Genomic DNA, 572,218 nt, shown 5'->3' on the forward strand with positions numbered 1-572,218 from the left:
AGCCTATAATTTGCAGAAACATTTATTAACCTGGAGCACATTATGCTAAGTGAAATAAGTCAGAGAAAGATAAATACTGTATGGTATCACTTATATGTAAAGTTAAAAAAACTCATGGAAACAGAATTGAAAAGTGGGGTCGTGAGCTGGGAATGTGTGAAATAAGTGGAGGTTGGTTAAAGGGTACAGACTTTGAGGTATAAGATGAATGAGGTCTGAGGTTCTAATGCATAACATGGTGACTATAACTGATAACACTGTATTGAATAATTGAAATTTGCTAAGAGGGTAATACTTAAATGTTCTCACACACGACGAGGGTGAATATGTGAGGTGACGGATGTGTTAATTAACTGGATGGGAGGAATCTTTTCACAGTGTGTATGTATATCATATCATCACATTGTATACTTTTATACACAATTTATACACAATTTTATTTCTCAGTTATATCTCAACAAAGCTGGGGGGGAAAAAACCAACAAACACTTTCTGGAGCCTTTTACTGTGATGGTGACAGTGGGCTAGAGAGAACCTGGGAGCACATTCTGTATGAAGCTTTCCTTGCAGGTCCCTGAAATTAAAACCAAATTAAACTTTCATCACTACATGTGATGGTATATTATGTTTGTCTAATGAGCCCTTATATTTTCTCTTACTTTCCCATTGTTTTCAGCTGTACGATATCTGAGGCAGGAGACTGTGTGAGAACAGAGATTTCTCTCAGTGACCAAAGGTACGTGGCCTAAATGAATCGTGACAAAACACTGCCTGGCATCTTCCCAGGTGTCACACGTATGTGAGAAGAGGGGTGAGGAAGAGGTAAGTATTGGGTAAGGACTGTGGAAGGTTACCTATTTGCTACTGCATGTTTTTATACTCTGGTGAAAATGTACAATTACATGGCATGCTGATTTAAATTCATTTTAACACTAGATATAAAATTCTCAGAAGAAAGATTATCAGCCTGCCTATTTACTAAAAATCAGGCAAGCTGTGTCTGAAAATGTTTAATGAAAATAGACTCTTTGGGGGAAACCATGCTGAACTATCGTTGCTTAAGGGCCTGTGTGCAGGTTCCTGTTATTGGCAGGGCACTCACTCCATCAGCGTGAGTGACATCCTTCTCTCCTCTGGCCTTCCGCTCCACTGGCTCGTGGCCATTACCATTCTCAAGGTTAAACTATGAATAAGAGTGCTGTTAGTTGGAAGGCTGAGAGTGTGAGAATCTTTCCCTTTTGGTCCTAATTCTGAATAACGTTCACTAGCAATTCAAGCCTGTCTTTTTACCCATAAAACCAGTGTGTTGCTCATGCTTTGTTCTTTATACTTGCTGAGCCTCCGTTTCCTTGTCTATTAAGTGGAGAATACAGATTTCAGAGTTTCTTTCCAGCTCTGGTCTCCTGTGGTGTCTATGATCTGACAACCCTGAGAAGAGGACGAAAGTAGTTCATCAGTGGGGAACCTCATCTTAAGTAGCAAAAGAGTTTCTGGAAAAAAAAAAAAAAGTGTGTAGAAAATTGAATTTTAAACATGCCAAAAAAATGGTTTTTGAAGGAAATTTTTAGTGACCTGCTTTGGAAAGTTCTTTTCTCCAACTTCACCTAATTTGACATGTTTTGATAGCTTGTCTTAAAACAACCACTTATCTATTGTTTTCTTTCTATAAAATATAAACTTGTTTTACCATATGCTTGTTAAATGGTAAAAGCATCAATAAAGTCCTCAATCTCTATGGTGCTGTGTGGAAATCATCTGAAGAGACTTAAATATATAGTACTTGCCTCTGGGAGAGTGTCTGATATATCAGTTGTGTGTATAGATGAAGGACAAAAGACAAGTGAAATAATGATATTTTATTTGAGTACAAGGAATAACAAATATCTCAAGTGATATACTGAGTGAATTTTTATTCAGTGGATGGAAGAAGACATCATTTTCTGTAGTAAATTAAAGAGCACAGGTTGTAGTAAATTAAAGACATCTTCTGTAGTAAATTAAAGAGCACAGAATTTATGAACCCCCAAAGGGAAAGAGAGATGCCCCATTGATTTGGGGAGAAGACGACGAGCATGTGACGACATCTGGAAGACTTGAAAATATAAGCTTAACTCATTCTGAAAATCCAGTTTTCTTTACTGTGGTAGGTGGGATAGTGCCCCCCAAAGATGTCTATACCTTATCCCTGGAATCTGTCACTATGTTACTCTGCATGGCAAAAGGGACTTTTGCAGCTGTGATTAAGGTTGGGGAGGTGAACCTGGTCTAATTATATTAGTCCTTTAAATCAGAGAGCCTTTCCTAGAGATGTAATCTCTAAATCTCTAAAAAAGGATCAAGGAAATGGGGTGTCACTGGCTTTGAAAATGGAGGAAGAGACTGTGAGCTAAGGAGCGCTGGCAGCCTCTAGAAGGTAGAAGAGTTGACAAAACAGATTCTCCCCCAGGAACCTCCAGAAAAGAATGAAGCTTTGGTCACGCCTTGATTTCAGTTGAGATGTGTACCAGACTTCTGAACTACAGAACTGTAAGATAATAAATTTGTTGTTTTAAGCAACTAAATTTGGAGTGATTTGTTACAGCAGCAATAGAAAAACAATATACTTAAATTCATATCCATGTAAATAAAAACTCTGACATTTGAATGTCAAATGACTTTACAAAAAAAAAATCAAGATTTCAGCCTCAAAATCTCTTATATTATGCGCCAACAAGGAAGCGTTTATGTCTTGCAATGTTGAAACCAGATCAAAATAAAAATGGGGTGCTTTAATATCTCTGACCACCTGTGTGGTCTTTCCTTGGCCCAAGCAGGCTGATCCTTTTTTGATGTACACCAGGCTTTCTTTTGGGGATGGTGGCTCTTTGCCTTTTATCATTAACATGCCTTAAAAGCCTTTCGATTTGTACCTTGCCATTTGAATTATTTTTGTTAAGTGTTTCAAGATTTTTACAGAGAGTATAATATTCTAATCTTTTTCTCAAGAATTCTTGCTTTAACTTATGCTTATTATTATTTGAATGTACTTTGAATGAACTGAATTTGCTGGGTCTTTGTTCTTTCTCTTAATGTTTAGATGCTCTTGGCCTTGAATATTGAGACAAGATCTACCCATTTCATTTGAACACATTGTGTATAATTTGACATGCAAATAACTTGTTGTAGTGATTCCCAGGTATAGAGGCCTCCAGGCAAATATTTTTTGCAGATCCCTTCTCCACTATCTAAAGACTTGGCCTTTAGTCTCTTTCATCCAAAGAAGTAGAGCCAACCTGAGCAGTTTAGAGTAGACTCAACCGAGGGCCACACCTTTGTCCTGCTTAGTCCAGAGGTGAGGGAAATTCCAAAGCAATGGATTCATGCGAAACGATGGTGCCTCCCTTGGTGTAAAAGAGGAAAGAAAGGAAACTGTTTGTCCCAGCCTGTATCGGTTGAAAGCTGGAAGCATGGAAAACATTCAAAGACCTTAGAATTCCATCTCTATAATCTACCCAGCCTGCCCACTTCAGCCACAGCTGTTTTTGTTTAGTCTGAATACTGTTTGTATCCCCCCAGAATTCAAGTGTTGAAATCTTAATGCCCATTGTAATGGTCTTAGGAGGTGGGACAGGTGATTAGGTGATCAGGGTGGAGCCCTCATGAACGGGATTAGTGCTGTTATGAGAGAGACCCCATAGAGCTTGCTTAGCACCTTAATTAGTGAAAACACAGAAGTCTTGACCTGAAGAGGACCCAGTCATGCTGCCATCCTGATCTGGGTCTTCCGACATCCAGAACTTTGAGAAGTAAATTTCTGGTTTTTGTAAGCCATCTACCCTGTGGTGTTTTGCTATAGCAGCCTCAGTGGATTAAGACATCGCATTAACTCACTTAAAAAAAAATGTGATTCATAGGCTACAGAGAAGTCTCATGGAAGGCCTGAGAATGCTGAACAACTAGTTCTTAGGAAGAGCGGGCCCTGGGGTAGCACGAACAAGCTCAGCCCTCAGCTCATGGACTTTCTAGTACTTTATCACTTTCTTTCTCTTGATCTTCCAACAGTCTGAGGTTCTCAGCATCCCAGTACAAATTTCTAGAAGAAGAATATGATTGCCTCTCACCTACTCCCACCATCATGGTCCCTGGGACAACCATCTTGCTTGGGAGAATCACATGGAATAAGCATGGCTATCAGGACTGGCCTTTATCAGGGGACAAGACTGGGAATAACTCCTAGAGTAGGTGCTTTGGTGGAGCAGGCCTGTCTGGCCCACCAATTCGTATGTCCCACTCCCACTGCTCCTCTTTATACCCTCTACATTTTAGCCTCTTGCCCCTCAATTGGTATATCATTTTTTGCATTGTTTTCCTGTTTTGTTACTTTTTTTAGAATACAACTTCAGATTTTCTCTTTAGCAGTTTGTTACTCCAATTAGGAGGCATTCTGGCCAATGTTTATCTTGGAGGCTATTACCAACACACTGGGTCCATTTCTTGTCTTGCCTTACTACCATCAGGAGCTATAAGGCGCAGGAGACATTTGATTCCTACGTTTCTTGTAGCAACAGCTCCTCTGGTCTATAGGTTATGACCCTATTTTGCATCTTAGAATGATCATTCTGGCTGCCGTATGATGAATGTAAGCTCTAAGGGAACAGGAGACAAAGTAGCATAACCATCCTAGATGCTATTATAGTGGTCCAGGGGAGAGATGGGTGTGTCTTGGACTAGGATGGAGAAGTGGAGGCTATGAAAAGTGATCAAATGTGGCGTGTATTAAAGTCAGTACTACTTGCTGTGGACTGGATGTGGAGGGTGAAAGAGGGAAGAGTAACTCCAAGTGTTTTGTGGTATTTGAGTAAATGTTGATGCCATTTACTTAGCCAATGAATACTTGGGAAGAAATAAGTTTAGGGAAAATGGGAAGGAATCATCAGTTGAGCTCTTGACCTACATAATTACTCTTTTCTTGAAACATTTTCTTCTTCTGGCTTTGAGAAACATCTCTTGCCTTTTCTGCCATGTCCACCACTCATTCCATTTCTTTTTTAGATCCTCCTCTTCCCAATCCACAAAGACTGTAATAATGTAAGGATGCTTATTTTTTTTTCTGCCTAGGTGATTCTTCATCTAAGCGTTTCAATACTATGTGTGTTTGATTTCTAGATTTATGTCTCCAGGCCAAACATCTCTAACTGTAGAAGCATATAAATAACTTCCTCACCATGTCACCTGGGGTATCTAATAAGCATCTCAGACTCTTGACTTAACTTTTTGGGCAAAGATGGGAATTTCTCAGAACTTCAGATATTCTATGGTGGGCCTTTTTGTCTTTTTCAGACTGTGTCTTTAGGTTATACCTGGAGCTTTTCTAAATTTCTTAGACTTTTAGTGATATGAACTCACTGGCTAGGGCTTTTTTTGGCCATAATATGCCAGATTTGGTCCATCCAAGAAATGCTATTGGAGAGCTTTTTTAGGGGTTTCTTATCCAAAGCTATCCTATAACTAGACTTCTGAAAGTATATTCAGGGAGAGGTAAAATGTTTTATGACATGCTCTAGTAATACCTTCACTATGCTCATTGGAGTTGATAATAGATATTTGATAATTTCACCGAATATCCAGGTTTGGATCCCTACTGGATTTTCTCTCTCATTTATTTACTTTAAAATTGAATGAAGTATTGTCAATATATGAATCCCAGGAAGCAGGATGACTGGTGAGAAGTGTTTGTTTAATAATTTGATAATTTGTCTTCATTGTAGATAGGCCATACTGAATTTTATAAGGTTTTAAGTTCAAAATAGATTTCAAAATATGATTCTTAATAGGCACCCTGTGTTCCAATGTGGTGAGAGAGAAGGGCATAGACTTTGGAAGTCAGATATTCCTCAGTTCAGATTCCAGCTCTACCACTTACTAGTTGTGTGAACTTGGGTGAGTGGTTCAATTTCTGTAAGTATCGGTTTTCTCTTCCTTATTAAGGAGTTAATAACTGCTTTTGCAATGAGAATTAGGTCAGTTTGTGTTTGTTAACAGGCTAACACACTGCTCTGGAGGCTGCAGTGGTCTGTCATGGGAGGTTTCCAGCCAAAGGTATTAATTAAGATTCATTAGGCTAGTCAAAATGGGTTGTCTGTTTTGCTTCCATCTTCAGTCTCTTGCATCTCCATTAGTCTCATAGTCATAGCCATGGCTGTGACTCTAATTTTGTTTACTTGCCCTCTACATAGATCTGCCAGTTTCACCCCTGCATAAAGTTTGCCGTGCCTTTTTGGCATGCCCACCTGGTGTCCTTACTCCCTGGTCCTCCCACTCATCCTACATGCTTGCTTCTCGAATCTGCATCCGTAGTCTGCTATTCTTGCTCCTGTTGCTCACTTGCCGACATCTTCTTTATCTGTCTTGACACTCACCTGTTCTGATGCTCTCCGCTCTTGAACCTGAGCTCTGTATCTGTTCTCCCTCTTGACCTCTACCCACCCCCTGCTAGCCTCCTCCATTCACTCAGCAGACCGAGTCATGAATATTTACCAAATTATGTAAGAAAAAAAAGAGTTAATTTTCCCTTCCTAAAAGAGATTTTAACCAAGCTCTGTTTTTGCTATTGCTATGAAGGCCTTTAATATCGGTGCTTGCCTGCATTTTGGTAAAATAACCTATTGTGAGATAAATGGAAAATTCTCTAATGTATAATTAGAGTATATTATAAAATTACATATACTCATGGAACACTGGGACAGCAGGGAGCAATTAGCATGCAAAATACAACCTGAAGTTACAAATAATAATAATTACATATAGGAGTATTTAATTTTTCATGTCTTATAAAATACAGCAAGGAAACTAAATCTGAAGCCAAAGTCTTGTGTCTGGAAGGAGTTATGTCAACTTAAATAAACATCAGTCTTCAGTGAGTGAGATTAATCAAAAGGCCAGATCAGTGGACACTTCTGCGGACTAAATGATATTTTCTGACCTTAAGAACATCATTTCTGTCTACTGAAGGACTATATCAAAATCAGGTTTGTGGGTAATTTGAGGGTGTAGTTCAGACTATGTCCAACATTTTACTGGGAATTTCATGTGTATTCTGGCTCGGAGAAGAAAAGAAAAAGCCATGTTTTTGTAACTCAAAAATTGTTTTTCTGAATTCTATAATATATACTCAGGTTTAATTGGACTTAATGGTTCTCATGGAACAAGGGCATTTGACCATTTAAATTTGAGTAGTGGGAGTCCACATGGTAAACAGAATATGCACCATTATAAAGTAAACCCTTTTTATTTATAGTGATCCAGCAAAATCTGAGTGTCTTTGTGTATGTCACTAACGGACTTGGAAAATCAGGTGCGGAAAGCTCAAGAATAACCTTCCCAAAGAAAGCTATGGCCCAATGTGGATATTAAACCTTAGTGTTTAAAAGTAAAAAAACTTTTAAATGTTTGCAGAAGATTTTCTTAAGCAATTCTGGACTCTTCATACGGTCTGGAAAACAAGGCAAAAACTTGGCTTCTTATGGGTGCTTGACATAATGTGAAAAGTGTTATTTTGTTTTCCCTATAGGGGTAAAAAGATAATAGGACAGTCCTAGGTTCTCAAAATAGATTTTTATCTAGATAAGGTACAGAAACACATTCCTCTTTATTCAGTTCTCAATCACTCCAGAAGAGGTGGCCTGATTTTTGCTTTGTTGTGATATTAAAAGTGACCAGTTTAGGGTAAAATATTAGAAGTCATGGCTTTTTTTAAAATCTTATTGCATCATTAAAACATCAGTCCTTGAATGGAAAATGATAATTCACATCTTATTCAGAAGTTTCTGATTCCTGGAATTCTTAATAAAAATTCCATAGCTTCCGGAAACAAGTTTCAATGTCTATAATTTATGCTATTAAGTTGCTCTTATAACTTATGTAAGTAAACATAGGGAAACCTCTTTTTCTAAAAGCTTCCAAAAAATGGTAGGCAAAACATTCAAAGATACCAGTCATTTTGTGTCGTGGTTGAAGTATTCAGGGGATTTCCATATTGATCTAGACCAATAGTGTCAAAGTGTACCCCTCTCCCCTACCAACAGTATTGGCATCACCTGGGAGGGGCGGGGTAAGAGTTGTTAGAAATGCAAATTCTCTACCCCTCTCCCAGATATGCTGAATCAGAAACTCTTCAAGTTTGTCTTCAGGAAACCAGCAATCTGTATTTTAACAAGCCCTCCTGGTGATTCCACTGCATGCTAAAGTTTGAATAATAGATCAGTGTGTTCATTCATTCATTCATTCATTCATTCATTCAAAATAGCTATTACCACCAAATATGTATCATATAGTATTCTAAATTGCTACAAAGGAATGGGAGGCAAGGAAAGTGATAGGAAAAAAGGGAAGTCAAGGTTGCATATGTGGATCACCTTTGGAGACTTGTCAAAAATGCCTAGATTTCACCTCATACCCCAGGGGACCACCACCTTCCTTGTATTAGTCATGCCTCCATCCAAGGAATAAGGGCAGGCAGAAAGGTGAAAGCTTTCCTAACATCTGAAGAAAGGACAAAATATTGATGAAAGAGCCCTTCTCTGTAGGCAGAGGCTGTGCTCAGAGCAAGAAGAGTATTTCCACACTAGAGGCACCATTTGGTGGCAAGTCTGTTTACTACATTTGCAGGAAGGGACAGGAAACATACAGAGATAATAGGACTTCTAAGGAATGGGTGTGTTTCCAGGCATCACTCAGCTCAGAATATATTTTATACAGTAGATATTTATAAAACTCTTCCTGTCATTGAGGTACAAAGCACAGGGCTCTGGCAGAGCGTGTGTGGAATTTTAAAAGAGGAACTTAAGTTCCAGCCAAATTGGACCATCATTTTTTCCTGAACATTTCCCACCTCCTCCCATTTCCTAGGCTTTGATCAACCTCTTTCTGCCATCTGGAATGCCTCCACCTCATTTCTACTTCTCAAAATCCCATGAATTCACTAAGGCATACTTAAAAAATCCAGTTAAAAATACCAGCCTGATATCCCTCTGCCCCTCAGTGTAATACAATGTCTCCTTCCTTCAGCTTCTCCACAGTACTTGGTGTGCACCTCTGTGTTGTGGGCCCCATGTTCACACTGTCTTATGCAGAAATGTACGTGGTTTCCTATCAATGAATCTAACTTATCATCCACCCCCATCAGCTACAGCTTTTACCACTTCAAGTATACTCATTCACTAGTCAAGTCGGAATTTCAATTCGGTCAGTTTAGGTTCATGCCTCCTACCAGCGTTGGTGTTCCCTTATAAGTATCTCCCTTTTCCTTTCCAGCCTCTGGAAAGGAAGCTCAGGGGCCTCATGACATGGGGGAGGCAGGTGTGCCTCGTTGGTCTTCTCTGACATCTTGCTGTGTCTGTTCGGGAGGTATCTCTGGCTGGAGTTGCTCATCTGTGCTCTTGGTATGTCAGTGTCTTCCAGCCATCTTCTCTCTCAACAATACTCCCACTGGGGTGGCTGTCCCTATAGTCCCTGGCCTTTTGGCCTCTGCTAAGAGTCCCCCATCTCCCTGATGCAGCATTCTCAGGTGGGCTCAAGGACTCTTCTTCACACACTGAGGTTCTTCATTTTCAGATACCTTCCAAGCCCCTCTGAAAGGACTCCAGAGATTTTTCTGAGTTATTTTCTAGAGTAGAGGGTGGGGTTTATCTCAGACTCTCTCAGCCTATACACAACTTGCTACTAATTCTACTCCAGGGGCTCAGGATGGCCCAGGTCACTCAGTAAGGAGTGAACTGGGTCACTCTCCTCCAAGAGTCCCTTCAGGAAGTGACACTCAAGCACCCTGCACCCTGGGATTATCAGCCTGCCTGTTTCTGCATCCTCCCTCCCCACCCAAGGCTTTCAGCCCCAGTACCCAAGATGGAAGCGTCTCAGCTCTCTGGCTCCTCCCTCCCTTTCCTCAGTTTCCTCCTCCAGCCTCAGGATGGGCTTTCCTCAAATCCTTCTTCTTTTCCCTACCATCTCCCTATTCCACGTTTACAGCTAAAACTCTACAGTCTAGTCTTCTGTGCTTGGCCAGTTGGTGTTTCAAAGCACATCTTTGAGATTTCTGAGAAAATCCTTTGCCTTTCATGTGTCTAGCTCTTGTATTTGAAAGCTAGGGGTTTTCATGTCCATTGTAAACCCTCTAAATTAAAAAAAAAGAAAGTCAGTGTGGCTGTGACTTTATTCTAGGCAGATCCACCTTCTCCCTAAAAATGATGAGCAGTTCATCCTCGGTGTGTGGAGAGCCCCAGGGTGGAACATTTCATTGGGAATGAAAAATAGAGATAATGAAAAACACATGAAAAATATTTTTCTGCTACACCTCTTTTGGTTTATCACATTCTGCCTTTTATCATAGTACATATCTTCTTGGTTTCACATACCTCTCTCACTTTTCTCTCACTGAGACAGTCAGCTTGAGGTAAGGGTGGGGCCAAAGCCGTATTCATCTCTAGATGCTCCTCAGCAGCTAATGGGGTACTATCTTCAGAAGTATTTCTTGCATTGTATTAATTCTCAATATTTTATTAACATTTTCTCCTATAAAATAGTCATTTATTACTGAAAAAAATTTCCCTTGCCTGTGTCATCTTTTTGAGTTGTTTATTTAAATCCTGAGTAGAAAATAAAATTCAGGAATTTACCTGTGATTCCTTGAAGCTTACATGGCCTTTATTTATAGTGATGATACTAAAAACCACCGCCTGATACTGCTTAAAAAAAAAAGACACCAGTACTCATTAGCATTGCCTAATTAAAGGAGTGCTCAAATCTGATTCTTACAGCCGTTAACCACCTCTGTGAGTTCTTGCTCTTGCTCCCCTTCTCCTTCACCATTCCTTCCCCTTTCCCCTTGTTCCCCTTCCTCCCTCCCCTGCTAGTTCTTTCTCTTGCCTGAATGTGCGTTTTGAAGGCAGGCATATAGACCCAGAGGAGGTCCTTAGCACATTGGCGTGTGAAGAATGGGTCTAGGCAGTTAACGATGATGGGGAAGGCCAGCTGGCTTGTTCATTTTGGTTCTCATATGTCCCAACTTGTAATGAAACCAACAGGAACCTTGATTCTTGTCCCTGAAATCTGCAAGATGAAAAGAATATTAGCAAGTGTTTTTGGTTTAGCGCTCTAAAAACAACAGGCTTGTATTATTCAAACTAATAAAAATTTGTGGGCACAAAAGGAATATCTGCCTATCCATAGTGTTAATATAGATAGATAATACCTGTCTACAGTATTTGTTGTCATTTCATAGATCAAGATTTGCATCTTTAGGTCTCACAATTATTTCAATAATCAGAATATGAAACCTGCATGTATGAGTCAGTCTTAGAGCTGACTTGAGCAGGAAGGGAGTTTATTGGAAGGATAGTGGGTCATGGAGAGAATTACAGGAGTCTGGAGCACCTGGCTCGGGCTCCATGTCCACGAGGCCCTCGCCACCAGAGCTGCAGAGTGTTAGGTGCTGCACTTAGGTCTCCAGCCTGGACCCGGCCGGCATCATCATCATGCTGCTGATACTGCTGCTGCCAGGGGACCTGATCTTGCCGCCACAGCTACCAGGGCAGAAGTGAGCTTTCCCTCCCTCCCAGGATCCTTGTTGCTTTCTGTTGCTAGCGGGAGCAGAGTGTCTGATTTGGTCAGGTGCTGCCACCCTGGTTGCAAGGTTGGCGTGGGAAAGTGAGAATCTGACAGGCTGAGCCTGGGTAGTGGGAGAGCTCTGCCTCCCAACAGGACTGCAAGGAGAGAACATTTTCAGACAAATGAAGAGTGGAAGGAGGTTCAGATGAATGGCAGCCAAATAAGGAAAGATGTGGACTTGATTGCAGGTAGAAGAATCGGCGGGGGTGGGGGGGCAAGGATGGAAGCCCATTTGCAACAGTTAGGCTCTTGCTTACCTAGGGGAAGATCTCTGTGCTTTTTTTTTTGGAATATAACATCAAAAATGTTGTGAAGGAATAAGCTGCTTGATAAAGTTTGGTATCTATCTCACTAAATACTAAGTATTTTTATTTCCTTATTATTTTCCTTTTTTTTTTTTCCTTCAGTGTTCTATAAAGAAAACTTTGGGGAAAAAATAGAAAAAGAAGACTTTGGGTTGAAAGCCTCCAGTCTTATATGTAGATAATAGTTTCTCTTAGCATAATCTCCTTCAGCATTTTGGCTTTATATGCTATCTCAGTGTCTCTCTCTCTCTCTCTTATCTAATGGAGATAATATATAAAGCCCAGATTGTTGAACGAACTGCCAGAGAGCAAAAGAACTGCTTCCTTTTTGCTTTCTTGCCATAGCTTTTCTGACTTTCTATGTCTTAGGCACATAACAAAGGAAATAAGTCATTTAGGTGAGAATTCATGTTGAGAAATATAATAAATATAACAGGCTGTTTCTAATTGGAGAAGAATGATTTTCTATTCTCACTTAAACAAGAATCTCCCTATACTGAGACTACTGATGCGCTCTCAGTTAGAGGATGGCATGTAAAAGGAACAGTGTCTCTGACCATTTCTCCTCTCACAAGTCACTGCAAAAAAAGAATGGTAACAGCAGCAAAATTACAGGTGTTCAGCTTTATCTTTGATCCAGCCAGGAAATATCTGAAACTCCAAACTATAGTATATGAAGATGGAAAGTGGACATGCGGCTGTTCAACCATTTAGCAGGTTAAAGCTAGGTTGAATCTAAAGGGGTGTATGTGGCGTTGGGGGAGGTTATCAGTGAGAAGCTGGGTGATTTACCCTGCCAAATTCCAGGAACTCTTAGAAATAGAAAACACCAGGTACCACACAGAATGGAAGAGTCAGAAGGCTGAAAACAAGAGGTCTGTTTGTTTAAGGAGCAACTGGACCCCAGTTCCCACTTTCATTCTGAGGAATTAGGTGACTGTGCTTCCTGTATCCCAATAAGAGTTGAGAGATCCATGTCTTGGAGAAATTTCAGAAATAGTTTTTGGAATTGCAGATACCAGGCACAGAAGAGGGCAGTGATTTGATTCTGGATGGAAAACAGGAGCTACAAGAAACTCTTCATTTATAATAAAGAGGCCTCTATAGCCTTCTTTCGTCACCTCACTTGAGAATACCAGCAGCCAGACTCCTATCCCAGGGAAGGGATTAAAGGATTCTTCTAGGAAACTCAGAAACTGACCGGACCTACAAATGAAGATATTTTGGTGGTGTCTCAAGGGAAGAGCTAGATCCCCACTTGATTGCCCTACAGTGAGGTTCACTAGTTGTCAAGCCCTGCCCATAGAGCAACATTTCTGATCAGCGTTTTAATGTCTCGTTTTTAACTATGAACATATGACCGGACATTTAAAGAAAGCCTCCAGCATGAACCACACCCCCCTGCCCTGCAGTTAAGAAACTTAGAGGTAACAGAAGCAATGCAGGGAATTGAAAAAAAAAAAAAAAAAAACTATAAATTAACTTTAGTTAGTATCTTTAATGAAATAAAAATGTAAAGCTATAGAACAAGTATAGTCAGAGTAAAGAGCACTTGAAAATTCAAAATGATACTTGAAATTAGAAAGTGCTCATCATGATTTGGAAGATAAAATCAAGGAAAGCTCCCAGGAAGAAAAAACTAACGACATGAACAGGAAGGGAGAAAAGCTAAGACACTTAGAGAGGCTTAATCTAGGAGGGCCAAGGAGTTTCATAAAGAGAAAACCTAGACAGTGATGGAGAGGACATTTTCAAAGTAATAAAAGAAAAATTTCCTTGGATATGAGTCTCCAGATTAAAAGGGTCCACCATGTAGCAAGCACAATGAATGAAAACTCTACTCCTATTGAGCCCATCATTGTGAAGTTTTAGAACAGGGGTAGAGATATAATTCTTAAAGCTTCCAGAGAGAAAACACAGACACGAAGGATTATGAATTAGAGTGTTATCAGATCTCTCACAACACTGCAAACTAGAAGAAAATCTTCAGAATTCTGGGGGGAAGATATTCCCTCCTTACTTGCAGATTCATTATCTGTTTTTTGGGGTTTTTTTTTTGGTTTTTTTGTTTTGTTTTCAGTTTCATCAATTCTTGACCCAGTTAAACTGTCATTTAAGTGTGAAGATAGAATAAAATTATCTCAGATATACAAAGCCACACCAAATAATTTACTATCCAGGGCCGCCTGGCTGGCTCAGTTAGTTAAGCATCCGACTCTTGGTTTTGGCTCAGGTCAAGGTCTCAGGCTGGCTGGTGAGATTGGCCAGTGTGGGACTCCGTGGTCAGTGCAGAGTCCGCTTGAGATTCTTTCCCCCTCTTCCTCTCCCTCTGCTCCCCCCCCCCACCCACTGTGCTCACACACATGCACATTCTCTCTCTCTCTCAAAAAAAAAAAATTTACTATCCATGCACCATTGTAGCTATCAGCATGAGAGTTATACACACGTATAGTGGGCAGTTTAGCTGTGGGTGGGTCACTCACGTGCTGTCTGTTGGGAGGAGCCGCACAGAGGAGCTGGTTCTACAGTTGTGATCTCCTGGTAGGTGGTAGCAGGAGAGTTATGGGGAAGACAGTTGCTGGGCAGAATAAGGAAACCTGGGGTCCTTATGTACACAATGAGCACGTATTAAAAGTTCAACTTATATTTGTTAATAAAAGTATACTGATATGAAGATGGATGATGTTGTAATGGGTAAAAACCCAGGATATGGCCATTAAGAAACTTAGCTGAATTGAAGAAACCTTTTGAAACTATCACTCTGGGCTCTGCAAAAATTTGATAATCTCAGATTCCTTAGAAAGAAGTTGATATCTAGAAGAGTGATGCTGGTAGTGAATTGGCAAAGAGAATTGATTGTATATAGATTATGAAATAAAAGAAGGAACAGAAAGGAGAATCCTATAAAGAAGGGGTTGACAAATGTTTGTAAAGTGTTGGCAAAGTGTTTGTAAATATTTTAGGCTTTTCGGGCCACATGGCCTTTGTTCCTTTGTCGCAACTACTCAATTCTGCTATTATAGGGCAGAAGAGCCATAGATGATACATAAATGAATGAGCATGGCTGTGTTTCAACAAATACTTCTATTTTTACATATAAGAATCATTCATAGTTCACAGGCGGCATAAAAACAGGTGGCAGTGTTTACCAGCCTGTGCTCTAAACTATCGAAGATCAAGACTTTATTTTCAAGCAGTATAAAACCAATGACAAGGCTTCAACATTTGCCTAATCCCCTCCACAGAGGGTACCAAGTAATCCAAAACGGAAATGCATATTCCTTCCCAAGTGTTTGGAGCAACGAGGGCATTAGGTGGAGAATGCTAGGGCTAAGTAGGGAAAATCATGACAGTAAACAGTTTTTATCAAAAAAAGCAGAAAAGGCACGGGGACTTTGCTGTTAAAGTGGCTAAGCACAAAGCAGTTGGTAGTCATATTTTTGGAAGATGCTGGTCACTGTAAGAAAAAATAGAGTGAATTGGTTCTCTCATATTTATTAAAGGGATAGAATTTGAGTCAAGCCAAATAGAAAACCAAGAGGGTAAAATGAATTGTCTGGTTGTATCTAGGTGTTCATATTTCTTTAAATTTTGCTTCAAATCATTTACCAATTTATGATGAAACCACTATGACTGTCTATAACTGTTCATTGCAAGTAAAGAACACAACATGGAGAGTCAAGAGATGTGAATTTGAGTCCCAGCTCTAGCAATTAGCTGTATGTGTTTGGCAAGTAACTTAACCTTTCCAAATCTCTGTTCTGTTTCTTCTTTTTAAGGATTTAGTGTTTGACTATATAATCTGTGAAGTAACTTCTTGATCTAAAATTCTATGTCTGAATATATTTAAAATGTTCGGCCTTGGGGCGCCTGGGTGGCACAGCGGTTAAGCGTCTGTCTTCGGCTCAGGGCGTGATCCCAGCATTGTGGAATCGAGCCCCACATCAGGCTCCTCCGCTATGAGCCTGCTTCTTCCTCTCCCGCTCCCCCTGCTTGTGTTCCCTCTTTCGCTGGCTGTCTCTATCTCTGTCAAATAAATAAATAAAATCTTAAAAAAAAAATAAAAATAAAATGTTCGGCCTAAAGTACATACAAAATAGTATGCTCCCTTTTGTTTAAGAATGTTTTGGGGATATGAATATATTAAAAATGGAAAGACAAAAAGTGAAAAAACAAAGGGGTCACAGAGGGAAGAGACAGAATAGAGGTAAAGGAGAAAGAAACTAGACTTCTCCAGTTCAACTTTAGTTTATAGATTTGGATTTGGAACCATGCAAATATTTCATGTAATTCTAAAGTAAAATAGTAGAAAAGCATTCTCATAATTGAAAGGAAATGAACCTGTTTATAGAGTGGTGGCATAATGGAGATGAATTCAAGTAACTATAACACTCAGTAATTTGATCATGCATCCTAGTAGAATGTATCATCCTAAGGACAAAAAGAACTTAAAAATTTTTAAACGATTTTCAGTAAGTGTATTAATGGTGGTAATTTTGGTATTTTTATTCTGAGTCTGATATGCATATATTGTGTATATAGTATGGTGTTATTGAGAAATGAGATTTTTGGCATAGGAGAAAAGAGCTAAAATTATCATACTTGTGAGATTAAGTACAAATATATAGATCAGAATTGAATTGAAGAGAATAGTATAAAATCAGGATATATTCTATTTTGAAGAACATATATGTTTTCCCTATCTGTGTTCCTGAAAAAGTCTAGAAGCAGCCACCCACCCAGTAGCATACTAAATACATCAAAGCACACCTTGCTGTCTCAGCAGAATCAGACCTTGGAGTTTAGGTTTATATAGTCTCCTAGTTCCCCTGTGTGTGGATGGGATCTCAGAGTGGCTGAGAGTCTGGCTGAAGAGTTATCCAGATGGAGCTTCCATATCGAGGTGAACTGAATCATTAACGGCAGTGGAATGACCCTTAGACAGGGGACTAATGGAAATCATGTCTAGACTTAGAGGTGACGTACTAGTGAGAGCCAACGTGGCGTTGATCAGCCTGTGCTCTAAACTATCATAGAGCTTTGGCTTAGCTGAAAGCAAACAGAGCATGAGAGTGCCAGGCCCTGACATTTGCAACAGAAAACAGAATGCCAAGGGAGGCTAGACTAGGCCAAACTCCCTCAGCAGCCTCTATAGCCAGCTCCTAGCGAAGTATTTAGGCAGGGGACCAGGTCTCCCTCCCCGACTAAGGCCACGAGGTGATCTGAGCCACACTCCTTTCCCCACACCCAGACATTATTTGGGAGCAGAGGAGGCAAGAGCTCTCAAATGTTGTTCATTTTCCTGATTTATATAAGCCAAGTCTGAGTTCCTTATGGACACATTTTAAATTGTTGGATTGAGATTATTGAGTGGGACCAAACAATTTGTTCACTGTCTGCAACTCAGTGAATGGTGCTGATTAACAAGACCAGATCAATTATAGATAAAATAATAGGCCTATTTTTTTCTCTTTTACAAATCTGAATTATAAGGTAATTTTCCTCTCACCGAACACTTTATTAAGACAGTCATTAACAATTTTCTTCTTTTGAAAAAAACAATCATTTACCAGTTGACTACTGTCTCCTTAAATAAAACAGTGTTTATCTTACCAGCTAACTGAAAAGGGTGCTCACTCTCTCACGCACACAGACATATGCAGACACACATACTTTTAAGCGTATGGTTTCTCTGAGTCTATGTAGTAATATGCCACAGTAGGATGGGTCCAGGGACCTCTTCTCAAGGAGTTGCAAAGTTAAATGCTCACAGGGACCCAGACAGGTGAGAATGGAAATGATGAAATCCCACTGGGTGGGATTCTGGCACCCTGGGGAGCCCCTGCCCTGCCTGTGGGAAGGAGGTCAATGCTCTGCTCTGGGGTTGACAGATGTTATAAGACAGTTGGAAGTCTAAACTTCTAACTGAAACCTGTTTTTTAATGTTGGCACCTGAATAAAACAAAAACCCTACTATGAGAGCCAGACATCCCAAATCTGCTGGTTGGATTTAACTCAAGGACATCTGGTTTACAACCTCGAATCTAGTCCAGGCAGGCACTTAGCACATAGGAAACTGTGGCTCAGAGAGCCTGTGACTTACCCAATTGTTCAGTCATATTTTAACTGCCTTAAAGGTTGTATTGTTTCTGAAAAAAATTTTAGTTATTTGCAATAGGGAATATGTAAAATGGCTCAAAATTCAAAAGGGACGTGAGGTATAAAAGAATGTTATTATTTTTTAAAGATTTTATTTATTTGAGAGGGAGAAAGAGCCCAAGCATGAGTGGGGGGAGGGGCAGAGGGAGAGACAGACTCCCTGCTAAGCGGGGAGCCCAACACAGGGCTTGATCTCAGGACCCTGGGATCATGACCTGAGCTGAAGGCAGACACTTAACCGACTGAGCCACCCAGGCACCCCCATAAAAGATTATTTAAGGCCCTAGGTTAGCAACCAGTGTTAACAGTTGCTTTTATGCTTTTCCAGAGATATTTTATTTATTTTATTTTTATTTTTTTTATTTTTTTTAAAGATTTTATTTATTTATTTGATAAGAGATAGAGACAGCCAGCGAGAGAGGGAACACAGGCAGGGGGAGTGGGAGAGGAAGAAGCAGGCTCATAGCGGAAGAGCCTGATGTGGGGCTCAATCCCATAACGCCGGGATCACGCCCTGAGCCGAAGGCAGACACTTAACCGCTGTGCCACCCAGGCGCCCCTCCAGAGATATTTTATGCAACTCACCTATGCTACTGTGTTTTTATAAACAATATCTTTATTAGCAATTGCTATGATCCTTTTTGTAGAAAATCAAAAAGAATCTACAGGTAATTTATTAGAAATAATGGAGTTGAACATGGTGGATGGATATAAGGTGTTTTTTTTTTCTTTTTAACACAAAAGTCAACTGCATTTTTTTACACCAGCGACAAATACCTAGAAAATATCTGAAAAGTATCAGAAAATATCAAATAAGTACACAGGAATAAATCTCATAAAAGACAAAATCTCTTTGGAAAACTATAAAATGATATATACATTTAATATACACTCAAAACTATAAAGCAGACGTTACCTGAAGACCTGAATGAATGGGGGAAGAAACTATGGGTAAGAAGTATTTGAAGAGATATCAGTTCTCCTCCAGTGGATCCATAGATTCACAGCACTTCCAATCAAAATCTGAATAGATTCTTTTCATGGGTCATGGTATGCTGATTCTCTTACACATTTTCAGGCAAATTCATCAGCATTTTTGGTGATTTCGGTGAAGTATTCTTAATGAGCAAAACTAACCTCTGTTTGCTTTTTCCTCTTTACATGTTTCTGATGTATATGTTTACAGTGTGTACTCATCTCATATCTAGGTTTGAGCGTCTGGCTAAATAATAAAGGCCCTGGGACCCTTATGTTTGGACAAAGGGTCCTTTAATTCTAAAGATTTATTTATTTTGAGAGCAAGAGCTTGCACGAGTGGGGGGAGGGGCAGAGGGAGAGAATCTCAAGCAGACACCCTGCTGAGTGCAGAGCCCATTGCTCTATCCCCACGACCCTGAGATCATGACCTGAGCCAATATCAGGAATCAGATGCTCAACTGACTGAGCCACCAGCTACCCCAAGGATTCTTTACTTCTATCCCATTTTGTCTATCCACAATTACCAACCCAGGACAATGCAAATTAAAATGTGGACAGCTGTATTCCCTCTTCCATGCTTCTCGGAAATCCTCTTGGTCTGTGTGTGGCGTCATCAATCTCCACATGTCAGCATTTTGGGTAGGATCCATCCTACTTCTCTGGGGTGGATATAACAATGCATTATGCAAGGAATTGTTGCTGCTGTTGTATTGTTTTATTTTCTTCCTATTCTGTTTACAAATGTGGGTAAAAATTGTGGTCATGCATATTTGGAGGCATGTAAATCTCAGGTAGGTTTTTCTGTCTACCTTGGACGGGAGTGGTGGCTCCAGAAAAACAGCCTCAAGTGTAACAGTTGCAATACTGCCAAGACAAGGGCTAGGTGAGTGGGCTCAGGACTAGCAGGAGGAAGTGAGAATAAAGCCCTTGCTGGATAGTGGGACCCACAGATGCCTAGTTACGTTGTATTTTCATATAAAAATAAAGAATTTCAAAAACCAAAGTATATTTTTTAAAAAAAGTTTATTTGAGTATATTTGACACATAATGTTACATTAGTTTCAGATGTATAACATAGTGATTCAACTTTTCCATACATTATGCTGTGCTCACAAGTATAGCTACCATTTGTCATCGTAACGCTATCACAATATCATTAACTGTATGATACGGATTATATAGACATGCCTTTTATTCCTATGTTTTGCCTTTTATTCCTGTGATTTATTCATCCCATCACTGGAACCCTGTATCTCCCACTCCCCTTCACCCATTTTGCCCATTCCCCCTCGCCTCTGCCCTCTGGAACCACCAGTCTGTTCTCTGTAGTTATACGTCTGATTCTGCTTTTTGTTTGTTTGTTCATTTGAAAAACCAAAGTCTCATGTTTCTTACCATGAAGTCTTCTAAAATTTTAAGTAATACTACAAATCAAATATGTGAAGAAGCTATGCTCTCACTGCTATCTTATCTATAAAGAAAATTGATTTGTGACTTACAGGTTCATTAGTAAGTGGACCTCGTTTTTTAAATAAAAGTTACTTTTCTAAGTGTAAAAAATACTGGTTGCCAAGTACTGTGAACACTATGATCTTATGGAAAACATCCTTTAAATTTATAAGCGTAAAGATATAGAAGGATACCAAAAAATACCTTTCGAGGATGGTGGAATTGGTGAGGAGTGTTAGGGAGACTATTTTTTCTTTATATCTTTATCATATGCTCTGTTAAAATGGGTACGCTTTGGAGTATGCTGTGGGGTGGCTCGGTTGAGCATCTGCCTTCAGCTCAGGTCATGATCCCAGAGTCCTGGTCTCGAGCCCCACCACTGGTTTCCCTGCTTGGTGGGAGCCTGCTTCTCCTCTCTCTCTGCCACTCCCCCTGTTTGTGCTCTCTCTGTCTCAAATAAATAATTAAAAAAAATGAGTATGCTTTACATATATAAACAAAAAGGTAATTTCAAATGAGATACCCTTTCCCCAACATTTTATTATAAACCTTTTCAGGCATATATCAAGGCTGAAAGAATTTTATAATAAACGTTTGTATACCTGGCTTCAATCCATCTTATTTTTTGATGCATTTCAGAATAATTGTGGATATCAGTATACTGCCCTCCTTACTACTTAAGCATGTATATCATTGATTGGAATTCTACATTTGTTTATAGTTTTTTTGCAATGACTTAAATCATAAAAGTAGTACATATCTATTGTAGAAAATTGGAAATTGCAAATAAAAAATTTACTATTTTATCAATTAGTATTTATTTGTATCAGGTATTGTGCTATGTACTTTACTAGCATCCTTGCATTTAATCCTTTCCCAAACCCTAAGAAGTAGCATTATCCCCATTTTACAGATAAGGAATCTAAAGCAAGTCGTCACAGTTCCCACAGTGGCAGAGTTAGACTATGCACCAAATGTGTCTCCAACCCTCCCCCTTAACTACATGCTCCTCTGCTAGTCTTGACTCTGTCCCACGGAACTGCAGAGTAACTACTACCGACTCCTCTTCCGGCATTTTTCTAGATGTCTGTGTTTCCACAACCACAAAAATAGGATTCTGTCTTGTGTGTTGTTTTATAATTCTCTTTTCTCCATGTTTGCAAATCTCTTCCTCCAGCTTCTTATTCATGGCTACAGAGCATTCTGCTGAGTAACTAAGCCCTATTTTATCACTACATTATTGTTGAATACTTTCCCAGGTTTTATTACCAACTGTGAAAATATAAATCTCTATGAATACTACTAATTACATCCTTTGGGTCCCAAGTAGAATTGGTGGGTCAGAGATTATGTGGTTTTTAGTTTCAATACAAATTTCCAAATTGTATTTGGGAAATGTTTTTTTATCAATCTACTCCCACCAGTAGTGTATATTTGACCAGCAGGTTTTTCCACTTGCTAGCCAACACTGACACTGCATATACAACTTAAAAAATCCTTTCTGGTTAGATAAACAAAAACATTTATGCTTTGTTTGGCATACCTTTGATTATTAATGAGGTTGAACCTATTTTCCCATATTTATTCATCATTTAGTTTTTTCCTTTCAGGTACTGAATGCTTACTTATTCATGTTCACACAGTTCATTTTTAAATTACTGTTTTGAAGGATTTCCACCCATTTCATGTTAAAGCCCATATTATCACTGAAATTTTATTTTTGGTGCTGAGTCTAGTTTTTGAGAAGCGCAGTAAGGGCAGCCACACTTGGAGTACCTCAGTGACAGCAGAAAGGTTTACGTGTTCCTCTTTATGACAAGATAAATCTCTGTGAGATTGCCATGAAGGAAGGAAGGATTTTAGAATTCATTTGTACAGAGCTTCCCATCTGACACAAGTGGCCTTGGGAGATTTGCCTGGGCAAACCACAAGGACAGACGGTTGGCTAATTTAGTAGCTGGCGTTGAAGCCGTGGGTGTGCCCTTCAGGGAGCAGAGGACAGCTCAACTGAGAAGGTGGACCACCCTAGTGAGGAAAGGGAGACTGTCTCTGGGCAAAGAAAGCAGGGTGGGTAACTTTAGAGAAACAGAGTGAGCTGGTGGTTTACCTTCACTTTTCTCTGATTAATAATCCTCACCTCTTCTGCCTGCCCTGCTTTACTGTGAGGAAGATGAAAAGCGTGCATTCTGTTAGGCCCGAAGTCCTGTTTCCTCACTGGGGGGGAGACATGGTGGCTCCCATCTATGTTAGCTCTCAGAGGATGGCTGAGAGATTGTCTTCAGCCTGTCATAGTTAGTAAATATATTTGGTTAAAATTCACTTATAGTTTCAACCGTGCTCCTTCTCCATGGGAGCATGGTAATAAAATGCAAGTTATAGGAGAAAAAAGATCAAAAGAAGCTACTTGGAATCATATCAATATTACTTGAAAATGTTAATACTCGTGTATTACATGTGATGATATTTTTAATCCTTGCTGGTTTTCTTTATATTCCATAATGGGTACATTTACATATATAATGGAAATACCAATAAATTAAATTTAAAATTTCTCCACCTGGGTGAGAATCTGCTCTAGCAACTAAGTTAGGTTCAAGAAACAGGAAATCCTGTTCGTAAATGTCCCTTCCAACAAAAGTTACAGCTTGTGAGTATGGGTTCTTTTGTGTTAGTATATCGATAATTTAAACTTTAATAGAAAAGGCAGCAGTTCAGTAGCAATAATAATTTAAACCCAGCACCCATATTCCAGATCCCTCAAATCCTTATGTGGACAATGTGACTGGCAGCGTGTGCATTTCTTGGGGACTGGAGTGCCAAAGGAGTCCATGCTGAAATCTGTTACATTTCCTCTCATCTTATGTGGCCCTTTTGCTTAGAGATTTAAATTTAATCTCAGTGAGTGTGGGTTTCCTTTTTCTGCTCGTTCCACAAAAAGACTCTAGAAGGAGAGGTTACCAAAGGAAACTTGCATAATGTGATGTCATTATTTCCCCTCACCACGGGTCCTGGGAGGGATGGCACGCAAGGTGAAATTTAAAGCCAGTCCCTCCACTGAGATGGATGGTATCCAAGCAGAGAGGGCCAAAGTGTAGAAGGTGCTTGAAGTGGGCACGGAAAAGTTCTTGAAAACTGGAAAAGGATACCATTGTATCTTTTGTTGGCTTGAAATTCTTGGCATGTTAATTAGTCTATAAAAAGGGCCTTGTCAATGTCAAAAGGCAAGTTCTAAAAGCCTCAGGCTTTTAAACTTGAAGTAGTACAGTGAAGGACGGACCTCACACAGAATGTTCACAATGTATTGCAGAAAGTGACAAAAATTGATTAATTACTTATATTAAAACTAATTTGCAGTGATGGCATTAACATTGTGAAGCCAGCTATTTCTTTCAGTGTGTGGCTTGTGGCTGGGAGCCTATCTTCCTTCTTTGTTCATTTCTTAAAGCAACCATCTTTCATTTTCCCTCTTTTTTGGTAATTGTTTTTTCCAAGGACTGAAGAAATATCTGATGTTCACTTATCTAATCAAAATTTCCTTCTTGATAGAGGTTCTTGGAGAATTCAGTAGCAAAAAAAAAAAAATGGGTTCTATGTTTGAAGTCTGGAATTACTAATAAGAGGAAAGATAACAATTGATGATAGGACTTCCTTTCCTGGGCAGGATGTTTGCAGCAGTTCTATTAAGCAGAACATATTAAGGACATTACCTCATATCAATCCCTCACTGCCTCCCTGCAAATTTTAATCAACGAATTCTACTTAAGAAAAGTCTTCTTGGCACTATATCGGTTACCAGTAAGTGTTCTGTTACCAAAAGTTATCTTTCATACATCTATAAATGATACAGATGCTCAAACTCAAATATTTAAAGTATGTGAAGTACTTTTCATAGTGTCTTACCTGTAATAAATGCTCAATTAAAAGTAGTGAGTACTTTCCTATCTTGACGGAGACATTTCTGTTCTGTCCCTGGTGGGAGTGATGAAGAGTGAGGAACTGCCTTCTCTCATGTGCTCCAGCTGTCTGGGGCAGCAGGGCCCTCTGGATGGATAGTATGAGGAGCTGAGGACTCTTTATTGCACTCGTTCCTTTTTTGTGGTCCACTGGCCAAAACTTGCTGTATTCCATTGAGCAGAATTTTCCAAATGTGTTCTGTGGAACAACGGTCCCAAAGGAGGCTCCATGAAAAAAATGATTATGTGTTCAGCTGAGTTTGGGAAGCACAAGAGGAAGAATGTTAAGTAAGTTTAGTATTTTCTACTTCAGCTTGAGAGCTAATGATTAGGCATGTTTAACTGGTGTTGATAAATCATAATGGTAAGTCTGTCTTAGCATCAGCTTTTAAATGGTTGTAATGCAGTGAATCCTTCTGTATGAGGTATTTGCCTCCTGGTCTCAACCAGACTCCGTCCCACTGGGGCAGTCTTTCCCTCCCCACCGACCATTGTAACCTCCACAGACTCCAAGGTTTATAAAGCCAACTGGACAAAACGGACACTGTCATAACTCTGGTATGCCTCTGCTGGCATGGTAAAACACTCTGAATTTTAAATTTAACCCATGGCACAGCATTAGTGATGAGATTTTAGTTTCTTCTCCAAGAAGCTTTTCAAGTACAGATTTCTCAATGAGAACAGCCTGGTGAGGAGGGAGGTAGTCTTTCATGATAACCTGGAGTCAGGCTATGGACTCTGACTGTTTGCTTGTAGACTTGCCATAGATTATATATTTGATCTTGGGCAATTAAGTTTTGTGTGCATTAGTTTCTTCATCTATAAAATGGGAATAATAGTGAGGCTTACTTCATGGGGTTGTTGTAGAGGTTAAATGAGAAAGTACTTACAGAACAGTCACTGGGACATGAGTGGTAACAAGTAAGTAGAAATCACCATCATCATCATTACTTGCTCAGAAGTTGAGGTTGGAGTTAGCATTCACCTGATCCTGCTTTTATGTGTGTATCTACAATTGGATCTTTCTAGTCCCTTTTAGAGGGCATGGTTACATTCAATAGCCATATGAGACGTAGTCTACACTTAAGCAACTGAATCCTGAGGAATTGATGTTAAAATGATAGCTTGCCAGAGTTGGAAAAGACTGCAAAAGTGACCGGGTCCAGCTCTCATTTCATAGGTGAAGATGCTTAGGTCCAGACTAGTGAGGAGACTTTTCCAAGCCCCACACTTTGCTCCAGGTAGAGTTGACAAGAGAACTTGGCTTCCTGATCCCAGGTCTCCTGCTCTCCTTTCTCCATACCGCCCTAGTCCTGGAGACCTCAGCATGTGTGCGATAGTGACGTTAGTTATTTTGTTTTGTGCTTGAATTTGTGGATTGTCTCATAGTTGAAGTTGACATTGCTGGAGCGTAAAGAAGCAATATTAAAGCAGAAGAAAGGAGACATGTTGAAAGAGACATGGGTTTTAGAGCCAGAGAGTTCTGTGTGTCAGTCCTGGTATATGGCTGTGTAGCTTTGAGGGGAATTAGTGAACTTCTGTGACTTTTACTTCCCTCATGTGTTTGGGGATGATAATATTTGCTTTTCAGAATTATTTAGAGGATTAAATGAGCAAATATATAAAACTGATTTGAATGTTTTGGTTACTAAATAGATGGCAGTTATCATTCAAATTTATTGCTAATGAGAGTTTTAATAGATGATGTCATGGCCAGAAACAGCTCCCTGAGAATAATAGAGTTAGAAGTAATATGTGAGGCTTACTTAATCCCTTTCTTTTGAAATGGAGTAAATATAGTCCAGGGGTAAGTGGCTGTGTACGAAAGTGAATAAAATGGTATAAGTGTTGATTTTGGGGAAAAAAAAAAACTTGAGGAAATTTTATGTGGTTAGTAATTGGAAACATTTTAAAAAATTACATGGCTATTCTGTGGAATAAAATTCAAAGTTAATAGACATTTTTAAGAAAAAGCACAATACTTGAAATACATTTTAGTTTTGCAGACTTTAGTAGACTTCCCTAAATTATACTGCTAGCCTCCTATTCCACCACCCACCCCAAATTCCAGAGTGCTCACTTTCCATGGCTGTTGGGGATATTTTGATGGGAAAGTTTGAGAAGCATTGAATTAACCTGTGCTTTCAATGCTAGGTTATAAATCTAATCACCTAGTTAAACTGAGATGAGTTGCCAAGTTCCTTTAACAAATGGTGTGGAGGTGATGCTTGGAGGGTGGTGACAGTGAAATCATGTTGGCTCTCAGGGACCTGTCTGGTCCCATACATCTGCCTTGCTAATCTCTTATTCTCACTTCTGAGAATGTCCAGTCCTTATTTTTTGAGTTCCATTTGAGATGGGATGTATTATTTTTGCCTGATGATCATCTGTCCTTCCTTTTGCTGATAATAGCTCCTGATTTTTTTCACCCTCTCCTGACTCAGTCCGTGAGTGATGGATGAAACTGCTGGGCCAGGATGGCCATGCAATACCAGTCCGACCATGAACTTACTCCTTCCTTCTCTGGCTTCTATGGTGCTTTCTTTTCCCCCACCCCCACACCCTCGAACTTGAAACTGCAAGCTTGTAAGCCTGGAGTTGTCTAATGCTCTGCCAATGAGGAAAGCTACATAGAGATACACAACTTAAGTCCTTTCTTTTGTCTTTGCCTAAAATTGTAGAAGTTGAGTTTTCTGTTACTTGTATCATTTTGCATTGGTATGTATCCTTGGCTTATCCACTCTAATCAATTATCAGAATTACCTGCCTATCTTTATCTTGAAGGTTAATCATTTATTCTTTCATACATTTATTTTCTCATTTATACTTAACAATCATAGAATAGCTACTGTGGCAGATACTGATAGTGTATGCCCAATATCTTTCCTTTCTCTTCTTTGTTAACAGAACTGTGATTTTATTCAGACCAGTGATGTACCATCTGAAACCATGGGTCATGATTAGTCTAAAGTTATAAATTACTCACACTAATCCTGTTACACACCAATCCTATCTGCTTTCTCAGTCTCCTTTGTAGCTAGTGTTGGTCACGTGACCCAGTTCTGGCAAATGAGGTCTCCCTGGAAGTTTGCTGATGGATTTCTGGAAAATTTTGCTTTCCTAATTAAAGAGTACATAGACAACTGGCACAATCCTTGTGCTCCTCCTTCCTGTGGCTGTGGTATTTTGAGCTGCAATCATCACCTTGCAACCATGAGGCCACAAGTATGGGGGAAAGGCTTGGAGAATTACAGAGAAGCCAAGCTTTAAGTGGTTGAGCTGATGAATCCCCACCAATTGTCACTTCCCTCAAGATTTGTCATGTAAGAATTACAGATCTCTATTCTTTTTAAGTCTCTGCCATCTTTCTGTTACTTGAAGTGGAAAGTATTCCTACCAGATACACCTAGGTATGAAAAAATTGGGTAATGGGCTGAATGCTGGAGATACACAGATGTAAAAAGACATGTCCTATTTCAAGAACTATTCAATTACTGTAGTATGTGAGGTTATTGCTACAGTGGAGATATACAGAAGGGGTGGTGCCTAAAATACCTGAGCTTTGAGTTAACTCTTAAATAGGAATGACGTTTTCAAGTGGACCCAGGCATGGAATTGGGAGGCTAGAACAGTTCATGAGAATTGGAACAGAATGTACAAAGGTACTTAGCTAATTCAGGATCTATAAGCAGTTATAAGTTGCAAAATGTGGGGAAAAAATCAGTAGCAGGAGATAGTCTGTAGAAGTAGGCTCCAGATTTTAAGGGCCCTTACTTTCCATGCAAAGGAACTTAACCTAACATGTGAGTCAGTAGATCAGCCCCTGGGTGAATCACCAACGGGTTTTAAGAGTACAGTTTCCCAGGCTCTAACCTAGATCTGCATTGCAATCTATGTGTATACATCCTGGGAATCTGTGTTTTTGAAAACTTTCACAGATGATAGTGGTTAAGAATTACTGATATAGGTGATAAAGAGATAGTGAAAAATTTTGATCAGGGCCTTTAGAAGATCAGATCTGCCTTTTAAAAAGATCCAGTTGTGTACCTGGCATATTTGAACACAGAGTGCCTCATTTTTTAAAAAAACACATCTTTCTCTATATGACAAAGTAGTTTTCAATAATAGCAATGTCAATATGTTTTGGTACTTTGTTTTTCAAAACTTAAGTATCTAAAAAGAGTAAATTCCAGTTTTGAAGATTCAAATCTAATAAAATATTTTGAATATGATAAAATTTTCATGTACTAAACACTTTTTTGCACTCTTTTCATTGTTTGAAATGTTAAACACAAAACATCAATTGTCACAGAATGACAAAACTGAAGTAACACAAGTTCTTTTTATTCATCTTTATAGTCACTGTGCTATCATTGTGAATCTGTTATAGACAGTCCTTGCTTTGCATGGTTCTGATGGACATGAATTTCAGTTACCACAACTTAGTTAAGTAACACCAGTCCCTCAACATCAAGGTTCAAATTTCAGTTACTAGTTTATTAACTGTGAATAATTGTACAAAGTTCAAACTCACACTGGTAGATTTTTGGTCCACAAGTCACTATGTAAATAACAGATACGCAGTATGGTCAATAACCAATTAAGGCACTTCCTTAAAAATCTTTGGTGATTGATCACTGTGCATCTGTTGGTCAGTTTATGCACAGACAGTGAAGTGTAAAGTTGTGTTACGTCCTTGTTGCCCAGTGATAATCCATATGACATTTTACAAAAATGAATAACAGAAAGGGGAAATTGACTATCAAATGTGAAAGTGCAACAAAGAAACAAAAGTGATAATACTAAAAGTGAAACTCAAATCTAAGTTGAACAGAGTTATGGAAGAAGAAGCTGACCATGTGAATGTTGACACTGTCTCATTTGAGACTCTAGTTATGCAGCCAAAGAAACTCCATGAAGGTGAATTTACTGATGTTAATGAGGCAAGTGGCTGTAATGAAAAATATAAAGATGTCCCTGAGGAAGTGATGCCAGCAAAAACTTCACATTAAAGGAACTCCTAGAGATATTTCATGACATTAGAAAAACAAAGGATAGAATATTGGAAGCTTATCCAAACTTAGAAAGGAGTATGACAATTTGTCAAAGCATAGAACAAATGCTCCTTCCATATGATAAATTCTAGAACAAGGAGAAGGCAAGCACCATTCAGACTACTCTTGATAAGTTTTTTTTTTTTAACAAAGAAAGAAAACACCTTTAATTCACAATGTTTCTAATGTTTTGAATTATAGTATACTAAATAAATATAAACTTTACTACTTTCTCATTTCACTGTTCATTTATAATGCATTTTTTTAATGTTTCAACAAAAAAGTTTAAGTCATAAAGGAATCTTACATTTTCCATTGATTTTGATGATTGTCTTGCAGTGATCATGAAGATTTCTGCATGTGTAGTCATTTTTAGTCCCACAATGCCTTGCAAAGCAAGGACTGCCTGTATTCGAGAATGTGTGTTAGTATGGGGTTGGAGATACAAACCGCTCCCGAAGTGAGTTGAACAGTACTGAATCTTGACAGACTTACTCACTGGATAAACACAGGGTGCTAACTGTGTAATTGGGAGTTCTCTGAACTGATTTCCATGTAAAAGATGTTTTATTAAAGGATATGCAACTAAAAATGTGCTAATTTGAAGCTCATGTATATAATATTAAAAAGTAGTCATCACAACAATTGTTTAGAACTTAGAGTGAGAAAAGATTTTTTTGGTGGGAGGAATAGTTTGTCACTGACATTGTTTAGACTCACTGACTCATATTTGAAAACAGACTGAGTTTTTGTCAGTTTTATTATCGTTTTAAACTCTCAACAGACTTGTCCACCTTATTGCCTGCACTCAGGGAGACCATTCCTACTACCCTGTCAGTGGTCCGGCACTGGAAGCACTACTGGAGAAGCAGTGCAGGGGGTGGGAGAGTAGAAGACAGAGAGAGAGAACTGAAAGCCATTTTGCAGAGAAGCTGATGGAGAGGACTTGAGCTAGAGGAGGCACGTTGGAAATGGACTTATGTTAGGCTCTTGGTTTGTGTAGTGATAATCAAGTTTAATTCCTGCCTGAGATGGCCGCTGCCTCTCACAGTTGCTGCCACAATTCATCTCTATCAGATCCATCCCTCCGTAGTTGGCATTGCTGATTACTTTTGGGCTTTCCTAGAACTTACCTGCAAACTTGCTAATTGTCCTTCAGCTTGTCACTAGGCTTCCAGCTCTCCCTGTATCTGCATCTGACCTTGTGTGACTTAGCCATGCCCTCAGTTGGGCTTGGTGGTCTAAACAGTCTAACCTGTTACTAGAATTGTTAAATGAAATAAAATTTTTAGCCAAATAGATTCTAGAATTTCTTTATTGATAACATCTTTTAGAATTTACTAACTTTTAAAGTCAGGAATTTGCCCCCACCCCTGCCCTATTTTCCTGAAGTGACTATCCCTATTTCCCTTCAACATCATCATTCTCTAACATTCTAAGTTTGTTTCGTTCTTTAGGCTGGAGACCTATGTATTTACCTTAATGTATATCTGAATGTCTTGAAAAAAGTTCAATAACGACAAAACCTGGAGTTATAATAACATAGTTGCCAGAAGTGACAAATCGATGGCCTGAAGGCCAAATTCATCCTCCAGCTGCATTTAATTTGGCACAATTAAATCATATTAATTGGTTACTAGTACTTAAAAGTTGAGATCGTCTGCACAAAAATAAGGCTTTTCTTCTTTGTCTTAAATGTTTTCATTAACACTGGGTCTGTATTCTTATAAGGTAATAGTTAATTGGTACAAAGTAGGGGCTACCACTTTTAGGGTATTCTAAACTTGATTTCTGCTTTTATGAGACCTACTTGACCCTAGTAGACATTTGAATTTGTAAGTCATGATTTAGAATTTAGAGGCTACATTATTATCAAAGGACACATTAGTCAAAACTGTTTTCTTCAGAATAAATAATCAAACTGTTGACTGTTCCCCAAAAGACCACCTAATAAATTTAACTTTGATCAACATGATTTTTTAGGTGCTTTTTTTTTTTTTTTTTTTTCATTTTTCAGCTCCCATACATAAAGATGGGGTCAATTTTGCTCGGTCTTGGAGAATGAAAATGCAAGAGGGGTGCTTCTTCCCACTGATGCAGATAGGTATAAATTAAGTATTGTAAAAGAGGTGCAGATTTCCTAAACAGTGACCACACTGTGCGCTAGTCCAGTCTACCATGGCATAATATCTAGCAGGGGATCTGTGAATATTTGCTTCCATGTCCGTCCGAGGTCTTTTCCAACTCCACTTCTCATTGCCACTCAAGAACACCCAATGATTTAAACCACTCAGGCATGTGCTTTCTAAAGTGAAAAACAAAGTCCGCACATGCATAAATCTGCCAAACTTACTATACAGCCAGTTTACCTAACCAAACAGACTGCTTAGTTTTTCCCTCTAAAATACCTGCTGTCACCACAGATGGGTGTTCTTTAAGAACAAAAGATGTGCACTTGCGTTATGTTTTCATAATTAGAAGGTCTATTGCATTGGTTGTCCTAGAACAGAACAACTTTAATTCAGAGCTCCTTATTTTAGGAAACCAATTGAAACTTGCTTTCACATTTGAAGAAAATTAAGCTTTTCTTTTAGAATAGTTTTTGATTTACAGGAAAGTTACAAAGATAGTACTGAGAGTACTCCTCACAAATTTCCCCTATTATTAACATTTTACATTACTATGGAACATTTGTCATAACTAAGGAACCAGCATTGGTGTATTACAATGCACTGAAGTCTACATTTTATTTGAATTTTAACTAGTTTTTCCTTAATGTCCTTTTTTTCTTTTTTTTTTCTGCTCTAGGATCCCATTACCACAAAAAAACACATTACATTAGTTATCATGTCTCTTTAGGCTGTTTTTGGTTGTGACAGTTTCTCAGATTTTTTTTGTTTTTCATGACTTGGACAATTTTGAGGAGTACTGGTTGGATATTTTATAGAAGTCCCTCAATTTAGGGTTTTCTGATGTTTTCTCCTAGTCAGCCTGGGGTTATGAGATTTTAGAAACAATACCACAGAGGCAAGTGCCCTTCTCATCACATTATATCACATCAAGGGCACAGGCTATCAATATTACTTGTTAATGATGATGTTAAGCTTGATCACCTGGTTTACCTAGTGTTTAGCAGCATTCTCAACTGTAAATTTACAGCCCTCCCCCACTCTGCTTCCTTATTTGAAAGCATGTTAGTAAGTACAGTCCACACTCAAGGTGTGAGGAGTTAAAACCTTATTTCCTTGAGGGGGTAGTATCTACATAAATTATTTGGAATTATTCTGCATTGAAGATTTTTCACTGCTCTCCATTTATTTATTCAGTAATTTGTGTAAGTAAAGGCTCACAAATATGCATTTTATACTGTGGGTTATAATTCACTACTACCTTATTTACTTTGTTGCTTAAATTATTTCAGCTTTGGCCTTTGAGAACACTTTCAGTTTGGCTCATCTGTCCCTGTGATGTGCCCCCATCATTTTGTTTATTGAGGACTTCCTTACTTTCTTGCATTGCAAGATTCTCTAGGCTTATCTTTTATATTCCCTGTCCAAGTCCTAGAAGCAGTCATTTCTCCAAGGAGCGCTGGTTTCTTTTATTAGAGAATGGTATTAGAAACCAAGATCTGGGCATTGGATGTGCTCGTTGCTCCTGGAATGTCATTGTTTCTAGGCCCTCTTAATGCGCAGAGCTAGGACATGTGTAAAAGCATTTCTGTATCTATCCGTATGTATTTTAAACTAAACATAAATTCAAACTGATGTTTCTGACTCTAACCCAGCACCACATGGTTCGTTCTGCCTCTACTTTGTTTATTGGCAATGTCTCAGTAGTGAGAAACCTAGATCCTACCACCCATCATACATTTACTCATTTGTGCAATTCCAGTATAAGATTTTCTTCTATCTGTAGTCTCTACATATCACGGGTTCATGAGAGAACGTGGGGCCCAAACTCAGGTAGGAAAACCTGTTATTTTAGTTCTTTCTAAATAACTATGTAGGCAGTAAAGCACAGTTGGCCACACTGCAAAATAAATTTCTCCGCATGTTTTCTTAATCCATTGAAATAGATAAGTATGCATTAGCAGATAACATATCTGTGCATACGGGGGATACTATTGATGCTAATTAGGGGTATCAGGTCTAGAGGATTTTTGAAGGTATGTGATTGAACAGGTAAATAGAGTTTAGTCATTCAACATATCAGAGGTAGAAACTTTGTTTTTGGTATACAACAGAAACCCCGGGGAAGCTTTAGCTATACTCATTACTTGGTTGCAAAAAAAGATTTCTCATACAAGGATATTTTGTAAAGTTGTACAAATGAAATTTTACCCTTCGGGAGTAACAGAAACCAAGGTGAGTGATATTTAGGGAATTAAATTATAAAATGAGATAACAGAAGTTTGGGGTGTAGTGAACTATTGCATTAGGAGTTGTTTGAATGCAGAAACAACTTAATGTATTTCTGGAGTAAAATAAATTTCTAGTTTTCCTGAAAAAAAAATGCTAATGCAAACATATAAAAATTTCCCATATCATTAGATGGAGGCAAGTAAAATAATGATTGTACTTCTGGGAAGGCCTGCAGTACTTTTGGAAGAATTGATCATGTTCTCCAGAAAGAGCCTTGTTCTGGGTGCTGTAATTGTACCAGAGATGGAATGTGAAGCTACTTTTATTACAGAGAGATGGAGGACTAATACATAAGGAAACCATTGAAAAAGACCAAAGAAGACCTCTGAAGTCCACAATCAATATAAAATTTGGATACAACATGGAGTATGAAGTGGGACTATGACAGTAGGAGATAATTCTATAAAACTTTCATTAAAAATGTAGCTCATGGCCTATTACTGTAATTACTGAACCTTTCATCCAAGTCAATATCCAGCTCTAGCTGGTGATCCATATTGGGAAGTTTCAGTGGCAATGTTAACTTTCAAGAGGGGTCTTATAGGTATCTCTAGTTCTTTCTGTGTCCCCACCCCCCTTAGGTCAACAACACTGATTTCTGCTGGGGACACATCTCCTGTCTAGTTCTTGTCATCTCACATTATTTAAGGGGGGAAGAGGTACATAAAAACCCTAACATTGCTGCAGAAAGGCTTAGAGAAGGAAACTCTGCCTGGGCTTATTAAATAAATCAGATATAAGTATATGAAGTGGATTAAAGGGAGAAGCTAGGGAATCATGTTGGGAAATTTAGAAAGGTTTTGTTTGTGGTACGTTCTTGAAACATTTGATATACTATTCAAACCTATTCCATTCCTTGATATGGAGCATTTAATGGAACAAACAGCCTTCACTGGTTACATTAGTTTGGATAACCAAGAACTGACTGACCAGATGAATCTGGTGCAATTGTTTGAGTTGGTGCAATTCTCACAATGAATGATTGTGTCTATTACTGATGGTACACTCATCACCTTGGGAAGCACAAAAATATTACAAAAATAAAAATACTGGTGTGCCCTTTCCAGATATTAAAAACTAAATCTTTTACAAGGTATGGTTCATCTTTGTTAAAAAAAAGAGAAGATTAAAAAAGTATTCCTTATTGATGTGCCATGAATCTGTCAAATTGGGTAAGTACAAAAATAGATTTTATCTTTTTATCCTCAGTAGTGAAATCTCTGTTTTATGGTTCTAAGTCAAGAAAATGATGTTCTATATTATATCCATACTAAATACTTTCAAAATATGATGTTTGTGTAATAATTTACCTTTGATAAAATATTTGCACAACCATTATTTCAACTGAAGTTACCAACCATGACAAATGTCAGACTTAAAAAAATATTTTCTTGGAAATTCTGAAAGAAAATGATTCTTTTAAATGTTCTATTAATATTTAATCCATTAAGATATCATATCTTTTAATCCCAATGTATGTTATACTGTTATAGTTTCAGTTTTAAGGTAAAGATAAAGTTTTAATGACATAAAAACTTAACACTACAATGAATCCCATCATAGGATATTTTCATTTAAAAAAACCCTCTCTTTTTTCATTTTAATTTCATCCAGTTTGATTCGACCATTTCTAAACATGTACCCATTATGTGGAGGGTGCTATGTTGTGGGCTGGAAGAGATATCATGAATAAAACCACTTCCTGCTCCTTAGAACTAATGATCACATATTAGGTAGAAGCAGTTCATGAGGAGTTTAGCTCTCTGCTGTGGGGAGTGTGGGAGAGTCAAGACAAGTACAAAAGAAACTGTGATGCTAGAGAAAGAAAAGCAATGTGCTATGGGAATTCAAAGAAAGAACATAGAGCCCTGACTTGGGAAGACTGGGGAATGTTTCCCAGAGGTAGTGAGTAAGACATGAGCTTTGAAGAATATACAGAATTTAAAGACGTGAAGAAGCTTAAACATAGTTGTGGTCAGAAACAAAAAGTATTTGAGTTCAGGGTGTCTCAATGAGTTGAACTTTCTTTTTTGCCAAAGATATCTGTAAATTATCATTTTATCAGTAAATGACATAGATATTAAAAGCTTTATGATCTGGGTTATCTCAAAATTTTCTCAGAAAATTCTAGTCCAGAGAAGTTAAGTGCCAGTTCAGAAACTGTGGGGCCTTGTTGAAAGGATCAGATTAGAGCCATCTGCTTATTTCCAGGCCAGTGCGAACCCCAGTTCACTTACAAAACAAAACAAAACAATGACACAAATGTCGATGACTTGTGGAGGTTTCTTTTCATTACTTGGGATGTTAATATAAAGAAAAAAATCAAATGACTTTTTTTGGTAATGGGAGATGGCATCTGAGACTTTTTTCTACACTCTGTATATTGGTTTGCTAGGGATACCGTAATAAAAATACCACAGACTAAGTGGCTTAAATAAAGGAAATTTATTTTCTTACAATTCTAGAGCCTGGAAGTCTGAGATCAAGGTGTTGGCAGGGTGGGTTTCTCCTGAGGCCTCTCTCCTTGACTACGGATGGCTGTCTTCCCGGTCCCCCCGCGGCCTTGAATCTGTGCGTGTGCATCCCTGGTGCCTCTGTCTTTTCATATACGAGCACCAGACATGGATTAGGATTTACTCATATGATCTCATTTGACCATAATTACTTCTCTGTTTTTTATTAAATTTTTTTAGAGAGGGAGAGAAAGACGGTGGGGGCGGCAGGGAGGAGGAGAGGGAGAGGGAGAGAGAATCTTAAGCAGGCTCCATACCCAGCTCAGAGCCAGACTCAGGCCTTGATCTCACAACTCTGAGATCACGACCTGAGCCGAAAGCAAGAGTTGGACAGTTAACTGACTGAGCCACCCAGGAGCCCCCATAATTACTTCTGTAAAGGCGCTGTCTCCAAATACAGTTAGATTCTGAGGTAGTATTGGAGATTGGAAGTTCAGCGTATGAATGTGGAGAGACAAAATTGAGCCCATAACACTATGTCACAGTCTTAACTAAATGGCAGAAAATAATAGACGCCATATCTACCAGGCAGGCACTAAACGTATGTTATCTCATTTAATCCTCACAATAAACAGGCCCAATTACCATGATCATTTTCATTCTGAGGAAAATGATTCTAAGAGAGGTTAAATGATGTGGCTAGTACTACATATGGGGAAAATGCTGGAATCAACGCTCAAACATAGCATGTTGAGCTGTGGATCTTCCACTGCCACCTGGAACAGAGGCGTAACAGCCCCTGGTGGGGAATGAGGGCCTGAGGTCCCTCTAATCCCTTTAAAACTACTTTTCCCTTTTCTCTAAGATAAAGTTTTTGGGACACACATTTAGGGTATATTTCCTCTGATATTTGCTCCATATCCTTTTTAGAAAGATAAGGATAGATAATTTCTTCCCTTAGAAAAAGATGAAACACTGAAACTAATATGACACTGTATGTTAACTAGCTGGCATTTAAATTAAAAAAAAGATGAAACACCAAGTATGTGCTTATTAATATATGGGGAAGTGTTATGTTAGCAACTCCTATTAGTTTATTATTCTGGAGAGGTCATTTTATAGGCTGGCACCTGCAGTCTTGCTCTCAGCTGTCTGAGGGGTTCCAAGGCCTTGGGATCATTGCCCTCTCCCACCAATGACAGCTGTCAGGCAAGTTGCTCTCTCTTGGCTGACCCCTGTTATCGCTCCTTTACTGAGGACACTTGGGGTCATTTCTCCTGTATAGAGGTAGGTAGACACTACCCTCTGGTCTTGTAAGAGGTGAGTGTTCCCGAAGGCTGAATGTAAAAAGATTTTTGCCAAAGCAATTCTGTGGAGAATGAAATTTTCATTTGCACACAAAAATGGAGAAAAGCAAAATGGAGACTTCCAGAATAAGGTTTCAAATGTACAGACAGGTGTCTTGATAAAGACAGGCAATTCTCTCAGCATACTGCTCCTGTTTTATTTTTAATTATAGTGAGTTACAAGGTTAGTCCTGCTCTTTGGTTGCACTTTAATTATTCTCCCAATGTTGTCTTTCTGTGTTATGATCCCGTTAAGAGGCAGGAGGAAGTAGACATTTAATTAACCAGATGTCACTCAATAAATCTTAAGTGTTATTCTTTGTATCAGAAAATCAAACGCAAACCACTAAAAAAGGGCCTGATTTTTAAACATTAATTTGGCATAGTTAGGGTTTTTATGGTAATGACACTCTTGAAAGTAACATTGAGAAAGTCTTTTAAAATGTGGGGTAGAAAAGAATTTCTTTTTTTTTTTTTTTAAGATTTTATTTATTTATTTGACAGAGACAGCCAGCGAGAGAGGGAACAGAAGCAGGGGGAGTGGGAGAGGGAGAAGCAGGCTCCTAGCGGAGGAGCCTGATGTGGGGCTCGATCCCAGAACGCCGGGATCACGCCCTGAGCCGAAGGCAGACGCTTAACCGCTGTGCCACCCAGGCGCCCCCAGAAAAGAATTTCTTATGTGACCAGTACCATTAATGACTCACCATGTTCTCTGTCTTTTTATATGTTTATCTATTGGTTTATTGGCTGTAGTTTGTTTCTGAATTGTCCTTTTCTTCAAGTAAAGGAGGATGATTCCAGAGGAAGATTCAACAGGGCGGAAAGTTGAAGGTGGCAGGCACTTTAGATTTCATCAATAGCCATTCCCCTTCGAAAACAAAATTCTGATTTTGCTCACCCTCCTCCTAGGTGTACCTCCTTCAAGGATGGTGGGCTCTTTTCCAACCAAGGAGATAACTTATGATTCATCTAAGCCAATTGTAGTGGTCTCATTTTCTTTCATAAATAATTGGGTTTAAATGTATGCATACAACAAAGCCCCGCCAGTGAGACATGAAGGGAAATCTATGCAGCACTTCTGAGAAGGTTTTTTTTCCCCCTCACTGTTAAAAAGAGACCAAAAAAGATGTGTTTAACACCTCACAGAATACTCGAAACTGAGCCAGACATCTTGAGCTGAGGAGGGGTGGAGGTCAACCTAAGAAAACAGTATGCTGGAGATACGGGTGGCATAGCAGAAAATGGAAGGAAACTACTTAATAAGTTTTTGCTACTTAATTTTTTTCTTTTAATAGACTTTATTTTTTAGAGCAGTTTCAGGTTCACAGCAAAATTGAGCCGAAGTTACGGCGATTTCCCATAACCCCAGATCCCTACACATGCGTAGTCTTCCCCGTTGTCAACATCCCCCACCAGAGTGGTACATTTGTTACAACTGATAATGACATCATTATCACCCAAGGTCGAGAGTTTACATTGGGGTTCACTCTTTGTGTTGTGCCTTCTGTGGGTTTGGAAAAATGGATAATGACGTGTATTCACAACCAGTATAGTCTCATACAGAGTAGTTTCACGCCCTAAAGATTCTCTGTGCTCTGCTTATTCAGCCCTTCCTCCCCACTAACCCCTAGAAACCCCTGTTAGTTTCACTTGCTCCATAGTTTTGCCTTTCCCAGAATGTCATGTAGTTGGACTTGTGCAGTAGGTAGCTTTTTCAGATTGACTCCTTTCATTTACTAATACGCATTTCAGGTTCCTCTCTGTCTTTTCATGGCTTGATAGCTCGTTTCTTTTTAGTGCTGAATAATATTCCATTGTCTGCATGTACCACAGTTTATCCATTCACATACTGACGGATATCTTGGTTGCTTCAAAATTTGGCAATTATAAATAAAACTGCTATAAACATCTGTGAGCAGGGCTTTATAGGGACGTAAGTTTTCACCTCCTTTGGATAAATGCTAAGTAGCACAGTTACTGGATTGTATGGTAAGAGTGGGTTTGGTTTTATAAGAAACTGTCTTCCAAAGTGACAATACCATTTTGCATTCCCACCACCAGAGAGAGAAGTTTCTGTTGCTCTGTATCCTCGTTAGCATTTGGTAATGTCAGTGTTTTGGATTTTGGACGTTCTAACAGGTATGTAGCCCTTGTTTTTAAGAAACATACACTGAAGTATTTTCAGGCAGAGAGGCATGGCAATATAGTCTTACATAGCTCAGAAAAAATTGTGAGCACATACTAGACACTCACAAAGTAGTAGATATTAATAGTGATCTCTCTACTTTTTCCTAGCTTCACCCCCCCCACCTCTTTTTCCTAATCTTCAACTTCTCTCTTTCTGTTTTATATCCAAAATAGCAGGAGGAGGTTTTTTTTGTTTGTTTGTTTGTTTGTTTTTATGGCCAGCGTTGATGGGAGGAAGTAAAAGAAACACATTTTAATTTCTTATAACTCTGACCATAAGTTCTGGATCAACAGTGTTCAAACTTGGCTGCAAGTTGGAATCATTCAAAGAGTTTTAAATAAATACTGATGCCTAGAGATTATTTAATTGGGTTGGGGTCTTGTCGGGATATTTAAAAGTTCTCCATGTTTTTACAAAGTGCAGTAAAATTTGAAAGCCACTACCCTAGAGTGATCTGATGATTTACAAATGCAAAGAAGACAATTTGACAAGGAAAAAAGTTTGTCAAAAATAAATCTGGATTTATTAAACATCTAAGTCTGAGATCAAATAAACCTGTAGAGACAGGTATCACTTGTGGTTTTTTTTAGCAAAGCAAGCTTTCTTCAGAGGAGCACAAAGTGATTCTTAACAAAAGGCCTCGTGATCGCAATCACTAGAAGAAACCCTTAAAAAAACTTTTAAATATTCAGATCCCACTCCATGCCTTCCTAATCATAACCTCTAGAAGAAAAGCCTGAGTAAATGTTTGTTTTAAAACAAAACAAAACAAAAACACAACCCTCAAGCAATTGTGCTGATCAGTGAGGGGGTGGGAATTATGGGGATTGTATACACTTTAAACTTCAGTGAGCCTGTAGCCATTTCGTTGACTTTCAAAGTATGTGTCTATTCAGATTAATGTATATTTATTGAGTATCAGCCATATAGTAGCTTCTATGAGGTAGGGTTTCTTAATCCAGGCTAATGAATTCCTTTGGAGATCCAGCTTGAAAGGCTATAGGAAACACCTCGAGAGCTAATAAAATGAAGTTCTGGGCTTGACCACTAGAGATACAGATTTTGTAGTTCTGAGAGGGGCCCTGGAATCATTATTTTATTTTATTTTATTATTATTCTTTTTTAAATATTAATTTATGAGCGAGAAAGCAAGTGCCTTCACGTGAGTGGGGGGAGGGGCAGAGGGAGAGAGTCTTCAAGCAGACTCCCTGCTGGGTGGGGAACCTGACCCGCAGGTCTGGATCCCTTGACCCATGAGATCAGGACTTGAGCCAAAACTGAGAGTTGGATGCTCAACTGATTGAGCCATCCAGGCGCCCCAGGAATCGTTATTTTAATGTTTAGGTTGATTTTGAAGCACGTTTCAAGGATCAACTTAAAAAAAATTCTTCCTTGGGGGAATCAGAGATCCACCTCAAGGGGTCTTACAGTTTTCAGTTGTATGCAAAATTGTGTGTGTGTGTGTGTGTGTACATTTTTCTGGGGTGGGAGGCCTTACTGGTGTATCAGATTTTCAAAAGGGCCAGTAACTCTCTACCTAGGATAGAAAATTTGAGTAAGGTACAGAAAGGAGTTATTATCTAATAGGGAAATAAAAGATAGCATAAGCCATGTTCTGAATATAGTCATTGATATAAAGTAAGTATGGGGAGCTGACAAGAGAATAAGATTAGTTCAGTACTGAATATATGACGGGTAGCATATGGTGCTTTCCATACATTATATCATTCTCACAATAACCCAATATGTCAGGATTTGTTATCCCTGTTTTACAGATATGGTTAAGTAATTGGTTCAAGGTCAGCATTCAGGTTTGTTTCACTCTAGTACAGTTCTCAAAGTTTGGCCACAGGCCCCTGGGGTTCCCCAAGATCTTTTCAGGGGGTCTGTGTGGTTAAAATTATTTTAAAATAATCCTAAAATTGTATTGCTTCTTTCACTGTATCGCTTGTAATATTGGAACAAAAGCAATGGCAGATAAAAACGCTGGTGTAGAAATCAAGACAGTGGCTCCCAGTTGTGCTGGAAGTCATCATATTCCTTAATTTGCACACACAATAAAACAAAATGCTAGTTTCACCTAGGAATGTCCTTGGCTAAGCAGTCAAAATTATTTTATCAAATCTTGATCCTTGCATACATGTATTTTTAATATCCTGTGTGATGAAATGGGAGTTTCTGTGGAATATTGGAGTACAGTGGTCATCTTAGGAAAAATATTTGCACAGTTGTTTTTGTTGCGAGCTAAGTTAGCAGGTTTTTTTTTCATGGCACTATGATTTTACCAGAAGGAATGACTGATAGGCAAACTGATTATTCAGACATGGGTATTTGGTAGACATTTTCTCAAATTCAATTAAGTAAGCCTATCCCTCAAACAAAACAATTTGACAGTGTTTGTTGCCAATGATAAGACTCAAATTTTCTAGTGAAAATTGGAATTTTGGAAAACTTTTCATGAGTTTGACAGTTTTTCAGTAGTTGAAGCCTTTTGTGATAAGATTGGCGGTGATATTAATGTGGTTTTTAAAAATATTATGGAGTTGAATATTTGGAAATTCTATATAACTCAACGAATCAGTAGTTTTCAAATGATGAATGCATAATGTTAAAAAATCATGCACAGGTAAACAGATTTATTCTAGGTGCAAAATAGAACAAAAATTTAACAGTATGAAAAATTCGTTAATAGTGTTTCAGATTCCACATTGAAACTAACATTTAAGAAACTTTTACCCTTTGAAAGATTTGGTAGAGCATCAAAAAAAAAAAATCCACAATATCTGAAAAGGCTATCAAAATACTCCTCCCTTTTCCACCTTCATATCATGTGAAGCTAGCTTTTCTTTAGATGTTTCAGTCAAACAATCATTGCAATATATTAACTGCAAAAGCAGATATGAGAATCCAGCTGTCTGTCTTCTATTAAACCGAACATGAAAGAGATTTGTAAGATGTAAAGCAATGCCAATCTATTAATGATTTGGGAGGGAATAGTTATTTTTCACAAAAAAATGTGTTACTTATGCCAACATGTAATAAGTTTATTATTGTTAGCTTTAATGAATTGGCATTTAAACATTTTTAGTTTTAATTTCTAATATGAGAAATATTAATAAGTATCATTAATTTAAACAAAACGTCTTTGAGGTCTTTATTAAGTTTTAAGACTGTAATGGGATTCTGGGACTGTACTGCTCTATCAGCATTCAGTTGGGAAAAGCAAGAAAAATTTCCTGACATTGGATGGGGTCTTCATCAGTTGGCTGGGAATTTAGCAATTGACGATTGGGGCTAGTGTATGAAGACATTCCAGGCAGAGGGATCAATGTGAGTAGAAGCCCAGAGGTGCGGAAGTTGGAAGATAATTTAAGAAACAATAGAAAATCCATTTCATTTTGCCAAGTATTTGCAGAGTGCCTTTTGTATGGCAGGTTTATGCCCTGTATACAGTGCTGGGGAATAAGACACAGTCTCTACATTCAGCTCACAATTCCTACTGGAGCACTGGATTTTGAGTGGGAAAGCAGTCCAGGATACACACGACTTGACCTCAACATTATTTTCCTAGGAGCTTTCTTTTTAAAACAGCAACAGCAATTGGCTTCATTTCATAATAATTCCTCCTTTATTATTCAATGCAATAACTTATATTTAATTATCTGTAATGCTCTTGGATTCAATTATCTAAGCAATCTTTACGACTATTCTTACTTTTTCTTCATGGGCACCTTTTTCTTTATGCAGCCAGTTTTACACAGAAGCAGGTGAAATCTTTTAGCTGATATATGAGCAAGTTATGTCCATTAAAATTAATGGGAGCTGAATATGTGCACCGAGGGAAGGATATACTTCAAAAAGTCAATTTACACAATGTTCTTTGTTACGTTCTCCTTGTAGGATTTCTATTTCAATTATACTTAATGAATTGTATTAGATGCCCCTGTCTCTAAGGTTAGTGACATCAAATATGCTTCTAGTTCTATTCATGTCTTAGGCTGTGCAAAGCAATCTTTAGACATGGAATTAACCTCACTGCCTGTGATGTTTAGACAAACTTAATGGTTTCTAGTATAGTTCAATGCCAAAGTCTCCACAGCAAGAGAATATGATTAAGAGACTAATAAAGGGGGGATAACAGATCACTTGTTAAACACATGCCTTGGAGAGATAACAAATGCCACGTTATTCATTAGAAGAACATTCCTGGTAGGAAAAATAAACAAAACCATCACACAAATGCAGGGACTTCCAGGGGAGGAAATGGACCTTTTCTCCCAGGGATCCTTTTGTTTGTCAATAAACCTGGGTTTCATTGAAGATTGTTCATCCTCGTACTAATAAACCACATTCTCCAAGAAACTCCGGAACAATGTATTTATTATCTACTTATTGGCTTCTGGATATAAACTGACCCTCTGCTGACCTGGCTGTTTCAGCCTTTCTAATTGGCTCAAGAACTGCCTGGGGCTTTTACTCACAGGAACCAATGAATCTGGTCATCCTTTGTTGTTATTTTAAATCATCTTTCCTAACATCTTCCAAAGGAATACCTCATAAATCCCTCAGCTCTCCATGGGCATCACGGACATTACTATTGCAGGAACGTTTTTTTCTTTCCTTGCCATCCTGCTTCTGGTGGCTTTAATAGGTTCTTAGCTCTAATGTAAGATTTCACATCAGGAAGCATTCCTTGGATTAGCTTTTGTGATTTTCACATTTGCTTGTGAGGAAAGAGGTGGGGGAAAATTATAGGAGTGGTCGAAACAACTTTTCTTGCTGTTACTCAATGATTTTGCTCTTAACATTTCCTGCTGCCAAAACTCTTTTTTTCTTTTGAGTGCCTACAAGCTGGGACTATGCAAGGAACTTTATTTGTAGGGTTCTCTCATTTACAACTCTTTGAGGAAAGTACTATAACTAATGTCTTTTCCTTTTTAAAGACAAAGAAATTGAGACTGGGAGAAACTAACAAACTGGCATGAAACTGCACAGAGTTTGAATGCAAATGGATTGGCACCCAGCTTGAGCTTTTAATGACTTCACACTTTGCTGTATTGTGGGGCAAAGGAGGATTAAATCAACACTAAACAGGTTTGTGTGTTTGTCGTGACTTGCTGTCCATGACCACCCTCTAACAAAGCCTCTGTTCTCATCAGCTTTGCTTCCCACCCGTTCATTGTAGAAGCTGATATGATTACACATTTATCCACATGTGTATGTATATATCTATATATCTATCCTATCCTCTATTCAGGAATTTGCCTCAAATCCCTTTTGAAAGTAGATTCAATATAAATAACAAATAATAGTTGATGAGGAGTGACATGAAAACATCCAGTTTTCTAAGTATCCTTTGCATGATTACTTTTCAGAGGAGAAGGCTTATTTTTACCTCTTCAAACTTCTGCGGGGCTTATGGCTCAGGATATGACATCAGCCAGACCTCAGTTGTAATTGTGGTTCTGCCCTAACTGGCTATATGATATCGGCAGGTAACCTAACCTTTTTGAACCTTAATGATCTCACCTGAGAAACAAGGTTAATCTTGGTGCTCACAGCATGGTTGCAGGGACACTGTGTTGAACCTTCATGTAGCGTTATTACAAAGTATGCACTTTGTGAATGTGCTATTTTATTATCAGTTTTCGCTTTTCACCATCATGAATCAATCATTCTAGTTTTTGAAAAAGGTCACCATGCCTTCATTCATTCACCTAGCATATGCAGTAGCAATCATTAACACTTAATCACGCTCCTTAAAGAGCTTTGGGTTTAGTGACCAACTGAATACATATACTTTATTATCAGTGAAATTAGATTTAAAAGATTGACTTTGCACTCAGTGACATTTTGGTTCTGCACGCTTATTTTGACATATAAAGAGCATCCTGAGCCAAAAGATAAAAGCCAAGATTATGTCTTATAAGTAACGCTATTTCTTTTGCTTGTTTGTTTGAACAGTCTCTCTTGTTAAGAAGGCATTTGGCTTCAGAGGGTCTGCTGGCTGACGGGTGCTGCTCTAGACCCAGAATATGGGTGCCTTTGGTCCCTATAAGAAGTACTGACAGGCTACACCGGCAGATTCTAAGTGCAGAGCAGTGTTTGCTTATACTCCGGTTTCCTTTCCTTTGCTTTTAACTTGTTTGCCCCCACTCTCTGTCCAAGACTCCTCATAGAGACTACAGGTTTCCCAGGAAAATTTACTTTAAATCTTTTTTTTTTTTTTTTTTTTTGTTAAGTAATCTCTTCGCCCAATGTGGGGTTGAACTCATGACCCCAAGATCAGGAGTTGCATGATCTACCAACTGAGCCAGCCAGGTGCCCCCGGAAAAAAATTTATTTTAGTACTTAATTTTATTTTTGTGCTATAACTTCCCTTTCCTGACCTCTGACAAGGAGCTCTTGATCTCCTTTATTTGTTGGTACCAGTGTTTCTGAGGATGTGCTCTTTTCAGTCATTATGGAAATTGGTTCACAGGGAATGGCTCCAAACCGTCTAGAATGTGTCTCAAACATTGCAGGGAACAGAACCAGCATCTAAACTGGGTGCTGAGGTATTGCGTGGACGGAAGGGAGAGCTTAGTTTTAAGTTGAAGCTTTATGATTGTAACTAAAGTATTTTGGGGAGAACATATAAATCAATAGGCTTTGGCACAGTGGCTTTCCAGTAATGACAGATATGGAGGTAAAGGAAAGGTACATTTAACCATATCATATGGTCTCAAAGTATTAGGATGAAGAAAAGAGACAACAAAGGAAGTAGAATCTATTCGCAGTGTCAATGTCAACTGAAAGATATGCTAAACTGTAAAAAGAATCTGTAATGCAATGCGATGGGGACTTACTAGTATAAACACTCTGCCTATTTTTTTTTTAAACAAATCCATTCAAAATCTTCTGAGTAAATAAATCTCAGATTGAACGTACACAGAAGAGTCTGGCATCAAAAGAAAATTCCATGATAAGGACAGTTAATGGTGTGATTTCTTTCCAGTTCAACCAGCAATGTTTCCTTAAGGACTGCTCTCTCTAGATTGAGTTCCTCACAGATAAGTGCAGTTGGAATTATTTGGTTCGTCAGTCAGTAAAAAATTCACACCAAAAATTGGGAATGGTTTTCTCTTATTCTAGGAAACCAAAGTATTTGATAAAACAATACCATTTTAAGCATTTATTTCATTTAGATTTGGGGGCCATTGTGATAGTGGAAATGAAGAATGGACAGATCAGTTCAGAGTACATGAAAATACTGTTTACGCAGCACAGCTGCAGTGATAACATCTGTGCTAAAGCCAGTCTGGTGGCTTTATTTTTATGTTGCAATTATAGCATGAGGTAAAATTGAAAGCTACCAGTATGTCTCCTCACCCAGGTATTGGATGCACACGAATGCACTCGTACTTGGGTCGTAAATTGGGGAAGTGCTTGCTGTGCTTTACCAAAGCATGCTTTCCGAATCGGGGGGTCCTCTCAGCCATAGATTTTTGGTGACCAGTGAGATCCACTACCGCTGTGACTCTTGCGTGGATTTGGGGCTCTCAGTCTTCCATCTGCTGCTTTCTGCCACGTTCTGAATCACAGTCTCTCACGTTTGTGGTTTGGTTCTTCGTTAGTCCTGCAGTCAGTTATTAATGTTCATCATCATCATCATCTCATCATCATCATTATTATTTTAACCACCTCCCTGCAACCACTGCTGAGAAGCTGGGTCTGAGATCCATATAAGACAACAGCATGTTTTCATGTTGTCGCTTTTTAGAGGTTTAATTAAAAACTAAAGACTTTTAAGCTTAGTTTGGTCTGTTCACATAATCTTTTGGTCTTTGGCATGCAATCCTGAAAATAAAAGCATTCTAGCTATTTTTAATTCATAGGTTTTTACTTATTTGAATTGTAGATTTATGATCTTATCAAATGCTTGTTACATTTCTTTAAACTTGGAGATTCTGAAAGCTTTTCTGCATTACGAAGTGGAATCTCCCTGCCACCTACACACACACACACACACACACACACACACACACACACATTGTGAGGGTTGCTTTTTTTCTCTCAGATGGACACCCTTGAAAAGTTTTAATAATAATAGGATGTAAAATATGGCGATTTACTTTACACACAAACTTCATGAGACTGTATCTATTTTGTAAAGTGGGAAAAATTAGTTTTACAGTCAGGCCCGCGACTCACATTTGCAGGAGCAAACAGATGAAATCCAGATTCAGCTGGGAGAAAACGGCCCTTTTTCTACTTGGTCCATCCAGAGAGGTGATCTTTCTCTAACTCCTACAAATGACATGGCAGAGGCTAGTGCCGCACTGAGTAATATGCATTTAAAAGCAATTTAGAATTGTTTTTGGAAAAAGTAAAATTTAACTCTTATTTATCTTTTTAAACAAATCCAACAGTGGAGTCATGGCCAAGTAAGACAACCATGCTGCAAAGTCTTTTTTATATTTCTGGGAGCATCAAAATGTGTATGCGTTTGTGTGCGTGTGTGTGTGCATTTACACACACACACAGAGAACTAATTTTCAATATAGCGTGGCCCTATATTTAATGAATCATTATACTGATATCCCAGAAGCTTGAAGGTAGTAACATTTCTGCTGTACATTCATACTGGAAAAAATTGATTATAGAAATCATTATGTAGCTATAAATACTCATTGAGTTTAGAAAATATTTTTTCTAGAAAAAATTGCTAATGTCAGAATAATGGTAACCAAATTTGTTTACTCATAGCCCAGAATCATGGTATTTGCTATATGAGTTTGCATAGTCTATTCTCTGTTTTGATCAGAGACAATAGCCAGTAAACAATTGACAGGGAATTCTAGAAATCACTTTTCAGACTGTGTTATGCCTAGAGTCACCATAAAATTTATCTTCTAAACCTGGGTACTTTTGAGAATGAAAGGGGGGGACTATATTGGAACAGATGTTAACCAGAATGATCCCAGCAAGTTGGCATCCATGAAGACCTCGGTTATAGAGCACAGAATAATCTGAATTAATTCTGTGGGCTCTAGGATATTGTAGTATCTCATACATCTCTTAATTTTTTAAACGCACACTAGGCACTTTACGATGTTCAACTTCTTGACATTGGAGTGTGTACAGTTATGAGTCAATGACAGTTTCTGGCCTCAAGGAGCTTACAGTCAAATAAGAGGTAAAAGATGGGTAGGTACAGCCTGGTTCATCTCCTTTAAGAAATTGCTTCTGGGCTGGTAAAATGTGAGCAGGCACACAGTCAGAGAAATGTAGAATTCCCAGCCCACAGTGCTAACCTCCAGGGTGCAGGAGCATAGGGGCCTGCGCCTCTCTCCTCACTGTGTTCTCGTGACTACCTTTGTTCTCCCCTCTGGGCTCACCTCAGGCAGGCCTTTCGATTTCTCTTAGTTGCTCCCCTTAATACCACTTCCTGGCTTTGCTTCCACCTTCCTCTGCCTAGCTTACTGATCTCTTCCTTCTCTCCTGTTCCTTCCCCTGGCTCTATAGGATGGGAGCTCCTCCGGCTCTCTCCTCCAATTCTTCTGGAAAAATGGCAGCTTACTATATGTTTTATGGATTTCTTTTTAGCATTTATAGCATGGATTAATTTTATTTGCATATGTACATTGATTTGTTAGTGTGTGGGAGATTGTTTATTAGTCAATTTTCTCTTCAATAATATATTTAAGATTCTCAAACCACAGCTGCAACTCATTTTGAGTTTTATTACGTATTGTAATTTTACTTTAAAATTGCACCATGCATGTAGAGTTGTCTCCTATTTTAACTTATTTTTATGTTGTCTCTCCCTGACAAAACTAGTGATTCTTTTTATTGTATTCTGTCCAACAGAGCAGGAAAAAAATAATAAAACAAACCAATTAAAAAGGAGATAAGTTTTAAACTTCTCACAGAGATAATAATGCTTTGCCTACTGAATAATATTCCTCAAATCTATTTCCATGAGATCCTTTTAATATTACATAATCATAATTTATTTAGTAGCGTAGAGCGTGTGGAAGACAATGATTATAATTAAGGGAAAGGAAGCTAATTGCAGAAAGTCCAATGTGAAATCTAGTGATGTCTGACTATATTGCCCCAAGGGAAGCAGATATTTAGCCATTATCTCTGGTATGACCAATACAGCCAAACTGGGTAATTTAGGGCCTAAATAAAGATCCCTCAGAACATCTCCAGAGGGCCCATTCATGAATTTGATTCAATTCTGAGTTTGGAATTTCAACAAGGAGAGCAAAATTCATATTTAGGAAAATATGAAGCCTTCAATATTGAACAACAATCAGTTCTTCCCTGTTTCTTATATGCCTAGCAATATAACCTACAGGGTTGTAGCAGCAAATGAAATAGATCCCTTCCCTGTTCTTAAGGCTTTTAGTGTAGTGGAGAATAAGACATTGAATATGAAATTACAAATATGGTGAATGTTTCCAGGGACAAGCACATGGATGCATAGAAGTTACGTAGCTGAATCATAGGCTGTTAGACACGCAGATTTGGTAGGGGCATTTTGACTACTCAGTGCAAGTGCCAAATGAAATCATTTCTAAGGGGTGAGGATGTTTCAGCAGGTGGACCAAATGTGGACAGGAGGGCAGACGGCACACGCAAAGCAGAGAGAAGGACACACCGGAGCAGGGTCTGATGGGAGCATGGATTGAAGTTATATTTTGACTGCCCTTGAAAATCTGGTCAAAGAGTTAGTGCTTCAACTGGCAGATAATAGGGCCACTGAAGAGTTTCCTGTTTCTGTTTTTGTTTTTGGTTTTAGCAGAGAAACGGCAGCAAAAGTTCACTTACAGGAAAATTAATCTGGCAGTAGTATGTAGAGTGAATTGGAACAGGAGAAGAGTTTGGGAGGTTTTGCAGTTGTGCAGGGGAAAGGTAATGAGGTCGACCTAGTAGGGTGAGAGTGGGGCTGCAGAGGAGGGACATGAGGCAAGAGACATGGCAGACGAGGGAAAGCAGTGTAGTGGTTCCTGAAAAAATTAAAAATAAAATTACTGTATGATTCAGCAATTCCACTTCTGGGTATATACCCAAAAGAAATGTAAGCAGTCTCTCTGTTTTTCAAAGATTTAATTAATTTATTGGATAGAGAGAGGTGTGTGTGTGTTGTGGGGGAAGGAGCAGAGGGGGGGAGGGAGAGGGAGCAGGAAAGAATCTCAAGCAGACTCTGCGCTGAGCAGGCACCAGACACGGGCCTGGATCTCATGACCCTGAGATCATACTGGAGCCAAAGGCTTAACCAACTTAGCTACCCAGGCACCCCTTAAAGAGATATTTGTACATCCCTGTTCATAGCAGCACTATTGATAATGCACCAAACATGGAAGCAACTCAAGTGTCCATTGACAGACGAGTGGATAAACAAAATGTGATATATACATACAATGGAATATTTTTCAGCTTTAAAAAAAGGACATTTTGACACATGCTTTAATATGGACAAACCTTGAGAATATTATACTAAGTAAGCCCGTCAAAGAAAGACAAATACTGTATGATTCCACTTGAGAGAGATACCTCGAGAATAGTCAAAACCATAGAGACAGACAGTAGAATGGTAATTGCCAGGCAGTAGCAGGAGGGGGAATGGAGAGTTGATTGAAGGATTTAAAGCTTCAGTTTTGCAAGATAAAAAGAGTTTTGGAGATAGATTTGCAAAAAGTGTGTATGTACGTAACACTACTGAACTGTATACTTAAAAATGGCTAAGGCGGTAAGTTTTATGTACATTTTACCCCAATTTAAAAAAGAGAGAGACATGTAAATTACTATTTTAATTGAGAGATACTACTGAGATCTTGACTCTAGACACTATTTTCAAAAATCCATGTTAATGATAAGACTTTATTCCATTATTTCTCCATTTTGTTCTGGGAAGTGATTCACTGACTAGTTGCTACCTGGCCAGAATTAAATGTAGTTTCATCCTGTATTTGAAGACTGAGCTGTTTTATATAAACTCAACTTTGTTCTATAAAGTGCTGAATTGTTTACTCTTAAAAAAAAAAGCATATAGTGCTATGTGGAAAACACGGTAAAATTGAGTCACAAATAACATTTGTAATAGCAGGATATGAAGTATGACTTCATCCAATTAGAATTATAAACACCTTGTTTATGGAATTTATGAAAGTTTCAGATGTGTAACTAAATTTCTGAAAAATGAAAGTAGTCGTAACTTTATATAAGTTGTAAATCTCACTGACCCTAGAAATTATAATGAAAAATGTGTTTTAGATTTTAAACCATTGAACTTCCTAGTTGAGCAAGTTTTGGACAGTATCTCTTGGCTTCCAGCTGTGGGCTCTTGTTCTCTCATTCTGCCTCTGTTGAGTCCCTTGGTCCTAGTGATGGAGATAGCTAACATTTGTGCGTTCACTGGAATAGCACTTTTAATTTCCTCAAGAGCTTTTCTTTTGAATTCACAACTTGGCTAACTCTTGGGTTCAAAATGCTTAGCTTTTGGCTCATCTCTGTTTTCCTCACTAAGCTTAATCATTTCTAGGTTTTGATTTAAATTGAGAGAATGCAACTCTTCCTTTCTCTTGAACATTTAGAGGCCGTTGCAGAGTTCTTAATTGGCCTGATTTCAATATTGTTTTGACATACTTCCAACTTTTTACCTGGTGGTGCTTCTGGACCTTCGGGCTCGCAGAGTCTAAAATCAAACTCGTTCTCTGTCCCAGACCAGTTCTTCTTCCTGTCTTTTATTTCTGTAAAAGGTACCACCAAGCACCTGATATCTACCAAGCATTGTAGTAAGGACTTTACACACATTATGCCATTTAATTCCCTATTTTAGAGATGATGAAACTGAGGTTTAGGTCAAGGACCTGGTCTCAGGTCTGTCAACTTGGACATGGTAGAACAAGGATGTACAGATTGGCCACACAAACTTTTGCTTTTCTCAATTTTTGCAGCATTTACTGGAATTCAGTTGCTGATATATCACTGGCACAGGCTCTCCACAGGTTCCTCAGACATTTGAAATAATCCCTTTTTGGCCAAGCCCGAGGCACTCCCAGCCTGAGTCATTATGTCCAAGGCAGATTCTACCTGGTGACCTGACTTTTCGGTTGGATCCAGCAGACTTGTGAAAACACACATAGTGCTATAACAGAAAGAGTCTAGTTGTATCTTAAAGTGACTCAATATATATCTCCTTTCTCCTTTTATCCTTCTTTCCTATTTTCTGTTTTATAGAGGACACAGGTTTTTATTTCTGTTTTTTTTCCACCAAGGAACACTGTAATTTAATTCAGGGCAGTCCTTGCATTGATCCTCTCAAAAGGCACAGAGACCAGGCAAATGGCAACGTAGAACGTGGAATGGGTTATCTGAGAATCAGGTAAGAGGCAGTGGCTTCCATGTGATTTATCATCATGTTAATTAGACTTTGACTCCATCAGTCTGCCAAAGAAAGTTAGACTCCCCTGAGCAGAGGACACACACTTGATCTTAGAATGAGAAGGGTATATGAGTCATTCCTGTTATAAATCGATCTTGACAGGCAATGTCAGAAGCTCGGGGCCAATAAGTCAGTGTCACTTACCGAGTCCTAACCTGGCCACTGTATAATTACTCCTGGGCTTTTCCCCTTGAGTGCACCACTGTCTTCCTATTTGACAAGGTATTAATTACTGGACCTGGGAAGTTCAGTGTGTCTGATTTCACTCAATCACTCAAACTCATGTCAGTCTCTATGCATGTTGTAAGTAGGCATGGGGAATAAGGCTAGTGGAAAGTAGGGACTAACTTGATCTCCACAAGTCCCTCCAGGCAAACCTAATATATATATATACTTGGATGTCAGAAAATTATTAGTTCACGCCATTCTGTGTTTTCACTATAATTGTCACTGCTGTTATTGTCATCACTAGGAAATCTACCACATGCTAAAAAATGTGATTTTTGCTACATTCTTGGACCACCTGGAGTTTAATTTGTGAATTGGAAAAAAAATGATCTATGTAGGTTTTCCCCAATTTACAAAATGTATATTCTTGAACATTAAATGTAAGTTTTATATATGTGAAGATTCATCTTAAAATCATTTCTCTGTTTAACCATCTCTGGGCCTCATCTTTGCCTTGGGCAGAGTTAGACCCTTGGCTTTTGTGTTTGCATTACAGCCACAGTCTACCTCTTAATAATAATTCTTCTTCCTACATTTTTCCCTTTCCCCATTTCAAGCAAGAAGAGCTTTTTGGCTTTCTTAACTCAGGGATGGTTTATGTGTCTGAGCCAACAGCCAGTTTCCTGCAAAGATGCACACCTTCTGGGTTTTTGAAAAGCCTGAACCCATTGAGAAAGTATGCAAGGTATGTTGGAGGGCAACAACACCATTGAGGGCATTGGACCTTTGAGAAGCTACAAAAAAGAGGATGGATGAGTTCGTGGAATCTGAGCATAGGTCCCAGAGAGGACGGGGACTTGCATTCTGCTCTGCAGCAGCCCCTGAGGAGGTGGCATGATTTAGAGGGCAGGACTGGGCCTGAACCTTGCCAGGAGTTTCCCAGCCTTGTCAAAGATGCCTGTTTGCCACACAGGTGCAGAAGCAGTAGAGAGCTGGATCTGAAGGGACCATGCAGACTACAATGTATTGCTGCGAAGGTAGCACTAGAGTAGGCTGCAGACCAACGACTGCAGGGGTTTCCTGGCGCTTTGACCCCATGGAAGATCCCAGGTCTTTGCTGGCCCTGCTGGCTTACTCCCAACAGCAGTTTTGGATACTGCCCTCTGTTTACCAGTATAAAGTAACCAAAACTTTCACAGCAGAGCTGACCACCTTAATAAAAATGTAATTCTGCTTTCCTACAAAGCAGTAACAAGAACTTTACCCTCTGCTTTTAAACTCTCTGTCAGGCCCCTGGTCTAATGTATTCTTTTTCCTAACCTACTTTGCAAAGTTATCCAAGCCCACTCCATCCAAACACAAGTATTGGTTCTCTGGGGACCTTGGGACTCCTGATACTAAGCAGTAACCCTGGTGACTCTGGCCCTTTCACTGACTTTAGTTACTATGCCCAGCTAGTGCCTCACCGAATGAAATGGGTAAGTTACTGGGAATGAAGTAGAGAACCTGGCCTTTGCAGTAGGCAAATGATTTGAGGAAGGAAGTCTAGAGAGGCCAGAATGGACCCTAGGTCAGACTCATCAAAAAGAACTACAGCGAAGCAAGCAGAGACATACAGAACTGAAGCTTACGTAAGTCGAGGAAGGTGTGGGGTCTGCGTTGGAAGGTGTCTATCTACTTCTGGGGAACTCTCTGCAGAATAGAAGGCGAAGAATGTATTGTCAGTTATCTGCTTTCATTAGGCTTAGCAAGCTCCTGAGTATACAGGATTGAACAGATAAATAATAGTCACAGTGAACTTTAATAAACTTATTTTAGAACCTTTAGGAGTCCCCAGGCAGGCTGACTGGTCCTGTTGCTGACAGTAGAGACCAATGTCACATTTACTGTGTAGTTCATCTACATGGTGGTGTGGTACTCGTTTAATTTCCCTTATGTCCTGAATTAGTTCCTCTGTCTCCTCTGGCTTCGTCTTCCTAAATCATAAATGCCTAGAGGTTAGGCACCATATCTCTTTAATTAGCTTTGTAAAATGCCTAGCACAACTCTCCACACAGGAAATTATTAAATGTGCTTGGATAATGAGCCAATGTTTGAAAAGTGGAAAAGGGCTCTGAGTCACTTAAAATAAAGATCATATTTCACATGATGCTTCTTACCCTCTTTTTGGGACTCTTTAGAGGAAGTATGGGGATATCACTGGGGACACATGGGGAAATGGTGTTTATCTCTGTGGATGAGAACTGAGGTCCCCATGTGGTTGCCTTGTTAGGTGCCAGGAGTGCTTGATTCCAGTGCCTCTGAGCATCTCCATCCCATGCCATCTATCTTCTCTCAGGAGACGCAGGGCAGCTGGCACTGAGAAATATTTGTAATAGATGTGAGCCTGGCCACAGGGAAATGAAACATGTGGATGAAATGGCTTGCTTTGTTCATTTGCTCAGGATAGGGACCAACCAGACCAAACCAAATAAAAACCCCAAAGCCTTGTTGGCTCAAAGAATGGCTTAAATTATCAAAGTTTTAAGGAACAAGAATCAGTAATGAAAGAAAATCTAAATTTCTCTGGATTTGTCTGGCCAAATTTTGGACATCCTTTGTCCTTGAATGGTAAAGGATTGTGAATGTATTCGTGACAGAAAAACTGAGAAACAATTGGACCAGAGAGGATAGGCTATTGTTGACTCTGACAATGGGATGCGGCATTGAGCTCACACAGTGGTGAGAGCCTCAGAGCTAATGAGGTCAGTGGTCCAGGAATTTAAAAGAAAAAAAAATTTTTTTTGAAAAGGCTTGAAATGTTTGCCAATAATAGTTCTGGAGCCATTATCACAAGCTGTCATGTCCACAGGCCCTATTTCAATAACTGCTTTAAGTGTCCAGCTTGTTAGATATCACACACTTGAAGGCTTTCCTTGGCAGATATTTACTGAAGGAGACAGCTAGTAAAAACTTCAACAGGCTTCTTAAACTATTCAATGAAGACTTTGGAGAAGGGCCTAGAGACAAGAGACGGTTAGTATAGAAAAGAACAAATCTCTGAGAGTGTTGTCTCATTTGATTAATTACCTCAGGTTTAAACTGGAGGAGGAAGATTTAAAGGGCAGCACTTGGAGTGATGGATGTCTGGTAACTTGGTTTTAACAGCCCACCAGCAATCTAGGAAACCGAGCACTTCAGGCAGAGTTTGCCATCGGGGTGTTGGTTCCCAGCCCTTTGCTTATCTCTCTCTATCCAGTGACTCCAGGTCTCACTGGTGCCCTGTGTCTTCACCTGTCAGCCTTCAAAGCAGATGGCACCTCTGTGTCTCTGGCCTCACTCTCTTTCTGAGTCTCTGTCACATATATTAGATTATTCACTGGATGTTTCCACTTGGAGACTAAAATTTGGCCCTTATAAACCTAACTCACCACTTTCCATGAAAGACTGCTTGTCTCTCCTAACTTCTCCTGTTTCTGAAGGACATCTTTCCCCTTTTATTTTTTCTGTACCACCAAAAAGAAATCCTAAGATCACTACTGCCTTCTTCCTCTCCCCAACTTCTCCGTAAGTAATCACTCATTAGAACTAGCTAACTCTTTCTCCCAATATCCTTTCCCACAGGGCATTTTCGGCCCTTTTCTTGGCAGATGTGGGTTGTTTCACCCATCTCTGCACTGTTCCTGTTTGTGGTTTCAATCTTCCACAAGAATGTGATTTCTATTACTGAAGACTTTCACACCTACCAATTCACGTGATCTTCATAATCATGGTTATGAGAACAAAGAAACTGAAGGTCACATCAAGGTCACAGCTATGCAGTGGTAGACTAAGTCATCTCACTCTAAATCCAAGAGTCTCTTTCCATGTCATGTAATTTTGGAGTCTGGTCAGTGCCTTTAATGTATCTCCAGCCCTGCCCCTCTCTAGGCAGTAATAACAGATGGACTATACACTTAAGTTGTGACTGACTCTTGAGTCTCAGAGGATTCTCCAGGACTCACCGCTTTACTCATCTCTTTCTCTCTCTCTCTCTCTTTTTAATAGACTTTTTAAGAGCAGATTTAGATTTATAGCAAAATGGAGTGGAGGTTACACAGTTTCCATCTACCTCTTTCTCCCTCACACATATAACCTCCCCAACCATCAACATCCAGCACCGAAGAGCTACATTTGTTATAATCCATGAACCAACACTGACATATTATTGAATCACCCAAAGTCCATAGTTTACCTTAGGATTCACTCTTGGTGTTATACTTCTGTGGGTCTTGACAAATGTGTAATGACATGTAGGGGCCATTGTAGTATCATACAGAAATAGCTTACTGACTTAAAGATCCTCTGTGTTCTACCTATTTATCCCTGTCTCCTCACCAATCCCTGGCAACAACTAGATCTTTTTACTGTCTCCATAGTTTTGTCTTTTCCAGAATGTCATATAGTTGAAATCATACCATATGTAGACTTCTCAGATTGACTTCTTTTACTTAGTAATATGCATTTAAGTTTCTTCCATGTCTTGTCATGGCTTAATATTAGCTCATTTCTTTTTGGTATTGAATTATATTCCATTGTATGGATGTACCACAGTTTATTCATTCAGCTACTAAAGTACATCTTGGTTGCTTCCAAGTTTTTGCAGTGAGGAATAAAGCTGCTATAAACACTCATGGGCAGGTTTTTGTGTAGACATCAGTTTTCAGCTCATTAGGGTGTATACCAAGGAGCACAACTGCTGTATCATATGCTAAGAGTGTGTTTAGTTTTGTAAGAAATTGCCACATTGTTCTTCAACTGGCTGTACCATTTTGCATCCCCACCAGCAGCCCATGAGAGTATGTGTCTCTCCACATCCTCATCAACATTTGATGCTGACAGTGTTTTGAATTTTAGCCATTCTAATAGGTATATAGTGGCATCTCACTATGGCTTTAATTTGCAATTCCCTAATGATGTATGATGCTGAGGATCTTTGAAAGTGCTTATTTGCCGTCTGTATGTCTGCTTTGGTGAGGTGTCTATTGGTATCTTTAGCCCATTTAAAAAATCAAGTTGTTCATTTTCTTATTGTTGAATTTTAAGAGTTCTTTATATACTTTGGATAACAGACTTTTATCAAATGTCTTTTTCTCCCAGTTTGTGGCTTATCTTTTCGTTCTCTTGACGGTGTCTCTTGCATAACAGAACTTTTACAGAAGTCCAGCTTATTAATTGTTTCTTTTGTAAATCATGCCTTTGGTATTATATCTAAAAAGTCATTGCTATCAGCATTTTCTCCTATGTTATCCAGGAGTTTTATAGTTTTGCATTTCACATTTAGGTCTATGATTCATTTTGAGTTAATTTTTGTGAAGGGTGTAAGATCTGCATCTAGATTAATTTTTTTGTTTTGTTTTGTTTTTTCACGTGGAAACCCAGTTGTTCCAGCACTGTTTGTTGAAAAAGACTGTCCTTTCTCCATTGAATTGCTTTTTGCTCCTCTGTCAAAGATCAGTTACCTATATTTTCTGGGTCTGTTTCTGGACTCTATACTCTGATTTATTGATCTATTTTGTCTTTTCTTTCACCAATACCACATTGTCTTGATTATGGTAGCTTTATGGTAAGTCTTGAAATCAGGTAATGGCAGTCCTCTGATTTTGTTCTTCTTGAATATTGCGTTGGCTATTCTGAATCTTTTGCCTCTCCATATAAACTTGAGAATAGTTTGTTGATACCCACGAAATCATCTGCTAGGATTTTGATGGAGGGTATATTGAATCTGTAGATCAAAAAGAACTGATGTCTTAATATTGAATCTTTCTGTCCATAAACATGGGATACCTCTCCATTTGTTTAGTTCTCTGGTTCCTTTTATCAGAGTTTTGTAGTTTTTCTCATATTGAACTTGTACACATTTTGTTAGATTTATACTGAAGTATTTCATTTTTTGAGGTGCTAATATAAATAGTATTTTGTTTTTAATTGCAAATTCCAATTGTTCATTTGTTAGTATTAGGAAAGCAGTTGACTTTTACATATGAATCTTGCATCATGTAACCTTGCTATAATCACTTATGAATTCCAGGATGGTGTTTTTGTTGTTGTTGATTCTTTCAGATTTTCTGCAAAGAGAAACTTTATCTATGAATACAGGTTTTTTTAATGTTTTTTTTATTATGTTAGTCACCATACAGTACATCCCTGGTTTCTGATGTAAAGTTCGATGATGCATTAGTTGCATATAACACCCAGTGCACCATGCAATACGTGCCCTCCTTACTACCCATCACCCGTCTATCCCATTCCCCCACCCTCCTCCCCTCTGAAGCCCTCAGTTTGTTTCTCAGAGTCCATAGTCTGTCAGAGTCCATAGTCTCTCATGCTTCATTCCTCCTTCTGATTACCCCCCCTTTCTTTATCCCTTTCTTCCCCTACTGATCTTCTTAGTTCTTATGTTCCATAGATGAGAGAAATCATATGATAATTGTCTTTCTCTGCTTGACTTATTTCACTTAGCATTATCTCCTCCAGTGCTGTTCATGTTGCAGCAAATGTTGAGAACTCGTTCTTTCTGATACCTGAATAATATTCCATTGTATATATGAACCACAACTTCTTAATCCAGTCATCTGTTGAAGGGCATCTCGGTTCCTTCCACGATTTGGCTATTGTGGACAACGCTGCTATGAACATTGGGGTGCATATGGCCCTTCTCTTCACTACGTCTGTATCTTTGGGGTAAATACCCAGTAGTGCAATGGCTGGGTCATAGGGTAGCTCAATTTTTAACTTTTTAAGGGACCTCCACACTGTTTTCCAGAGTGGCTGTACCAACTTGCATTCCCACCAACAATGTAGGAGGGATCCCCTTTCTCCACATCCTCTCCAGCAATTGTTGTTTCTTGCCTTGTCAATTTTTGCCATTCTGACTGGCGTAAGGTGGTATCTTAGTGTGGTTTTGATTTGAATTTCCCTGATGGCTAATAATTTTGAACATTTTTTCATGTGTCTGTTAGCCATCTGTATGTCTTCATTGGAAAAGTGTCTGTTCATATCTTCTGCCCATTTTATGATTTGTTTATTTGTTTCTTGCGTATTGAGTTTGAGAAGTTCTTTGTAGATCTTGGATACCAGTCTTTTATCTGTAGCATCATTTGCAAATATCTTCTCCCATTCCGTGGGCTGCCTCTTAGTTTTTTTGACTGTTTCCTTGGCTGTGCAGAAGCTTTTTATCTTGATGAACTCCCCCAAGTTCAATTTATCTTTTGTTTCTCTTGCCTTTGGGGATGTGTCATGAAAAAGGTTGCTTTGCCGATGTTGTAGAGGTTGCTGCCTATGTTCTCCTCTAGGATTTTGATGGATTCCTGTCTCACATCAAGGTCTTTCATCCATTCGGAGTTTATTTTTGTATATGGTGTGAGAGAGTGGTCAAGTTTCATTCTTTTGCATGTAGCTGTCCAATTTTCCCAGCACCATTTATTGAAGAGACTGTCTTTTTCCCACCGGATGTTTTTTCCTGCTTTATCAAAGATTAGTTGCCCAAAGAGCCGAGGGTCCATTTCTGGGCTCTCTATTCTGTTCCATTGGTCTATGTGTCTGTTTTGTGCCAGTACCATGCTGTCTTTGTGATCACAGCTTTGTAGTACAGCTCGAAATCTGGCATTGTGATGCCCCCAGCTTTGTTTTTCCTTTTCAACAGTTCCTTGGCGATTCGGGGCCTTTTCTGGTTCCATACAAATTTAAGGACTATTTGTCCCAGTTCTTTGAAAAATGTCCTCGGTATTTTGATCGGGATAGCATTGAAAGTGTAAATTGCTCTGGGTAGCATGGACATTTTAACTATGTTAATTCTTCCGATCCATGAGCATGGATCTTTTTGTGTCTTCCTCAGTGTCTTTCAAGAGTGATTTATAGTTTCTAGGGTATAGATCCTTTACGTCTCTGGTTAAGTTAATTCCAAGGTAACGTATGGTTTTTGGTGCTATCGTAAATGGGATGGATTCCCTAATTTCTCTTTCTTCAGTCTCATTATTCTTGTATAGAAATGCAACTAATTTCTGAGCATTGATCTTGTATCCTGCCACATTACTGAATTGCTCTATAACTTCTAATAGTTTGGGAGTGGATTCTTTTGGGTTTTCCATATAGAGTATCATGTCGTCTGCGAAGAGAGACAGTTTGACTTCTTTTTTGCTGATTTGAATACATTTATCCCTTTTTGTTGTCTGATTGCTGTTACAAGGACTTCTAGTACTATGTTGAATAATAGTGGCGAGAGTGGGCATCCTTGTCGTGTTCCTGATCTTAAGGGAAAGGCTTTCAGCTTTTCCCCATTGAGAATGATATTTGCTGTAGGCTTTTCATAGATGGTTTTTATGAGATTGAGGAATGTACCCTTTATCCCTACACTCTGAAGGGTTTTAATCAGGAAAGGATGCTGTATTTTGTCAAATGCTTTTTCTGCATCTATTGAGAGAATTATAGGATTTTTGAATTTTTTTTTTCTGGATAAAATCTCAGACACTGATAGAATTGCGAAAGTTGAACCACCCTTGCATCCCAGGGATGAATCCCACTTGGTCATGATGGATAATTCTTTTAATGTACTGTTGGATTCTATTAGCCAGGATCTTGTTGAGGATTTCGGCGTCCATATTCATTAGGGAAATCAGTCTGTAATTCTCCTTTTTGATGGGATCTTTGCCTGGTTTGGGGATCAAGGTAATATTGGCCTCACAGAATGAGTTTGGTAGCTTTTCTTCTGTTTCTACTTTTTGAAATAGCTTTAGGGTAATAGGTATTATTTCTTCTTTGAATGTTTGGTAGAATTCCCCAGGAAAACCGTCCGGGCCTGGAGTTTTGTGTTTTGGAAGGTTGTTTATCACTGACTCAATCTTTTCATAATTAATTGGCCTGTTTAAAAAATCAATTTCTTCCTGTTTCAGTCTTGGTAGTTTATAGGTTTCCAGGAAGGCCTCCATCTCTTCCAGATTGCTTAATTTATTGGCATAAAGCTGTTGATAAAAGTCTCTAATAATCCTTCTAATTTCATTGGTGTTGGTTGTGACCTCTCCTTTTTCATTCATGATTTTATTAATTTGGGTCCTTTCTCTATTCTTTTGGATAAGTCTTGCTGGTGGTCTGTCAATTTTATTAATTCTCTCAAAGAACTAGCTTCTAGTTCTGTTGATCTGCTCTACTGTACTCCTGGTTTCTAATTCATTGATTTTTGTTCTAATCTTGGTCAACTGCTTCCTTGTGCGTGGATTAGGCCTGTCCCTCTGTTGCTGTTCCAGCTTCTTGAGGTGAGAATATAAAAACTGCATTTTAGATTTTTCTATTCTTTTGAGTGAGGCTTAGATGGCTATGTATTTCCCCGTTAGGACTGCCTTTGCAGTATCCCATAGGTTTTGGACCGTTGTGTTTTCATTCTCGTTGGTCTCCATAAATTGTTTAAGTTGATTTTTGATTTCCTGGTTTATCGAGTCATTCCTGAGCAGGATGGTTCTTAGTCTCCAAGTGTTCGAGTTTCTTCCAAATTTTTCCTTGTGGTTGAGTTCCACTTTCAAAGCGTTGTGGTCTGAGAATATGCAGGGAATAATTTCAGTCATTTAGTATCGGTAGAGACCTGTTTTGTGTCCCAGAACATGGTCTATTCTTTAGAATGTTCCATGGGCATTAGAATAGAATGAGTATTCTTTGGTTCTGGAGTGTAGTGTTCTATATATATCTATGAGGTCCAGCTCGTCGAGTATGGCATTCAAAGCCCTTGTTTCTTTGTCGATTTTTTGCATGGGTGTTCCATCTATTTCTGATAGTGGAATGTTGAGGTCCCCTACTATTAATGTATTTTTATCTATATGTCTCTTTATTCTGGTTAAGAGTTGGCTTGTGTATCTTGCTGCTCCCCTGTTGGGGGCATATATATTTATAATTGTCATATCAACTTGCTGGATACATCCTTTAAGAATAATATAGTGGCCTTCTGTGTCTCTAACTATAGTCTTTAGTTTAAAATCCAATCTGTCTGATATGAGAATTGCTACCCCAGCTTTCTTTTGAGGTCCATTGGCGTGAAAGATGGTATTCCATCCCTTTACTTTCAGTCTGAATGTATCTTTATGTTCAAAATGAGTCTCTTGTAGACAACAAATGGATGGGTCATGTCTTTTTATCCAGTCTGCAACCCTGTGGCGTTTTATGGGAGCATATAGGCCATTTACATTGAGACTGAATATTGAGAGATATGATTTTAATGATGCCATGTTGCCAGTAAAGTCTTTGTTTCTATCGATTGTGACTTTCTGTTCTGTATCACTCTTGGGGCCTTTTTACCTTTATAGAACCCCCCCTTAATATCTCCTGTAGGGCTGGTTTCATGGTTACGAAATTGGTCAGTGACTGGCGATTCTGGAAGGTCTTTATTTCTCCATCAATTCTGAATGACAGCCTTGCTGGATAAAGGATCCTTGGCTGCATGTTTTTCTCTGAAAGAGCTTTAAAAATGGTCCCCCAACCCTTTCTCTCATTCCAGGTCTGTGTACACAGGTCTGACGTAATTCTGATACATTTGCCTTGGTACGTGAGAAATTTCTTTGCCCTGGCCGCTTTCAATACTGTATTCTCGGATCTAATATTTGCGAAATGCACTATGATGTGACGTGGTGATGATGTGATGTGGTGTAGGTTTGTCGTGGTTGAGCTTGGGAGGGGTCCTCTCTGCGTCTTGGACACAAATGTTTGTTTCCCTTTCTAGATTAGGGAAATTTTCAGCTACAGTTTGTTGAAATATCTCTTCTAGACCTCTGTTTTTCTCCACCCCCTCAGGGATGCCGATGATTCTGACATTGGAACGTTTCATTGAGTCCGTAATCTCCCGTAACCTACATTCTTGAGCATGGATTTTTTTGAGTCCAGATTCTATTTTAGCTTTCTCTTCTACTAACCCATCCTCCAGTTCGCTGATACATTCCTCTGCCTCATTCACCCTGGCTGTCAGAGCCTCTAGTTTTTTTTTGGTTTTTTTTTTTTAAGATTTTTTTTTTTTAATGTGACAGAGAAACAGCCAGTGAGAGAGGGAACACAGCAGGGGAGTGGGAGAGGAAGAATCAGGCTCATAGCGGAGGAGCCTGATGTGGGGCTGGATCCCATAACGCCGGGATCACGCCCTGAGCCGAAGGCAGACGCTTAACTACTGCTCTACCCAGGTGCCCCCAGAGCCTCTAGTTTTGAATGCATTTGGCTCATAGAATTTTTAATTTCTGCCAGATTTGCTCTCATTTCCACCCTTAGAGATTCTATATTCTTATTAACATTCTCATTAATACTTTTTTCAAGTCTACACATCATCTTGACCATTGTTACTCTGAATTGCATTTCTGATAATTTGGTTATATCCATATCCATTAGTTCTGTGGCAGAGGCCACAGACTCATTGTCTTTTCTTTGCTGGGGGGGACTTCTCCTTCTCGTCATTCTGATGAGGAGAGGTTGCGGGGTTGTCCCGAGCCCAAATTATTGACCGGGACTCAGGCCGTGCGCCCTTGTTTTATAGGGATCTTAGGGATACGGGCTTCTTGATTTTTCAGCCTGCCTTCTGGGGGAGGGGCCTGCCGCGCAGATACTCAGGCAACCCTGTTTGGGTAGAGTCTCTGTGTCCCCTGCGTGGGGGGATGGGGATGGGCACACTGTGAGCCGGTATTTCCAGGCTTTTGTTCTCTGGCAGCTTTCCTTGGCAGTTTGCTGTGCTGCTTCTGAGAGTCAGAGCAGCAGCGGCCGAATCTCAGCCTCTGTCTCAGAACAGAGGGATCGCGGACTGTTCCCCACTGATGTTCTGGCCACTTTAACTGTTTCTGTTGGTGCTGCTCAACCTTGCAGCGTCCCGGGATGTGCGCCCCACGCCTGGTGTCCCAGCCCTCGCTTCCAGGGCTGGCGCGTCTCTGTCCTTTGTGTTTCTAACACCGCCAAACGCCAGCCGCCCCCGCGCACTTCCCGGAGCAGCTCCCGGTCTCAGTTGGTTCCAGTGAGCGCACTGGAGCTCAGTTTCAGTCTGGTGGCGCGCGTTCCAGGGCTCACGGTCTCAGTCTGCTCTCTCGGGGGTGCCAGTCCCCGAGTCCGCCCGCTCCCCTGTGCAGGTGGCTACCGCTTCCCGGCGCCCGAACATAGCGGCTCCCTCCCCCTTCCATTTATCTTCTGATATCTCTGTGCAGTTTCACGGCTCCCTGCTTCGGACCTCAATCCTCAGCGCTGGAGATGTTCATTTGTAGAGATGAAGTTGTATCTTCCTGCATCTCAGGCTGATTCCGTGAATGTTCAGGCTGGTCTGGTACCTATCCAGCTCGACTCAGGGGACCAGCTGAAAAAGGGGTCCCGTACTCCTCCGCCATCTTAACTCTCCTATGAATACAGTTTTATTTCTTCCTTCCCAATCTGTATACCTTTTGTTGCATTAGCTAAGACTTCCAGTTTGATGTTTAAAAGTAGTGGTGAGAAGAGATTTCTTTTCTTTTCTGATATTAGCTGGAAAACCTCTAGTATTAAGTCTGATGTTTGTTTTTGGTTTTTTTGTAGGTTTTTTTTTTTTTATCAAGTTTAGAGAATTCCCTTCTATCCTAATTTGCTGAGAATTTTTATTTTATCCTGAATAGGTGTTGGATTTTGTCAAATACTTTTTCTGTGATATAGTTGGATATAGGTTTTTCTTCCTTAGCTGGTTAATGTAATGGATTACATTAATTGATTTTCAAATTTCGAACCAGACTTGCACGCTTGGAATAAATCTTACTTGATTATGGTGTATATATTTTTAAATATATTTTTGAATTTCATTTGCTAATTTTTTGTTGAGGAATTTGCATCTGTGTTTATGACGGATATTGGCTTATGGTTGTCTTGTAATGTCTTTGTGTTGTTTTGGAATTAGAGTAATGCTAGCCTTATAGAAAAAGTTATGAAGAATTACCTCTACTTCTATCTTTTGGGAGAGATTTTAGAGAATACTAGATTCTGCTAGTATAATTTTTTTTTGCTTTAATATTTAGTAGAATTCACTAGTGAACCTACCTGAGTCTGGTGTTTCCTGTTTTAGAAGGTTATCAATAACTGATTCAATATCTTTAATAGATACAGGCCTATTCAGATTGTCTGTGTCTTCCTGTGTGAGTTTTGACAGATTGTGTCTTTCAAAGAATTGCTCCATTTCATCTAGGTTATCAAATTTGTGGGCATAGTGTTGTTCATTATATTCCTTTATTATCCTTTTAATGTTAATGGAATCTGTAGTGATGTCCTCTCTTTTATTTCTGATATTCGTAATTAGTGTCTTCTCTCTTTTTTCCCTTTCATTAGCCTGGCCAGAAGCCTATCACTTTTATTGGTCTTTTCAAAGATCCAGCTTTGGTTTTGTTGATTTTCTCTGTTGGTTTTCTTTTTTTCAATTTATTGATTTCTTCTCTATTTTTTTATTATTTCTTTTCTTCTGCTTACTTTGGATTTAATTTGTCTTTTTTTACTTATGTCCTAAGTTGGCAGCTTGGAGTATTGATTTTAGAACTCCCTTCTTTTTTTAAATATGCATTCAATGCTATAAATCTCCCTCTAAGTACTGCTTTCACTGTATTCCACAAGATTCAGTAAGTTATATTTTCATTTTCATTTACTTCAGAATATGTTTTTAAGTTTCTCTTTAGATTTCTTCTTTGATGTATGTGTTATGTGGAAATGTGTTGTTTAATCTCGAGGCATTTGGGGATTTTCTAGCCTTTTTTTGTTGTTGTTAGCAATTTCTAGTTTAATTCCACTCTGGTGTGAGAAAATATACTGTACGGTTTTTCTTTTTAAAAATTCGTTAAGGTGTATTTTATAGCTTTAAATGTGGTCTGTCTGAGTGTTCCATGTAAGCTTGAAAAGAATGTGTGTCCTGCTGTTGTTAGTGGTGTGTTCTCTAGATGCCAGTTAGATCTAGTTGATTGATGAGGCTCGTGAGTTCAGCTGTGTATTTACTGATTTTCTGCCTGCTGGATCTGTCCATTACTGTTAGATTGGTGTTGAAATCTCCAACTATAATAGTGGATTTACCTGTGGGTTTTCTGTTTGTTTGTTTTTTGTAGTTCTATCAGTTTTTGCCTCATATCTCCTCATCGTTTTTGCTCAGACATGTCTAGTTTGCCTCTCCATGCCCCTTTAGTTTGACAGCATGACCCGACCAAATGTTCTGCTTATCTTAGTTTCACAGTTCCACCTAAGATTCTCCTAGCCCCGCTTTCATGTACTGTGGCCAAGGCAAGTTCAAACCTGATGCCCAGACTCAATCCACTTTCCTCAAATCTTACCTATTGGGAAGGGACAAGTAGCTATGCTACTTGAATTAATTCCTCATTACAGCATGCCAAACTTTTGTAAGGAAATCATGTGGTACTGTATATCGGTCTCAACATGTTTGTCTAACAATAAAAAAACAAAACAAAACATAGGGGTAGGTGTTCTCTGTTCATTGGTCTCTGCACAGTGCCAAGAGTATGTTTGACACTGTATGTTTGGGAGTTGAATGAGCACGTTAGTTATAGCTTGAGGAAGAGATTTTGTGGTCTAAATTTTAGTTTGAAAAAACAGGCAACAAGAATGAAGATTTTTTAAAAAGAAGAGGAAAAGGGAAGAAAACAGTTCTCTGGAATCACAACTACTCACTAAAGAAGAAAGAATATATCAATGTATAATCTGACAATAGTACTATATTTAGAGTTATGAAATCTAGACATGACTTCTGACTCCATCATCTTGGACAATTTACTTATCTTCTCTAAGCTTTAAATAATACCTCATGGAATCATCGTGAGGATGCAATGAGACATGATGCTTTACAAATGCTATTAAATATTTCCATGAAATCTTTATTAAGAGTGAGAGTACAATAACATCAAATATCAGTTCACAGATAACTGTTTGAAAAATACTGTTTGAGCATGTGCATACAAAACAGAAGAGCCTCTGACACACAGTCACCTTTTCATTTCTGTTTAGAGAAGAGGTGAATCCTGATTTCACTGTTTTACTTGGCTTACATAAAAAAGTTCCACATTGTGTTACTAGTTTGTAGAATTTGAGATTACTGCTTAATGGATGTTTACAAAGACACGTTTTTATTTTTGTACCATAAGTTCATGCTATTGGGCTTACACCATCTGTCTAGTATAAGCTCACTTCAATTCTCACCCAAAAATATGTTTCTAATTAGTGAATATATAATGGAGGCATTGAAAAATCTTTTCTTTCATCATGAAGAAGTGAGGCCTGAAATCATTTGTTGGTTTCATGTGTGCCTTTTGTTTGTTTGTTTATTTAAGATTTATTGCCAAATGGAGATTTTATTCCCTATAATGCTTCAGCTGAACTAATATTTTCCAAAACAGAATTTCTGAAATATCATTTTATATAGTGTATATGGGCTTTCTTAAAGTATAACTGATTTTAAGGAGGTCCTCATCCAGAACCTGAAACTCTGCTTAATTTCTATTAAAAATGTTTTAAAAACAAGTTCAACTGAGGCCTCAGTGAGGAGGACACTTCTAATTCCTGTCTTTTCCCCACATGGGAAACCACTAATTCATGGCTTCCAACCCAAGCTTTGTCTTCCCCAGACAACTCTAGCCATGAACGAATCTTAACCATGCAGTCATGTCCACACCTAGTGGGGTTGTGAGTTTGTCCTGTGGCTATAGACCTATACCGGTAGTGAGCCTTAGAGAGCTATTCTGACTCATTTGTGTGACGGAACTTTGGCTTCTGTCCTTGAGTAGCACCTAATTCTTCACCATCCTCAGCCCAAGCCCACTTGGGAGGCTCTTGATACCCTGCCAAGCTCTAGCCCTTCCACTTTTCTGCAATAGAGTCTTGCTTCCTGCACATCTCAATCCACTAATCAAAGAACAGCTGTGATTCAGAACTCACTTAAATCCGTAGCTACTATCAAGATTCCTTTTAAGTGTACCAACCATGTTGGATATTCTTAGATATTTCATCTCATTGCTTGACCCCTGAAACTCAATACTCCAGCCATACTAAGCTTCCTTTAGTTCTTCTAAGGCTTTAGGCTCTCTTTGGTGTCTGAGTATATTCCTTTGTAGGGAACAGTTTCTTTCTCCTACTCTCCAAGCATTTACAACCCTAAATGATTCTACAGGTCTTCCAAGACTTTCCAGTTTGGGTTAGGTATTTTTCTATGTTTTTTCATTATATTTTGCACTTACCCTAGCATTATTATTCCACATTATAATTACCTGTTTACTTATCTGTTACCTTAGTCCCCGGATTTTAAGGGATCTTGTCTATCATGTTCACAGTTGGATTCCCATGCTTAGCATATATTAAGGCTGGCATATATTAAGTATTTGATGAAAACCTTTTGATTGAATAAATGCTTGTTCCAAGTGTGAATTTGCCATGATCCTACAACTGAATATCCAGCTGTCCTTGAAAAAAAACAGTTCTGTAAACCCTCATTTACTTCTCCTTGACCTTGTCTTATCTAGGCCCAAATCGTCCTTTTACCAGTCCGAAATACTGGAATTTTGACGTAGTCTTAAGACCTTGCTGATTGGGGCTGAAGGAGGTGTGTGAGAATGTCAAACTTGATTCATAGTGTCTCTCCTATGTCCTATGATTCTTCTGAAACTCTTCCCCTTCAACTCTTCTTTAAGGAGTTGCGCAATCATACCTTTATGCTGATGCAGACCTTTCTGGAAGCCATCATTCCCTTGCTCCTCAGCTATGCCAAAAGTAGTAGTTTGCACTAATAGTAGAACCAAGGGAAAGAAGACTCTTCCCCTACCTCCCCTGCCCTTAGATGAACTTTCTTTTCTCCAGCAGGAGGGGATCACAGACTCACAAGTGCTTCTGGGTCTCCTGGATGGGTATCTGTGCATGGATGTGTTCCTGGGTCTTTTCTACACTCTTCATACATGTTTGGTTGAAACAGATAGGTGGGTGAGACTAAAATGATAAGGGTGTAGTGAACCTCAGTCAGATTTTATGATTCAGAGAGTATCCAGTTTTCCAAATTTTAATTTGTCTCCTTCCATGATAATCCAGCTAGTGTAGGGGCCTGGACTTGTGACCTATGGACTGAGCCTAGCTTTCAGACGGTTTGGTTTTGTTTGCATAGTGTTGGCCTGAATAGTGTTCCTTAAAACTGCGCATTAGTTATTAGTTCCTCAAAATGAAATAATACATAAAAAATTTGGATTTCTGGCTTCTCTTGGAAAAAATGAAAAGAATGGGGCCTGATTTCAGACATAATAACAATTATCTTGAGCTGGGTAGGGCTACCCTCTTTAAAGGAGCCTGTACTTTCTGGTTCACTACAGTCCTTATCACTCCCTATTCTTGTCCCCATGTCCAGACCTGGACAGTATTTATGTCACCTTTTGGTTCCTTACAGCCACTTGAGTTTATGATTCCTAGTCCAGAGATCCAAAATCATCTAGTTTCTAACTTACTACACAAGGTGCATGAGCATGATGTTGCTCTGAAGACTACATCTAGTCTACTTCCCCTCTTACTGTACATGCAAAAGACGATGGACTAAGAATACTTAATTTCCCATAAGAAGCCTGGATTATGCATGAAGAGAAGTAATACTAACTTTAAGCGTGCTTAAACATGATGGATCTACCTGGTGGCATATAAGGAACCATTAAAGATGATTTTTGGAAGATTTTTAAGGCAAAGGAAAATAATCATTATATGTTAAATAGGATAATGCAGACTATATCACTACATATGGTATAACTCTAATTTTACAATAAAAGGGAATATATATATGTATATAGATACATATATATATATACACACACACACACATACACACACACATATCTCAAGTCTGAAAGGAAGGAAATGTATTGACAAATAAAAGTGGTAATCTCTGGCTAGTGGGATTGTAAATTTTTAGTTTCTTAGGGCTTTTTAAAATGCATTCTTGATATTTTAAATTTTCTTTTGACTATCTATTGCCTTTATAATAAGACGTAATTTAAAAAAATAAAATAGCATTATTTTAGCAATCCAAGTGTGCCATTTCAATAAAATTTAATATGGAGCTAGAGATTTTTGGTCTCTTGAGTCTCTCAAATTACCCATTGTGTGTGTGTGTGTGTGTATTTATGTGTGTGTGCACGTGTGTGCGTCTTTTTGTAAACAACATTGAAGGAAATATGGACCCCATTAATGGGAGCCTGAGGGACAGCTGGAGGTTGGCTGGAAGAAAATAGGTACTAATCACTTCCACTGCTGGGTGCCTTACTTCATAATGCTCCCTGTTCCCATATTCCTGGACTTGTAAGAAACGAGCACAGAAGGAAGTCAAAGAACTGACATCAAGATACAGAAGACATTAGGAATAGATGAACTCACAGAAGCAAAAGGTTGAGAACAGAAATTGAGACTAAAGTGTAAAAAAGAGAAAGAAAAAAAAGGACAAATAAAGGATATTTAAAACCTTGAGATATAGATGATTGAACAAAATACAGTTAAAATAAAAACAAGGAAAAAACCCTACAAGCTTAGAAATTAAAAGGGTTAAATAGAGAGGCAAAACATAAAAGGAAAAAATGGATAAAGGGTCAGGAATAAAACAAATATAACTGTAAAAGAATTAAAGTAACTACAATGATGGAATTTAAAGAGCAAAAGAAACTTAAAAAAAAAAAACCCTAAAACTTTGAAAGGGTACAATAAAAGATTACAAAGGCATAAAAATAATAAATAAAAAATTTAAATGATTTAAAAGAGATAAAATGATAAAATCAAGAAGCTTAAAAATTAAAAGAAGGTATAAGACAATTCAGAAGAAACATGTCATAATTAGAACTATAATAGCCAGCTTATATTAGAAGCTTACCAGGTGTCCGGGACTTCACATTAATTCGTGTAATCCTTTCACTCACTCTGTGAGATCAGTGCCATTATCTTACTCCTGCCCTGAAGCAAGAAGAAAGCAAGGCACCCAGGCAAGAGGCTCCCCTGCAGGGGCTGGCTGGGAAGGGGTGGCCCCCGGGCTTGAACTCTTCACCTGGCTCCAGATCTAGGAGTCTTCTTGACCACATGACCATACATACTATGATTTAGTTTAGATGAAATGGTGATCTTAGAGATAAATGCTGCTAAAACAATATTCCCTCTGAAGTTGAAAAGTATTTAAAATAAATAAAATTCTGATGAAGAAAACGGAGGAGGAGAAACACAAAGACCAGGATGATAGAAGCAAAATCTACTGAACTGAAACCTCCTGGGGATGGGCATAGACACATGAGGGCAGAGGGCAGGATGTGGGTAATGTTCTGTACTTTCCCAAGAAGAGCATGCAGACTTGCACAATCTACACGGAATACACGCTTCCCTATCCCCAGGAGGTTCATGTATCCAACACTGGTCAGACAGCGATGTTAGCTCCTCAGACATTGTGAGGAAGGCTAACATAGAGCTATCTTTACTTATTTAAGGGGATAGAAGGTTTGGGAACATGTAGAAGAAAGTTATAAGAAAATCTCATATCTTTTCAGTTAAATCTTACACAGGGTTAAGATATTTGAGCCTATTGACTGTATACTTATCTTTAAAAAGATCTTGATTACTGTTTTTATTTTCTGAAGCATCTGTAGCAGATAAATGCTATAAATATAAGTCACTAACTCGCTGCAGTATGTTTATAGCACATTATTTTTTGAGGCTTCTCATTTAATGTACACCAAGTAGGTACAAGGGAAAGAAAGTAGTATAACCAAAAACAACTGGTGGGGGGGAGGATTTGATGACAATATCAAACTTTAAGTACTATTTTCAACAAAATTTTAAAAGTCAAATTCAGCTGGTTCCTGAGACTCAATACCTCACACATAGTAGGTATAAATAACTTAATGGAAAAGTACTATTTGTGGTAATGCAAACAGATATGGGAACTTTTATTGCAAAATCTAGGCAGAATCTCGAAGAAATTGCTTGTCAATCTGTTAGAATTCCTTGTTGCTAACCAAAAGCTTGACAAATTTTTTATAGGAAACATAGATTGATTTTATCTTTTGTTTCAGCAGTTGCTATTATGCTAAAATGCATATAGGACATTACTATTCTGACTGCCTTAAAGTTCAAAAGGTACCACAAAATACCATTGCAATCTACTTGGTCTTAAAGTGTAAAATAATAATACAAGATAGTGGAAATGAGGGGAAAGAGTGCTGAGCATTGGAGGTAGCTTTTCTTTGTAATGTTTACTTTTCTTTGAAATAAGGTAATATTAGACTTTCTGGTTAAAGATGTTGGAATAAAGATCTTTCTATCCCTATCTCCATGTAAAAACCAACTTCAAAAAAAGAGGAGGATGAGAAATAGCAAACTTTTTCTTGATGAGATTAGAAAATACTCCAAACTCTGGACTGAAAAATAAACACAAAACTGCTAAGTGCTGTGAACACTGGACCAGGGTAAGGATGTGTGTGTGCATGGTAGGTACAGGGGATGCCAAGAGATGAACTTCGTCTCTTCAGATCTCAAGCAAAGAGTGCAGAATGCAAGGTACTCATAATTGGCAGCCTACATAGCCTGAGGTACAGGGTTCAGTGTTCTGTGAGCCACAGAAGATTCCCTGAACTCTATTTAACTCCCAAGGTTAGAGAGGTAGGTGGGGGCTACATACCTAACTCAAGGTAGGATCTGACCCAGGATACCACATTACATTTAGTCATCATGTCTCCTTAGACTCCTACTGGCCGTGCCAGTTTCTTGGATTTTCCTTGTTTTTGATTACCTTGACATATTTGAAGAGTTCTGGTTAGATATTTTGTACAATGTTCCTCAGTTGAGAGTTGTCTGATATTTTTCTTATGATTAGACTGAAGTTGTAGATTTTAAGGAAGAAGTGCCATTCTGATCATCATGTATCAAGGGTACATCAACATGGCTTATTACTGTTGATATTAACCTTGATCACCTGGCTGAGGTAATATTTGTCAGGTTTTTCCACTGTAAAATTACTCTTTTTCCTCCCTTTCCGTATTGTATTCTTCAGAAGGAAGTCACTATCTTAAAGAGTGATTGCCTCTCTCAGAGGGAAGAATATCTACACAGATTATTTGGAATTTTTCTGCATGGGAGACTTGTCTGTTCTCCATTCATTCATTCATTCATTCAGTCAGTCCATCAGTTTAAATCAGTATGGACTCATGACTATTTATACTTTAGGTTATGATTTAATACTATATTTTGTTTTAAAAATGTTTCATCATTGGAGCTCTTTCAGTTGGCTCGTGTGTCTTTTTGACATATCTCGTCATTATGTGTATATATATATATATATTTAAGATCTTATTTATTAGAGAGAGAGAGCATGAGCAGGGGGAGGTACAGAGAATCTCAAGCAGACTCCACACTGAGTGCAGAGTCGGACACGGGGCTGGATCACATGACCCTGAGATCATGCACCATCTGAGTGAAAATCAAGAGGCCGACGCCCAACTGACTGAACCACCCAGGCACCCCTTTAATTGTATATTAAGGTTCACTCTTTGTACTGTAAAATTTTATGGGTTTTGACAAATGCATGATGCCATGTGCTCACCATTAGAGTATCATACGGAACAGTTCTACCACCGTTAAAGAAAAATCCCCTGTGCTTTACATATTTAACCCTCTCTGTCAAGCCCCTGAACTCTTGTTGACCACTGATTTGTTTCCTATTTCTGTAGTTTAATGTCATATAATGGAATCATACAGTGTGTAGCCTTTTCAGAATGTTTTCTTTCATTTAGCAATATGCACTTAAGATATGCACCCATGTCTTCGCAGGGCTCAATATCTCTTTTATATTTTATCATTGAATAATATTCCATATTTTATCATGGAATAATTATACCACAGTTTGTTTATTCATTTACCTGTTGAAGGACATCTTGGTTGCATCCAGTTTTTGGCAGTTTGAGCAAAGCTGCTATGATCATTTACATATAGGTTTTTGAGTGGACTTAAGGTTTTAAATCAGATGGGAATGTGATTACCTAGGATACCTCGGGCTGTGATTGTTGTATTGTATGATAAGACTATTTTTACCTTTGTAAGAAACTGCCAAACTGTCTTCCTAAGTGGCTGTAACATTTTGCATTGCCACCAGCAATGAATGAGTTGCTCCAGTCCTCACCAGTAATTGGTATTGTTAATCTTTGGAATTTTAGCCATTCTCAGAGCTATGTAGTGGTATTTCATTGTTGTTTTAGTTTTCATTTCCCTAATGACGTGTGATTTTGAGCATCTTTTCATATGCTTATTTGCCATCTGTGTATCTTCTTTGGTGAGATATCTGTTCATATCTTTTGCTCAGTTTTTAATTGGGTAGTGTTTCTTTTTTCTTATCTTTTGGAAATTCTTTCCTTGTCCTCAGTTTGCTCTTTTTCTGGTATCTTATCTCTAACTGAGGAGATGCCAACCAGCCCTGATATTTGTATTCCAACTAGTGTAGGATTCCCTTGGCCCTCCTCACCATTCACCTGGGACTTGAAGGGATCTCTTTGACTCCTGTAGGGCATGCTACTAGTTATTTATCTGCTGGGCTGGAAAAGAACTTGTTTCTTTTGCCTGAATCTGTGATATGTAGAGAGATATTACTCTTGATAATTTGAATCCACCTGTATTTTTTCTTGGTCAGACCCCAGAATCCGTCATTCCCATGGCTCTTCCTGTCTTTTCTACTCCTTTTTCTTATGGCCAGCACACCCTAGGCGCAATTAATTCACCTGGCCTAATTTTTACTCCCAGATGCACTGAATGACTTAGACTTGTAGGCTATAAAACAGATGAACAAAGAAACTTACTGACGCATGGGATGGAAGATGTTTCATTGATTACTTTAGAAAACAGGTATCCCAGTAAGAGTGTGACTGCTAACTTCCACAAATACCCTGAATCTCCAAGGACAGTGATACAATGGAAGAAAGAGAAAAATTTCACTAACCATAACAGCTCCCATTATTAAGCTCTTAAAATGTGACTGGCACTTTGCTGAACAATATTGTAAATGTATTATGTCATTTGATTCTCATTGTAACCCTCTAAGATGGGAATAACTGTCTTCAATTTACAGATAAGGGAATATAAAACTTAGGGAAATTGCTGAGGACACACTGCTACTAAGTAGCAGAGCTGGGATTAAAACTGAGTACAACCAGACTCTGAAACCCATGTTCCCAACCAGTATTTTCTTCCTTTTTATTGGGCTCTGCTCTTCTGGGTCAGTTACACTTCACTCAGCGGGATTTCTCTTTGGAGTCTGGAAATGGTAGTTAATATTCATATTTCTGGTTCTGCAATAATTTTATATTTTAATTAAGGAATTTGTAGAATGAACTTTTAGTTGCTCAGGAGCTGCAATTTTTATCCATCTCTATAATTGACATTGGAAAAATGAACTTACAAAAAACAGATTTCAACTCCTAAATTACTATCCACATTTATGAATTACAAAGCACCTCACTGCTATGTTTCATTTCAATAAAGATACTGTAAATATTTTCAATCGATACATCACCTTTCATTTGAGAACTTTACTGTCTCTATGTCATTCATAAATCATCAAACCATTTTGGGAAGCAGGAGAATCACTTAATAAATGACCCTCATTAATTTGAAGTTGAATGTTGAATTCTCTGATATTTTCAAATCTTTCCATGTTTATTAATAGAAAAAACCCACAGTGATGTTCTAAATCAGGAATGAGGCTTAAATGTTGGTCCTTTTAAGTGGCTCCTCTTTTCTTCTATCTCATCTCCTATAACCATTAAATAAATATTCTTTGAAAAGTTAAAATCTGTGTGCTTAAATGTATCACTTGGATTTCTGGGACAGAGAGAGTGTTGACTTCAGCCAACATAGCATTTTATGTTATTCCTATTGTGATCATTTTAGTACAGGACTTGTCTTCTTATACCTGGATCATTGCAATAATCTTCTCACAGGTATGCCTATCTCTGCTGTCCTTTGCTCTCCTTCAAAACACATATATGTACATTATTGTGTTGTTAATTGTATTAATCACGTCTTGGGGGGGTTCTTTCATATTCTGAAAACAGGCCTAGTCTTACATCCCATGGAAACTGCCTATTATTTGAAGTCAAGACAGCCCTGGACTGGAATTCTGTCTGCTTCACTGATTAAACCTAAGCAAGTTCCAGCTAAGCTTTAGTTTCTTATTCTTTGAGGAAACTCTGAAAGGTTGCTGCAAAATTCAGTGAGATTTTTTAAAAAATCATTTTCATTTCCTTATCCACAACTGGCATCTACAGAATGTTACAGCTTTTTTTCCCAAACTGGCCATGCATTATGTAGCATTTTTCAAACAAGTTCTATCTTTTCCTGGTTCTATATATTCTATCATGTGTTTTCTCTGACTGGAATGCGTTACACTCCATATTTTCATCTGCTGAAGGTGTCTCTTCTTTCCTTGTCAAGCCTAGCTGCTGACATGGAAGACCTTCTTCTGATGGCTTAGTCCCATCATTTCCTAAGCTAAGATCCTAGACAGGGCAAGCCATAAAAGAACACACTCCCCATCTTAGGGGTATATGTGTCCTAACTTAACAGGCATTCAGGCCTATTAAGTCACAGACTTATCTGAATACCCACCATATTTGCATCCATCCAGTATGCAAAATTGGGATTCTGTGTCAGTTTTTTTATGGTGCTATAGTTGTTCCATGTTAGGAAATGTATCGTAGCCCTGGGCTCCAGTACTCTTGACTGGGATCCTGATGTGTCCTAATTCTTGATAGCTCCTGCTCTAGAGGAATATCACTCTCTCTAGTTGGGGTCTTAATCTGCAAAAATTGACCCACATACACTATCACACCTAACTTATCTAGGTATCTTCACTTGAGAGACTCATACTACAAACTACAGGAGTGGATCACAATCTGATATCTGCCATGCCTCTTTGGGCATTATAATTTTGACTTCTGGCTTCATAGGAACAAGCTTTACAGCTAAGTCAATTTTTTTTTTTCTGTCCAGGTATTCCTAATTATTCTCAGTCTGGACACTGAGACTTGAGATCCTAGCTTGCTTCATAGCTATTAGTCAGAAGCAGCTCGTCAATGAAGGCTAGCTCAGATGCTGCTTCTAGAACTTTCCCCCCTGCCACTATGACATTCATATATGACCCATGAGCTCCTTCATTCAACAAATATTTATTGAGTGTCTGTTATGGTGCCAGGCACTTAGGACTCAGCAGAGAAAAAAACCAAACCAAAATAAAACGAGAAAACACAAAACCTCTGTCTTCATAGAGTTTTTGTTTACATGACCTGTTGATTTTCAGGTTGCCTTTTATTAGTTATTTATAAATACTATAATACAAGAGCACGAGACAAATTATTTTGTCTAACCCCACCTATAGTGCGTTGAATGGTAGACCTACAAATGTATGTCCATGGTCTTTATTCCCAGAACCTATGAATGTGACCCTGTTGGGGAAAAAGAGTCTTTGCAGATGTACTTAAGTTAAAGATCTTGAAATGAGACCATCCTGGATTATCTGGATGGTCCCCTGATCCAATGAAAAGTATCTTTATAAGAGACAGAAGAGAAGACACAGACACAGAGAAGGAGATCGTGTGAAGATGGAAGCAAAGGTGGGAATGAGGCAGCCACAAGTCAAGAAAATACCTGGAGCCACCAGAGGTTCCTGGGAGAGGCAAGGAACGATTCTTTCTTACAGCCTTTGGAAGGAGTATAGCTCTGCTGACACCTTGATTTTGTATTTCTGGCCTTCTAAACTGTGATAGAATAATTTTTTTTTAATTTTATAATAATTTTTTATTATGTTAGTCACCATACAGTACATCCCTAGCTTTTGATGTAATGTTCCATGATTCATTACTTGCATATAACACCCTGTGCACCATGCAATATGTGCCCTCCTTAATACCCATCACCGGTCTATCCCAATCCTTCACCCCCTCCCCTCTGAAGCCCTCAGTTTGTTTCCCATAGTCCATAGTCTCTCATGGCTCATTCCCACTTCTGCTCACCACCCCCCCCTTCCTTCTTCCCTTTCTTCTCCTACCGATCTTCCTACTTCTTATGTTCCATAAATGAGTGAAACCATATGATAATTGTCTTTCTCTGCTTGACTTATTTCGCTTAGCATTATCTCCTCCAGTCCCATCCATGTTGCTGCAAATGTTGTGAAATCGTTCTTTTTGATGGCTGAGTAATATTCCATTGTATATATGGACTACAACTTCTTAATCCAGTCATCTTTTGAAGGGCATCTCGGCTCCTTCCACAATTTAGCTGTTGTGGACAATGCTGCTATGAACATTGGGGTGCATATGGCCCTTCTCTTCACTATGTTCGTGTCTTTGGTGTAAATACCCAGTAGTGCAATGGCTGGATCATAGGGTAGCTCTATTTTTGACTTTTTAAGGGACCTCCACACTGTTTTCCAAAGTGGCTGTACCAACTTGCATTCCCACCAACAGTGTAAGAGGGATCCCCTTTCTCCACATCCTCTCCAACATTTGTTGTTTCCTACCTTGTCAATTTTTGCCATTCTAACTGGTGAAAGGTGGTATCTCAGTGTGGTTTTGATTTGAATTTCCCTGATGGCTAATGATTTTGAACATTTTTTCATGTGTCTGTTAGCCATTTGTATGTCTTCATTGGAAAAGTGTCTGTTCATATCTTCTGCCCATTTTTTGATTTGATTATTTGTTTCCTCTGTATTGAGTTTGAGAAGTTCTTTGTAGATCTTGGATACCAGTCTTTTATCTGTAGTGTCATTTGCATAGATCTTCTCCCATTCCGTGGGCTGCCTCTTAGTTTTATTGACTGTTTCCTTGGCTGTGCAGAAGCTTTTTATCTTGATGAAGTCCCCCAAGTTCAATTTATCTTTTGTTTCCCTTGTCTTTGGAGATGTGTCATGAAAAAAGTTGCTGTGGCTGATGTCAAAGAGGTTGCAGCTTATGGTCTCCTCTAGGATTTTGATGGATTCCTGTCTCACATCAAGGTCTTTCATCCATTTGGAGTTTATCTTTGTGTATGGTGTGAGAGAGTGGTCAAGTTTCATTCTTTTGCATGTAGCTGTCCAATTTTCCCAGCACCATTGATTGAAGAGACTGTCTTTTTTCCACTGGATGTTTTTTCCTGCTTTGTCAAAGATTAGTTGCCCAAAGAGCCGAGGGTCCATTTCTGGGTTCTCTATTCTGTTCCATTGGTCTATGTGTCTGTTTTTGTGGCAGTACCATGCTGTCTCTGTGATCACAGCTTTGTAGTATAGCTTGAAATCCAGCAACGATGCCCCCAGCTTTGTTTTTCCTTTTCAACAATTCCTTGGTGATTCGGGGCCTTTTCTGGTTCCATACAAATTTAAGGACTGTTTGTTCCAGTTCTTTGAAAAATGTCATTGGTATTTTGATTGGGATGGCATTGAAAGTGTAGATTGCTCTGGGTAGCATAGACATTTTAACTATGTTTATTCTTCTGATCCAGGAGCATGGAATATTTTTCCATCTTTTTGTGTCTTCTTCAATGTCTTTCAACAGTGATTTGTAGTTTCTAGGGTATAGATCCTTTACGTCTCTGGTTAAGTTAATTCCAAGGTAACGTATGGTTTTTGGTGCTATTGTAAATGAAATAGATTCCCTAATTTCTCTTTCTTCAGTCTCATTGTTCATGGATAGAAATGCAACTGATTTCTGAGCATTGAACTTGTATCCCGCCACATTACTGAATTTCTCTATAACCTCTAGTAGTTTAGGGGTGGAGTCTTTTGGGTTTTCCATATAGAGTATCATGTCATCTGCGAAGAGAGACAGTTTAACTTCTTCTTTGCCGATTTGAATACATTTTATGCCTTTTTGTTGTCTGATTGCTGTTGCAAGGACTTCTAGTACTATGTTGAACAATAACAGCGAGAGTGGGCATCCTTGTCGTTTTCCTGATCTTAAGGGAAAGGCTTTCAGCTTTTCCCCATTGAGAATGATATTTGCTGTAGGCTTTTCATAGATGGTTTTTATGAGATTGAGGAATGTACCTTTTATCCCTACATTCTGAAGGTTTTAATCAGGAGAGGATGCTGTATTTTGTCAAATGCTTTTTCTGCATCAATTGAGAGGATCATATGGTTCCTGAGTCTTTTCTTGTTGATATGATGTATCACGCTGATCGATTTGCGAATGTTGAACCACGTCTGCATCCCAGGAATGAATCCCACTTGGTCATGATGGATAATCCTTTTAATGTACTATTGGATCCTATTAGCTAGGATCTTGTTGAGAATTTTGGCGTCCATATTCGTCAGGGATATCGGTCTGTAATTCTCCTTTTGTATGGGGTCTTTGCTTGGTTTGGGGATCAAGGTTATATTGGCCTCATAGAATGAGTTTGGTAGTTTTCCTTCTGTTTCTATTTTTTGAAACAGCTTCAGGAGAATAGGTATTATTTCTTCTTTGAATGTTTGGTAGAATTCCCCAGGGAATCCGTCAGGCCCTGGACTCTTGTTTTTGGGGAGGTTTTTGATCACTGCTTCAATTTCTTCATAATTAATCGGTCTGTTTAATCAATTTCTTCCTGTTTCAATCTTGGTAGTTTATAGGTTTCCAGGAAGGCATCCATTTCTTCCAGGTTGTTTAATTTATTGGCATAAAGCTGTTGATAAAAGTTTCTAATGATCCTTCCTATTTCATTGGTGTTGTTTGTGACCTCTCCCCTTTCATTCATAACTTTATTTTAATTTTTTAAAGATTTTATTTATTCATTTGACAGAGAGACAACCAGTGAGAGAGGGAACACAAGCAGGAGGAGTGGGAGAGAAAGAAGCAGGCTCCCAGTGGAAGAGCCTGACGTGGGGCTCGATCCCAGAACTCTAGGATCACGCCTTGAGCCGAAGGCAGACGCTTAACGACTGAGCCACCCAGGCACCCATCATTCATAATTTTATTAATTTGGATCCTTTCTCTATTCTTTTGAACAAGTCTGGCCAGTGGCTTATCGATCTTATTTATTCTTTCAAGGAACCAGCTTCTAGTTCTGTTGATCTGCTCTACTGTGCTCCTGGGTTCTAATTCATTGATCTCTGCTCTAATCTTGATCAACTGCTTTCTCTTGCGTGGGTTAGGCCTGTTCTTCTGTTCCAGCTCCAGCTTCTTGAGGTGAGAATATAAAAACTGCATTTTAGCTTTTTCTGTTCTTTTGAGTGAGGCTTGGATGGCTATGTATTTTCCCCTTAGGACCTCCTTTGCAGTGTCCCATAGGTTTTGGACCGAGGTGTTTTCATTTTCATTGGTCTCCAAAAATTGTTTAAACTGATTTTTAATTTCCTGGTTTACCCAATCATTCTTGAGCAGGATGGTTCATAGTTTCCAAGTGTTTGAGTTTCTTCCACATTTTTTCCTTGTGATTGCGTTCCAGTTTCAAAGCATTGTGGTCTGAGAATATGCAGGGAATAATCTCAGTCTTTTGGTATCGGTTGAGACCTGTTTTTGACCCAGTATATGGTCTATTCTGGAGAACGTTCCATGTGAATTCGAAAAGAAGGAGTATTCTGTTGTTCTGGGGTGTAGTGTTCTGTATATATCGATGAGGTCCATCTGGTCTAGTATGTCATTCAAAGCTCTTGTTTCTTTGTTCATTTTCTGCTTAGGTGATCTGTCTATTGCTGTTAGTGGAGTGTTGAGGTCCTCTACTATTAACGTATTATTATCTATATGTTTCTTTATTCTGGTTAAGAGTTGGCTTGTGTATCTAGCTGCTCTCCTGTTGGGGGGCTATATATTTATAATTGTCATATCCACTTGTTGGATACATCCTTTAAGAATAATATAGTGGCCTTCTGTGTCTCTAACTACAGTCTTTAGTTTAAAATCTAATCTGTCTGATATGAGAATTGCTACCTCAGCTTTCTTTTGAGGTCCATTGGCATGAAAAAAGGTTTTCCATCCCTTCACTTTCAGTCTGGATGTGTCTTTAGGTTCAAGATGAGTCTCTTGTAGACAGCAAATGGATGGGTCATATCTTATTATCCATTCTGCAACCCTGTGGCTTTTTATGGGAGTATTTAGGCCATTCACATTGAGAGTGATTATTGAGAGATATGATTTTAATGATGTCGTGTTGCCTGTGAAGTCTTTGTTTCTATAGATTGTAAATTTCTGTTCTGTATCACTCTTGGGGCCTTTTTCCTTTTATAGAACCCCCCTTAATATCTCTTGTAGGGCTGGTTTGGTGGTTACAAATTTGATCAGTTTCTGCCTATTCTGGAAGGTCCTTATCCCTCCATCAATTATGAATGACAGCCTTGCTGGATAAAGGATCCTTGGCTGCGTGTTCTTCTCGGATAGAGCTTTGAAAATACCCTGCCAACCCTTCCTCTCTTGCCAGGTCTGTGTAGATAGGTCTGATGTTATTCTGATATTTTTACCTCTGTATGTAAGGAATCTCTTTGCCCTGGCCGCTTTCAGTACTGTATCCTTGGATCTAATATTTGCGTGGATCCTTGGATCTAAACTATGACGTGATGTGGTGTAGGTTTGCCGTGAATGACCTTGGGAGGGGTCCTCTCTGCCTCTTGGACACAAATGCTTGTTTCCTTTGTCAGATTAGGGAAGTTTTCAGCTTCAATTCGTTCAAATATCTCTTCTAGACCTCACTCTTTCTCCACCCCCTTGGGGATGCCGATGATTCTGACATTGGAACGTTTCATTGAGTCAGTAATCTCCCGTAATCTACATTCTTGAGATTGGATTTTTTTGAGCCAGTTTTCTGTTTTAACTTTGTCTTCTACCATCCCATCCTCCAGTTCACTAATTCATTCTTCTGCCTCATTTACCCCGGTCATCAGAGCATCTAGTTTTGACTGCATTTGATTCATAGCATTTTTAATTTCTGCCAGATTCGCTCTCGTTTCTGCCCTTAGAGATTCTATATTCTCGTTAATATTTTTGTCAATATTTTTTCAAGTCTACACATCATCTTGACCATTGTTACTCTGAACTCCATTTCTGACAGTTTGGTTATATCCATATCCATCAATTCTGTGGCAGAGGCCACAGACTCATTATCTTTTCTTTGCTGGGCGGGATTTCTCTTCCTCCTCATTCTGATGAGGAGAGGTTGTGGGGTTGCCCAGAGCCCAAATTATTGACCAGGACCCAGGCAGTGTACACTTGTTTTATAGGAACCTTAGGGATGTAGGCTTCTTGATTTTTCAGCCTGCTTTCTGTGGGAGGGGCCTGCCACGCTGATATTCAGGCAGCCGTGTTTGTGTAGAGTCGCCCTGTCCCCTGCAATGGGGGACGGGGATGGGCACAATGTGAGCTGGTTTTTCCAGGCTTTTGTTCTCTGGCGGCTTTCCATGGCAGTTTTCTGTGACTCTTCTGAGAGTCAGAGCAGCAGTGGCCGTATCCTAACCTCTGTCTCAGAACAGAGAGATCGCAGTCCGCTCTGCACTGAGAGTCTTGGCCACTTTAACTCTGTTTCTGTTGGTGCTGCTAAAAAAACCCTGCAGCGTCCCGGGTTGTGCGCCCCACAGCCAGTGTCCCAGCCCTTGCTCGTCTCTGTCCTTTGTGTTTCTAACACCGCCAGCTGCCGCCGGTTCCCACGCGCTCCCGAGCTCTCTGTTTCAGTGTGGTTAACCCGCGCTCCGGAGCGCCGGTTTTCAGTCTAGTCACGCGCGCACTCCTGAGCTCCCGGTATCAGTCCAGTTCCAGTGAGCACTCCGGAGCTTCGGTTTTCAGTCTGGTCGCTCGCGCATTCCCAGGCTCACAGTCTCACTCTGCTTTCTCACGGGTGCCGGTCCTTAAGTCCAGCCTGCTCCCCATTGCAAGTGGCTACTGCTTCCCAGTGCCCAAGCAGGGCGGCTCCTTCCCCTTCTGTTTATCTTCTGATATCTGTGCGTGGATTCACGGCTCCCCGCTTCGTAGCTCAATACCCAGCACTGGAGATGTTCATTTGTAGAGATCCAGATATATCTTCCTGCGTCTCAGGCTGATTCCGTGGGTGTCAGGGTGGTCTGGTACAGCTCGATTCAGGGGACCTGCTGAAAAAGGGGCCCCCTACTCCTCCACCATCTTTTCCTCCCTTCTGTGATAGAATTAATTTCTACTGTTTTAAGCCCCCAAGTTTGTGATAATTTGTTACAAAAGCCACAGGAAACTGATGTATTGGCATACTTTGCAGTTGACCAGGGTTAGTTAAGATCTTAAGAATGTGTAAATACTGAAAAGATGATAGTCTCCCTTCTTCCATCCCTATGTTGCCACACACAATTTAAAATAAAATGAATTTAAAATAGTAAAACCCAAATACGCATACTGAAATTAAAATAGTTCCCTTTCAGCTTATAAAATTCTGGAGAGTTCATAAAGTATCATTTGTTCTTTTGTTTTGTTATTAACAGAACAGAAATAATGAGCCACCCTATAGGGTTATTGTGGGGATAAAGTGATACAACATGTGAAAATGCCTCACATGATGCCCATCACTTGGTAAATGAGCTTCTGTATATTTTAGGGTTGGTGATGCGGTAGTGGCAAGGGCATAATGAAGACTTGAGACATACTTTGATTTGTTTCTTGGCGCTCTCTGTTGATTCAGAGGTTCCAGATCTGTGCAGTAGAAACATGAGACACTTGTCCAGATAATTTGAATTAACAGAGCCCTACATTATTCTACCCTACAGCCAGCACTTGGTGCCTCTGAAAGCACTTCATTTTTGTACTGTGGTTTTTCCGCTCACCAGACAAGGTCATTGATGACTTTTTCGGATTCTAGGGCCATGAGGTAAGATGAAGTTGGTGTCACTCCCAAGAAACAGATGGTAATATGTTAATTAACTGGAATTAAAATAAAAACTTTAAAAAAAGAAACAGTAAAATAATTTTCCTTGAGAGGATTAGAGGAAAGTAAGCAAGAACTTTCTCCTTGAGATGTTTCTGGGTTTGTAAGTGGCTGATTGAGTGGCTATGAGCCATGCGTGGGCCTTAGCATTTCTTCCAAATGAGAGCAAAAATAACAGAATTTTGGGGGGAAATTTTTCACGCTGTCAATTATATCTTACCTCCTGGAGAGACTAACCAGATAAACTCCATTGACAATATGTAAAAGAAGCATTTAAGTGCCACTGTGTTGTCCCCAGAGCTTTAGTCACTCATAATACTTCCTCAAGACTATAAAAACATCTCCCAAAATTATTTTACCTTTTTGTTAATTAAAAGAATGCTTTGACCTTTCTCAAACAGCTGCTCCCTAGAAAATTCCTTTTACCTGAAGCCATACTTTACTCTGGTCTTCCAAACAACCTAATTTCTATGCAAACAGGTTTCCTCATACTCATTTGAAAGTTGGGAAAATAACAGGGTTTTTTTGAGCCACAAAGTTATTTTGTGGATTGACTTCCAATTGAATTAGATCAAACAGACTGGGACTCTGATCACTAACATGCATTCACATGTCTGCCTTATCCCTAGGCAAATGCTATACTTTTTTATGTACTCCAACAAATTCTTGGTGTTCCACTTTCTGTATTATAAGTTAAGCATGGGCTCAGTCTTAGTAGAACTTAGTAGCTAGTACAGTCAAGAAGTATACTTGTTATTTATAGCCAGTTTCTGTTCTGATTGGCTCGTGCTCATATTAGATAATTTGGAATATCACCTTTGTTAAACAGCCATACTTCAACACTGATATGTGGAATACGTGGTTATAGAAATACAGAAAGTATTTAGAAAGTACCACAATGTTTGGAAAACATTTCATTTCCTATAATGTGGTGAGTCAAATCTCAGTCTTTGGACGAATGGGAAAACTAATGGGCCATATTATGCTATATAACCATGTAAGTTTGTTTCTCCATTTAGTTCAAATGATAGTTATTGAGAGAGACAACCTGCCACAGGCCCTGAGCTTCCTTGCACATTCTTGGTGGATATACCAAGAATGCAAGGCTTTTACTACTCTTTAATAGAGCATTTATCAGAGTTGTGTTTGCAGCAAGGAATTTTGAGAGATGAGGTACCATCTTCACCAAAAGCAAGGCTGGCTTACATCTGCTTTCTACAAAAGTGGTGACTCCCCAAGCTTAGCATTTCTGTCCTCTAAATGCAACCCATTTTGTTTGCAGGCATCCATCATGAGCATTGCCCTCATGAAACTTGGGAGCATGGGGATCTGAAGCAAGTAACTGTGAAGCTCGCTGCCACTTTTGCTGTGAGTAATAGAGTTCTTTGTTTCCAACCCAGGGGTCTCATGCCTTTTGTCAGCATCCAAGAAATGCTCATTTGTTAGTAAGTACGGTAAAATTTCAAGACCCTACACCGTTCCTGGTACTTTGGAGATATTTCTATTTTTACCCATAAAATAAGTCCTGTAAGTTACGTTATTTTAGATAATTTGTGATCATGATCAGTATAGAATCTTGGGTTTTAGTTCTGCCTCTACTACTAAGTGAATGATCTTGAGTAAGTTTTTATTCCTCTGGGGCTCCTCTATAAAATGAGGGGGTTCAACTAGATCAGTGTTTTTCAAATACCATGTGGCCAGTCATTTCAAGGACCCTTTCATTAGCCCATGAGTGAGGCTGTTGGATACAGTTGGGGTCAGGGATATTGCTGTGTTGACTGGCCTTGGCCTCTACCTTCAGTAGGGCTGCCAGCTGTGCTGTGGTTGCTGTCCCTGGTCAGGGCCTTTCACATTTCCCTTAGCTACCATTTCCTTTGCTATTCTTCTCATACTTCCTAACTTTCTCATGTCCTGTTTCTCAGACAGAAAAATGCAGATAATCAGAATTTTTCCTCTCTGTATCTTGACCCACTGGCTGCTTTCTGGGTACTACTAAGGAAAGAAGAGAAGGCAGGTTTTCTACTCTCAAATTCCCTCTCCTACCTGCCATTGAATCAGTCTTTCCAAGGTTTGACTGCTGGCAAGGCACATAGCCCTGCCTCAGGGACTCTTGCTTTCCAAGACCATGGAATATCTGGCTAAACAAGGAGCAAGAAAAGCTGGCTCTTGCTAAGATGACCAGCTATCCTGATTTTCCTAGGACTGAGGGAGTTCTCAGAACATGAGACATTCATTTTTTTAAACCAGGATAGTCCTGGGCAAACCAGGATAGGTTGGTTGCCTTGCTAAACCTCTAGTTTCATACTTTATGGTATAAAGGTCATGAGGTCCTCAAAGATTAGGGTTTTTAAGTTCAAAAGTCAAGAATTGGACTTTTTCCTTGGATTTTCCTCTAATACCCATATCCCAAGGAAGAAAAAAGAAGAAAACTTAGTGGGGAATGTTGGCTAACATAAAAAGTATTATCCTCTTTAATAACTTACAGACTAACATGTTTTCATTATGATCTTTTTGTAATGAATTCCTAGGTATTAGGGCTAAAAATATTCATGAAAGTGCTTAAAGACCTGATATAGAAAAGAACAAAAACAGAAAGAGGGAGAATGTAGATCCACACAGTAAAAAGCAACTGTTAGGAAATAAAATTAAATATGAATAATAGTGGTTAATTCTGGGTTTTAATTTTATTTGAATATTTATACCTTTTTGTATTTTTAATATGTTTATAATAACCACATATTACTTTTGTAATTGGAAAACCTTCATTAAACAAAGCTTAAAAATGAGAAAGAAGAAAAGATATGTCAAGGTCAAAGTGTCAAAGACTGTGTCACAAAGTATTAGGATTCCATGCTAGAGACGATGGGAATCCATTGGTGAGTTTTAAGCAAGAAGGTAATTTACACGGGATTAGAGAATGTTAAAGATCAGATTTTCAAAGGATCCTGGTGATACATTGGGAGATAGTGCCCTGACTGGGGTATTTGGATGAAATAGAGGTCTTTTGCTTTCAAATTCAAAAATAGCAGAAGGGCAGACCTTCAGGCAGGTGACTTGAGATTGACTTGGGGCAGAGAACCCAGCTCAGTGCCTGCCAAATATTTTCACTTAGGTGAGCATTTCTTTCTCCCACGCAAGTGTGCTGCCCTTTTCTTCATCCAAATCATCTAAAGGTCAGCTAGAGCGCTTGTTGAATTTGTCAGTCTCCATTGCCTCTGAATCTCTGGTAATCTGTAGGTTTCTGTGTTGAGTCACCTTCTTTCTAAAGACAGAGTTTTTAGGAGTTGGAGTTCATGTAATTGGTTGTACTCATTTGTAGTGGCATGCTACTGTAGTGCAATGAGAAATTATGCAAATAAACATGGGATATTTCTTTTTCTTTGTCTTTCTGTCTTTCGCTATGTAAATATATTGGAGTTTGGGACTTTATGTGGTTCTATAACCATTTGCCAAAGGGAGAATTTGAGTAAAAAGAATGTAGAGGGACTTCATCAAAAAGTGTTCATAGCCACATTAATTATTATGACTCAGTACCATCATATGAAGGGAATTATGAATCAGGCTAAGAAGTGCTTCTTAGTTCTCTTCAGTTTCATTTAAGCATGGGATTTCAGGGATTTAAGGTATGTGCTAAGATAACATGCTCTTGGCAACTCTCTGAAACTGTGAATCACAAGGTTTTTCTGAGAGCGTCATTGGTTTCTATCTGTAGAGTTTAACACACATAACTGTATTGCATGGTTCTTTGCTGTTCTGCATTTTCAACATGCAGTGTCCAAAAGGAATTTCCCGTCTGCTGCTTGCATATCATGTTGTTGTCATCTTACTAAAACATAAAATGATTTAAGCTTCACAGCTGTTATTGTTTTCAATGGAGCAGCTGCCCAACACTTTCGGGGACAATGCCAGGTGCACAAGGAGGCTATCCATGCAAATTACAGTGAAAAGTTGAGCAATAATCTGGTGGATTTGATCATCACAGACAACCAGTCTAAATAATTCAGATGCAAATAATGCAAAGTTGTTTTCACTGGCCAGAGCGATGTAGCAAATTGCTTCAGCTCCTTCTCTTGATTTATGTGATTTTGGACTTAGCCTAAGTGATCAATTTAACCAAATTCACAAGAGGGTGAGGTGTGAACCCAAATGACAGTTTAGAAATTTACATTGGGAACCACAGTTCATGCTGGTAGATTCTCTCTTGATAGGAAGATCTATGTGTGAAATTAAGTACTATAATTAGTAATTATAATTATAAAAAAACAAATTAGAAATTTGTTTATAGTGACACCATGAGGAAGGACAATCAGTTATTTTAATCAACAGTGATCCCAGTTATGGAAATAAAACTGCCTAGTGATAGATCCAGGTTTCGAACCCAGAAAACATGACCACAGAGCCACCTAACTATTATAGCATGTTGTCTGGGTCATTTTTTCTTTATTAGTTTTAGTCTTCCTGAATTCTATTTTACACACTTTAATTTTTTAATTTAAATTCAACTAATTAACATATAGTGTATTATTAGCTTCAGAGGTAGAGTTCAGTGATTCATCAGTTGTATATAACACCCAGTGCTCATTACATCACATGCCCTCCTTAATGTCCATCCCCCAGTTGCCCCATCCCCCATCCCCCTCCCCTCCATATTTTGTTTTACACACTTTGATTGCCTTGAGTGTTTTATAAATCTGCATCCCAGATTTGTACATATTTATAAAATCCTGAATCATGTCTTCAAATGGCAATCTCATTCACTGGGCTTCTTCATGTTTCAATTCTCAGATATTAAGCTGTTTGTGAATTTTGGGGGTTCTTTACTTTGGGCCTGGGCACTAGAAACAGATGGAATGGGGGTTTCAGAGAACAATCAGGAGACTGCAGGCATTCAGTAGAAAGAGACATTATTATGGGCTAGGATATGAAAGAGCGGGCACATTCTGCAGGAGGAGAGCCCCAGACACCGTGACTAAATTAATTTGCCTTGGTGAAAAGTTAATGCTACAGAGACACCCAGATAAAGTTGGAAGTGCATGTTGGGGCCAGATTCTTAAATACCAGGATAGTAAGCATGGATGTTTTTTAGCAGGTACTGGGCACCCCTGAGAGCTTTGGTTTAGAGGAATGACATGATCAGTTTAGGACTTGACAAAAAAAAAAAAAAAATTTAACATCATTTCATAGAAGGGAGAGATAGAGAATAGAGCAGAGAGAACAGGGAGAAGGCTACAACAGTAGTCCAGATGGAGGTGAAACCGAAGTGGGCCCCAAGTAAGGTAATAAAGACTGTATTAGTTTCCTCTTGCTGCCGTAACAAATTGGCACAAATTTAATGGCTTAAGCCAACACAAATTTATTCTCTTACAGTACCGGAGGTCAGAAGTCTAAAATAAAAGTGCTTGCAAGGCTATATTTCTTCTGCAAACTTCAGGGAGAAATCTATTTCCTTGTCTTTTCCAGCTGCAAGAGCACATCTGATTCCTTCGCTCATGGCCTCTTCTTCCATCTTCAAAGCCTGTTGTTCCGACCTCTGCTTCCTTTGTTCCATATCCTCCTGCATCGGGTCTTCTTCCTTCCCTCTCATGAGGACCCCTGTGATTCTGTTGGGCCCACCTGTATAATCTGGGATCCTCTCCTCTTCTCAAGATCCTTATTTTAATCACATGTACAAAGTCTTTTATACCATGTAAAGTAATATTCACAGGTTCTGGGGATTGGGATATGGACATTTTGGCGGGGAAGCACATATACAGCCTACTACAGAGATATAAAAATACTCAAGTCTGGCTTCTGTCTCGCACTACTCCCCCTCAAAGACATTGAATTCCAAAAGAATATGATTACTTCTATCCAAACACACCTTCTTTTTTTGCTTTTTTCCTGCTTGTAATTCTGCTCTTTTCTTTGCCTAGAATATCTTTCCTCAATATTGGTGGCCTCAAATCCCAGCTCAGATGCTTGCATCTTCCAAGATCCTTTTGCTATCCACTTCATTCTCTCCCTTTCACCTGTGCATTGAGGAAACAATGCTCACTTTCCTTTATCTTACATTTGCATTTTTTATTGCTCTAATTTTTTAATGAAAACCTTTTATTTTGAAAGAATTTCAACCTTGCAAAAATAGTGTGAAGAATTCTATACACCATTCACCAGCTTCCCCAAATCTCGATAACTTAAGTAGTCATAGCATAATGATCAGAGCCAGAAAATTAGATTGATACACTACCATTAACTAATCCATACCCTTTTTTGAGATTCCAGCAATTATCCTACTATTGTCATTTATCTGGTCTTTTATCTGGCATGCTTCTTTAATTTTCTCCAGTTAGAGACTGTTCTCCAATCTGTTTTCGTGACCTTGAGATTTTGAAGAGCCTGAACAGATATTTTGTAGAATGCCTTTTGTTCTGGGTTTGTCTGACGTTTTCTCATGATTTAATTCAGGCTATATATTTATATATAGCAAGAATATCACAAAGGTAAATGGCCCTTCTCAGTGCCTCATTATCAAGAGGTAAATGAGACCATAAGTATGTTGCATTACTGGTGATGTTTAATCACTAGTTTAGAATGCTCTCTGATAGGTCTCCTATTACTCTTGATACATTTAGCTTTGTATTCTATATATTTTTGGCATAGCATTTTAAGACTGGAGAGGATCAAAGAAACGATTTGTCAATAACACCAAAAGCAACATCGTATCAGGTAATACACACTAAGAACTTATTATGTGCTGAGAACTACATACATCAGTTCACTTACTTCTCAAAATACCTCTATAAAGTAGACACTTTATCAACTCTGTTTTACCTTTTTAGAGAAGATATTCCTAACTGACCTTGGGATGAGGGAATATAACTTGCTCATTTTTTATGCCACATAGAGCCTAGCACAGTGCTTTGCATAAAATAAGGGGTCTGTAAATATTTGTTAAACTGACTTAAACTGAAATTAAATGGAAAACAGAGTGTTCAGATTATGTAATTAAATATATGTCAACAAAGGAGAAGTAATCACGGATAATTATGAAGTACTGAATTTAAGGAAGAGGAATACATAATGGTGATGATTTATTTTCAAACAGGCAAAGCTGAGAAAAAAGATGAAATTGCTGTTGTCCAGAGAGGGTTCAGAGAAAAGACTTGGTGAAAGAATCACATTTAGGGAGAATTGGCAGAAGACAATTCAGGAAAGGAGAAAGGGAGTTAAGTGTAAATAGGGTAAAGAAGCTAGATAGTATAGGGTGATAGCAAGCCGATTTTCAAAACTGGATTGAAAGAAAATTAAATGAGGGTATGCATGGGGGCATTATTAAATACCAGTGGATATTTGGTGGAAACTGTGAAAAATACACATTTTATAAAGTTGTTGAAGGTTCTTGTTTGTTTTATTCTAATATAGCCAACACAGTTATCTATAGTAATGGAAGAGAAAAATGTTAAGGTAAGGCAGAAGAGTGGGTAAACTCCAAACACTAGAATTGAGTATAAAGCACATCGTATATGATTTCTGAGGCAGCACATTTCCCTTCCAGTGTTTGCTAGATTTATATGAAGAATAGCTCTTATTTCTTAACACAAAACCTGAGTGGTTAAAGGGAAAGAGAACTGGCGTTTGAAAAGTGGTCACGTGTTTGTATTTGTGGGCTTATTATAAATATAAAAATGCTTCCCATTGTTCTAAATGTACACCCTTTCTGGCTTTATCTATCTTCCAATTTTATAACAAAGAGATCAGATCATTGGACCAGAACTCAGATCGGGTTCCTATTCTTAGCGTCACCACTAACTGTGTAGTGCAACAGGGAAACTTTCAGGCTCTGTGTGCCTTGGTTTTCTCACCTCGAAATGGAGAGATTGGCTAAATGATCCCAATTATGCCCTCTGGAACGAAAACACTATAGATGGTTCTATTGTTTGGGGGATGCTAGCTAAATAACTGGTTTGCATTTCATACAAATTTTATTTACTGAATGATTTGACATATGTAATTGCTTCCTTAAACGCAGGTTTTCTAGAGAAAATATGTAAGTGGAGAGATTCATTGCCAGAGCTACATAACATGGTAACTGTGGAATCAACAGTTACAAGAATAGCTTTTTATTTAAAACAAGCTTCGCATTTTCCATTTGTTTGGGATTTTCTTGGTAGTGTTCAGGATGGCCCTTGCCAATTAGTTCTCACTCCCGAGTTCCTGGATGAGCTGCTTCTGTGTGAGAGATTGGTCTTTAAAGCCCAAGGCAGCCGGGAAGAAGGATATTGAAGCTGGAGTGCCCAGCAATCTTTCAAAGGGGACAGATGGAGACGGGTAACTAAACACGGGAGGATCCTGACAAAGGAATGAAATTAATTTGGATGGAACCCCTGGAGATTAGATAGAGTTAAATAGTCTAACAGTAGGAGGCTTATTTTGCAGCCAGAAGTAGTTTTCTTCCGAAAGAAGAGTCTTTTACACTGGGAAACATTCTTTCTTCTTCCATGGCAATCTCTGTTTGGAGTCTTTATTCTTGCCTCCCCCTCCTCAATTTTGTCTTTCTCTGCTCCCGCCTTCATTCTCTCTCTTCCTTTCTTTTTAACACATCCTTTCATGATGAGATTAATTTGTTTACGCGGACAAGGGGGAGAATGAAAGTTTGCATACTGGTAGGAGCAGGCTTCCTTTCCCAGTGCACAGTGGCAGCTGAAAACATGGCACTCTCCTTTCTGCCTGGTGGAGGCTGTCAGCAACAAAAAAATGACATCTCATCTGAAAACAAAGGGAAGGCTTCAGATCTTTTAAAATTCTAACTAATCAAAATCCTGTTGAGGTGAGGATAGGGGAGTGTGTGTGTGTGTGTGTGTGTGTGTGTGTGTGTGTGTGTACACTGACCCACAGTCCTGAGGGACTGTCATGGGCAGTCTCTGCAGAGGAGTCAGACAGTAATAAGGCTCTGATGAGGACTGATGCCATGGTGATGGAGAGTGTGAGAAAGCACACAGGAGCTCTGTTGTTGCCAAGAGGTATCTTGAAGGAAGGGAGATAGCCTGAATGGAATATAATTCTCAAGTAGTGCCGTTTTGATACTGCCAAGTTCATATTCCCAGGAAGCGGGAGTCTGGAGTAGAAGTCTAAAAATCTCAATAGTCACTTAAGGTCTGTTCCTTATTGGTGTGTAGTCCTGAGCAAGCTACTTAAACTCTCTGAGTCTTGGTTTCCTAAAATGAAATTGGAATGATCATATTTCTTATGGGTTTTTTTTTTTTTTTTTTGGAAAGGCATAAAATAGATCATCTTTGTGCTGGTCTTAGAGAGCTGTGTGATATGAAATGCAACCTTGAGCATTAAATTGCCATCTGTAAAATGGGAATAATGACACTTAGAGGGTTTTGAAAGAATTTAATGAGATAACAGAGCCTGGTATAGGAAAATGCTTAATACTTGTTCATTCCCTTACTTTCCCTTGCGTGTTGGTTATCTTGGATATTTGGGATGTAACAACAACTTAGTTTGTATTACCGACCTTTGATACTAGTTTAAAACCATAGTTAAATGTTTGAACTTGCTGAAAAATCACATAACGCATTCTAAAGTAAAATGAAGAGTATTTAATGTGATTCGCTGTGTTTTATATTATCAGTCATTGATATAGCTAATTCAGAATTGACTTTATATGCACAGATGATTAGCAGAAAAAAAAGTATACAATTATATGATCTCATCAACTTTCATTATAACCAACTGGTGCCATATGGGCACTCACCAGTTAGAATAGACTGAAACAGGGGTTCGGAGGCACCCTCCTATGACATGCCAGACATTAATTCTTAAATTGCTGGATCCTATGGAGTTTTAAGGGTCTGGGGTAGAGTTTGGGGAAAACAGGAAGTCCTTGATGGGGTTTGGGACATGAATCTTTATTAACTATTATAAATAAAGTATTTTGAAATTTTAAAAAGTGGAGGACTGAACCCACGCAGACAGACTGAGTATCCCTGCTCATCCAGAACCCCACAATAATCTCATGTAAACAAATAAAAATATTCTAACACCACCCCTTTTTTCTCCAAACACCAACTCGCAACCAAATTATTATATTGATCGGCAAATTTCTGAATGGGGTTTCAAGTCACTGAAACTTATTCTTTCAGTAAGCCAACAGAATGGGGGCAAAACAGGGGAAATCCTTTTAGGTGGAATCTCAGAATACGTATGGAACACATGGCTTGGGCTAAAAAATATACATATACATACCCTTCTTTTGACACTTCTTTTGATACTCTTCCATTAACTAGGAATCAGTTTCTATAAGTAGTCCTGTGAAGTCTAAACCTATCAATCATTCCATTTTAGAAGGATTTATTTAGTTTGTTATGCTGAGAACCTGTGGACCCTCCTAGGAATTAGGATGTGTAGAGAGAAAAGAGATTATTTTGAAGGATGGTTTACTTTAGAAGTGGGTAGACATGGTGGTGCACTACATTCAGGCGTTTGGGTATTCATGAAGCACTCCTGAAGTTACTGGCTGCCTGAGAGTTATGAAAAAGAATTCCCAAGAAGTAGGAGGTATCAAGCCCTTCTCCCTGATGGCTGACCCTTTGTATACGTACTGTGCTTTGGGCATATGTAGCATCAAATGCTAACATGGGCTCTGGCATTAGAAGGAGACTGGTCAAATGCACATGACAGTTCTTGTGCTGGGCAGTGCTGTCTGCAAACACAGAAGAAGGAATGGAATTAAAAGATAGCCAAGTGTTATTTACCTCTAATTGCAAATGCAAGCATGCACTCCCCTGTGACATTCAATAAGCCATGAGCCTGTGTTCAGAGGAAGGTCACTTGAAGGGAAGGGAGCCTAAGAAAGAAAGAAGACAGAGTCACATAGAGCTCTAAGCATAGTTTCAGTGGGTATCTCTTGGAAGATAGTGAATAGCTAACTCATCAACACTAATTCTTGAACCAATGACTTGGTCTGCTTGGAGGGCAGGATCACATGAAGAAGAAAACTTGCTCAGCAAAAGAGAACTGCTAGGATTGTAGCTCAAGGCACACAATTTCCAGCTAAAGTCCTTAGGAAACATAGATACTACTTTAATTTTGCAACTGAAGTAAGCGGTCATGAACAATGTTTATAGTTTTAAAGTTTTATTATGCTATCTTCTTTCTTTATCCAGAATTCCTAAAAACAGAATATTCTGGTTAATGAAATTTTTTAAAGGAATTGCCTTTAGCGCTATATATAGATCAACAATTATTAAGAATTAAATATAATAAAATATACTTAATAGTCTAGTAGTTCCTTTGTGATTTAAGAAACTCTAGAAGAACTCATCCTTTCTAAAGTTCATGAAGGGCACCAAGTTTAGGATGTCAAATATGGTTCTTAATCTGATGTCACCATAAGAATATACTTGAGAAATTGGTTGAACTGATTTTTAAATGGTTTTAGCTAGAATTTTTTTTTTTTTAATTTCTCAAACCTCAAATGTAAAAACTGAATAAAAATAATGAAAATCAAATTATCTCCGTGTAAATATGCATTTATATAAAATGCATACATATCACTTTAACATCTATGCTGAATAAAGATGTTTTTTTTCCCCAGAATTTTCAGTTTTGAGCTTATTTGACCTAAAAATGGCTTTGAACATGATTTAAGATGCAGTATTTTCTGATTTCTTTTACTAGAGTAATATAAGAATAATCAATAAAGAAGAGTTTCTCAACAGAACTCAGAGTATATAATAAACTGACTTCTTTTTTTTTTAATCATTTTTTATTTTATTACGTTAGTCACCATACAGTACATCCCCGGTTTCCGATGTAAGGCTCGATGATTCATTACTTGCGTATAACACCCAATGCACCATGCAATACGTGCCCTCCTTACTACCCATCACCTGTCTATCCCATTCCCCCACCTCCCTCCCCTCTGAGGCCCTCAGTTTGTTTCTCATAGTCCATAGTCTCTCATGTTTCATTCCCCCTTCTGATTACACCCCCCTTTCTTTATCCCTTTCTTCCCCTACCGATCATCCTAGTTCTTATGTTCCATAGATGAGAGCAATCATATGATAGTTGTCTTTCTCTGCTTGACTTATTTCACTTAGCATTATCTCCTCCAGTGCCGTCCATGTTGCAGCAAATGTTGAGAACTCGTTCTTTCTGATAGCTGAGTAATATTCCATTGTATATATGGACCACAACTTCTTAATCCAGTCATCTGTTGAAGGGCATCTCAGCTCCTTCCACGATTTAGCTATTGTGGACAATGCTGCTGTGAACATTGGGTGAACATTGCTGTGAACATGGCCCTTCTCTTTACTACATCTGTATCTTTGGGCTAAATACCCAGTAGTGCAATGGCTGGATCATAGGGTAGCTCAATTTTTAACTTTTTAAGGGACCTCCACACTGTTTTCCAGAGTGGCTGTACCAACTTGCATTCCCACCAACAATGTAGGAGGGATCCCCTTTCTCCACATCCTCTCCAACAACTGTTGTTTCTTGCCTTGTCTATTTTTGCCATTCTAACTGGCGTAAGGTGGTATCTCAGTGTGGTTTTGATTTGAATTTCCTTGATGGCTAATGATTTTGAACATTTTTTCATGTGTCTGTTAGCCATTTGTATGTCTTCATTGGAAAAGTGTCTGTTCATATCTTCTGCCCATTTTTTATTTGTTTATTTGTTTCTCGTGTATTGAGTTTGAGAAGTTCTTTGTAGATCTTGGATACCAGTCCTTTATCTGTAGTGTCATTTGCAAATATCTTCTCCCATTCCATGGGCTGCCTCTTAGTTTTTCTGACTGTTTCCTTGGCCGTGCAGAAACTTTTAATCGTGATGAAGTCCCATAAATTCATTTTATCTTTTGTTTCTCTTGCCTTTGGGGATGTATCATGAAAAAGGTTGCTTTGGCCAATGTCGTAGAGGTTGCTGCCTATGTTCTCCTCTAGAATTTTGATGGATTCCTGTCTCACATCGAGGTCTTTCATGCATTTGGAGTTTATCTTTGTGTATGGTGTGAGAGAGTCGTCAAGTTTCATTCTTTTGCGTGTAGCTGTCCAATTTTCCCAGCACCATTTATTGAAGAGATTGTCTTTTTCCCACCGGATGTTTTTTCCTGCTTTATCAAATATTAGTTGCCCAAAGAGCCGAGGGTCCATTTCTGGGCTCTCTATTCTGTTCCATTGGTCTATGTGTCTGTTTTTGTGCCAGTACCATGCTGTCTTTGTGATCCCAGCTTTGTAGTACAGCTCGAAATCCGGCATTGTGATTCCCCCAGCTTTGTTTTTCCTTTTCAACAGTTCCTTGGAGATTCGGGGCCTTTTCTGGTTCCATACAAATTTAAGGGCTGTTTGTTCCAGTTCTTTGAAAAATGTCCTTGGTATTTTGATCGGGATAGCATTGAAAGTGTAGATTGCTCTGGGTAGCATGGACATTGTAACTATGTTAATTCTTCCGATCCATGAGCATGGAATATCTTTCCATCTTTTTATGTCTTCCTCAATGTCTTTCAAGAGTGATTTATAGTTTCTAGAATATAGGTCCTTTACGTCTCTGGTTAAGTTAATTCCAAGGTAACGTATGGTTTTTGGTGCTATTGTAAATGGGATGGATTCCCTAATTTCTCTTTCTTCGGTCTCATTATTCGTGTATAGAAATGCAACTGATTTCTGAGCATTGATTTTGTATCCCGCCACGTTACTGAATTGCTCTATAACTTCTAATAGTTTGGGAGTGGCTTCTTTTGGGTTTTCCATATAGAGTATCATGTCATCTGCGAAGAGAGACATTTTGACTTCTTCTTTGCCGATTTGAATACCTTTGATCCCTTTTTGTCATCTGATTGCTGTTGCAAGGACTTCTAGTACTATGTTGAATAATAGTGGCGAGAGTGGGCATCCTTGTCGAGTTCCTGATCTTAAGGGAAAGGCTTTCAGCTTTTCCCCATTGAGAATAATATTTGCAGTAGGCTTTTCATAGATGGCTTTTATGAGATTGAGAAATGTACCCTCTATTCCTACACTCTGAAGGGTTTTAATCAGGAAAGGATGCTGTGATACATCATATCAACAAGAAAAGACTCAGGAACCATATGATCCTCTCAATTGATGCCGAAAAAGCACTTGACAAAATAAACTGACTTCTAAGCATTCAATTAGTGTGACTATGTTTGCTTAGAAGAAACCTGCTTCCACATAAAAAGGTTATTTTTTAAATGGAGGTAAATTTGCATATAGTGAAATATATGGATCTTTAGTGTTACAGTTTGATGAATTTTGACATGTTTATACACCTCTGTAACTACCACTTTAATGAAGATATAGAACATTTTTCCCACTTGAGAAATTTCCCTTACGCGCTTTGCCAGTCAGTGCCTGCTACTTTCTCTATCTCCAAGGCAAGCGCTATTCTGATTCCTATCAACATAGATTAGCTTTCTGTATTCTAGTACTACATGTCTGGTAGATTAAAGATGACCACATATTCTTTGACACTTTTTCCATCAGGAGGTGGGATCTGTATCCCCTCATTTTAAATACAGGAGGACTCTATAAAAACTTAACTAATAGAAATGGTGGAAGTTGTGCTGTGCCGACTTTCAGGCCCATGCTTTATGAGATGGGCAGTTTCTGAATCTTGGGACACTCTGAGAACCCAGCTAGCATATTGTGAAGAAGTCCAAGTAGCCCATAGAAAAATCCGTATGGAAAGAGACTGAGGACCTTAAACAACAGCCCTGGCTGAGTTTCAATATCCAGCACCAATTTGCCAGCCATGTGAGTGAGCTATCTTGAAAGTGTGACCGTCCCGTTGGAGCTGCCCAGCTGACATTGTATGTACTGGAGATGGGATATTCACAATGATCTGTGCCCAAATTGCGGATCTGAGAGCAAAATATCTAATTTTAATTTCTTTAAACCATTAAGTTTTGGAATAGTCTATAACACAATAGATAACTAGAAAATTGCATAAATTGAATTCTACCATATGTACTTTTTAAAATATGACTTCTTTAACTCAAAAAATTTTTAAAGTTTTAAATTTTTAAAGATATATCCATTTCATTTTGGATATCCATTTATGCATTAGTATTTAGTTCCTTTTTATTGCTCAGTAGTATCCCATTAAATTACTATACAACAAATTGTTTATCCTTTGATGTTGAAGGTTATTTGGGTTGTTTCCAGTTTTTGCATCTTATGAATAATGTTTCTGTGAACACTCATATACAGTTTGTGTGTGGACCTATGTTTTCATATCTCTTGGGTAGATACCCAGGAATGGGATTAGAGTCAAATGGAGAGTATATGTTTAACCTTATAAGAAACTGCCAAATCTTTTTTCAAAGCCATTACATAATTTTATAGATCTATGAGCAGTGTATGAGAATTATTTCTCTACATACTTTGCTACATTCAGTATTGTCAGTCTTTTAAATTTTAACCATTCTGGTGGGTGTGTAGTGATACATTATTGTTCTTTTAATCTGCATTTTTTTTAAGTTTTTATTTAAATTCCAGTTAGTTAACATACAGGATTATATTGGTTTCAGATATACAATATAATAACTCAATTCTTCCATATATCACCTGGTACTCATCATGACAAGTGCACTCCTTAATCTCCATCACCTATTTAACCCATCCCTCCACACCCTCCTCTCTGGTAACCATTGCTCCCTATAATTAAGAATTAAGAGTCTGTTTCTTAGTTTTTCTCTCTCTTTTTTTTCCCCTTTGCCCTTTTGTTTCTTAAATTCTACGTAAGAGTGAAATCATATGGTCTTTGTCTTTCTTTGATTTATTTCACTTAGCATTATATTCTTTAGTGCCACTCATGTTATTGCAAATGGCAAGATTTCATTCTTTTTCCTGGCTGAATATATTCCATTGTGTGTGTGTATATATACCACATCTTCTTTATCCATTCATCAGTCAATGGACACTTGGGCTAACTTCTATATCTTGGTTATTGTACATAATACTGCTGTAAACATAGGGGTGCATGTATCCTTTTGAATTAGTGTTTTGTATTCTTTGGGTAAATACCCACTGGTGTGATTGCTGGATCATAAGATAGTTATGTTTTTAACTTTTAATGTTTTATTTTTTTTATTTTTATTTTTATTTTTATTTTTTTTTAAGATTTTATTTATTCATTCGACAGAGACAGAGACAGCCAGCGAGAGAGGGAACACAAGCAGGGGGAGTGGGAGAGGAAGAAGCAGGCTCATAGCAGAAGAGCCTGATGTGGGGCTCGATCCCATAACGCCGGGATCACACCCTGAGCCGAAGGCAGACGCTTAACCGCTGTGCCACCCAGGTGGCCCTTAACTTTTAATGTTTTAAATGCATTTTCTTAATGAGGAAAGATGCTGAGCACTTTTCTTTTTTTTTTTTTTAAAGATTTTATTTATTTATGTGACAGAGAGACAGCCAGCGAGAGAGGGAACACAGCAGGGGGAGTGGGAGAGGAAGAAGCAGGCTCACAGCGGAAGAGCCCGATGTGGGACTCGATCCCGGATCGCCAGGATCACGCCCTGAGCTGAAGGCAGACGCTTTTAACGACTGTGCCACCCAGGCGCCCCGCTGAGCACTTTTCTATGTGCTTATTGGCCATTTATATTCTTCATTTGAGAAGTATTGGTATAAATATTTTTCCTATTTTTAACTGGGTTGTTTGTCTTTTTATTATTGGTTTGTAGGAGTTATTTGTATATCCTGTTATGAGATTTTCATATATAGGTTTTGTGAATATATTCCCCTGCTTTGTGTCTTACCTACTCATTTTATTAATATGTCTTTTTAAAAGATTTTTTTTTTGTTTATTTGACAAAGAGATAGAGCCAGAGAGCACAAGAAGGGGGGATGGCAGAGGGAAAAGAAGAAGCAGGCTCCCCACTGAGCAGGGAGCCCTATGCGGGGCTCAATCCGAGGACCTTGGGATCATGACCTGAGCGAAGGCAGACACTTAACTGACTCATCCACTCAAGCACCCCTTATTAATGTCTTTGAGCAGAAAAGTTTTATTTCAATGCAGTCCAATTTATCATTTTTTTATGATTAGAGCTTTCTGTGTCTTGTCTAAGAAATTTATCCTACCCTAAGGCTATGAAGATATTCTATATTTTCTTTTAGAAGCTTCACAGTTTATATTTTAGGCCAATGATCCAATTTAAATTTTGTGTACACTGTGAGATAGTGGTGTTTCTTTTTTTTCCCAGCTAAATATGCAGTTGCTTCAGCACCATTAATTGAAAAGAATTTTTGTTATTCATTGGATTGTTTTAATGTCTCTGTGGAAGATTAATTACTTGTGTATGTTTTTGCCTCTTTTTAGACTCTCAATATATTTTGTTGATCTAATTTCCCTACCCTATATCTATACCACACTGTCTTGATTAATGTAGCTTTATAGCAAGTCTTGAAATCAGTAATATAAGTCCTCCAACTTTATTCTTTTTTTCAAGGTTGTTTTTGCTATTACATATATTTTTATATTTGCATACACATTTTAAAGGCAGCTTGTCAGTATCTAGGTAAAAAAAAAAAAGCTTTCATGCATTTTTATTGGGCTTGTGTTAAATCCATAGGTCAACATCTTAGCAATATGGTCTTCTAGTCCATGAACATGGTATAGCTCTCTATTTTTTCAGATATTTAATTTCTCTCGTTAACATTGTTTTCAGTGCAGAGGTTTTGAGAATCTTTCACTACATTTTTAATGATGTGATTTTAATTAATTATTCCAAAGTAGGTATTGAGCATCTGTGTTTCATGCACTGTTTTAGGTGCTTCGGACACAGGATCAGCAAATCCCTTGCTTTCATTCTAGAATGTAAGACATAAAACAAAAACAAATAAGCAATATAGTTTTACATGTTAATAAAGATTATAATGGAAATAATCCCCTGTAAGAATAGAGAGTAATGACTGGGTGCTTCTTCTTCTTTTTTTTTTTTTTTTTTAGAAAGGGAGAAAGAGGGTGGGAAGGGGCAGAGGGAGAGAGAGAATCTTAAGCAGGCTCTGTGCTCCATGCCCAGCACAAAGCCTGATGTGGGACTCCATCTTACAACCCTGAGATCATGACCTGAGCTGAAATCAAGAGTCTGATGCTTAACCAACTGAGCCACCCAGGTACTCCTGAATGGGTGCATTTTTGATGGAGTAGTCAGGAAGCATTTCTCTGAGAAAGTAACAATTCAACAGAGGGCTAAATGATGTTAAGGGGCAAGTCCTAGTGAAAATTTAAAGAGTCTTATAGGCAAAAGGTTCACAGGCAGAAATACACTTGGTGTATCTCACCAATAGCAAGATTTGCTGGTAATTTTGCAATGTGATTTTGAGATATCCTCATCTGATTGCTTCTATTTTCTCAAGGAGTAAGAATTGAGATAATCATTTGAGAAAGCATGCAATAGATGTTGAAGAGAGGAGAAATTGTACAATAGTTCTTTTGAGGAGTGAGAGAGCAATTATACAAGATAAATGTAGTAGTATTTTCTTGGGCATTTTGAAATCTGGATTATAAATTGAAAAGTAATGATTGTGAATTTTGCTGCAGCCAAATTCGTCTGTTAGAGAATGGATGTAGAGCTGGTATGGAGTTGTATTTCACTAGCACTGAAATTTTTTTTTTCCTTTTACTGGCAGGAGTGCCAGAGAAGGCACTCTTCTCTGGGGGAAGAGAGTGGAGAGTACATGCAATGAAATGATTGCAGTGATGTTTTATGGAATCCAAAGGGGAAGATGAGGGGAAGAGAGTGGAGAGTACATGCAATGAAATGATTGCAGTGATGTTTTATGGAATCCAAAGGGGAAGATGAGGGGAAGAGAGTGGAGAGTACATGGAATGAAATGATTGCAGTGATGTTTTATGGAATCCAAACTGAGAGAAGTGAGAATATAAAGGGAATAAGAGAATTTTAAAATGTGCCAATGGACTTGAGATCCAAACATTTTTGCGGTTAGGATATTAAAATACATGCATCCCTGGTTTTATAGCACTTCACTTTATCATACTTCACAGATACTGAATTTTTTTACAAGTTGAAGGTTTGTGTCAACCCTGCATTGAACAAGTCTAGTGCTATTTTTCCAATTGCTTTTGCTCACTTTGTGTCTGTTTGTCTCATTGTGGCAATTCTGCCAGTGTTTCAAACTTTTTCATTAGTATTATATTTGTTATAATTTGTAATCAGTGATCTTTGATGTTACTCTTGTAATTGTTTTGGGGGCACCATGAGCCATGCCTGTGTAAGATGGCAAAGTTAATCGATAAATGTTGTGTTTTGACTGCTCCACCAACCAGCCATTCCCCCGTCTTCCTATCTCCGTGGGCCTCCCCATTTCCTGAAACACAATGGAATTGAAATTCAACCGATTAATAACCCTTTAATGGCCTATAAGTATTCAAGTGAAAGGAAGAGTCACATGTCTCTCACTTTAAATCAAAAGCTAGAAATGATTAAGCTTAGTGAGAAAAGTATGTCAAAAGCTGAGATGGGCAAAAGCTAGACCTCTTGTGCCAAACAGTTATTCAAATTGTGAATGCAAAGGAAGAGTTCTTGAAGGAAAATAAAAGTGCTCCTCTAATGAACACAAGAAGGGTAAGAAAGTGAAACAGCCTTATTGCCGATATGTAGAAAGTTTTAATGGTCTGGATAGAAAATCAGACCAGCCTTAACATTTCCTTAAGCCAAAGCCTAATCCAGAGAAAGGCCCTAACTTTCTTTAGTTCTATGAAGGCTGAGAAGTGAGGAAACTACAGGAGAAGAGTTTGAAGGTAGCAGAGGTTGTTTCATGAAATGTAAGGAAAGAAGCTGCCTCTATGACATAAAAATGCAAGGTGAAGCAAGTGCTGATGTAGAAGCTACAGCAAGTTACCCAGAAGATCTAGCTACGATACTTCATGAAAGTGCCTATGCTAAACAACAGACTTGGATTTAGATGAAATAGCTTTATAGTCATAGAAGATGCCATCTAGGAATTTCATAGCAAAAGCTTTAAAAACAGGCTTACTCTCTTGTTAGGAGCTAATGAAACTGTTGACTTTGAGTTGAAGCCAGAACCCATTTACCATTCCAAAAATTCTAGGACCCTTATGAATGATGCTAAATGTACCCTGCCTATGCTCTATGAATAGAACAACAAAGCCTGAATAACAGCAATCTGTTTACAACATGGTTTACTGAATATTTTAAGCCCATTGTTGAGAACTGCTCAGAAAAAAGATTCCTTTCAAAAGGCTATTGCTCATTGACAATGTCTGATTACCCAAGAGCTCTGATGGAGATGTACAATGAGATTAATGTTTTCATTCCTGCTAACACAACATTCATTCTGAAGTCCCTGAATCAAGGAGTTATTTTGACTTTAAGTCTTACTGTTTAAGAAATACATTTCATATGGCTATAGCTGCCATAGATAATGATTCCTCTGATGGATCTGGGCAAAGTAAATTGAAAACCTTCTGAAAAGGATTCACCATTCTAGATGCCATTAAGAACATTCATGATTCCTGGGAAGAAGTCAAATATCAACATTAACAAAAGTTTGGAAAAAGTTTATTCTAACCCTCATGGGTGACTGTGAGGGGTACAGTACGGCAAGAGGAGGAAGTAAGTGCAGATGTGATGGGAATAGTAGGAGAATTAGAAGTGGAGTCTGAAGATGGGACTGAATTACTGAATTCTCATGATCAAATGAAGAGATGAGGAGTTACTTTTTTTTTTTTTTAAGATTTTATTTATTCATTTGACAGAGAGAGAGACAGCCAGCGAGAGGGAACACAGGCAGGCAAAGTGGGAGAGGAAGAAGCAGGCTCCCAATGGAGGAGCCCAATGTGGGGCTCGATCCTAGGACTCCGGGATCACGCCCTGAGCCGAAGGCAGACGCTTAACGACTGAGCCACCCAGGCGCCCCGATGAGGAGTTACTTCTTATGGATGAGCAAAGAGAGTCTTGAGATAGGATCTACTGGTGAAGGTGCTGTGAAGACTGTTGAGATGACAACAAAGGATTTAGAATATTACATAAACTTAGTTGATAGAGCAGTGGCAGGGTTTGAGAGAATTTAATTTTGAAAGTGTTCTACAGTAAGTAAAATGCTATCAAACAGCATCGCATGCTACAGAGAAATCATTCATGAAAGGAAGAGTCAGTTGATGCAGCAGACTTCATTGTTGACTTGTTCTAAGAAATTGCCATAGTTAACCCACCTTTAGCAGTCACCACCCTGATCAGTCAGCAGCCATCGACACTGAGGCAAGCCCCTCCATCAGCAAAAAGATTATGACTTGCTAAAAGCTCAGATGATGGCTAGCATTTTTTTTTAGCAATAAAGTATTTTTAAATTGAGGTTTGTACTTTGTTTTTTAGACATAATGCTATTAAACACTTAATAGACTATATATAGTATAAATATAATTTTTATATGGACTAGGATACCAAAAAATTCATTTGATTTGGCTTGCTGTGATATTCACTTAATTGTGGTAATCTGGAACTAAACTTGCAGTATCTCAAACTGTACATGATCTGGAAAGATAGAAAGTAGTAGAGTAAGCTGTTGAATAAAGATTTTGGAAGTGATGCAGTGAGTAATTGTTAATGAAAACTTCTGAGACATAACCTTGAGATTGGACTGCTTAAGTGGAAAGGACGAAAAAAAAATGTTGGAAATAAGGAAGTCAATGAATGAGAGGCCTGAGTGTTAAATGGATATCACCATGAATATAGAGCTCGCTAAGAATGACGACAGAAGTAATGGTGGAGAGTAATAGTGGAGTGGACAACAAATGAGAGGAGAGGGATCCAAAGGTTGGTGGTGCCTATAGCGTCACCATCTGTATCACTGTAGAATGATATCCTAGGATACAGTCTAATGGACTATGCTTCAAATATTTGAGGTTTTTTTATGGAAGGTGTGAAGAAAGGACATTTTCTACAAGCAGCAATGAAGATCAGAGACACTAACTTGATATCCAGGCCTGTGATGTCACATGGAATATGAGAGAAAAAAGCAGCCATTTGTGAGGAGGCAGGCAGCATATTCAGGGAGTAGCTAAATTTTTGTTAGATGAAAAAGTTGGAATTAATATCTCGGAGAGTTAGAAGCTCTAGAGGAGTGTTGGAAGATTGAGTTTCAGAGAGTACAGTGCAAAAGTTTGGAAGGTCAAAGATTTTGGATTAGGGAACAGACAGCTGTATCAAGTACTGTGTGGTTATGAGGACAGGCTGAGAATTTTGGACTTCAGGCAGTGCCTAAGAGGCATAACGAGTTTCCTTCAAGTACTCTCAAGGGCAAGGGTGTGGTCAGTTCTGATCATAGCTTCCTTCTCAGGATTAGTGTTTTGTGCCGTTTGTGCTAGTGAGACAGGTAGTGTCAAAGTTGAGAGAGGCACCGCTTGGCCGGGAACACTTGGAGCTCATATTTATGAGATGCTTGATGAATGAGGCAAAATCTCATGGACCTCATATACTTGTTGGTGGTTATAAAAATGAAATAAAATTGTAAGTTTGTATTGATGGATTTAAAAGCGATCTGTTACTTCTGAAAGAAGGAGAGGCTTGGGCATGCATGGACTTGAACTTGAGATACATTACTGCCCAGTTGTTAGGATGTGTTTGTCTTCTTTTTTAATTTGTCCAATTAATTAAATGCCATTGAAAATGATATAAAAGGTCAGGGCAGTAATCTTATAAAAAGACTGACACTTAACATGATATTTATATTATTATATATGTGAACATATTCACATGTATAGTTAATATAGCATATATATATATATATATATATATATTACATTATATCTTCACAAGAGCCAAACCTATTGTTTGCAGTATAATTTTTTTTTTAAGATTTTATTTATGTATTTGACAGAGAAAGAGACAGCCAGCGAGAGAGGGAACACAGCAGGGGGAGTGGGAGAGGAAGAAGCAGGCTCCCAGCAGAGGAGCCTGATGTGGGGCTCGATCCCAGAACGCCGGGATCACGCCCTGAGCCAAAGGAAGACACTTAATGACTGACACCCAGGCGCCCCTGCAGTATAATTTTTTATACCTCTGAAAAATTATAGTTGCCCACAAAGATTTTTAAAAGCATATTCTATGTGCTTATGTTTATTCAACATTTTAGAATCTGTTTCTTCAAATGTTTAAGGGTAGCTTAGTCCAAGAAACACCTTTCTTTTTTTTTTTTTTTAAAGATTTTTTAAATTTATTTGACAGAGATAGAGACAGCCAGCGAGAGAGGGAACACAAGCAGGGGGAGTGGGAGAGGAAGAAGCAGGCTTCCAGCAGAGGAGCCTGATGTAGGGCTCGATCCCACAACGCCGGGATCACGCCCTGAGCCGAAGGCAGACGCTTAACCGCTGTGCCACCCAGGCGCCCCAAGAAACACCTTTCTGATCCACTTTTACTCTTTAGTTTTCCTTTGTCAGCTTGAGAGATACAAAAATAAAAGGGAAAAATGTCTATGTTAAGACAGAAGAAAATCTGTATTTATTATTAGTGTTCTGTTCTGGGCTGGAAAATTGATGTATCTTATGCTTGGTAAATGAAAGAAAGTTTTTGTATATGATCACATCCTGGTAAGCACTTACTTCCCTATTTTCTTCTCTCCTGCTTCCTCCCTTAATGGGAGAGTTCTTCTATTCTTATAGCTTAGACTGTTATCTTTCCACAGCTGCCCTGCAAATTTAATTCTCTGCTCAAAATTCTCTGTGCTCCACAGCTCCTCTCTACCTGACACTCAGATGTATCAACTTAGATGTTTTTTTCCTCTTTGTAAGTTAAACATGGAAAAGACAAAAATAGAAGAGCTCATTAATCGATGTAAGAAAAACATGTCAGGCTGAGAGAATGAAGTTATGTTATAAGGGCAAGCACTGTTGATTTTTAGCAAGTTGACCCAAGATCATCCTTCATTAAATAGCTGTAATGTAGGTCACAGTTTGGATCATGCAAATATTATGAAATACTTATTTGACTTATAAATTTATTATTAATGAATGATAATATTAGTAATAAACTAGACTCAGCTGCTTCATTTGGCAATATAATACTAATAAACTCTATGTTCAGATAAATAGGAAAAAAAGCAATAAAAACAATTTGCCAAAGGGCCCATTTCCCACTTGATATGACAGTTTTCTTAATTTGTTTTCTATGCCTTTACTCATTTTCTCATTTATTGGAACAGTTTCTGATCCTGGAAGTAAACAAGGTTACATATAAAATTGTAATTAAATTTTTCCTCAAGTTCAGTCACCAAAGAGTTGGGTTTAGAGGCAAAGCAAATGTTCTAGTGCTATAGCAAGTAAGATGTTTTTCTTAATTTATTCAGAGGAATATAACAAATCCGACCAAGAAAATCTGAAATTGGGGAAAGAAGTGCAGTCTTACTAAAGTATGTCTCAGGTGAGTAAATATAGTAGAGGCTACATTTTCTTTTTAGTGGTGTCTAGAGTAATTTTTTTAGATATTAATTTGTTACGTTTTCTCTATATTTTTTTCTTTTCTTACTCAGTTCCTAAAGGTATCAAAGACTTTGTGTTCCTTTGCCTGTAGGAAGGATTGTGTCACAGAGTGGAAGGAAAAATTGCTTGTAGACTACAAAGCATGACATAGAGATAAACAAACAACATGGAGTTAGTTTGGATAGTGGGAATCTCAGTAATGACTGTAGTGGCGGGGAGACTGGAGGCATCTTCCCAATGCTTTTATTCTGATAAGACCCTAGGACTTTCATGGGGCATAGGTAGGGAAGTGCTCCAAGTATCTTGAGTTTAATTTTTCCACCAGTTTGGCAGGGTAGAAGTTGTAAATGGAATTCATTTAATTTATTTATTTGTTTGTTCTTTTTGTTATTTTAATTATGATTATTATTGATTTTTTTTTACCTGAAAACACCACATAGGACTAATTATTATCTTTGGTTTATGACATAGTGCCATCATTGCTTATTCATGGCCTTCATTTATTTTATTTATTTAATTTTATATATTCATTAACAATATGATGAAATTATATGAATAATTTTCCAATTCAAGAACTGGAATCTAATATACATCTATGTGCTGTCTCCAGTTCTGTTTGTCTGCCCTGGAATAGCCATTACTTTGAATTTTTTGTTTATCCTTGCCCTGCCTTAAAGAAAAAATATTATATGCATATATATATATATTTTAAAGATTTTATTTATTTATTTGATAAATAAATAAAGAGACAGCCAGCGAGAGAGGGAACACAAGCAGGGGGAGTGGGAGAGGAAGAAGCAGGCTCCTAGCGGAGGAGCCCGATGTGGGGCTCGATCCCAGAACGCTGGGACCATGCCCTGAGCCGAAGGCAGACGCTTAATGACTACTCCACCCAGGCGCCCCTATATGCATATATTTTTAAAATTTATTTAGTTTTGCTTCTTTTTGAATTTTACAAAGTGGGTATCATAATGTATGTATCTTCTGGGACTTTCTTCTTCCACACATCATTATCATAATAAGACTCATCCATGTGTTACATGTAGTTTGGTTCATTAATTTTCATTGATATTTAATATTTCTCTGATTATGCTGTAGTTTAGTCAAACTCCTGTCAATGCGCGTCTGGATTATTTCCAGATTTGTGCTATCAGTAATAGTGCTGCTGCTAGGTGTTTTGTGGCATACATTTGCTAAACTTCACCTGACTAAATACATAGGATGAAATCACTAATTTATTGGGTGTGCAAATATTCAACTGTAGAAATTAATGCTAAATTGTTTTCCAAAGCGATTATTCCAAGTTATATCCATTCAACAATGTGTGAGAGTCCATTGATCTAGAATCTCTGCAATACTTGGTATTGTCAATATTTTAGTATTTGCCCATTGAATGAGTGTAAAATAACTTTCCTCATCTTTTTTTTTTTTTCACATTTCCCTAAATACTAGTTAGATTGAGCCTGACTTGGTATACATTTTAGTAATACATGTTTTCTTCTCTGTAAAATCCTATTTAGGTCTCTTGCCCATTTTTCTTTTCTTTTTGTATTTTTATTATTGGCTTATAAAAGTTCTTATAAATAATATCACAACTTTAATCTTTTATTTCTTATTAAATATTTTTGCAGTAGCTTAAGAAATAATTTTCTACAGTAAGATCAGAAAGATATTCATCTATATTTCCTTTAAAAATTTTAAACTTTATTTCAACAACACATTACCTCTTCTGTTCAACAATTGTATAGGGTTTCTAACCAGTTCTATGGAAAAAGTAATTAATTAAAAGTCATAGATAGGAAAAGAGAAAAAAGGTCATTTTCAGATGATACAATTGTCTACTTGAAATCCCCCAGGTAATATTAATAATATTAATAAAATAATAATAATGATAATAGGGGAGTTGAGCAAGGTAGTTGAACATAAGATCAATACACAAAAACACTTGAATACACTTCTATTAACCAGAAACAGAGTAATAATAACTATAAAAGTTACCATTTATAATAATAATTAAAAACATAAAGTATAGTATTTGGGAATAAATCTAATGATAGATGTGTAAAACTACATCAAAAATAATGATGTACTCTATGGTGACTAACATAACATAGTTTTTTGTAAAACCTATATATAGAAAACTATAAAACATTTTTGAATAAATATTTTAAAAAATTTTTTTAATCATTGGAAGATGTCATAACACCTGAATTCTTCCTACACCGATTTATAGATTTAATGTAACTTCAGTCAAAATCCCAAAAGGATTCTTTGTGTAACTCAGTAAAGGTCTCCTCTTTCCAATTCTTCTGATTACCAGAGAATACCCTAAGTTAGGTATAATGTCTTTAATTCTTATAACCTTTAAAATAAAGAGGGGAGATGAGGGATGTTGGAGCGGCACTGAGGAAAGCAAGAGGCAGCAAATATTAAAACTGAATTCTGCATATGTGTCTTCACAGATCTTATGTGTAATCGATACTGTTGATTGACTACCACAACACCCATTCCATTTTTTTTTTTTTTTCACTTGCCTTCCTCCATTTTGGAAATGCTGAAGCTAAAAGCTTATTTTTTTCAGACTCCGTTTTCACTATAGACGACCCTGTGACTCCTTTCTGGCCAGTGAGCCATAAGTATTGAAGTCTGTCAGTGCTGCCTCTTCTGTTTCCTCCTTCCTGCTGCCTGGAACATAGAAGCCATCCCAGAACTGTATCAGTCGTTAGTAAGGATGACAGAACAGAAAAGCAAGCGTCCTGCTTCTTGGTGGCACTCTTGAGTTCTTATACACCCCCTAGACCTAGCTGCCTGCCTACCTACGACCTTTTGTTACATAAATCATTTGCTATTTAGTCACCATTTATTGGGCTTTCTCGTACTCACTATTGAATGCAATCCTAATCAACACTCTAGAAATAATACTTACCAATTCACATGTGTGTACCTGAATACCGTGATTATCATTCATTCATTCGAATGTGTGCAACTTCAGCATACCTCTCTCAGAATTTAAAAATTCTGGTAGACAAAATTAAATAGCAAAGATATAGAAGAATCGAATCATATAATTAATACATTTAATCTTATTGGTTTAAGTAGGCCTTTATATTCCTTAAGAAGATGATAATAATTTCTATGCATTTCTGGAAATTTCACAAAAACTGATCATGAATTTGACCACAAAATGTTAAATTTATTTATGGTATTTTCAGCTTTTTCTAGGTTACAAACTCTGGTCATAAATCTATCATATTTGAAATGAATAGTAAATAGATAATCAGAAATTCCACCTACTTAGAATCATACTTCTAGAAATACTATGTTGGGCCAGTGAGGAAATGAAAGAAAAAATGACATGTCATTTGGGAAGCAAAGAAAATGAGAATACTTCATCCCCAAATCTACAAAACACAGAAAAAGTTGCACTCGGGAGAAAATCAATAGTCTTAAATGTCCTCAATATTGAAGAGATATAGAAAATAAAGGAGCTAAGAATTCATCTTAAAAAATTAGAAAAACAGTACCAAAAGAAACCAAAAGAAAATAAAGGAAAATTTAAAAGGTGAACTGGATTTAATTAGGTAAAAAACCAAAATGTAAAGAAAAAAAATAAGTCTAAAATATGGTTTTTAGAAAAGACCAATAAAACAGATAAACCTGTTCATAGTAGAGAGAGAGTGCAAAATATATACAAGATTAGGAATGAGAAAGTAGACAGAAGTACAGACATAGAAGAGGTGTAAAAGAATTATAAAAACCTGCACATATATTTTCACAACAAATTTGGAGACCTGGAGGAGATGGATGATTTTCTAGCAAAAGATAAAATATCAAATTTGATCTAAAAAGATATAAGATCCTTGAAAAGACCAATTACCAAAGACAAGCTTGAAAAGGTGAATAAAGATGTACCATTCAGACAGACACCAAGGCTAGATGGGTTCTCAGCCAAGTTTTATCTAACCTTTACAGAATAAAGTTTAGTCCAGGTTATTTAAACTATTTCAAATCATAAAAGAAGCTAACAATCTTCCTACTTTATTTTATAAATCACACGAACTTAATAACAAAACTTGACCAATTACCAATGTAGTACCCAAAACAAAACTCATTTATCAGTCAATATATGCTAACACTCTAAATAAAATGTTGGTAAGTAGACTATATCAAAATAATAATACATTATTACTTAAGAGGTAGCTCGGATATCCAAAGGTGATTCAATATCAGTATAATTCATTATGACTTCAGTAAAAAGACCACGTGCTCATATAAACATTAGGTGTTAAAAAAGCATTTAATAAAGCAGTTTTTCCTAATAAAAACTCAGTAAACCTGGATAAAAAAACTAATTACATTTTTTTACCATATATTTACAATAAATACCATTCTAATCAGCGAAAAACTAAAATTTTCACTTAAATCAAGAAAAAAATATAATAGCTAACACTTTTATAGTTCCTACTATGTGGAAGGATGGTTCTAAGCACTTTACATATAATAATTTTCACAAAAATCATACGTGATATATATTATTATAATTTCCTAAAGATAGGAAAACTAAGACATAGAAAGGTTAAATGACTTGGCCAAGAACACAGAAACAGCAAGTGGCAAGCGTGTAATTCAGTTATGCATTAATGCTTAAAAAACCATGCTCTTAGCCTGATGCTGGATAGTCTCTATAATCAGAGATTCCCCTTATGATTGTTATTATCCAGCCTTTTTTTGAGTAGCAACTGTGGTACAATAAGAAAATGAAAGAAACAGTGTTGGAAGAGAAGAGATAAACAGATTTATTTTGCAGATTTATTCCTTGAAAACCAATGACCATCTGGTGAAGTACAACAAAAATTAGTAAGGAAATTTAGTAAGGTAGCTGGACAAAAGATAAATTGTTTTCCTCTATTCTTGCAATACAGACCTAGAAATAGAAATGGGGGGAAGTTCATCCATAATAGTTGCATACATGAACAAATATACATATACTCACAAAGAAAACCATTTTAAAAACTGGCAAAATTTGATAATAAAAGCACAAGACTTTTGGAAAGAAAACTATACTTTTATTAAAAGGCGTACAAAGAATATTTGGACGAACGGAAAAACATGTCAAATGGAAAGACTAGTTATTATTTAAAATCTAAATCCTCCAAAATTAATATGTAATTTAAATGAAATCCTGAGAACAAAATTTGGGGGGCATTAGATAAAATTATCTTAAAAGTGCAGACCAAAAAATAAATGCTTCAACATAGAAAGAAGGTGTGAAATGGATGAACAGTGATGGGGACATTTCATTACCAGATGTCTCACATACCATAATCAGTATAGGCATAGGGAGAGACAAATTGTTTGAAATCTCAAGATTGAGACTTGTATGAGAAGTTTATGTTTTATGAGTGGGGGTTCATTTAGTGGGAAAAGGATGGATTATTTCAAAAATGGTATTGACGCAATTGCCTATTAAACTGAAATGGAAAATATGGGGTTGTCTTTAGTTGTCCAGTGTGTAGCTTTTCAAGTGGCAGACCAAAAAGCCAGGCCACTGGCAACAGCTCAAGAGTTAATAAAAATATAACAAAGTTCATTAAAAGGGATACTGGCTCAAGCCATGAGAATTTGGAATTCTACTTACTCAGTGGAGCAACCAAGTCCATTTTTAGTTTGTGTAGCTGGTATTGAGGTTGAAAAGCCATGCAGCCCAGCAGACACTATTAGGTTTCAGCTTAGCCAAACTATTAGTCAACTAGGTTCAGGCACTTGGGTGAACCTCAGTGAACTGAAGGTGCCAATGAGCCAGCAATGTCCTTCAGGTGGTAAAGTAGGGGATAAAATTTCCCCCATAGGAACAGCTATCTTTTTTTTTTTTTTTTTTTTTTTTTTTTACGTAAAGCTGAGATGTTACTCAGGCCCTGCCAGTGTGTTCTTGAATATAAAATTTCCATGTGACAATCAAGGCTTGCTAGGCCCTTCTTGTGTTATTAATTGAGTCGTTCTCACCCCAAAATGAGACTCTTAGGCTGTGGAGAGTCACAAGGCCTCCATGGGTCAAGTGTTCAGTTTCAACAAGTCCTCAGTAGCAAACTAGCATGTTCCTAATAGGTATGTCAGGGAGGTGACAAATTTAAAAGTACCTTTGGGTGGTGACTGCCTCTCTTTACCAGAGGCTCAATTGAAAAAAAAAAAAATCATCAGTTACAGAAACTTGTAGCTCAAAAGGGTTATTTGGGATGTGGGGCTAAAGGTTGAGAGCCTCCCACAGCTTGCCAGCCAACTTTCAATGCAACCTGTTCATTTGGGCTCCCACCCCATGGATACTAATTTGTGAGTTAGCCGATATCAACTCCCAAGTGGAACGCCCTAGTGAGGCACACACTGTCTCTAATACCAAACGGTCATATAAGATGTTGATCTCCTTTTTGGTGGTTGGAGGCCAGAAACAGCAGTTTTTCCTTGACTGCCAAAGGGAATGAACATTGTGATTCCACCCGCATAGTCCTAAGAAACTTTACTCAGCAGACCCCTGAATTTCATCAGTGTTTATCAGCCACCCCTGCTGGCAGAAATGTGATAACATTGCCGTTAGAGTAGCTGAAACTGAGCCTTCTCATTTATCAACCAAAGGATATTATCTACACAGTGAAAGCTTTGGATAACAAAGGGTAGAGGCATTTGTCCTAATCCTGACTCACTGCTGGCAAATGGTAGGGGACTTTAGGTTATCATAAAGAGATTCCCAAGGAGAATATTGCGAATGTATGTTGAAGGACAGGCTACATGAATGTGAATTGATTTTGGTCCAAAGGTACCAGTGAACTAGAAAAGAAGGTGTTGTCAATGTCTAAGACATCTTACCAGTTTGCACAGTGGCTTCAGTTATAGTCACAATGTCTGTACAGCCAGTGCATTGGAACAACAGTTGAAATCCGTAAGTCTGAAGCTCCCATTAGCCTTTTTCACTGGCCATATAGGATTATTATTGTGAGATACTGCGGCTCTTACTACTCCTGCTATCTCTTAAGTCAAGCCTTTGAGGCTGTCATTTCCCTTTTCCCCTTGGGATGCTATACTGTTTCAGTTGGACCATGTGGGAAGGGACAGGGAAGTGATATGAAGAGAATTTATAGGTCTCATTATTACTTCTCTCCATGTGGCTCTTTGAAATTGGGAGATTTCCTTCTGGCCATTATGAGATAGGGAAGAACAGTGATATAACACCTCAACTCTTATTATATATTCAAGATATAGAAGAAATAGCAACAGTATGTTGAATTGGCCCAAAGTTCCCCAGGGTGTCATAAAATCTGTTCTTTCCCCACTGTGAACCCAGCTCAAACCCTGTTAGCTAAATCCAAGTGCCTTTTCCTCCCACAAGTCCAAGTAGGATAGTGACTTTGTTGTCTACAGCCAAGACAGCCATACAAGTTTGAATCCCTCCCACTCTGAAAGTCCCTAGCGTATTCAGATGATTGAATTTGGCCTTTGATTTGCCTTTGGTGACCAAGAGTCCTCAGCCTTACCCCTAATCATTTTTCTTACAACAACGGAGGTGGGGTAGAGGGGAAGAAAGGATCCAGGAGCACCTAGGAAGAGAGCTGTATGACTTTAAGACATACTTATGTTTGGTTTCAGGCAGTGTAGTCACTGCTAGCAACTCAACCAGACAAATTCCCAGTGTTTTCCCTCCCTACCACAACCTCCTCCACAGCCCCATGTTAAGCAGCAAGGTTATTATTTGCAACATTTGTCTATTTCTGCCTTGAGGACTCCTCGATTTAGCAGCCACGGCCATACTGTTTTTAGACTAGGGCTATGGGATTTGCATAATCTGGTGATTTGTGCTTGCCTCACACAAAATAATTAAAAAAAAAAAAAGGAAATCTGCTTTAGTCTGGGTCTCTTGCTGCACCATTATTATGCTATCATTTCTTAAGTTTTTGCCCAGTTTTAACATAAGAGCTGAGGGAGTTTTCCAGGGCAATGAGGCTGACAGTAAAAAATATATCTAGAGTCCTTTGGGTTAGTTTCTTATTCTCCATTGATTCACTTTCATCAGCATTGTAAATCCAACCTGGGCAGTAAGAGCCTGAATACTAGTCAGTGAGTCGGCTGTCGTTGCTCCTAAGAGTTTCTCTCTTTCAGAGAAATCTCTCTGTGAGGGTTAAAGATCACCCAAAGCCAGCCAAGACCCACTGCAAAAACTCTGAGACCATTTTCTACCATCTCTGAATAATCTACATTTGGGTTGAGAGCCTACAGAAGGAAGTAAGAAATAAGGTGTCCCAGCTGTTGACATTCTTTTTAAAAAATCATTAAGTACCCCACCCTCTTGTCTCCAAATGATCCAGGCAGAGCACTAACAATTAGATGGTTTCTGCCACAGTTTCCGTACATTTGCCTTCTCTCACACTCCACGTAGATGCTCAACTCTGTAACTGTTGGGATGGAACTTTCTGTAATTGTAATTCCAGGATGAATCTTAATACTAGTTGCCACAATGTGGAGGACTTAAGGTTGATAACCTGATTGTTAAGAAAGCATACCATCTGGATGAAGGTTCACAACAACCAAGGCACTTTTGGGCAACTTTGTTTTTAAAGTTTTTGTTTTAATTCCAGTTAGTTAACATCAGTGTTATATTAGTTTCAGGTGTACAATGTAGTGATTCAACAATTTCATACATCGCCTGGTGCTCATCATGCATGACAGGTGCACTCCTGAATCCTCATCACCTACTTAACCCATCCCCCACCCATATCTCCTCTGGTAACTATCAGTTCGTTCTCTCCAGTTAAGAGTCTTTCTTGGTTTGTCTGTCTGTCTGTCTCTCTTTCTCTCTTTTTTCCTGCTTTGCTTGCTTGTTTTGTATTTTAAATTCCACATATGAATGAGATCATATGATATTTGTCTTTCTCTGACTTATTTCACATAGCATTATACTCTCTAGCTCTATCTGTGTTGTTGTAAATGGCAATATTTTATTCCTTTTATAGCTTAATAATATTCCATTATATATATACCACATCTTCTTTATTCGTTAACTGATGGACACTTGGGCTACTTCCATATCTTAGCTATTGTAAATGATGCTTCTATAAACATCGGGGTGCATGTATCCCTTTGAACTAGTGTTTTTGTATTCTTTGGGTAAATATCCACTAGTGTGATTGCTGGGTCATAAGGTAGTTCTATTTTTAATTTTTTGAGGAACCTCTATACTGTTTTCCACAGTGGCTACACCAGTTTGCATTCCCACCAACAGTGCAAGAGGGCTCCTCTTTTGCCACATCTTCGCCAACACCTGTTGTTTCCTGTGTTGCTGATTTTAGCCATTCTGACAGGTGTGAGGTGATATCTCATTGTAGTTTTGGTTTGTATTTCCCTGATGGTAAGCGATGATGAGCATCTTTTCACGTGTCTTTTGGCCATCTGTATGTCGTCTTTGGAAAAATATCAGTGCATGTCTTCTGCTCATTTTTAAATTGGATTATTTGTTTTTTGAGTGTTGAGTTTATAAGTTCAGTATATAGTTTGGATACTAACCCTTTATTGGATACGTCATTTGCAAATATCTTCTCCCATTCAGTAGGCTGCCTTTTACTTTTGTTGATTGCTTCTTTTGCTGTTCAGAAGGTTTTTATTTTGATGTAGCTCCAATAATTTACTTTGCTTTTGTTTCCTTTACCTCAGGAGACCTATATGGAAAAAAAATTTCTACGGCCAATGTCAGATTACTGCCTGTGCTCTCTTTTAGGATTTTGATGGTTTCAGGTCTCACATCTAGGTCTTTAATCCATTTTGAATTTATTTTTGTGAATGGTGTAAGAAAGTGGTTCAGTTTCATTCTTTTGCATGTAGCTGTCCAGTTTTCCCAACACCATTTGTTGAAGAGACTGTCTTTTTACCATTGGATATTCTTTCCTGCTTTGTTGAAGATTAACTGACCATATAATTGTGGGTTTATTTCTGGGTTTTCTATTATGTTCCATTGATCTATGTGTCTGTTTTTGTGCCAGAACCATTCTGTCTTGATCACTGCAGCTTTGTAATATAACTTGAAGTCCAGAATCGTAATGCCTCCAGCTTTGCTTTTCTTTTTCAGGATTGCTTTGGCTATTCAGGCCCTTTTGTGGTTCCATACAAATTTAAGGATTGTTTGTTCTAGCTCTGAGGAAAATGCCGTCCGTATTTTGATAGGGATTGAATTAAATATGTAGATTGCTTTGGGTAATATGGACATTTTAACAATATTTGTTCTTCTAATGCATGATCATGGAATGTGTTTCTATTTCTTTGTGTCATCTTCAGTTTCTTTCATCAGCATTTTAAAGTTTTCAGAGTATAGGTCTTTCACCTCTTTGGTTACATTTATTCCTAGGTATCTTTTTGGTTTTGGTGGAATTATAAATGGGATTGTTTTCTTAATTTCTTTTTTTGCTGTTCCATTATTGATGTATAGAAATGCAACAGATTTCTGTACATGGATTTTTGTATCCTGTGACTTTCCTGAATTCATTTACCCATTCTAGTAGTTTTTTGATGGAGTCTTTTGGGTTTTCTGTATATAGTATCATGTCATCTGCAAATAGTGAAAGTTCTACTTCTTCCTTACTGATTTGGATGCCTTTTATTTCTTTTTGTTGTCTGATTGCTGTGGCTGGGACTTCCAGTACTATGTTGAATAAAAGTGGTGAGAGTGGGCATCCTTGCCTTGTTCCTGACCTTAGGATAAAAGTTCTCAGTATTTCCCCACTGGGGATGTTAGCTGTGGGTTCTTATATAGCCTTTATTAGGTTGAAGTATATTCCCTGTAAACCTACTTTGTTGAGGGTTTTTGTCATGAATGGATGTTGTACTTCGTCAGATGCTTTTTTTGCATCTGTTGAAATGATCATATGGTTCTTATCCTTTCTCTTATTGATGTGATGTGCCACATTGATTAATTCGCAAATATTGATCCACACTTACAACTCAGGAATAAATCCTACTTGATTGTGGTGAATGATTTTTAAAAACATGTTGTTGGATTTGGTCTGCTAGTATTTTGTTGAGGAATTTTGCATTTATGTTCATCAGAGATGTTGGCCTGTAGTTCTCTGTTTTTGTGGGGTCTTCATCTGGTTTTGGTATCAGGGTAATGCTGGTGTTGTAGAATAAATTTGGAGGTTTTCCTTCGCTTTCTATTTTTCGGAATAGTTTGAGAAGAATGGGTATTAACTCTTCTTTAAATGTTTGGTAGAATTTTCCTAGGAAGTCATGTGGTCCTGGACTTTTGTTTGTTGGGAGTGTTTGATTACTGATTCAGTTCCTTTGCTGGTAATCCATCTGTTCAAAATTCTATATCCTCCTGTTTCTGTTTTGGTAAGTTATATGTTTCTAGGAATTCATCCATTTTTTTAATTGTTCAATTTGTTGGCATATAGTTTTTTTATAATCTCTTATAATTGTATTTCTGTGGTGTTGGTTATTATTTCTCCTCTCTCATTTGTGATTTTATTTATTTGGGTCCTTTTTCTTTTTTTCTTGATAAATCTGGCTAGCAGTTTATCAATTTTATTGATTTTTTTTTTTTTTTCAAAAAACCATCTCCTGGTCTGTACTATCAGGGTTTTTTTAGTTTCTATATCATTTATTTCTGCTCTAATCTTTATTATTTCGTTTATTATGCTAGTTTTAGGTTTTGTTTGTTGTTCTTTTCCAGCTCCTTTAGGGGTAAGGTTAGGTTGTTTGAGATTTTTCATGCTTCTTGTTGTAGGCCTGTGTTGCTGTGAATTTCTATCTTAGACCTGCTTTTACTGCATCCCAAAGGTTTTGAAACATTGTGTTTTCATTTTCATTTGCTTCCATGTACTTTTTTATGACCTTTATTTCCTGGTTGACCTATTCATTGTTTAGTAGCATGTTATTTAACCTCAATGTCTTCGTGGTCTTTCCAGTTTTTTTCTTGTGGTTGACTTCTAGTTTCACAGCATTATTGCTAGAAAAGATGCATAGTATGGCTTCAGTCTTCTTTAATCTGTTGAGGCTTGCTTTGTAATATAACTTGAAGTCCAGAATCGTAATGCCTCCAGCTTTGCTTTTCTATTTTGGAGAGTATTTCATGTGAACTTGAAAAGAATGTGTCTTCTGTTGTTCTAGGATGATGGAATGTTCTGAATATATCTGTTAAATCCATCTGGTTCCAGTGTGTCATTCAAAGCCATTGTTTCCTTGTTGATTTTCTGTTTAGATGATCTGTCTGTTGATGTAAGTGGATGCTAATGTTCCCTACTGTTACTGTATTTTCATTGATTAGTTCCTTTATGTTTATTATTAACTGTTTTATGTATTTGGGTGCTCCCGTGTTGGGTGCATAAATATATACAATTGTTATATCTTCTTGTTGGATTGTCCCCTTTATTAGTATGTAGTGTCCCTGTTTGTCTGTTGTTACAGTCTCTGTTTTAAAATCTATTTTGTCTGCTGTAAGTATTGCTACTCTGGCTTTCCTTTGATATCCATTTGTATGATAAATGTTTCTCTGTCACCTCACTTTCAATCTGCAGGTGTCTGTAGGTCTAAAATGAGTTTCTTGTAAGGAGCATAAAGATTTTTTTTTTTTTAATCCATTCAGTCACCCTATGTATTTGATTGGAGTGTTTAGTCCATTTACATTCAAAGTAATTATTGATAGATACATATTTATTACTGTTTTATTACCTGTTTTGTGGTTGTTTCTGAATATTTTCTTTGATCCTTTCTTGTCTTTCTCTCTTTCGTGGTTTGCTGCTTTTCTTTAGTGATATATTTAGATTTCTTTCTCTTTATTCTTTGCATATTTACTAGTGGTTTTTGATTTGTCGTTAGCATAGATTGGTATATAACATCTTCTGCATATAGCAGTCTATACTAAGTTGATGGTTGTTTAAGTTTGACCCATTTTCTGCTCCCATCCTTCCCATGTTTTAGGTATATGGTATATGTTGTCATATTTTACATCTTTTAATTTTGTGAATTACTTGACTGATATTTTATGAAAATATTCATTTTTACTGCTTTTGTATTTCCTGCTTTTATATGGTCACGTTAAGTGTTTCCTTTCCACTCAGAGGCCCCTTTAATATTTATTGCAGGGCTGGTTTAGTGGTCATGAACTTCTTTAGTTTTTGTTTGTCTGGGAAACTGTTTCTCCTTCTGTTCTGAATGATAGCCTTGCTGGATAGAGTATTCTTGGCTGAAGATTTTTCCCATTCAGCAGGTTGAATATATCATGCTACTCCCTTTTGGTGTGGAAAGTTCTGCTGAAAAATCCCCTGGTAGTCTGATAGGGTTTCCCTTGTATGTTATTACTGTCTTTTGTCTTGCTGCTTTTGAGTTTTTTTCTTTATCACTATATTTTGTCTAAGAACTTAATTACAGTATGTCTTGGTGTGGATATGCTTTTGTTGATTGGTGTTGGGGTTCTCTGTGCCTTCTGGATCTGGATATCTGTTTCCATCCCCAGATTAGGAAAGTTTTTAGCTATTATTTCGTCAAATAAATTTTCTGGCACCTTTTATTTCTCTTCGTCTTTTGGGACTCCTATAATATGAATGTTATTACATTTGATGGAGTCACTGAGTTCCCTAAGTCTATTCTGATTTTATATAATTATTTTTTCTCTCTTTTGTTCACCTTGATTACTTTCCATTACTCTCTTTTCTAGGTCATTAATTCTTCCTCTGCTTCCAGCCTACTGTTCCTTGCATCAAGCATGTTTCTAATCTTGTTTATTGCCCTCTTCATGTCTGATTAGTTCTTTTTTTATCTCTGTGTGAGGGGTCTCACTGACATCTACTCTTTTCCCAAGTCAAATGAGTACCTTTATGATCATTTTTTTAAATACTCCATCAGGCAGGCATGTTACTTATATCTGTTTTGCTTAGATCTCTGGCTATGGCCTTTTTCCATTCTTTCATTTGGGACAAGTTTCTCTGTTTTCTCATTTTGTCTAAGTCTCTGTGCCTGTTTCTGTGTGTTAGGAAAGTCAGCTATGTCTCCTGTTCTTGAAGGTAATGACTTTATGAAGAAGAGGTCCCGTAGTGCTCTACCGTGTAGTGTCCCCTATTCCCCAGTGCCTAGCTCTTCAGAGACTATCTCCAGTGTATGCTGCGTGTGCTCACCTGTTGTGTCCTGGCCACTTTGTCCTTTAGGCCAGTTATCTGCAGAGGCCCTCTTTGCCTGTTGTAGGCAGTGTTTGGTACCTGACCTGAATGTGGCATGTTTTAACTATGTATGCTGTGGTCTGCTTGTGAAATGAAACTTGTCACCACCAGCACCGAAACTCCTGGGTCAGGAGACACTGTGTAGGCAGGGTTTTGTGCCTGTTTTCTGGGGGAAGGGGTCCACTGCACTGGGACTGAGGCAAATGTGACTGTGAAGAACAGTTCCACTGGAGTGTGGCGGGGGGTGGGGGGGAGTGCTTGGTGTAAGCAAGTTAGGTAGCAAGTATCTGCAATGCACTGGTTCCCGCAGGTGGCCCTGTGATTATGCTGAGGGGCAGGGGAGGGAAATGGCACCTGCCAGTTCCTTTATTCTGGGAGAGATCTCTCTATGAAGGGAGCTACCTCTGTGGGACATGCTCCAAGATGAGCAAAAAACCACCCTACTACGTGCCCGAAGTGCTCTTCAGATTGTCATTTCCACACTGTATGTCCACAGGGTGTTTGCCTTGCCTTTTCTCCAAGAGCAGCCCCAGTGCCTCTAGGCTGTTCCTCACATGTAGAACTCTAGACTTTAAGCCCCACTGGTTACAAGAACTCATGAAATTCATCCCCTCTCACTTTCCAAGCTAATTGCTATGGGGATTCATTTCCCCAGTGTGCTCCAGTGTGTGGTTAGTCTGTCTCACCCTTCTCCATGACCGCAGTTCCCTCCGCACCACAGTGACCACAATCTATTTCTCTCCCAAACTGTCTTCTTTGATGTGGCCTCTTCTCTACTTTTAGTTGGAGAGTTTGTTCGCCCAGTCTTCAGGTTAGTTTCTGGAGTATTTAGGATGAGTTGATAGTTATGTAGTTGTATTCATGAGATGAGGCAAGTCTAGGGGCCTCCTACTCTGCTGCCATCTTCCCTTCTGGGCAGCTATCCTTGAACTGATTTCCAGTACTTACTCTACAACCATCTCCTCAATTCTTCCTCATTAAGAGGTAATGAATTGGAGGACCATTTATTGCCCAGTTGACCAAATAAGTTACAGACTTCACTCAAATTCCTTTAATTGGCCCCCCAAATTCTCCCTCTTTTTCTTCTACAAATTCATGCCTCTATCAGCTATTCTTCTCACACCAACTAGCAAGAACTGTGACAAAGTCTGAAGTTTGACCTTATTTTCAAGCTCATATGTTGGCCTTCCAGTTTTATGAATGGTGCTAGAGGACACGAGCCTCCTGGGTCAGAGATGAAGGACAGTTTAGTATTTATAACAATAGTAATAGCCAGAATATTGACATTTTTGGCATTAATTCCCTGAGCCACAGTTCTCACATCTGATGCAAAGAGCCCCAGGTGAATCCTACACACACATGAGTTGTATTACAGGAGAGAAATCTTGATGTTAGAGGACCTGAATCTTTTATAATGGGCATAAATATGCCTGAATTTTGCTTCGAAGAGAGATACTATCTTCATCTTCTAATACTGTCCTCCGCTCTGGAGGGAGACATTATCCCTATCTTTCAAGGCTGTTCTCTATATAAATATCCTTGAAAATGTATTCTAGAACAAAAGATAGTCACTTGTCACTCTGAAGACATGCAATAATGTGGGATATCCATGGAGAATTGTTTCTGAACAATGAATTTATATTCTTTGCGAGAATGGAATGGAATTGAGGAAGATTAAAATTTTGTAGCATCTAAACCAGCTGGAACTTTAAAAAGGATCATAAATTTAGAGAACTCATTTGATGAAAACTGCTGTTATTGACAGAGAAGAGTCAATCGAAAGTGTCAACAATTTCAAATATGTAAACTGAATAAATTTTATGCATCTCGAAAATTGCAAAGCGATTTCATGAAAAAGAAATTCTAGAATATTGAATTTTTTTTTAGAAAAATACTAACATTACAGTAAGTATTTAGAATAGATATAGGTCAGACACTGGTTGATTATTCTTTTTTTTTTTTTTTTTTAAGATTTTATTCATTTGACAGAGAGAGAGACAGCCAGCGAGAGAGGGAACACAGGCAGGGGGAGTGGGAGAGGAAGAAGCAGGCTCCCAGTGGAGGACCCTGATGTGGGGCTCGATCCCAGGACTCCGGGATCAGGCCCTGAGCCAAAGGCAGACGCTTAACGACTGAGCCACCCAGGCGCCCCTGGTTGATTATTCTGTTTATATTATTTTTGAATATTCAGATTATCAATATAAAGAAGTTTTGAAAAATTGACTTTAAATATATATGTCTTTTTAATTCTCATAAAGAATTTTAGTTTTGGAAATAGCTTCTAAGTATAACTATAAATCTGCCAATTTTTAAATTTAAAAAACAATTTATTTTCAATAAATAAATGTTTTTCAGAGCAATGTATAATTTCAAATTTCTGGTCCCCTTTCAGTATCAAAAATATCCTGGCATGGTTGACAAATTGTCTGTTCATTGAAGAATTAATGAAAGTTACTTTGTGAGAGGAAGGAATTCTGAGTAATTGTAGGAGACTAATGGGCAGTGCAGAAGTTTTAAAAAGCTTCCGTGAGAAAGGTGAAAGTAATCTCATACAGTACATGCACAGAACAGTGCTGTTCAATTAATTTATGTTTTCACCAATCATTCAGAGAATCATTGAACTTTTAAGATAGAAGGAAATTTAAAATTCATTTATTTTAATGCTCAACTTAATGCAGTATCTTTTTAATCACCCTTTACAGATTTAATTTTTATTTTAAAAGCATTAATTATATTTTTAAATAATTTAGGGGACATGTGAAAAATAATATATCAGATATATTCAATATAAAAGTATTTTCTACTCATGGTGTTACTGTTCGATTGGAAGAATTAACTGTATTCTCTCTGAGGGTTGACTTTTCTTCTTTCAGCTGAGTATAGTTTTGTTTGACTCTCTTAATTTGAAAGCTGCTTTAGTTTGGGGCATTTTCTGCACCAGCAGTAACATCAGTTTCTTGATGTCTTCTTTATTTCCATAAATATTTCCTACTTTTGGTTGCTGTGTAATTTAGTCACAAAGACTAGTATGATGGGAATATAGCAAAGTTATTAAAAGCTGGGCTTCTGGGGCCCCTGAGTGGTACAATCAGTTGAGCAGCTGACTCTTAGTTTTGACTCACGTCTCAATCTAGTGGTCATGAGGTCAAGCCCCATGTTGAGCTCCAAGCTCAGCATGGAGTCTGCTTGAGATTCTCTCTGTCTCTCCCTCTCCCTGCTCTGCTCATGCTTTCTCTCTCTAAAATAAATAAATAAATCTTTAAAAAAAAATGGGTGCCTCAGTCAGTTGGGCATCCGACTCTTGATCTCTGCTCAAGTCGTGACCTCATTGTTGTGAGTTCAAGCCCCATGTTGGGCTGTGCCCTGGGTGGGGAGCCTACTTTAAATAAATAAATAAATAGATAGATAGATAGATAGATAGATAGATAGATAGATAGATAGATGAAAAAAATTATTTAAAAAAAAAGCTGGGTCTCTGGGATCATTAGAACCAAGTTTGCATTCCAGTTCTACCTCTTACAAGTCCTGTGACTTCAAGTTATTTGATCCTTGTAAGCCTCAACTACCTTTCCAGTAAAATGGGGATAATAATGACAATTCACTCACTGCATTGTTTTGAGGACTAAATGAGGTAGTCCAGTGCCTGGCAGCTGGTTAACATTCAATAAACATTGATGATGATGAGTATGATGACAATATTGACATATTACAAAAACCAGGAGTCTAAAAAAACTCAGTGTAATCCTAATAAAAAGAGGCCATTGGTATAAAAATCTAATTCTAACTTTGTTTCAGTTACTGATTTATGTATTGCCTCACATTTCATGAGATTATTCCAGAAGGGGTGCCTGATGATATCAGACATTAGGCTATTTTCTCACCTGAGAGAATCTATTATGTGGGAGAAGAGAATGACTGCTTTGAGTGGGAAAGGATGGTATTTAGAAGGATGGGCAGAATAAGTACATCCTTTGCTTGAGTGTGATTATTGCAGCCTGATGATTTTTGAAAGCACTTTGCAAAGCTGGGATAACTAATCTGAATCATAGCCCTATTAGTAAAGTCAATATTTTTATCCCCGTTTTATGGATAGAGGAACTGAGCCAAGACATGGTAAATGTCTTTGTCAAGGTTATGTAGAAAGTCAGGGGTAGAACTACACATTTATTTCAGAGTCTTGATTCCAAAGCCATAGGTTGTATAATTATGGCAATGTGCTAAACAACTGAAAACACACTCTATGTGGTGGCTGTTTCTAAAATAATAGAAATATCATCTTCACAATCTCCAGATCAAAGTCACACCTGTGCAATCATTCATTTCTAACATTATTATTTATGCTGGTGGTAGTTGAAGCATGAAAGAAAACATATTTGCAAAAAGAAACTACTAATTATATTGATTAAGCAGTCTTTGCAACATGGAACTGGAGCTAGGGAGAGAAGTACTGTAGAAGAAGGAGTTGACTTAATACATTTAACAAATGTATACGTGGTACATTTTAATGTTGAACTGAAATTCATGAAAAAAAAAATACTGGTGGGATTTCCCCCTGGCATAGTGGCAATTCTGAATCTCCTTCCCTTTCCGTAGCTCCAGCCCATCTGGGTCTGTATGGCTAAGAGAAGTAAAGAGTCAGCAAGCCAGAGTGAATTCAGCAGAAAACATAGTAATCCTTGTCCAGCAGAAAAGAGCTATTTATTTCTTCTGTAAAGCAGGGTGTGGATAGATACCTTAATTAGAAGCACATTTCGATGCAGGGAAGAGCTACATTTCCTTTCTCTATTTTGGTCCTCCGTCTTTTGCTGAAATGTGTGATCAGGCAGCTCCTGGGAACCATTTTAAATTGGCATAGATGGATCTTCCTTGGCTAAATTTAGTAGGATAGTCAGAATTTTAGTAGTCTGTCTCACCCACTCTAAGTTAATTTCCCATTTAGCATTTGTGCCTGCTCACTGGCTGTTGTTGATGGGGAAATGTATAGTTTTGCTTTCGAAGAGAAAAGAGGTGGGGATTGGGTGTAGTCAGCCCTGAAACAGTTCCTAGGCCAGGATTAGATATTATTTTCATCTTCTAGGGGAGATAAGCCAGGCATGTACAGACAAGTCTTCTACAAAAGGCCGGCTTGGAAAAGCCCTCCATAGAACATATCTGCTTCCAGTATTGCTATTTCAGAGAAGTTACCTTCCTAAATGTTTACACATTTTCCATTTGCTAAATTTGGTTGAAAAAATCATATTCCATTTGAATGGTGGATAAAACGAGGTCATCCTTGTGACATCTGATACAATAAAAAAAACAGTCTCATGTGGATTGCTTAAGAAAAAAAACCTGTCGTGCTTGGGGCTCCTTTCAAAAACTGCTTTTGTGCTAAACAGCAGTCCTATCAACAAGCCATGACCTACGATAGCAATTTGTAATGTACTTGGTCAGTAAATCTACTATGGCTCTTTGTGATCACACTGGAGTCCAAATGGTGTGCTGATCTTTTTTCTTATTAACCAGATGATTTCCCGAACGGGAAGCTGCCCCCATTCCAGCTCCATGATAAAGGCCCTGCATAGTCTGGTTCCCACCTCCCTCTTAGGGTTCATGTTCCGAAGACGTGTGTGCCGAGCTCTCTGCCTCAGCCCACCAGCTGGCACTTCATGAGCTAGCCACATCCGCCTTTGCTTGAGACGGGAAGGGGACTTTTCCCCTTCTCCTGGGAGAGTTCCTTCAGGTGGGCTCTGAGTTGCACCCTCATAGCCCTTGTTTTTACCCTTGCTCCTTTTTTTTTTTTTTAAATCTCTGTGTAATTATATCTTCTTTGGTAACAGTATTTGCTGAATCCCCTCTCCCTGCCCCCAGCTATAATCTCTTAAAGAGCAGAAAATATTATTGTATCCCTACCACTTAGTTCAGTGGCCAGCAGCAACAGAGAAGAAACTCAGTAAGCACTGGGTGAGTGAACGACTGAATAAATGAATTTTAGGAGAACTTTCTTCAAATCAAATGTCAGTAGAATGCAGAAGAGCCACCTACATCTGGAGCCAGGATTAGTGAGTGGCCTCACTGAGATAATGGCAAACAGAAGAGGCTAAAATGTTGAAGACACATTTCTCTAACCTCACAATTTTGCTTGAGGGCTCGCTCTGTTACCAAGTGCCCAGGTGCCTTGGGACAAGTTTACATCATTAGTGTCAGATTTTGAAGACCCTGATCTATAAAAGGACTGTTTCTGAAAACCCTGATCTATAAAAGGACTGTTTCTGTAGGAACTTCCCAGATAATGGAAGTGATTTTTTTTTCAGGAGTGCTTGATAAACTTAACTACAACCCAGAGTTAGAGAACTGAAAGAAGCCCCAAGAGAGAGTCACAGCAAATGGAAATAAGCTTGACGCTGCAGTGCGTCCATGAGGTTTGAATTGCAGGGTCATAGCGGGAAAGTGTGTAGGATGCCCATTCTGATCGACGGACCTAGGCGGCTTCCTTTTCCTTTGCTCTGCTCCATCTGTGTGATGATTGGGGTCAGGTCTGAGCAGTCATCTTTGGTCCCAAACCTCTCCAAACCAAGAAAGCAGCACAGTGGTGGTTGAGATCATATTCAGAAGATAGGTGAAGGTATGCAGTAGGAAGGAGATCTCTTTGGCAAACCACACAGTTCTCTTTGGTAGCTGCCTTTTTCAAGATGTCACCCTAAGAGGGCATGGGATTCACCTGTGTGCTTTTAAAACATTCAGATTTTTTTTTCCGGGCTCCCTTTTGAGAGACACCGGGAGGAGGTGGAGGGAAGCCCAGCAATGGCAGGGGGATCCGGGAAGGATCCCAGGGAGCATCCCGTCCCATCCTCCGCCAGCAGTGGGGAACGCGAGACCGCCCACTGGAGCTTCTCCCCACCCAGGGGACAGGAGCCATCAGGCCAGTGGGAAGGGGGGGCTCTGATGCAAAGACCCTTGAGGGTGCTCACTAGGGTACCACAAAGGGGGCAATGTGGACTGGGCTCAGTGGCCATAGGTGCCAGCATGCCACCCATGGGAACCAGGAGGGTCCAGGCGCTCCACAGTGGCCACCAGAGCAGTAGCCCACAGACCACGGAGGGCCCTGAGGACAGCACAAGCACCAGACCCTCCCCACAGACACCCTCAGAGAAGACGCCGGGACGAGACATGGGGCAGCTGCAGACACCGCTGTAGTTTGCACTATAACATGACCATTGACCTCACAGGGGCTGCTACCCCAAAACAAAAAGAAACCCGCCAGAGAGAATAAAGCTACTTGTTTTGATACAATAAATAAATAAATAAATAAATAAATAAATAAATAACATTCAGATTTGTGCCTGCCTAACCTCAGTGGAATCAGAATTTTCTATTGGTTGGGGTGGGGGAGTAGGGTGGGTGATTGGGGAGTTGTGTTAGTTTGCTCAGGCTGCAAAATACTCCAGCATGGCTTAAACCACAGAAATTTATACTCTCACAGTACTGGAGGATGGAAGTCCAAGAAGAAGGTGCTGGCAGGCTTGGTTTCTCTTGAGGTGTCTCTCTTTGGCTTACAGATGGCTGCCTTCTTGCTGCTTCTTCACCGGGTCATTCCTCTGTGCTTAGGTACTCCTGGTTTCCTTCTGTGTCCTAATTTCCTCTTATGAGGACATCAGTCAGGTTGGATTAGTGCTCACTCTAAGGACCTCGTTAATTGTTTACGTATTTGTCTTTTTTGCCAGCTAGTAAATTTCTTGAGACCAGGGGCCAACACTAGACCTTATTAAGCTTTGTTTCTCTAGAGTAGTGTCTGGCATAAAAGTTTTTCAGTTGAATGAATGATGAATTTATTTGGGAACTATTTTTATATTTGAGATTTGTCTGAAGAGGTACTTCCTTATCCCTTTACTAATCTCACTAAATTACATGTTTCAGTATTTTAAATTTCTGTCTATGAAGGTGAAATACATTTAACAGAAAACATTTTATTCCAATATTTAATATAATATGCTGTATTATATTTTTATTTTAAATATAAAATCTTAAATAGTAAACTAGTAAGATAAAAGCAAAGGAATAATCCCATTCTGGAAAACACAATATACTTGTATTAGTCATTTACCTTATTACCATGGGCTCAACAGAAATAAAGTGGCCCTCGAATGGGATGAGTCAGGTTTTCGAGGGAAAGGGTGCAGGGACCCCCCCCTTCCTTCCTCCCCTTTCACCACACACAAACACCACAGAGTGATTTGTCTCTAAAGAGAGGGCTGCTTCTGGAAAAAGGATCTCTTTCTTTGAAGAAAGCATCTATGACAAGTGTTATAGAGAAAAGCTGGTTACTGAGAATTTCCAGGGCATGAGCACATTCTTTGGCTGTGCTGCCACAAATAAGCAGGTCTTCATTTGGGACTAGGATTTTTTTTTAATTTCTTTGTGGGAGTTTCTCATTTTATTCGTTATAACAGCATTGAAGCTATATTTGGGCTTTTCATTTGCATGAAGTCAAATCCTTAAAAAGTTATATTTTGAAAGCGATTTTATATCTTCTTAAAACAATGCCTTTTTAAAAAATATTTCTGGTTTAAGGCTGAAATGTGAGCATTTGCTGGAGAGATAAAAATATTACAGAGAGCAAGCAGATGACTCAAAAGAACAGAGTTATAAAAAGAGTGTCTTAATAGTATAATATCTCACTAATGGGGTCTCCCATCATAACGAATTTTGATAATTCTGATAGAATTGAAACTGAAAATATCTTACGCGCTTCTATAGAAAACCACGATTTTTCTCTATTAAAGAGATAGCATAAATATGATACTTCAGAAAGAATACATAAAAACCCATTCGATGAACACACCATTTTCAAGTATCGTAGCACCACAAACCTGTGTATACATGACATAATAAACTGTTCCTTTTGCCTCTTTTATTCTTTCACCTCTTCATTATAAGTGGTGGTGAGTTCTTCCAGAAAAATAATGCCTTGAGAAGTGATGGGTATTGGCAAAAGCAGGGTCTTTTTTTGTCTTTCACATACCCTACTCTGAAGAATAAAGAATCCACGCTTGCTCTCCCAGAATGGATCCAGAAATCGTTTCCCATGGCTTTGATAACAATGAGCAGTAGCTGGGAGAAGCTGAGATTCTATGGGAAGACTGTGGGAAAATAGATTTTTGGGTATCCATCTGTGGATATGCTGAACAACCTGACAGGGATCTAGAGAGCACAGTAAAGGGATGCTGTGACTATCTTTTGGATTTGGGAATGTTTGGACCTGGCTGCTTGCAAGATTGTGTTCTTTCTGCCTGGGGATTTACTGGCATGCCTTTCCAGGTAACTGGTCATTTAGGCAGGACTGCATTTACCTCTTTCTTAAAGGTTTCATTTATTGCATAATTCTCTTTAAGCACCCATAAACAATAAAAATGTATTTCTTTAAACATATTTTAGGACTCAGACTTTTAATTATTTTTTACTGGCCTTTGTTCCAGTAAGCCCATCTCTTGACATCCTCTTGCTCTGATGTTTCCAAGCAGTTGGGTTCTCTAATTTTCCATATCTGGTTTCCTGCTCTGGTTCTGCTCTTAGATTGGGGTCAAGTTCCCCTCACAGTAGGGGGACCTTGTTTTACATTCTTCTTATAATCTCTAAAGAGTAGAATATAATACAGGAGCAAACAAGTGCTTAATAAAAATGTATTGCTTGTTTGGAGTTTTAAAATACTGATTGCGTAAATCAAACACGGTTCTTCTGATTTCAACTCAGTCTTTTCTTAGCTTCTCTTAAATCTCCACTTGACAGTTTTTTTTAAAAAGATGTGAATATTAAAGTCACCAGTTTCTTAAAAAAAAAAAAGACCCCCCCCTTTTCTGCCAGAAGCAGAGATGTTACAAACAGTAGTTCCCCAAGTCTTCTTACCCCATCACTCAGGAGATCCTTGTTTGTAAGCTAGTCTCAGGCTGAACTCTAGTTCTGTTCAATTGACTAAATACGGGACATATTTTGTGTTGGCTACAATTACTCAACAGTTTTTCATCCATTGTATGTTCTTGATGCAGATCACCCATCCTTCCCTCAACCCCCATCTGAGAATCTTCATAATCATTACCACACCCTGCCTGTCCCCCATCCATTTCTTACAGTACAGCTTTAGGAAATGGTGACTCTTATTTTAGAGAAGAAATAGGGAAGTTCTTTTTTTCTCTTCCATTCTCCATTCTTGGTGTTCCCACAGGGCTAGCCTGCCACTGGTAATCCAGCTTTCTAATGTGAATCCCCAGCAGTACCTTTCAGTCATATTCTTTCATCATCTGCCCTTGTCCTAATGAATTTACTTGAATATGTACACCATTGCTCTCCAGAGGAATATAATGGGCCCGCTTAAAAATAACCACTCTTTTCCCATGCTGTGCTAGCTCATTCTCAGTAAACACTCTACATTAGAAGAGACTTTTTACATTTGTGATGATGGAGGAAAGATCTGGCAAACACTGCATATTGGTTATTGTCAAGAAAAAACATGGAAGTTAAGTTAGATTGTTTTTCCTAGGTATTGAATTGAACCAAAAAAGTTAATAGTAAGATTACTAGGCTCTTAATGCCAATATTCTTAGGATTTTTTTGCGTGTGATAAATTTCTTGGCAGATTTATGTCATGAAATCACAGAATTTCAGAAATAGAAGTAAACTTATAAACCTCCTATCCAACCCCATCAATTTAGCTTGAGAAAGAGTTAACAAAAGAATAAAAGAATAAGTGATCGTAATATTATACTTTCACATTTTTTAAATTAAATGAACGTATAATTTTAGAATGTCAATTTATAGGAAGTTGCAAAGATAGTACAAAGAATTCCCAGATACCCAAACATAGTTTTCTCTATTATTTTCATCTTACATTGTTATGGTGCATTTGGAACAATTAATGTGACATTGCTATTTTTTCCTCAAGTCGATACCTCATTCAGATTACCTTAATTTTTATCCAGTGAATATCTTTTGTCTGTTCCAGCCAAAATACTACATTTCTTTTATTTTTTATTTTTATTTTTCTAAGATTTTATTTATTTATCTGAGAGAGAGAGAGAGAGAGAGAGAGCATGAGCAGGGGGAGGGCAGAGGGAGAAGCAGGCTCCCCACTGAGCAAGAAGCCCAATGCGGGACTCGATCCCAGGACCCTGAGATCATGACCTGAGCCAAAGGCAGACACTTAATTGACAGCCACCCCAGCATCTCGCTACATTACTTTTAGTTGTTAGGTATTTTTAGGCTCCTCCTGGCTGTGTCAGTTTCTCAGACTTTCCTTGTTTTTGACAGTTTTGAGGAAAACTGGTCAGGTATTAATTCTGTAGAATGCTCCTCAGTTGGGATTTGTCCGATTTTTTTTTTTTTTTGATTAGGCTGGAGTTTTGAGTTTTGGGGAAGACAAAGAGGTAAATTGCCATTTTTATGACATCATATTAAGAATATATACTATCAGCATGACTGTTGATGTTGACCTTGATCACCTGGCTCAGATAGTTTTTCATGTTTCTCCACTGTAGTTACTGGGTTTCCCTTGTTCCTTACTATTTTCTTTGTGGGGAAGTCACTATGCACCGTCCACAGTTAAGGAGTGGGAACCTATGCTATCCTTCTTTGACAGTGGAGTGTCTACCTAGATTATTTGGAATTTTTCTGCGTGGGAGATGTGTCTCTTCTCTTTCATTTGTTAATTTAATCACTTCTTTTTATCATTATGGACCTGTGGATATTTATTTTATACTGTGAGATAGAATCCAATACTTTATTTTGTTGGTTAAATTGTTCCAGCTCTGACCATTGGGAGCTCTTTCAATCAACTCCTATTTCTTTTGATGTAATTCACCATTGTGTGTTTTGTTTTGTTTTGTTTTTAAGCATTTCCTAACTTTCTGGCACTACTAGATATTGCCGTAGTTCATCTTGCATGTTTCCTGCTCCAGTCCTAGAACCAGTCATTTTCCCAAGTAATCTTGGCTCTTTTTATTGGAGGGTGGTATTAGAAGAGATCTGGATGCCAGTTTTGCTTGTTGTTATTGGAATATTGTTGCTTCTAGGCACTATCAGCTGGCAGAGCAAGGAAATATAAATATATATACCAACCCATGTGTTTACATATATCTGTAAATATTTCTATATGTCATCACTTGGGTCTATATTAAGCTAAACATAAGTTCGTATTGATGTCTCCCACTCTAGTCCATTACTGCATGGATCATTCTAGACTTCTCTCCTTGCTTGTGTGTAACCTCCCACTCCCATAGTGAGATACCCTGCTTTCATCATCTGCTATCCATTTATTTAATTATTTAGCTACATATATACCAGTTTTAGAGTTTTCAACATATATTCCTGTGTGAAACAATTTAACAACTATAGAGTAGCGCTTGGGCACAGTTCCTTCTGTCTTTAGTCTTAAAGACTTCCCTTATTTCCAGAATTATATAAGTAAGCATCTCTTATCCCTTCAGTGAGTTTCATACATTTTTAATACAGTTAGATTATTTTATCACAATCTGCATTCCATCCTGTGATCCTCTGACCTCTTAAATGATTTCTTTTTAATTTGCATATAATAAAATTCACTCTCCGTACTGTAAAATTTTGTGGGTTTTCATACTTTATGTTGTGTATCCACTATTATGGTATCACACAGAATAGTTTCATAGCCATAAAAAATCCCCTCTGCTTCACCTATTCAGCCCTTACCAAACCTTCTCCTTACCCTAAACTCTGAAAACTAGTGATCAATCATCTCTATAGTTTTGCCTTTTCCAGAACCTCATATAAATGGAATGATATAGATTGACCTTTTCAGACTGGCTTATTTTACTTAACAATGTATATTCAATATTCATCCATGTCTTTACATGGTTTGATAACTCATTCCTTTTTACTGCTGAATGATATTCCATTGTAGGGGTCTACCGCAGTTAATTTATCCATTCATTTATTGAGGAACACTCTATAGCTGCTTCCAGTTTGGGAGGATTATAATCATTCTTGTGGAGTCCAGTGTGTGTTAGAGTGAAGGAGTAGGCACTCTTCTCCATACAACCTTTTAACCCAGGTTGAGGAATAATCTGTCATCTTTAATGTGTAGCTCTCAAGTTTTCCCCGGTTGTTGACATCCAAACGGCAGGGGTAGGAAGGGGAAAGAAAGTAGAAGATTGTGCCATAGATTTTATGAGCAAAGTCTGAATGTAGTGTATACATCAATTCCACCAATATTTCTTTGGTTAGGATGGTTGAATGACCCTATTATCTGTGAAGGAGGCTGGACTATGTGCCTAGAAAGAAAAGGAAATGTGTTTGGTGAGCACAGCATTGTCTTTGCCTTAGTACTCCCATTTGGTTACCAAATATCTGTTTTACTTTTCTTTCTATACATAGCTGCACAACCCCAAGCTATGTAATCTACAGTCCTGTCCAGCTACCGCATCCACTCAAAGTCCAGGACCTCAGGCTGGTATGGGCGTTAGAGACATGACATTTCATGACGTGGTGACTTTCGAACTCTAAAGACAACATGCAATGATAAAGCAAGGGGAGGCTGGCCAATAGACACTTCCATTCTGCAAAGGGAAGAATGGAAGCTGCAGCAGTCACTGGTGCAGAGCAATGTGGTAATCCCATGGGGCTGGCCTTATGAAATTTTCCAGGTCCTCATTAGCCCCTGATTAAACTTGATTCTGCTTTCCAGTCGGTACCTCATGGCTCCTGGATCCATTCTCTAGGGAGTTCTTCCTTTTTATTCCTCTTCTTGGCCACATCTGAAAGGGACATTTGATAGGCCTTTGTTGGAAGCTGTAGAGCTCCCTGCATGTGGAAGATCGAAGATTCAAGGATTATTTTAAGTCCCAAAGAGTCAAAGACTTTCTAAATCCATGCTGTGGTTCCTTTGGTAATGAAATTCCCTTAAAAACTTTTGATCTATTTTCTTCCAGTCATTCCACAGGCCAGTAACCTCATAACAAATTCTTTACTAGGTATGATTTGCAAATTATTTTATTTCTTGGATTCCTTCTATCCTTCCCCGATCCTTTCTCTCTCAATTAAATGGTGAATATTTTGAGGCCATTAATCTGGAGAGGGAAGGCCACATTCTTAAGGTGATTTTGCTGTGGGACTGGGTTTTAAAGATTTCTTTGGCTCAAAGGCTGTTTTGATCTTAATCCTCAAATCTTAAATTGGGATAGAAAGGCAGTTGGCTTTTCCAATCCTGGCCAGATTTCTACACACTGGCCAGTTTTCACCTATGTACGTCATTTTTTCTTTTACTTTCATACCAAACCCAGCCAAGTTTATCAACACACACTAATCCGTTCATTCTTTCTAACTGTTTCCTACCAGAATGCCACTTCAGTAAGCAAATGATCTGTTTTCAGCAATATTGCAATTTTCCCAAATGTTTGGCCACAGTATAACACTGACTGCCATTCTTCTGGCATGTTTAGTTTCTTTGCTAATGCCATTTATTTTGTGTCACAGTAGCCTCTTGCAACAAAAGTATTAATTTCCAAATTAGGCAGGATAATTAACACTGCTGTTGGTGCTCAACAAGAATCCCAATGTAAAAATATCAGGGACTTAACCTATTAAAAGTATATTAATTGTTCTCATCACTCTAGTATGGGTCTTCCGGGGGATCTTTTTCTACATAGTCATTTAGAGAACTAGATTGACAGATGTATTTCCCATCTTCAACACATGGCTTACAAGATCATTTTGGGCATCAACATCCAGCAAACAGGTTGCTGGAGAGATCCCACTGCTTCCTGTATTTAACTGGCTAGAACTCACTTGTGCGATCTTAGTTAATTGCAAAGCAGGGTAAAAAATGTGGTCTAGCTATGGATCTGTGTGTCCAAGAGGATATTTCTGTTTCTAGGTTTGATTAACATACAGCACTGACTCTGCCACAATATCCTTGAGCTTCTGTCACCTTATCGGTGAAATGAAACCGTTGATAACCTATTTTATAGGGTGTTGTATGTGAATGCGGTAGTTTATATGGGCTACATTTGAAAAGTGGGAATACTCCTACTTGCCCCCTCCAACCTTCTCTTCCTCCCTTCCTCCCCACCCCCACCTTTCTTTACAAAAAGTAACTTCAATTGTGCCCTTCAAATTAGTGAAGTTAGCGCTTGGTGATCTTATTCTGTGTACCCTATGATCAATGACGTTAGATAGTAGCTGGTATTAACTCAATAGTCAAATTTGTTTTTGCCACTCTTTTGGTGTCTTTCTTCCTTTAGCTATACTTAATCCAAAAAACTTGTTAATTTTTATCAAACGGACTAGGCTTTATATACTGCAGCCTTCTGATATATGGGTATTAGAGATGAAGAAGGCCTTCATGGTCTTGTCTTAGAGCATTGGGTTTTTGTCCTCATCAAAAATCATTAGAGTCCTGGAATACAAATGGTCTATAATTGAATCACCAAGACTTTTATTAATTTATAACCCAAACACTGAGGATAATGATCATCCCCAGATCATCGCTCCAGATATGTCAGGCAGCTCCTGGTGATAGGCTGCAAGAAATTACTATCTTCTCCCAGGGTAGGTACCAACATGTCAAGCTCCTTAAACTAATACATCATGATAATCAGTGCTTTAAAAAAAACCCAGCAACACTGAGTGCTGCATAATGAAGACACAGAAACACTGGAAATTCTCGGCGATGCTTCACCCTAATTGTCACACAACTGAAAGCCTGGGATCCCCCAACAGCTAGCATCTGCTGCTATGGAAACCTTAATGTTCCATCATCTGAGAGATTAAAAATTGAGGCTATTAATGGACTTGACAGTAGTTTGCATGTTTCATTAGTAAAAAATGCCATTATTCTAGGGCTTACGGGAATTGGATTTTTGGGTGATGTGTTTTATTCTATATTAAAATGGTCCAGGCATAATTTGAATGGTATAACAAAAGAAAGGAAACAACTGAGGAGGAATTAGGACAGTTCGGTGAATCAATCCTTCCTCCTCTCCCTGATCTTCCCCTGCTGGCTGATTGTTTAACGGCACAGGTGAGGTTTGGAGGATGGGCAGGAAATGAGAGCGAAGCCAGTTTCAGCCTCCATTCAATTTCAGTGCAGGTTCTTTATGAATCCCAGGCTCTTTTGTTTGGGAGGCAGCATAATTAGTGCAGTGTTTGGAAAACCAAGGATTCCAATCCATTACTGAGTCAGAAAAGAAATTCAGGGAGTCTCAGCATTTATTAAAAGCAGAATGGAAAAGGATAAAAAAAATACTGAAAGGTATTCCCAATTGTTAGGATAAGTATTATCTGTAAAATTCTTTCTACCAGTTTACAGGATAGTAGTACTTTCTACTGTGAGTCATGGCCAAAAAAAGTTTGAAAAACATGGTTAGAGTGCATGATTAAGAGGCCAGGCTATGAAGCTTGGCTGTCTGAATTTGAATCTTGATTTTACCACCTGCTAGCTATACAAGCAAGTCATTTAACATCTCTGTGCATCTGTTTGCTTATCCATACTGCAGGCATGATAGTAGTTGAATCGGAAGGTTGCTGTAAAGAGGAAATAATTAAAACAATACGAAGTGCTTGGAATACATCTAGTGCAGAAAAAGTGCGCAAGTGAGAGTTAGCTATTGAAAAACGTCATTGATTACTTGGAGAAATTACATTTTTAGATCACTGAACATGTCTATCTTTTCGCATGTATATTTGTAAAATAAGGCCAATACTTGCCAGTTTAGAAAAGCATCGTTCTAAATTGTCCTTTTAAACCACACAGTACATCACATCACTTGCATTGCTCTTAATACCATTGTGCCGGTTTTATTCCTTTCCCTTGATACCAGAATCATAATGGGTTCTACTGCCTCATGGGGTCCTTAAAGAACTGTTGTGAAGACAAATGCAAATATTAAGGCTCTTTTTTTCTAGGAAACAAAAAAGTTTTTAGCCCAATTTCCCCTTAAAGGCTGCATCATATCTGAATGGACCACTAGGGTACTATTTAGTGCATCAAAACATTAATCCACTAAATGGTGCCTGAAAGGTTAATGCAGCTTCTGAAAATGACTGACCTGCTCCCAGAGGCCTGTCCTAGGAGAACAGGGTTCTCTAAGACAGACATGGGGCATTGTTCTGGAGAACCAGTCAGAGGAGAGCAACATAAAGTCCGGGAGACAGACACATGGACTCTGCTGGTAATGGCACCTTTGGGATCTGAGTCTAGGGGTTGCTTTATTTCCTAAAAGTAAAAGATGTCTAAATGGTTCCCAGCGTCCTCTTTTAACTGAGTGACACTTTGCTAAATGGAACTTACCTGGGATAGAGGTGTTATGAACACTGACAAATGATGATAGATTTCTGTGTTTGAAATTCTTTGCCTTTACCCGATCACTAGATGGGGGGAGTTAACTCAAAAGGACAATCACTTTCTAATTTCCACGGGTGTAGCGTAAGTACTGATCAGGGGATCTGGAGCTCAGAGAAACTGGAAGGGAGTTAGAAGGGGGTTTGTGATTATAAATTATTTCATTTCCTGAGCACTTACTAGATACCAGGCTCTACAGGGAATGCTTTATACACGGGAACTAATTGAATACCAACCGTGGCTCTGTAACGTAGGAATTATTTCTCCTATTTTCCAGATGAGGAAATTGAGGCTTTGAAAAACTATTGAATAATTTACCAAAAGTTAGAATGCTGGTACCTACCTAGCACTTGCATGTCAACGGCTGATGATAGAGCCTTCAATCCATTCATTTCCATGCTTCTTCACTCTCCATCACCTATCTACCTGTATCCTCACTTCTGTCCTAAGATTCTAGGCTACTTTTGAAGATTCACTGTCCTGCACAAGCCCTCACTCTTGCCCATGTCTCCTCTAATATATTCAGCTGGGGAAACTCCAACCCTGGTTAAACACAAACTTCTGCCTGTTCCAAGGTGGTCTTTGAGCAGCCCTCCATCATCCCACATATCCAGTTCTTCCAAATGATATATCTCGATCTTACTCCAGTATAGAACCAGAATTCGTCCCATTGTCTGGCTCTCCATTGCTGCCACCTGAGACTGAGCCACCATCACCTCTTGCCTAACTGCTGCCATAGGATTTAAATAACCCCCTTGCTTCCACTCATGCTCCCTACACTATACCCTGAACAGCAGCTAGAACAGTCTTTAAAAACATTATTCACCTCATGTCCTCCCTGTGCTTCAAGCCCTCCAGGGGTCTGCCATTGATTATTGGATAAAACCTAAGGCCCAACGTGATCAAACCCCTGTTGCTTTTGGACCTCAGTTTGAAACATGCTTCCAGCCTCATGATGCCCTAGCCTCATGAGCCTTCTTGTTCCTTGAACACTCTGCACTTCCTCCTGCCCCAGAGCCTTTGCAGCTGCTGTCTGCTGCATCCCACAGGCTCTTTTGTCAGTTCATTCCATACCTGGCTCCTTCTTGTCTCGGTTCAGATCTCACCTCCTCTGAGAAGCCCTCCCTGGATACTTGGTTTAAGGGGCTTTTCCTGTGGTAAAGAGAACAGAATGGCACAGAGAGCTAGTGGCTGAGATGAGGCCAGAGGACGTTTTCTCCTTCTGCTCCCACGTTCTCCCCACTATCTGGTGCTATCTCCAAAGTTTTGTTTTGTTTTGTTGGAAACATGAACAACCTGGTTCAAATCTTTCAAATTATCACTTTGATAAGAGATTATAAAATTTCAGGAGCACACAGGCCGAATTTCCTTCCTTGACTTCTTGGTATTGTTGCCTGGGCTGTTGACTGTGCACTGGAGGTCAGGCCTGCTCCCACGGGCAATGTGGTGGGTCGGCTGTACAAATTCATGTAAATACTGTTCCCAGTGCTGTGTAGGGAGGAGAAACTTGGTGCCCCACTGAGGCATCTGCAGTTTTTATATTCACAGGGTCAACTATTATGTCATAATGACCAACCATACACTTTATATGTACATAATAAAAAATGAATGCTACCTTTTATCAAGGGTCTGCTCTGTGCCAGGTGATTTTACCTATATTATCCCTAAGGTTCCAAGAAATGAAAAAAATCATGTTCAGGTTCCCCGTCTGAGTGACGCCAGAGCCTGTGTTCTTTCTGGAACATATGTTGCCTTTAAAATAATATATGTATTTGATGACTTCCCTTTAGGCATAATTTGCAATTAATGCTTTCCATCTCTCTGTCCCACTCCTTTCTCAGTCCTAGCATCCCTGACATAACTACCCCCACGGCTTTTCCCTGTTTCTTAGCTACTCAATATGTAAACCTCACAAATGTGTTACTTGATATGGCCCACTTTGAAGTATTAAGTGGTTGAGGGGAAAGGTGGGTTTTTAAAATTTCACTAGGGAAATGAAACTTAGTCACGTTGAGGAGGGACTTTGGCAAGAGGATGGGGGAGAAGGAGACTTAACGCTTGTCTCTCCATAAAGACCCTCAATAAATGTATGTGTCCCTACCACATCAGTGGCCACCTACTTCTACTTACATGCGAATTCTTTCCGAACCATCTACCCACATCCTTGTCTGAATCCAGCTGCACCTGAGCCTACAACTGTATTTCTCGTGTGAAAGTAACCAGCCCGATTAAGGATTAGCTCTGTATCTTACTTTCATTAACACAGATTCTAACCGGAAGAACTAACTGCTTCAGGCCTAATATCAGGACACAGTTTTGGTAATGTGTGTCTAGTAGCTGCTAGACATCTGAATGAATATTCTCCTCACATTGGTCCTCAGTGCTTTTTGAGTACAAAAAAAATATTTAAGAACTAGGTAGGAAAAGTTTGTGACTTGCCTTTTTTTCTGCTCCTGACTGCATAATGAGGCTGTGCTGCCTTGCCCCTGGTCTTGCTTTCCAAAGGCTGCTTTATGTATCTTTTGGGCGATAATCATTACCCCTTATCATTTTTCTTGGCATGGTTTTTATTTGCTGGGGAAGCTATTCGAAAGCTTACCCACCCTACTCAGTGACCCAGGTAGAGAGGAGGGTATTGACACCTCTGCAGGGCTCATTACCAAGACAGCAAACTGGAGGCATTGATTAGGAGCCTGGATGGAGTGGCGTTTTAGAATTCTATTGCAAACATTAGAGTCCTCTCATTTTAAAAATCCTTTTAAAAAATCCTCCATAGAAACTTCTAATAGACTCTGTGGTGGTGTTTGTTCCAAGGTAAACACGAAACTTTGCTGAAGCAAAATCAGCTACCAAGAAACCACAAAAAGTGGGCAGGAAAGAGAACCTTTACATTTGTATCTTCCAACTGGAGGTTGAATTAAATTACCTTGATGACCCTTCAATTCTGATTTGATCGTGGGTCTGAGTCAGTGTTAGTGTCTGTGCTGTTCACTTGCTGTCCCTCAGCCCCACGCCTGCCCTTCTCTGCTCAGTACTGCTGGGGGCAGTAGTCTGCCGGCTGCACTCCCTGGCCCCTTTCTGTCCGGGGCTTCCCATGGGAGGCACTGGTGGAAAACCAGAAGGCAGCAGGTACGGAGATTCTGCCTCGGGCACCAACTCCATGGCAGGGACTGACAGCTGCTGGTGGTTTCTGGGGATGGGAGAGACGATTGTGGGCTCCCCGGCATCACATCTGCAGGCGTCCAGTCCAGCCGACATGCCTCTTGGGCAGTTCTGGCCCCAGTCGTGGTGCTTTTCATCTTGGCCGCGGTGGCAACATCTCTAGCAGCAAGGCGGCAAGGGTGAGCCGGCAGGTGCCAGCCCCAGGCACATCACCGGCTTCCTGGTCTCCAGGTGTCCTGAATCCTTCCTTTTCCCCTCTGCTCACCCTGCCAACGCCTTTGTAGTCAGTTCCCTCCATCTGAAGTCCTCAGCGTGGTTTCTGTTTTTCTGATTGGATTCTGACTGATAGATTTATGAATAAATTACTTCAACACTTCTTACATTTGGTTTCTAGTTGTCATCTAATGGGGCTTTTATGTAAACATTTGTGGTAGAAAATTAAAATCATAGTAGTAAATGATAATAAAAATGGCTAACCTTTATCATTTACTATATGCTGGGTGCTGTTCTCAGCCCTTCAGATCTTATTTAATCCTCACAATGACTCTGTGAGATACATAATATTTTTATCCCCTTTGATCTTGAGGAACATAAAGGTCAGAAAGGTCAAGTAGATTGTCAGTGCCCACTACCACACAGCGGGGGGAGAGCCAGGATTTGACCTAGGGCCACCTGACTCTATAGCCTGAATTCTTAATCATTACGGAATATTGCCCCTGGCTGGTCTATGTTCTAACTCTATGTACTTACATATCGTAGACAATGAAGTCTTTGCTTAAACCACAGTCTTTTATGACAGGTTTTGCAAATGTGCACCTTGAAGTCACTTCAGACATTGGATAATTCTATAAGTAATGTAAAAAATGTAAATTCTAGACCCTTGTAGATTCTAAGCTCGTGTGGCCAGAATTGGTTACCTACCATGTTCATCACTTATCCCCGGCACCTGGCATAGTTTCGGTCACATCTGAAGCTCTAATATGTTTATACAATCAATGTTTATGTAATAAACAATAAATGATATAAAATAAATCACACATACCATATACAATAAATCAATAAATCAAAGCCTGCCTGGGCTTGAATGTAGTTAACTTCCCATAGCCAGACAACTTTTTTTTATTGCTAAAAATTTCCTTTTGGAAATAGGTAACAGGCAAAGAAGGATTTTTTGTTTTGTTTTGTTTTTTAAGAGTTTATTTATTATTTGACAGAGAGAGAGAGACAGCCAGCGAGAGAGAGAACAGAAGCAGGGGGAGTGGGAGAGGAAGAAGCAGGCTCCCAGCAGAGCAGGGAGCCTGACATGAGGCTTGATCCCAGGACCCTGGGATCACGTCCTGAGCCGAAGGCAGACACTTAACGAGTGAGCCACCCAGGTGCCCTGGCAAAGAAGGTTTTAAGTTCATTTTCTTAGCCAGAATATAACACAATCAAAACTCAGGAGGGTACATTTTCATAAAGGCAAAAATATGTCCCAAGAACATCAGGGATGAAAAATAGAAAATTACTTTATGATTAAATATTATAGTTAACAGTTTCTTCTAAACCCATAAGCAGTGTATAAACAAAGTAAGGAGATAAAATGATTCTAAGATGTAAGAGAAATCTGGCAGGTCTTTAGGGTTAGAGAAGAGGCAGTAAGAACAAACTTGACCCCTCTCTACTTCCTTGGGAAGGAAAGTGTACAACATTGAGAATGAACAGGTGCGACAAGGCTGGAGCCTTTGCAAGTTAGCTTCAGCAAGACCATGAAAAGACAGATGCGTTAGGGGAGTCACACACTGACACTACATTGGGAGGGAGATGAATGGGGTACATGTGGGACTCTAAACATGATGTCCTATTGAGCTGACATCCAACTTGAGCTGGTCAAGAATTCAGGCTCTATTCTGAGGACTTTGCCAACAAAAGGGTATGTGTAGGTCCTAAGTAAGGAATGTTTGTGCAGTAGGCTTCTGTGAAAAAAGTAGATAACATTATTTGATCTATGGATGGAGGTGGAGGGAATGTTTCAGATTACTGTATGAGCCTGGGTCCATCAAAATTGCAATCCAACATCATTAAATTGGAAGAAGTAGCTTATCAAATTTGGGTGAGTGGGATCAGTCTAGCCCAGATACAAGCAAAAAGAGGTGCAGTGTGTGTAGGGAAGGTAAAAACAATAACAAAACCATGAACGTTGATCTGCTCTGCTATTTATTGTCACTGTAAGCCTGCAAGTTTAAACACTCCCAGTGGAAAAATACTCTTCCCTGAAAAAATTTTTGCTAGCTTGAGATCTAAACGAGCATAGCAGTTACTGTTGTATTTTAAATATATAATGTATATAATACATATAATATGCTTCAAATTTGCTCTTTTTAAAAGACTTATTCCTCACTGAATATTGTGTTCTCCTTGTAAATTACTTTAGAGAACTGCCAGATGTGAAGTTGTCCCCCCCCCCCCCCACCCCGGCACATGAGACTCAGCTCCATGTATTTGTTTCAAGTTTGTAATGATTTAGAATCATTGGTGTTCCCATCTGCTGTAGTTCTTTTTTTTTTTTTATGGATTTTATTTATTTATTTGACAGAGAGACAGCGAGAGAGGGAACACAAGCAGGGGCAGAGGGAGAGGGAGAAGCAGGCTTCCTGCTGACCAGGGAGCCCAATGCGGGGCTCAATCCCAGGCCCCTGGGATCATGACCTGAGCCGAAGGCAGACGCTTAACGACTGAGCCACCCAGGTGCCCCCCATCCGCTGTAGTTTGTATCTTCACACATTCCTGTGTTTAAACTGTGGGTTTTAAAGAATAGTCATAAATACAACAAAACAGAACTTGAATTATTTCAATTCTGTTATTTTATGTGACTACTTGAAGTTTTTATTTGTGTTTAATATTTTTAAATTTGCAGAAGCTAAATCTCAAAAATAGAAACTGTAATGCTAATCATTCATGACAAACCAACGTAGATATGTTTTTCCTTTTTTTCCCCCAAAAATATCTTGAGTAAATTGAGATCACAAGAACACAATCCATTATTTTCTTCCTTTTTAGAACCGAATGTTCATCCATCCATCCATTTGTTCACTTCTAGTATGATTATGTTTAATAAGATGAATAAAGAAAAGAATTCAGTCTACATTTCTTGACATTATTTTTGTTTCATGTCATAGTTAATAGTGAAAATAATTTTGTCATATAGAGGAAAAAATGTTTTCTGTGCATCAAATGTGCTAGGGATGTCACTGGTTGGAAATCTATGAATTGCTGTTGAATGCGTGGCGGCCCTCTCCAAATTGTTATTGCAAATGAAGCCCATGAGACCCTGGGAAGAGAAATGCTATCAGTTATGTCCACCCCGTGCTTGTTAACTGACTCCTATGATAGGGAAGAAGAGTAGTGCTGGCCTGTGTTTTGAACCTTCTTCCATGTCTCATGAAATTCTTGATGATCTATCCACTTAAGACATTTTGGTGAATCCTTCTAGGTTTCCTTTATGATATGTAGCATTTCATTCAGAGAGACTTTCTTCAAATGGATATGATATGTGTTAGCAGTATGTTCCTTTTCATTCTCAGAACTAATGAGTTAAGGACAATTTGCTAAGGGTGTGCCGTCAGTGAAGATTTTTGAATTGGATACCATGTAGAAGCTAATAGTATACTTGTTAATTATCTACAGTTTCCATTGCTAGGAAGAAAATGCTAAAGTGCAATAAAGAAAAAAAGATTTCCTTTACTCAAGTAAACATTGGCATAGCAACCAATGGACTTCCTGTTTTCTTTCCCTTCAGGATTCATAGGCAAAAGTTTTCGTTTTGTGTTGCGGAATAAAGCAAAGGTAGTAAAAATGAATTTGTTGCATATGATTTAAAAAAAAAAAAACTGGAAAAATGTAGGCACATCGTATCTGATATCTGAGTTAGAATTTGGCAAGTACAGTGAGAATAAAGAGGTTTAATACAGAAATTAGGGCTTCCAGGAATATAGGGAGAGCTGAGTGGGTTCTTCTGGTCATGCTGATCTCCTTCTTGTACACGAGTGACATGGTCACATCTGTGGGTTCTGTAGTAAGTAATCAAATCCTTAGTGACCACAGGACTCAGACCTACTGCAGTCATCTCTTCAACAGGAGGACACAAGCACCACCAGGTTATCAGAATAATCTGGCCAACACCCTCCTCCCTGGATACTGTTTGGGTGGTCGCTGCCAAGACCTGACTCTGTGATTCTTCTTTTTCAAGATTTCATGGCTGACCAACACCTCTCTTAAGTGACACCATCTTTCCTCTAATGTGCAGTCATTAATCAAATGATCACCCTGTTGATTCTAGATTTTACCCCCAGTAAAACTGTGTGGGCCATTTTGCATTGATTTTATAATTTCACACTCAGAGGACAATCTTATAGTTATTATTTTCTGGCAATTTATTATTACCTACCAACTACAGTGACCATAGGGAAGTTTGCCGATCAACCAAGGGTTTTATGAATCTCTTCTCAGTGCACTCACTTCTGAATTTATAGACAAATACAAAGAATTGGAAAGGGTTCAGAGGGAAGCCATGAAGATGATTAATGAATATGAGAATGAAAATATGGAAAGATCAAAAGTACTGAGGAAGAGAAAGCTGAACATGAATTTAATAATAGTATCCAAAAACACTGGATTGTTAAACATAAGAGACCAAATTATTTTGCAACATAAAGGAATTAGGCTTGACAGAAAGAAGAACTTCCTTTTGGTGAGAAATGTGAACCATGAATGGCTACCAAAAAATAATTAAAATCTGCTCTGCAGAGTTTGAAAAATGATATATTTTCACTTTTTATAGACTGTAGTACTTTCTGAAGGCAGAGAAATGGGCTACATAACATTTCCATTTTTTTCCAGATCTGAGATACATGGGTTAACTTTCTCAGGAGTAGGGTAATGAATCCTTCCACAAGGATTGTGGAAGTGAACCAAGAACTAAGAACTTCAGGTGGTAACTCAAACTAAATTACAAAGAAATTCCTTTTTTTGTGCCCTGGTTTTAACTTCTTTTTAGCAAAACAACTCTCTGAGATACTGTTAGACCACCACATACTAACATGGGCATGTGCAAATTTGCATACGATGTCTAGGTATTCATGGACTCCCTACAGCCTATACAAGGAACCCTTTAAGGGTCAAGTTAATACATCCTTCTTCAGAGGAAATTTATTCTTTTTTTTTTTTTTTTTTTACTGGCTGCTTGTAGTTTATTTTCCACTTGGTGCAAGGCACAGGGTTACAGGGTGTCAGGAAGGCTTGCGTGTGGCTTGGCTAGTAAAGAGAGGGGTTCTCTTAACTTCCTTTTCGGTATGTTGCTATTTTGATATAAAAGAACCCAACTGCTGCTGCTTTTTTTTTTTAATTATGTTATGTTAGTCACCATACAGTACATCATTAGCTTTTGATGTAGTGTTCCGTCATTCATTGTTTGAGCGTATCACCCAGTGCTCCATGTAATACGTTCCCTCCTTAATACCCATCACCAGGTTAGCCCATCCCGCCACCCCCCCCTTCTCTAAAACCCTCAGTTTGTTTCCTGGACTCCATAGTCTCTCATGGTTCGTCTCCCCCTCTGTGTCCCCCGCTTCATTTTTCCATTCCTTCTCCTAATGATCTTCCTGCTATTCCTTATGTTCCACAAATAAGTGAGATCATATGATAATTGTCTTTCTCTGCTTGACTTATTTCACTTAACATAATCTCCTCCAGTTCCATCTATGTTGATGCAAATGTTGAGTAATCATCCTTTCTGATGGCTGAGTAATACTCCATTGTATATATGGACCACATTTTCTTTATCCATTCGTCTGTTGAAGGGCATCTTGGCTCCTTCCACAGTTTGGCTATTGTGGACAATGCTGTTGTGAACATTGGTATACAACCCAACTACTTCTGCTTGCTGCAGCCTGCCTAGTCTGCGGGAGGGGAGGGGAGAGGAGGGGAGGGCTTTCCTGGGCCTCCTAAACCCTGCTGGTGGCCACTCAGGACTGGGGCCTGGCATGGGCTTTGCCATGGCTTTCCTGGTAGCTTCCAGAGCCATGTCGCAGGTGATCGTGCGGCTGGAGGCCTGGGGAGATTCGGAGTGTTCTGGAGACTCCAACACTGTAGCCGTGAATGAGAGAATAGACTTGCCCCAAATGAAGTTCACCCACCAGGGACCTGGGTCAGCCCTGGGGAGACCTGGGTGCTGAGGGATGGCGTCCGCAGGGTACTCTGCACCTAGGCTGGGGCTCTTAGTGGAAGTGGAACCCAGCTGGTTCCAGTAATAGTCATGGGTGGCCACGAGCGAGCCGTGGGAGGGGATGGCTGCCAGGCTGCTGCTTGTGGGCTGGTGAAACCCTCGGTGGCAACCCCTTGCGGGCTTTGGTGCACAATCACAGGTGGTGGGGACCCTGATGCTAGGCCATGGAGCCCATTTACAGAAGAGACCACACAAGGCCACTCCTCGACCAAGGCATGGGCGGGGTCTAGAGGACATTTATTCTTACCTCAGATATGGCCAATCCCATTTTTATAGAAAATTCCTTCTGGAATATTCTTGGTATCATGAATTACCCTCACACCACAGACAATGTCTGACTTGCATACCTCTTTTCTTTCTCATCTTCTTCTCTTTTGTTCCCCTTCCTGTTCTTTTCTCTTAAGTGTCACACTTCCTTCCCTGGTCTTCTCCTTTGTTCCTTCCTTTCTATCAAGGTCTCTTAGTTGCCCCCAGGACATAAGGTAACAAAAAGTTAGACTATTAAAGCCCAGAATCTGATTAAAATTACATGTTAAACAAAGATCACTTAAGTCCACTCGCATGAGTTGGTCAAAGTCCTTAGTGTCACTCATACTTTATAGTTACCTGTGAAGGAAGAGCTGTTTGTAAGCACAGACTAGAATCCGGAAATGATTGTTGTGCTCCTGGGATTCTTCACTTAGAAAAATCTGAGAAGGGGGACCTGGCTGGCTTGGTGGGTGGAGCATGCAGCTCTTGATCTGGGTGGGGTTGGAGGTTCCAGCCCCACTTTGGGCATAGAGATTACTTAAAAATAAAATCTTAAAAGAGGAAAGTCACTTAGGGAAAGCAAATTTCTCAAACCTCTCCACTTAATTGGAATCAAATTCCCTTAGAACAGTTTGCATGAAAATCCAAGGGGAGATTAGGGTAACACTCACACTTTATCCCTAACGGTTTTTTTCCTGCCCTTTCCCAAGAATGAAATTATGTGAGAAATCATTTTGCCTCCTTATATTACTTTGCAGAATTTCCACTTCTGTGCAGCCCTTTCTCCTTTGCTGGTTTCTCTTTGAGGAGCTGTTATGGAAGCCATTTTCCTGTGGATCAAGGACAACACATTCATTTAATACTTAATCAGGGGTTTATTCATGAAACTCACCTTCCCCAATTTCATAGCATTCTAGTGCTTGTAGGCCAGAGATGTCCTCGAAGGGATTCAGTTTGAGGAAAATCGTGCCATAAGATAAACTCTCTGGAAATCTGAGTATTTATTTATATATGAGATCTAGAAGACGAAATAATACCAGTAGACATATTTGGAAGATTTTCTCCTACTTTTAACTTAAAAACATCACCAGAAAGAAGTAAAAAAATTTAAATTTTAATTTGAAGTCTTGACCAAGCTTCTGTTTTAAAGCTGAGAAACAAAGAAAAAATAAGCTATACTTTTCTTTTAAGCAGTGAGCTTGATTTACAAAGTAATCTTTTGTTGAATAGGTACTCAGATAATTTTAATCTAAAGATGGCAAAGTCAAGGGGATGGCATTTCTTTCTTTTTTTTTTTTTTTAAAGATTTTATTTATTTATTCGACAGAGATAGAGACAGCCAGCGAGAGAGAGAGAGAGAGAGAGAGAGAGGGAGAGAGAGAGAGAACACAAGCAGGGGGAGTGGGAGAGGATGAAGCAGGCTCATAGCAGAGGAGCCTGATGTGGGGCTCGATCCCACAACGCCGGGATCACACCCTGAGCCGAAGGCAGACGCTTAACCGCTATGCCACCCAGGCGCCCCCGGGGATGGCATTTCTTATTGCCAAATACTACATATTGAGATGCTGTACTACCTTTTTTAACTTATTTTACTTTTTTTAATTGAGGTATAATTGACGTATAACATTATATTAGTTTCAGGCATATAGCATAATGAATGACTGGATATTTGTACACATTGTGAAATGATTACGACAATAAGTCTACTTAACATTCATCACCATATAATCATATTACATTTTTAAAGTTAGCATCAGATTGATTAGGGCCTGACCTATTTCAGTTGTGAAGTATTTTCCATATCACCCCGTGTTATGGACAGCATGAATTCCATAGCTTGCTATATTCCCCTTCTAGGTTGGGCAACAGGGGAATCCAGAATTTACTATGTAGTTTCCCTTATCCCTATGCAGAACCTTGAGGCATTCATTTCTGTGAACTAACTCTTCTGGGCTTTTCTTTTTCTTCCTTTCACTTTGCTCTATTTCTCTATCTTTAGAAAAGAATCTCATTGTGTTAGTAGTAAGTCCAGAAACGACCTGAGATCTGTGTTGTGTTAAGATAGGGCATTAAATAAACAACACAGATAATTTTATGATGATATAATCTTGAAACTTAAAATTCAAGAGGAAATCAACACCTTTGAAAAATGAGTGAGTTGACAAGTTCTATTTCAGAAAATGTTTGTGATTCAAGTAAATTGGACCAACCCAAAGTTTCTGCATAGCTCACCACAATTAAACCCACAGCAATAAAAAGTATTTTTCCAAGTCCAGATTTATGTCATACCAACAGGTATGTTTGGCAGAACATCATCTGTAAGTAGTTATACAGGATTTGTAACAAAATTCCATGTTTTCCCATTTCTTAGGATTTTAGGTCTGAATGGTCTATAAAATAGGGAAACTATATAGTGGATCTTAAATATTTTTTCATGGATCTCGGTCATGGAAGAATTCTTTTTGGTAGCACTTAAGTTTCCCTGTTGCCATTTCAGGTGGAGCTCTCTAGTTTCTAGAGCCGCTGCTGTTTTTGTGGAAAGGGTGGATAATTCCCTGGAGAACACAGCGTGGAGTGGTTGAGTAGAGACGCTGGCTACACAGCTGTGGATGCAAGCTGTGGTACAGGGCACACCACAGTTTAGGAATGAGTTCACTTATTTGTTGTAAAAGAAGAATTTGGGAGGAGAGGGTACTTTTATTGAGCAAGGTATGCAGGATTCTTCCAACCATAGCATTTTTTTTTTCTGTTGTCAACATTTGGCTGCTATTTATGTATTTTTCTTGAGCTTAAACAATTTTCAACTTTGAATTTCTTCTCATAGCTTGGGAATCAAGGAAATGATTCTTTTCACAGTCACTTGACTTTTCTTTGGCAGATCCCATGGTATTCCAGAAAGTGACAAAGGAGAGGGAGCATGAAGAGTTGAAGGGAATCACCCAAGAGGTTGAAATGAGCAAAGAAACTGAGTTTCTTGTATTTATCCTTGGCCCCTGGGTGATGGGAGAACTTTTATTTCTTGAGAATCTAGCATTTTAAGGGATTCTTTAGATTATGGTTAAAGCAATTATAAGTTTGGAGCCTGGTTAAACTTTAAAAATAAGCCTTCTGCTAAAAGACATATAATCTTTTCCAGTTTCTGAAATCTTTTGGTAGAATCTTAGAAGTACTTTTTCCCATTATGTTCTGTCTTTTCCTTTAAAGAATACATTAAATGAACTGAGTTCTGGAAAATATAAGGTGCCAAGTAAGATCACAAAGAGAGGTAACCTAAGGTTCCGTCCAGATAAGAAAAATTAATAACTGTGTCCTGCCCTTTTCCTAAAGGATGCTGGGTGTCCACAGTTACTCTTGTTATGTACTGGCCATAAGACAGCAGAATGTAGGGAAATGAAGCAATAGCACAGTGGGTGGTGGGCTTGAAGAATATGATAGGAGGACTGCATTTGGGAGCTCTGACATTGGACAGATTTGAGGTTATTTTGGGAAGTTACTTCCCCTCTGTCTCCACTTTCCAATATGAAAACATGTCCTAATCTGTAAACAGCAGAATGATACCATTAAATGTAGTTAAATAAAATACTGTGTAAAAAGCGGAATTCACTCACGTTTTTTTTCCCTAATAATTACAATGGTTTCATATATTACGTTAAGATTCCTGATCTACTTGGAGTTTACTCTTTGTATGGAGTGAGGTATGGATCTAATTTTATCTTTTGCCAAATGACTACCATTTATTAAAAAGCCAATCTTTAAAAAATTTAAATAAAAACTCAGTCTTTGCCCCACTAATTCAAGATGCTCCTTTATCATATGTTAAACTTTCATATGTCTTTGGATCCATTTCTATTCTTTTTCTCTGGTCTCCTTTGTCTATTCATGTGCTCATACCATAATATTTAAGTCATTGAAGCTTTACCATAGGGTGTGCTTTAGGTAGAGATAGTTCCCCCTCACAGTTTTCTTTTTCAGTGCTTTCCTGATTACTTGTTTGTTTTTACATGAACTTTTAGTTATCAACTTGCCTAACTTCATAAAAAAGCTGGTTGGTATTTTATTGGGATTGTTGTAAATTTATCAGTTAACTTGGGAAGAGCTAATGTCTTTATAATGTTGAGTCATTCTATTCAAGAACAGGGGAGGTCTCTGCATTTGTTCTACTTTGGTGTCTATCAGAAGAATACCACTGATGTTTTAATCCAAAGAAGAGATTAATGATGAAAGATTCAGGGCCCAAGGAGTCACTAGGCACCACCATCAAACATGACATGATGATGATTGCCTCCTTCTCAGTATCCATTCAACTAATATGTAGTGAGCATTTACCTACTAGATGGTAGACTTTATGCTAGGTCCTGTGGATACAAAAGTAAAACAGCTGGTCCCTGCCCAGGAGGCACTCACAGTCTAGTGGGAGAGACTGGTTATTAAATTGAGGGTAGTGATTACTCTTCCTTTCTGAGGACAGCCCAGTCCTTTCACTGAGGAGAACTAGATTCAGTGTCCATGAGACATCAAAGAGGATGTTGAAATTGGTTGTATGAAACCTAGCTGGAAATTTGTTTCTCAATTTCATTTATGCATTCAATAACTTTCGTCTATAACTGCATCTTAGAAGATAATTTAAAAATCTCATTGTAGAGTATTGAAGCCCTTCTTGTTCATGCATGTATATCCAGTGAGATATCAAGTGGAATGTTGAAATTAGTTGACTCCAACAGCAGCTGGTACACAGCAAGCTTCTCTTCTCAAATCACTTTATTTTCCCATGGTCATTAATAATTTGCCTAAAAAGGAAACAAATCCTTAAAGACTTATATTACTCTCCCCCAGTTTTTCTACTAGTGCTTTCAATTTAACATTTGGCTAACACTTTTGGGGGGTAATGGCAACATTGGGTATTGTGTTTATACGCTTTTAACAAAATAGAGTTTCTCCTTCAGCTGAGCTAATAGTCCATTCGAAACTTTCTTACTGTGGCTCCTTCAAGATTAATTCAATCTTATTTTAACCCTATGGAGAATCAAGCAGAATCTTGTGTCAAGTGTGACCCTGTGGGAAATTAATTAACCCTTTCAGGATTGTCAGTATTCCTGGAAAAAAGACAATTTACTTTCTGAGCTGTTTCTGGCCAAATATCTAGAATGAAATTCTCAGTCATATTCTCTCATTAGGGAACAATTCTAGGTTTCAAAATGGAAATAAGATAATGATAACGTGGATGCGTGCTTCTAACTGCAGAATTAGAGGTAGCAATTGCTGATACTTGGGAAAGGGGATGTGGTGGGAGAAGGGAGGTAATCGTAGGCTTTTCAATTTTTTCTCACCTCAGCTTGAAAGTAAAAGGAGACATGTTCACTATAGCTTCTTTTTTTAAAGATTTTATTTATTTGAGAGAGAGAGAGAGAGAGAGAGAGAGCGGGCAAGAGTGGCGGGAAGGGGCAGAGGGAGAGAGAGCGCCCCGATCCCAGGACCCCAAGATCATGACCTGAGCCAAAGGCAGACACTCAACTGACTGAGCCACCCAGGCATCCCTCACTATAGCTTTTCAAAAAGCAAAGACTGTTTCTTTGGGGAAACCTAAAAGTCCAAGAGGGAAAGGGATAGAGGGTAGTCTGAGAAGACTTTGAGAAGGAGAAGCAGGCAGCTGCTGTTCAAACATAAGCTGAAAGTAATCTCACATGGCATTTGCTCAGGTAACTCCTAGAATTTTATTAGTGGGTTGTTTTCTTTTTCTTATTGATTTATCCCTCCTGTTTTCTGCACAGCACTGTAGTCACTCAGTTAAATCCATTAATTCCCCATCCTCCATACCTACCCCACTGGGAAGTCTCCAACCCCTTCCTCCACCCTCACCTGCACCTTTGCTCTATCGTGTCATTCTGCAGTGGTGCTGCGGGAGATTTACATGGGTTCGAAGGCTCGGTGGTTTATCACCATCCTCAGCGGCCTTCACGGCTGTTATATTTTGTTCTTATCCCCACTTGTCCAAGAACATGTTACATCCAGAGATCACCTAAAATCACTGGTCAAACCAATTAAGTTTTCTTCCAGTCTTTCTTCCATCAAATAAGAGCATTCCAAAATAATAGGCAGCACTTACATAATGACACAATTTATGATCAGAAAATTTCAAAAACGTAAGAAAGTGAGGCTACCATGCCAAAGATTCATTAACTATTGGCTGACAAGCTGGGAAATGTGAAATATGGAATGAAATAGGAATTTTCCCATTTAGTCTTCTTATAATTATATAAGATTAAAACATCTTTGATCTTTCTTCCTTTCTTGTCGTCTTGCTTATTCAGAGTGTTTGACAAGGTGCCAGCAGGAGAGGAAGGCATGCCACGGTAGCCTGCCAGCAATAACTGCTTTCCCTTTCACTCCTGCCAGTGTGGACAGAACATATCCCCACCCCCACCCCATGTGAATCTTCTAGTGAGAACAGGAATTTCTCACCACCATTTAGGGGCCTCTTGGCTGACCTAGAGGTAATGTTTAAGCGTCATCCAATGCAACCACAGCCATCAATGCACTTCATAGATGAATTTCTTCTGGTCCTTAGACTCCTTAGCCTCTCCACACCTGGTCACTTCCATTTCATTCCTTGTTAAGACTTGGCAGAATAAGTTATTAAAAGGAACATTTCCAGGGGTGCCTGGGTGGCACAGCAGTTAAGCATCTGCCTTCGGCTCAGGGCGTGATCCCGGCGTTATGGGATTGAGCCCCACATCAGGCTCCTCCGCTATGAGCCTGCTTCTTCCTCTCCCACTCCCCCTGCTTGTGTTCCCTCTCTCACTGGCTGTCTCTATCTCTGTCAAATAAATAAATAAAATCTTTAAAAAAAAAAGGAGCATTTCCAGATTTACTTGTTGTATCTCTGCTCCCTTCCCTGCAGTGGTTTCAGTTTTGTATTTTGAAAATGTCATGCAGAGAAAACAGAGGGATTATGTATAAACTGATTACATGAAATGCTAATGTTTAATATTGATTCCATCCCCTCCCCTGCAACCTTCACTTCCCCCAGAGATTCAGAGTTTGGGTTTTCATGTTGGACTAAAAAACAGAACTATGCAATAGTTATCGGTACTTACTGGTTCATTGTCTTCCGTGGATTTGGAAGTTACTACACCTTGAGTCTTAGAGCAAGCGTACTCTGATTTAATTATTGTAATTCAGGAAAAACCATGCTTCCAATTGACAGCACTGGCCACATACCCACACCAGTTCTAGCCCAGGGAGAGGTGGAAGGGAGAGAGCAGTTAGAAGGCAGGAGAGAGACCCCACTGTGAAACGAACACTTCGTTGCTAAGAGAAAAAAAATGACTTCAAATTTTTTCCTGACCCACTTTCTCTCCTACTGGGACTCCAATTATATTTGTGTGATATTATCTCACAGTTATAGATCTTCTGATTTAAAAACATTTTTTCCTTTTTATTTCAGTTTGGGTAATTTTTTTAAAAGATTTATTTATTTGAGAGAGAGAGAAAGTGAGTGGGGGAAGGGGCAGAGGGAGAGGGAGAGAGAGAATATCTCGAGCATACTTAGTGCTGAGGACAGAGCCCAACATGGGGCTCAATCTCATGACCTTGAGATCATGAACCTGAGATCATGACCTGAGCTGAAGCCAAAAGTCGGACCCTCAACCAACTGAGCCACCCAGGCATCCCTGGCTTGGGTAATTTTTTTTTTTTTAAAGATTTTATTTATTTATTTGACAGAGAGAGAGAGACAGCCAGCGAGAGAGGGAACATAGGCAGGGGCGTGGGAGAGGAAGAAGCAGGCTCCCAGCGGAGGAGCCTGATGTGGGGCTCAGTCCCAGGACTCTGGGATCATGCCCTGAGCCGAAGGCAGACGCTTAACGACTGAACCACCTAGGCATCTTGGCTTGGGTAATTTTTATTGACTTTTTTGAAATTCACTCATCCTTTTTTTTCTGCAATATCCAATCTCCTGTTAAGCCCATCCGATAAATTTTGACTTCAGATATTGCATTTTTAAGTTTTAGAATTTCTGTTTGGTTATTTTATAGTGTTTACATTTTTCAGAGAAAATTCCGTTTATTTACCCACAATACACATTTTCTTGTAAATTCTTTGACAAATCTGTAATAGTTGTTTTAAAGTTCCTGTCTACTAATTTCAGTAACTAGGTTATCTCTGAGTCTATTTCTATGTCATCCAAATTTTATCTTATCACATTTTTCTGCTTCCTCAGATTTTTGAGAGAGAGAGAGTGTGAGCGTGAGTGCAAATGTGACAAAGGAGGGAGATTTCCAAATATTGCGAATGAAAGAACATTGGAGCCTTTTGATCTTGAGCTGGGAGGGGTTGACTGAACTTTCAGATGTATTGGATTCACTTTTGGCCCTGAAGTCTGATTACTGTGTATGCCCAGGACCATGTGATTGCCTTTTGCTCACCAGCCCAATCATCCAAGAAAGGACTGGCTGTTTCCCCCTCACCCCACAAAGTCTTCCTATCTCTGACAGTTCACCTGGGGCCCTGGATCCAGGTATAGAAGCTGCTGCCATTCTCTGCTCACCTGTGATAGGCTCATTTCTCCCTGGAATATAGTTTATCAAGGCTTCTTCACTAGCCTCATAGAGAAGTTTCGTTTTTATTTTGTTTTGTTCTTTTCTTGTAGTTGCTATCAAAGCAAAGGTCTTGTGCATCCTTCTACATTCTAACTGGAAGCAGAAGTCTGAGCTACTTTAATTCAACATTTATATACCCTAGTAAAGGACACAGGACAGCGAGGAATATCTATAAATTCGCCAGAGAATTTCTATGGCATCAATGGCTTCTGTTACAAAATAGAAAAAAAGGTGGAAAGTGAAATTTCTTGAGAAGATGTCATTTATAATTATCTTTCCAAATGAAATGACAGAGAAATGCAGAGAAGGGGATGAATAAGCACCATATCATTAAGTGCTCCACATCACCAGATCAGAGAGTATAAAGAAACCACATGATTACAATCACAGTATTTTAGAGCTAGTAGAAAACCTTAGGTGGTCTAAAGTCCAGACTCCTTACTTATAGACAGCAGTATGTTTTGGGGTTCACTTGACAGATTGAATGTTTGTTTTGCTTTTTCCAATGTGTTGGACAACCTGTGACTAAACATCGGTATTTCTTGCCCAGACCTATAATGAAAGTCAGTCCTTCCTTCGTTATCACAGGAAGCATGTATCTTTTCCTGAGCTCTCAATTTGAAGTCTTTTTTTGTAAAACATCAAACTTAGACCTTATACCTTGGGGGAAATTTACACCATCTCTGCATAATGGAAAACAAGTTGTGGTAGGTGATGGTATCATCTTTTGACAAAAGGTAACAGCACAACTTAGTTTATCTGAGACAGGGCAGGGTGAAGGATCAAGGGCATTTTGTGATGCATATGAATCCTTCAAGGTATGTGGGATATAGAAAAATATGTTAATTAAGAATAGACTTCAAACCCTTTAATACTGACTCACGGGCTCAGTGACGAAAAATTAATGCTTTGGGCATGTAAAAACTGAAATTAGAACTCATAGGAGTTGAACTATTTATCCATAGTCTAAGGACTGATGTCTCTAATGATTCTTATCAGAATATAGTCAACTACTTTGTTTGGTTTTCAGTTTGAGCTGGGGCTCGTAACCTTGCTTTCTTAGGTAGTGTTTCTCAAAAGTTCTAGGAAAAGGTGCTTGAGAGTCATCTTTGTGTTCTAACAGATCGATAGTTATTTCCCAAGGGAATTTCATAGTGCCAAACAGCTTAAATAATTCAACCAGAAATAGCCAAAGGAGAAAAGAAAAAGTGTACCAGTTGGCTCAACATGGAATATAAGAGAAACAGAGAACTTGGGAGGTGTGTGTATCTTTAGGGAGGAAAAGAGTGAAGTTTATGGTTGATAGAAGAGCATGGTCTATGGTTGGTTACATCAACTGTGATATGGAAAATCATTCTTTCAGAAAATAATCTGTTTATTGAATATGGCCAGTGCATTCTTTGGAATTTATGGCACTACCATAAACCAAACAACTGTGCACATTCTTCCTTAGTCTCTCACAGAAAAGGTAATTTCATTATTTTAAGAACTTTTAAAAATAGAGATTAAACTCTGTTAGCTTTAGCATAGCTCCCAATGGAGATGATTTGGAAGAGACTTAAAAATAATTTTGATTGCTTCCTCTAACCATTTCCAAGGGTCTTAAAGGAACCTTCGTAGTTTGCTGACAAAGTGAATTAAGTGTAGAAATTTTGTTTTCAGACTGTGTTCTCTTATCTTGACTTGAGTTGTGGCTCCTTTTATTTGATTTTTTTGATTTTGCTTTATTTATGGTTACTATTTTAATTTTAAAAAGATAGTCTTACCTTCCCTTTTAGTGGTGAGTATTCCAGACAGCATTGCCATAAGGCAAAAGTGGGAAATGGGAAGATTTATGATGCTGCGATTTGTATTTCAGCATTTTGAGGCACACAAGGAAGAGGAAAAGTAGCCCCCACTTCTTCCTACTGCTGACTACCAGTGCCCTCTTTGATCAAACTCAGCCAGAAACCAGATGGTACCAAGGCCTTTGAAATGCAAAGTACAGGGGTCAACATCCCACCCTTACATCCCACCTGGGACAGAGCAGAGTGAGGGAACACAAAGAATGACTGAAAGAAACTATGCCCAGGATCAGCTCAGAGCCAAATTCGTAAGGGATCTTATCACTGAATGACAATATGGCATTCGTAGTAACATAAATATTGCTTAGCTGGCATCAACCAAGAGCTCTTGCTATATACTCACTTCACATCCACTATTCTGGGAGGGTTTATTTAAAATGGGAAGATTTATTTATAAACAAGGATTTTCCAGCAGGATTTAAAGAAAGATAATTAAAGATTAGTAGTCATCTTTGTTTTGCAATATGTATTTATTTTTTCACTGTTCAAAGTTTATTTAGAATTTTAGTTGGTGTGACACATGGATAGTTGGTTGCATTGTTTATGTATGGATCTTTCTTTTTACATTAAATGGCAATGTATACTATATTCTGATATATATTAGTGCACAGTACATGCAGTATTGAATTTATACATGGGATCGCAGCATATGATTGGTGAAAAAGCTGGACTGGGCATGATGAGTGAAGGAACCAGGAGTTCCGTGACACGCAGTAAACACACATCTGCTTTGACGGGCAGCCACAGCAGATGCTCTACTGGCAGCGGTGCTACTTCACGTTGACCAGCCTAGGACTGCACCAGGTAGGGATCATCCAGCGTCGGGATATAGCTGCGGGTGTTTGTGAACCGTTCCTGTCTGTAACTTTAGGAAACTGATATTTTCCCTAGGCTATTTCAGTATTACTCCTTGGGTAATAACAGATCAGGTAACAAGAACAACATACACAACCTCCAACTAAAATCCTGTCGTGGTCTAGTCGGTGAAGTGGCGCGCCGTTAGAAATCGTTAGAACTGCAACTCCCTGGGATCCCGCAAGGTGTAGGTGTGCTCTCCTTCAAACGGGCCTCTTCCTCAGGAGTCAGAGCCACCTTCACAGCATCTGAGATTCTACTCCATCCCAAGATGCAAGGAACGTTAAGGAAGACATCATCTTTTATTCCATAGAGACCCTTAACCAGGGTGGAAATTGGATGCACCTGCCTAAGAGTCTTCATTATACTTTCTGCCAAATCTGCCACACACAGTCCAATGGCCCACGACATGCAGCCTTTCAGCTGGCTCACCTTGTAAGCACTGGCAACCACCTGTTTGTGGAGCCCTCTCTTTATTCCTTATCTGCATCAGTGCCTAATTCAGGGTGCAGATTCTTCAAGGAGACACCAGCAACAGTGACTCCACTCCATACAGACACACTAGAGTCTCCATGCTCTCCGAGGACCCACCTACGAGGACAGCTCAATAGGCAAACTCCCAGCCTTTCCCCCAATAGGTAATGGAACCGGGCTGGATCCAGATTGCAACCACTTCCAATAACATGATTTTGGGGAAAGACACTTATCTTCCAAGCCACAAGGTCAAGATATCCACTGGACTGGAAACAACCAGCAACTTGCAGTTTGGGCTGTATTTTACAATGTTACGACATAGCCTTTTGCTATTGGCATAGTTTTTTTATTTTACTTCTACCACACTTTTGAGAGCCACATAAAAATTCATATATATTTATATAAAATTAAATATGAATATATTTTTAAATACATATAATTATAAAAAGTTTTTATATGTGCACACACATGTCAAGTCATATTAAATTGAAAGGCTATCCTATATGTCCATCTCCATGTAAAGGTCAGCCCGTGATACAAGTTCTGTTTAAGGCTATGACTAAGCTCCACTTTCTCCAGAGCACGACAGCCCAAAGAGAGCTTTTCTTGACCTTCTATTGACCTTCTTATCTAAACTACTCACCTGAGATTCATATATTGGTAGGTATATTGCCTTATATTGCTGTCTTATATCATTTTTAAGCTCTTGAACATTTGGATAGTCACACATTTTTTTCTCTAAGAAGGTTTTATGCTCACTAAACACTGTATCCTTTATACTTTTCCTCAGCCCCATGTATACTTTTGCCACAGAGTTGACCCTCATTAATCAGGGGAATGCCTGACCCTGCTAATTCACTGAATTTCTAGCTGGAACCCTCCTCAGAAAATCTGGGCTTTTAGAATTGCTAGTCTCCCAAATCCAGAAGAGTGTTATTCTCTAATAAAATATATAAGGATATTTTTAAAAATCAGAAAACAGTCAATGGGAGATAAACTCCCTGTTTTCAAGGCTGTCTGATAGAGTTGAAAGGGTAGTTCCCCTAAGAAATGCCCCATCCTCCTGAAATAACTCATCAGTTCCTCGGCTGGTGGATCATCCACCGTCACTGTCTCAGCAGCGTTAGCAGAAAGTTGCTTTTTGGCAGTCCCCCTGTTGGGCCCTAACAACCTGGCTCCCACTACAGTATTTAACTGAAAATCTGTAAAGTCTTCTTCATAAAATCAGAAGTGCAACCTAATACCTACTTTATTTTAGTTTACTTTATTGTACTACTTGGTGTTCTCCAGAGAAACAGAACCAATAGGATGTGTGTGTAGGTATGTGTGTAAATATACATCTATGTGTGCATATGTTTATGTATGAGATTCTAAGGAGTTGGCTCGTGTAATTTTGGAGACTAGCAGGTCCAAAATCTGCAGGGTGGGCTGGCAGGCTGGGGACACAGAGAAGAGCCTATGCTGCAGTTCAAATCCGCCATCTGCTACAGAGTTCTTCTCCTGCTCAGAGGAGTTAAATCTTTTGTTCTGAAGGTCAGGCCTTGAAATGAGTGCATGAGACCCACCCATTATGGAGGACAATCTGCTTTATTCAAAGTCCACCAATTTAAATGTAAATCTTATCCAAATCAATCTCTCAGAAGCATCTAGAATAATGTTTAACCAAATATCTGGGCACCATGGCCCAGCTACATTAACACATAAAATTTGCCATAGCATTTGGTTTATTATTTTATTTTAACCACAGATGCCTCAGCACTCCCTTGGCTGAATGTGACTTCTATCTGCCCGACAGCAGGGACCCCCTGCAGCTTATTCATCACTGTATCTACAATACCACTTCCATAGATGGATGGACACCAAAAATTGTCTCTGGCAAAGACTGTAATGTGACTTCAAACTCCAAGCTGCTTATTATCACAGCTGGGGCACATCAGCAAGACGGACAAAGCTGTCTTAATTTGGTCCAGCCTAACATGAACATCTTTAAATTCATCATTCCTAATATTGTAAAATACAGCCCAAACTAGTGTGTCTGTATGGAGTGGAGTCATTGTTGCTGGTGTCTCCTTGAAGAATCTGCACCCTGAATTAGGCACTGATGCAGATAAGGAATAAAGAGAGGGCTCCACAAACAGGTGGTTGCCAGTGCTTACAAGGTGAGCCAGCTGAAAGGCTGCATGTCGTGGGCCATTGGACTGTGTGTGGCAGATTTGGCAGAAAGTATAACGAAGACTCTTAGGCAGGTGCATCCAATTTCCACCCTGGTTAAGGGTCTCTATGGAATAAAAGATGATGTCTTCCTTAGCGTTCCTTGCATCTTGGGATGGAGTAGAATCTCAGATGCTGTGAAGGTGGCTCTGACTCCTGAGGAAGAGGCCCGTTTGAAGGAGAGCACACCTACACCTTGCGGGATCCCAGGGAGTTGCAGTTCTAACGATTTCTAACGGCGCGCCACCTCACCGACTAGACCACGACAGGATTTTAGTTGGAGGTTGTGTATGTTGTTGTTGTTACCTGATTTATTATTACTCAAGGAGTAATACTGAAATAGCCTAGGGAAAACATCAGTTTCCTAAAGTTACAGACAGGAACGGTTCACAAACACCCGCAGCTATATCCCGACGCTGGATGATCCCTACCTGGTGCAGTCCTAGGCTGGTCAACGTGAAGTAGCACTGCTGCCAGGAGAGCATCTGCTGTGGCTGCCCGTCAAAGCAGATGTGTGTTTACTGTGTGTCACGGAACTCCTGGTTCCTTCACTCATCATGCCCAGTCCAACTTTTTCACCAATCACATGCTGCGATCCCATGTATAATCCAGTATTTCATGTATTGTTTGTAACTGTTCTAAAGGATCTGATTTTGTGCACTATAGATATCAGGTGCCTCACTTGAAGGCCGTAAGGGTACGTACTGATGGATCATCCTAAAGATGTAATATGTAACAAGCAGGTTTCTACTTATGACACAGGCCAAATCATAGTACCCTACGTTGTCACAGGCGCAGGAAGTGTGTTTGTTACTTGATAAAAGAGACTCTACTTCCCTTAGCCTGCTGTAGCTTTTTGATACCTTTCTTCTTGCTCCTCTCCCTTGTCACCTGTCCTTTACACACACACATGCACCTCCTCCTTCCTTTTTTCCAAATATTTCTTTTCCTTAGTATTATCCCCAAATGTGGAATGGGAATAATGTTCATTCTAGGATTTGAACAGCTTCTTGTGAAATTCTCTTGTTCTCAGTGAGGACTGTCAGTTGATCTTTTTGCCTCTTGCCCTGTTCATACTCACAGGCTAGAGCATCACATCCAGACATGTGGTAGTCATGATGCTTGTGTAGCTATGAAAATGAACACTGGGGTTGGTACCCAAAACCTAAATGAAACAAAGCAATAGACCTACAAGTCGCTTAATGTGCCTTGTCCTTCTGCTTCCTTCTCTTTTGGCTAGCTTTTTCAGATCTGTATTTACAGATGGAGCCCAAATGTGCAGACCGGTGATTTTGCTCTTGAACAGGAAATAGATGGAAATATTTGCAAAGAAAAGATTCATAATTGTTGGACACTTTTTGAGTCTAATGATTTTGGAGAAAAATGCTTATGCTGTACTCTGTTATGTTTTCTTTTCCATGAAAATAGTGTAACTTGTAGGAAACTCAGACAGAAACAAGTTTGTTAATGAATATTTTTATCTATGGGGTGTCTACCTAGTTTTCTTGCTCTGAACACCAGAATCTTGACTAGACAAATGAGGTGTGACCTGCCCAGTTCTGATTTTTATCCAGAATACTGGTTCTTGATTTTTTTGGGTCACAGTTCTCTTTGAGGGTCTAAAGAAAATGATGGACCCATTACCTAGGAAAATTCACATATTGACATGAAATTTTGTGTAGATCTTTAGTCTTGATCCAAATATCCCTGCAAGTCTACCCATGTGGTTCCATCTAAGAGTCTTGATCTATGACAAGGGATTTTGCCTACTCCAGATTTTGGAAAGGATTAATTGGGAATAGCGGAACCCACTCATATTATGAAAAGAGCTATATATTTCACTAAATTATTAATCTATAGTGAATCTCAAGTGAATGACAGTGGTTTTGTCACAGACTACCTATTTCCTTCTCTAGGGGCTAGTCTCTGCCCTGGGGTAGCTCAGGTTCCATGGTCTCTCAAGCTATAACAGGACCTGCTACTCTTCTTCTGGAGCCAAACTGGGACATACACGTTTATAGTCAAGACCTACCTCACTCTTCACTTACGCACTTGTGCAAATTTCTCTTTAAGTACAAGCTCTCTCAACTGTATTGCTATGAAGTTCTTTTTCTCTCTTTAAAAATGCCTGCTACCAGTAAGTTCCCAAAGGACTTTTCTCTCTGTTTGCAGGAAGCTGCAGTTTACGACCTGTCTTTGTATTGAGTATATTCCATCACTCTTTGTTCTGTGCTCTTTGCTATCCTTAGGGGCTGGAAGAAGTTTTGCAACACCTTTTGGTTGAAAAAATGTCTTTGTAATTGAGGTTTGAGCTATAAGCAGATCCCTTGCCCCAAAAAGGCTAGAAACAGTAAGCCATTATACCTCCTGTGCCTCTCCCCCAACCACTGGCTGAAGTATCTAGGGTGTCCCCCATTACCTTGTTATGCTCAGTAAACAATGGCAGATTGAGTAGAGAATGTAAGCAGAAAGTAAACTCACTTTATTTCATAGTTATCCAGTCTTATCTCACAACTTTAATCCAGATACTTTTAAAAGTTTGCTTCAGACTGAAGTTTTAAAGCCATGTTTTATGTTGTGAAACATTTTGAATCCCATATCCAAGCAAATAAAATCAAAGGCGGCAAAAATTATTTCTAAGGCCTGTAAGTTTAAAGGCAGTTAATATATTCATTCATTCTTTAACCCAATAATTATATAATATATAGAGTAAATATGAAATAAGCCTTCTGCCTTCTCAAAAATTACTGAATGATAAAAATAAAGATTTCAGATAAGAGATCAATTATTAGCTTTGGATTAAATCTACATATATGACCTCGTGGAACCAAATATCAGTTTCAGCTTCTAGTGATTTAACAGTCTGCTCTTAGGAGCTGGTAGAAGCTGGCTCCAGCACATCCTATATCAAGTGTCTGTCTTACTGGGTTCTGTTTCATTGGTCTGTTTATCTGTTTCTATCAGAATTGACACAGATGGATAATAAATATTGGTGGGCTAAATCTTTCCATTTTATTCTTTTTGGGGAAGGGATGTTGGGTGTTTGTGGGGTTTTGTTTTCTTATAAAGAAGAGCTATTTAGAATCTATTGTTCAATTTAGATTCTGCTGAATCAATACTAACTCTGTTAGGAACTTGAAATGCAACCTCCTGCATGGAACTGGTCTTCTGGAAGGTAAAAGAAGAGCCGAAAGGAAAGAAGTAATCACTTTGCCTGAGAATATCTTAAATCTCTGCATTGCTCTTCTGATGACTTCTCTAGCCTCCACTGCTGGCAGTGGTTTGGGCTATAATGGCATGTTCCTTGACACTTTCAAAGAAGAAAAGGAGAAGTTCAGTTGAGGTTTATTTATTACATTTTAAAGGTTAAATTTCCACAGTAATTTCTGAAGTTGTGACTAGGGGATGGGAAGGAGGAATTAAGTTGGTATGAAATTTTGACTCATCTTTATAAGTAATATGTGAATGATAGTGGAAGATAGTTTCAAGTTAAAGTAATGATCCCTGACTTTCACAAAGGTCATTTCCCGGGTTACCTACATTTATTTTTTCTCTAAATGCCTGTAACCATCATACTACTCAGAGTTAGAAACATCTTTACCTAACAAAACTATGTTTTCTTTAGATTTCCTATATGTAATATAAACAGGAGTAGAGATTTTCCTCACAAAATATATGGAAATAAACATAAACTTTTTCAGTGCACTTTGTTAACATAAAGGTTTTGGTCATTTGGAGGGAAAAGCCATTAAATAAGGGAAAAGAGTCTTTTGAACAAGTGGTGTTGGGACAAGTAGATAGCCACTTGACAAAAAATGAATTTGAACTCCTACATCACACCATATGCAGATTAACCTAAAGTGGATCAAAGACTTAAATGTAAGAGCCAAAACTATAAATCTCTTACAATAAAACATGAGGTAAAACTTTGTGATCTTAGATGTGTCAATGGATCTTACTTACAACACCAAAAGAACAAATGACTAAAGAAAAACATAGATAAACTGGACTTCATCAAAATTGAAAAACTTTTGTGCTTCAAATGACACTATCGAGAAAGTGAAAAGACAACCTGAACAATGGGAGAAAATACTTATAAATCATATATCTGATAAGTCATATAAAGATTATATAAAGGCCTTTTACAACTCAATAATAAAAAGGCAATTAATTTGCCTTAAGAATGGTCAGATGACCTTCACAGACATTTCTCCAATGGAGATATACAAATGAATAGTAAACACAGAGAGAGGTGCTCAACATTATTAGTTATCATGGAAATGTAAATTAAAACCAAAATGAGATGCTATTTCACATCCATTATAACCTAAAAGTTAGAAAATAAGTCTTGGCCAGGATGAGGAGAAACTGAAACCCTCATGCAATAAAAAATGGGTGTAGCCATTTTGGAGAACAGTGTGACAATTCTTCAGAAAGTTAAACATAGAGTTACCATATGACCCAGCAATTCTGTTAGGCATATTTCAGAGAATTAAAAACATAAGGCCACACAAAAATTTGTACACAAATGTGTACAGCAACGTAATGCAATAGCCAAAAGGTGAGACCAGCCCAAATGTCCATAAACTAAAGAATGGACAAACAAAATGTGGTACATCTACACAACAGAATATTATTTGGCCATAATGAAGTACTAAAATGTGCTACAACATGAATGACTTTGAAAATATAGAAAAGAAGCTAGTCACGAAAGACCACAAAAAAGTCAATTTATATGAAATTTCCAGAATAGGCAAATTTATAGAGACAAACAGCATATTAGTAGTTGCTTAGGCCTGGGGGTGATAGGGAAATTAGAGAGTAATATCTAAAGGGTACAGAGTTTCTTTCCCAAGTGATAAAAATTTTCTAAAATTAATTGTGGAGATGATTACATAATTCTTTGAATATTCTAAACACCATTGAATTATGTGCTTTAAATGGTGAATTATAGGGGCGCCTGGGTGGCACAGCGGTTAAGCGTCTGCCTTCGGCTCAGAGCGTGATCCCGGCGGTCTGGGATCGAGCCCCACATCAGGCTCCTCCGTTATAAGCCTGCTTCTTCCTCTCCCACTCCCCCTGCTTGTGTTCCCTCTCTCACTGGCTGTCTCTATCTCTGTCAAATAAATAAATAAAATCTTTAAAAAATAAATAAATAAATAAATAAATGGTGAATTATATTGAATTATACAGCAACAAGAATGTTATAAAATAAAACAAAATCCAAAATACCCAGTGCAATCCTTAATTTTATGTGTCAACTTGCCTAGACCATGGTGCCCAGATATTTGGTCAAACACTAGTCAAAATGTTGCTGTTGAAGATATTTTGTAGATGATATTGACAAAAATAAGTAGTCTCTGAGTAAAGCAGATTACTTCCATATTGTGGGTGGGCCTCACCCAAACAATGGGGGGTCTTAAGAGAAAAAAAAGACTGATGTTTCCTAAGGGGGAGGGCCAGCAGACTCTCTTTGGACTCAAGCTGCCACATCAAATTCTTCCCTGAGTGTCTAGCCTCCTGCCCTCCCCTGCAGATTCTGGACTTGCCAACATCTACAATTACATAAAACAATTCCTTAAAATCAATCAATCAGTTAGTCTGTGTGTGTGTGTGTGTGTGTGTGTGTGTGTGTAGCTGTATATCTTCTTGTTTCTGTTTCTCTGGAGAACACTGGCAGTCCAACCAGAAACCATCAAAGTTATCTAATGCTTTATAAGGATGTATGTGTATGGCTATGACAGCACACTTTCATTTTGCTACTGTTATCTACTGTTACGCTGTTGGTCTCTATAGTCCTGATGTGGTACTTGCTGATAGGGGTCAGAAGTTACTCCTGCAGAGACTTATGACAACTAAGAAAAAAAAGTGTTAATTTTAAACTTGTTGAAAAAGGGGGCGCCTGGGTGGCACAGCGGTTAAGCGTCTGCCTTCGGCTCAGGGCGTGATCCCGGCGATCTGGGATCGAGCCCCACATCAGGCTCTTCTGCTATGAGCCTGCTTCTTCCTCTCCCACTCCCCCTGCTTGTGTTCCCTCTCTCGCTGGCTGTCTCTATCTCTGTCGAATAAATAAATAAAATCTTTAAAAAAAAAAAAAAAACTTGTTGAAAAAGGAAAAGTTAATTTAAATTCTGTCCCCAGTGCTTGTGGTACTTGGTAAAACTGGCACAACCTAAAGAGATTGGCAGTATACATGGGTATTATATATTTGGAAAGCAATATCAAAGGTGTATAAAAATGTTTATATCTTTTGACTCAATATTCCAAGTTCTAGGTGTTTGTTTTCAAAACTTATCTAGAAAATTAGAAAAACACTATGTACATATATATGTATATGTAATATATATATGTATATATATGAATATATATTGATCTATAATTAGTTATAAGATGTAGTTAGTTATATATATTATATATACTTCATTTTTTAGTTGTATGTTGAATCATGCCTCCCCAAATTCATATGTTGAAGTCCTAACCCCCTATAGCTCCGAATGTAACTATATTTGTAGATAAGGTCTTTAAAGAAGTAATTAAGTTAAAATGAGGTCTTTAGGGGCGCCTGGTGGCTCAGTCATTAAACATCTGCGTTCGGCTCAGGGCGTGATCCCGGCGTTCTGGGATCAAGCCCCACATCAGGCTCCTCCACTGGGAGCCTGCTTCTTCCTCTCCCACTCCCCCTGCTTGTGTTTCCTCTCTCACTGGTTGCCTCTCTCTCTGTCAAATAAATAAATAAATAAAATCTTTTAAAAAAAAAAGAATGAGGTCTTTAGGGTGGGCACTAATCCAGTATGACTGTTGTCCTTATAAGAAATGGAAATTTGGACACACACATGCACACACATACACACAGAAGAAAGACCACGTGTAGACAGAGAGAGAAGACGTCCATCTAGGAGTCTAGGAGAGAGTCCTTAGAAGAAATCAATTCTGCCAACACCTCGATCTTAAACTTCTAGCCTCCAGAACTGTGAGAAGATCAATTTCTGTTGTTTACGCAGTCTGGCACTTTGTTATGGCAGTGCTAGCAAACCAATACATGTTTAAATATGTATGTCTGTACAGATTAATTATAAAACTAAATAAAATCTAAGCAGTAGCAGAAAGATATTTAGATTTAAATGGATGTATCAGTATGTTGGGCTATCATATAGTCCTTAAAATGAAAATTAAGAGACTTTATTGAAAAGAAATTACAATAGGATATAAGCAAACAATAGAATACTATTCAGCAGTCAAAAAAAAAATAAAACAAAAACTGCATATATTCACATGCAGAATTCTTCAAAACGTAACATAATGATTTTTAAAAAACAATGATGTGATTTATCATTTGATACTGTTAATATAAATGGAAAAGCACGTTCATAGTGTTTATATTGCTCATGGATAGATATGCACTTCGATAAAGGTAGATAATATGTATTGGAAGAAAACACCTAAAGTGTATGAGCATGGGTGCCTGTGGGTGGAGTCTGGGACTGGGATCTACAAGGAAGGGAACTAGCCAAGAAAATAAATATCCTGAGATGCATGGATGAATTGTTGAAGGTAATGTGCCCAGAGGCAGAGGCAGCCATAGAGGCTTGATTGTATCAATCCAGCTCTGCCTCTGAAGTGCAACTGGAAACAAATAGATGGAAGTGAAAGACCAGAATGCAAAAAAGTCTGTTCTATAGTGAAACCTCTATCAAGGAATTTATAGGGCTGAACAAGAAATTAAATAACAGGAGTGTCTGGGTGGCTCAGTTGGTTAAGCATCTGCCTTTGGCTCAGGTAATGATCCCAGGGTCCTGGGATTGAGCCCCACATCGGGCTCCTTGCTCAATGGGGAGACTACTTCTCTCTCCCTCTCTCTCCCTTTGCTCCTCCCCACCACTCGTTCTCTCTGTCAAATAAGTAAAAAGAAAAAAGAAAAAAATTGAATAACAGAATAGATAAGTAATGGTGGTAACATGGAGGATAAGCTTAGTTCTTTATTTTTGTGTTGATGAGAGATTTTTTCCTTTGGTTATTATTTTGTCCTATAAATCAAATATCTGAAGCAAAATAAAAGAATGAAAAGTTGCCTTTAGTCCAAGATCCTCATTGTGGTGTTCTCTTCTTTCCAGAGGAAAAAATATCCTGGCTGTTGTCATCAATAAAACAAAATAGATATAATTCTCCAAAAATTCAAGGAAAAACTCTACGGACCTAAATTATGTGTGCAGTTGAAACGCAAAGCGAATTTGCCACTAGAGATAATGGCTTCAGCTGAGTTTTGTCTTTTTCATTCTGTTCTCCTTATGTTTTCTTGTTCGCAGTTCTCTCTCTCTCTCTCCCGCTCTCCCTCCAACAAATACGTACAATAAGCTTTTTGACTCCCTAGCTTCTCCTTGTACCCTGCTGTCAAATGTAGTAAACTGAACAAAGAAAAACCAATTTGATTCCGACTGCTCTGAGACCTTCAGTAGTCATCTCAGTCACTTGGGGAGAAGAGGAATCCTGCCCACAGATGCCAAGTCGCTCCTCTCCCACATTCACTGGGCAGTGTGCAGAGCTGCAATGCCAGCAGAATTCCGTGAGTGGGCTCTCTGTGCTTGAGAGAATCTAGAGGAGGAGATTACTTCCCGCGGAGGTGGCTGTTTCCTGTGTTCCGTTTTTTGAGATTAGATCAAATTTCAAGCCTTTTAATTATAGTCAGCTATGATTTTTTCCACCTTGAGGTGAAAAGCTTAAATGCCAGGCAGTGATTCTCAACTCCTGATGCACGTTACAATCACCTAGGATGTTTTCAAACATTGCTGGGTGTGCGTGCCAAACTCAGACCCCATGAATCAGTGTCTCTGGGGGTGGGTCACAGGGATTGGGAAATCAGATGTGCAGCCAGGGCCATGAACCACTCGGCTAGAATCCTCATTTATTCAGTGTAGCTCTTCTGTAATAAATAGAGTCAACGTGTTTAACGTTAGTGTCAGCCGTCTACTGTAACAGATGTCAGGAGGCTCTTATCTGTTTCTAATGAGACTGGCTTCTCTGTCAGCTTGGATATTGAAAAAGAGGAGCATAGTGATGGGATTCTTTCTTTTCAGAATGAGACCTTATTATTCTGTTGTTAATATGATTTAATATTGAAATGAATGAATTTACAGGCACAAGGCACTCTTTTAATTTATATTGCTAATCAGAAATATGTGAAAATCCCCCCCATACAAATAATTCCAAAAAATAAAGGTTAAAAATTAATGAGCCAAGCATCCATCCCAAGAAGTTAGAAAAGAGGAAAATAAAGCCAAGAAAATAGAAAGAAGGAAAAAAATAAATATGAGAACATAAATAAAATATAAAACAAATGTGATAGAGAGGATTCAACAAAACCAAAAGATGGTTCTTTAAAAATGCTAATATGAATTATAAGCCTCTTGTAAATCTTGTGAAGAAAACAGATTTCTGAGTCCAAGATGGGGCACAGAATCTATATATTTTTTTAAAGATTTTTATTTATTTATTTGACAGAGTTAGAGACAGCCAGCGAGAGAGGGAACACAAGCAGGGGGAGTGGGAGAGGAAGAAGCAGGCTCATAGCAGAGGAGCCCGATGTGGGGCTCGATCCCACAATGCCAGGATCACGCCCTGAGCTGAAGGCAGACGCTTAACCGCCGTGCCACCCAGGCGCCCCAAAATCTATATATTTTTAAGAAGGTCTGTGGCTTAACAGACACTTGAAAAGATGCTCAATATCACTCATCATCAGGGAAATACAAATCAAAACCACAATGAGATATCCCCTCACACCTGTCAGAATGGCTAAAATTAACAACACAGGAGACAACAGGTGTTGGGGAGGATGCAAAGAAAGGGGAACCCTCTTACACTGTTGGTGGAAATGCAAACTGGTACAGCCATTCTGGAAAACAGTATGGAGATTCCTCAGAAAGTTAAAAATAGAGCTACCCTATGACCCAGCAATTGCACTACTAAGTATTTACCCAAAGGGTATAAAAATACTGGTCTGAAGGACTACATGCACCTGGATGCTTATAGCAGCACTATCAGCAACAGCCAAACTATAGAAAGAGCCCAAACGTCCATCAACTGATAAATGGGTAAAGAAGAAGTGGTATCTATCTATCTATCCATCCATCCATCGGTCTATCATCTACCTACAATGGAATATTACTCAGCCACAAAAAAGAATGAAATCTTGCCATTTGCAATAATATAAACGGAGCTACAGAGTATAATGCTAAGGAAATAAGTCAGAGAAAGACAAATACCATATGATTTCACTCCTATGTGGAATTTAAGAAGAGAGGAAAAACAAGAAACAGACTCTTAACTATAGAGATCAAACTGAGGGTTGCCGGAAGGGAGGTGGGAGGGGGCGATGGGTTAGATGGGTGATGGTATTAAGGAGGGTACTTGTTGTGATGAGCACTGGGTGTTGTATGTAAGTGGTGGATCACTAAATTCTACACCTGAAACTAATATTACACTGTATATTAACTAAGTGGAATTTACATAAAAACTTGGAAAGAAAAAAAAGAAACTCTATAGCTTAACAATTTACATCATGTCAAAGACCAATAATAAAGTTGTGATTTATTTATCAACTTTTTGAAAGGTTAAGGTTCAAATAGACATATTTACGATAAAAAAAGATAAAGTCTAGGTGGTGATTATTTATTCTTCTGTGGTCCCTATTGTCTCTTATCCTTTTATTTAGGTTATTCTTACTCTAGGGACTTCACAGATTTGAAAGTGGAATGGGCCATTCTCCCAGATTTTATCAGCTGCTTTTCCGAAAAGGCTAAGTCCCTTAGAAGCCCTGGAACTGTCAGGCTCCCAGTCTTCTTAGAAGTGGTAAAATTTGAAAGTAGGTAAATTTTGAAAGCTGGCAAAATTTGCCTTGAGGACCATCTCTCTTCCTTAAAGTCTCCATCTCTCCTCCACATGGGCCCAGCCTCCAAGATGCTGCCTCCACCTGTTGAATACCTTCTTTTTACAGCACCCCAATCTGTACGGCTATATTCAAATAATTACTGGGGTTCTGGACCTCCTTTAATAATCCCATTTCTAGAAGGATCCAAATCTCAGCTTTTTGTGATAAGCTAATTTGTTTAAAATGCTAATAACCAAAATGATTTAAGTATTACTTCCTTGAGGCTGACAGTTACTCAACTTCTAGAGAAAAAGGTTGGTCTGAACGTATTGAAGGCTTTATTTGGATCTTGAAAAGAATAGTATTAAATGACCAATTTCATCTTTTTAGACACTCGTGGATACAGAATCTACTCAGAACTAAGGCTTAGAAAATGTTCTGTTTGCCATAATCAAAAATGACTGAAAGAAATCTAATGAAGTTTTAAAGAAACCATCTCAGTGGTTTTATGAATCAGAAATGTGTAATGATTTCCTTTTCCTCTTTAAAGTAAGCATCTGGGGGTTTATATAATCTTGGTCCATAAAAAAATCCCTAGTCTGATATTGTAAAATTATCATGACTTCAGTCTTTACCAAGAATGTGAAGTATTTACAAGTAGGACAAAAAATATTGTCCTAAGAAGGATTTGAAGTTATTGTAAGTGAATAAAACAGGAAGTCTTTGCAAAACTGCACATATTAGTGATAGCAATGGACTTACTCTCACACAAAATCACGCTGTTGCCTCCAGATGTTTGGGTCACCAAAAGTGACTTTTGATGGCCAGAGTAAATATACGTGCACATGATTATTTTCTCAGTTGTAAATAAGGGTTAAAATGCTAAAGTATACTTAATTAACACTTTCAGGTATTTTATTTATTACATTAAAAAGAAGATGAATAAGAGTCCTTGATTTCATGAATATGGAAATGGAGACACAGCAAGGCAAAGTGACTTTCCTATAGTCGCAAAGGAAGACAGTGGCACATTTCCAATATATTTGATCTGTCCCTTCTTGCTAGCCTACGGTTCATTTAACCAACTAACGCACAGCAAACTCTGGGATTTGCTCACATAATTTTTCTTTTTCAAAAAAGGTGTGAAAACACTCAAAGCGTTAAGGTTGGGCAGTGAAGCCAGATGTGGGCAGATGGCAGACTATGTGTGAACAGCCCTGACTCTTGCAGGGTCAGTAGAAGGCTGTGGGGCATTCATTTGACATTCTGTTCAAATCTGTAATCGCTCAAGGCACAGTAGGAGGGAAGAGCCTCTGGCTTTCCCAGGACAACCCAGGATAAGTGAAAATAGTGTTTGTGAAGGTCAGTGAAGGACATGGAAAGAGAAGATAGTTGGTCCTGATACTTGCATTCTCCACTTCCTGCTGTCAGTTAGCCCTTCACTTGCCCTTTGATCGTGATCAGGCATGTAGATTCACATGCAGACAAGGTCACATATACAAAGTTATTCACTGGAACATTCTTATAACGGGACAAAGGAAGCAAGCCTGCCGTCCATCAGTAAGGTTGTGGACAGATTTTGATTTATTCATTAATGGGAAATTTTAAGGTAGTTTAAAGTAAATTAATTAGATCTATAAGAATCATTAAGTCTTCAAAGTGTAATGTAGAAAAATAACATGAAATGGAAGTTGCTGGTATCTTTTGACACCATCTATGTTGCCCAGTTTTGGTTGTGCGATCCTAATCAAAGCAAGATAAAGATATTCCAAGAAAATCGGCATCATTGAAGTCTTTGATTTTATATTTTCTAGCATATCCTTTCATAGTAAAATAATCTATTACCGTTGTTTATTAGACTAATTGGTTTCTTTTCTACTGTATCTGTTAATAATACCGCTAACTCTGATAAATCCTATGTGCAGAATTCCCATGAAGGTGTGGCACTGGACTACATACCTTATATGTGTTTAGAAAGAAAATTTAAATATGAACCCATTATTATAAGGCACATTTTCCAATTAAACTTTTATGCTTTTAAATTAGTTTTTAATAAGCAATACATGTAAAGAATTCAAGCATCAAAGAATATAAAAGGACATACAGAAAAATTTGCCCTACCCCAGTCTTCTGTCTACTCGGTTTTCACCCCTCCAACAGGTAAAAACTGTTATTGTTTTGTGTTGTAATAGATTTTTAAGCCAATCGAAGAGATGTGTGATAGCTATGTAGTCCTACTGATTTGTTTATTAGGAAATTTATAGGAACATATTTATGGAGAAGCTGGTGTCTATAAATCAATATGGCAGTCTAAGAGGAGTAAAACCCATCTTCTTCCACTGCAGAGCCTATCCTCTAGGAAGGAAAATTGACAAATTCAGTTGTAATAAAAACCCCAGTATGATCAGTTTGGGGTTCATCCCATTGTCAGAATCCACAACAGATTAAAAGTTCTGATCTTTATTCTGAAAACATGGTCATAATAGCCATAACCAGTTGTATGAATAAAAGAACACAGAATTACATCTGATTTGTTAAAGAGAAGGCACATTTGCCATAACCTCAAATGATGGGTATGATATTGACATTGAGAGAAAGGCATTACCGACAGAAGAAACCACATTAGCAGACATCTAGGGGTAGGAGAGTATGGGCACACTTAAGGATTTATAGGTGACCTGTTTTGGTTGAAGGGTAGTATGTAGCTAGCTGAGATTTTGTTTATATTTTGGGAAATAATGAAAGGCAAGCCAGGAAAGTTTAATTTGGGAGCAGACTATGGGAGATCCCCAAGTCCTGAGGTAAGCGATTTGTGTTTAAATCCTCATGGATAGTGAAACTATTGAAAGTTTTGCACAGGCACATGGCATGATCAGGCCTGGACTCCAGAATGAGAAATGTACTGACAAAGAAAACTAGAATTGGAGAATGCAAAAACTGGATTCAAAAGAGATGAGTTAGGGGTAGGAGAACCATATGTTGGGTTGATTGTAGTTTACATGTATTTTTCTTGTATAATCATTAATAGTACACTATTTCAATCTCAAAAATATTTTGGTCTGTCTGATAAATTAATAGGCTCCCCTCTTCCCGCCTCCCCCGTAGAAGACTTTTACAACATCCTGGGCACATGAAAGTTGGAACTGGAACTTGGGAAGCATTTTCAAGATATGGGAGTTAATGTTTGTGATGCTTGGTAATGAGATATGGGGGTAGCAGAAGAGTCTTGTCAACAAACCAGTTTTAAGATTTTGAGTCCATTAAGTGAGAGGGAGATTTGTGGTACCATGATTTAAAATAGGGCAGTTAGGGGTAGAGCTAGTTTAGAGGTAATGTAAGAGACATTTTTGTTGGCCTATCCCAAGCTTTCCCTCACCTCCACTTCTTTCTCGTTAGAAGAGATCCAGATTTGACTAATTACTTTTTTGCTATATAACTATATTCTTAGGGGAAAGGAATCTAGATTAATCTAAGCTGATCATGGTAACTCATTGGCTTAGGAAGGTTCATGTGACCTACTTCTGGCCAAAGAGATGTTGCGGGGAGGGGGGGTCTAATGGGAGGTAACGTGTCTGGAAAAGATTTATCAGTTCCTATAAAGAAGCCTAAGGGAGAAATAGGGTCTCTATTCCTGCCTTCAGACATTGGTATGAAAAAAGCAGGATGCCTGAAGCTGCTGTAGTCATCTTGGGATCTGAAGTGTGTGCCTAGTGATGTGCTAAGACAGGCAGAATGGTAAGATAAAGGGATGCCATTGATACTACTGAGCCATTGAATTAATCACTTCTGGACCCTTTCTGCCTCAGGACTTCTTGTTAGATAAAGTGACAAATCCCCTGTTTAGAACATTTTGAATTGTGTCTTCTATTACTTATGTTTCTGAAATTCTCTTAAGTGATACAGAGGTAAGTGCAGGGATGGATTAAGGAAATCATAATGTGAGTTCTGATTAATATCTCAAGCTGAAGTAAACCCTTTATCATCTAAACTCCCAAAGCATTTCATCTGTACATCCCATCTGTCTCTTTTCCCTTTTAACCAATACTATAGCCATCAAAGTAGATGTCCTGTGTCTTCCATGAGATTGTAAACCCTTCTTCATGTTGTATCTTTGCAGCACAAAGACCAATGCTGATATATTGGAAGTGCTGAATAAGTAGGTCTTCAAGTAATTAATGAGTACATTGAGCAAAACTCAGTAAGGCGCTTGGAAGGTTGACTGCCCCAGATGTCAAAAATGTATGTGTTATTTAGGCAATATTAGAAAGTAGGCTTTTAGTCAGAGATGTTTGAGAAAAGGTTATATGTATATCTACCATTTTGTAGCCTGAACTGTCTGGATAATTTTGTCACAGAAATGTTTTCTCAGATTAATTGATCAAAATGTGTAAAAGTGTTTTAATAATTAGACATACTTTTCTGAAGAAGTATAAGAAACATGAGGCTTAACCTCAATAGAATGGGCACAACGGGCTTTAAAATCTACTTCACTAGAAATGATAAGGATAAATAACCTAATGTCTGTGAAGTCACTATGAGCCCTTTGGAAACTGCTATATGAATCAAATAGATTGTAAATACTAATGATCCGTATTTGCAGTCTGCCAGATTGTTAGCAGGGTCACACTGATGCCTACGTTCCAAGAATGGAATTTCTCTAATCCCAGAAAGTTAAAAACAACAACAACAACAACAAATCGAATGACAAATAATGATTATTGCTTCTCATAATTGTTATTTCTTAGCATAGTTGTTAATTACCACATTACCACAGAACTCTAACACTTCACATTATTTTGTCCTTGGAGGCAATTTCATGCTTACTAACACTTGAAGCTACTAACACTAACACTGGATGCAGCAGAAGTTTGGGTTTGTCAGATTATAAATCTGAAGACTGGTGGAGTTCCAAAAGAAGCAATCTAGTGGTAGCTTCCTGAAGTAGAGATTGATTTTTAGAGGTTTAAAGGGAGAGAGGTGAACTCGAAGATGATTATGGACCAAATGCAAAAAGAACCATAGATAACATGATTAATTCACTATCTAAATCAAAAATTGGTTTTACATTAAAAGGACTCAATAAAAATAACTGAAAATATATCATTTTTATAATATTTATACATTGGACAAAAATTTTATAGTGGAAGTATAAAATACTTGTATTTAAAACATTTTTGAAATACATTTTTCATGTATATACACACATGAATTATTTATACTTATAAAATTTTAATATATTTAGTTAATATTAAATTAATGTGAATTTATTTGTTATGACAACTGTTATATTATTAAATTTGTTTATTATTTTTATAAATTTAAAATCTATTTATAAATCAAATAAAAATATTAGCATCCATTACATCGGTATACATTTAATAAAAATTTCAAAATCCTTCTTTATATCAATCACCTCAACAGTAAAAATACAAAAGCAGGTAATAGTACTTATAATGTATTTATATAATTTCTCCAATTCTCATTAGTAACCATAGCATTTTCTGAAAAAAACATTTTTTCAATATAGTCCTTTTTTTTTTTTTTTAATCAAAATGCCTGAAATCTTCAGAGTTTCAAATCATGGTTAGTTGTATTTTCATTTGATTCATTTCTATAGACCATGATCTACCATGATCTTTTCAATAGAGAAAATACTGTTTCTTTAGGTGCTGATATAACTGGTAAATTCAGAGAGTATTCTGACAATGGAGGAGAATGCCAATTACATTTTTTTTACATTACATGTCAGAATATTTCCTCAAGAATTTATTGCCTCCATGTAGATTATCTTTCTTCAGCAGATATTTTTATAAGACAAAACTCATCAGTAAGCTGCCTCTACTCATTATTTGTATGGCTGTTTTGCCTAATTTAGATAGTACAATATCTTTAAGTTTTATTAATTTTATTTCATTCCAGGACAAAAATATAAATTTACATGATTAAAATATAAGTTACATCAAAAGTTTCTTTTTAAATCAAGGTATTCCAAAGTACAATTATGTAATTTCAAAATTATATCTTATACACTGTTAGAACTCTCTTGCTTTAATTTGTTCATTTCCTTTTTTTTTTTTTAAGATTTTATTTATTTATTCAACAGAGATAGAGACAGCCAGCAAGAGAGGAAACACAAGCAGTGGGAGTGGGAGAGGAAGAAGCAGGCTCATAGCGGAGGAGCCTGATGTGGGGCTCGATCCCATAACACCGGGATCACGCCCAGAGCCGAAGGCAGGTGCTTAACCGCTGTGCCACCCAGGCGCCCCAGTTCATTTCCTTTTTTGCTTTTCTAGGATGCATTAAAAAATTTCATATTTACAAACTTTTTATTAACTGAAATTTGCTAAAAACTTCAAGGTTAAACTTTATTCACTCCATTTGTTGATTATTTGACTAAAGATGTCTGATTTTGAACAAAATACAACACTAATTGATATAGAAGATTTGTTTTCAAAAGTCTAATATCATGGTAGAACATTAGGTTGACTTAAAAATCAGTGATTTAAAGGGTCAAACATTTTAAAAGTCCAGTTTTTGATGGGCAGCCAAAAGAGAAATTGCATATTACCATGCTAAATTTTTTCAACATCAGCTCTGAACCATGCCTCTACCAATTCCAAGTATATTTCTAATTTATACATCTCTTAATGTAGTAAAAATACTGTTTTTTTCCACGATGCCTTATTCATCAAATTTTATTTGTATTTTCACTACAAAAGCCATGAATTTTCCTTCAATAATGAACTTTTAAAATGATTTCACATTCACAGTAATGAGCTATATTTTATTTTTGACAGGATGAAACTATAAAATACTATAATTTCATGAATTAGATTAAAAAACATAAAATTATTAGTGAATTTAATTGATTTTCTGTTGAAGCTTTTGATGATACTGATATCATGCTGATATCATTTAACTATTTGCACTTCTTTTTCTATTACTGGAGCCAACATGTTAGCAATTTCATTTCTCACATGCACACAAAAACTTGGATATATGAGTGAAGCAGTTATTTGATATAAATGAAAAGTCATGCTTTATGAAGTCTTATGTAAACTTAACACCTGCAACTTTGTGTTAAGTCATTATCTTTGGGCACAGTATTTCTAAAGTCCTACTGATTTTTTGGTAGATACTGATGCTTTTTTATCATATTTGTGTTTTCTGGTTCTGAAATAGTCAGCATTGTCATTGGGACTCCAATGTTGTTAAGTGTTAGCGAGTATCTTGTGCAAGTTCTATATTCATCATAAGCATGAACTTTTTATCTTTAATTGTATTTTTTTATTTATTTGAGAGAGAGAGAGCACAAGCTGGGAGAGGAGCAGAGGGAGAGAGATAGAATCTTAGGTGAACTCTATGTTAATCACAGAGTTCAATGCAGGGTTGATCTCACTACCTTGATGTCATGACCTGAGCTGAAACCAAGAGTCAGAAGCTTAACTGACTGAGCCACCCAGGTGTCACAGTCATGAACTTTTTAAAAGTTCATTGCTTCTTCTTTTTCTTTTCTTTCTTTCTTTTTTTTTTTTTTTTGGTGTTTTCAAGTTTTTGTTTTTACACATTTTTTTGTATTAAAAAGAAAAGCATAATTACCAAAATTACAAAGGAATAAAGCAGGACTAGAATAATGAATGAATCACTTCAGCCTGGAAAGCAGATACTCTCAATAATATTAATGTTATAAAACAAGCTCATTCAAGTATTTTACTTTTTTTTTTGTCTTTTAAATGTGATATCCTAGCACATGGTAAAGATAATGTACTATGAGCATAAGGCAGAACCTTCTCCCCAAAGCCTGATGACAAGTTTTCCTCTCCAGTGAGAAATGGGCTATAAGTTCTGATCTTTTCTGCCTCTGCCATCAACATGGCTGAAGGAGAGGGTGGGGGCCAGTTCATTGCTTCTTAAACGATTTATTGCAAAAGAGAAAAGTGTTCCAAAAAATTAAATCAGTATTTGTAGAACTGCTTAGCTTCTGTTTTCTACACATATTTCATGCTTGCCTAATCTACTTTTGTCGAGCTTTGTGCATCTCAGAGTGGCCAGCAGAGTTAACAATATCAGATGCTTCTCTCTCTACCACTAGAGAACAGAATGAGGCAGGCGTCCCCAACTACTTTTATCTAAGCATACTTCAGTCTATCAGCAAGAGCTGTATGTGCTATCGTTTAAAGTAAGGTATGATAGATCAGTGTAATAATGGCCTCCAAAGAAGCATGCCTTTCTGTGTCTACGTTCTTCTGCAATGGAATGTTGTCACTCTTCCATCAAGAGATGGGATCTGTTTTTCCACTCTCTTAATCTGAGTTGACCTTATGTCTTGCTTTGACCAATAGAATGTATTAGAGGTGATGTTGAATGAATTCTGGAGCCTAAGCCTTAGCAGGAAGTCTTCCAGCTTCTACCTTGGAACTCTGAAACCATTATGCTATGAAGAAGTCCAGATCAGAAGCCACGTGGAGGAGGACCAAAGCACGCCAGCTGACAGCCAACACCAAGGCTGCAGACATATAAGTGAAGCCATTTTGGGTATTGCAACATATCCCAGTCACCAACTAAATGTAACCACACAAGTAAGCCCTGATGAGATTAGTAGAAGAGCCACCAGTCAGTCCATAGGATTATGAAAAATAATACATCATAGTTCATTATGGTTTATTATTTTTAGCCCCTCTATTTGGAGTGGTTTGGTATGTAGCAATAGATAGCTGACACAGAAGGTGTTAATTACATTCTATCTGGAAAGGGTCAGCCAAAGAAAGATGAATTGTCACTGGTCATCTTGCACATTTAACTACATGTTAAGTGTGAACTGTGATCACTACATGTGTGTTTTACATTGCTACTAGATGACACTGTATCAGAAACTGAAAGTACAAAATGGAGGTCTGTCAAACTCACCCTCGCTTATTTTAATGTCACTATTAATAATGCATCATTACAATTTTTTTACTGCATTCTGGACTAATAGTAAAGCAAATGAGATACTAAGATACCAGGCACAAACCATGACTATCCCAGGAGAATGGAACATCTGGTCATATTAGCCAAAGTCCAAAGTGAATTTCTGATCATCAGAGAATCAGGGTTCTACTAATTCTATGCAAAATCCAAATTGGAAGATCTTGAAAGTGCTCAAAATTCCATTTGTCCCAATCTGGACACACAGGAAATTTTCTTAACTCTTCCTTGACAAACTCACAGTTAAAATATAGCTCTGTGAGCTTTCACCTACGTGGTGAGAAAATAAGATATCAATTTTCTTAGTAGTAAATATATTTAGATTTTGTTTTTCATGAGATTGATGGTTTTTAAAACATATAGTGATATGTTCTCCCGATAAACCCCTCAGAGCCCTGGAATATCCATGAACTAAAAATTCTCCTGTCCCCACATTGAGAACTGTTTAAGGCATTTTGATAAACTCCTCACCACATTTTTGAAATCTTACTTTTCTTATGTGCTCTTTACTTGTCCTAGTGTGTTGTGCCAAAATGGAAAGTTAATTGATTTTTGAGTGGTGGAAGGAAAAGGGTAATATCCTAAAGCTGTTTATAATTCCATTTTCTCTAAGCATGTGATTTTTTTTGTATCTGTGCAGTAGCTGGCATTCAAAAAAACAGGGGTTTTGAAATCACTTCTACCTAGAAACAAGTGTTAAAAAAACAAAGGCAGTTTTTACAGTGTGCTGGCTAAGTACACAACACATAGTAGCATGCACATACAAGCCCACGTTCTTCAAATAAATATCTGTAGGGTAGTTAGTAGAGTCTTTCTCACTCAGGGCTGCCATCGATCTTTGGAAACCAGTTGGAACTGCTACTGTGGTGTGTGTCCAAAGTGAGTGTTTCTGATAAATGTAAGTCATCATCGGGAAGGCTAAGTGTAGCACCCAGCATATAATAGGATTATGCAGACGCATGCCCGCTCTGCCCGAGACTGCTGGAGCGAAGAAAACAGGCATGCCCAGCTTACAATGAGCCTCACCTACTCACAAAATGCTCCGTCAAGGTCTTCTTTTTTTTCCCCTGAAAGCACTACTTTTTAAACTTTTACTTTCCTGATTCTTTTTAGTATTGAATAATGTGAAAGTTTCTTTGTAATAATTCATTTGGTGAGTAACATTTATCACATAGGACTGCGTCAAAAGTTCTATATGGTGTAACTCCTGGGTTTCGCAATTTGAACTTTTTCTTACACTCTTATTAATCTAAATGTTCTTTAAATACCAAGTACACACACACCCAGTCTCACAGGGGAGAAAATTCCTGAATATCAAAAACTGATATCATTGTTGGAATTCAAAATCCTTCATGTTTCAGAATCCCTCATGTGACTGACTTAAATTCTTATACGGATTATAAAATTCAACTTAAATGGAACAAGGGAAAGGGGAGGGTAAAAGATAGGGCCTGGGGTTAACAACCCATGACTAGATCCAGTGGTTGAACTGAAAGAGATCATCGATTAGACAAAAATCCTCAGGGGGGGAATATATATGGGAATGAGTTTTTTAAGCCGAGAGAAAGAAGTGGTGTGATCACAATGATAATGACCCAGAGTGGGACAGTCACTCCTAGTTACTGACAGAATCAAGGGCAGCTTAGACCTTTCTCAGGAGAATGGTAGAAAATTCCTTTTTTTTTTTTCCCCCAAAGGAAACATGTTATTTCATCAACAGGTTACAAATACCACAAGCCACAGTCTATTAAATAGATTGTCTCTTGGTTCTCACTGAGTTCTAGTAGCAATGACTCTGTGTATCTGAACAAGCTGCAGTCCCTGGTGTGTGTCCACACTCAGGACGTGGAATCTGTGTTGTTTAGTTCGTGGTGCTGGTCGTCCTCAGCATCTACCGCAAGAGCAGGGTCCCAACAGCCTAGTGTTACACACAAACGGTTTTGAGTATTGGGCCATTTGAAATATTAAATTTTCGCTGTGCGTGAGCTCCCTCAGTTGCAGTGGCAATCACAATTATTGGTCAGGGCTTTACAACTTGTTTAGGCCACTATCTCATTTGTAGCCCCTGAACTACCCTCCAAAATATTGTGACTCCATTTTACACACACAGATGCCAGGCTCAAACTGGAAATACATGTTGTTATGCTTTGTACTAACAATGTCAATGATGCCTACCTACATCCCCTCCTAAAGAAAACTACCTCGTCCACTGTCCCTGCTGCTTGAGTGTCCACGTCCTGTGCTAGGAGATCCATTCCCTACTCCCATTCCAACACCCTCACCTTGGTCACACACAACTGCTTGGTCCTGACACACTTAACTGACCAAGGGACCTCCAGTGAATAGGCTTGCCAGCGAGCAGTGACACAATAAAATGCTTATCTCAGCCAGTCAGACTGTTACCCTTAGGAATCAGAGTTGGGAAACACAGAAAGAGTCACAGGAGCAGAAGCTGAAAAGTCATGATCATGGCCAGCTTCATGGCTAGGATCTGTGTAGTCATGCAGGACCCCAAGCTTAGAAAGGCTCCGCCTTTGGTTTAATGCTCTGCTGTTGCTCTCTTGAAATTCTTAATAATTTTTTAACAAGGGAACTTGTGTATTCATGTTGCACTGGACCCCACAAGTTACATAGCCAGTCCTGGACATGACATAGAAATTAGAGCAACAATCCTCACTTGGAAAAATGGATTCTAAGAGAAATACCATCAATCTGTGGGGGTGGAGGGGTCAGGTGGGAGGAGGCAAGTGAAAAATTTGAGAAGACATAACCAATCATGTCATTTGTTTTTATTTTATAAAAATATAACAGAACTATCATATTTATAATGCCACCTTCAGAAAACGAAACACAACCACACCCTTGTCATTGCTAGGTTACAAAGAAAATACAGAGATGGCCAACTAGAGTTTCCCCTCCCCTCATCCTGAGGGACATGTTTGAATTTCTGGGGTAAGTGTGAATGAGATGTTTATATTTATGAAAAGTTGGCATTGGCTTAAGGGGTGAAAACTGGAGTAGGGAGAAGTGGGCAGCCATGATGTGTCTGGGGAGAGTGAAAGGTACGGGAAGTGGACGTGTAGAACAGGGAAAGCTGGAAATGACGATGCTGCCCTGGGAATTCAGGCCTTTCCCACTCCTCTGTGTCATCAGAGCATACAGCCAGTCCAGCCCGCAGAGCTCCAGGATGTTCCCTGGCCCATCTGCTGCTCATTTATAAAGAAGAACAAAACCACTGTGCTTGGTGTTCAAAAGAAATATGGGGGGCGCCTGGGTGACTCAGTCGTTAAGCGTCTGCCTTTGGCTCAGGGCATGATCCCGGGGCCTGGGATCGAACCCCACATCGGGCTCCCTGCTTCTTCCTTTCCCACTGCCCCTCCCTCTCTCGCTGGCAGTCTCTCTCTCTCTGTCAAATAAATAAATAAAATCTTTAAAACAAAACAAAACAAAAAAAGGAATGTGGCCCCCTTTGTCAGATAAAGACAATTAGCAGCTTATTAGTTTTAAAAATAAAATAACTTTCTGTTAGGACCTAATCAATAATCAATGCAATCATAATGGTAATGCCTCAGCTTCCTCTTTTTATCTAGAGAGGTCCAGAAGCCCTTTCAAATCCTCTCTGTCTCCTCTCCTCAGCTCTAGGAACAGTTTTTTTTTTTTTTTTAAGATTTTATTTATTTGACAGAGACAGCCAGCGAGAGAGGGCACACAAGCAGGGGGAGTGGGAGAGGAAGAAGTAGGCTCCCAGCAGAGGAGCCTGATGTGGGGCTTGATCCCAGAACGCCGGGATCACGCCCTGAGCCAAAGGCAGACGCTTAAAGACTACGCCACCCAGGCACCCCCTAGGAACAGTTTTAAGAGAAAAGAGACTTTGCATGATTTGAGAAGAAAACTGTCTTTTGCAAAAGGGCCGTCCGTGATCATGACCACCTTCCAGCTCCTCTTAGTGACACCTTTAACATTAATTCTTAGGTCATCAGGAAAACAGCTTTTCACCTCTAAGTACAAAAATAGTCTCAGATTAAAGAGAAACAGTCATTAGGGCTTTCAGCCATTACAAGCAGTCTGTTAATGAGATAATTAAGAACTGCCTGAAAATATGGGGTATTTTTTCATTTCAAAATATGTGGGGCATTTTGCATTTGATTTAGATGCCAAGTGTCTGTGGGCACAGAGTACAACTTTGCATTCGTTTGGGAATCAGCACAGAATGAAAGTGTAATACAATATCAGCAAATTTCCCTTTTTTTGTTTGTTTCAGTTCTAAACATCCCCCTTTGTCCCTTTCACCACTCTGGAAAATTTCTATACAAAAAATATGGATTTTTTTCAATTGAAGTGACTTACGTGTTATTTTGAGAAACTTTTCAGAATTTCATGACACCTCTTGAAATAGCTAAAGACCCCTGGGGTGCCGCAAATTCAAGTAATGAAAGCATTAAAAATAGCAGAGAGAAGTCACCTGAAGCAATGAGGGATGAAATATTACTTTTTAACAGAATATATGTACACAGACACACACACACACCATCTGCAAATGCTCCCGTGCTCTCTGTGCCAAAAAGTTTATCTTTCCAGAATTTCAAAACCCTTTAACAGCATTCTCATTATATCGTACTGGTAATACTTTCTTTTACAGTATTAGGTTTCCTTTTTTTTTTTTTTCTTTTTTTTAGACTTCATTAATCCCCAGATCCTGGGAGGTAACAATAAGAGCGTCTGAAATTGCATAATAACGAAGAACCAAGGCAAAGAAAGGAAAGTTTGCTTTTTTGTCTGCCCATTTCAAAACTATAGCATTTTAACTCTACTTTTAAAAAGCCAGCATTTTATTTATTTATTTTAAAGATTTTATTTATTTATTTGACAGAGATAGAGACAGCCAGTGAGAGAGGGAACATAAGCAGGGGGAGTGGGAGAGGAAGAAACAGGCTCATAGTGGAGGAGCCTGATGTGGGGCTCGATCCCATAATGCCGGGATCACGCCCTGAGCAGAAGGCAGACGCTTAACCACTATGCCACCCAGGCGCCCCAAAAGCCAGCGTTTTAAGAAAGAAATGAGGGAAAGGTGGGGCACAGTAGCTCAAGTGGTTAAACCAATTGATATTTCTCAGTGATCTGATTTTTTAAGTTATTTTGCTGTTTTAAGGTCTTGCGCTGAGGGAGGGAGGATCTCTGTTTCTCATGGAGAAAAGTTAAGGTAGTTATTGAAACTTTGTCTTTAGCATTGAAATGAAGTCAGAAATAATCTAGATTAGTGGTTTTCAAATCATAGTTCCTGAACCAGCAGCATCGGTATTACCTGAGAATTTGTTAAAAATGTGAATTCTAGGGATCTTCTCCAGACCTACTGAATCAGAAACTCTGGGGGTGGGACCGCAAAATCAAAGCTTCACCAGGTCCTCTGTACTAGAGTTTGAGGACCACTCATCTAGACCATCTTTCCAGCCACTGAAGAATTCTCTCCCAGGGTAATTTGGACAGAAGCTCACCCATACATGGGATTAACATATATAAAGTGCCCCCATCGGTGTATAGACATTTAACCTATTGTAATGATAAGAATTACAGTTAAATATAAATAAACATCATCTCCTCCTCCTCCTCATCCACCCACTGCTTGCGTAATATCTCCATTGTCGGTCTCCTTAGCCATCGACACTCCATTCTTGTAGGATACATCCCACTGTTAGGAAGTTCTTTGAAGCTTAGTTAAAAATGGACCTCATTGTAGCAGTTACCCACAGACTCTGATTCTGCCTTCTTCAGTAAGCAAGATCGTGTTCTTTTGTCCTTTGCTGTGACTTTTCAAATGTTTGGACAGACGAAGCATATAATTTGAGAGACTGAGGCCATAAAGACCTCATCAGTTTTAAGACCCTTCCTTTTATATAAGAAAAATCTGAGGCCCAACACAGTTAAATGACTCAAAGCCGCTCTACGTGCTTAGCACTGTCTTTTATTCTCCAGACTAAAATTCCAAACTCCCTCAACCTTCTTCTAATGGACCCGATATGCAGGATTGTCACCCTTTCTTCACTGCTTTCTGAACCTGCCCCTCTTTGTCATTTTCTCTCTTAACAGGTGGTATCTAGACTCTCACGCAAAACTCAAAATTTGGTTTGACTATTAAAGAGTGCATTGGAAAAGTTTCTTTCCATGCTCTGGGGCTCTTTCTTCTTGTAGTGCTACGTTAAGATTGTATTTGCTTTTTATTTTTTTCCAGCATCCTTGAGACATAATTGACGAGCAAAAGTATGTAGATAAATAGGGTATACGATGAGAAGGCCAGCACCCCGTTCACCTTACAAATGTCATTCACATTCACAATGATTGATCTTCCAGATGCCAAGCAATTTAACAGTGTAATATCCTTGCATTTTCTTGTCTCCCGGTAGATCAAGTGGATTATGAAAGTCTCTGTTCAGTGCTTTGTTGAAATAAAGACATGCTGTGTTTTTGAGCATTTCTTGATAAACACATCTGTAAATTTATCAAAAATATTAATGAAACGAATTGGAGCAACTTACTTTTTTTAGTGGACCCATCTTTCTGGTTGTTCTTTTTATCATTCTCTTATAGACCTGTTCTATGAGTTTCCTGCAGGTTGATGTCAAGCCTACTGGTTGTAATTTCTGAGAATTTGCCATTTTTTTACCCTTTGAAAACAAGGGACATTTGCTCATCTCCAGTTTTCTGGAAACGTTTCCCATACTCCATGACTTCTCAGCTATGACCAACAGTGGCTCTGAGGCATAAGCTATTTAGTTAGGCTGCAGTATCATTTTTCTGGGCCTGAAAAATTTATTCAAAGATTTTACAGGGTCTTTTACTCTCCCCTTTTCTGTCTTGATTTTCAGTTTTCTCTTAATCATGTTTTGCCGTTTCTAATTTAGTAAAATATTCCATTTTCTGGAAAAGCTATCACAAAATAACCTAGTCATTCTTTCCATCATCTCTAAGCTTTATTCCACCTTACATGAAACATATGCAAAATGCTATTGCTGAGTGGTTAGGAGCTGAGGCCTGAGATCATACAAAGCAGGGTTTTGTTGAAGTCTTTGAGAAGCCTGTACACAGAACCAGCTGAGAACCAGAACTCCCCAAAAATGAGGCCTATGGGAATAAATATATCATCTGTATGATTGATAGAGCTGATACTGGAGAATTTGACATATCTGGTAGCTAGTGAGCTGGAGGTGCACCCCAGGATCTGACTGACCTTCCCAGTCAGTCTCAGGCAGCTGTGGACCACTGCAGACTTCCCCAAGGGGGCAAGACCTCACTCTAATTTGCATCAAGGCTAGAGTGTCTGAGAACATTGCAGGCAGAGGCCGCTGTCTCCTGAGAGTTGGAGGGAAGAAAAGGAGAAGGAGGAGGAGAAGGGAGCCAGGGGAAAGGGCTGGCTAGCACAGTTGCTCCTTCTAAGCCTACCAATTGGGTATTTGTCCCTCTTCCACTGCGGTGGAGTGGTGAGAGAGATGGAGAAGGGCCAGGATAAAAGGATGTTCCTCCAGATGGAAGGAGACATGAGTAAGGAATAAGGTCGGTCCCTCGCTGGTTTGAAATCTCTGTTCCACTGTTTAAAAGGTTTAGGATATCGCAGAAGCTACTTTACCTCCTTACACGTTAGTTTTCTCCTCTATAAAATGGAGGAAATGACAACATATACTTCATGGTCTGCACTACCTGGCATATATCAAGTGCTTTCAGCAACACTGTGTTTTCCTCAGTGCTCTTTTTTCCCTTGTCTCTGTTCTTTCATTCTTTGACTTCCCTGATGTTCATGCTATTGTTTATACTTGTCTTTGCTTTTCTTGATTCCCTCGTATTTGACTCTGGTCCTTGAAAGCCTGAGCTTGTCAGAGGGCTCTTTAGACAGCCCTGCTGGTTTGTCCTGATGGTCACCTCCTCCCCACCAGCTCTTGTTGGAATTGTTTGAATGTATAGTCAGAATTTCCTTGCTCATGATCTGTGATCTTCATGAGACATTTTTTTCCCTTGTGTCTCTGACTGTTGGCAGATACTTATTATTCCCAGGAATTTTTGAAGTCAAGCTTTTAAGTCAGTCGGACATGTATGTCCAGAAATGTCTAGCACTTCATTACATTTCTTTTGTGAATGCCCAGGTGACGTCATCCTTTTTCCCTGTTTCTCTCACTCCCATTTTGCCATCAAGTCCTTCTTCGTTGATCAGAATTTACTTCCTAGAGTTACTTCATGGCTTCTTTTACTTTATGACGTTTTGCTTGAGGGCCTAGAATTTAAATGAATAATTCTGGGTGGAAGTACTTTATCTGGGCTTGAGCTGTTTAAATGCCAAACATTTACTCATCTGTAGATTTTTATTATGCTTCTTTTTATCTTGTCAGCTACCATATTTCCTTTCTCATAATTTGTCTCCATACTCATTAATTACTTTAATGGCCTATTTTTTAAATAAATAAAGACTTGATATGTAAGAAGATCTGAATTTTCTGGCAAATAGGCTTAGTACTCCCCAAACAGTACAATGATTGATAGAAACTTTTAACAAGTTGAAAATCTCTTTTGTTCATATTTGTGAACATTTACGTTTTTCCTAAAGTGAATATCCTTAGAAGGAAACACCATTAGGAAAAGGGGGGAAAAACCCAACCTGTTCATTGTTAAGAAAAATGGGTGAGAATTTTTGTTCAAGCACAAAAAGCAATAATGCTCAAGTACATAGTATACTAAATTGATATTTGCATATCTTATTTTTATTGTTTTAAATAATCATTAAACTTATGGCAAAGACCACGTTATTTATTTAGGAGAAGTATGAGATTGCATAATGAAAGGACTATTGCTTTAATATGTGTGTAATGTCTAACACAGGTTAAAAGAAATTCCATACCTTACTCTGGTTGTTGCTAACCTTTTGGGGGATAATAGTCCATTGAAAATGATAACAGATTCTCTCCGCAGAAATATGTATGAAATTACACTTGAAACTTTTTATAAAATTCTAGTTTCCTCAAAAACCATTTGAGCATTTACTATGTGCCAGATACTTAGCCTGTGCATGTTGATTTTTATTATTTGAGAAGTTGATCTATTAATCTGTGGGATTCAGACTGTGTACAAAAAAGTAGCTGGTTAGAGCTATACTTCACATTTACATAATTATTTAATCTAAATAACAGGACACAGCTATTTGACAATAGACATGGGAATAATTAGAATGTCTAAATAGTTCAAATTTCTCAATATTACTTTAGGTTTTATTCCTTTTGTCAAACTACAAAAAGTTAACAGGTGGCAAGAATATTGGATGATTTAAAGATCTTAGCTCTTTATTAACTGTATATTCACTAAGTAATAAGAACTGATCAAAATTGAAATAGGCAGGCAGATTGCCACTATGCCTGGCCACCAGTAGATTTAGAAGGTGTTATGTCATAGCACATCTGTAAACTCCTCTCCTTGTCTTCCTTCCTGGCTCATTCCTCCACTCTTTTATCTATTAAAAAGTCTCCTGGGAAGTAATTCACTTGCTAGGTGGGGGGAGTCCATTTTGGGATTGTCTATTTATAGAAGTAACTCTGTGCTATTCTGATCCCTCAGCATCTTTTGAGAGTGATGAATGCTACATCAGAGCATGAGGGGTTAAAACAGGTCAGATCCCACAGGGCTGCCAAGTATTCAGAGCTTGCTGAGTAGGAGAGGGGAGAGCCAAGGGAAGGTGCCGTTCCTGACAGGGAACAAAGAGCCTGCCCTGCTCCTTCATTGAAGACAGTTACACCTGAGGCCTGAGAACATTGACGTGGGGTGGGTTGAAAGCTCAGTGTCTGTGCCAATTGGCAAATGTCTACATTAGGAAGTCCAATGTGCTAAGCACAGATATTAGCAGTGGCTATGACACCCAGTTACTCAGAAGTTCTATCACTTCCTCTGACATTAGCTAGTGATTTCATAATTAGACCCTCCCTTCCCTATCAGCTTCTTGGAGGGTAATATGTAATCTTGAGGCACTTAATGATGGAAAAGCATTCCTTGAGGTGACATCTTTTGGGCCAGTGGAATCATCAGTGTATTGGAACTTTGAGAAGTGATCAATTTGGTGTTGGTTGATGTTTCTTCTCTCCTGGTGGACAGAGACATCTTTGCTCAAAAGAAAGTCAGAAGATTTTCCCTTATTTCTGTCAATGCAAGACAAGTCATTGCCTTGGCATAAGGGCATATCAGGAGTTTGTGTGGTTCATAAAACCTTCCCCTTTTGGTAGTTCTTGGTTTATGAGCTTGTGAATGAGTAGGGGTTAAAGAATTTTGCAAAGATGTCAACTCCTTGGGAGAAGTGGGATGGAGACTATGACCACATACTTTTTGAGGTTCACCGTGATAAGATCCTATCTATTGTGCTAGAGTATTCCTGCCTAAGATTTGCTAGCAGGAGAGAACACAAGAGCCTCTTGGGGAATGCTTCAGGCAGTGAAGGGACTCTAGCATAATACACTTGCCCTGTGTTCTGGAGTGGAAGTTGGCCATCTAATTTTCCAACTGCAGAGGGCATGATACCATGGCAATGTGTTACTATTCCTCACTTGTCTGACTGTCTTAGTCCATTCGGGCTCTATAACAAAATACCATAGACTGGGTAGCTTATGAACAACAGAAACTTATTTCTAAACATTCTGGAGGCTGGGAAATCTAAGATCATGGTGCCAGCAGATCCAGTGTCTAATGAGACCCAGCTTCCTTTTTGATGGCTGTCTTCTCTGTGTAATCTTATATGGAGGAAGGGACAAGGGGTTTTTCTCAGGTCTCCTTGATAAGGGCACTAATCGCATTCATGAAGCTCTGCTCTCATGACCTAATCATCTCCCAAAGGCCTCACCTCCTAATACCATCACATTGGGTGTTAGGATTATGATGTGTGAAAGGGGGTGGGGTGTGGGGAATTCAGACCATAGCACTAGCAAATACTAAAAAGTGTATCATAGCACATTCTGTTGGCTAGGCTGTGGGAACACAGGTACTCTCACCCATTGCTGGTGGAAATGCAAGCCAGTATAACCCTTTAGAAGAGAATTTGGCAATATCTAATACAACTACATATTCTTTTATCTTTTTTGAGTCAGAGATATTATTTCTGTGAATTTTCCCTGAAGAGACACTTGAAACTTGGTAGAAAAATGGGTAAAAAACATAGTCAATTTGTGATATATATTTTTATACACACACACACACACACACACACACACACGGCCCTACAACATATGAAAAGATATTCATTCTTACTCATACTTAGAAAAAAAGCAGATTTTAAAATCACACAGAGATATCACCTATGACCCATCAGAGTGATAAAAACACATTTGGTTGGCATGATTATGAGAAAATAGGTATGCACATACATTTCTGGTAGAAATACAAATGGGTACAATCCTTTTGGAAGGAAATGTGGAAATATATAACAAAACTACACATAAATTTATCTTTTGACCCAGCAATCCCATGTCTAGGAATTTGCTCTTCGAATAAACCTCGCAGAATACAAAAACACTCTGCAACATTGTTTATAATGGCAAAAAAATTGAAACAACCAAAATGCTCATACATAGGAGAATGTTTAAACAAACTCAATGCACCCAAAAAATGGAGTGCTATGTAATTATGTAGCTATATAAAGAAAGAAAAAGGGAAATCTCTATGAAATGATATGGAGTAATTTCTAGAATATATTGTTGAGTGAAAGACTCAAAGTACCAAAGACTATAATGTGCTACTTTTTGTGTAATAAAAAGAAATGGGGGTAAGGATAACGCTTTGAAAAGAACTTTTTATGAAAATCTAACATTTGGAACCATGTTAATATTTCACATACTAAAAATAACAACAACAACAACAACAAGGAAGTCCATAGATGAGAGTGACCCCAAATAGAATAGAAACAGAAACAAATGATCTTACTGTATTTCAAATGAGTAACATACCACACTGAAGGCAAGAGGTAGTTAGAAGCTAGTTGCATTTCACTTTGAACCCATAATTTCTACCTAGGGAGAAGAGTAAAAAGGGTTAGTGTAACCTCTCCTGTTGGTAGGAAGAGTCCAGTCTGCAGAGCTTTGGGTCTAAGATGTTGATATACCTTTGTGGTCCACTCCCAAACACCAAGAGTAGCACATTTAAGCAGAAGGCTTGAAAGGAGAGCTAGAAATATCCAGTTATTGGAAGGGCAGTGAATTTATAGGGAAAAAAAGAAATGGCATCTGCCCTTTAGTTGGAGTCTATTTCTTTCTGTCCTCAAATACTGAAATTTCATCTCTTCACTATCAAGACATTGACAATATTGTCACAGTTGACACAGAAAGTGACAGTATCTCTAAATTTGGCAGATTATTAACGTGTTCTGAAATTGTCTTTCAGTTCTAATGTTCCAAGTTTACCATTCACATTTTCATATTTTATAGTGTTTATGGTAACTTCTAGTTACATCATCTGACTTTCAATGTTTTGAACCCATCTCAGAATGGTGATATTGTCTTCACATTTACTTTCAGTATTCTTCAATTTAGATTTATGAGTTTTAACAGTCACTAAAGATTACTTTTCCCCTCCTCTCTCCTTTTTGCTTGTGTATCTCCTCAGTTTAGCTGCTCTGTAAACACTTATTGTAAGCAAATTACGTGAATTTAAATCGATCCCTTGAAGAATCAATTTTAGTATTTAATAATTTTGTTAACCTTATCCCTAAATATTTTCCGGTTTCTGCTTTTTCTATTTAAGACATTACTTAACTGTGATTATCAAAAAGATATCAAGCTTGATTATGACTTGTTTGATTTGGGAGGATTAAAGCCACAGGAAGGAATCCATATCTATGTACGTATGAATCTATCATCTATCTTTCTCAGATAACACACAGAGATTAGAATGAATAAATACCATGAAGTCCTTGCCTATGAAATAGTTCTAGTCCAGTGAGGAGACATAAAAAAATACTGCTTGATGAGTGTCATAATAAGGGGAAGCATTAAGGGTGCTTTGGTAATACGTAAGAGAGTAAAAATAATAGCACGCACTTAATTACAAAGATTAAGTTCTTTGGATAGTCTTAGTAATTTTTTTGTCTTGGTTATATATAAACATAATGACATAATTATCTTGTGAAATTTGCATAGTCTACTGAAACATACTAACATCAAATCATAATTGCATCTGTGTCTTTTCCAAAGAAGAAGGGCTGCACTTCATAGATAAATATAAAGTAATCTTTAATATTACTTATATATGAGGCAGACAAGTATAAATGACCATGATGATTTTTAAAAAAATTTAATATAATGCAACTATATTCATGATGATTATATACAAAATAAAAGAGCAAATGCCCCTGCAAGGGAAAAATGCTTCTTTGACAGTATGAAAATTGAACATTTTTGAAGGGTCGATGACCTGAGATCAAGTTTATCAGAATGCCTTACCCTTGAATATCTTCTACAAAAGATGAGACTTTTTGTCCTTAAGCATTTCAAGCATTATTTTCTAAATATGGCTTCTTCAGAACGTTAATGTGCGATTCTCCTTTTCCATATTCCAATTCACCATAGGTACTGGTGTCCCAAGGAGTGAGATTGTTCTGTCATGCAAAGCATTTCAAACAGTGTTTGCACACATTTGGTACATGTGGCTATGCTGGTGTAGACATGTTTCTCTGTCTAGTCGGTACTGGGGACTCTTGTTTGTTAGAAGCTTTAGTCCCATAGCTAAATTGATAGACAATAGAAACATTAGCTGTAGCTCTGAAGGAAAGAATTAAGTTGTGAACCATTTATCTCAGGGCTACTAGATCATAATATTTAGTGACATAATATTCAACTTATAAAACAGTCTAATATTGCAATATTAGAAATATATATGAAAATCACTCTGCTTCTAGAGATGTTCAGGTACTCTCAACTGCTCAGAGGCAATGAGAACTAAACATTTTACAACAAATAAGACTATAAAATGTGGTAACTAATTTTCTTTAGGAAATGGTAGTGCCCAATGAGATCATGAGTTCCTGAAAACAAAGACTTAACCTTATCTGTTACTGCTGCACTTAAAGGAAGCTTGACATTAGACTGTGAGATCTTGGAGTTGTCAATTTCAGGACGTGTGGGAGACCTGGGGATCTGAAGCAATTGGCCTGTGTCTACATATCTAGTTCAGAGTGGGAAAGAGGGGCTCCCAGGTGGCTCAGTCAGTCGTCTGGCTCTTGATTTCAGTTCTCTGGTCATGAGCTCACAGTCATAGGATTGAACCTAGTTGGGGCTCCAGGCTCAGCATGGAATCTGCTTGAGTATCTCTCCCTCTGTCCCTCCCCCCTGCCTGTGTGCTCTTTTTCTCTGAAATAGATAGATAGGTCTTTAAAAGAGTCAGAAAAAGAAACTAGAGCTTTGGGTTCTGGCCTCCGAATATCATGAATTAGGATATTATTTCTCCTTTCCAGGAGCGAGAGATTTTTTTCCTCTTAAGGGATCTGAAATTGAGCTAAACTGGGAAAGCAATGCAAAGATTTACTTTAAGAAGAGGTTTTTCCGTTAAGATTGTGTATGAAAAATAGATTACTTAAACACTCTAAGATGCTTCGAATCTTCCCAGGCACCTAATATTTAATATTTGAATGTTAACCATCATGCAAACTCTTATATAGACTTAGTTTCCCGGAGTTTAAAGTGTGGTGGTGTGAGTTATTAAAAAGAAAATGAATCCTGGAGTTCAGGCAGTAAAAAACAGGGAGAGGAAAAGAATAAAATGTATGTGTGTGATTTAGGGTTTTTTTTTCCCCTGTCAACACAACACTGCTAAAGTAAAGCCCTTTAGAAAAAGAAAGGGACAGAGAGAGGGGAGAGAGAGAGAGAGAGAGAAGCATATCCAAATTAAGTAGCCCATCATTTTGAGAGATCCTTGAAAAGCCTTTACCAAAAAACATGTTTTAGGAATAGGGTCACACCTAAGTAAAGAGGAGGAATTTAATTATCAGTACCTGGTCAGGAACTCCTTGCTGTTCTAAACTAAAAATGAATGAAATGAAAGCAACTCATTGCAAGCTTATCTATTAGTAGTAATTATAAGTTTGCTTTCATGATTTTGCTTCTGAGGATATAAAGTTGGGAAGCTTTGACGTTTGACATCATTTCTAGTGGCGATCCATGCATTAAGGAAAAGGTTATTCTCATGTATATAAGCTATATTCAACTAGTTGTAACATTGGGTTTGGGCATTTTTTTCCCCTGATTACTATATCTTTCTATGGCAATTATTCTATTTTTACACAATTTTGCAAAAGTTTTAGGAAAAGTGAGTCAAATATTGTTACCTAAAATGTAGCTGTAATATACATGAGATAATGTGCAACATGGCTTACCTGAGCCTTTTTTAAATAATTTTTTAAAATTTCTCAGCACACTAATCATAAGGTAATATTGGCATTAAAATATTTAAATAGAGTATTGCATGGGATTTTAAATTTACTTCATCACATGACACATTTGATATGAAACTTGTCTTCTAGAGATTATATTGGGACAAGTGAAGTCTTTCCCAACCCTTTGGAATCTAGCTGGTAAGAATATTTATTTAATATGAATTTTAAAAGGTATTTTGGAAATAGGAATGTGAGTGGACTAATCTGAGTCCATTAAAAATGAGCAGACATATTAATATGAGTTCAAATTGTGTAATCACGGAAGAGCAGATGTTAGAAAAGTAACAGGATGTCATCCTTTTTACAGAAACAGTTTAGGCACAGGGCAGCATCAATCAAGTATAGAATTGACTTTTACTTAGAACACTTAATGTTAGTAGAAACCGTACTCTCAGAATAAAGGCCTTGGGTCTCCTGTGATGTGGCAAAACAATAGCCTGAGAGACAAAGTCATTGAGGGAATAGATTCACCAAAGACATGAAATAAGAATTCAAAGCAATGTTTTACTATAATATGTGAAAATGTGAAAAATATAAATAGGAAGGTTGATACAACTCAACTAATGCATGGCCCTAATGGAAAACAAGGCGTTGAGTATAGTTCATAATAAAGTTGTGCTCACTTTTGAAGGGTCTAAGTATTATGCTAAGTTCAAGTCATTTTATTATTGAATGCCTACCTTATTCAAGTTACTTGCTAAATGGTGTCCAAAGACCCTGATAGCCTAACTACAGGCTGCCCATGGGATCCTAGAGCTATGAAGGTGGGTCTCTAAATGCCTTTTATTCATCCATTTGCTCAGACAACATTTATAGATCCTACCATGCTAGGTAATACAAGGATGCAAAGTTGGATCAAATACATATTACTTAAAGAACTTACATTCTATTAAGGGATAAAAGCCTCCTACCCAAGTAACTTCATTAAGAGATAAAAGGAAATTGTCATTAGAGATGCACAAACACAGTGAAAGAATAGTTCAAAGAAGAGGTGGCTTTTATCTCAAGGTGTTGGAGAAGACCCTGTGAAAGGAATAACATTTGAGCTGTATCATCAAGAACACGTAGGATTTGATAATGTAGAAACAGAAGAAAATTCCAGGAGAAGAAAACAAGAGCAAAGGAAGTGAGAAATTACAAGTGTTTCATCAAATAGCTTTACCTGTGTACAAAAAATCCTGGGAAACAAGGGAAGAAGTACTAACAGAAATTTGAATCCATTTCTGTCTTATACTAAAAGGATGAATTGTTATTTGAAAAAATAAATTTTAAAAAGAAGTGTGGGCTCTCTGAAATGCAGTGTGGATGTTATTAATGCTAATGAGGAGGGAAAGCACCGTCTTTTTGGAGTCTGACAGACCTGGGTTTGGATCTCGGCTCAGCTTGTCAATAGTGTGTGAAGTGGGCGTATCCCTCAAAGCCTCTGAGATTCAGGGTTTTCATTTGTAAAGTAATACATTGCAGAGTCACTGTGAGCCTAGAGATGATGATATAATGTGCCTGGAACATAATTGATGTCGGAAAATGGTAGCTAATGACATAATTTTGTATCAATTAGGATCATTTTGATTACAAGTAAAGAAAGGAACTCAAACTGGTTTAAGCCAAAGTGACCTCTTTGGTGTATGTCACTGAAAAGTCTACGTGTATGGCTGAGTTTCTGGCAGTTACAGTCAGTGTTGTTATAGTCTGCATGTTTGTGTCTCCCCACATTCATATGTTGAAATCCTAGCCCCCAGTGTGATGGTGTTAGGGAACGGGGCATTTTGGAGGTGATCAGGTCATGGGGACGGGCCCTCATAAATGTGATTAGTGCTTTGTGAAAGATTAGTACCCCAGAAAGCTCCCTTGCCCCTGCTACCGTTTGAGAAACAGTGAGAAGACAGTGACTATGACCCAGGAAGTGGGCCCTCATCAGATGTTGAATTTGCCAGTGTCTTGGTCTTTGACTTCCCAGACCCCAGAACTGTAAGAAATAATGTTTATTGTTTAGGCTCCTCCATCTATGATATTTTGTTACAGCAGTCTGTACAGACAAAAACAAGTGTCATTATGGTACATGCTCTCCCTCTCTTTCCTCATCTTTCTCGGTTCCTTTCCCTTCTGTTGGCTCCTTTCTCATTTATGCCCTTCCCATGTGAAGGCAAAAATGGCATTGATGGCCTTAAAATGATAACCTCACAACTTAGCAATTCTGGCAGAGAAAGATCCCCCTTTCCCAACAGCTAATGTCAGTTTGCTAGTGTTGCTGCTCACTGGCCTAGCTTGGGTCCAAGTCCATCCTGGAACCTGTCACCGCAGCCAGCTTGCTGGGGTCATTTCAGTGGCCAGATCCTGGGTCACAGACCCCTGGCAGTGGAAATTTGGATCAGTCCTGAAACTTCATGGAATAAGAACTAGAAAGGAAAGTATATCAAAGAAGGTTTAGGCCAAAAAAGACATGCCCACTACAGGTAGTGACTCAGCCACTGACTTGCAGCTGAGTCACTGGCCTGTCATCTCTTCAATGGAATTTAAGCAGAGTGTAGAATTTCGACTGCCTTCAGATGCAACTAACATAAAACCTGGCTTAAATAATGAGGAAATGTATTACTTAATATCAGTGGAAAGTTTCCAAGTGGAAAGACCTCAGAGTTCTTTGATTTATTGGTTGAAAGATGTCACTGAAGGCCCAAGTTCCTTCATTTCTCTACTCTGCCATCTTGGTGAGGCTTTCTTCGTCAAGAGGCAAGATGGCTGCAGTTGTTCTAGGCCTCACATCAGACCAAGCAATGTCCAGAAGCGGAAGAGGAATTATCTCTTCTGTCTCTCTGTTAGATCCAAGGACATATTTCCTAGAATAAGCAGGCCCATCACCCCCCAGCCCACAGCAAACTTCTCTCACATCTCATCGGCCGGAACTTTGTTACACATGCATTTCTAAACCAATCCCTGACCTGGAGTAGGGTACTATGGAATGACAAAAATGGAATGACAATTGGGAAAGGCCCCTCCATGTGTACTACGCAAAGAAATGTGTATGAGAAATAAGTTTCAGAAGCTCAGTTGAGTATAACAAATATAATGGAAGAATGATTCTCAGAGATTTATGCTTGGAATCTGGATCTAGAAGTTGAAACTCTTTTGAATATTAAAAAAAAATAGATAAAAATAGACTCTGCCTCCCCAGCTACCACAGTGGCATGCATTATAGTGTAATTATGCCATCTAATGTGCTGATGAAACTGTGTGCCCAGCACCCCCTGAACTCTGTGCCACTCAGCAGACAGTTTGTGCCACTTATCTGAAGAACAGCCTAACACTGAGTAGCGATTACTCACACTAGAGAAAACTAAATCCCTGCATAACACAGAAGAGTCTCTTAGCTATTTATTTATTAAAAAAAATAAACATAAGACCAAAATTTATAGCATACATCGCAAAAATGGCACCACGGCTGCTAATACGTACTTGGGGGTAAATGGAACCACCGTCCTGTCCTCTCTAGAGAGGCAGACCTCCTGTGAGAGTGAATTGGATGGGAAGCACAGGACTCCCATTTATCTTGTCTGAAAATTAGGATTAGTGGACTTTCCATTAACTCTCCTGATGACAGCTTCTAATTTCCCCCGTGAATCTGTCTGTCTCGAATGGCTCATGTGCTATTTATCTTCACCTGCTTTTGTACCACATTTCTGAATTCATGAATTACAATTACTTTATTTGAATGGAGAGGGATTCTATGGAGAGTTAAATTCATAAAACCAACCTGGGGCCTCTTTTTTTCCTCAAAAAAGTACACTTTTTCATTTCAAAGAACTTTTTCCTTATTTTACCAGGGCTGGGGGCAACCAACTAGAAGTTGGTACATTCAGTTATTTAATTATTGGGCTTCCTAATTTCTTCTGAAGCATATTTTAATGTATGGGGTAAAATTAAACAATGTGCGTTTACTTTGCTCCATACTTGCTTGTCTGAAGTATTTGAAATGTAAATACTTTCACACAAGAGCATTGTAGATTTAATACGAGAGGAAATAATCTTTATCTCACTTTAATAAGCACTTATAGAATTCCCTACTATCTGCCGGGCACTGGAGGTGTAAAAATAAGGACAGTTTCTGGTACTTCAAAATCTTTACAATCCAGAGACAGAAAAGTACTCAGTTATAGAACTGTGTCATCTGTACTGTGAGAGCAGGAGGTCGCCATGGCGTGAGAAGCACAGTACGATAGTGCAGAGAAAGGGCACTAGCACAGTCCTTGAATGGTGCCTTCATCTGGGCTGCTATAACAAAATGCCGTAATCTGCTGGTTCATAAACAACAGAAACTTCTTTCTCACAGTTCTGGAAGCTGAGAAGTCCAGGATCAAAGCACTGGCAGACTCAGTGTCTGCTGAGAGCCTGCTTCCTGGTTCCTAGATAGCAGTCTTCTCACTGTGTCCTCACATGGTAGAAGGGGCAGGGGATCTCCCTGGCTCTGTTTTACAGGGACACCAGTCTTAATCACGTGGGCTCATTCTTATGAATGACCTAATCACCTCCCAAAGTCCTCACCTCCTAATACCATTACCTGGGCGGTTAGTAGTTCAACATATGGATTTTAGGGAGACCCAGACATTTGATCTATATAAACATTATCTGGGAAGCAAACCCAGGGATGGCAATACCTGAGTAGAGCATTTAGGTTAGTTTCCTGTGACTGCCATAGCAAAGTACCACAAACTAGATGGTTTACAATCACAGACATTTACTTTCTCAGATTTATTTTCTCAGAGTCCCTTTAGGGACTCTGTAGGCTATTGGTTATTGGCTGAATAGGTTACTGACTGATTAACCTGATTCTTTTGTGACAGGATCTTAAAATGGATGCTAGTGGATAATGTATTTACCCCTGTGAGGTGATGCAAGTATCTTTTAATAGTACTTTCTAGTCTGTTTCAGGGAGCTAAAAGAGATCTTATAATTAAATAAAAGGGGAGAAGACATTTTGCTAAAGAATTGCTATTGTGTTTCTTAAATCATTTCCTCTGCCAATCATTCCTCCCACCCCAGTACTCCTTAAAGAATCTGCCCCCATTGCCCTTACTAAGTGAGCAGCCGGCCCAATGGATGCCTGAGACAAGCTGAGCCAATTAGAGTCTCTCTTACAAGAATTTGGATTTGGGACTCAGGGGCTCTAGTGAGTCTGTAACAGCCTTAGAACAGGAAATGACACAAAGCTGAGTCCGGTAGCCAGGTTTGGCCTGTGCATCTCAAAACATGGGAAGCCAGTCTGTAGAGAGTAAAACAAAGTACAAGTGCTGACAGAACAAAGCTGAGAGTTATGGGATCCTAGAGAGATAAAGATCTTTTCCAGAGGTGGTTCCATTCTTTTGTGAGACCAGACTGTGTTTCTTGCCTTTAAGTCTTTAAATACACAGACACACACACAGACACACACACACACACACACACACACACACACACACACACACACACACACCTTTTTCTTAAGCTCACTGGAATGAGTTTCAGTCTCTTATGACCTAACAATCACTGACTGGACAATCCTTAACTTCCTTAACTGCCTGTGTCTGGAACTGGCTCTCAGTGGGCCCCCTAAATCCTAATCTCATCAGCCATGTCTCGGTTCTGTCTCTCCTCTTGTGGAATGTAGACCCTCCTCGAAGGCTGCCTAGAAGCTCTTTTCTTCACACCACATCCCTTCTCCACCATTGTGCAGAAATGTTAACTCACTTGGGAGAACGTTCTGCCTGACTCAGAAGCAAGACCTTTGCAGATAAATAAAGGTCTCCACAGGAGAACTGAACGTATTAGTATGTTAGTATTCGTATTATATTTTAGTTATTATAAGTATCATATGTACACTTCTATTTCTTCCAGAAAACAACCCTTTTTGTTGATAAAAAATGACTTCAAGGGCCTACATCAATGACTTTAGAGGGAATTATTGTCCTACTTTATACCTTCCTTGAATGAAGCTTGCAAGATTAATGGCATCCTTCAATGTTACTATATTGAAGTACATTTACTTTGTTTTGGCCTTCTGGAAATATGAGTCATGTCCTACAAACTTAAACTTAAAAGAAACATGTGAGGTGGTAAATACGCAGCATCTAACAGATAAGTAATTTATAAAGAGATTTGTGCATAGTTTTCAGGGCTTCTCACCTGAGACAAGAACATTTTGACGATGCAAAGAACAAAATTGAGTTCTCTCTGACGAGTTGGCTGTCTTCTGTCTTAGAACTGCAGTAGGGTGGTTAAAGTAAATTGTGGTTAAAATCTATCTGACAAAACTACATTTTATGCTGAGGAATCAGCGTGATTAAACTGTCATCCTGTGGAGAAGAGTTCAGGTCCAAAAAATCTCTTAATTTGTAGCGTATTGTTCACTCCCAGATTCTTTTTTCCCTTCTTGAACATTCTCTTCATTCACAACCCCAAAAGGCCAGTCCGATTCACTATAGCCTGTTCCTTGAGGGAGTCAGCAGAGGTTAGGCTGCATGCAATTGGACAACTCTTTTACATGCTCCCTCTCTCACCCCAGTTCCTTTGGCTAGTCCTTAAATAGTTGGATCTGTTCCCAATCCCTGGAGGGCTGGAGAAAGAGACAGCAGAGGAAGACATGTCCATTGACCTCAGTGGTTTCCCTTCCCTCCCAATCTGTAAGCCACTAGAGGAACTAAGGTAGATAGCTTTGAAGATCTAGAACTTCCTTAGGAAGCATCTGAGTGGCTCCACAATCTGTGATTGAACTGGAACCTTAGTGTCATGTCTATTCTAGTGATACTCTTTACTCTGACTCAGTCTGCCCGTGTCCTATGCCCGGTATACAAACAAAAGTAGAATGGGAATCAGCGAGGTTATTATCTCTTGTGCTCCTCCTATCTTTATTCCCAAGAATTAGCACATAGTGGCTTTCATTGGTGTTTGTTAGATTTGCGAATGGTTTTTCTATAGATTCATGACTGTGTTCATCCTCTTTTTCTCTGACTATTCTTAAATATGGCTGTCTTTCAGACTCCTCTGGTGGCATTCTCAGCTTGGTCATTCCTGCATGTCTTCCTGCTCTACCCATACCGAGTCCTCAACTACTCCCGTTCCCTCAGTTTAGCTACGGAGTCACTGCTGTAGCCATGGCCTCACTGAATCCCATCCAAGTGCAAAGAGATTCCTATAGCTGATTTCTCAAAAGGCTTTGGTTTCCAACCAGTTTAGTTCAGGGATAATTTCTTAAACTTTGGTTTAAGATAAAATCAGATCAGCCTTCAGGCTCAGGAGAATATGAGCAGATGGTTATTCAGTTCTTTTTCATGCTATATCTTCCATTCTGAGTATTCTGATGAAGTAACCGAGAGCAAAGGCAAGCCAGACAATGGAAAAGCATACAAAAAAAAAAAAAAAAACCACAAAAACCCTTAATCTTTCTAAGCTTTTTTTTGAAAAGTATACATCTTTGGGAAAATTGTAATAGGAGTTACCATGTATTGAGGTTACCATGTATTGAGGTCTTACCACATCCAGGCACAATGCTAAAACTTTTACTACAATATTCTCCCCTGTAATCTGCACAAAGCTTGATAAATTATGCACCTTTATCACTCCCCAGTTTTACAAATTTGAAAGCTTAGGCTCAGAGATTAAATAACTTACCCGAAGCCTGTCCAGCTACCTCGTGTAACTCCATGAGTACATTACCACTGGTGTAGGTGAGTGTCTATCCTATTCCGGGGATGCCATTCATATAGACTGTAATGTGCTTATGTTCCTGGAGGTGAACAAGGTAGCTGCCCTTTCCACAGCATTAAGGAGTAGAATCAGAGCTTGAACCCTAGGTCAGCTTGGCTTCAAAATCCAGGCTCGTCACCACTGAGCTATACTGAGATAAACATTTGGGTTTTAGAAATATGATCTATCCTTTTGTCGAGCAATTAGAGGGACAAATGGGATGTATTATATTACAGTTGCAGGTGTTAACCATTTTTTGTAAGACTCAATACAAAGTACCGTAGGTCTTTTGGAGCAGAGCCATTTCAGTCTTAATGGTAGTGGAAATATATTTGTGACCAAATTGGAGGCCAGAGAAGGTCAATAAATACATCAAAAAAGGGTTCTTAAGTGAATCTGGGCTTATAGTTGTTTAGGATATGTAAGGATGACACCTTTCTCCACCTTGGGAAAATAATGGCAATCGTATTCTATATCCATCAAGCATTTTACAGACTTTTTTTTTTTTTTAAAGCAATCTGTACGCCATGAAGCTTGATTGAACTCATGACCCCAAGATCAAGAGTTGCATGCTCTACTGACTGAGCCAACCAGGTGCCCCTATCCATTAAGCATTTTAAAAAGCTAATGTTTATAATGGAAAATCAGAAAGAATCTAAATGTCAAACAAGAGAATGACTTAATAAGCTACGATCTATCTACTCGATGGAATTGTTATTATCACCGTGTAAAAGATATCTGTATGAAAAAAACAGTGGAAGGGAATACACACACAAAAATGATAACAATCGTTGTATAAGGGTAGTGGCATTATTGTATGTGACTCAGTTTGCTGTTGTTTTTACTTCCCATTGGTTCTGTAGTATTTACATTTTTAAAAAAGAAAAGCAAAAATAATTTTAAGGCGTATTTTGCATATGAGAGAAATAAAATTGAACTTTAAACATTTGCTTCCCAGCCCAATTTTCCTCCAAAAACAAGAAAAAAAATCCAGTCAGAATTGTCCATTACCTAGAGTCGTCCCGTACTCTTGGAATTTAAACAATCTCGTCAGCATAATGGCCCGTTCTTCTAAAGATCACTGCCCTTGAAAGCACACCGTACACCATAAATTAGTGTAGTTTGTGAAATGGAGTAGAACCACGAGACAGTGCGTGCTGTCCTGAGCCTCCATTAGGGACAATATTGATAATTACTTTGTACACAATTTGTAATTTGATTTTCGAAACTGGTACTTCAGTCGATGTTTGTTTTTCATGCTCTTTCATTATACCCCCACTTTGCAAATACTGTATTCTGGAGTCACAGCCCATCATGTTCTAAAATGCACTGAATTGCCTAAATGGAGCGCACCTCATAACAAAGCTGACCATTTTTAAGACGCAATTGAAAGACAAAAGAAAATTCTGTCTTACTCTAGGATGATTGGCTTCAGTGCTGGACACCTGTGGTTTTCAATTAGGGATTTTTCAAACCCTGAGTCATGGAAGTAGTGAGCCCAGGGCAAAATGAATCCGTCTCAGCCCTCCGAGTAATGATACAGCAGCTCTCCTTTTTTTTCCTTTTTGGTTGCTTTCCATGAAAGTAAATACTATTGGTAAACAGTGGCCTCAGGGTCACAGGTAGAGGTGGGAGAGAGTATAAAGTAGAACGTTACAACAGGAGGTACAACTGTGGTTGAAATATCAATGCCATTTTCGCTCTTGCTGTCGTTACCGCCTCAGTGGGGCTGTCCTAAACTTGGATGGAGTGCAGGTGCAGGCAGACGTAAGACCTCAAGTCAGTGGCCTTACTTTAAGACCAGGCTCCCTCGCTTTCCAAGCATGTGACGTGGGGTATGCTACTCAACTCCTCATCTCTGTAAGAGAACTGTTGCTTCAAAGAAATGAAAGTGTGAAAGTAGTTTGTAAAGTACTGACTGTCCTTTCCCCGCCTGCACACTATTCTAGTACATAATGGCCTGTCTCAGTCTACTGTGCCTTTTTTAAGCAGTTTCCTCAGATTTTCTGTCTTGCTTTCATTCTTTCTGGCACTCAGACTTCTGGCTTTAGGTCCCTCTGGGTCTGAAATCCAATCATAGTCTCTTTGGTCCAGAGTTCACTTTCAACTTAGCTATTAGCTGTGCACACATCCCTGACTTAGGTGTCTACCTTGGCCCCTTCTCTTCCCGGCTCAGGCCTGGCCCAGGGATCTTTCTCCCCTCTTGCAGCCATTCTCATCCCACAAAGGGACATGTGGATAGTACCAATCACCAAGGAAGGTAGGGAATTCAAGAAGAGGTTTATAAGGAAAGAGGGCTGAAAAATATTCCAATATGGTTAGACCATATTGAATTGAAGATGCCTCTGGGCCCCCCAAACAGAGGTTTTTAGGGAGCTGTTGGAACTGGAAATACAGACTGGGAAGTCATAACCCTGTGAGGGAGAGTGTGTCAAATGAGAGGAATAAGAAAAGAGGGCAAGAGAGGTGCCACGTAAAGTAAGAACCAAAATATGTTCATTGCATTGACTCTGCTAGGTCATGAGTAACCGTAGCAAGAGCAATTTCCAGAAAGTAAGACAAATGCCGCTGTATTGCCGTGGGATCAATAAATTGGGGGAGGAACATGTCTTTAGTCAATCGCCTGCAGCTCTCTGTCGGTTTAATGTGCCAGCCAGTCATTGTGGCTGGGGCGGGAAACTGCATCGTGTTCTGTACAGAAAATGGAAGGGTGGTGGTGGCAGGACTTAGGGTATTTGGAAAAGCTCACCTCGAGATTTAAAGGAAATTCATGATACCTGCAATGTTTGTATCAAATTCTAAAGCATAGCAGACCTTTTGCATACAAGGTGGGGTTTTTTTGTAAATATTTGCAAGACTCAAAAAATTCAAATTAAGAAAAACTTTATGGAACTTTTCACTCTGGATTTATCAAAAAATAGGAAAATCCTAACTTTATGGTTTTTCTGAAAGCATGATGGTGTATGTGATTGTGTATGTGTATATAGGGGATGGTATAGGTGGGCAATGGAGACATGGAGAAGGTAAGTATAAGCACTTGCCAGCTCTTTTGAGTTCAGTAGGAATGCTAATTATGTGTCATTTCCAGAGGAGCAGGAAATGTATTGTATTCTTAACAGAGATGAGAACATGGAACAGAATCTGTGATATTACCTGAAAATATCTCTACCCAAGTTAGAGGGTTGGGTGAGCGTAACTCTGTCTCTGGGTAACCCATTAGTGAAGAGGAGGGTCCGCTGCTGCCTTTCCATTAGGAATTGGTCAACGAGGAAACCATGTCAGGGCTGTGAGCGGTGGTGTCTGATGTAAACTCAGGCAGCCAGTTCTGTCTTCTGTAGCTTGGTGCAGTTTTCCTTAGTCATCTCTCTTGGAAATCATCAAAACAGTGACACTGATTTATAATCTTTAGCAGTTCAGGAGATCCGCTTCCCACAGTTGGGAGTTTCTCACTAATTGAACAGAGAGAACTGAGGAGGTTGAAGGCAGAAGCTGTGTTCATTATTTAAAAAAAAAAATTCTAAAATCAAAATCGGTGATTCATTCTTTCTGGGACGCTGGGTATTCAGTATTGCAACGTTATATTTAGGGGTTCAGTGAGAATGATCCATTAAAATACTTCCTCTGTCATATGATTTCTCTCATCTATGGAACATAAGAACTAGGAAGATCAGTAGGGGAAGAAAGGGATAAAGAAAGGGGGGGTAATCAGAAGGGGGAATGAAGCATGACAGACTATGGACTATGAGAAACAAACTGAGGGCCTCAGAGGGGAGGGGGGTGGGGAAATGGGATAGACCGGTGATGGGTAGTAAGGAGGGCACGTATTGCATGGTGCACTGGGTGTTATACGGAACTAATGAATCATCGAACTTTACATCGGAAACCGGGGATGTACTGTATGGTGACTAACATAATATAATAAAAAAATCATTAAATAAAATAAAATACTTCCTCTGAGGGAAGTATAGCAAAAAAGTTTCCAGTTTTTTACAAAGTCCTGCCCAAGAAGGTTTATTAAACAAATATGCTTATTTACAAGGGACCAAAATAAATTCCTAAATACGTTGTATAGCAGAGGCATCATTAGTCTCTGTCCTGGCTCAGAGGCTCCAGAGTTGCTCCATCCAAACTCTTCTGTTGTTGTGTGCGGGTTCCCTGACTGTCCTCTCAGAGTACGGTCTTGTGAAGTCTAGGGACACAGACGAGCATCAGTCCTGGTTCACAGCCTCTGTAGAGGTGCTAGTGATGACACAGCAATGAAAGGGACAAGGTCCCTGGGCATAGATTGCTCATGCCTGCGAGGCCATGCTTGCAAGAATGAAGTGGTGCCAAAGATGATGACTCCCTCCCCATTTATGAGCCCCTCAGGGTTTCCTTTATGGCTTCATATGCCTTACATGGAGTGCAGGAGTCCCAGCAATGTGGCCCAAGAAGCTGCCTACCTAGAAGGTTCTCACAGCCTGTCCTCTAGGGCACTGCTGCTTTTCACGTCTCCTCTCCTCCCACCCGACGCCGGCAAAAGGAAATATTTTCTTGCCTGGAAGAAACCTTCCACTTCTTGTATGCTTTTAAAAAATATTTTGTCTATAGATACAAATCCCCTTTCCTTTAAGTCTTCTGCAAAAACAAACCCAGAGTCATAATCAATCAAAGCCAGTTCCCCTTTTCATAGAGGGCAAAGACAACTTAAACTTGAAACCCTTCAAAAGAGCAGTAAAAAAAAAGAAAGGAAAAACAAAACAGCTAATTGCCATATTAAAGCAGCTTGTTTATTTCCTGCCAATGTAGCAAAAATCTAATTTTTGTGTTTTGTCACAGCTGAGGTTGATGGGACGCCCAAATCAACAGATTATTTAAGAAAAAAAAAAAGACACATTACTGAAAAACGTGCCTAGACTGATTGGTTTTGTGCAAGCAAATGTGTGAGGTATGGATTCAGCATTTTCCCTTTACAGCTCACAGGCAGGCATTGTTCTGGCTTTCTTGATTCTGTGAATTTGAGTTAAAAGTCTCTCAACTCTGTGGTCTTTTTACATAAGATGTTAAAAGGTCAGATCTGGAGTTACTAAGTCTTCGTACACCTCTTTCATTCTCTGAGTCCAAAGGTTTGTGCAAGAAGGATCAAATACTATTTAGACTAAACATAAAATATGAGTGCTTGATGGAAAAGACCTCATTCTGGTGTCCCACCTGCTTTAATATTGATTCAATAGCAATATTAATCTTTAATATTTAAAAAGTCAACATTTGATTTTGATAGTAGGACCTGGAGCCCCGTGTGCTCTCTCTCATAAGTGTGTTCTGCTTCCAACTGACATGCTTTTTTTCATAGGTCAATTCACATGTTCCATTTTAGGCAGGCATCAAGGAAGAAAGAGATAACACATTTCACTTTCATTATGTCAAAAATTCTTATCAAGAGCGTTTTCACGTTACTGAGGAGAATAAACGGGATGCCATTTTTCAGAACTCGAGAGGACTGGATTTCCATCCTGAACACTCTTGCTGTTTGGCCCTAAGGAATATGTGTGATATCTTTATTGTATAAATGAGGAGATTGACCCTTATGGTGGTTCAATCATATGCCATAAGTCACACTTAATTTCAGGGCTGTGATTTGAATTCAGGTCTGTTCGATGAAAGTAAGAGAGAAAGAGGGAGAGCAAAAGATATACCTGTAATATCTGTATAGAGACACATAAATAAGTGTAGAAATAGATATAGACCTATATATATATCTGTGGTGGTTAAGTTTCTGTGCCAACTTAAAAGCGTGCTTTTGGTTGAGATTAACATTTGAATTGGTGAACTTTGAGTGAGGAGATTGCCCTTCCATAATGTAGGTGGGTCTCGTATAATCAGTTGATGGCCTAAATAGACCGAAAAGATCAGCTTCTCAGAGCAAAGGGAGTTCTCGAGGCAGACTGCCTTCAGTCTTATCTGCACCATGGCTCTCCTGGGCTTCAGGCATGTGGGCTCTTACTGCAGATTTGGACTTGCCTGCCTCCGTAATCACATGAGCCAAGTCTTTAAAATAAATATCTTTCCTATGATTGTCCAGGGATTGGTATTAAGGAATCTGGATGATGGGGACATGGACATTCACTGTACTATCCTTTTTTACTTTTGTATGTGTTTGAAGTTTCCCAAAATAAAAAGGGTTTGTTGTTGTTGTTATTTTTATTAGTCACCATTATGGGTGATGGTATTTTCCCCTTATACTTTTCTGTCTTTTCCAACTTTTTCACAATAATAGCTATTTGCTTTAACTAATGGGAAGAATACTTTTTGGCGAGGGATAAGATAAAAAATATGCCTAAAATATGTATATACACAAACATCCTATTGGTTCTGTTTCTCTGAAAAACCCTAATGCAACATCTGTCTAGCTAGCTAGCTAACTATATATTTATCAAAAGAGTGGAAAGTGGAAAATTGAGAGAGGTTTGACAGAGATGATTGTGCCATTGAGATTATGGGTCACCAGCCATGGGTATAGCTGCTCCAATGTGTGGAAGGAAAGGACCAATTAAAAAATGTATATTTTAATGGTATTCTTTCCTGAACACAGATGACTTTCAGTTTTGAACATAGTCCTTTGTATGATAAACTAGTTAGATTACTTTATATATTATATATGCATTTTATACCCAAACTTGCCAGATAGAAATGCGTGCACGTGCACATGCGTGCGTGGACGCGCATACACACACACACACACACAATCTTGGCCAAGAATACCCATCTGAATCTGTAGACTTGAAGATCATTGCTGACCTCTGTTATTTCTAGGGTGACATAGAATGAGCATGGCAGCTCAACCCAGGGAGAATTCCAATAGTAGACATTTCTTTACTGAAAACAGAGCCATGGCAGAAGGAACATTTTCTTATTTCACAACAAGTGGCATCTTTGTTCAAGTGGTGGGGAGGGCAAGATGCCTCCCGCTAAGAACTTGGGAGGTTATGTTGTGACGGCCCAGCTGGCTAGGCAAAACAGAGCATGGCAAACAACAAAAATACATTTCATCTCTTCTAGCTCAAGTGGCTTCTGCTCTAGGATGATACGAAAGGGACTCAATAAAAGGATATTAAAAGACTGAAAATGTCATGGTGACATTATCTTTTGGAAATACCAGACCATCAGTTAAAGTGCTGTTTCCCAATGGTACAGTTTGCAAGATTTGTTGCTGGAATTTGTGGGTTGCCTATTGCCGTTCGCAGAAGATGCTTCACTGACTGTTTTATGGGGAAAACTCACCCTGCCCCCAACACAGCAGGAATTGTATCTAATTGTACATTCTGTGCACATCCTAGCAAAATTTTTAGTGTTAGTAAATGGCAATAAATTGGGGACATGTGACAACTAATTGCATTTGGTTATAGAAATAAGTTTTAGAGTAAAAACACATGTGCCTAAAACTCCATGTTTCCTATGAAGAGTATCATTGATTTTTATAGGACTACAGAGCATACTTGAAGTAGCAAAGCTTTTTATTTCTTTCTTGGAGATTTATAAGGACTTCATCAATTGTGTAGATCCCCTAGCCACATCCAGAATGTAGAAATATACATTGCTTACCGGTATAAATGCCTTCCAGCAAATTCAGCTTTAGGGCTTATCCAGTTTTCCTTGGATGTCCTTAAAAAGTTCTTTAAAAGTTAGACATGATTTCCCAAAAGGACAAAGTCTTTTAACAATCTTATCTGCCAGCTCTTAGTGAAACCGTAAATAGCCCACTGGCATGGTAGATCATGGGGAGCTCTCAATATTTTGATGACAGATTATTAGCTCCAATTTAAGAACTCACATTTTCCTTATATTTTCCTCACTTTTACCTAATATCATCTATTTGTTCCTTCAGCTTAATTCATTTTATCCAATACCACAAATATTTTTTCTCATTACCATCATCAGCTTTATTGTCCTTATTTTCATGTCATTTTTTTTAAGATTTTATTTATTAATTTGACAGAGACAGCCAGTGAGAGAGGGAACACAAGCAGGAGGAGTGGGAGAGAAAGAAGCAAGCTCCCAGCGGAAGAGCCTGACGTGGGGCTCGATCCCAGAACTCCAGGATCAGCCCTGAGCCGAAGGCAGACGCTTAACGACTGAGCCACCCAGGTGCCCCTTTCATGTCATTTTTTATTCAATAAAGAGTTACTGGTAGACAAGCACAGTGGAAGAATGTATATCATTCCCAGGAACTTACATTCAATAGAGGAATTTTCAATCTCTAGGAATTTTAACTTCCAATTAATACTGAAATATGTATGTCACTTCACAGTTTATAAAACTTATTCATATAAATTATCTCTTTTAAGTTTTCAACAACTTACACAGTAGGTAGGTCAGACATTTTTATGTCTCTAACTCTCAGAGAAGTGAAGTGACTTGCCCATGTTCTTGATGGAGCATGCTGGTTCACATCTTGTGCTCTTTTCACTATACTACGCTATGTATAGCTGTGATGCTTAATTTTGTGTTGACTTGGCTGGGTCAAGGGATGCCCAGATCTAGCTAAATATTATTTTGGGGTGTGTCTTTGAGAGTGTTTCTAGGAGAGTTGAACATTTGAATTGGACTAAGTAAAACAGATGGCCCTCCCGAGCAGTGTAGGTGGGCATCATTCAATCCATTGAGGGCCTCAATAGAGCAAAAAGGCAGAGGAAGGTTGAAATAACTACCTGACTGGACTGAGACGTTGCTCTTCTCTTGCCCTCATCATTCTTGAATATTAGGCCTTCAGCCTTAGACTGACATCTAAAGCACTGGCTTTCCTGAGTCTCTAGCTTACAGATGGTAGATCATAGGATTTCTCAGCTTTCAGTCGTGTGAGTGAACAATTTACAATAAACCTCTTTTTAGATATGTATATTCTATTGGTTCTGTTTCTCTAGAGAACCCTGATACGCTAGCAAAGCCTTTTTTTTTTTTTAAAGATTTTATTTATTTATTTGACAGAGATAGAGACAGCCAGCGAGAGAGGGAACACAAGCAGGGGGAGTGGGAGAGGAAGAAGCAGGCTCATAGCAGAGGAGCCTGACATGGGGCTCGATCCCGTAACGCCGGGATCACGCCCTGAGCCAAAGGCAGACGCTTAACCGCTGTGCCACCCAGGCGCCCCTCTCAAAGCCTTTTTTTTTTTTAACAGAATTTCATATTTCTTTTTTGGTATGGTCTATGTCTAATAAAGCAGATATTCATATCACACATAACTGATAGGCGCTAGTCTATCTAAAATCTAGAAGTTCTTTTTTTTTCTTTCCCAGTCTTCTTTTGTTGTTGTTGTTGTTGTTGTTTTTGTTTTGTTCTGTTTTGTTTTATTATGTTAGTCACCATACGTACATCCTTAGTTTTTGATGTAATGTTCCGTGATTCATTATTTGCGTATAACACCCAGTGTTCCATGCAATATGCGCCCTCCTTAATACCCATCACCGGCCTATCCCAATCCCCCACCCCCACCCCCCGAAGCCCTCAGTTTGTTTCCCAGAGTCCATAGTCTCTCATGGTTCATTCCCCCTTCTGTTTACCTCCCCTTCATTCTTCCCTTCCTTCTCCTCTGATCTTCCTGCTATTTCTTATGTTCCATAAATGAGTGAAACCATATGGTAATTGTCTTTCTCTGCTTGACTTATTTCACTTAGCATAATCTTCTCCAGTCCCGTCCATGTTGCTGCAAATGTTGGGTAATCATTCTTTCTGATGGCTGAGTAATATTCCATTGTATATATGGACCACATCTTCTTAATCCAGTCGTCTGTTGAAGGGCATCTCGGCTCCTTCCACAATTTCACTATTGTGGACAATGCTGCTAGAAGTTCTTAACTATATGTCATGGCTCACTGTTACCTTCTAATTAGTTGAATTGGACCCAATGAAATTATAATGATAATAAAAGGGAACAGAGTCTAGGTTTTCTCTCATTATTTCAGCATTCTCTCTGTTGTGAAAAAAGAGATAAAGCTGGAGCAAAAAGAAAGAGAATTTCATAATAAACCTACCTAGGTATAGGATGAATGATAATATCTTCTCTCAATGTAGCAGAATACTATAGAACAAAATAAACATTGAGAACCATATTATATGATAATTCCATACTTACAATTCTTGTGTTTTAGAATGAAAATTATATACAGTTAATTCATTCTCTACTTGCTCAATGTAAAGAAAATTGAGGTTGTCTTAATAATACCCATTCTTCCTTTCCCAGATAGGCTACAATGAGTTTAAATGTAATTGATATCTTCACCCACCCTCCCCTGCAAAGATGGACTCTGATAACCCTATCCTATCAGAAAATGCATACCTTTGGTCAATGTGATTGATGAAGGATCGTCCAATTAACTGAAAGGTCAAGAATCTTACTTGATAGTTTGTGGAGAGAAGATTCTTACTTCTGCAGTTTCCCTGCTCCCTCATCCCACCACCCACAGTTGATACGAATGAGGAAGCATGAGAGACATTGGTGTAAGAAACCATATTAAAACCACGGAGGAAGCCAGCCTAAAGATGACGTCAACATGGAGCTGGGCAGATCTGAGCAAACTGCAAAAAAACAGGCCCAGAGTTTGGCTGGACTATGCCTGAAGTTCACCCTACCTCTGGACTTTTCTGTTCCTACATCAATAAAATTCTCTAATTATTTAAGCTTCTAATACAAATAGATATTCCTTGACTTATGATGGGGTTGCATCCATAGAAATCCATGGTAAATTGAAACAATTGTAAGTTGAAAATGCATTTAATACTACTAACCAACCAAACATCATAGCATCATAGCATAATTGCATCATAGCTTAGCCTAGCTTTCCTTAAACATGTTCAGAACACTTATATTAGTCTTCAGTTGGGCATGGTCATCTAATACAAAGACTATTGTGTAATAAAGTGTTAAATACCTCATGTAATTTATTGAATACTGAAAATGAAAAACAAAGGTACCTGGGTCTCAGTTGGTTAAGCATCTGACTCTTGATTTTAGATCAGGTCATGATCTCAGGGTCATGAAATCAAGCCCTGTGCTGGGCTCTATGCTCAGTGGGGAGTCTGCATGGGATTCTTTTCCTCTGCCCCTCCCTCTGCTCTTGCTCTCTCTCTCTCAAATAAATAAGTCTTAAAAAAAAAAAAGATATTACAAAACAGAATGGATGTATGGGTACAGAAAGGTTACCCTTTGATCATGCGGCTGACTGGGAACGGTGGCCACTGTCCAGCACCATGAGAGAGGGTCATACCACGTATCACTATCCCAGGAAGAGACCAAAATTCAAAATTGAAATACAATTTCTACTGAGTATGCATCACTGTCACACACACCATTGTAAGATCAAAAAATCACTAGTGGAGCCATCATAAGTCAGGGTCCACTTTTATTGGGTTTTGTTATTTGCAACCAATAGTATCGTATTGTATCACTGAAATAATTCATTCAGAATATGTAGCTAGGAATGAAGAATGCCAGAGCTGGATATCATTTATAAATTTTAACTCATCTAGGGCAAGATTAAGTATTCCTGTACATTCATTAAAAAAAATACGAACAATATAGATGTAGAAATTATTTATGGACTTTCAAAAGTGAACATTTCAAGAGGATTCTAACTAGGTTCAGCTTCCTTAAAAACCAAAAAGATTACCTCTAAGATAACAATATTCTACCCAGTAGGCGGCTTTCTTGCTCAGCATTAGCACATCAATCCCACTGAAAAATGAATGCTTTTAGGTCCATCTCAGTAGTCTAATCATTGTACAAATTGGTGTACTTATGAAGTGATTGATTTTCTGCCACCTTTGGGATAGTATTCTGTAATAGCTATTCCCAAACAAACGCCCTTGCACACAATGTTTATGTTTCTTATGAAGAGAGTCACTCATTAGGTTAAATAAGAATTACTATTTTCCTAAAACCTGTGATTATATGAAAATTGTTATCATGGGCGGGCCCTTGATTAAAAATTCAAGAAGGGTACCAATCACACAAGTAGATTATATTCAGGCTTGCTATACTAGTAACATAGAAATGAATCTAGTGAACTAAGGAAATCTAGGTTTAATCCAAAACCACCTTTTAGCTCAATGATGTCTCTATCAGTGAATATATTACAAACTGTGCTTTGATCACCTGGCAAGTTGCTAGGCCATTGTCTATCCAAAATATCTCTTTAGGGTGTGAATTAGGCAACTTTCAAGAAAAACATAATTCACATCACACCCTCTCCTCGCTTATCAGTCCTTAAGTGGACTTGCTCTGTGTACTACTCCTGCCTCTGTATCTTGAAGCGTTGGAGACATAAGAATAGAGACATCCTCTCGAAAAGAATTGTTTGGCTCTAACTATTCTTGATATTCTATCTGAAAAATACGTCTTACACTGCAAACCTAGGCAAGAATTTCTGAATGCAGATAATTTCCATCAGAATACATAAACTAGTCCGTCACAAATATTTTAACTGGGTCTAAACTAATGCATTAAATTTGGGATACTTGAGTCACATATATTCAAAGATAATATTCTCAAATACAGTTACATTTTATCTGTTTATAGGAAGTCAGGATTTCTGTCTGGTGAGATTTATGTTCTTTCCCATTATTGTATAGATTTGAAACTGACTTTAGATAAGTCTTAAACTTTTTGGGCTTCAATTTCTTCATCTGTAAAAGGTAACGTTTAGAATGATGATCACTAGGATTACTTTCAGTTTAAAATAACAAAGATAATAAGAATAGCATTAAGAGCAGAGTCTGCATCTCAATGATTCTACTAAATACAGTGGCAGAATATACAAAGACTGGTTTTCAGTCTTGCTGTCACCACAGTCAGCAGCTCTGTAATCACTAATAGGTTGAAATAGATTGATCATCTAAGATTTTACGTCTGGGTGGTTTAGGAGTTAACTCAGAACCCCAATGTCTTCCATCCTTCCTCAGAGACAGAAACAGCAAAGGGACGCCATTTCTCCTAATTACTCCTGGAACAGAAGGGCGTGTCCAGGACAATCCAATAAGTAAACCAAACAACAGGTTACATTCCTAATAGATCACTTTTGCTAAGGCTGTAGCTCTTTAGTTGGTGATGGCAGCTCTATCTAAGTGGTGGGGTTAAGGAAGAAAGCATTCCAGAAGGAGAAATGGAAACACATGTGTTGGGTCTATTTATAGCCTCTAGCATTGCCACCAAATTGAAACCATCCAGAGAGGGTTTTTTTTTTTTTCTTTTCTATTTTTTGGACTGAGGAATTATTTAGATTTCAGAGCAATTAAGTAGAAGCTTGACTTTGAAGCAGTAACAAAATCAAAACCAATACCAACTTTTGAATGAGTTGTTGAATTTCTTTTAACTGCAAAGCTTCAGTGCTCCTCCAGTGTGGAGGAGGAGGGAAAGAAGGGCTTGATTGTTTTAACTGCATGTGGCTTTCAAAGAGTCCTGGTTTTTTATACAATATTTATGTTCCTCTAAGTTTGTGCATATTGCTTGTTTAATGATTGTTCCACTATCTTTCTAAATAATACCATAAGAAAAGTCATCTCGTATCCTTACAGAGGAAAATTCAAGCATAGAATGCATAGTACAATAATTATCAGAAAACATTACACTGATTAACCATTAAAGATGGTGGGGTGACCACACACAATTGTGTCCTCTCTCTCTACAAACTTCATTAAAATGTCAGGAAGGGGGAAAGGTCTCTAGAAAGCTACAGTGATAAAAAGAATGGTAGGGGCGCCTGGGTGGCTCAGTCATTAGGCGTCTGCCTTTGGCTCAGGGCGTGGTCCCAGAGTCCTGAGATCGAGCCCCACATTGGGGTCCTCCACTGGGAGCCTGCTTCTTCCTCTCCCACTCCCCCTGCCTGTGTTCCCTCTCTCGCTGGCTGTCTCTCTCTGTCAAATAAATAAATAAAATCTTAAAAAAAAAAAAAAAGAATGGTAGAGTCACTGTCATTCATAAACCATGGATATCAATGGGTTTCTGGAGAACAAAAGAAGGAGTCATGGTTGCTGGTGAAACAGGGCAGAGGAAGCTGAAACCTTACCGAATGCAGAAGAAAAGGACGAGGAAGGAACAGTGTTTCCTTCCTCCAGAGGCTCAAGAATAGAGCTGGAGTGAGAGTGGAAGTGAGGCTTAGGACTGGATAATGGGGTCAATTTAAACTATGTATTTGGAACAATTGGACAAATCTTTCCAAAACAGGGATCACCTGTAAGTGGGAATTAAACTCCCAAGCAAAGACCGAATGCCTTTTATCTGGAGGAGCTGAATGTCTCTGGAAGCAGAGCGTGAGAGCATCCTGTAATGAGAGGGATGGTTCTGTCTGATCCACCCGAGCAGTGCCCACTGTCCACAAGCCAAATCAGTTGTTAGTGACTCATTCTTAAACATGAAGGATCAACTAAAACTCCGACATTTGGAAAAAGCCTCCAACGTGAACAACAGGGAAATTAAGCAAACAAGGTGGGGAAAGACAGAAACAAAAAGATCTCAGAGAAAATAAAGCCAGTTCATAGAACACAAAAGAAGTTTAAAAAAAGAAAGGGAAAGAAAACACTCTAATTAGCATCTTTTGAGATACATGAGAAGATATTGAATCCATAAAACTAAATCACCACACATAGAAGAGGAACAATTGGGAACAAGAAGGAGTTCTTGAGAATTAGAAATGAGATTGGCAAAATACTACATTCAATAAATAGCTTGAGAGATAATGTCTAGGAAATCTCCCATAATGCAGAACAAAACAAAAAAGAGACAGAATGTGAAAGAAAAGCTAAAAGTTCAAAGATCAATCGAGAAGGTCTAGAGAGGAAGAAATAATCAAAGAATAAATAGACAAAAATTTCCCAGAGTCAAGGACAACACGGGTGCCAGATTTAAAGGTCCCACTGATTTTTCAGCTCTTTAAATGGACAGACACCCACACCAAGGAACATAATTATAAATTTCATAAATTCTAGAATGAAGAGATGATCCCAAATATCTCTAGAGAGAAAGATCACTTTCAAAGAAGTGAAAATCAAAACAGCAGTGGACTTCCCAACAGCATTACTAGATGCTCAAGCTTTTGAGAAAGAAATTGTTTTCATCTTAAAATTCTATACTCAGCCACTCATGAAGCATTCTTTTTTTTAACACAGTCATGCAAGGACTCAAAACTCAACCTCCCACATACTCTTTCTTAGGAAGTTATTGGAAGACATGTCCAACAAAACAAGGACATAAACTTAGAAAAAGAAAAAAATAGAGTAGAGGAAAAAGTAAATGCAAGAAATGAAGTCCCAAGAAGACAACTGTGTATCAGGTGAACAGCATATCCAGTCCAATTTAGAGCAAGAGGAAAAAGGGCTCTGGCAACAAAAAACAGAGACTCAGGGCACCCTGTTATAATGCCTCACTTGAAAATCTGAACACATGAAAATGGTCAAATATGCAGGAGAGGAAAAGAACAGAGACCTCAGGAAAAGAAGCTGTATAAGAAAGTAAATGTAATCAAAGTACACTTCTTAGCCTTCCAATAAAAAATATATATATTATCAATTTCATTTAAAAGCTACGGTATGATTGTTTGGGGAGGATAGTAGTAGGAGACATGTGCATCTGTGTGTAGGAATCATACCCTCATCTGACACAATAAAGAAGTTAAGACATGATGTCCAAAATGTATAAATCAAGGAGCAGCCTGATAGCATATTATTTGGTAATTTGGAAATAACTACCAGGAGAAGCAAATAAAAGTTACAAGTGTGGGGGCGCATGGGTGGCTCAGTCGTTAAGCGTCTGCCTTTGGCTCAGAGCATGATCCCAGGGTCCTGGGATCGAGCCCCGCATCGGGCTCCCTTCTCTGCTGAGAGCCTGCTTCTTCCTCTCCCACTCCCCTGCTTGTGTTCCCTCTCTCGCTGGCTGTCTCTGTCAAATAAATAAATAAAATCTTAAAAAAAAAAAAAAAAGAGTTACAAGTGTTGCCCCTGGGAAGCTGAGTTGAGAAGTAAGGAGGGTATGGGACCTAAGATTATTTTGTCATTACAAGATTTTGAGGCTATTTGAATTTTTAGCTAGGTGTGTGTTACTAACACAAATTGAGAAGTTTATGAAAAGAAAAAAATGTTATATGTCAAATCAGCTGTTAGGAAGCCAGCATAGGTTTCTGTTTAAATTTGTTAGATGTCCCTGGTCCTAACAGTCAGAATAAGTAAGAATCAATGACAGGAGTGCCTAGGTGGCTCAGTCCGTTAAGCCTCCAACTCTCGATTTTAGCTCAGGTCATGATCTCAGGGTCATTGAATCAAGCCCCTCATCTAGCTCCATGCTCAGTGGGGAGTCTGCTTCAGATTCTGTCTCCCTCTCCCTCTGCCCCTTGCTCTCCCCTCTACCCCTCCCAGTTCATGCTCACATACGTTCTCTTTCTCTCTCCCAAATAAATCAAATCTTAAAAAAAAGAATCAATGACAAGTATACATGTTCAATTAAACAATTTCAATTCCTTGCCTACCATTCCATTCTTACGGGTTCATATATCTCTTTTGTTTACTTTTTGATTCAGATACTGATAAGTAGGAATTATGTGTTACATAATTATATATATATATATATATATATATATCTCACATAATCAAAAAACAAAATATACTTAATTGTATGAGAATTTGTTGAGGACTGTTTACCAGATGGGTCATTCTGTGCAACTTGTTCAAACTGAAAATTACGTAAGTGAATATTCTCAGGAATAAGTTTCAAAAAAAAAGAAGATCCTTTACCCTATTTATTTTGCATTGATTTTCGGAGATTTGTTGGTACATTTTATGTGACATTTTCCCCTCAGAACTGCTTTTTGTTTAAGCAAAGAAAAAAAAAAATAAAATGCAGAATAGTTTTTCCTAGATAGGAAAACAAGTTAGAGGTATGTGCCTATCACCTAACTTTGAGGTCAGTGTTGCCTTCTGGTTTTGATGAAGGTAGAATAAAATATGCAGCTATTATTTGAAATGAATTAAAATTCATATCATTGACATCTGTATTTGTGCTACTAACATCATTCAGCGTACCTCTGAAATGTAAAGAATGCCCATGGCAAACAGCCTCTGCGTGTTGGTTCTGTTCTTTCCTTGAAGAGTATTTTTATTAATGATAAAGATGGTATTTAACTCTTACTAGGTATGTGTACATTTCTTTCCATCTTGTTAGAGCTGGCTGCCCTGGCACAGTGCGGTTTGGTGGCTGAGCGCTCCGGGGTCCAACTTGCCTTTGAATCTTGGCCCAGGTACTTACCAGGTATGTGACTTTGGACAAGTTGCTTACTCCTCTAAGTTTCAGTTTCCTCCCTTCAAGTGGGGTTAATTAAAGCACTAACTGAAGAGTTGTGGAAAAGATTTAAAAGATAATACAAATAAAGTCGTTGGAAAGTGCCTGGAGCATAGAAAGTGTCAATAAATGATAGTTATTATTGTTGCTACAGACTTTCTGTAACATGGCATGGTTAAAAAACGAATGGACTAGACTTCAGAAATACTAGATTATCCCCAAGGTCTCTTCCAACTGTGGCATTCTACAGGGTATGATTAGGTCCTTAATACCATGATTTGCAAGATTATTGGGTATATTTTAGTAATACCAAATTTTAAAAAAATAGTTACTAAGGAGATATCATATTTATGTGTGAACACAGTAGATGAAGGAGAAAGGTGTAACTAGGAAAATGACTTTAAGAGTAAGATTATTGCTTATTCTTGGGGGAGCAAACAACTGTGATATAGGACTTAAGGCAAAGAAGGTAGAACAAGTCATCGAATCATTATTATTGGCTTCACACTTTCCTAAGAAAATCCAGGCATTTCACAAAGGTGTCTCCTTTGTATTTTAGCATCTCAGAATAAGATGTTGCAAATTTAATTCAGTTCAACAATATTGACTATGCCCAGCCGTTTAGTTTCGAGGTAGGTATGCTGCTGACCTGAAGTTTCCATTGTAGCTTGTTTAGGATCCAAAGGCACTCTTCGTTAGCTTCTTTATTAATACATTTAAATACTCCTTTGGCTTAATTAAGCTTCACATGGCTTTATTCTCCATTCAGCAGTATTTGTGTTCAGTAGATTTACCAGGCTTCCTTATAAATCTTCCCACAGCAGATGTTGAGATGCGTGTGGCATGGGGTGGGTGACTCAAGTTGTGGGTAACGGTCCATGCTTTTTGAATTTAGGAAAGCTGTGACTCTTGTTGCTACCACACCACTGTGGCCCTCTGTATACTTCTTTGTCTAAGCCACTAAGGAACACGGGAAGAGTCCCAGATGGACTCAGTCAGGTGTTCTTCTAAGGTGCACACCCCTGAGGTATTACATTTGAGAGGTAATATTGGTAGCAAAATATCATGAGTTAAAGACTCGTTAGGATTCACTCGACCCCTTCCTTCTATTGGCACTGCAGATCCCCCAAAGACTACCCCAGATGTGTCTTGGTACTAACCATCAAACTGACACTAATAAATGCAATTTAAGTAGATAACGCCAATTTCTCTCTCTAAACAGGCAAATTAAAGGGAGATCTAACTCCCTAGAACAGCACTAGAATAGGACTTTCTGTGATGGTGGGAATGTTCTGTATCTATGGTAGCCACTTGTTATTTGTGGATATTGAATACTTGAAATGTAGGTAGTGTAGTTGAGGAATTGTATTTTTAAATTTTATTTCAATTTAATTAAAAGCCCTAAAAAATCATTGTTTGCATGGATGCTTATACAAGAAGTATTATAAAAAGATATTTGGTCCCAAGGGAGAGGGATTAGGTTTACTATTAGGAAAATAAGTTAAAAAAAAAAAAAGAATTCTGCCTAGCCTTAGGGACTCTGAGCTGATTTTGTGGATGGCATGAAGGGAAGAACCTCCAGTTCTTTATTTTTGGTTGGTTTACTGAATGGAATTGAGAAAGTTCAACAGGTGCTCCTTATGAAGGCTTAGGGAAACCTACAGGTAGTTATAGACCATAGATCTATACCCATATTCACCTATTCTCATGTTTAGAAGTCATTTCCTTTTTTTTCTGAGTGCAATCTTGACAATAAAAATAAAAACATAGGTTGGTATTCCTGAAATTTCTTTAATTTTGCTTGAAATTTAGGAGAAAGCTTTATTTCAGAGCTTGAAGAAAATGTTTTTCTGACCATATTCCCCTCCCATTACAACATATTTATTGTACTATCTATTATTTCGCCCATTTCATTATCATCACTATAATTTTCACATTATGAATCATAAGACGTTTCATGTAATATGAGAGGAGAGCTGCTTTGGCGGGAAGGGTCTCTTGCTCATTGTTGTAGCCCCAGGCCTAGAACGACATCTGGCAAACGATAGGCACCCCATAGTATTTGTTGAATAAGTGAGCAAATTAAAGACAGTGTCTTCTTTTAAGTAGTGTTAGTTTCTGGCATCTTCTTGTTACTTTGATGTTACTGTTAGGGTGGGGAATGAGCAAACAACTAGACAAACATGAGCTTGGCTAGACAACTGAAAACTGATTCATTCTCTGTGACTTAATTCAGCCTAGGCTGTTTCTCAGGCATCAAGGTCTGGTTGTAGTTTGCTCAGAAATGTGTATGCTCATTGTGTGCAGAGGGGTTTTTATCTCAACTGGCATCTTCCCTTTTTGTTTAATGACTGGAAGCCAAACCACGTTAAAGACTGGAAGAAATTAGCAACTGTGTAACATCTGAAGGCAAAAGAGTTCGTATCTGGGGGAAATGAAAGAGTGAGTTCTGGAGTCGTTCCTTCTCCTTTACCGTCCCTGTTCATTGCTGGGGGTGCTCCTGTTAGTTAACAAGTGGAACTTACCAAGGGAGACCTTTTGCGTTACATGATTTCCACCATGTAGAACTCCGCAGCCGGAGGTATGATTAATGATCTTTCCATTTAGCTTTGGACAATGTTCCATTTGTCACTTGAAGCATTTTCAGTGGTTTTCCTCCAGAAGTTTATTCTGCAGATGGCCAATAAGATGTGTGACAGATTCGAAGAGAATGTTGCCGGCAGGAATTACCCAAATTATATCCACTGGGGACTGAACATAAGCTCATGTCTGCAAGGAATAGGGTTCTGGAGTGATCGGGCCTACTCGAGAGTCCCAAAAACCATGGAGAGAACTGAGAAAAGTACCAGTTGGTGGGAAAATACTTCCATTCTGCTGAGATTAAGTCTGACCTGATAGATTAGTCAGAACGTGAATAAAAGCTGGTTCTGTGTTGCAGCAGGTCTTAAAAAGGTAAGGGACAAGAGAGAAAAACATGGTCATAAAAAGCCAGTTCCCAAGCATAGTCATTATGCAGTTTTAGAATTATAACTCAATTATTGTTCCCTTTGCTATCCAAAGACAAAACCTTCAAGATTTGACGAATTTGAATGCCTTTAGGAAATTATGGTTTCTGAATTACTGTAGAAAGCACCAGCCGAAATTTTGTTTGCTATAAAAATGGGTGTGAGGCAGGGTTGCTCATAATGGTGTTTTCTCAGTTAAAATGTGTCTATCTTGGGGGCGCCTGGGTGGCACAGCGGTTGAGCATCTGCCTTCGGCTCAGGGCGTGATCCCGGCGTTACGGGATCGAGCCCCACGTCAGGCTCTCCACTATGAGCCTGCTTCTTCCTCTCCCACTCCCCCTGCTTGTGTTCCCTCTCTCGCTGGCTGTCTCTATCTCTGTCAAATAAATAAATAAAATCTTTTTAAAAAAATGTGTCTATCTTTTTCTGTTACTCATGTCTGATGTTTGGTTAACAAGTTCATTCTAGCCAACAATGGGCCCAACCTTATTACAATGGGTCTAGTCCTTAAGGTACTTTTACCTGCAGCATAACCCAAGAATCTTCATTTTTAAGTTTTATTATATTTTTGTTTTTAAAAATAATAACTGTAGAATAACACACTAGTAAGGCATACAATTCCTAAGCGTAGCGTTCAGTACATTTTACACATGTATTGCATTTCACATATCCCACAAATTTCCCTCATGCCCCTCCTGTTCACTACCCCTGCAAAGATAACCACTAGTCTGACTTCCTTCACGAAAGATTCATTTTGCTTACTCCCAAATCTGCATTTTAATAAGGACCCCAAGGGATTCTTCTGTACCTTAAAGTTTGAGAAACACCGATGAGGTCTGGAACAAAAAATGAAATAGACATCTCTGATTCAGGTCCTTCAAATAAAACAAAGCACAAAATCCATGTGTTTAGATTGATCTGTAGTGTGGTGATCACAAATCAATATTTTCAATTTCATCATGAAAGCTCTGCAAGGAAATAAAATAGAGCTTTGTGCCTGTGCTAATATTGATGTCAGATATCAGAGAGGTTCACCTGAAGCCAGGCCCCTACAAATTCCTATTATCATAAATAGACCATGATGCTTCCTGGACTCAGAGTGCAACTTCATTTGCATGGGCAGGAAATTCAGATTGAGGTCATGTTTTTTCCCTGTCAGCTGTGGTATATTTTCCTTACCCATTCTAAATCTGTCATTTTCAGTCTGATGTGTAAACTTTATGGTTTACTGTAATTTTAATATTGAATGCAATCTTACCAGGTTGTAGGAGGTGACAAACCTTTCAATGAATTCAAACAAAGCTATAAAGATAGGAACTCTCCACATCCACTCTTTATGGTTTACAAAATTTTATTTTTGGTTGAGTAAGGAAAATGATATTTCCTCATCTTTGGTCATCTTTCCCCTATTCCTTTAGCAATATCTTGTAAGACCCTATGATTCTTCAGAATATCGTCAGCAGTCCCTTTTGACTTTCTGGACCAACTTCTGATGACCTGCCTGCCTGATAATCTACTCATCTCCCCTCAGCTAGCAGTGGCTACTCAATGCATTTAGATCTGGAACTTCTGAGAGCATCACATCAAATCGATATTTTCTAATTAAATAGACATTCGAACAAGGCTACATTAAGTTTCTTTCATCTCTGATTGTGGGTTGCGATGGATCCAGCCACTTCCCAGAACATCTGAGGGGTGATGATGTTTGATAATGTTTGTCAATGTCTATAGGTGATTATCCAAATATTTTCATTACTTGTAGTTTCCATTACCATATTCTACAAAGAAGGTACAACTTCCATGGCTATCAGTGGTCCAGAGTTAAGAATATTCATCAAATCCTATCAAAGTTCACTCTCACTCTGACTGACTCCAACACAGTCTTTGCCATTCATGCAAATGCTGTAAGTTCAGAGCATGTCTGTACTGTCATAATGACGAGTGAAAATTTTGCACCAAAAATTTACATTTTATTCTTAACGAGTAAATCCTGTAAAGCAAAACTATGACTAACGAAGAGAGGAAATGAATAATGTTAATGTCCATATTACGTATTTATATGGGGTACCTGTATATCTATAGAAGTATTTCTGTTCACTTCTAAACAGCATTTTTCACATTGTGATGCATAAGGTGAAACTTGTTTTGTTGGGGGTTTGGGTTTTGTTATTTTTTTTTTAAGATTTTATTCATTTGAGAGAGAGAGAGAGAGCAGAGGAGCAGAGGGAGAGGGACAAGCAATCTCCACGCTGAGTGCAGAACCTGGCACGGAACTTGATCCACCGACCCTGAGCTCACGACCCCGAGCTCATAACCTGAGCTGAAATCACGAGTCACACGCTTAACCTACTGAGCCACCCAGGTGCCCCTTGTTTTGCTGTTAATTGCGCCAGCTTTTTTTTAGTAGCACTGGGCTAACATGAAGCAAGTTACTATGAGCACTTTCCTAGAAATGAAAATTGACTTTGTATTTTCCAATATAAAAATAATACAGATGCATTGTAAATTATAGACAACACAGAAAAGTAGAAATAAGAAAAAAACACTTGTACGCACTCATCCCTGGACAGTCATTACCATTGTGATATATTTCCTTGTGAGTTTTTTCTGACTGCGATTCTGACACGTTGTGATCACTTTGTAGTCTACTTATTTCATTTGCTATTTTATGATGCTCCCGGTTACTGAAACACTTCATCAACACAACTGTTAATAATTACATATTTTACTGTGTGAATATAATATAGTTTAATTTACCATTTGTCTAATGTTGACAATTAGCCTGCTTCAAATTTTTTACTGCTAGAAGTAAAACTATGATGAACATCTTTGTTCATAAGACCTTTATATTTCTGATTATTTCCTTTAGATGGATATTCTGAAGAATTAATGCAGGTCAAAGGGAATTATCTTTAGAGTATATACCATGCATTTTTGTCCCAAAGAATGACACCAAATAACGCATCTGTCAATAATGTGTCCTTTCTACTCTGCTATTGTTTCAACCCTTAAACCCAGCCTTAGCCAGCTCCTGTTTAGAACCGTAATACATAAAATGAGTTACACCCTCCTTAATGGCCAGGCTCATCTAGCAATGAAACTAGATGAAGAAAAAAAGGGAAGAAAAAATAAAGGGGGGAAGGAAGGATGGAAGGAAGGAAGGAAAGAATGAAAAGGAAAGAAGAATGGAAGAAGGAAGGAAGAAAAAAAGGGAAAAGGGAAGGAAAGGAACGAAGGAAAGCAGGAAAGGAAGAAAGGAAGGAAGAGAAAGAAAGAGGGAGGAAGGGAGGGAGGGGGAAAGCAGAGTGAAGTAAGGGAGGAAGACAGGCATATAGGAAGGCAGAACTTCTATGAAGGAGCCCGATCTGCAAAGTTTCCCCAGTCCAAAGGCTAGTCCTGCACACTAGGTAGTTCTTTACCTCCTTCTTCCGATTCATGACTAGAGACTTACTTATGCATATAGCGGGTTCCAAATTTCAAAATCCAAAGCTTGTGAAAATAGAAACAGACTTAAAATTAGCCCTCTTTCTCCTTTTTCCAGGCTCTATGAGTTTTCACACACATCTGTTTGACTCTCCAGTTTATTATTGTGACATAAATATTACCCCAAGTTCACAAATAAGAAAACAAACTCAGAGGCTTTAAGTGTCTTCTCCTGTGTCAGCTAGTGAATGGTAAGGCCAGGGTTCACGTCCAGGTTTTGTAACTCCAATTTTAATTGCTCCGAGTTTTCTATGGCTTCTTGATTTCAATTCGCTTATTTGATTTCTTGTGTCGGCATGGCCCTGGCACTCTTAGATTCTTGCCTGGGCTTTGCTTCTTTAGTCTGGGCTTCTTGCCTAGTTCCTTCAGATTGCCACTCCCCACATCTCAACCTGTCAATTTGCCAGCTTTGTGTTACTGAAATGTGTTCATTTAAGAAAACTTCCTTTTGGTGTGTTTTAGACAATGAGGAGACTTTATTAGAATATCTAGTGGAGATATTTCCCCTTACCTGTAACCACTGAATCCTTGTGCATTTAAAGGTCTGACCTGTTCCTCTGCCAGGAGTCTCCTGTGTGCCTCTACTACCATGCTTGGTACAGGAGAGCAGGTGTTCTTCCTGTAAATTCCCCACACTGGTCCAGTTGCTATCCCATTGTGGAAAAAACTCATTTTTTATCAACCTTATGTCTCATCTTCCTGGGAACATAAAATACCTTCCCATCTGACTGAGTTCTGGCCATTGAAATGTGAATGAAAGTCCTATGTGCTGTTTCCAGGCCTGGAAAAGTCTTGCATGTGCATTCAACTCTTCACACTCATTTCCCCCCACACTGGCTTGAAGCAGACCTTTGAAGGCACATGTGGAAGACGGCAGAGCTACAGACAAAAAGAACCTGGGTTCCTGAATCATTGCTTGAAAGAGAGCCAACTTCCAAAAAGGAAAATCCATTTAGGACTTTACATGAGCAAGGACTTCTTTCTTGTTTGTCCCATTATACATTTTGGGGTTTATATGTTTCACCAGTTAGCGGACTCCAGCTAGTATAGCCATGAACATCTTTGTAATTGCTAATTAAGGAGAACCTCGTTAGTGTTGTGGTTTGCCTATAGAGCAGAATTAAAGACTTTCATTTTTAAGTGGGAATTTTCAAAAGGAGTTTGTGTGTGTGAATGTGCATGTTTGCGTGTGTCAAATACTTTTGAGGAGCTAGGACTCTTACAGTTCCTTCAAGCTTTTAACCTGTAAAGCGAACCTCTGTTAACGATACTTTGCTTTTTTAAAAGGCATGTAGTCCCATTGCATTCACAGAATCTTATCCCAGGCTTAGAAGGGGACAGATCCTTGTGAGAGTGAAGTGTCATAACCCAGTCCACTGAGGCAGTGCTAGGACAATGGCAGGACTCTGCAAGGAAACCCACGTGATCATCTAGTAGGCGAGACCACTGGGCAGAATAGACCTACTCCCTCTTCCCATTTTAGCTATCAGCTGCAGAGTGTCATGAGTCCAACAGGCCATTCTTCAGGCTATCGAAGGTGTGATAAAGGGTTAATTAAGAGGCCTTGATCACTGAGGGTGTAAGAAGCAATGTTTAAATCCAGAAGATGAGAGGATTCAGAGCTCCCTTACCAGAGATAAGGAAGTGAGAAGGAGGAAGGACTTGTTCTGAGAGGAAGACTGGCTTCCACTTCGGTGGCGTTGATCCTGACACCAGCCAGCAGCCACTCTTGTTTCATTCAGTGACTAAGTATCCTCTTCTCTTCTCTCCACAGGCCCATCCATTCTGTTAGATGACCTAATTCCCTTATCTCTGCCTTTCATGTGTGTTTAGCACACTACCGAGTGATCTCACATGCATTTCTAAGTATTAACATCTTTTGGAGATGGCTTGCCAGAAACTGAAATTTTAAAAAAAGGGGGGGGGGAAGCAAAGGGAAAGAAGCCAGGTATAATTTATCCATATTTTATTTCATTCCATCCTGTTTTTTAAAGTTAAAAAATGCTAATCAAATATTGGTCTGGTTCTTGGGCTGAAGCATAGTCTGTCATGTGTTTTGGCTAGGCTGTGACAAGCTTGATAAACCAATTTCTAGTAAAGAGATTGAATCAGTAATCAAAGTCTCCAACAAACAAAAAATTCAGGACCAGACTGTCACTGGTGAATTGTACCAAACATTCAAAGAAGATTTAATACTTAAACTCTTCCAAAATATTGAAGAGGAGAGATTGCTTCCAAACTCATTTTACAAGGACAGCATTACTCTGATACCAAAATCAGACAAGGGTGAAAGAAAGAAAGAAAGAAAGAAAGAAAGAAAGAAAGAAAGAAAGAAAGAAAGAGCAAGCGGTGGGGGCAGACGGGTAGGGTGGGGTGGGGGAAAGGGAGGGAGGAAGGAAGAAAGAAGAGAAAGAAAACTATAGACCAATATCTTTGATGAACATAGATGCAAAAATCTTCAACAAATATTAGCAAACCACATTCAACAATACATTAAAAGAAGCGTACACCATGATCAAGTGGCATTTCTGGATTTATTTGTCTTACCAGTAGTCTGCCCTGCTGAGAACAACCATGAACATTTTTGCATAGCAGCATTGTGGATTAAAGAACACCTCACAGGTCAAAATTAACTATCAAGAGATATTCACCAAAGTAATCCCATCATCATATTAGCTGAGTTATGAGAAGAAAGAAACCCTCATGATTCTGGATAAATGAAAAATTCATTTAAAAAGTAATTTTAGTTTGCTAAATTGTTGCAGGTCTATATATTTGTGAGACATCCCAATTCTGAGCTTCTTATCTCTAGCAGCGTGTATCTTTGTTCCTCTTCAGTCAGCCTTTTCCTAGCGTCACATCCTGAACCACCATCTCCCAAAGCAGCTTAAATATCCCGCTGATTACAGCCCTCCTCATTCCAGAAATCGCATCCATTGCTGTGGATACATGTGATCTTTAAGCTCACTGAAGTTTCTGATGCTCTGACCCCCTCACCTTTCTTGCAGGTCATCATCCACTCCCCCACCCCAGCCCCTACCGCCTCCCTGTCTGAATTCCTTCTGATCCAGCCTAGACTTTATGCCACATCATTTCAAGAAATTTCTCATCAGAATCACTTCACTTTGTGCCATGCCTGCTAACTGAAGACCCTTCTCAGACCTATCATTTGCCTCTCTGCTCCTATCTAGACCCCTGAAGATGAGCACAGAACATCGTGCTGAAGATACGCTGCCTCTTCCCTCAGCTCACCTCCCCGGTCACTTGGATTAGCCCTCTTTCCCATCCCTTTCAGTGGCTGTCCCTAAAATCCATCACTCTCTCCAGGCATCATCTCCTCTCCCCAACCTCTTCTCCTTCAGCAGGTATTTCCTCACAGTTTATGGGGGGGGCTCTTTCTCACCCTCTTTTCCCACAAAAATATGCTTCTTGAGAACTGCGCCATCTTTTTCTCATGTCCTAAAGGAAGAAAACTGCTACCTAAGACCCCCAACTATCCCTTAGATCCTGTCAGCTCTCAGTTACTCAGGGTCTTTATGCTCTCAATTACCTCTTCTCTTTCCTGCATCATCAGCGTCCCCTCAGTATCATATAAATATGTTCACCTTTCTCCCATTTAATAGAGCCTACCTTTGACCTCTCCTTACTCTTTCCCTTCTCAAGTACCCTTCCCATAAGAGGTGTTTATACTTCCTGTCTCCACATCCCCTTTTGCATCCCTCAGCCTCTTGCAGTTTGCTGCTACTTCAACCACACTATTGAAATCACTCTTGCTAAAATCATTTCAATCACTTCCAGATGTCTAAATTTAAAGGCTAGGTTTTTATTCTCTTACTTGACCTCCCTGCAGTATTTGATGCTCTTGGTCAATTCCACCTCTCCAAGTGCTTTTTTCCTGGTTCTTGAATAACGTTCTCCCTATTCCTCCTCTAACCTCTCTAACCAGTCTTTCTCAGTCTGCCTCCTGGACTCTTCTTTCTAGCCATATCAAAAAAAATGTTTAAAAACAGATTGGCTGGCATCCCAGTGAATTTCTGGGCTGAGCTCAACATAGCAAGTCTCCGTCATGACAATTTCGTGTACGTTGTGGCTGCCAGCACGGGCCTGTGGGCTTTAACAGTCTATATACCATAATCATGGAGTTTGGTGGCAATGTCAGTTTACAGCAAGTCATATACGGTGCTATCAGTTGCCCTGAGGAGGAGGAAGGGGGCCTCACTGCTGTGCCAGAGAGCAATTAAATTTGGGAAGGTGTACACTTGCATACATCTCTGGAAATAAGCATTTGCTAGACGTGTGAATGGCCTGCATTTTCTTCAGCCATAAAGCATTGTGCACTTGCATCCGAGGCTGGTAAACTTTTGATTGGTGAGCAGGATACTTGCAAAGTTGGTGACTGGTTGCTCTGAGAAGCTGCAAGATCTGTGCTTCCACAGACTCCTCCGTACGACCCAGATGGCACACACACCCACCCAGCCCCGGGACTCCTAAAAGGAGAGACCATGTGACCAAAGCTGACATCTGTTCCTTTGTCATCACTCTCTGGCAAGTGACTTGCAAGGAGATGCCTTCTCAGGAGAGCTCTACGCTGCAGGGGCCTGTGACCTTCCTCCGTCTCTCTCAGCAGCTGTCGTCTCCGACTGTCTCTGGGAGAAGGCTCGAGATCATCTAATGCTGCTGGATGGCCAGGGCTTTGCAGGGTCAAGTGCAGAACTTGTGGTTGACTTTAACTGTTTGAAAGCTAAATTTGGGGGGGTCTGGCTCTGTGGGTAGAACATGCGGGGTCATGAGTTCAAGCCCCACGTTGGGTGTGGAGCCTACTTTAAAAAAATTTTTTTTAATTAAAAGCTGAATTTGTCTGACTCTGAACCTATATCAAGATAAGCTTTTGTCTTTGTTTCTATTCATTTTTAAAGAAGTGAAGACATAGAAAAAAAAACGCTGATAGGAGGGGTTTTTAGAAAATAAAGGTACTAAAAACTTAAAGAAATTTTCCCAAATTTTTAGAAACTTTATTATTTGTGATTCTGCTTCCTCAAGGGAAAATTATTTTTAAGTGACCTTCGAATAACCATTAATTGAACTGGAGAGCTAAGACTAAACCATAGGTATAGCTTGTATATAATTTATATGATAGGAGTGCGTAAGTGCAGAAAGTGCAGAAAGGCTTTGATGTCATCAGATAATGAGGGTGGAAGACAGACTGTGTGGGTTCACAACATGGCTTTGAAACTCGCCTGCTGGATGAGCTTGGACAAGTCACTTAATTTCTCCCCACCTGTTTACTCATCTGTAAAGTGGAGATAACGTCTGTGCCCAGGTGCACGGTCTCTGTGGCAGCTGCCCTGTCAGTACACGCAAGGTGCTCAGCACCGGGCCTGGCGCACAGTGTTCACTCAGTGAACGAGTGGTGTGCTCTTATTGTTACAGCTCTTGTTCATATCCTGACTTCTCCTGAAGCAAAAAGAAGTCAAAATCTAAAAATAATAATAATAAAAAAAATGAGTGTGTCATGTCGAACCTAAGGTAAAAATGGTCATAAAAACTCTTTTAAAAACTCTTTGAACAGAAATTTCTATTCACCTTGTATATTTATTTTTGTTACTCCGCTAACACACACCCCTTAGAGTGGCCAAACAGTTTTGAACTCTATATTATTCAATAAGCAAGAAAATGCCAGGAATCCAAATCTATCTAGATTAAATAAATGCATTCAGTGCCCTCTCAAAAATCCATATTCCCACAAAAAGGGATGAGAAAAGACAGCAAAATCGTATCTCAAATTTATTATTCCCATTAGTCCCTCCTGATTTTTTTTCTTTACTTCTTTCATTTTTGGTGTAAAGACAAAGGCCTTAGTCTCTCTAGTTGAATTCTAGAGCTTTAACAGTAACATATATCCTGACTGTGCACCTGCTGTGTGCCTGGCATTATTCAGGCCCTTTGGAGGGTCTCTGCTTCCATGAAGCTTAAAGTCGAATGTGGTTCTCAAAAACGGGATCTAAAATGCTATTTTGTCAGTTGTCAGTATTGTCTATGTTCATCTCTTAACACTGTATATTAAATTAAAATTGGCATCTTGAAGTTTAAATGACAGTAACATAAGAATTAAATGTCGGTCTCTTTGCATGTGTCTTCATTTATTTTTTTTTAAATGATCAAATGCCTACTCTGTGCTAGAAAATGTGAAATTTTAGTCCGGATAGTAATTATCTTTTTCACAGATGTTTCTTTTATGTAAAATTAGAAAGAATCCTGCTATCATTATAGATCTTATTGAACAGTTCCTATAAGTGGCTTTTTTTTTTTTTTTTGGTTTTGCTGGAATCTAAATGAATTATTTTAAAATCTGGGCCAGTGGAACATTAAAAAAAAAGTCCTAAATAATTTATACTTCGTATTTGTCAAGGTAAAACATTTCCACATAGGGTTTTTTTCAAGAAGAAAGCATATTTCACAATATGCATAACTGTTTCTTGACTTAAGTGGAATAAACTAAATATTGACAAATTCATCTCTAAGAAACCATTTACAAATACAATTAATAAAAGTCCCCTACTTCTAACATGTCTTTCTTAGTGTTACATGTACCACATGACAGACAAATATGTCATTAATAATCACAACTGTGTAATGTCACAGTCATCCAGGTGGGTACCCACTTCATTAAATTAACAAGTATTTATGGAATCTTCATAATGAGCTGGTAGGACAAGCTCTATCTTCTTTTAGTCTATACGATGGCAAAAGGGAGGTATTTTAAACATGGTGTATGATATAATAGCTAATATTTATTGATTGCTTACTTAATAAAGTACTTCCCTTGTATCAATTCATTTAATCTTCATAAGTCTTGCTGATGGATACTGTTATCCCCACTGTAAAGTTGAGGAAACCGAGGCACCGAGGATTAAGTAATGCACTGACAGTGACACAGACACACTCGGAAGAGACACAATAGGGTCTTGACTCCATAGTCTGGTTCAAGGTCCTGTTCTTGGCCCCCACGCCATATTCTCATATAGCAGTCTCCTTCCCGAAACAATTCGCTGCTGTCTTTTTCTATTTGCCAAAACATAAAAGTTTTTCTTCCATTTGTTTTTAATCCTAAGAAAAATGTTCAAAAGTATGACCTGCTTCTGTGTCTCCTATCAAGTAATAATGGTCCTGGTGTTCTGGACATTGATTTAGGTGCTTCTTTTTATCCCTAGGTTCTTTGAAAGCGCCTATCATTATAATGCCTATGCACTCAGACAAATATATGAGACATGCTTTAAAGAAGAGACATAAATTTCCCCTGGTCTCTATTACATTTTAATAGTGTGAAGAATAATGCAGTGGACAGATAATGGAGGAAGGCGAGGAATTGTGGGAGGAAGCTTCTTTAATGTTTTTTTTTTTTTTTTTTTTTGGCTGAATCACCAAATAAAAACTCAGACCTTGGCTACGCTGGGGTAGATTTCTGAATCTTGGACCAAAAAGACAGAGAAATGATGGTAACACTGTGGTGCAATAGTATAAACCCTGTGACATACATCTAATCTGTCAGATTTATAATTGAGGACTAGGCCAAATGTTAACGTGTTTTCATTAGGTTTTCCTGTACTTCCAATAATAACTGTCTTTGGATAAGACACACAGTGCATCTGCCTTATAATGAATTCCACAGTATAGAACAATCAGAGCTCTGCTAGAGAAAGAATCTAAGTTGTTTACATATCAGATATGACTGCATAAATTAGCCGTGAAACAAAAATGCTGTGTATAAAGATACTAGAAATACATCAGGATAAAACCTAACTCTACGTTCTCATGTTTTCACATTCTTTGGGGCATGAGTGACTTCCTTTCTGAGTTTATTTGCAAGTAAATCTTTTAGTTAATTTAACAATTTTAGTTTTATTGGGTTCTGTTTTCTTAAAGTTGGGAGTAGAATGGAGGCGTGGTCAGCCCCAAGTTCAGGCTCCGCCCCTGTGGGATAGGAGTCTTGGCCATTTGTCACTCTTGCTTACAGTTTGTCAGGCCTCAAGTCAGCAGCAGAGAGGTGAGAACTTGTCTCACAAGGCCCTGTCTTACAAACTCCTTCTGAAATTTTCATGCCAGTGGCAGCATGCCAAGGAGCAGCTGGTGCCCTGGGGAAAGGCAGGGAGCTCCCCATTTAGAAACAGCTCTGTGGATCACCCCCAAAAGCCATTCTTCCTGCAGCTGCCATGAAGGGCGTGGACCAAAAACAAGGAAATTGTTTAAATTCAGTGTTGGTTCCAAATGTAATTTTTGGTGACATAATTTTGAAAAAAGAAAATTATAAGTTTAGTTACTTAAAAGACAAGAAATTACAAAAGAAGTGCAATAATTTATATTACCAAAACACCTTTAACATTCAGAATTTAAAGTACTTTTCGTTCCTGAAATTAATATAGCTCCTATTGTCCAGAGAGATTTGTAGCCTAGTGGTTCTGGAATTTTTAATCTTATTTATGCCAAGTGAAATGCACAGTACCTGATACTTTTTAAAAATATAAAGCCTAACAACATATATTTGTGAGTACAATAATATTTACACAGAAATCTCTCACCTTATATTGCTCCAAAATATATGTAAGAAATAGTTAACTTGAATTAATAGTGTGCTTACAAAGACACTTCCTAAAGTGTCGATCTTTCACTCCTAAATCCACTTTCACCATTCTTACAAGGTACCTTGATTATAATTAGAATATTTTATTGTTATTTAATATTTATTTTCTTACAGCATTTGTGTTCAGCCTTTTTAAGTAACATTACATGATAATATCACATTATATTAATCTTCAAAGTGACTGCAAACAATCAGTGGTGATGGAGGTTAGTTCGTTTTATGCTGATTTCTTTTTGTTGCTGATGTTTGACTAAAAGCAACATATAATAAAAGAAGGCTAATAAGATATTGATCCTGAATAAATGATTCACCTTAGACATTGTTTTGTGGACATCTGTGTCTTCTCTTTCATTTCTATATTGAGCCGTCAGTCCTTACAGTACTGAGTTCACAAAAAGTCATTATTTACAACTTCTGTCCTATTACACTCTACCCATCATTACATCATACTGTTCAGTATCATAACTACTGTACTATGATATATTTCTATCTTCCTTAGTCTTATTTTTACCTAAGCTTTTTAGTTACTAAAAATTTAAAACCAGTATCTTTATTTCTGAAATCAAATCAGTGCAGTCATAATTATCCAGTTTCTATATTGTTATTTTTGAAATCTGTAGCCATATTCATTACTACAAAATAGTATTTTAATTTTTTTATTTTTAAAAAAAATGTATTTATTTTAAAGAGAGAGAGAGAGATGGAGGAGGGGCAGAGGGAGAGGGAAAGGGAGAGAATCTCAAGCAGATTCTCTGCCAAGCGTGGAGCCCAACGCCAGGCTCGATCTCAATCCTGAGATCATGATGTGAGCTGAAATCAGGAGTAGGGTGCTCAGTCAGCTGAGCCACCCAGGCACCCCTAAAAAATAGTATTTTAAAAGATACATAGCTCAATGCTGTTTCTCAGTGTCTGATCTGATAGCCTTTGATGTTCTTCTGTAGTTTATGTGAAAACCAAGAGAACAAGAGATACTGGTGTAAATTAAAGCAAGAATTGTGAGTCAGAGAACCAGAACTCTAATCCTGAGTTTGCCACCTAATAGCATTGTGACATTTAGAGAAATCCATTTTGTATCCATAAAACTGGAATAAGACATCCTGTCTCCTTGAGTTGTTTTGAGGCTTAATGAGCTATGGTTTATTAAGTGACCGGTACTATGCATGACCTCAAAGAGGTGGTCAATGCATGTTCCTTTTCTTTCCTTCATTTGAATCCCAGTTTCCTCATCTGTAAATCAGCAACAATAACACCTTGATAGTTCAGTGGGGTACTAGAGCTGGCTTATACCAGCTCGTGAGAGCTGCTTGCTAAATTTTTAGGAACTTTGCAAGCCAGTTTTTAAACACAGCCAATAATAAAGATGAAATGATACAAATTTACAATTAAATAAACTATATTAAAACACAGATGTATATATTCAAAGCGTATCACTTTGTAAGTGTTTTGCTATTATCTATGTTCTTGAGGTTATTTAGGTGTACTGTATCTATGTGGTGAAAATATTATATAAAGGACACCACATTCAGTGGAGTCATCATGTTGCTGGAAGCTTGAAATTGGCCATGGTCGAAGTATTTACAATGCAGAAATTGTCAAACTCTTTAAGTCTGAGATTTTTTTTTCCTAAGAGAGCTGATTGCTAATATTTATCAGCACTATAGATACCTAACTGGGTTTGAAATGGAAAAGCCCTCCATACATATAGATAATTGTAGGGGTTCCTTCTAAGTTTAAAGTTCTAATATTCCTATAATGTTGAAAACATTATATGACAAGACAAACAGATGCTGTTGGTGATCATGGAAACATCAACAGTTAATAGTAGGTTGACTGTAAAGGTTGGAAGGAAGTAGCCCTGAAGATTGGGTATGATGATGATTGGATCCTCAGATTCAAAGAGATTTAAACATATGACCATAATCATTTGGTAGGCATGTATTTCAGGAAGTAAATTCTGCAAATAGCCCTAAATATCGTTTAGTCTCTCATTCTAATTATAATCTGTAATTTAGTGGTTCCACTTTTAAAATAGATGACGATACCTGCATGTTCATTTTTTACAGTATTATGATGTACATTTAAAAGATGCTTTGTTGGTAAAAGGTCAGTGAGCCTTGTAAATGACTTTTTTCTGAAGTCAAAGGTGTTTGCTCCTGAAAATATATTTTAATTATTTGAGACCGTAATATCCACCAAAAAGTCGTGGGGGGGTAGGTTTTACTCAAAACTTCCCAGAAAAGAAAAAACTGAAACTTTTAAATACATGCTAGCAGTGAAGTATTTATATATATTTTTATTATTTGGAGTATTTTTTCATGTTAGTGCTATTAAAAGAAGCTCTAAAATCCCATAAAACTCTACTTTGAAGCAGCTATTTGCTCCTAAACTTTTTTTTCATTTTCAGGAACAAGTTGAGTCTGCTAAAAAAGCAATCTCAGCATGCCAACTTTGAGAAAATAAAAAATGATAAATTGTAATGTTTGGGAAAATAGTATAAATTAGCCATTTTGAAAATAAAATCTGGAAAATATAAAGAATTAAGAACAAGTTAATATTTGAATAATATTTCCAGCAATGATTTTTTTTATTTCTCTTACACTAAAATTCATTTTACTTGTCCAAGAGACCAGGTTCTACTACAAATTACTTTATTATAAAGAAAGCTATTCTCATCTAATTATGTAATTTTATTCTGATTATGTAAAATAGCATTTTATTGATAGAATTTTCTCCCAAAATTTATATTTTGCTTTTAAATTATTCACATTTTTCATAGATCAGTGCATAATGTTCTTTTTTATTAAAGTATAGTTGACATACAGTATTATATTAGTTTCAGGTGTACAACATAGTGATTCAACATTTATATATATTATGAAGTGATTGGCTAAATAAATCTAGCTACCATTTGTCCCCATACAAAGTTGTTACTTGCTATTAACTGTATTCCCTATGCTGTACTTGTATCCTCATGTCTTAATTTTTTAATAACCAGAAGTTTGTACCTTTTAATTCCCTTCACCTATTTCACCCATTTCCCTACCTTCACCCTCTCTAGCAACCACTAGATTGTTCTCTGCATCTATGAGTCTGTTTCTGTCTTGTTTTGTTTTGTTTTTTAGATTCTATATATAAGTGAAATCATACCATATTTGTCTTTCTCTGTTTGGCTTATTTAACTTGGCATAATACCCTCTAGGTCTATTCATGTTATCCCAAATGGCAAGACTTAATTCTTTTTATAGCTGATTAGTATTCCATTGTATACAATTACTACGTCTTTTTTATCCATTCTTCTATCAAAAACATAGGCAGTAAGCTCTCAGACATTGGTCTGAGCAATAGTTTTTGGATATGTCTCCTCTGGCAAGGACAACAAGAGCAAAAATAAGCAAAAGGGACTACATCAAACCAAAAAGCTTATGCACAGTGAAAGAAACCACTAATAAAATGAAAAGGCAACTTACTGAATGAGAGAAGGTATTTTGCAAATGATATTACTGATAATGGGTTAATAGCCAAATTATATTTTTAAAAACCCACACAACTCAACATCAAAAAAATAAGCAATCCAATTAAAAAATGAGAAGATCTAACATTTCTCCAAAGAGGACATAGAGATGGCCAAACAGGCATATGAAAAGATGCTCAACATCACTAATCATCAGGCAAATGCAAACCAAAACCACAAGATGCCATGTCACACTTGTCACAATGACTGTTATCAAAAGTGTTATAACAAATGTTGTCAAGGATGTGGAGAAAAGGGAACCCTTGGCGGGAAAGCAAAATGGTGCAGTGACTATGGAAAACAGGAGGGAGGTTCCTCAAATATTAAAAATAGAACTACCTTATAATGCAGCAATTCCACTTAGGGGTATTTTCTGCAAAGAAAATGAAAATACTGATTTGAAAAGATATATACACTCCTGTGTTCATTGCAACATTATTCACAACAGCCAAGATGTGGAAGCAACATAGTGTTCTTTGTGACATATGTAATTACGGGTTTGGTCTCTATTGCTTACTGATCATGAATAAATTAATATAATTCTTCTGATTAGTTTCTTGCAGTCATTAAAAAACAGGAAAACAGTACCTAATAAGCAGTCCTAAAAATGTTTTTATTAAGCAAAAGTTGATTTCTACAAATGTTCGTATTGAAGATGATATAGGATTTCTTCTCATGCCCAAGTGTATTTAATAGGGTAAATTACTACACTAGTATCATACAAGAGTTCAAAATTCCATCAAAAGAGCAGTCCTCATTAAGATCATTTTAAGTTTTCAGTAAAACATGAACTTAAAAATAAACGAACATCCACAACATTAAAAGCTGAAATTGGTTGTATTACATTCATGAGACTGTGTAAAGAATCTATCCAAATTGTAAGGCACGTTGAAGGTAGATTAAGGAAAATTCAGGCAGAGCTCAACATTCCTATGAAATGAAGAACATTTGGAAAATTGTACAAGATATTTAGAATGCCTCAACTCTACCCCATTTGTCACTGACTGCAAAGAACGTGGGTGTTTCAGAAAGCAAAACAAACAATTCTGCATGTTCCTTCCACTGTAACATGTGCATACATCATATTCCAATGAGGATAGGAGTTGATGGAGAGATGCCCTACCCTTTGTCCTTGGAAGACAATTCTGTGGCACATTTTACATGTTTCTCCAAAGGTCCTCAATGGAATAAAGCTCCAGTTGTCCACAGTTGTAATGAGCCCAAAAACAACCTTTATGACTTTCTCTTCTTCCTCTGCTTCACATTCTTTCACTAGCTTCCTGGATCATGCTGCAAATTAACTACCTGTACCTGAGTCCTTAGCACAGGCACTGTTTTCAGGGAAACCCAAACTAAGACAAATTCCTTACTTCCCTTTCTTTGACTTCTTTATACTTTTATTCACCCTTTGAGACTTAGCTCAAATATTACCTCCTCAGAAAAGCCTTACCTGACTCCTTCACTCTGATTTAGAGATCTCTTTTATTATAATATTGTAATTTTCTCTCCCCATCAGAATGCAGCCCCCACCTAGGTATAAATCAGGACACTTTCCTATTGCCTTTGCACCCCAGTGCCTGGAACATGGTAAGCTTTCAATGTATATGTGTTAAATGGGTGACTGAAATGAATTTTAAAAAGAATAAAAGGAGATAAGAGAGGAAGAGAAGAAATAAAGATAGATTTCTCCTGCTAACATAAAATAGATTAAGAGTTTGTGCCTGATCATCCCAGAATGCAGCTCCCCATAACCAAACTATAGCTCCTATTTTTGGCTTACAAACTCATCCCATAAAAATAGCCCTGAAAAAAAAGCTTCCATATCTTAATTCCTGAATGAAAGGTAAAGGACTTGGTAAAGTGAAGGTGTCTGAGATTTTTTCAGCAGCATCAGAAAAATAGACCTGTCTTCTTAGCTAACTTCTACAAAAAATTATTTGATAATTCCCCTTGACAGATAATTCTCAGGAACAAAAAAAGTCACAAGGTTGCACTTGGAAAGTTATTCATACCTACAACAGGAATGGTAGCAAACCCTGGAATGGTGGCGCACACCCTAGGCCAACAGTGAATGAACCCTGTGCTGTGCCAGGTGGGACATACACAGACAAACCAGGGTTCTGCAGCAAGAGCTAAAGAGGAAAGGGCTCGCCAATGGGATGCAGAGCTTTGGTTGCCATGGTTAATAACTGATGGTGTGGTGAGACAGATGGAAACCACTGGCACTTTCATATGGCACTTTCAAAAACACTAGAAAAGCTTTATTCCTTTACTTTAGGGCAAAGGAAGAGAAGGAAGGAATCCAGCCTTGCCTGAAATCATCAAGTTAACCAGGTATGCAAATACAACAGCTGACTTTTTGTCTGATATGAAAGCTCTTAAATTAGGAAAAAAGAAAGCATGCAGTATAAATGCAAACCTTCTACATCAATATATTATAAACTGTAGTTTGTGACCAGTTAATGAGACATGAAATCAGTTTATGAATCTTGCCCAGTATCTTTAAAAAATAAGATAAAATGGAATAGATTCAAGTAGAAAACATCACAGGAGTTACATACACTAGGGCACAATTGAGTTTTCCCATCTTCCATTAAAGAACACTGATTTTGACAATCACCCAAAGACAAGGTTACCATAGATTGCCATTGTGGAGGTCCAGAAGTCCAACAGAGAAGTTCCAGCACACCGCTGAAGGAAAAAAAAAAAAACCCCAAGATTGGATGTACTGAAGAGGGTAAGAGGAACAGCTTCACTTCTGACATTCTGTGAATCTCACCCCACACACCCTATTCCTTGGCCAACTGCCTATACATGCTTCAGAAGTGGCAACTGCGAGCTTCTGCAGATGGCAAGCCTTGCAGGTGAGCACATGCACAAAACCAGCCTGATACTATAGGATTGGGAGAAAGTATAACAACTTGACAATTCAGCACCACCTTAGTGAAAGCAATGAGTTTTTCAACAACCAACCTGACTTTGCAGGATCAAGAGAAGGAATACAGTCTTAAGAATTTAAAAAGGAAAAAGAAATGTAGAGCAGGCATATCCATAGAAAATGTCTAAGAAAGCTTAGAATCTCTGGCAAGAGTGACAGAAATTGTTTCTTCTGAAGCCCGTTGGCAACAATGGAGGATATGACTGCTTCTTCAAATGTGAAGGCAGCAATTCAAGAATTCAGGGAATATGAAAAGTTAAGAAAGCATGACACCATCAAAGAAACAAAATAATTTTCCAGCAACTGAACCCAAAGAAATGAAGATTTGCATTTTGCCCCATAAAGAATTCAAAATAATTGTTTTAAGGAAGCTCAGCAAACTAAAAGAAAACAGACAATTCAATAAAATCAGAAAAACAATATGCTATTAAAGTGAGAAGTTCAACAGAGATATAGAAATCATAAAAAAAGAACTAAGCAGAAATTTTGGAGCTAAAGAATACAATGAATGAAAAAACAAAAACTGAAATGGTGAACATCTACAGCAGACTTGATCAAGCAGAAGAAAAATCTATGGACTTAAGGACAGCACATTTGAAGTTATCTAGTAGGAGAACAAATTAAAAAGAATGAAAAAAGAGTGAAGAAAGCCCATATAAATCATGGAACATCATCCAAAACAAAACAAAAACAAAATAATTTGTGCATTGCAGGAGTCCCAGAAGAAGAATGGCAGAAAGGGACAGAAACTTACTTGAAGAAATAATGGCTGAGAACTTTCCAAATCTGGGAAGAGATTTGGACATTCAAGTTCATGAAAATTATAGGCCCTGAACAGATTCAATCCGAAGAGAGCTTTTCCAAGACGCATTATATTAAAACTGTCCAAAATTCAAACAAACAAAAACTGAGAGAATTTTTAAAGCAACAAGAAAAAAATATTACATACAAAAGAAACCCCATCAGGCTGTGAGTAGATTTCTCAGCAGAAATTCCTAGGCCAGTAGAGAGCGGATTAATATATTCAAAGTCCTGAAAGAAAAAAAATGCCAACCAAGAATACTCAGCAAAACTGTCCTTTATAAATGGAGAGATAAAGACTTTCCCAGGCAAACTAAAGCTGAGAGAGTTCACTAATACCAGACCTGCCTTAGAAGATGCTAAAAGGAGTTCTTTGAATTGAAATGAAATGGATGCTAATAGTAACATGAAAATATATTAAAACATAAGACACATTGATAAAGGTAAGTAATATAGTCAAATTCAGAATACCCTAAAACTGTAATGTGTTGTATAAACCACTTAACTCTAGTATGAAAGTTAAAAAACAAAAGTATTAAAACTAGAGCTAGAATAAATTTCAGTGGGCATACAATATAAAGAGATATAAATCATGACGTCAAAAATATTAAGTGTGGGGGAGGAGTAAAAGTGTAGAGGTTTTTTTTTTTTTTTGCTATCAAAGTTAAGTTATCAGCTTAACAGAGACTCATAGCTATAAGATATTTTATGTAAATTTCATGGTAATCACAAAGCAAACATCTCTAGGAGACACATAAAAGATATGGAGAAGGGAATCAAAGTATACCATTACGGAAAATCATCAATTCACGAAGTCAGTAAGAGAGGAAGAAAAGAACTACAAAACAGCTGGAAAACAGTTAATAAGATAGCATTAGTAAGTCCTTACCTATCAACAATTAGTTTAAATGTAAATGTATTAAATTCTGTAATCAAAGAATATAGAGTGGCTAAATGGATAAAAGAAAAAGAGAAAAAAAAGGCCAAACTATATGCTACCTATAAGAGACTCACATCAGCTTTAAGGACACACACAGACTTTAAGTGAAGGGATGGAAAAAGGTACCCCATGCAATGGAAACCAAAAGACAGCAGGGATAGCAACATTTATATATGACAAAATAGATTTTAAGTCAAAAACTGTAGCCAGAGACATAAAAAGTTATTATATAATAATAAAGGAGTCAATTCATGAAGAAGATATAATAATTGTGTGTGTGTATATATATATACACACATCAGAAACATGTAAATATATTAAACAAATACTAACAAATCTGAAGGGATAAATAGGTGATAATATAACAACGGTAGGAGACTTCAGTACACTACTTTCAATAATTCATAGATCATCCAGACAGAAAACCAATATAGAAATAGTGGACTTGCACTACACATTAGACCAAATAGACCTAACAGGCGTATACAGAACATATCATCTAATGGCAGCTGAATACACATTCTTTTCAAGCACACACTGAAAATTCTTCAGGGTATATCATATCTTAGGTCACAAAATAAGTCTTAACAAATTTAAGGAGTTTGAAATAATATGAGGTATCTTTGCAAACAACAATGACACCAAATTTGCAATCAGTAATGTGAGGAAATGAGATATACTACATTAACAGAATGAAGAATAAAGTCTCAATAAATGGAGGAAAAGCATTTGATAAAATTCAGTGCCTTTCACAATGAAAACTCTCAATGAATTAGGCACAGAAGGAACTACCTCAACAAAATGAAGACCATATATAACAAACAACTGACATCACACTCAATGGTAAAAACAGAACAATACTGCCTACTCTGACCACTTCTACTGAACGTATTACTGGAAATCCTAGCCAGAGCAGTGAAGGAAGAAAGCTCATGAAGTAAAAACAAAAACAAACAACTAGGACTACATCAAACTAAAGGCTTCAGCACAGCAAAGGAAACAAAAATGCAAAGGCAACCTGTGGGATGGGAAAATATATTTGCAAAGCATTTATCTGATAGGGGTTAATATCAAAAACATGTAAGGAACTCTTACAGCTCAATAGCAAAAAGTTTGATTTAAAAACGGGCAATGAATCTGAATAGACATTTTTGCGAAGAAGAATATAAATGTCCAACAGGTACATTAAAGATGCTCAACTTCACTAATCATTAAGGCAACGTAAATCAAAGCCACAATGAAATATCACCTCATATCTGTTAGGATGGCTTTTATTAAAAAGACAAGAGATAACAAATGTTGGCAAAGATGTGGAGAAAAAGAAACCCTTGTACACTGTTGGTGGGAATGTAAATTGGTGTAACCATTATGGAAAACTATATGGAGGTTCTTCAAAAAATTAAAAATAAAACTCCAATATAATCTAGTAATGTCATTTCTGAATATATACCCAAAGCAAACAAAATCAGTAGCTCAAAGAAGTATCTGCACTCTCATGTTTATTGCAGCATTATTGACAATAGCCAAGATATGGAAACAACCTAAATGCCCATTGGTGGATGAATGGATGAAGGTGTGAGGTGTGTGTGTGTGTGTGTGTGTGTGTGTGTGTGTGTGTGTGTATGAATATGATATAATGAATATATATATAATGAAATATTGTTCTGCCACAAGGAAAAAGGAAATCCTGCCATTTGCAACAACATAAATGAACCTAAAGGACATTATATTATGCTAACTGAAATAAGCCAGAGAAAGACAACTACTGTATGATATCACTTCTATGTGAATTTTTTTTTTAAAGTCAAATTCATAGAAACACAGTAGAGTGGTGGTTGCCAGGGGTTGGGGTTAGGGAAATGGGGACATCCTGGTCAAAGGTTACAAGTCTTTTGTTACAAGATGAATAAGTTCTGGGTCACTAATGTACAGCATTGTGACTATTATTAATAATACTGTATTGTATACCTGAAATCTGCTAAGAGAGTAGATCTTAACTGTTGTTGCCACAATAAAAGGGCAACTGTGAAGTGACGGATGTATTTATTAATCTGATCGTTGTAATTATTTCACAAAACATACATATATTAAATCATCATGTTGTATATTTTAAATACATACAATTTTATTTGTCAATTATACCTCAGTAAATCTTGGGGGGGGAGAACCATTTAAAAAAATTTCAAGCATGGGGCGCCTGGGTAACGCAGTCGTTAAACGTCTGCCTTCGGCTCAGGGCGTGATCCCGGCGTTCGGGGATTGAGTCCCACATCGGGCTCCTCCGCTGGGAGCCTGCTTCTTCCTCTCCCACTCCCCTGCTGTGCTCCCTCTCTCGCTGGCTGTCTCTCTGTCACATAAATAAATAAAATATTTTTAAAAAAAAATTTCAAGCAGTATTTTGCCTACTGGGAATGTAGGTTAACTCCAGTTTTTCAATCCTACTCAAACTGTTCATACATGATTTGTGAAATACAGTGGCTTTTGGTTATTCTTTATAAAATTACAAACTATGAACCCTGTGATGGCATTTTGCTAGTCTGGCACAGAATGGCTTTTGAACATGTATTGAATAAAAGTATAAAATAAGAAAATCAGGGGCACCTGGGTGGTGCAGTTGGTTGAGCATCTGCCTTCAGCTCAGGTCATGATCTCAGGGTCCTGCGATCGAGCCCCACATCGGACTCCCTGCTTAGCAGAGAGTCTGCTTCTCCCTCTGCCCCTCACCCCTGCTCATGCTCTCTCTCTCTCTCTCTCTCTCTCACTTGCTCACTCTACTCTGTCTCAAATAAATAAATAAATAAAATCTTAAATAATTTTAAAAAATCAGAATATTCACATTTTTGAGAACACATGTATATGAGTGCTGGGTCACAATATAAAATGTTGGCAAAGATGCAGAGAAAAAGGAACCCTTGTACACTGTTGGTGGGAATGTAAATTGGCGTAACCATTATGGAAAACTATATGGAGGTTCCTCAAAAAATTAAGAACAAAATTACCATATAATCTATTTAAATTCTCTGCTCTGGAACAGTGCTTTCCCAAATGTGGTCCAGATCCCCCAAATCATAATGGTACAGATAAAAACATGGCTTCCTGACCTCACCCCAGAGATTCTGATTGAATAGGTCTGGAGTGGGGCCCAGAAATCTGCATTTTAAAGAAACTACATGTGATCCTGACCAAAGCACTAAAGTTACACAGATGATAGCATTTCTAGGGTTGCAATGAATAGCATGTCATTTTACTTTATAGCATTACAGAGGGCTTCCTCATGATTAGAACTGTGGGGAAGACCTTAATTCTTTTTTTTCCCCAGAGCTTTCTTTTTCTTTTATTATTGAAATATAGTTAACATACAGTGTTATATTAATTTTGGTTGTACAGTATATTCAACAATTCTATACATTACTCAGTGCTCCTCACACTAAGTGTAGTACTATTAATATCTTTTATCTATGTCACACATCCTTCCATCCACCTCCCCTCTGGTAACCACCAGTTTGTTCTCTGTATTTAAGAGTCTGCTTTTTCTGTGTATGTTGTGTTTGTTTAGTTTGTTTAGTTTCTTAGGTTCCATGGATGAGTAAAATCTCATGGGTATTTGCCTTTCTCTGTCTGACTTATTTCACTTAGTATTATACTCTCCAGGTCCATCCATGTTGTTCCAAAAGGCAATATCTCCTTCTTTTTTATGGCTGTGTAATATATTTATATTATATAAATATATATAATATAAATATATATATATAAACATATATTTTTTTATACACACACACATCACACTTTATCCATTCATCTATCAGTGGACACTTGGGTTGTTTCCATATCTTTGCTATTGTAAATAATGCTGCAATAAACATATATCTTTTCAAATTAGTGTTTTCATTTTCTTTGGGTAAATACCCAGCATTGGAATTATGTATCATGTTTTAATTCTATTTTTAATTTTTTGAGGAACCTCCATACAGTTTTCCATAATGGTTGTACCAATTTGCATTCCCACCAATAGTGCCTAAGTGTTCCTTTCTTTCCACATCCTTGCCAACACTTGTTATTTCCTGTCTTTTTGCTTTTAGGCATTCTGATGGGGATGAGGTGATATCTCATTGTGGTTTTGATTTGCATTTCCTTGATGATTAGTGATGTTGAGCATCTTTTCATGTGTCTGTTGACTATTTGTGTGTCCTCTTTGGAAAAATGTCTGTCCAAGTCCTCTGCCCATTTTTAATCAGATAATGTTTTGTTTTTGCTGTTGAGTTGTATAAATTCTTTATATATTTTAGATATTAACCCCTTATAAAATATATCATTTGCAAATATCTTCTCCCATTCAGTAGGTTGCCTTGTTGTTTTGTTGATGGTTTCCTTCACTATGCAAAAGCTTTTTATTTTGGTGTAGTCCCAATAGCTTATTTTTGCTTTTGTTTCCCTTGTCTGAGGAGACATATCTAGAAAAATGTTTCTACAGCTGATGTCAAATTACTGCCTATGTTTTCTTCTAGGAGTTTTATGGTTTCAGGTCTCACATTTAGGAGAAAGACCTTAATTCTTGATAAGAAGCCGTGTTGCATAGTGTTTAAGAGGATTTTTGTGAAATGAGACAGACTCGAGTTCTAATCTGTTTGCCATTTGCTAGCTGTGTGATCTTAGGAATCAGGTTTATTTTGTTTTTATAAGTGGTGCTAATAACTACCTACTGCCGAGTGTTAAAAGGATTAAGTAGAATAAAGTAACTGGTGCATGGTAATATAAGAAATATTAGCTATTATCTTTAGGAATTCACCAACACTTTGAGAAAAATTCTGTACAACTTAATTTTGTAGACATTAGTTGAGTGTGCAAAGAAGTATGCTAAGTGTTTTTGGAAATGCAAAGATAAAAAAACAGACTCCAATTTCATGGATCTTACAATCTGATATGGTCATAGACTTTTACAGCAGAAAACCAGATTGACAAATCCACTTCTCATTTAACAGAGGAGGAAACTGAGACTCTAGAGCCTAAGCAAGGTGCCCAGCATTGTTTATCTAGTTACAGGAGGAGTCATAAATAGAATTCAGGCACCTGAAGCCAGACCAGTGTCCTTCCACCAGAGTGGACCTCAATTCCTGGTTGAGAGCTCAGTCCTAACAGTGGTATGCTGGTAAATGTTCTTTGGGTAGAAAATATGTGTATATATTTATATGTAATTGTATTCTACATGTTACTCGCATAAAGAATGTGTTGAGGCACCTGGGTGGCTCAGTCAGTTAGGCATCCAACTCTTGATTTTGGCTCAGGTCATGATCTCAGGGTCATGGGATCCAGCAGTGTCGGGGTACACCCTGGGTGTGGAGCCTGCTTAGGATTCTCCCTCTACTTCTGCCCCCCCCCCAGCTTGCATGCACATTCTCTCTTTCTCTCTCAAAAAAAATATGTAAGACAATTTAAAAATGATGATAAAATATACAGTACTCTTTATTATGAATTCCATATGAGCAGTTGATTTTTACCAAATACTTTTAGCTGATTTTTGCTGAATTATATCCATAGCCAAACTATGGTTGCAATTTAACCAGGATTTGACTAATGGGATTGCATCTCAACCCACTAACTCTATTTTTTAATTGTGGTAAAACACATAAAATTTATCATCTTAACCATCTTTAAGTGTATAGTTCAGTAGTGTTAAGCATATTCAGATTGCTGTGCAACGAATCTTAGAACAGCATGCACAGTGGAGTCGCCAAGGTGTGCTCCATGGCATCTGGAGGTGGTGTTCCTACTGATAACGAGCAGGCGATGGGGCTGGAAGGGAGGTCATGATGGCTGCACAGAAGGGACTAGACCCATATAGTATGCTAGCCCCAAAGGTGGCTTCAGGCACCAAGGATGGCCCTAATAAATTAGGGTCCCTTCTATCACCAGCAAGCGAATAGTGGGTTGCATCTGTGAAGAGAACAATAGTGCCGTCATCTGGTTCTGGCTGCACAAGGGCTAGACCCAGCAAGGCCCCAGCTGTGGAACCCATTACAAGCTGGTGCCCCACTAGTTGGCCCACTGAACCTTTGCACTAACTTACTCAAAATGTGCTGTAAAATGTTTCTTCTTTCCAATAAAGACTAGCCATTTCATTGGCTCCTTCTCCCATTAAAAAGAAAAAAAAGTTTTTAAATTTAGTTTGCATTAACATTTGCCTCATCTCTTTCTGAAATCTAGATGAAGGATAGGCCAACTTTTTCTATAATGGGCCAGATGATAAGTATTTTAGGCTCTGTGGACCATACTGTCTCTTTCAAAACTATTCAAATCTGCCACTGTAGTGTGAAAATAGGCATCAATAATACATAAGTGAATGGGCATGGCTGTGTCCCAATAAAACTTTATTCATAAGGGCAGATGATGGGAGAGCCCTAGTTTTCTGAACCCTAGACAATCAACAAAACAATAAACGATTAGACCTGCTGCTTGAAAATTTCCCTTGTGGCAGTACTGTCACCATCATCTACTTCAGGTTAGCAACAGGAAGTTACTGAAAGTGACGTTAGAAAGAGATGTGTAGAAGCATGCCATTTGTAGCCTTCCCACCACACAGATACAATAGACATAGATAATAAAATGTGGTAAACTAATTAGAAAGTGATAAATATTAAATATGATCACCTGTTTTTAATGTAATTTTTTATTTTTAAGTTTATATAATTTAATTTTTATTAATAGGCTGTAATTAAAAACTGGCTCATGAAATTCCTAAAAAGTTAACAGTTGTTCTCACAAGCCAGTGTGGACCAGCTCCAGCATCCCAGTGGTTCAACTCCGGGCTCCTGCCAGTCTTCTCAGACAACTGGAAACCAATCCAACCCCTGCTCCTTGTTCCCTTTCAAACTTGACAAAAATGTTCTCTTCCAAAAGAGGTTGGAAACCTGATTTCTGGGTGTGTATCCTACATGCCCATAAGCTAATTTTTATTAAGAAAAAATGAACCTCCTCTTCCAGTAATTATTTAGGCAGTCTAGCTTTAAGGTAATTAAATTTCTGACGAAACTTGCAGTGTACAAGAACTGAACCATCGTTCATGTGTTTGTATTCTGAGTCACATTTGGTTTAAAAGAATGCCCGTACTCTTCAGAAGTTTCTGAAATTCAGCACTACCCAGTCTGGGAATCAATAACTTTGAGTAGAAAGTAAGATGAATATAAGATAATGTCTGTGAGCGCAATCAGGTGATCTGTATTTTAACTCAGCCCCAGCATTTACAGTGTAATCTTAGTCAACTGATTTCACTTTTTTATTATTTAAGTCTCAGCTTTCTCCTTTATACAAACTAAGGGTGGCAATAATGCTTGGTACTCTTAAAGTTTGTGAGGGCTAATATTCTAAAGTGATTTGAAAACATTGGGTAATGGGGCTTTGGAAATATAGGTCAACGTTTATCATCTTGACATGAATGTGAGACAATAAAGATTGTAATTCCATGAAACTGACATAAACACTTTAAGCTTTGAAAAACGTACCCAGATTCTTAGGGCAAATTGGAACTACCAACTGAAATTAGCTTTGTAATTTTTACCTTCTTTTTCTTTAATGTTCTCTCCCTTTCTCCCTATGCTGTAAGTGATAGAGAGGTGATGGCTGAATTTATTTAGACATGGGTTTTTGTGTGTTGTCTTGGATCTGGAACAGACAGTCTGTGGTACCAGTACCACTATTTCCATTTTTCCTTTCTCTGCCCTTCTTTTCTTACTCTATACTTTCCATCCTCTTTTTTTTCTGCTCACTCCTTTTTTCTTACTTGCCAAAATACAATGTATACCCAAACATTTTAGCCTGGTGTGACCTTTGAATCAGTTTGAGACATAAAGTTACGTAACAATGTATATGGTTCTCTTTTAAATAGGAGGCAACCTAGATTCTCATGATCATTGAGTCCCTATTTATCAGGCCATTGTATTACCTCATCCTTTTTCCGTTTCCACGCACTACCTCCCATTTTGCTTATGGATACGTATACCAAAAGACAGCCCTCCTAACATTAATATATCTCTTTAATAAAAAGACACAAGGAAGGACATGGGCTGTGGGTTCTGGAGTTCACTCTGATAAAGCAGAGCCTTAGCATGATAACTCTTGTTCTGTGTATTCTGTAAAGCCCAATTCAGTTTATGCTCTAGCTTATGAGAATGTCAGCCTGGCCTATGGGTCCTTTCAGAGCCTGACCTATTTCCCTAGTATGAAGAGTCACGGTGACATCTGTATGTTTAATATTCCAATCTAATTATTCTTTATTAGCATTGTACATAAAGGTAAGTGTTCAAAATCACATCAAGTTGGAAAATATATTTCTCATTTTTAGTGGAATACCATATTTATACTGAAAAGCTTCTGTTAATGAGTACTTTGTTGAGGAGGGTAGTTGTAAAAGGGTCATCCAACCCTGGGTTTTATTTGTGCTTTGTATGTATATGGATTTGAAAGAGAAAATGCTTGCTTTTGTATCTGCTAAGATTAGCTACAAGTAATTGTGGTTCGCTTTGCTGAAACTCCTCATTCTAATGATGCAAACAAAAATCACAAAGCACAGAGCTTTAGGTTTCAGAGGTGACTCACCAAGACTAGCAATCCATCTTGGAAGTCTTAGCAGGCCTATTTTTGGGCTGTTCTCCACACATGGCAAGGCTGAAGAATCCCAGGTGTTCTTGCTGAGAGCAAAGTGAGAGCATGGATTGCCCTGAGAAGCAAGAGCATGCTCATTAAAGTAGGCTTCTGGTGGGAGGTGAATCCAACTGGCAGTTCTGCCTTTCTCCTTGTGGTGACCTCTTTCCTTGTTAGAGAGGGGGTCTGATGTCCAAACGTATCCGGGTTTAATGAGTTGCAGATCACTGGGGACCAAGAGAGGGTACCTGCTTGGTGAACCAAGAACAGTATATTGCTTGTTTCCTGGATTCTATACCGTTTAAACAATGTAAAAGTTTTGTGTTTTTTTTGTGAGATCTTTCTATCCCTTGGAAGTCTGAAATGGCAGACGTAAATATAGGAAGCCGAGAACTATGGCATAAATGGACTAATCCATGATTCCCTTATGATAAAATCACTAAACTCTTCAAAAATGATTTTGTAAGACCAGCAGACATTCATCTCTCTATTGCAAATGAAGATGGACTGTAACTAGAGAAACTCTTCTCATAGGTCTGCACATGTAGGATGGCTAATCGGGTAAACAGTCTTTGAATAATAATAAACTAGGGAATTACGTCACCATATTGGATTATTTCATTCTGTCAGATACTTATTAGTGGCAAGAATACTTTGTCTTGCAGGGCATATTTCAGTGAAATGGCACGTAAATGTGTATCTTTATGAAATCAAAAGTGAGAAATTGTATATAACAGAATTGTGAATAGCAAAGTGGCAATTTACATATGGTCAGAGAATAAAATTTTATATGAAATATAAAGGGTGTAATGTCTATATAAGAAAGTGCATGGCAACTATAGCAGTGTCAAAGCTTCAAGAAACAGCAAATGTGTATCAGAAGCTAAGCATTAACTTGGCACTAAGTGGCATGAAAAAAGATTTTTTTCCTCAGCAATATTTTGAAAGACTTTTTCATCACTCAAAAAAAGTAAGTTTTTTTTTTCTGCCAGTATTCTAGACGTAAATTCAAATGCAAGTAAGGGTTTGAAAAACTTTTCTACTATTATTAGCATAAAAATTAACTACAAAAGAAAACCATGCTTTCCAAATCATTGTATTAAATGTCCTTTTTATAGAATCAATTGCATACAACTGCTTTATGATATAAATTTGCCTTTTCGTGTTCAAATGAAAGTTCTAAATCTTCGGAATTTTACTATAAATACTTAACTTCCTATTATGCTATGGAGTCTATAATTCTGGTCAATTCACTTTATTTTTCTTTGCTTTGTTTTCCCAACTAGAAAATGAGGATCATGAGATAGTTCTACCTCCTTATCACACAAGATAGGATTAAGTTAAACTGAGCACGACTGCACTATTTTCATATGATACAATGAATGTATTATATAAAGGTATTAATGCCTTTTTAAAATTTTAGATTATTACAACTGAGGAAAATTGCACACTTTTCCAAATAGGTGAAATGTAAGTATATGATGTAAACCATCACTGAGTGTATCAGGTCAGCAGAGGAAGAAATTCATATAACAACATGTATTTATTGACCAGTTTCTGTAGTCAAGGGCTCTAAGTGAAATATTTCACTTGACTGTCATGACACTCTATTTTATAAATGGGAAAATTGCAGAAGTTATGTACCTTACCTAAGTTCATCCAAATGGGTAGTTAGAAAGACCAAGATTTGAACCATCCTGTTTGATTCCACAGCCCAACTTTCTACTTGCACTACTCTGTGACTGCCTCTCCAAATTCGGGTTCCCTATTCATACAACCCAAGACTTTGCAATATTGCATGATGTGTTATCTCAAAATATAAATGGAATGCTGGAGTAGTTGAAGTCAACATGCAATTTCTGAGATCATATCCCATTCCAAATTTCACTCTGAAATGCATGCCCTTTTGTCATCCATTATGGTAGGCGAATCTGTTCATCGGAGCTAGTAGTTGGAAGATGTGCAAATATTATGTCTCCTGCTCTGTTAATTGTCTGGGTTTAGTAAAGAAAAACTCATTTTCTTTGGAGATGATCAAATGCTTCCCATGCAATTCATGAAAGCCTCAAACGGAATACTTGGGTATATATTCATTTGCCATTTCAAGGACAAAATGTAACCATGCATTATTTGGAAGTTTCTTTCATCTTTGGAATTATAATAGATTTTTTTTTTTACCTATTCCACATGGGAATATGTTATGATGGTTCAGGAAAATGACATATTAGATGCATAATTGTTATGAATGATCACTGTGGAATAAGTAGAATAGATAAGTCACTCACTGATCTGATGACCTGTACACCTTTCATCCATCTTTCATCGGACTAAATATTTTAATTGTGGCAACTTTCTGTAACAGTTACTTTACAGAGAAATACATACGATTAATTTTTAAAGAAAGGGAAACACATATTCTCTAAATATAGAGAAGAATGATACAGTTGTCATTTTTTAATATTGATTTCTTAAAAGAATGTATATTTGTGCTTATTGAACATAGAAAAGAGAATTTTTAAGTTATAAGTGATTAATTTGCTATGGCTTTCAGCTAGGAAAAAAAAATATATTTTTCTCCAAAATATTTTACATTTAAATGTTTGAGCATCCTAGAACAGGCTAGCTCAGGTTTTTTCTAGAATATGTCTATTTTTCTTAATGATATATATTATAAGCAAGTGTCACAGTGAGTTCAACTCACTTTTAAAAGTCTTAGGAGATTACAAGATGAAGAGCTACTTAAACACCAGGGAAGAAACCTCAATTATTCAGAAACAACCACCTTTTGTAAAAGCTTCATCTAAATGAGGATTTTTGTGTAATGTAAATAAACTCCTTTTACTAAAAGTAGACATTTACCATTGTTATTAACACTTTATCCCCAGGAAGTACAATTTTCCCTGATGCTAAGTAGTAACACAAAAATGCACAGCGATTGTTCTTCTTAGAAAAAAAAAAAAAAACAACGATGTATTCAATTTGTATTTATTTTATTATTTTGCAAAAACACTAGAACAAAAAAAATACACCATATAAGGTTTCACTCTACATAAAACTAGGCTTCAGAAAGAACTATTTTCCAGGCTGCCAGACGTTTTCCCCCTCTATCATAAGCTAACAGCAATGATGTATCAAGGATAGAGAGGAAGTCACAAATGTATTCAGTCTCCTGCTGCTACTTTAGTGTGTGTGTGTGTGTTTGGCAAATGAATAAAATTTGTACTTGGCATATTCTAACTGAAAAGCTCTTCTTAAAGATACAGACATTGTTTTTCCATTAGGCTAATTTGTGTTTCTCCATTTGCCTCAACCTATAACTGACAGCCAAGGAAAATGAAAAGATTTGCTCTTGTTTGCTTTCATGAGAAATGATACCACTTAAAATGAATTTGTTAGCATTAAATTAGTCCTGTAATTTTCCAGTTCTTTTGAAGTGGTTCCTAAAAAGTTATCCAAGATTATAAATTAAAAAAAAAAAGTCATCCAATATAAAGAGAAGTGTTGATAAAGTCTGGAAGCACAAGAGGGAACTATCTAGGCAAGAAATCTCACCATCCCAGTGCTGCTTGGTGGTTTGGCACTGGAGTTAGAGATGGAAACACGCACACATATGTTCACACACACAGGCACAGGGGCCCTTGCACACACATACAAACACAGTGTATGCACAGAATATCCCATCGAGGAGACTCCCCTCTGTTATTTGGAATTTCCTTAACAAATATCATGCCACACCAAAATGTGGCTAAATCCAATGTGTTAGAAAAGAAGTAAACAGAAAGTCCAGCCTCTTTCCTGGAAGGAGTCCAGTGTCTGAAGCCCGTTGCAGTTCTAGTATCAGATCAGTGAAGGTTCTCTTGCCACTCCTGCCACTCTTGCCCACTACTCTCAACATGAAGCTAATAATAGCCCCAAGCCTTCACTTTGGTTTTACACACTATCTATTGGATTCCACCTGTAAATGCTTCAGAGATGCTTGGGCAGGAGCCAAGAATATGGGCTGTTATCAAGTGGCATTAAAAGCTCAGAAAATCATTGGACAGAGAACAAGTCAGTATCATACTCAATGCAATCTTGATCTATTGATCAACTATAAATACTGGAAGATTAATTGATATTAAAGTCAGGGCAAAACCTCATATCTTCTTAATAAAAGAAGTGAAAACTTATGACAAAACATACTCACAATTTCAACATCCCTAATTGCTTTTCTTTTACTCTGGCTTACTCTATCTGTTGTACTGCTGTTTTACACACTTTAATTAATGTTTTAAGCTTTGCATTTCTATCCTGAGGCAGTTTTATAAAAGAAGCTATTTTCAACAAATAAAACACATTACCCCAGCAGTTCTTCATTTAGCCAGCTGCAGAGGTGGATTGAGCACTGTCCCCTTACCCTCCAGCATGCCAAGAATACCTGTTAGGAGGTGTAGCCAGGGCCAACAAGCTAATGGATGTAGCTGAGGAAGGGCTCCGGCTGAGCCCATCCTTTCATGTCACTCTGACACTGGTCACCAAAAGCTTGCCCTGGACTTCCATGACACAAAGCCATAGAATAGAAAGGGGGAGGTGAGAGGAGGGCTTTATTCTAGGGCTGAGGCCAAGACAAATGTTTCAGTGAGGTGCTTTTGGGATATGCCTGGCACAGAGTGGACACTCATTAAATGTTCAACTTAGGTTAAATCAGTTTGATATAGGGCAAAGGGGAGGAAAAAAGGAGACAGAGCCGGAGTTAAGATTACTGTGTACTAAAGTAGTATTAAATGTGCTGTTACTAATGAGTCGTCGATTGTGTATCTGATAGCAAGTATCTTAGATCACGATATCTGTGAGTTGTATGGCTTACCTGCCTCTCCTTTCTTTTTTGGAAGTTTCTTTTTTTTTTAAGATTGATTGATTTTGAGAGAGCGAGAGCACATGGGGGGAGGGGCAGAGGGAGAGAGAAAGAGAGACTCTTGAGCAGACTCCCAGGGGATTGCAGAGTCCCGCAGGCGGCTGGATCCCACAACTGGGAGATCATGACCCAGGGGAAATCAAAGGTCCCACGCACAACCAACTGAGCCATCCAGGCACCCCTGATAGTTTATTTCTAATTATATTTATTTTGTTATTAGGGAATTTGTCCTGCCCTAGAAACTGAGATCCACATGCTAATGAGGGAACAGTGAAAATTTGAGAATTTCAAATGAAACGAAAATCTCTTTAGGCTCAGAACCAACTTACCAGAGTCTGGCATTTTTGTAGCTTATAACAAAGAATCCCTTCCTGTTAAGATTTGTAGTGCTCATCCCTGACCTCAGACTTAATCTTTAAAGAACATCAAATATGACAAATTAACTTTGACAGAAATATATTTAATGACTAGTTTGCTGACATGCACAGGTAAGGCAAAGAAAATTGCCAGTTCTTAAAAACAAAGCAAAACAAAACAACAAAAAACCCCACCACTATTTTGCATCTGGCTCTCCGTCCTCAGCAGCTGCCTGAAGGGCCTGTTCCCAAGGTAGGGGAAGGAGTCCTTCAGGGTGAGCCCTGCACCCACGCCCGGGGACCCTGCACCATCTATCTGGAGCCAACACAATGGGCCAGAGGAATCTGCTCCTAACTTGTTAAAACGCTCTGTTTGTATCTAGTGAGATAAATGTTTACTTCCCTTAACCTTTACTTGTATACAATGATTTTTACTCAGGGGGTGGGAAAAAAAATCTGCTTTGCAGAAATAGCACTTTTCTGTTAAATGCCCAGAGTTTACCGTTAAAAACAAACAACAACAAAAACCTCCACAAACTCTATATAATGAACATCTCATCTGTTATTACAGAAGTAGTTCTGCTTAAATTTCACCCTTCCCTGCTTCAGGAGTGTTTGTGAAAGGCCAGTGACTAGCCTGAATGTCTATAAAATGGTATCAAACACAAACCAGCATTTAAAAGACATGAGCTTGTGTGAAACCCCGAACAGAGCCTTCATTACTTGTTAAGAGTAATTAATGAAAATGGCTGAATTTAAATATGTTCAAAGACTTGGAAAAGACTCATTCCAAGTTTCCTCCCAAACACAGATCCAAAATATGAACTCGTATTTGATGTTTGATGTCTGCAGCCTAGACTCTATCTAGTTTAAACTTGTTACGTAAGAAAGGCAGGGCTATGGAGTTATTAAGTGCATATGAGAAAAATATTTTAGAAAATGTAATGAGTTAAAGTCTCCTACATTTTTGTAGCTGTAAATAGTTTATTATTGAGTGATTGCCTTCCTTGGTCACAGCATTTCATGACCAGTTTACATGTGATTACATTGATCTATCAGACAGTTTTCAGAATACATTTTCTGGTTTGGTAACAGAATTCTTTTTTCTGCCTCTCTAAAACCTATTCAGAATGTAATCAGTGGACCAGTACAGCGTCTTCATTGAGGCTGTTAGAAATGCAGACTCTCAGGCTCTATCCCAGAGCTTCTGAATCAGAAATTGCGTTTTATTTTATTTTATTTTATTTTTAAGATTTTATTTATTTATTCGACAGAGATAGAGACAGCCAGCGAGAGAGGAAACACAAGCAGGGGGAGTGGGAGAGGAAGAAGCAGGCTCATAGCGGAGGAGCCTGACATGGGGCTCGATCCCAGGACCCTGGGATCACGCCCTGAGCCGAAGGCAGACGCTTAACTGCTGTGCCCCCCAGGCGCCCCCAGAAATTGCGTTTTAATAAGCACTCTAGATGGTTTATGTGCACACTGCATTTGGGAAGCACTGACCTAAAACACAGCTACACATATTTCTTACAAACGAAAGATGGTTTTTTTTAATTCTTAGAACTAATTATTAAAGTTAAACCAAAAATATTTTTTAAAATTCCAAATTGTAAACTTTTAATCTTTAATCAATTCAGTATAGTGACTGTAACAGACTTTTAATGTGACTCTAATTTTTTTCCTAGAAATCCCTCCATATAGTTGGAAGTTCATCACAATAGTCCCAAACAACATATAATAAACATATCGCAAGTTATGGGATAAAAGAAAGATTCTTGATGACAAATATAAAAGCAACTGCTAGTTTTGTCTGATATTATATTTGTTAAATGGGCCAGGTTTATTATTTTGCCCTCATTTAGCAAACACTCTGTGCCTTGTATGCAGTATTTTTGGAATTCACGATAACAGAAAATCCTCCGGCAAAATTGCAAAAAGCTTTGTTCAGAACAAGAGTAACCTCTACTAGATTGCTATCGTCTTTATGGGAATCCACAACACAATTCAGGGTTTGCTTCTTCTTACGGAGAAAGCACAACTGCTCTGTTTATTCTGACATAATCTCCCTTCATTTTCTAAAATAAACTAAAACTCCTAATGAATAATATGCTTGTATCCTGAAGAACACATTATTTAAATGGTAATTGAGAGATGTGTTATAGCATTTTACTGTCAAATCATGAAATCAGATTTATTTGGTTCACTTATATGTGTCAATTACACATTTTCAACCTAAATTTAAATATATAATGCATCATCTTCAAGCCTTTAAAAATAAGCTTCAGGGGGAAAAAAAGTTAAACGACAATAGTGATCTGAAGATTTACTGATTTATTTCTTGTTCCCAATTTTTTCTAATTTCCCAAATATTTAACAATAAAGAATTTATTATTTTGTAATTAAAAAAACCTTTTATTTTAAAAAGAACAGAAAATTGCTTCATCTCTGGGTAAAAATACAAAATAATCGCATATGAAAATAGAATGTGCATTTCTGATTAGGGTTCTTCTCATCTGCAAACCATCCATAATATCAAATCTTTTAAATCTAGAGATGCTTAAATGAGTGTCAGTTAATCAGAGAGAAACTGCCTTATGTAATTAAACTTGTTAAGCAGTTATATAAAGTTTAACCAGCAGTGGTATAAAATGTATAACAGTCTGTCCCCTCTTTTTGACTTTGTAAATTATATATTCTTGATGACAGGATGGAGAAAATTCAAAAGAAGAGAAGTGTAACCACAAGAAAGTATATATTTATATACTTTCAAATACATACAAGGAAATATATATATGTGTATGTGTATAATATATGTATAAATATATATAAATATATATTATATAAATATATATATATACACACACATATATATATTCTTCAAAAACTAATCATAGTTTTGATTATAGTTCCCCCTACTCAAGAATCTTCAACTGTCACCATTTCCTACTGAATAAATTCTAAACTCTTAAGTTCAGCTACAAAGTCGTCCATGATCTGGTCCCAAACAATCTTACCAGGTACCTCCCACTATTTGCCATCTTCTCTTCTCTTCACTCCACCCAAGCCAAACCATTTGCTAGTTCCCTATATAGTCTGAGTTTTTCATTCCACACTTATGTTCACGCTGTTTCTGTTGATTGGCATATTCTCTCTCCAACACCACTTCACCTCCTCCTACCCCTCCCCACTGTAACCCCAACCTGCCAGGAAAAAGCCTATTCTGTCAGTTAGGAGGCTTATAGCTCCTAAGTTGGGTATAGAATATCCAACTAACTGTGCCTTAAACAATACAGACATTTATTATCTTACATAGCAACACGTTCTGAGATAGAAAGAGCCATGTACTTTTGTATCATTCTACTTCGCTATCTTCATGTTGGCCATTGTCTTCAGGCTTGTTTCCTTATAGTCACAGATAGCTGCCACTGCTCCAGGCATCATATCCTCACATATCTATGTCAAAAGGAATAGGGAGGGGAGTTCTCTCATGCATCTTTTTTCAAGGGAAAGGAAAACCCTTTCCGGCATGCTCTTTCCAGCATGCCCATTCTCTGGTTTCTAAGAAGGTGGGAAATGTTAGCATCTAGCATTTTCAGGCTCCAACATGGGAGGTGGACTGTACTGTCCAGGGGGAGGAATGAGGGATGGGATGGCTATTACATAAGCAACCAGTGGTTGTCTCTAGTCCTCCAAAGCCCGGATCCAACGACATTGACACAATTAAACCTTCTCCAAGTCAAGTAATCTCGCCTTTGGTTTTGCATAACATTGTGTATCTTTATATTCACATTTCTTTTTGTATCGTAATGATCTGTGTGCTTGCCTAATTTTAACTATGAGAATACATAGACTCTATCTTTTTCATCTTTTATTCTTCATATCCTCTAGCAGAGTCCTTGACCCTTAGAAAGTCTTGAATAAATATTTCCTGAGCTGAAAACCTCACTAATTTGAACCACAGATGATTCACTTTAGCTACAGGGGGAGAAAGAAAGAACCCAAAATGAAACTTAGGGCTTTCACCATATTGACAATTAATATAAACTCTGCTTTTTGATAAGCAAACGACATGGGTAAGAGAAACAAAGTTAAAAATATAGAGAGGTTGATCTTATCCTCTCTATTGACAAAAAAAGAAAGAAAAGAAAAGAAATAATAAAAAAGAAAAGGTTCCCAGAAAATGTGCTATTTTCTAAAGGAGACTGGTCCTCTTGCTACTGGATGAAGTTAGGCTCCCAAGGGCTCATCCCAATGGGGTCCCAGACTCAAGCCAACTCAGACCAAAAGGTTTAGGGCTGCCTACTAGGGAGGAGGACTAATGAGCTAGAAGCGTCCTGAGTTGCTAAGGATTTCATAGAAAAAGGCTGACATAGCACTTCTGAACTTTAAATATTTAAACTTTTAAGAGGAATAAATTTACCTCTACTGAGTTTTCTGCCACTCACAGCTGAACCTAATCCCGGTTAATGCTTTTGTTCTCTCCTGGGGACTATCTTACTTGCCAGAGTCTTTGGAGCTGGTTAGGGAGTCCAGAAGCCATTGCCAGTAGGAAAGTCCTCTTGAGTCCAGACTCCATTCAGCTTGGAACTCAACTCAACTTGAAGATTGGCCAAAACTAGTTCCATCTCGTCAAGTACCATACACTGGCTGCTCTCACTTCTGTTGGTGAAATGCTGGCTGCGTGTCTAGTTACTCAAGCAAAACAAAGGATAGTAACAAACTGTCACAGATCCTCAACATCAACTTTGCTGACTGTGTTCAGTAAAATCCCATTTTTTTTCTACCTCCGAACTGAAAGAATTAAGTCGGGCCTTCCCAATGCCAAAGCAGCTAACCTCCAACCAAGGGGTGGATGAGATACATGGAAAAGTCTGACTTACCGGTCCTTTGCTTTTATTTATATTGCTACATCTTTTACCAAAGATCCTCAGACTAACATTATGGCAACCTGCACAAGCAAAACAGTCAAGTGTAGGGGAAGAAAAGTCAAGTCAATCGAAAAATGCATTTTGTATTTTATCCTAAGAGTCAAGTTCATTGAAAAAGTTGTTTCTTTGGACTGAGTGGTAATTTTGCTGATATGACCAGTGAAGTCAGTTAAAATAAGAAGCCTGTTGTGTACATAAAGATGCAAGTTATTTGAAAAATATCCTTATTGCAGTCCACATCAAGGACAGTTTACAAAGGTAGTAGAGGAGTTCCTAAAGCGAGACCTTGCTAAAGACACTCCGATTAACACCCTGGCAGACACACAAGAAGGGCAGGAGTGCTTGTTCTCAGCTTCTCCACCCAGAGGGCAATTGTCCAGCCAAGATTAAGTTGAAAAGACATGACAAATTATTCTAAACTCTAACTGGGAGAATTTCACCAATGATTCAAATGGAAATGCAGACCTCAGATCAGATAACTAAGGTCAAAACATTCAAAAAAAGGCTTGAAATGTCTGATTTATCTACATTGGTTTTATTACACCAATGTTCAAAATTGTCCAAAACTAAAGTTCGCTTTGTGGAAAGCATTTCCCAAAAGTAGATGCAGCCAATAGTATAAAACTGGGCATTTAAAGTCACGAAGGAAATCTATGAACCCATTTAGATATTGAAAGTAAAATAGTGACACTACTCTTTTTTTTGAAAGTGCTTCTTTTATAAAATACTTTATTTTTTTTATTTTAGATTTGCAAATGGAATTATCATGGTGCTCTTTTTCCACAGTATCTTATTCAGGACCTTTTATTATATTATTACCATTTCTTCACATACATTGAAATGTAATGATTTTGTGTTTATAGTTTAACATCAAAAAATAAAAAAACTAGGGGCACCCGGGTGGCTCAGTTTGTTAAGCGTCTGCCTTCGGCTCAGGTCATGATCCCAGGGTCCTGGGATTGAGCCCCACGTGGGGCTCCCTGCTCAGCAGGGAGTCTGCTTCTCCCTCTCTCTCTGCTTGCCACTCCCCCTGCTTGTGCTCTCTCTCTTGCTATCTCTCTCTCTCTCTCTGTCAACTAATTAAAATCTTAAAAAAATAAAATAAAAAGACTTTGAAATTGAAATTAAATTAATTGGGTCACTTACCCCATAATCCCATATACTATCCTTGTTAAGGAGAGAAATCTATTATATTCTTAATTTCTCTAAGAATATACAGCATTGTGGTAATTGTGGTACTTGCGAAAAACAATATAGCACAGTGGTTAAGATGTGGACTCTGGAGCCAAATGTAAACTTTAAGACCTGGGGTTCAAATCCTAGCGGTACCACTTACTAGTTGTGTAAACTTAAGCAGACTGTTTAATCCCCCGTGTTGACTCACTTTCCTCATCTATACCACATTGTCCCATTATGCCCCATTAAAAGGACAAAATGATTTGATATTAATATAGCACTTAGAATGGTGCCTGGGGCATATTAATTTGACATAATGAATTATGAAATATGTCACTTATTAAATAAGAATAACTTCCTTAAGTAATACAAAATGTCTCTGCAGTACGTAGTATAAAGCTAATTTAAAACTACCCTACCTGGGTGGCTCAGTCAGTTAAGCATCTGCCTTTGGCTCAGGTCCTGGGATCCAGCTCCACTTTGGGCTCCCTGCTCAGTGGGGAGTTTGCTTCTCCCTCTCCCTCTGCTTTTTTCCCCACCACTCATGCTTGCTCTCTCTCTCTCGCTCTCTCTCTCTCGCTCGCTCTCAAATAAATAAAATCTTAAAAAAAAAAAGAGCATACCACCCAAAGTTTAATTTGATTAGCCAGCATTAAATTATTAAGATTGCAGATTTGTTCAAGCAATCTCTCCGGTGAATTCATTCTCATTAGAACATCTATCAAAGGATGGAAGAGAAAAAGAAAGGGTAGAGTATGGAATGCTCAGTTGTTACATATAGCCACTGTCCATTCCTTCAGAGGTCAGAGCAACTGGCCCTGAGAACTGACCTGCTAAATAGTGGCAGCATTTTTAGACTTGACCAGGAAAGCTTTTAATTTTTTTTAAAATTTGAGTGAAAAACCAATATAAAGAACCCTCTTACCTAACTACTGAAACTGTCACTTGTCTTCTGTCTCTCCCTTCATTACTGTCAGAGATTATTCTTCCTGGAGCAAAAATGTAGTAAAGAGTCTGACTCCATTTTTTTAAATATTTGACCTCTGATACTTTCAAGCCCCACTTCTCACCTTTCTCTCTTGCCCCACATCTGGGTAAATCAATAAGAAGGCCCCAGCACACCTTCCCTTGGTTGGGGGGAGGGGCAGGGAGGAAGTTCAAACCAAACAAACTTTGGGAACCCTCACCCTGGCCCCACCCCCTAACCAGAAAAAAAAATCAGAGATACTCTCTGCCTAGGCCATTCCAGACCAGTTTGGATGTCTGCTCTCTCCAGAAAGTTCCATTATGTAAGTCATGCACCTTTTCATACTCTGTATGAAATGTCATCAATTGTGTATGATGTCATCAATTTTAAAATCCAAACCAATTGACGGTGGGGAGGTTGGTCCCAGCCTCCATGGGGCAACCAAAAACAATTGGAACAGCAAGCAGTGTTGCGTAGTTAATGACCACATGACCACCTTTGAAGGGAGTTTTCCTTCTCTTGCTCTTGGCTTGCTCACTGACTGTGATGCAGGCTGGGGAGCATGCACTTGGAGCCATGCTGCTGCCTGTTGTCAAGCTTGTGCTTTGAGTTATGCCGTGGCGGTGCTGCCTCTGCTGAGTCCTAGAGTTTCTGTTTACAGATTTAACCTAAATTGGAAGTTTCAATAATTGGAGTTTAGGTACAGGATTATGGGATCTGGGGGCGGGGTGGGGTGGTGCCGCAGACTTCCTTAAAGTGGTCCTAGGTCATGTGTCTTGGCCCAGACCTGTCAATATGTCTTGGACTGAATCATGTGTCCCAATTCCAGCATAAGCTATGACCTAAACTAGGCTCAGGGGGACAACTCTTCCCTTGTGACCACTGGCTATATAGACCCCACTCTAGAGTGCTCAGGGGAAAGACTGATACTCGATGTAGTGTACAAGCCCATCACGTGGCCACTTGTGTGAGGAAGGGTCCTTACCATGAGGCATGCCAGACTCCATGTCCCTAAAAGCAGATGGTTCACTAGGACCCTTTGCCCAAAATGTCTCTGGTTCTATGCCACCATGATTCTGTCACCAAAAGAAATCCTGACCATCAGGCCTATAAAGAAAAATATACATGGCACTCCCATAAGGTACAGAACGTTATGAAAAGCAAACTCCTAAAGGAACAGCGGTTGCCGTCACCCTATTGGATAACTGTAAAATGCACTGATAATTACTCTAGGTTTTATTGAGTGCAGAAATTTATCAGCATGCCAAAGAGTTATTTCAAAACTCCCTAAACCCTAGAAAGCAACAATCACCATTGGAGAGGTTTCTAACATTGACAATACTGAGTGGGGACTCTTTATAAGAAGAAACTTATAAATATGGGCAGAGTAAAGAGAACCCCCCAAAGTACATCCAGTAACTACCAAGGGGAGGTAGGGCAGACGGATACAGGGAAATAGTGTTTGGCAATTTGACCCAATTATAAATCTAAACTATACTAAACTATACTAAAATAATTTACATAACAATACACAGACTTTTGTGCCTTTACAACATAGATTCTAAATTAATTTTAACGTCAGCTAAGAGGCACCAATTGGCCTTCATGGCCTTGATCAATACTGGTGTCCACCTTACAATTATAGCTGGGATCCCAATAAATTTAAAGAAGATACTCCCTATACTCATAGAGGAGTTACCAACAAATAGGGATGACTCACCTTCACCACCAGAACTACTGTCTTTCCTAAATTTTCCATAATCATAGCCCATTGACCTAGAATATCCCACAGTGGGCATTGATGCCTTAACCCAACAGTAATAAACTGAAATAAAATTAAGTGCTAGGCACTTAAAGTTTGTCTAACAGATGGGATTTCATGGACCTTCCCCTAGAGCTAAAATAGTTAATACAGCCCAATATAGATTAAAACAAGGCCTACAGGAATTATGACCCAACATAGAAGACCTACAAAAGGGAAGAGCCATTATTCCTTCTCCTTTCCCCTTATTTGCCCAATTTGGACAATGCTCAAACCTGGTAAAAAATGAGTGGTATCTAACAGTGGATTATTACAACCTTAATGCCGTGGTACCAGCAATTCAGAGACTTGTGCTTAATATTATTGAAATTTCTGACTCTGCCAATCAACAACTGGAAAATATTTTGCTATTTTTACATTTAGCACATATGTTCTATTACGTTTCTATTTCAACAGCCTGTTGGCCACAATTTGCTTTCACCTTTGATGGGATACAATACACTTTTACCTGGCTGTCCATGGGGTATCTCAGCAGCTTTGCTCTCCCACAGTCTCTGCAGACAAGATCTTCATCACAGCCACCTTCCTCCAGGAACACAGGTGTGATATTACACAGACGACATCCTCTTCTTCTGAGACTCATTTGACACATTCATTCAAGACATACAAATACTAACAAAGGAGCTCACCAAAAGGGATGCCTCATTGTACTGCAAAAAGTGCCTCAGTTAAATTCCTAGGAATTATGTGGTCAGTCAAGGCTGCTCCATCCCTGACACTCAGAAAATAATCAATGACCCTCTCAGCATCCATAATGTTAAACCCAACATCTTTTCAGACTTTTTGGTTCTAGAGGCAACATATTCCTTATTTACGAATTTTACTTCAGTTCATTTATGCTGTTACTTGCAAATTGGCCTGCCTTGAATAGGTCCTGACCTCCAACAAAAGGCTCTAGAATCTGTCCAAAGTACACGTAATAGGCACTTCCATTAATGCTTTCCAGAGACGCCATCACTTAGAGGCTTTAAAACCTCCTCTCCTGCCTCCTAGTCTCTGGCTCACCTACGATGACAGTAAGTTGCCCACGGGCCTCTCCTATAAGGAGCTGCCCTCCTAACATCCAGGCTACACACCATTTGAGCATCAACTGGTAGTTGCATATTGGGCTTTCCTGGAGACAAAGGCCCTCAGTCCCCGACTCTCCACATCCAGCTGCCCCTTATGCCTTAGATCACTGAGGCAGCACCAGCAGACTGGGCACAGTCACAGAGGTCTCCTTATTAAAATGGAAACTGTACTTACAAGATAGAGCCAAACCTTAGCCTTTTGCAGGAGGAATTGTCTTCCCCAGATCTTAGTCTCTTGTCAGATGTAATGGTGCTACAGAAAGTCATCTCTCTCCCAGACCCACTGGCCACCTGGAGAAAGTATATATGTGTTTGATTGAAACTCAGGATGGACTGAGTAATCAAAACAGGGAATTCGTTTCCTTTACCTATGGTTAGATAACCGTAATATGTGAGGGAGCCCTCTAGCAAGCTGCTGCTATCCATCCTCTAAGCAGGACAACCTTGATTAAGGGCAAGACTCAAGGGTCAGAACAATTGGCCAAACTTTATGCAGTCATCTTCGTAGCAGAAGACACTTGGCCAAAAATTGGTCCAATGTGCCTGTTTTTACAGAATCTTGGGACATTACCAGTTATCTGGCCACTTAGACCAATGGCAATAACAACTCCTTATCCAAGGTTACCTACTTTGGGCTAAAAAAAACTTTGGGAATTTCTTGCCTCAGATACCCAAAATAAAAATCAAGGTCACGCATGGCTGTCCATACTGAAGCCAAAATAAAAGGCTTCATCTTATCCCTTCTGGAGTTCCAGACATTACTGATGTTTTTCCATCAAGGCATGTATTTCTCTCCTCAAAGTACACACCACAGACTCCTGAATAAGATAGCCAATGAAACTTCAATAAACTTTAATGGCCACATGCTCTAAGCCTCATAGGGAGTCATAATGGCTTACTTAAATGAGTTCAAAAATCAATTAAATGAGACATAGCAGATTTCAGCCATCCATCAAACATCAGTGGTGAATTATAATGAATCTGACTCCATTTGTGATGTCTGAATAGTGACAACTTTCAAGGCCCATTCACTCCCTTCCCACTTTTTGCCCCACATCTGGGCAAGCCCATAAAAATACCTATGAGTTTCATCCCTTGGCATCTGCTGGGTAGTTAAAACCATAGAGACCCAGAACCCTCACCCTAGTTCCACCCCCTAATCACCATGAAAAGAAAGCCAAGCCCTGCTCTTGCAGAAAATCCCATTATGAGAGTAATAAACCTTTTCATACCTTCTTGATGCATGTGTGTGATCATTGGTCTTGATATTCAAACTAATTTGAGGAGGAGGTCTTTTCTTACCCTCTGGAGGACAACCACAGTTGTGTGTATCACCCTCCTGCTCATAGACCTCCAGTAGCTCTCCCACTGTCCACTGAATTAAAGAGAAACTATTTATCATAGCTACAGATTTACGTTTCTGGTCTCACTTTCCACCATACTCCTTGTAAACATAATGCTTCAAACGTTATTGTGGCCAGAACATTCTCTTTGCTTATGCTGTTCCCTCTGCCTTGAGTTTTCTTTTCCACTCATCATCTCTGTTTGCCCCTTCTTCAAGGTCATCTTAAAAGCAAACTCCTCCATAAACCCTTCTCTGAGTCTTCTAACCAGACAAACTCTCTTCCTGCTTTGAATCTCTGGTAGTGCTTTCTCATGTTCTACCCTATAACATAGTCATTCACATCTGATTGTTCCTCAAGCTCAAGGGTTGAGACCACGGGCCCTGGAAACAGACATGAATGAATGAATGAATGAATGAATATCTCCCATTTGATTCTTGCTACCTACTTGCCAGTGGGCAAGTTACCTCTCCTCCCTAAGCCTCAAGTCCTTCCCAAATGAGAAGAAATAAAATCTTACATGTGAAGGGTTTTACCTACTGTCTGATTCATCCTCAACACTCAATAAAATGCTAGCTATTCTCATACTTATCCTCTACTGGATCGGAAACAATTTTATGTCAGAAACTCAATTTCAATCCAATGCAACAACAGTGCCTCGTATATAGAAAGTATTTAATAAATATCTATTGAATGAACTGAATAAATGGTTCATAGGACTTCACTGAAATTTTAAAGCGAATTAACAGTAAGATTAGGACAATTAAATCACATGCATGGACTCTAAATTCATTCTAAGTATGCACACATGAATCATCTTAAAAAAATAGAATTCAGGCAACACATAGGTTTGTCTTGAAAACTGCTAGCTAAATTAATTTCCCAGATATTCCTCCACACCCCACACCACCTCTCCCAACCCTGCAACCTACACGTGTGTGTGCACAGACACACACAGGCACAGACACACACAGGCACTTTTAACTGGTTTATACGGGCTTAGCTGTTCCCTAATTTTGTTATTTTAACAAAAAGTAGACATTTGTGGATTAAAAACAGTGACAAGTTAATTGGCAACTTAAGGTTTCTTTCTGTTCAAAATCCTGTTGTCAGACCATTCAACACTCTGTAAAAAGTTTGATGTGAGATTTAAAGTATATAGTGAACTATGCTGGTCTATGTTTAATATTCCTAATTTAGATAGACAGAAAACATATTTTTAAGGGTTAGAAAAAAGATATTAGGATCCCCATGAAAAGATTCAAGGATCTACTTGAAGGGAAAAATTAAAGATGTTGAAACACAGGGAGGTACAACAGTGCTCATTAGAACCTTAGTTAAAATTGCAAAAAAAGTCCTATAAGTGTGAAATATGTGATTGCCCGTGTACTTTAAAACCAGATATAAAATTGTTTTTAATGATACTGGGGAATGTTCACAAGACTGGAAGTGAAAAGGCAAGATACAATGTAATAAAAACAAATGGCAGTTATCTCAATATTGAAGCATTTTTTTCTGTACTGCTAGGAAAACTCATGGTGTTTCCCTCCTGTATTTTTAAAATAACCTACAAGAAACATACATGAGTTCATTTTAAAATGTCTCTTACATGTTTAATAGCCGTGTTTGCCGTGATCTGTAAGAATAACCGCAGAATGTCTACGTGAAAGATAAAATCCTCTTTGATAACAGTTCACTAACTGTATTGTAATACAGAAGCTATCTAATACAAAGAAATGTATATTTGCAAACTGACCCACCTAGTTTGAGTCCGTCCAATTCTCCTGTGTGCGAATAGTCACCTTGAAATGTGTATTATGGTTCTCCTTGGGAGAAGACACAGAAGTAGGAATAGGACTGTGGCGGTAGAGAAGTAGGGAAATTTATAAAATTACATTTTTTATTTTTTTATTTTATTTTATTTTTTTATTTTTTAAGATTTTATTTATTTATGTGACAGAGAGACAGCCAGCGAGAGAGGGAACACAGCAGGGGGAGTGGGAGAGGAAGAAGCAGGCTCATAGCAGAGGAGCCCGATGTGGGACTCGATCCTGGCACGCCGGGATCACGCCCTGAGCCGAAGGCAGACGCTTTAACGACTGCGCTACCTAGGCGCCCCCAAAATTACATTTTTTAAAAGCCTATCTTGATAACGTCCTCAGGTTCTTTAAAACATATGATTAAATATTTACTTATCACAAAAAGTATTATAGTGAGTCCTATTTTAAGGCGCTACTTCCTTAGAAAAACCCATACCCTTACATGAACCACATTGCACCGCGAACCACAAATAAATCCTATTATGAAATGTCTGCTACAAGTTTGTGATAGAGTAATCACGATCCTGAACCTTAAGCCATATTTTCATTTTAAATAGCAAAGCAAACCTAATTAATTTCCCATGTGATACATTTAAAAGCACTCACGATAGATTTTTCTTAAATTTCACATAAATGAGAAACCCTTTGTGGCATACATACTACAGTGAGGACATAAGGACCGTCATGTTTGGTCCTGCGTAGGTAAAGACAGCAAACTAACACATCATCAGTACGGCTGCCAGGATTTGGCTCATCAGCCCGCTGGTTTTCCTGTGTGACAGGGATTTGCACTGATTTAGATTCCCTGTTTGGTCTAGGCTCTCAAAGCATGGGTGGTAGCATGCACCTGGAGCAGGCACAGGCCGGGGGACTAGACCTGAGCATGCAAAACTGACCGTCTCCATGGTCATGAACTTGGTCTCATTTGTTTAATGTTCTCACCAGCTGAGCTAACTCATTTTTAAGATAGAATTACACAAGCTAGCACAGCTTCCCAGAGTTTTATTTTTCTTTTCAAAAGAAATACCACCATTAAATTTCCAAAACAGTTTCTATCATAGATACAGAGGAGCTTTATGGTATTATAGCAATCATATTACTATCAAAAAATTATCTCAGACATATTTAAGGCATATTGAAGGGTCTGAAACATAGTAATTTTTAACACAATGGAAGTGAAATTTAGATCAAACCAAAACATAATGAGTGCAAAGCAAAAACAATAAAACTAATATATTCACAGCAATTGCCTTTTATATTAGACATGGGAATTCCAAAGATCTGAAGGTAGGTAATTAGTAATGCCATCATGTGGCAAAAAGAGCATGAGAAGGGGAGTTGGGAACCCTGAGATCTAGTCCTGGTTGTCATTATATAACATAATGATATGTCACAATTATCAGTTTCTTCATCTGTAGCCTAGAAAATTGGGCTTGACACATCGAAGAGCCCTTCCAACTTTGAAATACTGAGTTCTTACTCCTGTCAAAAGTATATAAATCACATATTAAATATTTTTTAAAATCTAGATTTTTTTTAACCATGACCAAGTTAGAGCTGCTAAAATATTTTAAGATAAAACACAAATGAAGCCAGTTTGCATTTTTGAATCATTTATAAGGATAGCAACAGAAAAGTAATTGTACAAAACATCCTCAAAGAGCTGTTTTTCTCCATCTCAAAGAAGACAGGATCACCTGGACAATATAGATTGTTTTCTGAACTATTTCTAATGCAGCACCGCAATATTACTGAAAGATTTTAAAAAGACATTATCAAGGTTGTTTTCATATATTTTCTAGAAATATAATTTCCTCCCTTCCCTCTCTTTTGCCGTGAAAAATCCTTGCCCAAGTATAAAAGTGAAACCTGAATCTCATCTAATAGCTGTCAGTCTTCACTTTACGGTGCTGCTCTCTGAAGCCTGGATGACTGGGTGGATTTGGAGGAGGAAGAGAGCACATGCCAAATTGTTCTTGACCTTGCACATCCTCATGGTTGTCTCTTCTAGTGTAGTCTTTGGAGAAAAAATTTAAACGGAAAGCAGAAATGATATGAAAGACTCCCAACCTAGAGCTGTGAAGCCTGTAATGTCCTCAAGAAGGTAAGCCCTGTATTGTAACATCAGGCCAAAAGGGACAGAGTAAAACACAATCCCTAAGGAAATAATCACAGTTCATTGGGAATTTCTTCTTCTTCTTCCTCTTTTTTTTGTACATCTACTAAGACAGAAAACAAAGATATGTTATTTCAACTAAATACTGAGCATAATCCACGTTTGCTGCCAATCAAGATACTATAAAAGAATTTACCAGTTGTGATTTACTCATTTATTTCAATCAAGCCTTTCCCCACTTCTGAAAAAAAAAAGAAAATCTTGTCTATTACTGATAGTATCAATCTATGTAGCTCTTTTTCCCTTTAAAGATTTTATTGACTGTGCTTCAAACTCTATTTGTCAGAAAAATACATCAGCCATAAGGTACAAATGTGCCTTACAGGTCATCACTGAATCATAGGAGGCAGCAAAATTGATGAGATATATATATATTAATGTATCAAACTGAATGGTTACATGGAAAGGGGATGGTTACAATTCAGGGTCAAATAGTGTATTATCCTAAAACCTTGCACTTTAAATATAAATTTATTGGACATTTTAATAGCTTTTTAAATTGAGGGATTTATCAAGTACTTAAATTTTTAAGTATTTTTCTAACTTTCTTCAAATGAAACTTGTAAAGGATAAATGAAGGGTGTTTCTGCTAAAACAGCTTTATTTCAAACTGAGGAAATCTACTTTCCTCAAAACTTTTTTCCTCAAAAACTTATTTTGGTAGGTAATATACTTTAATTTTCTAAATAATTTTTCAAATTAATAAATTTTTAAAAATGGATTACTTGTAAGTTTTTAGGATTAGTAATGCATAATGGTACTAAAGATCAGTATTTAAAAGTTATGATACTAAAACAGTTTAAAAGTTATGATACTTTTATTTCACTTTTCCTATATGCTCTAACACTCACTGGATTTTTGTAGCGCCTATCTTCTAAGGAACTCAGATTGCCTTAGGAGTTTATGGAGTTAGAGTATTAGGACTGCACAATAGCAACTGTTTCCAAATGGTAATATTTTTTGTCCGAAGAATGTTCTATTGCCATGTATTGAAGAATAGCAAGGAGTGATGTGACAGAAAAAGAGAGCAGGAGCAAACTGGGAAGTTCATACAAACGAAAAGGCAAAGGGATGAAAAAGCAAGAAATCATAACATCAAAAAAGCCATCCACCTAACAGGTGAAAACACCTTCAGCTTTATCCTGGATCCTGCCATGGTGAGTGAATGAGATAAACTAGACTAATGAAATCTGCTCTCCTGGATCTTAGCTAGAGCTCAGGTTTTAACTCTTAGATTATCACAGGATGAAGAAGAAGTAATCTTCTAAACAGACTATAAGTATTACAATTTGTTTTCCACAGAATCACAGGCTTACCAAAGTCTCTCAGTTTATTTCTGAGATGGTGTGAGTGCCCTTATTTATTAGATGTTTTCACTATTTTTGGCAGGCTAATATCTTCATCATTCCTAGGAAATAATGGCAGCCAGCCAGTTTATGAATTCCTGGTGAACACTTAAAATGTTTAATGGAATATGAAGTACCATATATTTAACCTATCCTCGGGTAATTAATTAAAGGATCTGAAATATCTCCTATAAGTAATAAATACTGTAATATTTCATAAAATGAGCCTTATGAAACTTAATCTAGTTAAAACTTCATATTCTGACCACAGAGGCTGAAGAAGGAACAGATTCATAAATTTTTAGCCCTCTTTTGAAAACTTTTCAATTTAACTCAAAGAAGGAACAGCCAAAGATCTCTAGAACCTAAAGGACTGCAATCCTATTTCATTTATAAAAATATGGAAATATAAGTTTTATTTCAAATATAAAACACTGTAGAACATAATCAATTTAAAGAGAAAGAAGGCCCTAAGACTTACTGATGCAAGTTTACCTACACTGTATGTTAAGCAATAATGGCTAATGTCACTTTTACATAATAGCTTGGAGAGTAATGGAATTTACTTTTAGGCTTCATTGGCAAATAATAAACTGAAAAAAAAAAAAAGAAAATCTTGTCCCTTATTGATAGTATCAATTGATTAAGCCATTGCTATTATTTACACCTAAATGTGATTTATTCTTCACACAGGTGTATATACTAATATAGAGCTTAGGTAAAATCGAAATATCCCCAAATTCTTAAATAGGAACTGAACACAACCTAAGATTTGTTGAGACACTTGTTTACGGATATAGACATTTATCTCTGGTTATTTCCTCAAATTCATATCCTGTCATGACAGTTTTTTAAACATACAAGCACGATCTCTGATAAACTATTGATCACGCATGTTCCATTTTAAATGTTGGTGTTTTTTTTTTAATATTCTCAAGAAAATCTAAGTTCCAATTTACATTATGATCTTAGGAAATGTTTTTTAATTTACATCTTTAAATCTTTTATTTTAGAATATTGTATTCTTAAGACACTTCATTTTAAATCATTTGCATTATGTTTTATACTCTAAAAACCCATAGAACAATTTCATATAGAAAGTTTTATCCAGTAAATAATTTTGTTCCATTCTAACAACTTAGCCTCGAAAAAGCTCCAAACTGTGAGCTGTTTATCATACAGAACTCTCCCTTCTTACCAACTTTATAATGCTCTTACAAAAATGTTTCATGAACAGCATTAACTTTAGGACCATGAGAAGTCTAGCGCATGAATATTCAAATTCTCTAAATCCTGAAAGGATCCACTATCTCATAACTATTTCCAAAGTCTACCTGTTTAAGACATTACTCCACTTTCGTTTTCAGCTACAACTAATACCTCAATTACCATCAGAACCAAGACCATTGGACATCATTGCCCCTAATCCTTTTTTTCAAATAGCAAACTTGAACACAACTGTAATTCTTTTAAGAACCTTTATTGAAGTTTTTCTTAACAATTTAGTCTGTTGAATCTCAATGCAGTTTATAAAAAAACTTCAGTATAGTTTCATATAAACTGCAACCAAAAAAGTAATTTACTTTGTCAAAGAAGTTATCTGAAGTTGCAAGTTATTTTTGTAATACGTAGAACAGTAAAATGTAAGCATGCTCCCGGATGCAGGTGCTCCTGTGTACTATGGAGTTACTTTGAAGAGCTTGCTAAGATCTGCAGGCAGTTTATGGAATGCATTTATTTTCTCCACGATTTAGGTACATGAGAATAAAACTGATATTTAGGAATAAAGTATTTTTTCTCAAAAAAGTTGAGGCAGCTTTTGTTGAATGCTATCTGTGTGGGTACACTGGCTACACCTCGAACTGTACTAAGAAAAACAGACAGCCAGGAGTCTATGTTCATGCTGAAACTTGAAAAATCCCTCCATACGAGTTGAGTTCCAAGAAAAGGAAAAGGATAAAACACTATGCACAGTTTTTCATCGTCTTACATTAACAAGACACACCAAGAAACTTCACATAACAAGGGAGCAAATTCCCTTCACTGCTTTCAGTCAAGGTCAGTGGTGTCCATAGTGGAGGGTGGAAGTGGAGCAAGCCTAGGACAGAATAAAGCTTAAGTCTACATCTCATGCATAGCTGTCCTTGGTTCTGTCCTCGAATGTTTCTCAGACATCCGAATTAGAACTGAGGTTTGTTAACCTGGGGTCCGCGTTGATTTCGTATCTGTAGTGATACCCTTCCATGTGATCCCTGCAGGCATCTCTGATGTTATGCATCCACTTTTTTATCCCTTTGCGGTTCAAATACAAAACCAGTAGGAAAATGGCGCCTATCAGGGCTAAAACAATACCTAGGAAGACATAAGAAGTCTGCAGGGATGGAGGGAGGATAGGGTCACAGTCCAAGTGGGAGCTGTTGAGTTCCAAGAGGGCCCGATTCCTCATTTTTTCCGGGAATGCACAGGTGAGCCTGGCTTTGCCCTGCACTACCTCTGTCTCCTTGAGCCAGGCCACCATGTCTGCCATGTGACAGTCGCAGACCCAGGGGTTGTTGTCCAGGAAGACCCTGACGTGGGGCAGGCTTTGCAACTCCGCCAGGGTGCCATTGTGAAGGACCTTGAGGGCGTTGTCCTCCAGGTGGAGGCTTTCTAGGTGTGTCAGGTTGCGGAAGGACACGTAGGTGAGGCTCACCAGAGAGTTGTTGTGCAGATCCAGGTGCCTGAGGCCGGGTAGTTGGGCTAGTAAGTCCCGAGGCAAGTAGAGGAAGTGGTTGCTGGCGAGTTCCAGACGCCAGAGCCCGCGCAGCGCTTGGCCTGCTCGTAGGGCGGCCGCCACCATACCCTCGAAGCTCCGGTTCCGCAGCCCGTCGTCAGGGGGCACGATGTGGTTCAGCATCAGTTCCACCAGGGGGCTGGGGGCCGAGAAGCTGGCGTTGCTGCCCGAGAAGGCGAAGGCGCTGAGGTTGACCAGCGGGTTGTGGCTGAGGTCGAGCTGGCGCAGGCTGGGCAGATGCTCGAAGGCGCCAGCGCACACCTTCTCCAGGCTGCTGCCGCTGAGGTTGAGCGTGGCCAGGTCGGCCAGCGGCGGCCGGCGGGCGAAGGCGCCGGCGGGGAGCACCGCCAGCTGATTGCCGGTGAGGAAGAGGTTGCGCACGTAGGGGGGCAGGTCCGCGGGCACCTCGGTCAGGTTGCGGTTAACGCACTTCACAGTGCGCGCAGCCTCGGAGCACTCGCAAGGCTGGGGGCATTGGCCCGGCAGCGGGGGCTGGGCGGACACCGCGGAGGCCAGGAACGACGCGGAGGAGGTGGAAGGCGCCGAAGAGGTGAGAGAGGACGAGGAGACCCAGCCCAGGAGGACCAGCGCCAGCCGCGCCAGCCGCAGCCGCCCGTCCCCGGCGGCGGGGCCCCGGGAGCACCCCCCAGGCATCGCGGCACGGCTTTCCCCGGAGCCGGGCTGGGACGGCGCCCGCTCCGAAGGCTCGGGAACTGGGTCCGGAGGGCGCGGGCCGGCCGGAAGCGTCTGGAGAAAACTTTCCTCTCGTGGGAGCGGAGGAGGGACGCCGCAGCCGGAACTTGGCTAAACCCCTAGCCACCGGGCGTTCCCCTCCCGGGGTCGATTCCCCCGCCCCTTCCCTCCAGAAAGTACGCACGGCGGGTCGGGGCTCTCAGCTCTGCGCTCCTCCTCCCGTTCCTCTTCCTGCCGCCGCCCCCGGGTGGCACCTCCTTGCCTCTTTTGTTGGCGCCTCACGCTCGATCCGTTCCGGGACCTGGGACAGGCGGGAGAAAAGCGTGAGGAGCGGCGGCTCCCCGCGTGCGGGAACCGGACTCTCCAAGCCAAGTCGTCCCCCTTGGTCCCCAAGACCTCCCTCCGAAAGCCCGTCCAGGTTTCGCCTTCCCCAGCCCATGCACATCCTTACCCGGGAGAGGGGCGCGCGTCCCGAGACACCCAGCGTAAAAGTCTGCCTTCTGCCCAGGCCCACACTATATATACCCTTCCAGCCTCCCGCCCTCCTCCTTTCCCGATCACATTCGCCCCCCGAGTCTAACTTCCCGCTTGATCCCCAGCGCCTTCCCGACCAAACTTCTCGCTCTCCCAGCTCCTTCCCCCACCGCCTCCGCCGGCGACCTGCCTTCCGGGGTCTCCGCCCCCGCCCGGACCTCTCCCGGTCCAGGTTTGGATGGGAGGGAAGTTTCAGGTTACAGGAGTCTTTTGATCTCTTTTGGTACCTTCCCGGATTAGCAGGAAGTGGAGAACCTTAACAGCTGTCGGCCCCCCGCCCCCGGCCCGCGCCCCCGCGAGCCCCTCGGATCCCGGAGGGGGTTCAAGTCATCTCCAAAGAAGAGGGGAGAGGCCGCGAACAAAGCGGCGGTGGGACCCTGGACCTACGCTACCCTTCCTCCAGAGGATGGGAAGGGGCCCAGCGCGGCCTCCGGGTTTTCGCCTTCGCCGCTTGCTGCCCACCGCTCACCTCCGCGCGCGTCACCTCCGGAGACAACTCAGTCCCTCCAGAGTCTCGGCGACTTCTCGGCTCCGCGCTGCGGGCGCCGACTCTCCTCGCACCCCAGCCCCTGGCCCAACCTCCGCAGCTGGGAAAAACCAACCCGGGGGGCGGGGGAGAGCCAGGCCTGCCGGAGGGATTTCTCCCGCCGCGCGGCCAACCTTGGCAGCCCTCAGTAGGGGGATTTAAGAGAGGAGACGGGGGGAACTGGGCCGCGCGCCTCCTCCTGGTGGAAGTTAACAAGGAAGGTGCCGGAAAAGGTGAGGGAATCCCTTTCTCTCCCCCCTCCCCTGTATCCTTTGGTGGTTCCTCATTTTGCCTACTGTATTTACCTTGGACAGGAAAAAAAACGCTTGTGAATCTCGTGGAATTCACCCTCATTGGGGCACCTAGGGCCGTAACAAAAGAGATTTAGGCGTGACAGAGCAACGCAAAGCAGCAGCATCAAGAAATTAGCAGAAAATGTACAGCGGCGGCAGCACAACGCTCAGCAAGCTTCAGGGGAGCTTCAGAATATCTTCCCACCAAAGTGACACCTTACGTGCCACCCTGAGGTTTAGGTGTAATTATGCGTCCCCACCTGTCCCGCCCCCGCACTTCTTGGATAGTTACGGAACTTGAGAACGGAGCGAGCCAACTTTAATGGGGGGGGGGCTGGATAAAAGGATTAGTGGAGAAGAGATTCGTTCTTGATTCATTAGCTTTTTTCCTCCCCAAATTAAAAGCAGAGGGAAGAACACAGCAGCCAAAGCGTCCTAGAAAGAAAAGGCAAATAGCAATGACTTGAGTCACCCAGATAAGCGGATGCGACAGCGGTGTGCCAGTGCAAGTTACTTAAACTGGGAAAACCCAGGAGGTGCGGTGGGGGATGGGAGGTGGCCGCTCTTGGAGGACTGAAGTTTGGTCCAGAAGTCTATCCTACCAGGGGATCCCGGGTGCTGGGGAGGTGGAGAGGATGGAGTTGGGGAAGGGGTAGATGGATTATTTACCTGGAGGATCTGTTATATCGGAGAGGTTAGGGTCCTGAAGGCTCCACCGTTGCTCTCTCAATAACTGCATCCCCAATAATTTTCCTGAAAGGGTGAGAAGGTGCTGGTATTCCAGGCCTTCATTTGAAAATTCTCTTCATTTGTGAGAGAAAATGACAAATAGAGGAAATAGTTGGGGGAAATTAAGTTCTGGAAGGTAATATAAAAAAGGAACAAATAAGAAATGCTGAAGTTTGTGCCTGTGACATGGGCCTTTAGCTTGAAAAATGCCCCAGCTCTCAAGCCGATTCCTGATTACTTTTGTGGAAAGATAGTCTGCAGAGTCAACAGCGAAAATGGCCCACACAAGACTTAGAGGGGTTGGGGACTGCAGAGATTTGTACAAAAGGCCAGTTTTGTTAATTTGTATCTTCATGGTTAGCTAAGTTTTTATTTTTAAAAGTGTTTTGCAACAAGAATATGAAACACTTCATTTGAAAAAAGAATCTCAGAATCTATAGTCATGTTCTGTATCCGTACTGTGGTAGTGGTTACATAAATCTATATGGGTTAAAATTCATAATACTTTATACACCAAAGAGTCGATTTCACTGTATGATAATTTTTAAAACAAAATTAATTACTCAGGGGAAAAATTGTAGTAATGCTTTGACACAGTATTAATTCTGGTTCTGATCTAAAGAGCAAGTACGCAAGGAGAATGAGAAGCACTTCAGAATTTAGAAAGATAGTATTTATTTCTCATCTGATCCTCAAATCAACTTGGCAATATCGATATCATTAGTGCTACTGTCTTGTTATTGATGTTATTCTGTTTTACAAATGAAAAAACTGGGGTTCTGGGCCAATAATAACTAGCACTGACTGAGTGTTCTTTCCCTGGCTAAGGCCTGTGCTGATCACTTTACAGAAATTATCTCCTGTACTCATCGTGTCAGTATTCAGGTAGGTCCTCTTAATCCAGTTGTACAGACAAGAAAATTGAGGTCAAAATAAATTATGTAACTTGTTTGAATGAGTGATGGATACGGGGACCAGGCCCAGATTTGTCTGTCTCTCCTACACACCCCACATTCCACCTCTAGCAAGGTTAAGGAGTCTGTGCAGTCCTGCTCAGCTCCCCTTAGGCAGAACAAAAGCCTCACCCCTGGTTCTCTTTCCCCTTTTCTCCCTTTTCCTCCCGGCAGCTGGCAGTTGGTTATGGCTGCTGAGTCAGGACCCAGAAACTTGGGGTCATTTCTGGCTCCCTCATTTACTGTGTGACTTTTGTATACCTCTGTTTCTTATTCTGTAAAATAGGGCCACTAATAAAACTTTATGGCATTTCCATTAGAATTGAGATAATATATGTAACACACTTAGCAAAATTGCCCGTTATTGTGCTCTCTTGAATTACTCTCCCTCTCAGGATTTATTATGCAACCACTATATATCTTTAAGTATGCTAATGATAGGAGTACAAGGATGAAGAGTTTATGGTCTCCTTAAAGTAGAATTGCCAGAATTAGCAAATAAAAAAAAATACAGGGCATCCAGTTAAATTTGAGTATCAGATAAATAATAATTTTTTAGTATAAGTATGTCCTATGTAATATTTGAGATGTACTTATACTAAAAAAAAAACCACTGTGTACTTGAAATTCTAATTTAACTGGGCATCCCTTATTTGATCTGGTAATCAAGGAGCTCATAACTGGGTGGAAGAAATAGACACAGAAACTAAAGCTTTCAATGTACAGCATTGACTGCAATTTGACATGTGTGTACCTTTCTAATCTCCTCTCTCATATATATTTTACCTCTGTTTCTGCTATTTTTATATGAATGGGATCATAGTATATATGTTATTCATAATTTTTCTTATTTTAGGACAACCATATATCATTCTATATCCATACATACAGGTTTGCTTTCTTCTTTTTTAAGACTGCAAAATATTCCATGCTTTGAATTGTTATACCGCATTTTTTTTAATTGCCTTATTGAAAGACATTTACATCAGTAACTACTTTTTAAGGAAGTTTCCTTCAACTGAGAAAAGCTTACTAGGATCCATTGTATTTTGATTGTCATAAGCATTTAATGGTTTTAAATTATCATACTTGCCTTACTCCTGACAGCTTGAAAAATGTTTGCGTTGAGGTGCTATTTCCATGCTCTAGAGCAGGACAGGATTTCAGAGCATAATTGTTCCCCATTCTTTCACTCCAAAAGGAAGTAAAAGGAGGATCTGAATGTCCTAATGGAGAAGAACCAATTTAGTGTATTTCAATAGGTCACTTTGTAGCCTCCAGGAAAATGTCTCTGTACTATCATTTATTAAGATTGTTTCTACAGGATCCACTTTTCTTCTAATGACCCCAGAGAAAGTCATTAGTAAGTTGTTGAAATATTGCTGTTAAGTCCTAGGAAGGCAAGGAATAATGCGTATATTAAAAAAAAAAAAAAAAGATGATTGATTATGGCCACCCTCATGAGGCAGAGGGAAGCCAAGTAGTCCAGCATGGACAAACATCAATATTATTTAAGACTTCCTCATTTTGGTCTCTGCCTTAAATTAGCAAAATAATTAATAAAGGTAAATACTCTCAAATCTGAAAAATATCTGAAGCAAAATCAAGTATTGGTGAATAACATCAAGCACATATGTCATAAAACCATGAACCAACACTCAAAACCAAACAATGAACATGAGGTTATATATATCCACTCAAGGAAAAAAAATTTTAATCGTTAATGAAAGAAAATAAAACGCTTTTCGTGAGCTGATTTCAAATCACTTTAGAAAGAAATGGGCTTCTTACCTAAGATATATAAAGAAGGTAAATTAAGTAAAAATCTAAGTAAAGCTAAATTAAATAAATTAAGTAAAGCTAAATAAATTAAGTAAAATATATATACTGAATTTCCCACGGATGCAGCTGTCAAGTTCATTGAAGGAAGAATATATATTGCTTTGTTTAGAACTTTACAAAATTTTATTTCTGACAGCTCTGCCACTCATGCTATTTGAATCACCAATACAACCCAAACTGTATCAGTTTGCATTTGTAGTTATTGCATCCACGGTGAATCTTACTTCAAAATGTCTAATATAAAGGAAAATTATTTTCACTGTTTATTTGAATATTGGTCTATTTTCTCTTAAATACTAACCTATTTATAAGTGGGTGGAAGTAAATTACCACCGCATTAGGTCTTCTAATATAGTTATGCCCAAACATTTGTAGGTTATTAATATTATTTAGTATTTAATTATTCTCCTTTATATTATAGTTAATATAGTATATACTTAAAATTTATGTGTGAAGATAAATTTTATGTAAGAGGGAGTTTCATAAAATATTTGTTTTAAAAAGGAAACATTAGTTTTAAAAGGGCTAAAAACAACCTATACAGATATTTAAGAGCTAGACTCTAAGTTGTGGTGACTTATTCAGTATGGAGGTGGGAATACAGACATTTATCCTTCTAAAAATTATAACACTTAATTTCTATATTTTCAGTGATGTCCAGGAGAAATTCTAATAATTCTAGAATGAAGAGTCAAATTTGGCTGTAAGAAAAGTTGAAAAATACCTATAGTAAAAAATAAAATAGTGAACGTTGTTTAAAGAAAAATCTACCTTATTTGGTTGAAATTATTTTTTTCAAAGGAATTTATGATATTTAAATCAATGATATTACCTAATACTCTTTTTCTAATATAAAGTAATTCAACTTTGAAGGTGACATTGAAGTTTTTCCATTTCCTCTAGTCCTTGCCCAACCTGGGTTCTAAACCAAAACTGGAATTCAGTCAAGAAATGGGAGCAGTTGCAATTGTAGCCATCATCCAAATTCAAGTAATTTCAATTAAATTTAATACAGTTCAATAAATGTTTATTAATGTGCCTTTTTTGTGATACTTTGTCTTCCAAACAGAGCCACCTCCAAAGCCAGAAAGTCTCCTTTAAAAATTTCAAATCCTGGCAAATTGACAGACAGTCTATTGCATGTCCATGGCAGAGGTTCAGCAGACAAACTTGGGCCAAAGCTTGGGTCCACGACCCAAGCTCCTCTAATGTATTTTATAAGTCTTATTCAGTGAGCTAAAGTACATAGGTTAATAAGTTGCCTGTTAGAACTGCTTGAAATATTTGAAGTCAGTAAGTAAATATGTATCAGATTTAGTTTAGATCCCCATATAAAAGCCCAAGAAGAGAGGGCTAAATATATTGTGTATTTTGGAATAGAGATTTATCACATCACCTTGGCAGTGGGGGGGGGCGGGGAAGGAAGTTAAGAGTTTAACTAGGGAGACAAAATCAAACCAGTGTCAAATTTTATGGCCTGAGCAGTGTGGATGATGGTAGAATAAAGGAGCTGGGTGCAGAGTACGTGCCAAAGCCTGCCTGTACTGAACTCGAAAAAAAAAAAGTTTTGGAGGGTTGTGTAGCATCAAGAAGTACTTGAACTCAAGAATATTGATGTGACAACATTTGTGAAGGGATGATATTCAAAATAGTTTACACTCAGTATGGTACATGCAAATACAGACTAATAAGTGTTCAATAATCAGGGTGCCACCTGTAAGCAACCAATAGGACTTTGTGGGTACAAGCTGCCTGAATGCAAACATTTATAGGATATATAGATATAGATAGATGGATCACAGATAGATAATAGAGTTTTCTGATAATCTCATCAACTACACACCACAGTATGGACATAATTTTCAAGCTTTACCATAAGGAAATGGAAGTTTCTTTAAAATAAGAAAATAACCAGTAGTTATGAATAAACTGAATTTAATCATAATTTATTAGATAAATAATTTTAAAGTGTATGATGAGTACTTCTAGTCACTGAACTGAGTACTGAGAATGCAATGGTGAATAAAACAGACAAGGGCCCTGTTTTCATGAAAACTTATTGTTTCCACTAGTTTATTAAATCAATTATCAGAAGTATGGCAGGGGCGCCTGGGTGGCGCAGTCGTTAAGAGTCTGCCTTCGGCTCAGGGCGTGATCCCGGCGTTCGGGGATCGAGCCCCACATCAGGCTCTTCCACTGGGATCCTGCTTCTTCCTCTCCCACTCCCCCTGCTTGTGTTCCCTCTCTCACTGGCTGTCTCTCTCTAATAAATAAATAAATCTTAAAAAAAAAAAAGTATGGGAAATCTAGTTTTCTTTTTTAATTGAATGTAAATATTTTGTTATTAAATATAGAAAACAGTGTAACAAAAATCTGTGTAGTTACTGCTCAGCTTTACAAATCCCAACATTTGGCTTCTTTTTCAATTTTCTTTTGTATATAATTAAAGTACAAACCTTGGTAAGTTTCGACACACTTGAATAAGGAAAATGAACATATTTATCATCCTCAGAAGTTTTATCATGACCTTTAATAATCCCTCCATCTCACATTACCGCCACCCAATCCCATCCCCATGCAACCATTGATTTCATTTCTATCACTATAGATTAGTTTGAATTTATATAAATGAAATCATACAGGATGTACTCTCTTTTACCTGGCTTCTTTCACTTGCATACTTAATTTGAGCTTCATGTTGTTATGAGTATCAATAATTCATTTCCCTTCCCCTTTTTTTTTTAACTGAGTAGTATTTCATGGTATGGATATAGGATATTTTGTTTATTCCTTTACCTGTTGATGAATATTCGGTCTGTTTCCAGTTTGGGGCTATCACGTATAAAGCTCTGATAAAAAATCATGTTCAAGTCTTTGTGTGGACATATGCTTTCATTTCTCTTGGGTAACTAAAAAGAGATGGAATGGTTAAATCATATAGTAGATTCATTTTTAACTTCTCAGTAATTGCCAAATAGGTTTCCAAAGTGGTTATACTATTTTACATTACCACCAGCAGTGAAGATTTCCAGTTGGTCCACATTTTTCTAACACTTGACATGGTTAGACTTTTTAATTCTAGACATTCTAAAAGGCGTGTAGTAGTATCTCATTTTGCTTTTCATTGGTCAGTGATATTAAGCACCTTTTAATGTTCTTCTTTGCCACCTGTGTATCTTCTTTCATGAAATGTCTGATCAGTTCATTTGTCCATTTTCTAAATTGGGCTGTTTGTTTTCACGAGATTGAGTTTTTTGCTTTTTTTTTTTTGAGATTTACTTATTTATTTGAGAAAGAGATTGAGAGAGAGTGTGTGTGAGTGCGGGGAGGCACAGAGGGAGAGGGAGGAGAATCTTAAGCAGGCTCCATGCCCAGTGTGAAGCTCAATGTGGGGCTCCATCCCATGACCCTGAGATGATGACCTGAGCCGAAATCAAGAGTCCAATGCTTAACTGACTGAGCCACCCAGATTATGGGATTGAGTTTTAATTAAGAGTTCTTTACATTTATATTCTAGCTATCAAGAAATAATAATGAACTAGAGCTGTGCAACTGGACGAATACTGCTGAAACTCCCGATTTAAGGGAAAAGTAAAGAATCCCACAATCACTTAAGTAAAAAAATGGCATTTTTAAAGGAGGAAAAATCTAATGATTTCAGAATTTTTTTTCTGCTCTATTAGTTGCTAGAAGACTTTGGAGCACCAGGAATAACCTGAGTTTTTAAAAATAATTTATTTTTTAACATATGTATTTCATTTGAACAGTTGAAAATTAAAAAGTAACAAAAAAGTATACAAGGGAAAGTCTCTTTCCACTCCTTCTGTCCCTCAGCTATCTGGTTAACCTTCCCACAGGCAAACAACTTTTATCAGCTTTTCTTGTGAATCCTTCTAGTCATATCTTATGCACATGTATGCAAATTTATTTTCACAAATGATTGAATGCTTCACATTGTTCTGCACTTAATTTAACTGAACCATAAATGTCAGAAACTGTTCCTATTACTATAATAAAGAACTCTTTTATGGGTAGATGGTATCCATTTTACAGTGTTTTAGCTATCTATTGCTGTGTAATAAACCATCTCAAAACTCAGTGGCTTGAAACAATTCTTAATATGTATAGCATATGCACCTGCAGGATTGGACAACCTGAGTTGGACTTGGTTGGTAAACTCTTGCTAATCTGGGCTTGCTTGTGCTTCTAGAAATTGACTGGTGTGCTCTACTCTAGGCTGGCCTGACTGAGACACCTTATTTGAAGACAATTCATCTCCAAATGGCTATTACCTTCCTCCCAAGATGAGTGGAACAGCCTAGGCATGTTCTTCTCTTGACAACTATAGAAGCACAAGAGAAGGCAAGCCTAATCCAGGTAAGTCCTTTTCAAAACACCGTTGGCATCATGTCTGTCAGTATGCTATCAGCCAAAGCAAATCATGTGCTAAGGCCAAAGAGCAGGGAATTGAACCCCATTCACAGTGGGAGAGCACTACAAAATGACACAGTAAAGGGCTTATATGGTGGAAACTCTAATGAAATGGGGCTATTGTGCAATCTACCACAAACTGATGTGACATAATTTATTTAAACAACCCCATATTAGAAGGTTTTCTGCTCTTTGCTATTACAAACGGTGCAGCAATGACTAATGAGTATATATGTCACCTTTCACATTTGCCAGTATATCTCTAGGGTAAATCCTTAGAACTGGTTTAAGGATATGGACTTTTGTGATTTTGATAGGTATTGTCAAAGCACTGTTCAGAGATTATTGTAACAATTTATATTCTCACTAACAATGTTGGGACTGTGTTATCATTTTTTTATCCCTGCCAACCTCGCACATGAAAATGTAATCTTTGTATAGCTCTAATTTGTGTTTTTGTTTAATTATAAGTGAGGTTGACAATTTATTTATATGTTTAAAAACCACAAATATTTCCTTTTTAAATCCACATGTTCATATATTTTGCCCATTTTGTTCCAATGGATTTTTTTTCTTTTTCTAATTGATTTGTATGTATTGAAGAAATTAGCACTTTATTTTTTAAATTAAGGGCACTCAAAAACAATAGCTCCTCTTAATTAAGAACAACAAACAGAATCATAGGCCAGCTAGTTCACTAGAGAGAGTCAGTAAAAGAGAGAGCTAAGAAGAACCCCCCCGTCAAGGTCAAAACACATTTCAGAGACTGACCTCAAAAACTACCCCTGCTTGAATTTGTTAATTTAATGTCTTAGTCAGCTCAGACTGCCATAACAAAATATCATAGATTAGGTGACTTAAAGAATATAAATTTGCTCCTCACAGTTCTAGAGCTTGGGAAGTCTAAGATCAAGGTGTTGCCAGGGTGGGTTACATGCTGAGTCTTCTTATCTTGGCTTGTAGGTAGCAACCATCTCTAGATGTCTGTCTGTGTACAGGCAGAGAGAAAGCTCTTCCTCTTTTAAGGGCACTAATGTCATCATGGGGATCCACCCTCATGACCTCATCTAAACTAATTACCTCTCAAATGGCTTACCTCCTAACACTATCACATTGAGGGTTAGGGCTTCAGCATGTGAATTTGATTTGGGGGGGCAGAAAAAAAAACCCCATAACATTTAGTTAATTTAAAACTTTATTAAATAAAGAAAATAATTTATTTTAATTATAAAAGGTAATATAAATGTATGCCTTTTATTTCTTCTCTTAACTGATTTAAAACATAATTGTATAAAATACGATACATATAATTGTATGATTGGACCAGAACATATAGAAATACAATGTGTTTGCCAACAATAGTATAAAGAAGGTAAGTGTTAGCAAAGTGTTGTTGGGCTAAGGAAATGACACTTGATGGTAACTTGAATCCGTGGAACATATGTAGAGAACTGAAAAGAGTAAATAATAAGGTTAATATAATAAATTCTGTAAATATAAACTTGTTTTCTTTACTCAGCTTGTTTAATAGACATAAAATTATACAAAGTAATAATTATAACAATATATTGGTAGATTGGTAAAATATATGAATAACAATAATAGTCCAAAAGGGAGAAAGAGAGAATAGGGTTGAACAGAAATAAGGTTTCTGTATCACACTGTAATTAAGTTTGTATAAATCTAAAGTATATTCTGATAAGATGTATATAGTAATGCCTAGACTAATCACTGATGAACTACTTTTAAAATCGTGAAAAAGTAATTATAGCAATTAAAGTATAACTCCAAAAAAATACTTATTTAATGCAAAAGAAGGCAATAGGGGGAATAGAAACAAAAAAGACATGAGACAATAGAAAGTAAAAATTTAAAAACTAAAATAACAGGCATAAATACAATTATATCAATTATAACATTAAACATAAATGGGTTAAATAATCCAATCAAAAGGCAGAGATTGTCAGACTGGGTAAGAAAACATGCTCCAACTATATGCTGTCCACAGAAGAAGCACTTACCTTCAAAGAAACAAATAGATTGAAAGTAAAAGAATGGAAAAAGGTATATCATGTAAACAGCAACCACAAGCTACAATAATGTAATGTAATCTAATCTAATCTAAATATAACATAATATGAATATCAAACACAGTAGACTAAAATGAGAAATGTTACTAGACATAAAAAGGGCATTTTGTAATGATGAAAGGGTCAATCTACCAGGACATTATATTTATAAACATGTATGTACTTAATAGTGGAGCCCCAAAATACATGAAGCAAAAACAAACAAATTGAAAGGAAAAATAGAAAACCTGACAATAATAATTGAAGAATTTAATACACCTTTCAATAATGAATAGAACATCTGAGCAGAATATCAACAAAAGAAATAGAAAACTTGAATAGCATATGCAAAATAGACCTAACAGACATATATAGAATATTCTATGCAACAACAGCAGAATACACATTTGTCTGAGTACATGGAACATTCTCCAGGGTAAACCACATGCTAGACTGTAAAACAAGCCTCAATAAATTTAAAAGGTTTTAAAATGTAGAAAATATTTCTCTGATCACAATGGAGAGAAATTAGAGATTAATAGCAAAAAGAAATTTGGGATATTCACAAATAATGAGAAAATTAGACACTATATAACTAAATAACCAATGGGTCAATGAAGAAGTCAAAAGAAAAATTAGAAATTACTTTAGGATGAATAAAAATAAAGATACAGGGGCACCTGGGTGGCTCAGTTGGTTAAGCATCTGCCTTCAACTCAGATCATGATCCCAGGGTCCTGGAATCGAGTCCCAGGAATACAAGGTTGGCTTAATATCTGAAAAGCAATTAACGTAATACACCATATCAGTAGGATCAAAAAAAAAAAAAAAAGACCAACCTAATTGATGCAGAAAAAGCATTTAACAAAATTCAACACTTCTTTGTGATAAAAACACACTATCCACTAGGAATATAAGGGAACTTCCTCAACCAGATGGAGGGCATCTACAAAAAATCCAGAGCTAACATCACATTTAATGGTAAAGGACTGAATTGTTTCCCTGTAAAGATAGTATTAACGCAAGGATGTCTGCTCTCACCACTTCTACTTAATATTGCATTGGAGGTTTTAGCTGAGGTAATTAGCCAAGAAAATTAAAAGCATCCAGATGGGGAAGAAAGAAGTAAAACTTTCTATTTGTGATGACATGATACTTTCTATATAGAAAATCCTACAAAATCCACCAAAAAAAAAAAAACCACCCCAAAACAAAACAAAACAAAACAAAACAAAACAAAACACCAACTATTAGTGGTAATAAAAGGGTTCAATAACACTGCAGGATAGAAAAATCAATTTTATATCCACATATTAGCAATGAACTCTCTGAAAAATGAAATTAATTGAACAGTTTGACTTAAAGTATCATCAAAATGAATAAAATATTTAGAAATAAATTTGACAAAAGAAATAAATCTAACAAATTTGAAGATATGCTGAAAACTGCAAGGTGATATCAAAGATGGCAGAATAAGCGTTCATCCCTCCATGGAACATCAATTTTGGCAGTCATCCTTGGACAAGAGTACCTTTCTGGGCATCTAGCATAGAAGTTCTAGCACATAACTGGATCAAAGACATCTAATAATAGATGTATTAAAGAGAGAAACAAGAACAGTTTCACTTTGCCCATGTCAACCCTCCCCCAAAGTGGCGTGACTCCATGCCAGGACAGATCCAATGGGCCTATGATTTCTCCCATGGGGGAAAGTGGGAGCATGTGAGTGAGTGCCCAGCTTCCCTAGCCATGCAGGGTGTTGCTCAAGAGGCACGCTTTTTTCTCATCTCACCTAAACTACTGAAGTGAACAGCAAGACTGAGGGTTGACAGAGGCTGGCAACACAACAGCCAGGGCTCCAAACTCATTCAAGGAATATCATTAACCACTTTTTCCTATTAACCGACTTGCGAACTCCCTCAGGAAGCCTATCCACAAGCCACTGGGAACATCTTGCCTGTAGACCCCCACTACTGACCCATAGATAACTGCATCTCACCCATACCCTCTTATCATCCCCCCCCCCCAGGGCCAACTCTCAGCAAATGCTTCCTAGACAGCAAAAAAAAAAAAAAAAAAAAAAAAAGCCTTTGTAAACAACTAAGTGCAGAAAGCCAGCCTGACTCTGTGAGATCGGGAGAGTGCTCACAAACTTGAGCATTTTAAGGCACCACTCTAGGGAAAACAGGTAGGAGACTGTCAGCACCTAATACAGTTTTGCAGGATCAAGAGAGGACAGAGAATCTTAAAAATTCCCCCAGGAGGGAATAACACGTGTGGGGTGGGCACATTGATAGAAGACATCTGAGAAAAAACCTTCAGACTTCCCAGCTGGACTGTGACCAGTATAGGTATCTACTTCCTGAAGCCAGTCAGTAAAGACTAGAGGAGGTGACTGCTTCTTCAAATGAGAAGACAGCAATGTAAGACTTCAAGAATCACAAAAAAGCAAGTAAACATTACACTACCAAGGGGACACAATTATTTTCCTGTAACTGACCACAAAGAAATGGAAATCTATGAATTTTCTGACCAAAAAAAATTTTTTTTTCAAAATAATTGTTTTAAGGAAGCTCACCAAGCTATAAGAGAAAACAGACAACTAAAAGAAATCAGGAAAACATGAACAAAATAAGAGAGCCAACAGAAAGATAGAAATCATAAAAAAGAACCAAGCAGAAATTCTGGAGATGAAGAGTACAGTGAATGAAATGAAAATGCAGTGGTAAGCATCAACGGAAGACTTGATTAAACAGAAGAAAGAATCTGTGAACTCAAAGACAAGGCATTTAAAATTATCCAGTCAGCTGAGAAAAAAGAAAAAAAAATGAAAAAAAGTAGTGAACAGCCACATGATTATGGGACACCATCAGAAGAGACAATATTCATAATACAGAAATCCCCGAACCATAAGAGAGAGAAAAGGGGACAAAAAGCTCATTTAAAGAAATAAGGGCTAAAAACTTCCCAAATCTGGGCAGAGATAAGACATCCAGGTATCTGAAGTTCATAGGTCCCCATACAGATAAAACCCAAAGAGGAATTCACTGAGACACATGATAATAAAATGGTCAAAAATCAAAGACAGAGAATTTTGAAAGCAACAAAGAAAAGAAACTCCTTCTTTAGAAGAAGGTCATTATATAATAATAAAGAGGTCAATTCATCAATAGGATATAACATATATGCACCCTCATTAGAGCACCTAACTAGATTAAGCAAATTTTACCAGATTTGAAGGCAGCAATAGACAATGCAATAACAGCTGGGGACTTCAGTACCCCACTTTCAACAATATATAGATCATCCAGACAGAAAATATAATAAGGAAACATTGGACTTGAACTACACTTTTGACCAAATGGACCTAACAGACATATACAAAATATTCCAGCCAGCAGCAACAGAATACATTTTCTTTTCAAGCACACATGGAACATTCTCTGGAATAGCTTGTATGTTAGGCCACAAAACAAGTCTTAATAAATTTAAGACTGAAATCATACCAGGTATTTTTTTCAAACACAATGGTATGAAATGAGAAATCAGTAACAGGAAGAAAGCTGGAAATTTTACAAATATATGTGGAAATTAAACAATGCACTTCTGAGCAACAAATGGATCAAAGAAGAAATCAAAAGGAAAAACAAAAAATATATTCAAAAAATGAAAATGGAAACACAATGTACCAAACTGCAGCATAAGCAATACCTTGGGGGGGGGGATGATACCAGGATGTTTTTACTTTTTTTTTTTTTTTTTTTTGCTGCAGGAAAACATGATTAGCAGCTAGCATCCTCTGGCTCACTGTGCTAAGCAAGCAGTTCTAGCACCAACTTCTCAGAGGACCTTAGAGCTGAGGAGTATAGCAGAGGTCTTTCTTGCCAGATGGGAGCACCTTGGTAAAGACTCCTTTAGGGAGAATTTTTTTGGTTACCTTTTCAGGGATAGTTGGAAGGACCGTCATACTGTCTTCATTTCTCCAGTTAACCAGGGTGTCAACTCTCTTTTCCAATGTCAGCTTGAAAGAAATAAATACTTTGAGAATCTCATCAAAGCTCCTGCCAGATAGAGGTAGCTAGATAGAGGATTACAGCTTCAGTTTCTTATCAGGACCAAAAATAAACATCACACAAGCTGTCACAGGGATGCCCTGTTCATTCTCTGCTGGGTCCAGCATGCCCAACAGGATAGTGAACTCCTGATTCTTATCATCAGTGATTGGAAAAGGTAACATTTCCATGGACTTCTCACCACTGTAAGCATTGATACCCTTGCTCCAGGCAGGGTGTTCTTCAACATCATCTATTAAAAGAGCAATCATCCTTAACATTCCTCTTGGTAAATTTTGGTGCCAGATTTGCTGCTCTGCCAAGCTTTGTAGTACACACTGGGACAAAAGTCTCAAGCATGTGACAAAAGAATGCCTCATGTGACCTCTCAGAGAGTCGTGGAAATGGATGTGGCCAATGAGAGTATTGGCCTCAAAGTTGGGAGACTTACCCCCAGTAAGGACTCATCTAGCCATAGCAGCAGCAGTGATGTGGGATAATGAAGAGGTACAACAGCAGGAGCTACCAGGCAGCTGGTTCTTTTGATGGAGGTCAAAGAAGTTCTAAGAGGGCAACTCTAAGCAGGCAATAAATGCCTAATTAAGAAAAAAGAAATATTTCAAATCAACAACCTAAATTTATATCTCAAGGAACTAAAAAAGAGCTAAGCCCAAAGCTAGCAAAAAGAAGGAAATAACAAAGATCAGAGCAAAAATAAGTGAATTAGAAACTAGAAAACCAATAGAAAAGATCAAAGAAATGAAGAGTTGCTTTTTTCCAAACATAAAATTGACAAGTCTTTAGTTAGACTAAGAAAAAAAAAAGGGAAACAAAACAAAAAACCATCAGAAATGAAAGAGGAGACATCCAACAAGAGGATATAACAATTGTAAATATCTGTGTGCCCAACATTGGAGCACCTAAATACATAAAGCAAATATTAGTGAATATAAAGAGAGAGATTGATGGCAATACAGTAATAGTAGGGAACTTTAATACCCCACTTACATCAGTGAATAGATAATCCAGACAGAAAATCAATAAGGAAATAATGTCTTTGAATGACACATTAGACCAGATGAACCCAACAGATGAGACAGAACATTCCATTCAAAAACAGCAGAATACACATTCTTTTCAACTGCACATGGAACATTCTCTGGAATAAATCACATGTTAGGCCACAAAACAAGCCCTCAGTTAATTTAACAAGATTGAAATTATGCCATGTGTCTTTTCTGACCACAACGGTATAAAATTAGAAATCAATCACAAGAAAAAACTGGAAAAAACACAAAGAAATGGAAGCTAAACAACGTGATACTAAATAACAGTGGGTCAATGAAACAATCAAAGAAGATATTGAAAAATATATGGAGACAAATGAAAATGAAACAATGGCCCCAAATCTTTGAGATACAGTAAAAGCAGTTCTAAGAGGGAAATATATAGTGATATGGGCCTACCTCAAGAAACTGAAAAAGCTCAAGTAAAAAAAAATTGAACTTACACCTAAAGGAGCTCTAAAAAGAATAAATAAAATTCAATGTGAGTAGATACGAGGAAATAATAAAGATCAGAGCAGAATTAAATGACATAAAGACAAAAAAAAGAAGAAAGAAAGAAAGAAAGAAAGAAAGAAAGAAAGAAAGAAAGAAAGAGAGAAAAAGAAAAAGAAAAAAAAAATCATTGAAACCAAGAGCTGGTTCTTTCAAAAGATAAACCCAAATGGGAGAAAATGTTGGCAAAGCATATATAAGAAATGGGATTAATATCCAAAATATATAAGGAACTCATACAACTTAACAAAAAGAAGTGATTAAACAATTGACAAGGGACCTGAATAGGCATTTCTGTAAAGAAGACATAGAAGAAGAAGGAAGAGGAGGAGGAAGAGGAGGAGGAGGAGGAGGACACACAAATGACCAATAGATACATGGAAGTGTTCTCAACATCACTGATCATCAGGGGCATGCAAATCAAAACCACAGTGAGATATCACCTCACACCAGTTAGAATAGCTTTTATTAAAAAACCCTTAGCCAGACTCATCAAGAAAAAAAGAGAAAGGACCCATAGGGGCGCCTGGGTGGCACAGCGGTTAAGCATCTGCCTTCGGCTCAGGGCGTGATCCCAGCGATCTGGGATCGAGCCCCACATCAGGCTCTTCTGCTATGAGCCTGCTTCTTCTTCTCCCACTCCCCCTGCTTGTGTTCCCTCTCTCGCTGGCTGTCTCTATCTCTGTCGAATAAATAAATAAAATCTTTAAAAAAAAAAAAGAAAAAGAAAAAAGAGAAAGGACCCAAATAAATAAAATCAGATACAAAAGAAGAGTAACAACTGACACCACAGAAATACAAGAATTGTAAGAGAATGCTCCAAAAATATTATATATGCCAACAAATTGGACAATCTAGAAGTGGACAAATTCCTACAAACATACAATCTACCAAGACTGAATCATGAAGAAATACAAAGTCTGATTAGATCTATAGTAAAGAGATTGAATCAATAGTCAAAAAATCTCCCAACAAAGGAGCAGATGACTTCATTTGTGAATTCTACCAAACACTAAAAAAATTAATGCTAATCCCCCTCAAACTCTGTTTAAAAACTGAAGAGGGGCAAACATTACAAATCATTTTATGAGGCAGCATTGCACTGATACCAAAGCCAGGGAAGGACACTACAAGGAAAGAGAATTCCATGTCAATATCCATGATGAACGTAGATGAAAAAATACTAACAAATGAATTTAGCAGGACATTTAAAGGATCATACATCATGATCAAGTTAGATTTACCCCTGAGATGCAAGGATGGTTCAATATACACAAATCGGTAGATTAACAAAGCAAAGGATAAAAATTGTGTGATCCTCTGAATAGATGCAGAAAAAGCATTTGACAAAATTCAACATACTTTCATGGTAAAAACTCTCAAAATATTAGGTAGAGAAAGAATATACCTCAACATAATAAAAACCAGATATGACAAGTCTACAGCTAGCATACTCAACAGTGAAAATCCAGAGGCTTTTTCTCCAAGATCAGTAACAAGACAGGGATGCTCTTCTTTATTGACCATATTCTGTTCTCTATATTACTGGAAGTCCTTGCCAGAGCAAGTAGGCAAGAAAGGAAAGGCATCCAAATGAGGAAGGAAGAAGTAAAAATGTCCCTCTGTAGATGACATGATCTTGAATATGGAAACCCTTAAAGACTCCACCAAAAAAATGTTAGAGCTGCTAAATTTAGTAAAGTTGCAAGACACAAAATCAACGTATGAAAATCAGTTGTATTTCTGTATACTAACAATGAGCTATCCAAAAAAGATGTTAAGAAAAGACTCCCATTTATGATAGCATCAAACAAAAGAAAACAAAACGAAACAAAACTTAACCAAGTATTAACGAATTTAACAAAGTATTAACAAATGTTAACCAAGGAGGTGAAAAACCTGAACAATGAAAACCATCAACATTGAAGAAAAAAATTGAGGAAGACATAAATAAATGGATTGGGAGGATTAATACTGTTAAAATGTCCATACTACCTAAAGTGATCTACAGCTTCAGTACAATCTCTATCAAAATTCCATTGGCATTTTTCACAAAAATAGAATAAACAATCCTAAAATCCGTAAGAAACCATCTGAAGATCCTTAGGGAGCTATAATTATGTTGGATGTGCCTTAATAAAATTGTGAAAAATAGGCAATAATAATAGCTAAGATTTTTTTTGAGTTCTTTCTATGTATTGAGCATTTTTAACAGGCTTTCTTTTATTTATTCTTCATAATCCCATCTGGAGGGAGGCACTATCATTATTGTTGCTTAATAGATAAGGAAAATTGTTTGCAAAAAATAAATTGCCTAACATCACACCGTAAATGGTGGAGTACTTACAGTCCTGCAGACTGATACAAGAAGCCATGCATGTAATTGCTATATAAAGAGTCATCTAATCATGGTAGACTTGAGTTCATTCAAAAATAAACTGAGGGGGCGCCTGGGTGGCACAGTGGTTAAGCGTCTGCCTTCGGCTCAGGGCGTGGTCCCGGCGTTGTCGGATCGAGCCCATCAGGCTCCTCCGTTATGAGCCTGCTTCTTCCTCTCCCACTCCCCCTGCTTGTGTTCTCTCTCTCGCTGGCTGTCTCTATCTCTGTCGAATAAATAAATAAAATCTTTAAAAAATAAAAAATAAAAAAATAAAAATAAACTGAGAATCAGAAATAAACCTTCAAATATATGGCCAAAGAACCTTTGACAAGGATATCAAGAAAACTTAATAAAGGAAAAGATAGTCTCTTCAACAAATGATGCTGAGAAAACTAGATATCCCCTTGAAAATGATCCTGGATCCCTAGATTATACCTCTCACAAAAATTACTTGAAAGAGATTAAAGACTTAAATATATGACCTGAAACTATAAAACTTTTAGAAGAAAAAGGGAAAAAGCTCCTTGACATTAGTCTTGGCAATGATTTTTTTGTAAATGACACCAAAAGTATAGGCAACAAAAGCAAAAATAGACAAATGGGACAACATGAAATTAAAAGCTTTTGAACAACAAAGGAAACCATCAACAAAATGAAAAGGCAACCTATGGAATGGAGAAAATGTTGGCAAAGCATATATGAGAAATGGGATTAATATCCAAAATATACAAGGAACTCATACAACTTAATAACAAAAAGAAGTGATTAAACAATTGACAAGGGACCTGAATAGGCATTTCTGTAAAGAATACATAGAAGAAGAGGAGGAGGAGGAGGAGGAAGAGGAGGAGGAGGAGGAGGAGGAGGAAGAGGAGGAGGAGGAAGAGGAGGAGGAGGAGGAAGAGGAGGAGGAGGAGGACATACAAATGACCAATAGATACATGGAAGGGTTCTAACATTGCTGACCATCAGGGGCATGCAAATCAAAACCGCAGTGAGATATCACCTCACACCAGTTAGAATAGCTTTTATTAAAAAACAAGAAGTAAGAAGTACTGGCAAAGATCTATAGGAAAAGGAGCCCTTGTATACCATTGGTTAGGAATGTAAGTTGATGTACCCACTATGGAAAACAATTGGAAGTTTCTCAAAAAATTAAAAATGGGGAGTGCCTGGGTGGCTCAGTCATTAAGCATCTGCCTTTGGCTCAGGGCATGATCCCTGCGTCCTAGGATTGAGCCCCACATCGGGCTCTTCCACTGGGAGCCTGCTTCCTCCTCTCCCACTCTCCCTGCTTGTGTTCCCTCTCTCGCTGGCTGTCTCTCTCTGTCAAATAAATAAATAAAATCTTAAAAAATAAATTAAAACTGGAACTACCATATGATCCTTCAGTCCTACTTCTGGGTATATATTCAAAGGAAACAAGATCAGTATCTCAAAGAACTATCTGCACTCCCATGTTTATTGCAACATTATATACAGTAGCCAACATATAGATATAGCCTAACTGTCCATTGATGAATAGATAAATAAAGAAAATGTGTTACATATGTAGGTATATTATTTAGCCGTAGAAAAGAAAGAAATCTTGCCATTTGTGACAACATGAATGAACTTGGAGGATATTATGTTAAGTGAAATAAACCAGACAGAAGAAGACAGATAATGTATGTATCACTTATATGTGAAATTAAAAAAAAGTTAAACTCATTGACACAGAGTAGAATCGTGGTTGCCGGGGGCTGAGGGTGGGGGAAATCAGAGATGGTGGGTCTAGGGTACAAACTTTCTATTACAAGATGAATAAATTATGAGGATCTAATGTACAGTATGGTGACTATAGTTCATAATATTGTATTATCTACTTGAAATTTGCTATGTGAATAGATCTTAACATTCTCACCACAAAAGTAAAAAACAGTAACTGTATGAGGTGATGGATTCATCACATCACACACTTTAAATATATATAATTTTATTTTCCAATTATACCTCAATAAAGCAGGGGGAAAAAAACTATAAAACTTAGCTGAAAGATGTTAAGAAGAACTAAATACATGGATAGATATCTCTTGTTTGTATATTACAAGACTTAATATTAAGATAGCAATATTCATAAATTGGTCTCCAGAGCCAATACAATCCATATTAAATTCTCAGTTGAGATTTTTACAGAAATTGATAAATTGATCCTATAATTTATAAAGAAATACAGGGAGCCCAGAGTAGCCAAAATCATCTTGAAAAAGAACAAAGTTGGAGGATTCACACTTGATGACTTCAAAACATATAATGTAGCTGCAGTAATCAAGAGAACGTTGTGCTGGCGTTAAGATAGTCTAATAGATCAATGAAATAAAACTGAAGGTTTAGAAATAAACTCTCACCTTTGTGTTCACTCAGTTTTTGAGAGAAGTGCCAAGACCATGTAATAAAGAAAGATTACCTTCAACAAATGATCCTGAGACAATGGGATATCCACATGCAAAAAATGAACTTGGATTCCTTCCTTCTAAAAAAAAAAAAAAAGAACTCTAAATGGATCATAGACCTATGGGGTGCCTGGGTGGCTCAGTTGTTAAGCATCTGCCTTCGGCTTGGGGCATGATTCCAGGGTCCTGGGATCAAGCCCTGCATCGGGCTCCCTGCTCAGGGGGAAACCTGCTTCTCCCTCTCCCACTTCCCCTGCTGGTGTTCCCTCTCTTGCTGTGTCTCTCTCTGTCCAATAAATAAATAAAATCTTTTTTTTTAAAAATGGATCATAGACCTAAATGTAAGAGCTGAAACTATAGAAATTTTAGAAAAAAACATGAATAAATCTTCATGACCTTAGGTTAAGGAAAGCCTTTTTAAATATAACAACAAAAACACAAACAGTAACAACAAATATATTAATTGGATTTTATCAAAGCTAAAACTTTTATGCTTCAAAGATAACCCACAGAATGGGAGAAATATAAATATATAAATCATATATCTGATAATGGATTTGTATCTAGAATAGACAAAGAATTCTTACAACTCAGTGATAAAAAATAAACCAATTTTTTAAATGGACAGAGGACCTGAATTGACATTTCTGTTGACAAGGATGTGGAGAAAGGGGAACGCTCTTGCACTGTTGGTGGGAATGAAACTGGTGCAGCCACACTGGAGAACAGTATGGAGGTTCCTCAAAAACCTTGAAGTAGAACTACCCTATGATCTAGCAATTGCACTACTGGGTATTTACCCAAAGGATACAAAAATACAGAGTTGAAGGGGTATATGCACCCAAATGTTTATAGTAGCATTATCAACAATAGCCGAACTATGGAGAGAGCCCAGATGCCAAATGTCCATTGACTGATGAATGGATAAAGAAGTTATGGTATGTGTATATAATAGAATATTACTCAGCCATCAAGAAAAGTGAAATCTTGCCATTTGCAATGACATTCATGGAGCTAGAATGTATTATGCTAAGTGGAATAAATCAGTCAAAGAAAAACAAATACCATATGATTTCACTCGTGTGGAATTTAAGAAACAAAACAGTTGGACATATGGGAAAGGGGGAAAAAAGAAAAGAGGGAAACAAACCATAGAGACTCTCAATGATAGAGGACAAACTGAGGGTTGAGGGAGGGAGGGGGGTCGGGGATGGGCTAGATGGTGATGGGTATTAGAGAGGGCACTTGTGATGAGTACTGGGTGTTGTATGTAAGTGATGAATCACTGAATTCTACTCCGAAAACCAATATTGCACTGTATGTTAGCTAACTAAAATTTAAACAAAATTATGTTGTTTGATGCAGTGAATATCCTGCTATTAAATCTACATCATGAAAAGTGTATTATTTTTTATCTTTTTTTTTTTTCCAGACAGGGTGACTCATCTTTTTTCTTTAGGAAAGAGAGTAAAAGAAAGGTCAGTTCCCATTAAAAGTACTATAATATCATTTCTAAACGTTTTTTCTGGAAGTTAAAAATTATTCTAAAAACTATTAGCTAAGAAGGTATCAGATTGATTAAGTATTTCAAATTGCACTAGAATTAAAGTAGATGATTGAGACTCTAGTTTGTAATCCATCCATCCATCCATCCATCCATCCATCCATCCATCCATCCATGTAGTCCTTCAATAGGTGCTTTCCTTGGCAGTGAGAATACAAAGAAGAAAGGACTATAGTCTGATGCAGAAGTCAATCATGTAAACAAATAATTACCATACATGGGGTATCATAATTTGCATGGGTAGTGCATAGAATGGAGAAATGCATACTGTCTGAGGCCAAAACATTTCAAGAAGAACGTGATGCTAAGGTGGGTATTAGAGAATGAATATGAGTTTCCACTTTCTGTAGAAAGTCCTCTGTGTTGAATGCTCAAAAACAAGGAAAGAAAAAATATGACCTGTTTAGGCAACCACAAACTTATTGGTATTGTGGGAGAATGGGATATAAGGAGTAGTTTGAGGGAAGGGGTGTGAGGGGCTGTGATGTTACACTAAAGGGTCTGGACCTTATTTTGGAGGTGATGGGGTATCATTAAGGCTTTGAGCAGAGTGAATGCAGAATTTTGCCTTTAAAAAGATCTCTTCAGTAACAGTATGGGGTATGAATTAGAAAAAGGAGAAATCAGAGGCACTGGTTCTCTCCTTCCTAAAGAAAAAAGATGAGTCACCCTGTCTGGGAAAAAAAAAAAAAGATAAAACATAGTACACTTTTCATGATGTAGATTCAATAGTGGGATAGTCACTGCATCAAACAACAGAATTTAGGTTGGTAGTTCAGCAGCTTGGTGTTATGAGAAGTTTTAAAATTTCAGCAAAGCTTATCAGAGCTCACATAAAGATAATATATATAGATACTAATTTGGAGGTCATGACCGGAGTGTTTTTAAAGAGTTATCTAAATAGCCAAAACAATCTTGAGAAGAACAAAGCTAAAGGTATCACAATGCCAGATTTCAAGATATACCACAAAGCTATAGTAAGCAACACAGTATAGTACCAGCACAAAAATAGATACATAGATCAGTGGCACAGGATGGAAATAAACCCAGGCCTATATGGTCAATTAACCTATGACAAAGGAGGCAAGAGTATACAATGGGGAAAAGACAGTCTATTCAATAATGGTGTTGCAAAAACTGGACAGCTACATGGAAAAGAATGAAACTGGACCACTTTCTTACACCATCCATACACAAAAATAAACTCAAAATGGATTAAAGACCTTGACCATAGACCGTAGACCTAAAACCATAAAACTCCCAAAAGGAAATAGGCAGTAGTCTCTTTTACCTGGGCTTTAGCAGCGTATCTATGGATCTGTCTCATCAGGCAAGGGAAACAAAAGCAAAATTAAACTATTGGGACTACACCAAAGTAAAAAGATTTTGCACAGCAAAGGAAGCCATCAACAAAACAAAAAGGCAACTTACTAAAGAAGATATTTGTAAATGATATATCCAATAAAGGGTTTATATCTAAAATATGTAAAGAACTGATACAACTCAAACACACACATACATACAATCTGATTACAAAATGGGCAGAGGACTTGAGTAGACATTTTTCCAAAGAATACGTACGGATGACCAACAGACACATGAAAAGATGCTCAACATCACTAATCATCAGGGAAATGCAAACCAAAACTAGGATGAGATATCAACCTCCCACCAGTCAGAATGGCTAATATCAAAAAGAAAAGAAGTAACAAATGTTGGTGAGGATGTGGAGAAAAGGCAAACTTCATACAGTGTTGTGTGGGAATGTAAATGGGTGTAACCACTGTGGAAAACAGTATAGAGGGTCCTCAAAAAATTAAAAATAGAAATACCATATGATTCAGTGATTCCACTACTGGGTATTTACTCAAAGAAAACGAAAACATGAATTCACAAGGATACGCACCCCTGTGTTTATTGCAGCATTATTTACAATAGCCAAAATTGGGAAGCAACCCAAGTGAACAGGAATAGGTGAATGGAAAAGAAGATGTGCGGTGTGCACATATAATGGTATGTTACTCAGTCATAAAGAACGATGAGGTCTTGCCATTTGCAACAACATGGATGGATCTAGAGGGCATTATGCTAAGTGAAATAAGTCAGACGGAGAAAGACAAATACCATATGATTTCACTTACACATGGAATCTCCAAAAAGCAGAACAAAGGAACAAACAAAAACAGAGACAGAATAATAAATACAGAGAACAAACTGGTGGTTGCCAGAAGGCTGGGGGGATGGGTGAAATAGGTGAAGGAGATTAAGAGGTACAAACTTCTAGTTATAAAATAAATAAGTCACAAGGATGAAATTCCCTACAGTATAGGGAATATAGTCAATAATATTGTAATAACATTTTATGGTGACGACGCTTATCCTGGTGAGCATTGAAAAATGTACAGAATAGTCAAATCACTATGTTGTATACCTTAAACTAATATAACATTGTGTGTCAACTATATTTCGATAAGTTTAAACACTAATATTAAATAAATAAAAAGTTGTCAAATATATGTTGTATATAGCTAATGTGACAAATACATCTTATTGTAAGCATTTCATTATAACATTTTTTTAGTCTCTGCACAGAATGGAAAAATGTACTTATTAGATCTCAGGTTGTATCTAATACCTAATATGAAAAGTATAGAATTCCTACTTCTTTGAGCATGAAATATTATTTATTACAATTTCGAATAGCTCTACTAAACTTGATTTTCTATTAAAATATATGTTATAAATTCTTTCATGTGTATAATCTCATTATAAATTGATTTCTGGCTAAGAAAAAAGACACCTAACGTATCAGGTTCCATTTCATGATAAAAACCTTTATTGAGAAAATATTTTCATGCTCAAGAAAGCTGCAACAATATATTGTCAGTATAAATATTGCACGACTTTTCCCATTGTTTGCTTTTGTATTCTTAAGTTTGTGGCTTAAAAACATACCACAAAATATTAGATTTTTCTTAATGGTTAGGAGTTAGAGAATGTATTCTTTGTCTCTTGAGGGCGTTTTGAGAGCCCAGTGTAGTTATCACTGAGTTAAAGGCCCATCTCAGACTTACCTGTCTTTTCTAAGCCCAAGGCTGCTTATTACTAAACTTCAACTGGTGGGCTTACAAGTGGACCATGTTTAAAGAAATTTCCAAGGCATGGAATTTGAGTTAGGCTTAGCTATTATCACAAGAAATAATAAATTGCTTGGTACAGAAATAGTTTTTCTATCTTAAAATATTCCCAGCCCTTGGTATTTTTCTTACAGATCTTATCTCTTTCCACCTTGCCTTATGGTTGCTTATATGCAATCTTCATTCCCCCTACGATATTATAAGTAAGAGACTGAGTTTTACTGATCTTTTTATAACTCACACCACTTTTTACAGGGATTTAGCATATAGGAGTTACCTAATCAGTGGCATTCAGATGTCAAAATTGTTCAATTAATTTGTTTAACCTCATGTATAGAATTGTGATAATGCCAAAGAGTAAATATGGGCTCCACCACGATTATAAACATCAATGATGCAATAATTAAACTTGCTCTATAGATTAGCTTATATGCAGATAGATGCCATTTTCGTCCTCCCTCTAGTTCCTTTGCTTGACTAGGCAGCCGCTCGCCGTGGTACTTCCTGGAAGAGGGCTCTGATGTTCTAGTGCCCTCCAGAGGCCTCCAGGGTATTCTGGCCCTTGTCTTTGAAGCATATGCAGGTGTGCTGCTAGCAGGAGCCCACAGTTTTGCATTAGAGGAGTAAAGGTGGCCACGATCTGCAACTCCTGGCATGTCCCTGGGACTGAAGCAGCTTTTGTCAGAAGATACATCTCAGCAGCTTAAGGAACCTGGCATTTAGGTCACCCAACTTTAGAGCTGATCATAAGTCAGAGATCAGACCTCTAAAAGGTATAGAAGATGGCCTTCAAAAGGTGGAAAGAAAATATTAGAGCCTCCACTTAATGTATTTTGTCTAAAAATGTTTAAAAGTTATACTTTATTTTTTTAAGATCTTATTTATTTATTTGACAGAGAAAGCAAGCACCGGCAGGGGAAGTGGCAGGCAGAGGGAGAAGCAGGCTCCCCGCTGAGCAGGGGGCCCAATTTGGGACTCCGATCCCAGGACCCTGGGATCATTACCTGAGCCAAAGGCAACCGCTAAACTGACTGAGCCACCCAGACATCCCAAAAAATTATACTTTATTATTAATGTTTAATACACAGATTGCCAAAATATGGAACTCAGTATATCCTGAGGAAAGAAGGGGAAAGGTAGATGCCAGTGCTGTCCTTTCTTTGTTTGCTTCAGTTTATCACGGTTTACTGATCTTAACCTCGCTCCTAATCCTCACCATCACCAGGTGTAGCAGACACTGTAGATACCATGCCCCATTCTCACTGAGCCCAGCTGAATTCACCTTCGGTGCAGTAAACAGTTTGCAGCACGCTAAAAGCCTTCCACCTCTAGCACCAGCATCGGTCTTCTCTGCCTGATTCTCCGGAACCATGGCAGTTTGGTGTTTGCTCTGCCAAAGAGAGGTGTAATCCAGAAGTGAAGGGGAGTTAAAGCCACTGGCAATGACCATCAACCAATGGGGAATGAAGGTTGGTGGAAAAATTCTCCAGCTGCCCCAGTTATCCAGGAAAGGATGATTGTGAACTAAGTCCAGCATGGCTTCTGAGAGGTCACTATTGGGATTGAGCCCACAGTAACAACGTGCTCCTTAACACCCCCTGTGTATCACTGTGCCGCTGTGCTTCCAAAGATCACCTCCCTAGAAAACAACCTTCATTTGGTCCTTTCCTCAGGAGCTCCTATTGAGGGAATCCAAAAAGTCAGGTGAGACGGACTTGTGTACTGTTATCTAGTTAATGGAATGAATGTTTACATAATGGAAACATGTTTTTTAAAAGATTCTTTCAAAGAAACGTCATAATAAGGTAATACTGATATGTAAGAGTGAGAGAACAAGAAACTGACATTGCTGACACTTCTTTAAATCCAAGAAAGAGCTCCTTGTCAGCCAAACTGCAATATAAAAGTAATGAAAATATAATCAGATCTAACAAGAAGTGGGCAAAAAATCAAAATTGTGTAGGACTATTTTAAATAGGCATTTGCATCCATTATAATGATAAACCTCACCCTATTTGTATACTGTGCCTTGAGATAATAGTTAATGATTATATGATACATCACAATTGATAGGGCATTTAACTGTATTGTGTAATCTTTATCTTATGTTTCTATTTCTGTGTTTCATAACATACTTAAGGCACAGAGTCCGCTTGAGAGCCTTTCCCTCTGTCCTCCCCCCAGTCACAGGTGCTCTCTCTCTCTCTCAAATAAATAAATCTTTTAAAAAATTGATTTTACAGGTGAGAAAGGTGAGTTCCAGATAGTTTAAGTAGGTTTTCCAGGATTGCACTTCTGCTTGATCATAGGATCCAATTATAAGCAAGTCTTCTGATGTTCAGTTCAAAAATCTAGCACACAGTGTAAGGCATCTTGAAGTGACTTTACCTTCATCTTGAAGGCATTCTTGCCTCTGGCACACATTCGCTTCTGCTGTCTGCTCTCTGCCCCTCTCTCACCCGTGACCCATCTTGGTTCTCAGTTTCTTTGTATTCTTGACTCCCTTACGTTTATCGACCTTAACCCTTCCTCCATGTGGACTGTCTCTTACTTTCACTCCCTCTAAATGGCAGCGCCATACTGTGTTTTGTCCTGCCCCATAGCCTTATCTTCTCAACTCAGTGCTACCCATTGTCGAACGTGACAGGGCCAGTACTCACCAAGCCATCCAGATACGGCTCCTGAGGTCTAATTTTGCTTTGGGTTATGGGAACCATGCTGGTTGTTTGCATCTCTACTTGTTATTGGGCCAGTGACCCTACTTTAATCTCCAGTTTCCTTTTAAACTCTGAACTAACTTGGTTCTGAATTGCTCTAAGATTAGTTGAGGGGTTGGAGGAAACTGAAAATATGAATTTACTTCCAGAGCTGTATCTGTAAGTTTGTGAATTGAGTAACTGTTATATTCTCAGAGGTATAATGGAAAAGTAATCAGGATCTCAATGTAATACATAGGAGCAGAGCAAAAGGGAATGTAAGGAAGTGCAGTGATTGAACGCATGGGTTTAAGGCCAAACAGTGATCTAATTCCGGCTCTGCCATTTATTAGCTGTATAAACTTGGACAAGTCAGTCCACTTCTGTAGGTCTGTCTCCCCATCTCTAAAATCGGAATAATAATTGTACCTACTTCAAAATAAATTTGTACATATCAAATATGGTAAAGTAGCTAACACATTTAGAGTAATGTCTGGTGAATAACAACTGCGGTTTTAGTATTAGACAATAGAGTGATCTCCATGAAATATAAGTGTTAGAGAGATACTCATTTATTCACTTAACAAATGTCTGATGGCCTATTTTTGTATACAAAATTGAACTAGGGAATTTTAGGAATATAATAAAGTATAATACACAACACTTAACCTCAAAAGAGATGAGATAGGATGAGGGTCTGCGTTAAAGCAGCAGAAATGGTAATGGAGATGAATGGACAAATTTTTAAATTTAAAAATGAGAATACATAAGATATAGTAACCAATTAAATGCAGGATTAAAAGAAAAAGAGATGTAAAAAATGCATTTTTTACCCATACTCAGGTTTGTGTGCTTATATAAACTATGTTTTAGAGTGAGGGAGGGAATGTAGAGGGAGGAATAGGCTTTGGAGGAAAGATAATGTGGTTGATTTAGACATTTCTAGTTTGTAGTGCCTATAAGTAGAGATGAAACTGAAGCTTAGGAGAGAGGAACACTGGAATTTGAGTTGAGATGATTATTGAGGACGTAGGAGTCATTGAGATCACCCAGTGAAGACATTGAAAGGAAGAAGAAAATTCAGATTAGCCCAATATTTTAAAAAGAACAGGGGAAGAATAAGTCAGCAAAGTAAAAAAATAGTAATGTGGAAGCACGAACAGAGTGTAATATGGTGGAAGCAAAGGGTGGAGAAAGGTCGAAAGGTCCAACATTGGCCACTGCTGTGGGAAGATTGAGTAGGATGAAATTGAAAATAAACCCTTGGGTATGATGATTAGGCAACAACTGGTTACAGTGAGTTGATACAAATAGTACACTCTGTGGGTAATGACATAGACAGCACGTATAGGATGAAATTGGAGTTTAATGCTGCCACCCACTCACTGTCAGATTTGCTGAGCAACATACTAACACAGTCTAAGCCCCTGTTCTCATCTGTATAAATAAGACTACTACTGATACCTACAGTTCATTGAATCCTTGAAAGATATAAATGAGATAATACATGTAAGCTGCACAGTGCCTGGCACACATTATTCACTCAACAAATATTAGCTATTAATAGTAATGATATCATAATCAGTTAATGAGCAAATGGGAGGTTAGGACATGAAAACTTCTCAAGAAGTCTGCAAGAAAGAGGAGAGACATGAAACATTCTCCTGAATAGTAAACTGTGTTTACTAGAATTTTTTAAATTCTAGGGTGGAGAAAAGCTTGAGCATTTTTTTTTAAGATTTTATTTATTTATTTGACAGAGATAGAGACAGCCAGCGAGAGAGGGAACACAAGCAGGGGGAGTGGGAGAGGAAGAAGCAGGCTCATAGCGGAGGAGCCTGATGTGGGGCTCGATCCCATAACACTGGGATCATGCCCTGAGCTGAAGGCAAACGCTTAACCGCTGTGCTACCCAGGCGCCCCCATTAAGCATGTTTTTAAACAGAGGAGAAAGAGCCAGCAATAGAATAAAAATACTATAAGAAGTGGGGAGCTCTTTATTTAGAGAAAATTGTCTCATAACTGATAAATTTCATAAAGAGATAATATGACAAGTTCAATAAATCAATAACAGAACAATATTTGAGTTGAAACATCTGTGGATGAATCTAATCTATGAAGCCACCTACAATTTGTTGGCTGTTCTCAAGCAAAAAAGTGTTTCCTCTATGGAGCACTCTGAATTTACAATTCTTTACTGCTTCTGAAATGAATGCGAATTCTTAAAAGATGTGGCTAAGAGTCTGGACCGCTCTATTGAGATGAGATATCACCTCTTTCCAATAGTTTTCCTAGTCAGGTGAGAATGGAAAATGCTGGAGAAAGCACGTGCTCACACAAACGCGAAAGAGAGAGAGAGAGAGCAGGAAGTGCCTCACTAACGAGGCGTTCAATCCCCCAAGCAGATGTCATGGTGTGGGGATTAGCTTCAGTGCGTAGGATACCTGAAGAATATTGACGAGACTTTGTTAGCCATAAGTATTCTGAAAAGAAGTCAAAAAGCCTTTTCCAAAGTGGATGGAGATCAGTGGCCCCACAATAGTCATAGAAATGAGAAAAAGGGAAAATGGAGAGAAATACAGAATACTTTCATCTTAGTAAGTAGCTTGGTTCAAAAATAAGTGTTTAAACATTATGTGTTAAAGAAGAGTGATAAACCATTTTGACGGCCAGATACCATTTTGAGCTTTTCCAGAATCATACTTATACTTGTCATACTCAAAGTTTAGAAAGACTTAACGGCTACTTCTTTCACAATTTTGCCTAGAGTTGACCCTGCAGGCAAGTGAAGAAGGTCCTTTTAGCTCAGTTCTCTAGATGGCTCCAATCCCAGTGTATCCTCCCTCCAAAGGAGCTCTGTCTCCTGGTCAGTGCAAAGAGTGATGGGGGATAAGTACCTCTTCAGATATTTGTCTCACAGAGGCAGCGGCAGCAAACAGCTCACTTCAGTGAAAACTTCTCTGTTGAATTCTCACTTTCTTCTTGGCCATCTACTGTTAGTAGGAAAAGAATCTAATAGACCAATTCTCACTGAGTTGCTGATGACGGATAATGGTTTATTATGATATCCCTTCAGGCTATTTACATTTGAGCAAAAGAAAGCATTAACTCTGAAGGTAGGAATTTTAAGTACTTTGGAATGCTCTAGGGGAGATGTGTGAAGACTTAGGGCTCTTCCTAGCACTTCACCAATTATATCATATAAACAACAGCCTGCTTTTAGCTCTGACTATTCTTGGCAGGCTACAAGGCTGAGGATACTAAGAATAATAACCACGTGACCAGGGTCTCAATCCTAAACCCTGCCTAGAAAGAAAAGTCTTCATGATTTAGGAAGACAGGTGAAATTACCTCCTTCCTTTGTGTATGGATTAGCTGTAACACTTAAATGTATCTTGTACTGATTGATTTCACTCCATTAGTTACAAAGTATATCCCCAACAGTTTTCCTAACCTGAGAAAAGAAGAAAGGGAAAGAATGTAGTTTGTAGAAACTGTGTTCTAGAAAAAGGAAATCGTCAAGCTACCTTCAGGAAGTAAAGAATTTTCATTGACAAAAAATTGAGCATGCAACAGCACTGAATATATATTTATTAGCCAGCTAGTAACATTTGTAGAAAAGACAGCATATTAACTATTGTGGGCAAATATAAGGAGACAGACAGTAAGAAGCTACTAAATATATGAAAACAAATGTGGGAAAAAGACATACCACCCAGAGCAACTGTGTGTGTGTGTGTGTGTGTGTGTGTGTGTGTGTGTGTGTGTGTGGAATGTGGACGAGGCGCATAATAGTTATCAAACATTGCTTTAAGGCAAAGATAACAGCAATCCCTATGTAGGGCAATTACTTTCACAATTTTTTTTTCATTTGATCTGCACAACTGCCCTGAGAACTTAAGTATTAAGACACCAAAAACTCAAGTATAGCAGAGGTCCAGAGAAAAGAAGAAAGGTTTGTGTAAAAGGTCATGCAGCAGGTGGACAGTTGGGAGGGGGGATGAAAAAGGAGTCAAGATAAAGTCCTGGCATTTGGCATCATTATTGGCTTGAGCATAATTTTATTATATCTCCTGTTCATGGAAATTCAAGGTTACTCAAGTTATAATAATTTCTCACTGTTCATGTATAAAACATCTTATTTCAATTTAAGTATTCAGTACTTCTGTATATTTAGCCCAAGATGATCTGACACAGATATGAAATGACATATATGAGGCTATTCATTTTACATTGTTTTTTTAATAGGAAACATTTGAAAACAACTTAAATGCCCATCAGTAGAGGGCCGGGTAAATCAGTTGTGTTTCAGCCACACAATAGAATATTAAGCAGCTGTCAAATAGAATGAAGCCGCTCTCTATTCATATGGAAAGATCTCTGTATTAGTTTCCTAGAATTGCCCAAAAAGTGTCATAAACTGTGTGACATAAACCAACAAAAATGTATTGTATCACAGTTCTGGAGACTAGAAGTCCAAAATCAAGGTGTTGGCATAGTCAGGTTCCCTTTGAAACCTGTAGGGGATAGTCCTTTCCTGCTTCTTCCTAGATTCTGGTGATTTGCCAGCAAGCCTTGGCATTCTGCAGCTTGCAGCTGCATCATGCCAGTCTCTGCCTCTGTTGTTTGCTGTCACATGGCAGTCTCACTGTATGTCTCTGTGTCTTCTTCTTATAAGGACACCAGTCACATTGCATGAAGGACCCACCCTATTCCAGTATGACCTCATTTTAACGAATCATATCTACAATGACCTTGGTTTCAAATAATGCTACCTTCTGAGATACTCGGGGCTAGGACCTCAACCTATTTTGGAGGGGCCCCAATTCAATCTATAACAATCACCAAGGTAAATTAGGTGAAAAAAAGTAAGGAGCAGAACAGGGTATATGGCACGATCCCTCCCCATGTAAAAGAAATATGCACATACATATTACATAAATGTTTATAAATGCATTAGCATATCTCCAGAAGCATTCATAAAATACTAGTGGCTTTCAAACAACTACATAGCTGGTAGAAGTAGTATAGAAAAATCATACTTTTTAGTTATTGCTTTTTTGTACTTTTTGAGTTCTGTGTTAATTTTTTTAATCTTCTTCCACAACTATTCTTCAGTTACCTTGAATCTATTTAACATTTAATTTCCTCAAATATTAGGAGAAGGTATTCATCCTAGAGAGAATTCACTCCATTTAATGTTTGTCCAAAATATTCAGTAGAGGGAGACAAAGAAATGAGAACCAGGCTGAGAGACTGAGCTCAGAAATTGCACAATCAGAATCTGGAGCAAAGCAGATGCATATGGCAGAAACTGAGTTCAGATTCTCCAGCAGGATTATGATCAATGGGAGAGCAAAGTGGACGCCATGGTCAGGAGTGGCCAGGTAAGCCCCAGAGCTGTGCAGAATGCAGTATTTCCTAAACCTGCCAGGCCTAAGAATTGTCTTTTCTTGCATACAGATTTCGAGGTCCCTCTGCTGGAGAGTCTGGTTCAGTCAATTTGAGGGTCTGGACATAAAATGTGCATGTTTAATACATGCAGAAAAAAAGTTTGGAAAACACTGAAGAGCAGAGAGAAGAGAACACTTGGTGTTACCTCTTTCTCTACCTGACTGCTTAAAATTGACGATCCCAAGGCGTAAGCATGATACTCAGTTCAGAACTACTGGGATGGCCTATCTTGTGCCATAGCATCCTGCTGTTAGCTTTATTCGTTTCTGCTTTTCCTCAGTAACTCAAATATAAAAAGTTCCCTGACACAGGTTTTTATTTCACCTGCATCGTTTAGACCCCATTGGAACACGGTCTGATATTCCAGAGAGTTTCAAGATAGAACAATCCTGAGAGATCAGGATCTAGCATAGAATTGGATCACGATCTAGAACGGAAACTCCTCGGGATGAAAATGACATCTTTTATAGATATAGAATTAGGAAATCTGTTGATAAAAAATGTTCCAAACCATATTTTGAGGTAACTTGCTTTGTCAGGAATAAATAGTATGCTGCCGAAAACAGGGTTGGTAGTAAATGAATCTGAGAAATACTTACTCCCTTCCTAAAGATTCACAATGCGTATTATCATAGTGAAGGCGCTAAGAGACCCTTGATGTAAAGAAATGTATCTTACTTTGTCAAATGCAGAGTTTATAAAATGTACTTGACTACAGATCATTTTCTTAGATTTTACTTATTAAAGTATTCTTGCAGAGCTGAGGTTCCAAGGAGCACAGTTTCGGAAACATTACTATAAATGCTTTTATATCTCATTTGCCAAGAGTTTGGAGAGTAGTTTGGGAAAGAAAATGTTTTCATAGAAATGAAGTCAGCTGAGTGGATGAGATAAAATTACTTATAGGAGCATTTATTTACTTAATAAACGTATATCGAGCACCATCTAGGAGAATAAACTGGACAAAGCGGTTTTTTCCATAGCATATAAACAAAAGGAATTTTTTAAATAAACTCCTTTATTAACATGCATTATTTTGTAATTTTGTTTTAAAAAATTGTAGACGTTTTCTGGCATATTCTCCTTCATAGAATATCCACAACTTGATTAATAAGAAAGCACACCAGCTTGCTGGGCCAACAAGTGTTGATTCATTGGCAAAAAAAAAAAAAAAAAAAAAAAAAAAAACCCACAAACAGACCCAGACTCTAAGAACATTGAAGTATTAATTTTTCAAATATGGAGCACAACAAATGTTTTGATTTATAATGAAGTTATTTAAATGGTAATAAAATATTAGAATTAATAGCAGACATAAAAATACTTAATGATGGAATGACGCTTCCAATTAAATATGGCAATTGAACGTGGTTGCTTATTTTTATACTCTTCTAAAGCCCCACATAAATGGCAGCAAAGCCATCGTTAAAAGGAATAAACCCATTATAACAGAGAGCAGGGTGGGTGATGACAGTAACTAAGAGATATCTTCAAGATTTTAGAAAATGGGAAGTACATGAATGAGCGGTAAAAGACTGCTCAGCAAAGCAAGTGAAGCCTGACTGTCTGGGATGAGAGAGAGATACCCCAACAACAAGTGCACCCACTGAACTAGAAATGCCAGAAAAGCCCCGGATTTAAAGATACTGGTTATTCCTAAAGAGCCAGGCTATCGAGTAGGATGAAAAAGAAGAGAATTAACCGAAGACTATAAACAATAGTTAGACCTCCCAGATGCCCTCTTCAGCCAATAAAGTCAGGGACACCATTTTAGTCCCTGGCAGAGGGCAAGATGAAGAGCAAGATTTATCATGAAGCTAATGGAGCCAAGGCCTTGGGCTCCCCATCTGCACAGGTCCCTTCCAATAAATAGTACAAGTTACACCTCAGTGTGGAATAATATTTGTATAGTTATACCAGCGAAAACATCAAAAATGTTGGTATAACGATACTGGGTGGATGGAGAAAGGGAGCATGTATCGTTTTCTCTTGTCCTTCTTTATATATATATTTTGCATATCCTGGATCACTTTCTGGAATTATTAGATTATTTGGCTACTTGTCTATTATTTACCATTTTACACCTGAATGTAAGTTCATAAATACGGGGACTTTGTCTTATTAAGTAGTATATTCCCTATTGTTTGCAGGAAGGCAGAGGGCAGGGAGTGTATAATTGAGATAGAAAATCCTTTAGATCCTTTAGAGTAGAAAATCAGTAGGCAACGTTCAATATTGAAAAATCCGGGGAGCAGAAATTGGAAGTGTGAAGGGATAAAGCAGTAGAGAGCTGTGTTCTAATATAAGCCTTGTAGTATTTTCTGGTTTTTTAATTATTTACATGCATTACTTTGATAAACAAATAATAATTAAACTTTGAAAGGAGAAAACATGTAAATGGATATTATAAGGTTATGTATAGCAAAATGAAGTTTCATTATACATTAAAAACAATTAGTGTTTTAGATTTACTAATTCTACAACAATTTGTAGAATCAATTGTATGAAGTAAGAGATTAGAAGAAAGCAACCCAGAAAGGAGACTTTGAGATGATTAAGCTGATACGTGCTGAGACCCTGAACTAGCTGGGTATCCCTGAAATTAGAATATATATTGGACATACATTGCAATATATTTTGTAAGTTAAAAGTATTTTTTTTTAATATTTTATTTATTTATTTGACAGAGATAGAGACAGCCAGCGAGAGAGGGAACACAAGCAGGGGGAGTGGGAGAGGAAGAAGCAGGCTCATAGTGGAGGAGCCTGATGTGGGGCTTGATCCCAGAACGCCGGGATCACGCCCTGGGCTGAAGGCAGACACTTAACGACTGAGCCACCCAGGCGCCCCGAGTTAAAAGTATTTTAAAAAGTATCCAGGAATGACCACATCTTCCATAGTCATCATTCATAGTCATTCTCAAGTAATTTTTCAGGACTTTAGAAATAATGAGTGCAATCCTATAACTTAAATACAAGTTAAAAGAAATGAAAGATTACCCTTATTTATAGCAGTATTCCTTTCAGCAATATTCCTTTATAGCTCTACTGACCATGATGAGCAAAAGTCTTTACAACTCTTTGGCACACAGGGTAATGTTCAAAGCAGGAGATAGAATTGCAGTATCCATGTCACATTATTATCTACAGTTCCACAGGTTCAAAACGCACTAGCTTTTAGAAGTCAACATCCTCTGGGGCACCTGGGTGGCACAGCGGTTAAGCGTCTGCCTTCGGCTCAGGGCGTGATCCCGGTGGTATGGGATCGAGCCCCACATCATGCTCCTCCGCTATGAGCCTGCTTCTTCCTCTCCCACTCCCCCTGCTTGTGTTCCCTCTCTCGCTGGCTGTCTCTATCTCTGTCAAATAAATAAATAAAATCTTTAAAAAAAAAAAAAAAGAAGTCAACATCCTCTGATTTTTAGGAATTTTCTGCCATGTTCCTGATAAAGACCTTCAGTTATTTCTCAGCCCTTTGAAATACTCAAACACCTTGTTTTCCTGCCCTATAGCATTTACCTTATTTTGTCTTATATAATTCTGAGTTATTTTCAACCCTGTTATGAGTCAGTAAGGCCACTTGGACCAGGATTTGTATCATAAAGATGCTTAATAAAGATTGTTTGAGTTGAATTGAGTATTCATATTTGTAGATGCTTGTAGTAATTTAACAATTTACTCCCTCCAAGAGGAGAGGAGCTCAGTACACTCATCGAATGAGGAACTAAGCTAAATCAATTGTTCTTAACCCCAACTGCACATTAGAAATGTCAGAAAGACTTTTTAAATATTCTGGTGTCCGGCTCAATAAGTTATCTTGGTAATTTAAAAAAAATTCTCCTGTTGATTCAAACAGAGATTGAGAACTGCTGAATTAAATGATCTTTGGCTTTAATTCCCAAACTTGGTTAAGTGTCAGACTCAGCTAAGAAGCTTCCTAAAAATGCATCCCTTCCAGCTCCAAGCTCTGTGATTATGACAAAGTGGCACTCAAACCACTGCTGTTTAATTTTCTAATTTAGTGCATTAGATGTGACAAGTTACAGAGGCAAAAAACTTACTGGAGGTGGTCCACTTAGAAACAATCTTAAATTTGGACTTGTGTACAAGGAATTGATGAACTAGCAGGGAGAACCTAAATGTCATTTATCCCTACTCATGTTCCCCTTCCCTGCAAATGTCTCTCTCCTTCTTCTATTTGGTTTAATTTCTGCCTCGAATGGAATTTGGGGGTTGGAGCAAGTCAGCACCTACAAGCTAGTTCCAAGACCCTAGGGAGTCTGAATGACATTACTGAAATGCTTTATGTAATGCTATGCTTGCAAAAGACTGTGTTGCTCCTTTACCAGAAATAGGTATTATCTAATAATAAATATTGTCACCATTTCCTCCGAATACCACATGATATAATATTCTTAACACTATTTTCACTGCAAATAAACATATCAATTACTAAATAACAATATCTTATTTATTTGATCACTTCATAGTTGTAAGCTTATAGAAGCCTCATGACAGTCTGTCAGATAGGTTGAGATATCCTCATTTTGCACATGAGCAAACTGAAGTTAAAACTTGCTACAGCAGTCAAGCCAGGTCTCTGTCACCCGGTTCCAACTCTAGTGCTCTTTCTATTCTAGTCTGTTCACTGTCTTTTTGGTGGAGAGAGTGGAAATTTTTCTTTTTTAAAGAATGTCAGATTTCAAGTTTCAAATGTGCAGTTTACTTTCTGATACATACTTCCCTTTGAAGAAGAGAATGTCTGGGGCGGTGGACATTCCAAGCAATCAGACCAATAGTTTTATACAATAATTTTACACATTGCTCATAATTGTCATTTTTCTACCTGGAAATCACTGACCATAAATTCCTGCAAAACTGCTAGCAGTACAACTTTGAAATTGATTTTGGTCCTATAATAGTGGAGAAGAGTTTGACATGCGAGTGTCAAAGGATTGGTTTTCCGTGTTGGTGTAGTAAGTAGGTCCTTAATACCTTATTCTTGAAAATAATGACCCGAAGGTTAGCCTTCATGGTACATGCACCTTGCTTATCGTGCATGCATCAACAAGACACAATTTGACCTTGCTGTGCAGAAAAAAGAAAGACTGTATGTTGAAAAGCCAAAAGGAGACTGGAGTGTTTATATAGAGGGGTCTAATTACAAGTATTTAAAACATAAAATCGTGGTTCAGAATCTCTTCACCCAGAAAAACTTGTCTCTACCAGCTGTATTTTTCCATGTTCTTTTCTGCTTTTGTGGCAATCAACTCCTTTGTTACCCTTCCAAAATGTTTAAATAGAATGAAGCTGTATTTTGAGAGACAATTAGAAACTCTAGAGCCCTACAAAAGGTTAAAAAAACAAAGAGAACTTTTCTAATTAATCCTCTTAGTTTTACTTCATTTTAGAATGTAAGGTGGAGAGAAGAAAACCTGAATGGGGCATTGAGACCTTATTTCTAGCCCTGGTTCTGCCACGAACTTATTATAGCCCTTGGGCATATCACCTAACTAGTTGGAACCTGTATTTCGTCATCTGTGAAATGAAAGCACTTGCCTAGAATGATCTTTTTTCCCAGCCAGAACATTCCATAATGGTACATTTTTACAATTCTTACATTTAATCTTCATTCTACACTGAACATATCCAAAATCTAAAATTTTACTAGATCCTCTCATAAGAAATTATTTTGCTGTCACTAACACTGTTTTTCAAATGGTGGTCCTCGAACTTTCATATAACAGAATCACCAGGAATGCTTATTTAAAATGCAGGCTCTTTTGTGGTTCCACACAAATTTTAGGATTGCTTGTTCTGCTTCTGAGAAAAATGCTGTTTTGTACTTTGATAAGGATTGCATTAAATCTGGAGATTGCTTTGGGTAGTATAGGCATTTTAACAATACTTGTTTTTCAAACCCATGAGCATGAAATGTCTTTCCATTTCTTTGTGTTGTCTTGAATTTCTTTCTTCAGTGTTTTATAGTTTTCAGAGTACAGGTTTTCACCTCTTTGGTTCATTTTATTCCTAGATATTTTATTGATTTTGGTGCAATTGTAAATGGGATTGTTTTCTTAATTTCACCTTCTGCTGCTCCATTATTAACGGATAGGAACGCAACAGATTTCTGTACATTGATTTTGTATCCTGTGACTTTACTGAATTCATTTATCAGTTCTAGTAGCTTTTGGTGGAGTCTGTAGGGTTTTCTATATATAGTATCATGTTATCTGCAAATAGTGAGAGTTTTACTTCTTCATTACCAATTTGGATGCCTTTTCTTTCTTTCTGTTGTCTAATTGCTCTGACTAGGACTTCCAGTACTATGTTGAATAAAACTGGTGAGAGTGGATATCCTTCTCATGTTCCTGACCTTAGGGGAAAAGCTTTCAGTTTCTCACCATTGAGTATGATGTTGGCTTCAGGTTTTACATAGAAGGCCTTTTATGTTGAGGTATGCTCCCTCTAGACTTACTTTGCAGAGGGTTTTTACCATGAACGGATACTGTACTTTCTAGAATGCTTTTTCTGCATCTATTGAAATGATCATATGGTTTTTATCCTTCCTCTTATTGATGTGACATATCACATTAATTGTTTTGCAAATATGGAGCCAAACTGCATCCCAGGAATAGCCAAAGCAATCTTGAAAACTAAAAAACAAAACTGGAGGCATCACAGTTTCAGATTTCAAGTATATTACAAAGTAGTAATCATCAAAACAGTATGGTACTGGCATAAAAACACACACACAGATCAATGGAAGAGAACAGAAAACCCAGAAATAATAATTATATGGTCAATTAATCTTTGACAAAAGAAGAATTAACATAAAATGGGAAACAGCCTCTTCAACAAATGGTGTTAGGGAAACTGGACAGCAACATGCAAAAGAATGGAGCTGGACTATTTTCTCTTACCATTCACAAAAATAAACTGAGTTAAAAACTTAAATGTGAGATCTGAAACCATAAAAATCCTTAAAGAGAGCACAGGTAGTAATCTCTCTGACACTGGCCATAGCAATGTTTTTCTAGATATGTCTCTTGAGGCAAGGGAAATAAAAGCAGAAATAAACTATTGAGACTATATAAAAATAAAAAACTTCTGCACAGCAAAGGAAATAATCAACAAAACTAAAAGGCAACTACCGAATGGGAGAAGATATTTACAAATGACATCTGATAAAGGATAGTATACAAAATATATAAAGAACTTATAAAACTCAACACCCAAAAAACAAATAATCCAATTAAAAAATGAGCAGAAGACATAAACATTTCTCCAAAGAAGACATACAGATGGCCAACAGACACATGAAAAGTTGCTCACCATCACTCATCATCAGGGAAATGCAAATCAAAACCACAATGAGATACCACCTCGCACCTGTCAGAATGGTTAAAATCAAAAACATGAGAAACACCAAGTGTTGGTGAAGATGTGGAGAAAAGGGAACCTTCTTGCACTGTTGGTGGGAGTGCAAACTGGTACAGCCACCGTGGAAAACAGTATGGAGCTTCCTCAAAGAGTTAAAAATAGTACTATCCTGCAAAATTCGGTAATCACACTACCGTGTATCTACCCCCAAAATACCAAAACACTATTTTTATAGCAGCATTATTCACAACAGCCAAGATACAGAGGCAGCCCAAGTTTCCATCAATTGATGAATGGGCAAAGAAGAAGTGATATATATATACAATGGAATATTATTCAGCCATAAAAAGGAATGAAATCTTGCCATTGCAACACCATGGATGGAGCTAGAGAGTATAATGCTTTGTGAAATAAGTCAGTCAGAGAAAAACAAATACCATATGATCTTACTCATATGTGGAATTTAAGAAACAAAACAAATGAAGAAAAAAGAGAGAGAGAGAAACCAAGTAACAGACTTTTAACTGTAGAGAACAAACTTATGGTTCCCAGGGAGGATGGGTGAAATAAGTGATGAGGATTAAAGAGTACACTTATCATGAAAAAAATAAATAAAATAATAAAAGAAATAAATAAAAAATAAAATGCAGATTCTTGGACCCTGATCCAAGCCTACTAAATAGAAAATTATAGGGTGGTATCTAATGTCCAGCAAGGTGACTATAGTTAATTGTACTGTATTGTAGACTTGAAACTTTCTATGAAAGTAGATCCTAAAATTTCTGAGCATACACACACAAAATGGTAATGCTATGTGATGATAGATGTGTTAACTAACCTTATTGCAGCATTTTACAATATATACACATATCAAATCATCACTTGTACACCTTAAGCTTACATAATATTATATGTCAATTATATCTCAGTAAAGCTGGCGGAAATATTTTAAAAATAAAACCATGTTCCTAAAAAAATAATTGTAGTATGGGAGGAAGGATTCAAGACTACATGTGTGTAATGAACTCTGGGCTGATCTGTATCCCCTCTAAAGTTTGAGAACAACTGAGAATCCAGGAATGAACAGGAGAAGGGAGGGAAGGATGACAGGAATAGTGATAATTACTACCTAACTTTGGATGAGGAAGAAACAGGTGTAGAGGAAAAGAGGGAGTGGTCTGGGTGGCAGGGATACTCCTGGAGAATGCATTTCTTTGTTGTTCACACTGATTTCATGTTTGAACAGACTGAAAGCAAGCATTAACTATGAGAACTGGTTGTTTAGAAATGCCATAGCATCAACTGATACAAGGGTTGTCTAGCTTTGATGTTCCATGATATTCGAAACCAGAGGAGATCATGGTTATGTTTTATGAAAGAGAAAATGACCGTCCTCAAGGAACAGAGAGAAAATGATGACCATTTAGAATTTCTGAAGATTTTTTAAAGAGTGGAAATAAACCCTTTGGTGAATTAAAATTATTCTTTTCATGCTTGGGGATTTTGTTCAAATTTTATTTATCCTCTTTTGGGGAGCATTTGTTATTCTGGATTTTTTTTCTGTTTTGTTTTTGTTGTTGTTGTTGTTGCTGTTTATTTGTTTGTTTTGTTTTTTTAAGTAGGTTCCACACTAGGCATGGAGCCTAATGTGAGGCTTGAATTCACAATCCTGAGATCAAGACCTGAGCTGAGATCAAAAGTCAGATGTTTAACCAACTGAGCCACCCAGGTGCCCCATTCTGGAGTGTTTAGGCTAGATCACTTATGGGAATCCATGAAAAAACACATTACAGCATGATTTCTTACCATGACTGTATAATTCTATAGTGATTGTCTATGTAGGTTCTGTGACAATATTGCCTTTTTAGCACAAACACACATGTATACAAAACAGGAAAAGAAGGGGAAATCTCATCCAGTGTCTTAACTTCAGACAAGTTCAAGATCAAGCCTCAGGGACTTCAGCTGATCTCTTGACAAGTCAAATGTCCCATGTGAAAGGACACTGAACTGCCCAAGGCATTTGGTGAAGGTCAGATAAACTTGCCCTTGACGTTAATGGAGAGATGGTCAGGTGAAGGTGCTGCTCTGGCTTAGAAGGCTCTTTCAAGAACCACAGACATGTGGCTGCACCCCAGCACAAGAAAGGAAGTCGCTGCAACCTTAAAAGGATTTTGAAGAGTAATGACAATATAATAGCAATAATTCTGGTTTTGCATTAGTGGAAGAGTGAATTTTTAAGATTATGGTAAGCAGGTTCCTGTGGCTGTTTAACTCACATTCATGTTTCATCTTAGTGAAGAGGAGAATAGAAAGAAAGGGAGAAAGGTAAACACAATATTTCATTTCCCTTCTCCAGGGCTTCCTAAACAAATGAACAACTTTCTTGTAGAGGCTTTCCTTGACTATTCCTTCTTTTCCTCTTTGTTTTATTTTTTCATAATATATATGCCTTATTTTGTTTATCACCTGTATCCGCCTCACTGGAATCTGTGCTCCGTGAAGGCATGGATTTCTGTCCACACTCTTCATAGATATTTGCCACGGTGCCTAGAGAGTTTCTGGCACTTAGTAGGTGCTCACTAAATACTTGTTGAAAGAATGAATAAATTCTTATTAGATTATTGCCTTCCCACATTCAGTGATAATTAGCATATTTTATGCAGTTTTGGAATTATGTCCCCCCTAAATATGTCAATAAAATATTTAGGTAGTTGGGCCAAAGTGGAACGTTTACCAGGCTGCTTATTTCTGGCTTTAAGATGAGGTAATTTAGTCATTGAGAACTGCAGCTCTGGAGTTGAACTATCTAGGTTTGAATCCTGACTCTGCTGCTTACTAGCTGTGAAATCTCCAGCAAGTTAATTCTCTGTCCCTCGATTTCCTCCTCCATGAAATGAGGTAATAATAGGAAGGTAGCTCTGAGTATCAAATGTATCTAAATGGGGTCTTACACAAAGTACAGAAGCATAACATGCATTGTGGTTGCTCTCCTGTGAGAACCCTGAGTTATTTCTTCCATCGATGATGCTTCCCATAGACCATGAACACACACTTACGTTTGTATTCTTGACTTAAATCTGAATTTCTTGGAATATGTAGCTGCATGACCCTTAGGAACATCAGAAGGTGCAATCTGAGTGCAGGAAAAAAGGAAGGGCACTCTGGACAATGAAGCCCAGGTCACACCAATAACGATGAAATAATAACCATTATTTCTTTAATATTTTAAATCTCTCTGTTCGGCCTTCTACCTATCTACCCATCCATTTGTCTATCTACCTATCCTACTTTAATTGTATGGTCTTTCCTCTTAAGTTATTTGTTTATGGATGTTTCTCATTTGAAAGAATAAAACACCAAACACACATACAGCAATTACTTTATGCCAGGCACCATTCTAAGCACTTAGAGAAAATTTCCCATTTGCCAGTGTAAACATCCACGTATTTGCTCACTACTTCAGAAATTCTTTCTAAAAATTTCAAACTCAGAACACACTTTCATGTGTCGTTAATGTTATCGTTCTTGTTTGTTCTGATCGAGTCATACACGGTTTACGTGAACATATTCCAGCCTTCTGGAGTTAACAATGGAGGTCTATCACCATGGTCCTCAGTATTAATTAAATAATATGTAAATACAACCCAGCATCTCTATGGATTTTTAAAGGACTCACAGTTTTCCGTAAGGTTCCTAGCTGCCTGCTTCTCCACGCGTGCCTCCTCCTAACATCCCTCTCAGCGTGAACAAGCCCCATTCCCTCTGAAGGGCTCCATCTGAGACCTTCAGCTCTCTTCTTTCAAGCCCCCTGGAGCACTAATTTTACAAACTGTTACTTGGAGCCGACTTTTATTGATCTTTCAAGGGAGGAATGGCATGGTGGGAGAAGATGGGGTGAAAGGAACAGGATAACGGTAATTTCAACACAGAAGACAAAATAACCTTTAACAATTTTAGACATCACTAATCCTGGCATTTATGATCATTTCCCACCACTGAGAATTTCTCCCTGCCTGTTTCCTGCCATATCTTGAGGTTCTTCTCTTCCACGACCCTTTTTTGCTTTCCTTTCTTCCTGTTTTCCAGGCCCTTTACTCATTTACTCATTCTTCTCTTCAAGGTTTCCCTCAGAATATAAATATGTTCTTACTCCCCAGATCACCTCAGGCAATGACAAGTGGGGGCTTTCTTAACCAAGATAATCATCCCATTATGATTTTTTCTTTAACAGAACCATCTACCCCAGGATTGAATTATGATATTCCTTATGGCACTTCCAGAATTTCTGTGTAGAATGGGCTTTGTAGGGACAGTCTAATTGGAAGGAAATTAAGAAAACTTATCTTGAAATTATGCTTGCATAGTAAACAAACTATTTTTAACTTAATCACACAGCATTCAAAGTCCTGGCAGAAATCAAAATTCTGTTTAAAGGAGTTTAACTAAAGAGACTTTAATTAAGGGAGTGTCTCCAGAGGTGTGGGCAGGTTAGAGAAACCAAAAAGGAACACTGAGGCACCCAGGGACAGCAACAATGGGAAGCCATTACACCCCTAGGCCTGAAGGAGCAAGAGAAGAAAATAGTGTCTCTGAGCCTGAGGATGGCTGGAACTGTGGAAGAGCCATTAGGGGCTGTTACTGTAGGGGTTATAGGCACCAAAGCTGGAAGCAAGTGGGGGAGGAGCTATTCTGATCTCCCATTCCTTTTGCTTTCCAGGTGTTTCTCATGGACAGAACCCAACTAGAAGTCAGATGACAGGGGAACCCTGCTGAAGTTGTTTGCCAGATTCCCTGTCCATGAGGGTGGGGGTGGGTGACAGAGAATAACCAGAACAGATTATGTATTTATTTGGGAGTAACTTTGGTTTTTTTCTGTTTTTTGTTTTTGTTTTTTTAAAGATTTTATTTATTTATTTGACAGAGAGAGACAGCCAGCGAGAGAGGGAACACAAGCAGGGGGAGTGGGAGAGGAAGAAGCAGGCTCCCAGCGGAGGAGCCTGATGTGGGGCTCGATCCCAGAATGCCGGGATCACGCCCTGAGCCGAAAGCCGACGCTTGACGACAGCCACCCAGGCGCCCCTATTTGGGAGTAACTTTGAAAGCAGAAACTGAGGAAGATTAAGAATGGCTCAACCACTGTTGGCTACTTCCTTAAAAAGAGAGGGAGAGAGGGAAGCAAACCCTAAGAGACTCTTAACTATAGAGAACAAACTGAGGGTTGCTGGAGGGGAGGTGAGTAAGGGGATGGATTAAATGAGTGATGGGTATTAAGGAGGGCACTGGTGATGAGCTCTGGTGTTATTTGTAAGTGATGAATCACTAAATTCTGTACCTGAAACTAATTATACCATATATGTTAACTAAATAGAATTTAAATTAAAATTTGAAATAATAAATAAATAAATAAAAATTGTTTTGCACAGAAATTTTCCCCTCCTAATACACTGGAAGGCTGTTTGGGAGACAGGTTAAGCCTCCTCTTCTTCCCTACTTTTGGGAAAAGCTCTGAGTTACAGGTAGAACAAGGTGCAAGGGAAGTACTCAAGCAGTGTTCACCTTGTCTTATCACTACGACTCCTACCTCCTTTCTACCACAGGGTAGCTTGAAACACTCTGTATTGTAAGAAATAGAAAAGCAATTTTTGAAGCATAAAACGAACCTGCAACAACCAATCCAGAAGTCAAGCTAAGCACCTGGAGAAGCCAACACAATTGAGGATGTACACTTTTGAACTCTAAATTCTTTTTTATTGCTTCTAAACTCAAGCTCTCAACCAACCTTGAGAAAAGTTTACTCTTTGAAATCAGTGAGGCAAAAGCAAATTACTAAAATGGATAGAGAATGGATATACAATGATTCTTTCTTCAGGGCTGAATATTAATATGAAGGATGTCTTTGTTTCTTCGCAGAGAATGGATGCTGCAATATAAACCCCTAGGTGCTTCCAGCCAACTTGGTTACCTGGCTGGCCCTCCTTCATCTGGTTGTGTCTGCAATTGCCAAGGCAGTGGTGGAAGAATTTCTGGAAGATACTTAGGTTCAACCGAACTCCTTGGATGGGTCAATGACTATCTCAACTCCTGGGAATAATCATAGCGTGCAGATATGGCACTGACCTGCAGGTACCTGGGATGTACTATGGTGTCAAAGAGAGAGTGGCATGAAATTTCTAACAGGAAAATACTTCTGTAAAGTCATGTAAAGACATGACTTGAGGAATAAAAGAGAAATATCCTTGGACATACATGTTGCCCAAGCAACATTTTTGGTGTCCAGGATACCCTGTAAAAGGGTGCTGATCTGAGTGCTTTACTTTAATCACCTCAAAATAAATCTGGGAGGTGCATGTGAAAATATCCCTATTTTACAGAGAAAACGGGTTTAAGAAAATCATTGGTTTGCTCAAAAACTTGTAACTTGTATATGGTAGAGCCAATATTAAACCCCAGTTCTGTCTGTGTTCAAGGCTTCGCCTCTAACAACACCACCACACTGAATGAATATGTCAGGGAGTTTGGAAGGAGGGTAATGAGATGGTATTTCATATGGATGGTTAAAGATGTTTCCAGAATTATGAATCTACAATATTGCTATTTATAAGAAATATATATATGTGATCATTCAGATGACCAAAATTTATTGCTCACATAGTTAGTCTTCATCCACATCCAAAGCTCACAGCTTCCAGAACCCCTGTAATTACCTCTAAGTATTGAAAGTGATAAAAATGTCTTTTGTTATTTTAATGAGGTGACTTTTGGAAAGCCTCTAAGGATGGAGGCTGGTTACCAGGGCTGGTTACCACAACCATGTGATTAGAGGGTTGGAACTTTCAGTTCCACTCCCTGACTTCTGGGGACAGGATTGGTTGGAGGTTGGATCAATCCCCAGTGGTCACCGGTGTAATATAACCTCCATAATATGTAATATAACCTCCATAAAACCCAAAAGGTCACGGTTCAGAGACCTTCCATTTTGGTGAACATTTGGAGGTATTGGGAGAGTGGCTGACAAGAAAGAGCGTGGAAGCTCCAAGCCTTTTCCACATACCTCAACCTATCCATCTCTTCTATCTGTTTCTGAGTTCTATCTTTTCATAGTAAACTGATAACCTAGTAGATAAGACAATTCTTTGAGTTCTGTGAACGGCTCTAGCAAATTAGTCAAACCTGAGGAGGAGGTCTTGGGAACCTCTGATCAAATAGTCAATCAGTCAGAAACACAAGTTACAATCTGGACTTGTGACTGGCATCTGAAGTGGGTGGAGGATTGGGGGGAGTCTTGTAGAACTGAATCCTTAACCTGTGGAATCTGATGCTATCTTTTGGTAAATAGCCATCAAATTGAGTTGAATTCCCAGACATTCTGGTGATGTCCAAGAATTTCTTGGTGTTGTGTGGGAAGTTCACCTCTCCCACCTGATACACATGGTGGAATTGGGTCCAGGAACCCCAAATTATATTAGAATAAATTTAATTAGCCAGTACTCTTGGTTGGAAGTAACAGAAACCCAATTCAAACCAGCTTAAGCCAGAAAAAAAATTGGCTTATTTAACCTAAATGTCCAAGGGGGGATAACTTCCAGAATTGAACCAGGTACATAAAATGAAGGTATCATTCTCTACATTATTAATTTATTAATTTGGTTTTTTTGGTATTGGTTTTAATTTGTAGGCTTGCTCTGTCTACATGATGGAGAAGATGAGTCCTGACAGCACCAGATTTACACAGTCCTTAGAGTTCATGACCTCAAATGAGTAAATAACCCTCTCTCCTGGGTCACCCATATCAATCCTTGACAAACATTCTGTGTTCTGTTGAATCACTTGCCCAGCCTTAGACCAATCACTGTGTTTGAGGAGGAGTACAATACTCCTGTTGGCCAGCCGGAGTCACAGGTTCACTCCTAGTAGGACAGGTGAGGCCGTGGGTTCCGTAGCTCTGTTTCTCAAAGAAACAGTTCCCCAAGCAGGAGTCTGGGCAGAAAAAGAAAGGTAAGAAAATAAATATGGATACAACAATTACTAACTTACTAGATAAACAGGGCAGTCTCTAGCTGTGGGTGGCTAAATGAAAGGTGTGAGCAACCCAAGCATATGAGAAAACATTGCTTGCCACCTCATTGAGCAAGAGATGCACTGTGTTAAAAATAGCTCCTTTGAATAGAGTATACTGCTTGAATGAAAAGAGATGTTTTCCTTATTCTTAGAATCTAAATCTGTACTACTGGAATAATGATAACTTCCATCCCTGAAACATCTTTTTTTCCTCACAAGAAAATCAGGAATCTCCATAGACATTAACTCACCTCATTAGGAAAAAAAAAAAAATCAGTTTAGGAATAAGAACTATTATAATTATTTTATAGGAGGGAAAAAAGGAAGAGAAAATGTCTTCACCCAAAGTCAATGCCTGGTAGACTGAATATAGGCAACCTTTTGTTTAGAAACTCCCCTGACATAATAGGATCTGGGTGCCTACCTCTGGTTTCTCTCAAGCTCAGCCAGCATCCCCTCAGAGCTGTGTTTTTGGAAGATCCTCTTAGCTTTCACCCTTTGAATTATTCTCTCCAGTCTCTCCCTTCTGACTGGTCAACGCTCAGGAGGTCTTGGACTAAGAAAGCGTTTGAGGTTAGTGCTACAGATGAACTGCCCCAGGGAGTCCTTTCCCCTGTTTCCTCCAACCACCTGAACACTAACTTCTAGACTCTGCTCAACCAGCAGCTCTTTTGTGCATTCTTCAGTCACAGAACTTTTATTTTGTCGTCCTGTTTGTTTATATGTGCACCCTTCCCCATTTTCTCCCAGCCCCCACCATTGACAAGATGATGAAGCTCATGTTAATTCACTCTTGTATCTACAGCAGTTTTTACACTGCCTGACTTATAGTAGGTACTCAGTAAATGTTGGCAGAATGAGTGAGAACTTGACTGTTATTTGTAAAGTAGTGGTTCTCTGGATTGTTAAGAGACAGAATAGAATTGAGGGAAATGTTTTGCAGAACTCAAAGTACTATGGATATCCTAAACTTAATTACATAGCTAAATAGATAATTTTATACTAAATTGAGTTTCATACTTGATTTTACTGTGGAAAAGTAGCAACAATACCAAAGGTTTAAGGAAAGCAGTAAGATGTGTATCTTAAGATGAGCATTAGAGGCCAACAAACCTAGGTGCTGTTATTGGCTGTTCTGGTTGTTATTACTTCGTAATGAATTACCCCAACACTAACATAACAACCTAGTAGTTCTCACTTAGAATCTCTCATACATTTGCAGTCAAATATGGGGCTGTAGGCATCTAAAAGCTTACCTCTGCTAGAAATTTATATGACTTGCTTAATGACTGACAGTTGATGCTGAGCTGATGACCAGAGTGTCTATCTATGGCTTCTCTAGCAGGGAGGTCTCAGGATGGTCAGATTTCTTACCTGCCAGTTGGCTTCTACCAGAACAAGCATCACAACAGAGCCAGGGGAAGCTGCATGACCTTTTCTGACCTCGCCTCAGAAATCACACAGTGTCACTACTGGATTCAGTTGGTTATAAGTGAGTCACTAAGGCTGGCCTAATTTCAAGGGAAGGGGACATAGACTCTGATTGAGAGAAATGTAAAAGACCTTGTGGACATGTTTACATCTACCACATTAGCTCTACCACCTAGTATTTGAGCACTGTGGGGGAAAATTAGTCATTTGTGTTTTTTTCTCTGTATAATAGGATCCTTGAGAAGATTAAAGAAGTTAATGTATGTAAAACACTTAGCTCACAGTAAGCTCTCAGATGTTCTTTTATTATTGAGAGAAAATATATGGGGAAAACCCTTTAAACCAAGAAAATATCTAATAATTGCATTACCCTGAAAATTAGGGAAAGACCATTAGTCTTTTGGATTTTTCTGTAAAAATTCCTTGTAGGATACCAGTGTCCAATTTTAACATCATTTTAAAAGCATTAAATTCTAACAATATTTTTGTATAGCTAAGCATTCCATGTTCTGATCAGCTGACCTGAAAGTGAACTTTTGAAACCCAACTCATTTGTTTGTACTTGCAAAATAGTTTCTATATGTGTGCATGCATATCCATTTATTATGCTAATAATACATGACCTTACTATTCCGCCAAAGAGATAAAAGGAGAAGGTTTACCAGAAAAAAAATCTGTTAGTCATCAACTGATATGACTTTGCATTACGCTAAAAAATACCAGAAGAGAGACAGATGGTTGATCTTCATTTAACACAAAAGCAAGAACTTTAAGGACTATCAGAGCCTTTGCTGAAATATCACATTGATTCAATAGCTAGAAACACAATTAGTAAAGAATGGGAAAATCATGGATGAAGACAATCATCCTTGTAATCAATCTTTTATAAACTCCCTGTGGGTAATTAATTTCATATAATACTATCCAGTGTTGTAATTTCCTCCCTGTTCTTTCCCTTCCCCCAAGCCCAGAAATATTTGAAATTCAGTACAAGAACTCTTGCCACAGAATTGTATTTCAAGATTTAATTAACAGGAAATTCTGCATAGTGTATCTATCAACTACAAAGGCATTATTCTCTATAGAGATCCCATGGATTCCAGAGCAACCTCTGCTTATAGAGCCCATTTGCCTCAATGACAATTGCTGACACCTTTTTTGTTATCCAGAGAAGCTGTGGTAAGACGTTGGTTTGCAATTACTTTTATGTTCAACTTCCCAGGGCTTTTTGGAACTCTTCATGCAATGAATCTTGAAAGCAGCCTAGAATTTCCTCTTGGCTCTTGGCCTGTGGAGTCATCATCTCTCCTCTTTAGAAGCCCTCACTCCATTTTTCTGGCTGTTATCTATTCACTCAACACCTTCTGGGAAGCCATTGAACAGGAGAAACAGTTGCCTGCAGAACCTGGAGAGATATGAAAACTCTCTTTGCTGTTGCTAAAAGGAAGGGAACTTGGACGCTTTGCTAATGATCACCATCTTGTTTCTCTCTATACTAACTTTCTTATCTTGGGCAGAGTAATGTCCTCTTCCCACTGGGTCTTCCAGTGGCTTACTGCCTTTCTCATTCTTCCAATGCTGCTTTACAAAACATTCCTTCAAAATAGTCTCATTTTGGGAGATATACTGGGGCATGCACAAATGGGAGACGAAAAACCAGCTCCAATAATTATGACTTGACATCAGTAAAGAAAGGAAGTAATACAATCAGCCAGTGTTGAATATTAATGAGCCATAAATTAATTGACCAACAACCAAACTCTCTTCTCAGTTCTCCTGAAAAGATTCCTGTCTTTGTTTGCTGTCTTCCTTAAATCCTCAAGTATTGTTTTTTTCTTTTTCTTTTTAATGCTGCTTCGCTTTACTGACCTAATATTCCCTTTGTTGACTGAGAAGGCACTCAATGATTTGGTGGACAAACACTCTTTCTTTCTGTTTCCCTTCCTATATATACAAAACATTTCCTTCAATAGGACTTTTCCTTCATCAGACTTAATTTTCTTGCTTGACAATATCCTTACAGATATGCGTGTGTGTGTGTGTGTGTGTGTGTGTGTCCTCATAATATATGATTTAAAGAATCAGATGTTATTTCAGTGAGATGGTATGTAAATAGAATTGGTTTATTTAATAAATCCAAAACTACTTATTATTTGGAAAGTTGTTAGATGATGGGCTCAGAAGATTTGAGACACCAAATATGACAACACATAGGTAGATCTTAAAATGCTCTGGAGATCATGGATACTGGTGACTTTACAGAAAGGTTCTCTAAAGAGATAGGAACTGTTGAACCCAATGTGGAATATTGCAAAACGAAAGCTGAGCAGAAATAGACCTTAGAAATCATAAAAGGAAAATGTTCATATTGCATCTTTTGGCTAGCTGGTGTCTCCAGTTTATTTGCTTATTTTTCATTTTTAATTGTGGTAAAAACATGTGAGATAAAATTTACCATCATAACCATTTCTAACTGTACAGTTCAGTAGTGTTAACTATAGTCACATTGTTCTGCAACAGATTTCCAGAACTCTTTCATCTTGCAGAACTGAAACTGTCTACCCATTAAACAACACTCCTTATTTCCCCTTTTTCCAAGTCCCTGGTAACCACCATTCTACTTCCTGTTTCTATGAATTTGACTACTCTAGATACTTCATATAAGTGGAATCATACAGTATTTGTCATTTTGTGACTAGCTTATTTCACTTACCACAATGTCCAAGATTCATCCATTCTATAGCGTGTGACAAGTTCCTTATCTTCCACCTATTTTGAATTTATTTTTGTGTATGGAATAAGAACATGGTTCAGTTTCATTCTTTTGCATGTCGCTGTCCGGTTATCCCAATACCATTCGTTGAAGACACTGTCTTTTACCATTAGATATTCTTTCCTGCTTTGTCGAAGATTAGTTGGCCATACAGTTGTGGGTCCATTTCTGGGTCCTCTATTCTGTTCCATTGATCTATGTGTCTGTTTTTGTGTCAGTACTATACTGTCTTGATGATTACAGCTTTGCATTATAGCTCGAAGTCTGGAATTGTGATGCCTCCAGCTTTGGTTTTCTTTTTCAACATTACTTTAGCTATTTGGGGTCTTTTCTGGTTCCATACAAGTTTTAGAATTATTTTTTCTAGCTCTGTGAAAACTACTGGTGGTTTTTGATAGGTATTGCATTGAATGTGTAGATTGCTTTGGGTAGTATAGACATTTTAATAATATTTGTTCTTCCAATCCATAAGCATGGAATATTTTTCCAATCCGTTGTGTCTTCTTCAATTGCCTTCATAAGTATTCTATAGTTTTCAGAGTACAAATCTTTTACCTCTTTGGTTAGGTTTATTGCTAGGTATCTTACTGGTTTTGGTGCAGTTGCAAATGGGATTGATTCCTTGATTTCTCTTTCTGCTGTTTCATTATTGGTGTATAGAAATGCAACAGACTTCTATATGTTGATTTTATATCCTGTGACTTTGCTGAACTCATGTATCAGTTCTAACAGTTTTTTGGTGGAGTCTTTGGGTTTTCTACATAGAATATCATATCATCTGTGAAGAGTGCAAGTTTCACTTCTTTGTCAGTTTGGATGCCTTTTGTTGTCTGATTGCTGAGGCTAGAACTTCCAGTGCTATGTTGAACAATAATAGTAAGAGTGGACATCCCTGTCGTGTTCCTGACCTTAGGGGAAAAGCTCTCAGTTTTTCCCCATTAAGGATGATATTAGCTGTGGGTCTTTTGTATATGACCTTTATGATGTTGAGATATGTTCCTTCTATCCCTACTTTCTTAAGGGTTTTTATCAAGAAAGGATTCTTTATTTTGTCAAATGCTTGGTTCTTATCCTTTCTTTTATTAATGTGGTATATGACGTTGATTGATTTGGAGATAGTGAACCACTCCTGCAGCCCAGAAATAAATCCCACTTGATCATGGTGAATAATCCTTTTAATGTACTGGTGGATTTGATTAGCTAGCATCTTTTTGAGAACTTTTGCATCTATATTCATCAGGGATATTGGTTTGTAAGTTTCCTTTTTAGTGGGGTCTTTATTTGGTTTTGGAATCAAGGTAATGCTAGCCCCACAGAATGAGTTTAAAAGTTTTCCTTCCATTTCTTTTTTGTGGAACAGCTTCAGAAGACTAGGTATTAAGTCTTCTTTAAAAGTCTGGTAGAATTCTCCTGGAAAGCCATCTGTCCCTGGATTCTTGTTTGTTGGGAGATTTTTGAGTACTGATTCAATTCCTTTGCTGGTTATGGGTCTGTTCAAATTTTCTATTTCTTCCTGTTTCAGTTTTGGTAGTTTATATATTTCTAGGAATTTATCTATTTCTTCCAGATTGCCCAATTTGTTGGCATATAATTGCTCATAATATTCTCTTATAATTGTTTGTATTCCCTTAGTGTTGGTTGTGATCTCTCCTCTTTCATTCATGATTTCATTTATTTGGGTCCTCTCTCTTTTCTTCTTATAAGTCTGGCTAGGGGTTTATCAGTTTTGTTAATTCTTTCAAAGAACAAGCTCCTAGTTTCATTGATCCATTCTGTCTTTTTTTTATTTCTATATCATTTATGTCTGCTCTAATCCTATTTCCCTTCTTCTGCTGGCTTTAGGCTTTATTTGCTGTTCCTTTTCCAACTCCGTTAGGTGTAAGGTTAGGTTGTATATTTGAGACTTTTCTTGCTTCTTGAGGAAGGCCTGTATTGCTATATCTACCCTCTTATGTCCACCTTTGCTGTGTCCCAAGGGATTTGGACTGTCATGTTTTCATTTTCATTTGCCTCCATGTATTTTTTTAATTTCTTCCTTAATTTCCTGATTAACCCATTCATTTTTTTGTCAGATGTTCTTTAACCTCCATGTATTTGTGGACTTTCCAATTGTTTTCTTGTGGTTCATTTCAAGTTTCATAACATTGTGGTCTGAAAATATTCATGGTATGATATCAATTTTTTATACTGGTTGAGACCTGATTTGTGACCCAGTGTGATATATTTGGGAGAATGTTCCATGTGCACTCAAAAAGAATGTGTATTTTGCTGCTTTAGGATAAAATGCTCTGAATGTATCTGTTAAGTCCATCTGGTCCAGTGTGTCATTTGAAGCCATTGTTTCCTTGTTGATCTTCTACTTAGATGATCTGTCCAGTGCTGCTAATGAGCGGGTTGTTAAAGTCCCCTACTATTATTGTATTATTATCAATGAGTTTCTTTATGTTTGTTATTAATTGATTTATATATTTGTCTACTCCCAAGTTGAGGGCATAAATATTTACAATTGTTAGATCAACTTGTCAGATAGGCCCCTCTATTATGACATAGTGCCCTTCTTCATCTCTTATTACAGTCTTTGGTTTAAAATTTAGTTTGTCTGGGGCTCCTGGTTGGCTCAGTCAGTTAAGCATCTGCCTTCGGCTCAGGTCATGATCCCAGGGTCCTGGGATCGAGCCCCACATCAAGCTCCCTACTCAGCGGGTGGTCTGCTTCTCCCTCTTCCTCTGCCTGCTGCTCCTCCTGCTTGTGCTCTCTCTCTCACTGACTCAAATAAATAAGTAAAATACTTTAAAGATAAATAAAATTTAGTTTGTCTGATATGAGTATGTCTACTCCAGCTTTCTTTTGATGTCCATTAGCATGATAGATGGTTCTTCACCCCCTCACTTTCAAACTGGAGGTGTTTTGGGGTCTAAAATGAGTCTTTTGTAAGCAACATATCGATGGGTCTTATTTTTTTTTATCCATTCTGATACCTTCTGTCTTTTGATTGGAGCATTGAGTCCATTTACATTCAGAGTAATTATTGAAAGATATGAATTTAGGGACACATGGGTGTCTCAGTCGGTTAAGTGTCTGACTTCGGCTCAGGTCATGATCCCAGGGTCCTGGGATCGAGCCCTGCATCAGGCTCCCTGCTCAGTGGGGAGCCTGCTTCTCCCTCTCCCCACCCCCTGCTTGTTCTCTGTCTCACTTTCTCTCTCTCTGTCTCTCAAATAAATAAATAAAATCTTTAAAAAAAAAAAGGAAGATATGAATTTATTGCCATTGTATTACCTGTAAAGTCATTATTCCTGTAGATTGTGTTCCTTTCTAGTCTTTGTTGCTTTTCGTCTCTCTTTCCCACTCAAAGGGTCCCCTTTAATATTTCTTGCAGAGCTGATTTAATGTTCATGAGCTCCTTTAATTTTTGCTTGTCTTGGAAACTCTTTATCTCTCCTTCTATTCTGAATGACTGCCTTGCTGGATTTAGTATTCTTGGCTGCATATTTTTCCCATTTGGCACATTGAATATATCATGCCACTCTTTCTGGCTTGTCAAGTTTTGGACAGGTCTGCTGCTAACCTTATGTGTCTACCCTTGTAGGTTAAGGACCTTTTGTCCCCAGCTGCTCTCAGATTTCTCTCTTTGTATTTTGCATGTTTCACTCTGCTATGTCTTGGTGTCAACCTGCTTTTGTTGATTTTGAGGGGAGTTCTCCATGCCTCTTAGATTTGAATGCCTGTTTCCTTCCCCAAATTAGGGAAATTCTCAGCTATAATTTGTTCAAATAAACCTTCTACCCCCTTTTCCCACTCTTCTTCTGGGACTCCTATGATACAGATATTATTGTACTTTGTGGAATCATTGGGTTCTGTAAGTCTATACTTGTGGTCTAGTAGTTTTCTTCCCATCTTCTTTCCAGCTTCATTATTTTCCATAATTTTATCTTCTTTATCATCTATTTGTTCCTGTGTTTCTTCCATCCTCATTGTGATTACATCCTGTCAGTTTTGCATCTGTTATAGCATTTTTTATTTCATCTGACTGGTTTTTAGGTCTTTTATCTGTGCAGCAAGGGTTTCTCTGATGTCTTCTATGTTTCATTCAAGCCCAGTTAGTGTTCTCATGACTATTGCTGTAAATTCTGGTTCAGCTACATTGCTTATATCTCTTTTGAACAAATCCCTGGCTGTGATTTCTTTTTGATCTTTCTTTTGGAAAGAATTCCTGTCTTATCATTATATCTAGGTTTCTGTCTTTTGTGTGTTATGAAAGCTTGTTATATTTCCTCCTCCTGAGAGTAATACTGTAGTAAGAAGGGGTCATACACTGTCCAGGGCCTGGCACTTCAGGAAGTGTTTCTGTTGTATTCTCGCAGCTAAACCATTTTAAAATATCACCAACAGTGCACAATGTTCCAATCTCTCCTTATCCTCACCATCACTGATTATTTTCTGTTTTTTCAATAGTTGGCATCTGAATAGGTCTGAGGTGACACCTCATTGTAGTTTTGATTTGCATTTCTCTAATGATTAGTGATGTTGAACATCTTTTCATATGCTTGTTCACCATTTTTATCTTATCTTTGTAGAAAGGCCCATTCAACTCTTCTGCCTGTTTTTAAATTGAGGTTATTTGTTGTTTGTTATTGTTGTTCTTTATAGCTGCAGGAGTTCTCTATTCTACATATTAATCTCTTATCAGATATCTGATTTGCAAAGATTTTCTCCCATTCTGTAGCTTGCCTTTTCACTCTGCTGTTTGTGCCCTTTAATGCACAGATTTAAAGTCCCATTTGCCTGTTTTTGCTTTTGCTGCCTGTGCTTTTGGTATATCCAAGAAATTATTGCCAAATTCATTGTCATGAAGCTTTTCTTTTATATTTTCTTCTAAGAGGTTTATGGTCTTAGGTCTTACATCTAGATCTTTAATCCATTTTGAGTGATTTTTATATATGGTATAAGATATAGGTCCAGTTTCATCCTTCTCTTTTTTTTTTAAGATTTTACTTATTTATTTATTTATTTGACACACAGAGAGAGAGACAGCCAGCGAGAGAGGGAACACAGGCAGGGGAAGTGGGAGAGGAAGAAGTACGCTCCCAGCAGAGGCAGATGCTTAACAACTGAGCCACCCAGGCGGCCCCGGTTTCATTCTTTTTCATATGGATATCCAGTTTTCTCATCGCCATTTGTTGAAGAGACTGTTTCTCATTAAGTGTCCTTGATATCTTTGTCAAAGATCATTTGACCATATATCTGAGAGTTTATTTCTGTACTCCAGTTTATTTCTGAATGAACTCAAATCTACCACAACTAGTCAAGTCTTTGTATATGGATGAAATGCACACCTTCTTGTATCAGTCTGCATGAGCGTAAGTACTCCAGCATTTATTAACTGTGTAATGTTAGATAATTTACCTTTCTGTGCCTTGCTTTCTTTATTTGTAAAACAGGAATAATGATAATACCTCCTGCAGAATGGGATTGTGAAGATTAAATAAATAAAACTTGTTAGAAAAGGCCTGATACATAGAAAGTACTAAAAAAATCTTAGCTGTTATTATTGCCTAATTTGCCTTTCTTGTAATTTTACTAGAGCACATCTAATACAATTATAGCTTCCTAAAGATCTTCAGGTCATAGCAATTCCCTCAATTCCAGATATCAACTCTATTCATGCCTACTGTGCACTCTCTACTGGTGTTCCAATACCAGGGCTTTATTTTTTTATTTTATCTTAACCTCATAAAACCACTTTGCTTGTGCCCTTCTATGCATCCCACACTTTCCCTGAATATAGGAAATAAAGAAAGATCAATATTGGGGAAATATAAAAGAAAGTAAAGGTCTCTGTAGTTTCTCAGAGTTGGTATTCAGTATATATTGATCCATGAACCTGAAATAGGTTTGAGAAAGATCAGAGAGTTCCCCCCCTTTTTTGTAGTCTATTGTGAAGTGAGTAAGGTCAGATGGAGAATGTGAGGGGGTAGAGAAAAACTAAAGTTTTGTAGACAGCTTCATTTGAAATTCACAGGCAGCTACCATAAAAATGTTCCTAGTTTTTAGAAAGCTGCCCTGCCTAATTCCTTGCCCGACTGATACTACTGCTTGAATAAGGATAGAAGGAGCTTACATTAAATTAAAAGGAGTATATTCAACAACTATGTTGTATACCTAAAACTAATGTAACATCGTGTGTCAACTATACTAAAAAACACCCAAAATATGACTGTATGAGTTATACTAGCAGCAGAACAAGTCAGAACAAGTAAAAACATAGTAAATTTAAGGAAAATTGTATAAATCTAAGCAAAAGTAAGTGTTAACATTTTTACCATGCAATGTGGGTTGGTGCAGCTGGGGTTAGCCATATCTCTATACTTACAGTCCTTTTCAGATGAATTCTTTCTGTTAGAACTTATGTTCTTTTCATTACCTTTTGATCTCTTTCCCTTTCCATAATAAAAGACCTCTGGAAAAATCAGAAGTATAAATGTTGTTTATAAAGATTTTTCTTGTTCCAATATTAATGCAAATTAACTAACTATGCCTGAGATATCAATGTCCAACTGATCTCAATATAAAAAAAAATTCAACCATATTGCAGTTTTAATTAAATTGATAGCTATCTTTAGTTCACATTATTTTATCCCAGAAAAGACAAAAATGTTTAAAGTGGATATTAAATATTAAGAAAGCTTTTATTCCTAATATACTTAATACAGTATTTATCAGCATGTAATTATCAAACATGGAAGGTTAATAATTTTTTAAAACCTTGGAACATAATGATTTCATTGTCAGGGGAAACTTTCATGGAAATTTTTAAAAGCAAAGACTCTAAATATAATTGAGTACTGTTTTTGAAATGAGAAAAACTTCCAAAATTATTCAAGAGACCAGCAAGATATTTCCTTCTTCTTTCAAAAGTTTCTCTTAGAGAAATAAAGAGCATGTATTCTATGGTTTTACTCGAAACCTGTAGACTCATTTATAGGCTTCTATTATTTCTCTAACTAAAATAAGCTCAAAAGTAGGAGAATCACATGTTTTTTCAAATCAAATCCTGTGTGTATGTGTGCCTGCGTGCATGCATGTGTGGAATCATAACTCACTTTTGGCGCCCCCCCCCCCCCCGGCTTCTAAATCTAATCCTTGTTTATATAGCCAGCCAGATGCATGGCAAGCACATCTAAGGGACACATTAAATATTTAAATAAGTGAATTGTTTTCTTTCCATTTGTTTTCTGAAAGAAAAAAAATGGTTTTCTACTGTTTTTTACTGTTTGAATTTTGATGGGATCGAGAAAAGATGTCATACAATCATTGATCCAAGGTTGTCAATTTTGAAGTTTTATTTATATATGTAAAAAGAATAATATTGTGGTGCTCTTTGGTCATCAGTAATTCCTGTTTCCAAGTTCTGACAAGGCTCCCACATTAAGAGCTGTATGTGCTCAAATCAAGTGTTTCTTTCAAGGGGCGGAGAGGACAATTCACCTACAATTCAGGCTGTGCCACTGGGTTCCGTGCTGTGGGGTATGATGTAGAGGTCTCTTCCAGGGAGGAAACAGAAGGAAAAAGTCCCTCCCTTTCCAGAGGAAGACAGTTAGAGGTTGCATGTTCAGCTCCTGGCGTGGAACTTTGAGGAAAGATGCGGTGGAACTGGCTAGAGTGGCACGAGGGGCACAGTTACACTTCACTACATGCGAGTCGGACACCACTTCAGACTAGCCACCAGGGCAAAGGCCAAGAGAAAGGCCCTTTCTCCTAGGGACCTTATCTTGAGTTTTTCTACTCAAGGAACATCCCTTGTAAGGAGCTGATCTTTGATTCAACAAAATATTTACCCGAACACAACTGTTTCATCTGGAAGATCTTTTAACTGGCAAGTTAAAGTGCCTCTTGTTCTGTCACTACACACTTAAAAATGGTTACGTGTGTTTTACCACAATTTTTAAAAATTAAAAGTTAAATTTTTTAAAAGCGTATTGTTCTTTCACCTAACTTCCCACCGCAGTCATAGGAAGTAAAGGAGTTATCCTTCTTCACGTAGCTAATAAAACAACTATAATTTAACCTTGAACACACCCCCCCACACACACAAAGAGATATACACACAAACTTTCTATTAAAATTTATAAGGCTTTCCATCCTAGGACCCATTTCAAACTATCCTTTCTTTTAAGAGGTTTTATAAGTGAAATTGCTCCAGGGTTTGAGGTCACAACTGAAATGTGATCTGGCCCTGGGTTTGTTTCTTCTGAGTCCCTCACAGTCACATAATTGTATTCATTCACATCTCTCTAATAAATATAAAAACAGAATTGGGCCCAGGCCTGTGCCCTTGTTCTCCCTACAAATCCCCAAATCTAGAGTCTCTGAGGAAGTGAGATCTTTGAGGAAGTCGTGTGTACATATCCCGTTCCAAAGGGAACTTTGCTGGTGGTTGGTTCCACAAACTTTTGATGATAATATAAAATGTTCTCAGTATTTCTCCATCCCTAATATATACTGGTAGCCAGCTCCCCAAACTCCTGCTTTTTTTTACACATGGAACTATCACTGTCTGTGTCAAAAACCTCTGTCCCTTGGGGCACCTGAATGGCTCAGTGGGTTAAGCATCTACCTTCTGCTCAGGTCCTGATCTCAGGGTCCTGGAATGGAGCCCCAAATCTGCTTTTCCCTCTGCCCTCCCCCAGCTCATGCTCTCTCTCTGTCATATAAATAGATAAAATCTTAAAAAAAAAAAGTCTATCCTTAGATAAAAGCAAATAAAATGAACTGAATGGGAAGCCAGGTTGAACTGTACCATTCACGAACTGTGTGACTAGGCAATTATCTCTTTGACTTTTAATTTTCTCCTTCATAAAATGGGGATAATTCAAACTTCTTGAGGTTTGTTTCAAGGATGAAATAAAATAATGAATACAGAGTGCTGAGTGCTTAGTCAGTCTGTGTTTCTATTATGAGTATCTCCTTAGCCCCTCTCATTTCTATTTCTGAATTATAAAACACTTGTAAATAAATTCCCCCATACTTTCAACATTTTTTATAATGATTTTTTATTATATTATGTTAGTCACCATACAGTACATCCCCGTCAACATTTTTTTAAAGTCCTTTTCAGAGCACCTACTAATGTCCTTAAAGTAGCAGAGAAGACAGATGCTGCAGAAGCCCAGAATGGGGAGCGGTCGAGTCTGCCCAGAGTGGAAGGAGGGTGAATGAAGACGTTTTAAGAGAAAACACTTGAGTTGCACAAATGGGGAGAGTGCAGGCAGCTCATGGTGTGCTCCTCAGGCCTCTTCCTTATGAAGAGGGTGCCCAAGGTATCCATGAACCTCTGGGCTGGAGGTGAAACCCTGCTTTCTTCGGATGGACGGAAACCCCTCTGTGATAGGACTAAAGCACAGAAAGGATGTTTCTCCTCCTTGTGGGGAAATAAAGTTGTTGTAGTTCCCTCATTCATGCATGTTTCTCCACGCTTTTCTTTACTCAGCAGACATTTATAGAGCATCAGTTAAGTACCAGACGCTGTGATAGATGCTAGGGACAGAAAGAGACAAGAAACTCAGTCTAGGAAAAGAGACAAACAAGACAATCAAAGATTATAGTACATTGATGAGACCTCTAAGAGAAAGACACTCAGGGGTACTGGGGGAGCAGTGTTAGGGTGATCAACTATTCCAGTTCACCTTCTGTCCCCATTTTAGCAATGAAAGGGAAACCCCTCAGTCCTGTACAAACTGGGATAGTTGGTCTGCCTAGTTCCAGGCCAGCGTGGGCTCCCCTCATGCAGCCTGGGGTAGGACATGGGAGTATAGTCATACTAGAATTGACGTCCAGCATACATTGAATAAAATACCAGATGGATGAGGACTTTGAAACCGCTTGTTAAGTGAATTAATTTAGCACATGGGAACTACATGACATTAAATGCTTAGGAAAATCCTGGTGCCCACAGTTCCTAGAGCTGTATGAAGATTAGGTGATTTAAATACTTTTGAGCACCTGTTATCTGAAAAGACAATTCTGACAAAGTCATTGCCTACAAGAAGCTTACAGTTCAATAAAGGATAAAGCTGTGTATAAAAATCATGATAGCGTAAGGTAGAGAACAACCTGAAATCATATCTAGATTTCCAATAAGGAGTACCTCTGGAGGGCTCAGGGATGACTGCCTGGGATGAGTGTGGGAGAACAAAGGAAAATAGCAGAGAGGACGGGAAAGAAGGCTCTCAGGCCAAGAAGCAAGAGCTCCTCCACAGAAGCAAAGCAAAAAACTCACCTGACACCTTGGGCCCCAGCAGAACCACTGAAGTGTGGGGCAGAGAAACTCTGTCTACACTCTCCTACAAGCTTAACTTTGTCTCCCTCAAAATCTCTCACTCCTGCAAAAGATTTCCCAGAAACTCTGAAAATATGCTCTTTTGGAGTTAGTTGGACTGTGGTTATACTTTTTTGGTAAGTAGAGTCAATTTACTAGGGAGTTTGTTACCTGAGAGCTTTCTCTACAGTGCTAACGGGGGTTTAGTTGAACAGGCTATGGACGCTGTAATAATTATCCCCAATGTGTCTATTAACCAGTTTATTTTTCAAGCTGATTCTGAATGATAATTGGTAGCAAAATCCAAGTTTCCCGATTTCTTTTTCCCAGTTGCTAGTGCTCTGAACTCCCATAAATTCAACCACCCCATTCACGGTTGCTTCTCTCTTGGTTCCCCTCCTCCAACTCTTGCTACCACAAAACATAGTTAGTGTTCATGTCTCATTTCTCAGCAAAATTATGAGATGTGTAGAGTGCATTCACATTAATATTTTAGCTAACAACACTTTGAAGAGTCTACAGACCATTTACCAAGGAAACTAAATTATTTCAAATACTTGTGTCAAAGTAAATGAACCAAGGCTTTCCTGATGTAATAGCCCAACATTTTATTATGGGTATAACCACAACTCCCTGATCTCCAAAATTCAGCAATCCTTATTGGGTTCTTTCTTCATTAGTGACAGTAAAAAATGTCCCCCTATAGATTTTTCCGTAACTGTTAGTACTGGAATAGGGCATTTTTTCCCCTAAAGTAATTCAAACTAATGTGAAATCCTTTCCTAATAATACAAAATTGTCTTTAGAACACCTTAGAATTATTGTAAACAATAAGTAGAATTTATTAAGGTTATGAATCAAAGAGAAATGTTGTGTGCTCTTGTTGTCATTAAAAAAAAATTTAGAGGTTAATCTTTTCCCCATTTTTGGGCTTAGCCATGACTCTGGCTTTTTTTTTTTTTTTCCTCTCCTAATAAGTTCTCTTTGGTTCCAAGGTATTCCCAGCTGCTGAGAGTCGCACATTCTGTCTGAATAGGAGGGTGACCTTTTCAGACAGGAGCCAATGTTTGTAAGCTAAAATACGAAGGAAGGGAAAAAGAGTTTACTGACTGTGTGCTGGAGGAAGACCGCTCATTCCAAGCAGCACCCCCTCCAGCCCTATTCCTACCGGCGTCCAAGTGTCCCAACTCCATCTCTCCATTCCTCCCTGACCTCACTGGCCTAGTAGAACGCCAGCTGCAGACACGTCGTCTGCTCAGGCTCTTTGATGTCTAAAATTCTGCCTCAGTGTCTGCTTGTCTCTTGCAGGGAGGAAGCAGCATCTGGCACCTCAGCTCTGTGAAACATCGCTGACTGCTCCTGGGAAGGGGAGGCAAGAAGCAGCCGACCTGCCTTAGGAAGGCAAGTGACCTGGGTTACTCCTACCTCCTGCCAGTCACACAGATTACATTTTTCTGGATATGACCAGATGTCCTCAGTTCCCTAGGCCCAAATGCACTTAACCTTCCTTCTCCAAGCTGCTTTATATTCCTTACCCACCCCTTCTCTCCTCCATTCTTAGCTCTTAAAGAAAATATCACAGACACTGCAGGTGTCACACGTCTTCTGACTTCTCATCACAGCTTTGCATACCCGTTTCACATAGTCTCTTTCTTTCTCTCCCTCTCTCTTTTTTTTTAACCTCACAATTTTGCTTTCTGGCAACCAACCAAAGATTTCTCTGTGCGACTTAAAAGAAATATTACAAGCAAAACCCTCTCCTGGTACAAGAGCTATAAAATTATTTGCATATGTAATCTCGCCCTGTGCCTCCTGCTAGCCTGGGACTCTTCACCTCCAATCCTCGTGGTGTACCAAAAGAATAAATTATGGTACTACTGATAGAACATTAAACTGACAATCTTCTGAAGCACCGGCAGTTTTAATGGAAATCAAGGAAAATTCAAGATTATACATTTTCGTGTAAATGTGTTTCTTTTTCCTGTCTGCCTTCTCACATATTATCGGTTTTCTTGCCTTCTTATTCGGTTTCCTCTCTGAAATAGGAAACAACACATCTAAAGCTGACTTTGAGCCAATCTTGCTCATCAATTGAACTATATGTGCTGATAGGGAATTAAGGTATGGCAAATCAGTTACAAGGTATTTAGGCTTATAATTTAAAGATTTAGTTAAATTAATAAACTGTAGCAATTTTTAAAAGACTAAATGGATTACCTTACCAAATGTTTTGCCTCCTTCCTGACTACTTTGGGAAGATGGGAAAAATAAAAATAAAGGTGTTTATATAGTGCCATCTAGTGGCAGATACGTCCAAAAAAAGCCCGGTTCCCTCTCGGGATTGTTTAAAGGAACCCTTTCACATAGGGTTCCTACCAGCGTCCAAGTGTCCCAACTCCATCTCTCCATTCCTCCCTGACCTCACTGGCCTAGTAGAACGCCAGCTGCAGACACGTCGTCTACTCAGGCTCTTTGGTGTCTAAAATTCTGCCTCAGTGTCTGCTTGTCTCTTGCAGGGAGGAAGCAGCATCTGGCACCTCAGCTCTGTGAAACATCGCTGACTGCTCCTGGGAAGGGGAGGCAAGAAGCAAATAGCAAATCAGTTATGAGGTATTTAGGGTCCGGTCCAGGTTTAATTCTAGTTTTGTGTTGCGTCCTGTGAGGAAAATGCAATCCTGGGGCCTCTTTTTGGTGCCACTGAGAATTTAAAGTTTTACTCTGGTTTGTGGAGAGCCAAAAAAGATGAAAAATCTGAAAATCCAGAGCAATTACGGCTTTAGTATTTTAACTAAGTTTTTCCTTGCCATCCCACCTCTGACTGTCTTGCTAAAACAAAACACTGATTCTGCTAAGAATAGGAAATGTTAACAATCTAAGAAAACTGCAATGATCATGCTACTTAAAATAGAACTCTGCTCCCCTCTTCTGTCTTAAATCTGTAGCTCTGAAATTTTAAATATTATGAGTATGAAGAAGCAAATGTTTCTTCAGTTACATTTATTAAAGAGATGCAATCTATAAGGACAATTAACAGAACTTTGAAGTTGGCCCACCGTTAGCGAAGGTCGGAATCAATAAAAAATCCTCCCCCTCCACATGAAGAAGGAAAACAAAGAATTTTTTAAAAGATTTTATTTATTTGACAGAGAGAGATACAGTGAGAGAGCGAACACAAGCAGGGGGAGCGGGAAAGGGAGACACAGGCTTCCCGCTGAGCAGGGAGCCCGACAAGGGGCTCGATCCCAGGACCCCGGGATCACACCCTGAGCCAGAGGCAGATGCTTCATGACTGAGCCACCCAGGTGCCCCAAGGAAAACAAAATTTAGAAAAACAATAGCCTAGTCAGAAACTACTAATTGTTTCCCAGAATCTGTCTTGTCCTTTCAAAGACCTATCTCTAACTTGTAGTTCCTCTGACTGTGACATCCTTCCAGGACCGAGTCTGTCTCCTGCCCCACACTTACCAGCTGCTGTTTCCAACGCACTTCCCCCTTTCTTAGCAGGGCTCTCCTCACCTGCCTGTGGCAATCATCACCTGCTTCCCAAGTGGCAGTGGGGACGGAGGTGCAGTCTTAGCATGTTGACCTCAGAGATTTGAGTTTCTTAGGACCTCTTCCTGTTGTATATTCTTTCATTCTGTCATGAGCGTGTGGATAAACTAATAGTCGTGAATTTGATTGAAATATAAAACATGCTGTGCAAATCCAAAATGCTTTGAATAGTAGGAGGTGGTTAAAAGGATGATGGTCAGATATCATATGACGTTGGCTGAGATATTGTTGTACCTGCTGAGTCGCGGGGCTAAATCTGTAATTTCCCAATACGACCCGTCATCTGGAAATTTCTCCGTAAATAAATGTGATCGTCTTCTCGTGGTTCCCTGACACTTACGAAAGTGTTTCTTTGGCCTTAATTTTTTCTTCATTAAGATACTCATAACTGGGAAAATGAACATAATTTTTCAGGATGGCCGATTTAAGCGTGCTACACTTTTACCATGTTAATTACAAGGAGAGCAATTGAAAGAGGTACATCTGCCTTAAGCCATTTCAATTCAAAAAGACTCAAAACCTCTGTTCTTAATTTCAGCTAAGCTACCATAGAATTTTCCATTCAGAAACAGGATAGTGACCTCTTGATCTCTATGGTTTCAGTATCCCCGAAGCCCTCAATTCAAAGGCTCCTGTTTTAGTGGTGGCATTAGCAGTGATTTTATAATTGGTACTTAGAATTGACATGCAGTGAAATTTAAATGGTTGTTGAGATCTTTGTTGATTAAAGATTTTTAAATTAAATACCAGTTTAGTATCTGGTGTTATTTGAAAGGGCCAATCTTCCACAGCAGGAATTTTAGTGGAAGAATGCCAAGCAATGCTCACTTTATGTCTCACTTCCAACCCTCTCTAGTGGTGCCAAGTTTATTATAGGTTAGAAGCTGAATAGGATCTAGCAGCCCACTTCTAAAATGTACTTAATTTCCATATAATTTCATGAAGGCAGTTTAATTATTTTATAATTACATAACCAGAACATGATGTGATGCAAGGTTGTGATGAATGTCTATCTTACCACCTTACCTATGGCAAAAAAATTTAATCAAATCACATACAGAGATTCAATTAAAGTAATACATAATCTGTGTTGGCATCTCTTTCTCTTCTTTTGAGGTGATATAGTAAGAAAAGCCTTCCTTCCATATTATTCTGATTTCTCTTAGTTCTTGAACTTTCTAATGACCAATACGACACTCTTTTGTGCTGCTCTTGAAACTAGAATGAGACCCAGTAGTAGGATGGAATAACAGCCAGACAAGAGAAGACCCTCCTCAGCACGTGTCTGCTCATCTCTGCTCCGCTCTTGTTAATGACACACAACCGCAACAGGCACAGACACTGGGCAGTGGGCTTCGTGCCCTTACTCCACTTCACAATAAAAAAATAAAAGTAAAAGCATGTCTGTGGTATCCAAATAATATTTCTAGAATGTATGGATTTCCATTAAAATTTCATGGATTTTTATGGACATAATTAAAAGGCAAAAGAACATTTCACCTTATGAGACAACCTCAGAGAACTCTAAGGTGCCCATGATCCCTTCTGTAACAGTTCTCCTTATTTGTAAAGGGTTTTTTTTTTTTTTTAAAGATTTTACTTATTTATTTGACAGAGATAGAGACAGCCAGCGAGAGAGGGAACACAAGCAGGGGGAGTGGGAGAGGAAGAAGCAGGCTCATAGTGGAGGAGCCTGATGTGGGGCTCGATCCCATAACGCCGGGATCACGCCCTGAGCCGAAGGCAGGCGCTTAACCGCTGTGCCACCCAGGCGCCCCTATAAAGGGGTTTTTAATGCTTCAGGTACTAAAGAGACAGTGACATGGGGATGAACATAAACAGATACTTGTCTCTTGGCCGTCTAGAATCCATGGTTTATAGTTACATTGTTGAAAGGCAATATAACTGTATGTTTTTTTAAAAAAGGGGATAGGGTGATTCCTGTGTGTTAGGGACAGAAGCGAGAGGAAGGTACATGGGCAGGAACTGGGAAGGGTGGATATCATGGGCTCCACTGGGAGAGAGATCAGAACCTGCTTGGACACAATGTTCTGCAAGGAGAGACCTCAGTGGGAGAGGACATGGAAGTGTTGCTGACAATCTGGGTGCTAGGGCTGTGGCACCAGGATTCTATATGAGGTGTGTGGGCTGAACATAGGTAATGGGAGGAGGCGGGACTACCTGCCAGAAAACAGATTTGAATATCTATGAATAGGAGTCATCTGCATTGCCTTTGATTATCTGCAAATTATAAAATGGTAAAATGGCTCAAGGATAATGAAAGGCTCAGTGACCCTACAGAATCAGCCGATTCACCTAGTTTTCCATTGAAGTCATCCAGTCATCTTTTGAGTCCATTTCAAAGTCTTCTGTAATTTTTCCCTGCATTGGCAATCATGAAAACAAGAGATTGCTTTCAGATGCTCTACAACATCCTATTCATCCCTAAATTTCTTCATAGATAACTCGAGCTTTTTTCTGATCCCCTCAACTGACTGTGATCTCCCCTTTGTAGCTTCACAATGCCCTTGTCTCTCTTTCATGGTGGTATTTCATTTTACCACTAGTGATAATATGTATCTATCTAATTCCCCATAGTGGATTTTAGGTTGCTTTTTAGAAATCCTCTTCAGTAGCTGTCAGAGTGCCTAAATATGTCATGTGCTCAATAGATATGTTTCATTGATTTTAATGTAATTCTAACATCCATTCAGCTAGTCCTGATTGGCTTTCTTATAGGTAAAGATGGCAGCTTCCTGCAAATTAAGATCTTAGGAGCTGAGCTTTATATGGAATCATCTTCCACAGCGTTAATATAAATTGAATAACTCCAGGCCATGCTTGCTTTGGATGCAGCCTATTCCCAAATCTGTCTCACAAACTACTATGAGTGCCTAAAACACTCCCATCGTTGGATTTACTAGTGAATTTGGTGAATTAAGACATCATCTTGAAAAGGCTATCTCAGTACTGAAAACCCCGTTAGCCATTAGCTCCCATTAATAGTTCGACATAGAATAGTTTGTTAATTTGATAGGTCTCAAAAGAATGGTAAAGAAAAGGAAGGTTTTTGTCCCCCTTTCTTTTAAACAGTAAGTGAAGAAATAGAACACCTGTGGTTGGGGATGCACTGGGTCTGCAATGACTGAAGATGAACAGAAATCCTTCACAGTCATCCTTATGGGAACCTGCTTTTCTTTTCTCCAGTGAAATTAGAAGTTTAGAAAAAATATTTCCATGTAAAGTGTGAATGAAAAATTTTAAAGACATTTTTAAGAATGCATCTTATTTTTTGAAATACAGGTTAGCTCACGATCATCAGCTAATATTTATAGGTTGGTGTTACATTGAAATCTTTTTTATGACATTGGGTATGTGAACAGATTGAGGGAATTTAAAATACTGCCTTCAAAACTAGAAATGATTGCATTGGGACCCAGAAACAGTTGGCATCCTTGCATAAAAGACACTTGATACCAATTATTTATGCACTAAATGGGTCTCGAGTTCCAGATTAAATTATCCACAGTTTTGATTCAATTAGCTTTTGATTCAGTGCCTATATCTTTAATGACAAAGTTATTCCAGGAAAAGTTGAGCCCTGGAAAAGTTTTACCCAGCTAAGATTCCCCCGAAGGAGGATGTGAGTCACAGTACTTACACTGGCAAATAAAACCACACTGCATGTCTGCTCCCTGTGGATTTTAATTTGCAGCAACAATAAACTGCAAGTAATGGACCTTGGGTTAAATGGTTAAATATAAAGTTCAAATCAGAATTAAGAGATCTTGTCTTGAAAAGGTGAGGTAAATGCCATAGGCCAAATGATCGAAGAAGCCTTACAGAAATGCCTCCCCTCTCACATCTGGTTTTATCTCCCACCTCACATATCTTCATATGAATCTGTTCACTTTGGTTAGTGCTTTCAACTCAGGTTGGACCTCGTACTCACAACCGCGGGGGAAAGGGACAGTAATTATGACCAGGAGAAAATTTTAAGTTGTCAAATATGAATTTCCCAGTCAATACCTCCCCTTAGGGTATACTCACATGCTCAGGCTGATTTCTCCCTCTTCATTTGTTCATTATCTTATTCTTTTATTTTTACATCATTCATGTTTATTCATTCCTTCAATAAACACACACCTACTGAGAACCTGTGGTGTTTCTTAATGGTGATGATATAGACATTTGGGGCAAAATAATCCTTTGAGATAATACTTTGTACAGGATTGTCCAATATATTGCAAAACAGTTATTATTTCTGGGCCATATCCACAAAGTAGGTCTAATCCTGAGCGACCTAACCCTACCCCCCCCCTTCCATTTCCAAACATCACTGGAGAAGAATCCTGGGTATGACCCACTACCAGAGGATATTGGGAAGAATAAAATAAGATTGTGGACGTCAAGAAGTTGGTTGCCTTGTGGGGAAAACAAGTAAGCACATACAGTACAGTGTGATACATGCTATGAGAGAAATAAATACACACTAATGACACTCAGGGATATTCAAGAAGGTTTCTCAGAGAAGAAAATGATTGAGCCAAGTCTTTAAGAATAAGTAAAAATTAACTAGATGAAGAAGGCTTCTAGACATCAGAAGAGGTCCAAGGGCCATGACAGCATTCAAAAAATGCTTTAGGAGAACTGCAAGCAAATTTACCAAGACTGTTGCATGGAACTGGATTTGGGGAGGTGGTGACTAATTGGACGGGAGGTGAGATTGTAAGGAAGGTGTCACAGGCCAGGCTAAAATATTTAGACTTTATTCTTAGGCGTATGGGGAATTGGAAGTGACATGATCCTATTTGAGTTTCAGAAAGATCACCCTGGAAAGGACGCTAGAATGTTGATTAGAGGAAATAAGATGGGGGACAGGAAAAACCATTTTGAGAATGTTGAAGTAATTCAGAAGAGAAATGAGGGATGTTTCAATGGACTCCAGTGGCTGCAATAAGGACTGCCAACACGCTCCAGCCAAAGACCACCAGAAACACACCTTTGATTGACCACCTTGATTTTATTACTCAGTTGCAAGGGGGGAGAACACTCACCATGAGAAACTGAGAGGTGTTTCAGTAAAAGGGCGTTTGAACCCTATTTATCAGATTTGAGCTTTAGTTGGGTAATTTGGGGGCGAGCCTAACAAAATGGGGATTTACTCACTATCAAAAAGGGCAATTCTATGACAAGGTGTATCAATAAATAGTACCTATAGGGAGAGCAGGCTAGAGGGAGGACTGGTAGAAAAGTAGCAATCACTCACATTAGCTGAGAGAGGAAGTGTTTGATATTTCGTGGGTTTCAGTGGCCTTGTTTTGTCTCACTTTACTATGTTTTACATCGTGTGTAGACTTCATCTTGGTTGTGAGGGCAGATAAGCAAGGTAGTAGTTAAATCTCATTGGTTTGAGTTTTATTCTTTTTTGTGAAGAGAGATACTTCATCAAGTTAAACTGAGGAAAAGCACGTAATAGTGTAATGTGAGGGAGGGAATACTTAATGTGATAATCCTGCAGAAGTTGGACAGCACAATTTTCATGTGTGCATTCCATGTATTTGTTTGGTTTCTTCTATTTACACCTATCAATCAAGACAAAGAAAATTGAAGAACATGTTAGTTCTATAATATCTATTTTCTTCTTTCCAGCAGCTCCTAATTCCCACTGGGAACCCATATGATCCCAGGAAAATTGATTCCATTGCTAGCTCTAATATGGAACACAGAACTGAGTTTAAACTTTTCAGTCCATTCAAGTTACCTGGCTAGAGTGATTGGTTCAATGGTTGTACCTAACCTAGGACCTTACTGTGAATACTGGGACACATATTTGCTTCTGCTTGCTGGATATGAATGAAGAAGGATTATTTTGAAATTTTACAATCCTAAGCCTTCCAATGGGAAAAAAAAAATAGGTCACATACCAAGAACTGGGAACAAGAATGGCATCAGAATTCGCAATAGCACTACTGAAAACCAGAAGGCAATGGAGCAATGCCTGGTCTGAGCATGAAGCCAACTCTGAGGAAGGCAGAGTGAAAAGACAAAAAGAAACTCGGTCTTGCTCACATCATTTGAGCTGCGAGATCAAGCCTCATTTGAAGGCAGTATTACATTGGATTTTTCCATCCAAATACCCTTTATTATTTAAGCAAGTATATGTTAATCATTCTATTCCTTGTAAACTTGACTCTAGCCTCACCAAAGTAAAGAGTGAAGAAAGCTGATTTGTAGGTTGATCCAGGGTTATGACTGAGGTGAGCATGTACAATTAGGTCAAGGGAATTAAATGTCTTGGCAAAAGAATGATTAGACTGATCATTTGGGGATTGACTCCATAGCCATGAATGTACCTGGTTGACCTCCACTAAAACTGTCCTTTTTTCTATCTTACTTTCCTAGGGCAAAATCTGTATTTTCCGTGCTATTCTCTAATCTAATTAAACTCCAATAAAAAGTTATTTATAAGCATTGCATTGTGCTAACTTTTGTGAGAATACAAAAGTCTAGGTTCTTGTTTCTAATGTTTGTACTATATAATTATCTAATATTTGTACTATATAATATTTATACTATATGATTTAGTACAAATACAATATATGTACTAAATATATTTGTACTCTATTACACACACACACACACACACAATTCATCCATACATTTATTCAACTCTTAAAAGCAAGACCAGGCAAAATATGAAGAGCTCAAGTGAATTTTACAGATGGCAAGTGCAATGGGATTTGAGAGGAAGTGGAAGGCAATCTGTGCTTTTCGGCTAATGTGGGGTGATTAGAGAAAATTCCCCAGGGCTCTCTTTTCTCTAATTTAATCCCCTAGCATTAGAAAGGGCAGCAGGCTTACTGTTTCTGATGCCAGCGATGAAGGATCTCTTTACTAGCTCTGTGACCTTGAGAAAGTCACTTAACCCCTTAAGCATCATCTTTTTCATTTTAAACCTATTGATAATAGTTTAAGTCCCTACTTCTTTCTCAGGATTGTTGTAGAGAAGCAAAGTCATAATGGGAAACAAAGGATGTCAAAATACCTTCTCAACTGGAAAGCACCAAAGAGATGGAGGCGATAATAACGATTAATGGTGGAATGGCGGCCCTTGGCTGACTCAGAGCTACCAACTTCCCAGTTGTTTGGTTTTTTGGTTTGTTTTGGTTTTTGTTAAAAATTTAAATAATGAATGGTAGAAATCTTAGGAGATATAAAAGAAACAGTGACAAAGCTATGAAAAAGAAATTGTTATACACATCATAGCATGTGTACCAATGATGATCCTATCCTCTCCATTTGGGGGAGCCTCATGGGGCAATTACATTAAATTTTAGAGGGTGCTTATTTGGCTACATTTTACCCACAAATGTAAAACTGAGATCAAGAGACAGATGTAAAATAAAACTGGCCGTCTCCATTTGGGACCAGATAAAAATTCCATTCAAATGAAGTTGTCTGCATGGTTCTGCTCTTGTAAACTTTATAAATTCACTTCTTCACGTTATATCCTAAGTAAATTAGGTACAAAGTCCCAACACTAGCAAAGATCCAAACCTACATATGCATTTGATACAAAGCAATAAAAAGGGGAAATTGTGACCATGAGGTCCCACCCTGGTTCTCTTCCTCCTTCTCCTTTTACTTAGACCAGGAGCATTTCTGTCAGTCTTATTCCTTTTTTTCAGAACTCCATTGCTCATTCTTTTCTCTTGCTTTCTTCTCTGGTCCTTTGCCTGTCCTCATGTCCATTCCTGACCTGCTTACAGTATAGGGTAATTGTAAAGCCCTCAACATCCCCTTTGCAGAGCACTCATTTAAGGTGTGATTGAAGCAGGAGCGTTTTCCAGGGTTTTCCTTCCATCTAAGAACCAGTATGAGCCGGGGCGCCTGGGTGGCGCAGTCGTTAAAAGCGTCTGCCTTCGGCTCAGGGCGTGATCCTGGCGATCCGGGATCGAGTCCCACATCAGGCTCTTCCGCTGTGAGCCTGCTTCTTCCTCTCCCACTCCCCCTGCTGTGTTCCCTCTCTCGCTGGCTGTCTCTCTGTCACATAAATAAATAAAATCTAAAAAAAAAAAAAAAAAAAAAAAAAGAACCAGTATGAGCCACTTTTAGGGGGTTTAAAGGGCCAGTGCTGCCTATCATCAATGAAGTAGAGAAGAAAAATCCAAGTTCTGGACACAGAAGTACACACAAGAGTTCTGGCTTCTTAGGGATTTCAGAACAACAAAAAACCTTAGAAAGAGAGGGTCATTAATAATTGCAAGGCAACATAAGCTCCAGTTCTCTCTCCTTCTCGAGGTAACCAAGCATCTATAATCAGGCTCATAACAAAGAAGTTCTTGAGGAGAATCATATATCCATTTATTAATGCGTAGCCTGATAATGATTTCTCAGTGGGCTCAGTGTGTAGAGATACATTTTAGCTTTATTTATCACTCCTTTAAATGCCTCAGAAAATTCAGATGCAATTAAAGCGATGAGAATAAAAATCAGCCAGTGTTCAAAGCTGTAAACACAGAGCTCATATTGTCTAGTTTAAGCAGAAAAGGAATGTATTAAGATGTTGGATACCTTACCAATCTGGAAGAGGGCCTTATCGCCAGGCTTACAGGCTACACGGCCTGCAGTAATTAGGCTGGGCTTTCCAGTGAAGGCTCTACGCCTCCTGCTTTCTGGATGAAGGAAGGACTTTTGGACTTTTTGCATTGTCAACACTGGATATGGGCCTCAACCTCTAGTGCCTTCATCCTAGATACCTTTGAAACCTGGATGCAAGGGGTGCCTGGCTGGCTCAGTTGGTAGAGCATCTGACCCTTAATCTGGAGGTTGTGAGTTTCAGCTTCACACTGGGTGTAGAGATTACTTAAAAAAAAACTCTACATGCCTTTTTTAAAAACTTTATTTCCATTTCTTTACTTTTTAGAAAAACTTTATAATTTGTGATAGAGATTCCCAGAAAGTTGCAGAAAGTAGTTCAGGAAGGTCCCTTGTACCTTTCACCCAGTTTCCCTTAATAGTTACATTTTACATAACTATAGCACAAATTCAAAACAAGAAAATTGATTGGTACAATCTATAGAACTTATCTAGATTTTGCCAGTTTTACATGAACTTGTGTATATGTGCGTGTATGTCTGTGTATACAGGTCTATGCAAATATATGGATTCATATAACCACCACCACCATCCAGATATGAAACTGGTGCATCGTCACAAAGATCTCCTTTCTGCAACCCTTTTATAGTTATACCTACTTCCTCCTGTCCCTGACCCTTGGCAATCATTAATCTATCTCCATCTCTATACTTCAGTCATTTCAAGAATGTTATATAATGGGATCATATTTGATCTTCTGAGTTTGGCATTTTTCACTCACCATATCGCCCTTCAGATCCGTTCAGGTTATTATGTGTTACCAATAGTTAGTTCCTTTTCATTGTCCAATAGTAACCCCCAAGGTACAGATGAATCATTGCTTGTTTAACTGTTCTCCATCAAAAGACATTCTGGTTGCTTCTAGTTTGGGGCTATTATAAATAAGGTTGCTGTGAATATTCTAGTGTAGATTCTCTGGTCAACTTTTAAACCAGTATCTTCCTCAGGTGAGTTGGCTTGTTAAGCCCAGACCAGAGTTTTGCTCCAGCTTCTCAATAGATCTCCTTTTATCATCATTAGCCCCTACAGGTCATTTTCAGTATAATTTCTAAAGTTTACAAAGTAGACAGTAGTAAATAATGAACACCCATGTCCATCACTGAGCTTCAGTGGTTATCAGCAGTCTGCCATTATTTCCATTCCTACCTCTGCCTACTCTTCCTACCAACACTTGATTATTTTGAAACAAATCCCAGATAATGTTATTTTATCTGTGAATATTTTAATATGTACCTCCAAAAATTAAGAACTCTTTAAAAAAGATAACAAAAATGTCATTATCCCAATGTTTTACTGTGGGTTCCTCCAAAAGCCAATACTGAAACAAAAGCTTGAAGGCAAATAATCTGTTTCAGAGAGGAGACATCAATAGGGAAGTGAGAGAGAAAAAGGAAGGTTGGAAGTTAGACGTGGGCAGAAGGCTGCTCTGGAAAGCATGGACTCCTCAGCACTTGCAGGCAGCCATATAAGCAGGCAGAGAATGTCCTCAGGCAAGGACATGCGTGTGCTGGCAGCTGAATTCTGTGTAGCACGCACCGAAGGGTAAGGGTGAAGGACTGTGGGGCCCAGGAACTGACAGCATATCCTACACAGGCCGAAAAACAATAAACAAGTAACTAGTCAGTGTCCACATTTCCCCCAGTATCTCATAGTATTTTACAGTTTATGTGTCCAAGTCATGATCCAAATAAAGTCCAAAGAGCATAATTCATTTATATGTTTTTAAGTGTCTTTCCTCTAACTTTTAGTTTGAAATTTTTAAACATGTAACACATTTGGAAGAATTTTACTGTGAACAACTATATATCCATCAAGATTATAGCATTGATATTTTATTATTTTTGTTTATCTTTTTCCTTTGCTTGTTTGTTTAGTTTCTTAAATTTCACATATGAGTGAAATCATATGGTATTTGTCTTTCTCTGACTGATGTATTTCACTTAGCATAATACTCTCTAGTTCCATCCATGTCATTGCAAATGGGCAAGATTTCATTCTTTTTTATGACTGAATAACATTCCATTGTATATATTTACCACTTCCTCTTTATCCATTCATCAATAGTAGACACTTGGCCTTCTTCCATATCTTGGCTATTATAAATAATGCTGCTGTAAATATAGGGGTGCATGTATCCCTTTGAATTAAGGTTCTTATGTTCTTTGGGTAAATACCTAGTAGTGTAATTGCTGGATCATAAAGTACTTCTATTTTTAACTTTTTGAGGAACCTCTGTACTGTTTTCCACAATGGCTATACCAGTTTGCATTCCCACCAACAGAGCCAGAGGGTTCCCCTTTCTCCACATCATCACCAACACCTGTTGTTTCTTGTGTTGTTGATTTTAGCTATTCTGAGACATGTGAAGTGATATCTCCTTAGGGTTTTGATTTGAATTTCCCTGATGAGTAGTGATGCTAAGCATCTTTTCTTGTGTCTGTTGTCCATCTGTATGTCTTCTTTGGAGTAATGTCTGTTTATGTCTTCTGCCTATTTTTTTAATTGGATTATTTGTTTTTGGGTCTTGAGTTGTATCAATTCTTTACATATTTTGGATACCAACCCTTTATCAGATATATCATTTGCAGATATCTTTTCCCACTCAGTAGGCTGCCTTTTAGTTTTGCTGATTGTTTCCTTCACTGTGCAGTTTATTTTGATGTAGTCCCAATAGTATATTTTTGCTTTTATTTCCCTTGCCTCAGGAGACATATCTAAAAGAAGTTGCTACAGCCAATGTCAAAGAAGTTACTGCCTATGTTCTCTTCTAAGATTTTTTTGGTTTCAGGTCTCACATTTTGTTCTTTAATCCACTTTGAGTTTATTTTTGTGTATGGTGAGAGGTATGTCAAGTTTGCCAGCACCATTTGTTGAAGAGACTGTCTTTTTCCCATTGTATACTCATTCCTCTTTTGTTGAAGATTAATTGACCATATAATTGTGGGTTTATTTCTGTTTTATTGATCTGTGTGTCTATTTTTGTGCCAGTACCATACTGTTTTGATTACTATTACTTTGTAATGTAACCTGAAGTCTGGAATTGTGATGCCTCCTGCTTTCCTTTTCTTTTTCAATGTGATGACTGCTTTTTTGTATTCCTGACACTAGTAATTGAAATTCTTTTTGAGACACAACTACCCATGGGCGTCTTCACATTTCTTCACATTTTGTGAGCTCAGTCACTGACAACTTTGTCCTCAACTATCTTCTCAAGGATGTTGTTCCAGCAAAGAGCCTTGGTAAATAGTGACTGTGGCTCCCTCCAGAGCAGAGGATACTTTTGTTTATTGTCCAGTGTAATAAAGAGAATTGTTACTTCTGGGGTAAAAGACAGGCAGGTTTGTTTGCAGTCAATTTAAAAATGTTAATTTTCCTATGTTTGGAGTTCCTCAGCTGGTTTGCCAACCCACATTTGCAATGTCTACCCAGGCCACTGTGTGTCATTCTTGAGGGCCTTTGGGGCCAAAAGGAAGTGACGCAAACATAAAGCTCGTGCTGCTTGCTGCACCATGAGTAATAAAGTCCTATCTCTGACCCAGGAATCTCTGTTGGTTGACCAGCATCCATGAAACTGGCAGGCTAACTTGTTAGCTTTGCAAATAGGGTACAGTCTTAAACCGTTGAAATTTTTGACAGTCCCCAATTTTCATTTTTTTCTTGACAACTAACTCTAGCAAGAAGTTTATGAATTTTGTTGATCTTTCCAAAGAAAAACTTTCAGCTTTGTTAATCTTTCCAAAGAACAACTTCAGCTTTCTTTCCAAACAACAACTAGCTGATTTTCTTTGTTGCTTTTTTATATTCAATTTAATTGATTTTTGCTCTTTATTTTTTTCTTCCTTCTGCCCACTTTGAATTTACTTTTCTCTTTTTCTAGCTTCTTAGTGTGGAAGCTTAGGTCATTGATCTATCTCTCTTTCTTTGCTAATATAAGTATTTAAAGCCATAATATTCGGTATATAACCACTGCTTTACCTTCATCATAAAGATGTTAATATAGTTTTATTTTCATTCAGCATAAAATACTAACTTCCTTTGTGATTCCAATCCTTTTAAATTTATCAAGACTTGTTTTAAGATCTACAATATGATTTATCTTACTGAATTGACCATGCACACTTGAACAGAATGTGTGTTCTACAATCATTGGACGTAGGGACCTATAAACATCAATGAGGTATTTGTCAGTGTTCTCTAGAGAAACAGAGCTAATAGAACAGAAATATATATATACACATATGTGTATACATATTTTATAATATGCATATATTATACATGCATATAATTTTATATGCACATATATAATTTATATATATTATTATTGTATATACATACTTATTTATTATAAGAAATTGGCCTGCATTATTACTGAGGATGATAATTTCCAACATCTGCAATTGGCAAGATGGAGACCCAGGAGAGTGAATGGTGATCAATACAAACCTTGTTTTATGTGTGTTTCTGTTTGAAGACACTTTCTTTAATGTATATTGTTGATTCATTAACATTGAACTGGTGGCCAGTAGCACAACTCATGCTTGAACAAAGCTATTTAACACATGCATTTTCTCCAAAAAGATATTATAGCCTTGGGCTTAGAAACACTAGACTACATTTGAGGGCCATTTCAAAGAGTGAAATCATCAAGAAAAGCATACAAATGCAAAAACTATGGCACTAAATAGACCAGGAAAAGATAGCTGTTTGCATGACAGCTGAAACAAGGAGGCAGAGTATTGTCTTGTAGGAACTCAACTGGGAACATGCTGTGTGTGCACTAGGCAACTCAAATTTTTCGTTGTTCTGCGTATGTCCCTGAATGACTGCAAAAGCACTGTGAGTATTGACTTCGGAATTACAGATAAATTTTAGCAAGGGGGATAATTCACAAATATGTAATCTGTGAATACAGGCATATGTTATTTTATCTTTTACTGCATTTTGCAGACATTGTGTTTTTTATAAACTTAAGGTTTGTGGCAACCCTTCAGGTCTATCGGCACCATTTTTTCCCCACCAGCATTTGTTCATTTTGCGTCTCAGTATCACATTTTGGTAAATCTTGTAATATTTCAAACTTTATTATTATTATTTATTATTTTTATTATTTATGATGATGATGATGATGCTTGTTATGGTGATATGTAATCAGTGATCTTTAATGTTATTCTGGTAGTTCTTTGGGACACCATAAACCACACCAAAATGGTGAAGTTAATTGGTAAATTATTCTGTGTATTCTGACTGCTCCACCAGCTGGTCATTCCCTCCAAGCCTCTACTTCTCCTCAGGGCTCCCTATTCCTGGAGATGCAAATTATTGAAATTAGGCCCCTTAAGAACTCTGCAATGGCTTCTAAGTGTTTAAGTGAAAGGAAGAGTTGAATGTCTTCTCACTTTAAATCAAAAGCTAAAAGTGATTAAGCTCAGTGAGGAAGGCAGACATAGGCCAAACACGAGGCTTTTTGAACCAGAGTTAGTCACTTTGTGAATTCAAAGGAAAAGTTCTTGAAGGAAATGAAAAGTGCTACTCCAGTGAACACACCCATGGTAAGAAAGCGGAACAGCCTTGTTACTGGTATGGAGAAAGTTTTAGTGGCCTGGATAGAAGACCAAACCAGCCATCACATTCCCTTCAGCCAGAACCTAATCCAGAGCAAGGCCCTAACTCTCTTCAATTCTATGAAGGCTGAGAGAGGTGAGGAAGTGGCAGAAGAAAAGTCTGAAGCTAGCAGAGGTTGGTTGGTTCGTGAAGTTGAAGGGAAGAAGCTATCTCTGGAACATCAGTGTGCAAGGTGAAGCAGCAGGTGCCGATGCAGAAGCTGCGGCAAGTTATCCCAAAGATCTAGCTAAGATCGCTAATGCAGGCGTCTCCGCTAAACGAGATTTTCAATGCAGACAAACAGCTTTCTATAGGGAGAAGTCAGTGGCTTCCAAGCTTCAAAGGACAGGCTGACTGTCTTGTTAGGGCCTCATGCAGTTGGTGACTTGAAGCTGAAGCCAGGGGTCATTCACTTAACCGTACTAAAGATCCTAGGGTTCTTAAGAATAATGCTAAATCTGCTCTGCCTGTGCTCTAAGACTGGAACAAAGCCTGGACGACAGCACATCTGTTTACTGCAGGGTTTACTGAATATACATTTAAGCCCACTGTTGAGACCTAGTGCTCAGAAAAGAGGATTCTTTCAAAGTCCTGCGCTCATTGGTAATGCACCTGTTCCCCACTGAGCTTTGACAGACATGGACAGTGAGATCCATGTTGTTTTCATGCCTGCTAGCACATTTGTTTTGTGGCCCATGGATCAAGGAGTCATTTTGACTTTCAAGTCTCATAATTTAAGAAGCCCCATTTCATATGGCTATAGTGCTGCAGAGAGTGATTCCTCTTATGGATCTGGGCAAAATAAGTTGAAAATCTTCTGGAAGGGATTCAGCATTCCAAATGCCATGAACATTCGTGATTCACGGAAAGAGGTCAAAATAGCCACATTAGCAGGAATTTGGAAGCAGTTGATTCCAACCCTCATGGATGACTTTGTTCAAGACTTCACTGGGGAAATGCAGTGTGGTGGAAATAGCAAGACAACTAGAATTACAAATAGCAATTACAACTAGAAGTGGAGGCTGAAGATGAGACTGAATTGCTACCATCTCATGATCAAACTGGAAGGGCTGAGGAGCTGCTTTTCATGGATGAGCAAAGGGAGTGGTGTCTTGAGCTGGACTCTACTCCTGGTGAAGATGCTGTGAAGCCTGTTCAAATGACAACAGAGGATTTAGAATATTTTATAAACTTAGTTGATAAAGCAGTGGCAGGGTTTGAGAGGATTGACTTCAATTTTTAAAGAAGTTCTTTTGTGGGTAAAATGCTATTAAATGGCATTGCATGCTACAGAGAAATCATTCATGAAAAGTTAAGTCAGTTGATTATTGTTGACTTGTTTTAAGAAATTGCCATAGCCATCCTCACTTCCAGCAACCACCACCCTGATCAGGCAGCAGCCATCAGCACTGAGGCAAGACCATCAACAAGCAAAAAGATTGTGGCTTGCTGAAAGATCAGATGATGGTTAGCATTTTTTAGCAATAATACATTTTCAATTTTTTTTTATTTTTTAAAGGAAGTTCTATGCCCAACATGGGGCTTGAACTCATGACCTTGGGATCAAGAGTTGCATGCTGTACCAACTGAGGCAGCCAGGCGCCCCAATAAAGTATTTTTTAAATTAAGGTATGTACATAGTTTGTTTTTTTAGACATAATTTCATACTTAATAGACTGCTGTAGAATGTAAAAATAACTTTTATATGGTCTTGGAAACCAAAAAATTATTTGACTCATTTTATTGTGAAATTTGCTTTACCGCAGTCATCTAGAAGTGCAATATTCTCTGAGGTGTGCATGTAATGGAGATTGACCTTATTTCCTCAAGTGTTTTCCATTTCTTGTCTTCTTCCTTCTTCCTTGAAATTTTGCGTTTCCATCTGCAGCATTCCCCTCAGGCTGAAGAACTTTTTTTGGGATTTCTGGTGGGGGCAGTTCTGATGGCTACTATTTCTTTTAATTTTTGTTTCTCTGAAAATATCTTCATTTGCTTCAATATTGTGGAAGATTTTCTGGGTTGACAGTTCCCTTTTTTGCTCTTTAAAAGTACTGCTCTATGGTCATCTTCACAGTTCCCATGTGAACTCCATACTGTTTCAAATCATTCTTCCTTACATAGTATTCCATTTTTTTCCCTGAGTGCTTTCAGATTTCTCTTTATCTTTGGTTTTCAACAATTTGATTATGATGTCTCTAGGCATAGTTATTTTTTAATTTATTCTGCCTGGGGTTTGCTGAGCTTCTTGCATTTGTCGATTTGTGTCTCTCAGTATGTTGGCCTTCCGCAGATATTTCGTAGTTCTTGCTTTTGTGCTCATCTGTGTACTGAGATTCTTTTTTTGGTCCATTTATTTTGGGAGGAGGCTTGTTGCACACTGTCTCTGGGGGGAGGATTAAGACCTGTGGCCACTGCCTGAATACCTGTCTTTTCTTCAGATGTGTGAGGAAGGGGTGGGGCATGCTGCAGAACAGGAAGAGCTAGGAGCTGGTGTTCTGGGTTTAACCGCCGACTGATTGTTCCAGGTTTCACCAGCCACATGGGTGCTGGCCTATCTATTAAACTGAAGGGCCTCGATATTCTACCTATGGATAGATAGCCCTGTTGCCATCATGGGATGGGGGATGGGGACTTCATTGGCTCACCTGCTCCTGCTGTGAGACTCTACTTTTTGGTTTAGTCTGGACTCCTTTCTGCTTCTGGTCTCTTCTAGATGTGGAACACTTTTGGTGCTGGTTTTACCTTTTGTAGCAGTTCTGTCTTGTTGTTTGGGGCTGTTACTCCTTTCTTCTGTCCAGTCCAGGTTCCTATCCATTTTTCAGGGAATTCTCATAATTTCTGGATCATCAGCAGCTAACCTTCTTGTTTTCCAATGCCTTTATGAATTTAATTTTTAAAAATACGTGTTTTCTGCCAGGTCTAGGGTTTTGTGGCATGAAGAGAAGGTTGTATTATGTGCCCACTTTGCCATTTTAAATCAAACTTGCTTTTCTTCTCCTTTTTAAAAAAGGAAGCAGTGGTGCTAACAGCTTGATTTAATTATGTAGTTCGGTAAAGAAGGAATACAAGTAATTCCAAGGAAGGAACACTATGAATTCTTAGTCATTGTAAAGGTGAGAGAGAGTTCAGGGAGTTCACATTGTCCTGGTTATGAAATGATGCTAACCTTGCCAAATTCACAGGTTTGTTTGTTTCATGTAGGCTTTGAATTTGCCTTGAATTGTCTTAAGTTTTAGATTCATTGGTGGACTCTGCTTTCAAGCCTATACAGTTCTAAAGTTATATTCAAACACTGCCACCTTGTGGGTCATTCCTTTTGTCTCCCCATCCCACCCCTCAAATGCTTCCTCACACAAGTACAACCAGAAGAGTTGAGATATGTCAACTTTTATTAAGTGCTAAAAGCTCTCCTGAGAGCTTGGCAGATATCTCATTTAAACTTCATAAAAACTTTATGCATCAACTATTATTAATTACACGGTAGAGATGAGGAAACTGAGGCCTACATGGGTTATGTAACTTGCCTGAGGTCTCACATAAGAAGAGGAGTAAAATTTTATATTCAGGCAGTATGCCTCTGGAGTCTCTGCTTTTACTGCATCCACATGTAAAATAATAAATTTAAGAATAATACAGTGTGACACAATAATATTAATAAGTTATAGAAGTTAAAGATCACGGGATAACTGTTAGGAAGGGGCATCAGGGAAGTCTTCACAGATTTTTAAGGAGGTAACCTCCTCTACATGAGGATTTGAAGGATAATCATTGCATAGGAAGAATGTAGCTGGCACCGTATCCCCTGGATCTAATAGTAGAGAAACACCCTATTTGTCTGTTATTTTGCCTGCCCCATACCCTGCCTTCTTTGAGGGAGCTAGCTACTCATTACTCTGCTTCAAACATATGACTCTCATAGAGGCTGTCAAGCATTATACCCTTGACTCCCCACCTAATCTGAGCCAATATGAACCCACCAGGGCCTCTGGAATTTTTGTGCTGAAGACAGAGGGCACAGTGCTGTGTTCCCTAATGGAAAAGCTGAGGTGTGTGTTAGAAAGCTGCAGCCAGCCAAGTGTTCTCCCATGGAAAATGGTCTGGAGCAGAAGAGAATGGGGCCAAGCCATAAGGTTCCATTCATCTCTAGGCCAGCTGCACTGCTGACCTTCTTATAGTAATAACCATTTTTGCAAAACCTCATTGGGTTTGGGTTTTGATCCACTGCAACCATACAAGTTCTAACATTCTTGTTACCAGCAGACAAAGGGGCAGCACTGCCTATATACAACTTGAATGACAGCACAATATATTTTGATTATGAAGGATAGCACTGTTAATGTATTTTGGAAAAATGGCATTTAGGGAGCATTTCAAATGCTGTGTTGCTTAAAAACATTTCTGCAGTGCTCTATTCTGGCTTCATCTAAAACTCCATTCCTGATGTTTGGACTATTCTCCTTCTTCTCCCCATTCACTTCACTGTACTCTTCTAAAGCCATCTCTGGATGTATTTCTTGCTTTAAGTCTACTTCAGAAATTCCAGTCAATTTTCTTGGTAAAGTTTGATTTTCTAAATCAACATTTAATTATTGCAAAGAAAAATAAATTATAAAATTGAAAGAGATCGAAATTAAAAATCACCCCTAATTCCACCACACCGAGATAATCATTGGTATATTGCTCTTCTTTCTTCTATGTGTAAACACAAACATGTTTAAAAAGCCTCACAAAATGGCTAATTTTGATTTCTTCCTCCCCTAATAACATCTGCAATGCATTTTTTATTTAATTGTATTTAATTTGCATTAATTCCTAATCATTTCAGCAATTCTTGCAAATAACCAATATCTTTGAAGGCATTCAGTTTTCTAGAGAAATTAGGAGCAATTCCACATCATTTGGACTGGAATGTTCTTTCTTTCCTGCTTCATTTAGTTATCACCTACTCATTCCTAGGAAAATAGTTCAAGTGTCACTTCTTTGGGAAGTCAGATTAAACTGATAATATTCTTTGTAGTACTTGTCAAGGTTGCAATCTATTCTTAAGTTTGGGATTATCTGAGCTTGACAATTGTTAAAATGAATGAATGACTCCTTGGAATAATTCTGCTGCTATGGAAATATGCTTTTTTTCTTTTAAGATTTTATTTTTAAGTAATCTCTACACCCAGCATGGGGCTTGAACTCACAACCCCTGGATCAAGATCACACACTTTCCTGACTGAGCCAGCCAGGTGCTCCTGGAAATACCTTTTGATTTATAAAAGGAAGATTTCTTTTTCATGAAGTGCTAGGCACTCTTTGTGCTGTATATTTGTATCTATACAATTTTTCACAAATGTAAATGCATTTTTGCTTCTAAAATACATTATTTCTCCTATTTTACAAACAAGGGTAGTAAGTCTTCAGAAAAGCTAATTAACTTGCCAAATAAAAGAGATCAATAAAAGATTTGAACTCAGGCCTATGCACTTATTTACATTATTATCCTTACTTGCCATTACTGTTTTCTTTGTTCATTAATATAAAAGTCATCATATATAGCTCATTCTCAAAATCACTTAATTTTTTACATTACAAATTGGTTTTTGTTACATCAAAGTAGGATACAGGACACCTTGAAAAGGGGCAAGGAAACAGACCATTGTATTGGGAAGGGCAGCAGGGGAGCTATTCTCCCTTTCCCTTTCACCAACCAGCTGTAGGGCTTTGAGCTTCCACAAGGAAGGCTACAAAAAGACAATAAAGCGGAACTGGCTGCCCTTAAGAAGACACGTAGTCCAACGCCTTCGTTTTACAGATGGCAGAGACTAAGTAGCGTGTATAACTGACAACGTGGCTGAGTGTACAGCCAAGTCCTAACTGCTAGTGTTGTTTGTTCTGAGTCAAACTACCCCTCCTTGAACAAACATTTACTGAATGCCTGCTGTATGAGGCATTTGGTCGCAGTGATTCCCATTTGGTATACTAGCACTGATTTCCTCCTCCTCCTCTTAATATTGCCACTCCCCCCCCCCGCCCCCGCTTTTTCTTTCTTCACTCCAGCACTTTTAAACCCGCCTTGGATGCGGAGTTAAATGGGGGAAAGCAGAGTGCAAGCCGGGCGTCAGGCACTGACTGACGTGACCCCAGTGGGCAGCAAGTCCCAGTAGCAATCTAAGAAGGCGGTGCCGCCTTCGGACCAAGGGAGTGACTCTCAGACAATCCGGGTGTACGAGCGGGAAGGGAAGGGCGATGCTGCGTCTCTGTGGGACAACGCCTTTGGCTTTCCAGTGACCCCACTGGTAGGGCAACGGGAGAACTCCGTGCAAGAAGCCTAAGCTTCTGCTGCATGGTGACCGGCTGCCCGAGGCATTCGGCCAAGTCTCCACGGTTCTCTCTCCACCCGTGTTGACCCGGAATTCCAAGTCTGCAGCTGACGTTTCCACCTAGGCGACAGCTGACTCTGAAAGGGACGTTTCCACCACCACTGTTGGCTGAGAGCCCTCAGCTGCTGCGTTTCCCCTCCCCCGGCTTGCGGTGGTCCGAAGGCCCGCAGGGTCAAGTTCCCTAAGGAATCCCGGGCAAGGCCACAGCTTAGGTGCTGCCACGCGAGGCCTTCTGGGCAGACATCCGCCAATCCTCATGAGGCATACACGAGCCGCAGCCAATCAACGCATGTCTTATTCCTGGGTACCGCCCGCACCGGCCTTTTCTCCCTGCCCCCCTTCCCCTTGCCTGTAGTCGCGGCTGAAGGTGCAGCCGCCTGCACAGCTGACCCGGCTCTGGGGACCCGCTTCCCCCTGGCACTGTTCGATTTCTCCAGTTGTCTTCACTGAGGATGAGTCCCTGCGCAGTTGTGTGCCCGTCTCGCGGAGTACACCGGCGCACTTTCATCTAGCGACTGGTGAGGGAGTGCTCTGCGCGGCCTCACCGTGCGCAGCGGCGGAGGCGACGGTGTCTCTTCGGCTGGCCGGGGGTGGGGTAGGGGGGCGAGGGGACAGTATTCAGTTTCCGGAGGGTGCGGGCGACCGGGGACGCCAGTGGCGCGGATGGACCGTGGGGAGGGCACCCAGGGGCTCCGAGACTGCCGCGCTTTGAGCGAGACGGCGCGGAGCGGGCCAGGTGGCCGGGGTTCCAGCATCCGCTTTCCCGCAGCCTTGCTCAGCTTATGAATGGTCTGTTCGGCGACGTGCTACGTTGCTGTCGTGTCCGACACGCCCTCCAGCGTTGCTGCCTTGCTAGTTTCAGTAGTTGTCGGTGTCACTTCCCCTCAAGCCTTGAATTTGGAGCCTTGAATTTGAAGCCGTTCCTTGAAGCGTTATCCCTTCGTGGGGTCCCATAGTTTTACTCCACTGTGGGGATACTAACTCGGAAATTCCGTGTGAATTGACCATTGTGTGAAAAGGGACCTGTTCTTTTTGGGGGTGGGGGAGACAGGATAGAGGCTTTTTATTGTATCACGTTGTCTGGTTTTTAAAAAGTTTTAGTTCAGTGGCGAAATAGGTAAGCCCGGACATCCTTGACTACTGTTCTCCAACATAGTTAATAAAATTTCAAGGTATTTTTCAGGAAACAGAAATTGATGTAGCACTCCCCTTGCCCCCCTTCCCCCCATGCTTCGAAGTAGGACGTTTGAAATTCGAAATGTATCAGAATTACTGAAAGAATGTGACTTTTATGAGTGGTAATGTTTCTCCGCCCATAATGTACCAATTCACATCCTTGCATAGCTACTTCTTGATCTCCTTTTTCTGTTTTGAATTCCTTGATTTTTATTGGTTTTGGAAACAGACATAGGTTAGATGAGGGCAGAAAGGTCTGTTTTCTAAAAAGAATTTGTTACAGATATTTGCAGAAACTTTAGTCAAAGCAGAGTTTACCTCAAGAAATTTTAAAAAATGGCTGTTCCATTATTTAAATTAAAAAAAAACAAACACTTGTATTGAGGGTTTTTAGGATGCTAAATTATGTGAAGGAACTTACTACATTCTTTTACTCTCATTATGCTTTAGGACCATATAAAGTTCAATAGACCAAAAATAAATTTATCTATTATATAAAGGAGCTCAGTATTATTTGGTTTATTATTATAAATGATATCAAAGTCAGTTTACTATTATTAATAGGTCATTAATTTTTTGCTACATGTAGAGCTGTGCTTGCCCCCTAAAATTTGCAGAATTTTTCTATTGTGAAAAAGGGTATTGCACCGATAAAGTATTGAAGTTTCTATCTTTTGTACCAAGAGAGTATTTAAGATAACGTTTGACTAAAATACAATAGTGATAAAGCAAAATTACTAATTTCCTAAAGAAGTAAGTGCTGTGTCTTAAAATTGTTAAGTGAACTATTTTCAGGGCTTACAGAAGGAATTAAAAATTTTTTAAACTCAATTATGAGTTATAATTTGTAGCTTTGTAACAGTTAATTTAATACAGATACAAGTTTAAAAGGAAGATATTTTGGTATTAGTGTTTTTACAAATCTACTTATTGAATATATACACATATATATAGTGAGAAATATGAAGAAATATGACTTCTCTGTCTCCCGCCCCCCCTCCCCCATAACTTAAAATCTTTGTGTAGGCAAGGTACATGCTAACAGGGCAAGTTATTATCATCAACTTTGCAGATCGTAAAATAGGATTAGAGAGATTAAGTTATTTGGCCAAGGTTTTAGGTAATGGGAACTCAATTCTTTTGACTACAAATAAGGGTAATTTTTTTGTACTACTCTATTCTACTTCTCATTTAGGATTTCCTAACTGCATTTTGAGAGAGAAATTTGGGTAGAGTAGAATCGATAGAATCTAGAGTATATTTTTTATATTTGTAACTTTGGCTAGGCTACTTAAACTTTCACATACATTTCCTCAGTGTAAAATGAAGGTGCTCATACATAAAGGGGCAGTATGAGGCTGAAATTTATGTTGGTTGTCCATATCAGAATTTAAAAGATGACAGATACTCTGACTCATGGACACATTGGCAGTCTTGTAAGGGTTTGGGTGAAAAGCTTTCCAAGCAGAAAGGACTCTAATTAAAGTTGTGCCATTTTCTGACCTATACACCAATATACCGCTTTCTCTCCCCCCCCCTTTTTAAAACATTTGTTGGGTGCTTACATATGAATGAACTGTCTCGTTTATTTTTCAGAACAGCTCAATAGCTAAATAGTTGTTACCACTTTTTTCTAAGTGAGAGGACTGAAGCTTAGAAAATTGTGATATGCCTAGGATCATTTGGTTAGTGGTGTACCTGGGCTCCTACCTCCCGTGTTCTGAATTTAGAGTCTGAATTTTACATGCCACATGGTCTCCAGGCTTAATTGATATCCTCTTTCTGAAGTCACAAAGCTAACCTTAACACATGGAATGTAGATATTGGGCTTGGATTTGTCAGAGAATGGCATGATCAGATTTATGTTTTAGGAAGATACCTAAACTCCTAACGAAGGATAAGTGGAACAATTATGAGTCATTGTTGAGGGCTCAACCTCTACTGGCTAACGCCTTTGTGATGGGCCAGTTGCCAAGGTTGAACAATTGCCTGTAGCTAGCTGTACTCCTACAACTCAGTTTCCCACCAGCATTTCATATTCATCACATATAAAACAGCTTTTCACCTGTAATTTTTATTTGTTGCATTTTAAAAAGTTTGTTTTGTTTTTCTAGTTTCCAAAGTATTTACTCCCTACTCTACTTCTTGGCTGCCCTATATATAATCAGGCTAGAAATTTGGGAGTTATCATCACATCTTGTCAATTCAAAAGCTTAAATATCTAAATGTGTCTCTGAATTGCTCACTTTCTTTATCCCTAAAAGGAAGGCACCGAAAGCTGTCCATAATCTGGCCCATGCTTGTGTATATGTTAGGCCTCACTGTTTTCTGTCTTCTGAATTACTTGGAATTTTCAGAATAGACTAAAATGATTCTAATGCTTTTATTTAGATTTATTCTTTGCTCTGCCTTGAATGCCCACCCACCCTGTATTTATCAGGCAAACACGTGCTCATCCTGATGTGGGAAGTCTTCCCTATCTCTCTCTGGTCAACTCTGTTATTTCTCTGAGTCACTTGTTTTATCTTTACCACAGGTTTATAATCCAATGTTTTTATTACTTGCTTAAATAAAATCAGTCTCCTCTATCAAACTGTGACCCTTTGATGGTAGAAACTATAATAATAAATTTTGTTCATTGAATACAGATGTTAAATGAGCTATAGTTTTCACTTAAGTATTACCCATGAACCTGTATTTTTATCATGTTATCTAAAATATTTATATCATTTATTTTGTATTCCTAGTACCTTGTGATACTGTGGATGTACTGGAGAGACAGTGTAGTATAGTAGAAATAGCTTGGATTTTGTTATTAAACAGATCTGCACTTGAATTTTAACTCCTCTTTTATTGGTGCTATGATTTGGGTGGCTTACTTAACCTCTCTGTAATGTAACATATCCAGTATATATTAGGTGCTTAATAAATATTTATTTCCAGTGCTTTCTTTGCCTTCAGTAAGCATATGTTGAATGCATAAATATTTACACTGGTAATTGGAAATATAGGCTGGAATTTAGGAAAGATGTGAGGGTACAAGACATATTTTGGGGTTATGAGCATGTAGGTTACAGTTAAAAGCTAGAAAGAGATTGAAATTATCCAGGGAAAATATGAAGTAGAGAGGAAGAGAAGACTGAAGATGGGACATTGAGAGAACCACAAAATTTGAAGATAAGGGGAAGAGATAATGTCTTTGGAAGAAGGGGTGAGAGAGAGCCCATGCTTAAATGCTTCAGTAGTTCTGTATGCTTTCAATATCCCTTCCTACATACCTTAGGAGAATGCGGTGTTAATGAACAAAAGCAGGGAAGTAAAGTAAGATAAGAACTGAAAGTATCTAAAAGTATTTGTAGGTTTGGAGGTCATTTTGGTCACCTTAGTGTATATGGTTTAATTGGAGAAATACGTGTGGAAACCAGGTAGCAGAGACAAACTCAAATGTGAATTTTGAGATTAAATTTGTTACCCTTTTGTTACTGAAGAAATAATAGTAATAAAAGCTACTGTATGTTGAGTGTCTGTTTTGTGCCAGGTACAAGGCTAAGCAATTTTATTTATCATTACAGTAACCCTGTGAGGTTGGTGACATTGTCTCCGTTTTCAGATGAAGAAATGAGAGATTATGTAATTTTTAGAGTTACGTAACTAGTAACAGCCGGCATTGCTGTATTTGAATCCAAATATCTAAGACTCTAAGAAACACTAGCTCTTAGTCACTTCCATATTTATGTTCATAGTATTCTGTATGTTTCTCTATATATTATAGTATGCTACCATTTTTATATTTCATATTCCCCCTTTTTTCCATTTTAATTGTTAATGTATAGTAACAATTAGGGAATTTTCTTCGGTTTACCTTAATTCTTTCATTTAGTGTTTGAGTTATTTGCTAGTAAATAGTTCTTTCCAAGTATTATGAATACACTGAAAATACAAAGGTAGAAAAATTTTAGAGCCTCAAAAGAATGAAATTAACTACAATTGACTATTTTGCCATGTATCTTGTTTTCCAGTTTTCACATTTTAAACTGCTTGAGGCTTTCATACGTTTTTCTTTATGTCAACTAAGAAACACTTTGTTTTTTATACCAATCAACAGTTTAAGGTGGCGATGAATGTTACAAGGCTTATATCAAATTATAAAACATACAAACTAGTAGAAACAACTGGAGCTAACTGGAATCCTCTAATTCTGTGCTGTCACCTGTAGATGGGGAAGTCAGAATAAGGGAATTATGCCTCAGTGAACATGGGAGTGCATATTATCTTTTCGAGTTAGTGTTTTGTTTTCTTTTGGTTAATACCCAGAAGTGGACTTGCTGGATCATACGGTAGTTCTATTTTTAATTTTTGGGGGAACCTCCATACTACTTTCCATAGTGGTTATATCAATTTACATTCCCACCAGTAGTGCACAAGTGTTCCTTTTTCTTCACATCCTTGCCAACACTAATTATTTCTTATTTTTTTGATAATAGCCATTCTAAAGGAGTAAGGTGATGTCTCCTTGTGGTTTTGATTTGCATTTCCCTGATGGTTAGTGACGTTGAGCGTTTTTTATATACCTGTTGGGCATCTGTATGTCTTCGGAAAGTCTATGTAGATCTTTTCCCCATTTTTTTAATCGGGTGGTTTATTTTTTTGCTCTTGAATATGAATTCTTGAATATGAATTGAATATATGAATTCTTTGGGTATTTTATATAGATTAGCCCTTTATCAGATGTATGATTTGCAAAAATTTTTCAGGGAGCTTACTGCCTGTGTTTTCTTCTAGGAATTTTATGGTTTCAGGTCTTACATTTAAGTCTTTAAACCATTTGAGTTAATTTTTGAGTATGGTTTAAGATAGGTGTCCAGTTTCATGCTTTTGCATGTGGCTGTCCAGTTTTCCCAATACCATTTATTGAAGAGATTGTCTCCTTGTCATTGTATATTCTTGGTTCCTTTGTTGTAAATCATATATGCATGGGTTTACTTCTGGGCTCTCTATTCTGTTCCATTGATGTATGTGTTTCTTTGTCTGCCTGTATCACACAGTTGTAATTACTAGTTTTGTAATATAGTTTGAAATCAGGGGGTGTGATGCTTCCACCTTTGTTCTACTTTCTCAAGATTGCTTTGGCTATTGGGGTCTTTTGTGGTTTTAGGATTGTTTGTTCTATTAAGTATTTATGATCAATACCTTGGAGAAGAAAATTTACATAGAATTTCTATTATAAAAGCTTTAAAATCTAACCATTATGAAATGGATTGACTAGTTATTTAAAATCCAGAGGACTAAAATAAAATAGAATAAAATCCAGAGTACAAAAATACTGAAAGAAAAATAATTAGGAGATGATAAATAAAAAGATGATAGGGAAATGTTGAGTGTAAAGTAGTCTACTCTAGATATAAAATTTCTAATATATAGGTGGTTAGTTTTCTAACAGGAAGTAAAAAATCTGAAGAATAGTAGTTCATCAAATAGTTGACAAATTGTATTTCATTTCTCCAGATCTGAACAGGGCAAAGCAGACAGGGTAGCATATTGGAAAAAAGGAAGCTAGAGGCTCTTATGTGGTGGCTGAGTTTTCTATATTTTCCTATAACCTCTCTAATCAATATATTAGCATTTATTTATATTTTTTAGATACTTTTTGAATAGGTATTCGTGCTCATGGTAAAGCATTCAAAAGTGGTTTGAAGTAAAATATAGGTAAGTTTGCCTTCCATTTCTGTCTCCAGCCATTGGTGCTCTTCTCCAGAGGAACCACTCTTAACCATTTTCTTGTGTATTCTTCTAGATATCTTTCGTGCTTATTCAAGCATAAACATGTAAATACATATACAAATTTTCCGTAAATGGTATTACATATACATCTCATTTTAAAGGACATGGTACAATGTATCTTGCAGATGATTTCATATCAGAAAATATATAGCTGCTTCATTCTTTTTGATACATGAATAATATTCTGTTGCATGGACATAATTACTCTATTTAGGTTTTTTCCACACTTTACTATTTCAAACAATGACTCAGTGGATATTCTTGTACTTATGCCGTTCCACACATAGATATGGTTTTCCAAGATAAATTCCTAGAAGTAAAATTGCTTGGGTCAGAAAAAAGGTTATTTTACATTTTCATAACTATACTAAATTGCTCTCCAAAGAAATTGTATGAGTTTATATGCTTACCAGCAATGGAGTAGAGTACGTATTTTCTTACAATCTTGTTGGTACGTAGTAATATCAACTTTTTTGATCTTTGCTATTTTGATAGATAAAAAATGATATCATTATAGTTTTTTTTAAGTTTTTATTTTAATTCCAATTAGCTAACATACAGTGTTATATTAGTTTCACGTGTACAATGTAGTGATTCAACAATTCCATGAATTTGCTCTTTGCTCTTCACTGACAAGTGCACTCCTTAATCCCTGTCACCTATTTAACCCACCTTCCCTCTGGTAACCATCAGTTTGTTCTCTATAATTAAGAGTCTGTTTCTTGATTTGTCTTTCTCTTTTTTCCCTTTGCTTATTTGTTTTTTTCTTAAATTCCACATATGAGTGAACTCGTATGATATTTGTCTTTCTTTGACTGACTAGCTCCACTTGGTATTGTACTCTCTAGCTCCATTCATGTTGTTGCATGGTATCTCATTATAGTTTTAATTTACATTTCTTTTGAATGAGGTGAGTCTCTTTTTAAAAATCTGTTTAAATTTCCTTTTTGTTTTTTAAAGAAATGTCATATTCTTTGATTTTTATTCTATTGGTCTCTTATTTATAGAGACTATATGTTAAGGAAGCTTTTTCTCCTTTTTTGTCTTAGTATTTTTTTTAATGTGGGCTTTAAACAGATTAAATTTATTAATCTTTTATAAGCTTGAATTCCAGATCATACTTAGAAAGGCCTTTTGTACTTTGAAATTGTAAAAAAGGGTCTCCCATCCTCTCTTCTAGTACTTTTGGTATTATTTTTATATTTGTCATTGACCCATCTTGAGTTTATATTGATGTAAGGTATAAAGTAAGTGTCTAAAGTTATTGTTATCCCAGATTGATACCTAGTTATTTTGATACCTGCTATTTAATTATCATCTCCTTCTATAGTCCTATGGTGAAGGACTTCCAGGCGCAGAGAACATTATCACAGTGCTTGGCTCTTAGTAAAAACTGAATGATGAGAGGATTGGTTATTGTGGTGGTGGTGGGTGGTGATGGATGGTGTTGGGTAGTGGTGGTGATGAAATAATTTTAGAGGGTAAAGGTTTGAGATGGGATTGCTATAAAGATGGTAGATTTAAGGGGCTCCTGGGTGGCTCAGTCATTAAGTGTCTGCCTTCGGCTCAGGTCATGATCCCAGAATGCTGGGATCGAGCCCCACATCGGGCTCCCTGCTCAGCAGGAAGCCTGCTTCTCCCTCTCCCACTCCCCCTGCTTGTGTTCCCTCTCTCGCTGCCTCTCTCTGTCAAATAAATAAATAAAATCTTAAAAAAAAAAGATGGTAGATTTAAGTGTGCTTATATCTTGTGGGGACATAGCTACTAGAGTGTAAAAATACAAGGGAGAAGGAATGAAGCTTTTGGAAAGAAACAGGTGGACTCCAGAGTACAGGTACAGAGGTTAACCTTAAGCAGGAGAGTGGAAAAAAGGATGTAAAGATGATTAGTATAGTTCTAGAATACTGTGGATGTGAAGATGAAGAGTTGATACACTTTATTTACTTTTTTGAAATAGGAATTAGGGGCACTTTATTTGATTTTGGGGGCACTTAAATATAGAGGTAATGGTAAAGTACTTGAGGAGAGCAAGAGGTAGATTTTGTATTTTTTACAGTCTCTTGTTTTCCCTTTCTTTTATAGGTCACCCTTGCAATTATGGATATTTGAAAGGATCAGACAGTGTGGAGGGGGAGTCCCCTCCTCACTCCCCCTTGGTGCTTGACTCCAGGAAAAGTCTATAAACTGTGGAAAGTTGTTTTTTTCCCTTAATAAAGAACTTGTATTTGATATAAACTTTATAGAACTATTTATAATTTTTTGATTTAAGTGCCAAAATAAATTGTACAAAGATATATAGTTTTATACTATTGCCATTGAGGATTTAAATTATAATCCTAAACAGGTCATTTATTCTCTATAAATCTTTCTGAATAGCACCTTTTTGTCCTGGCTTTTTCATTTTTAAGAATTAGTCTTTACTGACTACTCTGAAGAACTAAACTAAGCAGTATAAAAACCATTAGGATGAATTCTTCCATCCCTGACTGCACATCAAAGTGTCGATCCCTGAAGCATGCTTTGGATGTCCTTTCTGTGGTAACAAAGGGGAATGAAAACCAGATTAAGGCCTTTCTCTCCAGTCATTGTTACAATGCTGCAACTATCAAAGATGCTTTTGGCAGAAATGCCCTCCACCTTGTTTCCTCCTGTGGAAAGAAAGGAGTGTTAGATTGGCTTATTGAGAAAGGAGTGGATCTGCTGGTGAAAGACAAGGAATCAGGATGGACAGCTTTGCACAGAAGCATTTTTTATGGACATATTGATTGTGTTTGGTCCCTATTGAAGGTAAGTGTCATTTTTTATTTAAAACTATTTGGTCTGGCATATGTTTTTCTTAGTCTTTTTCAAACACCCCATTTATTTTCCAAACATTTGCGTTTGTTCTTATCAGTTGTTTGATATCTTTTACTATTGTAACTGACTCATCTTTAGAATTCAAATCCAATATATATTTCATTTGGACTTTTTATGATATAGAGTTTTAAACATATACCAAAGTTTACAATACATAACTGACTGTTGGCTAATTATGTGTTATATATGTCCCCACTGCCTTTGTTTATCTCACACTATTTTGAAGTAAATCCCATATATATTATCATTTAATCTGTATTATGTATCTTTCAGTATTCTTAAGAAAAATGGTTTACTTTTCTGTAACTTTTATTAGCTACATTAAAAGGCACTAGTTATTGAAATACAACATTTAGGGACTGTCTTTTGTATAGTATGTTTATTTCTTGTTTGGCTAGGATAAAGTGTTTATAGTTGTAAAAAAATTAATAATTAGAATCAGTTTAATTAATTTGAAATTTCTCATCAAGTAGATTCAGTCTAGGTTTGTTGTAGTGTATAGTCAAATAACGAAGTGTTTTGAGGTATATCCCAATGTCATTTCACTAATGAATGCACATTAAAAACTCACAATCAGAAGTCTTGAGTTTTAAATTGATTTTTTTTTTTTTTTTTTTTTTGGTACAGGCATTTTATCATGTTTGTAGAGGACACAGAGAAGAACAAAACACTTCCTGTTCTCAGGAAACTTATGGTCACATTAGGGAGCTTATCTTCAGTATCTTCCATCTATTTTTGATTTTAAAAAAGTTTACTAATAGTACTGTGAATTCCTCTTACATCTAAAACATTTGATTTAGATGGTTTAATTCTCTTACTCTAATTTATTTTATACAGAAAGCTAGGTTGGTAAGAGTTAAAGCATCTTATCAGCTCTACTCTTAACCCTTTCTCACACCTAAAATCTCAGTTTTTTCCAGTTTCTGCTAGAAATTTGGATGACTGCCAGTCCTGTCAATCTTGAGCATCCTTGGATTTTCTGTGGTCATAGGAGTTGCCATTCAGGTGTCAGGATTTGGGGCTTCAGTTTGAAATAGGGTCTGGTCTGAATTTTGAAACTTCCTTCCCTGGGGGTTTCATTTCCCCTTAGAAATCCTCAGTCATTCTTTCCTCCTTGGCTAAGAGAAGCCAGGAAATTTGTGCCTTTGGCTACCTGTGCTTGGCTTGACCGTCTTTTATTATCATCAGAGTCCTACTGATCAATGATAGATACCTAACAGTGGATGCATTGCACTGATAAAATTTCGCTACAGAAACCTTTTCCTATCCATTTAGTATTCACATCTCAACATAGCATATCCTTTTTTCCTTTGACCTTTCAACATCATTTAATTGGAAGAGCTGCATTGATTGGAGTGTGCATGTCAGTTCCACTTCTGGACAACTGTAGCATATAAGGTATTATGACAGCTATAGCCCTTAAGGTATTATGGTTGGCAGAGAGAGACCATACACAAATACACATTTTAAATAAATTGCAGTTGATAACTTTATAGGTATAAGACTTTTTAATTGCCAAAACAAATCGTACAGTAAATATACAGCACCACTGTCAGTTCCTAATTGCCAAAGATTAGAAAACAAAACAAAACAAAACAAAAACCTCAGCAGAAACTACTTGTCTACCAAAAGCTGGAGGAGAGACAACCTATCTTATGCATGTGTTCTTTGGCTCCTTGATTCCATGACAAGATGAGTGGCTGGCAAAGACTATGTTTGTAGGGTCCTGCTGTATCTGTTATTGCTATACCATTGTTTTTTCATACTCGTGGTTTACTTACTATTCTGGAAAAACTTGCTTTAATTTTCTTCATTTGTAAATAGAACTAACTTAATCATAAGGTTGTGTGGATTAAATGCTATACTATTCATAAAGTATTTGGAACAAATGTTTTTTTTTGAGTGCCTGATGTGTGCCAGGTGCTAATCTAGGTCCTAGGGATATGTAATGAACACGACAGACAGAATCCTTTTTTTTGTTTGAGTTTTTATTTTAGTGGAAGGAGATAGACCAAAACCAAATAATTAAATAAACAAATAGAACAGTAAATGTTGGTGTATTAGAGTTCTTATTTCATAGAAACAGAAGCTAACTAAGGTTCCCTAAGCAAAAGCTATTTTATTAGGGGGATATCAGATACCTCACAGAATAGAACAGGCTGTGAACCAGAGCAATACAGTTAATTGTCAAATCATAAGCATGAAAAATCTCCTCAAACTAGAATGGAACAGTTATAAACTAAGTAGAACTGATGTGAAGTACCCTCCCACCTCCCTGCCCCAGGATAATTAGATAGCAGGACCAGTTTACTAAAACTATTCCTAGTTCATAATGTTAAAACCATGCTATTTGAATAGAAGAGAATGCTTATTTTTCTGTTTTCTCTAGTATGAAGGCATCTAGCCAGTGTATCCAAAAGTACTATCAAAGCTTTAAAGAACAGGCTTGAAACGTCCCAATTTGCCCCACTGGAAATTACAGTCTCAAGGTCTTTTGATTCTGACTTTTTGGCAGTATATGGGCAGCAATAGTGAGAGAGCCATATTAAACTCATTCAATTTAGCTCATAACCAGTTTGGAAAAATTAGTGTATCAGATACTTCTCTTGAACCACTTCATGTAATTTTGGCCTCACCTCTTATTCTAGCTAGTTGTTCAGAGGCTTCTAGCAGCTTTGTATAGGTATAAATCTGCACCTTGTTTCTAGCATCTACTGCTTGCCTCTTATTTTATGCCCCAGAGCTTGGCATTCACGCACGACCAACCAGAAGTACAGGAGAGTTAAATCCCTTTTAGAGCGACTCTTTGCTAATGAAGAATGGGAACTGGGGGGTAAACCCTTACCCCTTTTATTCCTCAACTGGAGAATTATTCTGTGGTATATTGTATAAGGTTCCCAGAATTTCCTGGCAGGATCATGCACAAGCCTTAGCAGTGTCCTACTCGATAACACATCCTTGTATTGGTTTTTCCTCCTTTATTTACTCTTCTGGTCCTCACTTTGTAGGATCTCTTCCCAAGGAAATTACCTGAATGCCAGTTGTTATCTTAAGCTTTGCTTTTGAGGAAGACAGTCAAAGCAAACAAAAACAGTTCTCTGTATTTGCAGGCAGACCTATCCAGTAGTGTTACTAGTGGTTTGTAGTGGAATAGCTGTGTCTAAAGTGCATCTGCTTCTTCTTGTAGAGCATTCTCATGAAATGCTCAGGCTTATAAGCCTGGCATATACTTAGATGCTATTTAACAAGGTAATGAATTTACCTACTATTTTGAGGATATGTAAAGAGTTGATCTTTAAATAGGATAGACTACATGCTGGTCCTGCAACCTTTAGAGTTTAAGATGAGTAGAAAATGTCAGAGTCTACCATTATCTGTGGAGTGCTAATGGCCAAATAAAGGTAGTCTTACGCAGTTGGGGCTACGTAGGATAACGCAAATATATGTAGTCTTACTAGGGTCCAGTTGGTATGTATAAAGTTTAGGAAAATTTATAAAACTGGCAAAATAAACTGTCTAGGGTTCTAAGTTTCTGGGATCCCATTTGTAACCTTCATAGCTTAGAGCACTTTGTCCTGGATGCTACCTTTGTTTCTCTTAAAAGGTTAAGCATCTTAGATCACTTTTTTTTTTTTTTTTTTAACTGGTTAGCTCATTTGAGTATTTTTTGCTCATTGACAACCGTTGTGAAATCAAGTGTTATAACCATCTGGAACACAGTGAACTCAGAATTGGTTTTAGTTTATTAGGAATCCATTGTTACAAGGTAAGAGGAGATTCTTCTTTCCTAAGTAACCTAAAACAGAGGATTCCAACACGTCACAGAGTTTAATAACTTCATAGTTCTCTGCCTGTAACTACCCAAGTGTACAGACAGGCAGTGATGACTTGCACAGGTTAAAATAGAGATAAATCTAATTACTGAATGTTTTATTAAACTATCAGGAAATACCAAAAGTTACTCTTGAAAAGAACATTTTATATTTAAAAACTGTAGTTAAGTAACAGCAATATGAATTGAACATTGCTCTCTGTCCCTCCTGCCTCCCTTCCATTACATTTTAAAAGATAGAAAAGTATGGTGATAAGGATAGGGTGTGCTAACTGCCTTAAATAAGTGAGACAGAAAGTGTCCTATTTCATGTTTAATTTTGAACTGTGAAGATATAAAGATTACTTTAAATTCATCCTTAAAACACATACACACACACATTCTCAGATTTTTTAAGGATACCATTAATTATATGTGATTTATAAGAAGCCACAATTAAAACAATGCTATAAAAAATTTAAATACAAAGATGAAAACCTATATCATACAAATAGAAATAAAGGAATATAATTGTCTTAAATATAAATACCGGATATAACAAAGTTCAAGGCAAGAAGAGATGGGGATTACACGATCACATTATATTTATAAACAATAAATGCTGATATAAATATTGTTGTGCCATTACCTTGAAGTCTTTATAGCCTTTAGCATGGCTCTTTAAATACGTGAAGTGTAGTGCATGCACAGGCACAGACAGAGAGACCCAGGGCTAGGGCCTTGTAGGTAGCCAGACTTGCCTTAAACCGTAGAAAATTTTCACGTCTAGTTCATTTTGATTTTAAATGTTACTTATTTTATTTCTTCAGGTTTTCTGGTTCTTATTTTAAGAATTAGATATTTGATTTTTTTAGTTCTCTTGTGTGTGTGAAAAAAATGTCGGTGGGCATAGAAGATAACATATATATATATATATTTTTCCTTCTTCTTCTTTTTTTTTTTTTTAGCATGGTGTTAGTCTGTATATTCAAGACAAAGAAGGCTTGTCAGCTTTGGATCTTGTAATGAAGGATAGACCAACTCATGTAGTATTCAAAACTACTGGTAAGAAAATTCCACAAATATATTCCATTAAGGTACAGCTTAGAAAATTTTAATGAAACTTTGTTCTTATTAAAATACCTGAGAAAATTTGTTTGTGTGTGGATATCTGCAAAGAACTTTTACCTTGGTGTATGCTATATGCTAGCTGATAATTTTGAGTTTTTATTCAGAACACTGATTTATTTTGCATTTTCAGTTTCAATCTATACTATGTCTGTAAGAGTAAAAATACACCCTAAGTGGGAAGACAGAATTGTAACTACTGTAAAGTAATTAATGTGCATCCAGAAAGTAACATCAGTACTTGAGGTAGAGGGGAAAAGGAAGTGATTCTTCTACCCTCACATCCTTCTGATTTTACCTATTTCTCTAATTTGTTTGCCTTTGAACTTCGGAAATGGAAATTGGTGGAAAAGGAGAAGAGTTTTAAATGAGGCTACTCTATAATTCGTACTTAAGTAGTGAGCAAGCTAAGTAAGGACACATTTCTTCATTTTTATTTCTACCTTGGATGCTATATTGCAAGTTACAGTTATAATTCCATTCAAGAAATTTATATGCCTTCCAAAATAAAATGAAGACTTAGATCATAAACTTATCTGTAATTAAGTTTTATCCCACTTTAAAATATTTATTACCCTGAACATGAGTGTGATTTTTGTTTCTATCAAGAGCAAATTATTGAAGTTAATGTTTCTGTAGGAACAGTAACTAATATCAGATTTGCTTCATCTAGAACCCTTATATGTATGTATATAGTATATAAATAATATTACTATATATATTACATATCTATTAGTAACATTCTATATTTAAATAACTAATTATTATTTTCATGGAAACTAAGTGGATACGGCAGGTGGTATTTTACTCATTTGGCAGTTAAACTAGCCGCTAATGAAACAAGGAACAAGTGTTAGATTCCTAACACTGAGATAGCCTTGTGCTGATTTGGATTTTCAGGTTTCTATTCCTAAAATTAGATTGTGTGTTAATAGTTTCATAATGTAAAAGATAATGTTGGCAACCTCTTTCTAAATATGCTGGTAAAATTAGTTCCTGTAGAGAGTCTATGTTTGAGGTAAATTGATTAGTAGATTATATGTATAATTGAACGCAACTGATACTTGTTTTAAAACATAAAAGTGTAAAAATTACTTTACATTTTAGATCCTACGGATGTCTACACTTGGGGAGATAATACAAATTTCACCCTGGGTCATGGAAGCCAGAATAGCAAACATCATCCAGAGTTGGTGGATCTGTTCTCCAGGAGTGGGGTTTATATCAAGCAGGTATTTTGAAGTACAGTCTGAGTACTTTCAGAGAGTAAAAAGAACTTTTGTGTTTGATAGTTTATCTTTTCATTTGGACTATGTTAACTTTGTTGAAGGGATAATAACATTTTAATGAAGAAATCAACAGAACTGCACGAAATCTACTTTAGATTTTGTGTTAGCTTTAATCATATTTAGATTGTGTTAAATACCATAGAACTATGAGATGTTTGTGAGAGCAGTGTTAGAAATTAGAAGGCACTATAGAGATACTACTTTTAAAGGTAGAGCTTCTATTGATTTTCTGGTATTTGTTTTCATTTCACAAAAATTAGAGTTCTTATTTGTTGTTGAAACTCAGTGTTACTTGTTTTAGGTGAGCGAACCTGAGTTCTTAAATATAAGTAGTTATAAAATTTTAGTTGATATAATTGGAAGTGTTGGTCTTTGGTCTTTGTCCGTTATGTAGGATGATGTCTTCCACTTCCATAGATTTTGCTACTGTTGACATACTCATCTTTTTCCATAACGCAGTGTGTGTGTGTGTTCATCTGAGCTTAACTAGGTCCTTAGAATCCTTAAAATGCTCTTCCACCCATTAGCAGCCACTAACGGTAGATCACAGTTGGGGTGCTTATTTACAAAAGATACCTGTTTTCCTTTTCTGAGTTAATACATGATGTAGTCACCTTTCATGAGCTGAGCTTTTTCAGGAGCAAGGATTTTTAAACAAGAGTGAAAGGAATAACTGATAGCATTAGGAAACCAGAGACTGATCATACCTTCTGGTCCTAAGGTATACATGCTGTAAAGGAAATGAGCATACACATCCTTGGTTAGGATGAAATAGTACACTTAAGGAGAAAGTGACACTTAAGGCAACGAAGTGAGTATTTTGTGAAGAGATTAAAGATATAAGGAATTTTATTTACCACAGACTGAGGGTTGAAGCAAGCACTATGGATAGGTTAAGAAGGAAAAAGTGTAAATTACAGTCGGAAAAGAGAGGCAGGTTTTATGGGAATATTTACTGAGCACCACTTATTTAGAGAGCCCCATTAGTCACTGAAATGGGCTGATTCTATACTGCCATGGTGCAGAGATTATTAATCTCAGCATAATATATTCCAGAGAATTAAGATGAAAAGGCATAATCACTTATCTCCTTAAAAAATTCAGAGGTTTTAAGGTTGGAACACTTAAACTCTGGTATTGGTTGTTGAATATAAGTGAGAAATTATAGAATGGCATTCTAATATTGAATATAAAATTGAACAAAATGTATTATTTCTGGCTTTAAAAAATGATTTTTCCTTTACAAATTCTATGTTTGTATTACAAATATGAATATAATTTGGGGTGTTATTTTTAGGTATTTGTGGTGTAGTTAAATGAAATAGTGACTTTTTGTATTACTTATGATAAGTATATGTATTCACAGTACTTACCAAGTATTTAAAGGGTATGTATAAGTAGAGCTTGCAATTCAGCTTCTAATTTTCTTATTGTCCATAAAAGCTTGACTTTTTGGGAAATAATTATAAGATTTCTTTATTTAGTAATCATTTTTTATATCCAAAGTTAGAAATATTTATAGATGATGTAAGAAATGTGAATGGGTGTGCTTTTTAAAAGTAAGAAAAAAGGATTTTTAAATAGTATTAAGGTAAAATTAATATACTGAGTATTAGATGCTTTAAAAAATAGCAAAATGTGGTGTAGAGGTTAAGTATGTACATACATGCAAACAGGCATATTTCGTTTGATTGCACTTCACTTTATCGGGCTTCATAGACACTGGATTTTTTACAGATTGAAGGTTTATGTCAGTTCTGCATTGAGTAAGTCTTTCATTGCCATTTTTCCAAAAGCATTTCCTTACTTTGTATCTCTGTGTCACATTTTGGTAATTCTTTCGATATTTCAAGCTTTTTCATTAGTATTGTACAGTTGACCCTTGAAGGAAATGGGGGTGGGGCACTTGCCCCCCCCCCCCCCCCGGCGCAATCAAAAATCTGTGCATAACTTCTTACTCTCCAAAAACAGCTAATACTGACTGGAGGTCTTAATGAGAACATAGTCAATTAGCACATACTTATATGCATTATACACTGTATTCTTAGAATAAGGTAAGCTAGAGAAGAGAAAACGTTATTGAGAAAGTCATAAGGAAAAGAGAATACATTTAAAGTACTGTACTGTATATACTGGAAAAAATCTGCATATAAGTGGATGTGCACTGAAGTTCAAACACGTGTTGTTCAGGAGTTAACTGTATTTCTTCTGGTAATCTGTGATCAGTGATCTTTGATATTACTATTGTAATTGTTTTTGGGTACCACAAACTGCATCCATATAAGATGGTAAGTGTGTGTGTTCTCACTGCTCCACTGGCCATTGTTCCCTTATCTCTCTACCTCTTCTTGGGCCTCCTTAATTCCTTCAGAAACAAATTATTGAAATTAGGCCCCTTAAGAACTCTGCAATGGCTTCTAAGTGTTTAAGTGAAAGGAAGAGTTGAATGTCTTCTCATTTTAAATCAAAAGCTAGAAGTGATTAAGCTCAGTGAGGAAGGCAGACATAGGCCAAACACGAGGCTTTTTGAACCAAAGAGTTAGTCACTTTGTGAATTCAAAGGAAAAGTTCTTGAAGGAAATGAAAAGTGAACACACACATGGTAAGAAAGCGGAACAGCCTTGTTACTGGTATGGAGAAAGTATTAGTGGACTGGATAGAAGACCAAACCAGCCATCACATTCCCTTCAGCCAGAACCTAATCCAGAGCAAGGCCCTAACTCTCTTCAATTCTATGAAGGCTGAGAGAGGTGAGGAAGTGGCAGAAGAAAAGTCTGAAGCTAGCAGAGGTTGGTTGGTTCGTGAAGTTGAAGGGAAGAAGCTATCTCTGGAACATCAGTGTGCAAGGTGAAGCAGCAGGTGCCGATGCAGAAGCTGCGGCAAGTTATCCCAAAGATCTAGCTAAGATCGCTAATGCAGGCGTCTCCGCTAAACGAGATTTTCAATGCAGACAAACAGCTTTCTATAGGGAGAAGTCAGTGGCTTCCAAGCTTCAGAGGACAGGCTGACTGTCTTGTTAGGGCCTCATGCAGTTGGTGACTTGAAGCTGAAGCCAGGGGTCATTCACTTAACCGTACTAAAGATCCTAGGGTTCTTAAGAATAATGCTAAATCTGCTCTGCCTGTGCTCTAAAACTGGAACAAAGCCTGGACGACAGCACATCTGTTTACTGCAGGGTTTACTGAATATACATTTAAGCCCACTGTTGAGACCTAGTGCTCAGAAAAGAGGATTCTTTCAAAGTCCTGCGCTCATTGGTAATGCACCTGTTCCCCACTGAGCTTTGACAGACATGGACAGTGAGATCCATGTTGTTTTCATGCCTGCTAGCACATTTGTTTTGTGGCCCATGGATCAAGGAGTCATTTTGACTTTCAAGTCTCATAATTTAAGAAGCCCCATTTCATATGGCTATAGTGCCATAGAGAGGATTCCTTTTATGGATCTGGGCAAAATAAGTTGAAAATCTTCTGGAAGGGATTCAGCATTCCAGATGCCATGAACATTTGTGATTCACGGAAAGAGGTCAAAATAGCCACATTAGCAGGAATTTGGAAGCAGTTGATTCCAACCCTCATGGATGACTTTGTTCAAGACTTCACTGGGGAAATGCAGTGTGGTGGAAATAGCAAGACAACTAGAATTACAAATAGCAATTACAACTAGAAGTGGAGGCTGAAGATGAGACTGAATTGCTACCATCTCATGATCAAACTGGAGGGGCTGAGGAGCTGCTTTTCATGGATGAGCAAAGGGAGTGGTGTCTTGAGCTGGACTCTACTCCTGGTGAAGATGCTGTGAAGCCTGTTCAAATGACAACAGAGGATTTAGAATATTTTATAAACTTAGTTGATAAAGCAGTGGCAGGGTTTGAGAGGATTGACTTCAATTTTTAAAGAAGTTCTTTTGTGGGTAAAATGCTATTAAATGGCATTGCATGCTACAGAGAAATCATTCATGAAAAGTTAAGTCAGTTGATTATTGTTGACTTGTTTTAAGAAATTGCCATAGCCATCCTCACTTCCAGCAACCACCACCCTGATCAGGCAGCAGCCATCAGCACTGAGGCAAGACCATCAACAAGCAAAAAGATTGTGGCTTGCTGAAAGATCACAGTATGGTTAGCACTTTCTAGCAGTGAAGTATTTTTAAAATTAAGGTATGTACATCATTTTTTTTTTTAAAGACACAGCGCTATTGCATACTTAACAGACTACAGTATAAACATAACTTTTATATGTTCTTGAAAACCAAAAATTAATTTGACTCACTTAACTGAGAAATTCCCCCTATTGTGATCTGGAACCAAACCCACAATATCTCTGAGATATGCCTGTATTTAAAACTGCTGTTGGTTTTCTGTTATTGCATTCTGATGAAGTTCAGTCATTTAAGTACCCTTATCTTTTGGTAGGAGTATGTGAACATACAATTGTGTGTGTCAAGAGCATATGGGGGTTGTTGGAAAGATGGCAGGTAGAAAAGGAAATGGGAAAGAGTAAAACTTAGAAATAAATATAAAATTATTTAAAGCCATGTAATGATATTAAAGATATATTAGACAAAATCAGAGATATTAAAAGGACATACTATCTAACTACCAATCCCTGTATAGGTGATGTTTTTAAAAAAGACGCTTAAGACATTTCCATTATTTTCTTTAATAACATATATCAGTATTCATTAATCTTTGTGTTTCATGTTGCACTGCCTAGTTCTTGTTGTTTGAGATTCTATAAAGTTGGGAAACATGTGGCTACTGCTTTTTGTAGTTGAACATTTGAAATTTGCATTTCCTTTCTTCGGTCTATTTTGTGGGTGACATAGGCTTAATTTCTTTTTTGTTCTTTTTCCCATTTGTCAGTGTTTGTAGACATGGTTTTAAAATAAAGCATATATATTTTTAATTTTTATTACAGAACATGTTTCAAAGTAGAGAGAACATATAATAAATCCCCATGTACCCATCATCTAGCTTAAAGAGTTAGCATTATTTTATAATTTTTTTTTTTTACAAAATAAAGGATACTTTATTCAGAGAAATTTAATGTTCTTTTGTTTTCTCTTAGGTGGTGCTTTGTAAATTTCACTCCGTGTTTCTGTCTCAGAAAGGGCAGGTTTATACCTGTGGTCATGGTCCCGGAGGACGTTTAGGCCATGGAGATGAACAGACATGCTTGGTAATTGAAATGTTACACGTTTTAGGTAACTTCAGTAAAATTTCCATAAAATGGAAACTTCAGTTAACTAAGAAACATTATTTTTAATCTACTGTAACCAGAGAATAATATAGTAATTGATAGTAGAGTTAAAAAATCAATTTGTTGTGTCACTTAGGTGGCTCAGTTAGTTAATTAAGCCTCTGACTCTTGATTTTAGCTCAGGTCCTGCTCTCCATGTCAGGGAATAGAGCCCTGATATGGGCTTACTGTCAGCAGGGAGTATGCTTCCTCTCCCCTTCTCCCCCTGCCCCTCCTCAACTTGTGCACACTCTCTCTCTTTCTCTCTCTCTGAAATAAATAAGTAAATCTTTAAAAGAAAATCAGTTTCTTGGTATATCATGTTCAAATTGAAGGATTTAGATATGCTGAATTCTAAAGCATCAAAGGAAAATTATATTTTGCATTTGGCAAATATTGAGACGGGAGAGCATATAAATAAGCTTTAAAATATTTCCATAGTTGAAATTTTAAAAGTCAGACTAATTGTTTGTTTTTTTTAAGATTTATTTATTTGAGAGAGAGAACACACACTCGTGCACAGGGAAGGGGAGTGCAGAGGGAGAGGGAGAAGAAGACTTCCTATGCAGGGAGCCCAACATGGCGAGATCCCAGGACCCCAAGATCATGACCTGAGCTGAAGGCAGACACTTAACTGACTGAGCCACCCAGGTGCCCCATAAGTCAGACTAATTGCAAAACCTGGTGTTTATTTTTTTTTTTAACTTCTCATGAAAGTATTTGTGGTCTAAAAGTTGAGCCAGGGGGGCGCTTGGATATCTCAGTAGGTTAAGCCTCCAAATCTTGGTTTCAGCTCAGGTCGTGATCTCATGGATTGTGAGATTTAGCCCTATATAGGGCTCTGCACTCAGCGAGAAGTCTGCTTTAGATTCTTTCCCTCTGTTCCTCCCCACTCTTGCATGTATGTGTGTGTGTGTGTGTGTGTGTGTGTGTGTGTGTGTGTGTTCTCTCTAAATAAATAACTTCTAAAAAAAATTAAAATAAAAGTTGAGCCTGTATTTTCATTGTATAATCACTAAATTGAGTCTTATGGTACTGAAACTTGGTGCTAATTAGAAGAAACCTAATAATTATTGCATTCAATAAAGTTGCCTCAGTAGGTTATTTTTAAGGTAAATTTTTTGGACGGGATTACTGGTATATTTATCTATTAAAGGGTGCTTTAAAAAGAAGAAAGAGCAATGACAACAGTTTCCATTTTTCATGGATTTATTATGTTCTAGGCGTCAGTGATGCTTTTCATACAGTATAATTACCTTGACTTAAGCCTCATAGCAACCCTGTGAGATTATAGACATTATTATCTTCATTTTATGCAATGTCAGAGACTGTTGTTTTTCATACTTACCAACTCATTTACTCCTCACACCTGTATTTTCCTGTATTTTTATTTTTTCAATACATCAGTGAATACTTCGGCTGAAGAGCTCCCTTTTTTTTTTATACCAACCAAATTTGCACTTGGTGTATAATAAAGGCTCAAAAATCATTTGTTGGATTGAATTATTTTACTGAAATGTCGTACTGGGGTTTTGTATTTTACTCATAAACCAATGTCCACATCCTGTTAAACTCACCTATCCCTTGGTAAATTGTAGAGTTACCTATGATAGATCAGCCATTTATTAGTCATGTCATTTTGGATATAGTATCACCAGATTCTACTTGTATTTTTGTATAAATGGTTAATATAGTATACTAAAGTTAACTTTATTTTGTAGATCCCTAGGCTTGTGGAAGGACTGAGTGGTCATAATTGTTCCCAAGTGGCAGCTGCTAAGGATCATACTGTTGTACTGACTGAAGATGGATGTGTTTATACATTTGGTCTGAATATTTTTCATCAATTAGGAATTATTCCTCCACCTGCAAGTTGTAATGTACCCAGACAGGTACGCTTCCTTTTTTAAAACAAGGTGACTATTTGCTATAAAACCTGTATGGACAAAAAGATGACACGTATTGATATGCAACTTATTTTACTTGTATTTAATGGTATATACTTTATTTTTCACAGGAGACATTAAGCATAGTACAAACTAGCATTTGTTTGGAGTAAGAGAGAAGGCACTTGGGAAATTAGGCCCTAAAGGGCTTTAGTTTCAACTTTTTAAGTATTTACAAGCAGAGGGGCGTCCACAGTTTTGGGGTTTGAAACAAATAATTTTGAGGCCCTCCTTTAGAAAAAAATGAAGTTTGTAAATACAAAATGGCCATGTAAGTGAGTTGCCCAGAAGACTAAGCTTATTGGCCTCATGGAAAATCTGCCTCTGCACCGAAAACATGTGGCAAGTTTATGTGAGGGGACATGGGTCCAAAAGCCACTGTTCTTTGTTCTAATTTCCCCCTCCCATTTGCATATCCAGTACCAGAAGGTACCCTTTACTCGACTTCACAGACCTAGTTCAAAGAACTAAGACTGGTGCTCTAAATTAATATGTTGATAGAACTATCACTCAATAACAAATGAGTTTTCAGCTCATAAAATTTTGTGTTTCAGAGGTGAAGTTTCTTTACTGGTTTAATCCTCTGAATTTAAAATTATTATTAGAGATACATTTTTTATTAATAAGCTTTTAAATCTAATGCTTTTCTGTTCTGAACTAATGAATCAGTTTCCATTCTGGACTAATGAATCAATAGGAATTACTGAGAAGTTGTTAGAGGCTCTGTCTCCAATCTGTGGCACCTTTCCGTTGGAAGATATTTAACCATTTTGTAGATTTCTTTACAAATGGTAGATTTCATTCCTGTTTTTTTCGGCTATCTTGGAGCTTTAGGTTGATATGGACATATTCAGTATTCTCAGTTACTTTTGGACCCCCAGGAGCCATTTGGTGATGTGCAGAGACATTTTTAATTGTAACAACTGGGGGTGGGAATGGGAGTGGTGCTACTGACATCAGTAGGTAGAGTTCAGGGATGCTGCTAACCCTATAGTTTGGTAGTACCCTACAACAAAGATTCATCTGGCTGAAAATGTCAGTAGTGCCACGGTTGGGAGACCCTGAATATGTCCAATATTTTTTCTTTTATTTTTTTTTCATTTTCTTTTATTTTTTTTTGATATAGTAAATGTACTCTTTAATCCCTGTCACTTGATTCATTCATTCCCCAGCCTACCTCCCCTGTGGTGACCACTAGTTTGTTTTCAGTAGTTAAGGGTCTCTTTCTTGATTCGTCTTTGTCTCTCTCTTTTTTTCCTTAGCTCATTTTTTTTTCCCTTAAATTCCACATATAAATGAGATCGTATGGTATTTGTCTTTCTCTGGCTATTTCCCTCAGGATTGTGCTCTCTAGCTCTATCCATGTTGCAAATTATAAGATTTCACTCTTTTATGGCTGAATGATATTCCATTGTGTGTACACACACACACACACACACACACACACACACACATACATCTTTATCCATTCATTTATCGATGGGCATTGGCTGTTTCCATAGTTTGGTTATTGTAAATAATGCTGCAATAAACACAGGGGTGCATGTATCCCTTTAAATTAGTGTTTTTATATTCTCTGGGTAAATACCTAGTAGTATGATTCCTAGATCATGGGGTAGTTCTGTTTTTAATTTTTTGAGGAGCCTCCATACTGTTTTCCACAATGGCTGCAATAGTTTCCATTCCCACCAGCAGTGGAGGAGGGTTCCCCGTTCTTCACATCTTTGCCAGCACTTGTTATTTGTGTTTTTTATTTTAGCCATTCTGACAGGTGTGAGGTGGTATCTTATTGTAGTTTTGATTTGTATTTCCATGATGATGAGCATCTTTTTATGTGTCTGTTGACCATCTGTATGTCGTCTTTGGAGAAATGTCTGTTCATTTTGTCTTCTGCCCATTTTTTAATTGGATTATTTATTTTTTGGATATTAAGTTGTATGAGTTCTTTATATTTTTGGGTACTACACTTTTATTGGATATATTATTTGCAAATATCTTCTCACATTCCGTAGGTTGCCTTTTAGTTTTGTTGATTATATCTTTCATTGTGTAGAAACTTTGTACTTTGCTGTAGTCTCAGCAGTTTATTTCTGCTTTTGTTTCCCTTGCCTCAGGAAACATATCTAGAAAAAAGTTGCTGTGGCCAGTGTCAGAGACCTTATGGCCTGTGTTCTCTTCAAGGATCTTTGTGGTTTCAGGTCTCACATTTAGGTCTTTAATCTGTTTTGAGTTCATTTTTGTATATGGTGAGAGAAAGTGGTCCAGTTTCATTCTTTTGCATGTTGCTGTCCAGTTTTCCCAGTACCATTCGTTGAAGAGACTTTTTCCCATTGTAAACATTCATTCCTCCTTTGTTGAAAATTAATTGACGATATAATTGTGGGTTTATTTCTGGATTTTCTGTCATATTCTATTGATCTATGTGTCTGTTTTTGTGCTAATACCATACTGTACTCATTACTACTGTTTTGTAATATAACTTGAAATCCGGAATTATGATACCTCCAGTTTTTGTTTTCTATTTTGATTGCTTTGGCTATTCCTGGGATGCAAGGTTGTCCAATACTCGTGCAAGAATCAGTGTGATATGTTACATCAATAGGAGTCATGTGGCTGAATATGTCAATAGTGCCACTGTTGAGAGACCCTGAAAATGTCAAATTTAAAAGTACTGTATTTTCTGATAGAATGAGAATGCCTGTTTTCCATATTGCTTGTTGACAGGTTGGCTGATTTGGTTTTTCTACGATGCCAATTTTTTATATGTTAAAACTGCTGACTAAAGTGGCTACATCAAAATATCTTGTGTTCTGAGAAGAGTTGGAATCTCAGTGTTAGTACTAAGATCTATTAGTGAATTCTGCTATTAGTACTTAAGGGGGGGCCGCCTGGGTGGCTCAGTCATTAAGCCTCTGCCTTCGGCTCAGATCATGATCCCAGGGTCCTGGGATTGAGCCCCGCATCGGGCTCCCTGCTCCACTGGGAGCCTGTCTCTTCCTCTCCCACTCCCCCTGCTTGTGTTCCCTCTCTTGCTGGCTGTCTCTCTGTCAAATAAATAAAACCTTTAAAAAGAAAAAAAGAATTTAAGGAGGCACTGGTAGTTAGTATGGCATGTATTTGCTACTCTGGTCTACTGGGTCTTTTAAAAATTGTACTAGTTCTTAATAATATAATAAACCGCTGTCTTACTTGTCTTTTTGAATAGATGCAGGCAAAATATCTGAAAGGAAGGACAGTCATTGGAGTAGCAGCAGGCAGGTTTCATACAGTGCTGTGGACTAGAGAAGCTGTTTACACTATGGGGCTAAATGGTGGACAACTGGGTAAGAAATCTTGGTGACAATATCTGAAAAATAAATTGAATTTTTAAAATGGATATTTTGTGATTTACTTGTGTAATTTTTTAGGTTATTTGCCAGATCCCAATGGAGAAAAGTATGTAACCGCTCCTCGTCAGGTCTCTGCCCTTCATCATAAGGATATCACTTTGTCTTTGGTTGCTGCAAGTGATGGGGCCACAGTCTGTGTTACGACAAGGGGAGATATTTATTTACTTGCAGACTATCAGTGCAAGAAGATGGCTTCCAGGTATGTGTATTTTTGTAAAGAAATATAACTTTAATAATAATTCAGTTGTTCCAGCAAAACTCTTATCAGCTTTATGCTATGCTCTGGAGTGTCAGAGGAAGAAAACTGGACAGAGAAAATGTAAAACTGAAAGGGAAAGTCAAGAGTTTTTGCCTTTGATGAGTTTAGTCTTTGACATGCATCCACGGAACATATATAGAAGTTCTCTATAAATTGTAAAACAGTATTTCTGAATTACATTTAACATATGGTTAAATGTGACCTCTAAATTTCCTTCTTTTTTTATGCTTCAGGTGCATAGAACTAGATTAATCATAATTCTGGGTTTGTGATACAATCATCGTTGGTTCTTGTGTAGCCTTTTTTTGTTATGCACCTATTTATTTTGAAAAAAGTTATATATCATGGATTCTCAGTCCCTGTGTTTATAACTAACTATTTTTTATCTTTATATTTGTGTAGCCTTTTGTTACCTGAAAGTAAGTTATGGTACTATGCAGTAAATTAGCAGTTGGTTGGCACATCAAAAAAGCTAGGTAATGCAGGGACTCATAAAGCTAAGGTTCAGGTATGGATGGGTCCGCCAGTTGGAGTTCCCTAGCTTTTGTGCATAAACCATACCCATAATGTGTCATCTGTGATTTCATTTTGAACAGTTTAAGGAGCAAGCTCTTAAAAACAATTGTGAGGTAAATTAATATGGTAAGAGTCCTTTACTTTTCATATATTTCAATCTTATATAATTGATCCATTTCTGATTTGACAGCAGTTTTTTGTTATGCATTTTTGTGTCATTCCAAAGTATTCAACTTTCCTAAAAAAATATTCTTTTCAGACTAGTATTTTATTAGTTCATTTAATATCTCATTCTATAATTATGGTAATAAATATAAGTGGAGGAATAGATCTTGGAACAAATAAGATGAAATCAAATACCTGGAAGAGTATAGCTCAGTTAGTGGAAGCAATAATGTGCCAGAATTCTAGAGATTAGTCATCTAATTTTTAAATAAGCAGTCAGGGTTTTAAATTGAAATTGGAGTGCAACAGAACGTGCTTTTGCTATTGTAAATGAGATGGTACTTGATAAACAGATACCATCCACAAAATAAGCTGAAATAAGCTAATGAGCAGAGAGTGTCAACCATCAGTTTGTCACAATTCAGCTTCTGCGTAACAATTGGAAGGGTCTCAGGTGTAGGTCATATTTTAGTTTTAGAAACGTGAAAATGTGAACATAAGTGTTTCTTAGAACTGGCAGACTAGGCTTTTTATCTGAGCATGAGGTGATTTGTGGGATGTTAGGTTTTGTTATTGATTAACATTTACAGAACTTGCCCTGATAACATTAAATTACATAAATGTAAGTTATATCCAGGTTTTAAATAAGAAATTTTTTTGTTATAGATTGTTATCTTGAAAACTAAAAATCTTTTAATGCAGGCAAAATATCTGAAAGGGAGGACAATGATTGGAGTAGCAATAGGCAGGTTTCACACCGTGTTATAGGCATATCACATGTATAGATATAATGAAATGGCTGGTGGATGAGTTATTAAATTAGTAATATTACTGATGATTTTCCTGATAGCTGTAGTAGTTTAGGGTTGCCCATATTTGAAATTAAGGATTTCTATTTCATTTTGAGGTTTAAAGTTTTTCTTGTCTGTTAATATGCAAAATATACACTTAAGAGCTTTTAGTCTTCATCACTTATTTCAAGTAGAGTAAACATGTGCATTCTCAAGTGGGGCTTTAGGTGTCGAAAGTGTGTATACATATGGGTAGAGGCATTTGGGAGGAAAGGACTTGCTGTAAAATAAATGGCGATTGTATAGGGAAAACTTACAGAAGGAGGGAACTAAGGTTACCACAGGCCAAATCATCTTACTTCACCTTTCATAATAATCACCCTAGATTATTGTTTGATTAGTCATTTCTTTAAAATTGAGCATGTGGGAAAAAAAATTGGGCATGTGTATTTTAGAGAACATATTAATGAATTTTCTTTTTTACCTAGACAACTGAACTTGAAAAAAGTTCTTGTTTCTGGGGGGCGAATGGAGTACAAGGTTGATCCTGAAAATTTGAAAGAAAATGGAGGTCAAAAAATTTGCATTCTTGCAATGGATGGAGCTGGAAGGGTGAGTGTATATTTATGCCAAAGTGTATTAAAGTAATTTTGTTCTGAGTTGATAGCTATGAGGGACCTGATAATGTGAACATGTATTACTATGATAATGATGATTCCTGTTGACTTTGTTTCTCTACTTATTTTTGACATCCAGTACTAATTAGTATGGAGCTGGTATTTCAAAGAAAGTTTGATGACATTTAACTCATGTTACACAGTACAGCTTCATTAAACTGTAGTTTAAAATTTCATTTTCTGTGCTTAAAATGGAAATAAGTAAGGAATTTTGATGGATTATTTGGTATGTATACTGAGTACTGATGAAGATATTGAATTGCATAGACAGATATTTTATATAACTGCTCCTTAAAAAAATTAAAAGCTAAACAGGCGATATTAAAAATTCGATGCATAAGTAATTAGAAAATTTTTCCCAGATTTAATTTTAAGCAAATGTACACATAATGTATATTTTTAGAGATTATAGCTGTCATATATAAAAGATAATACATTCCTAGATCACTATAGGAAGAATCTCTAATCTCTTTCCATTTAAGTGGAGTTCAGTTTTAGTTCCCTATGCAAACATATCAATACATTTCTCTAATGAAATTGTTAAATTAAAAATATATTATACATAGTAACACAAAGAATTTTACACCATAGCTGGAAAAACAGATTGCCTTCTGCTGTTTGCTTATCAAATAGAAACATACAATGAGAATGTTTTCTGAGGTTTATAAAGTGCTATAAAATTTGACATTTTGGAAATTGAACAATTAATCGTAAAGCTCCACCTACTGGTACTTAATAGGTATAAATCTGTAGTCGGTCATTTTAATTAGGGAACTGTATTAGAATTAGACCTCTAATTTTGTACTAATGGAAGCAGTGGCATGGGATTACATAAAATAGTGGATATAAAAAACATTTGACTCTAGGATGTTGTTTCATTTATATTAATATGGATCTAGTTTATATCTCTGGATTGTTACTTTCTGGAAAATTAGAATCTTATTATGAAAACCGATCTCTGAAGCAATCGATCAGTATAGTCTTTTTTTTTTTTTTTAACACATAACTTCTGAGTGACCTTGGCAGATACCATTTTGTGTTTTAGTTTTCTTAAATTTGAGGGGAATTGAACTTTTAAGAATCAGCAGTATTAATTTTTCAAATGAAATCTTTCTTGGAATGCAAATATATGAAGCAGACAAGAGTTACTATTCTGGATAAAGCTGGATTGGGAATCTCAACACCATACCTCTCATTATTCTGTCCATCCCTGAGCAGCAGTTCTAAGTCATTTCTCAGGAATACTAAGGTTTGCAGAACCCTTTGGAAGCCATTGAACTCTATTATGATTTTTCTGTTAAGATTTTGTTTTAGTTGTATAATTGGGTTACTCATACATCTCCTTTTTTTCTTGAGAGTTGAAGTTTGGATTTTCAATAGGGTGATTTTCATTCTTGCAAACAGATGGTACTACAACCAAGTCTGATAACTAAGTTTTAGCTTTTATATTTTTTTCTCTAGCATTGTAGCAGATCGGTATGTGAAAAACAAGTAGTACTGAATATTACTTCTTAAGAGGAGTGTCTTTGAAATATTTTTAATGCTTCATGTTTGCTTGATGTACTTTTTCTGAAAGATAGAGTTCTTTAAAAAATAAATTGATTTTTATAGTAATCTTTTTCTGTGAAAGAATGAACATGGAAACATATTAATCAAAGCTTTTGTTTTAGAGATATTATCTCTTGATTTCAGTTTTTGGTTTTCCGATGCTGTATGGGAATATATATTCCAATGTAATTTGGGTTTATTTTAGGTATTTTGCTGGAGATCAGTCAGCAGTTCTCTGAAGCAGTGTCGATGGGCCTATCCACGCCAGGTCTTCATTTCTGACATTGCTTTAAATAGAAAAGACATTTTATTTGTCACACAAGATGGAGAAGGATTTAGAGGGAAATGGTTTGAAGAAAAAAAAAAGAATTCTGAAAAGAAAGGTCAGTTCATATATATGAATAGTGCATAAAGTACCTTTCAGTTGACCTTTAATTTCACAAGTATTTATCATTAGGTTTGACAAGTGTTATTAGGTTTTACCCTTAAGTCTCCTCTTTTGATTTTGGTTTGTGTGTGTGCAGGTAAACAATGAATTCAATTCACTTAAATCTGGTTTTCCATTGTTTATCTGTCTCAATATCCTGAGGTCATGATGCATACCTATCAGTAACAGTAGGTCACTATTTGGCTCTAGGGCCAGGGAAGTGTAAAGTTTAAAGAAAAAACTTCCCAGATGCTTTTGAACCATCTTCCAAGCTCCATTTTTTTCTCTTCTTCCCTAAATTGAGAATTGAGTGGCTTATACTATATATATATATTTTTTTTTTTTTTACCCACTTGTATATATAAAATTAAAGTTGTTAAAAGGTACATTTCATGGCTTAAAGGGAAATTATGGGAAGAATAAAGTTTTTATATTGAGAATTTTAAAAAATAAAAGTAGTTATATTAAACAGTTGTTGAATAGAGATAAGTTTTATTTCATTACTTGATGAATAAAGGATAGCTTTAAATTAAGATGCCATCATTGAGAATAGAAGTTATTCATATATAGTTCAGTCTTAATTTTACCAGATTATAAATTTATAAATTCTTGGATTGCTTGCATTGTTTTTTAACTTAGGTTACCAACTTTTTTCTTTCATCCATAATTATTACCTGTTGATTTTTCTTCTGGAAAAACTAGAATTCATTTACCTCTTCACAGTTCATTGACCCCACCCTAACCATACTCAAACGGACTACTGCAAAAAAATGTTTCCTTATTTGTACTGTTATTTCTTTTTATCTGTTCTTAACTGATTATCAGAATGATCTTTTAAGATCTGATTCTAATATTCCTGTGTTTAAAACTCTTTAATGGTTTTCTCACTTCCTAAACATTGTTCTGAAAGCTCCTGCTCTGACCCTTGTCTATGTCTCTTGTCTCTGAACGCCCTGTCATTTACCACTCACCAGTCACGTTGACCTTCAGGTTTTCAATTTTGTTCAGTAGTCCCAGGGCTTTTTCTAATTTTTCACATCTCAGCTTTATTTCTACTTCATCAGAGATATTTTCACAGATTCCCTCAATCTAAATTGAAGTACCCTGTTTCACTTTTCATATTCCCTTTGCATTTTCATGATGCAAGTCATTTTTACTTGTTTTTATGTATTTATCTTTGTGATTAACTTTTCTAATGCTTACCTCCTATCAGACTTTAAGATGACAAGGACCTTAACTGTTTCACTGTATCCTTAGCATTCAAAATATTTCCTGACACATAGTAGTCCCTTATTAAGTCATCTGTTGAATGAATAAATCAGTTATTGTATGCTAAAACATATATAAGGAACATTTATAATTATTCAGAAAATTAAAAACATATACTTCAAAATCATAAAGCCACAGTTAAGTGAGTAGCGATTTGCTGTACTTCTTTTTTTTCTTATAGATTAGACAAGTCTGTAAACATTTAAAATTGATTTGCTATGTGTCAGATATAGGGCTACACTTTATTGATAACAACATATATGTAAGATGGGCCCCTATTTTCAGACATTGATAAGTTTGTAAGGACAATAGACATATATATATATATATATATATAACTCTTTACAGTTTACAAATACTAATATGCATATGTTAGGTTTTTTGAGAGCGTAGAAATTGCAATAATTGCATGTTTGGGGAAGATTAGCAAAGCCCCATAAGACTGAAATATAGTGAATTTGAGAGAGTAACCAAAATGCAGCTTTGATCTCTAAATGTTGGAAGTCTTGGAATTGTATCTTAGTCATATTTAGTGGTCTAAAACTGAATTCATGATCTCATGCTCCCACGTTTGCTTTTTAATGTTTTCTATCTAAGTAAATGGTTATCTTTGACATCTCACATCCCCCCACCTCTATCTCCTATCAGTCACCAAGTTTTGTCACTCTGTCTCAAGTCTTTCTGAAATCTTTCCACTTTCCTCCACTTAATTGCTACAACTTCAGTGTAATTTGTTCTTTTTTGGACTCTTATTAGTTTCCTAAATGATATCTTTGTCATTATTTTTAGTTATTTTCAACATTCTTCCTATTGCAGCCAGAATCATTTCTTTGCATGCACATTTCATACTTTTGTTTCATAGCCTTCATCTGACTTGTAATGATATAATCATTTGTTTAAATGTCTGTCTTCTCTGCTAGATTGTGTACTCCGAGATGGTAGGGACATACCTATCTTGTTCACTACCGTATCATTAGGGACAGACTGAGGATCACTGTAATACTTGGAAACAAGTGAACATGCAAAGAAATTATGAAAATGCTAAGTTTACATATTTTTAATGCAAGCTGAGGAATTTTAGAAGCCAGATTTGCTTTTTAGAAAGATAACTTTTGTTGCAATGTGAAAGATGTTTTTGTTGAAAGGGATAAAACCATGGATAATTGAGAATTGAATAACCAAAATTTCCTGTACAATACCTGTACATAGGGGGCAAATTATGTTTGAGAGAGAGGATATAGTTCTTCAAAAGGACTTATTATATATGAAAGATATTTCCATATTTTTAATTGTTTTTCTATTTTCTTTACTCCTAAACCATTTTAAGAGTTTCAGTAAAGCCTCCATTAATGGGAGTTTATTTTTCTTTTTAGCAGAGATTTTATCAAATCTTCATAATTCCTCATCAGATGTGTCTTGTGTCTCTGATATAAATAGTGTATATGAAAGAATTCGACTTGAGAAACTTACTTTTGCCCATAGAGCTGTTAGCGTCAGCACAGATCCAAGTGGATGCAACTTTGCAATCCTGCAGTCAGATCCTAAAACAAGGTACACTTGTATATATTAAATTTCATTTTTAGAAGGAATAATCCCTGGGTTTTCTTTTTTTTTCAGTAGCTTCTAGAGCAAATTTAATTGAAATGCTTTTGCTAAGACTTGTAGAGGCTTTAGACATAAAATCATGTTACCTGGATAACTCAAAGGTGGAATTTGTTATAGTGGGAGTGATAAGTGTTTCTCTTAGTTTGTAAACTGATATTTATTGAAAATATTGAAGATATATGTGTATATGCACAAATTTTATATCTTAGTACTTTATGATGTATTCTAGGTTCTCAGATTCTGAGAAATATAAATATTAAATAGTTTGCAAAAATTTCTAACACTTGAATATGATAATTAACAAAAGAAGAGGTAGTATAGAGTGATCTGTAGGGTAGGTAATCTCAGTGCAAATCTTTTCTAAGTCACAGTAGTAGAGAGATGACAGGTTAAGATAAATATCAAGGGTTCTACTGGAAAGAAGTCCTAGAAGTAGGGTGACCATCCGTACTGGTTAGCCTAGGTCTATCCATATTTAGCACCAAAACTCTCATTTCCTGGGAAAGCTCTCAATCCAGAGCAGACCAGGAGGATTGTTTCCCCTACCTGGAAGGGTGAAATGTGGATTGGGAAGGTGTGATAACCATCTTACAGTACTGAAAGAACCAGGGTTATGGACTGATTGTATGTCTGTATGTGTATTTATCTTTATCTTTACTTTCTGAGTTTCTCACCTATTCTGAATTTGACTTGAAGTATTTGCTCAGTTCTTTGTATATTTGGTTTTCTTCAGTTAAAATGAAAGGATACAAAAGGTTGAGAACTGTATTCTTTTTTGGATGTTTTTATTTTTGTAATCATTTGTGTTTAGTTATAGTCATTTAAAAAATTTCTATGAAATGGTCATTTGAATTTATATTCTGGTGTTTCCTTATAGAAATCGAAAACACTGCTTTCAAAGGAAAACTTAAGTCTTGTCATTTTAGTTCAGGAGAAAAATATAAAAAGGAATAAATACATTTTAAAGTGTGATACAGTATCTAAGACTTCGCAATATTCTTATATTTTAGGAAATGCCAGATTTAAAATCTTACAAGTTTAATAACTAAAAAAGAAATTGTACTCTAAAAAAGAAATTGTACTTTAAAAAGAGAATTGATTAGGGATGCTTTTTTCTTCTTTTTCTTGAAAGTAAAAATGATTTTTGTTTCATTTCTAGCCTTTATGAAATTCCATCCGTATCCTCATCATCCTTTTTTGAAGAGTTTGGCAAACTCTTAAGGGAAACAGATGAAACGGACAGCATACATGACGTGACATTTCAAGTTGGCAATAGAATTTTCCCTGCACATAAATATATTTTGGCAGCGCATTCTGACTTTTTTCAGAAATTGTTTCTTTCAGATGGGACCTCTTTTGACTTTACAGATGTTTACCGGAAAGATGAAGATTCTGCAGGGTGCCATCTCTTTGTGGTAGAGAAGGTTCATCCTGACTTGTTTGAGTACCTTTTACAATTTATATACACAGATACTTGTGACTTTTTAATTCATGGCTTCACACCAAGAATAAACTTAAACAAAAAGCCAGAAGAATATCAGGGCACTATGAATTCTCGTTCAAATAAAATGAATTGCCATGAAGATAATCAGAAGTCAGCATTTGAAGTTTACAGAAGTAATCAAGCTCATACAGTTAATGAAAAGCAGAAAAGCAAACCAAAATCTTCCAATAAAGGGAAAAGTAATGGGGAAGATGATCCTGTAAGAATGTTGCAAAATGTTGCAAAGAAATTTGGTTTCAGTAATTTGAGTAGTAGGTATGGCTCCTTCTTAATATCTATTCTTGAACCTCATTATGTCCTCTTAAAAATTCTTATCTTTTTCTTTGCTACTCTTCTTCTCCCCTCCCTCCGCTCCATCCCTCACCTTCCTTTTTGGATATGTTTTTTTCTCCATTCTGTGCTAAAACTATCTCTGTAGGACTCCCTGGATTAAAACTGTGTAGGCTTTTAGTGGGTTTGAACTCTCTATGGTGTTTGTGTAACAGGGATCTGGAATGGTAGGCAGTGTGGTATACTGGAAAGAGTACTGTCTTTGGAGTTAGACCTATATATATGTATTCCTCTTAGCTCTACTATGACTAGCTGGGGCAGACTTCTTAGTTTCTTTGAAATTCAGGTTCTTTATATATATACAAAAGGGGAGGGAGAATAGTGATCGCAAATTGTTGGTGTAGTTCTGTCATATAGCACATGTAAAGTGCCTAAGACAGCTTTGTCATATAAATCAGATTCTTTGAAATTCTCTTTTTTTAAGGTATGTATATCGCTTGTGGCACTACAACCTAATGTGTGGGGCCGGAGCAAAGGAGGAGCATGTATCAGGTTTCCTATTTAAAAACACTGAAGGGCTTTGTGCTATGGCTTTCATATGTTTTTTGTCAGTAACTATATTTAATGTGCTGTTGACCCTTGAAAAACATGGGTTTGAACTGTGCAGATCCACTTGTTTTAAAACTTTCTATGATAAATTCAGTACAGTACTGTAAATGTATTTTCTCTTCTTTATGATTTTCTTAACATTTTCTTTGGCTTCCTTTATTGTAAAAACACAATATATAATGCATATAACATATAAAGTATAAACATACAAATCTACTGTTTATGTTATTGGGAAGGCTTCCAGTCAATAGTGGGGTATTAAGTTTTGGGGGAGTCAAAATTATATGCAAATTTAAGCTCTGGGGCAGGAGGTGTAATGGTGACTCTGACTCCTGCATTGTTCAAGGATCAACTGTACTTCTTTATCACAGAGTAGAGTTTGTTGAGATACTTTTCTAGGCGATATAAATTGTATAATTATGTTCATATGTAAGGTAATTTGTTGGATTTCTGTTGTTTGTTTTGGTCCATCAACTGTTAATTTTTATCTGTTCTTGAATAGGCTAGATGGAGTTAAATTTGAAAATGGAAAAATCAATGTTATTGAGAAGAAAACTGGTAATAAATCAAAGCTAAATCAGAAAAAATGGTAAGTTAGGAAATGAAGATAAACTTTTCATCTCTAGATTTTGAGACCTAAGTATGATAACAGAGCTCTTATTAACACATGAAGCAAAATACATGAGTAGATACCCTTTTATCTTTACTGGTCTTCATTTCTAGAAATGTTGGATAGATGTTGAGGTAAATGGATAAAATATTAACTGCTCAATAAGACATTGAAACAGTTCATTTTTAAATTTTCTAATGAAAAAAAAATTTTTTATTTTTCCTTGTCCAAATTTTGTATTTTTCAATATACAGGAAATGATATTAACCCAAAACCGAACTAATTATGCCTCTTCATCATTATGATGATGATTTCCTTTAGTATAAACTTTTTCAGTAATAAATATACTATTCTAAATATGTGATTAAAAGTTTTTGTTTTTAGGTATTTGTGTTTTGTAGGGTAAAAGTTTTGGAGAAAGAGAAACTGGAGAGATCTAGACTGTGCTTTAGCAAATAGGTTGAAAAAGAAGTGAATTAAAGACCTTTGACTGTGATGTCACTTACTATCAACATTATTAAATACCTGGTCTGTAACGCAAAAGGAAAATTAGAAGACTTTTTGAATATTTATCTGTATTCAGTTCCCTTTAAATATTATCTTTATTGTAAGGCCCTTACTATCTTTCCTCAAGTGGAAGGAGATGAAGTACTTTATTTGTATGTATACCCTCAAGTTTTTTGTTCTCTGCTATCTTCAATTAAGAGAAAATCAACTTAAGCCAAATCCTATAATAAATTTTCTGTTCGCTAAATATGTAAAAAACTCACTCTTACTTCAATTAAAAAAAATTTTTTTTTCCAGTTCATTTCTGTGTGATGTGACCATGAAATCAATGGACGGAAAGGAATTTCCTTGTCATAAGTGTGTTCTTTGTGCTAGACTTGGTAGGTATACTTTTTGTTAGTTGTTGATTTATTTGTTTTAGTATTGTTTCACTGTTTTAATGAATTGTACTTTTTCTTTTCCCAGAATATTTTCATAGTATGCTGAGTAGCTCATGGATTGAGGTAAGATTTAAGTTGAAGCCACGTGGCTGGTAATCACACTTCTTTTTATTTTGGGGAAATTACATACGAAAGAAATTTAGAATGGGAACCTGATATTTTAACTCAGTTTTACTTTTGTTTTAAACTTTATGCTGAAGCCTGCTGGAAAATAGCAACATTTAGAATTAAAAATTGTTACAGAAAAGCTTCTTAGGTCAGAATTTCCCCTTTATTATTTGGACATATGTTTGGAATACCACCAGTGTGATTGGTTTTTGCTTCAGTTTTTCTTGACTCTCCATGTTACAAGGCATTTTAAAATTAAATGTATGTCATTTTAGATTTGTGTTTTATATATGTTACGTTCTTTTGCATTTGATGTGATTCCTATTCAGAGTTTTCTGTTCCAGTCAGAGTGCAGTTTTTTGTAGTTTAAAATTAATTATTTTACTTTATTTTTTTCAGGCTTCCACTTGTACAGCTCTGGAAATGCCAATACATTCTGACATACTGAAAGTTATTTTGGACTACCTCTATACTGACGAAGCTGTGGTGATAAAAGGTATTAATAAGAGGACATTTTAGATATTTAAGATGTAATTGAGTAATGGCAAAATCAACATGAATCTTAACTTCTACTCTTTAATTGAAATAAGCCATCAACAGAGGCTTAATTTAGAATCAGCAATAGGGATGTTTACTAATATTAAAGGAGTAGAAAAGAAAATTCTCAATACCTATGTGAAAATGAACTCTGTAAGGATTATATATAATGGTTGAGATTAGATTTAACAGTTTCATACCCAGCTACTTCTATGATTGAGATGAGGAACTGACAGTAGGGAATAGTTTTGACAAATAATTTATAAAAGTTTTTTCTTGTTTGTTTTCCCCCTTGTCATAATATCTCTGAAGTAAAATAAACAGACTAAGAATTGAATCAAAATTTATGGAGAGATTGCATTTATATGCTTTTTCAAGTAATACACCAATGCTTTAGTTACAAAGTGTCTTCAGTCAGGCATGGTGGACTATTGTGTTTACTTGTATGTGTATACCACATTTTTTTTATCCATTCATCCATCAGTGGATGTTTAGGCTGTTCCATATCCTCACTGTTGTTAATTATGCTTCAGTGAACATGGGAGTGCAGATATGTCTTCAAGATCGTGATCTCAATTCCTTTGCTTAAATATCCAGAAGTGGGATTGCTATATCATATGGTAGTTCTTATTTAATTTTTGGAGGAACCTCCATACTGTTGTCCATAGTGGCTGTATCATTCTACACTCCTACCAACAGTGGACAGGAGTGTTCCCTTTTCTGCACATCCTTGCCAACACTTGTTATCTTTTGTTTTATTAATAGCCATTCTGACAGGTGTAAGGTGATATCTCATTGTGGTATTGATTTGCATTTTCCTGATAATTAGTGACATTGAGCACCTTTTCATGTACCTGTTGGCCATTTGTATATCTTTTCTGGAGAAATGTCTATTGAGCTCTTTTACCCATTTTTTAGTTATTTTCTTTGCTATTGAGTTGTAGGAATTCCTTATATATTTTGGATATTAATCCCTTATCAAATGTGGTTTGCAGATATTTTCTCCCATTCTGAAGGTTGCCTTTTCATTGTGTTGATCGTTTCCCTTTGCTTTGCCCCACATGAAACTACAAAGTTTCATGTAATTCCACTTGCTTATTTTTGCTTTTGTCGCATGTCGTTTTGATGTCATATTCAAAAAATCATTGGCAAGACTAGAATCTTTTACCCTGTTTTCTTCTAGGAGTTTTACAGTTTCAGGTCTTTTGTTTACATCTTTAATCCATTTTGAGTTGATGTTAGTCTATAGCGTAGGTCCCGTTTCATATTGTTGTCATGTGGATGTTCAGTTTTCCTAGCACTCTTTATTGAAGAGTGCTATTTTGTATTCTTTATATCCTTGTTGAGGATTAATTGACTGTAAAATGAGGGTTTATTTCTGGGCTCTCTGTTCTCTTCCATTGGCATATATGTCTGCTTTTTATGGCAATAAATTAATATTTGATTACTGTAGATTTGTAACATAATTTGAAGTCAGGAAGTGTGATGTTTCTAGCCTTGTTCTTTCTCAAGATTACTGTGGCTATTCAGGATTTTTGTGGTTCCATATACATTTTAGGATTATTTTTTCTATCTCTGTGTAAGATGCCATTGGAATTTTGATAGGATTTTATTGAATCTGTAGATTGTTTTGGGTAGAGTGGACATTTTAACAGTATTCTTTCAGTCCATGAACATGGGATATCTTTCCATTTATTTTCATCTTCAATTTCTTTCATCAGTGTTTTATAGTTTTCAGAATACAGATCTTTTATCTCCTTGGTTAAATTTATTCCTTAGTGTTTTATTATTTTTAATACAATTGTGAAAGAGATGTTTTCTTAATTACTTTTTTGGATAGTTCATTGTGTATAGAAAAGCAACTGATTTTTGTGTTGATTTTGTATCTTGCAACTTTACTGAATTTGTTTATTACTTCTAATAGATTTTTGATGGTGCATTTAGGGTTTTCTAACTATAAGATTTTGTCATCTGCAGAGATAGTTGTACTTCTTCCTTTTCTATTTGGATGACGCTTATTTATTTATTTATTTATTTATTTATTTATTTATTGCTTCATTACTCTTGCTAAGACTTCCAGTACTATGTTGGAATAGGAATGGCATGAGTGGGCATCCTTTTCTTGTTCCTGATCTTAGACAAATAGCTTTCAGGTTTTTATTGTTGAATATGGTGTTAGTTGTGGACTTGTCATAGATGGACTTTATTATATTGAGGTACATTCCTTCGCTGCTTAATTTGTTGAAAGTTTTTTTTATCATGAATGGATATGAATTTTGTCTTATGCATTTTCTGCATGTACTGAAATGATCATATGATTTTTGTTCTTTATTCTGTTAAGATAGTATCACATTTGTTGATATGCATGTATTGAACCATCCTTGCATCCAGGCATAAATCCCACTTGATCATGGTGTATGATCTTTTTAACATGCTATTGAATTTGGTTTATTAGTATTTTATTAAGCATTTTTGCAGGTATGTTCCATCAGGGATATTGTACTATGATTTTCTTTTCTGGTAGTGTCCTTGACTCCTTTTGGTATCAGAATAATCCTGGCCTCATAAAATAAGTTTGGAAGTGTTCCCTCTTCTTCAGTTTTTGTTTTTGTTTTTGGACAAGTTTGAGAAGAATTGGTGTTAATTCTTCTTTAGATGTTTGGTAGAATTCATCCATGAAGCCATCTGGTCAAGGGCTTTTCTTTTTTGGGAGATTTTTGAGTATTGATTCAGTGTCCTTACTCTGTTATTGGTCTATTCAAATTTTCTGTTTCTTCATGATTCAGTCTTAGTAGATCATGTTTCTAGGAATTAATCTATTTCTTCTAGGTTATCCAATTTGTCAGCTTACTGTTTTTGATAGTAGTCTCTTATAATTTGCATTTCTGTGATATCGCTTGTAATGTCTCCTCTCATTTAGAATTTTATTTTGGGGGGGATCTTTTTTCTTAATCTGCGTAAGGGTTTGTTAATTTTATCTTTTCAAACAACTAACTCTTAGTTTTGTTGATCTTTTTTGTTTTTCTAGTGTCTCTAGCTCATATGTGTCTGCTCAATTTTTTTTTTAACATTTTATTTGAGAGAGACAAAGAGAGCACGAGTTAGGAGTGGGACAAGGGAGAGGGACAAGCAGACTCCCTGCTGAGCGCAGAGACCAGTGCTGGCTTCAGTCTCAGGACCTGGAGATCATGACCTGAGCCAAAGTCAGACGCTTCACCAACTGAGCCACCCAGGTGCCCCTCTGCTCAGTCTTTACTATTTTCTTCCTTCTGCTGACTTTAGGTTTTGTTTCTTCTTTTTGTAGTTCCTTGTTGTATAAAAACCCTCAATTGTTCTTTTGAGATATTCCTTTTTTGTTAAAGCATTTATCAGTATTAACTTCCTTGTTAGAAGTTCTTCTGCTGCATCCCATTAGTTTTGGTGTATTGTATTTCCATTTTTCATTTGTCTCAAGATATTTTTTGCTTTCTCTTTGATTTCTCCTTTGACTTACTGTGTTAATTTCCACATATTTACACATTTCCCTATTTTCCTCCTGTTACTCTAGTTTCGTGCCACTGTAGTTGGAGAAGATACTTGGTATCATTTAGTCTTCTTAAATTGTTAAGACTTGTTTTGTGGCCTCATATATGATCCACCCTGAAGAATGTTTTATTTGTGTTGAGAAGAATATATATTTTGCTGTTGTGAATGGAATGTTCCATATATATGTGTTAGGTTCATTTGGTGTGTAGTTGGTCAAGTCTGATGTTTCCTGGTTGATTTTCTGTCTCTATGGTCTGTCTGTATTTGAACATGAATATCCATATTCAAGTTCTCTTATTACTGTACTGATGACTATTTCTATTTTATGTATTTAGGTGCTTCAATGTTGTATGTTTATTATATGTATATGTACAACTGTTATATCCTATTGATGTATTGACCCCTTTATTATAATGACCTCTTTTTCTCTTCTGTTTCTGACTTGAAGCCTATTTTGTCTGATAGAAGTGTAGCCACTCCAGCTCTCCTTCTGTTACCATTTGCATGGAATATTTTTTTCTGTCCTTTTACTTTCAGGCTATGTGTGTTCTTAAAGGGAAAATGAGTCTCTTGTAGGCAGGATATAGTTGAATCTTGTTTCTTTATCCATAGCCACTTTGTCTTCTGATTAGAGAATTTAATCCATTTAAGGTAATTATTGATAGGTAAGGACTTAATGCCATTTTGTCAGTTTTCTGACTTTCGTAGTTCCTTCTTTCTCTCTTATTGCCTTCCTTTGTGATTGAATGATGTTTTGGTAGTGATATGCTTTGATTCCTTTCTCTAAATCTTTTGTGTATCTACTGTTGGTTTTTCCTTTGTGGTTATCATGAAGCTTACATATAACATATATAACAGTGTGCAGGTAACAGTCTATTTTGAACTAATCACAACTTAATTTCCATTGTATACAAAACCTCCACATTTTACTTCTCCCCACTCTGCCATTATTTCTTAAAATATTTATGCCTTTTATTTTCCCATGCAACTCGAATATGTATCTTGATATGCTATATGGTGTTCCATAGGTCTCTTATGCCCTGTTAATTTGTAGTCATTGTTTTTTTTTTTTTCCTGTTCTTCAGATTGGATAGTTTCAATTGACCTATAATTTCTGTCTCTTCATTGATGTTCTTGATTTCAGGAGACATTATCCACATACTTTTCTGTTTATTTTTTAGACATAATTTCCTTTAATTCTTTGGACATATTTAAAATAGCTGATTTAAACTCTAATAGTTCAGCATCTTGGCTTCCTCAGGCTTCCTTTTAGTTGCTTTTTTCCTATATATGGGCCATACTTACATGTTTTTTTGCATCTTTCATAATTTTTCATATATTTTAAACAATATGTGGTAACTCTTGAAATCAGATTCTCCTCCTTCCCCAGGGTTTATTGTTTGTGTTTGTTCATTGACTTTTCTGAACTAATTAATTCTGTAAAATCTCTGTTCTTTGTCTTGTGTGACCACTAAAGTTCTGCTGGGTTAGCTTAGTGGTCAGCTAATAATTAGAAATTTCCTTAAATGCCTAAAACCAATAAATTCCCAGCCTTTGCCACGGAGGTCCTTGTATATGTTGGGGCATGCCTTCATTTCTCAGGTGGGCAATTTATGACCCTGCTTTAGCTCTTACTGCCTGCTTTAGCAGAGCCTCACATCCAGCCAAAGGTAAAACTTTAGGGCCTTAAGTTTTTCCTTGGCGTGTATATAATTGTCTATATGTGTGTGACCTTCTAGATTCACAGCAGTGTGTTGAACTTTTCAGAACCCCCTGTGGACATCCGTGTTAGTTAACTGGAACTGCCATAACAAAATACCATGGATCAGGGGGCTTGAGGAACAGAAATTCATTTTTTCATAGTTCTGGAGGTTAGAAGTCCCAGATTAGGCTTTGGCAAGGTTGATTTCTGGTGAGGACTTTCTTCTTGGCTTATACATGGGTGCCTTCTTGTTATGTCCTCACATGGCCTTTTCTCTATGCATGTGTGTGTATGTTTGTGTGTTTGGGGGGGGAGGGAAGGAAATAGATAACTCTTTGATATCTCTTTTCGTAGGAGGACCCTAATCCTATTGGACCAGGGCTCTACTCTTATAACTTCATTTATCCTTAATTCCTGAGAGGCCCCATCTCCAAATACAGCCGCACTGGAAATTAGGACTTCAACATGTGAATTTTCAGGGAACACAAACATCCAGTTGTAACATCTCTTTTCCTACCTTTTTTATTTTTATTTTTTTTAACTTTTTTTTAAAGATTTTATTTGATACAGCACAAGCAGGGGGAGTGGCAGGCAGAGGGAGAGAAAGAAATAGGCTCCCCACTGAGCAGGGAGCCCAAAGTGGGGCTCAGGCTCAGGACCCCGAGATCATGACCTGAACCAAAGGCAGACGCTTAACGGACTGAGCCACCCAGGTGCTGCCTACCTTTTCTTAAAAAAAAAACAAAAACACTTCTTTGATCTGCTTGTCTTTTGCTCCATCTGTTATCATCGTCTCAGCTTCAATGTTAAACAATTGCTACTGATTGTTTTTAATAAATGCCCTAAGGGAAGAGGCTGTTTAGACCAGTAAAGCTTTGGGTCAGGTCAAAATAAAGACAAGCCCTGCGAGGGGGATTTCCAGGGAACTGCCAAGCATGTCAAATAATGACAGTTCTTTGATAGTGTTGCCTCATAACTCTTGTGCCTCCTTCAGTGGCTGTAGTTGTTTCCACTGTGATTGCAGAGTTATTGGTTTTCAAGACTATTGCGGAGGAGGGGAGAGGAGGATTTAAATAGAAAAAGCTACAGTGTTGAGTCGCTCACTGTTTTCTACCAAGATTCAGCCATTTTTCTTGAGTCAGCACTCCCCAGATTATTGCAAGCCTTTGGCTAATTTCTCAAATTCTGAAAAAGTTGATTTTGACAGTTTTCTTAGTATCTTCATTGCTTTTGTGGAGAAGAGGAATTCTGGAAGTAGTCCTTAGTTTGCCATTCAGTGACTTCACCTCCTTGTTAAAAATGGTTTTTCTACATTTTTTCTTCTTAGTCTTTTTTTCCTTCCTGTTGTGGTTTTGTTTTTGTATTTATGTTGTTATTCTGGCAGTATGTCAGGGTGATTGCTCAAGGCCATTAGTAGTACTCAGGACTGAGGTTATTTTAAATTAAGGAACTCTTGCAGTTTAAAAAGAAAATATGTACTCTTAGGCTTCTTTATTTAAAACAAAAATGATTAAGCATTATTCACCCCTCTCTCTCACTCTCTCTCTCTATGTGTATATATTTGTTCTTAACATATGTATATGTATTTAACATATACCTACATAATAATTTTGATGCTAAGATTTGAATTTCCCCTCTATGTATTAGATTGAGAAATGTTTAATATCTGGGAAATTTTAAGTAGGTCAGGCATACTAGTAGCCTTCTAGACTAAAAAGATCAATTCCGGTTGCCCATTTTATGTCCTAATGTGAACCAGGGCATTTTGGTGTGTTTCTTTCCAGTCTTATACTTAAAAGGTAGAAAATTCTCTCATTATTACTATTTATCATAATTGCCATTGCAATATTCCAAAAATAGTCATAATCCTCTTCTTTGTGTCTTAATTACTTGGAACTTTTTTCATAGGTATAATGTTTACAAAGTAATAATTTTGCTTGTTTTCTTTTTTTTTTTTAGAATCTCAAAATGTGGATTTTGTTTGTAGTGTTCTTGTGGTGGCTGATCAGCTTCTTATAACTCGATTGAAAGGGATTTGTGAAGTAGCATTAACTGAGAAACGTGAGTATTTTTGAATTTGAATATTACTATGTTTTCAGGTTGATACAGGATTATTCACTGACTTTATGATTCCATTTGTGGTAAAATGCACCATTATTTTTTTGAATCATGAAAAATGTTAAAACATTTGAACTATTTTGTGTCATTGTAAGCACATTATTTCAGAGTGTTAATATGTGAAAATATGTATATAATTGAAATATGTTAAGTTTTTTGAAATGTTGTGAAGCATTGAATAATGAAGATGATAGGAAATTTATTTTGAAATTTCAAGAACTTTTTTCCTTTTGCCCTGGTCTTGACTATATGTCTGTGTTTAGCTACCTGTTACTTACTATTTGCTGGAATTTTTACATAATTGTCTCATTTATGTATTTTATCAAAACACATCTCTTGTCTCTTAAACTCTTATTTTTTTTTTTTAAAGATTTTATTTATTTATTCGACAGAGATAGAGACAGCCAGCGAGAGAGGGAACACAAGCAGGGGCAGTGGGAGAGGAAGAAGCAGGCTCATAGCGGAGGATCCTGATGTGGGGCTCGATCCCGTAACGCCGGGATCACACCCTGAGCCGAAGGCATACGCTTAACCGCTGTGCCACCCAGGCGCCCCTTAAACTCTTATTTCTTTCTCTGTTCATTATTTCACTTAATGAATGCTTCATTATATCAGTTAATCGCATTGCTGTCTTTTGAACATTCAACTTTTGAAACCCAAAGCTGTTCGTTGTGTTTTGTTTTTTACATCCAAATTCTTTCAGTTGCCAGAACAGATGTATCTTAACTATATTTATTGACCACATTTTCCCCACCTTTTTATTCTGTCACTGTGCTAGTTGAGGTCACTGATATCCATCCCTTCTGTGTAGTGTCACAAGTAATCTTTTAAGTCCTCTGTATCTCTACTTCTTTTTTTTTTTTTTTTAATCTTTCTGGTGGAAGTAATTATTGTCTTCCTCTCTTTAGGTATTTTTAATTGCTTACTCTAAGATAAAGGTTAGGTTTTCTTAGCCTGATATAAAAGATTCTGATTTTATCATTGTTCATTTTCATTGTCACATTGCCACTTTAGGAAGTATGAAGGAATTTCCTGTCAGAATTTTCTAATTTGTACTTGCTGATAGTTTGTCTTGGCTCTAGTGTCTTACTTACTTTTCTTGAGCTTTATGGAATATCTTCTCCTTGGTTATCAAAAAAGAACAACAGTTAAGCTAGAAAATGGAAATGTTTGTTGCATCCTTTATTTTAATAATATAACAGGAATAAAGTATACATATTGGAGATATTTTCAGCTATTCAGTTGAGTTTCCTGGCATTGCTTGGGTATTGTTTTTTGGCCCATGCTGCACAACTGTCCTATAAATGAATATCTTGATCATCCTAGAACCCAGCAAGAGCAGGGTTCGACAAAGTCTGGTCTCCTAGTATTGGGCAGTCCTTGTTCCCAACTGAACAGCTCTAAAATTTTTGTATGATCCATTTTTGTGAAGTGGGAGACTTTGGGTTCATAATTAGTTGAAACTTTAGGTTTGGATAGGAACGGGACAAAGACCATTATTTACTGCAGTTATACTTTTTGACAGAGTTACAAGGAAGAAAGAAAAACAAATGTGGAGTGAGCCAGGTATAGAAAACAGTTGTGGGGGCGCCTGGGTGGCACAGCGGTTAAAGCGTCTGCCTTCGGCTCAGGGCGTGATCCCGGCGTTATGGGATCGAGCCCCACATCAGGCTCCTCCACTGTGAGCCTGCTTCTTCCTCTCCCACTACCCCTGCTTGTATTCCCTCTCTCGCTGGCTGTCTCTATATCTGTCAAATAAATAAATAAAATCTTTAAAAAAAAAAAAAAGAAAACAGTTGTGTTCCTCTGTTGGTTAGAACTCACAGTAAATAACGAATAGAGGGGTTTGGGAAGCCAAAGTTATAGCTAGGTAGGTAGAATATTCTGAGATGGTCTCTAGCAAAATAGGACACATCAGATATAAATTTACTAGGATAGTAATAAAATCCAGAATCTTTCATACAGTATGGCAGATTGTGCACTGGCATGAATAATAATACAGTGATATCTAAATGTAATTATTTTCCAAATATATAGTGTATGTTTATGTAAATACACCCACATAAATTCTGATGGATTACTCAATGTAAATATGTTATAGACTGATGTAATCAGATTCTCTTAGTCGTTTTTAAAAATTACCCTTAACGTTACCCTTGACTTTTTTAAAATTTATTTTTTATTTTTAAACATATTTTATTTTTTAATTTTTGAAGTAATCTTTCTGCCCAACATGGGGCTCAAACCCGCCCCAAGATCAAGAGTTGCAGGCTCTACTGACTGAGCCAGTCAGGCGCCCCTAGTTTCTCTTAGTCTTAAGATCTTTTTAGTTTTATAGAAGAGAAAATAACTATTCTATGCTATATAAATGAAAAAGAAAGTTGTTTATCGATGGAAGTTAAAACTATTCTAAAAATGTTAGGTGGAAGATTGTCAATTCTTACATGTTTGCTTTTAGGTGACACTGTAACACATCATCTGTATTTTCTTTTGGTATGCTTATTTCTCCTCATAAGCAATCATTTAAAATTACTTTGGCACACTGGGATGGAAAATAGCATTCTGAATTTGCCTTAGTATAAGTTATTTTGGCAAAAAACTACTTTCAGTTTTCCTTGTTCTTAATGTTCAAACCTGACAACTTTAAAAATAAGTATGTTGTATTTGCTATAGGGACATGGCTTTCATCTCATTTTGAGTATCTTTTCTTTGTAGTTACCCTTAAGAATGCTGCTATGGTACTGGAATTTGCAGCAATGTATAATGCTGAGCAATTGAAACTGTCTTGTTTACAGTTTATAGGACTGAATATGGCTGCTTTACTTGAAGCAAGGTAGGTTGGGTGCATATATTATATGACTGTTGCAAAAGCAATTATATATAATAGCAGATATGTTAGTAATTTAAAAAGGCATAATGATAAATTACAGCTTTGTAGAAAATAAAAATGTAAGGGGATTGAGTCATTCCATCAGTGTTTGAGTGCCTAATAAATGCCAGCCACTGCTAAAATAGAACAGTGAACAAAACAGACAATATCCTTGCCCTCAATGGAGAGCTTCCATTCCTGTTGGAAATTTGTGGGAAAATATTATTACAAGTAAATTTATACATATGCATATCTCTTTGCTTGTCTAGGCTCATTTACAACTATGTAATTGTTACCTTGGCTTTTAGAAACTATATACAGCACATAATTATTTTACATGTAAGCATGTGAAAAATTTGTTACTGGTTGATTTCTTTTTCTCTTTGGATATTTCTTAATTCATATTGCTTCTTTAGTCAGACTTAGACTGCAGCAGATGGCCTGAAAAATTTAGTTGGTTTAGTTTGTTGTAAGCTGGTATGAATATTCAAGTCTTTATGTTGAAATCAATGAGTAATGAAATGATTCTTTGAAAAATGACACATTTTATATAAAAAAAATCGGCTAAATATATACACCCTATTTTATAAACTAGTATTTCATATTATTGATGTTTATGTGGATTGAAAAAATTTGATAAATGCTAATAATTTAGGAGTTGTAGGTATTTTAGAAGTAGAGGGATCTTGGAAATTTCATCCCATTGTTTTCAACCATCTTAGTGGCATTGTTTAATGAAATAAATTTACAGATTTATTTTTTAATATAAGGTCAAATTTTTATTACTATAAAGTCATTGGTGAGAAAAATGAGTGTTTTGGTGAATACGAGGAAGCTTTAGATGAGACTTCTTCATGTCACTTGGTTTGAAACTTCAGTATCATTTTTTTCTGTATTTTGTTTTAGTCATAATAATGGCAACTAATACTATGTGCCAGGGAGCATTCTAAAGGTGTTATGCAGATCTCAGTTATTTTCATGGAAACTTTCTGATAGTAGATTCTGTTTATATCATCATATTACAGATGACAAAGCCCAGGAACCCTTTTTTTTTTTTTTTTTTTTTGTCCAAGGAATAAAAGTTTGATCCATATAATTTATTATAAAGGTAACAGATTTTGATATCTCACCTTTCAAAGTCGGGATAATCTTTAATGAAACTAATTCTAGAATGTGATTGAAATAAAAGTGTTCTGATTTTTAGAGGTGAATCACTAACATTCTTAATAGTACTTTTGGCAATATAATGCTTTGTTATTTTATGAAAATGCTTTTCAAATGCAAATTAATGTTATGGAATATTAGACACTGTGATTTTATTTCATTTTCATTTTTTAAAAGATTTTATTTACTTGAGAGAGAGAGAGTGCACACAAGTGGTGAGGAGGAGCAGAGGGAGAGGGAGAAGCCGACTCCCCACTGATCAGGGCGCCTGACGTGGGGCTCGATCCCAGGACCCTGAGATCATGAACTGAGCCAGAGGCAGATGCTTAACCAACTGAGCTACCCAGGTGCCCTAGATAATGTGATTTTAAAATGCCTCTGGTATTTTAGTATCAGAACCTGGCTAGGGTTTCAGAATAAATTTCTTTGCTGATGTTACATTAATAATTGTAATCAAAGCAGTTTTTTTGTTTTTTTTTTTTACTTTGCCTTGCCAAATTAAGCTCAGTTTGTCAGATAAGAATCAACCAAAAAGCAAAACAAGCACCAAATCTAAAATATGATATTGGAAAACGATGTGTCTCAGTACCATTGTTCAGTTGTTACATTGTGACAGGTGTGTCAGGTGAACTATTAAGAATGGCACATGTGCTGTGATAATGTCTACTTGTGTAATTTTACATGAGTAGGTATGTGTAACTTGCATTAAAACAAAGATTTGTACAAATTTAACCATTCCTTATCAAATATGTACAGAGATGTTAAAAACGGAGAGCTACACCAAAATTGATATAACGTCACAGGTTAATTATCAAAATATTAAAAACTGGTATGGTACAGATTTGAATAGGCAAGTTGTTTTGCATTTGTAAAAAATAGTTTAAAATATATTTTAGAATGTAAGCTTTGACTCAAGTTTTCCACTGATAAGCCTTAACAGTATCTCTTTGGAACTTGCGAGTTCCTTGAAATTTACTTTGAATACAACTGATCTAGTCCAAACGTTATTTTATGCGTCATGAACATATTAAAGTCCAGAGAGGTAAAGTGAGTTGCTCAGTGTCATGCAGATAACTGGTAGCAGAGATAGTTCTAGATAGAACAATGGCCCATCAGGATACCTTAATTCTATCAGTATAGTGTTCCTTTTGTAGCTAAAGATTGGAAAGTTGGAAAATGAATACATACACGTTGTCCCTGATTTACAATGGTTTGACTTAGGATTTTTCAACTCTACAGTGGTGTGAAAGTGATACACATTTAGTAGAAACTGTACTTTGAATTTTGAATTTTGGTCTTTTCCCCGTGCTAGTGGTAAGTAGTATGATACAGTCTGGTGATCCTGGGCAGTGACAGTGAGCCACGGTTCCCAGTGACATACAGGAACACAAGGATATAAACAGCTGACTCACTTGTTTTTTTACTTTCAATACAGTAATTAATAAATTACATAATGTATTCAACACTTTATTATAAAATAGGCTTTGTATTATTTGATTTTGCCCAACTGTAGGCTAATGTATGTGTTTTGAGCATGTTTAAGGTAGTTTAGGGTAAGCTGTGATATTCAGTAACTGGGTATATTAAATGTATTTTTAACTTAAGAGATTTTTAATTTTTGATGGATTTATTGGGATGTCGAGGAAGAACTGTAGTTGCTATTTTGCTACAATATAAATGATAGAAAAATCTTCTTTAAGAGTTGAGTTTTATTGAAGATATTTGTCTATATATATATTGCTGTTTATTTGAAATATATAACTATACATGCAAAAAGAATTTGTAGCAACTGGCATATTAATGATTTAAAAAATAACTTACTTATTCAGCAGTGTAAAATGTCTCTACATATTTGAAAATCTTGGTAAGTTAAGTTACTTAAGTCTTTAGATAGAATTTTGTATCTTGTTTTTTAGGTCTCTTGATGTTTTAAGTGATGGTGTTTTGAAGGATCTTTCTGTGTTTTATAGAAAAATGGTAAGATTTATGTTTTTTTCAATAATGTGATCAAAAGTAAAGTACTGTTAGGTCAGACTTCTCCGTGGAATAAAGTCCTAATGAATTCTAATATACTAGGATCTTTCAAAAAGGAGACGTAAATTTTTTTACATATCCCATGGATTAGTATGATAATCAAAATGGAAAATATTTAATGATATAATTATTTTAATTCCTTTATAAGTGAAAGTTCTTGAAAAGTTTTTGAGTCTTTCATTACTTGTTAGTTTACCAAAGGTCAGGTCAGTACAAAAACATGGATTCACATGATCCCTAAGAAATGGGTTAATTTGTATTTGATAATAAAGTAGAGCTTTTTTTAAAAGGTTTTTTTTTTTTTTGACAGTTTTTTGGAATAAATGAATGAAACGAATCAGTTTTTCCCATTGTTGTAAACTTAGGAAGTCATTAGGCATTCTAGACTTTTCCTTGTTAATGTGACCACATATCAATATAAACAAGTGGGATATACCTATTTTTTTAAAAAAGTCTTTACACATTTTATATTTAACAAGGGACACCTTTTTTTTTTTAATAGATTCCAGCAATGGATAGAAGAGTCATTACACCATATCAAGATGGACCAGATATTAGCTATTTGGAAGTAGAAGATGGAGATATCTTTTTGAAAGAAGAGATAAATTTGGAACAAAATTTTTCGTAAGTTCTGTTTCTCTTTTTTCTTTTCTTTCTTTTCTTCCTTCCTCCCCTTCCATCCCTCTCCCCAATCTTTTACACTATTAACACTTTTATGCTGAAAGACAAAAATTGGAGCATCGTGACATAAGAAGTATGTATTTATGTTTATTCTTAGCCTTATTATAAGAAAGTAAGTGCATAATTGTTTGCAGATGTAACAAAATTAACTGTAAATATATAAGGAATACAACCTTCAAGTTAACATATCTGGTTAAATATGTGCATTTATCTTAGCTACTTTCCCAAACCCTGCTGGAATTATAATAAAAAAATAAAGGCATATTGCACTAGAGAGAACAGGAAAGGAGAAAACAGCAGTTAGGAGATGTACAGTTTTGGAAGTTGGAAAGCAGTCACTGGGAGTAATGACTTAGAACAGAAAAAATCTAAAACAGAATCCCAGAGAGGCTTAAGAATTAGAGGTAGCAGGTTTATGAAGATCAGGTGAGTGGTTAGATTTGGAGAAGAGCGTTTTTTTTAAATTCTTGCAAAGAGCATTGACCTCTCTCTGAAACCCATTCACCCAAGTGATTGCTCCTCCCATCCATCTTGACAGAAAGATTTGCCCTCTGGAGAGTTTGAACCTAAGAGGAGTGCATCCCCACTATGGATTTTTTTTTCTATAGAGAACCTGACTGGTTCAAGAGATAGGACCTATAGTGACTGACATTCGGAATCCTCCAATAAAATATCCCAGGGTCTACATTATCTCCCTATAGTGTGGCCAACCATTTAACAAACCTTGTTTAGAATTTCCAGTCTGCATCTTAGGCTCACTTATCAACTGGTTAGAGAATTACTTTCCTTCTACTTGATAAATGACTTGTCAAACTCTTGGGCATTCAAGTCATTTAATATACACACACACTATGTATACTAACTATGTAGCTCACTGAAAAACTGGTCTTCCAGAGGTTTGTTTAAACCCTTTTTCTAGAGTTTGTTAGCATTTGGGTCACTTGAAGTTTCTGATACCTGATTATTTTACTTTTCAAAGTATTTCCCTATATACTATCTTTTTTCTAACTTTCACAGAGATAGTAGGGTTAGAACAAGTAAGACTTATCACATTGAATTTCAGTGAAATGGAGTAACTTGCTCTGGGCCATGTAGATAAATGCAACTAGAGCATGCATATTTTTTGTGTTCTCTGATGAAAATGCTATATATATATTCTTTTGCTCAAAATACATAGTTCTGTTGTTAACCTATAACTTATTTCTAAAAAATGAATTTTGTATTTGCTTTTTTCCTAGGGAAAGTATGTTCAAGAAGGCAAAAACAAAAGCAAAAAAGAAGCCACGTAAGCGTTCAGATAGTTCAGGAGGTTATAACCTTTCAGATGTTATTCAGAGTCCACCATCTACAGGTTAGTGAAAGTGTCTTAGGATATATTTCCTGAGCTAATCATTCATATCTATGTTCTCTCATTTAACATGTATTAAATACTATTGTATGCCATTTGCCAGACCTACTGTAAAGAAAATAGTCTTTGTCTTAGGGATGTTACAGAAAATGATAGTACATTTTAACAAATATTCTGATTGAAGTTTGCTTTGGGAACACAAAAGAAGAGCCCATAGTAGTCTGAGAAGATCAGGGAAGACCTCTTAGAGGAAAATAATATGTGAGTTGCATCTTGAAGAATGAGGAGGAGTTGGCCAAGAAAAGGAGACTGGGTGATAGACATACTAAGCAAAGGGGGCAATATGCTCCCAAGACTAGAGGCCCTAGAAAGAATTGCACATTTCTTATGCCTGTGGTTCAGCATGACACAGCCATATAGGATATGTGCATCTAGGTGGTAGTTGAAAACGGTCAGATTTTGGAGGCATTTTATGCTAAACTAAGGAATTTGGATTTTATTCTGAAGACTATGGGTAGTTGATATATATATCTGGGGGGGGGGCAGTGAAAGAGGGGGAGAGAGAGAGAATCCCAAGCAGACCCCACGCCCAGCGTGAAGCCTGACCCGGGATTTGATCTTAACAACCCGAGATCACGACGTGAACTGAAATCAAGAGTCAGATGTTCCACCTGCTGAGCCACCCAGGCACCCCTAGTTGATGGATTTTTAAGGCATATGATGTGGTGGGATAAAATTTATGTTCTTAGAAAGACCACTCTGTTTAGTGGCATGAGGTTTAGAGATACACAAAACATGACAGAGATACTGTTATCACATGAATTCATTTCATTTATATCAGTAATCCAATGCACATGCCATTCATGTACATTAGGAGGTTATAATCCAGTAATATAATACAACACATTTCATATCTATGCATTATGTGAGCTGTTTGAAAGTAAAGCTTATGTAGTTTTTCTAAAGTTTTTTATTTTGAAAATCTTACTGAAAAGATGAAAAAAAATGAAAATCTGTATACCCTTCATTCAGATTTATTGTTACCCTCTTACCACATTTAATTTTCCTTACAGACTTTCTGTTGCCTGCTCTCTTCCCTCATCCACCAGACAGTCTATACATTTTTTTATAGATGCACTTGGAAGTTGTAGGCATGACATTTTAATATAAATTAGTATTAATATGAATCTCCTAAGAATAAGGATTTTCCTTATCACATCTAGAGTATCATCACATCTAAGACAATTGACATTAATTCACTAATATTAATATTATAGTCTCTGTGCAGATTTCCCAAGTTGTCAAAGAATGTTTTTACAGACTTTTTGTTTTAACCTTAAAAAGGACCTAGTATCCTATGAAGATAGGCCTTGCCTTTGCTTATTATAATAAATGTCTGTTTAGTCTCTTTAAGTAGAGCAGTACCTCTCACACCTTTTTGTTTTGTTTTAAAAAATTCAGGCCAGTGGTTTAGACTGTTCCACATTCTAGATTCATCTGATTAGATCCAGATGAAACTATCTAAATTTTAGTAGTTTCTTTAGATGAAAATATGGAAGTGTGACCATAAAATAATGAGACTACAGTATGGCTTTAAGAAATGGTATGTGTTTCTACAGCAGTAAGACATAAACAGGTGCAATTTTGATCAGTATTTCCATAGTCAATCAGCCTGATAAGTTTGAAAAATACAAGTGCACATTGTTTGTATCCCTGTGGGGGGGGGGATAAAAAAAAAAGTTGTCATTCAGGGTAAAGAAAGAATGTCTTTTTATGTTTAACACGATCTTCAAATGAGGTACTTGATGTGTTCGGTAATGCTCAAAGGGTAAATCATGTCAAGAATAGTTGTGTTAGATAACACAAAAAGACATACAAAAGATAATATGCCTAAACATAAAAAAGGTAATATACCTAAATTGATTGATGAAGCACTAAGATAGGTCTTTCACATTTACTACAACTCCTGATTCCTATTTTAGGACCTTTCAAAATGTAAAATTTTGTGATTTTTGTGTTCTCTGTGTTACATCAGTTACCTCTAGTCCTTAGAAGGACACATGGGTAGATTGATGGAAAGATGAATAAATGAATAGACAGTCATGAAACTAGTGATTTTTCCAGTCACCTAAAAGACTTAGGGAAAAAGCAGCTATTTGGTTTTATTTATTTATTTATTTATTTATTTATTTATTTATTTATTTATTTAATTTATTTATTTATTTGAGAGACCATGGCGGGGCAGGTGGGCGGTGGAGCAGAGTGAGAGGGAGAACAACAGACTCTGTGCTGAGCACCGAGCCCGACGTGGGGCTGGATACCAGGACCCTGAGATCATGACCTGAGCTGAAACCAAGAGTCTTATGGCTTGATGGACTGAGCCACCCAGGCATCCCTATTCGGTTTGCTTTAAATAGTGGTATTATTAGCACATGTGTTAGAATCTTAGCATTTCATAGCTGGAAGAGACATTAATAATGAGCTGGTTTATGTTCCTTCCTTTAAACCTAAAGAAACAAGCTCAGAAAACTTCACTGATTTGAGGTAGTGACAGAAATAGAATTTATTTTTTCAATTCCAGTTCTGTGTTCTTTGTGCTGTACCACTTTTTTTGTGACCAAAGCAAATGATTGAAAGGTCAAATTTAAACTAGGGACCAAAAGACCTGTTTTGGAAGTAAATTTATTTTTGTTGATCCTTAACATTAGACAAAAGACATTCTGTGAGAATGTTTTATACTAAAAATAATTGTTGGCTGCTTATTAAACATCATCTTTATTCATTAGATTTATTTCTAATTGACTTTTGGGAGCATTCTGGCATTAATTATACTCTCTTAGATAAAAATTTGCTGCTGGGGTGCCTGGGTGGCAGTCAGTTAAGCATCCAGTTCTTGGTTTCAGCTCAGGTTGTGATCTTGGGGTCATGAGATCCAGCCCCACATCCTGCTCCATGCCCAATGTGGAGTCTGCCTGGGATTCTCTCTCTCTCTCTCTGCCCCTCCCGCTCATGTTCTCGCTCTAACATGAAAAAATAAGTCTAAAATTTTGCTGCTCTTAAAAATATTTAAAGCACTGGGGGCAGGGGTGTTGAATGTTGTTTCCAAACTATTTTAGCAGTGACAGCAACAAAGGAGGCATAAAGTGATTTAGTTTAAAGAAAACACAAATATTTGAATGTATAAGAGATGGTATGTTTTATTTATTTTAAAGTCATTTGTAAAACTTTCAGTTACTTTTAGTTATAGCTCATGTTTGTGTTTTATTTTTTGCTACCTCATTTAGATTCTACTAAAATTGAAATATGTGAAAATAAACACATGAACTTAAGCAGATGTTTATTGTTTTCTCTATTTGTATTTGAAATGACTGATGTACTAATGAATATGGATACCAGGTATGGCAGGGAGACAGGTATTTAGGTTGCTTAGGAGAAGAAATGGTATATACATTTCATAACAACCCTTTTGCTTTAGGTGATAAGCCAATTAAAATAGCTTTAAATCCACAGTGTTTTTTTGTTTGTTTGTTTGTTTTCAGAATTAAAAACCCTCAAATAGGCCACATTGGCTTAAGCATAGCCTCTGCTATGGGCCAGTCTGTTGACTAGAGTACAAAGGCTACAATGTTCCTTCCACACAGAGTGGGGCCAGTCCCTGTTTGCATGGGTGCAGATAAATTGGTACAGAGAGATGAGAAAGGGGAGGGTCTGAAGTTTATTTATTTATTTTTTATGGAGAGGAAATTCTGAATCACTTCTTAAAGCAGACCCAAAAAAATGTCTTCCTTAGGTTCATTGCCTAATTGCTGTGTAATCGAAATGGGTAAAACTATTGTTTTAACATCTCCTCCATTTCATTTTTTTACTTTAATTGATTTTTTCATCAGCTTGAATTGTCAAGATTTGTTATAGTGGAAATAATATAAATGTTATTAAATCTCTCGATAAATGGAAGTTTTTAGCTCTGTTTAGTTCACTGAATGTAATACACACATTTAATGTATAGGTGTTTAAATATTTTTTAAAATTTTACCTTTCAGGATTATTAAAGTCTGATAAGACCAATTCTGTGGAATCTCTTCCAGAACTGTTGACATCAGACTCTTCTGAAGGAAGCTATGCAGGAGTGGGTAGTCCTAGAGATTTACAGTCCCCTGATTTCATAGCAGGATTTCAGTCAGATAAAATCGAGGTTTGTTTTTATTTATTAATGCACTGTTTTCTTCAAATTTTAGATCTATAGACAGTTTTTTATTATTTTTTGCTCTAACTTTAAAATACCTTCCTGGCTGGTTTATTAAAAAATACAATAATATGTGTAGTATTAGTTTTCTCAAATTTGCATGATGTTTCTAGTTTTAAAGATTTTAATCGTAGTTTGAGCCTTTGATGACATATTTCTAATCCTCTTTCTTCAGTTAAAATATAATGTTGATGTAAAATATAGCAACACTGTATAGACATATGGAAAAATACATTTATAGCTAAATTACTTGAAATTTATTTTGTGAAATGTAAGTTAACACCAGCTAAAAATTGTCAGAGGAAAATGATTTTGAAAGTAAGCCTAACTTCTAATTCCACATAGTCTCTTTCCTCTATCATGTTATTAGGAGCAATACAATCTGGAGTGGAGTTCTTCTATTCTAGCCCAATTGACATTAAGCTGCAGAATTTCTAGTCTGGTTAAACTCTGAGGAGGCCATATTTTAGACATATCTTACCATTTTATTCCATAATTGTTAATCCACAAGAAAGTGTCTAACTTATTAGATGTAGTCATTTTTCTCTAACCCCTAGTCCTCCACAGAACTATTAGAACTTTGAGAAATTCATGAGACAATGGAAAAGTTACCCATTCTTCTTAGTTTTCTAGGCCTCCAGAATTGATTTTTTTTAATGTGGTTTTTTAAATTTATTTTTATTATTTTTTTATGTAGGATAGAAGTTTGGGGGCAATTCATATTAACCTCAAGGTGGGTGCAGAAGACAATTGAGGTTTAAAAGGAAGATTAAAGGCGTGCTGTGTGACTGTCTGGCAATAAGCATCTATCCTGGCAATGCAAATAGCCATTTTAATAACTTCTTTGACCTACTGTAATGGCAATTGTTTTAGGGTTCCTTTTGAGCTGTCAATATCATTTAGCTTTAATTTTATTCAGAGTGAATTACATGACATTAATATGAAACAAAATGAAAGTTTGGCATGAAAGTCATAGACATTAATTTTAAAGTTATTGATTCATATCTTATTTGAATACTTTTATTAACATTTTTAATACTCATGTTAATAGGGATTTAATGCATGAACTTCTTGTTCCCCTGAAAATTATTTCCAAAGCTCATAATAATTGAGTTATAGTCACTGATAACTTTTGAGATTTGGTTAAGGCACTGAACTAGAAGAATGCTGGATAATTATTGTTAAAAGATTTCATGCTTTAATATAATTTAACCAATATTTATTAAGTACCAACTATATGTTAGCTACTATGCCAGGTGCCTGCTATTATTCATTTTTTAATTTTTCTTTTTTTCTTTTTATCTCCAGGGGAAAATTAAACCATATGTTAATGGTACACCTCCTACATATTCTAGGGAAGATTTAAAACCATGGGAAAAATCACCAATACTTAACATATCTGCTCCACAGACCATTCCCAGTAACAGAATTGATACTACAAGCTCTTCCAGTTGGGTTGCTGGCTCTTTCAGGTAGGATTTTCATTTTGTTCTGTACCTATTAGAGAAATGTTATTCATTTTTAGTCCAATGGAAATTTTTAATGAAGCACATTTAAAAAGTATTAATGTAAATTTCTAATACATAGAAAATTACCTAAATGCATACAGATTAGTAGCCCACTAAAATAAGCACTTTTTTCCCAGACAGAATTTAGTTCCTTTTGTACTGTCATTTTTGAAAACTGGTAAATACTATATAACACACAGATATCTATATCTCAATATGTATTGACTTAGTAGCTATTTTTTGATAGTATATATTAAGTTAAAATTCCCACTTAAGAAGACTATATTGTCTTTTGTAGGCTTACTTTTTTTTTTAAAGCACATTAAAGGGTATTTAAGATCTCACAGAATGTAGTTACTAAGTTATTTTTCAGAGGACATTAATTTTAATGTTACACTGACTTGCCTGTATTAAATCTAGAAAAAAATTTTTTAATTGAAGGAGTAGCTATAATTAGAATGTGGTATTCTTTTAGAGTGTTTATTGAGCTTGTGTTTCATCTTTATATACCTACTATGGTTTATCATAGGCTAAAACTGTTAATTGACTTACCAATCACATTTATGTTATTATTTTGAAATGTGCTGTATTTTGCAAAGTCGGAAAACCAGATTATGATGTGCCAGTTTATGTTGCTTTATATTCTAAAAGTAGTTTAGAAATCAGTCTCAAATTTTTGCCTTTAAGTAAACATGTTTGTGGGAACACTGAGAAGCATCTTCTGCTCACTAGACTATTTTATTAAATGTGTTTGAAGAATAATTCGCTTGGTGTAAAGTCAGCAAAGTAGATTGGCTATATCTGAAGATTGTAGAATTTTTTTTCTCATTATAGTATAACTCCCTCAGGTGGGTTTCTAATATTATTGAACACTCCCAAGCTTCCCTGTTAAATTTTTGTTAACATTAGTAAGAATTTTGTTAAAAATAGTTTGCAAGTTCTGTTCATCTTAAAGGATAAAAATTTAAGCAGAACTTTGATTACATCTGCCTGAGTTAGATGAGAATCATTCTATTGCTTGTTTTTTTGTTTGTTTTTGAGAGTTTCAGTTATGACTTTGGAGGCATTTTAGTTTTATGTATATATAATAATAGCTTTCCTTCAGAGTATCCTTTTTGAATTTGGCCATAGCTGACAAACCTAAATTATCCTCTTATTAGCAATCTTATATATAATTTATAGTTTCAGTGAGGTTTGGGGGTTGGACTTTATGGAGCAATAACTGTATTGTAAAGTATCTTTTATATGTATTTTAGTCCTGTCAGCCCTCCTGTCATGGATCTCAGAACCATCATGCAAATTGAAGAAAGTAGACAAAAATGTGGAGCTACACCAAAGACAAATTTGGGGTTGGTTAAAAAATCATAAAAAAGGAAAGACTGTGTTGTTTTATAGTTCTGTCCTAAAAAATTGGAAAGACGTAGTGGACTTTTTTCTGTTTTTCTACATTTGATGTTAAACTCAAATTTATAAGCTCTTTCCTAGGTACTCTAGTCTTCCTAACATTTCTTTAACATATGCTATAAGATTGAATTGGGTTGGTAGTCCAGCTCTTGTAGAGTATGGTGTTGATTGTTAGAAATTGGCCTCTAAAATGATCATTGTGGACTGTTTTTGATGCAAGTGTGGTGTAAATATATTAGTAGGAAGGCTCATTTGTAGCTATTATTTGATCATCGATAGTGTACACTGTTAACTGTCACTGTTGAATCTTGTGGCCATTTTGATCCAATAATAGTAGAATCAGATCAAATAAACAAAGCAATATAATTACCTGTAACCTTCATTAAGTAGAAATTAATGCTAATTCATTTAATTTCTAGCAAAATGATTTCTCATGGAGTTAAGCTTTCTCAGAAGCAACGAAAAATGATTGCAATGACTACCAAAGAAAACAATTCAGGAACAAATAGCATGGAAACAGCTTTAACTGCACCATCAAAAACTCCGAAACCAGTGAATGCATGGTATGCTTTAAATTTTATTAAAATAGGGATCTGTGCATTAGCTTTTAAGGTAGTTCTTGGCTTCTGGGTCCCCCTCCCATCTTTTCAAATATTTCATTCCTCTCTTTGCTTTTAAGTTAAAAATTAGACCTTGTAATTTTTTTGTTTTGACATTTACATCATGATTTTCTTTATTTACAGCATGGTTTCCAAAATTTTTTGTACATAGATACAATGTCTTCTTGGTGGTATTTTAAGTTTTTATTTATTTGAGATAGAGCACGAGCCAAGGGAGGAGCAAAGGGAGAGGGAGAAGCAAGCTTTCCATTGAACATGGGGCTCGATCCCAGGACACTGGGATCATACCTGGGCCACCCAGGTGCGCCACTTCTTGATATTCTAATTAGTGTGTATTACTAAAGTAATTTAAGGAAGCAGTTTTATTTTTTCATTTGTTTTTCGAAACAATATATATCATAGAAAAATTGGATAAACACAATTTTTTTTTTACCGCCTTAATTTCTTTGTCCCTTTGGATACATCATGAATATCTTCATGTTGTTATAATCATGGCTTCCAGCATCACTTTTAAGCAGGGGTATTTACTTGCTATAAGTTTTCTCCATTAGAGTTTACCTAAAATGGCAACATTAATAGGAATAACCTCCAAAAAGGTCAGCTAGCAATTTGAGGTATATAAAATAGGTTGTACCATCTGCTTCCCTTCTAGCCTCCCTTTTCTTTGTAGTTTATATCATAATAAAAGCAGTTCTAGAGGAAAAGTTATGGATAGTGTGAAGGGCAAGAAAGAGATTCATTGAACTCCATTTTTCTCATAAGTCTTGGAGACTGCTCTTTGTGGGAGGGAATCCTTTCAGTGCTTCTATTATTATTATTATTATTATTATTATTATTATTATTATTATTATTATTATTATTGGAGAGAAAGAGAAGGGGCAGAGGGAGAAAGAGAGTCTTAACCTTCAGGCCCAATGAAGAGCCAGACATGGGGTTCTGTCTCATGACTCTGAGATCATGACCTGAGCTGAAATCGAAAGTTGATGCTTAAACTCAGTGACCCAGGTGCCCCCCTTTCATTGCTTCTAATGCCACATTTTCCTACTTGTAAGAGAATAGTTTTCCCAATTAAAATGTAAATTATTTTGAAGAGAGTGGCAACTCATTTTGAGTGCTACCAAGGGGACTAAATCAATGTCTGTCAGAGCTATTTATAGATCTAAAGCATGATCACAGAAAAGAAAGGAAGAGGTGGGAAAACCCAAGTAAAAAGGAGTAAAATTTGAGAGAATTAGTTTAGTAGAATGTTTTAATTCATCAGTATTTATTGCATATCTTCTGTATATGAGACAATATATGGTAGACTAATTTGGTCATTGCCTCTGTAGGGTTTGTGGGATAACTGTTTCAACATTGAGTTATGTTTTCCCTAAAGAAAACTATGGAAGAGACACAAAAAAGTTCTTGGATCAGCTCTCAAGATACTAAATGCACTGCAATTTGAGAATTAACTAAGCACGTGAAGAAGCTTTGGGCTTAGTAATATAGTTTTAGCCATGCCATTAATCAGTTTAATTATTTAAAAACAAAAAATAGAGGAAGATCCCAGGGAAGATGGTAGATTAGGAGGACCCTAAGCTCACTTTTTCCTACGATGCAACAGATAACATACACATCATTATAAATAACCCAGAAAATGATCCAGAGACAGTGGGAAGCTAAATGGACTTCGCTGGAGGGAGGGACTTGAGGGTGCAGAGAGGGGAGACAGACTCTCACACCAGGGAGCCTGTATGGGGAAACCGAATCCCTATAACATTTGGCTTTGAAAACTAGAGGGACGGAATTTTGTGAGTTCTTACAACCAGCAGGACTTAAAGCATGGAATTTTAAAAATCAGTAGGGCCTTGGTTCTGGGAGAGCCTTTAGGGCTATAGGAAAAAAAGTCTGTGTACTTAGACAACACAACAAATAGCTCACTGACCTATATCATAGACACAGCAGTTGGAAAAACCCCTGGGGCATATGAGGAGGGAGAATTATTTACTAATCCCAGAGCATATTCCAGAGGGACAGAAATCATTGGGAGACTCCTCCAGGAACAGAGGAGCTGGCAGGTGCCATTTCCCCAGTCCCCTTCCCTGCCTTGGGGATCTGCCCCCTCCAGCCAGGCTTGCCTTAGTCCAGCACTGTAGATCTCCACCCCCAGAAGACCAACATAAGCCTTGCCAATACCACGTCTCCTGACAGGGCACCTTGTTAAAACTGTGCATCCCACCCCTGCATGCATTGGAGACAGGCCCAGCTGGCCTGCTTTGTGTTGGAGGCACAAGGTCCCCCTAGCAGAGGACCAGCATGCAAAACTTGTAGGCACTGTGTGACCTCCACTCACACTTGCAGATTGGTCCTGGCCAACTTTGGTCAGCGGCAGCACATCCCCTCTAGCAAAGGTATGCATTTGTTAAAACTGCACCCAGCCCACGTGTTTTGATCAGCCCAGATGCCCATGGTCCTTGCAGAGGCTCATCCCTTCTCCCAGAGGACCTACTGCATGCCCACCATGTTGTAGATCCACCCCCACCAAAACACTCTTGGCCAGAGCCCATTCAGACCAGGGCCACAAGCTTGTCAGTGTGTAAGCATCCCTGACAGGGGTCAGCACCACTCCAAAGTGACTCCTACCCTGGGGAGAGGAAAAGATAACCACACAAACCAATTAAACTAGAGCCCCAACAGTGGGCTAGGGGCAGATAGCTGGTCTGATAGCAGGCCCCGCCCACCAACAAGTGTCTCAGGGGACAACACAGGTAAAGTGCCCTGTAGTTTGGTGCTACTACATCTCTGGAAAAAGTCTGGTTTGACTCACCTCAAGCCCAACGGGGCCCTAGGCTGGTCCAATAACACCACAGGGATCAAACATTGCCCACAGTAGGCAAAGTGAGCCACTGCAAACAACTGGACTGAAGCAAAAAGTGGTTTGGCCACAATAGCAGGGCACATGCAACACACATAGGAGACACCCCTGAAGTGCCACATTCTGGTAAACAGGTGACACTGCACTTCAGGGCACTACATGACTTCTTCATAAGGCCATTTCTTTCAAGAGTAGGAGATGTAGCCAGCTTTTCCTAAGGCATAGAAACACACACAGAAAGTTAGATAAAATGAGAGAGAGGAATATGTTCCAAATGAAAGAACAAGACAAAACTGTAGCAAGAGACCTAAGCAAAAGAGATAAGTAATATGCCTGATAGAGAATTTAAAGTAATGGTCATAAAGATAATCATTGTACTTGAAAGAGTGGAGGACATCAGTGAGACCCTTAGCAAAGAGATTAAAAAAAAAAGAACCAATTAGAGATGAAGAACACAATAAATGAAATTAAAAATACACTAGATGGAATAAAGAGCAGACTAAAGGAAGTAGAACGAATCAGTGACCTGGAGGACAAAGTTACATAAAGTAATAAAGCTGAGCAGGTGAGAGAAAATTATGTAAAATGAGAAAAAACTTAGGCAATTCTGTGACTCCATCAAGTGTAATAACATTCACATATAGGGATCCCCAAAGAATAGAGAGAAAATAGGGCAGAAAATTTATTTGAAGAAATAACAGCTGAAACTTCCCAAATCTGGGGAAGGAAACAAATTCAGATCCAGGAGGTACAGAGACCCCCCAATAAAATCAACCCAAGGAAGTCCATACCAAGACACACAATAATGAAAATGGCAAAAAGGAGTGAAAAAGAACATTAAAAGCAGCAAGAAAAAAAAGACAGTTACATACCAGGGAAACCCCATAAGGCTATGAGTGGATTTTTTAGCAGAAACTTTGCAGGCCAGATGGGATTGGCATGATATATTCGAAGTGCTGAAAGGAAAAGAACTGCAGCCAGGAATACTCTATCCAACAAGCTATCATTCAGAATAGGAGAGAGAAAGAGTTTCTCAAACCCAAGTTAAAGGAGTTCAACACCACTCAGGTCATGATCTCAGGGTTGCGAGATTAAGCCCCATATTGCTGATGGTGGAGTCTGCTTAAGACTTTCCTTCTCCCTCTGCCCCTCCCCACTGCTCATGTGCACGCTCTCTCTCTCTCTCTCTCTCTCAAATCCTTAAAAAGAAAATCTGGAAAGGACAAATACATGGAGGTTAAATAACATGCTAGTAAACAGTGAATGGGTTAACCCAAGAAATCAAAGAAGGCATCAAAAAATACATGGGAACAAATGAAAATGAAAACACAATGGTCCAAAATCTTTGGGCTGCAGCAAAAGCAGTTCTTTTTTTTTTTTTTTTTTAAGATTTTATTTATTTATTTGACAGAGATAGAGACAGCCAGCAAGAGAGGGAACACAAGCAGGGGGAGTGGGAGAGGAAGAAGCAGGCTCATAGCGGAGGAGCCTGATGTGGGGCTCGATCCCATAACGCCGGGATCACGCCCTGAGCCGAAGGCAGACGCCCAACCGCTGTGCCACCCAGGCGCCCCTGCAAAAGCAGTTCTAAGAGAAGTTTATAGCAATACAGTCCTTCATTATGAAGCAAGAAAAGTCTCAAACACCTAACCTTACACCTAAAGGAGCTAGAAAGAGAACAAACAAAACCCCAGCTGACTGTAGAAGGCAGGAAATAATAAAGATTAGAGCTGAAATAAATGATACAGAAACTAAAAAAAAAAAAAAAAAAAAACAGATCAATGAAACCGGGAGCTGGTTCTTTGTAAAGATCAACAAAATTGATAAATTTGTAGCCAGACTGATCCCTCCCCCCTGCCACCAAAAAGGACTCAAACAGCATCAAAGAGGAGGAATAACAACCAACACCACAGAAATACAAAGAATTGTAAGAGAATATTATGAAAGATTATATGCCAATAAATTGAACAACCTAGAAGAAATGGATAAATTCCTAGAAACGTATAACCTACCAAAACTGAAGCAGGAAGAAATAGAAAATATGAACAAATCGATTACTGGCAATGAAATTGAATCAGTAATCAAAGAACTCCCATCGAAAAAGTCCAGGGCCAGATGGCTTCACATGTGAATTCTACCAAACATTTAAATAAGAGTTAATATCTATTCTTTTCATACTTTTCCAAAAAAAAAGTAGAAGAGGAAGAAAACTCATTTATTCTATAAGGCCAGCATTACCCTGTTACCACAATCAGAAAAAGACAGAATCCCCCCCCCCAAAAAAATAACCAAAAAAACTTCAGGCCAGTATCTCTGATGAATATAGATTCAAAAATCTTCAACAAAATATTGGCAAACTGAATCCAACAATACAATAAGAAAATCATTCACCAAGATCAGGTGGGATTTACTCCTGAGATGCAAGAGTGGTTCAATATTTACAAATCAATCAGTGTGATACATCATATTAACAAGAGAAAGGCAAAAAACCCATATGATCATTTCAATAGATACAGAACAAGCATTTGACAAAGTACAACTTCTGTTCATAATAAAAACCATCAACAAAGTAGATTCAGAGGAAACATACCTCAGCTTAATAAAGGCCATATATGAAAAACCCACAGCTAACATCATACTCAGTGGTGGAAAAACTGAGACTTTTTTCCCTAAGATAAGGAACAAGACAAGGGTGTCCACTCTCACCACTTTAATTCAACATAGTACTAGAAGTCTTGGATACAGCAATCAGACAAGAAAAAGAAATAAAAGGCATCCATATTGGAAAAGTAAAACTGTCACCTATTGAGGATGTGATACTATATATAGAAAACCCTTAAGACTCCACCAAAACCTATTAGAATAAATAAGTTACATACAAAATTAATATGCAGAAATTTGTCACCTTTCTATACACTAATAATGAACTGTCAGAAAATTTAAGAACATAATACTATTTACAATTGCATTGAAAAGACTGAAACACACCTAGAAATAAATTTAACCAAGTAGATGAAAGAACTATGAAAACTATAACTGATGAGGTAAATTGAAGATAACACAAACAGGTGCACTGTGCTCATGGATTGGAAGAATTAGTATTTTTAGAATGTCCATATTACCAATAACAATCGGTAGATTCAGCGCTATCCCTGTCAAAATAACAAGGCCATTTTCACAGGACTAGAACAAATAATCCTAAAAATTTGTATGAAACCACAAAATACCCTGAAGAGCCAAAGCAATCTTGAGAAAGAACAAAGGTGGAGGTATCACACTCCCTGATTTCAAACTATGACAAGGTATAATAATCAAAACAGTGTGGTACTGGCACAGAAACAGACACACAGATGAATGGAACAGAATAGAGTCCATAAATCTATGCTTATATGGTCAATTAATCTTTGACAAAGGAGGCAAGAGCATATAAGGGGAAAGAACATGTGTCTTCAGTAAATGGTTTTGGGAAAACCGGGTCATTATCTTATACCATATACAAAAAAAAAAAAAAAAAACCCTTAAAATGGGTTAAAGATTGAAATTTAAGAGCCAAAATCATAAAACTACTAGAAGAAAACATAGTTGGTAAGTTCTTGGATATCAGTCTGAGCAACATATTTTTTTTAAAGATTTGAGAGAGAGTGTGTGTGTGCAAGTGGGGGGAGGGGTAGAGAGAGAGGGAAAGCATCTCAAGCAGACTCTGCTGCGCTGAGCACAGAGCCCAACATGGGGCTCAGTCTTACAACCCTGAGATCATGATGTGAGCTGAAACCAAGAGTCGTACGCTCAACCAACCGACCCACCCAGGCACCCCTGAGCAACATATTTTTTTGATCTGTCTCCTCTGACAAGGGCATCAAATGCAGAAATAAACAAATGAGACTATATTAAACCAATAAGCCTTTGCAGAATGAAGAAAACCAACAAAACAAAAAGGCAATCTACCTACTGGGAAAAGATATTTGCAAATTGTGTGATTGATAAGGGTTTAATATCCAAATTATATAAAGACTCATACAACGTCAAAACAAAAACCAACCCAATTTAAAAAAATGGTCTGAGGACCTGAATATACATTTTTCCAAAGACGACAGAGAGATAGCCAACAGACACATGAAAAGATGTTCAACATCACTAATCATCTGAGAAATACAAATCAAAACCACAATGAGCTATCACCACACACCTGTCAGAATGGCTGTTGTCAAAAAGACAATAAGAACAAGTGTTGGTGAGGATATAGAGAAAAGGGAACTCTAATGCACTGTTGGTGGAATGCAAAATGGTGTAGCCATTATGAAAAACAGTATGGAGGTTTCTCACAAAATTAGAAATAGAGCTACCATATGATCCTGCAATTCCACTTCCGGTATTTATCCAGAGAAAATGAAAACACTAATTTGAAAAGATAGCATTATTTATCATAGCCAGGATATGGATGCAGCTAAGTACCATTGATGGATGAAAGGATAAAGATGTGGTGTACACACACACACACACACACACACACACACACACACACACATACACAGTGGAATAGGAGCCATAAAAAAGAATGAAATCTTAAAAAAAAAAAAAAAGGTAAAAGAAAAGAATGAGATCTTGCCATTTGCAGTAAGATGGATAGAACCAGAAGGTATTATATGCTAGGAGAAATAAGGATGAGAAAGACAAATACTGTATGATTTCCCTTATATGTGGAATCTAAAAAACAAATGAACAAAACAGAAACAGTTCATACATACAAAGAACAATCTGGTGGTTACCAGATGGGAGGAGGGGAAGGGGATTAAATACTCAAAATAACACACATCTGGTCATAAAATAAATAAGACACATAGATACAATGTGTAGCATAGGGAATATAGTTAATGTGTCACAACTTTGAATGTTAGATTTATGGTCGTGGTCACTTCACAATGTATATAATTGTTGAATCACTATGTTGCATACCTGAAACTAATATAATGTAAGACAGCTGTACTTAATAAAATTAAAAGATACAGACTAATCAATAGCAGTTTTATGTATCTTAGGACACCAAGTAAATTTAATATAACTTTATTCTGAATTATCAAAGTGAGTTATAAAATTAATCATTTATGTCCTTCTTAATGACTTCTTGAGACTATTTTTGGTATCTGAAGGATCTTTTAAAAGTTCATTTCTGCTAAATTCTTCTGAATATATATACTTCTTTTATTTGTACTCATTAAACAGTGGGCTGAGGTAACTTAGTAAAATATATGTATGTGAGTTATATGTGCCGGTATGTATATAAAATAATTATATATATGAAATAAGGATATAAAATATATATACTTTGGTTATTGAAATTTTATAAGTTAATGGCACAAATCAAGGTATTTGTCAGAAATCTTTAAAAAATGTTTATATAAAATGGTTGATGTTCGGAATTCATGAATTTTGATCCATATTTAGTGTAAATGGAAATAATCATTTGATTCTTGAATACTTTTTACACATAGGGTGTAAAAACATGTAGTATATGCTTGAAGAAATTAAAAAATGGAATAGATTTGTTTTCCTGAAAATATCCCTTGTAAATGTTGGTCTAAAGAAAGTTGGTAGGATTTAAACTTTACTTTTCTATGAATAAATTAGAAAATCAAGATTAAATTAGCATTTTAACCTGATTTACAAATTGTTTGTATAGAGTATATTCAGTACTCTAGTGATTTAACTTTTTAAAGATATTTCTCAAAGATGCATCTTCATCATCCTGAAGAATCATCTAACACAATTTTATTTCTGTGGAAAATGTTTTTATGCTATGTTTATCTTAAGATTAAGATACAGCTCATTAGCAAATCACAAATTAGCCCTCTAAGTCTGCTTCTGATTGTGGGAAGGATTTTGTTCGCAGATTCACTCACCTAGTTTCTATGACTCATAATACATAGTTGTATTCCTGCTGTGGACTGTTAGGTGTGGCAGTATGTTTTAAAGATAATTGGTTCTTGCATTAGAATGAAGTTCTGATCAGCTGAATTTAAATCTAATGTGAAAACACCAAGTGTATATGGGAGTTGGCCACTTTTCATTATCACCTGTTTTACTTGGAGAAATAATACATTTCTCACCAGTCATCTTGAGTGGAAGAATGCACAGTCTTTGTGGCCTGGCTTGATGTATGAATATAAATTCTTCCAAATTCCATGTAGAGGTAACCTATAAATTATAAACTAATTCAATTATTTAACTTTTTAGAGCTGGAAATTTTATTTATTAAAGCTAAAATTTCAGGGCTGCTTTAGCTAAGAAACAAAATCTGTTTTTGATGTGGTTACAAATGTCTACAAATGCTTCTTCGTAAAGCTACTGTGGTTGCTAAGATGGAAAATAGCCACAGCCTGAGTTAAGAAAGCAAAATCATGGGAAACCAGACACTGTTTCAAATTATGGCATGATCAGTGGAAAGAATAGAACTCATTTAAAAAAATCTGGTAAGTCACTTTATAGGTAACCACTGTGCATGATTAATGAACATGTGAGTTTAAGATATTTTATAAGCACTGTTACTTACATTTATTCCTAAGGAGATATTATCAGTAGCTTTTTAAAAAAGTTTTGAAAGTTCTTTAAAAGTATATCATTTACCACATCTAGGAGTCCCTAAATTACTACTAGGATAAATCTGACAACTTGTGCTTTATAGATCTCTCTGAAATTTCTGTATTTAGAAACATGAATACTTAGACTTTGAATGGATTCTTAGGCAAGAACATTTGCCAGCAGTGTTCCCAAATTGCTAACGTTATATTGTACACCATAGTTACCTTGTTCACTGATAGAAACCTTTAGGTATGTGTGCTTTTGGGAGGAGGACGGAGTTGTTAAGGAAATGGGGAATGATTCTTTTATATTTGTGTTTAACTTTTTATGTTTTATGTATGTGTTTTGGGAAAAAGTTCATGGTCAAGTCATAGGTAAGTCCCTTTTGAAGGAATATTTTTAGCATGAATACGTAGGTAGATGATGTTTTTCGATACAAATCTGTAAGGAAAATTGCATGTTTTACTTAGAGCAAATGACTTTTATATGTGGACACAGCAGTATATACTGTGATTAACCCAGGGTTCTGGAGTGAGCCTTGTTTAAGTTTAAATCATGGATCTGTTACTTGGTAGCAGTGTAAACATAGGTCAATTATTTAATCTTTCTTTGTCTTACTTTCCTTGTTCTTAAATAGAGCTAAAAACAGTACCTATTTTACAGGGGTAGTATGAAGCTAAACTGAGTTAAAGCATGAAACATTTAGCATAGCACCTTCAATATTATCTAATCAAATATATAATAAATGTTTGTCATTTATATTTTAATAAATTGTAACTTGATTTGTAATATGGCCACACAATTAACTGATTTCCTTAACATGTATTAAGTTTTCGGTGAACTTTTCTTTTTTCTTTTTTTTTTTTTTCTTAGAAAAATCTTACATAAGATGTTTTGTACTGATGGATCTAATCTTTACTGAGCAAATAGAAATTTCATAAAAATTTTTTGTTTTGATACAAACTTATGCTTAGCTCATGTGATAACAAAACAAAGTGTCAATCATCAGTATCTTCTTCCTATTTGTGTTATCTTTGGCAGTTCGTAAGAAGTGTCTTGATTTCTTACTGAAGGCAGCGGTAGACTAGATAAAGGATGAGTTCTGTGATCATTAAGAACTGGGTTTGTAGTTCTGCCTTCTCTCTAGTGATTCCTGAACTTTGGTTTTACTCTTCTTTTAAACATAGGAGATGATTAAAATACTTATCTTTTAGGATCGTTACTGTAAGAATTAAGTGACGTGATGCATGTTAAAGTGTTTTGCAAGTATGGTTTGGTAATTAGATCAGAGTTAGGTACAAATGAGCTATTCAGACAAAATACAGGATTTTAGATGGCCTTGCTCTTTTATGGGATGTCTCAAGTAGTATATGAATTTAATCTAGGTATGGACCTTACGATTTCTTGCCACTATGAATTTAACTTTTTGGGGAATTATCCAGTTAGCATTTGTGTTCACTTAGTAAGATGACCACTTTGTTCTCTGAGTAAAGAAAATAGAAAAAAAAAAGTTAGGCATGGAAGTTGTTTACATTATTATTGCTTATAATTTTGACTCTAATGTTAAGGGTTCTGAAAATGATGCTAAGGATATGGTATAGATCTAGTGTATTAAATAATAACTGAAGGTTATCTTTTAAAATTAATTTTTCTAAGACTTTGGAAGGAAAGCGATACTAAGCCTATTATAACTGATTATATGTCTTCATGTCAGAACTTCTTTGTTCTCATTGTCTTCTTTTTCTCTTCAATCATAATGTTTTGTTAAGTGATATGAAAATCATAGTAAGACTTACATAGCATTTCTCTGTATCAGCTACTGGTTTGAGTATTTTTTCATAAATTAACATTTGATCCTCATAACAACCATTATGATGTTGGAGATGGTATTAGTATCCTTGTGTTACTGATGAGGAAACTGAAACAAAGGTTAACTTCCTAAGATCAGAGCTAAAATTTGAACCCAGTCAGTCTAGCAACAGAGCTTATGTGCCTAACCCTATTATCCTGCAAATTGTTTCTGCATTGATTGTAAAATAAAACATTGTTGAATTAAGAGATTGATATCATGAAAATCTGAGTATGAAATCTTTGAAAGCTAAATTAGTCTGTACAAATGATTTTTAATTTTTTGCCTGTTTTTTGGTGCGTATTATTCTAAAATACATTCCACTTTTAATTATCAAAGTATTACACCTATATTGGGTGTGATTAATTTTGTGTATTTAGATCAACCTAATTTTTATTTCCTCTATTTTATTAATGTAAAATTAGGTTTACATTTTAAGTAACTTTTTATTAAAAGTACAGTTATCATAAGTGTATAGGTTGAATTTTCACAAACTGAACACATCCTATGCAACCAGCGCTCAAATTAAGAAGTAACAATACCAGCATCTTCTGAGTCCCTTCCTCCTTTCTTTTTTATCATCCACTATCCTGACTTCTCTGTCCATAGATTTTCTTTTAATATCTGTAAATAGAATTGTGTCTCGCTTCCTTTGTTCAACATATTTATGAAACTCATTCATACTTTGATGAGTACTAATTTCCACTGTGTAAATATACTGCAACTTATTCAGTTTTTGTTAGCATTTGAGTATCTTCATTTCTTTACTGTTAGGATTAGTGTTGCTATAGATGTTCTAGTTCTGATCTTTGGTGAAGTACATTTGCATTTCTATTGGGTGTATAACTAGGAATAACTGGATCAGGATATGTGTATATTCATTTTTAGTGGCTATCACAAAACATTCTCATCGGTGGTATATGAGTTGTGCTTTCTCCACCTCTTTACCAAAACTTGGCATTTTTCAACTTTATTTTAGTCATTTGGGAAGGAGTTCAGATTTCCTTTTCTGTTTTTTTTTAAAGTAACTTTATCAAGTTATAATTTACATATGGTACATCACTAAATTTGTGTATAGTTTTGACAAATGTATATATCTGTGTATTCACCACCCCAATGGAAATAAAAAAATAATTTCCATCATCCCGGTACCTTTTCTGTCTCCACCTATGCCACCATTGGTGAAATTTCTGTCACTATAACTTAGTTTTTGCCTGTTCTCAAACTTTATATAAGTGGCATGTAAATATAGTTATGTTCTGTTTTATGTCTGGCTTTCTGTCATTCAATTCAGAGTTTTGGAGCTTCATCCATGTTGTTGCATTTATCTGTAATTTCTTTTTGTTGAGAAATACTGGGTTTCCAGTATATTTTTATGAAAAAAGTTATTATTTATGTGTAAGTCATAATAGACATGTTTTTATTTCTCTTGGGTAAATACTTAGGAGTGGAATTGCTAGATCATATGTTAAGCGAATGTTTTATAAGAAACTTTGTAAGAAAAACACCAAACAGTTCCGGAATAGTCATGTTTTATATTTCTGCCAGCAATATGTGAGAGTTTCTGTTGTTACATATCCTTTCCAATACTTGGTACACTTAATCTTTTTCATTTTAGCTACTAGGAGGTGTGGTTTATTTCACATTTCTCAAGGGCTTATTGGCCATTTTCATATCTTTGGGATGCGTGTTCAGATCTTTGCCTTTTATTGGTCATATTTTGGATCATAGGCCTTTTCCATTTTTTCTGCTTTATCCTGTTAATGTATATTTTATATTGATTTTTTTTTTTTGACTGTTACACCAGCCTTGCATTCCTGGGAAAAAAACTCACTTTGTCATTGTCTGTTATCTTTTTAATAAATTGCTGAGCATTACCATTATCCCAGGAAGTTTTCTTCAGAAAGTTCTCTTTCGTCCTGGCTCTCTCCATCCACCATACCATTGTCAGCCACTGTTGTGATTTTTCTTTTTTGACCACAGATTAGTTTTGCCTCTTCTAGAACTTTAGAGAATGAAACATAATGTACTTTTTTTTGTCTGGCTTCTTTCATTCAGCATGCTTTTCAGATTTATCTGGATTGTGCATACCAGTGGTTTATTCTTTTTTATTAGTATCCCAAGGTATGAATATACAGCTTGTGTTTATTCCTGTTGAATAGTTTTTGGCAATTATGAATAAAGCTGCTGTTAACAAATTCTTGTTTGGGCCTTTTTACAGACATATATTTTAATTTCTCTTGGGTAAATACAAGGGACAGTTGCTGGATTATACAGAAGATGTATGTTTACTTATTAAGAAACTGCCAGACCCTTTACCATAGCATTAGTACCATTTTATCCTCCCACCAACAATGTATGAGAGTATTGGTTATTTTATATTCTTGCCAACATGTGGATTGTCAATTAATTATACCCATTCTGGTGGGTGTGTAACAGCCTCTCATTGTGGTTTTGTGTTTCCCTGATGAATAATGAGCACTGTTTTATGTGCTTATTGATCATTAGCATATCTTTCTTTGTGAAGTGTCTATTCAAATCATTTTTGCTTGCTTTTTGAAATTGCCTAGTCTTTTTTTTTTTTTTTAATGATTTTTTATTATATTATGTTAGTCACCATACAGTACATCCCCGGTTTCCGATGTAAGGCTCGATGATTCATTAGTTGTGTATAACACCCAGTGCACCATGCAATACGTGCCCTCCTTACTACCCATCACCGGTCTATCCCATTCCCCCACCCTCCTCCCCTCTGAAGTCCTCAGTTTGTTTCTCATAGTCCATAGTCTCTCATGTTTCATTCCCCCTTCTGATTACCCCCCCTTTCTTTATCCCTTTCTTCCCTTACCGATCATCCTAGTTCTTATGTTCCATAGATGAGAGAAATCATATGATAGTTGTCTTTCTCTGCTTGACTTATTTCACTTAGCATTATCTCCTCCAGTGCTGTCCATGTTGTAGCAAATGTTGAGAACTCGTTCTTTCTGATAGCTGAGTAATATTCCATTGTATATATGGACCACAACTTCTTAATCCAGTCATCTGTTGAAGGGCATCTCGGCTCCTTCCACAATTTAGCTATTGTGGACATCGCTGCTATGAACATTGGGGTGCATATGGCCCTTCTCTTCACTACGTCTGTATCTTTGGGGTAAATACCCAGTAGTGCAATGGCTGGGTCATAGGGTAGCTCAATTTTTAACTTTTTAAGGGACCTCCACACTGTTTTCCAGAGTGGCTGTACCAACTTGCATTCCCACCAACAATGTAGGAGGGATCCCCTTTCTCCACATCCTCTCCAACAATTGTTTCTTGCCTTGTCTATTTTTGCCATTCTGACTGGCGTAAGGTGGTATCTCAGTGTGGTTTTGATTTGAATTTCCTTGATGGCTAATGATTTTGAACATTTTTTCATGTGTCTGTTAGCCATTTGTATGTCTTCATTGGAAAAGTGTCTGTTCATATCTTCTGCCCATTTTTTGATTTGTTTATTTGTTTCTCGTGTATTGAGTTTGAGAAGTTCTTTGTAGATCTTGGATACCAGTCCTTTATCTGTAGTGTCATTTGCAAATATATTCTCCCATTCCGTGGGCTGCCTCTTAGTTTTTCTGACTGTTTCCTTGGATGTGCAGAAACTTTTAATCTTGATGAAGTCCCATAAGTTCATTTTATCTTTTGTTTCTCTTGCCTTTGGGGATGTGTCATGAAAAAGGTTGCTTTGGCCGATGTCGTAGAGGTTGTTGCCTATGTTCTCCTCTAGAATTTTGATGGATTCCTGTCTCACATCGAGGTCTTTCATCCATTTGGAGTTTATTTTTGTGTATGGTGTGAGATAGTGGTCAAGTTTCATTCTCTTGCATGTAGCTGTCCAATTTTCCCAGCACCATTTATTGAAGAGACTGTCTTTTTCCCACCGGATGTTTTTTCCTGCTTTATCAAATATTAGTTGCCCAAAGAGCCGAGGGTCCATTTCTGGGCTCTCTATTCTGTTCCATTGGTCTATGTGTCTGTTTTTGTGCCAGTACCATGCTGTTTTTGTGATCACAGCTTTGTAGTACAGCTCGAAATCCGGCATTGTGATGCCCCCAGCTTTGTTTTTCCTTTTCAACAGTTCCTTGGAGATTCGGGGCCTTTTCTGTTTCCATACAAATTTAAGGACTGTTTGTTCCAGTTCTTTGAAAAATGTCCTTGGTATTTTGATCAGGATAGCATTGAAAGTGTAGATTGCTCTGGGTAGCATGGACATTTTAACTATGTTAATTCTTCCGATCCATGAGCATGGAATATCTTTCCATCTTTTTATGTCTTCCTCAATGTCTTTCAAGAGTGATTTATAGTTTCTAGAATATAGGTCCTTTACGTCTCTGGTTAAGTTAATTCCAAGGTAACGTATGGTTTTTGGTGCTATTGTAAATGGGATGGATTCCCTAATTTCTCTTTCTTCGGTCTCGTTATTCGTGTATAGAAATGCAACTGATTTCTGAGCATTTATTTTGTATCCTGCCACGTTACTGAATTGCTCTATAACTTCTAATAGTTTGGGAGTGGCTTCTTTTGGGTTTTCCATATAGAGTATCATGTCATCTGCAAAGAGAGACATTTTGACTTCTTCTTTGCCAATTTGAATACCTTTGATCCCTTTTTGTCATCTGATTGCTGTTGCAAGGACTAGAATTCTAGTACTATGTTGAATAATAGTGGCGAGAGTGGGCATCCTTGTCGAGTTCCTGATCTTAAGGGAAAGGCTTCCAGCTTTTCCCCATTGAGAATAATATTTGCAGTAGGCTTTTCATAGATGGCTTTTATGAGATTGAGAAATGTACCTTCTATTCCTACACTCTGAAGGGTTTTAATCAGGAAAGGATGCTGTATTTTGTCAAATGCTTTTTCGGCATCGATTGAGAGGATCATATGGTTCCTGAGTCTTTTCTTGTTGATATGATGTATCACGCTGATTGATTTGTGAATGTTGAACCACGCTTGCATCCCAGGTATGAATCCCACTTGGTCATGATGGATAATCCTTTTAATGTACTGTTGGATTCTATTAGCAAGTATCTTGTTGAGGATTTTGGCGTCCATATTCATTAGGGAAATCGGTCTGTAATTCTCCTTTTTGAGGGGGTCTTTGCCTGGTTTGGGGATCAAGGTAATATTGGCCTCATAGAATGAGTTTGGTAGCTTTCCTTCTGTTTCTATTTTTTGAAATAGCTTTAGGAGAATAGGTATTATTTCTTCTTTGAATGTTTGGTAGAATTCCCCAGGAAAACCGTCCGGGCCTGGAGTTTTGTTATTTGGAAGGTTGTTTATCACTGATTCAATCTCTTCATAATTAATTGGCCTGTTTAAGGAATCAATTTCTTCCGGTTTCAATCTTGGTAGTTTATAGGTTTCCAGGAAGGATTCCATCTCTTCCAGATTGCTTAGTTTATTGGCATATAGCTGTTGATAAAAATTTCTAATAATCCTTCCAATTTCAATGGTGTTCGTCGTGACCTCTCCTTTTTCATTCATAATTTTAATAATCTGGGTCCTTTCTCTTTTCTTTTGGATAAGTCTTGCCAGTGGTCTGTCAATTTTATTGATTCTCTCAAAGAACCAGCTTCTAGTCCTGTTGATCTGCTCTACTGTACTTCTGGTTTCTGCTTGATTGATTTCAGCTCTAATTTTGGTCAACTGCTTCCTCGTGCGTGGATTAGGCCTGTCCCTCTGTTGCTGTTCCAGCTTCTTGAGGTGAGAATATAAAAACTGCATTTTAGATTTTTCTATTCTTTTGAGTGAGGCTTGGATGGCTATGTATTTCCCCCTTAGGACTGCCTTTGCAGTATCCCATAGGTTTTGGACTGTTGTATTTTCATTCTCATTGGTCTCCATAAATTGTTTAATTTGATTTTTGATTTCCTGGTTTATCGAGTCATTCCTGAGCAGGATGGTTCTTAGTCTCCAAGTGTTTGAGTTTCTTCCAAATTTTTCCTTGTGGTTGAGTTCCAATTTCAGAGCATTGTGGTCTGAGAATATGCAGGGGATAATTTCAATCTTTTGGTATCGGTTGAGACCTGTTTTGTGTCCCAGAACATGGTCTATTCTTGAGAATGTTCCATGGGCATTAGAATAGAATGAGTATTCTTTGGTTCTGGGGTATAGTGTTCTATATATATCTATGAGGTCCAACTCGTTGAGTATGGCATTCAAAGCCTTTGATTCTTTGCTTAGTTTTTGCCAGGGTGTTCTATTTCTGATAGTGGAGTGTTGAGGTCCCCTACTATTAATGTATTTTTATTTATATGTCTCTTTATTCTGGTTAAGAGTTGGCTTGTGTATCTTGCTGCTCCCATGTTGGGGGCATATATATTTATAATTGTCATATCCACTTGTTGAATACTTCCCTTAAGAATAATATAGTGCCCTTCTGCGTCTCTAACTATAGTCTGTAGTTTAAAATCCAATTTATCTGATATGAGAATTGCTACCCCAGCTTTCTTTTGAGGTCCATTTGTGTGAAAGATGGTACTCCATCCCCTTACTCTCAGTCTGAATGCATCTTTGGGTTTGAAATGAGTCTCTTGTAGACAGCAAATGGATGGGTCATTTCTTTTTATCCAATCTGCAACCCTGTGACGTTTTATGGGATGGTTCAAACCATTTACATTAAGACTGATTACTGAGAGATATGATTTTAATGTTGCCATGTTGCCAGTAAAGTCTTTGTTTGTATTGGCTGTGACTTTCTGTTCTGTATCACTTTTGGGGCCTTTTTACTTTTATAGAACCCCCCATAATATCTCCTGTAGGGCTGGTTTCGTGGTTACAAAATTGGTTAGTGACTGGCGATTCTGAAATGTCTTTATTTCTCCATCAATTCTGAATGACAGCCTTGCTGGATAAAGGATCCTTGGCTGCATGTTTTTCTCTGAAAGAGCTTTAAATATGCTCCCCCAACCCTTCTCTCAATCCAGGTCTGTGTAGACAGGTCTGACGTAATTCTGATGCTTTTGCCTTGGTACGTGAGAAATTTCTTTGCCCTGGCCGCTTTCAATACTGTATCCTTGCATCTAATATTTGCGAAATACACTATGACGTGACGTGGCGTAGGTTTGTCGTGGTTGAGCTTGGGAGGGGTCCTCTCTGCCTCTTGGACACGAATGTTTGTTTCCCTTGCTAGATTAGGGAAGTTTTCAGCTACAATTTGTTCAAATATCTCTTCTAGACCTCTGTTTTTCTCCACCCCCTCGGGGATGCCGATGATTCTAACATTGGATCGTTTCATTGAGTCAGTAATCTCCCGTAACCTACATTCGTGGGCGTGGATTTTTTTAAGACCATCTTCTATTTTCATTTTTTCCTCTATTAACCCATCCTCCAATTCACTAACCCGTTCCTCTGCTTCTGCGACCCTGGCCGTCAGAGCCTCTAGTTTTGCCTGCATTTGGCTCATAGAATTTTTAATTTCTGTCAGATTCGCTCTCATTTCTGTCCTTAGGGATTCTATATTCTCAGTAACCTTTTCGTTAATAGTTTTTTCAATTCTACTCATCATTTTGACCATCGTTACTCTGAATTCCATTTCTGATAATTTGGTTACATCCATATCCATTATTTCTGTGGCAGAGGCCACAGACTCACTGTCTTTTCTTTGCTGGGGGGGGCTTCTCCTTTTTGTCATTCTGATGAGAGGTTGCGGGGTTGTCCAGAGCCCAAATTATTGACTGAGTCCCAGGCTGTGCCCCTTGTTTTATAGGGATCTTAGGGATGTGGGCTTCTTCTTTAAAGATTTTATTTATTTATTTATGTGGCAGCCAACCAGCGAGAGAGGGAACAGAAGCAGGGGAGTGGGAGAGGAAGAAGCAGGCTCCCAGCAGAGGAGCCCGATGAGGGACTCCTTTCCGGAACGCCGGGATCACGCCCTAAGCCGAAGGCAGGCGTTCAATGACTGCACCACCCAGGCGCCTCGGGCTGTGGGCTTCTTGATTTTTCAGCCTGCCTTCTGGGGGAGGACCTGCCGTGCCGATACTCAGGCAACCCTGTTTGGGTAGAGTCTCCGTGTCCCCTGCGAGGGGGGATGGGGATGGGCACTCCCTGAGCCGGTATTTCCAGGCTTTTGTTCTCTGGCGGCTTTCCCTGGCGGTTTGCTGTGCCTCTTCTGAGAGTCAGAGCAGCAGCGGCCGAATCTCAGCCTCTGTCACAGAACAGAGGGATTGCGGCCCGTTCTCCACTGATGTTCTGGCCACTTTAACTCTGTTTCTGTTGGTGCTGCTCAACCCTGCAGCGTCCCGGGATGTGCGCTCCACACCCAGCGTCCCAGCCCTCACTTCCAGGGCCGGTGCGTCTCTGACCTTTGTGTTTCTAATGCCGCCAGCCGCCAGCCGCCCCGCTCCCGCTCCCGGAGCTCCCGGTCTCAGTCTGGATCCAGTGAGCGCACCGGGATTCCGGTGTTCCGCGAGATGCCTGGTGGCGCGCGCACCCGGCTCACGGTCTCAGTCTGCTGTTTTGCGGGTGCCGTCCGCGAGCCCCGCCCGCTCTCCCATGCAAGTGGCTACCGCTTCCCAGCGCCCGAACGCGGCGGCTCCCTCCCCCTTCCGTTTTTCTTCCGATATCTGTGCACAGTTTCATGGCTCCCCGCTTCGTACCTCAATACTCAGCGCTGGAGATGTTCATTTGTAGAGATCCAGATGCGTCTTCCTGCGTCTCAGGCTGGTTCCCTGGTTGTTTAGGCTGGTCTGGTACCTATCCAGCTCGACTCGGGGGACCGGCTGAAAACGGTGTCTCCTACTCCTCCGCCATCTTAACTCCTGAAATTGCCTAGTCTTTTATTACTTGTGTTTTTTAGTTTTGAGTTCTAGAAGTTCTTTAAAAAAATTTCTATTTCTTTATTTGAGAGAGAGAAAGAGACAGAGTAAGAGAGATAGAATAAGCAGGGTGGAGAGGAATAAGCAATCTCCCCACTGAGCTGGGAGCCCAATATGGGGATCAATCCTAGGACCGTGGGACCATGACCTGAGCCAGAGGCAGATGCTTAACTGACTGAGCCACCCAGGCCACCCTTCTAGGAGTTCTTTTTACAGTCTGGATACAAGTCATTTGTCATATAGGTGTTTTGCAGATATTTTGTTTTCTTTCTTTCTTTCTTTTTTTTTTTTTCTTTTCTGAACAATGTCTTTTGATCAGAAGTTTTAATTTTGGTTAAGTCTAATTCGCCATTTCATTATTTGATGATTATTCCTATATAAGTCCTAGAAACCTTTGCCTACCACCAAGCTATGAAGATAGTGTTTTGTTTTCTTTAGGATATTTAGCTTTTACATTAGGTCTGTGATCCACCTTGAATTAATTTTGGGATATGGTGTGAGATAAAGGTAAAGGTTTTTTTCCTTCTATAAACCATTTGTTTATTATAGATAAAATACTTTTACCACTGAATTGTTTTGGGAATTTAATTATTGAAATTAAAATGACTGTATATGTGAGGATCTGTGTTTGAGCTATTCTTTTCCACTGATCTGTTTGTTAATCCTTATATCAGTACCACTCTGTCTTGATTACTCTTACTTGTTTTATCTTCTTCCAACTTTGTATTTCTTTAAGAATACTTTGGCTAATTTAGGTTTTTTGTATTCCCATATAAATTTTAGAATCAATTTGTCAACTTCTACAATTAAAAAAACTGGTGGGATTAATTAAATTTTTGAAATAGAGATAGATCCATATATTTTTTTATTTCATATTTTTGTTATCTTTGATAAATATTTTTTTAAAGATTTATTTATTTCAGAGAGGGAGTGCCTGAGGAGGAGGAGCAGCAGAGGGCAGACTCCCCACCCAGCACAGGGCTTGATCCTACAACCCCCAGAGATCATGCCCTGAGCCGAAGTCAGATGCTTAACCAGCCGAGCCACCCAGGCACCCCTAATATTGTTTTTTCAAGATATTTGTCCATTTTATCTAAGTTGTCAAATTTATTTACATAAAGTTTCTTATAATCTTTATCTTTTTAATTCCAGTGGTATCTTATATTAGTTATCTGTTACTTTGTAACAGATTATCCCTAAACAATGGCTTAAAACAATCAATGTATGTTGTCTCATAGTTCCTTTAGGTCATGCTTCACTGAGTTATTTCTTATGGGTGCCCCTGGCTCAAGTCTCCCACACTGCTGTAATCCAGGTTCAGCGAGGACTGTAATCATTTCTGATCCTGGCTTGGAGAGGATCCTTGTCCAAGTTTCTCATATGGATCTAGAATATTGGATTGATAGCTTTTTTCTCTACCTTTTGTCACATTAAAGATGTTCCACTGTCTTTCGGCTTTCCTTGTTTCTAATAAGCTAAGTGTTTTCATACTGTGTTGTATTTTTTTCAAGATGCTTTCAAGATTTTCTTTTGATTTTTGCTTTTTAGCAGCTTGCTTATTATGTGCCTAAGTATGGTTTTCTTTAGATTGATCTTCTTTGGGGTTTGCTAAAGTTCTTGAATCTTTAAATTTATACCTTCCACCAGATTTGGGGAATGCTTGGCTTTTGAAATTTCTTTAAATATTTTTGTCTCTTTAAATATTTTTGTCTGCCATATTTCTAACCTCTCCTTCTGGTGCTCCCACTTACGCTTATGGTAGACCTTTTGATATTATCTGATAAGTCCCCATGGTGGAATTTTTTTTCTATCTTTTCTTCCCTCTGTTCAGATTTAAAAATTTGTTAATTTATCTTCATTTTACCGATTCTTTTCCAACTGGCTGTGAATTCCATCCAGTGAATTTTGTTTTTTAAATATTGTATTAAAAGTTCTTGAATTTCTATTTTATTCTTTTTCATAGTTTCTTTTCCCTGAGCTTATTCTTCAGTTTGTTCTGAGCATTTTTTATTGTTGCCGGAGGCATAGTTATAACACTTGTTTTTAATATCATTACTAATTTCAACATCTGGGTTATCTTCAGTGTTGGTCTCCATTGTTTTTTATCATATCATTTTGATTAGTTCACAACTGACAGCAGGAATCCAACATCACATTAAAAACTAATTATATATCATCACTGTAAAATTTTTGTATACATTCTCTCCCTTTCTTCCTTGTGATTTCTAGCAATGACCTTTTAAAAAATGGATGTTTTAACATGATCTCTGTTGTCTTTTGCAGGGCATCTTCTTCTCTGTATTCGGTTTCATCCAAGTCATTCCGGGATTTCTTAGAAGAAAAAAAATCTGTTACTGGCCATAGTTCAGGAGATCATGTCAAAAAAGTTTGTTTTAAAGGAATAGAAAATTCCCAGGCTCCGAAAATTGCAAGGTAATAAGTTAAAGATTTTTTACCTTAAAAAATTCTGTGGTGGTTTTACATTCTGATACAATCTTTAAAAATTTATCAGGCAGAGTTTTACACATTCTTTTACATTCAAAATTAACATATCTACTTTTTTTGAAGCTTTATTTTGGTATAACTGCCTTATAGTAAATTGTATATATCTAAAGTATACAGCTTGATGTTTTGGCATATGTATGCACCTGTGAAACCATTACCAGCTACATTCAAGACAGTGACTATAGCCATCATTCTCAGAGGTTTCCTCATGCCCCTTGGTAATTAATCTCTTCCTCCCTTCCCCATTTTGCTCTTTATGCAAATCCTCTTATGTCAGTAGAGGCTATGTTGTATATTCTAGTTTTATACTTATAGGATCATTTAGTCTGTACTTTTAAAAATTCTCTTTTACTCAGTATATAGGTTTTGATTTATCTAAGTTGCTATGTGTATCGTTCATTCTATTTTATTGCTGAGTAGTATTTCATTGTTACAAAGCAACCCATATATCTGCATCTGTTGCTGGACCTTCGGGTGTTTCCAGTTTTTTCTCTAGCTGTTTTTGATACTAGTTTTTAAAATTCAATGTATTTTAAAAGATGTTTCATATTTTAAATACCTACATGGAACATGAAAATCTAAACATAATTTAAAAGCAATTTTCTAATAAAAATAGCTTTCCTGCCATGGTATGTAAATTATCTTAATCATTGTACAAAAAGGAACATTCTTGGAGCATTAGATAGCCCAGTGTTGGAAGAAAGAACTGTGTTTCAAGTTGGTTGACTAAATGGAATTTTTTTTTTCTTATTTCTGCTAATATGACGTCTCCCAAAGAAATATTAATCCCTAAAGTATTTTAGACAAAACAAAAATGTAATTAAAAATGTCAGCTGTGACCAGATTAATGTTGTTTTACATAATGGTAAAGCTTTTTTAACACTTTGTTAAACCTTTTCCCCTTAAACTGTTTTTAATGTGAAATCTTAGGTCTAATTCCAATATTATCAAGCAGAATAATATAAATTTCTCTGATTGAATCAAGAAGAGGGGTCTGGGAGCCATACTATAGTTTAACCTCATCATATCTGCCCTGTAAGCAACTTGGAGGAACTGTCAAAGTCTTCTAACAACTTTGGAAATTACTGGTTTAATTGAACTCTTTAAATATTTTTGTTGTTGATATTGTGACTGGCTGCCTTATAATGTACATTTGGGACCAAAGATCTTGAGCCATTTACTTACAATATGGAAAATTAGAGATCAGAAAGAATCTGAAGAAATCATTTGGCCTCTGTCCCTATTGTGAAAACTTTTATTACTGGAACACTATAAAAATCTTAAATGTAACTCTAACATATAAAATAGATAAACTTTTTATATGCTTACTTATGAAAAAGTGAGAATATTAAGGCTGGTTTGTTAGGGTCATAAATACAGAATTGGATGTAAGACATTTGTCGTCTTAAAATTGACAAATATTTAGAGTTACAGTGATAAAATTAACATAGCCCCAGCCCATAGAGAACACACAGTCCAGAAGAGAAGAGAAACCTTACACAATTAAGTATATAAAACATATTGAAAAATTATATCTAGTCTCAACATTTAATTGCCTAATATTAAGAAAATTCTGACGGAAATAGTTACACATGTTTAAGATTCTCTAAGATCATACATCATTTAAACAGAGATGGCAGAAGAAATTTTCTTCTTGAATTGATATAAAAATGAATTAACCTGACAATAGAAGTTAACATGGCAGTGATCTTCAATGTATTAAAAGTATTTGAATGTATTTTTTTTAAATTAGTTTCAAAATGTATTTCAGAAAAAAAGTACTAACAAAGTTTGGTGAACATTTTAGGATACACTGAAAATGACTGAACCTAAACAATGTAAAACTATTCAGTATTTTGTAAGTTGTATTCTTAAAGATGTTGAGGGAAGGGCATTTTATTCCATTCCTAAGTGACAGGTAGGCTTTTAAGTGTTGTTAAATTCTCACAGTAAAAATGTTTATTTTCAACTACATTTGAGCGCCACTGTATGCATACACATGCATTTATGTATTTATTTCATAAATGTGTCTATTATGTACATAATTCTAAACATATTTTAAAAAGTCATTATTTGTACATCTCAATACGTTTTTTTATTCCAAAGTTTTTTAGAAATTTTTTAAAAAATTGGTTGTTATACTTGTAATGATCCTGCGTCTATCACAATATTTTTAAAAATTGAATATAGTGTAGTCTTTTTATTGATATAAGAGAAACAGAAGAATACCACTGGTTTTTGCAAGTTGTGTGATGAGTGATCTAGACCAGGCTTTTAAATAGACATGTAACTTCCTTATTTTCTTACTGTGAAACACATAAATCTGCCTCTATTTTTTTTCATTATTTTTCCTTTCTTGTTTTGCACTGGAAGAGTTATTTTTCCTATCTCTGGTTAATATTTATATCTGTGCTGGTATCTTTACTCCTTTCCACTTTAAAAGCCTTAAGCTATTAATTATCCCTCTCTTTTCTTGTGGATATTCAGCCTTATCCTTTTAGGTGGATACCTCCCATCTGGTTTTGTATATGCTTAGATCTCTCTCATGTGGTGTGGGTGAGGTAATGAATCCCTCAGTCATCCCCCACACTTTCTTCTAACAGTTGTCTTATCATTACCAATCCCCTAATCCCTTCACAGCCAAATTTCTCAAAAGAGCTGTCAGCTCCCAATCACTTCTTAATCCAGTCTGGCTTCCAGTCCCATTACTAAACTGAAACAGTTCAGGCTAAGTTCAGCAGTGACCTCCATATTGCCAAAACCATGAACTTTTTATATGACTCATTCTACTTGAAGTTCAATTACAGGTCATCTTCTCATTTTACTTTATATTATTTCTACACCATTTCATGAGCTTCTATTTTCAGTTATCAGCTATACACTAAAGACTCAAATATTGCCTGCCCACAACTATCTTCTGAGCTTCAGACTTACTCAGCTGTCTTCTTGGTATCTCCATCCTACTTGAATGTTCAGAAATACCTTGCCTAAAACCGAACAGTGTTTTCCTCAAACCCCTTTCATAAAATCAAAATCAAACAAAAACACAAAACAGCTCATTCTTCCTGATTTTTCTTCCAGAATTCTTCCTGATATTTTCTTCCTGATTTACCCAAAGAAAAAACATGAATTAAAAAAGATATATGCACCCCTATATTTATTGCATCATTTTTTTCCCGATAGCCAAGATACGGAAGCAACATAAGTATCCATCAATAGATTAATGGATAAAGAAGATTGTGTGTGTGTGTGTGTGTGTGTGTGTGTGTGTGTGTGTGTGTGTAATGGAATATTACTTAGTCATAAAGAAAAATTCGATCTTGCCATTTGTGAGAACATGGATAGACCTAGAGGGTACTATGCCTACATAGTCTGTTTTCTTCCAATCTCTTATCTTTCTCTTTTAACATCTCTGGATTCTCATTATCTTGTTCTTCCTCTCAGTTTCTCAAATGCCGTTTACTTCTTGCCACTTACCTACCCTTTGACTAGTTGACTCTGATTCTTCTTTCAGTCTCTATTCAGTCATATTCTCTGGAGAAGTCAGATTTCCCTTACTGGGTCAGTTTTCTATGATATGCTCCCATAGCACTTTGCACTCATCGTATTTTTCACAGTTATTAGTGTGATTCTTTGTTTAGTGTTTTCAGCTGCAAGTATTTTAATGTCTGTGTAGCTACCTATATGTTCAATGAAAGCATAGGAGAGGAAAGTTGTCTCAGTGAGAGATTGATCTCTGCTTCTCACTGAATTACCAATGCTTAGAATATTTTCTAGCATGTAGTAGGTGCTCAGTGAGAACAAGACGAATAAATGAGATAAAATTGTAGCTGTTTCAGGTAACCTTTGTTTCTAATGAGTAAGTAATATTGTATGCTTTAGGTGTGTAAATTGTAAGGTATGAACATGAAGTTCATTTTCGTAATATTTTTGTATTTTAAATATTAACACTGTAGATTGAAATTTTCTTATTTTCTTTGGAGAAGTCTGTCATAAAATATTGAAGATCTGTGGTTTCATAGTTGATCACTAGAGTGTGCTATAACATCAAGGCTCTTAATTGGGCAAAGTGGCTTCTGCTGTTATACTGGTTTGGAAATTGTAAAGGAGTGTCTAATAGTATACATTATACAGTTTATTTTATACAGGTAATAGTGTAATATTATACAGTATTATACAGGTAATAGTGAGAATTACAGCTGGAAGACAAATGCTATGGTCCTTCAGGGAATTTGTGTGGCATGTGTAATGGAGTTCATCTTAGGAAATTCCTCAAATCATATATTCTTGTTTTAATTGTAGAAAATGTGATTTTTTTTCTCCCCAAGGCTAGGGAAATCCAGGAATGGCAATGTTATTTGGGGATGTTAAAATGCAGAAAAGAGGGATTTGTGGAATTTATGTGTTTATTGTTACTTACGTGTTCTTTTTCATTTTTTCTTGTGTTTTCTTTCATCTCCTTCCACTTAAATACCCCTTTATGTAATTCTGGGCAGAAACTGATCTTGTGTTTCTTATCGGTAAGGAAAATTACTTGTAAGACGAAAATTATTATATCAGCTCTAAACTTATATAAAAATCTTTGTAATTAAGCTAATACAGAACTCAAAAAAATTAAAAGTCAACAATATGAGTAAGAAGTAATTTAGTTATTCTCAAAGTCTAAATTTGGTAAGATTAACGTTCAGTTTGAACAAAAATCCCTGAAAAAATATTTTATTTTAGCCATCCTTTTAATGTTGCTTTTATTTTCAGAAGGCAAAATTTTGTACAGATCGTCTATTGAGATGTCTGTTTCTGTGTTGCAAATACCTACAGCTTAAAAATGCTGCATTCATTATCTGAAAGCTTAGCGTGTTTTTGATTTTTTTTTTAAGATTTTTTTTTTTTTTTTTTTGACAGAGAGAGAGACAGCCAGCGAGAGAGGGAACACAAGCAGGGGGAGTGGGAGAGAAAGAAGCAGGCTCCCATTAGAGGAGCCTGATGTGGGGCTTGATCCCAGAACGCCGGGATCACGCCCTGAGCCGAAGGCAGCCGCTTAACGACTGAGCCACCCAGGCGCCCCTTGATATTTGTTTAATCAAATTTAACAGTTTTGCTTCATTCTGAGTTGAAATTTTCATGGACTTTTGGTGGTTTGGATAAATTTATAATTAATGAGATTATCCACTGAAGAATCATTAGTGGAAGTTCTTCTGGGATTACAATCTTACAAAACCGATTTGAGTTTCAGTCTAACACAGTAGCCCCTCTGTGAACCTTTCTGAACCAGATTCATGACATATGAAATAAGAACAATAATGTCTATCATGCAAGTTTATGATGAGGTTTATATCTGATAATATATATTGGAAGTACTTTATAAATTATAAAATGTTATCCAGGTAAGTTGTTATACTTAAGCTCTGATTGCTTAACTTTTGATTTAACAAGGCCTATATAAGATACTTTAGTCCTGATACTCAGTTTGTTTTAGCCAGTACTGTACTATTTTCACAAACAGCTTGTAGCTGCTGCTGCTTAATTAAATAATTGATTCTACAATATTTTTCCATTTCTTTGAAAGTGTGTCAAACACTTTTGGCCAATCCCAGACACCAGAGGGATTTTTGAACACCACTCAAGTCATTTGTGTTTATTCCATGTTATGCTTTAGTGCCCTAGAAAGCCTCTGATTTCTAGCCTTGGGCTGACTTTTGGATCTTCTCTTTTCTCTCTCTCTCTCTTTCTCTCTCTTCCTTCCTTCCCTTTCCTTCTTTCCTTCCTTTCATTTTCCTTTCTCACTCTCTCTCTCCTTTCCTTTTTTCTGTCTCTCCTTTCCTTCTTTCGTCATCTTGTAACATTTATTCTAGTAGCTTTCTAGTTCATCTTCTTAGCTTCATTTTTCTCCTGGCTAGAAGTCTTCTACTTCATCCTGGAGACTTCTCTTAATTTGGACGTCATAGGTCAAGCATCTAGTAGATTTCAAGTCCTGGAACTTAAAACTGAGAACTTATAACTATACCTACCTTCACTTCATTCAGGACCTAACATCTAGAAGAATAAAGTTATCAGTAATTCAAAGGAATAAGGAACTTAAAAAAAAAATCTGCTTTTATCTCATACTTAAAATCCTTTGGCTTTCTGATTCTGTTATTTATTCTTTAATTCAGTTTTTACAAACAGCTGTGTTCCAGGTGTTGTATTGGACACATGAATGAGGCACAGTGCTGTACCTTGAGAGCCTAGTCTGGCAGTTAAGACAGATGTGTAAACAATAACAACACAGTGTGGGAAGCTATAGTAGTTGAAGTGCTAGAGGAGCAGAGAGAAGGTGATATTTGAGCCAGTCCTTACAGAATAAGACATTTGTAGTGGAATGTATTGTAAACTAAGGGGAATAATAAAAACAAAGGCAGGTTTGTGATAATGGAAAACATACTGTACTCTGAGTGAAAAAGACCTGCTTTGGGTTCTGTTTCTGCTACTTCCCAACTTGAGAGTCAGGCAATTATATATAGTATTCTTTGAGTCTAAATTTCCTAATCACTGTAATGGAGATAATACATGCTTTCTTTATAGAGTATTGTAAATATTAAATGAGATAATATATATAAAAATACTGCCAGTAAATTTATTTGCCCATACATCAGTTCTAAATGTTTTAGCTTTCAGTGCATTTTGTACTCTGGCCCTACTGGTTCATTTTAACTTTGTTTCACTTTTAATCTCTTCCAAACTCTTAATCCTATCATTCTATTTATTGAAAAGAACAGCCTATCTTTACTTAAGCCACCAAAGTCTTTAACCATTCCATATATTAGTACAACCAGAAACCCTATTTCGTGCCACTCTCCTCAGCTTTAATGTCATTTCTTCAGTGAAGCCAACAGCATGTACCCTCATGTCAATTTCTCCTGTGAATCCATACCACTTTGTGCAAAGTGGTACAAGTATCAATTGTTTTATCTCACATTGTTTTATCATTGTTTATAAATAGATTTTTAAATCTCTCAGAGTTTTTAGTGGGGAAGGGACTGAATTTTTTTGTTTTTAATGTTCAGTTAGCCAGTGTTTTTGATGTAGCATTCAGTGATTCATTACTTGCTTATAATACCCAGTGCTCATTCACAACACGTGCCTTCCTCAATACCCATCACCCGGCTACCCCATCCCCCTACCCTCCTCCCCTCTGAAACCCTGTTTGTTTCCCAGAGTCCATAGTCTCTCATGGTTCATCTCCCTCTCTGATTTTCCCCCTTCCGTTTTCCCTCCTGAAGGGATAGAGTTTTAATCAGCCTGGTTCTCAGCACCATGGTGCTACACATACCTACTAACTCTACAAATGATCCATGAATGAATCAGGAAGTCAATATTTAGACCCTGTTTGTTCATTCTCTGACTTCTGTTCGACCTGCCTAGGGCTAAGATTGCTCATTCCTGAAAGAGGGCATTTCATTAATCCAGACAATCTCTAGGTATCTTTCTAGCTGTCAAATTCCACAATTAGGCCAGTCTCTAATTTTTTCCCCTACAAGAGTACTTGCTACCCCTCATCCTGTACCTCTTTTACTGATGTCTCCATGAGGCCTAATGACCAAATCTTTTTTGATTTATAGTCCTTGTTAGATAGTGTCTTAAATTATTTTCTCCTATACGTCACATATCGTTTCCTCATTTTGTGAGTTCATAGAACATAGAAATCATATCTTATATTTCCATGCTATAATTCCTGGTTTATCAAACTATGTACTATATTAGTTGCTCACAAAATTTAGCTGCTAATTGTCTGGTTTATATGTATTTTGAAACTTAGTGCTAATTTTTCACTTTTATCCATAAACTATTACTGTAAAACTTTATTTACAAAGTTTTCTGTATTTCCTAATGTATGTTTGATAATAGTAAGTGGTTATATGAATGTTATTAGAAAAAATAGACCATTTCTTGCAAGATCTTCCTCTATGGTATTTTATACACAGGATTTTATAACTGCCTATAGATTTTTTTAAAAAGATTTTTATTTGAGAGAAAGAACATGCGTGCACACACAAATGGGGGGAGGGGCACAGGGAGGGGGAGAAGCAGACTCCCCACTGAGCAGTGAGCCCGATGCCGAGCTTGATCCTAGGACCCTTAGATCATCACCAGAGCTGACGGCAGATGCTTAACCGACTGAGCCACCCAGGTGCCCCTATAGATTTTTTTTACTTACAATTTTAAAGGTAAGTCTGACTCCACGCGTTAAGTTGTATCCTGAGTCAGCACTTACAATTATTCCTCTGTATTTCTATTAATAAACAGTTTTACTAATATTAGAAGTTTTAATCTCAAGTTTTGGCATTTGTTTTGCAGATGCTCCACTCATGGTACCCCAGGACCAGAAGGCAACCATATTTCAGATTTATCACTTCTAGACAGTCACAAGTAAGGCTAATTGATTAGCTTTGGAGCCTCCAAAGCTAAGCTATTGTCTAGCAGTGAAAGATAATATTAAAAATTGAGAGTAGTATATTGAATAGAATGGGTTTTCTGACTACAGTCTGCTCCGCAGTTTGAGTTACCTTTCTGTTTGGTTATATAATTTCTGCTCCATCCAGCCTTTCGGTGTTTTCTAGTTTTCTCTCTAGCAGTGATCCAAATAAAATATTAGCTCTCCTTTCCTCTGTTTCTTACCTTACCATTCTGTAAAGAGAATGCAAAAGTTTCCAAGTTCCCTTTATATTGCAGGTTACTGGGATAAAAATGTAACACTGTTGAGGTATATTTTAGAGAATTTATATGCAAAAATTTGGGAAGATGAATGAGAACTCATTGTTACTATTCTTTCAGTCCCTGGCTGTCTTCTTCATTGACTGCTCCTTCCACGGTAGCGCCAGTCACTTTTGCATCTATTGTAGAAGAAGAGCTACAGCAGGAAGCAGCTCTTATCAGAAGTCGAGAAAAACCCTTGGCTTTGATTCAGGTAAGTAATGTGCCCTTATGGTCTTAATTTAGAGAAGAATTACACTACATTTCATCTTAAGAAAATTATGTTTATCTTCATCACAAAGGTGCATATATTTATCATGTTAAAGTCTAATATAAAATTAAACTGAGGCACTCAATAGTATTAATTGAAGGAATTCAGGATAATTAATTTAGAACAAATAAATTGTCACAAGGGTAATTTTTTTTTTTTTTTTTTAAGCACTGGTGGTGCTTTAGACCATTTTAGTGTTTAAAAGTGATCAATAGGGGCACCTGGGTGGCTCAGTCCTTTAAGCATGTGACTCTTGATTTCGGGTCAGGTCATGATCTCAGGCTCATAAGCTCGAGCCCCCTTTCTGGCTCCACACTGGGGAGTGGAGCTTGCTTAAGATTCTTCTTCTCCCCCTCCTGCCACACTCGTACATGCTCTCTCTAAATATATATGTATATTAGAGTAAAAGTAATCAATAATGAACTTGGCATTATCTAGTGCTTCTGTATCAGTAAGTGTTCTTAGATTGTAAGCCACAGATACCAACTTTGGCTAACTTATGGAAAAGAGAAATTATTAGGGGGATATTAAAATTCCACAGATTTAGGTGAAAGACCAGGGAGCCAGGCTTGGAAACAGATAAGACCCACCGTTGCCCTGAAGAGTTAGAAGACTTGTAGAGCAGAAAGTATCTCACTGAAGTTATTGGAATAAATGGATACCAACAACTATTTTCAGGGGTTTTTTCCTTCTGCTCAAGATTAAAATTTAAGGGAGGGTGGGTATCTGATTATTCTTCTTCAGGCCTTAAGCCTTCTACTTGCTGAGGGACTAGCAAGATACCTAATTTAATTCTGCTGCATTGTATTCATAGAAAGTGGTACTTCCACAAAAGGAAATTGGAAAGCTAATGTAATCTTGCTAAAAGATTAAAGCAATTTTTTTTCACCTAATTTTCAGATTGAAGAGCGTGCGATACAGGATTTATTGGTTTTCTATGAGGCATTTGGCAACCCTGATGAGTTTGTCATTGTTGAAAGGACACCACAGGGACCACTAGCAGTACCTATGTGGAATAAGCATGGATGCTGATTTGCTGTGGAGTTGAAATGCATTTTTCATAAATCATGATTGTTCTAAAGAAGAGCTATGGAAAAGAGGTCTTACAAATTTGATAACATCATTCTAGCTAGAATAAGAAAGGATCTAATTTCTTTAGGGCAGTTTAGGTATATAATGTTTAAATGATTAAAAACAAATGCCACAGAATTGTGATTTTAGTCACTTTTTATGTAAAAATGTGTGAGAGGAAACTTACTAGGTCAAAAGTTTAAGTAGAATTATTTCTTTTGAACAGTCTGCAAAGGAAAACATGACTGATTGAAGTATAAAATTTAAGAGTAAGGCATTAAAAATAACTTTCCATTTGAGAATTTGGGATAAATAATTTAGAAGATTTTGTCAAATATCTGTTGTCACTTTTTTTTTTTAAATATATATGATATTGATGAGCTTAAAGTAGGAGCATCAGCCATTACTTCTGATCCATTAATGGCCAAAATTTTGTGTTTGCAGTAGTAGTTGTTTTCATTCTTGTGTCTCTTTTGATCAGGCCATCAATGTTCCAGGTCTATTTAAATCGTGAACTGCTCAAATACCATATTATTTCAATTTGTACAGCCCATTTTACATTAAACTACGGAGTACGGTGAAAAGAGAATGTGAATACTATTCTGAAGCTTAGTCCAAGATATGGTTCCTTTTTTAAATTTGGAGTCATTGTGTGTTGTTTTTTGGTGGGGAGGGGAGACCTTATAAAAGCCTGATTAGAGAAAGAATCAATTTCTCAAAATATTAAAATTTTCCAAAATAAATGCTTAATTATCCATACAAGAATTGAATAGTTTCGAAGACCCTTTACAATAGTATGTAATCAGAAGTTCTCTGATGCTGAGTTACATGAATAGACATAAACATTGTTTTCTTTACAGTATGCTATTTGGTTCTGAGTGGTTAAATTTTTAAAAAACAAATGTTAAATCTGTGCTCCAATAAATGAGACAGATTGGGAAGGTTAATGTCTAGTTTCTGAAACATAATTCTAGGGGAATATATAGGCAATTCACTGCTATAATTCAGGTGATGGAAATATGGCTGAAACTAACTTAATACTTGAGTTAAGTTTAACTCTACCTAACACAGCAAATTTGTAAGCAAATGTGCAATAAAAAATAATCTTGATCCATTTTACTGTTAATGTGTCTTTGATATCTTATACTATATTGACATCTACCACAGAGGGAATTACTAATTATTCCTCCTGATCTGTATTATAGCCAGTATTGTTTGCATTGATGCTGTGTCTTCATTCCTCCACTGCTTAAAAAAGTCATTTTTCCTAAGATGCATCTGTGATAGGTTTTAAATTATGTTTAACTAAATTGAGAAGAAATGGATTTTATGTTTTATTGAAATTGCAGTAAAGAGGCCTTCTGAAGTAATTGCTTTATTTCATATGAAGCTTTGATTCTTAATGCATATTGGCATCTTTAACATTTGAAGATGCTATCAAGTGATGGTTTTCACAGTGCACTCTATGTTGCCTGGGAAGCACCCTAAAGAGCCTTTGTTGGATAGGATGTGAAGAGAGGGAGAAGGGCTGACTGAGTCTGTGGGGCTTTAGACCTTTACTAACCTCCATTAGAGTGTTGTACTTTGTGGCCCATTTTATATAGCGAGGTGTTATATAAAATTTCATTGGGAAACAAAAAGAATTCTTTCCTAGTAAAATGAAAGATAAGCATGCTATACACTGTAACTTTTCATAAACAATTCCATGAAGATAGTAACCTAATACTTTACCACCAAAAAGCCCAGGAAAGTGATGGGGTGCTCCCCCCCCCAACAGTATTATTCTGCCAGTAATAATTAATTCATCTTTAATTCCTTGACTTCAAGACTTAGTAGAATTGATAACAGTCTAGAAATTGTCAATTTAAAGGATCAGGGGAGTGAAGAGGTTTTTAAGATATAACAGTCCTAGAACTCTTCAGCCTGGAGAGGTGATGGTTGGTGGAGGTGGAGGTGTAAAATAAGAATATCCTGAAAACTTGCAAAATTGACAAGTCTACCAGTTAAGTAAAAGTTAATTTTTTGACAAAATAATAGGGTTTAGGACCTCTCTTAAAGTTCAAAAGAAGTGGCTTTTAAAACAAGTTTAAGAGATTCCTACTTTATATTATATAGGAATGACAGACAGTTGAGATTTCTAGTGAATATCTAGGTTTGTTCTGTAACTCTTTTTGGAGGTTGGAGTGTATGTGTTTGCTCATGATAAGGGTGTTAATAGCGGTTTCAGAAAATTTAGATCTGAAGAAGCCTAATAGATTAACCTTGCATATTGTCTTCATTTTATTAAAAAAAAAAAAAAAGTGAACTCCAGAGAAAGTGACTAATGAGAATGAAGTCTGTCTTTTCAGTATGATTCCCCTAGAGCCGTGCCTCTTAGAAATTGCTAATTGTCTATAGCAATTTAACCAAAACTGAGAACGTATAAAAAGCACTTAGAAAAGATAAATGTAACCAGAAGCTTCCCGAATTGTCCATTTAAGAGAGCTTTTCAGAAGAAACTACAACAACCTTCCACCAAAGAATTGGGGACAAGTGATCCAAGATTTACGGTACTGCTTATGTGTATCTTTTTTGCTTGCAGTGATGCTCAATTATGTAAGATACCAGAACAACCTGGTCATTCCTACACACATAACCATCAAACTGCATCTTAGTCTTTATTTAATTTTTTATATGTCTCTCTACTTGGCTGCTTGGCTGGCATTTCATTTGTGTCAAAACTGAATTCTTGATAACCCCCAAAACTTCCTGATCTATTTTATTTCCTTATCTCTTATTTTGTCATTCTTCTAAATCATTTGGGCTGAACTTTTGGATTCTACTGTATCTCTTTCCCCATTTGCCCCCACATCTACTGGTTCTCCTACTCCTATCATTACTTTTCCATTTCATTCTCATTACTAGTACTGTGTTTTAAGTCCTTTTTTCTTTCCAAAAGTTCTCAGACCTTTTGGTCTTAGGACCAAAGGTTTATACTGATAAAAAAAATATTGAGAACTCCAAAGAGCTTTTGTTTATATGTGTTACATCTATTTGTATTTAATGTTTTCAAAATTAGAACTATAAAAATTCAGTTCCTATAAAAAATCATAAACCATCATATGTTAAATAACATTTTTAATGAAAATGTAACTGTTTTATAAAACAAAATTAAGATTGGGATCATTTTATATTTTTATATATAAAACCATATAACTCAGCATTTCAGGTTTAGGTCTTTGCTGTGTGGGTTAATAGAGGACTCCTAGAGTCTCCTAGCTGCTTCTGCAATCAATGTGTTGCATTGTCACTTGTTATATAATATCTGGAAACTTGAGAGACTGAGATAGAAAATGGCAAATGACAACTTATGAAAATGGTTTTGATCTCACTACCTCCTGAAAGGTTGAGAACATGGTTAAGAACCACTTCTTTAGTCTCACAGCTGCTCTCCCTTTTTTCCATCTGCCTGGTCCAATCCATTAAACTTGTTAATTCCCAAGCTAATAGCCCCAAAGCATATGTCTTGTCCGTACTTTGAAAACTTAAACCTTAAGTTACTCCCTCTGCAGTTTGAGTAAGTTCATATTTCCTTGGTTTGGCCTTCAAGTGATTTTTTTCCCCCCAATTCTACATGTGGTGGGAGAGCCAAACTTGACCTGATAGTTCTCCCAAACAGATTTTGCTTTGTTCATGCAGATCTCTCCCTAAATTTTTCTTTCTCTTCACCTATTGAAATTCTCTTTATCCATGATTAAGGCAACCCAAATTCTATTTCCTTCATGAACTTTTTCCTGTTTTTTTTTTCCTCCCCATAGTGTCTCAAAAGAAAAAAACAGTAGTATACATGGATCGACTGAGTTCCCAATTCCTCTTAGCATTTTATGCCTTATAATAGGGTACTTGTCATATTCTGCCATTACTTCTGTTTTCCTATTAGCCTTTATCTTTCACTAAATTTATATTCTGAAAGCACAGACTAACCATTCCTTTCTTTCTTTTATGTGTTTTATTTAAAATCTTGAACCATAACGCAGATAAGTTTGAAAGACAAAAATATTCAGCTCAGTGATTTACCAGTAAGTCAAGAAATTGACCCAAAAGAAGTACTGGATTTGATTTGTTAATACTTGAAGACTTTGGCTTCTATAATTCATGAGAGATATTGGTCTGTGGTTTTCTCTTCTTTTGTTATGTTTTTCTGGCTTAGGATCAGTGTAATAACGGCCTTGTAGAATGAGTTGACAAGTATTCCTCCTCTTTTCTGGAACTGTTTATAAATAATTGGTATTATTCTTTAAATGTTTGCTAGCATTAACAACTGAAGCCATCTGGATGTGGGCTTGTCTTTGTGCGAAAATCTTTATTAATTCAGTTTCTTTCATTTTCTCTATAGGTTGCAGGCTGAGATTTTTTAAATGTCTTCTTGAGTCAGTTTCAATCATTTAGGTGTCTAGGACTTTAAATTGTCTAGTTTGTTGGCATAAAGTTCTTCACAGTATTTCTAATCCCTTTAATCTCTGTAAGATTGGTGGTGAGGTCTCCACTTTCATTCTTGATTTTGGGTCTGTGTTTTCTCTCTCTTTTTCCCTTGACCATAGTAATTTTGTCGATCTATTCAAAGAATCAACTTTGGGGTTCATTGATAGTTTCCCCTATTTTTTTCCCATTGGTTTTAACCCTGATCTTCATTATTTCTTGTTTTCTGCTTGCTTTAGCTTTTACTGTTCTTTTTCTAGATGTTTAAATCTAGATTATTGATTTAAGAGCTTTTTTCCAAATATAGGTATTTAAAGCTATAAATTTACCATTTAGCACTGCTTTACCTGCATTCCATAAATTTGTATATGTTGTGTTTTCATTTTCATTCATTCAGTTCAAAATATTTTTTAATTTCCTTTTGATTGCTTTTTTTGAACCATGGATTATTTAAAAGTATATTGTTTAATTTCAAAATATTTGGGAATTTCTCTAAGTATCCTTTTGTTTATTTCTGTGTTTAATTTTGTTAAATTTGGAGAACCTATTTAGTATTGTTTTGATCCTTTTAAATTTATCGAGACGTATTTTATCATCTAACATATGTAGAATCTTAGAGATTATTCCATGTGTTCATAAGAAGAATATTGAATTGACATCATCTTATGAAATGGCAGCTTATAGAATTTTGTTTTCTGTATTGAGAGCAGAAATTGTTACCTAAATAAAGGACAAGAATAGAGGCTGAAGATCAAAAGGTATGGACTGTGCTGGATATCATCTATTTGACCTCAGATCCATTCTCTATTTTTCTCTCCACTATCCTGTGTGGTGAGGCTGAACTCAAGAATTTTATCAACTAGCTCATTTTCCTTCTGGCTTCTGGTTACTGTAGGCAGTTTGGAGCAACTAGCATAATATTGGCATATTGAGAAGAGGAGAGACACTGAACCTCCCCCTGGCCCCCGTCTCCTACCTCCATGGTATTGCTATGGTCTACACTCCTCACCAGAAGGTCATAGCTCCTATCAGGCAACTTGCTTCCCATGGACCATTCTCTCCAGATTCTGTTAAGTGTTACTTCCTCTCACTCACTCAGATCTAGGAATGACAAAGGATCATCTGTTTCTAGCTCAGGTTACTGCAGTATCCATTGTAGTTTTCCTATGTCCTGCCCACACTTTTATAGTTTATTAATAATTTATCCAAGTTGAGAGTGCTACCTCTTCCCTACTGGGACTCTTAATTGATTCAGAGATGATCCAAGTACCAAAGAAAAGAGGATGTAGAGGTTTTGGTTCAAGGATATCTAGAAATTTGTCAGTGAACAGGTAAATGCATGAGAGACAAAAACGGTAGTTAGATGGCACACTTGTTTTTTGTGTTTTTAAAAATGGAAGTCTACTCATCAAGAAGGCAGAAAGGAAGTCAGTACATACAGAGATTGGAGAGCTGGGAATAGAGGGAATAATTACAGATATTAACAAAGATGAAGATGGAATCAACAGTACAAAGTAAAATTTTTTGGAGAGAAGTGCTATTTATTTCTCTTAAACTGAAGGGGAGTAATTGAGTATAATCATAGATCAGTGGTTCTCATTTTGGTCTCCGGATTAAGATCAAAATTACTGGGAACTTGCGCGAAATGCAAATTACTGAGCTCTACTCCAGTTCTACCGAATCTGAAACTTGGAGTGGAACCCTGCAGTCTGTGTTTTAACAGGCTCTCCAGGGGATTCTGATGCATGCTAAAGTTTAAAAAAACATGGTACAGAAGATATTTTGAGGTTAAAAAAAAAAAAGATATGCTTGGTTTGATAATCTACTTTTCATAGCACAGAGAAGGCCAGTAACTGGAAGAAAATGGAAAACATACTTGCTATATAAATTTAAAAGCTTAAATTTTACCGCCAAATGGAGGGCTTTTTATTAATAGCAACAGGGGAATATTTACAAATTGCTTACAATTCCTTTAAATCTCAAATATTTAGTACAGTTTTAAAAAGATGTTTAATTTCCTTAGGTGCCTTAAAATGCACTAGTCCTAATTATAACTTGTTATAAAGAAAATAATAGTTTTTCCAAAGATCATCCAGAGAGGAAATCAATAAGGAAATAAGGTACTTAGAAAAAGTGTTAAACCAGATGGACTTAACAGTTACACACTGAACATTCCATCCAGAAACAACAGAATACACATTCTTCTCAAGTGCACATGGAGCATTCTCCAGGATAGATCATAAGTTAGGCCACAAAACAGGTCTTAATAAATTTAAGAAGATTGAAATCATATCAAGCATCATTTCTGACCACAATGGTATAAACTAAAATCAATCACAGGAAGAAAACTGGAAAATTCAGAAATAATGTGGAGATTAAACAACATGGTACTGAACAACCAATGGGTCAAAGAACAAATGAAAAGAAAAATAAAAACATACCTTGGGAAAAATGATAATAGAAATACAACATAATAAAACTTAGAGGATGCAGCAAAGGTGGTTCTAAGAGGGAAATTCATAGCAATAAATGCCTTTCAAAAAAGAAACAAAAAAAATCTCAACCTAACTTTATACCTCAAGAAACTGGAGAAGGAAGAACAAATGAAGTCCAAAATTAGTTGTAGGAAGGAAATAAAGATTAGAATGGAAATAAATGAAACAGAAACTAAAAGACACATGTATCAATGAAACCAAGCTGCTTTTTGAAAAGGTAAATAAAACTGACAAACCTTTAGCAAGACCCCCCCCAAGGAAAAAAAAAGAGGACACAAAATTAGAATGAAAGGGATGTTACAACTAAGACCACGGAAATAAAAAGGATCCATACGTTACTATGAACAATTATACACCAACAAATTTGAAAACCTGTAAGAAATGGATAAATTCCTAGAAACACACAACCTACCAAGACTGAATAAATAGAAACCTGAACAGACTAATTCCTATTCCGGAGATTGAATTGGCAATCAAAAACCTCCCAAGAAACAGAAGTGCAGGACCAGACAGCTTTACTGATGAATTCTACCAAAGATTTAAAGGAGAATTAACACCAATCCTTATCCAAGTCTTCCAAAAAATAAAAGAGGGAACACTTCCAAACTCATTTCACAAGACCACATCACCCTAATACCAAAACGAGAAAAGCACACCACAAGAAACTAAAATTACAGGCCTATATCCCCAAAGAATATTGATGCAAAGTCTTCAATAAAATATTAGCAAATCATATTCAACAATGCACTAAAAGGATCATACGCTATGATCAAGTGGCATTTATTTCAGGGATGGTTCAGTATCTGTAAAACAGTGTGATACACCACATTAACAAAGGGAAGGACCATCTTTAATAGATGCAGAAAAAGCTTTGACAATATGCAGCACCAATTTATGATAAAAACTCAACAAATTGGATATAGTGGAGATATACCTCAATGTAATAAAGGCCATATGCAAGAAGCCCACAGCTAACATTGTGCTCAGCTGTGAAAAGCTGAAAGATAAGAAACAAGATGGTCACTCTTGCCATTTTTATTTAACATAATATTGGAAGTCCTAGCCAGAGCATTTTGGCAGGAAAAGAAATAAAATGCATCCAGATTGGAAAGAAATAAGTAAAACTGTCACTACCTGCAGATAACATGACACTATACATAGAAAACCCTGAAGAATCCACCAAAAAACTGTTAGAACTAATAAATGAATTCAGTAAAGTTGCAGGATACAAAATAAACACACAAAAATCCGTTTTGTTTGTATACACTAATAATGAACTATCAGAGAAATTAAAATGATCCATATACAGTTGCACCAAAAAGAATAAAATACCTAGGAATAAATTCAACCAAGGAGGTGAAAGATCCGTACACAGAACTATAAAATATTGATGAAAGAAGCTGAAGAAGACATAAATAAATAGATGTTCTGTACTCATGGACTGGAAGAATTAATGTTGTTAAAATGGCCATACTACCCAAAGGAATCCTTATAAAAATTCCAATGGCATTTTTCACAAAAATAGAACAGTTCTGAAATGTGTATGACTCTGAATAGCAAAAGCACTCTTCAGAGGAAAACAAAAAAACAAAAAAGCTAGAAGCATCACATTTCCTGATTTCAAACTCTATTACAAAGCTATAGTAATCAAAACAGCATGGTATTGCCATAAAAAAAAGACATATAGATCAATGAAACAGAATAGAGAGCCCAGAAATAAACCCATACATTAATTTACAACAAAGGCATCAAGAATATACAATGGGGAAAGGAGAGTCTCTTCAACAAATTGTGTTGGAAAAATTATACACCATGTATAAAATTTAATTCAAAATGGATTGAAGACTTGAATAAAGACCTGAAGCCATAAAACTACTAAAAGAAAAAATAGGTGGTAAACTCTGACATTAGTCCTGGCAAGGATTTTTCATATTTGACAACAAAAGCAAAGGAAACAAAACAAACAAATGGGACATCAAACTAAAAAGCTTCTGCACAGCAAAGGAGGTCACCAATAAAATGAAAAGGCAACCTACCAAATGGGAGAAAATATTTGCAAATGAGCTAATACTCAAAATATATAAAGAACTCCTGAAACTCAACAAACATGAAAAGATGCCCGACAAAACTAATCATTGGGGAAACACAAATCAAAATCACAATGAAACATGTCATACATGTCAGAATGGCTAAAATAAAAATACAAGAAATAACAAGTGTTGGTGAGGATGTGGAGAAAAAGGAAACCTTGTGCACTGTTGGTGGGAATGCAAGTTGGTACGGCCACTGTAGAAAATAGTTTGATGTTCTTCAAAAAATGAAAAACAGAATTACCATAGGATCCAGTAATTCCACTATGGAGTATTTACCCAAAGAAAATGAGAACGCTCATTCAAAAAGTCATATGCACCCCTATGTTTATTTCAGCATTATTTACAATAGCCAAGATAATAGAAGCAATCCAAGTGTCCATCAATAGGTGGATAAAGAAGAGGTAGTATACACACGCACACACATATACATGCAATGGAATATTACACAGCCATAAAAAAAGAATGAGATCTTGCCATTTGCCACAACATGGATGGATCTAGAGGGGAAAATGCTAAATGAAAGGAATTACAAAGAAAAATACTATATGATTTCACTCGTGTAATTTAAGAAACAAAGAAAAAAAAAGAACAAAAAACCCCTCTTAAATATAGAGAACAAATTGGTGGCTGCCGGGTGGGGGGGTGGCAGGGAGGTGGGTTGGGGGATAGTTGAAACAGGTGAAGGGGATTAAGAGTACACTTACTGTGATGAGCACCAAGTAATGTATAGAATTGAATTATATTGTACACCTGAAACTAATATAACACTGTAGGTTAATTATACTTTGAATTTAAAAAAAAGTTTAAAAATCCCATACAATAGCAAAAAAAAAAAAAAAACATTTAAAAATGGGAAGAGCTGAATAGATATTTTTCCAAAGACATAAAGATGGCCAACAGACATATGAGAGGTGCTTAACATCACTGGTCATCAGGGAAATGCAATCAAAGCTACAAGGAGATATCACTCAGACCTATCAGAATGGCTGCTAACAACAACAACAAAGAGATGCCTGGGTGGCTCAGCTGGTTAAGCATCTGCTTTTGGCTCAGGTCACTACCCCAGGGTCCTGGGATCGAGTCTCGCGTAGGACTCCTTGCTCAGGGGGGAGCCTGCTTCTCCCTCTGCCTACCGCTTCCCCTGCTTGTGTGCTCGCTCTCTCTCACAAATAAAATCTTTAAAAACAACAATAACAAAGAAATAAGTATTGGCAAGAATGTGGAGAAAAGGGAACCCCTGTGCATTGTTGGTAGGAATATAAATTGGTACAGCCACTATGGAAAACAGTATGGAGGTTCCTCAAAAAATTAGAAATAGAACTACCATATGATCCAGCAATTACACATCTCGGTGCTTTTCTAAAAAAAACAAACACACTGGAAGATATGCACCCCCATGTTCATTGCAGCATTATTCTATAGTAGCCAAGATATGGGAACAACCTAAATATCCGTTGATGGATGAATGGCTAAAAAATTGTGATACACACATACATATATATACACACACGGAAAGAGGTGAGATCTGGCCTTTTGCTACAACATGGTTGGATCTGGAGGGCATTATGCTAGTAAAATAAGTCAGGAAAGGCAAGTACCATATGATCTCACATATATATGAAATCTTAAAATATATGTGAAATCTTGAAATATTTTATATAATGTATATCATATAAATTATATGATATATGCTATTATACTAAATATACATTACACTATTATTACTATTATATAAACTATTATACAGTATTATATACTATTATTATACTATACTATATACTATACTATTATGTATTATTATACTAATACACACACACACACACACACACACACACCCTAAGCTCATAGATAGAACAGATTGACAATTGCTAGAGGCGGGGAGTGAAGGGTGGACAGAATGAGTGAAGGGGTTCAAATGGTACAAACTTCCAGCTATAAGTAAGTCATGGAGATGTAATGTACAGCTTGGGGACTATAGTTACTAATACTGTATTGCAAATTTGGACACAGCTAAGTGTGTAGATCTTAAAAGTTACCTCAAGAAGAAAAAAAATTACTAATGATATATGGTGATGGATGCTAACTAGACTTATTGCAGTGATAATTTTGCAATATATACAAATAACAATTATGTTGCATACCTGAAACTAATATAAGTCAATTATACCTGAATTAATTTTTTTTCTAGTTACATTCTCTGTTAGAAAATAAAAGTTAAACTGTAGATTAAAACTGTGTGGGGAGAATTATAGAGCCAAACTCATTTTCAGATATCCAAGACAGATCATCATTTCCTAAGTAATAAGGTGTTTTGTTTTACAGGCTCTCCCTCTACCCATCCTTTATACTAATTGTGTGCATATGGACTTTTACTTGAGTTTAATTTTCAGAAAATGAAGAACTGAATTGCATTTAAACTTGTGAATATGAATTTATAGTACAAATATTTTCCAAAATACTTATAAATTTCTTTAGCTGTGGCATTCAATTTAGGATGTACTTGGAGCTCCTAAAAAATAAAATCCTATAAATAGACTTCTTTTAAAACAGATGGCATTTGAAATTGATGGCAAATGTATTCTTTTAAAGTTAGGCTAAAAATTAAGGAAACATCTAGTCCTTTCATGTGCACATGAGATAAAAAAGATTTGGAGGTGATGTAATTTTTTTTTTTTTATTTAAAGAGACTTTGGAGGCACAATTTAGTGTACAGTAAGACTTCCAGTTGTAAGATGACAGAGAAAAGACATCTCCAGCCTCTTCTTGAAAATCACCTCTAAGTAACAAGAAAAACAAGAAGCAAACACAAACTTCATCTTTGACCAAACCAGGAGTTATCCTTAACACTGAATCTCAGTAAAGGATGACAGAATGTGTATGGATCCCATCAAACTTCAAGCAGAAGAATGGACTCCACTTTTATTACTTGATTATGACTACAGAAAATCTCTAGTTCTCTGTAGATTTTCCCCTTTACCTGGTTCTGGTTTGACCTCTTTTGGGTCCAATACATCTATCCTGAGTTGCTCACAATATTCTAATTTCCCAAAGTAGATTTGATTTTCCACTTTGATGAGTTTCAGGAATTGTGCATTAACTGATGACTTCAGCTTTCAGTAGACTTCAGTGTGGTGCTTTGTTCTTACGGCCCAAGCCAATTCAGTATCAGCAGGCTGACCTCACGCTAGCATCTCATCAGCTCATCGGTTCCACAAGACCCCTCCACGTCGCAGCCCACAAAGCATGGCCTCACTTCCCTTGTGGTGATTATGTGTGACTGTGCTCCTTCCCTAGTTGGCCCAGAAGGGCCAGAACACTGTGTATAAATAAGTTCTGGAGATCCGCACTGCGTACCACCTATAACTAACACTGTCGATTTTATACTTAAAATTTGCCAAAACAGATCTTGTATTTTTATCACACATGCATTACTACTACTAATAAAGGGCAAGGAAGAAACTTTGGGAGGTGAAGGATCTATCTATGACCTTGATGGTGGTGAAGGTGGTGATGGCTTCGTGGGTATACACTTAAAACCGAACTCATCAAGTCGTATACATTAAATATGGACAGCTTTTTACCTGTCAGACCTCAGTGAAGTGGTTTAAGAAGTTGATTGAAATAAAGAAAAAACAGGTGAAAGAGCTGACAGAGATTGCGTTTGAGAGCAACTGGGAGCAACTATTTTGACACTTTTTTTTTTTTTTTTTTTTAGCACGGCTTGACTTCTAAGCTCTGCAAGTATATAATAATTTAAAAATTGTGAAATTATAAACTCAAAAATCTATTAGATTGATGGCTTTATAGAAAAAAAAAACCAGACATAATTCTTGCTCAGTATAAATATTGATTTACCTTGTGTTTAATCTTAAAATTTGAGACTATACAGCAAGTCCCCTGAACTTGGTTAACATGAAAGCTCTAATTATTCAGCCAAGTTTCCTTCAAAAATAAGCTTCAGTCTCAGAAAATGTACACTGTAAAGCATCTATCTTCATTTGCTTTATCTATCAAATATTTTAAGGCAAAATCTGTGTTGGAAGCATTTAGATTATATATATTAAATCTTGTTTCAGAGTGTTTTTTAGACTTGTTAAAGCAAAAGATTTTGAATCCTATTGTGATATATAAATGACACAAAGAGACAAGTAAATTCTGTATTCTGATAAATTACCAAAATATATCATAGAGATAGAGTAGTAGATAAGCATATTTGAATATTCAAACCCCTTTCTTTTTTTTTTTTTGAAAGATTTTATTTATTTATTTGATAAAGACAGCAAGAGAGGGAATACAAGCACGGAGAGTGGGAGAGGAAGAGGCAGGCTCCCAGCGGAGGAGCCTGATGTGGAGCCCGATGTGGGGCTCGATGTGGGGCTCGATGTGGGGCTTGATGTGGGGCTCCATCCCAGAGCACCGGGATCACGCCCTGAGCGAAGGCAGACACTTAACGACTGCGCCACCCAGGCGCCCCGTCAAACCCCTTTCTAATAAACATGTTAATTGCTGGCTCTTCCTATACGGACTATGGGTCAGTAAAGAAAGTAACTCCAAAGCAGAAAGTTAACAAAGTCAGTTAAAGTTTATCGATACTTGGGGTTGGTTTTTATTAAAGCTAAACATTTTAAAAATTGGTTTTAATTTCGTGTTCCATTTCAGCCTTAGATGATTCTTTGGAATCATCATTTTGAGGTTTGTATTTTAAGAACATGTGAATCTTAAAAGTATTCCAAAATTAGAAATTAGAGCTTTTTTGCAGGTAACCATAAGCTCAAAATTCCAAATTTTCATGTTTAATGTAATAAAAGCCAAATGAGGCACTATCTTTCAGGTTCATAGAAACAGATGGCATATTTAGAATTTTTAGTTGTGAATTGCATCAAAATCGTAAGCTTAAGGATTGGAAGTGTGAGAGTTTTTTGTATTCTGTATGAGCACTCCTACAGTTGCTACTTGGGTAACGTTTAAAGTGGATAAATGTTTTTAAATAGAATTACACAAAGTACATTCATCAATTTATTTTTCTGTTTTCATCTTATTGTGAGCCAAATAAGCAAGCTTAAAAGAAAGAAGGTAAAATAAAAATTTTTAAAAAAATCAAGTCATAAACATCAAATCAAGCTAAATTTTGCTCCACTATAGTGTATAGCTTACTTTAAAGAGTGAGTCTTAAAATTCTGTGGAACAATATGTTCTGGAATATTACAAAAGTGTATTTTGTATACTTTAGGACAAAGAGGAAGTAGTAATGTCCACCCTCACTGAAAAAAAGTATTTAATAAGATAGAAAATAAAGGCATCATAATTAAGTTCAATTCATATACAACTTATGCCTGACACTATTAAATGTCTTAGTTTAGACTTTTGTAGTATTCTCTTGGTAGAAATTACATGTGGTTCTATTAAAAATAATTAAAGTATTGTGTTATTGTAACTCAATTCTTCACTTCTTGCATAATATTTAGAGGAAGTAAAACTTGTCATTTTAAATTAATTTTTAGAGAAAATGAATTTATAAATGTTTTATCTCTAAAGTTCTATTTGCTACATATGTCACTGGTTTCAATTAAGTCATTTAAGGTCTCTAAAGCTTCTAAAATTTTTTTGAAGTTTCTGAAAAAAATTACTAATTGCACTTATCAATAAAAACTGAAATGGAAATAACAGTAAGCTGAAATGAAAAGACGAATTTTCTCTTGCCTTTCAAGAATAACATAGCAGTGACCCGTCTAGTAAGTAATAAAATAGTGTATTTGACTCATTTCGCCATCACTAGACATGGAAAACTTTTAGGAAAAAGAGGCATTTAATATGATTTTATGTTAGATGCATATCTATAACCATGTATCTAAAACCATCACCATCAACATCACACTCATTACCAAGCATTTGTTTAAATAACTATGGTACAGAAGGTAGAAGAATTCAAGGACAGGGACTAGCAAGTACATTCCCTCCTATCTAGGGACAGACATTTGGGCTGATCGTATGTTTCTACGAGCCTGTAAGGAGAGATAGGTAACAAGGACCAGAATTAAAGGTAGTGACTGAGATTAAAGAAAATAAATTTATTCTTTGTATGTTAAACAATTATTTTGCATTAGTTAGATAGAGCCCTCAACATGAGCTTATCTTGAAGTTTTCAGAATAGTACACCATTCAAGGTGAAAAGTCACAGGCTTATCAGGAAGGAGATTTATGTTCTCCTTTAATACCATTTGCCCTCAGAGTTGTTGGTAAAACTCTTCTGGGGTTTTCTTCCTAAATCCGAAGCATATATATTTCATTAAGTTTGCCACAGGATTATTATTTTCATTGGTAAGATGCTATAATGCCATGTAAGTGAACAATCTATGGAGTTCTTGTGAAACCATATTAGAATTCGTTTACAGAATTATCAAGCATTTTAAAATAGGGCAGTATTTATGTTCAGTGTGGGCTCCCTAAAATGTTTCCATGGAATGTTAATTCTGAGCAGTTCTAATAATGCTATATATTTCTTAAAAGTCCTGTGGTAAAGTTACCTTGGGAAATGCTGGGCTTAAGACTATAGGATGCCTCGGAACTTTTAATTTGTGATTATGCAATGCACTCGCAAGAAGGGAATTTTTCAACAGACCTTATTTTAAAATTTATACTACATTCATTTAACCAATGACTTTTTTTTTTTAAAGATTTCATTTATTTATTTGACAGAGATAGAGACAGCCAACGAGAGAGGGAACACAAGCAGGGGGAGTGGGAGAGGAAGAAGCAGGCTCATAGCGGAGGAGCCTGATGTGGGGCTCGATCCCAGAATGCCGGGATCACGCCCTGAGCCGAAGGCAGATGCTTAACTGCTGTGCCACCGAGGCGCCCCTTAAACAATATCCTTAAGGGATTGGAGTTCTATGGATAATATTCTGGATTATACTGGCATCAAAGTTAGATATAAGCTGTTTGGGTTTTTTGTTTTTTTTAAAGTAGGCTCCATGTCCATTGTGGAGTCCAATGTGGGGCTTAAATTCACGACCCTGCCATCAAGACCTGAGCTGAGATCAAGAGTTGGGACACTTAACTGACTGAGCTGACCAGGCGTGCCAAAGTTAGTTAAAAAGCTCTGGAATTAGACAAACTACCAAGTTACTTCACCTCTCTGAGCCCTGAGTTTTCACCTATTCATTTAGAATAAAAATTTCTACTTAATGAGAGGATTAGAGATTGCTAGTTCATGTAAAGAACATAGCTTATTATAAGCACAAATAAAAAATGCTTACTTATCAAAACAGCATTAACTGGAGCAGAGTCCACAAATGCAACTACTGTCGTTCCTCAGCAGAATATACAAAGCCTAGAAAAACTGAGCAGTACGTCACCAAAGATAACTATGAAACAAACTGGGGGCTTCAGAGGGGAGAGGGGAGGGGGTGGGGGACTGGGAGAGGCCGGTGGTGGGTAGTAAGGAGGGCACATATTGCATGGTGCACTGGGTGTTATACGCAATGAATCATGGACCATTACATCAAAAACTAAGGATGTACTGTATGCTGACTAACATAATAAAATTTTTTTTAAAAATTAGAAAAAAGATAGCTATGAAGCAATAGGAAAAAAATGAACTATTTTATATTAAATATAAATTTTACTTTGGTTTATGATTCATTATTCCATCTCATAATTGGTTCACTATTAAACTATTTTCACATAATCTTATTTAATCTTCATTAAAATGACTGATACTATGCCTATTTTTACATTTAATTTTACAGATGAGAAAACTAAAGTAATAAATTACTTTCCAAACTCTTAACAGCTAATCTGTGGAGCCTGTATTGAAACTGATCTTATCCCAAAGCTCATGCTCCATTTTTAATAATATTCTCATAGAGTTAAAAACTTGAATATGAAAAGTCACATCTCCTATCCCTGCCTACATCCTCCAGTTCCCACTTTCAAATGCCCACACTTTAATAAGATTAGGTGTTTTTCCAGTTCCTTTATGCAGATTCAAGCACATACAAATATATATTCTTAGTTTCTCTAAAAATATGTAAAGTTCTTAGGTTGTCAAAAGCATGACAATCAAATAAGTCAAGATATTTTAAAACTTGTGTGCTGGGAAAGACCCTGTTAAGAGGATGAAAGACAAGCTACAGGCTGCATCTAGAGTAAGGAATGACATCTGAAAAATGAATTCTAACATACGCAAAAGATACAGAGATTCCTTCACCATAGGGAAGATGCGGAGAGCAAATAAGCACATGAAACCACTTCAACGTCAGCCATTAGAAAAGTGCCAATTAAAGCCACAGTGAGAGACCATCACACAGCTACTACAACAGCTTAAATGAAAACTAGTGATAACGCCAATTGCTAGTGGGGAGGATGTGGAGAAACTGGGCCTCATTAGCTGGTGGACATGTAAAATGGTACAGCCTCTCTGGAAGACAGTTTGGCAGTTTCTCGTGAAACTAAACCTGCGCTTAGCAGGTTGCACCCTCGGGCATTTATCCTAGAGAAAGGAACACTTACGTTCACACAAAACCTGTATACAAATATTCATAGTAACTTTATAACAACAAAATACTGGAAGCAACTTAAATCTTCAACCCCGATCTACATTGTGGGTGAAGAGTTCTCAGTCTTTGTGCCAGCATTTTACTCACTACCTACAGAACGGTGTAACTTGTCTCCAAGATGGCAGCAATAATCCCTCCTTATCCCGCATTCAACCGAACAAACTCGTACATCCGTACGATGCAATACTGTAAGACAAAGGAAGGAAGTGTCGATAAAAGCAACAGCCTGGATAGACCTCAAAGGTCTTAGGCTTAGTGGAAAAAATCAATCTTGAAAGATTACATGCTCTAAGATTTCATTTATGGAACATTCTCAAAATAAGGAAAATATATAGATGGAGAACAAATTAGTGGTTGGCAATGGACAGAGACTAGAGGTGAGGAGGGTTTGGTTGGGAGAGAGTGGGCATGGATACAATGAGACAGCATGAAGGAGTTCTTTTGTGGTGATGGAATAGTTCTGTATCTTGATTGTGGTGGTTGTTACACAAATCTATACATGGTATAAAATTACATAGAACTATAAGCACACAAATGAATAAAGGTTTAAAAATGATGCAAAGACCTTTAGTTAGCAATAATATACTAATGTCAATCTCCTGGTTTTGATAGTGTACAATACATTGTCCAATAATCATGATATATCATAGCTATACTTTTGATATCAGCATTTTGTGAAGTTGGGTGAAGGCTACCTGGGACTCTTTGTACCATTTTTTGCAACTTCCCGTGAGTCTATAATTATTTCAAAATGCAAGTTAAAAAAAAATGTGCCTGTAGGATGGGAGGGATTGTTGCCACCATCTTGGAGACACATTACACAGTCTTCCAGGTGAGTGAGTAAATAGTGACACAGAAACTGAGAACTTGGGCTCTAGGAGCCAGCAAACAAAAGTCATGATTTTGGATGATTGGTCCCTATTTGAAAGGACAGGAGGCAGGAGTCATGGGTTGGTGAGAACCATCAGGACTCAATCTCCATCAGTTCAGGTTCAGGATGCAGCATCTGTGTTTGAGAGTAAAGAGTCTACCAGACAGGGCAACTAACTGGCAAAAATTAAAGGGAAACGGAGGCGAAGACCTAATTCTGAAAATGAGGCCAAACTGGAGAAAGGAATGGGCAAGCTGGGGATTAGGCGGACTTGCGGAGTTTTGGCAACAGGGGGCATCTGAGCCCGTAGGTGCTGTGCTGGCCGTGTGACTCATCACCGAAGACTGCAGTGCTGGGTTCGAGGCAGGTAAAGCGCACAGACTGTTCCAAGACTTCTGGAACTGGGACAGGCCCAAGCTCATACAGGACACCATAGTGAGGAGCTAGAGAATGTGGACAGTGGAAATCAAGCAAAGGTCAAAGCTTAAAGAGAAAATAGGCACTTTCCTTTTGTAAGGAATCCTAAATTTCACCTCCTTTCCTTTACCATTGCATTTCTTGCACATGCTTTTAATTAGGAAATGACTGCAAAGTACTATACATCTTTTTATAGAACTAAAATACTGATTAGCAAGGATTGTTAGGGTTATACTTAGAATCAAACCACATATGGTGACGGAAGTCATTCTATTTCTTTGCTGGGGGTGGTGGGGTGGTGGTGCTAGTTCGGAATGGCAATGTGCTTTCTGGACACTTGTCCTTGCTTTTTTCTTTGAATGGAAGGAAGAGCTTTCAAAATAATCTCAGTATAATTCCCCCGCCCCCAAAGCTATGTCAATACATTTGAGTTTTGGGGCTTAAAATTTTCCCTGACCAAATAGTTCTCTCTTGCTCACTTTGCAAGATAGACAAAAAGGCAAGTTACTCTTTTTTCCCATCCCTGCACCCCAGTATAATGGGAGTAGATCAATAGTCTGAGTTCTTGTTCCCATTGTGAATGGTCATGTGAGTAAATGGTGACTGTCTTATTCAGAGTCTCTCTGCCCTTCCACTCCATCCTTGAGAAGAATGTTTTATGTAGAACTAACTCCATGCTTTTTATGCCCATAGACAGCTGCAACTCAATCCCCTACCTGAATGTGAGAAATGTTGAGTACTAGACACACACTTCAAGTGCTTTCTTAGGACCTAATTTGATTTCTAAAGATAATCAGAATGCCTAGGATTTACAGAGAGTACATTTTTAAAAACCAATTTGATAGCCAATTATTTTACATTGGCTGCTGAAGAAACAGTGCTTCAAAATCTTGGATTAGTGGAGGATACTATTTAAATGCATGCTCTCGATTAAACGGAACGTATGGGATAAAAAAAAACCCTGAAGCAATTGTGAATAATAGTTTTGGTGATAAAATCACTTGTTTAGTTAGCCTTATGACTTAAATTTGGCACTTATTTCATGCAGGTTTTTCTATCAGAATATAATTCCATGTGGTACCAAACATCACAATGACTGTATTTAACAAAGACAGTAGTGCCTCTAATGACCAAGATTTCAATTACCAGAAGTTTCATACACTAACGAGAAGGTGATTCTGAATTTAGTTTCACATATTGAATAAATGTGTTGCATGAAAGCATGAAGAGATACTTCTGCAGGGAGCCACGTGCAAAGATGTTTAACCCCAGTGTTTGATGGTACCACAGCCTGCTTGCTGGCATACCCCGCCCTTCCCTGCTTACGACTGCAATCTCCCAATAAGAATCTGGTTAACACCTGTTCCTTATCTCAATTGGGTTGCCATCAAAGTTAATTTTTTAAAAAACATAAAGCTCTTTGAGCGTCTGTAACATAAGTGGAAATTACCTTTCATTTTCTGTGCTAAAATAGGCTATTCTTAGGAAAGCAGAACATGGAATTCTGCGCCCAGGCTCTAGGGAATGGCTCATAGTCCCCCTTACACATTGTCAGTGGCCATTAGGTTACCCTGATTATTCTGTAGTATGGACAGCCCAGCCTTGACACTGGAAACCCTGAAGGGACAGCCAGGATTATAAACTGCTATTAGAAGAACCAAAACTATTTCCTATGTCAATAGAGATATCTGCAAATATTTTTTAGTAGAAAAGGACTATTCCTAAGAGTTGTATCTAGTTTCATATTTGACTCTGAGGCTTGGTTTCATGACTCTTGCCTCTGAAGCATCCTGTGATGCGTTCAAAAAAGATTTAAGTGACTGAATATGTATTGCCAAGCTCTGCTAATCACTGCCTGTTTTAATCAAAGAGGAAATATGGATTCTGTGTGCATTCTGAAAGTCAATAAGGAATTGATCGAACTTTGTTCTGAGCACTGAGTAAAGGTTTAAGTAAGAAGCAGGAGTGAACTGGCCTTCATTACTATACCGTCATTGAGGTAACTTTTCCTTTGGGCTGACTGCACCCAGAAGGTGTTTATAACCAGCAGTCCAACTGATAGGACGCGTTGGCTCGCTAATACAGCCAGATCATCTTGTCACACAGAGGTGGTTACATTCTGTAGATGACTGCAGTTGATCCTGTGAATTCACAGATCGTTCATCACAAAGTAACATGCTGATACAAAACAGTAATCTGCATTCAGCAGTATATGCTGACATTCACTAGGTTGTCAATAATGGATTGGCTTTTTACACTCCTGAGGGCAAGCCCCACATCAAGAAAGGTGTGAGGGGACGGGGTGTTTCAGCAATACTTAATATGGATGAAAAACATGACAGAACCCCAGGAAGGCTAATGCTCTTAGCTGTGGTAGTGAGTACCACAGGTGGTTTTCCTTGACTTAATTAAGGCTAGAAGCATTGATGATATGGCTTAAGAAAAGGACATTCTCACACTTGAAGTGATGTATGACATCGGACTTAAGGACTTCCTATGAAGAACCACTTTTCCCCCAGTGCCTTTATGCACCTTCCTTGAAATGTCAAGTGGGGGCTTTCAGCCACATTAACTCTTTGAGCAACGTAATGTCACAATGCATGGTGGCCACAAGATTTTTGGTCAAATGCCTTGATAGAAAACCCTGGAAACTCGAGAGACCCAGCAACCCCGGTAGTTTGGACTCTCTGAGGAAGTATTCGGAGGATGTACTGCGTTGAGCACCCTACCATCAAAGCCTCTCCCTAGGTCTTACTGAACCACTGTTGGTTCAGAGCAGCTGGTATCCTGCCTGTCTGCTCAGCTTAAGAGAGGGCCACAGAAACCTGCTCTTTCTGAGCCACGCTGAGGGGAGGGAGAAGGTTACTGAGACAAACAAGGCCTGCCAACCCTCTTCTACACTCACAGACGTGTGTGGAGCCCTGCTACACACTGGGCACGATTCTAGGCCCCCTCACAATAGCATCCAATTCCTCGGCGAACTCACGCCAGAGGCGGGGAGGAGCCACATCACACGGCAGCATCTTCCTCATGCAAAACCAGGGCATATGGGAAAAGCGAAGGACCGGTGTTCTTGTAACATCTTGTAACAGGGTCATCCGTGACGTGAGCGAGGCTCCTCTCTACGAACAGTGGAGAACTCTTCCTGAGTTCTGCTTAAAGTTGGTTCTTGATTTCTTGGAATAGTTTTGGACTCTACAGTTGAGATAAGGATAATAATGTTCATATGTTGATTTTGCCTTTAGATTGCATCAAGAATATTGGAAGGTTTAAAAGCTTACTTCAGTGTTCAAGCACAGAATAGGATAGCCTCAATCAGACGATGTAAGCTTCCCCATGGGGTAGCAAGTCACGTGTGGGGCCTGTTTTCTGCTGGGTGTCTAGGTATGGAGGGCACATCAGCCTACTGACAGCACAGCATAGCGAGCAGCAGGGTAAGCTTGCGGTTCCCTTGGATCCAGGAAAGCGGTGATTCTGTGGGAACATTTGTAACACCACGTTTTTGGTCTCTTCTAAAGGGCGACTGAGGGAACCGATGATCCCTCCGGGGCTTTCGCCTGAGTCATTCAGCGCCGCTGTTTGAGAGTTACTGGCAGGCGCCAGCCACCCCCTCCTTCCCCTTCCGCCGTCCTGGGAAGCTCATGTTTATCACTTCCATGCATTCCTTCTCCTGTTCTGAAATTCTGGAGAGAAACAAGTAGGGCTGCGCGTGAGTGCGTGTGTGCGGGCACACGTGCGCACAGGGTGGGGAAGGTGGAAGAACGGGTGATGCAGAGTTTCAAATTCCCTTCCATTTTAGGGGGTGGGCGTTGCATGCTGTTTCCAAGACAGACAGCCTATGAGAAACAGATTTCATTAGAGAGTCTGAAATGACAGGAATGGTTTAAATTTAGCACTGGGGAGGGAATGCTGCCTCTAGGTAATGCACATTTAAAATGATTCCAGATGTTTAATCTGATGCCAGCTGTGCAGCCTTCTGGATAAATCATTTCACATCCTATAGTTCCCGGCACTTAGTGCAGATGTACGGCTCAGCCACCAGGATCCCTGGGTGGACCAGCAGCCACTCCGGGGCGGCCGCCTCAGAAGGAGCTCCCGCTCCCGTCACGTTTCCAGCACCAGCACCTCTCCCACCAGCTTCGGTGGCGGGCTCAGCGTGAGGCCGACCAATAAATTCTGCCCACGGAGACTGAGTTTCCCTGGGCACACTGGCCATTCACTCCTATTTATTTTCCTTGGGACCCAGTGAATCATCTTTTGTACCGTCTCTTACGTTGTGTGACTCATTTCAGGCTATTTTCTGCTCAGCCTCGGCGGAGAGGCTCATTTCTGGAGAGGGCCCTTCCTCATCTGTTAAATGTCATGAATCACAACACTGCACTTCATAGAAACTCCACGCTCGCTTTACCGGAGATAGTGTAAACAACAAGAGCAGCCTAGCAAAGAAGTCTCCTTCATGTGGGTGAAGCCCAGGCCTTTCTCAGGCTTATTTTAAGACCATAATTTGCATATTGCTTTTCAGCAATGATAGTGTTGGCCTTTGTAATTTTGTTGCCTTTGCTTTTATCAGGAAGCATGTATGTATCAAATGCACTGTTGCAATTGACATCTGCTGTGTTTTCAGGACCGAAGTGGTTGGTGGTCATTCCCACTTCTTAATGGCCTCCTTACGCGTCCCGTCTTCCGTATTCTTTTTCTCCTTGTACATTTTGGAGCCAAAAAAAAAAAAAAAAAAAAATTAAATTTCTCCTTCCATGCCCTTTCTGATGACAAAATGGTTTTTCCAGAGGAAGCATTACTATTTTAATCAGAAAAATAAGAGTCTGTCCAGTATACCTATAATTGATGAACTTTATGTTCTATGGAGATTCGAGAACCTTCTGGAGTGTCTCTTGATATTACAGAAGCTAATAAAAACCACTGCTTCCACCGAACCGCCAGGGAGAAGGTGCAGAACGTCTGGTATCTGGTTCCGGTGCTTGGGGCAGGTTTGGCCGCCTTCGCTCAGCTGAGATTCCTGATAGCTGGCTGTGGCCCGGGAGGCAAATATTGCATTTTCTCCACAGAACAAAGGAGATATTTTCCCTATTGTTTTATTTAATTGTTTTCATTTTTTAGGGCAAATTTTCAGTTTATACAAGGGTAAGACTCAGCTTTTCCAGGATTAGGAAACAGATTGTAAAATATTTTGCTAGGTCAGGACACAAAATACTTCACCCTGAGAAGAGCTCAGGGTCTTGCTTGAGGCGCAAATGCCTCGAAAGTTTAGGTTCTAAAGAAAACGTGCCAGGAAACGGTTGCATCCATGCCAGACAGTTACCTAGTGAGCAAAGAGGCCTTGTGTAATCTGCGTGAGGTCGTGATGAATGGAGAGCGCACTGCTGACACCGTGTCCCTACCGACCCAGCCCCCCCCCAGCTGCGACGCGTGCAGCCGCTCCCACAGCTGCAGCCCAGAGAGCGCAAGGCACGGCATGCTTTTGCTATGTGTTTTAAATTAGCTTAGTCAAGCTATAAATATTTTTGGTAATTTCTAAAAAAACGAAATGTTTCTGTCTAAGCCAGAAGACTGGGTTGTGCAAGACAAATTAACTTCTTACGGAGGTGGGGTCTGGAAAACCAAAGGGAAGCTGTTTCTCACTGTGGCTGTTCCAGTGGGGTTGCAGGTAACGGGTCAAATCTGCTCTGAGGATTTCTCAGGCATGAAATTCAAATTCCTGCCCGCCCCTGGACTCTGCTAACACCCATCACATGCCAACACCGGCCCCAGGTCTGCGTCCCCATCTCTTGACGCACACCTCCTCATGAACGGCCTCTACATGGACTGGTCCTCCCTGACTTTCCTAAGAGTAATTTCTGTCTTCCTTTCTGCCAGGGATTCTCCGTTTCCCCCGTCAATACCAACAGAAATCCTCTTATTCCAAGAACTTTGTCTGAAGAAATTTAAACCGTTTTTAATCACTTCTGATCACGTCTTCTGATTCTGTAAGCAACACGGATTATATACATAGCGGACCCTGCATTCACTGGAGCTTCTGGTGGTCCTTGGATTGGGAAAATGATCCAAAGAGCACACTGTATTAGAATGATGACAATGTTTGCGAGGTGGAAAGCAGATGACGTATACACAGATTTTTCTTCTCCTTCTCTTTCCATCTCCTCCTCCTATTGCTTCATAGCTTGAAGGAGACAAGGAAATGCTAGGTAAAGCTGGAGTTCTTCAGACAGACAAACCTGGGCTGGAAATTCTGGGCTGAATTGGGTGATGCTGAGATTTTTTAGACTTTGGAACTAGTCTAGATATCTTAACTGGAACTCTGGTCAACCAGACTGCTGTGGGGGCTATCCAGAAAGTAATGCTGGCACTAGGGTGTGTTGGAGGGATACAGAAAGCAAAGACTTAAAAGAAACTTATAAAATGCACCATACTCCAGATCATCAAATTTTATCATCACTTGGGTTGTGTCTTGTGTGATGAGGGTTACCATCCAGCAACAGTTTCACACAATATTCTTTTGGTCCTAATGACTGGAGGAGGCACGGAGTAGCAGGAATTGGATCACAGAGGTGGCGTTGGGTATGAAAGCCAGATATAAAAAGATGGGGACATGTAGACAGCTTGAGCTGATGGCTGGCAGGGAAGGGGAAAGCCTGGTCTAGAATGACATTCGGGCTTTGCCTTTGGGAGATGGGGTGGTGTTATCATTCCAGTGAATGAGGAATGTTGGTCTACTTGCAGCAACAGAACCTCACTTGGAGTACTGAAGACATTGCAGAGTTAACATGGCCAAACTAGAGCTCTTTTTCCAATCCTCATCCCCAACCCTATTGCTTAACCATCTTTCTGTTGAAATCGATGGCATCCATCATCCACTCAGTTACTCAAAAGAAAAACCTCAGGGAAATTCTTGTGGTTTTTTTTTTTTTTTTTTTTTTTGCTATTACCCCAACTGTTAATCTACTACCAAAATGTATCCCAAAGACATTCCTTTCTTGGTACTATTTGATTACACAAAATAGAAGGTTCACTCCATGAGTGTTTTAATGGCATAATCACAATTATTTTCACCTTTTAAAACAAAAATAGGAAACTAAAATTAAAGTGTGAGATTACGAGGCCTTGGGGCTCTCAGCACATCCTTGCTCAGTCACCAGTGACCTGTCCTATGTATGTGAGATCTCTCCTTGACAGGGAGAGAGAAGACACAATGATATGGTGTAACTTTGGGCTGGGTGTAATTTTTCCCCATCTATTATGATAGTGTTTAAGGGTTTATGTCTGTATTTTATGAGCTTCTAGAAGAGTCTCTCCTTCCCTCTTTTCCTCTCTCCACTCCTGTCTCCACTCGACCCAAATTCTTCGCTCTTGAGCCCGCAATAAGGAGACCCTCCATGTGCAAATCCTACGGTTCTTCTATTTGCCATAGGAAGATATCCATCCGGGGAAAGCTCTGCCAGAAAGACAAGCTTAACTAACTCTCCCATCTTAGGGGAGTTCAGCGTAGAGACAACACAAAGGGTCAGAGCCATATTTTTATCTTATTCCCTTCTTGACTATAGTAAAATTTTGTTAAGATTTTTTTTTTATTTCGAAGTATCTATAATTTAAAAAACTCTCTTGATAAGAATTCCACACATTTCATCTATTTAATTGTAATTTCAATTCTAATGAACATGAAGACTGTTTTCTGAGATGACCCCACCTCAGGTAAAGGAAGCCAAAATGATTTCTAGTCAGTTGTACTATTAGCTTTTCACCAAGTAGATTAGCAATCAAGAATTTTTAAATGATATGACTGTAAACTCCTTTTAAAGGATTCTTTATATATATATATATAGGCAAATATGTGAAGTGTTAAAAAAAATTAATACAGCTTTACAAAATTAACCTAGCTTCTGTGTAAATGCCCAGGATTCAACTCTTGCTCCTTATTCATTCCATTAATACAGTCTTTCTGAGTTCAAGATAATTTGAAGACACTTTTTCTGTATTTATTTAAGGCTAAACTTAATAACTATAATCTTTGATGTATACTTTTTGAGACAAATCAAAAATCTATTCATCACTTCATAGGCAGTTATCTCCTTGAGTCACTATTAATGTTTATACACAAAAAGATTCTGATTTTAGTTATAAAACTTATTCAGTCTCAAATTCTTTTTAGGACACAAAGAAACAGAGAAAGGTCTATGTGACAGAAGCACAAACTCGTCTAAACCCAGTCATTCACATCATTTACTACAGCTAGTAACAAAAACTGGTAAAGTTAAGATCCAGACCTATATCCAAAGGCCATCTGGACCAATCTTACCCTTGCATCTCAAGCAAAACACAACCAAATAGAATTAATCATATTTCTTTCCAAACCTCTCCAATTAATATATTGTTATTAAAATCAAGGCACAATAATAGAGAATCAGCAGTCCCTTCAGGATAGTTAAAAAATGTAGACTATGAAAATTTTGTACAGGAAAGTTGCAGGGCAAAAAAAGGATTAAGAATAAAGGACATATATCTTAATGTAATTGGCCTAAGTTCAACATAGATGGGGAGGAAATGGATTAATTATCCTAGAGAAGTCTTTTGCATATCTCTCCTGTTATTGATTTGGGAAACTTAGACTTAAGGCACCCTGTATATGGCATTACCATACCCAAAGGAATTAGATTAGAAGTAGGTCTGTGAAAAATTTGGGCAAACGGCACATGTAGGGTTTCATTTTGGGGGATCTTTTAAGAAAAATGTTTCCCATTTTTTCTGAGACCACTGAGGAAGCTACTATAAGTCAATCCTGTTTTTCATTTTGGACGGCATGATTTGTGGATGTAAAGTCTGGAACCACTGCAGCTATTTTGTCAACACGAGAGACACAGTGCTTGAGGATAAAGCTAATAACATGGAAGGCAGAACAGAGAATTGGGAAGAAACTGGTTCTCTGACAACATTATTAAGCCCTGAAGACTACCTTGCTTCCGGACTTTTCATTCATGTGAGCCAGCGAGCAACGCCCACCCCCACACCTTTATTACTTTTAGGACAGACTTTGAGTTTTGGTTATCTGTGGTATGATTCATAACTGATGACCCCTGAGTCATTAGCACATAAATAGTATGTAAGACCAGGGAGAAAATGTAGAAAGGAAAGATTGAATTCTGGGTCATTCTAACCTTAGAGGTTGGGTCAAAGAAGGGAACATAAAAAAGAAGGAAGAAACTGGCAGAAGGTAGAAAGAAGATGAGGAAAGGATGGTGTCACTGAGAAAAGAAAAAGAAAGAAAAGTGCTTGACAGATGAGGGAGTGGTCACTTCTTTGAGAGTTCCTGGGAGTCTGGGTAACATGAAGGCAGATACGTGACCCTTGGAAAAGGCATCGCACAGCTTGTCAGCGACCGCAGCACAATGAGTCAGTGGAGGGTACAGCGGCGCCCCCCGGAGGGAGAGGGGGTGAGGGAGTGAAGACTATGAATGGATTCATGTTTCACAAGGTTTTGCTGTGAAGAGGAACAGAGCAGCGAGTCAGAAACAGAGGGTGCTGTGGGATTAGATAGTTCATCTTAGCTGCTATTGTCATTTGTTTTTTGAGAATATTAAACACGAGCTTGTCCACGTGACGATGGAAGCACCCAGAGGAGAAGAATAAAAGAGGCTGCAGGAAAGAAGACAGAACAGCAGAAGCTATTCGTTGTCAAGGGGAAAGGCTGGGTGCCAGGAGCAAGGGGAGGTCCCTCAGAGGGGCAGCGGCACTTCTTTCCGTGTCAAAGGGCGGGGGGTGCACAGGACCTGAGGGTGGATTTGTGATCCAAACATGGGAGAAGCCCCTGTTGGATTTTCTGCGCCGAGTATGAGTGAGCATTGTACGTCAGGACATAAGGAAACAATGTTGCCTAACATGTGGTCATTACCTCTCAGTAGGCAGAAATGTTCTTTGCTAGGCTCTTGGAAAATGACCTTTTTCATTCCTGAGGTTGCAAAACTCTGTATAGTGAATTTCTTATGTATCAAATTAAAGGGCTGCTTTGTAATTGTCTTCAGAGTTTGCGGTGCATTAAGTGGGATCGGAGGGGATGGTGCAGGGAGGCCTTTCTTTTACTCTCAGTTTAAGGTGTGGGCAACTAGATTCAGATTCCCTTAAGTTGGTTTTTGTGAAAAGGAAATTTAAAACTTTCCACTTAAAATATTTACAAGCCAATGACGTATATATTATTTCCTCTCCAACATGGAGTACTTATTTGCCGCAGTCAAGTTAGCTCACATCTGTGCTCTTTGTTGACCCAGCCCTAGCCTTTTCTTTTTTCTTTAAATTTCCTCTAATTCTCTGGTATTGTGAAAATTTGGAAATATAATTTATAACACTTGTCCAAAACTACAAATAAAATGCATACTCTTAAGAGCCTAGATGAAGAAGAAAGTATATTCCATTTCTCTGGACAGTTTTATAATAAGATCAAGTTGAGAAAGTGTTTGATGTTTCAAGATGATTAGCTGTGACTTCTAGTTATAAGTTAGTGAGAGGTTCTTATTACATCTTAATTATTTAAGTTTCAGCTGACAAAATAATTTAAGCTAATTAGACTATTATAAAGACCATGTGGAGGAGGAAAGAGTGTGGGTAATTGTTTTGTGAACACTCTGCTGGGCCTGTCCTATTTTAGGCAGTGTAAAATGACTTTTTTTGCATAAAGCCACTTGACTTGAAATCCAGCATCTTGTGTGCGGAGCCCCTCAAGCTGTGTATCTCAGAAAAGCCAGCGTACCCATCACATTCACCTGCAGACTTCAACTTCTGATGACACGTTGTTGAGAACAAGCATGAGTTTCATTCAGGCCGGGTCAAATCCTGGTCAATCTCACTACCTATGAATCAAAGATCTTTGGGGGCAGAGTTGAAAATATAAGCCTTATTACTGAAGATTACATATGGCCCAGGAGAGAGTAAACCCACACAGTTCACGAAACAGGCATCAGCCCGTTTTAGGCTTGGTGAAAGGGCCGCAGTTCAAACCACCATACAGCTATTTGGTTAGATTTCAATCACGGTCTCTCTAGCTCTCAATGTATAGCTATTTGAATTGGAAACTATAGAAAGGAGTTATACATAGGAGTTTTAATTAGATATACAAGTGCATACATATGTTTGTGTGTGTGTGTACTGGGAGTTCCTTTGATGAAGGGACTTTAGTGAATGGTAGAGGGCATGACAGGTGGGCTGCAATCCCTGTGGTTGCAGTTTTAAAGTGGATTCTGTGTGGTTGTCTTATTGCACAGAAGGGATCAGCAGCTGCAGGTCATGAGCATAAAGGTGTTTCTCAAATAAGTGGAGTTCACAGAGTCATCCTTCTTCCTGAAATGTCAGCTGGAGATTTGGGGGGATGGAACTGTTGTCGGGGTGATCAGTAAAAAAATTCGATGGGCTGTTTGCAGCCAGAATAAAGTTCTGAATCAGTAGTTAGCCGATCAGGCTACTCGTAAGTAGCATCCCTATTGTTTTTAATTTTTCTTAATTGGGGCAAGTTATCTCTGTCTCCTGCTCAGCTCTGAAGCGAAGGATAGAAAGGTGGAAAGCAGCAGAAGAAAATAAAGTCTCAATCCTTCACCTTGGCTTTGTGCCTCGTCTCTTGAACCCTCTTCTTTTTCCCAGTGAGAGAAAGCCGCACGCTCTCCCTGGGAGTCTGAAGTCTCTCACCGGCTTTGTCAATAGCGCAGCTCCAGCCCGGAGTCAGGTGGTTATCTGTACAGAACTGTTTGCTTCTCATCCCCTCACCCAGACCGACCTGCACGGACATGCGGGCCGGGCTGAACGCAAAGCGAACACAGGCCTGTCGGAAAAGAGGGGCCCCGGGCTCTGAAGAGAGCAGGACGGCTGGCTTGCGTTACCCCACGATGCCTGGAGCGCTGTCCTACTAAGAACTTTAGGAAGAAAACCAAACAAATGCTCTTCCCTTCCAAGAGAAGCAAACAAGCTTCTATTTTCTCTTGGACATGTCCAAAAATCAGAATTTTTAGGCAGAAGATAATGGAAGACTTAATGTTTTTCTTCTTTTGAAAATATTTAGACATATTAAACTAAAGGAGTGAAATTTTGGATCATTATTCCATTTTCTTTTGTTCACAGTTTTTCTCAAATTGAAAGAAAAGCATAAACTACAAGCACAACTGATTGGGAATAAAATCCAAGGTTTGCCCGTGAATTTTGCACTGCCCTGTGGTTCTGCTTTCTTCCTCTGTCGTATGTAAGACAGGCTGCCCCAAGCCCAGAGTGACTTTCAAGTGCTGTGTTCCTAAGGTGGGGTTTTCAAAGCGAGTTCCACAGAATTGGTATCACTAAATGTCCCCTCTGGGGGCTTCCAGATCTCCCCGTTCACATCAGCCTCGGCCGTGGGATCTGCTTCAGCCAAAGAAGTGGCACATGAGGGCCACGCGCCATCTCCAGCAAAAGCCTCAAGCCCTTCACAAGGTTCCACCGTCTTCCTTTTATCTCCTCCGTGAGACCAGCAGTGGCCCACATGGGAGCTGCCCTTTCAGCCTTGATCCAAGAGTGAAGAGGATGTTGAGAAGAGCTACAGCCACCTAGCAGCTGTCACGGAAAGTGGACAAGAAACAAAGCGCCGCTGGCTAAGCCACTGAGATTTTGTTTCCGCAGCACCCTAGCCCGGCCGTCCGGACGCGTTCCCAGCACAGAAAGGAATTCCTTGTGTCAAGGGAATTTTGAAAACGCTGCATGTGCTATCCCACTCAAAATAATACATACTGGCATTTTAAAGGATGTTAGAAAAAAATCCTTCAGGAAAGAAACCAGTTTACCACTGTGATCTAGCATTTTCCCAATTACCTTGATTAAAGAATTATTTTTTATATAATACTTCATAACTTTTCTCCAAACACACTTTTTAAAAGAACTGCCCTGATGAATTTTTTCTGTTACCTGAAAGAACAAATGATTCGAGAAGCCGGCCGTTCTTGTGAACTTTTGCCAACTCTTCTTTACTAGCTTCATTCCTCTGTTCGTTCGTTTATTTAACAATGAAAAAATACATCAGGTCTTATGTTGTTAGTGTTGGAGACACCAACATGTCCAACTTCTACCTTGCAGATGTGCAAGAAACATCAGTCATCAACTTGGATAACTCCTTTTAATTTCTGACCGTATGTCTGAGCCTTGACGTACTTGGTTTCGAGAGTATGAGGACTACTGGTCACCTCTCAGGTGTCTGCCGCCCAGTTCCACACCGTGGCTTCAGGACTGGGGAGCAGACGTTGTCGTACTAGTTTCATGGCCAAGCCCAGATGGTGAGAACCTTTGCAGGGCTTCCTATGAGCCTGTGTTCTTGGCCACCTCATCCAGCCGTTCCCTTCATGGCCTTAATGGTGCTGCCAAGAAGCAGGGTTCAGTTCTTTGCTCTGGGACTACAGGAGGCAGAATTCTATGATGGCCTCCAGGATTCCTGGTCCCGGGGGTACACATACCACTTCTGAGTTATTCAGAAGACAATTATCTAGGTATTGGTGTGAAAGGATTTTGCAGATATAGCTCAAGTCCCAACTCAGCTGACCTTAAATTAGGGAGAATATTCAGGTGGGCCTGACATAATGACGTAAGTCCATAAGAGCAGGGTGTTTTTCTGCTCATTGTAGAAGAGGATATCCAAGATTCAAAGCGTGAGAAGAATTCAACACACCAGCTCAGGCCTGAGAATAAAATGGAGAGTAGCCCTGACTGCCAGCCAGCGGGAAACATGGGCCCCCGCCTGCAGACCACAAGAAACGGAGTTCTGCCAAACTGAATGCCCTTGGAAGGGATTTCTCCCAGAGGCTCCAGACAAGAGCCCGCCTCGCTGACACCTCGATTTCAGCCCGTGACATTCTGAGCGCACACTGCCCTGGACCTGCACATCCATGAGCCGTAGGACCGCGGAGCCCGCGGCACCCGTGGAGCTGTGAGCTCATGAGTGGTGTTCGAAGCTGCTGGGTTGGTGGTAATTTATCACGCCCCAATAGAAAACGGATAGCGGCACCAAAGGCCTTGCTCAGGCTCCTCTTCTTCCCGCGGGGGTCTCTGTTCCCAGTTCAGAAGGAAAGTCAGAAAGCCAGAGGGAAGCCTGTGCAGTCCTTCTTTCTTCAAAACACTGTCTTTATAACCTCTTTCTTTCATTGCTTTCAAACCCTGCACGTTTTCTTAAAGTTCAGACACTCAGAAAGTGAAATCCGGAGCCCGCAGGCTGCTGCAGCCCTCCCGCCTCTGTCCTTCGGAGCCACGACCGGCTACCCCGAGACGAGATCGGAGCCTACTGCCTGGCTGAAAGCGGGGAGAGGAAAGAGACTAACCCAGGGAGGGGGCAGCACCCACCAACTGGGATCTTTGCATATTGCCCCATCCCCACAGCTTCGTCCCCCAGCCGTGGGAATTGAGACGCGGCAGAGGAGAGGCTCCTGGCAGGGACATCAGCGGCAGCATCCCACCAAATCCCTGTCCACGACAGCCCTGCCCGGCCCTGGCCGCGCTCCCTAAGCCGGGCAGCACGGCACCAGATCCGCCTGCGGGAAACAGAAAGGAGACTGTTGCCTAGGCCCTGGCCGGTGGGCACGGCAGCCCCAGGGAGCACCGGCCCGAGGGCGGCCGCCTGTGCCAGTGAAGCGTGTCTAGATGGTGGAAATCCCAGAGACTCTCTGGCAAAGGGAGAAACCATCTGGTGACACCGCCTGGTATCAGGCGCTGGACAATGTGGACCAAGTCCTGAGCTGTCATTGCATAAACACACGTTTCCCTGGGGTCCAAAGAGGGGGAGACTGCAGGCCCTGGGACGTGGGCTGTGAAGTACAGAGCTTCCGAGAATCACAGGGGAAGCAGCCTTCTTTCCTTCCTGGGGGCAGCCTCTAGGGAGGAGGGGCAAAGAGAACGAGCAATTTCCATGTATTCAATGGCTGCTTTCTGCCAGGCAGTGTGTCCCATTTTCCATGAATCATATAGTTTAGCCCTTACAACAAATCTGCAAGGTTGGTAAAACCCCCATTTTAAAGATGAGAAAGTTAAGCCACAAAGAGGTTAAAATCCACTGCCCAGCTCAGGGGATGGAGTCGTCAGGGCTCAGTCCAACAGACCAAAGCTCTTGTCTGTCACTTTCTAACCAGGTGGCCTGTGACATGGAGGGAGATTCCCTAAAACAAGACCATCTGTGGGATGAAGGCGAGAAGGAAAACCACACGGCTCGGACACAGCGTCAGTGGGCATCCGGGTGAATCTGTTTAAACTAGCTGATAAAGAACCCAAAGTGGAAGGGGAACTGTGATTACTCTGACCTTGGGGGCTGCACCTAGACACAGTCCCCTGGGACCTCCAGATGGGATCGTGTTTGTGCTCAGTATGACCGCTCGAGGGGCTTCGAGCCCAGCTCACCGCAGTTTCAGGTCTCTTGAACAGCTCAGGGTGGAGACGACTCCCTTCCATCGGCTCAGCTGCATCTGATTCCAATGGCTTCTATAGTGTTTACCTCGTTGTGTTGAAGTGTGTTGTCACCAAACACCCCCCCTGACTACCACTGGTATTTATTTTAGTTTCCTCAAGACCAAAGCAAATCCAGCACATAGTGGGTCTTCAGTATTTGAGAGAAAAAAACAGAAGTCTTTGCATAGTCCTGGCCACAGAGACGTAATGATTTGGTTCTAGAATACGTTCTTACAAATTAGCCAAGATCTAGTCAGCTCCAAAATTAGGAGCATCTCTGACCCACCCCTCTGGTGCTTGAACTGAAGGATAAATGCTGATGTTGTGTAGGGACAGGAGGTCCTGGTCAAGGTGGAGAAGGTCAAGGCTATGGTTTTCAGAGCAGGGTCTGAGGCAATAGCTGGGCCCCAGTGGCTTGTGGGGCTGAACTGCAGATAAGTAAGGCTCATTTCAAGGGGCCTCCACCAGTAAAGACAGCAGAAAAATCTCAACTGCTGCCGTTCTCCTCAGTGTCCACAGGAGCCCCTGCTGAAACCATTACCCAAGAAAGTGACTGCCCTTAAACCTCTGTTCCACTAGCTGGCACTGCTTCCCTTCCCCATCTGGTTCTTTCTACCACTTCCTGCTGGAGCCTTCCTCCTGCCTCCACCAGACCCAGTGGGGGCTGTTCCTGTAGAATTGCACTGAGCGATCTCACTGGGGGGGCTTAGCCCTATAATTCTCACATCCGGAGATTCTCATGGACTCCTGCTTCCCCGCTGGACACTTCTCAGCCAAGCCCTACCCTGTAGATACCGTGCTCCTTGCAGGAGCTGAGCCCACCATCCCCCCCCCCCCCCACGGCCACAGCCAGATTTATTGGGCCCGGCTTGCTGCACACTGGGAGGAGCCCCCCCCTGTGGCTCAGCAGGATAGGAACTGAAAGACGGGAAACTGAGGCAAGGGAGAGGGCTGGGGTTCTGGTAACGCTGTTTGAAACGCGTGATGTGTTTTCTCAGAAGCAGTGATGATTAGGTTTTAGAATGTTGCTGGTGGAACACTGTCTCGGCTCTGTGATGAGTGCCCCTGGCTGTGGTGGGGTGGTCTAACCTATCTCTACAGGAAAATACATTCTGAGTTTCCAAGGATGTCTTAGAGATGAACTCTGATTCCACAACTGGTTGGGAACTGCCTGTTTCTCAAATTTATCCCAAGGAGCTTATGATTTTTCTGTGTCCTGATTCAGAGGTAGTTCTGGTTTCATGATCAGTATAAATCACAGTCAGATCTCAGGCTCTTGGAAGTGAGTATGCTGAGAAGAGAAAAAGTCTTCCTGAAAACATCTTCCCAGAAAGCAACACAGAAGCTGGACTCCTCATTTTGAACAAAACTCAGAACATTCTGCCCTTGGATTTGATTCCTGTTTAGAATATTCCAGGGAAAGGAAGGAAGCGAGTCAAGGGGTGCTTGCCTGTGGCGGCTGGGCACCCAGATCCCAGGTTCCAGGGAAGTTACTTCCTCCTCAGACCTCTGCCCTTTCTCTTTACATTCTTTTCAGGATATTATTAGAAGACATGTCTACTGTGATCTTAGGGACAAAGATTTTGAAAATATCTACTTATTGAAACTCTGGTCTTTAATTCTTCCTGGTTGGATCTAAGTTACACATTCTTTTCTGAATGAAAGAGATACGATCAACAGTTTCTTAAAGTGACTCCATCAACCCTAGCAAACCTGGCTGAAGAGGACGGGTGAGTTCTGAGGCATGGTAAGACCCAGCTCATCTTTTCTTACAACTTGCTCCCCACTCTTGTCCATATCACCCCCTTGAAATGTTATTAAATGAGCGGCAAACAAAATCACTGTCGTCCTTCTCTGGGTCGTCGGTTTCCTCCGGTTTGCCGACGTCGCAAGCAGCCCGAGCAATCCCACCGCTGCTTGCGGCATCCTGAAGGCCACCGCTGCGCGCCTGGCACTCCGAGCTTCACAAGGACAGGGTTTCGGAAGCGAGAGGAGCGGGAGCAGGACCGCACCGTGGTCTTATTAGCAAGGCAGCCCTGTTTCTCTTGCATCTCTGAAATCAAAGGTGAGCTCTTTCATCACCCAAGAAAATTCACAGGCAGAGAACACCCTTCCGTCTTATTTCACATGGCTCCTACCTGTCTTAGAATACTAAACCTACAACACAGCGGAAATAAAAACCAAACGCAAAAGTCAAGAAACCCTGAGAGGCTATCTGGACTCTCTGAAAGTTCTGCCCTCCACACACCCTCCCACTGGCGGGGCTGTGGGGGGAGAACCGTCCAGCGAAACTCAGAAGTTGAAGCTCAAGGCTTCTACTTAGTGGCAGGCTTGCCTTTGACATTTTTGTTTCCCTTGAGACCTTTCACAGCATCTCTCGCTGCAAAAGCAGCTCTGCATAAGAACCAGTAATTACCACAATGGATATTTAATATTTATTACGTTAAGCTCTTAGTAACTTGTAATAGTCATTAATCATGTAAACGTATTAAAAATCCTAACAAATTCGTGAGGAACCATTTCCTAGGGTGATTTGTAAAACCACGGAGACTATCAGAATCTCAACAAATCATCTTTGAAGTGAATTTAGAAATGAATGAAAATCAAAACAAATTTGGTGTCTGTGACTTATGTGAAATGTTAATGCAAGTTCTTTGATGCTATTTGTTAAGTCATGGGAAAAAACAATTTTAGGTTTTTATTACTAACAAAAACGTAACTTTATTTGCTTTTAAAGCAAATCTTCATGATTCTGGAAGGACTGCGAAGCTTCAGGGAATCTATGGCCTGTAATGCTGAAGTTACAAGAGCGTTGTTGGTCGGCATGAATTTTGATTTGTCTGTTACTGTCCACTTACACAGTAGGACAGTGATGAATTAAGAAGAGGTAGGGTAATTGCAAGCCCAAACACGAGAATTGTCAGATCATACATTAGGAAATTTGAATTCACACTTTTTCTAAATTGGACGCTTTGACAATGAAAGAAAACCCTTGCTGTTCTCTTTTTTACTTTTGAACGATGACCCCTATTCTTTTGCGCCCCACTCCAGGATGTTCAACTGCAGGAATGTTCTTATTGAGAGAAAAGTTCCTTCACATTTTGAATTTCTGGGTTTAAATCAAATATTAGCTCTCCAGCTAGTCCATGGCTGATGGTCCTGGGTCCTTAGCTCATTCTTCTGCCCACTATCTAGGAGAGGAACATAGATTCTGTTTCCTGAGTAACTATGTTTTCTTTGGATACCGACTATCTAAATATTAGCCTCACTTGACCCAGAGGTTGGTTGGTTGGTTAGTTTTTTATCAGATTTATTTTTTTTAGTTCTGATTATAAAAATTATGTTAAAAATATGGAAATTTTGGAGAAGTTTAATAAAAATTTTTAGAAACAAGCAGAAATATCAACATTTAGAGAGAACTGCTGCTAACATTTTGTGTGTCCTGTATGTTGTTTTTCTTTTAACTATTACCACAGTAATACCTGTAGGGTTGCCAGATAAAATAGAAGGTGTCCAGTTAAACAAAAAATGATATGTTCTTTGATATAAGTATGTCCTATGCAATCTTTGGGACATATTTACACTAAAAAAGAAAATCACTCATTGTTTATCTGAAATTCAAATTTAACCAGAAAGCCTCTATTTTTTTTTTAAGATTTTATTTATTTATTTGACAGAGAGAGAGACAGCCAGCGAGAGAGGGAACACAGGCAGGGGGAGTGGGAGAGGAAGAAGCAGGCTCCCATCGGAGGAGCCGGATGTGGGGCTCGATCCCAGGACCCTAGGATCACACCCTGAGCCAAAGGCAGACGCTTAACGACTGAGCCACCCAGGCGCCACGGAAAATCTCTGTTTTTATTTGCTAAATCTGGTGACCCTACATGCATGCTCACTACATAAATGCAAAAAGAATGAAACATAAATCACTAGGATTTGCACATTCTCATCGCCCTTGATTCTTTCCCTGATCTCTTAATATCATTGGAACTAATTTGGGTGTTTCCAATTTAACCCATCTAATTGTAAGTTAAAATGGTTGAAGAACGAAGTATTGTCAATAAATAATGTCATCATCCTTAACCTCCTTTGGTTTTTCCTTCTTTTTCTGGAGTCCTTTTTTTGAAGAAAATGAATATGGATGAAGCCCAGAGTAAAGTAAGCCAGAAATATCACCAGAAGTACAGATTTTCAGGCTAAGAATCTGGTAAAGTATTGATAAGGAGACCCAGTGATAGAGAACATTGCTCTCATCTTTGGCAGCTGGGAGAATGGTAAGAGAAGCCCTTGCTTGATGAGGGGCACGTGCGTGGGGGTGTGTCACCTCCATCCTTCCATCTGCCTGAAATGTAATTGAGAGCAGAAAATGAAAAGCACACTGTAGCTCAAACAGTTAAGCAAATTTCCCTCACTTCCTTTATTTTGGTTGCTCTAAGCAGATTATCCACCCACTCTGCTAAGGGAAAATGGGAGGGTGAGCGTTGACATTCCAAGGGATTTTTATGCTGTCTCGGATACCAGCACACTCCTGAGTGGTGGGCTGACTGACTGTGGGTGTGGAGTGGGTGTGTGGTACGTGTGTGCGAGCACACGTGAAGGAGGGGCAGGGAACCCCTTACACGGCAAAGATGCTCCTTAGACAGCAAGATCTAATGTGGAGGGAGCACATCTCCGCGCTTCCTCTACAGCGCCTATGTTAAGATACCAACACCAATCTAATCACTATTATAATGCAGAGCGCAGTTGTTTTTGAGGAAGGAGTAGTGGCCAAGTAGGTTTCTATAATTTGTAAAGTAAAGAAATTTCTAGGTAAGTTCTCAAAGCTTCTCTTCCTCTGCCTCTGCCCCAGGGGTGCATCCAGGGCAAGCTCGTGCTGCTGGGAGGAAGTTCTCTCTCCCATAAGCAGAGGGACTAAGGGGTGTGCCCACATGGGAGTGGCGCTCTTTGGCCCTTTGACTCCCGTGGACTCTTCACTCCTATTTGAAGTGCCAGCTGTGTTCTGGGCTTTGGGAACACTCCCCACTGATCTCTCCTCTGGCCTGTAGCCTAATAAAAGGAGCCTTCTCCTGTTTGCTGTGGCTGCTCTGAAGAATAACCAGATAGTTGTAAATCTTCCTTTAAAATGTCTTTGGCAGAAGACAGGGCCTATGATTAAACAATTGAACTTTTTTTTTTTTTTTCCCATCTGCTGGAAAACCTCAAGGTTATGCCTAATTAAAGAAAAGCTTCTCCTGTCTGGGCAAGGATTTGAAAGATTCCTTCTGGGTAAATCTACTCAACTCTTCACACTTGGCCAGAATCAGGAGTGTGCCGGGCATGGAGCAAGTCGTTGGAGAGAAAACACTGAAAGTCTCAGTACTTGCCCTCAAGGAGCTCATCTGGTAGAGAAAACAGAGAAAAAACAATTACAGTATGAGAAGTGTAATGGAAAATGTAGGCTATGGAGATGGAAAGCCAGGGGTGTGTGTGCGTGTGTGTGTGTGCACGCATATGTGTGTGTGTTAAGAGTGGTGCAAGGCAGAGATTGTTAAAGGCTTGTTGGAAGAAGTGGTATGTACGTATGTATGTATGTATGTATTTATTTATTAAGATTTATTTGAGAGAGAGAGTGCGCGTGCACACGCGCACTTGGGTCGGAGGAGGGACAGAGAGAGAGGGAGAATCTCGAGCAGACTCCCCGCTGAGTGTGGACTGTGATGTGGGGCTTGATCTCACAACCCTGAGATCATGACCTGAACTGAAATCAAGAGTCGGACAGCTATCCAACTAAACCACCCAGGCGCCCCAAGAAGTGGTATTTAAACTGAGCCCTGAAAAACTGTACACAGTAAGCTAAATAGGAAACCTATTCCAGAAACGGCATTAACAATACACAGAGATGGGAAGGTGGCTACACACTCAGGCAAGTGCAGGTCAGCATGTCTGGATTCTGGAGCAGAAAGAGAGCTATGTGAACAGGATTCTGGGGACGAGGTGGGGCCGCTCGTGAAAGGCCTGGTGAGGTCTGCTAAAGGCTTGGGTCTGTACTGAGAACCATGACAATGAAAAATTTTAGAAGACTATTATCTTTAGAAAGATGTTGTTTGCCATAGCATGGGTAAGCAACTAGTGGAGACTGGCTAGATTTATAGGTTTGGGGATCATCAGTATTTAAATGCCATAGTGACTTTAGGACCTCCCTGTGGTGTTCAGGAATTTCTGTAACAGGTAGCAATGCATTTCAGTACGTCACAGGAATATTATTTCATGCAGTGCTCCATAGATAATTATAGACATTTTTATAAAGTTTTTTATTTTTAATATTCATAGTTGTCACGAGTTTGAAAGATGAGAAAGGAACCATTCATCTCATTTTATAGAAGGGGAAACTGAGGCTCCGATTATGACTTGCCCGAGATCATACAGCTGGTAAAGTTGCACTGGTCTTCTGTCTTCAAATCCAAAACTCTTTCCTGCACACCAAGGGGCCTCTTATATTACAGTGAACAACATAACTAACCACATCCTCCTTTCTGTAGCAGGCAAATGTGGATCCCTTAAGAGTTCTAAAGAGCAAAGTTACAATACCCACACAGAAATTATACCACAGCACTCTTGGCATGCACAGCACCATCCTGGAAGTCCTCATTTTGTTGCTAAATGTATTCATTGTACATGCTTATTGTCTGGAACACAGTATAAAAAAAGCATGATCACATAAGTGACTCCAGTTTATGGGTCCTTGCTAATACATTTCCTTCAGCGTCATGAAAACTAGAGTCTCTGGGTTGGTACAATGTTGAGATAAAGCTATGCTGTCTTTAGCAGAACGCCTGTCCCACAACTCTGCTGGTATAGTTGTGCCCACTCGAATGGACTGTACAGGAGAAATATGGGAAAAGCAAATGAGTGAGCTCCTTATCTCATTTCCTAGGTGGAGAAACTATGATTGCTCGTACCCGTTCTGAGTCTTTAACTCTGCCCTCTTCACCATGAATGAGGAGACATTTTACAAAAACTCTCGAGTGATTCTCTTCGAGGTCTACCTCCTACTCTGGCTCTGAACTCAGTTGCTCTGACATCCTGGAGCCCCACCTCTCTCTCCATGCCTGGCTGCCGGCGGGTGGTGTACTGGGTTGGGTGCTCTGCTGGACCAGCCTTTCAGATCACTCTTGGCCTGAACTCTCTGGCCACAGGCAAGTCATGCCCCACCCTTCCACCCTTCTCAGATTTCTGTATCCCTGCCAGGTCGAGCGACCGTGGCTTCCATGATAAAAAGGTAAAGACAATCATATGAACTCAGGACAGGAGTGGACTTCAGGTTCAGTGCAGAATTTTTGTTTTCCCAAGTGAAGGTATGTAGTCAGATTGTTCAATGATGCTCTTCATTCTCATCATAGCTTACTTACATATTTCCCTTTCACCGAACATTTTGGTTACTTAGAGTTTTCTGTGTATAGATAATAGTAAAAATATATGTGTCCATAAAGCCTTTTATTCTATTTAATTATTATGACTAAGTTACCTTAACTGGCATAAGTATCAGGAATCCTGTGAATTCTGACTCCTCTCTACTAAGACTCTTTCTAATACCAAATCCACTAATATCTCTATTTTCTGTTTCTCACTTTGTGTGTGTGTGACCATAATTCAATTCCTTATTCTTTTCCCTCGAACTGTTTTAATAGCCCCCTAGCAGTCTGTTTTAGGTCTCATACTCAAATGGTCCTCGATACACACCATCATACCAGGACATTTTGTCACAGAGATACCTAATTTGGAATTTTCACTCTGTCTTTTGAAAAAATCCATACTTAACAGAGGAAAGTGGTCTAGCTTCTAGAACCTGCTAATCATGCACTTTGCTTTACCCCATATTGAGTCAGATTACCTGAGAATTATTATACGACTTTAGCTCTCCAAATAAATGCTTCCGATAATCTATAGTTTAGTATTACGCCCTTGGCTTTTATGCGTGTCAGTGAAGAACAGCCATGTGAAAAAGAAGGAATCTGCACTGTTGATTAAACTAGTCCTGAAGAGCAACCCATCACATTCTTGATAGTCCTTTCTTCTGTGAAGATCTGACTCCAAGAGCCAAGGTGAGGCAGAGCAGGAGAGCCTGGGTATGGACACAAAGCACAATGTGCTTCAAGCCTCCTTGGGGCCTTCTAGCTGTGGTCGCTGAGAAACTGCTACTCACAAAGAGAAAACACAATAGTTTAAACTCTATGGGATGTAGCAAGAGCACATTTAAGAGGGAAGTCTAGGATGGTACAGGCCTATTTCAAGAAACAAGACAAATCCAAATAAACAATCTAGAAAAAAAAAATAAAGCCCAAAGTTAGTAGGAAGGAGGAAATAATAAAAACCATAGAAATAAATGAAACAGAGACAAAAAAACATACCCTACAACCCAGCAATTGCACTACACGGTAATTATCCCAAAGACACAAATGTAGTGAAAAGAAGGGGCACATGCACCCCAGTGTTCATAGCAGCAATGTGCACAATAGCCAAACTGTGGAAGGAGCCAAGATGTCCTTTAAAAGATGAATGGATAAAGATGTGGGTCATATATACAATGGAATATTACTCAGCCATCAGAAAAGATGAATACCTACCATTTGCATAGACATGGACAGAACTGGTGGGGATTATGCTAAGTGAAATAAGTCTAGCAGAGAAAGACAATTATCATACGGTTTCACTCATATGTGGAACATAAGGAATAGCACCGAGGACCACAGGGGAAGGGAGGGAAAACTGAATGGGAAGAAATCAGAGAGGGAGACAAACCACGAGAGACTCTGGACTACGGGAAACAAACTAGGGGTTACATAAGGGAGGGGGGTAGGGGGATGGAGTAAGCAGGGGATAGGTATTAAGGAGGGCACGAGTTGTGATGAGCACTAGATGTTATATGCAAGTAATAAATCGTTGAACACTACATCAAAAACTAATGATGTACTATACGTTGGCTAACTGAACATACTAAAAATAAATAAACAAACAAACAATAGAAAAGATCAATGCAACTCAGAGCTGGTTCTCTGAAAAGATAAAGGAAATTTAAAAACCTATAGCTACGGGCACCTGGGTGGCTCAGTTGCTTAAGCATCTGCCTTCGGCTCAGGTCATGGTCTCGGAATCCTGGGATGAAGTCCTGTGTCAGGTTCCCTGCTCAGCGGGGAGTCTGCTTCTCCCTCTGCCCCTTCCCCCTGCTTGTGCACTCTCTCTCTCTCAAGTAAATAAAATCTTTAAACAAACAAACAAAACCTATAGCTAGATATATCAAGAAAAAAAAGGACTCAAATCAATAAAATCAGAAATGAAAGAGAAGTTACAACTAACACCATAGAAATACAAAGGATTATAAGAGAATACTACAAAAAATTATGTGCCGACAAACTGGACAACATAGAAGATACGAGTAACTTCCTAGAAGCATATGATTTTCCAAGTCTGAATGGATAATAGATAATCGAAACAGACCAATTACTAGTGACAAAATTAAATCAGTAATCAAAAAATTCCCAACAAACAGAAGCCTAGGACCAGGTAGAGTCAGTGAATTCTACTAAACATTTAAAGAAGAGTTAATATCTATCTTCTCAAAATATTCCAAAAAAATGAAAGGAGGATGCTTCCAAATTCATTCTCTGAGGCCAGCATTACCCTGATACCAAAACCATACAAAGACACAACCAACCAAGAAAAAAAAAATTGCAGACCAATATCCCTGATGAACATAGATGCAAAAATCCTCAACAAAATGTTAGCAAACTGAATTTATTTTTATTTTTTTTAAAGACTTTATTTATTTATTTGACAGAGAGAGAGAGATAGCTAGTGAGAAAGGGAACACAAGCAGGGGGAGTGGGAGAGGAAGAAGCAGGCTCCCAGCGGAGCAGGGAGCCCGACGTGGGGCTCGATCCCAGAGCTCTGGGATCACGCCCTGAGCCGAAGGCAGAGGCTTTATGATTGAACCTCCCAGGCGCCGCAAGCAAACTGAATTTAACAGCATATTACATGGATCATTCACCAGGATATAGAGGGATTTATTCCACAGATGCAAGAATGTTTTAATATCTATGAATTAATGTGAGACACATTAACAGAATGAATAAAAATATATGATCATTTCAGTAGATGCAGAAAAGGTATTTAACAAAATTCAACATCAGTTGAATGATAAAAACTCTGAATAAAGTGGGTTTAGAAGGAACATAAACATAATAAAGGCCATAAATGACAAACCCACAGATAACATCATACTCAATAGGGAAAACCTGAAAGCTTTTTCTCTAAGATCAGGAACAAGGAAAGGATGTCCACTCTCACCACTTTTTTTTTTTTTTTTTTACATAGTACTGGAAATCCTAGCTGCAACAATCAGACAAGAAAAAGAAATAAAACATATCTGAATTGGTAAGGAAGTAAAGCTGTCACTATTTACAGACAACATAATACTATATATAGAAAATCCTAAAGACTCCATCAAATAACTATTGGAATAAATGAACTCAGTAAAGTTGCAGGATACTAAATTAATATAAAAAAATCTGTTGTATTTCTATACAGTAATAATGAACTATTAGCGAAATTAAGAAAAATGTCACGTTTACAAATGCATCAAAAAGAATAAAATACCTAGGAATAAGTTTAACCAAGTTGGTGAAAGATCTACACTCTGAAAACTATAAGGCACTGATGAAAGAAATTGAAGACAACACAAATAAATGGAAAGATATACAATGCACATGGATTGGGAGAATTCATATTATTAAAATGTCCATACTACCCAAATCTACAGCTTCAGTGCAATCCCTGTCAAAATCCCAATGGCATTTTTTTTGCAGAACTAGAACAAATAATTCTAAAATTTGTCTGGAAACACAAAAGACCCTGAATAGCCAAAGCAATCTTGACAAAGAAGAGCAAACACAATCTGGGATCTCAAACTATACTGCAAAGCTATTGTAATCAAAGCAGTATGACAGTGGCACAAAAATACATCAATAGAACAAAATAGGGAGTCCAAAAATAGACCCACAGTTAGATGGCTAATTTGTATACAACAAAGGAGACAAGAATATACAATGGGGAAATGATGGTTTTTTCAATGAATAGTGTTGGGAAAGCTGGACATGCAGAAGAATGAAACTGTACCATGTTCTTACGCCAGACACACACATAAACTCAAAATGGGTTAAAGATCTTAATGTAAGACCTGAAACCATAACATTCTTGAAAGAAAACATAAGCAATAATCTCTTGGACGTTGGACTTAGCAGTTTTTCTGGATCTGTCTCCTCAGGCAAGGGAAACAAAAACAAAAATAAACGAGTCTGACTACATCAAACTGAAAAGCTTCTGCACAGTTAAGAAAACCATCAACAAAACAAAAAGTCAACCTACTGAATGGGAGAAGATATCTGTGAATGATCTAACATCCAAAATATATAAAGGACGCATACAACTCAAGACAAGAACAAACAAACAAACAAAAAACCCTACCAAAACAACAACAACAACAAAACCCCCAAACCAACCCAAACAAAAACAAAAACCAAAACAAAATAATCTGATTAAAAATGGGCAGAGGACCCAGATAAGCATTTTTCCAAAGATACTCAGATGGCCAAGAGACACACAAAAAGTTGTTCGGTATTACTAATCAGGGAAATGCAGATCAAAACCACAAGGAGATACCATTTCATACCAGTCAGAATGGCTGGTATCAAAAAGACAAAACAAATTTTGGCAAGGACGTGGAGAAAAGTGAATCTTGGCACACTATGGGTGGGAATTAAAATTGGAGCAGCCACTATTTAAAACAGTATGAAGATTCCTCAAAAAAATTAAAAACAGACATATCATATGGTCTAGTAATTCCATGTCTGGGTATTTACTCCCCAAAAACAAAAACACTACTTTGAAGAGATATATGTGCCCCTATGTTTAATGCAGCATTATTCACAACAGCCAAGATGCAGAAGCAACTTAAGCGTCCATCAATAGATGAATGGATGGAGAAGATGTGGTGTGCGCGCGCACACACACACACACACACACACACACAATGGAGATATTACTCAGCCTTTGAAAAGGATGAAATCTTGCCTTTTACAACAACAAGGATGGACCTAGAGGACATTACGCTAAGTGAAATAAGTCAGACAAAGAAAGACCAATAACCATATGATTTCACTTATTTGTGGAATCTAAAAAACAACAAACAAAAAGCAAAACAGACTCATAAATACAGAGCATAAGCTGGCGGTTGCTTACGGGGAGGGGAGGATGGTGGGGGATGGGCGAAGTAGGTGAGACTAAGGGGAACAAACTTGCACTTACTAAATTAGAAGTCACAGGGATGAAAAGTACGGCATAGGGAATATAGTCAATAATACGTAAAAACGTTACATGGCGACAGACGGTGGCTACACTTACAGGGGTGACCGTGTCATAATGTACATAATTGTCAAATCAACCGACATTACACAACAAAGTAATACAATGTTGTACGGCAACTATACTTCAATTACAAGTATTTTTTTATCATCAAAAAACTGCCTATCACATAGTTTGGTTCTCAACTTTTGCTGTCCATTTAGTATCTCCAGTAGAGCCCAGGGCCCGTCTGCACTGAAAAACATTCCCAGGCTCCCGCACCCAGCTGAAGAACGATCCACGGCGTGACTGGTGCTCTGTAACGGCTTTCAAGCGACTCTTGGCAAACCGTTTGCTTCATTCACAGCGCGGTGCAGCACGTCACACGTCTGTTTTTGTTTTATGCGCTTGCTGCGCTCAGGTTCAGAGGTCAATTAATCATTCAACTGCTGTAGTCTCCTTAGGTTTATCTGGTATCAGTATCTCCTACAGATTCATTATTCAGCACTTTTTAAAACTCGGTGCTGTTTGTGGTTTAACTGCATCTCCATTTTTCACTGTACACCACCTCCAAAATAATTTTGGAAATATGTAGGGCATAAGTAATTTTTTAAAAGTGAATAAAGCTACATTTATATAACATACACTTTTATTTCGATCGTGGAAAACAGGCACATAAAATGTTTGTGGTAATAAAGAATCTTAAAACGGGGGTAGCAACGCAGCAGCTTATCTGATTGCAACTCACTACAGAGGGATAGGCCTGAAAATGTGCAAATGTTTTAGAAGATTAGTCCCTAGGTAGTTAGCTGGGAATCTCAATACATTCCTTGGAAACAGGCATCATAAATAAAGACATGCCTTCTTGATCTGTCAGTGTATATCTCCACTTTTTCTTTGAATAGATAATCATGTTGAAAAAGAGTCATGGGGAAGCATGTTAAGGCATATTCTGGGATGACAACTGATTGTCAGCACATGTAGAGAAGCCATTATTAAAGTGGATGATGGATGAAAAGCAGCACTAGCCTACAGTTTAAAAAAATATTTTAGAAAAGTTGGGCCAGGGGCACCTGGGTGGCTCAGTCGGTTGTGCGTCTGACGCTTGGTTTCAGCTCAGGTCACGATCCCAGGGTCCTGGGATCGAGCCCTGCGTCGGGCTTCGAGCTCAGTGGGGAATCTGCTTGTCTCTCTCCCTCTGCTCCTCCTACCACTTGTGCTCTCTCTCTCTCAAATAAATAAATAACTCTTAAAAAAAATTATGCCAAACCGCAGGCAAGTACATTCAGTATTCATAGGGCCTCTGTGGTTGTTTGCTCTGTTTGCAAAAATGTAATGGCATTTGATAGAGGCCGTAAGATGTTTTTTAACACAGCAGCACAGCTGATAAGGGATTTTGTAATTAATATCTTTAAAAAAATTATTAATGGCTGAGTTTCAACTGTCACTACTTCCTATTAGCTAATGGTGTTGAAGTAATGCATGATCACCTGAAAAGCACTTTACACTATTCTTAAGATATTATACCGTTCTGAAAATCTCACATCAAAGACCTACTTCTGTGATATGTTGTATCATAGAATGGTAAAAATACAAGCTGTACAGAGTTCAGCTGATATAAAATCATAAAGCGAATTAACCATGTCCACTTATTATGACTGCTTAAAATAAAAAAGAACAACTAGGTGTTAAATGGGTATTTACCTCATGTTCAAGACTATTCAGGAACTCAGGATGTAAATATTCTTAGCACCAACACGGTGAAATTTCCAAATACGTATTCCGGTACAGTGCAGAGAGGCTCTGTGGTACACTAATATTCCTTTGCAACTAAGTAAGAGAGAAAATAGGGAAATGTAATTCTACCATAGCTAGTAGTGGCTGATATTGCCTATTTTTGTATTTAATTTTCTTTGTTTCTGAGTAGCATTGAGCTTTTGATATCATACTAAAAATAGAGTTTCCCCTTGACAGGAAAAATCTTTCAAAATAAATAAAATGTTACCTTATTAAAAAGAAAAAAAATACTTACAAAAAGTAAATACAGCCTTCACATACTCTCTACTCCGGCCAAGCTGGAGTTGATTTCCCTATGCTTTTGCTCAAAGGGCTCATTTTGCTTGAAATGACTTTCCTTCCATGACCGCAGTCAGTGAAATCCCTGACATCCTGCATGGCCCAGGTCCAGTGCCCTCTTCTTTACAAAGCTTGCCCTGAACGTCCTTTGGTTTTCCAAAGAACAATGGCAAAAAACCTGTGAACTCATTTCTGGCATGAGAAGGTCAGACAGGAGAGAAGTCTGTTATTTAACATTGTGAAGGGAATCATGTTTAGGAACTTGAGCCATAGCTAAATACCACAGGTGCCAGGACTCACTGGAGGAGGCAGAGGCAAAGACAAAGACGTGGACAGAGGGGGGCTCCCAAGAAACAGATGTGGATTTGAACCATGGTGCTGCTACGTATCAGCCAGGTGACTTTGGTCAGTGAAGACGGCTGCGGGTTCCTTAACTGTCAAGACGAGTTGCTTAGGGATTATGATTGGCTCTAATTACCAAAATGACAATGGCTGAAACACAGAAGGCTTTATTTTTTCCTTGTGAACAAAAAAGCCCAGAGAAAGCTATCCAGGGCTGGTACAGGAGCTCTTTCTGCCCTGCCCCCTCATCTTGGCATCTCTTCATTGTGATTAGGACTTGGCTCCTCTACTTCCAAACATAGTGCCGTTAAGAAAGAAGGGGAAAGGTGAAGGGAAAGAGGCATGGAACGTGGAGTTCGTTTATGCAAAATTTCCCCAGGAACATACTATCACTTACGTCTCATTGGACAGAACCATGTCACATGGACATCTGGAGCTACAAGGAAAGTTGGAAAAGAGGGTGTGTGTGTATTTAGCTCGGACACACTGTTTCCCCTAAAGAAAATGAAGTTTCTGTTGGTAACAGAGAAGAGATGGGCACCATGTAGTAGTGTCTTGCCCCAATGAGAGGAATGCTCTCCCTTCAGGATGTGAACAAGATAGCATTGTCCCGAGAAGCCTCTAACTTTTGGCCTTCAACCTTATGGGTTATTCTGTAACCCAATTTTCTCCTGTATTACTTCTTTTATATCTTGGCTTTATTACTTGAATGGCCAGGCAATATCACTGTTTCAAACATGTCCCCTTTCCCTTAAAGGATGGTTACTCAATTCACGTTTGAAGTTTTCAAAGTGTGATAGAGCAGCGAGTGCCATCATGTAGCTTTATTATTCTACAAAGATTTGTTTTTCTCTTCAGTAAAATAAACTGGTGTTCACTAGTGAGAAAGCAGTTGATTTGTAAAGCAGTAGGAAACACTGCTTGGTTGCAAGGTTTACGTGCCAGTGCGAGCTGGACTCAAGTTTGCTCAAAAGTAGACGAATCCCACCGTTTCTCGGGTAGATGTGGGAGGCCATGGGCCACGGTGGGAAAGAAAACAAAAGTTCAGGCACCATTATTAAGAGAAAGTCCTATCCGACGCTCAACTTTTACTCCTCCTTCCTGGTTCCTCTTTCTGCCCTGATGTTCTGTCTCTCAGTCTCAAGTGAAGAAGGTGCCTGGTCAAGTTTTCCAGAAAAAAGCAAGTCTGAGGGAGCTTTAGGGAGATGGGAAGTCCAATAAGGGAAGAGAATTATGTTGAGATCTATGTCGGAAACCACAATGGCTGACTTCATAGTGACCTCTGCCTGAAACCCTGCAATAAAGGAGAGCCTCTGTCTGAACCACCGTCATCCACCCCCTTCAAATTGTGTCATGTGATTTTTAGTTTAACCATAGTCTTTGTGGCCATGGTTTCCCAAAGTTATTTCTAGCTCTAATTGATAGTGTTTATGGTTAGAAAAATCAGGCCTCCTCTACCCTCACCGATTTTCGTTCAGATATCATTATAGGATTAACCGTGAATTCCTCTAAAAAGATTACACCTACAACAGAGAAGGGGAAAAAAGGGAAACATGAATCATATCAGATTTCTATTCTAGACACTCTCTTCTGGGAAATTTTAATTCTAATCTAGAATGCAATATTCTCTTATGTTTTATGAAAAAAAATCAGTTATCTGATACGAAGTTAATTAGAATTTCAAAACTGAAAATACAGTCTATTTTCATACAAATAGGTATTAATGTCAAATAGACCACTGAAATTTTTTTCTATCCATAGTTTGCAATGAAGCCTGAGCAGGAAGTGAACAACAAAATCAAAGTGGAGGATAGTTTCCCTTGAGCATCTTTTTTGAGCTCCTCATTTATTTATTTACTCACAATAATTCATCATATGAACATTTTTGAGTACTTAGCCCTTAAGGGGACAACCGCTGTTGCTGGTTCTGAGATGGAAGGTAGAGGGTTCCAGGGATGTCATGTCCACTTTCACTGCTAGAGTGGCTGAAGAATAGGGCACTGGGATAGCTAACCTGAGGTCACAATAGCTACCGGACAGATATTAGGTTTCTTGATGAACAGGTTCAGTGAGTCATTTCTATGTAGCTTCTTTTCAATGTAAATTACACCTGAAGGTGATATTGTGCCTCCTGCCAGATTCCATGAAATTCAAAGTAAGAAAATTATAGAAAACCACTCTATCACAGCTCCAAAACTTTACATCTAATTGTTGATAATGTTTTTCTTTTCCAGGTGACTTTCATATTCCACTTCAAGAATGTTTGGCCCTCAAACCAACAAAACAAAGTCTTTTGATTTCATGAAAAAATACAGCATGGAGAGTGAGAATGTTTTTGTTCATGTGAATGGTTTTGCTTAATACTTCTGAGTTGGTGGCATTATTGATTTGCCTACAAATGACTTAAATGTAAGCATTTCTAGCTTAAGCATTTTAACTTTGGAAATGGGCATCATATGACCCATGCTGATACTAAGACTCCCAAAGCTGACTTAATTCAGGGAAGAGCAAAGTTATAGAGCAAGGGTTATAGAGCAAGGTTTAGCAAACTACAGCCCATGGGCCAAATATCACCTGCTTTTGTATAGCTGGTAAGCTATGAATGGTTTCTACTATTTTATTATTTTTTTTAATAAACAGGACATTGATTAGGTATTGCTATTGGGCCGTCAAAGGGATGAACAGAAAGCAGGACTGGGCAGAGGGAGAAGTTGAGCAATAATGCAGTCCCCATGAAGGCCTTTACTGACCTCAAGGATAGCTCTGGAATTGGGATGGCTTTTCAGAGTTTTCTTAAGTAGGAATAGATTGTGAATGTAAGCTGTCCCTGGAAGGAGGTATAACTTTGAGCAAGGCAGTTTTCTTAGTTAAGGCAATCCCTTTTCAAAGAGGGTTGATGATTGAAGATCATCTTAACATCCTCAGCAATGAGGGGAACAAGTCTTTCTCTTCTGAAGGCTCCAGACTGGTCTACAGATTTCCTTAAGAGTAAGCCCAGCATACTTCTGGTCCCTTTTTCCTATGTCTGCTCTGTAGTCCCCTGGTTTCATGGCATGGGGAAGTACAGAAAGAAGGATCCAAAGAAGAAACCACCTGCAAAGAGAAGGGAAGGACATTTCTCTCTGGGAGCTAGAATTGAATCTAAGCTACTCACCCCAGGTCTGCTTCTCTAAAGAAAGAAGAAAGAATAAAAAGAGATTGTCAGTCTCAAGAGTGGAAGAATCAAAAGGAGAAGAGACCCTCAAAGGGCACAGTGTAAGGCCACATATGACCCCCTGACCACACCAAGTATTCTACCCTCTGCCAAGAGGCCCTGTTGATGCCTGACCCTGTAACAGGCTGAGTAATGTAGTAATGTAGCAAAGAAGGGGAAAGTCTTGAGCACCCCTTTTTAAAGCTGACTACAGTTTTCTCCTCTTTAACACTAAACTTGTTTGACTAATCTTTTGACTTCTATCCTAAATCTCTTCTGGGAGGACAGGGATCCTTTCTTATTTGCAGTCAACATTTTCTTTCCTGCATAACTCACTTCAGAGTTCACCTCATCCAAGGAGTGGTCAAGATCAAGGTTACTCTCACAAATACTGGGCTGACTGGCATCACCTTTCACCCTCCTGGAGTTTGTGGTGCAAGTTTGCAAAGGTAGAAAGAGAACAAACTGTAGAGCAGCTGTGTTAGCTCACCTTTAGGGACTGTGCGTTATATGTCGTAAGCAATCAGTAAATATTGAACCAGTACAACGAATCTGACACACAGAAAGGTGAGTGACTCAGTTGACATTACATGAGAGATCCATAAAAGTGGACCAGAGATCTTGGTCACAAACATTCTTCAAAAGCACCTACATATGTGTTTTCATCATCATTGTTTTTGTTTTGGTATTATTATTATTGTTACTGGTTTCTTTCATTCTTTTACCTTTTTTAAAGTCTAGAGCACCCCATTACTGGGACATTGATGTCAACATCAGTTTTATTCAGAAAAGTTGTACCATAGTGCTTGTTTCTACTTATTCTTTAATATTTAAAATCTAGCATTCTTATAGTAGTTTTTGGTCAATTAAGTAAGTTTTTGCATGAGGAATTATTGCATTTGCCTGGATGGGAAGATAACAAAGAGGGTTGATTTGAAGGAATTCATATTTATGGCTCTGCAGTAAAGGAAATTAGTCCTCTTGCAATGACATAAAAACCTTGGTAGAAACATAGGGGAAATGAAGCAGACCTTCAGGGAAAACGAGCAAATTTAGCTCTTGAATTCAGATAAATTCTAATTAAAATAACAAAACTGTTTTAAACACTTAATAAAATGTGATAAAAGTACATAGGAAAAATATTTTTTTCTTATTTAAAAATAGGCAAAATAAGTCAAAAGTAAGTTTAAAGTTAATGCCTCAGAGCACACAAAATAACATTTCTTCTAATGTTTTCCTCTACTTATAGTAATTATAATTCATCCTCACCATCAGAGGAAAATTTCCTGAGGTGAGCAGCTATATATGGTCTTTTGTACTGCTGTTTTCTCTCCTACAAGAACGTCCCTGGCACCCAGTGCTTAATAAATAGTGAAGGAACTTTGTGACTCCTTATTTCCATCAGAGTATATGGGTCTCAAACTAAGGTTTTATTGGAACAATTTTGATAGATTCACTTCACATACATATAATATAATATAATATAATATAATATAATATAATATAATATATGTTATTCTTCTCTCCCTATATAAATGAGTCCATTATTTCAAGTTTTATAGATCTTGTGTTTCTCTTTGGTCCTCAATATTGCATCAAAATTTGTCCTGATAATTATCTATATTAATAATTTGTATCTGTTAATCAGTTGTTTTGACTTCTGAGTCTAGGTAGGAGGGGTAATATTTTTATTCTAAATCTTGTTGCTAAGGGTAACTGATATAAAAATCTTTGACAAAATATTAGCAAGCCAAATTCAATAATACATCAGAAGGATCATTCACCACAATCAAGTGGGATTTAGTCCAGGGATGCAAGGATGGTTCAATATTTACAAATCAATCAACAAGAGGCACCACATTAACAAAATGAAGGATAAAAATTATATGATCACCATAATAGATGCAGAATAAGCATTTGACAAAATTCAACATTCATTTCTGATAAAATTCTCAACAAAGTAGTTTAGAGGGAACATACCGCAACATAAAAAGTCCATATATGACAAACCCACAGCGAATATTACATTCAATAGTGAAAAGCCAAAAGCTTTTCCTTTAGGATCAGGAACTAGAAGACCAGAATGTTCATTCTCACCACTTTTATTCAACATAGTACTAGAATTTCCAGCTGCGGCATTAAGACGAGAAATAAAAGGCATCCAAATTGGTAAGGTAAAACTGTCACTATTGGCAGAAAACATGATACTCTATATAGAAAACCCTAAAGACTTCACCAGATAACTATTAGAAGTAATACTGAATTCAAAAGTTTCAGGATACTAAATTAATATACAGAAATCTGTTGCATTTCTATACAGTAATAATGAACTATCTGAGAAGTTAAAAAAAGAAGTCCCATTACGATTGCATCAAAAAGAATAAAATACCGAGGAACAAATTCAACCAAGGAGGTGAAAGACCTATACTCTGAAAACTATAAGACATTCACAAAAGAAACTGAAGACAACAACAATAAATAGAAAGATACACTGAGTTCATGGATTAGAAGAATTAATATTGTTAAAATGTCCATACTACTTAAAGCAATCTGTAACTTCAATGCAATCCCTATTAAAATCTCAATGGCATTATTCACAGAACTAGAAAAAGGGATCGGAAATTTTTATGGGTCTCCAAAAACCCCAAGTAGCCAAAGCAATCTTGAGAAAGAACACAGCCAGAGGTATCACAATCCCTGATTTCAAACTATAGAACAAAGCTGTAGTAATCAAAACAGTATGTTACCAGCACAAAAACAGACACATACACCATTGGAACAGAATAGAGAGCCCAGAAATAAACCCATACTTGTATGGTCAATTAATCTTCAACAAAGGAGGCAGGAACATACAATGGGGGAAAACAGTCTTTAATAAATGGTGTTGGGAAAACTGGACAGCTACATGCAGAAGAATGAAATCAGGCCACTTTCTTCCACCATATACAAAAATAAACTCAAAATGAATTAAAGACTTGAATGTAACATCTGAAACCATACACCAACCTCCTACATTGTTGGTGGGAATGCAAGTTGGTACAGCCACTCTGGAAAACAGTGTGGAGGTCCCTTAAAAAGTTAAAAATTGAGCTACCCTATGATCCAGCAATTGCACTACTGGGTATTTACCTCAAAGATACAGACGTAGTGAAGAGAAGGGCCATATGCACCCTAGTGTTCATAGCAGCATTGTCCACGATAGCTAAATCGTGGAAGGAACCGAGATGCCTTTCAACAGATGACTGGATTAAGAAGATGTGGTCCATATATACAATGGAATATTATTCAACTATCAAAAAGAACGAATTCTCAACATTTGCTGCAACATGGACGGCACTGGAGGAGATAATGCTAAGTGAAATAAGTCAAGCAGAGAAAGACAATTCTCATATGGTTTCACTCATCTATGGAACATAAGAACTAGGAAGATCGGTAGGAGAAGAAAGGGATAAAGAAAGGGGGGGCAATCAGAAGGGGGAATGAAGCATGAGAGACTATGGACTCTGAGAAACAAACTGAGGGCTTCAGGGGGGAGGGGGGTGGGGGAATGGGATAGGCTGGTGATGGGTAGTAAGGAGGGCACGTATTGCATGGTGCACTGGGTGTTATACGCAACTAATGAATCATGGAACTTTACATAAAAAACCAGGGATGTACTGTATGGTGACTAACATAATAAAAAAATATTATAAAAAAATATAAATAAATAGACAATCTGAATAACTCTAAAAAAAAATCCGAAACCATAAAACTCCTAGAAAAAAACACAGGCAGTAAGTTCTTGGACACAGGTCTGGGAAATTTTTTTTAATCTATCTTCTGAGGTAAGGTGGAAAAAAGAGCAAAAATTAAAAAATGGGACCACATCAAGCTTAAATGCTTTTGCACAGCTAAGGAAACCATCCGCAAATAAAAAGGCAACCTGCTGAATGGAAGAAGATATTTGCAAATGGTATAACTGATAAAGGGCTAATATCCATAACATATAAAGAACTCCCACAACTCAATATCAAAAAAGAATACAATTAAAAAATGAGCAGAGGACCTGAATAAACATTTCTCCAAGAAAGACATACAGATGGCCGACAGATGCATGAAAAAATGCTCAACATCACTAATCATCAGGGAAATGCAAATTAAAACCACAATGAGATAGCACCTCACACCAGTCAGAATCACTAGTATCAAAAAGACAAGAAATAACAAGTATTGGCAAGGATGTGCAAAAAGTCAATGCTCATACATTGTTGGAAAGAATGTAAATTGGTGCAGCCACAATAGAAAACAGCAGGAAATTCCTCAAAACATTAAAAATAGAACTACCATATGATCCAGAAATTTTGTTTTGGGGTATTTATTTAAAGAAAATGAAAACACTAATACAAAAAGTAAAGAAGATGTTGTGTATATATACATAATGGAATATTACTCAGCCATAAAAAAGAATGAAATCCTACCATCTGTAACAACTGTATGGACCTAGAATGTATTATGCTAAGTCAAATAAGTCAAATGGAGAAAGACACATACTGTATGATTTCACTTACATATGCAATCAAGAAAAACTAAATCAAACAAGAAAAAAAAAAAAAAACCAGAAACAGACTCACAGATACAGAGAACACTCTGATGGCTGCCAGAGGGGGTGTAGGCATGGGTAAAACGAGGGAAGGGGATTAAAAGATCCAAACTTCCAGTTATAAAATAAATAAGATATAAGGAAATACAGTTAGTAATATGTAACAACTTTGTGTGATCACAGACGGTAAGCTAGATTTATCATGGCGATCACTCTGTAATGTATGTCATTTACATTTATTGGAAACTGTACTGCATTATCCATTTTAACATACATAATTTTCTGAATCCTACCAATGACTCACTATTATTTTGTTTTATGAAGAAGAAATTGAAATTTAGAGTTGGGTGACTGTTGAATGGCCACATATACAATATGTGGAAGAATCTGTTTTAACTCAAGTCTCGCTTCAAAGCTCATGGTTTTTTAATTAGCATGCAATCTTCCATTAAGAAACTTTGATGCTAATTGAAAACTTGGCTGAAAAGCCGATTCTTACAACAGGCCGTACTTTACAGCAAACTTTTCTGGAATGTTGTTTCATGCAGAAATGTACGCCTACAGCCGTGCCTCAGCTCAAGATATTACCCTTGAATTAGACACCATTATTCAACCTGGCTACTCGAATCACCTTCTGGATCTTGCTAGAAGTACTCTCTTTGTCAGAGTCTTGCCTGCTTTGTATGACGTGCTTTCCAATAAAGGATGTTCTGTCTTAACCAACTTGGCTGTAGAATAAAGGTAATGCTGTCCCACAAAAGCAATAGAAAATCCGAGGCTTTGACAATAATGTTAAAAGAGAAATACTGCCCGAGTTGGGATAGCCCTTCTATAGGAGTTAGCACCCAGTGTTCTCCCCATATCCCATAAAAATTTTCTTTCCTACTAAATCTGTCTGGAGAAACAAAGGTTTAGCTTTTAGGAAGGAAGATTCTAGCAGGTCATTAAATTAGGAAAATTGTCCTAGTTAATTTGAAGCCTGAAGACTTGGGTTTACTGTACTCGTAACTACAGACCTGAAGCAAACTACCTAATTTCTCTAGGCCTTAATTTTTTTTTTTTTTTGCAATACAGAGGCAATAATGTCTACCATTCTAGGTGGCTCAAGGCTAGGACACAATAACATATCCAAAGATGTTTTTTAAACTGTAAAGAAACAAATATGTTACCACTACAGATAAGTTTTATTAGTGTATTATTCCCAGGGATAATTTACGGATGTCCTCCAATGTACTGTTTAGCTCTAGGAAAGGATTTAATAGATACTGTGAATTCCAACTAATTGCTTCTTAATCTGTTCAAAATTGAGCAGGATGTGGGTGTGTCCCAGAGAACACTTATTTTTCCATAATTTCCACATCTGGAAAAACTGCAAAGATTTTGGAAAATGGGAGGGAGTCACATGCTGAGTATTAAACTAAAATGTATGACAAAAATGAAATAAATGTAAAACAGTTGTTGGGTCGCCCTGCTCAGATAGAAATTAAGATGTTCATTCTTCTATGAGAAACAAACTGAGGACTTCAGAGGGGAGGGGGGTGGGGGAATGGGATAGACCGGTGATGGGTAGTAAGGAGGGCACGTATTGCATGGTGCACTGGGTGTTATATGCAACTAATGAATCATCGAGCCTTACATCGGAAACCGGGGATGTACTGTATGGTGACTAACATAATATAATAAAAAATCATTAAAATTAAAAAAAAAAAAGAAAAAAATTAAGATGTTCATTCTTAAAAGCAAGAGTGAACCCTGACTCAGATGAAGAAAACATCTCTAAATATTAACCTTAATTTTGATATGATAGTTGAAAAACATAAATTTTCTTAATAATTAATAATCATTACTGATATTTTTATAGTCATATGCAGTTGGTTTATTGAACACTTCAAACTGAGTAGGGGTCTATATACCAAGTTATTTTATATTATTTCAAATGCCTCTAAACTGTTATGTCAAATATTCCTTTCTCACCCATAGTAGCATTTTGTCTAGAATCTATAATTTCCTGTCACTTTGTTTTTTAAAACCTCAAGCTTCTCCAGTCTCAAAGATAAACCTCTTATTTCAAATCCAATTTAAACCTTATCTCCTTATTACCTCTCAGGTATCCCCTTCCCATGGTAGCTGGTCTCCGAAGATGGCCCTCCTCCAACCATGTCCTTTGTTGTCCCCTCCAATATTGAATCTGAGCCAGGCCTATGACTCATATTACCCAGTGGAAAGGATGCTGTGCCCATTTTGAGCCTGAGTCATAAGAAGGCTTGACATCTTATTTTGTGCTTTCGGAACCCTGGGGCCATCATGTAAGAAATCTGGCATGTCAACATATTATGAAGAGATACCACATGGAGAAGGAAGGCCCCTGAGCTCGCATGGATAGAAAGGGAGGCCCAGGCATGCTACAGTCCTAGCTGAGCCCAGCCTCCCAGCTGTGTCTGCCAAGGCAACAGACATGTAAATGGTCCGTCTCGGGCATGAGAGCCCAGTCAAGGTACCAGATGACTGCAGCTCCAGTTAACTTCTCATGGAGAAGAACCCCCCAGAGGAGCCCAGTTGGTCCTCATTCTGGGGTGGTTTATTATGCAGCAACAGAAAACTGAAACATTTCCTACTCCCATGTCTGTCTGGCCAAGCAATAGGGGAACACACCTTTTTCTTTCTTTCTTCCCCCTTCCTCTTCTTCTAGCTTTTTGTGTTGGGGGCTGGTAAGAAGAGCGAGAATAGGGGGCTGTCTTTTTCTCAACTGCTCCTGTATCAGATGATGTGTTGGAATGGGTCTGTACCTGCCTGTTAGAGCTGACTGTTACATTTTCAGGAATTTTATGGGCCAATTGTTAAATATGCCTTTACTATAAACTGAATTATATAAAATTACAATTAAATGAATCATATTAAAAGGAGGTAATACTCAAAGCTTGTCACTTAATTGTTTTATATATTTTTACTCTTGTCTCTCCTCTTAAGGTTATTTGTATGTACTGGACTTGTATGGTGGAAATACTCCGAGGGTATGCTACTGTCCACTTCTTTCTGACTTCACAATCACTGCTATCCTACTGGTAACTTAAAATCAGCCATGGTGGGAATCTTTACACCACGGAAATAAGCAAACATTACAAGTCAGTGCTTTTCTGCCCTCTGGATTGATTGCTGGTTGTTAACCCTTTGCCAGAACACCACTGCCTACAGTCCTCTGCTGTATACACGTGTATCGCCTTTGGTCCATTCTGGCTAGTGAGTGGCGCCTTCTCTGTTGTAGGCGTGAAACTGCTGGCCTTCGAAGGGGGATGTATTTTGAGGGTATCCTGTGAGACCCCCTCTTGCCACAGTTCCTAAAGTGGGGAACTCCTGCTCTGCTTCCCCATTTGAGCTTGTAGGAAAAATCTCTCAGCCTTTCACTTCTGTGTCCTTTGCCAGTGGGTAGTCCTCACTCGTATATCATTCGTGAAGCGAATCAAGCCTGCCGTCTTTCTTGATGTCCCTCTGGCCCACCAGGTAAAGTGGGGCCTGAAGAGGAAGCAGCATGATGATCTGATAGAGCTCACGGTTCGTCTAAGCATCTCAGTCGGCTTCTCCAAGAAGCAGGTTCGGAGGTGGAGCTTAGTGTAGGGGAAGTGTATTAAGGTGGGGCCAAAGAGGAAGAAAACTTGGGCAGAAGGATAAGTTGGGCTGATGTGCAGTCCTAACAAGGCCTGGGCGGGGGGCTCGGAAGCTGGGCAGCCCTTCAGAGTTGTCCTGACTTATACTGATCAGTCATTATATGTGGTCTCCCCAAAGGGCACATGACCTTGGGCTGGGGGCCTTCTCCCGCTGAGGTGATTCCCAAAGAGGGCTGGATACAACTATGTCTTGAAGGGGGACTGTGAGACCCTCTCCTGGTGCTGCTTGGATCCCCTTATTCCCATGAATTTGGGGGCCAGCTCCTACAGGATTCTGGTGGGCCTTTTTTTCCCAAGGGAAACTCATAGGAGGATGATTAGTGAGACAAAGTACTGCCCTCACTACTGAAGTTAGTCTCAAGGTCACAAATGTTATTCGTTCTCTCCTTCCTTCACTAACCATTCAAAACTCCCTTCACCCCTGGCTAGCTTCTCTGCTGGTCTATGGCATTTACTTGGTGGAAAATACAGAAGGGTTCTCTCCCCTTTCTCAGGCTGCGACTGCTGGGTTTACGATGGACAAATACTGTTAATGAGTCTCATAATGGGGCAAGGGGAACCGGTGTGGCTTAGTGGGCAATGGGATTCTTGCTAGGTCTCCTGGTGGATGTGTTCCCCCTTCAGGATCCAAAACTCTAAACTTACAGAGGTCAAATTTGTGGGGACCAGAGAATGACTTCCCTGAGAGAATGTTAGGAAGTGTTATTTAGCTGAATAAGTAAATTAATTAATCCTTTATTATAGATCTTTGGTTGTGTATCACTGTGCTAGGAATTAGAAAACAGAGAACTTTTACTCTATGTGAGGTAACAAGTAAAATATATAAATAAGAACATGCAAACCCTTAAGCCATTTCTAGATAGTAAAGTGGTAAAATACAAGATAAATAAACCACATAACTGGCATTGGTGTGAAATTTTTCAGAAGTAAATTTTAGAGCAGATATAAACTGGCAACATTTCTATTCCAGTACATTGAGATTTAGTTTTTCCCTTAGATTTTTTCCTGTTTGACTAAGAAGTTGGCCGTATATGGGATATGAGGAGCCTCTGAAAGAATTTTCAGGAAATTAGGAGAACATAGATTGGGAAATAAAGCCCATTAGGTGTGCTTCTTGATAGTAATAACACAACACAGGTTTTAATCAGCATTAGGCTCTAAATGTGTAATTCTCCCCAACCCACCTTATGTACCCTGCTCTGATTTTTCATACTTTTAGTCTAAGGAAAGAAACTAACAGTGCCTGCCCATACACAGTCAACATTCTTTCCCATTCCAAAATCGACGCGAACACTAATAGGAACGTTTATACTGATGATGGCGAGTTTTATCGAGGGATACGCAAAGCAATCTACGTGGGTCACCAGTGTTAGCCCTAACCACAACACCGCGATGAAGACTTCATTATTATTTTTATTTTACAAGTAGGACATGGGGGGCATAGAAAGGCTAGAAGGGATGATTCATACCAGAAGGAAGAGAGAAACGAGGAGCTTGAAGATGCGCTTATATCCTTGAGCTGCTTCTCATTAGCTCCACCGCCTGAGTTCTTTCGCTCTAGTGATTACGATCTCCAAATAACATCAGGACACAGGGCTTTAAGAAGTGCTTTTTGTGCCTCTTGAAGGAATACAAGGCAGCTAGTGCTAGAAGCATGAAGGACGGGGCTAAGACTGCAGGCACGGAGGCAGGCTGCTTAGTCACACCTCAGCTCTGTCACTGCACTGCCACTCGGGGGGCTGTGGGCAAGCACCTCTGTAAGCCCTGGTTTGCCGCTGCAAAATGAGGCTAACGAAGGGTGGTCTGACAGCTTAGTACGATGGCCAATGCAAAGCACTGAACCGATGCCCCAGTTATGTAGTTTCGGTGTCAAAATAGTTCTGAGTTATGCTTGAGATTTATAACCCATTGAGGATAAGATAGGCATTCTGTTTTGGAAAATGCAAGACCCATGATGATTATTTAAGCAAATCTGGGATTTTGTTCCATTACTAGCTCAGAGTTCAAGGCTAACTGTCATGGTGCTTTTCTTTTCTTTCTTCTTTTTCTCTCCTAAGATCTTATTTTCCAGGCTCCTAGAGCTTGTTCTCTGACCGCCTGTTTTTCTGGCCTGGCTAATAAGATAATGCTTTTTTGTGTGTTTGGACTGTCATGATTTGGTGGCTTCTGTGCTAACTCTCTGATTAGGGCTCTCTCATTATCAATCTTCTCTTTAACCAGTCACCAAAGAAACTTGGGGAGTTTTTCTACTTACAAATTCATCCTAATGATTAGTTAGAAATTTTTGAGACTGAAACAAAGGTTTTAGATCCCTGAACTCATTTTTTATCTATTGCTAAATTCAAAATCAGGAGAGCTGCTCATGGGAGGGGCTCCTCAACTAGCATTTCCGCTTTAGGAGTCTCTTCTTGGACATGTCTCTTTGCTCATTATTTAGGGAGACCACGGTCACATGACCAATTTCTGGACTGAAGAGTCTACTTTCAGCAAATAGGTGCTCTGAGAAAACTTCAGGTTAGCCAGGACTGGCTTCATGGGTATTAGCAGTGTGACTGTACCCGGCTCCATGCTCGGAAGGGCTCTACACTCTGGGGTTGAATGTTCTGGGGTCAGTTTTGAAATTCTCAAAATTTTTATGTTTGAATTTGAGTTTTGTAAGGTCTAATGGGACCACAGAATATGTGACGTGGGCTTGGAGCCAGCTTCACACCCGGTCTCTCTTGCTATGTTGCTGCTTCCAGGGTCAGATTCTTGGCTGCCTAGTCCCCTGCCTTGTTCCAGCAACCGCTGTCCTCTGCCCCATGGTAGGGCTGGGTGCAGGTACAAGGACAGTTGGAGGCAAGCCCACGTGCTGAGTTGGGGGAGACTGGGGAGCCCCACGGTGATGAAAGCCTGTACCCGCCCAGAGAGTACCTTCGTGCCCAAGGGAATGCTACATTAAATAGCAAAGAAAAACCACACCATGACAGGTTGAGAGAGAGAGAGACTTAAATAACAAGGAAAAAGCCATTTTCTTACTTTGAGAACAAGCATCTACACCTTTTCATCTTTCACCGGACCCTGCAAATTGCGTAGCTGGCCCTGCGGTATTTGAAGGAAGTACACGGTTTTATACCGTCTTGCCGGGAATAGAACATTGAGGGTCCCTATCCTAAAAACAGAACTTGAGAGTTGGTCAGGGGTCCTAGGACCTCTGGAGGCTGATGTCCCTGGCTGTGTGAAGCACAGAGCACTTTAAGGCATTCTGACCCGGCCTCTCCTCCACCCCCAAAACCCTTATGAAACTGTTATTTGGTATAAGCATAGTTTGTTACCACTCCTCAGACTGAGTGCAGGGAAAATGCAAACAAGTCTTTGCAGCGTTCCCCAGACAAGAAGAACTATAAGAGAATACCCAATATTATAATAGAGAGAAAAAAAAATTAGTGAAGTTCTTGCTGGCATGTTTCTAGATATATTTTCTACCTATTTTATAGGTATTTTATATGCATTTATATAAGCTATCATGTATTTATATAATGTATTTATATTTATATTGTATTTATTTCTAATATATTTTAATATACACATATTTATATTTATATAAATACCTCATATAATGTATGTATCATAATGCATTTCTATAAACCATAACTTAGGACTAAATCAGAACATCTAGTGATTGCTCAGCTCTTCGGAGCAGGTTGGCAATCCACACGTGGAAGGAGTCTCGGGTTTCTCTTCAAGTACATCTAGGTAAATATTTATGTTCAATTTGACGCAGGTTCTCCCGAGAGAAGTTAAGCTGGGTGGTTCAGTTTGGTTCCATTAGGAGAGTGTTATCGTGAACTTTGTCTTGTTTCTCCTTCTTAAGAAAACAGTCACTTTGGACAGTCCCAAACGAGGTTGCTTGTACTCACCGCCTAAGTGAAAAGTCCCATTGTGCTCAAGGTAGGAGCTTTTGATTTCACACAATCCCTCCAAAAGAAATTAAAAGCAAACGGTTCTCATTCTCAGTTTTACCAAACTGGTTCCTCTTACAAAACATATTACATAACGTCTACTAAACAGTCCTGAGAAAGATTTCCGAGTAAGGTCACAAAGCCAATGTAGCACCTTCGTCCCCTGTGTTAGTTCAGAAAAGCTGGGTTCTAACCCCTGCCCTGTTATTTACGAGTTATGGAAAGGAAAAGAGAGGACATCTGAGAAAGAGACTGGCAGAGTCTGGGTCAGAGGAGGTATCTAATAAATATTTATTGTTAAATGGTATTAAAGTAGCATTTATTTTGTGTGCTTAAAAAAAAAATCTCACGGAAGTTCTTGTTATCTACCAAAATGGAAGAAGTATATTCGCTACTTTATAATTTGATTGATACCATATTTAAGATAATAATTTATTCAAGTGAATTTAATTTGGATGCGTGACCGTGGGGCGTTAGGCTCCCATTTTGCCACTCTCTGCACAGATCTCCCAGGCGGCGACAACGGAGATTAGGATTTCCCACAGGTAGGTTCCAGTCTGCTGTGCGTCTGAGAGCTTCCCTCTCCAGAAGCCGAGACTGTGGGTTGTCTGTGGCTCCTAGAGGTGTTCAGCAAGGAAGCACACGAGCCTCCTCACCAGCCATAATTTGTCCACTATCACTTAGCAAGCAAGCAGAGGTGAGTAAACTCAGAGCACAAGCTGTCCCTGAGCATCAGGGAAATCACAAAACTGACTCAGAAAGCAAACACAGCTACTTTTAGGGCAGGTGGCAGGGGTTCCAGGTCATAGGTAGTTTAGATGCCAACGGGCTGTGTATAATCAACGTATCCAAGGAAAGCAAGCTTCCTATAACAAAGTAACTCAATAATAACAAACACTCTACATGTGCAGTTAGAAATCTACTAATTTATTAGTGAACAATATTCAACTCTTTCTGACCTAAAACATAGATTCAGATAACTCTAGGATTATAACCCTCACACACACTTAGCATATAATCATTCCTTTTGCTAATCCCGTGTATCAGCTGGACCTTAAAAGTATTCATGACTTCAGTACGATTTTAGTAATAATTTTATCTTTGGACAGGAAGTATATCATCGAGTCTTGTGCCTGCATGAGGACACCTAGTGCTTTTTGCTCCAAGGAGGCATTCAAGCCATTCTAGTCTTCGATTAACTGAAATGGTTTACCATTTGAAATCCTCATACGGGATATATGGTAATCCCTATTACATGCAGAAAACTCTCTATAATTTGACTAGAACATTCATTGACCCACCTTGCCAAGTGAGGGATGTTCAGAGAACTGAAAAGTCCCAAGTCCTGAATGTTGTGAAATGTTCCCCGATTTGAGGCTACACATAACAAAACTATTCCCACTTGATTTTCCTGCTGATTAAAGAGCCAGGAAAAGGGACCACCCCATTTAGAGAATCCCATTAGCCAGAAAAAGCATCTCCCGTTTTCAGGATGTTGGCCAGAAAGGGCCTTTCCTTGGTGCCAGAGGCTTGGGACCCAAAGCAAGCTTAGTGCTTTCTGTCTCTTAAGTTCCTTTTAGAGGTAGTAAAGCTGAATCTCTTCCATGCCTAAGTACATGTCATCAGTTATCCCAAATATTGGGCTGAGATTATCAGGAAGGTCTAAAGACAAACTGACAGGTGATTTAGCTACAATTGCTGCTCTGTACTAATCATCCGGTTACGTAAAGATGAAGGACTACAATGTGCCATCTGGAACCATAAATGTTATTTGCACTGGGAGGCCCTTGATAAAAGCTTCATTATTTTATAGAAGGAACAAGAGATCCTCCCTGCCAACCACAGGGAATAGGGTCCTCTCTACTCTTTGCTTTCTTGGGCTTGATTGTTACCAAGTGTCTGATCTTAGCTCTTTGTACAGTGAGCTAATTTTTTTTTCTAATTTTAAAATGATTGCATTTATTTATTTATTTTAAAGATTTTATTTATTTATTTGACAGAGAGAGAGACAGCCAGCGAGAGAGGGAACACAAGCAGGGGAAGTGGGAGACGAAGAAGCAGGCTCCCAGTGGAGGAGCCTGATGTGGCTCGATCCCAGGACTCCGGGATCACGCCCTGAGCCGAAGGCAGATGCTTAACGACTTAGCCACCCAGGCACCCCTAAATGACTGCATTTAAAAATGGTTAAGTACCTACATATTATCCTCGATTTTGTCTCCTGGCCCATGAAGCCTAAAATGTTTACTTTCTGACCTTTTAAGAAAAAGTCTGCTGACCCCCAGCAAAGAACAGCCTGATACATGGGGACTGCTTTCAAAGCATAAGCTATTATTAATAGTTTCATTTACTGCACTACATTATACCATACCAAACTATCCTCTTGGGCTCTCTGAATTAACAGCTGTAGCCAAGGAAAAGACCTAAATGTCAGTGGAACACTTCATACAGCCTGTTTTTTAGGCTCATAAGTGTCCCAGTTCTTAGTTCACTTTTTAAAGGTGTTCTGACACTCTAACAATAGGGAGGCTCATTCAAGATTAATGCCCAGATTCCAGAGGCGAGATTCTGCCACCTTACAGATCACCTGTTTCTTCAAACTTTGAACAATGGTCTTGTGTCCTTTGCAACCTATCAGGAAGCAGAATTCTCCAGACGTCATATCTGGACACAACAGTATTTAAGTCTTACCTCTAAGGATAAAGAGTACAGGCCTTGCTGGGTTCTTTCACTTGATTCATTTAAGGGTGGAGAATGCCTCTAAAATAATTTTAGGCAATTCACATTTTCACAGTTTCATGAATGCAGTCAGTTTCTAATATTTCATCAGGCTAGTTAACAGATCCTTATTTTCACTTATAGAAACCTGTTTCTGGTGCTGCGTACGTGAATTTACAAAGCATTGGCTGTTGATCAAGATGCAGAGATCTCTGTAGCACCACCTTTGGGTTATGGGCCACGTGGTTAGAACACCAGTGCATCATCCCATCTAGATTAACATGGGGTTACGGTCTAACCTAAGTGATACACTCCGTGTCACACTGTATATGCTGACGTGTTTGCAGATATTGAAAATTGCCTATTTAGAAAACATTTGCTCTGTGTGGTTTGAATCTAAGCTTGCAAGCTTCTAGATTTCTGCTAATTTCTATGTACAGTTCCTATATTTACTAATTCATGAGGATATTTATGTTTTATTTAAAAACGAAAGCAGGAAAGTAATGAATAGTCTTTTAGAAAGTTGGCTGATGATTCCGTATTTAACAATCGTTATTCAAGTGCACTGTACCAAACTTGGGACATAAAGTATGTCAAAGGACATACTATGCTCTTTTCTGAAGGGGAGCTATTATTATTTCAAAGTATATTTTATCTTCCAAAGTGTGTGTGTGTGTGTGTGTGTGTGTGTGTGTGTGTGCTGTGAGGGGGAGGTGGGTTGGAGGAAGAAAGGCAAGAGGGAAAGATCTATTCAAGAACTGAGGCAGTTAAAATTCTGTGAACCAGAATGGAACTTTGCAGGAAAAGGAGAGGGGAGGATAGCAAGCTGGGATATTTCATTGGTGTAGAAACTGGCAAATGGTTTTTAATAAATTGGAATGTTTTAGACAAGATATATGCATACATTAGATATAAAGATATAAGATGCTGAAGATAGCATGGTATGTAGACCTTTATGTTGTGGTTAGATTTTCACAGGTGTCTTTATTATGCCTCACCCATAGGAGGAGCTCTTGAGACCAAGAACCTTGCCTTCCCTGCAGTGTCTAGGACAGTGCTCAGCTCACCTGCAAGGCTCAGCTGGCATTGCTGTTGAAAGCTTTCACACCAACTCCACAGAAAGATGGATTATATGAATTTACTTGTAGTTCTCAGAGCTAGTGCACGTGTGCTCTCTCTCTCTCTCTTTAGGCAAGAAAACACTGGGTTTATTTAGAAGCTGCTGGTCATATGAGGAAAAGCATATGTGGCACAAAGTTTCAGCAGTTTAGTTCATTGGCCAATACAAAGCATTATGTCTTTACAATTAATTATGGAGTCTTCAGATTTTTTCTAAACTCCCATTTCACATGTAGCAAATCAGTATCACCCCCAAATCACAATCATTTCTTTCTATGTGAACCCATTCTGTTTACAGAACTCCACACATAGAGAAGACGTTCCTAGACTCTCCCAGCATGATTAGTGTCAATAGCACAAAGGGGGCCATGGAACTTTCTGAGAGAAAGACGCATAGGAGTATGCAGGAGCCAGTGTCTTGTCCTCAAACACACTGAGCCCCGGTCCCCGGAGTAAGACCTGACAGACAGGTAGGTGGCCACCATCTCTGGCACTGCCTGTCTGAGAAGGGCCCCAGGAGCTGACTGCACTGTGACATGTGGGCCCACAGGCAGGCCTCAGGCAAGCAGGGCGCATCTTAGGAAAATAAACACCCGTGAACTTCTTGTCTGTTTCACATACGCGGAACTTTAAGCCAAGAGGAGAAAATGGGGATCTGAACATGCAACTCTTCCACAGTCCCGTTCACAGCTCAGCTCTCTTCTGAGTACCAGGTGATTCCCCGTGGGTCCTGGCCACACCCACTGACCATGTTTTACGGCCTCTGGCACCCTCTGGCCAGGCCTGGGCACCCAGGACCACCACTTGGGGGCAGAGGAGGGGGGGGGCACCGGGTGAGCAGAGTGAGAGGCCGAGTTCCCGCGGGCCCCGCAGGTCTCTGGCACAGCTGAGCACCCTGCTGAGTACCCTGCTGTGGCCCCTTCCTTCCTCAGGCTGTGCTAACAGATCGAGCAGGCATCGCTTCTACCAGCCCATCTCTTCCTGCTGTGAAGAGCCCAGGACCTTCTGGGAACCCCGTCATGAATCCTAATGCTGATACTTTCTTTAAAATTAGGTCTATTAGTAAGGCAGAACAGAAGACAGAAGAAATGGACCCCCTCCCTCCATCTCTCACCAACACTCTACTCTTAAGCTTGCACCTTTGGCCCAATAAATAGTTGGTCATGGGCACTGCTTGGGTTGGTTGTGTTAGTGACGACATTACTTCATGTCAAGTCTTTCCTGGTCACAAGTTAATATAAGTCTACAGCAAAAAGTGAGAGGTAAACAATAGACTGGGGCAGGCAGGCTTCCTTCAGACAGGCACTGCCCACCCCTGGTGGGGGGGGGGTGGCGGCTCTCCTGAGCTGCCCGGGAAGAGTGGACTGCACTCCAGCGACACCATGAGTGCCCTGCAGTGTGTCCTGCTCCGTCCATCCACACTCTGGCCATGAATGGCAGTGCACGTTGCAGAGCAAGAAGACAGGAAAATCAGCCCCACGAGCTCTTGCTCCCCTGTAAGGCTCTAGCCTGTCCCCTGTGCTAGTCTTTGAGAGGCTGTCTCAGCTGCCCTCTTGCGTCATGGTGAACAGAAATCCCAGGTGTCACTGGGGCCAGGGTTGGATCAGGAAAGCCAGGTCAAGTACACTGAGTTCCCCAGAGCAATGCCAAAGCACAGGGCTGCCCAGGGTGGGCAGACCAGCCTCTCCCAGCACAGGGCAGGCCTACCTGTGGAGCTCCCAATTGCAGTAACAGTTCACCAAAAACACCAATGGGGCAAACAGCTGGTCTCTAACATGCTACCAGGATGGAGGCCCCAGACACACTTTATTCTAAGAAACCCTCAGGCAAGCTGAGTGCTATGTTACTTGAGAGCACTGACAGAGTTTCGCTCCTATGAGAAACGACTACTTTTCACACAATGGGCATGAACGCCTTGGCCCCGCAGAAACAGCTGAGAGTTATGAACAATCTGTCCCGTTCCCCACCACCTTTGGCCAGCAGCTCACAAGCCTGGGGAGACAGCACAAGGCCAAGGAAAGGCCATGGGCTAAGGAACCGGTGCTTCCCTGGGAGGCAGAGATGCTAGGAAAGGTCTGAGGGGTGAGGCAGGGCTAGTGGGAGAATCTCAGCCAAAGGAAATTGGGAATACTTAAAAAGCAGTCCCAGAGGAGAAAGTAAAGCCATGCTGGGCTGCCTGAGAATGTGAGGTTAGGAGAAAGAGAAGGTGGTCCCCAACCTCTTCAGATAATTAGAGCTGGCCTGAACTAAATAATCCAAGTCTCTTCCATTGTTCCTGTGAACTCCAGCCAATAAGAACCTGTTTGAGCCAATAATTCCATTATATTCTATTCCACTGTAATTAAATCAAATGATAAAAAGTGTCCGACGGTCCTCATGTCCCAGCTGACCTTCCCAAGACTGGTCTATGGAAGGTTCTTGACACCAAGTACAGGGCAGATGGGTTCTAACAAGTACTTCACTCAAAAGGATCATAAACAAACATCTTTCCGTTTCTGCAGTGTGTTCTCTCCAACGAGCGTGGTGCAGACTCTGGCTCCAGGGCAGGTTATCTGAGGCTGTGGGAACGAGAGCTGCTCTCTCTGTGAAAAGGATGGTTCTGGTATGTACGTCAGTGGACCAAACTTATGATGATGTACACAAGACAAAAATCTCTAACTGAAAACAGATTTTTAAAGGAGAACTTCTGAGCTGGGAAGGAGATTAAGTGGAAAAGCAGAGCACAGAATCGACCGCGCTGACTTCAGGGACACACACAGCCCAGCAGGGTTTCCTTCAAAGGAGCACGGACGACAGGAAGGAATACAGAACAGTGGCAGCCTCCAGCTGGGTAGGGTCCCCACAGCCTAGGGCTTGCCCTGCCAGGCCGCAGCCATCGCCTGTGGGGAAGGAGACAGGACTTTCCTGACAAGCTCTCCTGGAGGGCACAGCGCCAGCCCTAGGCCCCTCACGTTTGGCTGCTGACGCGGGAAAAACAGAAAGACACTCACCTCGAGGCCAGGGCTGCTGCGCGGGCAGGGGCCGGACGCCGAGGCGCTGTCTTGGTGCGGGGGAGCTGACCGCTGCGCCCCTTCCCCGGGAGAGCCGCGCTGCCCGGGGCCCGCCGTCCGCGGGGGGCCGCGAGCACGTCCTCGCGCGAGCGCACTGGTTAGATCGGTAAAAGCTGGCGGGTTCTCGGGGCCCCACGGGCGACGGCTTCCCGCGCGTGCCGTGGGACGGTGCGGCCCGGCCGGCGCAGCTCCGTGGGAAAGCCTGTAGCCAAGCACGGGTCCCACGGGCAGGGTGGGAGCCGCGCCTGGTCCCCTGGCAAACAGCTGAGCCTAGGAAGCCGGACCCCAGGCCTCAGGACAGGTGATCACCACCTGCAATTAACGGAAGCGAACGAACCTTGGGCTTCTTCCCGTGGGGACGTAAGCGCGCAGCGGCCGTGGGCCCCCGCTCCCCGGCGGGCTCTGCTCCCCCGTTGCGCCGCGGGCCCCACGCGCGGCAGTTTCTCTGGCTCTCCTCACCGCGGGCTTCGAGTCCCTCGAGAGCCAACCGGGCGCTTTGCAACGACGGCTCTCTGCATGTGTCTCACCAGTGAGGACGAGAAGGCAGCAAAGAGGGCCGAGCGCAAGTCCTGAGCCGGCGCCTGTGTCCGGAGTTCAGGGGCGCCCTCCGGGCTCTTGCTCAGGCGCCTGTGGTGACCCGCAGGGAGGGCAGCTGGGTGTTCAGCACTCTGTCCCTAGGTGACTACCCGAGGATGGACACAGACACGGGTCGGCGAGCTTTCTTTGAACCTTGACCCAGAGGGCTTAGTTTTCTTAAGCTCCAACTAAATTATATTTTTAAAAAGAGATTTTGAGAAGACGGTACTGACCGTAGTGGTAAGAGTGGCTTTTTGTTTTCAACTTTTTCTGAGGGTTGTGTTGTGGTTTTGTTATTATTAAAATACACCACAGCCTCAAGAGGAATGGACGGCAAGAGGAGTGGACGGTGGTTGCCAATAAAGTATACTTTTATTTTAGAAGCAAACTTATAATGCCTCATAGAATAATTATGGCTTCTGGGATAGAAAGAGTGAGAATGTTTTTGTGCAAAATATTTTCAAAACGATTTTTCAACAGTAAGAGCAAATAAAAAGCATAATAATATGCTTTGTTATCTTGGAAACTCCTGTGACCATATTTTGAATACAGAGAGAGGGAGAAGCAGGGACAAATATTTATTTTCACTTTGGTTACTTAAACAATTAGTTGTAGGAAATAGTGTTATTAAAATTAAACTATTAAAACAGTAATAAAAAGCTCTGACATAGATCTTAAACCTTACCCCAGCCTAATAATTCCTTAAACAAACATGAAGCTGTTTTCTTAATAATAAGCCCTTAAGGCCATGGGCCTTCATTTTTATTCCTACAGATAATTAAGAAACATTCTTTTGATAAACTTGCCCGTAAACCTAACAAGTTTTTCTTTTCCTCCTTTTCTTCTTTCTCCCATTACTTCCTTCCCTCCTTTCTCAATCATATTAGAAAAGCAAAAACATATTCTATTCTACCATTAACTCAAAACAATTGTTTAGAAAAGTTATATACTACCATATTGTAATATATATATTCTTTTAAAAAAATTTTTGGGTGGATGTTATAAGTTCTATAATGGCTGTTTTGGAGTTCTAGAGCGGGAAAGAAAGGAGTAAGATATCTGAGTTATTAGTTTTCTGACATTTTCATAGTAAATGGTATGATGAAGAAATGATTAGAGGAATAAATTATAAATTAAAAAGGAATACAGAATGTATTGTTTGTGTCAATCTGCTGTGTAGATATTAGAGTTAGAATTTAGACATGAACCTCTCTATAGTCCTTGTGCTTTCAAAATTTACTCCTTAAATGATTGGCTGTTCTGTTGCTCTTAACTTTGTCATCTGCCACCTCTAGCCAAGGTATGGTTTTCTGTTTTCATGGTTGGGGAGAAGTCACTGGGGAGCACCCACCAAGTATGAATGCCACAAATTCAATTATTACGTAATTCAGTAACACCCGTAAAGAGGAAATTATTTTCAAGTTTCTGCTAGACTTTAGTCATTTTTCAATATTTTCAAAGAGTTGCTTTTAATAATGTTTCCTAGTTACCTTCAGGAGGAATTGCTTAAACTGTTTACACCTTCATTACTTGAAATCTAACTTCTTTTCTTAAAGATTGTATTTAAATTCAATCAATTAACAATATAATTATTATAAGTTTTAGAGGTAGAGTTCAGTGGTTCATCAGTTGCATATAACATCCAGTGCTCATCATATCACGTGCCCTCCTTAATGCCCATCACCCAATTACGACATCCCCGCCCCCAACCTCCCCTCCAGTAACCCTCAGTTTGTTTCCTATGGTTAAGAGTCTCTTATGGTTTGTCTCCCTCTCTGATTTTGTCTTATTTTATTTTTCTCTCCCGTTCCCTATGATCCTCTGTTTCTTAAATTCCACATATCAGTGAGATCATATAATTGTCTTTCTCTGATTGAGTTATTTTGCTTAGCAAAATACCCTCTAGTTTCATCCATGTCATTGCAAATAACAAGATTTCATTTTTTTGATGGCTGAGTAATATTCCATTATATATATATATCTGTATATATATATATCTGTATATATACGTGTGTGTGTGTGTGTGTGTATACACACTACATCTTCTATATCCATTCATGTGTTGATGGACATCTGGGCTCTTTCTATAGTCTGGTTATCATGGACATTGCTGCTATAAACATTGGGGTGCAGGTACCCTTTTGGAGCACTCTGTTTGCATCCTTTTGATAAATACCTAGAGTACAATTACTGGATCATAGGGTAGCTCTATTTTCAACTTTTTGAGGAACCTCCATGCTGTTTTCCAGTGTGGCTGCACCAGCTTGCATTCCCACCAGCAGTGTAAGAGGGCTCCCCTTTCTCTGCATCCTTGCCAACATTTGTTGCTTCCTAACTTGTTATTTTTAGCCATTCTGACCAGTGTGAGGTGAGATCTCATTGTGGTTTTGATTGGTATTTCCCTGATCCCGTGTGATGTTGAGCACTTTTTCATGTGTCTGTTGGCCATTTGGATGTCTTCTTTGGAGAAATGTCTGTTCATGTCTTCTGACCATTTCTTGATTGGATTATTTGTTTTTTTGGGCGTTGAGTTTGGTAAGTTCTTTATAGATTTTGAATACTAGCCCTTTATCTGATAAGACATTTACAAATATTTTCCCCCATTCTGTCAGTTGTCTTTTGGTTTTGTCAGCTGTTTCCTTTGCTGTAAAGAGGCTTTTTGTCTTGATGAAGTCCCAATAGTTGATTTTTGCCTTTGTTTCCCTTGTCTTTGGAGATGTGTCTAGCAAGAAGTTGCTGTGACCAAGGTCAAAGAGGTTGTTGCATGTGTTCTTCTCTAGGATTTTGATGGATTCCTGTCTCACATTTAGGTCTTTCATCCATTTTGAGTCTATTTTTGTGTATGGTGTAAGGAAATGGTCCCGTTTCATTCTTCTGCATTTGACTGTATAATTTTCCCAACACCGTTTGTTGAAGAGACTGTCTTTTTTCCATTGGATGTTCTTTCCTGCTTTGTCAAAGATGAGTTGACTATAGAGTTGAGGGTCCATTCCTGGGTTCTCCATTTTGTTCCATTGATCTATATGTCTGTTTTTGTGCCAGTACCATACTGTCTTGATGATTACAGCTTTGTAATAGAGCTTGAAGTCCAGAATTGTGATGCCACCAGCTTTGGTTTTCTTTTTCAACATTCCTTTGGCTTTACAGGGTCTTTCCTGGTTCCATACAAATTTCAGGATTACTTGTTCCAATTCTGTGAAAAAAGTTGACGATATTTTGATAGGGGTTGCATTGAATGTGTAGTTTGCTCTGGGTAGCATAGACATTTTCACAATATTTGTTCTTTCAATTCATGAGCATGGAATGTTTTTCCATTTCTTTGTGCCTTCCTTAATTTCTTTCATGAGCGTTCTATAGTTTTCAGAGTTTGGATCCTTTACCTCTTTGGTTAGGTTTATTCCGTATCTTATGGTTTTGGGTGTAATTGGAAATGGGATCAATTCTTTAATTTCTCTTTCTTCTGTCTCATTGTTAGTGTATAGAAATGCAACTGATTTCTGTGCATTGATTTTATATCCTGCCCCTTTGCTGAATTCCTGTATGAGTTCTAGCAATTTTGGGGTGGAGGCTTTTGGGTTTTCCACATAGAGTATCATGTCATCTGTGAAGAGTGAGAATTTGACTTCCTTGCCAATTCAGATGTCTTTTATTTCTTTTTGTCATCTGATAGCTGAGGCTAGGACTTCTAGTACTATGTTGAACAGCAGTGGTGAGAGTGGACATCCCTGCCGTGTTCCTGACCTTAGGGGAAAAGCTCTCAGTTTTTCCCCATTGAGAATGATATTTGCTGTGGGCTTTTCATATATGGCTTTTATGATATTGAGGTATATTCCCTCTATCCCTACACCATGGAGAGTTTTACTCAAGAAAGGATGCTGTACTTTCTCTCCCTCTGCCCCTCTCCCTGCATGTATTCTCACTCTCTAAAAAATAAAACAAAATCTCTTGAAGTTTAGTACTGTATTTGCTTGTATATTACAAACTTACTTTGGACAATTTTCTTAAGTTCTTTATCCCTCGTGTGTATAGTGAGAATGATGATTCCTGACTTCTCTTCATCTTGAACCCTTTGTAGGTCCACGTGCTCATGGCTTCAATGTCTTTGTGTTCACTTGTTCTCTTTGAGTCATAGGCAACTGTGTCAACCAACTAAATAAGACAGCTAGGACTACTTATTGGGAAAGGCCATACATACATTTGATTAAAATTAAAAAATCAGCTAATGTGCATTTTTTCTCAATATTTTGAACAGTGATTCATGTACCCTCTAATGCATTATGTGTTTTTCATCTATCTTTTTTTCTTTTTTTGCTTGCTTTTGTTCTTGCTTTGAAATAGAAGATAAGCTTTAAAAACACATGATCTTTACACATTTTTATTTCTGGGTAGGATATAGTAGATTGTGGCAGGCTAAAAACTATTTTTATTAGTTGTAAAAATCATACTTTTAATGGCACTGTAAAGCTGTGAAAATAATGAGGATAAAATAAATGATATTCCAGAGAGCAAAAACGCTGGTCTGAGAAGAACTGATGTCTGCTAGCAGTTTTGTTTCCAGGAACATTGACAATTTGCAATGTGAACTAAGGATCAAGCTTTTCCTAAGCAGAGGAACTTTACTGGGAAAAGGAGAAGCTAGCAAGATACCATGGGGCTGGTGTTACAAATAGGAAGAAGGGGAGGCCAGGACACAAGCTGAGTTTTCCCTCTATACCATTTACTAAGTTTCAGTAGTGGTGCAGGAGTCTGTGTTGCTGGCCATGAAGGCAGAAGGAAGTCTCCCATTGTCTGAGGGTACTGAGGAAACAAAAGTCCTGCTGGAGGAAGTAGCCTGCAAAACAAATACGTAAGTTCTCTCCCTTAAGACATTTGCCAAATCATGAACCCACATAGGATGGGAGGCTGTCAAATTAATCTTAAAACCACCAAAGGGAAGCCTCAAAGAGTGATGCCTGAGGAATAAGAACAAACTAGAGCTGAACTGAATCTTCTTACTAATACTTCAACCCACCCTCAAGCTAGTACAATTTTTTATTGAAGTTATCGGTCCCTTAATGTATTAGCCATGTCTTTTTTGTTTTCTGATGCTTTGATATCTTGGGGCCCTGCTGACTCTGGAGGGACTGCCCCTCCCAGGATCCGCCAGTTCATAGAGAGAGTAAACACTTGCCCAGGAGCACACCTTTCAAAGGCAAACCGACCAATGCAGAGCCCATACTCTCAATCACCTGCTTTAATGGACTTTCATACTCTAGGCCACTATCCCCCTGTCCTAATCACCCCGCAGCCAGGTATCAACAAGGGCCCTCACGCCCCAGAGCCTGCTGATATTCAAACTAGTGAATCCTAAACCTGTTTACCCCGCCTTGTCATTTCCTTTCCAAAGGAACCACTATAAAGGCTCTTTCTTATGGTTTCCCCCTCCCTCTGTCTCCTGACCAACCTGGAAATTCCTCATGTGACCTCCTGTGGTGTGGCATGCTCGCTTCTCTTAGGATCTGTGGGTGTAACAAATTATCTTTTCAGTGTCCGTTATCTCCTGATGTTTTACTTGCCATACCTAAAATAATAATAAAACCCATGTTTTAAAACACCCTAACAGAGCAAAGGATAAATCCTCACTGGGGAAAATATCATCTGTAGCCTCTGCAGTACGTTTGTATACAATGTATTACACACAGTAAAAAATAAGGCTAGGCTATGAAGATGCAGGAAAATGCAATTTATACAGTGTTAATTTCAGAATTAATAACTCATTGGATGGGATTAAAAGCAGATAGGGCACAGAAGAAGAAAGAATGAAGTGGAAGTCCACAGAAAATATCTAACTGAAGCACGGAAAGAAAAAAACAAGGAAATGCTCAGAACAGAGTATACAGACATGTGGGGCCCGTTAAAAAAACAATAAGCACATAATTGGAATCTCAGAACAGGGAGGACAGACTGGAAGAGAAGCAATGCTTAAAGAGATAATGACTAAAAATTTTTCAAAACTAATGGAAGACTCATCAATGAGACTCAGTAATAAATGTTTGTTAATAGTGGAATGGATAAATTAATTGTGATATATTCACATAGTAATAAAAATATAAGATACTGTTACAACAATAGAAATGAACTGCACAGACATAATAATCAGTAAAATACACCAAAATTTCCATTTATATTAAGTTCAAGAATAGGCAAAGACTCATTTTTGTGGCCTAGTAATATTCCATTGTGTATACATACTACACCTTCTTTGCCATAAAAAAGAATGACATCTTGCCATTTGCAATGACATGGATGGAGCTAGAGAGTATAATGCTAAGTGAAATAAGTCCAAGAAAGACAAATACCATATGATTTCACTCATATGTGGAATTTAAGAAACAAATGAACAAACAAAACCAGCAAAGGAAAAAAAAGAGAGAGAGAGAGAACAAACCAAGAAACAGACTTAGCTTTAGAGAACAAACTGGTGGTTACCAGAGGGAGGTGGGTGGGGGTTTGGATGAAACAGGTGGTGGGGGTAAGAGAGGGTACTTGTGATAAGCACTGGGTATTGTATGGAATTATCGAATCACTATATTGTACACCTGAAATAAATATAACACTGTATGTTAACTATACTGGAATTTAAAAAGGTTAGGCAAGATGGTGATAGAAGTCAGATTAATGGTTAACTCTGGGGGAGTATTGACTAGGCAGAGTATAAAATACCTTTCTGGGTGCTGGAAATATTCTATATCTTGATCTGGATGGTGATTATATTCTTGTGCGTATGTGTGTGTGTACTTGTATGCATACACATGTACATATATTTATTGATCCCTTAAGATTTGTGTGCCTTCTAAATTTTGTATTCCAATAAAAACAAAACAAAATAAAAAACTAAAACATATTGTGTGTGTTGATCTAAAGTTGTGGTGGGAAAAATGCTGAGGGTAATACATATGGAGAAATCATTCTTATTGAAACAGATGGTAAACTGAATCAATGTGATGCTTCAGATAAAAGGAAGATATTAGAAATGGATTCATTTCAATATGACTTCTGGAGATGAATTAAGCATTGCTTATTGGACCAAGGACTTATATTTTAAAGACAGATAAATGAACTATGAATAATTTGGGCAATCACAACTTAATTTGCTATTCCCCAGATAAGCAATAATATAAATTGTTGTATAACTAGAATTTAAACCAAAGCTCATGCATTACCTTATATACCATTGTTTAAAATTCTAAGTGGAAAGTAGGTTGAGTTAGGAGGCTGAGAATTAAACACTATGTTCTGGCAAAGGGAATGCCAAATGATTTTATGCATGGTTGTTTTTATAAAGATAATCCTTGAGAATATTTAGAAGTTTGTAGAGTAATGAATTGGAGGATATTTTCAAACCCGGTGTGAGCAAGAATCAACAGAAAAGCCTAACGATCACAGTCATCTAAATGGTTTCCTTGGTGAATAGCTTTGGTCAGCAACAATATTTTTAGAAATTTCTCTTCCTTTTTTTGAGAATTATTGGCATTTTTGTATACTGACTGACACTTGTTAAAGACAGAGAACCACAAATAATCTAAGGAGAATTTAGTTCCATCTTTCTTTCATTTTTTTTCTAGAAATACTTATTGTTTAAACTCCTTTTCTTAATAATAATATTTTTTTATTATGTTAGTCACCATACAGTACATCCCTGGTTTTTGATGTAAAGTTCCATGATTCATTAGTTGCATATAACACCCAGTGCACCATGCAATACGTGCCCTCCTTACTACCCATCACCAGCCTATCCCATTCCCCCACCCCCCTCCCCTCTGAAGCCCTCAGTTTCTATACACGAACAATGAGACTGAAGAAAGAGAAATTAGGGAATCCATTCCATTTACAATAGACCAAAAATCATACGTTATCTTGGAATTAACTTAACCAGAGATGTAAAGGATCTATATTCTAGAAACTACAAATCACTCTTGAAAGACATTGAAGACACAAAAAGATGGAAAAACATTCCATGCTCATGGATCAGAAGAATTAACATAGTTAAAATGTCCATGCTACCCAGAGCAATCTACACTTTCAATGCTATCCCGATCAAAATACCAATGACATTTTTCAAAGAACTGGAACAAACAGCCCTTAAATTTGTGTGGAACCGGAAAAGGCCCCAAATCGCCGAGGAATTGTTGAAAAGGAAAAACAAAGCTGGGGGCATCACAATGCCGGATTTCAAGCTGTACTACAAAGCTGTGATCACAAAGACAGCATGGTACTGGCACAAAAACAGACACATAGACCAATGGAACAGAATAGAGAACCCAGAATATACCCTAGGCTCTTTGGGCAACTAATCTTTGACAAAGCGGGGAGAAAACATCCAGTGGAAAAAAGACAGTCTCTTCAATAAATGGTGCTGGGAAAATTGGACAGCTACATGCAAAAGAATGAAACTTGACCACTCTCTCACACCATACACAAAGATAAACTCCAAATGGATGAAAGACCTCGATGTGAGACAGGAATCCATCAAAATCCTAGAGGAGAGCATAGGCAGCAACCTCTATGACATCGGCCACAGCAACGTTTTTCATGACACATCTCCAAAGGCAAGAGAAACAAAAGAAAAAATGAACTTGTGGGACTGCATCAAGATAAAAAGCTTCTGCACAGCCAAGGAAACAGTCAAAAAAACTAAGAGGCAGCCCACAGAATGGGAGAATATATTTGCAAATGACACTACAGATAAAAGACTGGTATCCAAGATGTACAAAGAACTTCTCAAACTCAATACACAAGAAACAAACAAATCATAAAATGGGCAGAAGATATGAATAGACACTTTTCCAATGAAGACATACAAATGGCTAACAGACACATGAAAAAATGTTCAAAATCATTAGCCATCAGGGAAATTCAAACCAAAACCACACTGAGATACCACCTTACGCCAGTTAGAATGACAAAAATTGACAAGGCAAGAAACAACAATTGTTGGAGAGGATGTGGAGAAAGGGGATCCCTCCTACATTGTTGGTGGGAATGCAAGTTGGTACAGCCACTCTGGAAAACAGTGTGGAGGTCCCTTAAAAAGTTAAAAAATTGAGCTACCCTATGATCCAGCCATTGCACTATTGGGTATTAACCCCAAAGATACAGACGTAGTGAAGAGAAGGGCCATATGCACCCCAATGTTCATAGCAGCATTGTCCACAATAGCTGAATCGTGGAAGGAACCGAGATGCCCTTCAACAGACGACTGGATTAAGAAGATGTGGTCCATATAGTCAACGGAATATTACTCAGCTATCAAAAAGAATGGTTTCACAACATTTGCTGCAACATGGACGGCACTGGAGGAGACAATGCTAAGTGAAATAAGTCAATCAGAGAAAGACAATTATCATATGGTTTCACTCATCTATGGAACATAAGAAGTGGGAAGATCAATATTGTTTAAACTCTTATAAGTATGGCCATAGTTTGTGGAGCCCAGTACAAAATGAAGATATAGGACCTCTTGTTTAAAATTAAAAACTTCAAGATGGTGACAGCGGAGCATTAAACCAGGCATGGAGCCCTTCTACGCATGGGGTGCTAGGTAGCTGCACACAAGCATGCACATAGGGCTGGTTCTGCTTCTTAACACAACGTTCAAACCCACTATGACTCTAGTCCTGGCAAACTGCCACCTCACCACCTACCTTCTCCCCTCACGTTCCAGCCATGATGCTTGGCTTGCAGTTCTTGACACTTTATGCTGGTTTATGTGTCCATGTCTTCACACATATGGTTCATTTTCTTCTGAGAATGTTCTTTACCACTTCGTCTGATGTATTCTCTGTTTTTACCTATGAACTCTTCTGAGAGAAATACCCACTATTTCATTGAGCCATCTCTGACCTTATGAAATATCTATTATACTTCATATATATTATTGCCATTTTTCTTTACTTGCTTGCCTTTTAAAATATGCATTTATTCTGGTCAGGAATTGTATTTTATTTATATTGTTGCATTACACAAAGTAGGTTTTAATAACTATTTTAAATGGACAAAGGAATAGAATTCTAATAATACAAAATGGAAAGAGTTCAGCTACATTTGAAATAAAAAATACAACTATTTTTTCTTATTGAAATAATGTATGACATACATTTTTTTAAAATACAAAAAAATAAGCAGAGTAACTTAATCTTTTTGGCTCTACTTATTCCCTATTTAATTACTCTTTCAGAATTTTGATATGCAAATTGGTAATTTGACACTCTGACTTAATCTGACATATTTTACTTTCACGTTTTTGTCTTTTGATGCTAGGATCAGTTAGGTCTACCTCACATAAATAAGATGACAAAAGAGAGTTAGTAGTAGTAGTGTTTTGGAATAAACTTTTCCCAAAGAGATTATTATATCCTGAATGATAAATGAAACAATGACTGAATCCTACTAGTAGCTGGACTAGTAATAATTGCTTTCCTTAATTTTTTATATACAGAACGGTTTTTTTATTGCTGTTTCCATAGAACATGGCCAAGTTCTTTCTTGCATTCTTCACAATAATTTCCAGCAACTGCTGGAAAGTTAACAGGTATGAGCTGAAAAATAAACTACAGTTTCTCAAAAGTTTTATGCCGCCTTTTCACTCAATGAGACATTACTTTCCAGCCCCAAGGGTCAAGATCATGAATCATTTTTTTTAATAGAAAAAGTAATTCATCTGAGAGGGCTGACATAGTCTGGGAACTATAAAAAGCTCTGTTTAATAGCAGGCAAGTTGAAGAAGGGAGGAGACACCCCTAGCTGAGCAAAAGGTAGACCGAGGAGCTTTCTGGCCTTGACCATAGTCTGGAAGAAAACAGGAAACAGAAGCAAGTGGAAATAGAATGAGGACTAAGCATCATGCAGGCAGTGGTAAGCTGGAATGAGGATAACCGCATAGAGAACTGGAGTCCTCCCAGGGAGACTGTTTCAAATCATATTTATTGGACATGCACAGTTTCTGAAAGACATGGTCTCAGTTCTGTTGGAGCCTGAATTCTAAGAAAACAGAGGGACAGGGTGACTATTAAATGATATCTATTCACATTTATTTTATCCTCTATTTCAGGGTGGGGAAGGTATACTGGTTATGGTTATGGTAGGTGCAAAAATATTTTGCTTTTACTTTATTCAAGGTAAGTTGCATGAAAGAATTGGCGGCTTTTGAAGAAAAAGAGGCATGGGAGAGAATTATGACAAGCATGGTGGATGGCATGTGAATATGTGTTTTCTTTTTACATTTGTGTTGTGATCAATTCAAAGTTTTTTACATGTGAATCAATATTTGAAAGGGAAATTTAAAGAATAAAGCAGAGGGAAGTGATATCAATAGAAGGACAGCCTGAAAACATACAAGGGGCAATTCATCCATCCAGCCATCCATTTGCCCATGACATTGCTTAATGCTTCCAGGCAAAGTATTAGACCCCACTGGTCTCTGTTCCCTATTTCTTAATGGAATGGCATGAAACTAGAGCTGTACTTAACCTAAGCTCTACAACAACTAGTTTATTGTTGTTTTGTAACCAGGTTACAGCCCTTTTTTTAGTCAACTCCACTAGGTTATACAGGCTGGTAATACAAAATTAAAATTATATGTATAATTAAATATATTAAAAAATACACAGCATATTATATATATATTTATAGTATATACATATGTAATTACCAGTATATAATTAAATTTATATGTATTGAGGAATAAAAATAAAAGTAAAATATCATTATTTTCATGAAATTTTCTGTCATATTGTAAGTACCTGGATGATTAATTTCCCCAGAACTTAGGAAAATTTATTTAAAAATACAAAATATTTCCTATTACATCTGGAAGTAACACAACTATTACTGATGTAATATAGTCATAATAATAATAGCTAACATGTATTGTGTACTTCCATGTACCAGGTGTTCCAAATACTTTACGAGTATTAATAACTTCATCCTTGCAACTTTGTGAGAGAAGTGCTGTTATTGCTTCTGTTTTTCTAGATGAGAAAACTGGGGTTCAACATGTTTAAATCACTTGCCAGTGTCACAAAGATAGAAAGGAGCTTGGACTTGAGTATAGTCTGGCTGGAGAAACCAAATCCTTAACTCTCACTTTATTGAATGTTCAGTGTTAGTGATTTGCAGAATACTTACTGTAATTCTGTGTAATTCTGCCAGAGGGTGATGCTACTCCCTATCCTTCATCACAGTCTCCACGGCAGGGAGACGAGCTTGTGCGTTACCACACGGAAAAGTGGAAAAACACAAAGTCGACACTCTTCTCGATATTCCATCTCAAGTCATTTAGGAATTTTGCGATTTCCTTCTCCGGCCTGCGGGCCATTGTTATATTTCATACTTACAATTCAAGTTCCCACAGGAACAGTATTAGGAGGTTTTTCTTTTCCCTGGTAGGTAGCCAGACAGCTGACAGGAAATGCTAGGAGGAGACTGAAGAATTTGAAGAAATTATTTCCAAAGTTACCTAGCGTTCCTTTCATTGAATTCACTTTTTCTTTTCTAAATGGTTATTTTCCTTTTCTCCTTCCCCACCTCTAATCCCCCTCAATTTCAGACATGCAATGGGGCATTCCACCTTCTGCTTCTTCAATCTCCCTCCGACCCAGCTCCTTACTTTATCCTGAATGTCTGATTTCTATATTATTCTGGAGGAAACAAAAATGAGCTCTGTGCGGTGTAAATTTCATGGCAATACTTCTCCTCTTTCAAATTTTGGACATGAGCAAATGAACTGTATGACATAGGTAGCCCTAGATGTGCTAAGGGCAGTGGAATGCAGGCTGGTCATTACCGAAGAACCCAGAAGCTCATGCTTCTCTAAAATGCACCCACGCTGCAGGCAGGGATGGTGGGTGCCAGACAGGAGCGGGCTGCCCCTACAGGGTGTACACACTCATCTCCCACAGGGCCCAGTTGTCCGTGCAAACAATGCCCCTTATTCATTGTACTGAAATAATTAGCTCTACTTTATTTCTCCTCTCAGCTGTGAGTTCCCTTAAATATTTTCCTTTTGCGCAGCAGTGCTATCCACCTCTGAACCCCAGCCCATGTCTCCATCTGCTAATCCCTCTGCAAGTTGGCACGCTGTCCTGAAGGAAGGCAAGTGCTGGACAATGCACCTGATATGGTGTGTTGATAACACATCTCTTGTAAGTAAAAGGTCAGTGAAGAACAGTACAGCGGGCTGGTCACTTGCTCAGACAAAGCTGCACAAATGTGAGCTCCACATGTGGACAGAAGCCACAGGGGCTGCATGAGTGGCCCTCTGGATTCAGATTTAAAGAACTGGATTCAGATGTTAATCCTTTTAGAGATGTAAAACGATGCATCAGGGATTGCTATATTCTTAAATATTATTCCTGGTGTTGTCAAAGCATCAAAGTTTGTTACCTTTCCAAATAAATGGAGTTTGTTTCCAAAATGATATAAAAGGAGCAATGTTTTCTGCCACTTCTGCTTGAGGGTACTTTAGTAGTTTATTCATAAATTTTACAGACATAGCCATAAATTACGTGAGTTTCAGTAGAGTTGCCAATCCGCTGTGTGTGTGCGCGTGCACGCTTACGCTCGCGCCCGTGTGACGCGTCCTTCAGAAGCCGGTACAGGAGAGATTTTCTGTGCATTGGATCCAATCCGCAGATGCTGTCTGAGTGCACTCATTCCAAAGTGGTGTGCAAGGAAGGAGGCACTGCTGTGGAATGATCTCATTTATGAAGTGGATGGGAGATGGAAATTCCAGTTCTGTTTTTACTTCAGAATATTTTTGCCTTTTTGGTTTCCATTTAAATACGAAAACATTTAAATGCAAAACACAAATAGATTTTTTTCCCAACATACCTTATTTCATACTTACCATTTTACTGCTAAATTACTTTTACTCAGTAATAACATATTACTGGATGAAAGTGCTGCTTAATGAACTTGCATCACATTTTATTACCTGATGATCTTCTTACCTGATCAGGTCAGTAGTTTGAAATTTTACAGTCAGTATAATATGTTGCTTATTTGACTTATTTCCAATTTTTTAAAAAAACACTTTTAAGTGGTAGACATGGATTCTTGTCAATGAAATCTTATACAATGCTATTTATTTTTTCCTGGAAAATTCTGAATGTGCTTAAGGAGCTATATTTAGGAAGGGCCTCATGCAACATCTGGGTAGTTGTGTAGCAGCTGGGTAACAGAAAATAAGGAACTTGACTCAAAGCTCAGAACACTAATTAAGAAAGAGCCTGGTGTTTAGCTCCAAAGCCAAGGGGAAAGAAATGTGGGAGGTAATTATCCAATTTCGGATATTGCTTGGGTAAAAGAGTTACTGTGTTAATAAAAATATAATGAGACCTACTTGCCTGGGGCTGCTGTTTATTCTTGCATATCTCCCCCTGGAGAGATCTCCAGGTGCAATATGGCTCAGTGAGATGTGTTTTACCCTTTGCATTTACTAGATGAGAAAGTGGGCGTCTACTTCCTGAAAAACACTGAACCCAACGCTGACATGACACTGGGAAAGTAAATGACATATGAGGGTGCAAGATAGTCCTCCCGCTATTTTTGGCATTGGTGTGGCTGCTCTGTTGTAGTCAGGCTTAAGCATTATATTCTAATTTTAAGAGAGATGAGTGATAAAGAGAATAAAAGAATGAAAAACTATAGATTATAAAATGGTATACGAAGGAGGGTTAGAGATCACAGTCATTGGAGTGGGGAAGAGGCATCTACACATACAACATTTAACTTAGAGTGAAAAGTATATTGTGAATCCAATCAGAATTACTTATGAAGATGGACAGCTGGAAACTGACTTGAAAAAAATACAAAGCCCACCTGCTTTTCTGTAAACTTGAACAAATAAAGAACTTTTGAAGTAAAAGGCATTTTTTTAGCACAGGAAATAATGGATAAGGAAGTTCTCTTTTCTCCTAATGTGATTCAAAGACTAGTGGGAGGGCTTCTGCCCTCTGGTCTGTTCTAGTATTCAGTATTTACAACATTAGATTCTTTTGGGTTTCTTCTCCTGTCTAGCCTATTGTCTCTGATACTTTCAATAGTCCTTTGATCCCCCAATACCCTGGCCATCTATCCATTAATCTCACTACTCTTCACCATCCTTAACCTTTGATGGCCTCTCTCCCCTCCTTATCAGCTTAAATTCCAAAGCCAACCATCCTGCCACTCCCAGTGCACACCCTGGGCTACCTTTGGCCTCTCTGATGTTGTAGAAATCTCTTAGCAAACCAGGAACCCTGGTTAAACCCAAGAGTTTGTTGCCCTTTGGCTGCTTCAGTACAGGTGAACCTGCCTGGAGAAAACACTCGGCAGTGCTGACTTAAATCTCTTAAACTTATCACCGCGAACATCAAATGGGTCTTCAGTGCTGCTAGACAATCATTCTAATTTCCTAGCTATTTACTTGCCCACTCTCCTGGACTTTTAGTTCCTATCTTCTCCTCCCTGCTCCAACCTCCAACACCCTCTCTCCCATCTTGAGCCTCACTGGTGCCTCACTTCCTGCTTCACCGGATCATACTGAGCCAAACAGAGGAGAGCAGCCCCAGATTACTATCACCCTGCCTCACCAACAACCACATCCTCTTTCTCTGAGCTACACTGTAGAAGAACTCACTGTGCCAATCCCCTCACTCTTGCACATTAGATCCCATCCCACTGGGCATGGCTCTACCAATTCTCTTCCCTTTGTCTTTCTTCTTTTTCTTTTTTGCTCTTTTTGATGGCTACCATCAGAATACATACATGATACTTTTTCTTTCAATTTCAAAAACCCTTCATTTGGCCCTCCTTCCCTTGTCAGCTGCCATTTCATTTCTTTGCCTCTCTTTGTGTTAGAGTCCCTCTAATGATTTTTCCATGCTTATGGTCTCCATTCCCTCTTAAGCCCACGTTAGCCAGGCTTATGCCCCTAATATTTCACCAGGACTGTACTTGTCAAAGTTACCAGGGACCTCCAAGTTGTTAGAGCCACCAAATAATTCTCAGTCCTCATCTTACTTGTCTCAACCATGTTTGACACAGTTTTATCACTCCTTCTTCCTTGACATACTTTTTTACTTCCAGCATATCACATTTTTTGGATTTCTTCTTATCTTATCAATTACTCCTTCTCGGCCTCCTTTCTTGTTCATCTGCTCTTTTCCCTCCTAGTGCTAGAGCACTCCTGGTTCTGTTCTTAGTCCTCTTCCCTTCTTTATATTTACTTTCTTGTTATTCTCACCCAGTTCCATGGTTTTAAATATCATCTGCATGCTGATGTACCCTAATTAATATTTCCAGCCCATATTCTATTCTGAACTTCGGATTTTGATATACAACTGGGTGTCTGACATCTCCAACTGGATATTTCATAAAACCCCCCAATTCCAAATGCTCCAAATTGATTTCCTTTGATCTTTCCCCCAAAATCTGGTCTACTTTCAACATTTCCCATCTCAGTCAATGACAACTCCATTTTTCCATTTGCTTACATGCAAAACCTTGGAGTCATCCTTGGCTCTTCCCTTTCTTTCATATTCTAGGTCCAACCTATCAAGACATTCTGTTCTCTCTACTGTGAAAATATATCCAAAATCTAACCACTCTTTGTCCCTAATACTGTTGTAATACTTGCCTATGCTTTTTCCTCTGGCTTGTATTAGGCTCCCAACTGCTCTCCTGACTTCTACTCCTGGGCCCTAACACTTTATTTTCAACCTAGCAGTCCATCATAAAATGTAATTTAGATCATGTTGCTTCTCTGCTCTAACCTTGTAATGGCTTCCATATTTCTCTACTTACAAAATAAAATCTTTACACTGTCCTAGGAAGACTGTATTAGTTTTCTAGGGCTGTACCACAAACTTTGTGGCTTAAAACAACAAGTTTAATCTTTCACAGTTCCAGAGACCAGAAGTATGAAATCAAGGTATCAGCATGCTCTTTCTGAAGTCTCTAGGGAAGAAGTTCCTTTGTCTTTTCCAGCTTCTGGTGGCTTCAGGTGTTCCTTGGTTGCATGGCTCCAATCTCTGCCTCCATCTTCATATGGACTTCTCTCCTTTCTCTTTAAGTCCACTCAGATAATCCATGGTAATCTCATATTGAGATCATTAATTTATATGCATAGGCAAAGACTTTTTTTCAAATAAGATCACATTTACAGGATCCAGGGGTTAGGATGTGGCCATGTATTTTTGGGAGATATCATTCAACCCACTATAGAGCCCCACCTACTATGGACCCCTATTATCTTGGACCTCTCTACCACTTTCCCCCTTCATCACCGTGTTGCAAACCATACTGGACTCCTTGATTTTTTTCAAACATGCCAGGCACTCATGGATTAGGGCCTTTTCACTGGCCATTCCCACTGCCTAGGACACTCTTCCTCCAGATATCGACATGGCTCACTTCCTGTTACATTCTCATGAATTTTTCTCTAGTTACTCGATTAAAAAATCGTAATGCTCATCTTCCTTTTCACCCTGTTCTTATTTTCCATTTTTCTCCCATTCTGGTTGAATGTGAAATTCTTCTGCTTCATGTGGTGTTGGCTGGTGTACTAGGATGGGGATGGCTTGAAGGCCCAAATGGCTTCAGACATATGGCTGGAAGTAATTTCTGGCTGCCAGATGGGAGTTCAGTTGGAACTGTTGGCAAGGGGCTTTGTTCTCCTCCATGTGGTCTCTCTATTTAGCTTCTTGAGCTTCCTCACTAGTTGGTGGCTGAGTTCCAAGGAGAATTATAAGAGGAAGAAAGTAGAAGCTGTCAGTCTTCTTCAGGTCTGGGCTCAGAAGTACGAGAATATTACTTCTACTGTAATCTTTTAGTCAAAGTAGTTTTAAGGGCAGTCTAAATTCAAGAGGAGGAAGACTAAATTTTACCTCTCACTTGCAGGGAGGGTAGAATATTTGTACAGGGAGGGAAGAAACTCATGGTAACCATCTTTGGAGACTATCTATTCCTGGGTCCTTGATATCATACCATGGTCTATGGCTGGCCACCAAAATGAACAGCTTTATCTTTGTGTTGATTTCTTTTCATACTGACACTGTGTTATTGAGGCGTTTCTCTGATATTAAAAAAAGCAAATATATAAGCTATATTTTGAGATTTTAAAATTAGAAACATAGATAAATCAGTTCACTAGCAATCCTCAGTGTTTTTGCATTAAGCTTATGAAACCTGCTATATCTACAGTGGGGTGAGGGAAATCCATTGGTAAGCCTTAGTAACTGGTAACCAACCTCTTAATAATTTGTTCAAATTTTATATAGCCTCATATTCAAAGAAGTTACTCTTTGACATTATTATTGTTATTCGATAGAGATCTGATCTATAATCATACAGAAGAGGAAATCATTATTATAAGTAATATTTTAAAGGTCGCAAACCTTCCAATGATGGTTGGATTTTAGAAAAATCCCAATATATTTGGGTAAGACCTTCTGCTATTAGCTGATAAGATTAGTGATTAAATAAAAGCATATCAAATGGAATCTAAAGTTTACTGCTTTTTGAAGATGTTTTCCACCTTTACTATGATACTACATTTCCTTAGGTTGAAAATATGGAGATAAGTCTCTTTTGCTTATATCTACTTTTCTGTCTTAGCCTGGGATGCCATAAATAAACTACCATGGACTGGGTAGCTTAAACAACAGAAATTTATTTCTCACAGTTCTGGAGTCTGAAAGTCTTAGATCAGGATGACAGCATGATTAGGTTCTGATGAGAACTCTCTTCCTGGCTTATAGATGGTTGCCTTCTCATTATACTCTCACAAGGCAGAGAGAAAGAGAGGGCAAGCTCTCTGGTATCTCTTTTTCTAAGGGCACTAATCCCATCACAAGCCTTCATGACCTCATGCAAACATAATTTTGGGGGCATAATTCAGTCCATAGCACTGACTCATTCCTTTCATCTCTCCATGTAGATTCTATTGATCACTGAGAATAGAACAAATGAGAAGCAAAGAACACCTTCCAATTTAAGTTCTATAAAATCAATTTGTCAGTCAGCAAATTTTCTTTACTCGAAATCCTTTGGTAAGCTTATTGTTTTCAAAAGAGAAAATTATTCAGCCAGGGACAAATAAGATTGGGAGAGTAGACAGAATAAGAGCCCCCCAAAGAAGTTCATGTCCTAATTCCTGGAATTCGGAGTATGCTTTCTTATAACACACAAGGCACTTTACAGATGTGATTGAAGGTATAGACTTTAAGATGGGGAAATTATCATGGATCATTCAGATGGGCTCAATCTAATCACATGAGTTCTTAAAAGTAGAAGAGGATGGAAGAAGAGTGGGTCAGAGAGGCGCAACATTAAAAGGACTCAACCTGCCCTTGTTGCTTTTGAAGATGCAGGAAGGGGGCCTCTAGAGGCCAGGAATGGTCTTCAGCTGATAGCCAGGAAGGAGACAAGTACCCCAGCCTATAACATATACGTACAACTGAATTCTGCCAACAACCCAAATGATCAGGAAACATTCTCCTCTAGAAGACTCCAAAAAGGTATTCGTCTTGCCAATACCTTGATTTTAGTCCAGCAAGACCTGTATTGGACTTCTGACTTAGAGAAATTTAGAGTTTGTACTGTTTTAAATTTATGGTAATTTGTTATGTTGTAATTCATTATTGCAGCAATAGAGAACTAATATTTTGTTATGAATTGAAGTCCTCAGTCTCTAAATTCCAAATGTCACCCAAACATGGAAGAATTCTTCACTTTTAATCAAAGAGAATAGAGGACCTTTATTTTAGCAACTATTTTAGAACCATCAGATACATGTGAAGAATCACTGTAGCACTTTGTTCTTTGAAAGTAGTTGTATTGTTTTGGTCAAGTTTGGCTTTTGCCATGTTTCTATGAGAGTCAGGAGAGACTTTGGCAGACAAAGTGACTGGATTGGGAGAGTGGGTAGGTAATGTACAACACTAGGTGTAGGCGTTGGTGGGAGTATCTGGGAAATTCAGAAGTTGTACTGAGACTCAGACCCATAGTTCTGCTATAATATTCCTTATTTAAAAAAAAAAAGTGGCACCTTGGTTTTAGAGCTATGACAAGAAGAGGCTCATAGCCTTGTTTTCAGTCTCCATCATCTCATATGCTTGCCTGCAGAGGCGAGAGACATCTGAAATGTTATGCTTTTTCGGTCAGTGTATGAAAGAACCTTGAAGTTCCACATCCCTGTGAATTTGATTGTCATGAAAGTGTGGTGTAGAGCCGATGCTGTTTAGGCATCCTGCCCACCCATTTAGGGATCAGCCTCGACAATGCCTAAATTAGCCTCAGTAGCGATACTTTAATATAATAAAATTCCTTTCTTTAAAACTTAATTAAAAGCCCTTTTCATCTATGAATATTATTATTCAATATACTAGAGAATGGATAAAAGAAGATAAAAGCTTATAGGCATTTCAAGTAACTTTACCAAAGGAATCATTTATTTATTCTACTAACCACTTATACATACAGTATACCTCTTTCATGGTAATCTTATTTGTGAATATTTTTCTTTTTTTAAATAATTTTTTATAATAATTTTTTATTATGTTACATTAGTCACCATACAGTACATCATTAGTTTTTGATGCAATGTTCCATGATTCATTGTTTGCTTATAACACCCAGTGCTCCATGCAATATGTGCCCTCCTTAATACCCATCACTGGCCTATCCCAATCCGCCACCCCATGTTAATATTTTTCAACTGATAAAGCTGATCTGAATCTATTACTAAGAGGCTAAGGATACAAAGAAAGTATGATGATTATTAAAACATGTTAAAATATATTTCAAAAATAATCCCTCATAATAATAATAATAATAATGCCATTTTTTTCCTAAAGTACTATTTTTAAAAAGGAGGGGATTCCTATTATGCTAGGAACTTGAATGACTGCTGAGTCTTAAGCTCCAGAGTAAGAACAAATGTGTGAATCTGGAGATCCTCCTTGGGAAGAGATGTTGTCAGTGGCTCATAAGTCAATCTAGAGTCTGTGAGTAAAGCCACACCATCTTATATACTCACGTCACCTCCTTTTCTTTTCTTCTGTCTTGTGTGACTAATAAAATGTGCAATCTTGAAAAACTAGTAAGTTGCCATTGAGGTTTCTCTGTTTTATGACACACATCCCTTATTCATTTAGTTTTTCTTCACGCATTCTGTTTTCTATCCATTAGCCCATCTAGGAGGTAGTGTGTTTTTGAATTCTTATTCTTCTTACTCTATGTCTATGCAAGATATTTGGTTGTAAAGTGAATATTCAGAGTAGGTGCTAAGCAGACTTAAAGTTCATGTTCTTGCATTTGTCAGTTTTATAATACATAGAAAAGTCACAAAACATCATTGAAGACGTACCTCTATCATCTAGCCCTTTATTACCTCTCTGACTTTCAAGATAAAGGCACCAAGAACCAAGTCAAAGGTGACCTAGGTATTATAGCATTTTAATTACCTGGGGGCAAAGAGAAGCAACCATAAGTGGATTCATTTTAAACACACTGAGGTTTTTGCAGATTAAAACCAAAGAAAAATTGGGGCACCTGGGTGGCTCAGTCGTTAAGGGTCTGCCTTCGGCTCAGGTCATGAGTCCAGGGTCTTGGGATCGAGCCCCACATTGGGCTTCCTGCTCAGCGGGAAGCCTGTTTCTCCCTCTCCCACTCCCCCTGCTTGTGTTCCCTCTCTCACTGCCTCTCTCTGTCAAACAAATAAATAAAATCTTAAAAAAAAAAAGAAAAATTGACACCAGCTATAAAAACATTTAAAAAAGAAAAAAATTCCAATTAATCTTTTATGCAACTCTGCACTAAGGAACACTTCAGCTTTAGTGGAGGAATGACAAATCTAGTCATCAAGGGGATTTTTTCACTTCAGGTAGATTATGAGGAGTACAGGAAAAATTAACATAAGACTATTTGCTGAACTGTAGTATACTGCATTAATTCTCCATCAAATTTGAATCCAGGTGATAAGTTATTATTTTTTTGTCATCAAGGACACATGGTGCTTCTCTGAGCTTCATTTTCCTTATCCATAAAATGGAAATAATAATATTGGCTCTACTTAACATGTAGTTCAAGGGAAAGATACTGTGTGTGAAAGCAGGAAAGTATTTTACTAACTATAAAGCATCAGGTACACCGAAACATCATTATCAGCACAAAATCTTCTTAGTTTATATTGTTTATGTAGCTTAGTGAAAGGAATTATTGCATCTTTTTAAGAAAAATAGGTACTGTTAGTAATTTTTTGGTACTTGTTGCCTTTTTGTGGTAGAAGAAAACGTTTCAAAGAATATATTTTCTTGACTACAAAGGTCAATTTAAAAAAGGAAGGCAATTTTCATCTATTAAAATGTACAGCATTGTTTGTGGACTGAAAGTGTTTTTGTGAAAATGCAAGTTAGTCATATCCAATTTGCTTTTTGTCTATCACCTTTTTGAAGAGTAGTATAAAACAGAAGTGTGCTCTAGTTATAAGTATGTAACTTACTGGTTTCACCTACAAAATGATCGCCTCTTATAACTGGCACCCAGACAAAAAAATCAGAATATTACCAGCACTTAGAAGTCCTCTATTGTGCCTGAGCCCTCATTCCCAAAAGTAACCATTTCTAACAGCCAATTTTTATAATTTATATAACTAGAAAATATTGTATATACTCTTTTGTGTCTGGCTTCTTTTAACATATCATGAGAGTCATCCGCACTGTTATACAGAGTCATAGTGTGGTCATTCTCAGGGCTGTGTCATATTTTGTTGTGTGAATATATCACAGTTTGTTTATTCATTATACTTTTAATGGGCATTTATGTAGTTTCCAATTTGGGGCTATTATCAATAGGGTTCCTAGGAATATTCTCTAGTCCTGTCTTTGGTGAACATATGTATACATTTCTGGTGACTGTAAGGTAGTTCGTGTTCAAGTTTACAGATACTGCCGGTTTTCCAACCAACTAACTTTCCCACCAAGAGTATATGTTAATTCCTGCACTTAATCCTTTCACCAAAATTTGCTACTTCTTTTCTAGATTACTTTATTCATTCTTGTTTATAGTAGTTTTGTTTGTATTTCCCTGATGATTAATGAGATTGAACACTTTTACACTTGACCATTTGGATATTCTGTTTTTGCAATATCTGTTCAAGTTTTTACTCATTTTTCTATTAGGTTGGGTTGTTTTTTTGTTTTGTTTTGTTTTGGTAATGATTTGTAGAAATTCTTCATGGATTGTTAGTGTCTTCTACTTGCAGCTTTCCTGTTCACTCTGCTATCATTTTTTTTTTTTATGAACACTTTTTTTTTTTTTTGGAATACATTGTGTAAAAGGGTTCCCCCATGAAGTTACTTAACACATCTGTCACTTCACATATTCCCCACCCCATGTTTTTTTGGTAAGAACATTGAAGTTCTATGCTTTTAGCAAATTTCAGTTATACGATACGGTCTATCAACTATAGTCTATCAAGTCTATCAACTGTAATCACCACGTCATGCATTAGATACTCAGACCTTATTTATCTTATAACTGAAAGTTTGTGCTTTTTACCAACCTCTTCATATTTTTATACATTCCAACTTACGAATTTTTATACTTATTGTTTTTTTCTGATTAATACCTCTTTGGCTAGTTTGTAATAATGAAGATATTTTCCTACCCATGGTGTTGTTTAGTAATTGGAAATCAATACCAAAAATAAAGCTATACAAAGGAAAAGATACAATTCATCTTGGTTAATCAAATGCAGGTAAGCAAATGACTGACTAATGAACATGTAGAGATGAATCTTTCAGCTTAATAATCAGTCACCTTAAATCATGTCGATTTTTTAGGGTGAAATAATAGGCTTGTTTTTCCCTTTCTTGTATATCTAATTTCAGAAATATCAGATTAACTGCAATGACAGAATTTATCCTTTCCTGCATGCCACCAAAAAAATAGAAAATGTAGCCCTTTGAAAGATTGTAGAAGACACAACCTGCAAATGGGATAGTGTGAATGATTTCAAGGTAGGAATTAAGAGACAAAGAAGAAAGGTAGACTAGTTTGTGACTAAAATTTTGCAGGTATACATATATATCAGAAAAAAATCAATATAACTTCTTTGTTTTCATTTGTGGACATTTCCGGTAAATACTGAAGTTCAAGCAATTGCCTTTTGGTGTATAGGGGTTCCTTCTTTGCATGTTGAATGTTCTTGAATACCAGACTGAAACAATGTTCTTCATCATTCTCCTGTGGCCCAGTAAAGCTAGTGTTTTGACATAAGAATGTCTAATAGACATAAGAATAGACTTAACTTAATTTTTTGCTTCTGGTGTTAGTGAATCAGAGCAAGCATGTACTGCAACACCTACAGTTAATTTGGAAATATTTGCCACAAATCAAAAAAATACTTGGGAGTAGGGATTCCTTTGAGTAAGGATTTGGGTTTAGATGGGAGAAAAAAGTTCTTTGTGATTTCTGTGAGAGCCCTTAGAAGCTGAAACATGCTTTGGAGTTTACGGATTTTTTGAGGATAAGAGTTGGGCATAAAGGGGGCGCCTGGGTAGCGCAGTCGTTAAAGCGTCTGCCTTCGGCTCAGGGCGTGATCCCGGCGTTCCGGGATCGAGTCCCACATCGGGCTCCTCCGCTGGGAGCCTGCTTCTTCCTCTCTCACTCACCTGCTGTGTTCCCTCTCTCGCTGGCTGTCTCTCTGTGACATAAATAAATAAAATCTTTAAAAAAAAAAAAAAGAGTTGGGCATAAAATGTCTGAGGGTTCTATACAAGAATAATGGAGGAAGACTTTATTAAGATTTTTTTCATGAAATGTTTTAACTACCCTGGTTTGAATGGCACAGAAATCCTCACCTACTTGGTTGTTTTCTCTCATTCTCATGGGAATAGACTGGAGGAAGCAAATGCCTCTAGGGATAAATGCAGCCTCTCTAGAACTTGGAGTCTGTCTCTTGGGACAGTCCCCTCTTTCTCTGGATTATTTTGGTTGTGTTGTCTCATTTGCTGTCTATTTTTTATCTATAATTAATGCCCCCAAAGATTTGGGAGGTTCAGTTTATGTTTATCTTGAGGGGTTAATCTGAATTTGTTTCTGTAAAAGAGGCTCTTTATTTATGTATTTATTTTCTAAGCCTTCAGGTCAAGAGGCAAAAGTTAAATGACCCCAGCCATGAAGAAACTAAGAATCAGAGTGGACACTGAAGGCTCTAAGTTTTCTTCATCTGTTTCCATACTTCGTCTTTCTGAAAGAGTCTTAAATGAGGATGTATCCTGGGGGTTTCCTCACTTTAAAAATGCCTTTTAAAGATCCAAACTTGAGTTGCACAATTCATATTACCAGCTACCTTTCTAACCACTTCCTAGTGTGGTGTGCCATAAAAGTCTATGAAATTAAAGCAGATCCTTTTAAAAATTCCTTAATGTGATATGTATATAATAATAAAGAAACACTAGGATCTGCATTTTTATGAAATTTGGATTGTGGAGTTAAGTGGGGGGTCACTGAAGGAGACCAAGCAGAACAGAACTTTCATGGGATGTTGAGAAATAAAATAGAACAAAGTAATGAAAATGTAATGGTGCTTAAAAAAGTGAGTTCTTGATTATTTTATGGGGGATGAATTCTAAAAGAATCCTTGAAGGCCTCTAGTCAACACCTGCTTCCACCTCACAAAGAGCAGCACAGGCCCCAGAACATGTTGGAGCAGAGAGTATTTGGGAAGTGGAGGTAAGCACTGCTGAGTTATGATGTAACTCATATTTGTAAGGTCCTCCTACAGCCTTCCCTCAGTCTTCTCCATGAGAAACTATCTTTCTTGAGTATGTGCTATTCCTTGACATCATTTGGGAGGTTTTGATATTGATCCACTTTTAAAACATGACACTGAGGAGAAGGAGGAAGATGGCGGAGGAGTAGGGGGCCCTATTTCAACTGGTCCCCTGAATTCAGCTGGATATCTACCAAACCATTCTGAACACCCATGAAACCAGCCTGAGATGTAAGAAGATACATTTGGATCTCTACAAACAGAACATCTCTGGCAGTCTCGAGTTATGAAGGGTGGAGGCGTGATTTTGCATGCAGATATTGGAAGATAAACAGCAGGGGGAAGGAGCCGCCATAAGCTGGTGCCAGGAAGGTGATATAACACCAGAGCGCAAAAGCGTCCCATGCTGGGGACCGGCCACAGACTTGCAGACTGGTAGCAGTGGGGAAAGGACCTTAGTCCAGTCCCCCAGACAGGATCCAGGAGCTGTGGGTGCAAGCATGTGAACCAGGGGCAGCTCACGGTTTTAGAAGCAAAGGACAGAGACATGCCAGGCCCTGGGATCGACCTCTGGGAGAGTTGCTGTGGGGTGCATGACCTGGGAGGCTGAGGTTTTTAGCAGCACAGACAGAAACAGAGACTGTGTGTCCTGGAGAACTCAGTGAAGAGCAAACTGATTTCTCTGTTCTGAGACAGACATTTGGATGTGGTCACTTCTGCTTTGACTCTCAGAAGAGACTCAGAAAGCTACCAGGGAAAGCCACCAGAGAACAAAAGTCTAAAAAACCAGTTTTCACTGAGTCCCCTGCCCAAGCAGGGTTGCCTGAGTAACAGCACGGCAGGCCCCTCCCCCAGAAGACAGGCTGGAAGAACAAAAGGATGACAACCCTAGGGTCCCTATAAAATAGGTGCATCTTGCTTGGGTCGTGGTTAATACTTTGGACTCTGTACACTCCCTCAATCACCCCCCAACAGAATGACTAAGAGGAGGAACCCCCAACAAAGAAAAGAATCAGAGACTGTGGCTTCTGCCACAGACCTACTGGATATGGATATAAGCAAGATGTCAGAAATAGACTTCAGAGTAACAATCATGAAGACGATATCTAGGCTTGAGAAAAATATTAGTGACAATATAGAACCTCTAAGGGCAAAACTGAGATCTAATCAAGCCGAACTTAAAAATGCTATGAATGAAATGCAGTCTAAACTGGATACTCTGACTGCCAGGGTAACCGAGGCAGAAGAACGAATTAGTGAGCTAGAAAATAAGATGACAGAAAAGAAGGAAACCGAGGAGGTCTGAGAAAAACAGCTTAATGCCCAAGAGATCAGACTGAGAGAGATTAATGATGTCATGAAACTTTCTAGTGTCAGAATTATTGGGATCCCTGAGGAGGTGGAGAGAGAGAGAGAGGTCTAGAAGATATATTTGAGCAAATCGTAGCTGAGAAATTCCCTAATCTGGGGAAGGAAATAAGCATCCATGTCCAAGAGGCAGAGAGGACTCCTCCCAAGATCAATGAAAACAGACCAATGCTCCGACATATAATAGGACAATTCACAAATCTTAGATCCAGGAAACAATCCTGAAAGTGGCTAAGGGGAAGAGATATCTTACATACAGAGGGAGGACCATCAGAATAATTTCAGACCTGTCTACAGAGACCTAGCAAGACAGAAAGGGTTGACAAGACATATTCAGAGCACTAAATGAGAAGAACATGCAGCCAAGGATACTTCATCCAGCAAGGCTGTCATTCAGAATGGATGGAGAGACAAGGAGCTTCCAAGACTGGCAGAAACTGAAAGAATATATGACCACCAAGCTGGCCCTGCAAGAAATACTAAGGGGGGGGGGCTTTATAAAAGAAGAAAGACCCCAAGAGTAATACAGACTAGAAATTTACAGAGATAATCTTTAGAAACAAGAACTTCATAGGCAACATGATGGCAATAAAATCGTATCTTTCAATAATCACTCTCAGTGTGAACAGCCTAAATGCTCCCATGAAATGGCACAGGATTGCAGACTGGATAAAAAGACATGACCCATCCATATGCTGTCTACAAGAGATGCATTTTGAACCTAAAGATACATCCAGACTGAAAGTGAGGGGATGGAGAACCATTTTTCATGCCAACTGACCTCAAAAGAAAGCTGGGGTAGCAATTCTCATAGCAGACAAATTACATTGTAAGCTAAAGACTGTAGTAAGAGATACAGAAGGACACTGTATCATTCTTAAAGGGTCCATTCAACAAGAAGATCTAACAATTGTAAATATCTATGCCCCCAACATGGAAGCAGCCAGCTACATAAGCCAACTGTTAACTAAAATAAAGAAACATATTGATAATAATACTTTAATAGTAGGAGACATCACCATTCTACTCTCAGCAATAGACATATCATCTACACAGAAGATCAACAAAGAAACAAGAGCTTTGAATGACACACTGGACCAGATGGACTTACAGATATATACAGATCATTCCACACTAAAATAGCAGAATACTCATTCTTCTCAAATGCACATGGAAATTACTCCAGAATAGACCACATACTGGGTCACAAATCAGGTCTCAACTGATACCAAAAGATTTAGATTATTACCTGCATATTTTCCGATCACAATGCTTTGAAACTGGAACTCAATCACAAGAAAAAATTTGGAAGGAATTCAAACACTTGGTATTTACCCCAAAGATACAGACGTAGTAAAGAGAAGGGCCATATGCACCCCAATGTTCATAGCAGCATTGTCCACAATAGCTAAATTGTGGAAGGGGCTGAGATGCCCTTCAACAGATGACTGGATTAAGAAGATGTGGTCCATATATACAATGGAATATTACTCAGCCATCAAAAAGAACGATTTCACAACATTTGCAGCAACATGGATGGGACTGGAGGAGATAATGCTAAGCAAAATAAGTCAATCAGAGAAAGACAATTATCATATGGTTTCACTCATTTATGGAATATAAGAAGTAGGAAGATCAGTAAGAGAAGAAAGGAAAGAAGGAAGGGGGGGTAAACAGAAGGGGGAATGAACCATGAGAGACTATGGACTCTGGGAAACAAACTGAGGGCTTCAGAGGGGAGGGGGTGGGGGATTGGGATAGGATGGTGATGGGTATTAAGGAGGGCACGTATTGCATGGTGCACTGGGTGTTATATGCAAGTAATGAATCATAGAACTTTACATCAAAAACTAGGGATGTACTGTATGGTGACTAACATAACATAATAAAAATTATTATAAAAAATAGAATGTTTGGGTCAACCACAAAATTAAAGAACTTAAACAATTCATGGAAACCAATGAGAATGAAAACACATTGGTCCAAAACCTATGGGATACTGCAAACACGGTCCTAAGGGGGAAATACATAGCCATCCAAGCCTCACTCAAAAAAAAAAAAAAATCCAAATACACAAGCTAACCTTACACCTTAAGGAACTGGAGAAAGAACAACAAACAAATCCTAAACCAAGCAGAAGAAGAGAAATAATAAAGATTAGAGCAGAGATCAATGAAGTAGAAACCAGAAATACAGTAGAGCAGATCAATGAAACTAGAAGCTGGTTCTTTGAAAGAATTAATATCGATAAACCATTGGCCAGACTTATCCAAAAGAAAAGAAAAATGACCCAAATTAATAAAATTATGAATGAAAGGGGAGAGATCACAACTAACACCAAGGAAATAGAAACAATTATTAGAAATTATTATCAGCAAGTATATGCCAATAAATTAAGCAACCTGGAAGGAATGGATGCTTTCCTGGAAACCTATAAACTATCAAGACTGAAACAGTAAGAAATTGACAATCTGAATAGACCAATAACCAGTAATGAAATTGAAGCAGTGATCAAAAACCTCCCAAAAAACAAGAATACTGGGCCAGATGGATTCCCAGGGGAATCTATCAAACATTTAAAGAAGAAATAATACCTATTCTCCCAAAGCTGTTTCAAAACATAGAACCAGAAGGAAAACTTCCAAACTCGTTCTATGAGGCCAGCATTACCTTGATCCCCAAACCAGGCAAATGCCCCATCAAAAAGGAGAATTACAGACCAATATCCCTGATGAATATGGATGCCAAAACTTCAACAAGATCCTAGCCAATAGGATCCAACAGTACATTAAAAGGATTATCCTTCACAACCAGGCAGGATTTATTCCTGGGATGCAAGGGTGATTCAACATTTGCAAGTCAATCAGTGCGATAGAACACATTAATAAAAGACAAGACATAAACCATATGATCCTCTCAATTGATGCAGAAAAAGCATTTGACAAAATACAGCATCCTTTCCTGATTAAAACTCTTCAGAGTATAGGCATAGAGGGAACATACCTCAGTTTCATAAAAAAAAAATTCTATGAAAAGCCCACAGCGAATATCATTCTCAATGGGAAAAAGCTGAGAGCTTTTCCCTTAAGTTCAGGACATGACAAGGATGCCCACTCTCGCCACTATTGTTCAACATAGTGTTAGAAGTCCTAGCATCAGCAATCAGACAACAAAAAGACATAAAATATATTCAAATTGGCAAAGAAGAAGTCAAACTCTCTCTCTTCACAGATGACATGATACTTTATATGGAAAACCCAAAAGACACCGCCCCCAAATTACTAGAACTCATACAGCAATTCAGTAATGATGCAGGATAAAAAATGAATACACAGAAATCAGTTGCTTTTCTATACGCTAACAATGTAACTACAGAAAGAGAAATTAGGGAATTGATTCCATTTACAATAGCACCAAAACCCATAAGATACCTAGGAATAAACCTAACCAAAGAGGTAAAGGATCTATACTCTAGAAACTACAGACACTTATGAAAGAAATTGAAAAAGACACAAAAAGATGGAAAAACATTCCGTGCTCATGGATTGGAAGAATAAACATTGTTAAAATGTCAGAGCAATCTATACTTTCAACACCATCCCAGTCAAAATACAATGGCATTTTTCAAAGAGCTGGAACAAACAAACCTAAAATTTGTATGGAACCAGAAAAGACCATGAATCGCCAAAGAAATGTTGAAAAAGAAAAACAAAGCTGGGGGCATCACGTTGCCTGATCCCAAGTTGTACTACAAAGCTGTGATCACCAAGACAGCGTGGTACTGGCACAAAAACAGAAACATAGATCAATGAAACAGAATAGAGAACCCAGAAATGGACCCTCAACTCTATGGTCAACTAATGTTCGAGAAAGCAGGAAAAAATATCCAATGAAAAAAGACAGTCTCTTCAATAAATGGTGCTGGGAAAATTGGACAGCTATATACACAAGAATGAAACCATTCTCTTATACCATACACAAAGATAAACTATAAATGGATGAAAGACCTGAATGTGAGAAAGGAATCCATCAAAAACCTAGAAGATAACATAGGCAGTAACCTCTTTAACATCAGCCACAGCAACTTCTTTCAAGACACGTCTCCAACGGCAGGGGAAACAAAAGCAAAAATGAACTTTTGGGACTTCCTCAAGATAAAAAGCTTCTTAACAGCAAAGGAAACAGTCAACAAGACAAAGAGGCAACCCACAGAATGGGAGAAGATATTTGCAAATAACATTACAGATAAAGGGCTGGTATCCAAGATTCATAAAGAACTTTTCTTTTTTTTTTTTTTAAAGATTTTATTTATTTATTCGACACACAGAGAGAGACAGCCAGCGAGAAAGGGAACACAAGCAGGGGGAGTGGGAGAGGAAGAAGCAGGCTCCCAGCGGAGAAGCCTGATGTGGGACTCGATCCCAGGATTCCGGGATCACGCCCTGAGCCGAAGGCAGACGCTTAACGACTGAGCCGCCCAGATGCCCCCATAAAGAACTTTTCAAACTCAACACCCAAAAAATAAATAATCAAGTCAAAAAAATGGGCAGAAGACATGAATAGACACTTCTTCAAAGAAGATATATGAATGGCTAACAGACACCTGAAAAAATGTTCAACATCATTAGCCATCAGGGGAGTTCAAATCAAAACCACATTGAGATACCACCTTACACCAGTTAGCATGGCAAAAATAAATAAGGCAAGAAACAACAAATGTTGGTGAGGATGTGGAGAAAGGGAAATCCTCTTACACTGTTGGTGGGAATACAAGTTGGTATAGCCACTTTGGAAAACAGTATAGAGGTTCCTCAAAAAGTTAAAAATAGAGCTACTCTATAACCCAGGAATTGCACTACTGAGTATTTACCCCAAAGATACAGAGGTAGTGAAAAGAAGGGGCACATGCACCGCAATGGTAATAGCAGCAATGTCCACAATATCCAAGCTGTGGAAGGAGCCAAGATGCCCTTCAACGGATGAATGGATAAAGAAGATGTGGTCCATAAATACAACAGAATATTACTTAGCCACGAGAAGGGATGAATACCTACCATTTGCATTGGCATGGATGGAACTGGAGGGGATTATGCTAAGTGAAATAAGTCAAGCAGAGAAAGACAATTATCATATGGTTTTGGTCATATGTGGAACATAAGGAATAGCATGGAGGGCATTAGGAGAATGAAGGGAAAAATGAAGGGCGGGGGAAATCAGAGGGGGAGATGAACCATGAGAGACTATGGACTCTGGGAAACAAACTGAGGGTTTCAGAGGGGAGCGGGGTGGGGGGATGGGTTAGCCCAGTGATGTGTATTAAGGAGGGCACATATTGCAATGAGCACTGGGTGTTATGTGCAAACAATGGAGCATGGGACAGTACATCAAAAACTAATGAAGTACTGTATGGTTACTAACATAACATAATAGAAAAAAAAAACATGACACTGAGAAAATGGGCTGTCCACTTCTGCCTCTAGTTCAAAGGACAACCCTGGAGTAGCTGTTGGTGGCAGAGAATTTAGGTCCTAGCCATCTAACACCCACCAAACCTACTCTGTTTCCAAGAACCCCTATAACCACTGAGCTTGGTTCTATTCTTTTGTGTGTGGACAGATCTCTTCCTTTGACCTGAGAATTCACATGTGAGTTTTATTGATGGGAAGGAGTTTGAGTCAAGACATAACACAGGAAGGGTTACGTGTCTATGAGCACACACACATGTGCTTTTAAGGACTTCAGTATGAACTAGGTTGCTTTGGCTCTCCTACTAATTTGTTAGCTTCTTGAAGGCAGGAAGATTTTTTTAAATCCTCTATTCATCTTACTTAGCATGGTGCTTTGCATATTGGTGATGGTGAATACTGTGGAATGGATCATGTTTCTATCAGTTGTATAGCACTGTTTACAAGTGGGGCTAATGATCTTCTTTCTGGAGTCAGATAGCCTGGATAGATTGCTTGCTGTGCCATTTGACCGCTGCATAACCTTATGCAAGTCACCAAACCTCCCTGTGTCTGGGTTTCCTCATTTGGAAAACGAAGATAATGCCACCTATTTCATAGACTGTTGTGGGTATTAACTGAGTTAATATATGTAAAGTAAAACCATGCTTGACATGTGATAAGAGCTCGATAAGCCATGAGTTCTGTTTTATTAACTGCAGTTTATAGGGGGCTCTTCCAGTGACTCATTTGATTCTCCCAAGAATCCTGTGAAATATGAAGGACATATATGTTTACTTGATTTTGCAGTTGGAAGGACTAAATCTTATAGGTTACAGATGGTATGCATATAAATGCAGCCTC

At 38.0% G+C, this 572,218-nt stretch overlaps 2 protein-coding genes, 1 long non-coding RNA gene and 4 pseudogenes across 12 annotated transcripts; 4 read left to right on the forward strand and 3 right to left on the reverse strand.

The window, feature by feature from the left end:
• Positions 1 to 674: 674 nt before the first annotated feature.
• On the forward strand, positions 675 to 349,674 carry LOC148107488 (uncharacterized). Of its 2 annotated transcripts, XR_015722229.1 has the most exons (7): positions 675 to 736; positions 87,670 to 87,755; positions 216,981 to 217,129; positions 226,185 to 226,271; positions 292,729 to 292,869; positions 331,562 to 331,774; positions 349,540 to 349,674. It is a non-coding gene; the product is annotated as an uncharacterized LOC148107488 (long non-coding RNA). The 2 variants fall into 2 exon arrangements; XR_015722230.1 differs by lacking the exon at positions 216,981 to 217,129.
• Positions 163,488 to 165,386, reverse strand: LOC123797575 (L-lactate dehydrogenase A chain pseudogene; annotated as a pseudogene).
• LOC123797571 (L-lactate dehydrogenase A chain pseudogene) lies at positions 165,524 to 166,264 on the forward strand (annotated as a pseudogene).
• Positions 228,918 to 237,644, forward strand: LOC123797495 (proto-oncogene serine/threonine-protein kinase mos-like; annotated as a pseudogene).
• TPBG (trophoblast glycoprotein) lies at positions 277,613 to 284,741 on the reverse strand. 2 transcript variants are annotated; one of them, XM_045804322.2, is made up of 2 exons: positions 284,619 to 284,741; positions 277,613 to 283,916 (listed from the first exon to the last, which is right to left on the reverse strand). In XM_045804322.2, the coding sequence occupies exon 2, from the start codon at positions 283,574 to 283,576 to the stop codon at positions 282,317 to 282,319; it is 1,260 nt and encodes a 419-aa protein (XP_045660278.1). In that variant the 5' UTR covers positions 283,577 to 283,916; positions 284,619 to 284,741; the 3' UTR covers positions 277,613 to 282,316. The 2 variants fall into 2 exon arrangements, with proteins under 2 accessions (XP_045660278.1, XP_045660287.1); XM_045804331.2 differs by lacking the exon at positions 284,619 to 284,741 and adding an exon at positions 284,067 to 284,195.
• On the reverse strand, positions 298,843 to 299,520 carry LOC123797562 (peroxiredoxin-6 pseudogene; annotated as a pseudogene).
• Positions 349,675 to 372,717: 23,043 nt separating the features above from the next.
• Positions 372,718 to 467,903, forward strand: IBTK (inhibitor of Bruton tyrosine kinase). 8 transcript variants are annotated; one of them, XM_045804293.2, is made up of 30 exons: positions 372,718 to 372,931; positions 381,453 to 382,157; positions 387,006 to 387,102; positions 388,273 to 388,397; positions 393,524 to 393,634; positions 395,416 to 395,586; positions 398,846 to 398,963; positions 399,048 to 399,228; positions 401,249 to 401,372; positions 403,191 to 403,368; positions 406,055 to 406,232; positions 407,446 to 408,045; positions 409,172 to 409,258; positions 410,084 to 410,166; positions 410,252 to 410,289; positions 410,734 to 410,830; positions 418,058 to 418,159; positions 420,932 to 421,049; positions 424,166 to 424,226; positions 424,786 to 424,907; positions 426,203 to 426,315; positions 430,398 to 430,504; positions 431,253 to 431,288; positions 431,864 to 432,027; positions 433,320 to 433,412; positions 433,887 to 434,030; positions 456,496 to 456,645; positions 465,052 to 465,123; positions 465,529 to 465,661; positions 466,619 to 467,903. In XM_045804293.2, the coding sequence occupies exons 2-30, from the start codon at positions 381,837 to 381,839 to the stop codon at positions 466,748 to 466,750; spliced, it is 4,056 nt and encodes a 1,351-aa protein (XP_045660249.1). In that variant the 5' UTR covers positions 372,718 to 372,931; positions 381,453 to 381,836; the 3' UTR covers positions 466,751 to 467,903. The 8 variants fall into 8 exon arrangements, with proteins under 8 accessions (XP_045660249.1, XP_087713048.1, XP_045660214.1 ...); XM_045804258.2 differs by having other exon boundaries at positions 372,719 to 372,931; positions 430,353 to 430,504; XM_045804266.2 differs by having other exon boundaries at positions 372,719 to 372,931; positions 406,058 to 406,232; positions 430,353 to 430,504.
• The last annotated feature ends 104,315 nt before the right edge of the window (positions 467,904 to 572,218 follow it).

This window comes from Ursus americanus, chromosome 29 (assembly GCF_024610735.1).
Source record: "Ursus americanus isolate L20-20 chromosome 29, mUrsAme1.1.p, whole genome shotgun sequence".
Taxonomy (NCBI): Eukaryota; Metazoa; Chordata; class Mammalia; order Carnivora; family Ursidae; genus Ursus; species Ursus americanus.

Coding starts and splice junctions, on each gene's coding strand:
- TPBG (XM_045804322.2), bottom strand. CDS start 283,576: ATGCCTGGGGGGTGCTCCCGGGGCCCCGCCGCCGGGGACGGGCGGCTG.
- IBTK (XM_045804258.2), top strand. CDS start 381,837: ATGAATTCTTCCATCCCTGACTGCACATCAAAGTGTCGATCCCTGAAG. Junction 388,398..393,523: donor GTGGGGTTTATATCAAGCAG/GTATTTTGAAGT, acceptor GTTTTCTCTTAG/GTGGTGCTTTGTAAATTTCA. Junction 456,646..465,051: donor CAGGCTCCGAAAATTGCAAG/GTAATAAGTTAA, acceptor TTTGTTTTGCAG/ATGCTCCACTCATGGTACCC.